This window comes from Marmota monax, unplaced genomic scaffold (genome assembly GCF_021218885.2).
Source record: "Marmota monax isolate L192 unplaced genomic scaffold, Marmota_monax_Labrador192_F-V1.1 WCK01_AAM20220418_F8-fsc00035, whole genome shotgun sequence".
NCBI classification, from domain to species: domain Eukaryota; kingdom Metazoa; phylum Chordata; class Mammalia; order Rodentia; family Sciuridae; genus Marmota; species Marmota monax.
This window is the reverse complement of record NW_026691961.1, coordinates 6,242,379-6,761,845: the sequence shown is the minus strand read 5'-3', so window position 1 is coordinate 6,761,845 and position 519,467 is coordinate 6,242,379. Positions and strand designations below refer to the sequence as shown.

At 44.8% G+C, this 519,467-nt stretch overlaps 1 protein-coding gene across 3 annotated transcripts; it reads left to right on the top strand.

The window, feature by feature from the left end:
• The first annotated feature begins 38,551 nt into the window (after window positions 1-38,551).
• Shisa9 (shisa family member 9) lies at window positions 38,552-281,464 on the top strand. 3 transcript variants are annotated; one of them, XM_046440592.2, is made up of 5 exons: window positions 38,553-39,543; window positions 51,529-51,656; window positions 259,390-259,545; window positions 265,671-265,724; window positions 277,631-281,464. In XM_046440592.2, exons 1-5 carry the CDS (start codon window positions 38,858-38,860, stop codon window positions 278,008-278,010), a joined length of 1,404 nt encoding a protein of 467 aa, XP_046296548.1. In that variant the 5' UTR covers window positions 38,553-38,857; the 3' UTR covers window positions 278,011-281,464. The 3 variants fall into 3 exon arrangements, with proteins under 3 accessions (XP_058434323.1, XP_046296548.1, XP_046296543.1); XM_046440587.2 differs by lacking the exon at window positions 265,671-265,724 and having other exon boundaries at window positions 38,554-39,543; XM_058578340.1 differs by lacking the exons at window positions 51,529-51,656; window positions 259,390-259,545; window positions 265,671-265,724; window positions 277,631-281,464 and adding an exon at window positions 44,766-45,543 and having other exon boundaries at window positions 38,552-39,543.
• Window positions 281,465-519,467: the final 238,003 nt, after the last annotated feature.

Sequence of the window (519,467 nt, the reverse complement as noted above, 5' to 3'; positions counted from 1 at the left end):
GGGAGGGGCAGTTCACTGGGGAGGAAGAGGCTCAGTTTGGGGCACTTGCAATTTGAGGGACCTGCTAGGTGTCAGGTGGAACTGCAGTAGGCAGCTGGACAGAACACCTCAGACTCAGGACGGAGGTCTGGGTTTGATATCCTCAAAAGGCCAGGCTTTTTCTTCTATTTTTAGGAGTCAAATTTTCTGTTATTCAGAGGAATATTAAACAACTTCAAAAAAATGGTCAGTACTTCCCCACCTCTACAGTCAATAATGATTGATATTCAGAATGACGAGCCCAAGATCCATAAGATCCTTAGTATATTCCGATTTATCAGTGAAGGTCAGCCTTTTGTTTCAGTTTATATTTGACAGTTGATGCTCTCCTATGGTAGCTGTAACCTGAAGGACATTTATTTAACTATATTTTTACTTTTCACTGACACATACTAATTGCACATATTTACAGGATACAGTTTGACAATTCAGTACATGTATACAATGTGGATTGATTAGATCAGGGTAATTGCCACATCTGTCACCTCAGACAGTTACCATTTCTGGGTGTTGGGAATGTTCAAAATCCACAACACCCCTACACCAGTTCCGTCTGGGTGGAAAAGGGAACATGTTTGGAACCAAACAAGCCTGAGTTAGATTCTTGGTGCTGGCAAATTCGCTACTGTGAAAAGTAATCTAAAATCTCCTATCCCCAAATCTTCACTGTAAGGTAGGAATACCAACACCTATCTTAGAAGGACACCAGAAGTGCTGGACCTGATTCTTTGTAATCTTCATTATTCCTATGTTATGTCTTTCCCACTGGGTAGATGCCTTCTAAATCTGTTTATTTGACCTGTTCCTCCTCCCCCACTAATGGAATGCCCAGCACAGAGTAGGTGCTTAATAAATGCTTAGTATCTTATCCCTTAGACTGCCATCTGAACAAAAAGAAGGATTTTCATTTCTCTCCTTGGTTCTTCTGCTGTATATTTGTTATTTTGTTTTTGGAGGATGTATCACTGTGTGATATGACATGGGTGGTTTATCTGTTTATGTTCTACCTCTTCCATGAAATGTAAGCTGCAGGCGTAAGAACTTGTGTTTGTTGAAACCCCTTGCCTGTAGGCTCAGTGCTGTTTCTGGTTATTGTAGGGTCTCAGCAACTAGTTATTGAACAAACAAGGAAATCGATGAATGAGGTGAGCATACAACCAACTCTATCATTTCACATACAAAGCGAATCTCCAAAGGCCATAAGCCAAATCGCCTTGAAAAATCTGCTGCCCCAAAGAGGACAGACCTGACATTATTTCCAGCAGCAAGGTTTTACAAATTAATCGATTCTTCTGATGCAGTGTGGGCTTAAACCATTTATCCAGAGGCACCATAATATGTTGTTTGAATGACTCTAGGAGACATGAGAGCTGGGATGATGAGTTCAGCACCTGACGGGCCTTTGCAGTTTATTTGCCTTTCAGTATGCACATCTGGTTCTGGAGGGACCAATTCAATGAGCTCTCTCCCCGTTGCCTCCCAGCTCCCAGAGAAGATGCCCTCTGGTGACATCACCTCCTTTCAGATAGGCCGCCGCCTATGCAATAAAGCATCGGCCTGGTTGTAGCCTGGGGCGCCACCCACCCCTACAGCAGCAATAATTAATAACACGAGGAATACAGGAATACCGAGACGGGCAGGATGAGTCACTGTCGTGAGTAACCAGCCAAACTGAAATGTCCTTTAACACGAAGGGCTTGAAATGATACAGGAACAAAAACGCACTCCTTTTGTTCCCATCTTTCATGGGCATGCTCTGCATTTTCAGGGACTTCGCCTGGCTTCCCCTCTTCTGTTGTATGTCCTAAAACACCTCTGAGTCAAGGTTCAGAGTTATGTTTTAACACCCAGCTCTGCAGACTTCAAGTCTCTGCCGGCACCTTTCTCTCATCTCTTTGCGCTCTCTGCCTGTGTACCACCTGTGTGATTTTTCACTTTCCGGTTTTCTTAATTGTAACTCACCTTTGTTACTCAAATAAAAGAAAAAAAAAAAGATTGCCTCAGTGTTTATGATTCTGGCAAACTAGTATCTCCTGCCATAGACCTGGGTAAAATTAGAGGAGAAAACAGAATAATGTCAATATGTGTTTGTAGCTCCTGCTGTCTGCTAAGAACTCTGAGGCGAGGACTTGAGATCTTTCTGACAAGAGAGGAGGGTGAAGAGGGTTAAGGGTGAAGAAATAGTGAAGGCCAATGCTGGCTTTCTCTCTGAAGTAGTGAATTAAATTGAAAAGCAAATACCTATGAAGAGCTCCTTTGTGATGATCTATTCTGCATCAAGATTGAGTTATTCATGGGATGAAATTACATGGAATCTCTCTGTCACACACACACATGCATGTGCACACATGTAAAAACAAACTCAGAATAGGATCCGTAATCCAGTTAAAAGTGTTGTACCAATGTCAATTTCCTGATTTTGATATGACACCCCAGTTACATAAGATGTGATCATTTAGCTGGGTGAAGAGTACATAGGACTTTCTGTGTTATTTTTGCAGCAACTTCCTGTGGGTCCATGTGATTTCAAAATAAAAAGTGTTAAAACAGGAGGGGAATGTTGGCCCCCTCATGTGGCCTGCATCTGTGTACCATCTAAAATCAACATGTATACTAAGCATTTCACATATAAATTGGTTTATCATTTTCCAGGGACAAAACTTTAAAAGACTTATTAATCAGGCTGTGGACCCCTCGAGAGCAATGTGTAGCATATGCATATGGTTAATTCTTTAATATATTAGATTTAAGTTTATTGTAAGGGACAAGATAGCATCGTGGTTAGCCTAGGCTCTGAGTCCCACCAAACTGAAGGAATCACAAATTCATTTTACCAGGAAATAGACCTCAGACCAGTCTTAACCTCCCAGAGCCCAAGATTTTTTTTTTTTAAATTGAGAAGTCATCTTCTTTCCTTCCTTCTTCCTCTTCTTGTCATCATCATTCTACTGGATTGAATTGTACCCCCCTACCCATATGGTATGCTCAAGTCCTGGCACCTGTTAATGTGACCTTATTCAGAAACAGGGTCTTTGATCTTATCGATTAAGATGAGATCAACTTGGGTTGGAGTATGACCTACTGGAGTCTTTACAAGAGGAAGGACAGGGTGATTTGGAGACAGGGGCACAGAGGAGATGGGGGTGACTTTATTGGATTAGTGCCTTCATAAAAGACAGCTAGCTAGCCCCTTTCAGCACATGAGGACACAGTAAGAAGCAGCCACCTGTGAACCAGAAAGCCAACCCTCATGAGACTACAAATCTTGCCAGTGTCTTGACCTTGGACTTTCCAGCCTCCAGAAAAGTGTGAGAAAAAAAAAAATTTTGTTGCTCATAAACCCTGTTTGTGATCGTTTGTTACAGCAATTCAAATGGACTAAGACACACAGAGAGTAATTGACTTGCTCTAAGACACAGAATGAAGTTAATGTCATATCTGAAAATTTTATTCTGTTTCCTTCTCTGCTCCTCCATCTTAAAAGCACCAATTATTGAGCCAAGGAATCTTAACTGAGATGGGACCTTAGAGCCCTTCCTATCTAGTCCACTTTCTGAAGAAAATTGAGACCGAAAGAGAAGTGATTTTCCCAAGTCACAGAGCAAACTTCTGTATTTTCCCTACACACAATTTTACACCCCAATTACCCAGCAATCAGTGTAAAATAATAGACTATGCTGCCCCTAGTGGTAGAGCTGTGAAGTACAAGCCGCCACAGCCCAGAAACACTTTTTTTTTCCCCCATAGATGGGAGACCATTTATTTTAAAGCACAGATATTTCATAAGGTAGATTTCTTAACGAAAATAATAAGCCACAGACTACACATCTTATCTGAGGGAAATATGGTTAATTCCTTAATATATTAGATTTAAGTTTATGATTACTCTAAGTTAGCTTTGGAACATTAATCACTGATTGCAAAATATTTCTTTTAGTTAATTTCATATGTTTTTGCTGAGTTGGTGCAATATTATTGCACATTTAGAGCTAATAATTTTATATTGGATTTTAATACACAGCAAAATATTCTTAAATAAAACAAAAGTAATATTTTCCCCAACAAAAACTATTTTAAAATCACTTTCAATACATGTACAATGAAACATATTTAGTTTCCCTCAAAGATGTAATTATAGATTTGAGATGCATCTTATATATCCACATAGCTTATGTGCCAGCAAAAGATGATACTAACCCAGAAAAACTGTTTTTAATATGTCTCAATGGGGAATCTTCTGTTTTTTTTTTTCTTTAAATCATCTTTCCTTTACCTTCATATTCAGAGCTTATATAAATTTCAGCAAAACGGTGATTGGAAAACAAGGTACTTAAACTCCCATCCTCAGAGATACAGTTAATCCAGACACACCCACAAGTGATCTGTTCTGAGGAAACTGCAGGAATAGAACAGATTTAAGGAACTGCTTCTCTGGAAAATCAGAAAGTATTTATTGTCTCTAGTTCTTCAAATGGAAGACAAAGTCATCAAGACTACATGATCGTGTATTTGACAAATGGCTTCAGAGGCGAGCCCAGATCTGTTTCACAGATCTCTCTCTTGCCCCAGTCTAGAAATAGCAGGAAGATGCTCTTGGGCCCAAGGGAAGGAAAAAAACCAGCTCATGTTGATGCTGTCACGTTTATCTTTCTCCGAGAAGAGGAGGGCTGAGGAAACCAAGATTTCTGTGCCAGGCAAGCACTTTAAATACTTCATCTTTTTAAATTCTAACATTACATTTGAGAAAGATGCAAACCTTGTTTTGAAGCTCAAAGAGGCTTCCTTGTCCTTGGTTTGTTTCATCTGGTTAACTAGCATTTATTGAGTACCCACTCTGTGCCAGGACCTGCACAATTTGTTCATGGGTATTATTTAATTTCGTCTTCAAAACCTGTGCAACATCATCTCTATTTCACAGATGAGGAAAGTGAGGCTAGAAAAATGTTGGAACTTCTACAGTCTTTGAGGACCAATAGATGAACCCTCCTGAAACAAATAGAGAATCAAGAGACAGCTGGCATAGACATGGAAGGTCAGATCACCATGTGGGAAACCGGCGGCTGAGTGAATGCAGGCTCCCTTGGAACAGGTCCCATGTTCATGGTCACACAACTGGTAAGCAGAGGAGGTGGAATTTGAACTGTGATCCACTTGACTCCAAAGCCCAAATGCTTACCTATCACACTGTCCTCTCCCCCTTTCTCTTTTTCAGAGAAATAATGAAAAAAAAAAAAGCAGGACATCTTGTAGAAACAAGTGTCCTCCATCTCCATCTTGGCTTGACTACTGTCACTGTCTCGTTAGCCAAGGGTTAAGGACACACATTTCTTTTTACGTTCATCCTTGAAAATGAAAAGTCTATTGAAAAGTTGTCCTCCATCTGACTCACCAAATGTGATTAGGATTCTTAATGGCGGGACAGGAGTCCAATCCCAACCAGATTTAATAAAATCTGTGTTTTAAAGGGATTCTTGAGAGTCCTGCATAGGAGGAGGTGGGAACAGAGTAGGGGGCTGCTGAGCTTCTGCCGGGGGTGGCAAGAGGCGCGCTGCCAGAAAGACTGCCCTGGCTACACTGCAGCACAGAGGGTGTTCACGGGCGGTTTTCCTATGGCTGCTTTGACAATGAACCACAGGCTTAGAGCCACACAGATCTGCTATTTCAGGTTCTGGAGGTCCAAAGTCTGACACAAGTCTCAGTGAGCTAAAACCCAGGTGGCAGGGCCTCGGTCCACCTGCAGGACCCAGGCTAGGACCCCTTTCCTTGCCTACTCCCATCTCTGGAGGCTCCTGCACTCCTTGGCTCCTGAACCTGTTCTCCCATCCTCCCTTCCAGGCCATCAGCACTGCGTCTCTGCTTTTCCATTTCTCACCTCTCCCTCCGAGTCTCTCTTTCTGTCTCTTCTTCCATTCTGAATTACACTGTGATGGCATTTGCAGCCTTCGCTTCCTGCGCCTTGCATCCCACGTGCCATTCAGGAGTTAGACATGGACATCTCCGGGGGCATCACTGTCCTGCCCTGCACAGAGGCACATGCTTGTATTGACCACAAAGGGCGAGGAGTAAATTTCCAAAGGACAATTGAAGTGTTGGGGGGGGGAGGGGGAGGGCCAGTAATTCCAGAAGATGTGGCAGCTGCTGGGCAGACACAATAGCCCCACTGTGTCTGCTGTTTGTGGCAGATCAAAATTGAAGTCAGATCTTTTTTGGATGTTTCCTGTTCCTCCAGCGTGCCAAGCCCAGTCTTGTGATGACTACCAAGTGGACATGGCACTAAACCGGCAGAAATACGAGTGACAGTAGATTTGCCCTGGCTTGTAAAGTACCCTGAAGTATCCCTGCCTAAGACATTCTCTTATGGTTCTACTTTCCTTATAAAAGTGGAGTGTAGGTTTCACAAAAGTGGTTATATGAGGGCACTAGTACATTGAAATTCCATTCTGCTGTGTTAAAGAAAATAAAATATTCTTAAAATAAATGATAGTAAGATTTTTCCCTCAATTTAAGGCATTAAACTGGTTCTCATATTTATTAAGGTGGCATCTAAACTTGGCTCATCTTCCTTGCCAGATAAAATACTTCATTTAAATTCTAGGTTGCTGTGGAATCTCCCCCTATCCACACACACACATCTTATTTATATCCCAAATGTACCTGATTTATAGTTTGATGTGCATGTTCCTCTAGTTCTTTTTTATACATTCATATGTGGGAATATACTATAAAATTTTTATTTCATTTTTTAACATAACAGTACTCTTTAGAAAACATGACTTGACCTCATCTTTTTTTAAAAGTATCATTGCAAAGATCTCTCAGGTATTTTGAGAGTAGCCACAGGTTCAGATTTCTATGGAAAAAGTTCTGATCAATGTTGGCAACTGATGCAAAAACTTGGAGAACAGTGTGTAGCCTTCCCCGGATAGGCCTGTGGGTTTGACTCCTCCTGCAGACCACTAGTGTGAGAACTCTGAAAGGTATACTTTTTAGTTTACACCCACGTGCATCCTGTTGGTGGGAATCTATGCAGGTCTGGAAGTCAGGAGATGAAGGGGGAGACCCAGCCAGCTGTGTGGAGATCACCACTGCCCACAGTGATCTCTGTTTCCTTCTAAGTACCCAGGATGACTGTGCTTCCCAGCTTCCTTCACCTTGGGCAGGACCACAGGACTCAGCTCGGTCAATAGTCTGTGGGCAGCAGGGACCCAAACCACTGCCAGGTGCTGGTGGGAAACCGTCTATCCTGTTATTCCCCCTGCAATTGTGGGAGCCAATCCTAAACCAGGGCCTCTAGCATCCTGGTCCCTGAGCGTCAGTTTTGAATGCTGTATGAGTGAGAAGGGTACCTTTATCCATTCATCTATTGAAGGGCATCTGGGTTGGTTCCACAGTCTAGCAATTGTGAATTGTGCTGCTATGAACATCGATGTAGCAGTATCCCTGTAGTACGCTCTTTTAAGGTCTTCAGGGAAAAGTCCGAGAAGGGCAATAGCTGGGTCAAATGGTGGTTCCATTCCCAGCTTTCCCAGGAGTCTCCATACTGTTTTCCAGATTGGCCGCACCAGTTTGCAGTCCCACCAGCAATGTACAAGAGTACCCTTTTCCCCACATCCTCTCCAGCACTTGTTGTTGTTTGACTTCATAATGGCTGCCAATCTTACTGGAGTGAGATGGTATCTTAGGGTGGTTTTGATTTGCATTTCTCTGACTGCTAGAGATGGTGAGCATTTTTTCATGTACTTGTTGATTGATTGTATGTCCTCCTCTGAGAAGTGTCTGTTCAGTTCTTTGGCCCATTTGTTGATTGGGTTATTTGTTTTCTTATTGTTTAATTTTTTGAGTTCTTTGTATACTCTGGATATTAGGGCTCTATCTGAAGTGTGAGGAGTAAAAATTTGTTCCCATGATGTAGGCTCCCTATTTACCTCTTTTATTGTTTCTCTTGCTGAGAGAAAACTTTTCAGTTTAAGTAAGTCCCATTTGTTGATTTTTGTTATCAACTTTTGTGCTATGGGTGTCCTATTAAGGAATTTGGAGCCCGACCCTACAATATGTAGATCAGAGCCAACTTTTTCTTCTATCAGACGCAGAGTCTCTGATTTGATATCTAGCTCCTTGATCCACTTTGAGTTAACTTTTGTGCATGGCGAGAGGAGGGGATTCAGTTTCATTTTGTTGCATATGTGGCATTTATACACCATGGAGTATTATGCAGCACTAAAAAATGACAAAATCATAGAATTTGCAGGGAAATGGATGGCACTAGAGCAGATTATGCTTAGTGAAGCTAGCCAATCCCTAAAAAACAAATACCAAATGTCTTCTTTGATATAATGAGAGCAACTAAGAACAGAGCAGGGGGGAAGAGCAGGAAGAAAAGATTAACATTAAACAGATACATGAGGTGGGATGGAAAGGGAGAGAAAAGGGAAATTGCATGGTAATGGAGGAAGACCCTCATTGTTATACAAAATTACATATAAGAGGTTGTGAGGGGAATGGGAAAATAAACAAGGAGAGATATGAATTACAGTGGATGGGGTAGAGAGAGAAGATGGGAGGGGAGGGAGGGGGGATGGTAGAGGATAGGAAAGGTAGCAGAATACAACAGTTACTAATAGGGCATTATGTAAAAATGTGGATGTGTAACCGATGTGATTCTGCAATCTGTATTTGGGGTAAAATTGGGAGTTCATAACCAACTTGAATCTAATGTATGAAATATGATATGTCAAGAGCTTTATAATGTTTTGAACAACCAATAAAAAAAAATTAAAAAAAAAAAGAGAAGGGTACCTTTGTTGTTTTTTGATTCAGAGATTCTGTGACTATCAAAATCTTTATAAGGCAGTACAACTTGGCCTATCTGGGCTGATAGAGGGCGTATTAATTTTATATTACTGTGTGCTATATTACCATGAACTCTTTCCGTTGCTTACAGTTCTGTGAATCTGAAGTCTGGCACAGACAGCTGGGGTCTCTGCAAGAGATACCGAAAGGCTGAAATCAAGGTGTCTGTAGGGCTGCACCCCAATCTAGAGGTTCAACTAGGTAAAGAGCCACTTCAAATCCCCTTGGATATTGGAAGAATTTAGTTCCTTGTGGTTCTGTGACTTAGGTTACTGCCATCCTGCGAGTTTGTTGGCCCTGGACCACTCTCAATTTCTGCAGTCACTTTACAGGTTCTCGTGTGCCCCTCCATCCCAGCAGGGCAGACCTCCCTCGGGCTAAAGTCCTCTGTTGCTGGGAGTCACTCGACTTTCCTTTCTGTAGCTAGCCAGAGGAGACACCCTGCATTTCAAGGCTCAGTCCCCTTACTCCCTCTCTCAAGGATAGCTCTGCCTCCCAATATAATCATGGGGGTCAATATTTTCATCTTCACAGAACTGGAGATCATGCAAGCCACGAGCATCAGTGAGACGGGAATTCTTAAGGTTCTAGTCTGAATGGGAAAAACTTCTGATGTATTCTATTTCAATCCATCATATCCTCACCATTTTCAGAGATGGAAAAGTTTATCAGCCAAATAATAAAAATACATTTATAAATAAAGATTATAAATAAAAAATGGAAAGTAAATAAACACAGTTTGTATATAAGTTGTAACATGAAAATGGTGTACTGTTCTTGCCAAAAGAGGGAGGGAAGACTTCATCATGGGTGCTGGTTGCTAGAGTAGGTACCCAAGGGCAGCATTCTTTGAAAGAGGCATTTTCAGGCTCTGCACCATTTTCTGCAGTAATTGTCAAACCATTTGGGGACCTGTGGCTTGGTGATCTTGCACTCACTGTGCACCAAAAAAAAAAAAAAAAAAGATAGAGCTCAGAAAACTCATCGAGGATGTGTGTGTGAACATGAGTGTGGGTAGGGTCAGTGTGCAAGCAGCACACAGGAGAAGTTTCAGCAAATAGCACCTCTCCATCCCTTTGTCTTGGTGTATGCACACAAAGAGAATCTTTTGGCCTTGTTCAGATGTGGCTCACGGTTCGGGTTGAAGCCACTTATATTTTCTGATTTGAAACAGTCATGTTGTTCCAACCAGAGAGTGTGTCTTTGCCTGAAACCAACATGTCCAAATATTATTTCTTATCACTTTTTAAGTCTGTGGAACTGAGAATTGAACCCAGGGGTGCTCTGTCACTGAGCCACATCCCCAGCCATTTTAATTTTATTTTTTTAAATTTTGAGACAGGGTCTTGCTAAGTTGCTGAGGCCACCTCAAACTTGCAATCCTCCTGCCACAGCTTCCCAAGTCACTGGAATTATGGGAGTGTGCCACCACACCCAACTCTTGTCACTTCTCATAACATATTTATTTATTTGGTGTGTTTTAGGGCAAAAAATAAAGTTATTAATAAAAGAATGTTGGTCCATAATTAGAATAATTCTTCAAGGATCTTGATGACAAAAATTGATCAAACAGCGATCATGTGATCTAATATTTGGATCTGTTCCTGGGGAACAAGTAGAGAGGGACCGACTTGCATAGGCCCATAGTTGGTTTGGGTTTATTGTTTGCTATTGAAAAATCCCTCTTCCAAGGAATCTCCATACTGCCCTCCAAATTGGCTGCACCAGTTTGCAGTCCCACCAGCAATGTACAAGTGTACCTTTTTCCCCACATCCTCGCCAGCACTTGTTATTGTTTGACTTCATAATGGCTGCCTTTCTTACTGGAGTGAGATGGTATCTTAGAGTGGTTTTAATTTGCATTTCTCTGATAGCTAGAGATGGTGAGCATTTTTTGGTGTACTTGTAGATTGATTGTATATCCTCCTCTGTGAAGTGTCTGTTTAGATCTTTGGCCCATTTGTTGATTGGGTTATTTGTTTTTCTGTTGTTTAATTTTTTGAGTTCTTTGTATACTCTGGATATTAGGGCTCTATCTGAAGTGTGAGGGGTAAAAATTTGTTCCCAGGATGTAGGCTCCCTATTTACCTCACTTATTATTTCTCTTGCTGAGAAAAAACTTTTTAGTTTGAATATGTCCCATTTGTTGATTCTTGATTTTAACTCTTGTGCTATAGGTGTCCTATTAAGGAATTTGGGGCCTGACCCCACGAGATGGAGATTAGGGCCAACTTTTTCTTCTATTAGATGCAGAGTCTCTGGTTTGATTTCTAGCTCCTTGATCCATTTTGAGTTAGCTTTTGTGCATGGTGAGAGAAAGGGATTCAATTTCATTTTGTTGCATATGGATTTCCAGTTCTCCCAGCACCATTTGTTGAAGATGCTATCCTTTCTCCATTGCATGCTTTTAGCACCTTTGACTAATATAAGGTAGTTGTAATTTTGTGGATTGGTCTCTGTGTCCTCTACTCTATACCATTGGTCTACCCACCTGTTTTGGTACCAGTACCATGCTGTTTTTGTTACCATTGCTCTATAGTATAGTTTGAAATCTGGTATGGCTATACCACCTGTTTCACTCTTCCTGCTTAGAATCGCTTTAGCTATTCTGGGTCTTTTATTTCTCCAGATGAATTTCATGATTGCTTTTTCTATTTAAGGGAGGTGACTCAAAACAGAGTAGGAAGGAAGAGCATGAGAAGAAGATGACCACAAAACAAAGAAAAGAGGAGAGAGGGAAAGGGAGGGAGAAGGGGAATTGCACGGAAGACGGAAGGAGACCCTCATGGGTTCACAAAATACACATACGCTGGTGTGAGGGGGAAGGGAAGAAAAAAAAAGAGAGAGAGAGATAAATGTTACAGTAGAATGGGTAGAGAATAGTGATGGGAGGGGAGGGGAGGGGAGGGGGGATATGGAGGGCAGCAGAATACAACTGACACTAGGATTGCTGTATGTATACACATGGATGTATAACCAATGTGATACTGCAATCTGTACATTTGGAAAAATGAGAATTCATACCCTATTTGAATCAAATGTATGATATGTCAAGATCATTGTATTGTCTTGAGCAACTAATAAAAAAAAAAGAAAAAAAAGAAAAATCCCTCTTCTTTTCCAGAGCAAAACTAAAAAAGAACAAGAAAAATAGCTTAAGGAAAAAAAATGAGATTAAATTAAGTCAAAATGACCCATTTGGAGGTCATTGCTAATTAGAAATTTCCAGGAGAACCAGGCTTAAGAAATTAATGTCAAGCCTAAAGGAGATAGTAAGTGGTTTTGTAAGTCTCATTTAATTTTTAAAATAAGAAAACTTCAAAGTCAAATGCTGTTTTCACATTTCAAGATGATGTTTCCTGTACCACAAAAACACTATAAGGAAAAAGTAATTTTTAAAAAGTCAGCACGAAGCAATGATAATGAAGTTCTGAACTTTATTAAAGCATCTTAATAAGAACTGACTGTTGATGTCATAGTCTCTCGCTACTCTATAAATGCCACACCAGGCACATTTTTAGGATTTTGAAGGCAGTGGAAAGACCATAAGCCTCTGCTTTTCTCTTGTTGTTTTTCCTGAGTTATTCTTTCTTTAAAAGATTCCTTGGTATAAGTTTATCTTTGCCCAAAATGGACAAAAGTATTTTTAGTAACGTCTCTTGACAGTTCAAGAGGCGAAAACACAGCATTGAGTAAATATTATATAAAATATGATACATTTAATATTATGTTTATAAAAGATTTTTCAGGTGTCCTAGATACATTTATAATAAAAACCCACTTGCTTTGCTGTAACTCTGACCCTTTGGTTGTTGGTTTTGCAGCACTGGGAATGGGACGCCACACCAGGCGAGCCCTCTGACACTGAGCCTGGACTCCGGTGCTTCTTAACAGAGTGATTAAGATGGGTCCATACACTGAACTTACAGGAAGACAATAGAGCCTTCCCCTCAGACCCTCTTCTCCACTTCCCATCTTAGTTTATTGCCATGAGCGTGAACGTTGAGCCAAGTGACGGAGAAGTCAATGTCTGATTTTGATCAGTACCAGATCTCAGTGTCTATCAGAAATGAGGGTCAGCGCCAGTTGTTTCAGGAAGAACTCCATTATGTATTTCCTTTGAGCAAGCTATGTATTTATGAGCATTGCCTTAAGTAATCTGATTCCTCCAAGATTTTTTAAGATGAAGTTGATATTGATAGTAGTTTTTGGATTTTTCTTCAAAAGCAGTGACAGACTGCTTTGTAGATAATGACTGAGTTGAGCTGCAAGAAAACCCTAGTAACATTGGCTTGCACAATAAAGTATTCTTCTTCTTCACATAAATGAAGTCTAGAGGCAGGCAGGCAGTCTGGGGTGAATATGGTAATTCCACAGTCTTGGGGGGCTTAGACTCCTTTCCTACTCATGTGACTTTTACCTCAGTGTTCATGATGGCTAATGTTGCTCCAGCCATCAGAAAGAAGAGAGGAAGGAAAGAGTAATAATATAATAATGTACATGGCTTCTATCTTTGAGGAAGCTTTTCTAGAAGTCATTAGAAATTACTTTAATATAACACCTGGAGTTTAATTACATGGTCATACCTAACTCCCAAGGTCTGAGATGTGTAACCTTTATTCTGAGTGTGACTATGTAAAAACTGGGGATGCTATTACCATGATGGAAAAGGAGAGCAGGCCTTGGTCTCTGTCCCTAGTGGAAAGAGCATGGTCTTTCCAGTTACGCACACACCCAGCACCTCTCAATTGTGTGATTTTGTGCAAGTCACTTTTGCCTTCATTTTAAAATCTGGAAACAAGCATGTAACTTATACAGTCACTCTGGCCTTCCTTCCTAGCCTACACAAAGCATATCTCTCTATAGAACAATACGACTTGGAATCCTGACACATGCATCTTCAAAGAGGTCTCCTAGTCACACTGTGACACTTTCCATGAACTTAAGTAACTTTGGAAACAACTCTATAAAATTCCTTCAAAGTCACGTGAATCTCATTAAGTTAGAAGCCAATGCTTAGCACAGGGTATTTATAGAGTAAATGTGGAATGAAAGAATAAAATACATTTAAAGAACATGCCTCTGAACTCTATTAAACAACTATGTAATAAATACTGACTGGATAAAAAATAAAGAAAAACAACTAAGCAGATTCTTTTATTGTTTTTAAAAATTAATTTTGAGCAAGTACAGGCCCTGGGGTAACTAGCCGCTAAGAGAGAGAGAGAGAGAGAGAGAGAGAGAGAGAGAGAGAGAGAGAGAGAGAGAGAGAGAGAGGATGGAATGAGAAAGCAAGATCCCCTTTCACGGAGGTGGTTTGTAGTCTGGGGAAGGAGATCTGACTTGCCCCAACTCGAGGACATAGTATATTCACTACACAGAACTCTGAAAGAATCATGTCTGATTGAAAAATAAAATCCACCCTTAAGTGATCCTCCCCCCCAACTGTGGATGTTGGCTGTTTGCCTGGCTGTTAGAATTCTCTGTCAGAATCACATGATCATAGCATTCCTAGCTCAGTTATGCCAGGGATCTTAGTTGCTGCCAGATCTATCCACCTGTCCATCCAAAAAATGCCAGGTGTCTTTTACAATGACAAATGAGTGTGGCTCCTGCTCATAAGAAGCTCACAGTGTGCTGGAGGAGGTGGGCCAGCAACCAGTCAGTATGACACAGAGTGGGGTGCGTCCTGGTTGTGTGACCCCTGATGACAGCCCTCTCGGCAGAGGTTCTCCCCAGAGCCGACTCCTGCCTTGCTACCAGAGCCCGCCCTTTGAGGTGTTGGCTGGGCATGTGCTCTAGAGGAGGCTAGGCTCCTCCCAGCCACAGGAAGTGAATTTTGACTAGTCCAGGTGGGTGGTTGTGATCTCTTCCCCTTGCTGGTTCAGTTCTGGTTAATAGCATTCAAGAGCAAAGTCTAGAGGGGAGCATTTGGGAAAGTTTTCCTCCCTTTTGAAAAGAGACTGGAGGAAGGAATATGCTCTCTACTGTATTTTGGGCATCCAGTGAGCGCTTGATAGTTGCAAGCTGTGAAAACCATATTGCTTCCAAGATGAGATAAATGTGAGGACAAAATCCACCCCATTAAGAAAAACAGAGGAGGAAGAGAGAGGACCTGGGTCCTTGAGGAGACTGCTGCCTTGGGAATTCCTAATCTCTGGAATTTTTGTGCCATAATATACTCTGGGAGTTCCATAAGCCCTTTGAGTTGTGCCTCCCATTGCTTGCCTCTGTTGCTAGTGTGCTTGAAGCCCATGCTGACATAGGGGTTAGCCTACCCCTGGGGCCAGAACCCGACCTGTGCAGGCCTGAAGCCAGGGGAGGTTGCCTGCAGGAGAAAAACACCTAACCCAGGTCAGAAAGTCTAAAACATGGCTTCACCAGCAGCAAGGGGCCAGGAAGGTGCTTCAGGGTCGGGGAGCCTCATAGGCGAAGGAACAAAGGTCCAGCAGAGCCAGGCATGTTTGCAAGAGATGGAGAAAGGGAGACTGAGGATGATGCTGGACAAGTAATCAAACCCCAGATGACACATCTTCCTTGTTGAGAAGTCTTAAAGGAAACTGGGGTGGGGGCCACGTTGGATCTGGAGGCCAAGATGACGTATTTTGCCAATTGGCAAAGTTGCAGGGTTTATACCACACCCCCACCACTACTTCAGGCCATTATCGACAGAGCTGGATTCACATCTCCCACTTCTGTGTTTGTTTTTTTTTTTAATCTGTCTCATCATTTTTGTTTCTCTGTTCTTCCTCCGTTGCTTTCTTTTGCACTAAAGTGAATATTTTATGATGTGGTATTTTAATTTCTTTAATGATTTTTTTCACCATTTTTGAAATTATTTCCCTAGTCATTGCTCTAAGGCTTAAAATACGCTTCTTATCAGAGTTAGCTTCAGATTTATACTGAATTAATTCTAGTGAGAGAAATGTAACTCCCACATAGCTTTAGTCCCTCTTCCCTCTTTTTGTGGTAGTAAGAGGGAGGTAAGAGGATGAATGTATTAGGACTCTGTAGAGGAAGGGAACCAACAGAAGTGTGTGTATAACAAGAGGGGATTTGTCAGATTTACCTACTCGAGCAGAGGCTGGGCGGCCCTACAATGGCCGCCTGCAGGCTGGAAACTGGGAAAGCAGCAGCAGCTCAGTCCAATCATCTGGAGCCTCAGAACAAGAGGGACCAAGGAAGCAGCCCCTGACCAAGGAAGCAGCCCCTGTCCAAGACTCGGGGCCTGGAAGCCCTGGAGAGTCAGTAGCTAAGGAGTCTGGAGCCTAATGTCCGCAGGCAATGGCAGCCCAAAGACGCACAGCTCAGGAAGCATCAGGCTCGCCTGCCCCATGGCCCAGTGGGCATCTCCCTTGCCCATCTTTGTTCCATCTGGGCCGGTTGGATAGAGCGACCCACGTTCGGGGTGGGTTGATCTCTAATCCACGGTTGGCAGTTACCAAATGAAGATACAGGGTGCCCAGTGACGCGGGAACTTCAGACAAACAACAAATGGAGTTTCAGCTGAAGCATTCCACCAGAGAAACCGGCACCTCTGTTCCTCCTCGGTAACTCTGCGAGCTTTGTGGGTGATGAAAGAATTCACACAGGGAGACTCAAGGACTTACCCAAGGTCGTAGAGGTAGGCAGAGGAGGAGCTGGACTTCAAACACAGAGACTCAGCCCCACGCTTTCTGCTCTTACTCCGCAAGCACTGACCCTGCTCAGATATGGGGCAGGGGACCGTCCTCCACATCAGCCATCACTCTGTTCCCACTGAGATGAGTGGGCTTTCAGGGAGAGAGAAAAAGAGACCCTTACTAGGTGGAGACCTGGATGATGACCAGCCACGCTTGTGTCTTTAGTTAGATGAACAAAGCCTCCAGCATGGGCTTGTAATGGGTCAATTAGCACAAAAACAATCAGTTTGAATGTCACCAGATTTGAAGACCCCCACAAGGTGCCCACACTGATTTACATCTAGACTACGTAACCAGGAAGAAACATTCTGAACCCCAAATATCAAATGGTTGACATGAGGCTGAATTTTTACAAAAGCTTGCCTGGTAACCTGCAGTTTTCTCCCCAGGAAAATAATAAATATAGTTAGAGAGTTCAACCCAGGCGGGCCACTCATCTTCTCTGAGAGGTGAAGGTGACCACGCCTGGCCTTTGAGGTGTGTGTGCCTTTCTTTTTTTCCTCTGAAGAGTCTTTGCTTGTGCCTTGATTTTGATGCATCCTGAAATTCTTTTCAGCAGCCTAAGACCAGAACCTGCCTGGGCCATGTTGACATCCCACTGCCCCCTTGGAGGGACTGCCTTGGACTCTTGTCAGTGACATAACCACACTCTCACAACTCTCAGAAAAAATGACCAGTTCACATAAAAAGGAGATTTATTGCAAATAATAAAGGAGAATCCTTCAGAATCCAAAAATAAAGATTTTTAATCTGGGCTTTCAGACACCAAACACTGCCATGAAACATCTTCACAGACACTCAGAAATAATAAGCAGATATTTGGGCTTTCTATGTTCCCATAGAATTGACACAAAATTAACTACCAGAAAGAATAAACAAACAAACAAAGCACAAATCAAATTGGAATAGAGTGTTTAAAATAAAGATGTTAAAACCCATTGTGTCTTCATCCTTTAACTTCCCCAAAGGATACTTTCTATTTTGTAGAATGGCATTTTTCTCCCAGAATTAGGTATCTTACTAAACATGCTGTCCTGAAACTTCCTCTTTTTTTTTTTCCTTTTGCACTCTATCTCAAACATTGATCCACATGTGTTTATTAGCGCTCATCTCATTCTTCTTCTTTGCTATATACTACTTCATGGCACAGATGGACTGTTAATTTCTTAAGTAGTGTCTTAATGTGAATGTTAGGTCATATCCACTTTTTCCTTTATGACAGTGTTTCCAGGAATGTACAAATGCTTTTGCTTACATCTGTGATTTGAAGTCCTAGAAATGGAGTTTGGCCTAAGGAGATGCACATTTGATATTTAAACATATAAAGACAGATTGCACCAGCAGGGATTTACACATCTTTTGTTGACCATTGTCTGATTGGTATCTGGATCAAAAAGACATCTCCCATTGGGCTGAGAAATAGATTCCTTCACATTGCCAGTGCCCACATCTTATCATCTTGTTTTCCAAGTAGCCCAGGGCTTGTCAGACCATGCAATGCCAATATTTTGTAAGCAAGAAAAGAAACAATGTCGTCAACTGTTTCCCCAAGCTAACAATAGCACTGCATGGAAGGCAGCAATGATGCTCAGCGTGACTTGAGGTCAGGGGTCAGCCAACTGTGACCTGTGGGCATCTAACTGTCATCTCTTTTCGTATAGCCCATAAGCTAATGATAGTTCTTGTATTTGTAACCTGGTTAGAAAAAATAGAAAGACAAATATCTGCTACGTGAAAATTATACAAAATTCAAGCTTCATGTTCGTAAGTGGAGCTGTTTTGGAACACAGCCCAGCCTCACTTGCTCTTCCACATATTGTCTGTGGCAGCATTGAGTAGTGGCAGCAGAGACCCTGTAGCCCACAAAGCTGAAATCTCTTACTCTCTGGCTTTTAGAGAAAATATTTTCCAACCTTTCCTTTAGGTCTGGCATGTTATTTTTTTTCTCTTCTGTGACACTCACAGTTTTTCTTCTCCAAAACGTTCTCTGTTCTTTCTTTTTTCCTCTTAACACATCTCTAAAGGTAACATTGCAAATTAGTGAGGCTCACTTGAACAGCGAATTTCGTTTTCCTACTTGCCAAGTTTCTGAAGGTAAAATATATTTTAAGGAAAATAAAGAATAATGGTTTTTCTCTTGGTCTGAAATGAAGTTTGGTCATAATATTAACACAAAACGAATGAAATTTAGAGCTAAGGGAATTTTTAAAAAATGAATAAATAAACATGACTCTGAGTATCTTCCTAGGATTCCATTTCCCTAGAAAGACTAATTTAATTTTAGGGTGGAAGCCAGAGGAGCTGCTATTCCTTCTCATTTGAGATCCATTAAAACAAACAAAGAAAATCATTAGCCCTTTTTGAAACCAGAACTGGCCAGAGACCTCTACCTGTCAGCTCCGAGACACAAAGCAGGATTTGGTGTGTAGAGTCATTGGCTGGCTGGGTGGTAATTCTTTGTAAGATGAGAAGGCAGCATTTGGCTACAAAGGGAAATGTGAGAGAGAATTCTGGCCCCTTTCCAGGTGGGTCACCATCTTGAGGGGCTGGTGTAGAGCAGTGGGTTGGGACAGTGGCTCACAGGCAGCTGACAGGGACAGAGCTTGGAACTGGGATGGCTCCCTGAGCATGAGGTCACTAAACCAAGGCTCAGCTGGATTTAGAACCTGGCTTTCTTCCTCTGTGGTCACTTGTTTGAGACTCTTAGGCCGTGGCCTCTCCACACACTCATCCTAGTGTCCAGCACAAATCAGGACTTCAACACTGAGTGTTCAGCCATCCATGCAGAGACCATGCCTTGACCCTGTTTGGAGGCAGTCGAAGGGTTCCCTAGGGACTGCAAGGAAATGGTCCAATCCCAAGCTGAGCACTACCAGGAGCCTTCTTGAAGCTTTCTGTGAAGTGTAATGAGGGAGAGACTGGCTTTCACCCTGCCTTCCAGGGTGACTCCTATGAACAGTTTATATAAGTAAATGGCTTGAACAGGAAGTATAAGCCCCACTTCTCAGATGGAGAAATTGAGTGTGGTAGATTCAGTCAGTTGTCTCTTTCAGCATCGATTTTACATTTTTCTAGGATGCCTCTCTGAACTGTAGGGACTGAAAACTAAAAATCTATATCTTCAAGACTCCCCTTGTAGCTAGAGTCCTAGATCTGATCCAGAACCAACCATCACACGGGCTTAGTGAGAACTGCATTTGGAATGGAATTAAGAGGAGAGGAAAGGTATCCTGTGTGCAGATAAACTCATGGCTGACGAGGTCAGTTCTGAAAATAGTGGGAGGAGCCACCAATTTCTGTATCTGGAGGGTGGCCAAGGTGGTAGGATTCTGAGGCCAGACCCGAGAAGGTATCTTTCTGATTGCCCATCTTCCTCTTTCACTCATGGGCCAGCTTCAAGGTTCTGCTTTGGAAGTCATCCCTGAAGGACACCAACAGCCTGCTCCTGTTGCTCCTCCATTCCCCACAGCAGTTTCATTTGAACTGAATCTTTATATTAAGTTCTTTTTTGCTAAAATAGTGAGAGATTTTGCAGCTGAAGCCCAGATTATGCCATGGGACATCAAGAAGTTGCATCACTTGTCCTGATAAAAGTTAAGCATTTGATATTCTTGCCACATTTCCCCCCAAACACCACAAATATTAGTTCTAGCTCTCCCTGGCTTCTCTACTTTGTTATTTGTCTTCTCTGAACCTCTGTTTCCTCATCTATCATATGGGGTCATGATGTTCACCTTGCAGGGGATGTTGAGAAGATTGAGTGATATCACAGAATATGACATGCCAAGGTGAGAAGGGACTCCACAAATGATAATTATTAATAGTAAAAACCTGCTTTAGAAGAAGGCCTATCCATCAGTATGTGCTAGTTTCCACTGAGAGAACAACCTTCAAGTCAATGCAGTCCCTTTCACCAGGAAAGATTTTTTTTTCTTTCATGGTTGTGTGTATATCTTTGGTTGGAAATGGGTGTCTTGCTCTCCTCAGTGATTTAGGGATCCAGTATAATGGAATAGCCATAATTTTATGTGCTCCTCAATGAATGGAGACCTCTGGGGTTCTTCAGGTGACAATACACCTGATGAAAGAGGACACTTGTACTCACAATTCATATTCCAAAGCTAGTCGCAGGACCCCCTCTGATCACAAGAGATCCAGGAAATATAAGAGGACCATGGGATGAGCTGGTGTCTTTGGTGGCCCTCCAGAGTGTGGAAGAGGGTGCCAGGTATAGGTCAAGGTGTTCTGTGGCACTTTCACATTTCTCAGCTGCAGAACGGGTCCCATCTTCCACTAGGAACTGCAAGACGGTGATTGGGTAGTTGGAAGGAAATCAAAGAATACTTCCAGACAGGTGGAAGGAAGTGCGGAAATAGGAATCCTTCCAACACCTTAGGCTCTTACCGTCCTGCACCCATTCTTCTCACTGAATCTGGAGTGCTCCATGTGAACATGAATCAGATCCTGTCATTTCCTCACTTATCCGCTATGGGTACCAAAAATAAAACCCAACCTTCTAACCATGAGTTCTTGACAGTATTGATTATCTATTGGTGCATAACAAACATTCCCCAATATGCAGGGGCTTAAAAGAACAGTATACCTTTATTACCTTGTGTTGTTTCTATTGGGAGGGACTTACCTGGGTCACCAGATTCCTGATATTCCCTCAGGTACAGTCGAGATGTCAGCTGGGGCTGCTGTTGTCTGAGGCTTTATTGGGCTGAAGGATCCATTTCCAAGATGGCTCACTTGCATGGCAGACAGACGGTGCTGGCCATGGGCAGGAGGCCATAGAAATGTGGGGACATGGCCTCCCGTGTGGGCCTTCCCAGGGACTCTCGGACTGTCCTGGTAGCTGGCCTTGTTCAGAGTGGGGGACCTGAGCAGGAGCAGCACAAGTGTCCATACTGCCATCCCAGTCCTCTCCTGGTCCCAAGGGCAGCCTTACTCTGTGTCCACAAGGATGGGGGTACAGGAGGCAGGGGTCACCGGGGCGGGGCCATCTGAAGCTGGCCGCCACCATGCCCCAATCTCTGATAAGCCCTTCTCTCCTCATGGTGACTGTCTTTCTGCTCTGACACGTTAAGCCCATTTTCCAACCTCGGGGCCTTTGCTTGCTCTTCTTTCTGTCAGGATACTCTTTCTTCTGATCTTAGTGTCTTGGTCACATTCGGGCTTTGGTTCAAGTGTCCTTTCCTGCCTGTCTTGTCTGCCACGTCTGCTATTGCTTTTGCCTGTCACTTCATCATTAGCAGACCATTCTGTTTATTTTCTTCCCTCTCTGGCAGTGTCGTCATTCCTTTCTGGTTGAATGAACCTTCTCCCTGTAGAACTTCAGCAACCCAGAGTGGACCCCGCCCCTGAGCATGCGCAGTGTCTCCAGCACCTGCAGTCCACAGCCGTGAGCCACCCTGGGTACCTAAAGAAAGAACAGCCCGGGCATCCCTGGGGGGAAAAGGCAGATTCCTCAGATCCCCTCACACCTTTGTGTTATTTGAACTTGAGCTGAAATCTGATCCTGGCTTGGTGCTAAGGTCCTGGTCTCCAGTGTGCAAAGCAGGCCCTGGGGAGAGGAAGGGAGGCAATCAGGTGGCAGGCTGAGGGCTGCCTTGCTCCAGGCTCACCTGCAGCGGCAGCCTGGACTCACCTCCAGCCCAAAGTCTTTGGGGTCTGATGGTCTGATGGGGTCTGATTATTTGAATGAGGCACTTTTAACTGCACTGTCTGACAAGAGCTTCTCTGCAGGGGACCCATTAACACTGGCCTAAATGGGAGTCACCTGGAGAGAGGGAAGCCCCAGGGACCACTCTGAAAGCTTTACCAGAGCATGTGGCCTTCTTCATTGCTGTGGCTTCCCTGGACAATTAAATGGGCAGCAGCAAGACTGCTCACTTGGCATCTCCGGTCTTCAGTCTCAGGCTGCTGGTGACTGTGGATGGGAGCAGATCAACCATCTGCTTGCTGCCTCCCTTCTGCCTTTTTGCCATCGCCCCTTTCTTTTTTTCTTCCTTCCTCCCTTCCGTCCTTCTTACTCTCCCTTCTTTTATCCCTCCCTCCCTTCCCCATCTAGGGAGGTGCAGATGGTTGGTGGATTCCCCAGCCCTCCCCGCTCAGGCCTGGCGATGGACTCCACCCACTGCATCCTTTCTCCCATCTCTCTCCTGCCTCTAAAATCAGAAAAACCTAAGTGACCTATTTTCACTTTATAAGTGGAGGCATTGGAGCTGTGGGCTAGCTGTACAAAAGAAATGGGCAGAGGTGCCCAGCTGGTGACAGCTGAGGAGACTCACGGGTTATCTGCCAGGGCTGCTGGAGTCTTCTTGCACATACAGATTTTCCAAGCGTGCGCCTTAGACAGCATCCACAAACCTGGAGTTCTTGAGGTAGGGAGCATTACCATAGCTTTATTGGGTACCAAGCTGAACAGAAGGTGGGATTTCTTACCCTGAGTTCCCTGGCACTATCCTAGGCAATGTGATCCCATTAGTGATAACTTCGAGTTCTTCATAAGGCAAGCGCTTTGCATACACCATCCCATGTGATCTTCCCAAAGGCCTCGGGTATGATTTGTACCTGTCTTTCAGATGAGGAAACTCTGGTGTAGAGAGGTTAAATTGCTCAGAAAATTCTGATACCGCTGGTTGTATTGCTTCTCAAATTTAATTCCTACCACAGCTCTGAGATGAGAATTACAATCCTCATTTTACACTCAAAGGCCCTGAGGCTCAGGGGTGAAGCTCAGACAGCCAATAGGTGGGAAATCAACCACAGTAACCCCCACCTGCATGCTTGCCATGCCAGCCTGAAATGCAAAAGTAACTGGACACCATTTTTAATGTTTGAAAACTCAATTACTAGGAGAATCATTTATCCTCCTGCAAGATTTCCTGTATCATCATTAGGAATTAGGATCAAGGACAATGTGGCGGATTGCAAATGTGACCATAGATTCCTCCCTCCTCTGTAACCACACCCTTTCATGATGTGAGTTTGCAGCATCTCCTATCAGGAAATGGGGGCCCATGTCCCCACTCTGAAGTTTGAGTTGGTCGTGTGACAAGCTTTGAACATCAAAATGCAGCAAAGGTGACAGAAGAGCCAGTGTAGACCTTAGGAAGTCTTGTGGCTTAGGCTCCCTCCAGGAACCCTATGAGCTGATCAGCCCAGCAATGAGAGTCATATGGCCTGGTCACGTGTGTCAATTTAGCCTGCACCAGCCAATCTCTAGAAACAGCTGTGTGAATGATGGACACTTGACCATGGATGCATGCTAACATTCAAAAGCAGCTGCGCAAAGCCCAGATGGCTAGCAAACATGTTCATGAGCTAACTTGCTAGCTCTCAAAGTGTATTCCCTAGGCCAGGAGCAGCAGCAGCACTCGGGAACCTGTTAGAAAAAAAAAAAGTATATGTATAAAGACATAAATTAGTGTGAACATACTTTGCATTCAAAGATATGAAAAAACTGTGCTCTATACATGTAATAAGAATTGTAATGCATTCCACTGTCATGTATTTAAAAAATAAAATCAATTAAATAAAAAAAAATAAATAAAAGAAATGCAAATTTTCAAGCTTATCTTAGAACCACTGAATCATAAACTCTTGGAGTAGCCCCAGTGGTGCTTTTCAACAAGGGCTCCAGTGGTTCTTATGTGTGCTAAAGTTCAAGAACCACTGAACTCAGTAATGGTGTGGTTTTAAGCCACTCAATTTTGGGATTGTTACCTAACAGAAGTCAATGGACATAGTTAATTGGAAAAATTACTATTGGAAGAGGTGGGTCATTGGGGGCATCTCCTTGAAGGTGTGTGTCTTGTCCCTGTCCGCCACCTCTCTGCCTCCTGGCCTCCAAGAGGTGAGCAGCTCTGCTAGACCACTGTTTTCCGCCATGATGTCCTGCCTCACCAAAGACCCAGAGCACTGGGGCCCAGTAACCATGGACTAAAACCATGAGCCAAAATAAGTCTACCCTCCTTGTAGTTTTTCCCAGATGTTTTGTCACAAACATGAAAAGCTACCTAAAACAACTTCCCACGGTTGTTTGACTAAAAATGGGTTGAAGATGTTAGACTTCATCGAACATTCCTATTTTGTGGCTGTTTAATCTCTCGCCTACATATTTTATTTAGATTTGTTTTTCTTGGAACTTATCGAGAGGGTCAGAGCCTACTCTTTTTGCTGTCCTCTTTCTAGATCACCAATCGCGAGAGGGAATACTTAAGTGAACATCTCTGTTATTTATATGCTCAGCATCTGCCGCATTTGCCACAAGTTCAATCTCTGCTCTGGCTGCTAAGGAATTGAGCAATCTAACTGGACATGAATTCTAAAGACCACAATGATCAGAGAAGAGAAAAATCAGCACGGGCTGGAGAAACCAGGATGACCTGCATGGGAAGCCAGTACTGACATGACGTGCTCAACTACAGCCTTCGCCTTAGCTGTCTGGTCTAAAAAAACACTGGCTTGCTGTACCTGCATTTGAGATTAAACTTTTTTAATTGGCAAACATCACAATCTCCTGTGTACGCACAGGCAGTTAAGTGTGTTATTAAAACTAGATGGTGTTTTTGTCTTCACATATGATGTGCTGATGCAAGCAAACTGGGCACAAAAGACACAACCAGGACCTTCTCTCAGCAAGTTTCCCTGCACCTTCTCCCAATGTCTTGATGCACTTTTAAAATTAGACTCCAAGTCCTTTTGGATCTTGCCTCAATGTTCTTTTATCCCCTCAGCAGTAGGAGCATCACGGTTCTGGGTTGGCCCGCTGTGCAGATGATGTCAGGTATACTCCATGGACATTTCTTTCCCATCCTCCCCAGCATTGATAGAAAGTATCATTAGATGGGTTGGATTTTTAAAAAATATTATTCAAGTAAAAAAGCTTCTCCTCTGTTGACAAATATCAAGGGAAGAACCTAGCTGTACTAACAGAAGTACAATACATTTTCATTAAGAAATCATGTATGTTGGGTTTTCCCTTTTCAACAAGTCAGCCATTTGGCCCCTGTTCCTGTCAGCACATCTGCTTGGTAGATGTTACACTAACCTGCTGTCCCCTGGAGGGTAAGCAAATATGTTTTCCCGAAGCTCTTTCTAATGCCAAGCTCTTTGCTGTTAAGTAGGGACAATCCAGGCTTGCATTCTCTGGCTGACATGGTTTGCAGAAGATTAACTCCTTTTACTTCTCCCTAAATGGGAAAGGCAGGACTTGAACTCTCCAATGGGGACATATTAGTGTTTTTGAGACTTTGCAGTCAGTTTAAGGTAAATGTATCCCTGGAGCTTACCACAACCATTGTTCATTACTGGAAAAAATAAAAAGGTGGCTAGCACCCAGGTGCGCATTCCTAAGCTTAGCCATCGTAGTACTGAGAACAAGACAGACACATACATTCCCTCACTATTGATAAAAGACAGTTTCCTTCTGACCCAGGAGACCAGCCACATGCTTGTCCCTACATGCAGGTGATCAGCATAATTGTTCAGAGGGCTTTTAAAGAACATAGATTTGGTTCTAGTGAAATGATGTTCTCTTGGCTTTTTGACATCTGTTTGTGAAGCAGTCCTCTCCTTTTCTGCTAACAGCAGTGGACTTTATTTCTTGGGGAAACTCAGTTGGCCTGATATATGTGGCATTGGTGTTTATATTCTTGACCACAGCATTAGTACATCACTCGTACCTTTCCTACCAGAGAATTATACCCTTCCAGCTACTGGTAGGTTCAAAGATGGGCAAGTGACCTAAACTGGACCAATAAGATATCTCAGAGACTTTTGCTGAAACTATTAGGAAAGAGAGATGCTCCTATGTTGAAGACAGCTCATATGAAGGCAAGGTAGGAATGGAGCTGTGGGTGGCTAGCATTTCATCAACCGGGGAGCCCAGGAATGGAGAGCCAACTGGGAAGATCAGAGAACTACGAGACGGAAGATAGAGACAGAAACTTGAAGACAGCATTTGAATCCCTGGATTCAACTACCTCTCACGTTGACCTGGTCCTTTTTGGGTTTGTGAACTAATAAATCATTTCACTTTTTTTCCTTTGCAGCTGAAGTTTGTTTCACTTAATGTTTTGTCATCTGAGAACAAGATAGTACTTAACTGACTATGCCTATATTCTCACAGTCACCCTGGCTGGAAAACATTGGATCAGACACAGTGCTTTTTAAACTTGAGAATGCAAGAAATTCAAACAAAGAACTTGAAAAGAATGCTCATTTTCTAAGCCTTACCCAGGAATTCTGAATTAGGAAGATGGAGCCCAGGAATCTGCATTCAGGAGAAGCTCCAGATGATTCTGATTTAGGACTGCACCTTGGGTATCACAGAATTAGATGAGCCATATAGGCCACAGCTTCAGAATGAAGAAATGTGACTGATTGACCCACCATGAGCCATGCCTCTGGGCTAGGCTATGTCGTCATCTCATTTAATCCCACAGAAAGACCTTACGAGATTCTAAAATAGAATAAGATATTTCCCTTTAGATTTTCAAAAATGATTTTGGATTGAAGTACTATAGCAATTCTATTCTTTTAACAAGGTCAGATGGAGGCAGGAAAGAAAAGAATCTACAAACATTTTATTTCCTTTCCAGATGTTAATAATTCCAGGGAGAAATTTAATTAGGAGAACTTAATTAATTTCTTAAACAAAATCTATTGGTCTTGTACATGTGGGCAAGAGAAGACAATGCCTTTTTCAATAGACAGAACCATTAGTAGGTTAAAGAGCTCGAGTAGTAAATACTATAATTGAAGTTGCAAGAAATTGTCATTACATCAGCCTGACTTGAATCATCCTGTTTTGTGAATTCTGGGAACTGGACCTCTTTCTGCAGTTGGTCTTGGATCAATGGTATTTGTGCATTTTGTCTCTGATCTTGAGTTTAAATTTTTAATAATGATTATTGGAGGTTGAGTTCTTTAGAAGGCCTTGAGATGGGAATTCACATGCATTTGATTTATTTAGGAAGTGTTTGCAGGAAAAAAACTTATAAAGGGAAAATAAGAAGCCAAGCAGAGGAGGGATTTCTGGCAACGTTCCACAGCTCCTCCATCCTCATCTGCAGGAAACCCTGAGGTATAAGCCATATCTCAGAGTTTGTCCTTGAGGCAAGAGAGCTAGAATGTCATACTCCTGCACCCGTAAGTCATTGATCAAAGGACCTCCCACTCTCCTAACCAGAGATAAAATCTCCTGCACTCTGACTCACTGGGCAACCAAAAAGATTTCCTCCAGTAGCCTGAGACAGTTCTCTTCCTCCAAAGCCCTCTTGTGCATGGCAGTAGAAGCAATGTCTTGGTGAGGGAGCCAAGACATTGTCAAAGGAATCCAGGGAGATGTGGGTAGAGTGTCAATAGCATTTATTCCAAGCATACTGATTTTGTTTCTATAGAGATAAATATTTAATAATTTTATGAATTCATCAATGGATAGCCAGTAGATGGCAGATATCCTTCTGTTGCATGACTCTTATCTAATTTCAGAAAGAAAGATGGGGAAGTATAAAACATACCCAGTTCTTAATATTTTTTGTGCCCCAAATGTGCATAAAATAGCCTTTGTGGTTGTCTTATTAGCATTGCTCCATTCTGTGATGTGAATAATTTATTATGAAGAATACACATGTTTTCCATGAGACTCAAAAATATTACATTGAATTAAAGAAGATGTGTGGATTTATTTAAATGACAAAAGTTAGACATGCCACAAGAACTCAAATAAGAAATCAAGTCTCTCTTAAGTAGTGCTTCCCAAAGGGGAGGGATCACATTCTAGTGATTCATTCTGCTTATTTATTCTTTTATTAATTTAACCAGCCTCTAATTGATGGACATTTGGGTTGTTTCCAGTTTTTCACTATGACAACGTTATGATGACATTTTTTAATCCACAGTCTTGTATGCAAGGAGGCAGGCATGTTGTGCACAAGGACAGACCCCTTTGAAGGAGGATTGTTGGTTCCAAGGTTCATGTATTACACATTTTAAAAGATGGCATCAAATGCTGTCCCTTGCCCTATCAATGGTGGTACGAATGTAAACTCTTACCAAATGGAATTAAATGCCCCTTCCCTAGCTATTATTTGAATGTTCAATGGCATAAAAAAAGGTTTTCCATATATTATGTTACTATGCTTGTTGAATTGGTCCCTGTGGCCTAGGGACTCTTTTGGATGAAAGAAATTCAAATCTATTCAAAATAACATAAGTGCAAGTGGATTTTTTTTAAGGAAAGAAAAATCCCACAAAATAGAAAAAACAAAAAGCTGTGAATCTAGTTACCTAAAAGAAGAGGAGCTGAGTGGCACAGAGGAATGCCTAAATGAGTTCCAGTTTTTTTTTAAACTTTCATTCTTTTTAACCATTGTATAATTTTCATTATCTCATGATATGGAAATACTGTAATTTATTTGGCCGGGCTGTTATTGGTGAACATTCAGGTTATTGTCACTTTTTAAAATTATAAACAATGCCTTAAAGGATACTCATCTGCAAGTGTTTCTGTGTACATACCTGAGTATATCTCTCTTTTCTCTGCTCCATCCAGTCAATTCATAAAATTGGCAAGAAGAGAAAGAAAATTAATACTCAGTGCTAATGTGATGGCCTGAATACAGAAACTGGAGACACTGTATCTCAGTAGAGCTTCTTTCAGTTGTAACAAAAATCAACATGAACTAATTTAGGTGAAAACAGAAGGAGAAAGAAAGAGGACTTTATTAGAATATCCAGGAGAAGCACCCAGAACCCTCTCAGCAAGAGGAAACTCAATGTCATTAACCCTCTCTTTGCCTCACGTAAGCTTCTCTTGGAAGCAGACTTATCTTCCTGTGCTGCTTCCCAATTCTTCATGCTCCTCTCTGCCATGGAGGAAGATGGGGTTCCCTCACAAGACTGCAACGTGTTAGTCTTCAGCTCAGTTTGGTTGGATTTTTCTCAGTTCCAGATGGAAGAGGAGTACTTTCTTAGCTAGCAAAGTGACCTACATAAGATGCAAATCTGAATGTGTCCCTCTTAGCATTTTGGATGAGGTACCACTGACTGCAGGAAATACTCTGAGCTCCTTAGCAAGGCATTTGAACCCTTCAGTCTGACCTTCTGCTTGACTTTCATCTCCAGCACTTCCTGTTCGAATGCCCCAAGTTCTACATATGATGGACATCCAACTGACTTCTGCATGCACCAAGTAGGCACAACTTGGGCATGAGAATTCAAGATTTTAGCCTCAGCCTCCCTGCTTAGTTGAGTGACCTTGTGGAATACACATCCTCAGAGCTGTAGAAGCAGAAGTAGAACAGCAGAGCCAGAAGCCACGTGGAGAGAGGTATCCCTTGGTTTAAGGGTGGAGTAAGGCTGAGAGTTAATGCCACCTTTGCCTTTATCTGGGGATGAGGTCTGAATTACTTTTACTCAAGTTACATAGTGGTCCTATGAAATCTGGAGGAGGACACCCAGTGGCAGCATCTTGGTCTTACGGGTACCTCCCTTGTACTTTCAGATCTCCCTATGACGGAGCTGACCTTGACCGCTGCAGGTCCCACTGACCATCAGAGTCAGTGCAGCTGATGTTGCTGATGGAGTGGGATGACCCTTGGTCAACAACTGGGGCCCAGGCAATCTGCCACCAAGTCTTGTTAAGTCTACCAATGTGCTAAATTAGTCCTCTGCCATGATCCTGAGCCACTGCTTTCCTGTTTGTCTCAAAAAAAAAAAAAAAAAAAAATCTGGGTGTGGTGGTGCACGCCTATAATCCCAGTGACTTTGGAGACTAAGGCAGGAGCTTTGGGAGTTTAAAGCCAGCCTCAGCAATTTAGCAAGCCCCTGAGCAACTTAGGGAGACCCTGTCTCAAAATAAAACATAAAAAGGGCTAAGGATGGGGATTTGGCTCAGTGGTTGAGCACCTCTGGGTTCAACTCCCCCCCCAAAAAACCCCAAATATATATAAATGTGTATATATATTTATATACACATTTATAAATGTGTATATAAATATGCATATACATGTGTATGAATATATATACACATATATGAACATACATACACTGACAACATTCTACCTTCAGCACTGATTTGCTCATCTGTTCTCCAAAGAACAGCTCAAATCTCCTCTGAATATGCAAATATCGGTCAGGTCTTATCTACTTCAGTGCCTCTTCAGTGCCTGAAGGTTAAAATTCAACTCTTCTTTGAAACCCAGACCTGCACCCTGGCTGCTTCTCAGCCTTGACTCTCAGTCTGCTCCCACCCTCTGGTCTTTTTATTTAGCTCTTTGGCACTGATCCTTATCTGTAAGGATAAGGTTTAGGCACTGCTGCTGTACTAGTTTCATACCCTGCTGTAACAAATCATCATGAACTTAGTGTCTTAAAATGAGCAGAATTTATTCTCTTACAGTTCTGGAGGCCACAAGCCCAATTTGATGTGCGAGAGACTAAAATCAAGATGACAGTTAGGATGATTCCTTCTGGAGTCTCCAGGGGAGAATATGTTCCTTTTCATCTCCCTCGGCTTGTGGACCCTTCCTCCATTTTCATAAAGCAACATTCCAATCTCTGCTTCTCTCGTCACATCTTTTCCTCTTCTGCAGACACTCAGAAGAGGTGAGTCAGCTTCCTCTGACTTCTTTTATAAGAATCCTTGTGATGACATTCAGAGCCTACTTGGACCATCCGCCATGTTTTCCCCATCTCTGTATCGTCAGCGTATACACGTATGCAAAGGTATTATCTTTTATCTTTTGCAAGTGATGGGTTTCAGATTCCAGGGATTAGGACCTGGCTATCTCTGGGGGCCACCATTCAGCCTGCCATGCTACCTTCCTGCCTCCCAAGTTGTGTCAAAGGTGTTAAAGCCTCCTGTTTCTGACAGGGTGCCACCCTTTTCCAACCACAGCATCTATTACTTACATGACAGTTGGATTTTGAGGCAAGGACTGGTTATGTATTGAGTCCCTTTTCTTTCTCGGCACACACAGACACACTGCATCCCCAGCCTCCTTGGTTTTTAGATTTGGGCCCTGTGCGTGCTTTCATAATGAAATATGATGGTGTGATGCACACCACTCCCAGACTTGGCCCCAGAGCTCCTCACTTGGTCTAGCACACTCTCATCCTCATCCACGCAGCTAGAAGTGAATGATTTCAGGATGGCACCGGATTTCAAAGATACCATTTCTCGTGTTAAGCCACTGAGAGTTGGGAGTTGTTTATGGCAGCAGCTCACCTCTGCTGACCAAGGCTTTTGTTCTCTTATTATTTGCTGACCCCCTGCCCCTAGCACAGTGCTTGGCACTGAGTGCATATTCAGGGAAGGCTTGGTAACTGAACCAAAGGCAGGTGGATCTGGGATGGGGCCATGGAGGCAGAGTGAGAGTGGAGGGACCTGTTAATTGTCCCCGTGAGAAATGATGGGAGCGTGAACTTCAGTAGTGACAATGGACTGGGAAGGAAAGGAAGGCCGTGATATGGCTGAATTTGGTGACTAATGGAAATGGAAGTTAAAGCACAGTGTGTCATCAAAGCCCTCTGCTTACTGCTTTGGACACACAGCTGGATATTGGTGCATCTGTTCTGACTATGCAGGTGAAAACACAGCTTCTACAGTTCTCTGTGACTGTCACTTCTATGTTTGCAGCAGAATTCACATACACCAGCTTCTCTTGACTACTGTTGGCTGGGCCATCTTGGTATTATGCAGATTTTCATTCTGTTGTGATTGGTAGTAGTGGGATTTGGACTGTATAGTAGGCTGATACCAAAAATGGTTACAGTCATTCACACATCCTTGTATGCCTGTCCCTTTTCAGTGTGACTGTAACTCTTCCCATCAGGAGAAGTCGATTTCCCTACCCTTTGAATCGGGACTGGCTTTATGGCTTGCTTTGGCAAATAGAACATGGCAGAAGTGATTCAGCGCCTTTTTAAAACTTGAGTCTCAATAGGAATTGTGTGCTTTTAAAACTCTGCCCAAGCCATCATGTCAAAAGGGAATGAGAGCCTCGTGGAACATAGAAGGGCTGTCCCAGCTGCAGGCTGCCCCACACCGACCTGGCCCAGGAGTTGGACAGCAAATGTCTGAGTGCACTCAGCCAAGAACAGATAAGAAACCCGGCGGAGACCAAACTAAGTGGCCAATCCTCATACCTGTAATTAAATAAATGTTGTTGTTTTAAACCGCTAAGTTTTGGGTGGTTTGTTACATGGCCAAAGCTAACTGGTAAATTCTGTGTTTAGGAGTTTGAGCAGAGAGACAAGGGTCTGGGGAGTAAATGGGTTTGGGGTTTTCATCTCTTCTCAGCAGGTTCTTGGGGATGCACCTAGTTATTTTCATCAATGTAGCCAACTGGAAAATGCATGCCCCTAAAACCTATTTTGGCTTCATGGAACAGTTGGAGGGATTTAAATTATTCAGATAATTGCTTCAACTTAATATTTTACTTGTGAACAAAAGCTACAGTCAGGCTCTTAAATTAGTGGTCTCAGACCCAGCTTTTACCTATAATAAAATGGCCAAAAATTTGGGGTCATTTAACCTCTATTAACAGGTTTACTAATATTTTCCTAAGATAAAATTAATATAACACACTCACAACTCTTGTCAACACAAAGCTACTGTCTACTAATTCCCATATTATTTGAAAAAGGAAGTGAGTTGTAACATGAATACTGTGTACAACTAAAGAAGGTGTTGAAAATATTTTAGTGGCTTAATTTTTTCCCCCAATTGTCTGTGGACCAATGAAAACTTCAACATGTATTGGTGTTGTTCTGCAGACTAGCATTTGAGAATTGCTTTTGAAGTGTGTGTACTTAGATTCTTCCTGATGTGCTTCTGCTTACATACATTTGACTTGAGACTGTTCAAATGCCACCACCCCTGAGAAGCCCTCCTTTCCTGGATAGGCAGAGCCTAATGTCTTCTTCTAAGTTCCCGTAAGCTTGACCCCTTACTTCTGCTTGAGTCACATCACTGATCTACAGGGCTAGTGCCGCAGTCTGGCTGGGCACAAAATAACCGAGCCGCCACGAGGCACTTGTAGGTTCAAACGGGAACTCCTTTATTGCCTGAACTCCACCAGCACTCCACTCGCACCTCCCGGGAACTCTCTCATCCTCCACCAGGCTCCCAGCGAACTCAATGGGAACTCCAAAATCACGGGCGCCCAAGGCAGCAGGAGCCGCCCTATTGCCGGACAGCAGGGGTCTATATACAACTCAATACACAGTCTGTTTCAATCCCGCATCATCTAGTCACAGCAATTATAACTTAATTATCATCATCTTAATGGCTCCCTGGCATCACCTCTCAACCACTCCTTCTGGCAATGCCAGGCGCCATCCTGACTCGGCTACTATATAACTGGTGGAGCCCAGTGCAAATGGAAATGCAGGATCTCTTGCTCAAAGTCCCCTCGGAATTTCAAGAACTCAGCCATAGGACATGTCATTCAACATGGTGCCCTTCTAAGAACACAGTCCTGTGGGATCACGTAGGTCCCATGCTCATTCTGTAGCCTGTCTTGTCTTTAATTCTGTCTTCCTCTGGAGGGCAAAGACCTTGCCTCAGTCTTTCTATAGCTCCGTAATATAGAGTAGGGTTCCATTCACTTATCCAAGCACTTATGCCAAGTGTTGATTGTCTGTAACACTCCTGAGGAGAGGTATCATCTTTATTCCCATTGGACAGATGAGGAAACCAAACCCTGCAGAGATCAAGCTATTTATTCCAAGTCCTAGACCTTCTGTGAGAAAGAGGCAGGATTTAAACAAATGCATGACTCTCCTTTGACAGTGCCTTCCAGGAGACATTTGACAATACCTGTCAACCTTTTGGGTTGTTCAACTGGGGGTTGCTACTGGCATCTAGTGGGTAGAGGTCAGGGATACTGTGAAATATCCTGCAGTACACAGGACAGCCCCCCGCTCCACGGGTGCATCTACCCCAAAAGGTCAACAGTGCTGAGGTAGAGGAAACAACTTCTGAAACAAACCCCATTCCTCCTAAACTTCAACTTTCATTACCAGACATTTATGCTCTTTTCTTTATTGGTAAATACTAAAATGTATTTATTTTTTAAGTTGACTTTACATTAATGTACTTAAAAATTAACTATGACTTAAACACGGCTGTTTGTGAATTCATGTGTTTGATGTGTTCTTTTTTCTTAATACATATGGAAATAAATATGAAAGTGTTAATATAGAAAGATCTTTGTTGGAGGCACCACTAAAAATCATCTCTTGTACCCCCACCAGTCTGGGGGAACCAAACCTGACTACTGGAAGGTTTTCCTTGTCTCTTCAGACAGAGAAAGTGAAATACATCCAGTCAGTGAGTCTGGAAGCTGGCAAGGTGTGAGCTACATTTTGCTTCTGTTTCCTCGCTTTTTTTCTCAAGGCTAACAGTTGCTTAGAAACCTCTTTTAAACCCTAAAAGCCACCTGATCAGGACAGCCAACAAACAACTCATTGAGGTGAGGACAGCCGCTGCACACATGATTTAATTTGTCCAGCTGCTCATGAACATTGGTTGCAATGTAGCCCTGGTCAGCCACCGTTCTTGCTACATTGTTCCCTTGCTTAATTGTTGGGGAGTAAAACTGCATTCTCTCCTTGCAGTGAGTGCTGCAGCCTGACATAATTAAGGCTGGAGCAAACGAGATTATTCTTTAGATATTAAAAGTGCCTGTGTTGTAAATAACAATGCCATCTCTTTCATAGAAAGCACTTTCATTATGAGATGCATTTTAATTTCAACACATTTGCATGAATTCATTTAGGTAGTGGTAGTGGAGGGGGACATTTGTGGATGATATTTCATCTTTTACATACTTGCGGGGTGTTTCAATTAGGTATTTTGTGACCAACACCCCACCCCCCATACAAAGCCCCTAAAAGAATTACCCTTTTAAATCATCTGTTCCAAACAAGGACATACTCCAAATAATCACACACGAATTAGGAGGTACTGACTACATCTACTGACTAGATGTGCCCAGAGGAAATCAACTTTTTTGAAGAGTAAATGCACAAAGATGATTTTTTTACTCTTCTAAATATTTTTTTTCAAGGCTTGGGGGGGGCAGGGTTTCAGGGGACAGCAGCAGCAGCCACCTGGGTGGGTGAACCAGGAGGCTCACGATTTAGAATCATTAGCAAATAAGCCACACAAGGTGGATTGGCTGCTTCTTTCTGAAGCACAATCCTTGTACTCTTCTTGTCACAAACAGGGGGCAGTCTCTGTTAATTAAAGCCTGGAGCAGCAGCCAGAGTGAGTCTCCTTGGAGGACCAGAGTTAATGTCCTGGTGACAGCCAATCTTATAGAGACTGGAGGCAGATTCTGAAATGGACTTTTCTATCCATATTTTGTCTCTTTTCTCTACGGTGTTTTTTGTTTTTTTTTTTTTACAAAATCAAATTTAGAAGTATCTTAAAATCCCCAATCCTTGCAGGAAGGTGCCTGGGACTGCTCTTCTACTGGGTCCCTGTAAATCATGTTTGCTGGGAGGTACCACAGGAAGGTGAGCGTGGATGGGGGCGGCAGGAGATTCGCAGATTAGCAACCAGAAGCTTGCATCCAGCCCTGGCTTTACCATTTTCTAGACAAAACTCTGAACCTCTCTGAGCCTCAGATTCCTGGACCCTAGGAGGCCTGCTGGAAGACCTCTTTGCAAACCTGACTTAGTACTGTGTAGATGTCTCCCAACCCTTTTGCATATGTCATGACTTCAGCAACTCCATCATTGGGATCCTAAATGGATGTGCTATGTACTCAAAAATATTTATGCTGAGGGACAGTTAGGCAGGAAAGACCCTTTCCATCACCAAGTTTATATCACAGTGTTTGGAGTCAGGCAAAAACCATAATATCAGGTAGATAAAGAATTTGGAGGCCTAGTCTAGGAAGGAACTACATGAAGTTGTTAGAACACAGACTTCCCATTTCTCGGGTCCAGTGCCAGCTCCAACACTCTTGCTGGGAAACCAGAACTATGCTGGGCAACCTGTTTAATTGCTTTGAGACTCAGTTTTTCCCCTTGTGCTGTTGGCCTGATAATGTTACCTAACAGGTAGAGATCTAAATGAGATCCTTCATTCATGCTTCAGCAAGTATTTCATGGTTGTCTGCTATATGCACTAGGCGCTGCTCTAAGCTTCCATGAGGTGATTTTAGAAAAAGCAAGCTTGGGAGGGCATGTTGCAAGGGCTGAATAAATGTCAGCTATCATTAGCGCTCACACACCAATGCTTATGTTTGTAGGACTCACAGGGTGGCGGTTGGCATGGGTTGCCAATCATGGCAGACATGCCACAATGTCCTATTTTGGGGATCCTATTATAATGAATCTGATGATTTTGGATTAAACAATCTCACACCTTCCCCAGGTGAGGATGAGCTATAATAAATTCCATAACACACAGAGAGAGTCTTCCAAGTGGCTGCTCTATTCCTGTATAGGCTCTATTGAGGTTGCCCTGGTGTGTGTTGGCCAATCTTTTTTTAAACATCAGAAGGTGGTGTTTCTTCAAAGGAAAGAGGCTATCAGCCAAACTCCCTTTCATTCCGAGAAAACTTACAATGGAGCACCAATAAATCTTACCACGCTTTCAGTTAAGGGGACCTTAACATACCATTTCACATGTGGCCCAACTTCTTGTTCCTTTGAAAATGCCCTGAGAAACCCTTGGCTGCAGCCAAATGGGGAGGGTGATGGAAACATTTCCCTACAAATAGTCTAGCAGACTGCAAAGTGTATACTTAGTTAATGCAATTAAAAAACAAAACGCCGGGGCGTGTGGAGATCTAAATTTGGTGTAGCAGCTTTGGTACACATCCTGTTTTGGGGGCTACTGAAGTCAAATTCAAGCAGAGAGGAAGAAGTGGGAGAAATGGGAGAGGGCCGACGGATGGCTGGAATCCGCTTGGAGAGAGAGGGCAGATTTGGGAACGCGGAGAAGAGAGACTGGAAGCCAAGCCAGGCCGAACTCCGCAGCCCCCGGGTGAGGAAGCCCAGCGGGCTTGGTGGGGACAGGGGACAAACGATTCGGGAAGCTGCAGGAACGGCAGGGTGGCTGAGGCTTGAGTCCCCAGGCCTTGCGCTGCGCCAGATCTGGGAGCGCAGAGGCGGCGCCGCTGTGTGCCCTCCTGTGGAGCTCAGAGAACGCGGCGGGGGCGAAGAGGGACCGAAAGCGCGAGGTCTGAGGGGTTGGGAGAGTTCCAAAGAAAGGCCTTCCAGTTCACGCCGTTGCCTCGGCCTTGTCCGCTGCGTCTCTCTATCCGCTGTGCTTCTTTGACGAGTTCATCCCAAGCCCCTCTCCCGAGGAGTGCTTACCCCAACCCCGGAGGGGGGGCCCATGTAGGAGCTTGCCACCCCACCTTCCCAGCCCAGCCTTGGTCCTCGCCTCTGCCCAGGGACTTCAGCCATCCTAGTCGCGCGCCGGGTGGAGGGCATAACCCCAGGAAGGGCAAGGCAATTCCATACGCCTGGGAAGGGCGATCCTGAGCAGACTGCGCCTAGTCTGTTTTGGAGTGAAAGCCATCTAGTCTGTCCTCATTCTCCCCGAGTCACCCCTTTTCTGGTGGGCATATTCCAGCCGCAGATCCTGCGCATGAACCCCTGAAAAAGCCACCGGCAGGATCGCCTCTGTACCCTGGACAGGTCTGAGCCTCGCCTCCAAGAAGGCGCGGGAGGTCCCGCCACGGTCCTCCACCTGCCGGGAAATCCGAGCTGTTCTTCCAGTCTCGGCGGCTGCAGAGCTCGCTCCTCCCAGCTCGCCCGCCTGGTTCAGCTCTGCACGCCCCCCAACTCGCTCCCGCCCGCCCCAGTCACCTCTCCCTGCGCCCCCGCCCCTCTCGAGCTCGCGCCCGCCCCCCCACCCCCAACCCGCGCCTCCTCTGCCCGCCCTCCTCCCCCTCCCCCTTCCCTCCTGCCCTCCCTTCATTCCACAAGTGTCGCTTCGCTCTCTCCAGCGCACTTGGCGAGCTGGAGAGGTGAGAGGATCCAGCCAACAGACGCGGGGCGGCGAGTCCCGAGCCGCAAGCGGAGGGGAGGTGCGGACAGACCCACTCTCCCCTGCTCTCCGCCCCCGCCTCCCCCTGTGGCCGGTCGGACCTGCACCCCGCGCTTGCCCCCGCTCATCCTCCCCCCGCCCGGCCCGGCGCGCTCCTCCCCGGCCGGCCCCACGGCGCACAGCGCGCTGGAGGCGAACGCAGGCTGAGCCGAGCGCAGTGGCTGCCGACCACCGGGTGCCCCGCGCCGCTCCCTGCATGTGCGGCCCTCGGCGGCTCGCAGTCCCCGGCAGCAGCCTCGGCAGCTTCGGCCGCTCCTCGAGAGGCAGCTGCAGCGGCTCCAGCAGCGGCCGAGCGGTCGAGCCCGGGCTGGGAGACACGATGCGCCGAGTCCTCCGGCTGCTCCTCGGCTGTTTCCTCACCGAGCTGTGCGCCCGCGTGTGCCGGGCGCAGGAGCGAGCCGGGCACGGGCAGCTGGCGCAACTGGGAGGCATGCTGGTGCTCACGGGGGGCAACCGCTCCGGGGCTGCCTCCGGAGAGGCCGGCGAGGGCGCTGGGGTCTCGGACGCACCCCCGACTCGGGCGCCCACGCCGGACTTCTGTCGGGGTTACTTCGATGTCATGGGCCAGTGGGACCCGCCGTTCAACTGCAGCTCGGGCGACTTCATCTTCTGCTGCGGGACTTGTGGCTTCCGGTTCTGCTGCACGTTTAAGAAGCGGCGACTGAACCAAAGCACCTGCACCAACTACGACACGCCGCTGTGGCTCAACACTGGCAAGCCCCCGGCGCGCAAGGACGACCCCCTGCACGACCCCACCAAGGACAAGACCAACCTGATCGTCTACATCATCTGCGGGGTGGTGGCTGTCATGGTGCTCGTGGGCATCTTCACCAAGCTGGGGCTGGAGAAAGCGCACCGGCCCCAAAGGGAGCACATGTCCAGGTGGGCTGCCTCCCTTTCGCCCTCCCCTCCAGGCTTCACTTTCCATTCTGTCCCTTCCCCAGCTCCTCCAGGCAATGGCACCCCCCCACACACCCAGCCTCTCTGCTAGGGGATGTCACCGGAAGCCAACTTTGGCTTAGAGCACGGAGAAGGGGCGCTGGGCTCAGCACAGGTGGGGGTGAGCGCGTGCATGGAGGGGGTCTCTCTATCACTCGCCCTTTCGCTGCCACCTCCTGCCAATTGATGCAGGTGAACTTGAGGCGTTCGGCGTGGGAGCCCTTATCCCCGAAGTCTTGGGTTTTTGTGAAAGGGATCTGTGGCATCCCTCCGATTCCAGATGCTAACCTCTAGGTAAACAGAGGCAGATGAGCCCGAAAGGGAAGGGGGGCGTGTGTGAGCCCGCGTGCGTGTGTGTGTGAGAAGGAGGGAGGGAAGGAGTGAGTGCAGCCTGCAACTCGTACGACTAGCGAAAATGAGGCGAAGGAGGGGGAGAGTGAGCGGAGGGTGAGAACAAAAGCCTTGCTGAAGCGGCCGGCTTGCTTTCCCAGATCTTCTAGGTCTCTGAAATTGGGACCACATCTCCCCCTACCTCTTTATCCCTTTAGTCCCTTTCTCCCGCCGCCACCCCACCCGCCCCCCCCACCCCCAGGCAGCGGCCATCACTGCGCGTCTGTGCCCCTTGCTCTGGCTGGCGCGGACACCAGGGGCCCGAGCCCCCTCCACGCGCGCCTTCACCAGCCAAGTACCCTGATTCGTCAACTTTCCCGTTTGCCTTATTCATTATGCAAGTCCCAGCACTGGCAAGTCGCAGCAGATGGGAGAAGGCATTTGGGGATTAATGGAGCTATTTGCCTTTTGCTTTTTTTTTTTTTTTTTTTTTAAGTGTTTAAATTGATTCTCACAACTCAGTAACTTCGGAGGCGGAGGATGCAGCCCTGAGCACGCAGCCCCAGGCCAAGGATGAGGCAAGGGGTTAGTGTGAGGTCCGGGCTGGTAAACAGGAGCTAGGAGGGATAGGCGAACAGCTGGATGACTGGGGCATAAGCCTTAAAACTGTCCTTTTCCAAGTCGGGGCAATGAAGTCTCTGTGCCCACCCCTCAGCCCCCACCTCCTCCGGGGGCCCGTGTGTGCGCGTGTGTGCACGCGCTCCATGTGCATGCCTAAAAAATCTGAACAAAGAGACCCACCAAAAATAGGCGAAGGAACATCGCCACCTCACTAGTAATTATTTTCTATTTATACGCAGAGTATCCGATGAATATTTTTCCCCCAGAGGGGAGGGATTTTTTGGGGGGAAGAGATGAGAAGTTCTGGTGGGTTCGGGTCTGCGGGAGGTGTGGGTGGTCTCTGAAGCAAGCTCCAGGGATTGGAGAACCCTGACCCACTAAGGGAGTAATGCGCTGGCCCCGCCCACCTCCTGCAACTCCAAGGTGCCCTGGGTCATTTTAATTCCCCACAGTCAAGCCAGTCCCTATCGATTCTCGTGGTCTGTGTTAAGGTGAGGAGGGCAGGCAGACGCAGGACTGCGGCAGCGGGTGTCCGCCTTGTAGGGAAGGATTACACAGACACAGGTAGGCTGCTTTGTGGATTCAGGCTAACTCCTTAAATCTCCACCAAGCCCTTTCCTGGCAACCGATTTCCTTCAAGAAGCCATCCTTGGGAGCTAGAGGGGCTGGAGGTGGGAAGGTGGGGAGAGAAGCTAACCTTTGTGGACCTGTGGGAGAAACTGGTGCTCACTTCAAGCCCCCTTTAGTGTCCTGATGGAAGAGCTCTCCACCAATACCTGGGGTCCAGCAGGGATCCAAATTTCTGTCATTGTCTCCTGGCAGCTCTGTGAGGGGACATGACTCCAGTTAAGCTGGTTGCAGGCACATTCTTCCGCAGGTACCCAGAAAGTTCCAGTTGGAGGCAGTGTCTATGGGTACTCAGTCCCGGGGTAGCAGCATCTCTACAAAGGCTCTCCCTCTATAAATCCTGGGACCTCTAGAGTGGAGTGGAAATGCATACTCCTGAAAAGAGAGAATTGTTGATTTTTACTGGCAGCTTCTAAGGTATGATTTTCAACCCTGCTGCTGTTTGAGATCACCTTGTAATGCTTACCAAAAAAAAAAAAAAAATCCTGTTGCCAGGAGCTCCACTTTTGACTCTTTAAATCAGAATTTAGGGTGTCAGTACTTTTGAAAAGCTCTCCAGGTGATTCTAAGGCTCACACAATCACTGCTAAGGAAAAGGAATTAACATCTGCTGAGCCCGGTGCTGGGTGCCAGGCATTGTACCAGGGTGTGTGTGTGTGTGTGTATGTGTGTGTAAAAGCTCTCTCAATTAGTTCTCACAGCTACCCTAGGAGACAGGTGCTCTTATAATTACCATTTACATATGAGCAAATCATGGCGCAGGTAAGGTAGGCTGCCCAAAGTCATAATTAGAAAATTGTGCAATCTCTAGTCTCTTGATTTCAACTTGTGTCTAGGGCAGATGTTTTCAGATCCAACCACAGAATGTGGAGTGGCTTCCCATGTAGCAGACTCACAAGTTCCATCCCCAGAAAGCCTGAATCAATAGGTTTGGAGCAGGCCCCAGAAATCTGCTTTTAACTACCTCCCCTGAATGGCTCTGAGATCAGTGGTCCACATTGGGGGAAACACTACTTTTGGGATTGGAAATATTTTACAGAGTTGGGAGATGGATAAATTAATCCAGGACAGGAGAGGGGCCAATGTGATTCTCTTATTTGTATTCCATTGTTTGTTTTCTCCATGTATATAATCTTTCTGTGCTACTTGGGCTGCCCCAGGTACCCTCCAAGAGCCTGATGTGCTGCTTATTCAGTTAATCATTTGGAGTATGGCAGTTGGCTCATTAACTTTTGCCTGATGGTGCTAAGGAATCCTCCTGTGGGGGCCAGCACACCAAGTCTGGCAGCAGAGAGGCTGCTATGAAATGAGGCAGCTTCCAGGTAAAATTAACCTGCCAGCCACAGCCTTTTAATTTTTGTCTGGAGCTGCCAGGAACACTGAGATGAGGTATGTTATCATCTTGCCTGAACGCACCTTCTCTTCAAGGACATGGAGCATGTGGCTGTGCCCTCATTGCAAACTTTGCCCCTGGGTGACCAGCAAACTTGTATTCTCCTGCTAAGTCTTCCAGCAGGTCAGGGTGCAGGCTTAGAGTCCCTGGCATATGGCTTGCTTCCTCCTGGATTGATTAGGGCTGAGACAAGGAGAAAGACAGCCATTCAGGAAGGGGGCAGGGAGTGAATGTGATCTTATAAGTAACGGTGCAAATGATCATTTAGCAGCAGTGGCTGAACTATTTACACGCAAAAATTATTTACTGGAAGAAGTGACTGCAAATGGTAGTCAACTGTGGAGATTCATTTTGTTTAGTCTGTAAGGTATTTCTACTTATTTTTATTTTAAAGTTTTCCATATTTTTTATTATGAAAAAAATTTAAATGAACATCTTGAAAGAATAATAAAATGAACTCCAGGATATCCTTCCTTTAGATTAGGGTTCTCAACCTCAGCACTATTGACATTGAGGGATTTGTTGTAGGGGAGTGTCCTAAGCATCCTTGACCTGTACCCCACTGGATGCCAGTAGCACATTCCCCATACCCTAGTTACAATTAAAAAAAAAAATCTCCAGATATCACCATGTGTCATGTAGGAGCAAAATTGCCCCCAGTGGAGAGCCACTGATCTCAATTGAACAATTATTAGTTTTTTTTTTATGTTTGCTTTATTGCTGTCCATATATCACCTGCCTCTCCTTCCTTTCTCTGTCTCTCTCTCCTCATTTCCTCCCATCTTTCCCTCCCTCTCTCTTTCCTTGTATTTCTTTATTTTTTTTTGTCTGAAACATTTGAAAATACATTGCAGACATGACACCTAGTCCCTCAGTACTTTTGGATCTCTTAATGAGAATATTCTCCCATATGTCACAATCCCATTATCATACCCAAGAAGAGAACCAGAATTCAGCACTATCATCAAATACCCAATCACTCAATCCAGTGATACCAAAAATGTCTTAAGGAGCTTGGTTTTTCAAGTCAGGGTGCATTGTATTTGCCTGTGAAATCTCTTTAGTCTTCAATATGCATGGTGTTTGAAAGCCAACTTCCGATCAGTGGCCAGTGTTTCAAAACTGGGAGATTTCACACAGAAACCCAAATTCCCAATTTGAGAATTCAGTAGGTCAGGCATTTTTACACAGCAACTATTGGTTGCAGCTGGGTGATGACTGCCCCCTTTAAGAGTCTCTTGTGTTCATCTGAGTCTCCCCCCCCCCACCAGTTATGTCACCTGCAGACCTGGGACAGTCATTCAGACTGGTCTGAGCAGCCTGGGCTCCAGCCCAACTGCCCGAGGTTCAATCCCAGTTCATCACTCAATAGTCAGGTGACCTTGGGAAGGTTGCTTCACTTCTGAGACTCAAGTTCCCCTCTGTGGGTTGAGAACTCACTGAAGACTACGTTTGGAAAGTGACCCCCACAGACTACCACACATGGCCCCTGCTCAGAAATCATTCACTACCCTTTCTCGTCATTTTATTATTGGGATTTTGTCCCTCTTGTCTACTGAACAGAGTGACATCGGAATCTGGATCTTGGTGTCCAGCCCTTGCTCTGTGACACTGGCCAAGTCTAACCTTTCTGGACTTGCATGCTTTGGAATTTGTTTTTTATCCGTTCATTATAGATATGCATAATATTGGGGTTTGTTTTGACACAATTATGATGGAACTGGAGAACATCATGCTACGTGAAATAAACCACACTCAGAAACTCAAGGATTGAATGTTTTCTCTCCTATGTGGAAGCTAGGGAAAAATAAATAAAAATTTTAAAAAGGAGACAAAAGAAAAAGAAAAAGGAGGGTGGATCCCATGAAAATGGATCAGTGGAGTAGATAAAGGGGACTGAAGGGAAGAGAGAGGGTCGAGGACAGGGAAGAATGTGGAGTGAATCTGAGCAAACTTTGCTTTGTACCCATATGAATATCCCACAGCGAATCTCACCTTTTTGGACCTGCATTTTGATCTGAGCAGGAGGGGCCGGCAGGTTCAGAACAGGAAGGAAGGTTTATGTGTGACTAGATTAAATACATTGCAAAGTGTTGTCTATGTGATGTCGAAGAACCCTCGCCAGATCTGCAATTTTGCCATAAGCTTATGTGTAAATTCCCATTTAATTTCACACCCCTCCCCCATGAGGTAGGCTTGGTGACAGTGTGCCATTTACAGAAGCAGAGATTGCTTTCCAAGAGGATGAGCAAGCTCCTGGTGAGTGGAGGAGTCGGACTTCAAATCCAGGCAGCCGGAGGCAGGGCACAGGTCTGTGACGACTAGTCTGTGCTACCTTTAAATGCAAACCTGCAGGCCCTCCAGGCTTTGCAGATCAGAGTGCTTGCATGGCATGCAGACAGCAGTGTATGCAGGCAGGGTTGGTGCCAGGAGCCCCTGTAAGATCAGGTCTAGGAATGTTTTCTGCATCTGCCCCTGGCAGGGTCAGACCTCTCGGTGGAGGCCTTAGTGAGAAACGACCTTGAGGGCAGAAACCTGTGTTTGAAGCTCTCCCCACTTGAAGCCAGTAGGGAACACATGTCATCATTTTGCCCACCTTCAAACAGAATCCAAAATCCAAATGGCAAATTTCAAAGCACCGTGTCTTGTGTGTTTTTCAAACATACTTCAGAAGAGCCAGAATCCCTTGCAAAGAAATGGCATCCAATGACAAATTGCCTCTCTTTCCCTTGCCTTTTCTCTTCTCTCCCACCTCTCCCACCTCCCCATTTTTCAAATATCCCATGGCTTTGGCTTTGATCAGCTCCCCAAGCTACAGAAGCCCATGTGTGCAGGCATACACTGTTGGCCATGGAAAAACCCTCAATTATTTTTCCTACATGATATGTAGGCTTCTCCTTGGGGACTGAGTCCCTACATTTTAAATATCAACTTTATTAAGGTATAATTTACACAGTAAAATGCACACATCTTGAGTACACAGTTTGAAGGAGCTTTGACCAATATCTGCACCTGGATACCCACTAAGCTGGGAAGCAAGCTCTTGTTTTCTCACAAAATAAGTGATGCTTCTTGCCCAAAAGGCAGTGCTGACTTACACACATGGATAGGATGTGTGTAAGAATCCTATCCATGTGTGTAAGTCAGAATACCGTTGGAGCATTGGGACCCCTGGAAGGCTTTAAGGCAATATGCTGGGACTTGGCGCTCTGTTTGGAAATATCAGGGTCTTATATTTGCACACTGTCGTTGGAAGTAAAAGTGACCTGACATTTTTCTTTTGGTGCCTCAGACAGGCCAAGCTCATTCCCACTCTGGAGGCCTTGCATTGATTTCAGTTCTCTTCTATCAGACTTAAATGACTGCCTGTCCTTCTCCAGGAAGCTGCCCCTGACCACCCAGGCTTAGTATCTTTCCCTCCCCCTCCCCCACAATCTGGTCCTTCATTCAGTCCTGCTCACTTTATTTTGCATTAGGGTCTAAAATTAAATTACTAATTTATTGGTTGACCAGTTTATTATATTTCCTTCCATTGTCCCCCTCAAGATTAGGAATGCAGGGACCATCATTGTCTCCTCCACTCCTCAATTGTAAGCGGAGGGCCTTACAATTGAGAGAGTTCTGGATTCCAAAATCCTGGTTTGCATGGCATAAAACAGTACCTCCTCATTCATTCATTCACACATGCGATCCGTGTTTGCTGAACACCTACCTTATGCCCAGCACTGTGCTGGATGCTATGAGAAAAGTGGGTGCTGCAGGTGCCATCCCCATCCTTGTAGAGCCAATGATTCAATATCGAGAGACAGATCCCATACAAGGAAATGTACAAGTAAGTCAATACCGAGTTGGACCTTATAAAATTGCCAATATTCAATCATTTTCAACTTTAAAAATGGTAACATGTCAGCATAATTGTTCTCAACTGGGTCAAGGGATATCAAAGGATCAAAGTGTGGCTTCTCCAATCCCGTCTAAGGCAGGATTCTCCAGTGAAACAGAACCAATATATCAAGAGATTTATTACAAGGAGTCAGCAAGTCCAAAATCTGCAGTGTAATGTCTCAGTTCAAGTGTGAAGGCCGCAGGCAGGCTGCTGTAGAACCAGAAAGAGCAGTGTCCCCCTGTCAGGCAGGAGAGCCTCTCCTGTTTAGGGAAGAGCCAGCCTTATGCTCCATGCAGCCCCTCAAGTGATTTACTAAGGGCTACCCACATTAGGGTGGGCAGTCTTCTTCACTCAGTTAACCAATTGAATGTTAATCTCCTCCAAGAACACTCTCCCAGAAACACCCAGAATACTATTTGATTAAATATCTGGGCACAGCATGGTCAGTGGAACTGACACATCACATGAACTATTATGGAAGTCTTAGGCTCTTGTGCCAGCAACTTCTTCACACCTGGTAGCTAGAGTGGAATGTCAGGCCCACCTCAGATTATTGAACCAGAATCTGCATTTTAATAAGATCCCCAGATAATCGAAATGTTCATTAAAGTCTAAGAAGCACCTAAACTCTGTGCCACAAGCAAACGCCAAATCCTTAGGCATTGGTTTGATTTCTGACCCACCATTGGTTCTTTCCACTGCCTAATTTGTGAAAACATTTTAACACATTTTTATTCACAAAAATGTTTTTAGTATGCACTCCGACCATACACACATGTGCTTTACTAATAAATATACTCATACACCTGTGGGCAATTATGAAGTATGTAATAAAGCATACCTAAGAAGAAATTTTTAAACTGAGCTAAACGTGAAATAAACATGACTTCAAAATCTGTTGCTAGTGGCAATGACTTCCCACTATCCTTAGCTAAAATCTCAAAGTGAAATGCATGTGGAGGGCGACATTCCTCAGTAGTAAACAAATCCACCCTTTGGATATTCCCCATTTTGGTTCTTTTTGGCTGACTTTGTTAGGGTCTGCACAGATCACGGCTGTTTTAACCTTGTGGGAAACTGCTGAAGAGGAGGGTCAACTGAATGTGTGTCAGCATTGCCTACAGTGTCTTCAGCCTGTGTTTTTGTTAAGGGGGCTATTTTTAAAGGTATGTGTCTGCTTTGAATGGTTGGCAGAGTCAAAAGTAGAGAATTTAATCTGTGTGTCCCTTTGGGGTTCCTAGACCTGTGAGGGTGCCGCTGGCCCTCACCCTCCATTCCCGCCATCTGATGTGAGAGTTCGCAATGCAGGCATGGCATTGGTACATGCAGCTGGATTGATCTCTCATCTGTAATGACTCAAGGCCATACATAACTGTTCTGACCTTTCCTTTGCCCTCGCCGCTTCATTTTATGCAGAGCGGGAATGAGTGAACCCTGCTCTAGACACTCCTTGACCAGGAAGTGGAGGTCTCTAGGGATTCTTGTCTCCACTGCCTGTTCTGGGAATGGCGGCCCTGGGGAGAAGTGTCCTTGGGCTTTGAAGCTACAATTTGACAGTTTTCAACACTTAAAAGAGGTTCAGGGGATCTGCAGATGGCAGTTCTGACCAAGTTCCTGGTAGCCATCCTGATTTCTCGCTTCCCTATCCTCTTGAAAGTTGACTGCTTTGGATGTTTGGGGAGACCCATTGGGGAATCTGATGAAAGGTATGGCTCTTGCTCAAGAACAATGCACAAACGAATTTTCCATTCGATTACAGAGGACTTCAGCGATCCCTTGAAGCTCAGGATGAAGAACCCGTTTAGAAGTAAGAAAGGCAAGTTAGGATGGGGAGGCCTCTGTCCTGTGTCTCAAAACCTCCCTCCCCTGCAACCCCTTTGAGTTTCAGACCTTGCTTATTGCACAGAGGTAGGAAGGAGCCTGGACTTTGATTTCAAAGACATTCAGGATTGCATTTCCACTCATCCCCTCCATTGATTGTCATCTGGGTTAAGTTGGGCAGTTTTCCCCTCTGTAAAATGGATTATGATAATCCACACCTTGTAATACTCCCCTCTTATATTGCCCTATTTCAGTTTTATTGGCCTTCTTGAGTACGCTTCAAAATCTACCTCTTTCCTGCCTCAGGGGCCTTGCACTTTCTGTTTGCTCTGTCTGAAATGCTCTTTCCACCATCTCCACTTTGTTAGTCAGCTTTCTGTTCCTGTAACAAACACCCAAGATAATCAACTTATAAAGAGAAAAGGTTTATTTTAGCTCATGGTTTTGGAAGTTCCTCTCCATGATTGATTGATCATTTTTTGCATTTGAGACTGTGGTGAGGCAGCACATCTGGGCAGAAGCATGCGGTACAGCAAAGCTGCTTACTTCATGGCCAGAGAAGCAAAAAGAGAGAAAGAGGAAGGTACCAAGTCTCATGGTCCCCTTTGAAGGCCACATCCCCAGTGACCTGAAGACCTCCCACTGGGCCTCACCTCTTAAAGTTTCTACCTCCTCCCAAGAGCTTCAAGCTGGGGACCAAGCCTTGAACACAGGGACACTCCAGATCCAAACTGAAGCACCACATGACCAGTTCCTTCTCTCTCCAAGGCCACGTCTTCACCAAGTTTTTTTCCTGATCACACCACCTCTCTCTCTTTCTATTTAGAATTTTTAAAAAGGCATGAAGTTCAGTGATCGGTGTCATATTCATGACATTGTACAACCACCATCACTATTGGCTTCCAATCCACTAATTCTAGTAATGTTTCATCCCTCCCCTCCCTCCTCAAAAAAATATCCCCATTGTCACTCCGCAGCCACTCCCCATTCCCTCTCACCACCTTTAGCCACTGGCAACTACAACTCCGCCTTCTCTCTTTGTGGAATTGCCTCTTCTGGACATTGCTATCAATGGAATCATATGACCTGTGGAATTTTGTGTCTGGCTTCTTTCACTGGGCGTAATGTGTTCCAGTGTCATTCATGTCGTGGCTGGTGTCAGGGCTTCCTTCATTTTGATGGCTAAATACTATTTCATTTCATATTGCGGTCACCAGCTGATGGACATTTGGATCGTTTCCACATTTTGGCTATTGTGAGCAATGCTGCTATGTACCAGTCTCTCCCCACCCTGTGCTCTTCATTTCTTTTCCACCCTTGTTTATTTATTTAACATGTTTATTTTTATTCTCTTCCATAGAATGTAAGCTCCAGCAAGGCAGAGACTGCGGTCACCTGTGTGCTGCTGTATCCCCAGGGCTTGTATTGTGCATGGCTCAGAGCAGACAATAAACATTTGTTGAATGAACAAATGAATGAGAGCTGTGGTTATTCTCCCATCTCTCGATGGACTCAGCCCTTTCCTCTAGCTGCCATAGGACTCTTGTGGTGCTGACCTAGGTCTCTCTCATGCTTGAGACTTCTCCCTAGCTAGTGTGGTTTTCGCCCCCGTGGTATCCCTGCACCACAATCAAACGTTCCCTCAAGCCTGAGGCCTCTCTGCAGTCTCAAGCTGGAGAACTGGAGTGTGCATGAGCAACCTGGGGGTTCCGTGCAGACACCCTGCATCAGCCCGACCCTAGATTCTGACCCTGTAAGGTTGGATGGATCCCAAAAGTTCTATCAAGTTCCAAGGTGATATTGATGCTCCTGGTTGGCAAACCACTATTTGAGAATCACCGCTGTAGTGGGGTCGGTTTCGGGAGATAAGTGGGTCTTCCAAGTGCATTGGTGGTCTGTGGGGGCCTCTCCTGAACAGTTCATCTTCCCCCTCCATCTCCCTTTCTGTGGACTGAGAGGGTGCTGGTTAGTTAGCAACATCTGGGTATACCCTAAACTATGGCACTTGTGGGTATGTGCCCTGGAAAAACCATTGCCGCTTCAAGAGGAGACTTGTGTGAAGGTGTCTGTCAAGGAGTTGTTCACTGGGACTGGAGTGTTGGTGACCACCTAGATGGCCGTAGTCATGGAAATGCTAGACAGAACCGGCAGCCTACTGGTTTGTAATGGAACAACTGGATATTTATAGCTGGCATCCATTCTGATTGGTGGGTTCCTCCGCCACAGTAGTTACGGCATATGGAGACAATTGTCCCTGCAGGTAAGTGAGCCTGGGGGGTTGCAGATGATGGAGCACCGTGCAGAGCCTGCAAGGGATGAAAGAAACTCACACGAGCAATGCGGCTAACTCTCATCTTGCGCGGACAGAGGGAGAACCAGAATGAGGTTTGTGGGAAAGATAAGCACACAAATAATAATGCCTACTTTATTCCATGTCTGTTGAGGATATTTGCATGTCACAATAAACACGTAATGGAAGGTAGATAAAGAGGAAAAATGTATTGGTCAGTCTGACTTCAGGGTGTGATATCTGTTTGATGGTCGTCTCTGCTCTGTCCTATGTGCAATCCCAGAGCTTCTCTCCTGAGCGTACATCTGACCGTGAAGGTCCTTGATGTGGGTTGAATTGTGTTCTCATCCTCTCTAAAGAAAAGAAAAGAAAAGAAAGAAAGGAAGGAAGGAAGGAAGGAAGGAAGGAAGGAAGGAAGGGAGAAAAGAGTGGTTCTCATTCCTACACCACAGCTTACTGGCTGTGTGACCTTGAGCAGGTTGTTTCACCTCTCTGAGCCTTTGCGGTTCCTTTACAAAGGAATAATGATCCTCACGAGGACTGTTTTGGGCTGTTTTGTTTAGTTAGGCCTGCAATGTGCTTAGCATAGTGACTGCCTTGTAGCAAGTGCTCCATAGATGCTAGCTGTGGTCACTAATATTGGGCCACTGCTACACTGAAGTGCTGGCATCTGTGTTAGGTATAGACAGATCTGAGTCATGGGGTGGAGACACACAACATGTGTCCATCAGTCAGTCCTCTCCACAGCTCCGTGGGTAGACGACACTGTTATTCCATGGCTGTTGGAGTGAGTCTGGGGGTGTCTCTAAATGATCTCTGACTGCAGAGATTTAGCTGTGGCTGTTTTCCTCTGCCCCACCCCTAAGTGGAGCCATGTCTGTTTTGTTCACGAGGACAGCGCTGGGCAGGAGGTGGTCATTGTATTTTGAATGAACAGATTTCCATTCTCTCTTCTTCCAGGGCCCTTGCGGATGTCATGAGGCCACAGGGCCACTGCAACCCTGACCACATGGAGAGAGACCTTAACATTGTGGTGCATGTCCAACACTACGAGAACACAGACACCAGGGCCCCCATCAATAATCTCCGTAAGTATGGCTGCACGGGCCATTTCCAACCCCGGCTGCGATCAGGTTGCCAGAGTCTGTGGTGTGCATTTGGGTTTGTCAGGAGCTTCCCCTTGTAGCAAATCAGAAGCTTTCTTTTCTCTCTTCTGGATGAGCCTGAGTGATCTAGGTTGCTTTCTCTGTCAAATATGGTCCACTTGGTTGGTTTCATACGGTCGATCTTGCGTCGACTAGTGGACAACTTGGTTGGTTCATCTTGGTGGATCTCTTAATAGATGTCCTCTGGGTTAGTTAGTCATGGCTGGGCCTTGGTTAACTGGAGGGTTATTGGTGGGCTCATCTTGGGTCGTTAACCTGTTTGCCAATGGTTATTTTGCTGCTCTGTCTTGCCTGGGTCATCTGCTGGCTGGGAGTTCATTCAACACTTGTCCACCTCCTGAGGTAAACCAGTTGTTACTTTTAGATTTCATGCTGTTTTTAATTAACAAATACTAGTTCAGAAGAATTGTATCTTTTCTAAAAATGAAGCTAGAGCTTTATAAAAATAATCCACAAAACACTCCTTGGGGGGTGGGTCCTGGGCAGGTGTTGGGTTGTGGTCATGTTGGTGTGGGACACACATGTGATTCAGCAGTAGCAAATTTCCACTGTTCTGCCAGGAAAGAAAAAAAAAAGTTCCATTTGCTATTGTGTTTCCAGAGGTATTCTTCAGCAAATAAATCATACATGGGGATCTTGGAATGCTCCTGAAGATTTTCTGTCCTTTCAAAGGTCTGTATGTCCAGCATACACTGTGGAACCGAAACACAGAAAACGGGAATGGAGAAAACTAAGATGGGTTAGTTCTTGACAATAGCACACTGCCGTGGTTATTCCCAGCAATTGTGTTTTCAAGTAACCCTCACGTGAATGAAATGTGGAGGGCTTGGTCTGAAATAACAAAAGCCAGGCAGTTCCAAGGATGTCCTCAGCTGTGGCTTGAGGCTCCTGGGGCAGAACGGTTTTGGAGCTACATGCTTTTGCAGCCTGGCTGGAAGGCCGCTAGGAGGTACATGGGTGTTTTAGGTGCTGAATCATGGTGCTGGGCTGTTTGGTTGCACATTTTTATGCTCAATGGGTAGAGGAAGAAGTCTGTGGGATTTGACATTGGTGATGCATGTTCTGCATGGTGACTTTTTTTTTTGTGGTTTTGGAAATGGTTACAGTGTTTTAGCAAAGTCAGTATTTACATGGGTTGAAAAATGGACTACCAAATGGAATGTTTTAGGTTTCATTATATTAAAGAACTTTACATTATTTATTTATGAACTGGATTATGAAATACTATTAGGAGTAGCCAACTTTTTAGAGAAAAATACATCAGCCATTGGAAATATTATGACCAAATCCCACAGCCCCAAAAGATAGGCTAAATGGCCCCCACTCTGACATGGCAACTGCTGCGTCTGATTGAACACATTGTCTTCCAGATGACAGTGAGAAGTTCCTTGAACCTAGGTGTGTGTGGGTCCCCAAAACGAGTGCACGTGATCATGGAGCAGAGAAACTGACATGCAGCTGAGTCCCTTCCTATAGAAAGTGACTGTAGACAGGTTTTCATTTGAAGTTTCCGTCTCTGAGATGGTTTGGAATTTTGTACAGAAATGGAATGACAAACTCATTGAAGTCACCTGAGCCTCATCATTCTATCAGGCAAAAGGGAAGAAAACAGCAAGAATGTTACTTAAATAAGGGACTTTTGTTTTAAGTTGTACTGAAAATACATTACTGCTCAGAGATGGATGTCTAGGTACTGAGTAATTCAGACATCTCTTATGACCAGCTACTTTGGTTTATTTATGATTCTTGCTTTTGATCTGTATTTGTGCCTCAAGAATATGGCGATCTTATCCAGAGGAGAAAGTCCCTTGTAATAGTCCACTGGGTAGAACTACACTAGAGCATTCCTGATAAACTCCAGGGAAGAATTCCAGGAGTAATGTCACACATGTTGTGTTTTTATAAGAAATGCCACAGAGGTTAATTTCATTGAATCTTGACAGATTGAACCAATCTTTTTTTCCTAACATTCTTGGGAATATCTGTATAAGAAAAATAAAAAGCATGTAGCCTTTCCCAGATTTCATTAGTAAGTTTAATTTATATGACACATCAATTGTGTAGTTAACAGTACTAACAGATTACTTTGTAATGGCTTATCTTTTTATTGACTTACAGGAGCTATGTATGTATCATAGGCACCGAAAAAAAAAAAAAACGGTATGTTTAGAAGAAGGAATGATGGGTGGGGGAGAAGTTCCTTGAGAAGATAGGACTAGATAATTTATATTAATTAGTTGTTAGGGGTTTAAAAAGTTAGCTAATCACCAGAGACCATTTTGATGGATAGAGAAGAAACAGGGAAGGAATCCAATCTGATAGTTTGAAAATCCGACCAGTCACTCATACCTGAGTTAGGATGAACTACTAAATAGAAAATCCCTTTCTGGTCATTATAGGAACTTCAAGATTTACCAAAACATGGAAAGAAAGAAGCATCTGCTCACCGTATACTGAGCAGAGTACATGATACCATTTTTAGGTTGTTCTTGACTAAACATCCAAGCTGATGAATCTGACTGAGCTTAAATGTCATTTTCATCTCTATTGAATGGCCCGCTCAGCACTGCTTTAAGAGAATAATCATCTCATTCTCTTTCTCTCTCCTCGTCTTCTTAATATGAATGCTTAGTCCATTTCCGATTTCTCCTTTAGTTTTGCACCAAATGCTAAGAGATCTAACATCCGGTGTACACCTGGGTGTGGGGAGGGGTGACAGGTGGAGAAGGATGTGGTGAAGCAGGCCAGGAGGAGAGAGCTTCGACAGGGGGACATTTTTGCCAACTTTTCTTAATAAATTTCCTGGGGTTGATTTTTCTTGTGATGTGCAGGATTTGGTTTCTTATCTCAAGATGGATGTTTCTCCAGCTGATGCTGTTCATGTTCTTTCCAGGCATTCAGTGATATTGCCTAAAAATATTTAGTCTGATAATCAAAGGGCCTTGACCTCTTTGATTAACAGGATGTAGGTTCCGTCGAGAGACTGATTTCCTGCAAAGACTCCTCAGCGTCTGTGTAATTATAGTTTGCTTTTGAAGGCACACTTTGTCCTCAAGTTCTAGAAACATGCTCTGCTTCCCCGACCCCCACCTCCCTGCCTGCCAGTGACACCTCCTCACCCCTCTGGGACTGGAGGGTGAATGTCACACGCCATTCAGCCTTCTCAATGACAGGTGTGAGGCAGGGGCCTTGGGTGAAACCTGAATTGACACTTCCCCAGCTCTGTCGTTTTGAAACAAAGCTTTTGTTTTGGAATACTCTGATTATTTACAGAAAGGCTGCTCAGATTCTGCCTCCTGTGCTGCACACCCCTCGGCCCACTTTCCCCTGACATCAGCATCGTATGTCACGGCACATTTATCAAAGCTAAGGAGCAACACCCGGGCATTCCTTTTAGCTAAAATGTGGGTGTCATTTGGATTTTTACCAGTTTCTGTTTAGAAGTCCTTTTTCTGTTCCAGGATCCAATGTGCAGTTCCACGTTGTCTTTAGCCCAGCTCCCTTTCATCGTAGAACGTTGGTTGCACAATATTGTATAATACTGTGATAAAGATGGAAAGCAACAGGAAGAGGGCTATTGCCACAGCACCGAGGTGTCTCCAGTGTCCACAGGAACCTTCACATAAAGGTATTCACCCGGTCAGTCGGCATGGGGCCAGTTGCTGCCTGGATGGTGCTCTGGCTTATTCATGGGACAAGATACTCTCGTATCCCCCCCCCCACACAGGCAAACCTGCTTGGGTATTTGGTCGCAGCTGCACAACTTGTTTTACAGCATAATCTGAGCAAGTGCGATCTCACCTCAAACTGAGGACAAACAGTGATTTGATGTTTTAGGACAGGGAACCCATTAGAAAGATCAGCTCCTGTATTCCAGACCCACCACCTCGTACTCCCTAGGATGAGTCCCAAGTAGGTTGACAAGGAACCAAAAGCAGACTCTTGGCTTTGTTTCTAAGAGGTGGTGTAGCTCAGATCTAGGTCCCTTCCTTTGTCCACACTCACAGGGTGCCTGGGACGTTTCACACTCGACTTTTGGACATCCCAGCAGGGATAGTCCTAAATATTTTTAAAAATTTGGGCAGGTAAAAAGGTAAATATAGACATTGGGGTGTATAAAAGTTAGAAAAGATGTAAGAAAGTAACATTAAAGTAATTTCTCTAGATAGCAAATCCTGATGCATCAAATCCTCAACACCTATCATTTCCACCATCATAAAGACAAAAAAACTGAGGCCCAGAGAGGTTTAGTGGCCTGTGTGATGTTTACAGCTGCAAATTGGAGGGGCTCAAGCCCAAGGTCTATGATGCTAACCACTGCACTATGCTCTCTCTCCTATGTGCGGGTGTTTGTAGAGTGTCCCAGTCTTTCCTAGGGAGTGGGCATTGTTAAAGGAGATGCTAAGTGAACTGAAGGAGCCCCCGACTCTCTAGTAAGAGAACTGTTTCCACAATGTGCATCCAACTTACCATCTTGTGATGAGCCCCTCTGTTAGGAGGATGGACATTTATTGAGCACCTGCTGTGTGCCAGGCATGCATTAAGGATTTGCTCCTTTATTACTCAAAGCTGAGCTCATCTCCACCTCTGGATCTTTGCACATGCTGTGCTCTGTGCTCACAGCACACTGCCACAGGCCTGTGTGTCTGGCCTCTTCCCTTGCACATCTCATCCCAATGGCTAGTTCCTGACAGGTCTTTCTTGCTCATCTCTGAGCCCCAAGTCACTCGCCGTTCCCCGTTTCCCCATGATTTTCTTCATAACACTTTGTTCTCTCTGAAATTGCCTTACTTGCTATTTTATCCCTGCCTCTTGCACCACAAGGCAAACTCCACAGGGGAAAAGTCTTTGCATTGTCACCACTGTGACCCTCCACACCAGGAACAGAGCTGGCACATGGCAGCAGCTCCATAAATGTTTGTCCAACGAATGGAACAGCCCATGGATGAGGTATTATTATTCTCATTTTATGAATGAGAAAGCTGAGCTGCATGGAAATTAAAGAAATTCTCTAACATGATGGCAGAGGCTTGCTTTAAAAATTCTCTGGAAAAATAAAGATTTGTGAGAGATGATAGATGAAACAAAATTGGAAAAATTCTGAGAGTTATTGCAGCTGGGTGACCAAATGCATGAAAGTTCATTTGTCTTTACTCCTGACATGTGAGCATATTTGAACACACACACACACATTCTTATAAAATACAAAGTTAAAAATTAGAGAAGTTGCCATGATATCATAGTTAATAAATGGAGGAACCAGAATTCAAGGCCAGGACTGTCTGACTCCAGAGCTTGGACTTCACTGGTTATACATGGGTTGTCTCATGATGACTCTTCAGGTGTCAGAAAGGGCATCCAGACCACCCCAGGGACCTCACTAGGAAGAGTGGATACAATATCTCTGTCTCTTGTGCCCTTGATCCCTGTGTCTTTTGAGAGGTGGTGGTGGGGGGTGGGAATGAATGGAAGGGTATGAACATGCTTGGTTTCTGTCCAGCCAATGGCCTGGCTTCCCCCGGCTCAACCAATTGCATGGGGTAGAAGGCATTTTGGGGTTCTTTCTTAGGACTCTATTGGGACATGTTCTCCAAGAAAGGTATGCCTGGGGAGGAGAGGGCGGGGTGGAAGAGTGCTGTTTTCATCTTCTATGGATGGGATGGAGACACATTAGTTTAATTTGCTCTGTGTCTGTGGTGCCTAGAAAAGCCCAGTGCTCATAGATATTTGCTGAATGAAGAGTGCACGTGTGTATGAGTGAATCTCTATCACACGCTTGTAAGAATCCCAGTGGAACCCATCAGCAGGACCCTTTGGATTTTGAGTTTCTAGGGAACTTGGTTAATTCCAATTCATGAGAGGGTTTAACTATCAACTTGTTCCTGGGCAGCTGGGCAAACTATTTTTTCTGTCTGAAGACCTATAATTATAATGGTTTTAGCACATGGTTTAGTAAACTATGTTGTTAATAAACTTGAGGGCTGGTCTATGTCAGATCAGCTAAAAAACATTTGTAGGTTCTGTGCAGTAGCCTGAAATGAGTTTAAGTGGCTTAAATCAAGAAATCTATTTTTCTCTTGAGGTCATCAATGTTGTGGATGAACCCTGGCAGGTGGAAGGTGCTCCTCAAATATGTCTCACCTGAGTTTGAGGCATTGTCACACGACAGTAGGGGAGATGGGCTTGGGAAGCAGACAACTGCGGTTGGGTTCTCTCTCCATCACTTAATAACTGTGCAGTCTTGGAAGTTAATTTAATTCTCTGAACCCCAGGTTCCCATTCTATAAAAGGAGTCATACCTGCCTTACAAGCTTGTTGTGAGGATTAAGTGGACTGGCACATGCGAGGAACTTGGCATAGCACCTGCAGTACTGATGCCGGTGGCTTCTACTGTCATCAGTGGAATATGGGAACTTTGGCGCTCCAGCTGCTGTTCACAAGAGGGCAACGATGCAGATCGGGCGGAACTCACTGCGGCCGTTCTCATGATGCAAATGTTTTCACTCTGTGCCAGTTAATATCACGATGTGTGTGCGCACGAGTGTGCTTGTTACTACTGTTTTTTGATGCAAATGAGAACTGAGGAAACTGTCAATTCCTTCCTAAGGAAATAGCTGGGATGGAGCAGCTGTCCTGCTCTCAGACATGTGTTGCTGTCTTATGTGTTTCTTCTCTCCCCTTTTAAAACACATGGGCTTTTGTTCTGTTAGGAATATTGATCTTCATATTTTATTTATACTGGCAGACTGGGCCAGTAGGAATCTGTATGAATCCAAATATGTCATATTTCACTTGGAAAATGTGACTGTGTGTGTGTGTGTCTGTGTGTGCAAGCAACAGAGAAACAGAGCCCCTCAAGGAAAAAAAAAATTACTATCTGTAAGTCATCTCTTGGGCTTTTTTTCAAAAATTGCTGCTAATTCCGGCCACATGGCACCGCCTAATTAGATTTGCATTGCTTTCCCAACCAGCTGTAGGACTATTTGTAAAGAAAGCTTAAGTGCTCAACACAGTGTCTGGTTTAGTTTAAAAGATGCCAAGTTCTGTTCTTCCCATACCAGGGAAAGCCTACCCTGGGACATATTTCCTTTGGGAAAACATTTCTTTCCTTTTATCTGAAATGAGTGATGTGACACCCGGTGATTGATAGTGTGAATAAAGAGAAGCCAAAGTAAAACAATAGCATTTGTTCTGCAGCTATCACATGCACGAATTTTACTCCCCACAACAACTGAAATGATTGAAATGTGCATTGCACCCACCTGGTATAGAGTATAGAACAGGCTCAGAGAGTCTAAGTAACCTACTGAGGTCACAGAGGTGTTGATAAGGTATTTAGACTCTCCTCCACCTGGTGTGACATCCTGAACTCTGTGCCTGTGTCTTGTGCCTTTCCCAGGGACCCACACTGGATGACAGATGAAAGTTATGGTTCTCTCTCTCTCTCTCTCTCTCTCTCCCCCTCTCTCTTTCTCTTTTCCTTGTTGTTGATTCCCACTAAGAATGGTTGTATTTTATTACAATCATCTTTTTACATGAACCAACTGAAATAAAGTCACCTCCCTGTTCTGGAGGACTCAGATTGTAGCCATGTATTTGCTTTCCTGTAATTAATATTTTTTAAATTCAATCAGCATTCAACTGACATTGACTAAGATCCTGCTTTGTGTCGGTTGACATGCTAGGAATTGAAGGTACTAGGATGGACGAGTCATATAGGATGCATCCTCCTCTTGGAGCTTACCATGCAGTGGGAGAGATGGCAAAATAACCAGTGACTGTCAAGGAGCATAATACGAATCAGTCCAGGGTGGCCTGGGAGCAAGCAGAGGCCTCCAAAGAGTCTCAGAGGTGCAGGGGAGGGAAGCAAGATCAGGGGAGCTTTTCCTGAGAAACTGATGTTATTTTGTTCAGAAAGAAAGAAAAACACTCCCAACATCTTTCCAAGAAACAGAGGGAGGGAAAGCAGGGCATTTTCATTTTGCCCATCTTTGATAGAACTATTGTTCTTAGAATAGAGTTTTTTTTTTTTTCCTTGCAGAGCTGATGTTTGAAGGGACAAGAGAATTTTGTTTGGTTACGGTCATGCTGATTTTGTAAGAAAATCAGAATATCAAGTTTGGCTTGGAAAGACTTAAGTTTTGAGAGCAGCTAATGGCGATGAATACAGCGGTTGTTCAGAGGCTCTCCATTCCCCCAACTGGCCATTTCTCTCTGGAATAGATTAGTGGTGAAATTTTTCTTCTTTTAAAATTAACACCAAACATAAAATTAAGTAATATAGTGAATATCATAATACTTATGTTAAAATAATTTATAGTTAGGTTTTAGGAAACAGCCTTAAAAAAATCCCAATAAGCATTCTCAATAAAGTTAATTACAAGTTGAAAAGGAAATCTCATTACATTAATCTGAGAATGCAGTTAATGAAACTAAGTGTAATCATAATCTGAATATTTTATTAAATGGAGACTTAAACTCATTAATTTAGGTATTAGGCCTGGTACTGTGTGCTCACACTAAGATTGCCAATCTCAAAGAAGAGCCTGTGTTTTATCCATTGAAATCTAGCCCTTTGTTACCCAAGGGAACACTGGCTGAGCCCGCATAGATCTGTCCATGGTGCTGACCACTCTGTCTTAACTCAATTCAAATCACTCAGCCAGAAATGTACATACCATAGGATTTGGGAGCTGGAGGAAACTTTGTATATCAACCTGACTTTGTTAAAACTGCATTTCTGATTTCTGAAATGTTTGAAACTAAAAAAAAAATAGAAGAACTGGGAATCAACATAGTGTACTAACTTTTCAATTTTGCCAAAAAGAAAATCAACTTTTCTTTGATTAAAAGTTAAAAGCAACTACTAAATATTATAGCCATCGTGTCATAAAAAATAGGCATTTTAACACTGAACACTTAAGAAAGGAATAGTTTCCAGAATCAAAGACAATAACCCAGATCAATTAACACCATAAAAACTCATCTCACTGTTTTCATCTCTCTCTCTCTCTCTCTCTCTCTCTCTCTCTCTCTCTCTCCCCCTCAATCAACTGAAAATAAGAAGATAAATTTTCACATATGGATGTGTGATCATTGAATGAGTGTTTATAGAGTACCCGATTACTTCTAGGCACTAGGAATTAGTGTTAGGAATGCAGAGATTGGCAATTGTGTGTACATGCCCACATGTGTGTGCATGTGCATGATTTCACAGAGCTTATAGTGAGTCCATTCCCAGCATTTTACAAGTAACAAAACTGAGGCCAAGGAAAATACATGGATTTCTTCAAGTTATGCAGTCATGGAACTTGTCCAATTAAGAGTGCTCTTATTATCATCAACTATGTAGGATTCAACTACTGGTCACAAATTCATGTTAATTTGGCAATTCCCCAAAATAGACTTCAGGACCTGAAAGGCAGGAGTAGATTTTGTAGCTCTTGGTACAACATGCCTTTAGTTTGATGCCTCACCTATCATCTAAAGGAAGCCCTTTGAAATATTCAGCTATTCTTGACATTTTAACAAAATGTTGAATTACCAAGAGTCCACGGATTGGGACTTGTGCGGGGCGGTGTTTGGTATTTGCCTTTTTTAATTGAGTGGTAACCAGGAATGCAGGAAGCACCTTATTCTTCAGAGATATTATTTTTAAAAAATTAATGTGTATATTCAAAGTCAAAGAAGGTCATCAATCAAACAATTCTTTGATAATAGCTGACAAAGAAGTTGCATAAGCATGTTTTAAAAAATTGTTCCTTAAGCACATTTTTGTTCTGCTAATCATCTCAGGGGTGGCTAGGTTCAGATCTTGTACTGTTATTTTAAAACATGTTTGAAATGTGCCAGAATCGCTTCCCCCTCTGGGGCTCTCCACTCACTCTCCCCTTTGCCAGCGACATCCTTCCTCCAGATCTTTGCAGGGTAGGCTCCTCCTCATTATCTGGGCCTCCACTGAACTGTTACCTGTTTGGGAAGCCTTCTCTGTACAAAGTAGCCCACCAACATTAAGAGTCCCAGTACTATCCCTCCATGTTAGTTTGCTATTTCATTTCATTAAAGCTCACACCCTGACCTAAAATCATCTTGTTCCCTTATTTCTTTTCTATCAACATGGCAGAGACAAGGACCTCGTCTGACTCATTCCCTGCTGTATCCCCACTGCCATATACTGTGATCAGCACATAGTAGGTGCTTTATAAAAATGTGTCAGATGAATGAATACTGTTGAAATACAGTACTGGGCAAAATTTTATCAAGTAGTTGCTGTTATTATTTTTCTTCATCAATTCACTGGAGCTTTATTTTTGTGGTCTAACCCTTCAGTGTGGTATCAGAGTCTAGCCAGTGCTAGGTAATGTACCAAGAGAAGGTGTGTACCTTTAAGAGCTCATGAATACACATTCCAGCATTACCTGGCAATGATGAAATGCCACACAAAGGCAGTGTTTTCAAAGTTCAGTCCACCAATCAATCATAATTGATTTTTTCAATAGTATTTCTCTGCATTTCATTTATTCCAGCTTCTCAGGATCATAGCTTGCCTCATCACGCCCCTCTCTGTGCTGACTCTCAATTGCATTAGCATGAAAACAAACTAAAGAGGGAATTGGGTGTGTTTAATATTTATGAAATGACTATGTTGTGTTGATATGGATAATAAAAAAAACTTAGCTCTGGAGAGGCAAAGTAACCTTAATAATGCCCTGCTTAGGAGCACACTCTGGATTTTAGCGTATCGCCAAGCAGACTATTAAATCTCCAATGCCGTGGTTCACGTTTAATTATTATATTTAAAAGGAAGTCTTAAAACCCAAAGGGTGGGGATGGAGGATACAAGAAAAAAAAACCCAGACATATCCACAGAACAATTTCTTATCCTATGATTGGGCAATCATCCAATGGCAGTGCTCGGCCCCACTTATCTGTGGTTAAAATCGAGTCTTCACCTACCCTTTGACTATGTATCCTAAAATGCCCCCAATATGCCACCTGATCTATAATCCTCACCCTGAAGCAAAATTAGGTCAAGTTAAGAAAAGCACTTAAGAACAAAAGATGTGATCTTCTGGGGGGCCATGGGGAATCTCTGACATCCCCTGCCTCTAGGATACTTTTTAGTAAATGTATGGGGGCAGGTGGGTGCATGGTTGTGGATAGAGGGGTGGAGAGAGGAAATCGTTCTAGCTTCCCTTTCCAGGTTTTTGATCTTTGATCTTTTGGTCCCATTGTAGTTGCTCATTTTATTAAGCAGTAGGTGAAACATGGCACGGAGCATCCTTGGTATAAAGGGAAAGATACCAACAGCATGGACCAGATAGCTGCTGTCTCCTTGTAACTCTGCAAAGTGGGTAGGCTTGCCTGCGTCTTTTTGACATTTTTATCAGTGCATTATAGTTATGCATGATATTGGGGCTAATTGGGACAGGATCATACAGGTATAGGGCATCTGTGTCTTGAAGAATTAGCAGACAGGCTCTCTGTCTAATCTGTGGTGGATCAGGATTCGATACCAGTTGGTCTGATTTCAGAGCCTGCACTCTTTCTTCCATCTGAAGTAGACACATAGGTTTCATTGTGGGTGCTGTCACTAATTAGTGGTCATGGCTGCCTGCAGTGGAGTGCTGGAAAGGATTATGAGGCCATATTAAGCTCAGAGAATATGAGTGCTGTGATTGATTAGCCCTGTCTGCTGCAAGAGCATGGGAGAAGAGTGCTGTGGCCGGACATTTATTCTGTTTCTACCACAAATACAATAGAAGTCCCTCAAAGGACTTACTGTTTTATTAATGAAAGGGGATACAAATGATATAAAATAAGGGAATAGAAATCAAAGTGATAGATTGAGAAGACCTCAGATGTGTGGTGCCTAACACAGTGTCCAGATATATAGCAGGTGATTAGCATATCTTTTGTTTAATGAATAAACAAAAATATGAATAGTTTAAAGCAGATGATAACTTCTTATCCTTCTAGATTCTCTAAGCCATTTCCCTGCATCAAGTCAGACTGCCCTAAACTACATCTCAGAACTGCATTCCTTTAATTGCCTGTAGGAATGCTGATCCAGGACTGAATTTTAACAGTACATCCTTGACTTATTTATTTTTAAATCATGGTTGGTTTACCAAAGGGGAACATGAAGAATGCATTTGTGTTCTTGCATGATATTGAAATGGTGATTTCATGTTGTTCCATATCCCTTATATAGAGAATGACTTCTGTACAACACACTTATTCAATAAATCTTATTTATTGTATTATCTGTTTAGGTACTGGGTTAATGAATAAAAGAGCAAGCTAGGTCTTTGACTTCTAAAGTGTACATTTCAGTGGGGGAAGACCATTTAAGCATCCAACAGAGAAAACATTAAAGAGACAATATTTGAGATAAATCCAGGAGGAAATAAGTGATGTGATAGGACAAAGAATGAGAAGGCTTATTTCAATTAATTGATAATTAAGGTGAGACCCAAGGATGAATGAGAAGGAGCTTATCTAAGGAAGAGAAGGGAGAAATGTAATTATAGGCAGAAAAACAGGATGTGCAAAGGTCCTGAGGCAGGAAAGTACTTCATCATGCTGGGGAAACAAAGAAATCCCAGTGGAGCCAGAGCCTGGCAAGGAAGGGGAAGAGGTTATATAAATAAATGTGAAGGGATGCTGTTAAAAGCAAAAACAAAGTAACATGATAATTATAAACTGTAGCTATAATTTTTGAATTGCTAGGCACTGTGTTAGGTGCTTAAATATATTTTCTTGGGTCTCAGTGCTTGATCTGACCATCCAGTATTGCTTTCCAGCAGGCATCACACTGAACACCAGTCCTTTGAAATGTTCTGCAAAATTAGAGTTCCCTGGACAAATGAATTAAAGACTCTTAGAATGAATGTAATAAAACCATTTAAAAGTGTGTTTATTTCAGTGTTTTACAAATTGATATATCTATTAGACATCTTGTGTAACAATTATTGACGTAGAGGGGAAATAATATTCTGGAAAGCAGACTTTGAAGAATGCTTCCGGATTAATGCTTACCTGGCCCTGCTTAATCACATTTTCTAGTGGTAAACTTATTATGTCCCAAGGCAATCCATTCTGTTTTCAGGCAGACTTCATTGACAGGGAGTTTGCTGATGTCCATTCTAATGTTATCAGTCGAACTGCTTAAAACAGTCTGCCAAAGGAAGCAAAAGTCAAAGCCTTTAATAATTTTATTTCCTTTCCTCTCTCTACCTTACTCTGTCTCATCCTTCAAGGCTCAGGGTTAATAGTCTGTATCAGGATGTTTTGGTTACAAGCAACAGAAATCAAGTCTGTCAAATTTAAGCAGAAAGGGAACTCTGGAAGGATATGGTTTGGTTCCTAAAACTTAAGGGACATCTGAATGTCCCAGAGTGGGATGATGGGACCCAGACAGCCCTAACCAGGGTTTTGTCGGCACTCCCTGATGACATGAATCCTTCCAACGTTTTTCGGTTGTGTTCACTCAAATTTAACATCCTAGGGAGAGTCTGACTGATTCACCTTGGGTCACATGTTCAACCGTTGGCTAGGGAGGGCACACGGGCACTTTGATCGGCAGCCCCACCAAATCGGCCACACATAATGAGAGAAAGGAAATCTCCACAATGAGACTGAGATGCTGGGGGGAAGCAGTCAGGAGAGGGTTCTGGGAATTTAGAAAGGGAAACAATCAAATCTCCAAAGAGCCAAACAGAACCCTTCTCCTTCCTGGCCTCTTCTCCTCCGGGACTGCAAACGCCTTGATGTCTGCCGGAGTCATTTCCATACTGCTTAATTCTACAACATGGGGATGCTCTCTGCATTGTTTTCTTGCCCTGTGGCTTGGCTCCCGCGGTGCTCTTTAACTGCGAGGGTGTGTTTGCCTTGTGTCTCTAGTTAGGCATAATAATGAAATCTATAGACGATTTCCAGCGGAAATTGGCATTCATGATCATGGGGAGGGAAAATCAGGTAATTAGCAGGGAAGTATGAGATGGATAAAGTATGGAGGGAGGGAGGTGGGAGTAGACACAGGGCCATGGAGAAGCATGCTTGCAGCAGGTTGCTGTGGCACGTGGAAAGAGGCAGCCTTGCTTGACCAGAGGGGCTATGGTCAGGAGCCAGGAGTGAGGAGGCCACAGCCTGGGAGACCAGCGGAGGAATTCAGAACCGCGCCTCTGGGAGCCTGGAGCTGCGCCTTCTGCTACCACTTACAACAGGTGTTCGCTTGGGTTCTTGGGCTGATGTGTGAGAAGACCTTTAAGACAATTGTGGGGGTGGGGCGCACTCCAGCAACTTCAAACAAGGTTGCCACTACCTACCCATGAGGTCTTTGTTCCAGCCCTTCGCCAAAGCCTTTCGAGGGTTGCTAGGAAACGGGGGATGCTTGAGCAATTGGGATCGGATGATGATCATTGCCATGGTTGGAGAACGAACCGGGTTGGTTCGGTGCCATGTTCTCTTACCTTACTATGGAATGCAGCGAGGCACCAGCGCCTGGGAGTTATGCGAATTCAACTCTGTGATCTCGGAACAGGGCTTGGGGGCGGGGAGCAAGAGTGCGAGGGTAACATAAATAATGTGAGTATTTCTGTCCCCCCTTCCACACAATGAGCATATGCTGAAAGTGAGATGGAGAATGAGTCTGCTTTTGCTTCAGACAGATTCACTTCCCACGAGCTTCTCCCGAGTGTGATTCTAGCATTTAAAGATATGCATTTTTCATATAACTTGGCCCCTAAACACAAGCCAGTTACATCATCTGGTGCTCAACCAGAGAAACAGCCACCGTGGGTAATCTTGGCTGAACATGACTGTAGCTGCTCCCGCTGGCCTCAGATCTCTGCGCAGACAGGACTCCAGCGTCATGTTCCATGCGATCCCTCCTTGGTGCAGATGATGTTGCCCCATGACTCCTGCCTGCTTACAGCCCTACCAGTTCCTTGGCACAGCGGGAGCTAGGTGGAAGGCACTGGGGCAAGCCTACTGTCCCCTACTCCTGTGCTGTCTCTCGAGGTTACTACTGTAACCTTGGGCAGAAGATACCTCCAGGTGCCTTCAGATAACCATTCCCCATGATCTACAGCTCGACTCCCTGCTCCATTCAACCAACTCTGCCTTAAGCTCATGTATTCTGGAGTTTTACAAATTGAGTTTTAGGTGGTTTGTGGAGCTTGGAACTTCTTAGGACAGCTTAGCCAGTCTTTTGACTCACGGTCTGTCCATTACATAAAATACTTCTTTAAAAATTAATGTATTTATCTATCTGAATAGGTCACTAGGTACATGGAGGAAGAAAAGGCACAGTAAAGGGTGAAAGCAAATGCCACCTCCTCTGGCTCCCCAGTTCTCCTCCTTGGAGTGAACCAAGGGATGAAGTTTTTTGTCTTTTCTTCCAAAGATATTCTATGCATTTATTAACATCTATGAACCTTTATTGCTGTGGTGCTGGGGATGGAACCCAGGTCCTTGCACGTGCTAGGCAGGCACTTGACCAATGAGCTACGCAGACTGGGCGACTTAACAGAAATTTATTTTCTCATGATTCAGGAGGCTGGAAAGCCAAGATCAAGGTGTTGGCAAGGTTGGTGTCTAGTGGGGCCTCTGTCCTTGGCTTCTTGCTGTGTCTTCAAACAGTGGGAGAGAGATCTCTTCTCTTCTTACCAGCCCTATTGGCTTAGTGCCCCACCTTTGTGTCCCCATTTAACCCTTATCACCTCCTCCTAGGTCCCTTTTCCAACATAGCTGCATCAGGGGCTTGGGGCCCAACATACAGACTTGGATGGGGACATTTTCAGTTTATAACAGCATATGATGGGGATTGTTCCCTGTCGGAAGACAGAGATGCACCTTTTGCCCATCCTGTGGGCTGTGGTGTGATCCTGGATGTGACTTTAGAAGGTGATGGATGTAGGATCCAGAGAGGTGGCTCCTAACCCTTGATGGCCTGGAGGAGCACGTGGAGACGTGGCACCACTGTCTCCTAGGTAAGCCGACACCATGCTGAGAGTGGGGAGAGCGATCCTCAGGAACTAGTGGCTTCTTTTCCAGAGTGAGAGAGGGACTCCCAGTCAGGAGGAGGAGCCCCCCAGCCCACCAGTGGAAGGGGAAGAGGGAAGCCATCCAGTTCCCATCTGCACAACTTTGGTCTGTCAGTTCTAAGTGTTCTAAAGCTCAGCACCCTAGGGACACTGAGGCCATGGTGGGCAGTCGGTGCCCTCTCCTTTCCTACTACACAAATCTCTGCCTCCTGAGACTCGAGGCGCAGTTCAGCGCAGCATCCTGTCATCAGCCTGTCCTCCTCCTGGCTCTCAGGGCTCTTACTCAGTGCTGGGCTCATTTCTGCTCCAAGTCAGCCTGCTGTTATTCACTCCCAATGGCCGATTCTCATTCTGCCTTTTGATTTTGTCCATCTCATCATCTTTGACATTGATTTTTGTGGTATAATTCAACTTTCAGGGGAGTGTCTACTTTTCCCTGTAACTACATTGCAAGCTCCTTGAGGGCAGTAGTCACATCTACCTGTCCCCCACCGTTTCTAGATGTACTCTGATCCCGGTAAGCATGGGGACGGATAGTCAGTGAGGTCACACATGCAGATGCTGTTTGGGGAAAGATTAAAAAAAAAAGATCCAAGGAAATGGTTTCTTTTGGATATCCCTGGTTACACCTCTAGTTTTCCTCTGCAGGGTTTCTTGTTGGTGACCACAAGCCTGGTATGCACTGGCCACATTATACAGTTGCCCCTCAGTATCCTTGGAGATGGAATCCAGGACCCCTTGCAGATGCCACAACCCATGGATGCTCAAGTCCTTCTGTGCGATGTCATTGTGTTTCCATAGAACATATGCATATCCTCCTGTTTACTTTAAATCATCTCTAGAGTACTTAGAATACCTAATGTGATGCAAATGCTATGTAAGTAGTTCCTACACTACATTGCTTAGGGAATAATGGCAAGAAAAACCAATCTGTATGTTTTCAGTACAGGTACAACTTCCCCCTCCCAAATATTTTGAGCCTGCGTTTGATTGAGCGTGTGTATGAAGACCTTGTGGACATGGAGGGCCAACTGTACTTGGAATGAGATCCTACAGTTGAATAAGAAGTGCCATTTATTGAACATAAACTATAGCTCCCACTGACCATTCAAGCCAACCCCAGGGAAAACATGCTTCGGGGAGTTTTTACTGATCCAAGTGGTAAATCTGCTTCGCTGGAGTTTTCTCAAGTCTATCAGGTTTTCTGTGCCTTCCTCCTCCATCTCTTGCATCCCCCTGTCCTAACAGCGTTATTCAGTGAACATCTCACATGGGTCCTAATCTGTGGGTTTGGCCCCTTTGTGTGACCTTGGGAAAGGCATACGATTTTTCCTTTTTCCCTTAGGAAATGATGTTACCATCCAGGGTCTTAGATCACTGTGCAAATGAGATGAAATAATGCATGTAAAACCGTTGGCAGAGCTCCTGGGGTCACAAAAACAAACAAACAGATCGAAGTGAACAAACACAACGAGGCCTCTCCGTTCTAGTGCTTCAATGATAACATTTTGCTTTAAACCTGCCCTTGTCGGGGGCACCCGAGTGAGGCATGTGGTTGGAATGGGTCTGATGGAAGCATCACTGCTCCAAGACAAGTTTAGGGGCAGAGTGGCAATATTTTTTCTTTGTCAGGACAGGTTGCTGGGAACAATCTGTTATTTGGGCTAGAGCCATTTGAGAGCTTCAGTGCCGTTGACAGCCTGATGGTAGCATGAGCTCCTAACAGCTTAAATTAATCATGGAGACAGGAGGTGAAGAAGGCGGGCACTCTCGAGGACAGCCCCGACATCTGCGGGGACTATGTCAGGATCTTTTAGGTTCCAGTGACAGAAACCTAATGAAGACAAAAGGAGGAATTCAGTGGGTCACATCGGACTTATAGGCACAAGTGCATCTCAACAGTTGTTCTCAAGGCCCTCGTCTTTGTCTCTCCATCTCTGGATTTTGGGGTTTCTCTTGGTTTAATTTCAGACTCTTCTCTGCTGCTCATCATTCTAAAGGAAGAATGTCTCAAGTCTCTTGAATTTCCCTCCTTGCTAGGGGGGGAGTGGATCATGCAGAAGTTGGGATGAATGAAATTGAATGAAGTTAGTACGAAGGAGAAGGAAAGAGCAGAGAAGGGCTGGGAATTAGTAGCAGTTTCTGGAATGTTCCAGTGTGGGGAGAACCCTCAGAAACAAGCACATTTAGACCACTTTGCCTCTCCCGAAATCCACCAGAATCAAGTTGGTCCATCCCCTCAGGGCAGGTGCCTCCGCATGCATCCGTAGCAGAGTCTGTAAACAGCAGTCCTACAAATCCTATTACCGGATTCACCCAAGAATGTCAATCAATGAGGATACCATCTTCTGACTTGCTCAGTAATTCCTTCTACAAAGCCCATTGTGCTTTGAGAAGCACGTCCTGGGGAAAAGCTTCTCCTAAGGAGCTTGAACGTTCTCAGTTCATGCATAATGACAATAATGTGACTGACCAACTTTCTGTCCACTTTGTCTACCCCCAAGAGCGTGGACCCTCATCTCCTGCTCCCTGCTTTCCACTTGTCTCTCCTCTTGGCACATGCTCTGTACTGTGTCAGGATCTTTTAGGTTCCAATGACAGAAACCTAATGGAGACAAAAGGAGGAACTTAGAGGGTCCTGCCAGACTTGAAGGCACAACTTGATCTCAACACTTGTTCTTAAGGATCTGTATGTGTCTCTTCATCTCTAGATTTTGGGGCCTCTCTGGCCTTAATTTTCAGACTCTTTCTGTGCTAGCATGATGGCAACCCATGATCCCAGCCCAGGATTGTTCTTAGCGCTCAACCCCAAAGAAGGAGTGAACATATTACCCTATAGATTTGGCAAAAACCTTACAGAGATCTGTGATTGGTCTATGATAAGTCACATGCCTATGCCTGGACCAATCACTCTGACCAGGGAAGGGGTGCTCTGATTGGTCAGGTGTCCCATGTTGTATGTGGGTGGAGCAAACTCCTTCCAAATCTCACAGGTGGGACTGGATTATTATGCAACAGGGAGGCATGTCCACCAGAAGACACAAGCACGTGCGTAAAATTTAAAGAGGAGATCTCCAGGGAAGAGATTCTAAACAGACAGCAACCAGGAGGAAAAAAACCCCATACACCTTTGTACCAATTTATACTTTCCCTGTTTGGGGTATATGATTGTGTATCTTTTTCTTGCTGCCTCAAATTCTTAGTGAAATTAGATGGAATAAATCAATGTTAAGATATGTAAACTGTCCGAATCAACAAATCAATATTTCTCTCCTTACAAGAGGAGGGTGGGGTCGATTAGAGATAATAGGCAGCCAACGGAGCATCACATTGAGCTTTGGGATGTGCAGGAGATAGGCGGTGGGTATCCTGTGGACAAGGTTACAGCCAATCGCCCCCACTCCCTTATGGGCACGCCCACTGAAAAACACTCGTCCCTTGTAGGTATCGACGGGGCTCTTGAGAGGCAGATACCATTTTTCAGATTCATAATGAAAGCCAAGAGGCAGATGCTAGTTCAGGGGTCACATCTTGAAATTCTTGATTTACTTGTTTGCCGTCATTCTATTAGTAGGGTTTTCAACTTCAGCAGTATTGCTGTCTTGGGCTGGCTAATTTTTTTGCTGAGGGTGGCTGTCCTGTGTACTGCAGGGGGACATCAGCACCCCTGGTCCTACCCGCTAAATGCCAGTAGCGCCCTCCTCTGGTTGCAACAACTCCAGATGCCTCCAGTCATTGTCAAATATCCTTAAAGGGTGTGAGGTTGTCCTGGTTCAATCACCGTTCTGTTCCAGTGTGGCTTCTGAGAGGTGTTACTTCCTGCGACAGGGCCCCTGTTCAGTCCAACTGCCTAGCACGCAGTCTGGCACTTTGTAGAGGTTCAATAAATTTTTATTCACTAAATGAACTGATCCCCTTTGAACTCCTATTTCTAGGCTGTCTTGACCACTAGGCAGGTGTGTGTGTGTGTGTGTGTGTGTGTGTGTGTGTATTTATATATATATTTTTAGTAGAATTGAAAATTTAAAAATATTGCTTAAAGTCTTACTCTCTCAGGTGTAGACGAGCAATTTAGTGCTCGCTTTTGGCATTATTATTAATATGATCACTTCCTCCCTGGACTATTGCTGAGCCCAAAGCCATGAGTTATTTTTAAAAAATGTTTCTGTGGTGCCAGGTATGTAACCAAAATGTTACACATAGAGGTGAGCATTCTTCCCCGAGCTACACCCCAACTCGCCGTGAGTTATCTTGTATTCCGTGTTAAGCTTCCAAGTTTGAACTAAAAATCTCTGCTGTCTCTTGAGCTGCAGGGAAGGGCCTGGACTAAAATAGTGGGAGAATGGGATGTCGGCAACAGGCACAGAGGTTTGAGAGAATTTTGGAGGGTAGTACTCTGTGAAATGACCCTGACATGGCCTTTTCTTAGGGCGCAAAGTCTCTGGCTACAAGGTGGTCTGGAATTGCAGTGTTTTCTCACACACGCTTCATTCGTCAGTATGGCTGTTTGGAAACTAATAAGAAGTGTTTCAGTGTCCACGTGCCTACAGGGCTGCGTTGGTTTGACCCCCACCTCCCCAAGCAGAACCTACAACAAGGATTTGAGGACAAATGCTTTATTTGGGAGGCTAGCCCAAGGAAGTGCTATTTGGTAGCTTGAGGCAAGATAGGACCACAAAGGGTGTGTTATCAGGTGAGTTACACCTCGGGCCACCTGAGCTCAGTCCTGGAGTACTCTGGAAACAAGCAGAACATGCCACTGAGTTGTGACAATGGGGCACCAAGGAGGCTGGGGGCTTTACCCATCAAATCCTGGCTTGACGTTGGCCAGAGGCTGCTTCTAAGGGCATGAACTCTCTGGCACCTCTGTTTGCCTTGTGTGGAGTCCACGTGTTATTTTAGCCGGAGAAGAAGGTTTCCAGGCCCAGAGTCCCCTGTTTCTGCAGCTGGTGGCCTTGGGGATAGAAATGGTGCAGAAGGGATATTGGCAGGGCACAGGCAGAGTGTGCTTTGGGACCTTGAGTGAATGGGACCACGGGTACTCCTCGCCTACAGTGCACAGGCAGGCACCTTGCAGATAAGACTATCCCATCCCGAGTGCCAGCAGGCGTCCTTCTAGAATCATGATGGGTGGGAATGGATATTTCCTGTCTCCTTTGGAAGAGGGAACTCTTCCTTAGTTTTATTTTATTTATAAGAACAATAATTATTTTTTTCCTGATTATAGATGTAATAGGTGTCCCTTGTAGAAAATATGAAAGGTACAAGAAGAAAAAAATCATGAAGTACACACATGGTGTAGCATTTCCTTTTAATTTTGTCCCTAGGCAGTAGAAGTAGTGGTTCCAAAAGCAAGGGTTAAAGTCAGTCTTGGGATCACATTAAGACTCTGCCACTTACTAGCTATATAGTTTGAATAAGTTAGATAACCTTTTTGGGTCTTAATTTCCTAAAATGGGAATAATAATATCTTATAGAGTTTTTTTTTTGAGAATTAATCAAAATGCTACACAGAGATTGCCTGATTTATAGAAAGAACTCATTAAATATGGTATATACAAATTCATCTCTTTTGAAAAATGAGAATAATACTAACCTGACTTCATAAATTAAAATTATAATATCCTCTTAATGTAAACTGATTTCTTTTGTGGATGTTATTTAGAATTAGGTCATTTGCCTGCACTGTTGTGTTAAACCTTTTCATCCACATTCTTTTAAACTGGTGCCTAATCTTCTATTGAATGCTGTTGTATTTAATGCCACATATCAAAGAAAGCCCACTGTCTTAGCCTCTTTTCTGCTGCTACAACAAAAAATCACTAACTGGGTAATTTATAAAGTCTTTCCTTTTTTTTTTTTTTTTCTGAGTTGAGTTGGGAAGCTCAGTATCAAGGTTTGGGTCCAGGTGCTGGCTCTGTTGAGGGCCCCCTTAAGGCATCATCACAAGATGTGACCTGGTACATCCATCACATGGTGAGAGCAAGAGAGCATGCAGGCTTGGGTCTTTCTGACTTCCTCTGATAAAGCCACTACTCTCATCTGACTTCCTCTGAGTCTCACCTCCAAATATCACAAACACATGACTAGTAAGAAGATCTAACATATGAATTTGGGGGACACCTTCAAACCATAGTACCCACTTAATGGCTTAAAACAACAATAGTTTATTCACTTGCATGGTCTCTATGGCTCAAGAGTTGGGGTGTGGCTTAGCTGGGTAGCTCTGGCTCAGAATTTCTGTGAGGTTGCAGCCACGCTGTCGGTTGGGGTGACCATCTTCTAACAGTTTGGAGCTGGAGGCTCTACTTCCATTACTCATGGTGATGGTGGGAACTCCAGGACGTGAGACTCATGGGGGCATCTTGGAAGCTGGTTTCCATACACCCCTGGGAAGTCAACAGGTGCCCATTAAATATCTGTTGGATGAATAAATGAGCAGCTGTGAGGCAGCACTGCTGTGTGCCTGTTGCTGGACATTCAGGTTATTTCTGGGCCGCAAGAATCTTTGGTCCATGGGAGGGGGTCTGAATGGGGAGATTAGACTGCTCAAAGCTCATGATAAGGCATGGTTCTTTCATCTTTGAGTCCCTTGTGTCATGAAAAGCAGAAGGCTGAAGGAATGTGGGTGAAAATGTGTACAGCAAAGTGCTGGAAAAACAATCAAGTCCCCTAAATACAATGTCTTTGGAGCAGATATCGGCCAACTAGTATGAAGACCTGACAACAACATATTTTTGGAGCATCTGGTTGTTGCAAGGACCTTTGACCTTTGCATTAGTCATGACAACAACCTCCAAAGGTGAGCCATGGCTGCTCACATTTGTAAAACAGGTGACTGGGACACTCTCTGATCCTAGGTGTCCTAACTTACAAATGGGGTCATAACAAAGAACTCCCTAATAGTAGCCCTGTGCTGTAGGCTGAGTGTGCTCCTTCCAAATTTGAATGTTGAAAACCAACCTCCCGTGTGATGGTATTAACAGATCAGGCCTTTGAGAGGTACTTGAGGTTAGGTGAGGTCATAAGGGTGGCGCCCGCATAAATGGGATTAGGACTCTTAGGAAAGAGACCCCCACAGAGCTCCCCAGTTCTTTCCACCAAGTGAAGTTACAGCAAAGTTGGATGTCTGAGTCAGGGAGAGGGCCCTCCTCAAATGCTCAATCTGCTAGCAACTTTGGTCTTAGACTCCCAGCCTCTAAAACTATCAGGAATAAATTTTGTTGCTTATAAGCTACCCAGACCATGGTATTTTTATTATAGCAGCCTGAATGGACTAAGATGTGCTGTGAGGATGCTGGGGTAACTTCAGCTTGAGAACAGGGGAACTTTGGAGGATAAATTGTACCATCAAGTTGGCCCTGACTTGAGGTAAGTGACTAGCCTTGTGTCTTTGTGTCAGTCGGTCACATGGCAGGGAATAGGGGCAAAATAACCTTCTAGGCATGCTCCCAAGAGCCTAGGTGGAGGGGACAGCTGTGAGCTGTTAGCAGCCAACATTCTCAGTAGCTGGGGAAGGGATCTGAACAGGGCAGTCACAATGGGAAAAATAGGACTCTGGGGCAGAGGTCAGCAATCTAGAGCCCATGGGCCAGTTCCTGCTTGCCCTGTTTTTGTAAATAAAGTTTTATTAGACCACAAGCATACCTACTGGTCCTCACTCGCCTATGGCTGTTTGGGCCACAACAGCAGAATGAATCATTGTGACAGAGACCATGTGGCCTTCAAAAGCTAAAATATTTACTGTCTGGTCTCTGATGAAACAGTGTCCCAGCATCTGCTCTAAGGAGGGGTTCGGTGTCATCTGGGGTGGTTTCATCCCTTGGGGGCTTGGAGGAATGTCGAAGACTGGGTTAGAGGCCACAAGCTGGAAGACTCGCAGGGGCTGGTGAGTGAGTGCAGGCAGAGAGGCAGCAAGCATACCTGGGAGGGAGGTGAGGTTCAGGGCGCCAGGAACTTCTCTCCAAGGAGAGCGTGGTTATCTGGGACAGTGCGTTCAAGTGAAGAGGTCCTCTCCAGGCTCATTTCCAGGGAAGAATTCCATTTACAAACCCTTGATCAGAGGAGCGCGTGGTCCGGGGCGTGCTAAACGCAAGTGCATTCGAACGTAATTATATGGAGCAGCTCTAAACAAGTCTGGTCACTTAAGATAAAGATGTAAAGCACCCATTCTGTCCTCGTAGCAGCAACGGAAGGAGAAAAGGCTATCTCGGTGCTCAGTGTTGGGGAGCCAGAGCTCGAGTTCATTCAGCACAGGCAGATATCACATGCTGGCTTCTGGGGACATCCGGGCAGCAGCTCTTGAAATCCATGGACTATTTTTGTCAAAGGAGAATTCAGTTTTAAATATTCGATGCCTTTAGGATAACTCATCTATCACTGGGCCAATTTAAGTCTCATTAATCACATGAAGGAAAGAAGTCCCTGCTCCCTCAGAGCTATTAGCGTACAGCTGTGCAATGGGGGCCTGGTTCCCCCGAGAAATGGAGCTCCAGTGGTATAATTATGCAGAGATGGGAGCAAGAGTGATCCCCCAGAGAAGGGACGGTTCTTTGACTGAACACTGCCAATCGTGGGTTCTGCTGCTGAGCCTGGGGCAACCTGAATGGCGAGGGTTTGGGACATGATGATGGGAATCTGTGGACTGCACATGAGGAGGGAAGGGTAGGTAAAGACCGAGGTCTTTGGGGTCGGCAGCCTGTACTGATTGATCTACCTATAGAGTCTTCTGTTGAAAACCTCCTATTGTGTATCAGGCACTGTACTAAGCACTTGAAACACAAGTCCTCACTTAATCCTAAAACTCTATGAGATGTCATTGTTCCTTTTATAAATGCAGAAACGGATGTTTAAAGATGTTAACGCATTTGCCCAGGGTCATAACACTTAAAGGTGGTGGAGCTAGGTTTTTGAAGCCTGGTTTGACTGTTTCCAAAACAAAGCAAGCTCTTTAAGTATCATATGACAAAGTATTCAAGAGAAGCCAAATTTCACCAGTAAAAAAGTCATATCTTATAAAAAAATGAAAATATAGAATGATAGGAAGTAGAAAAAATTAAGCAACCATCAATTTCTATTGTCCAAAGTAAGTTGTTGATAATTTGTGGTAGGTTGTATTTCTGCCTCAGTCTGTTTGGGTTGTTGTAACCTAACATAACTGGGTGGCTTATAAATAACCGAATTTATTTCTCAAAATTCTGGAGGCTCAAAAGTCCAATATCAGCAGAGTGTCAGCAGATCCGGTGTCTGGGAAAGGCTGGCTTTCTCATAGATGATGTCTTCTCACTGTGCCTTCATGTGGTAGAAGGGGCAAACACACTCCTTCAGGCCTGTTTTATAGGGGACACTAATCCTGTTCACAAGAGCTCTGCTTTCTTCCTCTCTCTTCACCTTCCCAAGGCCTCACCCCTTAATACCATCACTTTGGAGCTAGGATTTCAACATAAAGTTTGGGAGGACGATACCATTCTGACCTTAGCAATAGCCATTCAGGACTTTTTACAACACTCATATTTGAAAAACACATATTCACAGTACATTTTTGTCTTATTTTCCCCAGTGAACACAAACCATAAGCACTGAGTTGTTAGTACATGCTTGTGTAACTGCAATTCTAAGTGACTCTATACTGTGTTCTCCTATCACTATATATACTCATCTTTTTTTAATCTTTAAAATGTAGATAATATTTCTCACTTTTACACTTTATGATAAGATAGTAATTGCTAAGTGTATAATGGGTGATAAATATATATTTGTCCCTTGAATCCCTGTGTTAAGATAAGTTCCCTAGAAGCAGAGCTCAGATGGGGATTCTTGTGCAAAGCATTTCTCATAGGAGTGCTCTCAGGAGAGAACAGGAAGGGAGCAATGGTAGCAGGAGGAGGGAAGGAGCAAGGGGAAGACTGTGGTCTCCACTGGAGCCAGCCACATCCTGATCCCTGGGAACTCTGCAGCATGAATCACACCACGGAGGTTGTTCTTGCAGGAGGCCACGGGGTTGGCCTTTTCTATTTCCATGTCAGCAGTCATTGGCTGTGGGTTTCTCCTGTGGAGAGGGCTGTAAAATCTCTGGATGATGCACCTTATATTCAGTCAAAGAAGACTGTCGAGAATGGTCCTTCTCAATATGGTAGCCCACACCCACACATAGCTGTTAAGCAGTTGACATGTGGACATTCTGAATGGTGATGATTGAAAATTCAAAATACACATCCAATTTTGAAGACTTGGGATGAAAAACTCAGTGTCAGCATCATCCCTGATATTTAAAAATTGATTACACGTTGTAATAATAATACCTTGAACCTGCTGGGTTAAGTAAAACTTAATATTAAAATTAACCTCACTTGTTTTTTCAATTCTTTTTGATATGGCTGCTTGAAAATTTGAAATATGTGGTGGTCACTGTATCTCTGTTGGACAACAGTGCTGTAGAAGAAGTGACGAGAGCTTCTTCTATAAAAGGCCAGAGAGTAAATGTAGACTCTGCAGACCCCAAGGTCTTCGTTGTACTTACTCAGCTCAGAAGCTGTGGAGGGGAGGCAGCCATAGGTAAGATGTATATGAAGAGGCACCGTGTGTTCCAGGAAAACTTTATCTACAAAAACAGGTGGGGGCTAGACTTAGCCCGTGAGCCATAGTTTGCAACCCCTGTTCTAGAAAATAATTCAGAGAACTGTGAGCTTCCAGTGCTCCATTGGCTAGGGTGGTAGTAGTGAAGGGGTAAACTGGTCTGGCAAAGGAATCGGGGAGAGGCACTCATAATTTATCCTCTGTATTCCAATTTCTGTCCTGGTTTAGGGCAGAATTCTTTATTTTTCCTGATGATTTTCCTCACTTTACCCCTGACCACTAGATACTTTGGGAAGTTCTGGGGTGGAGGGTATCTTCACTTTGGGGGAACTTGGACGTTGAAACTCTCCTTCACCAGAGGTAAAGATGGAGAAATATGCAGAAGAAGGGAAAACAAAGCCAAACATTTACTTCCTTCTCAGAATGGGAGGGGAGGAACATGTGTGTGTCAATGTGGTGTCTGGGATGCTACTTGGTATTCTGAAGGTCTGTGCAACGGGTCCACCCTGCAAGGTGGAGGAGAGGCTTGGGGACTTGGGGGATTGTTTTTAAATGACATACCCCCCACCCCCCAGCTTTTGCTAACACAAACATAAACATGGAGTTTTTCAGTTGAGAGCAATTAACATAGAATGCCTTAGGCCAGGAAATAATTAATTCAAAATCCAGGGGAAACTGCAGCTCTGCAGTTCATGTTTTCTCAAGATGGAATTGATCCATCAAAATGATTCTTTGGTCTCCAGAGAACTGTCTGTGACCTGTTTAGGCCGGACTCACATCTCTCCGCTGGGCCTGAGCATCTCCACGGCAGCCAAGTGGCTCTCTTTCTCTTTGTATATGCTGAGAAACTCCCAGAGGGCCCTGGAAATGATGTGGTTGGTTTCTCCAGATTCTACCCATTGGTACGTTGGGATGGTTTCCTCTGTCTTCAGGGCCCGCTTATCAAAATCCTCCTGTTCTTTCAGGTCAGAATGCACATCTTCTTCCTTCCTGTCCTCTCTTCCTTTCACAGATGCTTACCAAACACCCACTATGTGCTGAGCCTGTTTTAGGCTCTGTGTATAAGCCAGTGCACCTGTCGGGATTGCCAGGTGGTCGCCGATGCTCAGGCACAGGCGTTTTTCTCCTTCTCAGTTTGGTTCACTCTGTGGTCATTACTTCCCAGTTTCCTTGCCTAGTGATTCCACTGACCACAGTCTTCTTACCATTACTGGTGCACATCACACCTCAGAGACCTCCTCATCCAGGTTTTGGGCAAATGTGCACCTCTGAATGTCTGTTTCCCCTGGAGTGCTGGGCTAGGGGAAAGGACTGTATTCCTAGAAACTAACTCAGGACCAAAGACCCCGAGTCTGCTTCTCCTCAGGGTTTTATGTCTTATTTATTACAGGACTACAGGACAAACAATTGTATTTGTGTTTTGTACTCTATTACTAAAGTTGTATGGACATGTAAAACTTTACATACATATACACAAACCATATATGTGTGTGTGTATACACACACACACACATACTATTTAGATAAACCAAAAAGATGGAATCAAAAGTGCTGGCAGGGGAAGTTTGCTGGCAGCTGGAAGTTTGCTGGGGCCCCTTCGGCTGTGGCTCTCAACACAAAAGTAACCTTTAATCTTCTCATTTAGAGAATACCGACAAAATGCTGTTATTCTAAAGTGGTAACCCCCCCATTATAAACAAAATCATACTGTAAATGCTTTTTTTTGTTATGATCATTTACAGCTTATGCCTCTCCAGCTATGGCTTCAAACTTCTTTCTACAACCTTCAAACTTCGTTCTACAACCAGTTATTGGAAACAAAATTTATGGCAGATTGTCTCGGTCTGCTCAGACCATGCTTTAGTCTGCTTGAGCCATTGTAACAAAATACTGTAGGCTGGATGCTTTATAGAAACAAACGTGACTTCTCCTAGTTCTGGAGGTTGGAAGACTGAGATCTGGGTGCCAGTGTGGGTGGGTTCTGATCCAGGTCCTCTTCAAGTTGCAGATGGCTGACTTCTCAGTGTTCCCACGTGGGAAGCGAGGTCTCCCGTGCCTTGGATAAGAACATTAATCCCCTTTACAATCGCTCCACCTTTATGACCTCATCTAATCTCAGTTACCTCCCCAAGGCCCCACCTCCAAATTTGTCACATGGTGGGGTAGGGTTTCAACATACAAATTTAGGGACACAAACATTCAGTCCGTAACAGGCTGGTATAATAAAATACTGCAGACTGAGTGGCAGAAACAACAGACATCTGTTTCTCACAGTTCTGGAGGCTGGAAGTCCAAGGTCAAGGTGAAGCTGATTCATTTCCCTGGTGAGGGCTTTCTTCCTGGTTGCAGACAATTTCTTACTGAGTCTTCCTGTAGTTGGAGAGAGAGCTCTGGTCTTTCTCCCTTTTCTCACAAGGACAGTAAGCCCATCATGGGGACTGTACTCTTGTGATCTCACTTAAACCTAGTTACCCCCAAAGTCCACATCCAAACTGCCGCAGTCTGGCTGGGCACAATCAGGAGCCACTTGTCAAAAGAAACTAACTTTATTTTTAGAACCACACACGCCAAACAAAACAGCCTCTCAGGAAAAACCCTCAGAGCCTCAACTGCCACCACCGGCTTTCCACAAGCCTCTCTCTCCCACACAAGCTTCTCTCCACCTCCCACAATCCTCCTGCTCTTGAGGCCGATTGGCTGGGTCATGTGGGCGGAGCCAAAAAAGTCCCCCAATGAGCAGCTCCGTGGTCTGAAAGGGCAGGGAAACAGCCCAATGAGCATCACCGCAGAGGAGCCAATCAGCTAGATGTTGCTGGGGCCGAGGAGCCAATCAGCTAGATGTTGCTGGGGCTGCTGTGAGCCAATCATCAGCCAGCAGCTGGAAGTTTGCTGGCAGCTGGAAGTTTGCTGGGGCCCCTTTGGCTGTGGCTCTCAACACAAACCTCATCACATTGGGGGTTAAGGCTTTAACATATGAATTTTGTGAGGTGGGGTGCTACCTTTAGCCTATGACATGCATGAAAGCAGAGTCTCTTTGGTTGAAACAGAATTTATTGAACTGAAATTCTGCCTAGTTGCTTTGTCTTCTTGTCCAAATTGGCTCCTAAATCAACTCTGTGGATTGTGCAGGTTTCCAAGGAGCACCATGTACAAAATGTTTCTCACCTAACATTATTTTAAATGGCAGTATGACATTTCATTGCATGGCTGTATGCCATGGATTTATCCAGTCCCCTATTGTTGGACATCTAGACTTCTTTCCATTTCTTTTTTTCACTATTCTAAACAAAATTAGAACAGACTTTCTGGTACTCCCAGGCTTGTGTACACTCATGATGGGCTTCTTCAGGTGAAATCTTAGAAGTAAAAATGCTGTTTGATTCCTGACTTGTGAATTTCCCTCAAGCCTAAACTTTTCTTTGGAAGCCAGAGGAAGTTTACATGGCCTTGGTTTAGGGCTGTGTGCATCAGGAGTAATATGTGTTTCTAGAAGACACTGGTTGTTGCATGCTCTGTTATCAGAACAGCAACTGACTTTCCCCAAGTCTGGGTTGGCAAAACAATGATGCCATCTTGTGCCTGAAATAACCTTTTCCTATTTTCAAAACTCTTTTTGTCTGTTGTCTCACAGTCTGTATGAGATCAGTTGAATGAGTATGTCTTGTATCAGTCAGCTATTATGACAATAATGCTGCATAACAAACAGCTCCCCCCATCTCAGCACTTTACACCAACAGACATAACAGTTGTTCCTTGGTATCCATGGGGGATTGGTTAGAGGACACTCCAAAGATATCAAAATGCATGAACTGTCAAGTCCCTTATATAAAATGATGTAATATTTGAATATAACCCGCACATATCCTTCTGAATACTTTAAATAGTCTCCAGATTGCTTATGATTCCGAATATAATATAAATGGTATGTAAATTGTTGCTATGTTCTATTATTTAGGGTAAATGGATGAGAAAAAAGTCTAGTACAATTTTTTCCAATATTTTTGATTGGAGTTGTCTGAATCGAGGGTTTATAAATGGTCGATACAGAGGGATGACTGTGTTTTTCTTTCTCCTCTGGAAGTTGGCCCTGATTTGGCTTCTCTCAGCTGGGCCAATGTGGCCAGGAACAGTGTGTCAGGGGTATAGTGACAGCTGATAATGTCAGAAAGAATCCATGGTCAAGACCTTGAAGGCCACGGTGAAAGGTTTGAATCATATATTTATTGCAATGGGAAAGAATTGAAGGATTTTATGTCGGGAAGAGCCCACGGTCTGATTTGTGACTTAAGAGCTTCTTTGGACTTGTTTGTTTAGTGGTGGATTTCCTGTGACTGGTTCATAATAGATATCCCATAAACATTTTATTGGGTTAATAACAAACCTCATTCCAAAGCAAGCAATAGAGTGCATGACCTGGATGTCGTTCCTGTGCAAGCTGCACGTGAGCTGGGCTGTTTATTCATTTTTTCTCATTGAGACAGCACCTACCAGGTGCTCCCTCAAGTGTGTCTGGGGAAGGCTGAGGCTTTGCAGACTCTCTGGAGACCTCAGATGGACCCTCCATTGTCCTGTTCTGAGGAGGAGGAAAAAACCTCCAGGAAGCTGGGGTGTAAGTGGGGCTTGGACTCCTGGGAGGTTAGGTCCCCTCTACTGGGGTTAAACAACCAGGGTGGCGGGAGACAACCACTGTTAGAGCTGGAACATCCTCACTTCATCTTTCCCTTGAGCTCCATTGAGTAGAAGAGAAACCCGAGGCACTATGGGTGCTCAAGGTGACCCCAACCATCAGTGTCAGAGCCAGAAAGACCCCAGACCACTTAATACCCCATTCCTGTGGCCTTTTGTACCCCATGCCTTGCCCTGTTCACCCTCAAGCAAAAAATTTCAACACTCAAAATACAAATTTGGGGGGGGGGAGAAAATAATGGCATTCATTTTGAATCAAAAATGCTTCTCCTAAGATTAAAAACCAACCACATAGAGATAGTTTACATTTAAAATTAACTGCTTCCTCCATAGGAATTATCCTTCTAATTATATAGTACTTGGGACCACATATTTATGGAACCTTTGAAGAAGTGCATTAAAAATAGGTCCAAATGGGCCTCACTTTCCCTGGGTTCATTTGCCGGGTGTGCCCTTTTGGCATCTGGCCCTGATCTTGTGTAGCCTTGAACTCTCGTTACATTTTCTTATGTAAATGTGTTATCTCTAGCTGGACTGCAAGCAGCGATTGTTCTCTCTTTATCAATCTTGTTCCCTCTATCCCATCGTCTAGCATAGTTTCAGGTGCAGGGAGTTCATTGTCGGTCCTTCCTTCTCCTCCCTGACCTGTCCCCACTCTCCCCCTCCTCTACTCTCTGTTTTCTTTCTCATTCTATCTTCCCTTCTTCTCTTCCATCCCTTCCTCCTCCCCTCCTTCCTTCCCTCTTACTCCTTTCCTCCCTTCTACAAAGTGCTGAATACTTTGTAGGCATTGGGGATTCAGCAATGAACTGAGGGGAACCTGCTTCCTGCTTCCTGACTGTGTTTGGGGAACCCAGACCTGAAACAGCAGGCAGTGCACCTATTGTATAATTACCTCTATAACAAGGGAAGAATGGATGCCAGGGGACACAGGACAGGGGCGTTTGGCCAGTCAGGGGATGCTTTCCTGAGAAATTGATGCTCAGGGATGCCCTGGGAGGTGGGATTAGGCAAGGCAGGGAGGGGCAGAGTAGCGGTCTAGCAGAGGAGACTGGATGGTGTGGGGTGACCTTGAGGTGGGGACTGGCCTGGGGCCTTGAAAGCAAGGACAGGCAGCCAGTGGAGAGGGTAGGGTGAGGTCAGCACACGCTTGCACGTCCCAGAGGCCATGCAGAAGAAGTGGTGTTTTGCTTGCAAGCAGTAGGAACCCACAGAAGGAGCCCGAGCAGGACAGTCATAGTCACACTTTCATTTCGGGAAGGTCACTTGAGGCCTGCAGTGTGGGCGGCTCCATCCGTCGGCAATGGGGTGCGTATTAAATGAACTCTGGTGCCTCCTCACAATGGCCCGCTTCACTGATGCGGTAGGGAGAAAGGACTTTCTGTCCTGAAAGGTCCCCAGAAGACCATGTCAAATGACCAAAACTGAGGAGCAGAATAGTGTCATAGAGAGGGGACAACACTGTTGTCTTAGACTGTTTTCTGTGGCTGCAACAGAATGCCTGAGACTGGGTAATTCCTAAAGGAAAGGAATTCATTTTGGCTCATGGTTCTGGAGGCTGGAAAATCCAAGACCAGGCAGCCACATCTGATGAAGGCCTCAAGGTTCTTCCTAACATGGTGAGTGAAGTCAGGAGCCGAGAGAGGGCGGGACTCCTGGGATAGCTCATCCATTCCTGAAAGAAAGCCATTGATCCGAGCCGGGGGGGATCCAGCCCCCCAGGACCCACACACCTCCCACTGGCCCCACCCCATCATTGCCATGTCGAGGAATGACCTTTGTGACACATGGACTATGGGGGAACACGGTCAAATCAAAGCCACCAGGTGTTTGAATTTGTCTATTTGCATAAAGAACCAATGGAAGGATAAAGAAGAAAGTCTCAAAATGGCTGCTTACTGTATGGTCAAGATGGAGCCACTCAGGAATGGGCCAGACTTCCTGCGTCTCAGGGTTGGTGGAACCCCACGGATGGGTTATGACACGAACTCGGAAGAAAAACGAGCAAGGCGAGAGGAGGGGGAGAGTGAGCTCACCTCACTGTACCGAGCAGGTGCGCGAGCCAGGCGCCAAGGAGGCCACCTGCACTGGGCGGCTGGCTCATCACCACCACGTCGTGGGCCAGGACACCGAGGCACAGGCAGGAGAGGTGAGGTCACCCTGCGGAGGGCACGATGGGCCATTTGTTAGCTCGATGGCCATTTGCTTGAGTGCTTATTTTGTGCGGGCATCATCCTCATTGCTGGGACGCTGGAGTGAATGAGAAGCAGTGTTTCCTCCCACTCGGAGCCTCTAAAGGGCCAGACGCTTCCACACACACCTGCTGGGCAGCGACAGCGCTTAAACAGGAAGGTGCGAGACCCAAGTGCTTCCAGCGAGGAGAGGAGAGGCGGGAGCAGGGCCCTGCGATGTGTGTCTGGTTTGACAGGCAGGTGTGGGGGAAGAGCGTGTTGAGGGAAGGGCATTCCTGAGGGAGGGCTCAGCAGGCGCAGAGGCAGGGAGGCTGGAGGGGCAGGTCACAGGTGTGGGAATGTCGCATTCTGAAGGCGATGTCTGTGTGGGGGGGATTAGAGGTGGGGGCAGCCCACTTTCAGGGCCTGGGCTGCTGGGTTTGGGCTTCATGCTAGTCTGCTCCTGATGTCCACCTTCCCCTGCTGCCGGGTGTCCCTCTGCCTTGATGACATGCCTGTCCTCCGCTCCCAAGATTCATTCCTTATTTCACTGAGCAGTTACTCTATGCCAGAGCTCAATGGTAAAAAGGATGCCGCGGGGTTTTGGTGAATCAGGCAGAGAAACAGACACTGTGATTTACTACGTGCTCTACTACGAGGAAGAGCAGAGAAGTGGCACCTGACGAGAGACGGGAGGTGGCCAGGAGAGCTTCTTGGAAGAGGTGGCCCTGGACCTAAGTGCTGGTGGGTGATGAGAGTCAGTTGAGGAAAGAGTGGCAGGGGTCATAGTCACGGGGACAGCAGGGCAAAGGCCTTAGGCATGATGCAGTAAGATGCCAGTGTGGGGCCAGCACATGGTGCCGAAGAAATAGGGGGCCCTGGAGACCAAGCTTGAAGCCTTCTTGGGGTGGGGGGAGGTTCAGGTGAAGGCAGAGAAGGAAGGAGGAGAAGGAAGGGAAGAATGGCCACCTCATCTATTCCAAAAGGCTGGAGGACACAGCTCACACTCCCCCAGGAGCAACCTGAACATCAGCCCCAGAAAGCACCAGGATGCTTCGCACTAGAATTTTCCCTCCCGCCAGCCCCCTCCTGTGAGCAGCATGTTCCCCACAAGCCAGGTTTCAGCACAGCCCTGCATGGGGTGACTGTCAGGTGTGATCACACACACCTGCCGGAGCTGGCCTTTCTCTGCCAGGGAGATCCTTCTTCCAGCTTGGCTGAGACTGACAACCCCGTGGCAGAACCTCGGGCCTGGTAAGAGTAATTAAAATGGGATCAGCTGTCTGTCCTGTGGCTCTGTGGGCAGCAGAGCTCCCAGCATGGAGGCCTCTGGCCAGGCTGGCCTTGCTTCCTGAGGACTGGTGCTCAGCCGTCCTGCCTGCACAGACCCTGCTCACTCCAGCCAGACGAGAAGCAGTGCCCTTGGACACCTGGCCGTCACATGCTGGTGCGGTGCCCACACAAAGTCTCCAGTTCTCGAGATAACAGCCCCAGGAAGAAACTGAGGCTGGGGGACTTGGCCATGGGCGGCAGGGACCAGTGTCAGTGTCTGTGGGCTGTGAGCCCCGAGCTTTCCAGCTTCCTCACCATTCATTCTCAGTCACCGAGTGGTGTGGATGATGTCTACTATGGTCACTGTGTTATGGACTAAAATCTGCATCCCCCAGATTCATGTGTTGAAGCCCTAACCTCCCATGCATTGATGTCTGAGGGGCCTTTGGAAGGGAAGTTGGGTGGGATGAGGTCATGAGGGTGGAGCTTCCCCGAGCAGATTAGTGTCTTGATAGTAAGAGGAAACGAGGCCAGGATTTCTCTCTCTGCCCTCTGAGAACCTAGGAGAAGGTGGCGGTGTGCAAGATAGGAGAGCCTGCGCCAGGAACTGAACACATTGGGGCCTTGCTCTTGGTCTTCTGACCTGCTTAACTGAGGCCCATACATTTCTGTTGCTTAAGCCCCCTACCCCACATTCTATGGGATTTTGTATGGCAGCCTTGGAAGAATCCCATGTCTCTCACTAAGTGCACATTGTTGGGACTGACAGGCAGCCTTTTGACCATGCTGAACCAATCTGAATTCTTCTCCCACAGCCTGGTCTCTTCAGTAATTCTTACAGGGAGGCATGTTCCTTCTACAAGGATGTTCAGGGAGACGGGCTTGTTCCTATTCCCTGATCCCAGTCCTAAGGCCAAGCCCAGTCCTCAGCCTTCTGTTCTATTCTGTAAGCTCTCTGGGGTCTGTTTGATCATGTCCCTTTCTGCTTGGGTCCATGATTTAGTCAGATTTTCCACTGCTGTGATCAAAATACCTGACAAGAACAATTTTAGAGGAGGAAAGGTTTAATTGGGGCTCATGATTTCAGAGATCTCAGTCCATAGGTGGCTGAACCCTTGCTGTGTGTCCAAGGTGAGGCAAGACATCACGGGGAGGAGGAAAGCAGCTCAGAACAGGCAATCAGGAGGCAGAGAGAGAGTGCTCCGCTCACCAGGGACAACATGAATACCCCAAAGGCACACCCCAGGGACGCACCTCCTCCAGCCACACCCCGTCTGCCTATAGCTACTACCCAGGTAATCCAGTTAGTTAGGGGAAGAGGGAGAAAATCAAAGCAACATTCTGAGCCCCCTCTTTCAACAGGAGCTGGGTGCCCAAAGTCAGAGGGGCATGCAACATGACCTTGGCCTTCAGGGACTCCCAGTGCAGCAGGAGAGAGATGATTCAGGCATTAATAACCCACACATCAGGGTGAAGGTAATAAGGATATTAGAGATGCAAAGTTGGAGGCCAGGAACTCAGGGAGACGAGGTTGATCAGTGACTATTCATGATAATAGTGACAATTGACAATTAATTGTTAACTAATGATGATATTTAGCATTAACAGAGCACTTGCATGCCAAATGCCTTAGTAGATGTTTTATATCATTAAATCTTCCTAATAACCCTAGGAGATAGGTCCTTTTACTTCTCCCATATTGCAGACAAGGAGACTGAGGCACAGTGAGGTTGCATGGCCAGCTCACGGTTTCAGGGCTAGGAAATTGTCCAGCTGGGGTTAAAATCTCCCCTTCCTGGCTCCTAGGCCCATAGGATCACAAGGTATCACGGGACAGGGAGGCTTCTGAGCTGAGTTGTCAAAGGCAGGCTGGGAAATAAGGCTCAGAGTTAGATTGTACTTACCTCAGGCAGAAGACATCAAAACAAGCCTTTGTACTTGTTCTGGTTGTGGGAGCCAAGAGAAAAATCATTCATGTAATCCCTTCCCTGCAAGCCCTCACTGAAGGGGCTTGGGAAGCCCTTCAAGTCATAGCCTTATAATTAACTAAATGAAAACCTCCCTGCAAACAGGGAATCTTCAAAGGACTTCTGCTTGCCGATTAGTAACACTGACAAATCATGGTTTTCATTAGAACAAATTGCTGCCAAAGCTGGGCTGGCCCCAGGTCCATGCTGGATATGTTCAGAATCAGTTCTTTGCCAGATAAGGCCAGAAATTCTGCATTTGAAAAGAACTCAGATCCAAGATACAGACAGAGTTGATCTTGAAGGATGCAAGAATATGTCCACTGTCCTTAGACCCAAAACCTTGGCACATAGCAGGCGCTCCATAAATATCTGTTGCCCAATCAAGTAAAAGGGGTTCCAGATTAATTTCACAGAGCATCATAAATATAATGTGAACAGAAGGGGTGAGGGTGTATCAATCAAGTCTTTGGAGTTTTCTGCTTTTTGGCAACACAAATATAAACTGACTTAAGTCATAAAGAGAATTTATTAGTTATATAACAAAAATGTTCAAAGGTGTGGTGGTCTGCAAGAAAAATTTGATCTAGTCATGTCCATGTCACCACACCATTGTTTTTGTCTTGAAGGCTCAGCCTCTAGGAAACTTAAGACGAGATGTGTTTAATACTGTAGCCCTGCTTGAAGTCAGATGTTGTTGCCTGGTCAAGGGTAATGTTTTACAGACACACAATCTGGCTGGAGGTGGAAAGAATTCGCCAGATTGTGAAGGTTTTGTGTGGTACAGAGGACCAGATCAACAGAAGTCAAGAATAATGTATTCCTCTCTGTGTTCATTTCAGAGAAGATGCTGAAGCTCTCTGAGCCTTGTTTTCTCCACAGTGACAATGAGGAGTAATTTCTGTTCTGTTTATTTCTTGAAGTTGTCAAAGGCTCAGATGAGATAATATATCTATTAGAATTTTACATAAATGAGCAATTAAATGAGTCATCATGGGAGTTAATTAACTGATTATTGGTAACAGTAATTTCTTCTAGTAGGTGCTTAGGCCAATTCATCCATTTATTCATTGGTATGTATATGAGAAAACATATGAATGGCTACCCACAGTCGTGTGTCTGTCTCCTTCCTGTGAGGTTTGATCTATCAATGTCACCATGTCATCATTTTGCTCAGGCCCCTGGGGAATTTAAAGAGATGATGTGTTTGTATTTTTACTCTACTTGAAGTCTGTTTGACATATGTATGTGTGTATGACATAATTAACGTATAAAATCCAGCTTTTAAAGGTGTAAAATTCCATGGTCCTTAGTATGTTAACAAAATTGCATATCTATCACCACTATCTAATTCCAGAACATTTTCATCACCCGGAAAAGAAACTCTGTACCAAGGGGTAGTCACTTTCCTACTCCCCAGCCCCTGGCACCCACTTGTCTCCTTTCTGCATTAGTTGAGTGCCTACTGTGTGTGAAGTACTTGACCATGTGCTGGAGATATGCTCACGAGACATTTCTACCAGCTGATTTGGAATTGGATAAACAAACCCCGAATAATCAACCCCCCCAAAAAAATGGATGGACTGGGCTGGCCTCCAGGGTCACCTGGAAGGTGACTGCTTGTTTGGGGTGGGGGTGGAGTGGAATGGGGCTTGTAAGTGTTGTAATTCACTGTAGCCTGTGGCCTTGGTATACGTGAGGCTCAGTTCTCTCTGTAAAATGACACATCCCTCACATAGTAAGTGCTCAATACATGGTAACATATTGTGCTTGAAATGAGAGATAAAAGGTAGTTTATATTGAAAAACAGAGCAAAGGGAGGTAATGCTTACCTTGAGCAATTGGGGGGGGAGTTTTCCTACTGATCACACACTCTGCCACATTGAAACTGGGGTCTCTCAACCTTGTCATTGTCACCATCATGGTCAGGATAACTGTTTGTAGGGGACCTCCTGTCTAGTGGAGGATTTTTAGCAGCACCCCTAGGTTCTACCCATGGGATGCCATTAGCATTTCCCAAGTTACGACAACCGAAATTGTCTCTGGCCATTGGCGAGTGTCCCCTGGACAATGCAAAAGAGCCCCTGACTGAGCATCTCTGAGCGAATCTGAACACGCAGGTGTTTCCACACCTAGGACCTTGCTCTCTAGGGAACTCCCACTTCCCCAGCCCCCCAATGTCTAAGCCCTACCCTTGGCCTCTAAGACCAACCTCCAAAGCCATCTCCTTTCTGGGTCTTTTCTGCTGAAAGAGCTTCCTTGCACCTAAGTCCTTGAAGCACCTTATCTCTTCCTCTTGTATGTCAGCAACAATGAGTACCATCTGTGTACTAGGTGTGGGCCTTGTGGTCCTTATAACAAGCCCATGAGGAAGCACCCATTATCCTTGTTTGCAGATTAGGAAGCCAAGCACACCAGTTCCCTTCCCGCTTTGCACTGGAGTGACCTTCTGTACAAGCCTTTGTCTCTTTGAAGAATGAGAAAGCCCTGTCTCACTCCTTTCTAGCACAGTGCCTGGCACATAATAAATGCTAAAAAGCATTTGTTGAGTGAATGAATGAGAGGAGGAAGAAAACTCAGAGGAGGCTGCCAGATGTGGTTACTAAGCCTCAAACCTGGGATAGTCTCAGATTTGACCTGGATGATTACATATGGTCTCATTTCCTGGAACAAAGGAGGCTGTCTGGTTTCTCTCTTGAGTTCTTACCTGATTCTAGTTGGTCAGTGGAAGTTTTCTGAGTGCCATCTGTTGGCTGGGACTTGTGATGAGCCCTGGGGTCCAGAAACAAGGAAGACAAGGTCCTGTTGGTATGAACCTTCTGGAGACTGATTTGGCAACTTGTTGGAAAGTTGAAGATGCTCATGTGCTCTGAATCTGCCATCCTTTCATAGGTGTAGGTCCTAAAGAGACTGTCGATCACGAGGAGATGTGCAGAAACTAAAACCAAAAAAAACGGTTATTGTGCTGTTGTTGGTAGTAGTGGAAACTGGAAAGGACCCAAAGCAGTGGCTCCCAAATTTGTCTGCATGTTAGATTCACCTGAAGATCTTTAAAAAATTCCAAAGCTCAGGTTACATATGTCCCATATCAAGTAAATCAAAGCCTCTGGGGTGGGAAGTTCCCAGGTAATACCTTGGGAATCACTGACTGTGAGTTAATAAATAAATTATGGTATACTTATAGAACAGATACTTTACAATAACTACAACAAATACACTACACCAAAAGACATTTACATTAGTGTTTATAGCAGCACTATTCATAAGAGTCTCAAGTTGGAAACAACCCAAGCATCCATCAGAGGTCAAATGGATAAACAAATCAGGTTGTAATCATAAAATGGAATTTCCCTTGTGGACGAGAATGAATAACTACCATTACATGTGTGAGTCTCCCAACACACTGTGGAGTAAAAGGAGCCAGACACAAAGGGGTATATGCTATGTGATTCCATTGATGTGAAGGTCTGGAAGAGGAAACATCCAATTTTTCTGTAAAGAGGCTGATGGTAAACATTTCAAACCTGGTTTCTGTTGCTACCCAACTCTGCCATGGTAGTGCAAAGACAACCATAGAGATATATAAAAGGGTTAGTGTGGCTGTGTTCCAATAAAACTTTATTTATAAAAACAGGTGGTGCACTGGGTTTGCTGATCTTTATTCTGCTGCAAGGATCTTTAATCTCTGGCAACACTACCATGGACTCCTCAGCCTATGTGGAGGGTTGTGAGTGGAAAGGAGCACAGGACAACTGCGGGGACTCAGGAAATGACTTTTTCTTTTATCTGGATGCTGATTATGCTGGACATTCACAATTCTGTGCAATTCATGAAGTCTGCGTTTTTCTGCGTGATGTTCTTCAATGTTAGTTTTACGTTAGAAGTGGCCAATGTTGTTCTTCAGTGGTAATTAACCACATATGTTAATCATAATGTGCCAAAAGATAACTTTTAGAAGCTGTGTGCAAATAGAGAACATGCCAAGAACAATGAAATGGACTATGCAAGGACCATGCAATTAAAATAAAAAACAGGCAGGGGACAATGACCACCACATTTAGGAGAGTGGATGTCTTGGGGTGGGCGGGAAAGGAGAAGGGGTTTGATGCATGTTCATCATTTGGTAAAGTATTTAACTCTTAGGGGAACAAATAGGCTTCCTTTTGTGTGTTGAAGTGTTCAATAATAAGAGTAGAAAAAATAATTGGCGATATCTTTTATTTTTCAGGGGTGTATGTTTTAAAATGGGCTCAGAAGAATGTGAGCCCATGTGGGCAAAGATTTCTAATCTGTTTAAGGCATTTATTTATGGGCCTGATACACCCCAGGCACATACTATAGTTTTGAATGAATGAATGGAACATTCATCACTTGGGAAGTTAGGACTAACTGAGGAATGCAGTGTGAAAGTGTCATCAGAATTTGTAGAGAAAGGGGAAGCAGGGACAGTGGGAAGACCCCCTCTTGGGGTCTGTGCATGGCCAAGAGTTCCTTTTAGCCCCATCTTCAAAAGGGCTAATTTTCCATAAGACCAAAACCTGGGGGGTGAGTGTGTAATAGGTGATGCCTGCTGTCCTCGTTTGCCCTCCAAGTCCCAACTGTGCAGGGAGAGCTGTGGGGACCCCCAGCTCGCCTGCTCTGCAGGGCTGTCTAGTAAATCTCAAAGCCTTTGCCAGTAGCTGGGAAGCTGAGATCACTTGTGATCACAGATGGGGAAGGAGGTCATGGGGGAGATGGAGGCTGTGTTGGAGAGGCGGGCAGAAACCCGCTTGTCTCTTGGCTGGCTGCCCGGTCTTGAATGGGAGAAAGGTCTTCCCATGAAGCATGAGTCAGCCTCTGAAGCCTGGGGTGGGGCTGGGGGGAGACTGTGGCCTAATTTGGTGCATAATTGGGGAGGCAGGCATCCTTCCAGTGCTCTGGGGATGCTGTTGTTTAAAAAATTCATGCAGCTCCTTACTCACCCTGTGCCGTTGCGTGGATCATCTCTCCTTAGGAGCCTGAGCACTAGGAGCCACGCACCATGTCCCATTATTTTTATGATCGCCACTATTATTAATGCCATCATTGTTGTTAGGGTGGATCTTCAATGCAATTAATCAGAGCAGCCAAAGTGAAGAAAACCCTGCAAAAAATGGAGAAAGCCGATATCTGGCAGATTTTCTCCCTCTCTTCTCCAGCTCAGTGCTCAGCTCAATTTTAGTGGTACCCATGGGGTTATTTCTATTAGTTTTCTCTTCAGAGGATTGTCCCATGGATTCCGGCCTTTTTATTATATTTAGTCTGTATATTCCATAAAAATTTCTCTTGAGCCCTCTTCTCTATAACTATTTTAGACATGGGATATGGTTGTAAACAAATTAGGCAAAATCCTTGCTGTTTGAGGTTGTATATTCTTGTGTGTGTGTGTGTGTGTGTGTGTGTATGTGGAAGTAAACATGAAAGAAGTAAATAATCATGAACATTTCTAACAATTGTAAGCACTAATATTCACTAATATTCAAGTGGTATAGAGATACATTACCTAGGGCGATCAGAGAAGGCTCTTTAGAAAGGCAATATTTGAATTAGGACCTGAAAGGTAAGAAGAGCAGATGTAGAAAAGTGTTCTAGCCAAGGAGAACCACAGATGCAAAGGTCCTGAGTCAGGGGAAAAAAAAAACTATGGTAATTTATAAAACCAACTAAGAGGTCAGAGTGGTTGGAACCAAGTGAATAAGGACAAGAGTGACACATAATGAGGTGAGAGATGTGGGAAGGAAGGAATCATACAGACTCTTATTGGCTCCAGTAAGGAGTTTGAGCTGTATTCTAAGTCAGCACTTTCCAGTAGAACTTTGCATGGTGAGGTAAATATTCTCTATCTGGCCTATTCAATATGGCAGCCGCTGGCCACGTGGGACTGCTGGGCAGTTGACAGGTGGTGAATGCAACTGAGAAACTGAATTCTTAGTGTTATTTAATTTTAATTCACTTGACATTAAATTTCAATAGTTTTATGCAGTTTATAGCTACCATATTGAATAGTGCAATTAAGTGATCCAGGAAAAAATGAGGAGAGGTGGATGGTATGATTGGGTAATGTGTTTCTAGAGAATAGATTATGCTGAGAAGAATAGAAGGAGCAGGCCATGTGAGAGACTTTCCATCCAATTCACCCTCCCTGAAGAGCCTGACAGTTGAGTCCAGAATTCAAAGTAAGCTTCCCTTTTGTCCTTCATCTTTCCCTTCTCAAATGCCAAGAGCTTTCCTGGGATAATATAGAATCAGAAGGACCCACAGGAATGAGATGATTCTTCAGGAAAATAGAAGTAGGAGGTATGTGCCCATTGTTTCATTGGGCAGCTCAATCCTAGTGGTGCTTGGAGGGGTTCTTCACTCCCAAGAAGATATGGATGACAGCCAAAGCTAGTTCATTCCATGTAAGCAATCATTGGATGAGATCAACATCATGGTTTCAAGGCATAGATTTGTCAAGCAAATGAGCAGGACAGCACTGATTCACCCTGTCCCACTCCTTTCCTCCTGCAGCCAGAATAAAATCTGCCCACGTTAAGGATAGTTGTGTGTAAAGCAACCTAATGTATATGTAACACATCAACTTTTTACAACCACTCTACCTATTAATGACTGATTCGTAAGAACTCTACACGTAGGGATGTTATCATGAATTGGGTGCAATGGAAAGAGAATCAGACTGGGACTTCAGAGGCCTGCGTTCTAGCCTCAGTTTTACCACCAATTGGCCACGTGGCATTGGGCAAGGCTCTTCTTTTATTCAGGTATCTTTTGGAGGAGATTATATCCTTCAAGTGCCCTTATGGAGTCTGATGCCTGTGGCATCAAAGTGTGCTTGTGTTTCTTTTCTTGTGTAGGTGGCATCAGGGTCTTATTGGAAGTGGAACCCAGGGAGGGATGAAGACAGGTGGAGGGTGTTCAGTATTTGCACAGTCAGGATTCTTTGGTGGCAAGCAACAGAAACCCAGTTCTTCCCATTTTAAGCAGCTGAATAATGAGGCCTCAGAAGGACAGGAACCAGAGAGTTCCAGGGTGCCTAGACAGTAGCAATGAAAAGCCACATAGTTTCAGACTTTGCACTCACATGCTTGTGATTCAAATTGCAGGGAGAAGGGACAGATTGGCAAAAGTGACCAAGGTCTCCTCAAAACACACCATGCTTTCTGGAAATGAAGAATGTAGCTCTTATGTACCCATACAACATGCTTTGTAAGTTATTTCTAATTCTAGTTGATATCTTTATTAATCAGAATCTTCAATTCACTGGGATTTTAGGTCACTTGATGTGAAAAATCATTCTGAACCTCGAGCTATCTCTATCTTTATCATCTACATCTAATCTGTCTGTATTTATCTACATCTATATCTGTATCTCTTCTATGTGTATGTGTATATATATATGTGTGTATATATATATATATATGTATATGTATATATATTTACATAAACTTTTGAGGTTGCTATGGAGTCAGCTGAGATTTGAACATTTGTATCTTGTTAACCTATATGCACATGCATGCATTCATTCACTCATCTAACAAATATTGAGTACCTGTTGTGACCAGGTACTGTGCTTACAGCATTGAATACAAAATTATATAAAATATATGCCTTCCTCTCAAGGGGTTTTGGTTAAGGGTGTGGTTTTATCATTATTGGAAATTCCATTAAAATAGGATCCAATGGGAGAGAGGTAGTTCACACAGAGATACTAACTCACATGAAAAAAATGTTTTGGGAGTGCTTAAAGAATAGAGAGCAATTAGCTTTGCCAGAATAATTGAATTTATGAGAGTGGAGTGTATAAGTATTGATAGAAATATTTAGGTGGTAACGTCCAGGGAAAGGCACAAACTAAGAGGCAAAGGACTACCATTGTGGATAGGGCTGGCCTATTGGGTAATTGGTGAGTTTAAGATACAAATTGAGGGTGGGACAATCAGCAAGAGACGGATGATGATCCAGATACTTGGCAAGATTCTTGGTCACCCTCGAGAGATGTAAAGTCCTACTCAGTGGACTGAGTTATAAAGAAGGATAATAGCTTCATTTATTTGAATAGCATATTTGGCAATGAACATTAAACCCATAGAAATTTCTAGTTAAATTTTAATTCATCAGCACATCTGATGACCTGGAGCATCCTGACTAATCAAAGTTTTACTGTGATTCTCAATTAGTTTCACGTGGCAACATGTTGGGACCAATCATGAGTTGCCTTCCACACTGATTGCTCTAGAAAAAGAAACTCATTAATTTTCGAAGAGGGTGGCCCTTCAGATTTTCTTCTGTTTCTTTGTGGCCATTGCCCTGTGTGTGTCATCTTTAACTTGAAAGGTTGGGGACTGAGCTGAATAATTCTTGCTCCACTAACTTCTTAGCTGAATCACAGAGATTTGGAAAGGTGCTTAGTTTCTCTGAAATTCAATTGTCCTAGATATTTGTGCCAAAGATATTTTCCCTATTCTCAGAATCTCCCTGAATCATTCCAGGTGTGAAAAGTGTGGCTACAATTTCCCATTCCATGTGTGTCCTTCAGGGGGTAACAGATGGGCTCAGGCAGGTAAATGTTATCATTTGAAAGTTGAAAGTCAAGGTTGAAAGTCAAGGTTGAGAGTCAGACTGCCCTGATCTCAGGCATGACCTTGTCTAGATCATAAGCAGAGAAACTGAAAGCATGGTGGAAATGGGAAGATATGTTGGGGACTTCAGAAGATGCCCCATGGTAGATTAGGGGAGGCTTTTAGGAAGAGGTAGCACTTAAGATGAATCCAAAGGACATTGAGAGTGGTGTAGTTTCTCTGGAGGATAAGATTGTGAGCTTGAGAAGTAAGGAAAGAGATGGAGCAATGTGAGCAGGTAGAATAGTGGATGTTTTTCTTCCAACCCCTTGAAGTTAGGCATGGCCCCATGACTTGCTTTTGCTAGGGGCACGTGAGTAGAAGTCTTTAAGAGCCACTGCATGACTCACGGCATGTTCTTCCCTCTGTCTTGGAGACTGGCAACATTCCAGATAGTGGAAGTTCTGATGGCCTGGGCTCCTGGGTGGGGGTCCTGTAGATGGCACTGGGGACAAGTCGATGAAAGAAATGGCCCCTGATCTCAGGGAATACAAGACAGAAGGACATGTTGGTGCTGTAGAGGATACAGTCCAACTTGGGGGAATCAGGTCAAGTTTCCTGGGGACTGACACTCAAGTGAAGAATGAGAGGGAGTTAGAATGGTGGATAAGGTAGGGGAGGAGGTGGGATGTTTGCAGAGGCACCAGCTGGTACAAAGACAGATGAGAGAGAGAGAGAGAGAGAGAGAGAGAGAGAGAGAGAGAGAGAGAGAGAGAGAGAGAGAGAGAGAGAGAGAGAACCCAACAGTGCATGTGCTTAGAGATGGGCAGATGAGACAGTGACAAGATGCTGTTTTCCAGAAATCAGAATGGAAACCTGAATCTGGCCCACATTATTAACCCAAATGGCACCACTGACTTGGAATAGGATCATTGGACTTCTTACTGTTTATTCTGGAACAAACAAGCGTGACTTCTATTTCCCCTTGGGAAAGAATTTTCATAAGCGCAGCCTTATTTCATCAAATTATGACTGCGAATTATATAGAGAAGGAAAAGTACTATGTAATTTAAGGAGTGGATTTTGATTGTCACTGACGTCTGTGTATTATTCGAAGCACTCAGAATTTAATTATGCTCCGTGTGGATGATAAATAATTTGAAACACTAGGCAATGAGTGTATTTCCAAACCCCAGACCAAATGCCAATGATGTGAATTACCACCTCCATAAAACTCCTATAAACAACCATTAAGAACAACAGTATTGTTTCTAGAATAATCCTCTTCATATCTAATGTGAACGATGTTATAAATAACTGTGAAGGAGTTTCTGTCCTTCAGCTACCTTGGGTGGGGAAAGAGTTTGAGATCACTGCAGACCATTGGGTTTCTCTGTTTAAGGAAATGAGACATTTCTTTCACATTGATTGATTGAGTGATTGATTGAGGTGCTTGGTATTGAACCCAGGGCCTTGCGCATGCTAGACAAGGGCTCTACCACTGAGCTAATCCCGTTGCAATATATCAGAAAGTCTTCCTTAAAAAATGGGATGATGAGTGAGTGAAGGAATGATTAGGTGAATGTGAGCCGGAATATACCCAGGCATTAATTTTGGAGTGTAGGTGGTGAGTGTGTGTGTTCACTTTATAATTCTTTCAAATTTTCTGTATATTGGAAAGTTTTCATAATAAAATGTTGGAGGAATGAAGCAGCAAGAGACACGGTGTCTCTGAATCACAGGACAGTTCATGATCTGCTTTTGGGGTACGAGAACCTGGTTACCATCTTGGACTCCTCTCCACATTGAATCAGCCGCCAAATCTGGTGGGTTCTGACTGCACTAGTTCGGCAGCCTCCACAGCTCCCTCCTCCACCGAGTCTCGTCATGGTCTGCATGACGGCCTGACCCTCTTTGTTGGCCTTTCTTCTCTCTCTGATCTATCCTTCACATCGTTGTTCAAAGCAGTTCCCTGTTAACTCCAAAAACATCTCTTGAGTGTCTCATCTATGCAAAATACTGTGCCGGGGCTGGATTTTTATTTATTTTTGAACCTTTGGTACATGAAAATGAATTGATCATAATCCCTGATTATAAGACACATAGGATCGTTCCAGGCGGGGCATGCTCTTGACTAGTTAATTATGTATAATAGTTATAGTTAATTATTTTTAACAATCTAATAAGCACCTTTGAGCCCATGCCCCCAAACAAAAGCTAAAATATCGACAATACTGTGTATCTAACCTCTGGTTCTCTACCATCTGTCTTGCTTTATCATTTATTTGCTTTCCTTTCAAAATACTCTTTGCTTCTATTACGTGCATGAATGTGTATGTCTTTATTTTGGTTCCTTTATTTTTGTGAAATGTGTATCATGTGATCTTTTGGAATTCCCTCCCTCTCCTCTGCTTGTTATGTTATATGATGCTATAGTTCAATTATTTTGACTGCTGTTTATCCATCTTAATTCATTTGAGTTTGTCACTTTTTAGTCTTTAATCCTCACCTTCTTTTGACAAATGGATGTCTCCATCTCCTTTCCAGTATGATAAGAACTTGGCATGCCCTTCCATCTCTTTGTCTCTTCCCTTCCCACTACATCATGTATTATGCTGACATTAGACTAGCACTCCTTTAACTTTAATATGTGTTCATATTAACCTGGGGAATCTTAATAAACTGCAGACTCTGTTTCAGTAGGTTGTAGGGACATTTCTTCCATCTCAAGTGATGTTGATGCTGCTGGTTCAGGGATCAGTCTTTGAATAGGGTCTGGAGACTTCAAATTCTGTGTTTTATTGGTATAATTTTTCTTTTTGTTTGGGCTTAGCTATTCTTTAAAGATAGCATGAAACTTTACTAAGGCATTTAATCACCTATATCTACACATCTGGTACCATCTCCTGGATATGTCTTTTCTCTTATTTGGGTAATTCAGCAAGGATTTTTTAAAATTAATGGATGGATACACTTTTATTTATTTTTCAATTATTTTTTTTTACTGAATTCTAGTTTTATATAGTAGTTGGGTTCATTTTGACATAATCATTTGTGTGGAATTTAATTTGCTTCATTTCAGCCCCTGGGCCTCTGTTTCCCTCTTCTTCTGCCTCTCCCTATTCATCTTTCTCTACATAGTGGTGTTTTCTAAGAAAATAAACTTTTATTTATATTTTTGTCATATTATTTTTTTCCAAGAGTGTTTTCAGTGTGAGGCTTTCTATGGCAAATCTTTGAGGTCTTCTATGTCTGAAATTTTTTTATCATTCTTTCCTATTTGGATGTCAGCTCCATTATTTATAACATTTTAAGATCTTTTTTTGTCCAATTTCTTTAAAGTATTTATTGCTGATGAAAAAATTCTGATGTCAATCTGATTTTTCCTTTTAAAAATTTTGATCTGTACTTTCTCCTAGGAAGGTTTTGGAATTTCCTCTTTGGTTTTGATACTGTCTTAACCTTTACTACAATGGGTCTAGATATGGGCTGTTCCTCATTTCTACTCTTTGGGAGTTTTCCTAACTTTGAGAAATTTGTATCTATCATTTCTTCCTTTTTTTTTCCCTTTTTGGTACCAGGGATTGAACTCAGGGGCACTCGACCACTGAGTCACATCCCCAGCCCTATTTTGTATTTTATTTAGAGACAGGATCTCACTGAGTTGCTTAGCACCTTGCTTTTGCTGAAGCTGGCTTTGAACTTGTGATCCTCCTGCCTCAGCCTCCCAAGCAGCTGGGGTTACAGATGTATGCCAATGCACCTGGCTGTATCTATTATTTCTGAAAGTATTTCCTCCTTTTACTGTATTTCTCTCTCTGGGAAGCTTAATATTTTAATTCTCTTCTGTCTTCTGTATCACTTAGATTTAAAAAAAATTTTTTTAGTTATAGTTGGACACAATACCTTTATTTTATTCATTTATTTTTATGTGGTGCTGAGGATCCAACCCAGTGCCTCACATGTGCTAAGCGAGTACTCTACCGCTGAGCCACAACCCCAGCCCCTGTGTCACTTAGATTTTAAGATGATTTTCTATTTACTTTTTTTTGTCATTTTTTCTTCCTTCTGGAGCATTTTATCAGTATTGTCTTCCAGTTCATTAATTTATTCTTCAGCTGCATCCATTCTGTGCCCATTTACCCATCCACCGTGATCTTTAATTCAGTGATTTCATTTTTTTTTATGCCTGATATTTCAGCTTGGTTCTTTTAAGTGTTTTCTTGTTCTTGTTTTATATTGTTAATGGTTTTCTCTCTTTAGTATGTTTAATGAAGGGCCATCTGTTGTAACATTTTTGCTTTTGTTGGACGCTGTAATCAAGTATGTTGTTTTTCTTTTGAAATAGTTAGGCTTCTCAAATGCATTTTGGGGTTGTGAGCTCACTTAGAGCTGGGGGTATAGGCTACTCTGGTAGGCAATGAGGACAGGCTAAGGTCAGACTCCCATCCCTGGCCCCCAAGGCTGTGTCAGTGAATTCAGGAGACAGGGGCTGAAGAAGCCCCAGAGGGAGCGCTCTAGACACCATAAATCCAGAGTGTTACCCTGCCCTAATTTTATCCTTGGACCAGATTTTAGCATCTGGGCCAGAGGTCTGAGTTTGCCTGGGGGAGTGGGGGGGGCATCACTGTTTCCCCTAGGGCAATGGTAGGAGAGCAGCAAGGGCCAAATTCCTGCAGTCCCCCTTCCAATGTGTCCTCTCCAGCCATGCTGGGCAGCTTCTGTCTCAGATCTGAGTCATCCCCCAGGCACCCCAGTCCACATCAGCCCCCAGCTACTTCAGCACTTCTCCTGGGTCTTCTGCTTTCCAATGGCTTCTTCCAAGGTCAGTTGCCGTGGAGGAAGCCAGCAGTTGAGCCAGCTCAGTATCTTGCTCAGAAATAGAACTGGCAACCTTGGTCTTCAACCTGCTAAGTTTTGTGGCTGGCTGACTGTGTTTCTCCTCCAAAACATCCATAGGTTGGACTCCTAACCCCTTTACCTCGAAAAAATGACTCTATTTGGAGACAGGGTCTTTAAGAGATGGTTAAAATAAAATGAGGTCCTGTGGGAGGGGGTTATACAATATGACTTTGTCCTTATATCAAAAGAGATCAGAACACTGAGGGAGGACCACATGAAGATGTGAAGAAAAGGTGGCTATCCACAAGTCAAAAAGAGAGGGTCTTCAAAGAAACTAACCCTGTCATCTTGGTCTTGGACTTCTAGAATCTAGAATCATGAGAAAATAAGTTCTTCTTCTTTTGGGGGTGGGGCGTACTGGAGATTGAACTCAGGGGCACTTGACCACTGAGCCACATCCCCAGCCCTATTTGTATTATTTAGAGACAGGGTCTCATTGAGTTGTTTAGCACTTGCTTTTGTTGAGGCTGGCTTTGAACTTGTGATCCTCTTGCCTAGCCTCCCAAGCCACTGGGATAAGTTCTTCTTGTCTAAGCCACCTAGTCTGCGGTGCTTTGTGACAGAAGCCTGAGTGAACTAATGCAGTCTCTCTCAAAGGGAGACCTGTGAAGACCACTCCCACTCTGAGTGACCCTCAAGGCTCCCTGTCAACTGCTGAGCTCTGCTGAAGCTTGTGTGGAGGGACTAGGATGTGCCAGGCACTGTTTCACAACTGGGAAGACAAAGGTACAGAGAAGTTAAGGAACTCCTTAGTCCCAGAGCCATTTGTAGTTGGAGCCAGCATCAAGTCCGCCTCTAGGGCTCCCAACTTAGCTGCTAGTTTGGCCATCCTATATGGCAGCCCCTCACCACATGTGGCCATTTAGATTAAATTTATTAAAATTAGATAAAATTAAAAATTCAGTTCCTCAGTCACATTGGCCATATGCCAGGTGTGCAGTTAGTGGCTGCCCCATTGGACTGTGCAGATTTAGAACATTTCCATCACCACGGAAAATTCGATTGGACGATACTACACTAGGTTATATTGCTTCTCCAGAAAATGAGTACGTTTCTTTTCTGCGTACAGAAAGTCGCTCAAGGTCTGGCCCTCACCTAAGCATTCCTCGGTTTGTACTCAGTTCTTAGGCTTCTGTCTTTAACATTTTCTCCCATAATATTCAAGGACAGACCAGGTGTCCTTTTTTTCTGCATGGTGGCAGGTGTCCTGTAGCACTCACCCTGCTGAATGGTGGACATTGACTTCTGTCTCCATTCCAGACAGTGTGAGTTCTTCAGGGCAGGAGAGTACACTTCTTTATCTGTGAAGCCCTGCCATCTGGGAAGAGTTCTTCTCAAGAAAAGTTCTCAAGAATTACATCAACAAATGAGGCCATTATAGGTCCATACCGTTGCTTCCGAAAGAGCTCCACAAAGCATTAAAATGCCTGCTGTGACCTTCTCACACCCTTGATGGGACTGGTGAAGAATGCTGCCTTCTCAGTGGGTGGGGCTCACTCAGGAGAACTCGGAGTCACTCGCTATCTCAAGGCCATCCCTCCCTCCCTTGGGGGATCTGGCCAGTCCTGGGACATGAAGTATCCTTGAGGGGATCACTAGGTCACCCAGGTTGTTAGAATGGAGTTCTCTTTGTTCTAACTTGTATTTAAGGAGCCCCACTGGGAATAAGGCTTTGTTGTGTCACCCGTGAAGAGGGACTGCCTGGGACTATCCAGTCAGGACCCTGGAAAGCTGCCCCGGGACCCTGCAGCTGCATGACTTCAATTGTTGGCATTTCTCCGGATCTGCTGATATATTTTCTTTTTTCTCTCTCGCCTATCACTTTTGATTTTGCTCTTGCTTCCGAGTTATTACTAAAATAAATACTACCTTGTGTAAAGAGAGTGTCTTTATTGTCCACCGATCTGACCTGCCAGGTTCAGCAGCTGCACACACACCTAACACTTTAACACCACACTTCCGCATCGGAAGCTGCCATTGTCCCATGTACCCAGTGCCCTGGTGTTGTAAGGTGGCCTTTCATCATCTCCATTGTCACATATGAGGGAAGAAAAGCCAATTAGACTCTCTAAGAATTCAAATCAAATGACACAGACAATTGTCAGATGGCACTGGTGCTATAAATGTGATTATGGATAAGGGTGACTTCAAGTCTCCCATCATGGTACTTTTCCTGGGTGATCTTTAGAACCAGATTGGGGGGGTGCATTTTGCTTATCTGCAAGTTTGCTGAGGCAAAGAAAAAACCTGCCCACCCAGAGAAGCCTTCAGAAAGTAACAGACGCAGAGAGAGAAACCAAGGCAGAGCTCACGTGGCCAGTGGAAGGCAGCAGTGGTTTGGAGGACAGGTTTTAAATCTGAACTCTGTGACCTTCCAGCTGCATGAGCTTGGGGAATTTCTAGAATCTTCTGGAGCCTCAGCTTTTCTGTCTGGAAAGATGGGGATATTTGTATTTCAGAATTTCTTTGTGTAAGATAATGCAGGTAATCATTCATCCTGGTGCATGACACACAGTAGGGCTCTCAAGGATGTCTTTAAATGTGGAGTAGAGAAGAGAATGTTTTGAGTTTTTAGCTCTCTAGCTATTCACTCTTTAAACTCTGTCTTCTACCCCTGATCCTTCTAATTAAAGTCTCCTTTTTCTAGTTTTTTAATAACCAACTGGCACATGATTTCTGTTTTTCATAACCGACTGGTACATGGCTGAGAAGAGCTAGTGCCCGTGGTTCTTGGAATCGGCAATTCATGACTCCCATATTGGTACCCATTCTACTTGGCTGTTGGTGGCTTTAAAAACGATTCAAATGCTTGCTAATGAACACTGATTTCAGACTTCTGGTCCATCTGAGCTCCTCGCAGGGGACCCAGCCATCATGTCACCTAGAGTTCCTGGCCTTCCTACCCACATTTCCTTGTTGCTCCGTTGCCAACACACTGATTCCCATCTCTTCAAGCTTCCTCAATATTGGTGCCTCTAGCATCAAGGAAATGAGCAGAGGTACTGAGTGGCGGAGAGAAATGAAAGGCCTATTCAGTATCTGCCACAGCAAAGATGAAGCCCCTGTAATGTATTCAATCATCTTCCTGATGGGAGATTTCACATTAAATCTCAGCTGCCTTTTATTTGGCCCCAAAATATGAGCTCAATTTGCTGAAGTTCTGCGAACAGTCCAATTCGCTCTTATTTACTGATGCCTGCAAGAATAAAGCTCCGTTTTCATGGACAAGTTTTTGCAATTGCATCTCTCTCTCTCTCTGGCAGTGGGAAATGGGGGTACTTTCCTTAGATTACAGTCGTGTTTAGATAATCAGCTCCTGTAAATGGTCCTAGAGATGATATTTAGAATATCAAGGAAGGTTACCTTTTTCCTTCACACAGGAGGAAAATTTCTCCTTGAGCTTTCAAGCCTAGAGTTTGGGAAAGTGGGGCTGGGCTGTGATGGCAGGGGGTACCCTGGTAGGACCCTGTTCCTCTGCTGTCTGGATTGTCACCAATTCCTTTGGCATTCTCTGATTCCTTTGGCAGGATTCTGTGGGCTTTGCCTCTCACTGTCTGCTCCTGTAACTTGGTTGGGCTTTGGGAGACACCCTACCTGGGAGTCAACACGTGTTGGGGTGCCTAACCTGTGCTGGCTGGCCACTGAGAGCTCAGTTCTCTCATTTCCAGTTGGAAAAATGTGTCCTGCTAAGCTCCATACTGAAGCAGGCTGAGGCTGAGCCTCGCCCTGAAATCGTCCCTTCCTCAGCTTTGTCCCCAGTGCTGTCCTGCCTCCCCAACTCCCTGACCAGTTTCTCCTGGGTGATGTCCTCACTGATGTGCTGCCCATTACACAAATTGCACAGGAATCCTCGCCTCAGGATCTGCTTTTAATCCATTTTTGCATCAGAAGGAGGTAGTGTTTGTGCATATAAATCAAAACATCATGCCACTATAACTATATTCAATATTTGTTGATTAAAATAATCAGTTAATCAATGAAAAGAGGTGGTGGTATTGGATGGAGGAGAGTATTGGAAAGAGCACAGGCTCTGGAATTTGTCAGATCTGAGATTTATTGGGATTTCTCTGTTCCCATTTATGTGTTGTGAGCTCTTCCCCAAGTTTCTTAAACCTGCTGAGCCTCACTCCATGGGTGCATCTGTAAAGTGAGAGGATTTTGACCACCTCTTCAAAGGTGTTGTGAGGTCAGACCTGTCATAAGCATGGTCCCTGGAACATTGTGGACACTCTGTACATTTGAACTCTTAGTCTTTACCATTGAAAGGATTGAGGGTGGAGGCGAGGGGTCATCCAGAAGTGATAACCTTGCTGAACCTGGAGCAGGTGCCCCACACTCGTGACCACAGGTGCCATTTACAGTTTTCTCTGTGGAAGTTTGGATGGACACTCAACTGGTGTTGTGGACAATGCTGGCCCTCCACTCAGGTTTGCTGGGGTCCTTTACACCATTTTTGTGGTCTCCAATCTTTGAGTTTTCTGTACTTTGGCTTCCAACACTCAGAACCAGTGGCATTTTTTCCCCCAGAGGACTCTTTGGGCTACTGGAGTGACTTTGCCCCACAACAACCATGGACGAAAGGCTACTGGGTTCAGGGGTAGGCCTGCTCGGCGCTCAGATCTCTAAGATCAAAAGAGGGGCTGACATGCTCCTGAGAGCCCTGTGGGCCAGATGCAGATAATCATGGGGGGACTTCCTGTCCTGGCTGGGCTTCCTTCCTTTCTGTGTGCTGTCACCTTCTTCCTTACTGGCTTTCTCCCCTGAGGGAGAAACAATAAGGCACTGACTTCTTAATAAGGTACTCACGTTCAAGTCCTCATTTCAGGGTCCACTCTAGAGAACCCAGCCTAAGACAGCCAGGATGCGTAAGTATGCCCAGGGTGGGCATTAAAATATTGATATTTCCAACTGCAAAATAGCCGGGGGCCCCAAGTGCCCACCTGCTATTCTGGCCTTTCCTGTGGCTCCCCTAAACCTTCCAATGATTTTTCAACTGAAAGAGTAATAACAGAGGTTTTCCAGAACCTTCTCCAAAGCTATGGTCATGACCATTCCAATTGGTTGGTAGTGGTATTATTTAGATTGTTAAATATTTTGTCTATCACTGCTTCAAGTAGCCACACATGGAGTTACAAGAGAAGTGTGTGTGCATGTGTGTGTGTGTGTGTGTGTGTGTGTGGTGTAATCGAGAGTGGCAGGCCTGTGGCCCAAATTTATCATTTAATGGTGGCATTTCTGCTGGATATCACAATACTTCCCTCGTTCAACATGTGTCTGCCGAAATACCTAGACTCATGCCAGGGAAAAGAAAGAACTGGCTTTTGTTGGAAACTGCCATGAGACCACAAGTCAGTCAGCTTGCGGGGAAGGGGTACCTGGAATGGCCCAAGGGAGCCTCTGGGAAAGCAGGTGTGCAGGCAGAACAGCCACAGAGAAGACGTCTGTCACCTGTGTACTCTGCCAGGTGAGGCAGGGACAGGGTGTGGCCTGGTGTTCCAGACCTTGTTGATGCTCAGAGACCCTGCCCTGCCCGGGGCTGCTCCTTGGTCTCCTGTCCTGCTGCTGTTGGAGGGCTTCCTTCCTTCCCCCCTCCTCCCCTTCACTCCTCCCTCCCTCTTTTTCTCTTTCCTGCCCTCGTTCACATCCAAATATAAGACACATCATCTCAGCCTCATCTCAGGGTCTGCCTGCCCAGGGTAGGTGTTCAAATACTGAATACCTCCAACTGGAAAATAGCCAGGTGCTTGAAGTGTCCACCTGCTTCCCTGGCCCCTCCCTTGGGTGGTGTGTGTGTGTGTGTGTGTGTGTGTGTGTGTGTGTGTGAGAGAGAGAGAGAGAGAGAGAGAGAGAGAGCGAGAGAGAGAGAGAGAATGTGTGTGTTATTTTTTCCTCTCTGGGTAGATAAGGAGAGTGAAGTATTGCTTTTGAAGGTGATTCGGAGTTTTTGTTCCCTTTAGAAAATGAATAAATTACTCTTTGCAGCCACAAGTCTTCTGCAATTTGCGAGGGAGGTACTTAAAACAATGGAAATGTTCATCTTTCTCCCAAGAGGGTTTGCTCTGGATCTGCATGGTGCTGCTGAGCGGGATTCAGGTGGGGTGAGGTCGTGAGCTCCCAGGTCTGCCCAGATGGGATGATGGAGGCTGAATCCCTGTGGGAGGATTCTGCCCCTCTGCCAGTTCAGGGAATTAGACTGCCTTTCCAGGATCTGTACCTCCAATTGCCTCCACCTCAATAGTGACAGGAGCTGATGCTTATTAAACACTGTAAGCAAAGCATGGTGCTAAGGATCTCTCTTTTTTGTGAATCCTGACAATAACCCTATGAGGAAGAAGTACTACTCTCGTCACCTCCAGTTTGCAGACGGAGTTCTGAGGCTTAGAGAGACAAGGAACCTGCCCAGGTTCACTGGCTTGCAAGATCTGGAGTTGAACCAGGAACTTACCCGGAGAGTGCTTCTCCTCTCGTTAGTTTGCATCTCTCCAGAATGAAATGTCTGTCTCTTCCATATTTGTCTTCTCCACTGGGTTCTGAGCCACCTGAGGTGAGGGACTGTTTCTTGTCATCTCGGTCCCCCAGCACCCACTCAGGACTTGGCCCAGGTCAACAAGTGCTGGAGTCTAGAGAGCATCATGGTCAAAAGCATAATGTCCAGCCCTGGGCCATCTGGGGATTCTTAGTGGGACCAGAGGGTTGCTGTCCTTCATCTTTAGTGCATCTGTCCATGAACCCATGTCATGTTCAAAGTTCCAAAAGGTCTCATTCTACTCTGAGGAAGGTTCTAATTCTGTATTTGGTGTAACTTTTTAAGAAAGCAATCAGTATGAAGGTCTTGTATGAAGGGCTTGCTGGGGGCGTCCAGGTGCCATGGGAAACATCTTACATAGCATAGGTACCATCCTCCTCCTCTGGTAGATGCAGAAATGGAGGCTTTGATCCATGAGGTTAGTCACTTGTTCTGGGTTACAATGGCTAGTAGTGGTGGAGCCGGGATTTGCTTCTAGGGGCTGATCTCCCATGTCCTATTGTTACACACACAGCAATTCTACTTCTCTAAACACATGTCAGAGACCCGGCAAGGAAGGCAAACCTGCAGGACAGGACAGCAAGGCCCTCTGCAAGGCCCCCTTCGTGTCTCTGTTCTGCCTCTAACCGAGTTCTGCTCTGTGCCAGCCATCATTGATGGTGCCTCAGTCTTCATTCATTCCCAGACAGTGTCTCTCCCCAGAGAAGACAGACAAGCCCCTTCTCACTTCATGGTTTGTGTTTGATTTCTTTTGAAGGAAAAAAAAAAGATTAATTGAAAAAGTGGACCTGCTAATGCGAACCAACCTTTAACCCAACACGTGCTTTCCGCCCCTTGCCAGACATTAGACACCCATTAGCCCACCTGCTCGGAGTCCCTCTTCATGCTGGGCACACAGGGATCCCTGGTTTGCAGAGGAAGTCGCAGTAATGAGGAGGTTCAGAGGAACAGCTAGAGAGTGGCGCTGCTGGAACGTAAGGCCAGAGTTTTCAGACTAGAAATCCATTCTCTGCGCTTCTAGAACCCTTGGATATTTTGAAAAAGGAAATGAAAACTCTTTTTTCATCTTACTACCTAGAGGTAATTACAGTGGGTATTTATTTATTTATTTATTTGCTTTCTGTTTTGGTCTGCTTTCCCAAGAATACATGGCTATTTAAATCATTCTGTGCTTTGCTTTTTTTTTTCCCTAAGAAAAATCACCATTTTATTCTGATTAGGTTTCCATGTCATTAAATGCTCCTTAAAAGCAACAAGTTCAATGAATACCTAATATCCCATCATATTAATGGATCATGAATTATTGAACCATTTTGTTATAGGTGGGCATTTTTGAGGTCTGAAAGTTTTGAATCCTGGACCAGTGATCTTCATTGCAGGTTTTTCCCCCTGAGAGGATGTGGCAATGTCTGAAGACAATTTTGATTGCCATGAGTCGGGGTGGGTGAGCCCACTACTGGTATCCAGAAGGTAGAGGCCAGAGATGCTGCTAATCATCTTAGGATGCACAGGACAGCTCCCCTGAACACAGGATCAATGGTCTGACCCCACTTGTCAATAGTGCTACAGTGGATACACCTCCTCCCAGATGCACCATCATGAGGAGCATCCTTCTGCATGAAACCATACACGGTTGACAGGTTGATCAATGCTCTTCTTAGGACTGATTCCTAGAAGAGGAGTTAGCAACTACAACCTCTGAGAAACCGAAGCCCAGTATCAAACTGCTTTCCAGAAACAGAGAGATCATTCTTTCTGCTCTATTCCATCCAGCTGGCATGAAAAATCACAAAGTTGTAACCCTTTGTTAATTTGAAACAAAAAAACCTGCATCACTCTCTTGTTGTTTTAATTTGCATTTTCTTTGATTGTTAAGGAGCTGAGTATCTTTTTATATGCTTATTAGCTGTTTGTATTTCTTCTCCTGTGAATTATCAGTTCATGTCCTTAACCTATTTTTCTACTGAAGTTTTAAGGGTTCTTAATTGATTGGTGGGAAAGTTTTCCTTTTCAAACCCTTTCTTTTTTCTTTTTTTGGTATTTCAAAGGCAACTCAGAACATACTCTTTTTTTTGACTCATTATGCATAACTTACTAAACCCTGTTTGGTAGGAACTGTCTAGTAGGATGATCATGCTTTTTTTGAGCCATTCCCCTGTCAGATGTAGAGAGAGGTCACTGAAAGTTGATAGTACTCTTTGAAGATGAAAACACCTTCACCAGGGTGTAAACAAACGTCCCATTTTACTGACGAGAAGGCGATGAAAGTGCCTGAAGTTTGGAGTGTGAATTGAAAACAGAGAACCAGGAAGTTCAAGCATCTTCTCAGGCTGACAGAGCCCTTGTCTCAGGCTCAGGAAAAAAAGTCCTTGTAATAGCTGAATAATTACTCAATTAATGTCACTCCTGCATTGCTCTGTCAGAGTGGGTTGGGAGAGAGGAAGATGAGCCGTGTCAATCTTCTCTCCAGGGCAACAGTGCAGTTTCGAGAGTTGCTGGGATGTTAGGTGCTACTCAGGTTGCTGTGTCCATCGGTAGCCTCTGAGATCACAGGTGGACGTTGAGGGCCCCTCTCCTTTTATCCATCCTGAGCGCATGGACATCTTGCTCAGGATAGGAGCAAGGCATCCGTAGTGACACCTCGGTGTCTGCAAGAGGGTTTGAGCTGGTGCTCCACAAAGGCTAGAGTCAAAACGTCAACTGAGTTCTAGCCTGGGAGGCCTGTCGACGCTGCAGAGGTCCAGCTGCGGAGTGGTGGGAGGAGGAGTTTGAGAAATGGCTTAGAACACCTGTGTCTTCAGGTTGAGAACTGAGTCTCACAGAGGGAAGAAATTGTCCTAGGTCACATGGCGAGAGCTGGGATCTGGTCTGGACCCCGGTTTTCTGTCTTGGGGACAGCGTCCTTTCAGCCATGACAGAAGGTGGCTTTTGCCAACATGTTACAGAATTTCCTTCTTCACTGTGTAACTGTAGAGTCTAAAAGCGTTTTGCATTTTTCAAGGGGCAGGGTTTCCAGCCACAGTGAACATGTGCTGGACCTCACAGGTCCCAGGCAGTAGCCCAGCACTGTTCATGCTTTATGTCTGATTCCTTCCCACACCCTCTGAACTTGGTCCTGGTGCGATCATCCCACCAAATAATGGGGAGTGTGAGGCCCAAACAATTGGCTCAAGCTTCCAGGAGCGCCAGTGTTATAGAGTTGAGTAGTCGGAATTGTATAGCAGAGGTAGTGCTATGTGGTATGGCGTAACTGGTATGGCATAGCTAGTTAGTGCTATGTAGTACAGTGCAACTAGCATTGTAGAGTATAGTTAATATTATATGGCATAGAGTAGTTAGTATGGTACAGTATAGTATCATGTAATATGATTAGTACAGTAAGACTACATATACTATAGTAAGTGTAATTAGTATATAGAGTACAGTATCATTAGTATATAGTGTGGTAAGTTAGTTTAGTAAAATTAGTATTGCACAGTGTATAGTATGATATTGTATAGTATTATATATAGTATGGTATAGTTATATAGTATAATACAGTTGGTATAGTACAGTATAGTTAGTATAGTACAGTATAGTCAGTGGAATAATTATTATAGTAGAGTTCATATAGTATAGTTAGTCTCATTATAGTGAAGTTGTTTAACATAGAGGATACTGTATAGTATAATATAGTTGATATTGTGTAGAATAGTACAGTATAGTGAAGTTTTTTAGTGTATAGAGTACACTATCATGGATACTGTATAGTATAGTTAGTATGGTTAGTATTGTGTAGTGAAGTTGTTTACTATAATGTAGTTGATATTGTGTATAGTTAGATTTGTATAGTGAAGTTATTTAGTTTAATATAGTATAGTGGATATTGAATAGTTAGTATTGTATAGTGAAGCTGTTTAGTATAGTGGATATGTATAGTTTAGTTAGTATTGTATAGTTGATATTGTATAGTTGATATAGTTGATAGTATATGTATAGTTGATATTGCATAGTATAGTAAGTATTGTATAAGGAAGTTGTTTAGTATAGTATAGTGAATATTGTATAGTATAATCAGTATAGTGTAGTTGTAGTATAGTTGTATAGTGAAGTTGTTTAGTATAGTACAGTATAGTGGATATTGTATAGTATAGTACAGTGGACATTGTATAGTATAGTAGAGTGGATATTGCATAGTATAGTTAGTATTGTACAGTGTAGTTGTTTAGTGTAGTATAGTAGAGTGGATATTGTATAGTATGACATAGTGGATACAGTGTCATATAGTGTAGTGGCTACTGTATAGTATGGCAGGGTGGATACAGTGTAGCATAGTATAGTGGATACTGTATAGTATAGTATAGTGGATACTTATAGTATGGCATAGTGGATACAGTGTAGCATAGTGTTGTGGATACTGTATAGTATGACATAGTGGATACTATATAATATAGTATAGTAGATACTGTATAGTATAGTGCAGTGGATACAGTGTAGCTAGTATAGTGGATACTGTATAGTATATATAGTAGATACTGTTTAGTATAGCAGGGTGGATACAGTGTAGCATAGTATAGTGGATACTGTATAGCATAGTATAGTGGATATTGTATAGTATGGCAGGATGGATACAGTGTAACATAGTATAGTGGATATTGTATAGCATAGTACAGTGGATACTGTATAGGTATAATATAGTGGATACTGTATAGTATGACAGGGTGGATACTGTATAGGTATAGTGTAGTGGATACTGTATAGTATGACCTAGTGGATATTGTATAGTATAGTGTAGTGTATACTGTATAGTATGGCAGGGTGGATACAGTGTGGCATAGTACAGTGGATACTGTATAGGTATAGTGCAGTGGATACTGTATAGAATGGCATGGTGGATACAGTGTGGCATAGTACAGTGGATATGTATAGTATAGTGCAGTGGATACTGTATAGAATAGTGTAGTGGATACTGTATAGTATGGCAGGGTGGATACAGTGTGGCATAGTACAGTGGATACTGAATAGTATAGTGTAGTGGATACTATATAGTATGGCATGGTGGATACAGTGTGGCATAGTATAGTGGATACTGTGTAGGTATAGTACAGTGGATACTGTAGTATGGCAGGGTGGATATAGTGTGGCATAGTGCAGTGGATACTGTATTGATTGGCAGGGTGGATACTGTATAGGTATAGTGTAGTGGATACTGTATAGTATGGCAGGGTGGATATAGTGTGGCATAGTATAGTGGACACTGTATAGGTATAGTGCAGTGGACACTGTAGTATGGCAGGGTGGATACAGCATAGCATGGTATACTATAGTATGGTGTAATCTGCAGAGTCCATTTGGCTGTGTGCACACACGGCCTGTGACCTGCTCCTTGTTTCCATCTTGGAACCATTAGGGATGCATTTAGTGTGTGTATTTATAGCTTTGTCCCAGAAAGAGATGGCACATTTTATGGTGGGGTTGTGGGGAGGGAATGAGCATCCTCAGTTCCTACTGTAGCCCCCTGACTTACTAGGTACCTGGTAGGACTGAGAATTAATTTTGGGTGGGGTCTGGGGATTGAACCCAGGGGTGCTGTACCACTAAGCTACGTCCCCATACTTTTTTGAGGCGGGTCTTGCTAAGTTGCCTAGGCTGGCCTTGAACCTGCGAGCCTACTGCCTCAGCCTCCTTAGTCTGTGGATTATAGGTGTGCACCACTGTGTCCACCAAAGAACTTAACTTTAAAGAAGCATCATGATTCTGTGGCAGGGTTTTCAGACCACACTTTGAGGACATTGGCCTAAGGAGGGATGTCTGTCTCAACCCCAAAGAAGAGTGTCTTGTGAATGTCCATCTGGCTTTTGCCCACCAGAAACAATGTGTTTAGATTCTGTGTCTCTCTCTGGTTTCTAGAGCTTGGGTTCCATTTTCCCAGTTAGTGCTGCTAAGCCTCAGAGGTTTTCTCCAAGCAGTTGTGCCGAAGAAGGGCTTAGACATAGGTTCAGAGCATGCTCGCCTTCATTTCTATCTATTTATGTGCATAAGAAAAAGTCTGCTGTCAATGATCGAATAAGCATTTTGATTGGCTTCTTCTATTTGTCCGTGTCAATAGAGCTGGGGCTGAGGGCTCGAGGTGGAGCTTGGCGTCACCATCTCCCTCTCTGTCTCCCTGTCAGTCTCCCTGCATGACTGGCCGGGTGTGCAGACATGCGGGGAGCAGTGCCCTGCTTCTCACCATGCTTCTGAGCCGTGGTTTGTGCCCACCCCTGGTGATGCTGGCTGCAGAGTCCCTGCAACCCAAAGGAAGGAGCAAGGCTCCCGACTCTCGCGGCTCAGATTCCCGGATGTGTAGGGTGTGCACGTGCCTGACTTTCTTTGTTGACCAGAGGCTTTCTGATTGAAGTCTAAATCCAAAAGCTGCAAATCCATAGCCTAGAAGGGTGGATCTGTCTGGCAGATAGGTTTGATTTGGGCGCCACAATGTATTTTTAATTGAATTAATCTCCAGAATTTAAAAAAGTGGGAGGATTCATATGACATACAGATTTTTGGCTTCTTTAAAAAAAAAAAAAACTGAAGATCTGGCAGTGCTGAGCCTGTTTTCTCAAATAGCAACTATCAGCTGGAGTTGAGTAGCAGTTGTCTCATTTAAACAGGGCTGTGTTCTTCAGTTTGCTATGGGCCCCACCACACCCTCCTGAGCTTGAAACTATGGCTGAGTGCAGTTGCCATTTGTCATCTTTTTCAAGATTGCTTGACTTGCTTGTTTTACCAGCATGGCCCCAGGGCTGCTGAACCGCACACTTTTAGGGGATGCTACTCATATCTTAGTCTATAATTGTGCAGTGCTCAACTGTGCAACCAAACTCAGTAGCCCTGCTGGCTCCCCTTGCATCAGTGGTTTCCAACCTGGGATCTCTGAGCCCTAAGGGCATTCAGATGTTTCTTAAGAGCCTTGTAGAATCCAAGGGGAGCCCTGAGATCTGGACCTTGAAGGAACTTTTGATCACTTTTTTCTGCTTCAAACAGAACAGCTTCCTTTTGGCCTGTTATTTTGTAATGCTGGATAATATTTTAATTTTGAATTAAAAAAAGGGTTTTCTTTTAAAAATTAAAAAAAAAATGGCCACCAAAATTAGCTTTATATAAAGCACCCAGTGCTGAGTCCTCTGGGGATAAAACCACTCGTCTTGCATATAATTGGCTTCTGCAGCCTCTAACTGCCAAATCTTAGCCTAGAATTTGCTTTAATCAGTATAATTTATATCAGCGAGATGCACATATCGTCAGCGTACAAGCCAATGAGTTTTGACAGATGCACATACCCATGCAACCACTCCTCTGTCAAGATGAAAAGTATTTCTACCCACCCCACATCAAAATTCCTGTGTCCTCTGTCTCAGCCAGCCCCACCCACCCCAGTGGTGACGGCTCTTCTGATTCCTTTCATGCTCCTGAGCATCCCATAAATGGAGTCACAGCATCAATGGCGCTTTGTGTCTGGTTCCTCTTGCCAGAGGGACATCTTTGAGGTTCATCCATGCTATTGAATACATTAATTCATTCCTTTTTAATTGCTGATTAGTATTCCATTAGATATTATACATTTGAAAATCTGTTCTTCTGTTGATGGCTTTTAGGGGATTTTTTCTAGTTAGGCTTAGGTTTGAATCCTTACATCATCTGGGCTCTCATTTCCCACCTGGCCTCAGCACCTGGCTTTTGCTAATACTCTTCATGGTGACTCCTCACTGAGGGTCTTATCTGAGGCCTGTCACACAAATGGTGTCTTCTTGCCTGGATGCTGAGGTGCACACACAGAGACAGACAGCTATAGATATCTATGCATACATGCTCACATACATTTACACACCTGCAGACACATACACACATGCATATATGTGTATATATGTATAAATACGTATACACACGGAAGCTGAGAACCCACTGTGTTCCATTGTGTCTCTCCCATGCCACCAGAAGAGAAAAACCACAAGGTGGGTATTTTAGTTAGTAATTTCACTGCTTTGATTAAAGGATGTGACCAGAACAAGTGTAAGGAGGAAAAGTTTATTCGGGGGCTCACGGTTTCAGAGGTCTTAGTCCATAGCAGGTTGGTTTCATTCCTTGGGACTCGAGGTGAGGCTGAACCTTATGGCAGGAAAGGGTGACAGAGGGAAGCAGCTCACCTCATGGTGACCAGGAAGCAGAGAGAGAGAGAGACTCCACTCACCAGGTACAAATGTATACTCAAAGCCACACCCCGGGCCCAGCTCCTCCAGCCACAGTCTGTCACTTCAGTTAGCACTCGGTTCCTCCCTCTCAGAGCATTCATTCACTGATTGGATCAAGACTCCTACAACTCAATCATATTTTCTCCTCTGAACCTTCTTGCATCGTCTCACACTTGATCTTTTGGGGGACACCTCACATCCAAACCATAACACTGGGCCCGTGTTTTATTCATTATTTTATGTACATGGGACAAAGTAATGCCCATGTACTCTCCTACCCCACATGTCATGTGGTCTTAGTGCGGAGCAAGCCTCGTTGGTGGATTGTGCCCTGTGCTCGCTCTGACAGTGACACAGGGAGGTAGGCTCATTTTTCAAAGCCAGGAGGAGCCATGCATGAGTCCAGGGAGCTGATGCTGTAGAAGAGATAGATGTGTAGTGTCCCAAAGACAGTGGACACTCATTTCTGCTTCATTCCACGCAAGTGTTCCTGCTGGTGAACAGCTGTTCCTCAAGTGACCATTCATGACCCAGGCTGCTTTTGACCTATGGGCTCTGTCATTCCTTAGAGGAAAGAGGGTCACACACTTTAAGTTCAGGGTGCCCTTTGCGTCATGAGTAATTTTTTTTACAGCACCCTATGCTGAAGAAATAACTTACTCTTAAGTAGGTAGGTTCACGTACTTTAATGAGTGCTCACGTCTCATTGCCACACGGGCCTCCATGAGCTTCGTTTGATTCTCGTCCTTCACAAGAGATAAGCTCTCCAGGGTCACTTCGAACACTGAATTAGTGAATCCTGAATCATTGTCTCTAGGGGAAACGCCAGGTGAGCTTCCTTTTCATTAACCAATTAACGTGTAACCTGGTTTAAAGACACCTTGTTTAGTACATTTGGTTGATTCAAGAAACTTGAACTCATGGCCAGTGCTCTGTAACTCATGCCTGAACAAAGCTTAGCTGTATATTCACATCTCTTTTTCCTGGAAGGCACTTTCCAGCCTTTTTGTGCTTCGTGACTCTAGGTAGCACTTCAGCACCGTGCAAGAAAATCACCAAGAAAGAGGACGAAATGCAGAAAAGAAGTGGCACCAGATAGACCAGGGAAGGGACCCTGTTTATGCAGGAGAGAGGAGGAGACAAGAAGGCAGAGTGTCACCTTGCTTGGCCTCAGCTGGGACAGGCATGTTGGGTGACTCAGATTTTGCTGCTGTACATGGGCTCGTGGATGACGCAACTTCAGGGGTTACAGATAACTCACTGAGTAGGTGAGTTCACAAATTTAGGCTATGTAAATAATGGGGATCTACTCTACTGGCTTTTAATCACAGCAACTGCCAAATACCCAGCTTTGCAAAGATATGACATCATCAAGAAGGATTCAGTGACTAATGTGAAACCTTGAATTACCTCGACCTCATAGTTTGCATAAGGTTTGTGTCCTTCAGAAACAGAAGATAGGGCTGGGCGTGGAGCACTTGCTCAGCAAGGAGGAGGCCTGGGGTTCCACCCCCAGCACCACACACTCTAGAAAGGAAAATATCTTGTTACCTCTGGGAGCTTTCTGTGGGCCTTGGACAGGGTGCCTGGGCATCTGACTGGAAACTTTGATATTAGGGCTTTGAGACTGTCTTTGCATAATCTGAAGAAGGATAGAGAGTATTGAGGATGCATTCCTGCTCCTTAAAATCCTCTTCCCACAAATGTCCCACATCACTTCCTCTCAAATTCCATTGGCCATAATGGATCACATGGCCACACTTAGTGCAGGGGAGGCTGGGAAATGTAGTCCAGATATGTGCCCATAAAGAAGAGAAATGGGTTTTGGTGAACAGCCAAAACAGCCTGCATTGACCTTGAACTTCTCATCTATGAGGGATAATAATTTAACTTCTTTATATTTCTCTGGCACCTTAAGTCTCTTATGCATAAAAATTACATAATCCTCATGATCATCCTGTGAGGTATGGATTCTTAACCCAGACTTATACTCAGTTGTTCAAATAAAAGGTATAGAGTCAGATGTATCTGAGATCAAATTCTGGTTCCTTCAGTTCCAGCTTGATGCCAGTAGCAGGCTGCTTTAGTTCTCTAGGCCTGATTTCCACGTTTCTGAAAGATACTACCTTGGGTTAGATTCTCTAGAGGCAAAGCCTCAGGTGGAGATTCTTATGCAAGTAGTTTATAGGTATTTCCTTTGGGAGAAGCCTGAGTGGGGAAGGGGCGACTATACAAGGATGATTTCTGTAGAGACTGGCCTCAGCCTAATCCCATGCATGGCCCAGGTAGGCAAATGGCACCCCGGAGTTTGTTGCACTTTGAGGTAAGGGACAAAGCTCATGTGTCTTTAAGTCAGTCAGTCACTGGTGCTGGGCTGCTGCAGATTTGGAGAAGTAACTCCCTGGAACCCTGGGCAAGATGGCTCCAATGGCCCAAGGATAGCCCCGGGTGTTAGCATCTTCAGCAGGAGGCAGAAGGGATCCCTGGGGGCCTGTTGGGGCATTGACAGTGTCTGTTAGGAGGATTACAGGGAACAATGCCTGGAAACAGCTTCCCAGAGTTCCTGACACCAAGCAGGCCTTTAAAAAATAATGGTAGCCATTGTTTCTGCTGACTCCTGCTTACCTCCTTGGTGTCTAAATTCAGATCTTGGACACATGCTGTATAAGACGAAAAGGCTGAGCTTCAAATGGAAAGCTTTTTCCTTGACAGCTGGGATGTGAAAATAGCCACAAGGGGTCAGGCCACTGCCCTCATCTTGCCTTTCTTCCTTTGAGATGGGGCTCCCTTATTGGTTGGTGGCCACATTGACTGGGGCTGGGTGGGGTCCAGGGACCTGCTTCTCCTCGGGCTGACCAATCCCAAGGCCCACTGATAAGGATCAGAGAGCTCTTTCTGCCACTCCCTGGGCTGCTTCCCCTCTCCAGAGGCCCGTTAGGCCAATGTATTTACCTAGGTCTTGGTTTCTAAATCTCAACTTCACACAGACTCTCCTCTAGAGCATTTCAAATACTGCAAACTAATCTGATAGAAAATAAAAATCAAAACAGTGGTTGATTCTGTGGCGTGGGGGTTTGATTGACTGAGGGAGCATCTCAGGGTAAGCTCATGTTCTATATCTTGATGGAGTTTGGGGTTTTATGGGCATAGGCAATGCTAAACTCATAAAATAGTACACTTCAAATTTGTGCATTCCATTTTAGATAAATTTTATCTCAGAAGGAAAAAATGTAAACAGATATTGCACTCTAGTTAATGAAACAGGAAACATTCCCAAGTATTTAGGGGGAAACATAGTGATGCCTGTCATTTACTTTGAAATACATAAAAACTAATGTGGATTGATGGATGGGTAGAGGGATGGAGAGGGGGCTAAATAGGTAAAGGCAGAGTGAAAAACATTAGGTGTAGAAATTAGGTTGTAGGTAATGAGTGTTCTTATATAATATGTTTGAAAAGTATCAATGCCCAGGACCCTTCCTCAAAAGAAAAGGGGAGTGTGTGTGTGTGTGTGTGTGTGTGTGTGTGTGTGTGTGAGAGAGAGAGAGAGAGAGAGAGAGAGAGAGAGAGGCGATTATTTGATTGGCTGACTGAAAGCCACCGGCCTGACTTAGAGTCATTGCACCTCTGCTCTATAAAGTACCTGTTACATGCTAGGACCTTTACATGAAAGATGTTTTTAGTCCTCACAAATATCTGAATCAGAGAGATGTCACATGCTTAATGTCCCATGGCTGCTAAGTGGCAGACCCAGGCTTGGAAACACCGTGCCCCATATCCCTAATCAATGACCTTGTATTGGTCCTTTAACATGTGCCAGGCATGGTAATAAGCCTGCAGAATTTCCCTGCTTCTTCCTGCAACCATAGGGTCTGCAAGGAACATACACTCCAGGAGTTGGTCACAATTATCCTCCAGGTCCATATGAAGAGGCTCAAGGAGGTTAAATTGCTTAGCCAGTCATTCATTCCGTGGGGGAGACAATGTGTCAGGCACTGTGCTGGGAGTAAGTGATGCTGTGTCAGAGGGTTGGTTCCTGGCTTCATGGAGTTTATACTCTAAGAGGAAGGTGGACCCACATATGTGGTTTCAACTAAGGGTTCAATTACCATCATGGAGTATTCTGCAGAAACAGAATTAGAGAGTGATATGAATGTATCTAGGGAAGGTACCAGATGGAGCCTTGGGGATGGAGAGGCCATCAAAGAACGCTTCTGTAAGAAGATGCTGAGCTGAGTTCTCAAGGAATGGCTGGCATTGGCAAGGGGATCACATTCCCTGGGAGGAAGGGCTAGTGCAAACCTTCTATGTGGGAAAGATTTAGGGGGAAGATGGTGTGTGGTTGGGGCAGAGGAGGGGTGGGCAGGATGCTATTGGCAGGCAGGAGACAGATCATGCAGGGTCTTGTTCACCTCGGGAGGGACTTGGGACTTCAACTCCAATTCACAGGGAACTGTGGAGGGGTTTCAAGCAGGGGAAGGACATGGTTCGTTTTGCTGCAGGTTATATAAGTTAGAAAGTGGCCGAATCCAGATTTAGATTGGGATCCGTCTGCCCTCAAAGACTTTGTTCTCTCCTGCCCTGTTTTCATAAGCTTGATGAGATTCAAAACTTCCAACATTGGTGTATTTCCAAGAATTATATGTTTGGGCTGTATATAAAAATCCAACCTGCTCAACCGACAGAAACAATTCTGCTCACTGTTGGGCAGAGGACATAAAATAAACCTGAAGCCATCACTAGCAACAATAATGATCAGAAGGTATAACATCTGGAATATTCTGTGCACAAGACCAATTAATGGGCATCAGATAAGCAGTGCACTGGCCATGCATTATTTATGATTTCCATTACTGAGGTGTCCTGGGGAAGCAATGTATAGGGTCTGCAAGGAACAGACAAGGAGGGGAGGTTGGGGTGGGATGTCGGGCATGTTAGTCACACTCTGCTTTTTATGTGTATAGAGGGTGTTTGAGAAGAGGGCGTTAGAGGGCGGAATGGTTCTCTTTCTTAAGCTCACCTACAAAGAACCTATAGAAAGATTCCAGCTTTTGACAGGGTCCCTAGTGACCAACTTATTTTGGAGAGATCCAGAGGAGGGATATGGGGCAGTCAAGGCTGCACTGTGAGGCCCTGGAAGTTCAGGAACTAGAAGCCAGGTTGCTTGGGAGTGAGGTCAGTTCACTCACCATCTCCCAAGTCAGAGTCCAAGGCATGGTCAACAGTGAGGCCACAGGGGTGGGCAGGGGCCGTTCACACTCTCCTTTTGATTAAGGCAGTGAGTTTTTATTTTGTCTAAGAGCCTTGGGTAGCCATTGGAAGGCTTTAAGCAAGGGAAGTGGCTTTATCTGATTTGCTCTAGGACTTGGTCTAGAGGGGATTGGTGCAGTGGTTTGGATGGGAGATGGTGGTGATAGAGATGCTGAAAAAAGACAGGTTCAAGAAATACAGAGGTGCAGGCAACAGAACCAGGGGATGGTCTACTTTTGAGGGTGGAGGGCCGGGTGTCAGAGATGCCGCTTGGATATCTAGGTTGGACGGTTCAGACCCAAGGGGCGAGGGCACTTAAGACGCACCATTCTGAGATGCAGGCACTGGCCGTGGAGTTGGTGGAGGGAGGGGAGGATTCGTAATTCCTTCGGAGGCACTGTTAAATCGGGATGCTTGGGAGACATCCAGAGATGTCAAGTCGGCTGTTGGATGTATGAGTCTGGAGTTCAGAAGAGAGATCATTGCTGGAGATTTAAATTTGGGAATTGTAGAAGGTGAGGAGATGGATGAGATCAGTTGCTAAGAAATAGAGAAGAGGCTGGGGTGTGGGTGAATGATAACACGCATTTATAAAGCGCCCACTATGTGCCAGAACATCTTGCAAGCACCATATAGAGGGATACCCATTTCATGGATGAATGATGAGGATCAGAGAATGAAATCACTTGCCTGAGGGTCACACAACTAGTCACTGTGACAAAGGTGGGATTTTGATCCAGGTTGTTTCCTCTTCTGCTTCAGGAAGCAAGCTCTTGCAGCTTGGTAGTTCCCACGAGCATCCTGGGATTGACTTATCCAGTCCTGCTTCTATCACTCAGGTGTGGGGGGCCTTCCGATTGGCCAGGTCTGAGACATGTGCCAACCTGCCAACCCCTGCAGTTTGGAGCTGGCGTCAGCCCCACCCAACCCGATGGCTGGTGAGCGGAGGGCTTTCAGCAGCAGAAGCAGAAGTGGACCTGTTGCCCCTTGGGCACCAGCACTGCAGATGGCATGGCCACCACCTGGTGGCTCCTGGGTGACCTCAGCCAGGAGCAGAGGAAGGTCTGAAGCAGTGGGAGGCTCTTATTTCAGAGTTGAGCACAGAATGTCAGAGTCCTTTTCAATTGCAAAGTCACCCACAGAGGCATATGTCTTCTTGCAGCCGAGGCTCCAGATGGGCAGTGAAGTACACACGCACACACACGCACACACACACGCACCGTACATTCTGAGAGACTGATTTCAGACAAGCTTTTATTAGCCAACACATCGTCTGTGCAAACAAGAGACTCACATTGGAGCATTTGCATGATTTGAAGGAAAGAAAAATATCCCTGTGTGTCTCTTCCCGGCCTCTCCAAAGGAAGAGGCTAGAACTTCAGTCACCTGGGGGAGGAGCGGTGCATTTAAGCACGAGTCACGTGGCTGGTTTCCTCCCCCAAGTGAAGGGGCCAAAACGAAAGCGATCGGCAGTGGCATGGAACCTGGGGGGGTGGAGAAGGGTCTCTCCGCTGCTACCTATCCACACACCAGCCAGCCCGCGACACTCGGTCAATATTTATCGAGCACTTTCTCTGTCTGACTTGCAGCTGAAAGCAAAGAGAATACCAGTGGAGCAGTTCTCCCTTCAAAGGACTTTGCAAGTTACGTGGAGAGTTGATTCACTCACTCACTCACTCATTCATTCATTCATCATACTTCAAAAATCTGTCCGGGTTTCTTACTGACAGTTCCTTGCACAATGTCTGGCTCATGATAGGTACTTATTAAATGTTTGTTGCATGGACAAGCGGGGAAGAAATGAGAAAATGAATGGAATTAGACACTGATGAAGAGACCTGTAAGAACCTGCCTGTAAATGCTGCTAGCTCGTTAGTGGAGACAGAGGCACCCACTGCTGAACCTGACCTCTTCTCCTCCACCTTCATGGGCTACTCCTTGGGTTGGACAGTGTTCCTACTGCAAGCACCAGAGACATTAATGTACTCTTGCCCTCTGCTGGTTTCCCACTCCTGTACTGGGGCTTCCTGGGATCATATTCCAAATGATCCATTGCATCCAAATGTTTATTTCAAAGTCTGTTTCTGGGGGAACCTAACCTAAGGAACTAAGACAGTTCCTTAAGCAATGTTTGATGATTGACTAAATGAAGGCAATTCAATGACTATAGAATCTCCATAAAATAGTAGCTGAGCAATACAAGACAGCTTATAGCAAGAGGTAAGAATCACAAAGCCTTTGTAAATCAGAAGAAGGTGTAGGTAGCAACGGAGAGACCCTTCTCCCCCCCAGGTGGGGAGAGAAGAGAAGCAATGCAGTGGACAATCACTATGTTCCAGGCTACATTCAGAGGGAAAGGAGAAAATATGAGAATGAATGTGTATTTTTTCTCATTTAAACAGCTCAACAACCAATAGTCGGTGCTAGTAGCATCCTGCTTTATGTATAAGGGATCGAGACTGAGAAAGGTTAGCCCCCGACTTCCCAGCTGTGGTGCAGGAGCTGGGTTCTGAACCACTGTGGCTGTAGAGGTCTTGAGTGACCAGCAGGGATGGAGAGGACATTCAGGGGAGGGGTTAGTGGGAGCAGAGGCAGGGCTGACAGTGTGGGTGCCTTGCTCAGGACCTCAGGCCTCGGAGGGATCTGGATTCACAGGAGACTCTGCCTTCTACAACCACCTCATCTCCTCCTCCATTATCCTTGCCCCTCACCTCCAGCTTAGGTTGATCAGCTTGAGGATGTGGCCAGGTCGAGGGTTCCATAGCTGCTTCACACAGCCTCCATGCCTGCAGCTGCAGGCTCTCTTCCACAGTTGTACTTACTTGTGCTCAGAGTTCACAAGAGTCTCAAACACACATAGAAATTTAGATTCAAGATCACAGGATTCCCAAAGCCTCATATGGAAGGTTAGAAACTCAAGTGGCAAGTTATTAATAATAATAATAATAATAATAATAATAATAATAATAATAATAATAATAATAAAAGACTTTGCTATCTGGCATTGAGGGGATCCAATAAAATGCACCAGTAGGTCAAATTCGGCTGCCAAGACCCCTATCCCAGACAATAGAATGTTGTTCTTCAAACCAACAGAATCATAGACTCAGAGAATCTTAGTTCCAAAATCATTAGTGATTCTTAGAAATAAAACTGTTTCTTAGGATATTTGGCACATTGAGTCATTAAAATAATAGAGTTTTAGCTGAGATCTCAGGTATATGGAATCATATAAACAGACAATCAGAATCAGTATTATGGGCTTTTTGAGTCTGAATCTTTTACTCACAACCCCTAAAATCTTATATCAGACACTATTGGAATCAGACTCCCCCTACATCAAGTATCTGGCTTTCAAGAAATAATACTTCAGTAATATACCTGTCAAGTCTGCTTGGTGAAATCCCCACTCCCCGGTATTCTTGTAAGTTTCTTTGTAGAGCTTTTTTCTTGAGCACCTAATATGGGCAGCATTGAGCCAGAGAGATGAAAAACCTCTTGTGACGTAGCTTACGTTCTTGTGCAGATGGGCAGACAGTAAGCCCACATACGATTATTTCAGCCAGTGATTATTTCTAGGGAGAAATGAAACATTCATATAACAGAAAGTGACAGTGGTGTGGAAGGATAGAGCTCCTTTGGTCAGGTGTTCAGCATGGCTGTCCCTGAGGAGTGACCTTGAGAGGAGATCAGAATGAGGAGGATGAGTCAGCCATGGGAAAATCATGGGGTGGGGGCAGTTCTGGGCAGAGGAAGCAGCAAGTGCAAAGGCCCTGAAGTAGGGACAGACTCACACCATCAAGGTGTAGGAAGAAGGCCCAGTGGCTGTGGCTCAGTGAGTGGGAGAAAGAGCCAGGGCAGACAGCTGGGCAGGAGCACACCCTTTTTTTCCCACCACATAATGAGAAGCTTCAGGCCTACCCATGCTTAACCCCCATCCTGCTCCACTGAGGGCACCAGTGTCTGCTGAGTGTTTTGGATGAGATGATCAGGTCACAGAGAATGAGGTGGGGTTAGTGCCACCCTTGGCCACCACATCCCAGGGGCTCTGGGGTTCAATTTCCTTAGTGCTTTTTTTTTTTTTTGTACCAAGAGTGAACCCAGAGGTACTTACCACTGAGCCACATCCCCAGTCATTTTTATGTCTTATTTAGAGACAGAGTCTCGCTAAGTTGCTTAGGGCCTTGCTAAGTTGCTGAGCTGGCCTTGAACTTGCAATCCTCCTGCCTCAGCTTCCCGGGTTGCTGGGTTGACAGGTGTGCACCACTGCACCTGCTTCTCAATGCTTTTGTAAGCATCCTGCTCACACTTAGGCCACTCACCATCAGTGCTGCTTGAGACAGCCCCTCCTGCCTGGTCCTACAGAGCCGGGTCCTGTGTCACCATCAGCCAGGGCCAGACGGGGAGGAGAGACAACTTTCAGAAGGGTGTGTGAGTGCAGTGACAGCCTCTGTGCCTGCTATCTCCATGGCACCCGGGCAGGGGGACAATCTAATTAGGCTATTTTCAGCCTCCCATAGGGAGGGGGTGGAGGCAGACGGGGAGACGGGCCCTGCCTTTCTTACTCACTCCCTCTCTGAGGCTGTTATTGATTAAGCAGCTGGAGGCCAAAGAGACAGGGCCTCGCCACCCCCGTGCTGGGATCACAGGCAGCTTCCGGCCACGCAGTGGGCCTGTGAGCAGCACCAGGGGCCTCAGGGCTGGCAGGCTTCCATGCCTGGTGCTAATGAGCTCTGAAGCCCATGGTCTTGACCAGAAGTGCATCTCCTGCAGGCCATGTGGCTTCTGCAGGGGCGAGCTGCCACCTGCTTCCTCCAGGACAGTGGCTCCAGAGACAGGGATGCTCACAGCCCTTTGTTTCTTAGCCTGGGGCCTGTGTTGGGCTGCAAGGCCTCAGTGTGATGTGCCCAGCGTGGGAGGACACTAAGCTTCCATCTGCCTGGACCGTGTGGCCTTGACTTATGGGCTGCAGACTCGGTGGAAGACCAGGTGACTCCAGGTCACACCCTGTGTGTATCCAGCCCTCGCTGGGTGCCAAGCATTTACTCATCAAATGCTCCACCCTGAGAATATTCTGGCTGTGGCGGGCCTTCCTCAACCCCCGGGGCTCTGCCTTTGTACTCTCTCATTGGCTCCTGCTTTGCCCAAGTCTGCTGGCTCTAGATATCAATGTGACCAAACAAGGTGGGGAAGCCATCAGTGCACTCGCAGTCCCAATCTCGCGTGGGGACCATGCTGGCTGGTTCAGGAGCATCATCCCGCTCGACCCTCATAACGACCCCTTGGCCCAGCGAGGTAGGGGTTTCCACACTCCCCCGCTTCTCAGATGAGATGACTGAGGCTCCCAGGGCTAAAGGGGGCTTCCAGGGTGACACAGCTGGCGTCAGAGTTGGAATGAAAATCCGGGTCTGCTGGACTCCACTGTCGTCCTCCCAGGTAACAAATTGAAATGGGATTCCTGGCCTCAGGCCTCCGCCGAGCCTCTAATAGATTCATGTGAGCTGTGAATCTCCGGGGAGGGGCATCCCCAGGACCATTTGACCTCTCCTCTGCCCCCCTTTTTGTCTGGGCGCACTTGTTAACATCTTCTGACAGCAGTTTGGGAATGCTGCTAGGAGGTAATTAAATAGAGCAAGTGATAATGCCCTTAATTAATCCAATTCACTCGCTTTCATTTGGGCTTATTTCCGTGTGATGGCGATGGCTCCAACAGGAGGTCTCTACAAACCAAACCCTGTTGTCCCTCTGACTCCAGGAAGGGGGTGAGCACCAACTCGGGGCATTTCCCAAGAGGAGCTCGTCTTGGGTCTTGGCACCCGCCTGCCCAAGTCTGACTTGGCCCTCGTGACTCCAGGTGCCATGACATCAAGAACTGGGGTGGATGCTGAACCTGGTGGGGGGTGACAGCTGCTCCTGCCTGGTCCTGGTGGGGAGTGTGTGCAGGGTTGAGGCTGCCCCCCCGCCCCACCCCCACACACACGCTGATGATTTGGGCCTCACGGGGTGGGGGGGGACTTCATCCTTTTGTTTAAAATATCATGAACTCACAGGACTTCAAAGACGTCCTTTGGATATTTTTCCATGGCTGGATCTCCTTTTGCCTTACTTACCTCCTCCGTGATGGTGCCTGCAAGGCAGGAGCCCCGCCTACCTGCTGCCACTTCTCCCCTGGGCTCCAGATGAGGATTGACAGGAAAAGTGCGCTCAGCAAATCCTGGGCAGTGGGTCTCCTTTCCTCGGCCTCACCAACAGCACCCCTCAGAACTGCCATCCGCCGACAGGCTTCCTCCATAGGGAGCTTTGGGCTTTCTCGCTTTGTCCTCAGCATTTGGTGCACCACAGCCTGCAGGCTCAGTCTTGCCTGTTGCCTTTTTAAAAAAAATTTAAATAAAGTTTTATTGGAACACAGCCACCCTCATTCATTGAAGTATTGTGTGTGGCTGCTTTTGTGGGGCAGCATCAGGGGTGAGGGCAGACAGCATTTGGATCCCTGAAAAGGGATTCCTTTAAGCTGGTCTCTAGGTACTCAGGATGGAGATTATGTGGCCCCCAAATCTTGAAATAGTTACTGTTTCTTTCAGAAACAGTTTGCCAGACCCTGCTGTATGCATGCCCCTACTCCAGCTCTTACTTCTTCTGAAGGTGATCTCATTTTACAGAGGAGATCATGGTTCAGAGATACCAAGCCATTTGCCCAGTGATGAGTGCTAGACCCACTGTTTGAATTCAAGTTTAGTCTCCAAGGCCAACACTCTTTGCCCTGCTCTGTCCCCGCCCATTCCCCTCTAAGATGCACAGCTTTGAGAAGAGATGTAGGTTCTTTTTGTTGTTGTTGTTTTAACCTGGGTTAAACCAGAGGCACTCAGCCACTGAGCCACATCCCCAGCCCATTTTTAATATTTTATTTAGAGACAGGGTCTCACTAAGTCACTAAGTTGCTTAGGGTCTTGCTAAATTGCTGTGGCTGGCTTTGAACTCGTGATCCAACTGACTCAGCCTCCAGAGCCTCTGGGATCGCAGGCGTGTGCCACTGTGCCAGGCGAGACATATATTTTGTTTGTTTTTAGTTTTGAATCAATTCTTTTGAGCATCTGGAGTTGATCCTATTGGAGGGGTGCTGCCTGAAATCACCCCAGGAGGCAGGACTGTGTGGGGTAGCTGGGAGCCAGGAGGGATGGTACCTTCGGGTTCTCTCCGGCTCCTGGAGATCAAGGGTTTCGGGAGCAGCTGATTCATCAACACCTTTGAAGTCTGGCACCAATTTTAAAGACAAATTAATTCCTTCAGCTTCTTGGTCTCAGATGGCCTCAACACTCCTGTAGCTTCCAGCTGGAAAGTGCTTGTCACTCCAAGCTTTGTTGGTGCTGTGGGTACCTAGAACTGTCTATTTTTTTTTTTTTTAAAGAAAGGGTCTTGCTAAGTTGCTGAGGCTGGCCTCAAAACTCCAGATCCTCCTGCCTCAGCCTCTCAAGCAGCTGGGATTAAAGATGTGCATTACTGCATCTGGCCCTGGAAATGTCTAAACCTTCATTTCTTATCTGAGCAGGGGAGAAGACAAGGGATAGAAATCAGAGTGGTTGGTCTTGTCACCTTGTGGGGGTGAGGGCAGACAGCATTTCCATCCCTGAACAGTGATTCCTTTAAGCTGGTCTCTCAGCTGTTGGTAGAGTGTTTCCTGCTTAATTTTATATTAGACAAACCTTCAAGGCTAATTAACTGAGCATACTTCATTTACTGATTTTTTTCCTGACCTATGACTATATGGAAAACTTTACAAAAGTACTTAATCCATGTTAAAAGAGAGAATTCTGTGGGGAAAAATGAATTTGCATGAGTTAAGACCACTGTGGGAACCAGGGACATGCTTTCACGGTACTTAGGCTCATCTCAGAGGGTATTTGGAAACATTGCCCCCAAGAAGAATGATTTTTGAACTTCTGAACATTCCATGGTATTAGGAATTTCAAGGTGCATTTTAGGGGAATATTCATGTGTGTCGGGAGCTCCTGGACCAGAGGACCTTGTTCCTTCTGGAAGTCTGGACTCTGGGCTGTGGACAGACACTTTCCCTCATGTCATCTCATCCTCCCGTGCTGGGATCATGACCTCCATTCTTGCAAACAAGGAAACCAAATCTCAAAATTGATAAGGAATTTGTTGAAAGTCTCACCTGTTACTGGATAAACTGGGATTCCCATTTAGATCTGTCTTAATGAAAGCCCTAATTCTTTGACAAGAAGGATGTCATTGTCACCCACAACAGTAGTAATAGTTGGTTAACTCTGAGTGCCAGCTCGGCACAGGCACTGCACTGAGCACTTTCCATGGGTTCCCTCCTTGAATCTTCCTGATGACCTTATGAGTAGGTTACACGCTGTCCCCATTACAGGTAAGAGAAACAGATGCAGAGCAGGTGAGTGACAGCTGCCAGGCCCCCCAACTTGTAAACCCCAGGACAGAGCTTGAATGGACTCTTCTGTGATACCCGTGCTCCAAGGCCACAGACCCAGTGAACTTCTCTATTCCAGTCATCCTAGTTAATTGGTTCAACCTGAAAATCTCGGCCTTAGGGGCCACCTCACCCAGTCCCCTCATTCAACCAAGGATCCATGGAACCTAAGGAAACCCCCCCCCCCCCTTCACGGTCATCTTCTCTTTCCAAAGGAGACTTTGGCTGCTTGAAATAGAAAGCTCTGGATTTGGCCATCTTGCTCATTAGGAAGACCACTCCCTCTCCTCTAATCCTTTTGTTGTCCTCTGCTGGGCACCAGCTCGGTGCCTGACCCTTGGCTGGGCAGAAACAGCCACCTGTGGTCCCTTGACCAGGTCAGCCTTTGCTTTCCTCCTTTTCCCCTTTTGGAAACGTTTTCAGTCAGCACAACTCTGCTGTGGGGAGGGTTTATTGGGCCACTGCTGGCTGGTTTCCCCTTATCATTCATCCTCTACCTCAGAGCTCTGCTCCTAAATCTGGAGAGAGGGATCTGAATTCAGTGTCACTCAAGTTAGCCCCACGTCCACAGGAAGACGGGAATCGTTGATTAAAACCAGTTCCTTGGCCCTGGGCTCAATTCCCCAATTCCACAAAAAGGGAAAGAGAATGAATAGACTGATCTGCTGCTCCAAAGCCCTTCTCTCCTGGAATGAAGGAGAATTTGCAGAGCTTCTTACCAGCAGCTGCAGGGAGAGGCCAAGCCCAGAACATCTCTTTTGCAACAGAGAAGCTGCCGTTGCTCTTCCTGGGCTCCCCCTCAGCCTGGCACAAACCTGCTTGCCTTTGGCAGCTGGAACCCAGGTGCTGGACAGCCCAGCTGGCCCAGAGCCTCCCGAGATGGGGGGGGGGGTAGGGGCAGATTTTGGCTGGTTCAGATGCAACACCCTTTTGGCACCCTTGGCCACTTGGCATTGAAGAGGAACCAGATAAATAATAAAGGACTTGGATTCCCTGTTCCCACAGTGCTGGGATTAGGGCAAGGCAGGCAGGATTTTCTGAGAGGCAGTTAGTGTGATAGAAAGAGAAGGTGGAGATGAGACAGACCTGGGTTCAACTCTCGTCTTTGCCACATATGGGCTGTGTGTCCACGAGTGAGTTATTTTACCTCTCTGGGATTCATCAGCTTCAACGATAAACTAGGCAGTGATAACATCCATTTTGGGGGGGATAATATCCATTTTTATAAAGCACTCTAAACAGTGGCTGCTATGCAGTGGGCTCCCATGGTCCTGCGTTGGCTCAGTCCGAAGGTTCTTGGGATGCTTGCCTGCATCTGGTTGGTATCTATCTCTGATTACCTAGAAACAGCAGCTATGGAGCTGGGGTCTCATGGCCAAGTACCTTCTATCAAATGCTAAGGAAAGGGACAGATCCTGGGTGAAGGACAGGGGGCCCTGTGTGACTTGATTGGAAAGAGCTCTTATTGATTATCTACTATGAGCCAGAGTTTCTGCAAGTGCTTTATTACCATATCTCATTTATGCTTAAAGTTACCTTGGCATTGACACACATATTTTAAGAGGACTCTTTAAAACTCATCATATCATCATCTCCTCTTGGAATTTTATCTGAATCTCTAGGCATATTTGATGTCTCCCTCCTCTAAGTTTCTAGAATACTCTGTACTTCATTTATCATCATACTTGTGACACTACATTGTGATTCTCTATTAGACAGGGACAAGTTTGAGCGCAAGGAGTGATTATTCTTTTCTTCACCATCTTCTTGTATCAGTAGTTGTCAAATTTTGGTCCCCAGAGCTACAACATCAGCATCACCTGGAAACGTGTTAGAAATGCAGACTCTCAGTCCCGTGCAGAAGCTCATGCCTGTGACTTGGGAGGCCGAGGCAGGAGAATCATAAATTCAAAGCCAGCCTCAGCAATGGCAAGGTACTAAGCAACTTAGTGAGACCCTGTCCCTAAATAATACAAAGTAGGTCTGAGGATGCAGCTCAGTGGTTGAGTTCCCCTGAGTCCAATACCCAAAAAAGAAATGCAGATTTCAGGACATACCCCAGACCTCCTGAATCTAGTGCTTTAGACATGGGTCTGGTGGTTTGTTTGCTTTAACAAGGCCTCTATGTCATTCCAATGGCAGCTGAAGTTGAAAGCCCCTGCCCTAGGCCACTGGTCCTCATTCTGGCTGTCCTGGGACCTTGTGCACCAGGCTGTGTACTAAGGAGCTTCAGAAAATAACTCCCATCTCTGGAGAATCTGACTTAATCATGCAGGGATGTGGCTAGGCATTACAATTCTTTAAAGTCTCTATAGAGGTTCTAGTGTTCAGCCAGGGTGAGGACCACCAGCAGAGAGCCTCACTCCTAGTAGGTGATCAATAGACATTTGCTCACTCCTAATAGGTGATCAGTAGAACATACCAACAGTTGCGTGCTTGGCCGCTGGGTGGACATAGATCATTCCCTGACCTCCTTTCTAACTGTGAGTTAGTTCTTTAGTTTTTCATTGTGGTAAGAACTCAGAGATCTACACTCTGAACAATTTTTTTTTTTAGTACTAGTGATTAAACCCAGTGTGCTTTACCACTGAGCCCAGCCCCAGCCCTTAACAAATTTTACAAGTGCACAACTCAGTATTGATTAACTGTGGGGACAAGGTTTCACAGCAGATCCCAGAACATGTGCGTCTTGTAGAACTGAGACCTTGTTCCCTGGAAGAGCCACTCCCCACTGTCTCTCCTGGTGACTGCCCTTCTACTTTTTGTTTCTGTGAGTCTGTTTATTTTAAATACCTCTGTACAGAACTCATCCGGCAGCTTTCCTCCTGTGGTGGCCTATTTCACTTGGCATAATGACCTCAAGTCTTCTTCATGTTGTGGGGCCTGAAGGAATTTTCTTCTTCTTTTTTCAGGGTGAATAATGGTCCATTGCATGGGTATACCACACTTCCCTCATCCAATTATCTGTGCCTATTTCCATGTCATGACTGTTGTGACTAATACTGCAGCAAGCCCTGGGGCGCAGCTGTCCTTTTAAAATTCCGATTTCTATTCTTCTGACTGTATACCCAGAAGAGGGGTCACCGTGTCACGTGGTGGCTCAAGTTTTAATTTTTTTGAGAAACTTGCATGCTGTTGGTCACAGTCTTTGCACCCTTTCCCATTCATTGTCAGTTCTTAACCTTGAGTCTTAGCTTCACTTTCTGTAAAGGTAACCGTGGGAATCTTCTCATGAGCTATTTTGCAGAGTATCTATATAATGCAGATAAATCACTGGACATAGCAGAAAACTTCCAATTAGTCTGGCCATTAGTATCATTTTCATTTTATTGGAGAAGGATGTGAATTTCAGGGGCTTTGGTTCAGGGAAGGGGAAGTCAGTGCCTCTCCTGGGCCAGGCTAGCATTTCAAGGTTTGAGGTTGAAAGTCAAGAAATTTGCCTTCCAGGCACCACAGCTGTTTGGGGTTTCATGGTGAAGGAGACCTGGAGGGTTGTTCCCCATCAGCATACCTGCGTCTTTGCGGCATACCCTAGCTATCAAACAGCCAAATATTTAGGGAGCCTGGAGATTTCTGTTCTCAATGTTGAAAACATTGGTTGTCAAGTGCCAGGTTAAGAGTGCTCCCCGTTAGTGCTGAGATTCTGGCCCACACTTATGGACGTTACTACCTGGAGAACAGGTACCATCGGCATTCTTCCGGTTGCAGGACATAGTAAAACTCACCTCCCGTGTGCTTTGGAATTAATGGCATTTATGACATCATTGAGAAAAAGTCCAGGGAGCCTGCTGGGTACAGGTGCTCAAAAGAGTTTGTTGCGAGGCTGCTTTTTAATTCAACTCCACGTGTACTTAGCATGCAACCCAGCGATTCCATCCCTATGTATTTCTCTAAGAGAAATGACAATTATGTCCACACGAATAAGCTACACTGTCATTCAAGGACATTTTTTTCCTCCATAATATCCCAAAGCCGGGAATAGCTCAAATGCCCATCAACAGAATGGACAAATAAACTCTGGTATATCTACATGATTCACCAATTCACAGCAATAGAAAGAATGAATATTGATATTCACAAAGTGTGACTGGATCTCAAGAGGATGGTATTCAGTGGAAGAAGCTCGGCATGCAGAGGGCAGCATACTGTGCAATTTGATTCTCCTGAGATTCTGGAAAGGCAAAACGAGGTGGCAGAAGGTGGACCAGTGGTTGCTTGGGACTGGGGTGGACGTAACTGACCTCAGCAGGTATGAAAGTCCTTTCCCAGGTGATGACATGTTCCTTTTCTTGCTTGTCCTGGTGGTCATGACTGACTGTGCTGTTCAAATGTAGCAACTGGACACTAACATGGGTGCATTTTAGGGAATGTAAGTCATGCCTCGAGGATGTTCATTTGAAATGAATCTGCCTTTGGCTTTTCCTTTTAACCCGTAGAAAGGGAGCTTCTTTCTCAAGCACAGACTCTCATTAGAACAGCCCCAGGCATTGAGCCACGAGTCAATCACCATGTCTGGGGATATTGGTTGAATCCCAGGATTGGCCAGGTAGCTGTGGAGCCCGGTGGGGGTGTCAGGCCATGAATGCAGAGGAAGTGGAGGCACTGTCACTAGAAGACAGAGGAAAGGAGCAAACACAGTGGGCGTCTTCTGCACAGACCTTCCCTGGGTAGACCCTTCCTGGTGAGGTGCCCATGTCTCCTTTAGCCCTTGCACCCTCCAAAATTAGATAGGTCTGTCTCCTCACTCTCGTGATCCCCACCACCATGAGGTCATGAGGTAGTGGGAAGTCAAAGGCGTTGGGTGGGAGGCAGGAAGGCTCAGATCTTGGCTCTGCTTCTCCCTGGTGCTCTGACCCTGGGTAGCTTATTCAAGCCCTGTACCAATCCATCTCCTCATCTCTGAATAGAGGATAACTGTGGGATCCACTGGGCTGTTGTGGAGACGAGGCGACAACATAATTCATAGCAAGTGGCCAGCCTCGTGCCTGGCATATAGTAGCACTTCTGGTCATCAATTATTACTGGTTTTAATATTCTTGAATAACTTAAAAACTGAGGGGTTTGGAGATGTAGTCTGGGAGTAGCACACTTGCCTGGCATGCACGAGGTCTGGGTTCAATCCCAAGTGCAAAAAAAGGAAAAAAAAAGGTAAGGAAAGAAACTGAGCCTTTACCTCTACGGCTATATCAGTGCCTGCCCTCTTCCCTCAGTAATTTCATTCCCAGATACACCAATGGCACTTGCAGCAAACCTCCCACTCATCCTGAGTGAAGGCTCTTGGGACTGCAGAGGTGGCTTGAAAGATTGGAGAGTTGCTACTACACCTGGGAGATGCCCCTTGCTAGGGATGGCAACACTGAGTGAAACGAAACCACTCTAGAATCTTCCACAGCAGCTCCCTCCACCCCACCTGGTGCCCGCTGCAGTAGCATGCCCACTACCGCTGGCCTGGCTTGCTTCCCTTCCCCGACTCCCCCCCCCGCCCCCCGCTTCTGAGATGACCTCCCAAGTAAACTCTTTGCATTCAGCTGTGTTTCAGAACCTGTTCCGAGGGAGCCCAACCTCAGATTCAGACCACGTGTGAGTGGAAACATCACATTTCTCTGCTCTTGGCTAGAATCACAGCGACATCGTGCATGTCACAGTGCAGCACAGTTATCTCTCGTGGACCAGAGGCACGGACTGGCAGCTCTTAAAGGCTTTGATGAATAAAATATGGTAGAAAAGAATTAATTATTCCTTAATAAATGCAGGTTTCTGAGTAGGCAAACTCTGTAAAAACATTTATAGGAGAGGAATGCAGTGAAGGGAATGAATCCCCAAAGAACCTTTCATAGCAAAAAGGGAGGGAGTCACTGACAGGGGAGTTCTCAGTAAATATTGGTTGAGTGATTGATTAGCTCGGCTCCTAGCACAGGGCTGTCACTCAGTGTCGGAATAACAAGCCAGTGTACAGTGTACAGCCGGTGACTGTGCAGAATCGTGTGGCCTGGAAAGCCGAGCACACACCTCCTGGCCATACCCGTAGCTCTGCCGTTGATGGTGAGGGGCCACCTTGAGGGCACAATGGCTAACCCAGTCCCCATGGGCACCATGGTCATCAGGGTTCTTGCTTCAGACACATTGGGAAATAACTCTACTGGGGATTTGCAGTCCCAGATTGGAATCCCTCTTCTGCCAGTGCTTCCTGTGTGACCTAGGTGAGTCCCCTGCCCTCTCTGGCCCTCAGTCATCATGCTTTGTCAACTGCACGGGCTCCAATGCCTTCTCCTCAGCGTGCTCAGCTGTTGTACCTTCACCATGCAGCAGGTATATAGCCAAGGGACACGGCTCCATTTTACAGATGGAATTGCTGAGGCCAAGTGGGAAGCCACTACTTGCTGTGCCAAGTTCTTTGTTCTAGTACAGACTCTGGTGTCAATCCTGAGGCACACTAAGACAGCTCAGGGAGAGGTGATGCGTACCTGCATCAAGAACACGCTGCGGTGAGGTAGAGCGTGCTGGTGTGGACGGCATGCAAACATCAGTGTGACAGAGGTGGCTTGCACTCTTAGCTCTTCCCCTCTTGGGCACTCGGAGCCTCAGGTCCTTACTTCCGAAACAGGAAAAATGATACCCATGCCCTAAGGTTAGAGTCAGGCTCGTGTGAGACAGTTCTGCTACACTGGTTCCGAAAACAGGGATTTGTTCCCGTGAGACTGATCTGCTAGGAAGCAATGGGAGCTGAATGCAGATTTCACATTTGCTGTGTTTTCATCAGTGAGCACCCACAGGTGAATGCAGAAAGCTTATTCAGCTGAACTGAGCTGTGTAGGAATAAACAAAATACATGCATGGATGCACCACTGTCGCCTACCAAGTCCCCAAGTCAGGAGCCACACCCACCCGCACCCAGGGCTGCCACTTTCTGTCCAACTTTCATCGTTTTATAGAAAAAAAAAAAAGTACAAGCCACAACCCTTCTGAAGTGTTGGCCTGCACAGCCCACCTCGGGCTTTTCAAGGTGAAGTGCCACATTTATGTATTATACAACTCGCAATGTGTATAAAGTTGTGCTGCCGTTTTTATTAGGTTCCTGTCTTGTTTTTTTTTTTTTTTTAAATGTGCCACTGGTGGTGACTTTCAAGTAATGTAACATCATTGTCCCATAAACCCTGCAGTTTTTATTGCCTGATTTTGCATGGCAGAGTGGCTTTTAGAATTGTGTGGGTTCTGTGGCAGGTTGACTATGTAGTTAAGTACCGAGGACAGTGCCTAGTACCAAGTGACATCCGAGTGCCCTGGGGCTTTACTTTTCATCCTCCTGTGATAGAAAGTAGATGGGACCTAACTTAGGAATCCTGATTGTTAGTAGGCGGAACTACTCAAGCTTTCTATGTAGAAAAGAAGGACTTATTAAAAATCTCCAGGGCTCGCTCATGGGCAACAGTTACTTAGCTTCCTGGAGGTCTTGGCAATGACCCTTAATTGTAAGAAATAGAAAACTCAGATTGACACTTGCTAAGACCGGAAGAGAAACTATCCACTTGCACCACATAGCTCCCTGAAGATCTTGCTTCAGGAAGGGAGGGATCCAGGGGCTCAAGTCACGCAGAGTTCCCAGGACTCTGCTCCCATCTCTCAGCCCTACCATCTGCTTCGCCGGCTCCATTCGCAGGCAGCCTTTCTCCTCGCGGTGGCCAGATGGTGGCGAACAGCTCCTGGCTCACATCCAGACAGATTCAGATCTAATGGAAAAGAGTTTTTCTTTCTTCTAGCCTCATCTGCCCAAATCTTGGGGTTAAGTAGCTGTAATTTGTTCATATTCCCATCCCTGAAATTACAATTGTGGCCAGAGCAATGTGATGCTCCGATTCAGCCAGGTCTTCCTTAGAAGTTGGCACGTCAGTTCTTTTTGCAGATGGCCTCAGGGGCCAGGGAGGTGGTTCTCCAAGGAAAATTCAAAGTATGAGCTCCTGAATAAGAATGAGTAAGAAGTTATCCAGACCAGGATTTGGAAGCCATTCAGATTCATTTTCTTTTTCTGAAGATTTTTTCTCTACTTCACTAATCCACATGATTTTCATAGTGGGCTGCCAACTCCACACTTCTCACATGACCACAGAAGGGAGTGTATATCTCAGTTCCAAATTCAAAGGAATGCTTCTGATCCACCTTGGATCAGGGGCCCACTTGCATTCAAATCGAAAAACTCAGGTGTGGTAGTGGTGGTGCCCTGTTGTGTAGAGAGTCTGCCGGGAGCCCACTGTTGGTGTGTGGCTGGAGAAATCAACAGGACCTGCTCTGTGAGCCGGTCAGACTACCCAGGAGCTGCCCACCACAAGGCAGGACCTCTTGACTTGCTCCAGGCTCTTTGTATTGTCCTTGAGGATCCAAGTCCAAGATGGCTTAGCCCATAGTTGGTACAGTGAGAGAAGCTTGGTAAGGGACCTCCTCCGAGGCTGGAGTGTTCCCCTCTCCCAAGCAGAGAAGTGGAATCCAGCTCCTTGTAATCCAGCCCATTTAGCAGGACATAGGGGAACACAAAGGCATGCAGCTGGTGGGTGGGCGGTAAGCTCCCTCAGCACCTCTGTACCAATGACCCAGCCTCTCAGTTGCTGTCTTGCCTCCTGGACCCCCTGGACTGGCTAACGAGCAGTGATCTCACACATCTTACAGAAGTCAGGTTATTGGGATGTGGTTGTTGCTTTCTGGGATCAGGAGGAATCAAATCTTGGGTATTCAGATTCTGGTCCAGAATTCATGAGATGCGAGAATCCGAAATGACTCAAGCGTAACTTCGGGGCTACCTGGAGAGTTTTTGTATTGTGTGGCAGGTTGAAGTGATAGTCCAAATCCTTGAGGCCTCTCTGTATGCACACTTTCCCCTGTGACTTGGAGATTCAGTTCCCAAAGACCTGAAATCTGTTTCCCCAACTCTTGAATTTGGTCTGGCCTGGGGATTTGCTTTGGCTGCTAGAACATGGCAGAAGAGACTCTCTGCCGGTTCTGAGCCTAGAGCTGAGGAGCTCATGAGCATTTCTGCTTCCTGTCTTGCCTCTCTGTGGTTTCCAGGAGAAAGTTCCCAGACTGGTGTGTTGAAGGCTGAGAGACATGTGAGAGAGAGCCAGGTCACTCAGTGGCCCCATCCAAGGTCATCCTAGATTAGGCAGCAGCCAGTGAGTCCCAGGCATGTGGAGGGGCTGAGACATCTTCTGGTCTCAGCTGGCTCAAATCATGTATCACAGATTTGGTAGATAAATAAATGCTTATTTTTTAAAAAAAAGCTTCACTGTTTGGGGAAGTGGTTTTGAAAGTAGCATTATTGTGACAACAGATGACATGCATTCGGGATAGAAGGAATAGGTGATATTTTGTATCTACTAGGCAGTAGACACCATATATCCATCCAGCTTCAGTTCTCCTGACAACATATTAAAGTAGGTTGCATTAACCATCTCTTTGTAGACAACTAAAATGACGTTTGCAAAGGTTCCATGACTCACAAGAGGTCAACCAGCTACTGAGGGGTTGGTTTGAGATAACAAGACAGATCTTTCCCACCATACCCATCTTCCCACCTGTCTGTGCTGTATCCACACCCAGAATCCCACATTGGCAATAGTTGTTAGCCAAGGAGCTCAGTCACTCAGAGTAAAGGGGACTTTGCTTTGGACAGTGTTATCCTGAGGTTGATTGCATTCTCAGCTTTAATATTTTCCACTATAAAGATCTTGTATTTGTGATAGGATTCAAATCTGACTGAAGTGATTTGAATGGACAACTCACCAAAGGAGACACACACGTGGTTAAGAAGCCCATGAAGAGATACTCAGTATCACTGATCATCAGGGCTGTGCAATTGGAACTATAATCAGATTCCCTCATTACAGTGACTAAGATGAGAAAGATCAATAACATCCAGTGATGGTAAAGATGTGGGGCAACTAGAATTCTCCAACGTTGCTGGTTTAAAATGGCATGATAGAAAAGAGTCTCACCATTTTTAAAAATGAAGTTTAACCCACACTCATCATGTAACTGGTGAATCCCAGTCCTAGATATTTCCTCATGATAAAGGATAATACACGGCCACACTCTGACGTGCACATGGATGCTCATGGTAGCTTTATTCCCAACACGCCCAACTAGAAACAATCCCCCAAATCCACCTATAAATGAATGAACAAACTATGTGTGGGGCACAACTTAACAAAATGAATGAACTGTTGATACGTGCAACAGTATGGACGCATTCCAAGACCCTTGTGCTGGGGAAAGAATGCGGATGTAAAGAGTGCATACGGTGCGACTCCTTTTGTATGAAATCTAGAGAGGACAGATGTCTAGTGTCAGGAAACCGTGTTTGCCTGAGGCCAGGCAGGAGAGAGTAATTAAGACGAGATCCATGGAGCTCCTTGGGAGTGATGGAGGCCTTCTGTCTTGATGGTGGTGATGGTTACCCTGCTCTAAACATTTGTCAAGAGTCATCAGAATGCATAGAATGGGCACATTTGTTGATTAGAAATCACACACAAATAAAGCTGATTTTCCAAAGAGACTTAAGGTTATGTCTTTTGAAAGTCAGATGGCTAAAAATTACTGGGGAATGATGGATGGGTGACATCACCAGCTTTCTGGAGCTGAAGGAAAAAAGAGCTCTCAGCCGCAGGAGATGATTCAGGACCATGGTCAGCACCCAGCCCCCGAGGTTAGGCCTTGCCAGGGAGGCCCCACAGGGACTGGCAACAGAGTAAGCACTGGTTCAAAAGCAGCTCAGAGTGTCTCATGAACACCTACTATGTGCCAAGTATCAAGTAAGGCCCTATTTATACCCATTACTTCATTTTATCCTCACCAGCTCCTCGTAAATTAAGGATTATTATTATCCTTATTTTGTAGTTGAGAAAACAGGTGTTATTCCTCAATGTCATTTTATAAGTTAAAGGAAGCACGCATGCACACACACACACACACACACACAGAAGCATGTTGCACTATGCAGTGTGGGTGTCAGGTTCTGAGAGGGGAGAGGACATTCTTACCCTCTTGTGTCATTATGCTCCCAGACGACACACAAAAAGTAGTGAGCCGACAAGGGTGTGTAGGTGCCAGGGTGGGGAAGAGCCCCAGGTACATCCCCCCAGCCTCGGGCAGAGTGTGTTGGACATGCACGATGACTTGTCAGGCAGCCTGTCCCCCCCAGCTCTCATGGGGAGGAACAGCACTGTTACATAAGGCACAGCGGCACCTGACCAAGGTGGGAGACGGGAGAGCCGCAGGAGAGCTCCAGGTCTGGCTGAGAGCCGGAAACAGAGGCTCCCGGAGCCCGGGCCCCCAGCTGCCGGGATCTCTCGCCACCACACCCAACAGCAGGCTCCCGCTTCCAGTCTGTCCCGGAGTCCAGGATTAGCTGCCCACGGGCCTTCCCACGTCCAGCCCTTCCCTGGGCAGTGTCTCACCCTAGAGCTTGTGCCCATGCGTGTCCCACTCATTGTCTGTCTTCTCTTGGATTCAAGGGCATCCCCTCAAGCTGAGCCTCCTCCCGGAGCATCCTTCATGAGCACCAAAGGCCAGTCCAACATCAGAGCCCCAGCCACTGCACCGTCACGTCCCTGCTCTCACCCACCCTCAGCCTCCCCCTGCTGCGCCCCCTACCTGTCCAGGAAGGGATCATGCTGGGCTCAACTTGGCCTCTGGTCTCTTTCATCATTTCATAGTTCGCTACCTTCTCTCCATCTCTCTCTCCTTCCTCTGCTTCCTTCAGAACAACTGGGAGAGGCTGTGACCCCCCCTCCAGCTCCATCTTGTGACAGTCCCCCGACTCCTTCACTCTGTGTTAACTCTTTGGTTTTCTTTTGGGTCCTCCAATGGGCCCTTTGCTCCTTCCTTCCTCAGGACCTTCGCTCTCATCCGCCCCCATGGCTGCCCGTCTCCCAGGGAATCCTTTACACAGCCTTCATATTTCAGCCTGACTATTTTTCCAGAGAAGCCTTCTCTGACCTTTATGTCACTCTGCATTTTTCTTTTCTTTTTTTTTGGGGGGGGGGCAGGGGTGTACCAGGGATTGAACTCAGGGGCACTCAACCACTGAGTCACATCCCCATCCCTATTTTGTACTTTATTTAGAGACAGGGTCTCACTGAGCTGCTTAGTGCCTCTCTATAAATTGCTGAGGCTGGCTTTGAACTTGTAATCCTCCTGCCTCAGCCTCCTGAGCTGCTGGGATTACAGACGTACACCACTGTGACTGGCTGAATTTTTCTTTAAACACACATACTAACAGTGAGAAAATTTATGCATTGCTAATAGGATAATTTGTTAATTCTTCATCCCCCTAGACTATAAGTTTCACAAAGATGACGTCTCGTGTCTGTTTTATCCACAACGGAATTACTAGTGTCTGGCACATAGTAGAGGCTCAATAAATATTTGTTGAATGAGTCAGCAGCTCTCTCTGCCTCATTTCCTCATTTAATACTAAAGAACTCACTATATTAATCTTGTCACAGATGCAGTTCACAGAGTAATTTTATAAGCAATGTCTTGTATGATTCTACTTAAACTTTCCAAAGTGGGCAGAACAGGGGTATCACCTCATTTTTTGCCTGAGAAGGTTAATAATGATCAGAGAGGCTGAGTGAGTTGCACAGGATCCTATGGCTGATCAAGAACATCCACTGTGGGCATTTTCCATGTGCCTACCCCAGCTTTGCTATTTGCAGACAGACATGTCTACCCGATGTGTCAGTGCCAGGGATTTGTTTATTTCCATAACTCAGAGAGGAGATTGTGAGACCAGGGAGGGTGACATATGCAGAGCCTAGAGAAAGATACAGTCTAATGCAGGCCCTTATCACATTACCCTTCGGAAGATGAATTGGAGCTGCCAACCATTTGCCTAAATCAATAAACAGTGTGGCATTAACTAGTGCGAGGTTCATTTTTCCTCCCCAAACGAGGAGCAGTTGGCACCCAGGGAATGCGCCAACCCCACACACCTGTGCTTCAGCAGTGACCGCCAAGAGCAGAAACTCTATAAAAAGCCCAGCCTAGGCCTGGCTTCAGCTTCTGGCTCTGACGGTGTCCATCTGCATGCCCTGGACCTCAGTATCCTCATCTGAAAAATGGGAACGCAGAGCCATTCCTCCCTACCCCGTAGGTGGCTGGTGGGCTTGACTCCCCTCCCTCCTGAGTCCTGTCAACTTCATCTGAATAACAGTCCTGAATCTTTGGCTTCTGGTCCCATGTTGTCCCAAGCCACTGTCATCTCCCTGCCTGGGGCCAGAGCCTCCTACCAGGTTTCTCCAACCCCCTTCTATTCCTTCTACAGAATACTCTCCACACAGCAGCCAGAACTTCAAACCTGGGTCAGCTCATGTTACCCTCTGCCGGAGTCAACACACCTGCGGGCTCCTTGCCAAGCCCACTAGGTGGGCTTTACCTGGCCACTGCCTCTCATGTCTGCTCCTCTACCCTACCCTCTGCCTCTACTACTTAGTTCCAATCACACTGGCCTCTTTCTATTCCTCAAACACATGACGCTCATCCCCACCCCAGGACCTTTGCACTCACTCTTAACCACTGTGCGTTGTTCTGTTCTCTTGGATGTTAGCATGACCGTCTCCTCCTTGTCATTTGGATTTCATCTTGAACGCCATTTCCACAAATGTTCTCCTTTTCTAAAAAGCTTCCTGCCCTGCCAGTCTCTCTCTTTTGCATCTCTCTGTTTAATTTTTTTATAGCATTGATCACATTCCAAATGATCTCATCCGTTTGCACATTTTCATGATTGTGGCTTGACTCCTTCATTAGAACATAAACTTCAAGAGAGCAGGAACCGTGCCTATTTTTTCCCGTGCTATGACTGGATGCATAGAAAGTCCCGATAGAATTCTTGAATTAAAAACCACTGAAACGCCACTCAGTAAAGAAAAGCTTCTTTTTTCCTTCTTCCTACCTACCAAGGTCTGAGGATTTGTGGAGGTAGATTATGGTGCAAGTGAGTGAGACGTGGATTTTAGAGCCATATGCAAATACTCCTTGTCCTGTATGGCCCCGAGGAGCTTTGTACACCCTCTTCTATGGCCACCTCAACCTTGCTAGCATCGAAATGAGGAGCCAGGGTGGAATCTTGACCCTTACTCAGATGACCTTGAACCTAGGACATGCATCTTGGCTTCCCAGGGGCCCTGCAGCAGGAGCAAGCCCCCTCACCCAACCCATTCCCCATCCAGTCACTCAGTAGAGCCTGTGCCATGGCAGGGAGGCTCTGTGCAGACCCTGGGCGGGTGGCAGGGTTGCAGTATAGTCTAAAACACTCTGAGCTGGCTGTAATTTTTTTTTTTTTTGGTGATACTGTGTTAGAACATGGTAGTGACCCAGGGGAGCAATGCAGGTGTCCCCTACCCCTGGGATTTCCTCCCCACACTATTCCATCCTTGGCCAAGTGGAACCTGTTTATTCAGCCAACCTCATTAGTATCCACCCTCTGGAATCTTGGGCCTCTGACTTGGCAAAGAGCCAGCCACTCCCTGCCATGGTTTTGTCTTCTCTCTCTCTCTCTCTCTCTCTCTCTCTGTCTCTCTCGCTCTTTCTTATGATCACTCTCTGACTCCTGCATTGGATTTTAAAATGCTCTTCTTTCTGCGAGGCCATGAGTTTGACACCTCTCTTCCTGCTGCAGGAAGTCCCAACTCCTTAGCCCCCTGCAGTCTGAACTGTTCGGCATCTTCCTTGGACACCACGTTCCCCTTGAACTTGGTGCTTGGTCTCCCCCAGCCACTTGACCCTTCTTGCTGTGGTGCCTGCCAAGGATGCCTCATTAGTTTAAACTCACTGAAGTATCACTGGTCAGCACTTCAAAGTCCGGCATCAAATTGCTCTCCCCAGTATGCCCCTAGAATGCCCCTAGAATGCCCCTCTCCCCAAGAACGAGTCCCCTCCCCCGGGGCCGGCGGCGGGCTTCGCTGCTGAACTTCACTGGGCCTCCTGCTTCCTTACCGGGCTCTCCTCATCCTAGACTGGAGAATATGTCGTTTTTATTTGAATTTTGCTCCAGAACGTAGGCTGGCCAAAGAAATGTGTGTGCATGGTCCCTGAATCAGAGAGGGCGCCAGGTAGCACCTGCTTGGAATCCAGCCCATAGGATTTCACAGACCAGGATCCGGCTCACAAGGTGGAAAATTCGATTGTGGGAAGGGGTCATAGAAGCAGTCTCATTGAATTCTCCAGTTTCAGATGAGTGAATGTGGAATCCACGTGGCCCTTGAAGGTACCTGTGTGGCAGAAGGAACTTGGGTCCACAGAGACACTTGTTTGAGTCCCCAACTGCCTGCTCATTGGGTCTGACTTTGGGCCCAAGGTACTAAGCCTCTCTGAACCTTGGGTTTTTCACTCATGAAATGATGGCTTTAATGGAATGAATGGTCACTGAGTGCCTGCTACCTGCGGGCTCCGCAGGGACGGGTGAGGTGGGCGTGGACCCTGGAGTTGGTGGGCACTGCCCAGTGGGTTGGAAAGGCAGGTCTGTAAGGGGAGGCGTCCCCAGCTCAGGGGACTCAGGCTGGAAGGCTAAGCCAGAAACAGCAGCTGGGAGCTGTGGTCGGGATCCCAGGTAGAGGCTGTCATCTGTCCCTGTGAAGTCCCTGCTGTGAGCAGCCCCCTGGGGTGTAGCTGGAGGATTAGGTGAGCTGAAGGTCCCTGGCGGGCGATGAGTGTCACCGGGCTTGCTCGCAGGATAAGCCTCGCTGACTGAACGGTCACTGAAAACCTTCCTATGTGGTGTTTCCTCCACTTATCCCCTGTTTAAATTTTCCTATCCTAAAAAGCCAAATAAAAGCTAAAATTGATGTTGATGCTTTTATTCTCTATTTGAAAAGTGGTAGGAATATTCCCGGGGCCTCTGGAAGCCGCAGTGAGAGGCTCAGGTTCTGGAGCCGTGTTGGAATCCCTGCCCCACCACTTCCCCACCCGGGACCCCACGCCAGTGACGTGCCTCAGTCCCCTGGTCTGTAAGTTGGGGACGATAGCAGTGCCCACCTCACAGGGTTGGTATAGAGCCTCAATGTGTTCATCATTATTATCATTTTTCAATGTGTTCATTATTATTGGCGGAAATAAGTTTTAAAAATGTATTTAAATAAAAATAGTATAAAAGTGTTAAGTTAATGGGCAACTTGGTCTGAGTACTTACAAGGTGTTGTTCTAAGTATCTCACACGTGTGTCATTGAATGCTCTTTAGGAAGTAGGTATTATTAAGCCATTTGGACAGACAAGTGGTTTATCTAGGCGTACACAGCAAATGGCCAAGCAAGGATTTCAGTGCAAGCCTTCTCCACGCACTGGGCCGCCGCACTGTCCTGCTTTAGACAGTGTGGACGGAGGCATGACGGATGGAGCCCGTCTGCTCCAGGAATATTTACTGAGCATGTACTATGTGCCCGGCTCTGTTGAAGACTCTGGGGTAACAACGGCAAGCAGCAAATCGCCCACAGAGCTTCGGCCTACAGGTGATGAATCAGTAAACAAAGACACACACCAGGTGGCTTCAGACCCAGCTAAATCCTGCGAAGAAAATAAAGCCTGATAATGGCTGACAGCGGGACTGGGGATCTGTTCTGTGGCTTCCCTGTGGGAGAGGCCGCGGTGGCCTGAAGGAAGGGCTCCTCCTCTCCCTGGCAGCAGCTTCTCTCCTGGTGCGCCAGGCCACCTCACAACGGGAATTCGATCCAAATTTCCAGACAGGTCAGGCCTATGGAGTCAGACCTTGAGCCGAGGATGCAGAACATGCCTGTATGGTGTGTCCCCGTTGTTTGAATGGGTCACCCTCTCGCAGTGCAGTCGCGGAGGCGGGCTCCAGAGAGCCATCCAGGCCCATTAATTTCCTCCAAATGGAATGGCCTATTCCTAGAGCGTCCCTGAGGGGCCCTGGGCTGGGCCGGTGCAGATGCAAGATTTAGATCTCAGCTGCCCCCTCTGCCACTCCCCAGGGGGGAAGCGGCCTCCTCTGTGCTGCGTTTGTTGCACTGTGCGTTGGGGCCAGGATGGGCGATGGATCTGGAATCCTAATGATGTGTGAGCCAGAGAGATCTAAGCAAGGGAGGCGGTATTTTCTGAGCCCAAATTCAGCTCCTATCTAGGCAAAGTCATCTCTGCTGCTTCTGAGTACAAGAGGCTTTCTGCACATGGGACAGAGGCTCCCCAGAGCAGGGATGCTGGAAGGTTTGGGGGCTGTGAGACACAGAGGGCTTCTCGCCTGCCCTGGGAGGAGCCAGCATGGATTCTTGCTGTGGCTCCTTATCATCTGTTCCCTTTCTCATCGTCCAAACAACGGGCTCAGAGAAGGTGTGAATAACCTACAGCCGCATGGCGGGTTATTGAGAGGACCAATATTTCATGCAAAGCAATCAGAACAAGCTTCATAAGAGAGAACTTAATTGCACTGCCTCCTGTCTGAATCCCTGCATGGCTCCCCATTGATCTACCAAAGAAAGATAAATCTCTTACCATAGCCCACACGCCCTGGATGGCAGGGTACTGGAGTATTCTGACTTCTCCTCCACTGTCTCCTGCCTCATGCTTTTCCAATCCACCCATCACGAACTTTCAGTTTCTTAGACATTTTCACCCTGAAGTCTTTGATGGTGTTTCTTCCTGTGCCTAAAACACTCTGCCTCTGCGCTTTGCCTGGCTAATTTCCACTCATGCTTCAGCTGCACCATCGTCCCCTCCCGGAGGGGCACTGTGGCTTCCTGGAGCCTCTGGGTTGGACTTTCCTCTCCTGCTGTCTGTGCCCACCCCACCCTGTGCTCCTTGGCATACGGCTCCGCCCAGTGCCGGATACAGACAGGATGCCTGATGGTGTTGAAGATGAGGGCTGGGGCACAGCTCTCTCTCCAGTGGGCCTGGGTTGGTGTTTTCTAGAAAGATAAACGAAGGGAGACTAGAACCAGGAGGATCTCCCCAGCTCTGGACTCTTTTAACTTGCCGTGATTTAACACCTCTGGGATCAGCACTCCCATCTCACTGGGCAGCTTCCTCGCAGCTTGAATAAATCCTTCTCTGCCTCTTCCGCCCACGTGGGAAGAGCAAGCCAGCTCACTCCCTGCCACAGGCCAGCAGGCTGCTTGTCCCTCTATCAATCAGACCCTCGGTCCACGGTGCCTCAGCCACTCTGAGGGAACTCAGGGAGATTACTGAGAGCCTTTGGGGACAGGGACAGGGGCTCCAGCTGTGGCTTCAATGCTGAAACCTATCCAACCCCAGATTGTGGCAGATTTTCAGTTTTTATGTTCAGTAGACATTTCTTAGGCAACAGAAAGGAGTTTGCGGTCTGTCTGGTCACTTGGTGTTGGGCCAGAGGCCTCTGAGGTCTGACCTGGCCTGGGGATTAGCTGTCGATGGTGGCTTTCTGTGGGGTGCCTGGATGTTTACTGCATAATGGTTTTGCCCTGTAGAAAAATAATCAATACAGAAAATTCCCAATAAAGTCATCTGGAAAAAGTGACAAACATTTTTTTTTTTTTTTACTGAGAACTGAGAAGCATGCACAGTGGGATTCAAACCTGTCTAGTAGACTCCAAGGCTCATTGTTTCAATGTGTTCATCAGCTTTCCTTTACTGTGGCAAAACACCTGAGACAGTCAACTTATTGAAGGAAAGGTTTACGTTGGCTCATGGTTTCAGAGGTGTCAGTCCATGGACGCTGGGCCTTAGCTTTGGGCCTGAGGTGGCGCAGTACATCATGGTAGAGAACGTGGAGGAAGAGGCCAGTTCACCTCATGGGGGCCAGCAAGCAAGGAGAGAGGAAAAGGGGCTGAGGTCCCCATATCCCCTTCAAGGGCACATCCTCAGTGACCCACCAACTTCTCCCCACCTCCTAAAGCCCAGCATTTAGCACATGGACATTTGGGGTCACTGAGTCCAAGCTGTACATCATGTCAACCTTTCTGCTATGGTTAACTGAGCCCAGCGCAGAGGCTCCTGAGGGTGTCATCACCAGGACCTCCTTGGGGTGCATTTAGAGCATGTGGCTTAGAGGCAGCTCTTCTGATTTAGTAACTGATTTCTCTTTTGTTTTCCCGCTCATTCTGCCATGTGGATAAATGGAATATCCCCCAAAAAGGGCAGCAATGAAGTTGGGTTGGTTTTCCCCTTTTGGATAACTCACAACCAGACAGGATCACCAGAACTTCTGATCAGCCTGGTAAGGAGGCCGAGCATCCGGAAGCCCAAAGAAAATCCGGGCATCTCTTGAGTGTGCATTTGCTAGGGAGCCTTTTGAGCCATTGAAATTGGCTGATGGACTTATAGTATTCAGGAAGCTCTGTTCTAAGACAAACTTTGGACTTTATAGGAACCTTGTAGCGAGAAGAGGTCATGAGATCCAACTGGTCAAAAATGTATGGGTCCCCTTGAGTCGCCTAGTCACACATGAACTAATTATTTAACTAAATCTGTTCACTCATCCCTTTAAGACTTAGTTTTTTCTATTATTTGTTGATTGAGTCTGTCTCTGGACTCACTGAACCCTTTAGTCATTCAACAAACATTTTGAGCAGGCTGGATTCTCTAAAGGGAAAAGTGACTTCAATAGATATGTATTTCTTGTTCTAGGATCAGCAGGTCCTGGCCAGTAATTACAGGCAAGTCCAAAGACTTTAGCAGCCATTCTGATTTTTGGTTAGGAGTGTGTTGGGTTTGCAGGTTTACTCTTTAGTATTTTCCCGAGTAGGTGTTGATGACAGGTCTCTGACTGCTCTGGGCTAGGAGTTAGCACACCTGGGCCTGGGATGGTCATGTTCCTGAGCAGCCGAGTTATTTGCCGTGAGTCTCTGAGTCTCACCCTCTGCATGGGTACCAGATGGGGTCGACCAGATGACCCAGACTCATTCTTGACTATTCCCCAAGCACCCAGCAGCCCCCATGTGCTTGGTGGCTGATCACTTCTTTCCCTCTTTCTCTCTGAGTTTGAAATAAGGATTCAGCAAGAAATGACCTAGTTTGGCTTTGCTCTTCGCACTCTGGGGAGGAAAATGTGTCCTCTCTGTTGTTTTCCCCACTGAATTGTTGATAGTGATGAGGGAGTAAGAAATCGTGGGCCTGGCTGCGTGTGTTGTAACTAAAACAGGAACAGCTCTTGACAGAGTGGATTTCTTCTCCATCCATGGCTTAAATCTTCCCTGTCAAAAGGAGAAAATTAGACAAAGAGAAAATTCTGAAAGGATAATGAGCCCTCATTTCTTCCTGCTGCATTTCCTCCCAGGGCCGTGCAGTCAAAATGTCCTGGCTTCACCCTCCTGGCCCCACCTGGGCTCCTCCTGCCAGAGGATCTCACCTGGTGCTAAGGCTCCAGCTGGGGAGGGGATCACAGGCCAATCCTGCTGCTCCCTTGCTGTCTCCTTTGGCCCTCTGCTTGTCTCTGAAATCCTTCGAGCTGGAGGTTACACATCTTCTCAGAAGGAGGATCAACCTGAAGAATCTATGCTCAGGAAATCGTCTTTGAGATATCTAATTAAATGCCCCCCAAAGGGGATGTTCCATGAAGAAAATGCTGTGGTGCTGTATCATGATGGTGTGGAATGACTGCTGACATGGGAAGATGTCTAGGGGATGTTGGGGAGTCATTAGAAAGCATGGTTTTAGAGTAATGTGAATAACATGATCCCACCTGCGGTGCTGATACAGACATGGAGGTACAGATAGGTTGATAAATAGCAGACGTCAAAATTAATCTCTGGGTAGAGAGATTATGAATAAATTAACTTTTCCTTCTATTACATGTCCATAGTTTTATAAAATATATATCTCATTTGTAATAAAAAATGCCATAACTGTTATCTTAGAACCTAAATGGGAAAACCAGGTCAGGAAGAAGCCACCTGTCTTTCTTTAGGCCTCAAACAAGCTGGTGACAGATTATATCTCCATGCTCAAGCTGTTTTCGTGAGGCACACTGTCTTCCAAAGATGCATTAAGGAGGATTGGCCAGGAAAATCCCAGTTTGGGGTGTTCTGTTGTGTTGCTCCCATGGGTAAGCCCCTGTGTGTAGAAGCAGTGACAGTGTTCCCTGGAGCTCTGTTTTACCACTTCACAGGTGAGTAACGTGTGTCCCCAGTTTTACCATCTGAAGAATGAGGTTGGTTAAGAATGAGGTTAACTTCCTATCTTGGCCTGCAGTTCCGCGACGCAATGGCCCTGCAAATGCTTCCCAGATGTGAACTGAGTTCACGTGAGCTCCTGTTGGGGGACCTGCATGCATCAGCCTGGGGTTTGGAAAATGCATCACCACCTTCTCATCCACCTTCTAGAACTCATGATGAATTCAGCAAAGTAGCTGTGTACAAAATCAACACCCATCGATCAATCGTGGTCCTATATTCCAGTGATGAATCTACAGAAAAAGAAATTAGGAAAACCATCCCATTCACAATAGCTTCGTGAAAAAAAAAATATCTTGGGAATCAATTGACAAAAGAGATAAAAGACCTCTACAATAAAATCTATAGAACACTAAAGAAATAAATTGAAGATCTTAGAAAATGGAAAAACCTCCCCTGTTCTTGCGTAGGCAGAATTGTCAAAATGGTCATACTACCAAAAGTGCTATATAGATTCGATGCAATTTCCATCAAAATTCCAATGATGTTCTTCATAGAAATAGAAAAAGCAGTCATCGAATTCATTTGGAGAAATAAGAGGCCCAGAATAGCCAAAGCAATCTTCAGCAAGAAAGGCAAAGCAGGAGGCATCTCAATACCAGACCTTAAATTATACTCCAGAGCCATAGGAACAGAAAAGGCATGGCATTGGCACCCAAACACACATGAAGACCAATGGCACAGAACAGAGGGCACAGAGACAAGCCTCCACAAACACAGTTGTCTCATCCTAGACAAAGGCGCCATAAACATACATTGGAGGAAACATAGCCTTTCCAACAAATGATGCTGGGAAAGCCAGAAATCCGTATGTAGCAGAATGAAATTAGACCCCTCTCTCTAACTCTGCACAGAACCCAACTCCAAGTGGATCAAGGACCTAGGCATGAGACCAGAGACCCTGCGCCTACTAGAAAAAAAAATGTAGGCCCAAATATCCATCCTGTTGGCTTAGGAGCCGAATTCCTCAACAAGACTCCTCAGGCACAAGAAGGAAAATCAGGAATCAATAAATGGGTTGGAATCCAACTAAACTGCTTTCATTTTTTTTTCCCTTTTTTATTTTTCAGTTTCAAGGCATGAACAGCAGTCATGCTAGGGCGAGATGCATTAAGCGAGCGCGGGGCAGACAGAAGCCAATGGGGGAAGCCAGCCTGCGTTTCCAGAGGGCAGAGTCCACCTTGAACTGCAGCCTCACTAGCCCTCATCGTGCCCCCGTGCAGTTCTTGTGCTTTAAAAGCATTTAAAAGATTTCTAGAACTTCTCCTTGAAAGCCTTGAATCCTTGAGGGGAAGCAAGTCAACGTAGCTTACGTATAAATGATAGAAACCCTCAGTCATTAAAAAAAAAACATGAAAAGAAGAAACAAGCAATATGTGTCAAGCTACAAGTTAGAATCTAATCTCTGAAGAGCTTTATGCCTCCCTTAGTGATTTAGGGATTTTTTTTTTACCCCCTCTGAATATACCTCTGGGCTGTGGAAATGAAATAGTTTTTTCTGTAATAACTCTTGGTAAACATGTCATCTGAACTGTTTGGCTGTAAAGATGATTAAAGACTATGTGTGGGAGAGGAAAGGAATAAGCCTGAGGAGCCCTTTTGTCAGGCCTTGCCTCCCGAGAGCGCTACAAACCGTCATTAGCAGGAGAACCCTCTCTGTGTCCCATCCCAGTCGAGCATCGATGAATCAACCAGGCCTCGGAGAGGCTCGCGGCTGCCAAATGCACTGATGTCATCGAGTCTTGAGTCTCAACTAGGGCAGAAATACAACTGACGGCCAGACATGGTGCAAAGAACCTGTTCAGCTGAGTTCACAGAACCCAGACACACACAGCGCTCCCAGTTGTTGGGGGGAGTCCCTTCTTTGTTCCTGGGTTAGGTGACCTTTCTTTAACCATATGCTGTCCTTTGCCAGTGGCCGTCAAACCTGGAACAAACTAAGAGAAGAAATGGATTTTACTAACTGCTCCCGGGGCTGGGCTCTGTGCTAGATAGTTATTTGGTCTTTCCAGCAAATACAGGTCCTCTTGTTGCTGAGAAGGAAACTGAGGCTCAGAGAATTTAAGTAAATTACTGGATCTGGCAGGGTGGTTGGAGTGGAGACATCCGATCTCCTCTTGCCACCTCCATTACCTCCTGTCTGAGGCAAGTGTCCGCCACTGGTCACCAGGGCCACAGGGGGAGCTTCTGACAGTTCCCTATTACCACTCTCACCCCTGACAGTTCCTCCTCCATCCCACAGTCCAACTGTTCCTTTAAATATGTAAATCAGAGGACGCCCTGCAGAGTTTCCCACCTGCCTGCATTAGCCCCTGGACTCGCCCTTCACCCCTGTCCACTCTGCCTGGCTCCAGACCCGTCCCCTTGGTGCCAAGACCTCCCTGACCTTTCTTCATGTCTCACGTTTCCACTGTCTCATTCCTGGGCTCGGGCTCTCTGCAGCCAGATGTGGGATAGGGCTTCCCGGTCCATCTCTCAGGTGCCATGTCACCTCCTCCGAGGTGCCACCATGAGGGTGGCAGTGGTGGAAGGCTCAGGGCTCCACCCCAGGTCCTCTTGTTCATTTCACCCGCTGTTTTCTTTCAAGCCCGTGTCAATTCCTGAAATCATTGTTTGCCTGTCAGTGAGCATATATTTTTTTTAAAATTTTATTTTTTAGGTTAAGAAGGTGCTATTTATTTTGAATAAGAGAAGAAATCACAACAAATTATACAATTTTTAGATAAACCCTTTTATTACGGTTATTCAATCATATTAATTGTGAAAAATCAACGGTTTTGCTGCAACATTTCTACACGTGCACGTGTTGTGCTTCGGTCACACCCACCCCCTACTACACCATCTCCCTCTCCCCACGACCCTGTCCCCTTGTGCCCTTCTGTGATAGTTCCTTTTCTGTTTTCAGGTCATTGTTCCTCTTCTGAGTCTCCACACTCAGGAGACGTGCAACACATCTTTCTGAGTCGGGCTGACTTTGTTAACACGATGACCTCCAGGTCCATCCGTTTTCCTGCAAACGACCTAATCCCATTCTTCTTGGTGAATTGGAACCGCATCGCGTACATCAACCTTAAACATCTTTTGATCCATCATTAGTGCTGGACGTCACCCAGGCTGACTGCATGTCTTGGCTACTGTGAAGAGGGCGGCGTTGGGCACGGCTAGGCAGGCCTCCCTTTCGTCCCCTGCCCTCTGGCCACTCTGGACAGAGCTGGGTCTTAAAACCCTTCATACTCACCTGTCTTTATGGATGTTAAGTTTGTGGGCGATGACAGAGGTGCCCAAGCTTACCGACGAACAAGGAGCCCCATGACCCCGTATTTATTTTATTTTACTATTTGATATAGTAGCATCTAGGACTGTTCATTTCCAAGCTTTCCTTGTGGGGATTTTCCTGGGTGCTTTGGCAGAGGAGGTGGGTGGAGCAACCATCCTGGTTTGCCTCAGATGGGGGTGGGGGGTTCCTGGGATGTGGGACAGTCAGGTTACAGTCTCAGGTGAACCACAGGTTGGCCACCTTGTTGTGAGGGGACCTGACACCCAGCGCCTAGCATCACTGTTTCCGTCTTCCTCCCCTTGGCCTTTGATCCAAGGCTCATCTATGAAGTGGGGCTAGTGATCCTGGCCTTGCAGGGGGCGGCGAGGGGTCAGGGTGCCCAGGTGTGAGCGAGCAGAGCCCGCCGCTGGCTGTGCACCGCTGGCCTCTGTGAACGTCTCTCCCCCCCGCCCTCCCTTGTGCCTTTTTGTGTGGCACTGAAGTTTCCTAAGCAGCCAATGATGACTTTTCTATTTTAAACTCCCTGATCTTTCTGGGAAGCAAGGAGCCTTGTAAGTCATTCGGCTACACAGGCAGCCATGGAAATTCTTATTGGTGAATCAAGGAGAATGCCTTTAACTTTCCACCATAACCTCCTTTTAAAAATAGCTGACAAACGTGACTTATTTTCAGGGCCACAGTAGGATTTTGCTAAGGGGGTTTGTGAAATTCCTCTGGAGATGGTTAATAAAAAGGCAAATAATGAATTGCCTGGTGTGGGGGAGGTTTAGGCTTACCTCGAGGCAGATGCTTAGAATAGAGAGATCATTACCATGGGCAGCCTTTCTCTGGTCTCTGTCCACATCTCTACCTCCCTCCTGAGCCACATTCTCCTTGCTCTCTGCCTTCCAGCCACTCTGTTCTCCTTTCAGTGCTTGGAAATATCCACACTTCCTCCTGCCACAGGGCCTTTGCACATGTTTTTCCCTATGGTTTACTCTTCTTTCTAACCTGACCCTTGATAGCTTTCACTTGTCCTTCAAATTTCTACTCAGAAATTTGATTACCCAGGGAAAACCTCACTGATGTCTCCAAATCAAATCCCTCTATCCTACACTTTCAGAGGTTCCCAAGTTTACATTTCTATGCCTCATTGTTACTCTCCTCCATTGGACAGCATCATATAATTGATAACTCCCACTTTGAAAACTTCTTTTGTACTAAGTACTTCAGTCACACTGGTTTGTATAATTCCTGCAGAAACCTCCTGAGATAGGTGCTGTGATCATGCCCTCTTACCCAGGGGGAAACTGATTCACAGAGAAGGTAGATGATCTACCCAAGACCACACTTCAAGTATGTAGAACGGGATGAGACCTCGGGCGTCCTCCTTCTGGAACTGCCTTCATCACCACGCGCTGCTCTGTGTCTTTTAAGCCGCATCGGGAGCTTTCTGCTCCGCGCACTCTCCAGTTTCCGCCAGGAACAAGCACACAGTGGGCTCCTGTGAGTCCACGGGGGTGAGCGGATGCCCCCTCCCCCTACCTCTGTTCCCAAGGCCCATTTCCTTACAGTCTTGGTGATGGTCATGAGAAAAGTGCTCGGCTCTTGTGGTCTGGACCCAGCTTCAGGAGAACACAACTTTGTTGGACCTGTTGAAGAATGAGCCGGATTCCAGGCATTTGAGCTGAGTTCTGACTCTCCCTCTGCGCCCAGCCCCCCGCGTGCTGTGGGGTGCTCTGGAGGTTGGGTGCCGTCCGGGGAGACATGGATGCACACTCGAGCAACAGAGAAGTCACGGGGAACACCATGGATGTTCCTTGTTGCTCCGAGTCTTTTTCTGCTTCTTTAAAGCCTTGTCTTGTGCTCAACTGCGCAAACCACCGACTGTCCTTGGGAGCAGCTAACGTGCCCTTGCTGAGAGGTGCCCACGGGGAAGCAGACTCTCGCTGGTGCCAGAACACATGGTCTTCATGAAGCTGGGGACACAAACGTGCTTTCTGGGTGGCAGATCTGTCCTCCTCAGCAGACCGTGAGCTCTAGGTGGCAAGCGCTTGGCATGGACTCCCCAGGGCACAGTCCAGGGCGGAGCCCATAACAGGTGCCCAGGAAGTACTGGCTGAGTGAACATCTGGGAGGGTTCTTCACTTAGATGGTGGACTCTGAATTCCTCACACTAGGGCCATGGAAGGGCAAAGCAAGCCTTCTCTCCATGCTGGCCCCAAGCCATCGGCCAGTGCATGTGTGCTGGGGAGGAAGGTGTCCCTGGGGTGACGGAGCCTGGCAGGACCCATGCCCAAAGCGCCTTTACTCTCTAACCAGGCAGCCTGCCCTGGGCAAATCTTACCCTAGACCATATGACCAGGGCATTCGGTGGGTGTGTGTGCAGGTGGACATTTGGAAAAGTGTTTCCAGGTATATGTTTTTGCATTAATTGGTACAACATTTGCCGAGGCCATAGTTTAGGTTGACCTGTGTACTCCTGTCCCCGTCTCCCGTGCCGAAGCCGTGGCTCCCAGAACCTCAGGATGTGACATTGTCCAGAGACGGGGTCTTCACAGGGGTACCCCAGGTTAAACTGAGATCATCAGGGTGGACCCCAATCCAACACGATGGGCCTCTTACAAAAGGGGAGATTTGAACCAAGAGAAACTATGGAGAGACATAGGGGGAAGAGGTCATCTCAAGCCAGTGAGGCCTCAGATGGACCCCACCTCACCGCCACCCTCCAGATCTGTGAGACAAGAAATGTCTGTTGCTAAAGCCACCCAGTCTGTGAGACATTGTCATAGTAGCCCTAGCAAACCAATATAGACAGCAATTACTCTTATTATCCCCATTTTGCAGTGAGGTTACTGGGATTCAGGAAGGTCGTCACCTTTACCCAGAGTCCCATGGGTAAAGTTGAGGCCAATTCATTCTGCCCCATTGAGCCCTGGGTGGGCCTGGCACCCGGTTCTGGTTTCCTCTGCCCCCTTGCTGTGTCCCACCATGCCACATCCTCAGGCTGGATGCAAAGGTTATGTCCCCTTGCCTGCTTCCTCTGACAGGGGCTGCTGGGGAGGAGGAGGTGACGTGGACCACACTGTCCCTATGTGCATGCCCACTGAGATGCGGTCCGACCCTCTGCGGCTTAGCTGGAGGACCTGAGGCCAGTTCCTTCACAGCTCTCCGGGCCTCAGTTTCCTTCTCTGAGAAGTGGGAAACTGGGACTGGCCCAGGAGGAAGGGGAAGTTGGCTGGAGCAATGCCTGAACACAACCGGGCACGCTGGGCACGCTGGGCACCAGGCGATGGCAGCTGCAGCCGTTGTCAGTAGACATCAGACACTGTCCCCAGGTTTTGGCACACAGTGGGGGGGGGATAGAATACTTTTGGTCCCAACGCTCCTGTCTTCATCGGGACTGAAGGAGCTGGCAGTGAGACAGGCAGGGCTTGGTTATCACCCTGCCACTTGGCAGTGAATCCCATTAAACGTAGTAAACACGGAGGCTCCTCCAGGCCCTCCGCACGGGGCCTGATGTGGCTACAAGCAAGACCTACTAGAATAGGCTTCTGAAGGCTTTGCATATGCTCTGTGCTACAGCCAGAGATATAAATATGCCTCACACTCAGCGTTAAAAGAATCATTCCACAGCCTACACAGATGTCAAAATAATAACAGGATGATGTTAGGCAAGGAAATATTTTTGATGACTATTCCCCCTTCTAGAGTTATATAATACTCTTTCCCCCCCCTGGTTGTTATTGTTGTTAAGGGAAGTAATCTGAGGGTTGGTGAGTCTGAAGGTCTGGAACTATTAGACATCGGCAAATTCTTTGAACTTGGCAGGTATCTTCGCTGTCTGGGTTGAGGGGAACTTGGATATACGGTGATCTGGGAGAATGCTTTAGGAACAGGCGAGGTGCTGCTGGTGCGGGGGACCTGGTGATCGCACCCACTCAACATGCGGATTGGGGGCTTTGCACACGTGGGGCGTTGTGTCGGGTGCTGGGAATGCAGACCTGGCCCGACAGGCACAGCTGCTGCCCTCTGGAGCTCACGACGCTTTGCAGAGAGCAACCCAAACCAAGGACCCAGACATGCAAAAATACCATTGGCTGTTGTGATTTCTGCTGGAGGAAAAAAAAAGAAAGAAAGTCTGAGAGAATGAAAGCAACGGGAAAGGAGGTGGTGGGCTGGGCTTCTCTGGGGAGGTGGCCTGTCAATCAAGACTCAAAGGATGGAAACCACTGAGCCCCTGGAGTCGGGGAGGAGCCTTCCAAGGGAACAGAAGAACTCCTGCAAAGTCCTTGGGTTGGGAAGAGCTTGCTGTACTAGGTAGAGGAGGAAGGAGGGGGCAAGTTTCAGAGGAAATGCCCAGGAAGGGCTCCCTGACATTATCTTTGTCACCCCAGGTCTGTTGCAGCTATGATTGCCAAATATAACACTGGATGCTCAGATAAATTTGAATTTCAGATAAACAAAGGGTAAGATTTTGGTCTAAGTCTGTCCCAAACATTGTATGGGACTTGTACTTTATATATATATATATATATATATATAATTGTTTATCTGAAATTCAAATTTGATTGGGAGTCCTGTATTTTTATTTGCTCAATCTGGTAACCTAGCTATAGTGATAACTAACTCGGTACAGAGTGGGAAGATAGCAGAGGTGTTCAGGTAAAGCTTAAGAGCAAAGATGATGGGGTTCATTTTCTATCTGCAAGTTCTACGGGTAGAACAGGATTCATCTAGATGCAGAGACCCTGCTGTGTGACCTAGAACAGATTGCTTAACCTCTCTCTGTGCTAGCTCTGCCACAGCTAAGAAACAGGGATCCTAATTTAGGTCTTGAGTACCTCAACAGATGTAACTGAGAGTTCAGTTGCAGAATACTTGTTAAAGTGCTCAGGAATACTGGGGTTTTTCTGATTTGAGGGTGTGAGTTATCACAGCCCACGTGAGCCCCTGAGCCCTGGTTACTCAGAGGAATTTCCTGGAGTCGGGTGGGGAGAATAATACTGATTTTCCCTTTTGCCTCGGGCTCTAATTCGGCTTGGCATAGCATAGTTACTGATTCTGCCTTCATTTAAAGTTTTAATGCTTTGTTCAACATGGATTTGGGGAGGGAATTACTTTTGATTTTTAAAACTATTGCGCTAACACATTAGTGGTCTTGGTGACTGAGGCCTTTGGTGCCTCTTACATTTTGTACCTAAGGAAAGCAGCTCATCAGCCTCACCCTTGGCTCCAGGGTAGACCACAGCAGGGAGTCGGACGCACTTCCCGGGGGACACCTTCAGACCCCTTGCTTTCTCACTGAGTGGCTCTGGCCTGGATGTCTTTGTCTGTAAAATAGGCTTGATAAAATCATTTCTCCTGAAGGTGATTGTGCCTCTGGATGGAAGTGAAACCCAGGTCAAGTGGCGGCCACTGCCTCTCATTTACAGAGTGCTTAGAGCACTTTAGCCGTTACCATGTTCTCTTTGAGCCTCAGTTTCCTTATCTGAAAAGTGGGGATGACACTAACTTCTACCCCAGTGACTCACTATAGGGCAGAATGTCTAAGTGCCAGGATTCAGCACCCCTGCTTTCTTCACACCAGGAAAACAGGGTATTTTTATTTATTGTGCATTTGTACCTACCTTCCTCTTTACAGCAAGAATGGGTGATGGCATCCTAGTATGGGGGTGCGTGTCCTCGAAGCTCCAAGAGACACAGACATTGGGTCCAGGAAGAGAGGCAAGTGGCAATGTGTCCTCTGGGAGACTGGATGTGGAGACTCTGACCCTATATGGCCCTGGGTTATCTGGTTTTTTTTTTTTTTTTTTTGGTACCAGGAATTGAACTCAGGGATGCTTTACCACTGAGCCACATCCCCAGCCCTTTTCAATATTTTATTTAGAAACGGGGACTCACTAAGTTGCTCAGGGCCTCACTAAGTTGCTCAGGGCCTCACTATGTTGCTGAGGCTGGCTTTGAACCCTTGATCCTCCTGCCCCAGCCTCCTGAGTGCTGGGATTACAGGTGTGCACCACACCCAGCACCCTGGGTTATCCTGCCCTGGGAAACAGTCTGGGCTTCCCAGGGCGTACTCTGGGTGGCTAGGCCCCTGTCTGACCCTCTGCTCTGCCCTTCCCAGGATGGAAGGCTGACATTTCCTGGCTGGAATGGGCTCCTGAGGCCCATGGACCACGTGTTTAGACTCCTGTCATTGCCTCCACCTCTGCTTTCCTGGATTTTGACTTTTGATTCAAAAAAAGTTACCTTTCTGCTGTTGAGACCCAAAGAGGTGTGACTGTGGGTCCCTGTCATTCATCGACTCAGCCAACACACACACCCTGGGCACTTACTATGTGTCCTGCACTTCTGTGGAGGCTGGGGGTGTGGCCACAGATTGATTGACAGGTCTGCATCCTTAGGGAGCTCATCTCCTCATCTTGGAGGTGAGAAAGACACAACAGGACCACGACTCCCTAGAGTGGAAAGCCCTGGGAGGTAAACCAGAGCCCAGGGAACAGGGTGAGGGACCCTGGATGAGGGGGCAACCTCATGATGCGTGACATTTGGGCTCTGTGACCTGAAGGCACACACCATGTCCCTCCTTTGAGCTCTGGGTCTTCATCTGTGACATGGGGAGAAGGGTTCCCACCTCTCAGGAACATGGTGGGGAGTAGCCATGGTCCGGCTGTGTTCAGTTGCCTTAGCTAAGACATGGTCCTTCATCTCCCCTCCGTTTCTCAGGCCGGAGTCCTTGTCTAACCAAGGCACTGGTTATTGCTCTCTTAACTCCTCCCCTGTGACCTTCTTGCCCCCTTGAGCTGTGATCTTGACAATGACATCACGTTACCACTGATCTTCTCCATCTTTCTCTACCTCCTCTGTCTCTTTCTCTCTCAAACTCCTTCCCCTTATCACCTGTGCTCTCCTTCCCACCTGGACACACTTAATGTTAAGGTCATCACTAACTGTACCTCTCAGTCACGGACCAGGGAGCCTTTAGAGAGAATGAGGTGGAACTCAAGGTCAAGGCCATGGGGTATAATCAGTTGAAACTACTTCCGTTTGCATGAAAATGACACATTAGATAAGCCACTTGATATAAAAATTGTGACTTGGGGCCTCCAGGTGGGCTTTCATCCACCTGTTGCTAGCTCTTCGGTGAGATTTTCCCTCTGCTTTAAATGTCTGTTGCCTTATTTATAAATTCTGTTGCTATGGAAAGGTTAGAAGGCTTGCCACCCCGTCCACGCCATGAGGAATAGAGTAGAGAAAGGAAAATGCATTACCGAACCAAGTTGTGATCCTTTGGGTTTTTAAAGAAAAGCCCAAGTGGAGACAGTCCTCGGTGCTTCTAGAATCTCTGCTTTTGGCCTGACTTTGCAGGCCTTTCCTGGTTCTGAAGCAGACCTTGACAATGGGCGGATTTTGCAGCTCCATTTGCAAATCTTAGTCTTGCCTACAGGTGGTGCCTGACCTGCCTTTCACATCAGGCTTATTGATAATTCGCCCTGTAGCCTGAATAAGTTGTGGGTTTGGGAAGGATCAGGGGGATTCTAATCCAAGTCCTTCACTTCACCATCAAAAGGGTGAAGTGACCCTCTACTTTCTGACCTCTCTACTCAAAGTGGCCCCCTCAGTTCCTCTCCATCCCTTCTGAGGGAGAGGCAAAGGCTTCCGTGTTTTTCCATTTCCCAAGGACAGGGCAGGATCTCTCTTCCCACTCACTTGAAAGTACGGTGTGGGGCCTATGGCTTGATTTGAGCAATTCAATGTGAGCAGAAGAAACGCATGTCATTCTTGGTGGAGGCTTTAAGAACCAAGAAGTAAGTGATCTCTCACATCTGCTTCCCCTTGCTGCTGACGGAACTCCAAGCTGGAACATGCCCTGTGATGACTCCTCCATCAGCCTGGGTCCCTGAGTAACTCCAGCGAACACATCCCTCTGCTTGTCCCTACCTCACACGCAGTGTGATGGGCCAGCTGCTGAGAACTGGGGCCTGTTCCTCACTGCAGCATAACCTGACAGATCCTCACGATATCTTTCTTTTTCCTTCATGACCCTGTCACCAACATCATGTTCATTTAAATTTTATCTATTTCTTAATTTTGTCTCTTCTCTCAAGAATATAAATTGCATGAGAAATACGTATTTTCTTTCCAGTCAATGTTCAATGGAGTGACTCCAGCAACTGACAAAGGCCTAGTGTGTGGTAGGCATTCAATTAATATATGTGTTGAATGAACTGATTAATAACTTGATTAATGTGGGCAGGTCATTTAACTTCTGTGAACCTCACATTCTTCATCTGTAAAATGAAATATTAACCATACCTGCCTCCTAGGAATGTTCGGAGAATTAAAGGGGTAGTAAATATAAAGTACCTGGCGCTGTGGCTGGCGCACAGTAGGTGCACTTGACCCGCAGGTGCTGTTTTTGTAATGGTTGTCTACACAGTGAGTCACAAAGAGGCCTCCGTTGTTGGTTACATTTTGTGGTCCAACAGATTTGTCAAGAGTCCCTTAGCTCACAGGTGCTTCCATGCCCTGGAGTCTGGAGTCCTCACCTAGGGAGACTTTGTTCTACACGTCTGCTCTTACATCACAGCCCAGGGGGGCAGTTTGGGGAAAGCATCTCTCCTTCCTTAGGCCGGGGTGCCATCAAGGTTCCCTGGAGCTTTACGTGCTTTGTGTCTCAAGGCGGGCATTCACATGGGGGGCAGCTATGAGAGCCGGTGCCTGTGAGGCTCCCGGGGACACAGGCAGTGTCACTGAGGGAGAATTAAATTTTGAAGTGGACAACAGCCTATGCGTTTCCTGTCTCAGTGCTGGGTGGATGGGGACAGAGAGGTGCTGAAGAGTAGGCTCTGGTGTCAGATGAATCACCTCTGAATCTGGCTCTGCGGCTCTCTCGATGGTTGATAGCAGGCACATGGCCTCTCCTCCTGGTGCCTTGGTTTCCTCATCTGCATGCCTGTGAGGGTCAGAGGAGATTCGGGTCTCCAGCTGGCTTGTCTCCGTCCCTCTATTCTCTTGGCCGAGGCCCATTTGCTCCTTCAAAGAGGCACCTCTGATCGTGTGGTTCCTCCCCTTGGCGCTGCCTGCTGGGTGGAGCCCGAGCCCTGAGTCCAGCTGAGGCGCGTCTCACCTGGCCTTCTTCACGTCCAAGTCCACCTGCACCTGCTGCTCCTGCGGCAGCTTTGTGCTAGGCCTTCTCGCCCCTTCTCTCCTGCTCCACGTGCCCCCACACTCCTGTCTCAGCTGTCTCCTGTCCTCCCACGGGTTCCTCCTCAGCTTCAGATCTCACTCTGCATATCACTCCCCCAAGCCCCCGGCCACTGGCATGCACTCTAACCATGCACACTGACGTCTTTTTAATCGTCTGCCTTCTCTCCCACAATGTCACTTCCAGGCTGGCCTGGATGGGCCAAAGAGCTGACATCAGGGGCTGGAATTGTGGTTTCGTGACTAAGAGATGTGGGCCCTTGGGAGGCCCTGCTCAACCTTCCTGTGCCTCGGTTTACCCACTTGTGGTGGAGGCCATTGGTCAGCACTCTGCACCTTCCTGTGCCTCAGTTTCTCCATCCACAAATTTCTCCATCCAAGCCCACAGCAGTCCCTGTTGTGCGGATGGAACGAGGGAGTGCTTGTGAAACCGAGGGGTCACAGGAAATGCTTTATGATGGTGGTTGTCTTCACCACTTTGTAGGTGTTTGGTGGACCTGACAGAAACCGGTTCACAAGAGTGTGCGTGTACATGTGGATGCTGTGCATTCATCCCTGCTGTCCCTGTCACCAAGGGACATTCATCAAGGAATATTCCCCTGGAGCACAGGCAGGGCAGGTAGGCCAGCGGAGGAGAGGCCTGGCTTTGGCTGCTTGTCTTTCCAGGTTCTCTTTCTCCCTCATACTAGCCCCACAGATAAATTTGGTTTTTGAGGCATGGCTTGAATAGATGTCCTAAATCCCAATGAATCCTGAGGCTGGGCCACCAAGAAACCCAGCTTCCCCAGTGACTTGCAATAGAAAAAGGGTTCTAGGGGTGTTCTTGCGATTTTGTGTGTGTGCACGTGTTTGTGTGTGCAGATGCAACTCTGTGTGTGCCCACACCATTGAGGGTGCAGTGGCCTGACCTGCCGGCCTCCCATTCCTATTTTGCCTGCTGACTCCAACAGGAAGGCATTCGGAGGTGGGGCCTCCGGGAGCCAATCAGGCTGTTCTGGCTCCACTCCCATGAATAGGATTTATGTCCTCATAGGAAGAGGCGCCAAGAAAGTTGCTCCCGCCTTTCTGCCACTCGATTATGGGCAGGGGAAGTGCTGTTGGTGGGGTGGGGGGAGGCTGTTGATGAGGTGGGCTCCGGACAGATCCTGGCGCCTTGACCTCACACTCCCCAACCTCTAGACTGCGAGAAATAGTTGATGCTGTTTATAAACCAGCCAGTCTATGATATTTTGGCACAGCACCGAATGAACTAAGAGGGAGGGTGTCACAGAGAAATCCCACCATCTGGGGCGTTCTACTTTTATATTGTGATTTTAGCCATTTTTCCTTAAGAAAAGAAAGGAAAAAAGAAAGGATACACTTACAATGTGTGTGTGTATACAGGTGACAACAGCAAAGGAAGGGGGGGCCCTTACTTTTGTCCCTCCTTCTATCCCTCTCTGTTTCCCCCATGCCTGCCTGCATCGCCTGTGCCCACAGGTCTGTCTCTGGTGCTCTGTCCCCGTCTCTGTAGCTCTTTCTTCCCTCGGCTTCCCCTTGCCCAGCACCCAGTCTCTCTGGGTTGGCATGGGAGTACTGGTTACCAAGGAAACCACCACGGGGCGAGCACAGGCGATTGGCCAGGCTGGGCCTGACTTCAGGTTGGCGGGCAGATTTTCGGGGTGATTCTTGTCTGCAGTCCCTTCTGGGGGAGGGACATTCTCCAGGATATGAAAGGAAACCTAAATATGCTGTGGTGAGCAGGGCTCCTCAGCAGGGCATGGATTTCCTGTCCTATAGAAAACTGGAATTGCAAAATGAGGTCACACCAAGCAATTTCCAAAAAGGCAGGAGGCTGGGGGTGGGGGTGGGGCGCTGTGTCGGGCCACAGTTAACACCTAGAGATCAGTCTCTACTTGCTCAGCTCTTTATGTACATTAGCTCATTAGCAAACCGATGCCATAGGTGTTGTTTTTCTCCCTATTTTAGAGATTTAGGAGAGGGAGCCTGAGAGAATAAATAAGGTGGCTTAAGTCCCAGAGCTGGCAAAGGCAGAGCCAGGATTGCAGCCCAGGTGTGTCTCCCTCTAAGGAGGTTCTTCACATCCACCTTCCCAGGGGGTTCTAGAGGGCAGTGGAGAATGAGGATCAGTAAGAGGATGGACAGACAGGTGCTCCCCAAGGTCCTTCCTGGGCACCCCAACTCTTATCCTTGCTCTTGCTCTTTCTCTTGAGTAACCAGCCATCCAACTGGGGAGCCCTGGAGTTCCTGGGAGCCAGTGCTCTAGCCCTGCTTACTCAGCATTCAGCAGAGACCAGAGATGGATAGTGGCAATGGCTGCACAACAGTGTGAATGTCCTGTACACTTAGAAACAGTCACCATGGTGCAGTTTATGTTTGATCTATTTTATGACAATTTTTCAAATATCCACGAGGGTCATATGTACAGACCATTGAGTCTTGGGGTCCTGTGCTTCTGCGCCTTGCTTATCTGGTGTAAAGGACAAGAATTGGCTTGCAGGGACTCCGGAGCTCTTTCCGAATGCCGGCAGCTGCTCTGAGAAGCACACGAGCGTGGGTTACCTCACGGGGTCTTTCCGATAACCGAGGAGGCCGCCCCTCTCATCCTCCACGAGTTAGCCGAGGCTCGGAAAGTCAAGGATCTCAGGACACAGCTGGCCACTGCTGCAGCCCTGATTTGAACCTAGGCTTTTCTGACACCCCAGAGCCTCTGCCCCACTTGCCAAGGTCTCAGCATTGCTTTGACAGAGCAGGGACACTAACGGGAGCAGCCTGCAGAGTAGAGGAGCCCTCATCCCTGGTTCCCCCCCAGTCCCTTCTGAAAGCTTCAGTGTCCATCAGTTTCCTAGTGGGCAGTGAACTCAGGCCATCTCCCCAGAGTCTTCAAAGTGTCAAAGCCGCTTCAGTGATGTTGAGAAGCACCAGCTGGAAATAAACTGGGGACCCAATGCAGGTAAGCCTGCCAGGTCAGAGCTAATGAGGCTTCTCGGCAGGAGCCACAGAGGCACTGGGAACATCTGGTGGGATTACTGCCTTCGCTGGTGCTGGGGTGGGGCTGGGCAGGAGCTTGGTGGTGCAGTAGTTGTGGGACTTTGAAGGCTTCTCAGACTGCAAGAGGAAGTGAAAGATCAGGACATACAGACTTTCAATCATCATAAGGCCATATTAGAGTCCTTCCTGCTGTCACACGCACAACAGGCATCCACATCTAGGTCACTTAGCAGGGCTGCTGGCGTCCGTGATCTTCGGCTCCGGCAGGTGCTACACTTAGATGTATCACCTCAATCCTTCCTTCCCTTTAAGAACTAAGAATTGGGTCAGTCAAAATTCTCAGGCCCATTTTATAGAGAAGGAAACTGAGGCTCAGAGAGATGAATGGTTCATCCAAACTCCAGTGAGCGGCAAAGTGCAGAGCCAGGTCTGGCTCAGCTTCACCTCTCCCTCCTGTTTTTCTTTTCGTTTCTTCTCTTTTCTATACAACAGGCCTTAACTGCTTCTTGAGGATTAATTGGGGTCACTAGGGAGGAGGGCAGGAATTTTATTATGTGGCCGAGAATGAAAGATGAGGGCAAAAAATTTCATCATCTTTCATAGTTCTGTTCAGTGTAGACATCAGACACTTGCTTCAGACCAGAACAGGACATCACTAGGCTGGGGAATCATCCTCTAGGGCAGTGGTCCTCCACGTCTGGTCCCTGGATCAGCAGCAGCATCCCCTGGGAATTCCTCAGAAACGCAGATGCTCAGGACCCACTCCAGACTTACAGACTCAAAAACTCTGGGTGTGAGGCTCAACCATCCATGTTGGGTGGCTAAATGGTCATGAAAAGAGCTACCCACCCAGCACCTGTGAATGAATGTGTCCTTCTTTTGGAAAAAGTGCCTTTGAAGATGTTATTAAGGCAAGGATCATGGTGTGAGATTATTATGGATTAGAGTGAGCCCTAAAACCAATGACAAGTGTCCTGGTAAGAGAAGAAAAGGGAGGAAAGACACACAGTGAAGAGGTCTAGTGGAGGCAGAAGCGTAGGTTGGACAGAAGCAGGAAAGACGTGGGACAGACTCACTCTCAGGACCCCCAGAAGGAACCAAACGTGCAGACACCTTGGTTTTACATTTCTGGCCTCTAGAACTCTGAGAGCATAAATTTCTGATGCTTTCACCACCTGGTTTGTTATTTGGTACCGCAGCCTCAGGAAACTATTCCAAAACCCTTAGGTGATTCCGATGCATGATCAAGTTGGAGAACATGGTTCCGAGCATGTGCAGTAGGCCAGCCCTGCCCACCCCATCAGAGTCAGCCCAAGGGTGGACAATTTGTAACAAGTTTTTAATGATGATATTCATGCACACTAAAAATTGAGAGCATTTAGCCTTCAGGAGTGTTCTATTGTGAGTTAATGTCTTTTGTCTCTCTGTCCCAGTCTGGCCACGGCCAGCCAAATGTCCTGTGCTTGCAGGAATACTGTTATTCTTGGTGCTGATTTTCTCTGCTTCTGTGCAGTTGGCAGGGGAAGAAAGTGAACCTGGTGTGTGGAAAAGGCACACGTACTCAGGACTTTGTACCTGCCCCTCCCACCTGAGCACCCAGGCACCCTGCAGGAAGTGTACAGGCCCAGCCCAGATGTGGGGTCAGCAAAGCTGATAAGCAGGAGGCTCATCTCCCTGACCCACATGTGGGAGGCTGGACCACCATGGAAGCAAAACAGGGCCATGGAAATTTCCTAATCATCTGCTTGGATGGCATAATGAAGTCGACAAGCCACATAATTACACACTTGGGAAGTTTCCACTGTTTGCCATGTTCCAATCGCTAGCACCTGGTGTTGGACCCTGTGGAGATGGGAGCCTGGATGGAAAGAGAATCTCACGTGGCCCACTGGTCCCTTAAAGCTAGGGGATCCTGAACCTGTCCTCATGCCTCAAACCTGTGGGGAGGTCTTTAGAATCCACATTGCTCTGCTGTGCCTGCTGCCTGCAAGAGCTGGGAAGAGGGAGAGAGAGACACCCAAGGCTGGGGCAATGCCAGCTAAAGTAGTGTATGTCCCCCTCCCCCAACCACCAACTGAGGGATCCTCTGATCCTGGAAACTCAGCCTGGACATTTCTGGGGATGCAGAGCAGAAGCAGCCCCTTCAGTCAATGCCTATCGAGAGCATTGCTGTCTCCTCTAAGCAAAACTTCACATGTATTATCTTATTAACCTTCATATAATCTCTCTATGGAAGGTATTCAAGTGATTTTCATTTTGCAGAAGATGACATAAGGCCTAAGGAAAACATAGCCTGCCCCGAGTCACACAGTTCGTATGGAAGAAGAGGGACTGATCTCACTTAGGGTTTGTCAACCTTGCTGCTATTGACATTTTGGACTAGATGGTTCTTTGTGGTGGGAGATCGTCCTGGGAATTGCAGTCTCTATAGTAACATCCATGGTTTCTACACATTAGATGCCAGTAGTGCCCCTGCCCCACTGTGACAGCCCCAAATGCCTTCACACATTGTCTATCATCCACTAGGATGGGGAGGAAAATCATGTCCTGTTGAGAATCAATGGTTGAACTTCAGATCCTTGCTCTTCCTTAGATCTGACTCTGCCTCAGCAGACATCCCAGAGGCGAGCACCTTTGTTTGAGGTACCAGGTTCTACAGTTATATATGGCAGCACTTCACTTTTAACGGAAACTTTTCCTCCTTCTTCTCCCTCTCCCTTTCCACCTCCACCTCCATTTCTCTCTCTCTCCCTTTCACCTACACCCTTCTGGAACCTTAAAAGGTTTTAGAGGTCTGGAACCTTGAAAGGTCCAATGACTGGCTCAAAGCTAAAGCCAGGTTCCACAGATTCTCATCCAGTCTTTTCCCTCTTTCCCCATTTTCTCCCCTCCATATGCATGTAGCTCCAAGACCTGCAGGAAGCAGGGTGACCTTCTTGAAGCTTCATTGTATCAGCAAGAGCATCTTTCAGTCATTGTTTTCCTTAATTTCTCTCCCTTCTTTTCTAACAACCAACTTGATTGTCATCTCCATCCATGAGTAGGTGCCTCTGGTATGTCTGACAGTGTCTCCCTAACACTGTCATGGTGCCTGTATTTAGTAGGCCCTCATTAGGCATTTGTTGAATTCATGAAAAAAAAATCACCTTGAAGGTCATCTTCATTAATTAAATCACAAGAATGTTAGCTCTTACTTTCAACCATTTGCCTTGATTCCAACTGGTTTTGAGGTAAGGAAATGTGCTAAAGCTAGATAAAGCAAAGGGCTTATTTATTGGAAAGATCCAGGGAACCTCGCAGATGCCAAGGGCTCAAGTAAAGCCCAGGGCGTGAGGTGCCAAGGCCAGGACTAAGGCCAGGACTAAGGCTGCTCTTCTGCCGTTTTACTCTGGACTGAACACTTCTGGTCTCAGGTTTGCCCAGCAGTTGGCTTCAGTCTATAGTTTTCCTACCTCTTCTCCCTCCCCGATACCTTTTAAAAATTTTTCAGTCCCTATCTACGTCCAGACCAGCTTTATGTTCCTCAGTCACATGGAAGAAGGTGACACCTTAACATCGTAACTTCGTTTCTCACATGTACTTTACTCATGATTCAAGCACAAACCCAGACCCTGCAGGGTCTCTAACCTCCAATTTCCAATTTCTAGGAGAAACCGTCTGATTGGCCCTTCCTTGGATCAGATGATTTTCTCAGGTCCAATCAGGAATGACCAGGAAGTGGGGCTTATTTAATACAAAAAAATGGCCCCATTTCCATGTATGAGTAGCAATTTTTAGAAAAGTAAAGGATAGAGAGACACCCCAAAGGCTTCTTCTGCACTTTCCCTGCCCCTTTGAAGAGTGGTAATTCCCCTTAGGCTGACAAAAGGAATTGGTGTGTCAGCCTTAGATGGGCATTCAGACAGGAGGGCTTAGAAGGAGGATCTGATGCCCTGTTGTGCCCCTTCTAGCTACAGCTAGTGTGGCAATCTGGATTAACTGGGGACAGAAGTCTGATTTACATGAAAGAAAAGATACACACATATCTATACACAAACATATATGTATTTCAATGTTCTAGATACTTTTAAGTACATACAACAAGTTAACCTAAGATGATAAAAATGTGGTAAACATAACCCACACTTATTTTAGCACTATTCACAATATCCAAGATACGGAATTAACCTAAATGTCTATCAACAGACAAGTGGTTAATGAACATGTGGTATATATGCACAATAGTGTACTCTTCATCCATATGAAAGGGTGAGATCTGCCATTTGTAACAACCTGGATAAGTCTGGTGGACATTATGTTAAATGAAATAAGCCAGTTTTTTAGTCAGCTTTTTTGTCACTGTGACCAGGAGATCCAAGAAGAACAACTTAAAGAAGTAAAAAGTTTGTTTTGGCTCATAGTTTCAGAGGTTCACTCCATGGTTGGCCAACTCCAAAGTTCTGGGCCTGAGTGGGGCAGAATATGATGGTGGAAGGGTAGAGGAAGAGCTCAGGACACGGCAACCAGGAAGGAGGGGGAGCTCCCCTCACCAGGGACAAAACAGAATCCCTAGAGGCACACCCCCAATGACCCAAGACCCCAGCCACACCCTGTCTGCAAACAGTCATCGCCCAGTTAATCCGCATCAGTGGATTAATCCGCTGATCGCGTTATAATTCTCGTAATCGAATCATTCCACCTCTGAACCTCCTTGCATTGTCTCACACATGAGCTTTCAGGGAACCCCACATCTAAACCCTAACCACGAGGCACAGAAAGGCAAATACCCCCTGATCTCACTCTGAAGTTGAGAATAGGTGAGTGGTTACCTGGGGGCTGGGAGAGGTTGGCCAATAGGTACAGGCGGCAGGCAGAGGAATGCCTTCCCATGCCACGGAGCACGGCAGGGTAACAGTGATGCCTGTGTATTTCAGAGCAGCCAGAACGGAGGGTTTAGGATGTTTCCAGCATAAAGAGATAATGACTGATCAAGGTGATAGGTACCCCCAAGTATCCTGATTTGATCATTACACGAGGCGCACAAGAACAGAGCTATCTCACTGTATCCCATAGATATGTACAATTATTATGTCTCAGTCAAAAATTTTTAAAAGGAAGATGAAGAGATGAGAAATAGGACCCCAAAAAGTCAAGGAGGGTAAAGAGAAGCTGAAACAATAGAAATCTCAGGACACCTGCTTTACTGAGTAAAACCACAATGGTTGAAAGGAACACGTGAATGGTTGGAATTAAAACAGGTGCTTGTAAGGTGTATGAAAACAAGATCTGAGTCTCTTAGGTAATAATAATAATGAGAAAGAAAACCAGCAAATACGTATATAGCATTTACTGTGTTCCAGGCCCTATTCTGAGTGTCCAGTGGATTATGTATCCACTCATTTAATCCTGCAGCCACTCAGTGACGAAGGCCCTGCAGGGGGTAAATCCTGGTGCTAGGCACTGGAGGTGGGGGTGCTTAAACTCCTCAAAAAGGCCTTTAAAATAATTTGCACGGGTGGAGAGGAAGGCACATCTAGCTTTCTCTAGAGGAGGCATCACAGAAGCTAAGAGCAACAGATGTGAGATCATGTGGGGTGTATCTTTCTGTGCCTGACTTTTCACTTAACATATTCTTCAGGGGCAGGATTTCATCCTTTTACATGGCTGAATAGTTTACCATTGTGTGTATATATACCACATTTTCTTTAACCTTTTACCAGTTGATGGATATTTAGATTAATTCCATCATTCAGACAGACAGCCTGGGTTTGAATGTACCTGAGTGAACTTGTGCAAGTTACTTAACTTTTCTGAGTCTCAGTTTCCTGTTCTGCACAAATGGGGCTCAGAAAACGTAGCTCAGATGATTTTGGTGAGGATGAGACATGACATCACACCTATGCAAAACATCTGGCACAGCCTCTGGCACCAGGAGACACTTAATAGAGCATGCCAGGGTAGGCCAGGTTAGAGGGTCTGGACTTCAGCCGTGACCCTAGCTAGCTTTGCACACTTGGAAAGAGCTCGCTACGCTTCCGTTTTCTGGTTGGGAAGGCATGAATGAAAACAGAAACCACCTCACGGGATCTTGTGAGGAAGAATTCCGATAAGGTCTCTACAGTACTTGGCACAGTGTCTCAGGTATTATAAACTTTTACTACCTTTTATTGTTTTTGTTGTTATAAGCATTCCAAGATGATGAGCTAAGGAGGTGCAGAGAAAAAGGTAGGTCATTAAGAATGACAACAGGAAACCCATTCCACCGTTAAGTGATCTGCACAGCGCAATTAGCAAATTACACACTCTCTCCCCCCCACCCCCCCCAAAGTGCTTAAACAAGAGGAGGCCGTTGTGCCAATCACGGCACCCCATAAACAATGCCTCTCTCCTGGAAGGCACATCTTCTGACAGTGCTCGCTCAGTTTGATGGCATTTGCATTCTCTTTGATTTGCCTAATTTTAATGAGACATTAGATCAGCATCACAAAGGCACACATTACTCTGGTTCCTTGACAAAAGTTCTGTTGTCAGGACATTATTCAGTATATACATGGAGAATCTTTGCTGTCAATTTCCGGGACCAAACTCTTATGTAAGGCCAGCACACATGTGAAATGGTTATTTAAAAAAATACATATATATAATTAAGGTTTTAAAAAACCCAGACCACAGCCTCTTGGAGTGTTAACACTACCCATCATTGTTTGTGGATGCAGCAGGAGCCAAGGGTGCCTAATCTGAAAGGAATGGGAATGTACTAGAAGTCTAAGGGAAGGGAACAGAACTATCACTAGCCACCGGGAGCCTGGGGATTCCAGCAGGGGAGTTGGATGGCCTTGTCCAGAGGGCACCACTCGGTCAGTCAGCTCCAACCTTCACCTCAATCTTATTTCATTTAAGGTTTGAAGCCCCAGAAAGGATTTCACTGGTCTATCTTGGTTTCTACATCTGCCCTTTGATGGGTCGATACTATGGTTGGAAGTGTCCCCCAAAGGTCCATGAGTGTGGTCCCCAGGCTGGTGCTGTTGGGAGGTAATGGAACCCTTAAGAAGTGGGGACTGATGGAAGGAGCCTGGGTCACTGGGGACATGCCCTTGACGAGGTATTGGGACACTTCCCCCGCTCCTCCTTGCTTCTTGGCTATTATGACATGAGCATCTTTGATCTGCCACTTGCTCCCACTATGATGTGCTGCTCCACCCTAGGACCAAAGTGTTGGGGCCAACCGTGAACTGAAACCTCTGAAACTGTAGCCAAAACACACCTTTCTGCCTTTTAAGTTGTTTATTTCAGGTCTTTTTCTCACAGCAATGAAGAGCTGACTGACAGTGGAGGAGAGTGAGACTTAGCAATTTACAGTTTTACAAAGACCACAGATTTTGCGAGGGGGAGGGAATTTCCTAAATTTCTAAAAGAAGAGCAGATCCGAGAGGAATGAAGGCTTGGTGTATTTGTGTGTGGCAACTCCTTTTCTTCAGCTGTCATTTACCAGAATGCCCAGTTAATGCTTTGTAGTGGCTAACATCCGACTTTAATGGGCTACTATTATGGGCTGTCACTGGAGACGTAAAATAGACATTGCTGTGGAGAAGGTGTCTAAGTGATGTTGAGCTGCTGTAACAAAAATACCATTGACTGGTGGTTCAAACAACATCTATTTTTCCCTGTTCTAGATGCTGGAAGGTCCAAGATGAAGGTGCAAAGGACTCGGTGTCTGGGGAGGGCTCACTTCTTGCTTTGTGGATAGCGACTTTTGCTGTAGCCTTACACATGACCAGAAGAGTGACTGCTGCTCTCATGGCTCTTCCCATAAAGATGCTCATCCCATTGACATGACCTTGTCACTTACCAAAGGCCACACCTCCCAGTACCATTACACTGGGAATTGGCCTTCAACATATGCATCTGGGGCAGGACATAAACATTCAGACCATAGCACTAAATTTTATTTCGTTTGGGGAGTTCTTGCTGTATCCACAAACGGATTTTTAAAAAATGTGATTCCCCAAAGGTAGAGCTTCCTTTCCGTCTGGGCTCTGCAGTTGTTCTATATGGAGAGGGAGTGTCTGATCTAGACGGAGACCCAAAGCCGTGGGAAGGGACCATTTAGCATGGGGAAGAAGATGAGATCGAAAGGACAACTTTATAGCACTCTTTATCATGAATGTAAGAGGGTCAGCGGGGCTGACAGGCCGGTCCTCACAGCCACTGTGACTAGGCTAAGCAAAGCTGGCCTGAAATTGCAATATGAATTATTTAGACAGAACATGAGGAAGGAATTTCTGGCTGCAAGGAAAGTTAGACATTGTAGCAACCTCTGAGATATGACTGTGATCCGAAGTGGCCAAAATATCCGCCCCCCTCCTCTCCTCCCCTGGTCCTGTATCTGGATGTCCAGTTTCCCCTGTCCACAGGGGGACCTCCCATGGATGCCTGGAACCTCAGATAGTACTGAATCCTACTCTAACTATGATTTTTCCTATTCACACACACACACCTATGATAAAACTTATTTGGAAATTAGGCACAGTAGAGACTAACGATGATAACTAATAATAAAATAGATAAATTACAATATACTGTAATAAGAGTTACATAGTCTCTGTGTTTCGCTCTCACCCTCCCGTTCTCTCTTACTGCACTGTACTTATCCTTCTTGTTGACTGCAGATAACTGAAACACAGAAAGCAAAACTGTGCATAGGGGACAACTGTATGCTATGATTATACACCAGGTAATCATGGTGCCTTTCAATGCCTGGGCAGGACTGGATCTCGGAATATTTTGACAGCTTTCTATTGATCAACTTGGTTTAGCAAGAGTTTTAGAGGTGATGGTGGGAGGTACCATTTACTGCCTGTAATCCAGATTCCAGATTGAGATTGCAAGAGGGGATAGACTACAATAAATACCTTTTCTCCATTGCACCATACCTAGGAATCACCAGTAACTCATTAGGTCATTTCCAAGGCAGCAGGGGCCAATTCTTTGAAGCAGATGTGAGGTGTTAAGTGTCTCAACCCCCTTGAGAACACACAGGCTGGATAGGAAGCATTTCACATTGTTCTCATTGTTTACAAAAAGAAAACACAATTCACTCTGGTTTAAATAAAATTTGCAATTTGTTGACCAAACTAACAGGAAAATCAAGTGATGATGCTCAACTAAGCTGAGCTTGATCTGGCAGTTTAAAGCCTCCATACCCGCCCTGCCACACACACTTGCATCATCAGGCAGCTGAAACATCTGTCTTCAAATACCTTGTGCTTAAATCCTGGGATTCTTTCTCTCTTTCATTGGCCCAAATGGGGTCACGTGCCCTTTTCTGAGCCAATCACTGTCTCGATATTTAGAACAGAGGGGCGGGGCAGTCCTGCCCATACCATTTGGCCAAAATTGGAGTAGAGGTGGATTCTCCATATGCTAGCAGGGTGTGACTAGAAGGAGAAAAGACCATGGACACCAGCGAGGCAGTAAAAGTGTTTTCTGCAATATTAGTTTTTACATGCGCAGGTGGGGACTGAAGTCTGTTGCCTAAGAGTCATTCCTAAAATTAAATAGGGATAAGGAGAAGATGGAGAGTTCGTGGGGTCCTGGGATTACCAAGGTGAAAGTTCTAGAGAGAAATCCATCACTGCCTCTTGTGCAGGTCAAATTGGGGCCAACTTCTCCCCTGGATCGGTCCACCAGCCTCACCTGAAAATTTTCCTCCCTAGCAATCACTGGCACGTGTGTGTGTCCACCCATCTCAGACCCGATGTGCCAGGTGAGCCAGAGCTTCTCTTGCCTTGCAAGGTTTGGGGGAAGGCAGCCAAAAGGTAGGGCACTTATTGGTTGGCAAGGGAGGAGCCTGAAGAAAGCAAGTGATTTTTTGAGGCATGCTTTGGAAAGAAGGGTAGAGAGGAAAGTGAGATTGTGTAGGAAATGGAGCCCAGCAAGGAGGAGGGGTCCCCCAATCCAGTGCCGAGCTCTGAGCACCAACGGCATCTCTGAGGTCCCACTCTTTCTCCTTTCTGTCTGTCCTCACCTCTGAGGGTTTGTGGTGCTCAGTAGAGTGTGCTGGGTACTCCCAAAGGACGGAGGTATTTTATGACTCAGACTTGGACTCACTTCTTTTAGTCTCCTGTCTCAGTGGTCTCATGATGGATCATTCCTGACTGTGATGAGCCTGTTGTGGGGTGGGGCATGCAGAGCAGGAGCACCTCACTCTGCATCTTAGTCTGGCTTCTGCAGAAGCAGAGTCTAAGGTAGAGATTGTTGTGCAAGTGATTGTTTTGAGGGATGCTTTCCAGTGAAGGTTGGTAAGGAGAGCGAGATTGTGCCGGGGGAAGAGCCCATCAAGCAGTGGTCAGCTGGTCTTTGACCTGATCCTAGGAGGAGCTCTGAGCTGGTCCCACCAGGAGGCAGAGGACCAGTCCTGTCTTAATGAGTCATTGGCTATGGGCTGCTCTAGGGAGTTTGGGGGAGTAAGCTCACTGGAGAAGGAGCTCCCATTCAGCTGGAGCCAATTTTCCATAGAAGAAGGTGGCTGTGAGCCATTAGCAACGGATATTCACAGCAGCTGGGGGGTGGGGACACCTGTTGGTAAAGAGAGTCTGGGCAGGACACCAATGGCATCCACTACACCATGATGGGTCAGATCTAGTGACAAAAGGGGAGGGGACAGGGTTTGGGATTAACTCTGGATTGTAGATGAGGAAATTGAAGAAGGAAGCCCAAGCACCCTTCCCAGAGCCACCGACCAGTGGGCAGCCATCGGGAGAGGAACTGTGCGGACTTCTTGCAATAAGTTTCTTCATATTGTCATACTTTTCTCAAAAAAAAGCAGAGAAGTATGCTTCTAGATCATCTGGACCAACCCCTTTACTTTAAAAACAAGTAAATGGAGGCTCAGGAAACACCAAGTAGCCCAAGTCGTCAGAGAGCAGGGTGAGCCCAAGACCTAACTGGAATGGACATCCCCCTCTTCACCCCCAGCGCATCTGGGTCTGCGCCTACTTTTTGGAAGGTCAATGAAAGAAGCTGCTGTTGGAAGTATGTTCCCATGAACTCCACGAGCCCCTGCTGTGTGGAAGCAAATCTCATCATGTGGCGAATAAGCCTCCAGACAATGATGTTCCTGAACTAGAAGAGCCTGGCGGGACGACATAGCGAGCTCAGGTGCACGTGAGTGCGAGCCACAGAAAGGGCTGGAGCCATGGCTCACAATTCCTCTGACAAATACTTATTGTGCTAGACAGTGGGGGTGCAGCAGGCCTGATCCAGATGGGCTTCTCCTTCTGGAGTGTCAGCTTTCCATCGCTGTAGCAGATACCCGAAATAAATCAATGTATAAGGAAGAAAGGTTAATTTTGGCCCATGGTTTCAGTTCATGGTCTCTTGGTTCTGTTGCTTTGGGCCTGTGGTCAGGTAGCACATCGTGGCCAGGAAACTGCTCATCTCGTGGTGGCCAGAAAGCAAAGTGACAGACAGATATGGGGCGATGCATGAAGATCAGGAGCACCTCACTTGGCATTCCTGGCCCCCAGTGACCTCGCTTCCCTACAGACGCCACTTCCTGAAGTTTCACTGCTCCCCTTAGTACCATGGACAAAGGATGGAGCCTTTGATACCAAGGCCTTTGGGGAGCTTTCAAGACCAAACTAAAGCACGTAAGTTAGAGTCCAGCAGCAAAGACAGAAATGAAACTACTCCTTAGGCAATGTAAGTGACCACTGTGACCAGTGTTGTGAAGAGGGTCTGTGGTTGTGTGGAAATATTACCAAGTGTCCTCACCTTTTCTGGGGTAGGAAAGCTCTTCTTTCTCTGGGTGCGATGTTGCAGCTGAGATTTAAGGGATGAGGGGGAATCAATGAGGAACAGTGGTCAGAAGAACATCCCAGTGGACAGGTCAGCTGGTGTGTCATCTCTAAGGTGGGACGGTCTCGTGTGAGACCTGATTGTTTGAGAAAGATCCGTGTGGCTGGAAATCAGAGAGAGACTGGGTTTGACGGCAGATGGGGGATTTGGTTCTTTAGTTAAAGCAAAGATGTTAAATGAAGATAATCAGAAGTGGGTATGAGAAGTGTGTGTGTGTGTGTGTGTGTGTGTGTAGGATAAGAAGATAAGACTCATAGTTTTACAAGCTTATTTCTGATTGTTGTGGTGGGGAGAGAATATGGTTACCAATATGGTAGACTCCACTGGCAACATGGCTCAGATCTTTCCCTTCTTCAAAACAGATTTCTTTTAGACTAATCTCCAATTGTAAGAAAGAGAATCGTCTAACATTAAAGTATTAAGAGAACAAAGAACTCCAAGATGGATACAGGCTGCAGAAGATAAAGGCTTATGTTGATGAAGCCTGGAGCCTCATGGAGAGACAGAAAGTGTGGCCGAGAGCTGAGCGGGTGCAGGGCCAGAAAGGGCCGGGAGAAGGGCCCACAGGTCTGAGGAAGCTCCACAGAAGGTTCCCACCCACTCAAGGTTCAAGTCAAGAAAAGAAAACCTCCAATGAGAAAAGCAAGTCTGCGTGATGTGTGGGTTCTGTGTGGGCGCCCCCACCGGCGGCAGAAATTCTAATGTGAAAAATCAACGTAAAAACTAATTCGAGGAAACACCCAGGAAACACAGGACTCCTTTGTGGGTTTATTTCTACATACCTTGGTTCATAGAATTTTTATAGAATAAAAGAACCTCTGTTGAAGATAAGCTCCTAATGAAACATTAAGGGCCTGGTGAAGAGTTTTGACGCACAGAAGCACAATAAGCAGCAGTCTGTCTCAAGAGCCGGAGACAATAGAACCATCTGGAAGAGACTCTAAGTTTGTGTAGAGTGACCAAGGTGACAAAAGAAGGACAAGAGACCATATGAAAGCACAGGATATTGTAGAAAATAAGACTTTTCATTTCTTTTTTTCCCCCCAGGTGCTCAGGTCTGCTTTGAGAATTTCCTAGGGAACTCAATATTTTTCTTTCTTGGCCCCCCACCTTGGCCTGCATAGGCCTTTGCATGTTTATGCAGCAAGTCCTCTCTGGGGACACGCAGGTACCGCGGGGGATATAAATAGTGCCAGGCAGACTAGCTCAGGTGGAACTGGCTGACTCAGAAGCCTGCTCCTCGGCAGAGGGTGGCACCACAGAGCGGAAAGAGGTGTGGCTCGCCCTCCCCTGGGTTCCTCTGGCTGCCCAGCTCCAGGCCACACCCCACAGGAGACACCCCACAGGAGCAGCCTCAGGGAGGTTGCTGGGGTCCTGACCTCTTGGTACTTTTCCGTTCTCTCTTTGTCCTTTGCCACAGTGTCAGCAGAAGGAATTCTGGGAAAGAAAAGATTGTCATTGTCCCAAGAAAGGGGAGAAGGTGAAATATGACAGATTCCTCAAGAATGCTGCTCTGATTTGAGGTGGAGGGGAGATGATACACCCCACCGCCTCCCAAACTGCTCCAAATAGTTGCCCAAACATGGCACCTTGAACTTCCCGTCCTCGGAAAATGACTTCAAAATAGGCCATTAGACCAAAGTAAGCTAAGAGCCAATTGAGTGCTAAATATACCCATTCTTATAAAATCTGCTATTTTGGAGTTAAATGTTGCGGAAATTACCGAATTTGCATTTAATTATTTTAATAGATCTTGTTTACAGATGACTAGGCAAAAATGAAAAAAAAAAAATCTCCCCCAAACTAATTCACTTTGACTGCCCTGGTTGTAACTGTGCCTAAAATAGAAAAAACACACTGAATGTTTTCTCGAAGTTGAAGGGAAGGCCAACTTTAATTCCTTTTCATCTCATCATCAATTTCATACAGGCTGTTTCCCTTATTAAATGAGATTTATACTCTCGAAGTCCTGGATGAAATAATATATTTTCCCTGGTGAAGGACTTTTCTGAACCAGTTTCCTAATTGGCTCATAGATTTTGCTTTGGGATGAATATATTGAGGGAAAAAATATTCCATATTCAATGAGGGCATGGCCTTTGAGGCCAAGCAGACCTGGGGTTGAATTAAATTTTGTTTCTTATTAGCTGGGTATCTTTGGACAAGTTGCTTAACCTCTCTGAGTCCTGGTTTATTCTTCTAAGATAGAAGTGTAATCTGCATAAGAGCGTTATAAAAATCAACCCTGGCATTTATGTAAGGCAGTTAGTTTAGTGACTGGTATTCATTATGTCCTTGGTAAACATGTATTTCTTCATTTTCTTTTCTCCTTCTGACTTATGATACGATCAGTTATTTTATTCCTTCATGACAGAGAACTTGCTGGGTTCCGTGGTTTGTCACATACTTCAGGAGAGAGAAAAGCAGAATTTTCCAAGCCATCATCATCTGTCACCACACTGGCTGGTTATGTGGCATTTGTGTCTCAGAAGGAGATTGGCAGGCATCTCCTTGAGATGTGTTCATTCCTGTCTCTGTTTTGAGACAGCCAGACCCACAAGCCTACAGTACACAATTTGCTTTGTGCTCTCAAGCTAAGAGGAGAGCCCTGGGAAGGGAGTCACCTTTGCTTTTGCATTTCTACGTGGGCCCCCTAAGGAGGGTTGACCCTCTACATCCTGCAGAGACTGAGTGTCTCAGTTAGATGGGGGAGGGCCTTGGGTTTCCAAGTGCCATAGATACAATAGTCATTCAGCAAACACAGTGCAATGAGTTCCATGAAGGCAGGATCTGGTAGCCATCTTTTCTCACCAGGTCCTGTCAGTGAGCACTCTGTAAACAGTGAATGAGCACACAGCCACACAGCGAGGCGATAAATGCTCAAGTAATGGTTCTCAAACTTGACCATGCATCCCAGTCCTCTGGAGGGCTTGTTAGAATAGACTGTTGGCTGGCATGCCCTGGGGCAGGGGCTGAGAATTTACACTGCTCCCAAGTTCCCAAGTGATCCTGGCTCTGCTGGCTTGGGGACCATGCTTTGAGAAACACTGTTCTGGTGGTCAAGAGTGGAAGCTTTGGAGTCTGGAGTACCTGGATTTGAATCCTCGCTTGGCTGAGTATGGGCTGGGCAACTTGGAGCAAGACCCTTGATGCCTTGAAGTCTCCATCTGTATCTATGGAGTGGGGCCAGTCCCCCCAGGTTATAGAGTGATTAATAGGGTGATTAACAGGGTTCAGTAAGAGAGTCTTGGCAGGTGCTTAGAGCAGGACCCTCTCCCAGCAGACTATAAATAGAAGCTTATGGGATTATACACCAAGTTCCTGCTCTTGTCGCACCCTGAGCTACGTGATATGAGATGTGGGACAAACAGGATGTGGTCCTAGCCTCGAGGAGCATGTAGCTTGGTGGGGAAGTTGAGTGGTTAAACCAAGGTTTACCTACCATGTCCACATGTGAGAGGTGTTGCCTCCTGTGGGTAGACGCCCAACCTGCAGGAACTGGGGCTCAGAGGAGGACCCCAGGCCAAGGCTGGCACCCACGCTGAATATAAAGACCGTGGAGAAGATGGGGAAGGTGGCTCTAGGCAGAGACATTGTGTGGGAAGAGCTGGAATCCCCGGCTTGGTGGCCTGGTAGCTTCCTGAGGGCCTTTCAGCGCTCCTTGCCCCCAGGGTGGTCTGTATTGAGTGTTGAATTCACGGAGTCCTCCCTCTGGGGGGGTGGGGCTCCCTCACTTGCTCAGTTCCATCCTTGTTGCATGAGGACACCAGGCTGGTTCCCAGCAGAGGCTTCGGCACGTGCTCCCCCTTCCATCCGGGACACTCTTACCTCTGTTGGCCCCCAAAGATCCAGACATTATGGCCTGGGGCACCAGAGGTGGGGAGTCCTGCATTATAGTGGGACTGTCTGATCAGAGGGTCTTTAGGGCCTTTGACATTGATTGGAGGGAGCATCCTTCCTACATAGAATGAAGCCTGACAGCGCCGGGTGAGTGGACGTGAGTGGGAAAGAGGATCAGAAGCAGGTTCCGAGGAATGTCTTGGAAGACGCATGCTCCTACCTGGGCTGTCTGGCCAGTGGTGGGCAGCTTGTGATTCGGAGTCAGAGCACAGGACCTGGTGGTGGTGGTAGCACTAGCTCGAGCCCTAGACCTAGCGGGAATCACAGTTGGCATTAATTGAGTGCCTACTGTGTACGAGCCACTATGCTTGGTGCTTTTCTTCATCAGTCTGTGAATTTTGTGCCATTGCTATCACCCCATTTCACAGAAGAAAATGAGGCTCATAGACATGAAAAAAAAAAAAGAATGAAAGAAGTCACCTGTCCAAGGTTTTGAACCAGGGTCGGGTGTCTCCAGAGCACATGCTGTCAATGTTGATGTGAAGTGTCATGTGAACTTGTACTTAACTGCTGGCTGTGACTCTTAGGAGCTGGGTGGCCTCAGCTGGGTAACAACCTATTTGAACCTTGTTGTCCCCATCTGAAGGGATGGAGTGAAAATGTACCTCCCAGTTGGAGTGTCATCAGACTGAGACATGATGTATACAAACTGCCAAGGGGGTCCCTGGTATGTGACTGGCTGCCCTAAAATCCAGCTCCTACAGTTAAGGGCTACTGTTCTCTTTAATTCGAATTTGGGATTAGCCACTCTGCATTTCCAGATGTCCACGGAAGTCTACAACCCCAGGAATCGCCATTTCCCTCTGACCCGTGGGCCCTGTGCTGTCTCTTTCACCTTCTGCATTTTTGAGTCATATTCTTTGTAAGTAAAGAGGAGGGAGTGGCTTTTTCTTTTTGGGAAACATGAAAGCCACTTTCACGCTGAAGCTGGAAAGGGAGGAGGCCTGAAGGCAGTGACATGTGGAATTACCCAAAGGACTCGAGAAATTCCTGGAGGATCCCGGGGGCAGGACACCCACAGATCCCTCTAAGGACCAGCTGCAGGTTTCTGTCCCCCTCTATGTGGCTGTTGCTGCCTTTGGGACTGGAGCTTGGCACAGAGTCAGATGGTACTGCAAGGAGGGCTGGGTGGCTCTGGAGTCAGGCCCACTGCCAACTCTCAGAGTCTAGCTCAGCCCCTCCCTCGCTCTGAGATCTAGAACAGCAGCCTGGGCCTCTCTGAGCCTCGGTTTCTTCATCTGCAAAAAGGGGTGTGTGCTGGCCAGCTTTCCATTCATGTGACAAAATACCCGAGGAAATCTACCTGAAGGAGGAAAGCTTTATTTTGACTCATGGATTCAAAGGCTTTAGTCCTTGGCCACTTGGTCCCATGGTGGCAGAACTTCACAGCAGGGAGCATGTAGTACAGCAGAGCTGCTCACTCATGGTATTCAGGAAGTAAAGAGAGGGAGACGTGTCCTTTCGTGGCACACCTCTGGTGACCTCCTTCTACAAGTTGTGCCACATCTTGAGAGTGCTTTGGGGAACCTTTCATTTCCAAACTCTAACAGGTGCAGAATAACTGAAGAAAAAAGTAGTTAAAAAGAGGGTCGTAGACATGTCAGGGGCTGACATTAAAAAGTGCTGAACACGTTCAACAAATGCTTATTGAGGAGTCACTGTCTGTGACCCCCTTACCTCAGACCTTTTTGTAGTATAGATTGAGCTCAGGGGGGCTTCACCACTGAGCCGCACCCCAACCCTTTCTGTTATTTTGAGAAAGGTTCTTGCTGAGTTGCTTAGGCCCTTGGTGAATTGCTGAGACTGACTTCAAACTTGTGATGTGACTGGGATTATAGTGCCCAGCTCTGTGACACTTTTGAAGACTGTTTTTCCCACTCTGTGAGCTGGAAGCCACTGGACAGTGTTGACCCAAGAAGTGACATGGTTGGACTTAGCACTTTACAAGTCCCACCACAGGTGCAGTGTTGTGAATGCCCCCTCCCAGGGACCTGAGGTGAAATCCCCCAGGTTAGAGATCCTGGGGGGCTCATGAGGACCTCTGAGCCTTTCATCCCTATTTCCCACCACACAGTAAGAGTTTGTCCAGAATCCAGAAGTTGACAGGGACCAGTCTGGTGGGACACAGCAGCAGGCTGTCCTCATTGGTAAGGGTGGCCAGGGAAGCCACTGCTGCTCCTCTGAAACACTGAGGGGCAAGGCAGAGGGTAGATTTTTCCCTCTGTCCCATCTGATGCCAAACGTAGCCTTCCTGGGCAACTCTATCATGTGGCAGAGGCAGGGTGGCAGCTGGGACTCTGGAAGCATCTCGTCCATGCTGTCGTGATTGATTTTCTTCCTTTGGTCCTCCCTCCCCACCCCCTTCCTCTCTCTCCCTGTTTCTCTGCCACTGAGATGCTTCACTGATTTCCCCTTGATGCTTGGGAAGAATTCACTGTCTATGACTTGTTTTGTCCCTGTTAATCCCCAATCAATATGTGGCATCCAATGCAAACTCTGTTCAGGGAAAAAATAATTATTATTCTGCCTGGACCCAAAGTCATCTTAATTTAAAAGATAAGTTGCTCATTCAGCTTCCAGGTTTTCATTCTTAAGGGAGAAAAGTTCATGGATTGGCAGAGGGTGGTGACAATTCCCGGGTCTATTCATAGAGAAGGACCATTTTATCCTTTGGAATAAAAAATCATATTTCTACTATTGTTGAAGACTTAGAAGGTACCTGCCTGTTTGAATATATTTTCCTTAGTCCTCCAATGATGGTTTGCTCATTTATAACATGGGGGAAATTGAGGTAAAGAGACAATAATGCTTATCTGAGGTTATATAACCCGTGGGTGCAAGGGCTGGGTTCCAGTGCAGGTGTGTTGGGCTCGGGAGCCCACACTGTGCACTGAGGAAGGTGCGCTTCTGGAACTTTGTGCTCCTGCCTTTCATGGTTGTCTGTCTCCTAGGACAGGCTGGAAGGCCCTTTCAGAGATTTTCTTCTGGCATGAGTCTGATGATTTATCTTCCCCCACATCATTCTGATTTATGGTTTTGGTTATGTACGAGGGAAATTGTTATGTTTCTGGGGTGAATTATTATACATTCAAGGTCACAGAGTCTTGCAGTGCCTCATGAGCAGGTGAGTGGCAGGAGCAGGGACTAACGGAAAGGAAGCTAGGGCCACCAAAAATGCAGAGCTGGATGAGGATCCCCTCAGCTCTAGAACCTGGTGCCTAACCTTCCCAGGCTGTGAGTGAGATGGAGTCACAGGAGCAGAATGGCCGTTTTCTAGCTCAGGTCCTTATGTATACAGGACTTCTTCAAAGCCTTTCTCCTGCCCATGTGGTTTCCCTCTGTGATGTCTGGGGACAATTGTGGTAGGTTCACTGTGCCCTTGCTTTGGGCCGATGGCATTGTCTGCCATGTTTCTTTTTCTACTTTGGCTTCATCGTCAATGTTTGCAACTGGGGAAGTTCTTGAGGTTGCCACGCATCATCATGCCACAGGGTATGTCTCCAGATGTTTTCCAGAGGAGTGGGAAGAAGTCATTCCTCCTATATTCTGGTGCAGATCAATTATCCCCGCCACAGAGCCATCCTTCTTGGGTTTTCCCTGGAGTGTCTCAGGAAAACACAGTCTGCAGGTTCTCCTCTCATCAGACATGTTTGAATCCCACCATGGCCTCAAGGTAGGGTGTAGTAATATTTAATAGAGTGGGTTTCGGTAGGAATGAAAAATGGTGCAGCAGCTTTGGAAAACAGTTTGGCAGTTTCTGAAAATGTTAAATTAAAGCTTACTATACCACCCAGCACTTTCCCTCCTAGGAATCTACCCAAGAGAAATGAAAACATATGTTCACACAAAGACATAGCCATGAATATTCATACAAACATTATTCAAAATCGCTCCAAAGTAGAAACAATCCAAATGTCAATCAACTGGTGAGTGGATAAATGAAATGTGGTATATCCATATAGCAGAATATAATTCAGCAATAAAAAAGGACCTGAAATACTAATATCTGCTACACAATAGGTGGCCCTCAAAAATAGAATGCTAAATGAAAGGAGCCAGGTGTATAGACACATGCTGCATGATTCTATTCTGGATTTCTGGAGAAAGCAACTGTATACAGACAGAAAGTAAGTTAATGGTTGCCTGTGGCAGGAGTTGGGAATGAGGATCAATGGCAAATGGGCATTTTGGGTATTGGAAGTATTCTAAAATTGAAAAGTGGCAGTGGTTAGGATTCTATGAATTTACTAAAATCACAGAATCATATTCTTACAATGAGTGAATATTGTGGCATGTAAATCATATCTCAAAAAAGCTTTTTAAAAGGATATATGGGTTTTGGGTTCAGACAGACTTTAATTTGCCTGCTACTCCATTGCTTGACATACATGTCATCATGGATCACCTGAATGAATTCAGTCTCACTTTCTTTGCCCATAAAAATGGACTCTTTGGGCTGGGGTTGTGGCTCAGAGGTAGAGTGCTCACCTGGCATGCACAAGGCACTGGGTTCGATCCTCAGAACCACATAAAAATAAAATATTGTGTCCACCTGTAACTAACTAAAAATTAAATATTAAAAAAAAACCCTTCATAGGGTTGTTGTAAATATTCAAACTGATGAAAGCTTGAGAACTGTTTAACATCAAAGAAATACAAGAAAAATTAAAATGTCTCAAAAATGAGCATTTACATTCCACGTGGTGGTAAACGTTCATTTCTCTCATTATTGTCTTTCCTGACTGCTAAGACGTTCTTGCATTATTGATGATTTTGAAATACACCATGGGAGTGTACAGCTAGTGAAGTAATCGGGCTTCTTTTCTCCTGGGATGTGTTTGTGAGTGTGTAGCACGTCTGTGGCAGGAAGGTGTCCAAGACTGGGGGAGATGCTGTGTTGCTCTGATGACCTGCCACATCCGGTCCCAAGTGGGTCAGGCCATCCCTTCCCTCCCCCTGGCTTTCCACAACAGGTCTCCCATTCTCCGTGGGCTCCTGGGCTCCTGCTTTCTATTTTTTGCAAGCTTCTTCTCCTAGGGAGGCTCAGAAGGAGAGGGGAGGGGCTGGATGTCCCCATGGGGCTTCCCGCAGCCTCCCAATTAGACTAGTTGTGGGGAGACTCCGGAGGAGGGAGGGCTGGGCTCATGCCAGCAGGATGGCTGCAAGTCTGGGGACAGAGAAAATAGAGCGAAGAAAGGGAGTTGAACTTTCTAAGCAGCCAGTTTCATTCTGGGCATGGCGATTGCTTGTGCTGTCAGGAGGAATCAAGCTCATCTGCTGAGGAGAGCTGCCAGGGGCTGAGACACTCCGTCGTTACAGGTTCCCTGGCTGCTCTTGGGCTGGCTGGAGAACTGGGCTCAGCCTGGCTGAGGGTACAGAGCTTTGGGGCTGGAGACACTGAACTGAGGTTGAGCATGCCGCACCGTCTCAGGTGATTTATTGACATTTGAGTCATCATCATCTGGCTTCTGTCACAGGCACACTTTATACCTGCACCTTACCCAGGCTTGACTCTTCCACAAGCCCTGATTTCCACAAGTACTATGCTACCCCCTGCCTCTCTACCTTGATCCCTGCAGCCCCACCCCCTTCTTATTTATTTATTTATTTATTTATTTATTTATTTATCTTTGCAGATTAGGAAATTAAGCCCAAGAAAGATCAAATGACCTGCTCAAGGTCACACAGCTAATAAGCTGAGGATCTGGAATTAGAACTCGGTTTTCCATGACTCGAGAGCCCAAGCTCTTGGCTGTTAGGCTGGAGCACCTCCCAGTTTTGCATGCAGTGTCACATGGTATCCTAAGTGCATCTGCCTCCCTTGGGCAAAGACAGTGCACTTTTCATCTCTGTGTCTTCTGGGCCCAGTGAGTTTGGGGTGTGTACGTTTCACAGTCAGATGCTGCTTGGTGGCTTTGGGAAACTCCTGTAAAGTTCTCTGAGCTTCAGTTTCCTTATCAGAGGATGATACCAATCCAGGGTGTCTGTGAAGATCTGGTAAGGTGATGGGGGCTGGGTGTTTGATGCATGCTAGGTATGCTGGACATTTTTATTTTCCTCTGGGTACCTAATCCTGTTTATTCTCAGCTGTTGCTGTCCAGATAAGGTTGACATTAATCTTTAGGTCTAGGGAGATCACTCCAACTCTGGCTGCCCTGGCCAATTAGGTGCTGAATTATCCTGCTTACAGGGATTGGTTCAGTGGTGGACATGTGACCTGGATGGGCCAATCTGGGCCTTCCCTGGGACTTTGGCTAGGAAGATCAGGAAGAGACACATTCCATTCTTTGAGATGATGGATGCTAAGGGCCATCTAAAGAGTGAGCTGTTGTTGCCACTAAGTTTAATGATTTATCTTCCTCCAGAGATTCTGATTTTATATCTTTAGTTATATATAAAGGGAATGATTATGTTTCTTAGGTGAATTATTGCTTATTTGAGGCTACAGAGTGTCCCTAATGCCCCATAAGCAGGTGAGTGGCAGGAGCAGGGGCTGATGGGAAGGACTGCATGCAGCAAAGGTAGAGCTGGAAGAGACTCAGGTGGGAATTGGCTCTGCTGTTCTGAGCAACATCATGTCCAGTGGGATGAGACTGCTCTCTACGCCTGTGACAGGTACATGATGATTTGGGGTGGTCATTTTGACCAGGCTGTCTTGATCCAGAGTCATCTGATATTTACAAGCATTTTGAGATTCTGAAAAATCAAATCATCATCATCATCATTATTTTCTCTTTTTGGAGTTACTAAGTGTGGTGGGATTCCGACACACTCATTCCATTTCCAGTCTCCAGGGACACCCTGACTCTGGCCACGGTCCTCATTTCACTTAGCCCTTGTCACTGGCCCCTTGCTCAGCCTCTCCTGCTTAGAAAAGGGTGGCAACCTTGCCAAGTGTCTAATATAGGCATCATTAGGTTGTTCAAAAAAGCTATACTTTAATTATTTTAAAAAACAATAACTGTATGAAAGTATTCTTTCCATAGCATAAGAGTTTGAAGTCTGCAAGTTAATAAAGTCACTAACTTGCACAACTATCACTACCATCTGGTTTTAGAACATTTTCTTATCCCAGTAAAATCCTTGTTCCCATCCCTGGCCTCAGGCAAACACTGATCTTTTTTTCTGGCCTCCATCAACTGGCCTTTCCCAGGTACTTTAGGTAGATGAGAGAGGTCTTTTGTGTCTGGCTTTGTTGGGGGTCATCTGTGTTGCACCAGGTATCCATGCTTCCTTCCAATCACTGAGAAACATTCCAGTGCCTGGAAAGTCGGCTCCACTCTCTGATCAGTGGACATTTGGGCTCTTTCCATTTGGGGGATGTTGTGACTAATGCTGCTATGAATATCCACACGTAAGTCTTTTTGTGGACATATGTTTTCATGTCTCTTGGACAGATATCTAGGGGTGGAATTGCTGGGTAATATGGTAAGATTATTATATTCAACTTTTGAAGAAGCCAATGGCTTGGTTTTTAAGCTGTGTCAAAATGTCCTTCCAGCCCCATCAGAACCATGGTGCCCGGACAGCCCTCCAGGTCTGGGCGCTGTCTGCACAGGGCTGCGGCTGCAGCACAAGGGGATGCTCACATCTTCCCTGCTCAGCCGCTTGCTGGAGCAGTTCCACCTACCAGCCCCTCCTCTGAGCGTCACCTTCCTGCCCCAGCCAACCCTGGGGAAAGGGGAACACAAAGATGTCTGTGGCTGTCTGAACTTGGCTTTTTCTCCAGACGGGACTGGTGCAGTGGCTGTAAAAGCAGCTGCAATTTTCCCAGCTGAAAAGGGCTTTTCATGGGGGAGACAAAAAGGCGAATGTTGTGCTGCAAAGGTGGACTTCCGTAGTGGGTATGAAAAGAGCGTGATGTTTGCCGCTCGTTTCCCGGGGAGGAGTGGGTCGTGTTGAGGAAGTCCCCCCCTTCTGCCCAGCTCCTTCTTGGAGCTCTTTCAACCTGCAGCGGCAGGGAGGGGAGACCTGAAGCTTTAGCAAGAACTCAAGGTGGCTGGGGACATGGACACAGCCTTCTGATGGTGTGACAGGTCAGGGAGGCCAATCGGCTGTCATGATCCTAGAGTGACCTGTGGCCTCGTTCTTCTCCTGGGAAGCTGAGGAATTCAGTGTCTGATGCCACTGAACTGAATCTTTTTATGTCCACGAGACCACAGATCTATTTAAATTGAACACATGGCAGCAGGACAGGGCTCCTTAGTGGCAACTGATCGTCCCCTAATGGGTCTGAAGCTATTAAAAATATTTAGAGTTGGGCTCCCAAGATTTGAGTTTAGTCTGTAAGAAACTTGGATTAACAGGCATGCAAAAGTTGTTCCTCCTTTGTGTAAGAAGGTGAACTTGCCAGGCGCAGGGGCGCATGCCTGTAATCCTAGAGGCTTGGAGGCTGAGGCAGGAGGATCACGAGTTCAAAGCCAGCCTCAGCCACTTAGCGAAGAGCTAAGCAATTCAGTGAGACTAAATAAAATACAAAATAAAATACAAAATAGGGCTGGGGATGTGGCTCAGTGGTCAAGTGCCCCTGAGCTCAATTCCCCGTACCTCCCCCTGCCAAAAAAAAAGGTGTTCTCTAGCATCCTGGTTGTAGAAGATCACTGGATAATTACTTAAGTTCTCTGTGCCTTTCTTTCTTTGTCTGTAAAGTGGGACTGAAAATACCTTCTTGTTTTGAAGATTAACTAGGATAATCTATGTAACACATTTAGCATAATGATGGATACATAGTCAACACTGAGTATCGTAACTACTATTATTTGAAAATTTATTTCTATCACTAAAGTAATTTTTATGTTAGACCTCTCTTCTACCAGGTGAATGAAATATGAATTTTGATCTATGCCAGATAACACCAGGCGATTCAATATTGCCTCTCCCTAAAGATTTTGGTCCTGTAAATGTGTGGCAGGGTTTATCAGAAGGAGGGTGGAAGATTGATGTCTTCGCTGGTCAGGTGAGGGGCCATCTGGTCTTCAGATATCATCTGTTCAGGCTGCCTTCCTGTGAAGGTCCACTTCATCTTGTATTTGCATATGAAAGAACCGAGGCCCAGAGAGGTTAGGAAACTTGCCTAAAGACACACCAGTAGGGATGGATCCAGGATCCAGAACCAGGTTGGTCTGGCTTCAGAGCCTTTGTTCTTTCCCATTTATCTTCCCAAAATGACCACAAATCCCTTTCTGTTTAAGTCCAGATGGTCACACCATTGAAAAAACATAGGGTGACTTTTCTTTTAAGGGAATGGACTATGTTTACTCCATGATTAGTCAGAGAGTCAGATACCAGATGAAAATTTTTAGTTCTTGCTAAGTTTGGAAAGCAATCTGGTGCTTCGGTTAATGAGAGATAGTCGATGCATATTTGGTGAATTGAAGGAAGAAGGGAGAGAGAAGGAAAAAAGTGAGAGAGGAAGAAAGTAAGAAAAAATGAAGGAAGGTGGGAAGGAACAAGAAAGGAGAGAGGGAAGGAGGCAGGGAAGGACCTGTAATAGCGTACCTGCTCTGTGTGGTAGGGGGCTCTCCCAGCCATCAGGGTTGGGGTTAGAGAGAGTCTGTGTTCCAGGCAGTGCCCATCCTGACTGAGCCTGGCCTGGTCTTCTTCCCCACCCCCCAGGGCAGGAGGCCTTCGGGGGCACTGTACCTCTGAATTAATTGGCAGCCTTTGCCAGGACTTGGCACTCATTGGTCAGCAATAGACATGGAAGCCCTGGGAAAATTGTCTTACTTGAGAGCCTTATTATTGTGTCCAGTACAAAGGAATTTGGACAGGGAGGTCAGAGTTAATGTGCTTAATATTCAGTTGCTGCAGCGACCCAGCCAAGGAACTGAGAATGTCCTGAAAATTACTGGGCTCATTTGTTTGCCTTCTCTGGCTGTGTTCTTGGAACCCACGGCGGAGGAAGGGCTGAGCACAAAAGGAACTGGAAAAAGGCCCAGGCCCATATTTTAGGGAGGAAAACAGCTTTGTGGTCATTATCAAGATCAGTTAATCTGGTTCCCAGTCAATATAGGCCTCTTCCTAACAGGGATCAGTGACTTATTCTATCATTTGATCATTTGTCTGTGTGCCTGTCGGTCCATCCAGCAAACACGTGCTGAGGACGTGCTCTAAACCTGGACCTGTGCCTGCACTTTCTGGAGGTTATTTACCTGTGTTGGTTAAAATGTTCCTGGAAATAAATGACTGTTGGTCCACAGGGGCTTGTAATTAGCAAAGTCATGATATTCAAGCCTCCCCCACTCCCCACTTTCTTCTTAAACTTTAATTTTATTTTGAGAAAATAAAAATAATACAGAAAACACAAAGAACCAGATTAAAAAAAAATCACTCAGTTTCCCACTATCCAAAAATTGACAACTGTTCACACTTGGTTATCTGTCTTCAAGTATTGTTGTTTGAACATAAGAACACATATGTTATAGACCATGTTTGTTTCCCCTTTCCTGGTACCATCAGTCCCCCCCACCCCCAACAGGGCAACAATTATGGTCATGAATTTCATGTTTCCTTCTTGTGCTTAATTTCTCATCTCTTTTAATGTTTACGTATAGATTTATGTTTCGATAAGCAATGTATTTTTATGTATTTTAATTTATATGAATTTCATTATATTTTACATTGCATTCTGCATCTTACTTTTTTTTTCACATTCAACATTATACTTTGGGGCCTTCTTTAAGTTGATATCAGCTAAGTATCACATTTGGCTCCACCCATCCATTTACCCCTCCCTCTCTTAATCTATGTAATATGTTCTCTCTCTCTCCCTCCCTCCCTCTCTCTCTCCCTCCCTCCCTCTCTCTCTCTCTCTCTCTCTCTATATATATATATATATATATATATATATATATATATATGCATATCTGTTAGAGTCTGTAAACAAGTCAGGATGGCGCCTGGCAAATGTTAAAGTCTGTAAACAAGTCTGGATGGCGCCTGGCATTTTGCCAGAGGGAGTGGTTTGTGAAGTAACTCCAGCGAGCCATTAAGTGTGGAGATTCCTTATTGGTTGACTGATGTATCTAGTTATGCTAATTAAGATAAGCTGTGTAAAATGTATAAATACCTCTGTTGTCCTACAATAAACGGCTCCCTCTCCTGCTGTATCAGTCTACACAAGTCGTTCGTCACCCCCCCGGTTATTTTGCTGCAGCCGGACTGCGGCACATATCCCTGCATTCATCTATCCTTCTGTCCTTTTCTTATATCAATCCATCCATCATCTTTGTATCTAGTCTTCTTCATTATTTTCTTCCTCCTCCTCACCATCACCATCATCATATATACACATGTCTATTTTTCACCTTCTGGCTACCTGTCTATTTTATTTCTGTCCTGTTTCACCTGCTCACTCACTTGTTCACAGTCCTTGCCTGGCTCCTGTATGGGGAAGATGCTCAACATATTTAACAACGTACGTGGCCCAGGCACCAAATAATAAAAATGTGTGATGGTCCAGTCAGACTAAGTGGTCATGAGTAACTGGAAAACCCGCCATCCTAGGTCACACCAGTTGTGGTAGCCTGATCTATAAGTTGGCAAACCCTACACTAGTTGTCCTGGCAATTCCTTCCAGTGCTGATGTTATTAAGATCAAAACTCTCTGACTGCCCCGCTTTGACTATAGATCGTTTTCCCTCATCTCTACTTGTAGAAATCTAAACAGACTTTCAAGCCAAGTTCAAATACCACTTCCTTCCTAGGCAGCTCTGGGAACTCCAAGACATATTTTTGTTTTAATTCTCTACTTTCCTTGTGGTTGGGATTGCAGCTGCAGTGCTGTCCAGGGGTTGAATCTTTCACTGCGCCTTACTTACTAGCCACTTGACCTTAGTTTACATCCACCCCACCCTCAAACATGCAGCTGGGGTGACTGGCAATCCCTGTTAGGTGGGCAAAGGTTAATGGTGGCATCTACTCAGTGTGGAGGTGTTAGGGGCATGGGGTACACATGGAGATGTCAGGCCCTAGGGCTCTTGTTCACAGGGACTTCCCAAGGTGTTCCTTTCTTTAATGGTCCTTGGCTCTGTGAGAGCTTGTCCAGAGCACCTTGGTTTATGCTGCAGATGACATTGCTGAAGGACTCTGGGAGGAGCTGAAGGTTTGGATGGGAAAGTGCTCTGAGAAGGTGGAGCAGAGAGAGCCAGGCAGGGTGGGGCAGTGGGCAGAACACTGCCTTCAGAGCTGGATGCTCTCTTCTGTGAGGCTGTCACTAGAAACTAGCCTAGAGAAGCGTGCGCCTTGAATCCCACCATTCCTGGCACATGATAGGCCCTCAGTGAATATTTGCTGAGTGTGTGAATAGAATCAGATGGCCTTGTGTTCAAATCCTAGCTCTCATACTTGGGGCCATTCTGAGGCCTTGACATGTTCCCAAACTGAGACTCCAGTTTTCTGTCTGAAAAATGGTTAAGGTCAAGTCTGCCCTTTAGGACTGCTGGACAAAGGAGATTTCATGGATGTACAGCACTAATACAACTGCTGGCACATAGCAGGCTCACAATAAATGCACTTATTAATATAGGTTAGGGCCCTTGTGTATGTTAGGGACAAATACCCAAATGCAAATATATATATATATATATATATATATATATATATATATATATATATATATATATATATATATCCATCCCAATCCAACGCTATTTTAGTTGTGTGATATTGGGAATATTTTAAAATTTGTTTGCAACCTTCTGAGCTTTAGTTTCTCCACCTGTAAAGTGAGCCTCATCAAAGCAGCATATTTTTTTTGCTGCCTACTGTGACATATTATAGTGGGCTGAATGGGGACCTTAATCCTAAAACCTGTGGACATGACTATTTGGAAAAAGAGATCTTGCAAATGTAACCAAGTTAAGAATTTGAGATGAGGAGTTCCATTCTTGATTATCTTCAAGCCCTAAACCCAGTTGCAAGTGTCATTACAGAGATACAGAGAAGAGAGATACACCAAGAAGAGGAAGGAACAATGTGACCATGGGGCAGAGATCCTGGAGCCATCAGGAGCTGGAAATAGCAAGCAAGTGATTCTCCCCTGGGACACTTGGAGGTGTGTGACCCTGCTTACATCTCACTTTCAGCCTTCTGGAGAACAGAGAGAATAGAGTTCTGCTGTTTTTAGCACCTAGTTAGTGGTTATTTGTTACAGCAGCCACAGGAAACTAATACAATCAAGACATGCAGGAGCATTTGCTGCAGGTGCTCACTGCAGTGTCTTCAGAAGCTCAGGGTCTCGGGCTGGGAGACTACAGGTTAACCAACAGTCATACAGTCGAGTAGGCTAAGGTTGTGATCAAGGGGCCCAGGAAGGGCAGTTGACCACAGGGAGGTAGATGTGCAAGTGTTACTAGAAATACTTCCTGGAGCTTATCTGAGCTGAGCTCAAAATATCAAGGAGGAGACAGGCAGACAAGGAGGAGTGATGAGCACATTGGTTAGATATAGCCGCGTGTGCAGAGGCAGGAGGCAGCCAGAGCAGGCCATGATTCTTGTCTTCTGAACCCCTGGGAAGGTCAGCCAGCCAGCCACCTAGAGCATTGCTTCTCCTCAAGGTGCATGAGGATCAGCTGGGGGATCTTGTTTCCATGAAGAAAATCAGGTGTCTGTTCAGTTTGTCTGCAATGGGTCCAGAGATGCTGCATTTCTTAGGTGCTCCCAACGGCTGCTGAGGCTGCTGGTGTGCTCAGCACACTGGAGGAACAGGGCCTTAGTACACCAATGTCTGCAGCACTTTTGCCCATTTCTCATGTCATTTGAGTCTCCCCTGGAGAGAGCGGTGCCCTTGATTTGCAGCTGTGAAACTGGATGCTGGAAGAGAGGAGGTGCCTTGCTCAAGGTCACATGGGCTCAAACGCTATCATTGATTTTAGAACCCAAGTGTTCTGACTTTGAATGCACTGCTCTTTTAAACAGCTCCTGCAATTTCACTATGACTTACAGGAAGGGCTAGATTTTGATTTTTGATTGTCACAGAATTTTTTTTTTAACACATTGTTTATGTTACATTTCTACCTGATGTAATGTTCATGCTTATTAATTGGTAATAATATTTATAACTTATATCATGTAAAATTATTACTTATCAAATAATATTAGCAATCATTAATTATTAATTACAAATTATTAAGAGGTTAATTTAAACTGTCCTCATCGCCTCCTGGAAGGTACGGACAGCAGTCTGTTTTCTGTTTCTGTTGGAAGATGAGATCTCACTTCCAGGCAGGATCCATAACAACTTTCCACCTGATCTGAGCCCTAGAGATGTTCCCGAGTTCTAGGACAACTAGTTATGCCAGGCAAACACTGAATATTGAAGTAGTACCAGATTTTGTCATTGTTGAAGACTGCATGAGGTTTAAGCCACCATGTAAGTACACTTTCAACAGCAGCAATAGCTAAGAGGTTATCTTTTTTGGAAGAGGGATGGTGGATGAACTCAGAAACAGGGGATGGGACCCGAGAAAGGACAGGACAAGGCAGAGAGACAGATAGGGATGAGGACAGTGTGGCCTTTGAGGCCAGGTGAGAAGATGGTGACTAGAGCTGGCATAGCCTTAAAGATGGCGAGACTACAGCCACAAAAGAGGACAGGTAGTTGTGGGCATATGTGCAAAAAGCACCAGGAATGCATTAAAGGAAGGAAGGAAGGGGCAGATGTGCGTTTAGAAATGTAAATACTTCTCATCTTTGGTCAAGCCGGTTTGAAAGCAGAGTGACTCCCGCCCGTCCAGGGACGCTCATGGCACTGTCTACATGATGCAGTGAAAGCTGATCAATCCCATTCTAGAGCCATGGAGCCCCCTGACCTATCTTCAGGGACCTGTTACCAGGGGACTTGTAAACAAGGGATTGCACGTCAACATCTGTTGCTTCCCCATGGTTTGGATGACGTTAGTGGCCCCTGTGCAAGGAGGCACCATGTTTGCAGTGACCCCAGGGCTCCCATGGTAGTATATTGGGTGGAGAACACCGGGGACCAGGAGAACATATTTTTACATATAAATATTTATGTCAAATCAGCTCTGCTAAGAAGGTGGCAAAACAAAGCGTGAAAATACAATGAGACAGAGCAGCCTGACTTCTCACAAATATTTATGAGGCAGTAAAATGGAGAGAGAGAGAGGGAGAGAGGAAGAGAGCGGGGTGGGTGGGGGAATAGCCCTGGAAGTTTGGGACGTTTGGAGATGGAAAGAGAAACACACAGGATGCCCCAAGCTGGGGGTAGTCTGCCTTCTTAGAGGAAGGCAGTGCAGAGGTTGGGCTGAGCCCATGATAATGCTGATGATGGGGAGGAAGAGATCCCACTAACCCATTTGTGTTTTCAGTGTCTGAAAGCACATGGAATTCTTTGGTAGGCATTACTAGCCCATTTTACAGATGGTCAAAGAGATTAAGGGAGTTCTTCAAGCTCCTCAGCTAAGGGAGAGAGCCAGGATTCCTCATATCAGCTTGTCTTCAGCCCGAGAAGTTTCCCTGAGTCTACACTGCAGTTACCTGGCCCAGGCCAGGCTGGGCAGCAGTGTGATGGGCAGTTGATATGAACTGTCTGTATTCTGTGCATTTCCTATAATAATCCTGTACTCCTTTTTCAACCCCAAATAAAAACATTAAAAATATCAATACAAAACTTCTAATAGATGGTCTAATAGATGACAAATTGTGTCTACTATACCCTTTGGGGCATATGGAGTGCATTGATGTTAATCCTGTAGGGTGGGAGCAGGGAAGGGCAATGGGCAACCTTAATGGGTTTTTTGTACAATGAATATTTCTGCTTTGGTGGTGGGTCACTGTGTTCGACACACACACATACTCACAGGGCAGGTCTACATAATAGGCATATTCATCATTGTCTCAGTTTCCTCAGGGGTAACATGATGGTAATAACAATCCTGTTTAATGGGATTTATCTGAGGATGAGTGGGAGATGTAAAATACTTACCACAGTGCCCGGTGCCCTGGAGACGCTACAGCCATGTCAGATGCTCCTACGGGGGCTCTTAGCAGACAGCTCATTACCAGAGCTCCTTGGGTGGAGGTCAGGGCATCTAGTGCATGCTTTGCCCATAGCAGAGCTCATTGCTTTTGTTGTTGTTGCTGAAGAAATGAAGGCTCTGGGACTGACATTGGCTTTGGGAGCAGGAAATTTGCCTGTTTGCCATCCAGCTGTGAGTGGCTCCCAGCCATTGCAGAACTGTGTTGTTTTTCAGCCAAAGGTCCCTTAAAGGTCCTCTTCTACTGTCCCTTTAGGGCATGGCCATTTCCTGCCAAGCCGCTGCCAATTGTCTCTACCTTTGGTAATCATTTATCTTCAGAGTGACATAAGAGTCTTGTCCTTTCCAAATGCTGGAGAGAATGGATCAGAAAAATATCTGTCATACAGTAAACCAGCAAGGGTTTGATGGTGGAGGAGAAAGAGACTCTCCTAGGATGTCTGGATATTTTCTTAAAAAAAAAAAAGTTGCAAAAGAAATATGAAGAGTGTCACCTGGTTTGTCCCATGGTGTTTTCTATCCCCTGTTGGGAGCACATAGGTAAGCATAATTATTGACTGTTGGGGTGGAAAGAGGAGAAGGATGCTAGTGTTAAAAGACCGACCAGTAGAGTTGTGTGTTTTCTTTAATTTTCCAACCTTAGTGCAGGGAGGATGCTATTATCACATCTGTTTTACACATGAACCATCCAACTTGCCTCAGGCCGTATAGCTCCAATAAACATAATAAAACCAGAATTTGAGAATGAGGATCTGTGTCTGGATCCAAACGACTGGGAGAGTGTGTGAGGGATAGAAAAGTAAGAAACATGAGGGTAAATGGGTGCATTAGAATATGGGCAATTGGATTTTCTGCTCTCTTGGGATGTGGGACAGGAAAGAAGAGACTCTTGTGATTCAAAAAGGACAAACTCATCCATTTATTTGGGAGATGTGATTAGCTTGGGCCATGGACTGCAGACAGATTAGATCTTGAGTGCCTAATCTGATCCATTAGTAGGAGCTGCTCGGTGGGAAATTGATTAGTGGTGCCTGTTAGGGGTATGGGGTGGAGGTTAGCGCTCCGGCTGCTGTGTCTGATTCTAACTCACGAAGCAAAGGAGGGTTGTTCTAAGTAATACGGGAAGAGTACTCGGTGGGAAGATCTGTGCCTCTTATCCTGGGGTACAGGTAAGGGGTAGGGGTGGAATTACATCTTTGTAGAACAGAGGCCTGAGCACCGCTGTTGAACAGATACTGAGGATCCCCTGAGGCTGAGCAAAGGCCTGATGGTATATGAACAGGGGATAATGAACTCAGAATTCTTCAGCTGCCTCCTCCAAGGGGCGGGGAAAGACCGCAGGAAGAACGTAGGAATTATATTATAGTAAGGTGGTTCCCAGCAAGGGGACACTGGGAGTAGACAAGGCCACATATCAGATCCTGGCTTCATTGTGTATGAGCTGTGGGAATTTGCGTGTTTGCCTCTCACCTCGCAAATGTGAATACCGCTCCTAATTCTTGGTGGTTTTCTGAGCACGAAATGAGAAAACATTATTAAAATGCTTTGCATGTAGCAGTTACTCAACATGTGATTATTCCCCTTTCCACCCACCCTGTCCTACCCTGCACCTGGGAACTCTCCCCATTAGTGAGGGAGGGCCTAATCAAGGGACACAGAGGCCTGACTCAGACCTAGCCAACCCTGGGTGTCCAGGGGTGTCTAATGCTCCTTTCCCAGGACTGAACTTCAGGGCCTGTTACTATTAATGGAAACTGTGTTTCTAATTCCCCTCCCGCTGTGCAGTCAATTTCCCTCTTATTGCCTAGCAGAGGCAGCATGCGGAAAGATTGACAACACTGTTCACACTGTTTAAAGGTTCCACTGTGGGTTGAAAATTGTCTAAATGGGGGGATAATGAACAATCACCAAATTGGAGCTTTCCCAAGCTGAGAGGAAAGCTTTGGAGAGAGGTTACCACCTGGCCAAAGGTATCAGCCAGGACGGTGAGAGGGAGAGAGGTAGTGTCAAATCTGTTAGAGTGTGAAGACTCTGGAGGCTCTCACTATCAGCGATTTACCCGGTTGCTTTTCAGGGAATACCAGGACAAGACCCCATAAGACCATCAGCCCAAGGCAGGTTCATAAATCTGAGCCCATTGGTGTCCACCATATCTGGACTAACTTGCTGGGTGGATTCACCAGAGATTTCCTGATAGCAACTTCACCAATGGGATGGAGTATCCTGGGTGGAAGGACCATGTCTCAAATCCTGGCTCTCTTTCTTATTTGTGATATGTCTCTGCTTCTTTCCTAGTTCATGAGAGATAAGGATGCTTATCTCACAGGACCACTATGTTTAGAAACTTTAAGTTTCCTTTGGCATTTTCTCATTTTATGGTGGAGTAGATGCTGTCCTGGTCTCTATTATGATCAACAATACTGCAATCTGGGTATTATTATCTACACTTGAAAAAATGAAACACTGAGCCTCATAGATCTCATGCAAGATCCCATGATAAGGAACCCAAATCTGTTTGACTACAAATCTGATACTCTATTCCCTCTACACGAGACTGCCTTGACACGAGACTCTTGTTAATGGCAAAACCCAGCCTGGTGCAAGAACATAACAGATGCTCAAGAAATACAACTGGCTATTTGTTTATTGTTTACTCTGGCTCACACAATGCTGAGCATGAATTAGCTCTGAGGCTACTGTTATATATCAGCTGGTGTCTAACATTACAGGCCAAGTTTACCATTGCTGTAACAGAGCATGCATGATCAGAGAGCCAACTGCCTGCTTTTTCTATTCATGATGATCATGGCTGGCTCAGAAATGGCTGTCAATATTTGCAACTGGCAGGAGGGGAAAAGGGGTCTGACCCTGTGATGTGCCCTAGCTGGTGACAAGCCTTGAGGGGTGTAATGGCACCAAGTGGGATCCATGGAGGCTGACGGAGCCTTGGCAGCCCCGTGTGTATGGATGGCGACAGCTTCGGCTGGGACAGATGCAGAGGTACCTAGAGAAGGAAGCCTTCCTCCTCAGTCCCTCCCTCCTGGCCCAGCCATAGGCTTGCCTCGCTGCTGACGATGTCTGGTTTGCTCTCTGCCCTCCTCCCCCACCCGAGTGTTTGTTCCTTGAGATCAGGTAGGATTTCGATTGATCTGCACATTTCAGGACAGGAGCAGGGAGTCAACCAATGAGGAGAGAGAGAGGAATTGAGAGACAGATAGAACCCTGAAGGAGGGAGAGAGAAATAAGGAAAGGAGGAGGAAAAAGAGAGGACAAAAGGAGGGGAGATAGAAAATTCAGGAAGAAAGTAAAGAGAAAGGGCAGTTGGGGGGAGGGCGAGTCAGCTGCGGAGGCAGCTCCTGAAGGGCTTCCCCATGGCTCTTCTCCAAAGATGAGCTCCCTGGCTGCGAACCTGACCTGTTTCCTAGGAAACCAGGCTGCAGGCGAGCTTAGGGATGTGGTTTCAGGAGCCCTGTCTCCCTCTAAGCCTCAGTCTCTGTCTGTGAAATGGGCTTAACTACACCCGTCTCACGCTGATGTTGTAGGCATTAAAACATCATCATACTAACAGGGTCACGTCCCCGAAGCATGGGAGGCTGAAGCTGGGATGCAGCACTTTGGAGAGAAGATGCCACAGGAAGGTAGGCCTGGTGGGGAGGGGCCGGCCTCTGAGGCTGACCTGTCGGCTTTTCCCAGTTGAAGGACTGAGATTGTTGAATTCTTTTATCAGGTGCTTTTCTTTGGCTTAAGAGGCCTGTGTCTGTGAACAGGACCTTTCCCGGGGTACACACAGGCTGTGCTATTTTGAGTTCTTGCATCATTAAGATAATTAGGTGCCCAGACAAAGTTTAAATACTATTAAGGGTTCAGTGCAAACCGGCTGGCCCTGGTGGCGGAGTCACTTGGGGACATAGCCTCTGCTTGCTGCCGATGTTCTAAGCCCAGAACCTTGATCAGGACAAGATGAGCTTCCCATGCAAAGGAAAGGGAAGGGAGGTGACGTTTTTCTCAAGCCCCTTCTAAGTGCCAGGTATTCTGCAGGGAATTCTCCTGGCATTGTCTGACTTGATTCATCTTTATGACCTCCCCAGTGAGTGCTCTTGCTCCCACTTTACAGATGGAGAAACCCATGGTGGGATGGTAAAGAAAGGCACGCTGTGAAGTCCACTGGGTAGGTGGCCTTGAGCTCTCTCTAGGCCTGCCTGTTCTGACTTGTGAAATGTCACCTACATGTAGGGTTGTTAAGAAAATAATCTTGAACAAGGTCGGGGGCAGATAACATTCATATCACCACACTTGACAGTTGGAAGGAACTTGATGCATTGGCATTCTTATTTATTCCCAGATGACTTCAGTCCAAAGCTTGGCCTTGGTTCAGTGACTGTGAGCCCAGGTTATGTCCCACCACAGGACAGGCGTGAGTCCCCTGTGGACATGGCATCTGAGTCTCTAAGTTGGTTTGGGATGCAAGCACTTTGAGTTCTGATCATGCCATGAGCCTTAGGTGGTGCCAAGGCTGTGTCCCCTGCATGTGCACTCCTGGTGCTGTGAGAACTCGGTGCACGTTTTGTGACCATGAGTGTGCAAATTCACCCTGGGGATATTGGTAAAATTAACAGACAGAACTCAGCTATTGGCAGAAATGCAGTTTTGTGTACGTGTGTTTATCTTATCTTTCCAATGGCTTTAGGTTATTGATGGCCATTTATATTATTCTCAACTTGCTAATATTTTTTTCCTACAAATATTTTCTGTCATTATTCAAGACACTCAGATAGAGGAGTGAAGAAGGAGACAGAGTTCTTGTTTGCGTGATACTCTCATTCCGGTGGCAGCAAAGGCAAAAAGGAAAGATCAGATAATTTTATGTATGAATTTGGGACTATGAAGAAGGAAAACACCCCAAACTCCCAACTCATTTATACTACCAGTGTTAATTTCTGGTTCACACCACGGTGAACTCTGCCCATCCAGTTATTCAGACACCAGCCTCCTTCCATCATCTTGCACCACCATTTTCTTAGGGCCTTGGAGTCTTCCTCTGGGTCCTCTGCATCTGACCAGCAGATAAGGGGAGAGAGAAAGGCTATGAAGTAGGTGAGATGCTTTTAAAAGGCCAGGCTTGGTGGGGAAAACACAGCCTCTGACTCGGTCCCACTGAGCAGGACTGTCATATGGCTCTACCTAAGAACAAGGGAAGCAGGTAAATGTGGTCCATCTGGTTTCCTAGGAAGAAGAGGGGGTGAGACTAGTAAAAAGGCATTGCCATCTCTGCGGTGCACACAGGTATGACTGTACTCATTGTGGGTTTTCACTGATGTAGCTTTCTCTAGAGGGACTCAAAGGAGCTGTTCTCTCTGCAAGAAGAGGAGGTGCCCAGGTGCCTGTGTAACGTCCTCTCTGGTGCCATGATGTCCAGTGGGGTGATTCCAGGACATCCTTGCTCACACAGTCCTTCCTCCTCTTTTGCCATCTCTTACCCTGTGTCTCTCGGGAGCCTCTGATCTGTGCAGTGCTCTGATTGTGTGCTGTCTTTCCATCTCCCTTCCAGGAGGCTCTTCCACTCTTGTGAATCCCTATCACCTTCAAAGGCTTCTCACAACTGGAAACCCAGAGACTTTCTTATGTCTTTGAAACATCCTCAGCCATTAGTAGCAGTCATAACAATACTATCACTTAATTTGAATGGTTCTCACAATTTTCAAAGAACTTTCTCATATTGAAATTTCTTTCTCAGGATCTGTCTACTTCCCTAGTGTTCCTAAGTGCCAGGGCAGGAGGGACCATGGTCGTACAGCTCTCTGTCAGTGATTGTCAGAGCTTCTGGCACAAAGTGGGACATCAATGTGATATCACCAGCAAACACATGAGCCAGTCATTGGATATGTATTATTTAATTCTCCCAGCAACCTTAGGAATTAAAGGTAATTCTTCCTCTCTGGCTAAGAAAACTGAGGCCCAAGGAATTGAATAACAATTACCAAATTGCAATAGTAATAATTGGTTGGAATTAGATTCAAATTCATGTGTGCTTGCTTCTAAGGCCCATGTTCTCTTTTTCTCTCTCTCACTCTTATTAGGTCACCCTTGTCATTTCATGTCACTACTTTAGTGCATATATTCCTCAGTACTTTGCCCAACTACTTCCACATATGTAATTTCATCAGAGTATCAAATATTTCAGGTATGAGTTTTTATTTTCCTACATCACAGATTGAAAAAAAACCTACAATGAGACACCTCTAGAGTAGAGTTTGACAAACTTTGTCTGTACAGGGCTAGAGGGTAAATATGTTAGGCTTGTGGACCATACAATTTCTGTTGGAACTACTCAATTCTGCCATGGTGGCACGAAAGTGGCCACAGACAATATGTAAAAAGTGGATGTGGCCATGTACCAATAAAACTTTATTTACAAGAGCAGGTGACAGCCCTATTTGACCTGTGGGCCAGTTTGTCTACTCCTGCTCTAGAAAACCCCCACAAGAATTAAAATAAAAAACAGCAACAAAGAAATATTGTGCTTAAGGTTTTCAGTAACTTGCCCAAAGTCCTACAGCATATTTGAGATGTCTCTTGAATCTGTATTTCTCTCTTCTTAACAGAATGTATGTTCTGCTACACCAACCTCCCTCATTAACTATGGCAGAAAGACAAACCAAGCTCAGACTCATGGATTTGCCATTCGCTCCCCCAACCGCCAACCTTAGTGAGTGTTCGGTCTCTAGTCTTGGCAGTTTTCTTGGACAAAAACCTATGGAAGTGGGAGCTCCTTGCTTTGTTGTGTTCTAATCTCAGCAGGGAGCATACAGCACTTTCTCAGGAGAAACCCTAAACAGAAACCAGATGTCAGAGCAGATCTAGAACCCTACAGTTAAGGTGTTCTGAACAGTGGCTCTGATACTCCATGGCTGGGCGACTCTGTCTACCTTGGTTTCCTGGTTGTAAAATGGGGGTGGCAATAGTGCCTTTGAAGCATGGTCAGATGAAGATTAAAATTGGTAAAGTCTACGGCACTTGGTGTGCGTGGCACCTAGTAGATATGTACAGCTGTTATCATCATTATTATTTTTCTCATCACAGGATTTGCGACCTCATATATTTACTACCTCTATCTCCTGGACCTCTGAGGCAGGTTCCTTGGCACTACTGACATTTTGGGGTGGATTGTTCTTTGTTGTTGGGACTGGACAATGCATTTTCAGATGCTCATCAGCATCCCTGGCCTCTACCCACTAGATTCAGTAGCACCTCCCTTTCCCCAGTTGTGATTGAGGAACACTGTCCTGACATTGCATAGGTCCTGGGGAGGATCTCAGACAAGTCCTTTGTTTTTCAGGACTTTGATTTTTACTGACTATGAGGGTATTTTTTCATTGATATGGAGGGAAGTATGGACATGTTGGGATTTCTACTCTTTATCATGGTAAAATGCCCTTAAACTTATCATCAAAGGCTCAAGAAAGAGAACTTCTTCATGAGGAAAGTATGATTTTCATTTTTTTTTTATGAAGAAGAGCTTGGAGGGCAGTGGGGTCTTGAAACTTGGCTCATGGCCCAGTGGCATTTGTGAAAATGTGGGTTACCATTTTCTTTTTGAATCCTCCTTGCATCCCTTGAAGCTCTGGTCACCAGCACAGGTGGTGGCACCAAGATGAGATATTTCTCTGTCCCCTCCCCACAGGTTGCTGAGGGACACAAGGCCTTTTGGATAGGAAAGTGGATTATTTCTTCCTTCCCGAATGCCAAGCCCATCCAGCTGGGTTGGCAGGATTCCCCCTCCATTTCGCCCACATTACTCAAGGGAGGCAATGTGTCAAATCAGGCTATGGCTTTGCTTTAATTGAAAGTCATGGAAGCAATTGGCTTGTTCTCTGTCAATTGCCACATCTTCATCTTTCTCATTATCACCAGTTCTATCAACTAGTTCATTCATTCACTTAGCAACCATTCAGAGTTGTATCAAAGAGGGTGTGAGGTGGAAATGGTCCACCTTGGCAGGGAAGGATATTTTATTACTGATATTATTTAGAATTGCTGGTGCATGGTAATAATATAAAGCAGAACCAATCTTGGTGATTTTGTTATTGTTTTTAGATTTCCTACTGACAATGTGCTCTAGCTCTGCCTGCACTGGCGACAAACCCCTCTAGTTACCCTGACCTTGATATGCAACTGCTACTCTTTATTGAGTGCCCACTACCTGTAAGACCTTTGTTAGAATCTGGGTGTACACAGATTGCTACAGAACAGCACAGGGGTTAAGTGGGTTGTCACCCTAAATTGCCTGGGACTGTCACAACCAACTGTAGACTTAACTTGCCTAACCTCTCCAGGTTTCAGTTTTCCCATTTGCGAAATGAAGAACATTAGTAACACCTACCTTAATTTAATTTAAAATCAAATTAAATAATGTACAGAAAGCACTTAGTACAGTGCTTGGCACACACCACACCTCAATATGTGCTAGTTACTATTTATTTCAACAAGTATTTATTACGCTTCTGCTGAGTGCTTGATTATATGCTAGGCACTGGGCGGGCTAATGAGGAAGATGGGAGGGTTATTTCTGTCCATGGAGAAGGGTGAGGGAAGATTTCAGAGAGAGTGTTTGAGCTAAATCTTGCATGTTTAGCAGCATCTCTGACCTCCACTCACTAGCTTCAGTAGTGTGTCCCTCCTGTGTGACAACCAAAAATGTGTCCTTGCATTACTAAATGTTCCCCGGGTGCTAGGGCAAAATTGTCCCCACTGAGAACCAGTGGATTAGGGTTTATTCAAGAAGAGAAATGAGTTTGATGTGAATGGAGTGAAGCATGGAGGTGAGGCATGGTGAGAGATGGGACTGGAAAGATGAGTAGGGGTCAAGTTGGGTAGAGCTGCCTGAGGCATTTGAGCTGTATGCCTTGTAGGTGATGGGGGTATTTCAGTCAGTCTAGGCTAAGTTATGCAGAAGTAACAAATATCCTCAAAGGCGTTAGTGACATGGACACCAACCCACAACACACATGCATAGGCCACTAGTGGAGCTCACACAGCCCTGCTCCATGCACCTTCACTTGGGAACCGGTGCAGAAGGAACAGCCCTTCTGTGGGACACTCTGGACTCTTAGAGGGGGGAAAAAGAGAAGGTGTCCACACATGCAATGGCTCTTAAAGATTCTGCCCAAAGTGGAACAGATCATGTTCATTCATATCTCACTGTCCAAAGTAAGTCACATATCCAAGTCCACTGTCAATGTCACCGTGAACTTCCATGGGGAAGAGCAGCAAATGTTTTGCACAGCAGTGGAATCTACTGCAAATCACCGTGACCAGGCTGCACCTTCGCTGAGTTAGGAAGGTATCATCCATTGTCAATCCCTGTTCAAATATCAGTAGCTGTCATCAGTCTTGGTAAATAGAGATGTGCTACCTGGATCCTTCTGCAAAGATGCACTTGCTGCCCAGCTATGAGGTGTGTGATCAGCAGGTAACCTGTGGCTACGAGCTCCTTCAGGATTTGACTCTCAGCTGGAGGGATCTGCATCTTCACATTCTTCCCAGAACATCCAGCATCCAGTGACTGAGTGGGACAGGTGTATCAAGGTTGGACCATTTCTGCCTGAAGAGGGACAGCCCTGTTAGACAATGGTCATCCAGAGCTCCTTACTGGGTTATCCCAGGCTTTTTAGGCTTGGTCAAAATTGAACTTCTCTCTCCATCTAATTTTGTTTCCTCCCTCTTCCCATCACAGATGTTGATTTCCTAATAAATATCTTGTACCCTAAACTGCATCTCAGCATCTGCTTATGGAGGCTCCAACCTGAGACTCTGTTATAATAGTTATAATGATAATAATATAATTATTAATATAATATACCATAATGTTGACAGCAAGATTGATGCATTTATTATATCATATCCCTCATCGTGGGCCAACACGGGGAAATAAACCAGACTGCAGAATTAATACTTAAGGCAACAGATCATTCCTTGGGGCTTTGTCTGGTAAAGCTGCCATTTTGTTCTGTGACAGTTTTGTACTTCTGGGGTAAATATTCCAGGGTTGATCCAGAGCCCTTTAGGGATCAACCAGAAGCTTAAATCTGAATCCCAGGCCATCTGGAATTGAGAGTTCTGGGTCTTGAAGAACCTTCTAGACAACCCACTGGCTTTTAGCTGCCAGAGCTCTCTAGGAGTATCTGCCATGAAGCACTTGCTAGTCTGTAGGTTGGCTCTTTTTTTTAATGCATTTTCTCTGATGCCTCTGTTTATTAAAATATGGTGGGAAAAGGATGGTGTACCAATTTAGAGACCTGGATCTGAGTTTCAGCTCTCCCTCTACTAACTCTTTGGTACCAGACAAGTCATTTAGCTTCTCTGAAATTCCTCCATAGAATGTGGATGACAATTTTTACCCTATAAATTTTTCCTGATGACTAGATTCATTCTTCCATGTGTCAAGTTCTTGGCGAAGTGCATGGCCTGCAGAAGGGCTCAGCACACATACTTTGCCTCCCCTCTCTTCTCCTCTTGAGTGAAATACTCAAAATTTCCTTGTTGAATGTATGGTTTGGCCACTCCACTTGATCACTGGAATAAGGATCCTTCTTAGTGACAAAACCACACCATGCCAAAAAATGACCGTGGCACCTCTCTCCTGCCCAGCAAAATGTCTTATAAAATTAATTAAGGATTGAAGGGTTTTCTCTTAGCAAGCTCCTCTTAGTGAGTGGTGGACATCCAAGGACCCAATTTGAGATAATTTCTGTCATAGCATGAGGGGATAGCGTGTCATAGCATGTCATAGCTAAGCAGGAAAGGGAACAGGGATTGATTAATGATGTCTCCTATAGGAACAGAATGAGGGAAAGAGACCCACATGCTGCCCACTCGCAGTCCGTGTGGCATGCTGTCATGACAATAGAACACACCTTTCTTTCCCTCCTGAGGGTTCAAGACTAGCTCAGCTTATGGAAAGTCAGGTCCAGTTTTGCCTTGGCAATGATCCTCACTTGCTGTATCTGGCCAAGTGGAGTTCAATGGAACACATTTGCTGAAGCCATAATGGGACACAGAGGAATCTATGATATGTGCTGTGGTCCCGGGTGGCCAGTGTAATCTGAGGTCATGAAAAATTTGCCTCAAGCAATTTGGAGGATGAACAGTGACCCCAAGGTGGGATAAGGAAAAGACTTCCTTCCACTTGTAAAATCAGTTGGTGTGAATGGCGTGGAACTGGTCATACAGAGGAAGTTCTTTAGGAGGCCTTCAATGAGGACCATGGCTTTCAGTCTTTGAACTCACTCCCTGCTCCATTTCTCTGATCAGAAGCTCTGCACTCCAGCTGAATCAAACAGCTGTCCCCAGGTCACTCATAAGCCTGATTCCTCTCCCTATGCCTTCATCCAAGCTGTTCCTTGTGCTTGGGAATGTCCTCTTCTTCCTTTGTTGTCATGGCTAACTCTTAATTCTTTCTTCAGGATGAAGCTTGAGTAGATTCCCAGGGATGTTGCTTCTTAAATGTTCTGTGGGTAAGAATCACTGGAGAATTTGGAAAAACACAGAGATTTCCCTCCCCTTCAAACCCTCTTTTGTACAGTCTTGAAGAGCAATTTTTCCCCGTGATCTGGGATTAGGATGGTTACTCACAAAGGGAGTCTTTGAGTCATTTAGGAAGATAAGGGTTTTTCCAGGCCACACCAGCTCTTATTTATGTGCAAACAATTGCTGCTCTAATTATGAATCATTCTCTCCTATTCATGTGAGCAGGTCGTGAGAATCCCTATTTGGCAACATCCTTTTGCAGGATTCATGGCTCAGGAGATGACCAGAGAGTCCCATCTCCTATTTGAAGTTTTAATTCCATAGTACCCACCTTTGTCTTGGCTTTTTGATTAGTTGGGGCACCTTGCTTGGGGCATCTATTAGCACACCTGTAGCCAGGTGGTGTGCAGGGGAGGAAGATGCAGCCATTGCAACTCTGTCCTCAGGCCTGGTGCACGGAGTAGGGAGGGAGAGGAACAGAGTGGTCAGCTCTGTGGTGCCACTGTCTTTCTCTGTGACCTCAGAATGACCACCCATCCTGGCTATTTTCTCGTGGCAGGTGTGGGCTCTCTTTGTAGTTTGTTCTTTGTTAACTTTCTTCCCTCCTCTTCCCCCTCTCTCCAACCTTCCTCTCTCCTTCCCTCCATCCTGCCTTCCTTCCCTCCTCCTCTAACTCCCTCTCTCCCCCTTCCTCCCTCCTCCTCTCACTTTCCCCTTCACTCTCTTTTCTCCTTCTTCCCTCCCCTCCTCTTCCTTCTTTTCTTCCCTCCTTCCCCCTCCTCACCCTCTCCCTCTCTCTCTCCCTCTCTCTCTCTCTCTCTCTCTCTCTCCCTCTCTCTCTCTCTCTCTCTCTCTCTCTCTCTCTCTCTCTCCCTCCCTCCCCCCCTTCCTTCCCTTTTAGCATTTCTTTAAGGGCTTTCTGTGGAATTCCAGTAGGTAAGGCAGATGCTGAAGGCTGCTCAGGGCAAGGCCTGCCTGGTGTGGCCTGCAGCAACAGTCTGCCCCACATGCCCCACCTTTGAAATAATTCTCCCGATTCCATAGTTCTCTGAGACACAATTTATAAACTGCTGGGATCAATCATCTCTAATAGGCAGTTTGTTCCTAACAATTTAAGATGCACGCGAGTAAACTAGACAAGTCGGTGGTGATCTGTTATTTGGTATCTCACAGCAAGACAACTTCCACACCCTGCACCCTGTCACGGTCCCCACCACCTTACTACCCCCGGACTCCCCAGCTGGGCTCTGCTTCTCTGCTTTGGCCTTCAATTCTTGGCCGGTTCTGATGGCACTGTCTTCTAGGGGCAGCCGATTAAGATTTCCACCTGTTGGGCACTGTGCTAGGCAGTGGGGCTGTCATGGTGTCAGGCTCTGCCCTTGCCCTCAGGGTTGGTAGTGTAGCCACATGCTCGCAGATCAGCACCCATCAACTTGATGAGTGCAGTGACGGGAATATGTACATGGAAGCAGGGGAGGGTGTCACTTCTGTGGGGAGGGGTGATGGGGTCAGGAAGGGAAGGTTTCCAGTTGGGGTTTGAGTGAAACATCCAACAACCAGACTAGGGAAATGGGAAAGCATTTGAAGCCATGGGATTGAAGGTACGAAGACCCAGAGTTGTAAAACCACAGAGTGTGTCTGGGACAACTGTGGGCATTTAGAATTATCTAGAAATAATGGCATCCAATGGGGGAGGGATAGTAGTAGAAGATGAAAGTGGAGAAACAGGGCCAGATATGAAGTATTATGTCAAGGACCTTCACCTTATAGATGGTGGAGAATGGTGAAGCCTTTTTTCAAAATTCCTTTTGCATCAAATGCAATGGTGGAAAATTTAGAAGACGCCCCCCCCCCAAAAAAAAAAAAATTAAAGGAGTAGGAGAAAAATGCACCCTTCTGCCTTTCATATGGAATCCCACCATCTAAAGGCAACAGTGATTCTCATTCTTGGTTATTTCCTTCTGGTCTTTCTTCTGCGGAGCTGTTTTATATAGTAGGGAACATGACTATGGGGAGTTTTCAACAGAGGGTCAAGTTCAGACTTGCCTGCAAGAGCAAGAGCTCACTTCATGAGCTTGAACCCTACACAAAATCTCAATAACCTGGAAATCACTTGCATTCTTTTGTTTTTAAATGCTGTATCTTAGAATAGTTTCGATTTACAGGAGAGTTGCAAAGGAAGTACAGAGAATTCCTGTACGCCCCTTGCCGGGGTTTCCTAATGAAAGTCTTCTAATTAATTGAGGCTTATTGTCTTTACTTTTTGTTAGTTAAATAACAAAAATAGGTGAGTCACAAAAATTTGTCTAAAAACATTATGGCCGGTTGCTACCTCTCTGTGCCTCCTACATACTCTACAGCTGTTAATGCCAGACGCTGAGGACGAGGGTTCACACTGATAACCCGGGAGGGCCAGCACTGCAGATCTCCCATGCTGACGCAGGAAATTAACTCAGATTGTGGAAAGATTCTCCACCACACAAGCTGAATTGTGCACAGCTTTCCAGCCTACCTGAAATAAGGTTACAGTGTTCCATTCAAGGAGGCTCATCCTTGTCCCCCCACCCCCAGGGCCAGTATTTCTGCTGGGTCTCACTCCAGGTCTTTCTTTTCTGGGTGTGGACTGGGTAAAGTGACAGTCCAGCAACTGACTTGGCTAACAATGGCGTATGATGATGCTAAGTGGGATAGACACAATTCCTGCTATAGGTCTTCCCTAACTCAGATTGGGTATAGCCTATGTGTTCCTGCTCGAAGCTGTTCAGTTTGAATCCCCCAAATGCTGGCCCCTGAGCCCGCAGTTGAATTCTTTGCAGCCACTGAGTTCCTCCCGGCCCTACTCACTTTTCACATGCTGGCTAATGGCCAGGGCCTACTTGATTGTATACTTTTGTGACCAGCCAAAATTCGAATCTAACAAGTAGGAGCCGGTGATTTACGATACTCAAACTCTGACCCTTGATATTAGAGTTGTCTATAGTTACCTTTATCTTCCCTCAAAGTCTGCACACAGTGATTTTCTCTCCCTGGGCTGAATAGTTTTTCCAATTTTCCATTATGTGGCTCAAACTACTCCTGCCTCCTGTTTACCCCAAGTTCATTATTTTATTACCATCTCATTATTACCCTTATTTTATTACCATCTCATTATTCCACAGAGGGGGGGGAGATGTTTCCATGGTGATGCAGAAATATTACCATTCTGAAGCCAGCTAAAACACATTAGCACACAGGTTAGGGATTGTTTTAAAGAGGGGATATGATTCAGGATGCCAGAGACTGTAACAGGACTGTAATGCGTTTCCTAATTCCCGCTTGTATGTTTTATGGGAGAAGATGTGTTTAGGTTGATGGGGATGCTCTCAGCTGTGCGGGTGGGAGGCCCAGAGGTCTTGGTTGCCTGTGTTCTAATTAGGCTGCTCAGGTCACATGTTTGTGCAAGTCCTCAGCCTAATACCTTAGTGTGCCAAGAATGAGTGTGTCCCCATACCTGTCCCTGGACTTCAGAGTCTGTAGGAGAGAGGGACAAGGGGGGAAGAAAATGGACAAGACAGAGCATGGAATGGATTTCAGTGAGAAAGGGGAGAGGCCAGTGGGCCAGCTGCCCAGGTCCCCAGTGGGAAGCTGTTCTGTGGTCTGGTCACCGTGTTCCATGGTGCTCCCCAGGGTTGTTGGCTGTCCCACCTCAGAGAAGCGTAGACTATCATGAAAATGTTTCCTTCGCTTTGGAGAAAAGAGCCATTCATCCAGCAGACAATGTTGTGGCAGATGAATGAGTTGTCCCCTGGGCCAAACCACCTGGGATACTAAATTACAATCAATAAATTCCTAAGCCCATGCCATCAGGGACACTGGGTCCAGCTTGTTTTGATTCACAAGAACCAACTGGACACCTCTCTTCCCAAATACATATTCTGGGCCTTTACATTGAGTGCTTGAAGTTGGACATGGTAAGAGTATTTATACTATGATAATTGGCAAATGTTACAAATTAGGACTTTTCTTAATCCCCTAAAAATCTGGTTTAGACATTTACCACCATACCACATGGCCTACCATCTGTGCCATAATATGCTCAGATTAGCTGGATAGGGTACCATATGCCCTGGGAGAGAATGGCCAATGCGTCCTTCCTTTACTCTCCTTATTGTGTGTATGACTGAGCAAGAATCTTTCTGATGGAATGTTATGGTTTAGATATTAGGTGGATTAACAGGGATTAACTGAGTGGTAATTGAAGGCAGGTAGAGTGTAGCTGAAGGAGATGGGCATTTGTACCTGGTGAGTGGAATCTCTCTCTGCTTCCTGATCATCATGTGAGCCACTTCCCTCTGCCACACTCTTCCACCATGATGTTCTGCCTCACTTTGAGTCCCGAGGAATGGAGCTGGCTCGCTATGGACTAAGACCTCTGAAATCATGAACCCCCAAATAAACTTTTCCTCCACCAATTGTTCTTGTCAGGTCTTTGATGATAGCAGTGAAAAAGCTGACTAAAACACGGTAGATTAAAAACATGCTTTAGCTAGTGCTGTACGTTGACATTACCTACCTCTGCTTTGGTGTCCATCTTGTATTTAGTAGGTAACCTAGTTTCTGGATTCCAAGTTCTTTGGAGCCACCTCACTGTCGGGGTGGGGAGGGGTAGAGAGACAAAACAAGAAACGAGAGTGAGAAGAGGGCTGCTGTCGTTTTTAGTGACTTTTAGGGCACTTATCATTAAATGTCTTTTCTTAAACAATAGCAATAGATTTGTTGGAAGCTTAGATTTTATGCTAAAACTGGCCTTCTGCTGATCTTGGGTCTTGCTTTAGACAAATGCAGGGCAGCAGAAGCCACCACTAAGTGGATTTTTGCTCTTCTTAATGAGGGATATAGTGCCAAAAAAATTAAGTTTCTTTCGTTAGTGAAAATGAGGCTCCTTCATCAACTTTCACATTATACAAAGAAAGAAGAAGGGGGGAAAATATAAGCCAGAGAGAGGGGAGGGAGCCTAGACAAAGTAAACAATTATTTTTGATTTATTGATCCCTGCAAGAAGATAGAGCTCTTGGCAGAACAAGGAGCATCTTTCTTAATTAGTGTCATGAGTTTCCAGCCGTCATTGACAGTGCGGTTCCTTCAAGCCCAGTTGTTTCCATAATGCCAGCTCTTTCCTGTGCTCCTTGCCATGTGGGTATAGGACGCCAACAGACGGTGGGGACAAAAGAGGACTCGCTTCCTAGGAGACAACAGGAGGACCTGGACTGCATGCCCCTTGGGCAAACTGCTAACCTCACGGAATTGTGATTGGTTAGCTTGCTCATTTACAAAATGGAATCCATCAGACCTGCCTTCATGATCTTGCTGAGAGCATTGGAGATAAGGCATGAAGCACATCGTATAGGAACTGTGAAAAGTGACTGTTGTTAATAATAGTGATGATGAGGCAGATAAATTTCTGCCATCTGCAGACAAGTGCAGGATTCATTACCTTATGAGATACTTTCTGAGCACCTACTGGGTGCTGGGTACTGTTCTAGACAGTCAAGTTTTATCAGTGACCAAAACAGACCAAAATAAATAAATAAATAAATAAATAAATAAATAAATAAATAAATAAATAAAAAGAGAGACCCTGCCCTGCCCTCATAGAGCTTGCATTCCAGCCCATCATTACAAATTTATAGTGAAAACTATTAGTTGAGTGGAAAAGGCCACAACTTAATGATCTGGATTTTAACTGAAATCAAAATTTCTGTATTCAGGAAATGAAAGGGGCTTAATTCAAGCCCACAGAAGTCAGGTGCACAGCTTCTGACACCAGCATTTTCTGGGCTCTTACAAGGAGTCAAAGTCTCATTCAGCCCTTTGAGGTAGGATTATTACCCAAAGCAACTGAGGCCCAGAGAGCCTAATAAACCTGCCCAAGACCACACAATTTACTGTGGGCAGAGGGAGATTGCAAACCCAAATGTGTCTGATCTTGCGAGCTCTTGCTCCCATTGGCTGTGACCAGTGGACAGCAGATTGATGAATGGGATCTTTTCATCAAACCCTATTTCACTCCAGCCTCAGGCACAGGTGAGGGGTCAAGGCATCTGGAGGAAAGTCCCATTTCCATTCTTTTTAATCTTCAGTTTTATAAGGACGTGTGTCTTTTTGGCTGGCATGTTCTAGAACCTAACTGAGTTCCCCAAATTTATTAACTGCCCCCAAATCTTTTGAATGAAAGGGTAGATATAACAGGACGTGTCATCTTGGTCCGTATTTGTCTTTCTGCAGAAGGGAGGAAAGATGGACATTTATACCAACTGACTTACTGAGACACTCACAAAGGACAATGATTGCTTTTTTACGTTTTAAATTTAATTTAATTTAATTTTTGTGAGACAATGGTGCCTCTGAGGAACAGTCAGTAGACAGATGAGCCAAGAAGCCAAGAAGATGTAGTGGCAGGGGACGATGACAGAACAACAGCTCCCAGGCTGTTATATAACACAAGGCAGGAGAGGGTCAGAGCCAGGCAGGATCCTAGAACCAGGAGGAGGACAGCAGTGTCCAAGAGCAGGCCACAACATAGTGGCAAAACAGGACCTGGGAACCCCAGGCCAGGAAATTCCTTCCAAGCCACAATATGTTTTCTTAATTCTACTGGGAAAGTATGGACTGAGCTTGAATTCTAGGCTGTTTCTGCTCAGGATGTGTGTGTGTATGTGTGTGTGTGTGTGTGTTTGACTGTCTCTGCCAGCTGAGAAGATCTCTGCCTTTGGACTGGAGCTCAATGAGAGAAGCTCAAATGTACCAAGAAATGCTACCCGACCCACGTACTTTGTGTCTGGTCTAATGGGTGGCTAGGGGCTGGGGTCCCCGAGAGGCAGAGAATAGTGAGTGGGTCAACTTTGGAGAATGCCTTCAAGTAGGTTTCAGGAGATACATTTAAAAAGGGTCTAGGGTGTTCTAAGCACTGGGGAGGGGCGCCCAGGTGGTCTCTCCTGGTATCATGGGGCATTGTGTGCGCACGCATACACACACAAACACACACACACACGCGTGCGCTCCTCTTCCAGCACACACCTGCGTCACCTGTGTGTTCTGTGCATACCTCTAGCACATCACGCTGACACTGGCACTGCCTACGCACATTTCCCACACAGTCCCACCCACTTAAATATATGCAAATACCTATTCACATTCTGCGACAGGGACTCACCAGCAGGAGCAGACACAGTGCCGTGGGTTCGCGTGCTCCTTACACAGCCCTGCTACACATCAGCACCACACACCGGGCAGTTTCCCAGCTCACCCACGCGGCTCATGCTCCTAGCCGGCGCCATGTGCCACACACCTGCATCACGCCCTTCCCACCCACACGTATGCACAGTTCACACGCACCTAGCACTGACACTCATGTCAACACCACCTCATATAGACCACATTTATTTTCTAGGCATTTTATTCAACAGTGAAAAAAGTGCCCAAGGCCACATTCAATCCTAGCCTAGGATCACTAAAAAAAAAAAAAAAGAAAAAGAAAAAAAAAAAAAAGCTTAAAAAGTTTAGGAGGAAATAAAATTCTATTTGCCTATTTTTAGCTCCCCAGGGGTTAAATATGGCCTTATTCCATGTTCAAGCAGCTTCTGGGTGATTATGTAACTCCGACGGCTCTGACTTGTGACGTCAGTGCCTTCTCTACCCTTGGTGACGGAAGTGCAGCACCCTTTCCTCCAGTGGAGCAGCAGGTGTCCTGGGGGAAGGGAAGTCTCCCACTGTGGCTGAGGGAGGGGTGGGGGGAGGGTGCCCCCAGCCAGTCAGCTGAGCTTCCTTGGCACAGTGAGCCCTGCTTGGTAAATACGGAAGCACACACCATCACACGAGAAATGATCTGTTCCTGCCACGTGCCTGTTCCCAGGTTCTCCTGAAGGGAGGCCACTGTCAGAGGAGAAGAGGGGCTCTGCTGACCAGGCCGAGGCTCTGAGCCTGGTGTTGGAGAGCAGCTGGGAGAGAACTGAGGGAGCTGGGGACTTTATTGCTCATGCTCGCTGGGCACAGGGCTACAGGGGATGCAGGACCCCCGTACCAGCAAGGATGGAGTGTTGTATGGTCAGGTGGGTGGTAGGACAGGGTGATGGTTAAGCACTTGGTACCTGGAGTCAGATTGCCTTGCTTCACTTTCTGGCTCTTTCACCCGTTAGCTCCTTGACCCCAGGCACACTGCTTTACTCCTCTGAGTCTTTATTTTCCCAACTCTTCAATGGGGACTGTTGTGCTCTTCAAAAGATAATCATGAAATGAGCTTAGTATAGTTCCTGACATACCAGAAACTCCCACAGTCATCATCCTTATTGCTTAATATTTTTAAAAACTTGCCACTTCTGGCCAAGACTGACTTCTAAAGAAGCCGCACTCTCATAGTTTCTAAGAGAAGGCAGTCTGTTCCTCTTCACTCCAAGGATTCTGCATTAGCTTTCACCCCTTGGGGTCTATTCTCATGCTGTCCCATCTGCATGGACTTCCACCTTCTCCTTGTTCCCTTGTAGAAGCTTAGTGAGCTTCTACTTTTGAGAGTGGGCTCAAGGGCTGGGGTGCAGCTCAATGGCCAAGCATTTGCATAGCAGGTGCCAGGCCCTGGGTTCCATCCCCAGAACCCCAGGAATAAAAGGACAGGGGTCAAATGTCATTTTCCATCATACCCAAGGCTGACTCAGATTTCCTTGCCTGCTCTCTCTCTGCTGTTGATATATGGTGATCCCTGCCCCCCAGCCCCCATCAGTCACCATTATGGCAGACTTGGCTTTCTTTGGCAGAAGCATGAATAGCCAAGGAAGAGGGCTCACACCAGCCTCAAGATGCTGAGATCAGTCTCCTCCTGGATTTGCTACTCAAAATACATTCTGGGGACCAGTAGCATCATCATCACCTGGGAACTTGTTGGAGATGCAGATTTGAGCTCTACTCCAGGGCTGCTGAACCAGAATATAAATTTTAATAATGAGGTGACTCATTTGCATAGCAGTGTTTAAGAAGCCTTATCTAGGGCTCCATCCTCCATGCGGTGATAGTGATGAGTAGGGTGACAATCCAGGTGTACACACAAACACTTGACCATGGAAGAAACCCCAGCCAGGTATCACATCCCAGATGCAACTAAGAAAGCAATTTTGGTCTATGCTTTTTGTCAACCCCCCAGATAATCTCTTTCCATATTATCTTTGTTCTTATTTGAAACCTCTCCTGAATTCTGGCCCAATTTTTCCAAGGTGGAACCTGCACACCATGGGTTACTCTGTCTCTAATTAATATTTATGTCACTTGCATAAGGATTTCCCTTTTACATTATTACCAGTGTTGGGAAGGAGCGTCCAAGAGCAGTACTAGATCTCTTTGATTTTCAGTGGGTCACATCCTCCCTCTATTTGGCCAAATAGCATCAATTTTGTCTTCCTTGTGGTCACAAGACCATAAAGAGTCTGTAGCTGTATACTCCTTATTTCACTTGTGTCTTTATATATCTTATCCACCCAGACATGTTACCTCAATTCCCCTCAATTAGTATCTATTGCTACTGTTGTTATATAAAGAGTATTTCCAAATTTACACCATCGCATAATTAAACCTTTACAAACTCTTGAACCAAATGCATTTTATATGCTTATGTAGCCAAATGCACTTCTCTCATTCAGAAAAATAGATTTTCCTGCTGATCATTCTACATACCAAGTACCTGCCCACGGAAGGCCTTTGTCATTAGATTCTAATTGCCATGAGAATAGGACCACGGATTAGCTGGTACATAGTAGGTATTCTCAGGAAATTTTTCTTAGGTAAATAAATAAATAAATAAATAGAATCTTTGGGTCCATAGTAGTTATTTTAATTTGTATTGAATGAATGACTAGAAAGAAGCAATAGTCAGTTCTGTAAGACTTTGTCTCTAGGGATCAGCATGACAACCTACATTAAATTGTGTGATAAAAAGATCTGAAAAGAAAACAAAGCAGAAACTTTATTTCATGCATATTATCATACTGCTTTTTTTTTTCATTCAGTGTAAATAAATAAAAGGGGCTAGTTCCAACAATGGAACTGTGAAAATATCCAGAGATGCATATAACAAGTCTACCACTCCCTGGAAATAAATTCTTCTGGTTGAGTGTGTGTGTGTGTGTGTGTGTGTGTGTGTGTGTGTGTGTATAGTGTCCTCCATTCCAGTCAGGAGAAGTTATCTATGTTCATGTTTATCTTTAGGCTTGGTGGGATTTTTCTCTCTATCTTCCTATATCTTTAATGGAGCCTGGATTTATCAGGGTTGAAAGGCTGCAAGCAACAGAAACCAACTCTGAATTGTTAAAACAAATTCACTATCTTTTGGGAGAAATGTGGAATAGATCACAGAACCAGAAGAAATCCTAGAGAGCCATACTTTAGGAAGGAAAGGAAACCAAGGATGTTCCAGAGATCTGCAAAGTAGAGGTGTCTTTTCAGGACAACCTGTCATTGAGATGATTGGACTTCAACCAGTTTTCATTACTGGGTCACTGAACTCAAGATTTAAAACCCAGGGCCAGGGTAAAATCCCAGGCTTATCTTGTATCACTGCCCCATCCTTGGCCAAGCAAGGATGGAATATCAAATTTGATGGATTGATCAAAATAGAGGCAGAAGAAAAAAGAATAGATATTGTGGGAGGCATAATCATGGTTTTCCCCAAGATGTCCACATCCTAATCAATGGAAGCTATGAATACTTTATGTTCCAGGGAAAGAGAGAATTGAGGTTGCAAACATAATTAAGGTTACTAATCAGTTGCCTTTCAGTAAGGAGATTTTCCTGGATTTTCAGGGTAGGCAAACATCACCACAGGGTCTATTAAGTGTAGAAGGTCATCAGAGTGATACACTCTCAGAGACTGAACCAGCCATTGCTGACTTTAAAGATGGAAGGGAGCCCTGAGCTGAAGAAGACACGGCAGACTCTAGAGGCTGGAAAGGTAAGGGAATGATTCTACCCTAAAGCCTCCAGCAAGGAAAGCTTTTAGCCTGGTAAGACCCAATTTGGACATTTGACCTCCAGAAACATAAGATAAAACATTTGTGTTGTTTTGATCCAAGAATCTGGAGCTAGTTTGTCATAGCAGCAACAGGAAATGAATACAGTGATCAGGAAAAACAGCACATGTCTAAAACACCCTGTGCCTTTGAATGTTTGTTCTGTGCTGGGCTTTTAATGGACAGCTTGGTAGTTGCAGTTCTCTCAGGGGAGAGAACCATCATTTGTTCCAAGGCCCAGTGCAGAGGAGACACTTGCTAAGCGATCGGCTCTGTGAACCAATTGACAGTGGCCCTCTAGCTCTTGGCTCCCTGGTTCTGGTAAACAGTGGCTTGTCAAGGCATTCTGGCCTGTTGTTCCAGAACCTTGTGGTGGAGCTGCAGTGTATGACTTCCCACAAGGGGCGGGGGTCTTGAGGCCTTACTTCTTAAGGACCTTTAGATACGGCAAAAGCATCCCAGTTCCACCCCATCACCAGCTCTAGCAAGCAGAGAAATGTGGCCCCCTGGAGGAAACCAAATCTGAAGTCCAGGATGTTTGCCAGCCTTCTCTGGAGCACAAGGAAATATTGTACTTGATGATCATTCATTTTGATTTCACTTCTGCTCTGGAGATTATGGTACTTTTTTCCTGCAGTGTTTGGGCACGAAGCATATCTGGGTATTGGTCTCTGCCCATCAGCAATCAATGTTGTGATATAGTTACATTTGGGAAGCAGATGGATCATCAGCAAGCACGTGGCCGCAGCTCCTGTTGCAGAGAGGCAGCAGATCTGAGGGCTGGGGCGGGAGCAGGGTGGGGGCTGAAAGCTCCTCTCTGTTCCCAGATAAGAACCATCTTGCTTGTGTATCTCATGCTTTTTCGAGGAGGTTGACAGGGAGAAAAATGCAGAGACTCAGGGAATGGAAGTAATATTCGTTAAGTGCCTACTGTGTGCTGGGTACTTTCTATAGCTATCTCGTTTAATATCTAGGACAAAGTTAAGGAGTGGGTTCAGTTTTTCACTATTTTACAGGCAAGAAAAATGGGGCTCTGAGAAATTTAAGGGAGGTGCCTTTAGCTCTCTGGTATGTAGCTATTAGTGCTTTGCACCAAATTATTTCCAGCTTCCCTCTCAAGCGCATGAGAATTTCCTTGATCTTCATCCCTCCCAAAGTGTGGTTTCTCTTCTCTGACCTTGGAATGGGAGTAGAAGCCTGTGACTTGCTTAGGACAGTCAAGTGTGAACAGAAATGGAGTGGATTTCTTCTGGGCAAAACCGAAGAGCCAACACACAGTTTTCCAATACTTTCTCCCTCCACCATGGTGTCCCCAGAGTTGCGGTGTCCATTGGATCTTGGAAGTGAGGATGATTCGAGGCGGAGCACCCCAGGCAATAGGAGAGGCATGAGTCATGCGTGAAAAGTAAGATTTCATTGCTTCAAAGCACTGGAATTTTTGATGCTGTTAGATGAAGCAACATAACCCTGTCTAAGACAATTGCTAAGAAGATATGCAACTCGACCACTTATTCATCCAGCTTCAACATTTAAGCTCTTTCCTCTACTCTGGATGGCATCAAAGAAGCCCTGTTTCTTATTCATGATCTGTATAGAGATCCTGGTTCTGCCTGGCAAGGACCTGAAGGCTGACAGGTTACATGGTTCTCAGGTGGTTTTATAGGTATTGTTTCTATGACTACAAGAAGACTGCAAAGATGGAGACTCCTTCTCTCTCCATCCCTCAGGGCACACACAGTGACCCACATCATAGATGTTGATGAGATGCTTCCTGTAGGAGTTATTGGAACAGCTTAAAATTGATTAAGATGAGATCAAAATAGGATGAAATAGACCAATGGAATGGAGTGGGTTGGAACAGAATGGCTTGAAATGGAGGGAGAGGAGTAGAAGTGGATGAGGACAGAATGGGTTGGCCTGGGATGGGATGGGAGGAATGGGCTTTGGAGCAGAATGGCTTAGAATGGAGTAAGTTGGAGTGAAGTGTATGGGAATAATATGGAGTATTCCGATAGAATAGAACGGAATGAATTTGATGGAATAGGAACATTTATTATTTTGAAAGCCCAGGTTGGAATGGAATGGAGTGGGATGAGAAAAGTTGACAGTTTGTTTTTTTTCTTCTAGTCTCCTACCCCTCACCAATTCCCAATTGGGATTAGTTTGTCTACCTTAAGTCATCAACATAGCCCTGAGACAATGCCAGTGTTAATGACATGTCCCCTCTCTGAGGGAAATAATTTTGATCTCCTCATTGGCTACACTACACTGCTGCAGGAGTGGCCTCTGGCCTTTAATTGTGTGAGCAGGTATGCCTGTGTGTGTCCATGCACCCACAGCACAGTGGAGGAGAGAAGAGCTAGTTGGCGTACCCAGACCACAGCCTTTGAACTAACTACCAATCACTGAACCTGGAGGACATTGCTGGGTCAAGGGGCATTTGGTCCATGCCATCTGGTGATGTACCTTTACTATATCACTAATTTTCCAGCGCCACCCCCCCATCTTCCTTTCCCCTAGCCCTATTCTGTGTTCCCTGTATAGTAACAAGAGGCTTTTTCTGCTTTTCCCTTTCCTCTCCCAGATTGAGGGAATGTGCTTGGAAACAGTTGCCGAGGGAGCAATCTTGTTTTTGAAAAAAGAAACTGTAAAAAATGTGTTTGCGGGGATGCCAAAGTGGAGTGAGGCTTATTTAAGCAAGTGGGGTGGTGGGAATGTGTTTACACAGCAAGACGACGCAGGCTGGGTGTCTGCTGCTGCTTAAGTGGATGGTATTTTGAAAGGACTTTATGATCTGTCTTTTAATTCATTGTTACTGCTTCCAGTCCAGGAAAGTGTGCCTTCCTGGTGCTATTCATGTAGCCTGGGTTAAGCAGCAGAAGATTGACAGCTAGTCTGAGCCCGTGCTTACCTAATAGAAACCTGCAACACACAGTGCACACAGAACCATCTCAGGTGCGGAACGGGCTGCGTCTGTACGCTGCTATGAGGTTAGAGCAGGTGGCACTTGCCACTCCCTTGGGAGATAACCCACAACACAGTGAGCTCTAGGTAGGTGTCAACCCACTGTTAGTGTAGGCACATGTGCAGAGGCACACAGTCCTGCAAACACTCATGGAGAGGTCCTTATACAACTGTGCACATAAACAGCTATGCACACCTATGGCATTATGTTGATACACAGAATTCCATGCACACCCTTTGCTATAGATAGACGCAATCATGTATGCCCTTGTCTGTGTACATAGCTCCAAATCATGTGCATATTAAGAGGTGAAGGCGTAAGAAACAGAACTGGATTTATATTGATTGTTTTTTTTTTTTAATAGAAGACATAAAGATGTAATTTGAAATTTCCTTTGGAAACCTAAGGACATTTCAAGAATGTGTCAAAAGATGCCCATTTGGAGACTTGATCCTATGTTTCATTCTTTCTTGGTTCCAGATAGCTCTTTCCTCTCCATCTTCCTCGCTATCCTCTGAATCCTCATCTTGTATGTCCATCTATCCATCCTTCTATTATCCCAATAAACTTGCTCACATAAACATGGTCCTGGATGCTGAGCTATAAGACAGATCCAAGGTGACCTTCTTAAAGTGTCTAATCTATCCTGGCATTGAGTAAACTATTTGCTAATATATTGGAAGCCATTTGCAGTCACAGGCTGTATTGTAAATGTTTGTAATTCTTTTTTTAAAAAAATTACTTATTTATTTTAATTTGTTATGTATGAGAGTAGATTCATAGTACACATATAGAGTACAGTTTTTCATGTCTCTGGTTGTACACAAAATAGTCACACCATTCATGTCTTCATACATGTACTTGGGGTAATGATGTCCATCTCATTTCACCGCCTTTCCTATCCCCCTTTCCCCTTCTTTCCCCTCCCTCCCCTTTGCCCTCTCTAAGGTTCATCTATTCCTCCCATGCTCATATTAGAGAAAACATTCAGCATTTGTTTTTTTTTGGGGGGGGGGATTGGCTTACTTCACTTAACATAATATTCTGTAACTCCATCCATTTACCTTCAAATGCCATGATTTTATTCTCTTTTAATGCTGAGTAATATTCCATTGTGCACATATACCACAGTTTTCTTTATCCAGTCATCTACTGAAGGGCATCTAGATTGGTTCTGCAATTTAGCTATTGTGAATTGTGCTGCTATAAGCGTTAGCATAGAATGGAAGATCTCGGAGTTTGGAGTTAGAATGCCTGGGTTCAAATCCCTACTTAGACAATTATTTGCTGGCCTTCTGTGCCCCAGTTTCTCATCAGTAGAACAGCAATCACAAAAGTACATATTTTATGAGGTTTGGTAAAGACTGAAAGAGGGCTTATCTGGAGAACACTTAAAATAGAGCATGGTGCATATTAAGTGCTGGTTGTTGTGGTTAAAATTGCTACTGAAGATTCTCAGACAGGCATGTGCTGCTGCTGGTGTGACGCCCGACTCTGCACACAGGGAAAGAGGACCAGAACCGTTCAACATGGTAAGATGACTGTTGCTGCCTCTCAGCTCTGCTCCCTGCTTGCACCCAGGGAGGGAGACCGCCTCTCTTGGTCTTCCAGGAACTGGTGCTAAACTCAGATTCGAATCTTGTTCTGAGCAAAGGGTTTCAGAAACAACTGCTCAAGGTCTAATGTGCCCCCACTTCTCTTTGTCTGCAGTCAATATCCTCCGGAGTTGACTTCATGTGTGGGGTTCTCATTTCCTCTCATGTAGCTCCTCAAGTTAGTTTGGAAAAAGATTTTTTTTTTTTGGCTAGGGAGCGGTGGTGATGGAGAATAGTAGGGAGGATGAATTGTGCTACATCAGAAAACTTGAGGTACAACCAAGGGTTTGGGGGCTGGGTTCTAGTCACTTCCAGATAGGGCAGTTCCTGCTCCCTCTGGGTGTCTGTCAAGTTGGATGACAGTTTTCTCCAGTGCTGCCTCCTCCTCAGAGCAGTGCATCAATAATGAGAAAGCACAGGCTTCATCTTCAAACTGACCAGCATTCCCGTCCCAGGTCTGCCTCTCACCGTGGGTATTTGATTGTTTTTCCTGGGGCCGAATCAGCCCCAGTTCTTTGTTGCAAGCAAAAAATACTAAATTCTAAAGGATGTCAGCAGAAAATTAATGTATTGAAAGGCTACTAGGGAACCCATGGAATTTTCAGGGTATCTTGGAAATTGGTTTGGAAAATGGAAAGAGACAAAGAGATGCTAATAGACACAACTACCCCCAAAACCATGCCCTAGAAGCTGAATGTTGCCGTGGTGCCAGCGTTCCCACAAGGCTTCTTCACCGTCCCTGTTTCTTGTGCCACCCACTCCCAATTCGAGGTCTGTGACTGACAAGTCTGAATAGCCCAGCCTAGATCATATGCTCTGACCTGAGCAGCAAGGGAGTTGGGATGCAAATATCAGGACTTATCAACTTCTTGGACATAGACTCTAGTTCTCTCTGAGACCCATAAGACAGAGGACTCCCCAAACATAGGACAAGGTCATAAAGATAATTAAACAACAACCAAACCAAACCAAGCATACTAAACTGTAACTGTCAACTCCAATATGGACTCTTCCTCTGTAAACTTTGGAGAACAAGACCTATTTCTAGGAATTCTTTTGAAAGTTACATGAATTAACAGGATTCCGGTATAGTACCTAGCATATTATATGCATTTAGAAAATTCTGTTTTCCTGCCCCAGTTTCTAGAAAGTGCTCCAGGGCCTGGGTTTCTGAGGTGGCCACCAGACTGCGGAGGAGGCTGAGGATTTCTTAGTCCTTGATGTCGATTACTCCAGACCCCAGTGGTTTGGGGATATTTCTGAGAATAGATACAAGAGAGGAGGGCCCTGTTCTGTCTAGTTCTCAGAAGGCTCTCAGGATCAGGAATGGTCTTGTCCCCTCGCCTAAACCGGGAGTAAAACTTGAGCTGAAAGAGTGTCAGAAATAGATATGTCGGCTCTTAGCTCATTAACAGAGCATCCTGCGAACATATGCTTTTCTCTTGCCAACTATTTGCAACATTTCTATGCCACCAAAGCCTTCCTACGGTATCAGGTCCCAGAGGCATCAGATCTCTACAGATAACCTCCCTTAGAGGAGGATATGGGCTCAGGAGGATGTCCAAACTATTTCCCCAATCTCCAAAATCCACATTCAAGCTGGTTCCCTGGGTGAAGCTCTGTAACAGCTCCTTCCCCAGGAACCTCTGCCTTCTTCAAATGGCTCTGAGGCCCAGATTGCCTCCCCTTCCACCTCACTCTTGTTCTTCCTTCCACAAGTATTTGTTGAGGACCTACTATGTGCCCAGACAGTGGAAATAAAGTGGATAATGAAGCAAGCAAGCTATCTGCTCTCAAAGAATTTTTATTCTAGTAGGAGAAAGGGAAAGTGAACAGGTGAAGAAAGAAAATAACTTTATTATATGTGTTGGGGAATGAATATTAAAAAGAGTCAAACTATGAAATCAGGGAAGATTAGGAAACTCTGTGTGAATGTCAGCAAGGTCCCTTCTAAGAGTCAGGTAGAGGAGGCCATAGGTGTACAGCCCCTATGGTAGGTGTGAGCAGGCATATTCTGGGGACAGGTAACATGGTAGCCTGGCTAGAGAGCAGTAAGAAGGCATGTGAGTAGTGAAGAAGGTTTGTGGTACTTGATATTTTGGCTCATGCAATCACATTTTCTACAAGTCACACGTGACCTTCCACATCTCGTCAGATGACTGTTATTATGTCCACTACATACTGTTCGCCCAAGAGATACCTTGCTTGCTGGTTGACGTTTGTCCCTCCTCCAGTTGTGGATTAAACTGCGTTGGTTGCCTTGGTCTCTTCAAGTTGTTATTTCCTACAAAAAAATGAAACCAAAACCAGAAGATTTTGTAGTCCTAGAGTGTGCTAGGTGGGCGGGTGACATCTAAATGGGCTTGGTTTGCCAGGGCAGTCCACTCAGGTTGCCCAAACTCAAGCATAAAGTATGAGAACCAAAATCTGATGAGAAAATTCTCATATGTGCTCTTTGGGGACAGTTTTTACCCCTTCTGTAAATTTATTACCCCTTCTTAGCTTCAAGAGACATGCCTCTGAACCTAATATTTAACAACCTCTTGTCAAATATGTACATAGATCTATGAGACTAGTCTGCTAGGAGGAAAGTGATGTTACCCCATGCTGCCTGCGGCTGAGCCAGGGTGTGTAGAAAACAGCCTCTTCTTCCCAGCCTGTGTGGTTGCAAAGGACCGACTTGTCTGCCTCAGGGTGGATGTCGGTGGTGAGCTGGCCCTGCTTCCTCTCCCTAGCCCCTTCCTCCGTGATAGGAGCAATTGAAAGGCTGAACCAAAGTTTTACAAAGAATTAGCTGGAAAAGACAAACCATGCGTAGAACTAAATACATATATATTCCAAAGAAGCATAGAAATTCTCCGCCTCTTTTGTCCTGGCTGGCTCCAGGAAGTTGTGTGCAGAGAGAATCAGTCTTTGCACTGCTCTGGGCATTTTGAAGCTGTCTGTGGGAAACAACCTCCCAGGTGAGAGTGTGGGTGAGGGGTGGGACCTTCGCCATGTTGATGGGTCACTCTGGGACATCACCAGGGTGTCTTGCGTAGCTCCCCAGGTCTCTGTGTCACCAGCCTCAGCAGCCCACATGGTTTACCCCACACCTTCTCTGTCCTGTCTGGTTTCTGAGCAACTATGCTTTATTTTTTTTAATTTTTTTTTAGAGAGAGAGAGAGAGAGAGAGAGAGAGAGAGAGAATTTTTTTAATATTTATTTTTTAGTTTTCGGCGGACACAACATCTTTGTTTGTTTGAGGTGCTGAGGATCGAACCCGGGCCTCAACCATGCCAGGCGAGCGTGCTACCGCTTGAGCCACATCCCTAGCCCAATGCTTTATTTTTTTTAATGTAATTTTTAATTTGTTTTTTTTTTAGGTATACATGACAGTAGAGTGTATTTTGACATATTATACATACATGGAGTCTAACTTATCCCAGTTAGGATCCCATTCTTGTGGTTGTACATGATGTGGAGTTTCACTAGTTGTTTATTCACATATGAACATAGCAAAGTTATGTCTGATTCATTCTACTGTCTTTCCTAATCCCATTTCCCATCCCTTTCCTTCATTCCTCTTTGTCTAATCCAATGAACTTCTATTCTTCACCCCCCACACATACACACTTATTGTGTGTTATCATCCAATCATCAGACAGAACATTTAGACTTTTTTTTTGGGACTGGCTTATTTCACTTAGCATGATAGTCTCCAGTTCCCTCCATTTACTGGCAAATTCCATAATTTTCTTCTTCTTTATGGCTGAGTAAAATTCCATTGTGTCTATAGATCACATTTTCTTTATCCATTCATCTGTTGAAGAGCACCTAGGTTGGTTCCATAGCTTTGATATTGTGAATTGAGCTGCTATAAACATTAATGTGGCTGTGTCACTGTCATATGCTGATTTTAAGTCCTTGGGGTATAAACCAAGGAGTGGGATAGCTGGGTCAAATGGTGGTTCCATTCCAAGTTTTCTAAGGAATCTCCTTGTTGTTTTCCATTGTGGTTGCCCCAATTTTCAGTCCCACCAGCAATGTATGAATGTGCCTCTTCCACACATCCTCGCCGACATTTATTGTTGTTTGTATTCTTGATAATTGCCATTGTGACTAAAGTGAGATGGAATCTCAGTGTAGTTTTAATTTGCATCTGAACAACTTTTCTTAATGATCTTGCAACACTCTTCTGAGCAGCTTGTCTCCCGTAAATCATACTCTTCAGTCTGAGTCTTAACTTTTGACACTTTGTCATCTCATCTCATCCTTGAACTGTCCCCTTGCAGCTAAGATGCCACATGCCCATGGACTTAATGACATTATTTCCCCCCCCCCCCCCCGGGGCCAGTCATTCTCCTACATTGGTCCAGATTCATGGCTAGCACCCAGGCAGTGAGGATCCAGTCTCTGTCTCTGCGCATTCTTGGTCTTTCATCCTTTGACTTTTAGGATGGAAGAGTCTCTTTTATAGACAGTGGGTTCTTGGAGTACCCAACACAGGCAAGACAAAGTTATGGCTGGAAGGAGGGTGGGGAGGGTAGACTCTGCTATATAAACAAAACTTATTTCTGACTCTTCTCCCACTTCCAGTACCAGACATATAGGGTTTCTAAAGGTTTGTTTTCTTTATAGTAGAGGAGGGTGGAAAGGTGATGGCTGAGGTGAAACCTAAGGTGTAGCTGTCATGGAAGATGAATTCACTCTCCTGGCCAAAGTGCTCTCAGATAGGTAATTTCAAGTTTAGTAGAAGCAGTCAGAAAGGAGGGTGTTTGGCACAGGGTGAGAGAGAGCTTTTTTACTGGGGATAGAGCACGTTCATGTAATTCCGAGGTTCTTTGGAGAACAAGTTAGAATACGAGGAAACAAGAATGAATTTTTAGGATTTATAAGTGGGAGAAGAATGCTGTAATTCTTTCTCAGGAGGCAAGGAAGGAGGTATTTGTCTGGACATAAGAGTCATTAAGATACAAATTAAACAAGGTATTCAGTGATTCTTAGAGGACTGTCCAGGAAACACACATTGACAGGCGGGGATGGTCCTTGCATTGGCATCAATCACTGTACTGAACACAGAGGACCCCTCTAACACATGGGACTGGATGCTAGAATGACAAATCAAATTCTTTTAAAACAAATCTGAGGCTTTTCCCGATTCTTTCCTGTGATAGGATTGGGTTATAGCCTGGGAATGAGTAGGTCATTACTGGGCCTTGACAGTGCGTCACACACAGGGTTCTGTTGTGATGCCAGTTTTCATAGCAGGTGGCTGTTCCCAGGCTATTATCAGGCAGGCCTCTGACCATTGTCATAGGAGAAAAGGGGAGAGAATCCCTGCAGTCCATGTCAGAACAACGGAGAGCTTCCATTGGAAATGTTCCAGAAGGAAAACAAATTAAGCCAGTTGTTTATAAGAAAATATACTGATGTGAGCAAGAGAAGTGGCCTTCTGAGTCCCTCCTGTTTGTCACTCTTGTAGCAGTGAGCCTATTGCCCAAGGGGATACTTCTCAGTCTCAGTTCTCCAGGTGGATGGATGCATTTTTTTTTTTAAATAATGCATTCTATTTCCAGGAAAGAAAGAAAGAAAGAAGAAACAAGGAAGGAAGGAATTAATAGTGATATTCTAAGCCAACTCTCATTATTTTATTGTTTTTAAAGACTATGTGCTTGTTTCAAGAACACAGACAGAAAGTGCCTGAGTGACTCAGGCACATCCCTTAGCTAGCTTGAGTCTCACTTTCCTTATCTCTGAAAGGAAGCCCATAGCACTAAACATCTAGGCTCATAACAAGGACAAAATGATAATATAAATTTGGAAGTAGCACCCAGAATAGGTCCCTGGGAGGGGCGCAAGATGAGTACCCAATGAATCCGAATGCCCTTCAAGGAGAACCTTCATTTGACCTTGGGAAGTTACTTTGCACCTCTAAACAAACTGATTATACTTTCCAAAGTTGCTTTGGCTATCACAAATCTTTTGAATTTCCCTATGAACTTTAGAATTGGATTGTCATTTCTGTAAAAAATCTGATTTGATGTTGGTTGAGATTGCATTAAATCTATAGATTAATTTGGGGAGTGTTGACATCTTAATAGTACCGAGTCTTCTAAACATGAATATGGCATGGCCCTGCATTTAATTTAGATCTTTAAGTTTCTCTCAATAAGGAATTTTATTTTTCATTCTACAGACCTTGCACATCTTCTGTCTGATTTCTCTCTCAATATTTAATATTGGTGATGTTATTGTGAGTGGCATTTTTCTTAGCTTTCAATTTCTAGTAGCTTATTACTATTCCATAGAAACATAATTGAGTTTTGTACATTGATCTAATGTCCTACAGCCTCACTAAAGTAATTTATCAGTTGTGATTGTTAGATTTATTAAGTAGATGCCAAAGAATTTATTAGTTTTAAAAAATAGATTCCAAAGAATTTTCTGCATAGATAATGATCTTAACTACAAATACAATTTTATTTTTTTCTTTCAAATATCAGTTTCTCTTTCCTACCTCGAAGGTATGTGTTAAATAGAAATAATGAAAACAGATACTCTTGCCATTGGGAGAAAGTATCTCGCCTCTGAATAGTTTTTTCACAGATACCCATTATCACTTTTTGAAGAATTTCTTCTACATTTCTAGTTTATGAAAGTTTTTATTTTAAACAGTGGTAGATTTTGGATTTTATAAAATAATTTTTCTATATCTACTGCAATGACCATGTGGATTTTCCTTTTAGACTGTTAATATTATAAATTGCATTGATTTTTTTAAACCAAGCTTGGATTCATGGGGATTATAATCACTTGATCATGGTGTATTATTTTTATATACTGTTGAATTTAGTTCGCCAAAATCTACTGAGAAATTTGCCTCTATGTTTATGATGAATATTGGGGTCTGTAGTTTTCTTTTATTGTCCCCACTCCCACCCCCCACCAGTGGTGGGGATCAAACCCAGGGTCTTGCACATGCCAGGCAAACACGTTACTACTCAGCCACGTCCCTAACCCTTTTTTTTCTTGTTACCTGGTTTTGTTAGAGTTTTGCTGGCCTCATAGAATGAATTGCAAAATATTGTCTCCTGTTCGGGTTTTTTGAAAAAGATTGATTTCTTCCTTAAATATTTTCCAAACTAGAAGCTGAGGTAATTTACTTAAGGCCTTCTAGTGTGGCATTGTGCTATCAATAACCCTCTAAGTACTGCTATAACTGCATTCCACACATTTCGTTATGTTTTGCTTTCATTTTTATTCCATTGTAAAATACATTCTCATTTCCATCCTTGACTCTCTTACTTGATCTACCAACTATGTAGTAGTGAATTTTAGTTTGTAAATATTTAAGTTTTTCTATATTGATTTCTAATTTAGTTTCTGTGGCCACAGTATAAATTTTGTATGATACGAACAGAAAATTTTACATTATTAGTTTCCAATTTAATTCTATGTGGCTACAGAATATATTTGTATACTAAATCAATGAGGTTTGTGTTTGACAGAGAAGATGGCCCTTGTTGGCTGATTTCTTAGGTTGCATGAGTTCAGATAAATTTGCTCTTTCCTCTGTATGTAATATGTCCTTTTTTCCTCTGGCTGTTTTTAAGATTTTCAATATGTCATTGGTTTTCAGTTATGATGTTCCTTGATGTAGTTTCCTTTATGTTTCTTGTGCTTGTGATTTGTTAACTTTCTTGGAGTTGTGGGTGTAGAGTTTACATAATCTTTTGAGAATATTTGGTCATTAATTATTCAAATGTGTTTTTTCTGTCTCCTTTCTTCTCTTCCTCAGGGACTCTGATTAAACATATATTAAGCCACTTGATATTTTCCACAGCTAATGGAAGTGGTGCTATTTTCATATTTTGCTGTCTTTTCATCAAATTTCAATGTTTCATTTAAATTGATTATATTACTGCATTTTATAGTTCATGTCTTCTTCTCTATTGTGTAATCGACTTTTAATCCAATTCAGTATATTTCTTTCATCTTATACACTGTAGTTTTTATCCTGAGAAGTTTGAACAGGTCATATATACTTTGTATGCTTAGTACTTCCTCTAACTTTTTGAGCATATAGAATTCAGTTATAATCATTGGTTTAATGTCTCTGTCTACTAATTCTACCACCTTTATCATCTTATAGTGTTTTAATTAACTGATTTTTCTATCTCATTATGGGTTGTTTTTCCTGCTTCTTTGCATGCCTGTTAATTTTTATTGAATTCTAGACATTTAAAATTGACCTTGAGTGTGTGGGACATTGTTATTTGTTTCCATGAATATTCTTGAGTTTTTTTTTTCCCTAGGATGCAATTAAGATACTCGTAACAATTTTATTCTTTTGAGCATTGCTTTCATGCTTTGTAAATTTTATCTCAACATTGAAGCAAAACCTGTCTGAGCAGTCTATCCAGTACCCCCGCCCCCCACTGAGTATTTTTTCCACTCTGATATGGTAATAGGAACCCTTCCCATGCCCGAGTGAGCTCTGAAGATTGTTCTCTCTAGTACTTCCGGTGGCTCTTTACTCAGATTTGTGCAGTTTTCCAACACACATGCCTACTGTATGCCAGCCACTGTGCTCTGCTTTCTTGATAAAATATTAGGAGAAACATGAATGACAAAAATTATTTATGGAGCATACACTGTATGCCTGCCACTGTCCTAAATGTTTTTAGGTTTTATTTCATCTGTTTAATCTTTAAAATAAAGCTACAAAGTAGATCTTTCATTATATTAAATCTTATTATCCACTTATTCAGTCTTCTTATCTCTTTAAGATGAGTAAACTGAGGCTCAGTGTGGTTGTAGGACTCGGTCCAAATCCCACAGACATGAAAACAATGCAGACAGGAATGGAGCTAGTCAGCCCTCACCACCCAGATTCAGAATTTGCACACCTCACTGCTCCTAGTGTAACTCAGTGCGGTACCCACGCTCCTTGGTGCAGATGAGAAGACTTCAAGGAATATGTAGATGAATGCATTATTATTTCAATGACAAATTTATTAGAAAAAATTCTAACCACCACTACTACTACTAGCATATTAAATCTGCAGTTTTGTTGGTGTTATTGCTTAGAATGAATCAAAGGTCCTGATTTTACACCTGACATCATTTTAAGAAGAGTTATTCAATAAGTAGTAATGCAGGTGGTGGTTAAGCTTGGCAACGACCATGAACTGGGTAGGCTCAGGAAACATTCTATTGCATTTTATTCCATAGATGGGGAAACTGAGGCCAAGGTCGAGTCCCCAGAAGGTGAATGGAGAAGCACTCTCCAGGGTCTTTCTCTGTGTCTTCAGTCAGCTCCCAGTCCCTCCACGACAGGCTTCAGGGAAGTCAGGCTATCACATGCCGATCCCGAGCAAACTTCTTTCTGCTGTGTGAACTTATTAAGATTAATGTACTAAGGTGGTTGGGGGTTTATTGAACACTTAAAATGTTAATGAATATGGTTTCCAATAAATCATGTCAATAGATCTTTACAGAAAGAGTGGGGAGCTTTTAAATCAGGTCCCAAAGGTAGCACTGGCCCAACATGATGACTTCAGTACAACCTTTAAGAAAATGGCAGGTATCATTAGGCAAGTCTGGAACCGGGATGCCCCAGACCCTGAATTCTCAGCAGGAGCCGTCCTCATGATAATGGCTGTTGTTTGTTAAGGCCTACAGTTTGCAGGAGATTATACTTGGGATTTCTTCTGTGTTCTCTTCGATCCCACAATGTCAGTTTTATCCTCTCCCATTTTCTACATGAGGTAGTCAAGAAACCCAAAAATGAAGGGACTTACCAAAATGTGTGGCTTTTCCCTCTCTGCTCTCACTGTTAGATTCCAGCGAGTTCCCAGAAGCTTGTGTTACCCTTTTCCTGCTCCTGGGGTTCTGCTCCCCTTGGTCCTTAGTCCTGAAGCTCCTGCTTGGTCCCTTTCCACAGGGCAGGTCTAGCTTGTCCTCTACACCTCTGGACATAGCAGGTTCATTCCCGTCACTCCCCTGCCTACCTGTATGAAAGCATCCTCTTCACTTTAGGGTCAAGTGCACACTTAGTGTGTCCAACGAGGCAAGATTGGAGATACTTCCTCATGAATCTCCTCCCCATTCCCTGCACTCCCTCTCTTTCCTGCTGACCTCTCCTCCATAGCTGTGGGATTGCCAGGCATCACACCCCCTGGAATGTCACCACTGCGAGGCCTGCTATTTTTGTCTGCCTTGTCTGTTGTGTCCCCGGAACCTCCCCCTACTTTTAACAGAAGAGCTGTTGAAAATGAAGGCAAGGTCATTGGATGTGATTGTGGGAAGCAACTGGTGACCTTCACAAGGGGATTCTGGGCAAAGAAATCAGACCTTGACGGAGGAAGTAGGCAGAAAGGGAGTCAGTGGGTAGTCTACTCCACCAAGAGTGACGTTTTTCTTGGAGAATACTTTGTTATTCTCACATTACTCCTACTTCTTAACAGCCTTTGGCCCAGTGGCCCAGTCCCTCTTTCTTCCTGGAACACTCCCCTTCCTTGACCTGCTCTTTTCCCTACAATTCTGCTGACCTCTTTGTCTCATTACATAAATTTCCTGGGTCATTCTTTTTTGTTTTGAATGCATCTTGCTGCTCTTTCCATAGCTGGTGGCTTCTCATATCTAGATCTCAACTCACAGGTTGGTAACAACCACAATTTGTTTTGACTTGTTGGAGACTTGCTGACTCTGGAGAGACTGTTCATCCTGAGGCCAGTGACTTGCTGGGGATAGCAAAGGACTTTTCTTAAGGAAACGCTTCATATGCAAACCAACCCGTATGCCGCTCTGATTCCAACTGCCTCCTTTATTGGGTTCCTACACTCATCTACCGGCTATAATCACCCCAGGACCAGGTACCAGACAGACTAGAGATAGCCCCTTTGCTTTAGAGCTCACCAAAGTTATTCAAATTGGCCTGTTCTAAACCTGATGACCCTGCTTTGCTTATTTCTTCCCTCGGAGCCCAAAATAAAAGTTCTTGCCTACATTCCCCCCTGTGCTCCCTCTTCCGCCTGAAAACCCTAGTGCTTCTAAGATGACTCTCCTGTGCTGTGGTGGGACCCCTTGTCTGGGGTGTCCGTGAGTATAACCAGTTATGGCCATCATCTCCTGGGTCTGTTAGCTTTGCCATACCTGGATAATATAATTTTAAGAATTGTCACACACTGAAGGGACTTTCCCTGACCATTGGTGACTCTCAATCTCAGCACACTCATTGGTTTCCTTTATGGAAAGTACCATAGCTGTATATTTAACTTGTATAGTCATTTGACCACTTGTTCTCTATCTCTGTACTCCCACCAGACTCTTTGAGGTCCAGGACCATGTCTGTCTTGCTTGCCCTCATATCTCTGCTGCCTGACATACAAGAGGTGCTTAATAATGTTTATCGATTGATTATAGAACAGAAAAGTATGGGGATCTTTGAGGGGGTAGCCCAGTTAGACTAGACTTGGCTAGTCCAAACCTGTCAATTCAGGAGCACAATACAAAACAAATTTATTTCTTATTTACACGAACCTCTACACATTGGCCTCCATCTTGGAGCAATGCTATCCAAACATAAGACCTCTAAGATTGCCACCCCAGTGGCCTGGAAGTGGCTCCCCAGTCACTTCTGCCCATACTTTGTTGGCCGATGTATAATCACACGGTCCCAGTCTACAAGCAAGGGAGTCTGGGGAATTTGGTCTCCTCTGGGCCCCAGGCTTGGTAAGCTACAAAGCTCCTACTTGACTCTCTCTCTCTTACTTGTGAGAAGAAGCAGGGAGCCTTGGGGAGGCTGTGAGCTGCTGTCATGGAGGAAGCTAGCAGTGAGAGCTTGAATTGTCACTGGTCTCACCGGCACCCGGATTCTCATTTTTCTAGCATCCCTGGTTGGGCCAGGAGCCTAAGCGAAGGGCACGTGACCTTGGAAGAGTCACATCTCACCTTCCTGAGCCCCAGTTTCTTTATAGAATAGTGGGCATCAATGTGGCCTCCTAGATTTGACAGAAGTACCCGGGTGGTAGAGCAGTGAATCTGGCGGGGACACTCAGCTCCACCAGGGCGTCTCGTGACTATGGCTTGTTTTTATCATCGTCATAATTACAGCGAAACCTGCTGAGGTGTGGGCTCCAGCAAGGGGGCTCAGCGCCCACCCTTTAGACTTCCATCTCTGCCTATGGCGACCTGCGCAAGACCTCACACCTGTTTCAGAGGAGAGGGAAGCTCCCCGCCTCCGGTTGGCCATTTCTCTGTGTCATGGTTGCTCCTCACCCCTCCCGCTCGAGTTGGAAGGTCAATTACAGTGCAGCCCTTTTCCAGGGTAATAAGTTTTTAATGTAGACGCAATTAGTGAATAAGCAGTTGATTAGTTCATTATGAAAATACTGACAACAACACCATTTGCGGTGGCAGAGGCTCAGAGAAGAAAGATTGTTCCCTTTCCATGTTATCAGTCGGGTCAGAGTGCCAGGAAAGTTAACATATTTTACCATAATATTAAGCCCTTTTAACATTGAAAGGCCATTATGTTAGGGGAAAAAAATTCCCCCTCTGGGGTATTAATTAGAGAGAGAGCTTTAAAAAAATTCATAATCCCATTAAATTCCTCTCTTATAGCTATTTTCATAAAGAATCCTTAATGTGAAATGTGGATGGAAATAACACAACTCCAGCTGAAGAATTTATGAAAACACCCAGCCACTGATCTATCATTTTTACGAGGGGGAGGGGAAACCGGAAACATTTTGTCAAATTCCTAAAATGGTTGCAAGCAGCCTGGACCCAGAGTCAGAGAGGACTGCAGCCTTTGTAGTGCAATCCTAAGCCTCCCCCATGGCTAGATGACAGATGATGGCTCTGGGTGGAAACGTGCGCTTCCTGTCCCTGTTCTGGATCACTCTCTTCTCTTGGGGATTTCCTGGGTTGCCCTGCATCTCTGGCTGGTGCAAAAACCTCCTTCTGAGTTCACATGCGCGTATTTGAAACTCCAGGCATTTAGACTGAATGTTCATGGGTTGGTTTGTTCATCCCTAGGACAGGCACCAGCTGAATGCCGCTCTAGGTGCAGGAGATGCAACCGTGAACCAGCAGAGAGGTCTTTGGACTCTGCTCCTCGTGCGATGGGAGGGCTGTCAGTAAATCAGAAGCTGCAAATGGGGTAGAGGCAAGGGATGAGGGAGGAGTGCAGGGCTCGGGGAGGCTATTGATGTCCTCAGGAAGGGTCCGGAAGGGTTTGCCCTGGTGCTGCCCTTAAGGGAAGGAGGGGTGTGCTAGGTGGGCAGAGTGGATGAATGGGGGTCTTTCAGGCAGAGGAAACAGTGTTTGCCAAGGTCCTTCGTAGAAGAGAAAGAACAAAGGACATCTGGGAAGCAGAAAGGATGGGGGTTAGAGAGGGGAGCGGCAGGACACCGGGCTGGAGAGTGGCAGGGCGCTGGGGTCCACATCAGGCACTGCCATCCTTATCCTGAGACCGTGCAAAAAGCTAAGAGGCCCCAAGATCATGCTTCCCTCCATGTGGGCACAGAGGTACATACATAAGATAAAGGCTGCAAAATTATGGGATGCTAAATGAATTGTTCTCTCCGATCCTTTCCTCATTTATGAGGAAATGATAGGACTTCTAGTTTTACAGTAGCTGTTTTACGAAATAACCCAGGTGCAAATAGTTTCCTTCCTTGCCTTCCCCCTCCCCTCCCCTTACCTTCCCTTTCTTTCCCTCCTCCTCCTTCCCTCTGTCCCTCTTTCTTTTCCATTCCTTTGCTCCCTCCCTGTCTTCCTTCCTTCCTTCTTCCTCCTCCTCCTCCTCCTCTTTTTCCTCTCTCTCCTCCTTTCTCTCCCCTCCTCTGCCTCTATAAAATGAAGTAACTGGATTCCTCGTGTTTTCTTCTGACTTTTAGGACCCGTGGCTATTTTCCTTTTAAACTGGGACTTCTGCTTTGCTTGTTGGTCTCGTGTAGTCATGTGGTCATCTGATTCGATGGGTGCTAACTAGAGGCCTGGTTTTGCAGAGCTGCCCAGGGGACTGGGAAGCTCCCTAGTTATAACGGCTTGCTCAAACAAACCGGTGGCTCCATGAACTGAGTTGAAGCAGAAACCCAGGTAACTTGCTGACCGCCTTTCCTCGGCAGAATTTAGTAAATGCAGTCATTAGTCGAAGTATAAATTCCAAGTGTGGAGCCTCTTGGAGGACGCAGGATCATCTGGATTGTCACTGACTCTCTTGGCTGTTCTTCCTATGGCACCATCTATGGCTCCTCAGCTCCTTTTTTTTTTTTTTGAGGAATAATGAAAACGTCATCTGATCCTCACTCTTGTGTTGGGGAGAACAGCCATCATTCAGCCTTCCAGTGACGGCAGGAGTCTAATTCCCAGGTCTGTTGAGCTCACAGAGAAGCACTAAGAACAATCGGGTGACTTAATCACAATTTACTTATCCTGATGATTTTATTTTATATTTACTTTTGGTAAATAATCTTGATGTAAATTCCTAGTGGGCCACAAGAGAGGAGGCGGGATTTTAATGAACTGGTGATGAAGTGGAAATATTTTGAAATATTGAATAATGTGTTTTGCTTGTCACCTAATTACTTATCTGCTGCCTAATAGCACATTTCATAATATCTTACTTCCCGATCTGTTCAACTGGCAATAAAAATCCTTCCTTGTGATTGCCATGTGCTCCCCAGTAAAGACCAGTGCATCAGAGGCTCAGTGTGTAACGAGGCTTTAACGACCTGATAATGTCTCGCTGATGAAATAGAGAAAAGGATTTCTTTTTTCACTGCAAATACATTTTCTTCCCCAACTGAGTATTGTTTGAAAAGGAGCTGTTTATCAGTCAGAGATGATTTCTCACACACACATTCTTATTCACTAATCCTTAGAAACAAAGGATTGTTCCATTCTGATCAGCACTGACATTTTTTTTGTAACTTTGTTTTAATGATGCAACACACAGACACACAGAAGTGCTGATTGCCGCCCCCCCAAGAACAAAAACGCTTATGTCCTTTGACAACATATTTTGGAAACCACAATGGGGGAACGGCATGCGTGTGCAGGCCTGCATGGGCACACTCATGTGTACACACACTCGTGTTTTCATCATTATCGATTCCATTTAGTGCATGTTGACCAGGTCCCAGGACCCCTGCGGCATAACAGGAAGAATGTAAAGAGCAAGAAGGCACCGTTTCTGCTCCCTGAGAGCTGGCAGTTTGCACCAGCAGGTCCTATTTGGGGATATGTACCAATGTCTGGCGATACCTTTGGCTGTCAGAGCTTGTGGGGGGCAGGGCGGGGGTGCTGGTGTCATCTAGTGGATAGAGGACTAAATGCTGTGGAACACCCGGGGCAGCTTCCCACCCCCCAGCAAGGAATAATCTGTCCAAAGAGGTTCTGATTTGTTAAGATGAGGAAACTGGACTGAGACGGGAAAAGGAAGTCTCTGATGTGGGGAAGGAGTCACGTTACACTCCAATTCCTTCCTGATCACCATTATAGACCCGTGCCAGGAGACCAGAGAAATCATGCTGTTCCTGGTCATCAGCATGGGTACCAAAAGGGACTGTCACCTGGCATGGCACGATCAGAACTTGAGTCCCAGTCCCAGAACTGCCTGTGGGCTACCTTTCTTCCCTTTCTAAAGGCAGGTGATGGGGAGGATCTGGGGGAGGAAAAGACAGGGAGCGGAGGAGGAGGAGGAGGAGGCATGGGCCAGGTTGGTCAGCAGGTACAGGTAGTAGTCACAGGAAAGGAGGGAGCTGTGCGTCCTAGCGCACGGGTGACTGCAGCTGACAGTAACTCTCTGTGTGCTTCAAACAGCTAGACACAGTTTGTTCCCACAACAAAGAAATGATAAACATCTGCAGTAAAGGATGCACTAAGGCCCTCATTTGGACATTACACCACGTATGCACCATTGAAAATCACCTTGTACCCATAAATAGGTACCAAGTGCCAATAAAAATAAATAAATAAAAGGGAGATGATTCTTCCTATGATCCAGAGATGCTATAAGGCATAAGTGAGAGATGGGTGACAGAAGCACTTTGGAGGCTGGACTGTTCTGTAAGTTGGGTGGGACCTGCCCAGTCACTATGTTTTGATGGGGCCATCAGCTCAGCTTCACACCCACCACTGGCCAGGCAGGAGGTGAAGGGTACATGTGGCCGGTAAGGGGTAGAGCTGGTGCACAGTGATTCTCAGCTGATCTTAAAAAGCCTTGGGATTAGCTGCTGTGTTCCCAGCAGGGGTGCTGTTGGCACACAAGATAGGTACATCCGCTGTAGGGACACCACCCATTGCAGGGCAGGAAGCATTGAGGAGACACATGCCCGTGGTAGACATTGGAACATGGCCTCTCCCTCACTTCCACCAATTTCTGAGGCCAGGTGGGGTGGCCTCAATTTCTTAGAACCATATAAAGAAACTAAGCAGAAGAGAGCAAAAGGGTGCTCCAAGCCATGGAGTTATTAAGTGGCAGAACTGGGATTTTTGCAGTGATATAATCTCATTCTCTTTTATCTTTTTTTTTTTAAATAACACCTTAATTTCTCTTTTTTGCTTTCACTCTCCTTGATGTTAAGAATTTAGTCAATTAAGATTTCCTTACTCAATTTTATTATACTCTCATCCTAACGTTGCATCTGCATTTGGAGGGGGCTCTCAGCATCCAGGTGCATTTGGGGCACAGGTGAGGCCTTTGGTCATTGTCAATCAGTGGTGCTTCTGCTACCCCCAACTTGGTACTTGGCCAACCCAAGCCATCCATCCTTACTCCTTCAGGGTCCTCATTTCCCTCTGATCTCTCTTTCTCCATTCCACATCATCCTCTGGCTGTGCCTGTTCAGGTCTCCAAGTCTTCCCTTCTGGTCCTAACCACTGGCGGAAGCCACCTCCCAGTGTTCTTATGTGAGTCAGGGGTATATTATAGACACAGGGAGGCCCAGCCTAGGGCAATCAGACCCATCCTAGTCCATGGACCCACTATGGGGGCTCTGGCTTCAGCTCCAAACATGGCCCCTCCCACTTACATAGCCAGTGGTACCCAGCACATCTATGAGATGACTTTTTGACTCACCACCATATTTTTCTGCAAGTAAAATATAATTGCAGGCTTATTGTTACATTGGAACCTCACATGGAGGAGTGGGTGGTAGGGTGGGCTGAAGCTCAAGACAGATAATGGCCTTAAAGATCTGCAACCCTCAGATCACCCACATCTCTTCTTTTCTTCCAGTTCTTAATCTGCTGTTGAGACAATAAGTAAGCCCCAGTGCTGATGCTATGTTATTCACCCTCGTGGTTCCTCCGAGGCTGGGGAGGACACAGGACTCCAATTATAGACTAGCTCCCAGCTTTCAATCTATGAGGGCTCGGGCTGGGGATTCTCATTTGCTGAGTGGGAAATAGCCCAATTCTTTCTGAATTTCCTTTCCCTGGCTAAGCCCACCCTCTGGGAATGTCTCTGCTCCACAGTCAAACTCAGTGTGTCGGGGACTTGAGAGGTATGAGGATCCATATTTTCCTTCTGCTATGGGTGGACACCAAGCCCCATCTCAAAGAACACATGGACAGCTCATTTAACTGTTAATTTCTTCCTCTCCCCTAGCCCAGAATTTCTCATAACTTCTGGACTAAACAAAAACTAGTTCAGCAAATGTTTGTCCACATTAATGTTATGAAGCCTTCTGCAGCCTGGTTCCAGAGTGAAAACTCCCCATAGAGATCCTGGCTGTCCCATGTCCCATCTCATCTGCCTAACAAGGAAGTCCCAACTGTATACGAACATGTGTCAGGAGAAAACATCACAGTCAGTTCTGCATAGCCTCCTACCACAGGTGGATTAGGCATGGCTAGTGTCAAATACTTTATTCTTAAAAAAAAAAGACAAGTTGTAAGTGTGCATCCTTTCATGTAATTTTCCTTTTGTCTAATTTCTATATTGACCACTAGATTATAAATCCTAAGAGGTAGTACCTAGGGTCATTCTTTCATTGATACATTCCCAGTGCCTGAGATGATGCTATACACATAGAGGCACTCCCCCAACAACAAAAAAAATTAATGAATGAATGAGTGAGTGCATGAACCAATATCAGGTTTACTCTGAGTTTCTATACAGAAAAGAGAGGAAGGGATGCTTGAACTTATAGAGCAAGCACCAGCACAGAGAAGACCGAGGGACGTGGTGGTCAGAACATCTCCTCCCCTTGGATTAGGGGCAGGATGGGCCAGTTGTGTTCACAGAGTCAGGGGGTCTGGGTTCTGGAGAGCTAGCTCTCCTATTGGCACATCTGTGCAGTGATCATGAGCAAGCTCATAGTCTCTGGGTCTTGTTTTTGTTTGGTTTAGTTTGTGTGTTTTTTTTTTTTAATCATCTATAAAACTTTTGAAGGGACTGGGAGAGCCTTCATGGATCACATTTCCATTATCTCCCAAAGAAGTTTCTACCTCTTCCTTGGGCCTCACATTCTACCAGTCTCTTTCTCAGATCACACTCCCAGCTCCTGACATAGCAGATGAAGCTGGTGTCCGCCTACAATTGACAGATGAGCCTCATTTTGTCCCTCAACATTAAGCACTTGGCTATTCGGTAGAGCCATCTAGCTCTGAGAGGCTGGGAGAGCCCTCCCCGTCCTCAGAAACACAGACCATGTCCCACCCCACGCCTCTGCCTGTGCTGGGGAGCAGGAACGTGGAACAGAGAAGCAGCCCCCAGCCTCACAGGGCAACATTGCTCAGAGAGCAGGGGATGATGGAGGGGTGTCCCGACAGATGTTAACAGGCTTGGTCTATTTTCAGGTTCAGTTTCTCAGAAGCCAGTTTGTTTCTTTTTCCTGCCCTATTCTGTAATAATATCTATAATTCTAGAAAGGCCTGATATTCAACATAAGGTGGTCTGAGAATCAAAGCAAGCTTTCTATTTCAGTTGTGACATCTGAGGCTTTGAGAGGCCAGACGGTTCCGGAACAATAACAACACCTCCCTGATATTTGTTGAGTGCTGTGTGCTAGGCATAAACATCTTTACACGCTCCACTGCACCCTTACACCACCATTAGAGATAGGTACCAGGGTTATCACTATTGCACAGCTGAGGAACAGAATTAGAAATGTTAAGAAATTTTCATGAAGTTGTACAGCTATTGAAGGCAGAGGTTCTCTCCCACCCAAGCACACCCACACCCCTCAGCCTTCTCTTCTCTAGTATTCCAGGGGAAAATCCTTCTACTAAATAAGTATGCCTCCTGGCCTTGGCCCCAGTGATGATCCTCTGGGAATGAGGGTGGGGCTGGAAAAAGAGAATATTCTGTTTTAGTCAGCATTTTTGCTTCTGTGACCAAAAGACCCAAAAAGAACAATTAGAAGAGAAAAAGTTTATTTTGTAGGCTCACAGCTTCAGAGGTCTCAGTCCATAGGTGACTGACTCCATTCTTTGGGGTCCGAGATAAAGCAGATTATCATGGTGGAAGAGTGTAGCAGGGGAGAGCAGCTTAGGACATGGCCAAAGAAAGCAGAGAGAGGGAGAACTCTGCCCACCAAGAGCAATATAAACATTCCTGTGGGAGACCAACCTCGCAAGTGACTGAGTTAACTCCCCTGCTAGGTGACGTGGCGTCAAGCACCCATGCTGCTAGACTGCCCCACTCTTCTAGGGTTCGAGTGACTATCTTCATGCCCAGGCGTGACTTCCTACAGCCCCATGGGTGGAGCTATGCTCACCTGATCCTTTGTGATATAACCCCTTGCCCTCTTTAGGATAGAATATTCCATGGAAGTGCCTTGTGTGTGTCCCCTTCTCTTACTGTGCCCTTGGGTGTGGCCTACCCAGATGTCATATGCTGACGGTGGACATCATGAGGATAGACTCAGCCCCCTGAAACCTGACCTCTTGCCTCATTTGAATAGCTTCTCCTCAATAAAAGGAGTCAGCATGTTCTCTCTCTCTCTCTCTCTCTCTCTCTCTCTCTCTCTCTCTCTCTCTCTCTCTCTCTCTTCCTATGGACCCTTAAGGTCAGAGGAGCCATCACAGTGACCCCAAAGAAAAATATATCTGTGTCTCTTGTGTGGTTATTTTGCACAGCCCAGTTAGCCCAGTTTACCCTGAGCCTTTTAGTTGCGAACAGAAGCCTGGCACATTCCAAAGACATGCCTCCCCCCTTCCAGCCACACTCTACCTGCCCATAGTTAAACCACCTCATTAAGCCCTAGAAGAAGATTAATGAACTGATTAGGTTAAGGATCCCATAAATCAAACATTTAACCTCTAAACTTCCTTGCATAGTTTCACACATGATATTTTGGGGGTACACCTCATATCTAAATCATATTAATTCTCTCCTATCTGTCTTATGTATTAATAATTTTGATGTTCAATGTGGAAATCCAAAAACCATGTCCCAACTGGAAAATTAAATGATGAGATGAGGCCATCGGATGGTAGCAAATCAGAGTTCTCTTGATGCCCCAAACTCCTTGTACTGCTTCTCCTGGGCAGAAGGACACCAATCTTCAAGTACTGTGTTGGGAGTAGGATTGTATTAGTGGGAAAAGACTTGGATATTTTGTTTTTTAGATCTGTTTCTTTGAGTTGATCTTGGCCAAGCCATCGAGGGCTCTGTAACATGAGCGAGACACCAGGTAGCAAGGAAGCTCTCCTGAAACTTGGTTTCTCAACTTAGTTGCCTAGCAACTTCTGAGTGACAGCTCCACAGGACTGATGGCCTAGACATGTACCATGAACTGACACGTTGGTCCAATAAACATAGACTCTTTTTAAAAACACTTTCATACTTTTAATGCTTGGCTGCTGTGAAAAGGTCTATTCAGGGGAATCTGCCCTCTTTCCAACTTCTAAGATAAACTGACCACTCCCATGGATCCTATGCAAGTGGTTAATGGACTGGATGTGGGTGGGAGGAACAGAGGCATCTCATTAGGTCCAGGTAGGACACAGTGGTGGTTTGGTCTAGAGAAGGGTTGATGGAGATACAGAGGGGGAAGAGAATCTGGGAAATATTAAGAAGAATCAAAAGGACACACCTTTGAAATCCTCATGAGCTGTGTATGTGTTGGAGTAGGGGCAGAGTGGGAGAAGAGACCCACATGCACTTAGCATTCCTGAAAGGGGATCAGTAAAGAATCAGGAAAGACTTTAACTGGAAATTTACCAAAAGCTTGGACCCACATAACCCTGAGTAATTCCGGTGCCTAACGGCCACCAGAAGTTAGGGGCTGATGTGGGCAAGGCAAGAAACACCACCAGAGCAAGGTGACAGGAAGCTTTGTAGTGTTGGAATATCTATGAGGCTTAGAGAAAGCATATACAGGAAATGATTCTATCTGGGATATCCTCAAGTTTGCCCTAGTATTTTCACTCTTTGACTTTCTGGGTTCATTTTTTTTTTTTTACATATTTTGAGAATAGGCCCTCTCTATGAAATGAGTGTTGCTCTTCTTATCTTATAGATGAGGGAAAAGACAATCAAAGAGGCTAAGGCACCTATCTGAGGTCCCACCTCCAAACTCCACATCTGTTGTATAAAACCATCTTTCCCCCAGTGGATCACAAATACTTAGGGAGAGGATCTCTCTCTTCCTCTTTAGTTCTGCACCTGTCTTTAGTCTTCCTAGAGACTTGCTGTGGATCCCATTTCCTCCTCCTTACATGGGGTAAGCATGCTGTTTCCTGATCACTGTGGTATCCTTGTATTTGGGTAAGCTAAGCCCAGTTTTCTCATTTGTTTTACTGCCTTGCTTTTGTGTTCTTGTCATTTGCTGTCCCAAGCATCAAATGATCCATAAACAAAACATTTATCCACTGCACACATATTCCAAAAAGGAAAAAAATAACAAATTTCAGAGCAACCAAAATGGACATATTGCTAAGCCAACACATTACTAAGCAATCCCGTGCATTTTTTTTTCCTTTGAGCAATAAAGCACTTCACATGCTGCCTGTCACCTAGCAGGTGACTGAAAAATGTTCTCTTTTTCTCTTCCTGTGAGAGAATTCAGTTCCACGCAAGGTGCTAGGCTGGGTGCTTCCAGCAGAATGGGGAGGAAAAGAACACAATTCCAGATCTCAAAGAGGTGGAGGTAAAATATTCACGCAGGCAAGAAAGAGAAGCTCTGGATTGAACTGTGTCCCCCTCAAATTTATGACGTATCCCCCAGGACCTCCAAATGTGACCTTTTTTTGGGGAACAGGGTCATTGCAGGTGTAATGAGTTGAGATGAGCTGGCCCCTCATCCAGGAAGACTGGTGTCTTAATTAAAAGGGGGACTTGGTTGGGACATACACAGGAAAAATGGCATGGGAAGATGAAAGCAGAGGTCTCTCAGCCAAGGAACACCACAGAAGCCAGCTCACTGTCAGAAACTAGGGAAGGGTCACCAACAGGTCTCTCCCACCATCCTCAGAAGGAACTAGCTGCTCTCACACACCCTGAGCTTGGGCTTCCAGCCTCTGGGACTGGGAGACGGTACATTTCTGTTATTAAAACGACCTAGTTAGTGGCACTTGGCTTCTAAGCCCTGGTAATAGACCAAAAGGAATCACAGGACCGCAGTCGTGCATGGCTAACAAGGGGCGTGTGCTGAGAAACATATCTTTGGTTGATTTTATCATTATGCAAATGTCCCAGGATGCAATTACACAAGCTAGGACGACTGTGGCATTCCCAGACAATGTGACCATCATCCATGTGGCCACCGATGCTGGAGATGCCCTGCATCTCCAACCATGTCTAGTGAGAGGCTGGCATCTGGGGGGTCTCCTGAGGACATGGTGTTCAAGCTGAGACCTGAATGATGACTCAGCATTAGTTAAAAAGAAATAAATAAACCGAGAAGAGCATTTTGCAGAAGAAAATCTCTACATATGGTTAATTGTTATGTCACCAGTTATTCAAACAAGCTTGTGTATCTACTCTCCAATCCCGAGACACACTGGGACTTGAAACAAAGAAAGACAGGCAGACCGACTGCCGCTCACTAGGACTCATAATGGTGGAGGTGAGACTCCAGGATGAGGAGTTAAGAGGGGTGGGTGCAGGTGAGAGGAGGAGAAGGAGTAGCAGAAGCTACACCACAGTACTCAGGGGCTCTGGAACCAAGGGCAGGTGACCACTGATAGCCCCAGTCCATGGCTGAAATGGCTGCTGTGGGCATTGAGCAACCTTTGGTATTTATGGCGGCCACTCTGAACCACCAGTGGCAAGTTAAAATACCCATCTTCATTCATTTTCTTTTGCTGTGTTAAAGTACCTGAGGTTGGGAAATTTATAGAGGAAAGAAGCTGGTTTATGTCATGGTTTGGAGGCTGAAATCTGAGACTGAGCAGCCACATCTGGCAAGGCCATCTGCCGTGCCCCAACATGGCAGGAAAGTGGAGGGCAAGTGGGTACTCGCAGAAGATGTGAAGCAGAAGGGGCTGGCCTGCCTTATGACACTGTTCCTGTCCTTTTAGTTAATCCTATTGATGACCTCATCACCTCCTACGTGTCCCACTGCCTCTCAGCACCTTTACATTTGGGTCCGAACTTCAACGTGAGTTTCAGGGGACACACTGTTTTCCAGTGATACTGGAATATGGCATTCCTATACCATGGAGATACTCAGAAGCAACAGCATGTATGTACACGATGTTGCTTCAAACCAAACTCGACTTCCTCCTCTTCCTTCTGCTGTGATACACTCTCTCTTTTTCAGAATGTGAATGGAGAAGGCCTCCTGTCTTCTAAAACTGGGGTGGGTGGTTCTCTCTGCTCCCACAGGCAGCATTTCTTGTCTATGTCACAGCACTGTGTGTGCTGATTGTCACTTGTCCCCTCTCTGTCCTGTCGTGGTGCTGATCTTCCTCCTGCTCTGGACCATCTTCTACTTGAATCACAACCCAAGTCTTTGAAATGAATCTCTATTCCCCAGAGCCTACATAAAAAGTGGCCTAGAGTCAGCATTAAATAAACATTTAACAACTCTAGTTTTAAAATATTCCTATCCTAAATGGTCAAAATAAAAATAAATGTTTGTGTGCATCAAAGATAGAAGCCCTTGGGTAAGACAAATGGCTGGTTTGTCAAAGGTTTTACGATTGTGTGTGTGTGTGTGTGTGTGTGTGTATTTTTTCTTCCACTGAAAATTTCTACTAGTCTCTCTACCATGAAGATTCAATAGGTGGATTTATTTGTCTTTTGCATTACATTTTCTGGTGCGAGCCTAGCCTGTTATGTTCTCTTTGGAGAAATTCAGGGTTATTTCGAGTTGGTTTGGATTTTTTTTCCCTTCCTTTCCTTGTGGCCAGAGACAAATCTACATGGCATTTTTAAGTATAATTTTCAGGTTTTCCCCTCAAAAGGATGCTGGGCATAAAGACTCAGAAAGGTTAAAAGGGAAAAATAGAGCTAAAAGCTGCAGTTCTATTCTGATTTCTGAATATCCTGTCCTCGTCTTTATTGTTTGCAATTGGCCCTGCAGGGACATCTCCTGCCCATACCTTCTCATTGGTCCAGTTTTGATACAACTGACTAATCTGGAATATGTCCAAGAATTCTGAGCTGGGCCAGAGGTGTTGGAAACCCAACACCCTCTTCTTGTCACAGCAGCCTCATGGTGGTGATTTCCTGGACAATTGGAAGTGATTAAGCTTAAGCTACCACATACTGGGTGCTTACAATGTTTTGAGTGTGATACTAAATGTGGTCTCCGGAATATCTTAAGAACCCACAGTAACCTCATAAGGAAGATGTCATGGCCTCAGTTTAGAACCCAGAAAACCAAGGCTCATAAAGGCTTTGAAACACATCCAAAGATGCTGTTGGTAAATGGGAGAGCCAGGGTTCGAATCCCGAATGGACTGACTCACACCACTTTCATTTCTTTGTGTTGTCGCAGATGGTGATGCACTTGGGGAGAGAAGGCTGAGGCTGCATCATGTGGGGGTAAGGGAGGACCATGGGCAGGACCATCATGGCCTCGGAGCCCAGGCAAAAACAAGGTCCCTCTCAGGTGTGGAAAGCTTTGGAAAAAATGTTATTAGCTTCTGGAGTTGGGAAATGCTGTAAAGGCTAGAATTTGTCCCTTCACCATGATCCCTGGAACGCCATAGACACTAACACATGTGAAGAGGGATAGATGGATGAACCTAGTTCAAGAAGCTAGTTCAAGGGCGTGGGTGGATTCCACAGGAAGCAGGATATTCCCAGAACTGGGGGAGGCCTGCTTATCCTCTGGATGCAACAGTAGGTTCTCTTCTGTGGATAAAAGAAGAAACAAAAAGGCACTGATATGGCCAGGGATTTTGGACCTGGCTGGAGAACTGTAGGGAGAAGGAAGATGCCCAGGACAGAAGTGTCCCTCTCCATTGAGGCGGCTCAGTGCTGAGCTTCCAGTCTCTTCCTGATCCATGTGAGAGGCAGCCTGGCTTGGTAGAGGAAACACCAGTTTTGCTTTCATCCAAACCTGAGATCAAATCCTGATGCAACAATAACAAGCTGTGTGACTTTGGGCAAGTTATTCAACCTCTTTGAGCTTTGGTTTCCTTATCTATAAGAAAAGTATTGCAATATTTTTAAAAATGAGAAAAATGTTTTGACATGGTTAATGTGATTTTTTTATTTGATCCTTCTGAGTATATCAGTTCTGTCTGAGTTGGCCTGTGGTGTCCATCTGCTCAGGAGAAAAAGGAGAGCAGAATGAAGTGAAAGGAATTAATTCCATGCTACTGTGTGGGTCCCACTAAGACCCCAGCTCTTAGGCTAGCTGGGACCTAAGGGTGGCTGGGAGACCCAGCGGGGCAGTCCTGTGGCCAGATCATGCCGCTGCTTCTTAACTGGCCCAGAGCTCGAGTCCCAGCCTGGAGCAGGTCAAGGATCCCTGCCCTTGGCATGTTCCTCAACTCCTCCAACATTCCTCATCCCCCGGGTCTGAAGCCCAAAGAGAGGGAGTTGGGTGATGTGATTTTGGTCTTCTTTATCTCTCCTTCTGTCCCTCCTCAGAACCTCCAGAATTGCAGTGGGCAGACTTGCCCATCATTCCTTCTCTGGACCTGCCTGCATAGACTCTAATCCTTACCTGCCGGGTCTTGCCCTTAACCCACTAAAGCAGCCGTCAGGAAAAAACACCCAAGACAACAGCAGGACTTAGAATTTTATTATTGTCTGGCTGCAAAATCATTTTGTGGCTTTCATAAATTTGAGTATTAACTCCTCCAGAGGTGGTGAGGAAATGCCCAAGACCACGGGTTCTAGAGTCACCCAGCCAGGTCCAAAGAATGGCCCTGTGACTTTCAGTTGATTTGACTTTGGGCAAAACCTCTCTGGGTCTTTCCCCTCTACAAAGTGGGGTTGACATTACTATTTCATTGGTATTTTTGGAATAATTGGATGTGTTAGTAGCTGGCAGAATGTTTGGTGCCTCCTAAGCCCTCTGTAAGTGTTCATTAATAAACAAGGGTTTTTATGTTTTTAATAATTAGCACCATCGCCATTTATCTTCATAATTCTTATTCATATCCAGGCACATGGAAGCCGTGGGCCATCCAGGGCAAAGTTATTTCACCTGGGAAGAGCAAAAGAAGCACATAATAATGATAATGATGATGATGATGATGATGGTGATGATGATAACAATACATCATTGCTGAGCTCTGTACTCTAGTTGATAAAGTAGTTTTCCATAGAGACATAGGTTAACAATTCCGATGTTGCTGTATATACCTGAATCTAACAGTTAACTAAAGGGAGGGAATGGAGAGAATTAGGTTCATCATTGTTGGGGTGGGGGGATTACAGACAGGTGGAGGGGATAGAACCATCCATTTGATAATGAATCAGAGTTGGAGACATCAGGATAAATTTATGGTTAGGATGCTAGAGGCACAGATGCTCACATATGTAGATATTTATAGACAGGTGTTCGAAGAATACTCAGATTTCCTTATTGCATCAGCTGAGAGTGGTTAGAAGCCACCAAGCACCCCTCATACCCAGAGCTTGGATTCTAATACTCTTTTCAATGAAGGAACCAGGCTCCTTGAAGAAATGGATGATCCTTGCACCAGAACAGGAAATACACAAGACCAGCCTGGAGAATATTGTATAACCAGAAAGTAAGGATGTGCTCAATAAGTAAATAAATAAAAGATGGAGGCATGTCAAAGGGACTTAGTAGCCCATCAGAATGGTTTCCACTCACCAAACCTAGAGCAATTTGAGCCACAAGACAAGGTAAAATAGTACTAGGTTATAACACAAAGCATGAGAAGAAGAGACAAATCTCCCATGAAGAATTCCAAAGAGTTCACGTAGACACTCCCACTCAAGGAGGCAGAGTGTGACCCCTGTTCCTTAGGTGTGAATGACACACAGTGACTTCCTTCCAAAGAGCAAAGGATGGAAAGAAGGGAGGATAGGATAATTTTACAGTGGGGAACTTTGACCAATGCCATGTTGGGTAGGTGATAAAGGCCAACGCAGAGGTGACAAGCCTTCACCCCAGGCATCCTCGACATGCTCCTGATGGGGAGCCCACTTCACCTCCAGGTCTTTCCTCTCCCAGGCCACAATCCCAACATAATCATGAGAAAAACCCAAGGCAAATTCCATTTGAGGGATGCCCTACATGATACCTGACCAGTGCTCCTCAAAACTACCAAAGCCACCCAAAACAGCTAAGTCTGAGAAACTGTCATAGTGAGAACCTAAGGAAGCAGGACTAAGTTTAACTGATACCTGGACGAGATCTGGAACAGGAAAAGGACATTTGGTAAAGGTGGAGACAACCAGAATGAGGCATGGGCTTTACTTGATACTAATATATCAACATTAGGTCAACTGTGCCATGAGAGATGTTAATAGAGAAACCAGATCTAGGGCATCTGGGAACACCCTTTATTATATCTTTGCACTATTTCTGTAAATCCAAAACTCTTCTACAATAAATTGCTCATATAAAGCATGTATCCGCATCACTCTCTCAGAAGTGATATGAGGACTAAGGAGATTGTGCCCAAGAAGTTATGGTCCAAGTGCCTGGCACATGATATTTCCTCAAACCACTCTTTGACTCGCCAATATCTTTCTTTGTGACTCTTCTCTGTGATGTGCTTTGAAGAAGTTGTGTTGTATTTCCTCCAAGCCAAACAGGTCCGGTTTCTGATAATTATTTGTCTTTTCTGCACTGATGAACACAGAGCATCCTCTTAATGTTTTTAACTGAACTTATTTTTTTAACCCTAACCGGCCCTATCTGAATTGCATCTGCATATTTCTGTGGAGTGACTGAGCTGTACCGCATGATAACTGTACTCCCATGGCAGGTACCTTGGCGCTCCAGGTACCAGACGCTTCCAATTAGAGTAACTGTCTCTTAAATTTTGTTAAAAGTGATTGTCAAATGCACAAATCCCCTTTTCTGTCTTAGGAGAGAGAGCACTGGGGTGCTGTCAACTTCCTGTTTGCTGATGGAGGGTCTTGATGGAATGTTGTGTCACAGGACACAACATGTAGTTCTTCATTACAATGAAGTAGGGAAAGTTTTGCATTGGGTAAGGAGTGGCTTCTATAGAGGTGGGTGAGAGACCTCTGGAGCTGTGGGATCTCTAGCAGGGGAAACATTCTGCCAGAAATGAGACCTTATTGGTCCTACTGGATTCCTCTGTGATCGTGACTGCTAAAGGAGCTGAATGTGGATATATACACACATATAAATGCACACGGTCTGCATCATATACAGAGACACACATGGCACACATCTTCATATTTCTTTTCTCAACTTGCAAGGGAAGTATTTGCAAACCATAACCTGAATTCTCTCTCTGCTACTCATTCACCCTCTTGCTCTGCTTTCCTTGGATGCCAACCTGGCCTCACCTTTCATCAGCACTTTGCCTTCTCTTTCTTTGCTGGGTAGATTTGGAGAGAACTCAATTGAGCAACTGGGTCGCCAGGTCTGGCCTATCTTCCTGTCCAGTAAAATGAAAATACATTTTAAAACCCAGCCACAAATGTCTGTTTAATAATTCTTGATGGCTTCCCTGAGACTGGATTTTAATATTTCTGCATATGCAGTGCCTGGAAGCTAGCACAGAATAGCTATCTAAAACTGCCAGAAATTTGCTTCCTGCAGTTCTGAATGTGAACGTGGAAATATAACTTTGGGGCAACTCGTTTCTTCTTTGGAGAGGGATCACTTTGGTGGGCCCTCTCGGTCATACTTACTTACATTAAATAACGACTCACTGCCCTTGAGGTAGTGCAGGGCTTGGCAGAAATAATCTCAAAGCAAATACCCTATAATGGAATATTAAGTATTCTGTTTAATAATATAAAAGCTGTCCCAAGATGTCCTGGGAGGAACATCTCTGCAGACTTTTTGCTTCTAATGAAGTGGTTAGCGGCTCCCTAGGCAGACCTGGAAACAGGAATTGTGCACATGGTGGAGGTCTGGGACTGAGGGACAAAGCGATGGGTGACTGGCTTACCCTGGAGGAGAGACCTGGAGGGAGTCCATTCTAAGTGGATGGGCTAGTAATTGAGATCTGTTTCTAGGGGGGACGGAAAAAAGACCTTCCTTTGAGCCATGAGTTAATCAGTTTATCGATATTTTTAGACATTCACTGAACCACTCAAATCTTTAAAGTTGTATTTTATTTTTAATGGACACATAATAATTGTGTGTATCAGTGTGATACAGTGGGGGTGGTGATACATGTATACACGTATAATGGTCAAATCAGGATAATCATCCTGTTCATGGCCTCAAACGTGGGTCATTTCTTTGTGGTGAGAACATGCAAAATACTCTCTTCTGGCTATTCTGAAATAGAACATCATGGTTGACTCCTGTGGTCCACTGTGCAGTAGAACATCCCAACTTGCATCGTTCCCCATCCTGCCCTGTCCACCCTCCTCAGCTGGAAAGTGTCTACTGCAGCTCTGTGGAAACAGGGGCAACAGCTTTGCCATCTTGATGCCTCCCTTAGCTTTGCCCTCTTCACCAGAGCTCCCGGGGCAGCCGATTCCAGCCTGTTCCAGCTTCCCAGCAGGAATCCCAACACCATTGTGTTATTCAGAACTCTCTGTTGCAAGTGACAGGAAGCCAAAGCACACTAGCTTTTTAGAAGGGGACTTCTCTATCCCTTTAGCTTCTCTTAAGTGGATGCAGTCCTTATTCTTTCATAATCAAGAAAGAGTTTCTCCACATGGTAAGTTCAAGGTCACTTGACTTCATGGCCTCCTAGCTCCTTGACTCCAATAGCTCCAACCAGATAAAATCATGGAAGACATCGCATTGGCTCAGTCTAGATCATGGGCTCCCTGCCAGACCAGTCACTGTGTGAGGAGAAGGAATTACTAATTGGGTTACCTGCTCACTTCTATGAACAGAGGTGTAATTATGTATTTGGACTCTTACCTTTTTGGAGTAGACTTACTTGCTTTGCAATGGCTGGCTCTTACATCTCTAAGCAGGGGTGTCTTTGGCCACTGGAGCTCACTTGGCTCATGGACACAGCAAATTGGAAGAGCTGAGGAATTAATGTCACTCAGAAGCTGTCCCTCAATTGATGGGACTTAGTGTAGGTTCTAAATACTCAAAATTAGCTGCTATCAGTAGCTGAAAAATACATTAGAAAAAAACTCAGAGTAGCAAATAATGACAATTTAGACAAACTATTTATCACTGGACCAACATTTGGGGGAAAAAATGTGTTTGGCCTGACATTCCCAGGGGAAGCAGGCAGAACCCCAGCAGGCTGGCTTTGGAGAGGAGAATATCAGGGCATCTCAGGGTTCAGGCTACAGTGAAAGCCACATCTTGCTGTTTTAGTCAGCTTTGTTTTGTCGTCACTAATATACCCAACAAGAACAACTTAGAGGACAAAAAGCTATTTTGGCTCACATTTACAGAGGTTCAGTCCATGGTCGGCCAACTCCATACCTCTGAGCCCAAGATGAGGCAGGCCACCATGGCTGAAGGGTGTAGTGGTGGAAAAGTGCTCAGTTCATGACACCGAGAGTGCACTGCTTATTGGGGGCAAAATATTCCCCCAAGGCCTGCCTCCAGTGGACTACTTCCTCTGGACCCACTCTACCAGCCTACAATTACCACCTGGTTAATCCATTCAGGTGGATCAACTCATCTGTCAGGTTACAGCTAAAAAAATCATTTTGCCTCTTTTTGCATTTCTCTCACACATGAGCTTTTGGGGGACACCTCACATCCAAACCATACCACTTATCGACACTTTTTCTACCATTGCTTCATTTATGCCAGCACTCTGCCACCCCAGTGGAATCTCAGCCAAAACGCCCTGAGGCTGGGTTAGTTGGCTTATTTGGTGACATTCCCTTTCGTTGTTTGGATTTGTGTGGTGGCCCAGGCGTGTACAGTGATTAAAATGCAGTCCTTATATTTGTGCATCAGCTATAGCATCCCCAGCTCTTTCCATCTGGGTTTATTGACTTCTAAAACTAAACATGCTCCATACATGTCACGGGGTGAGTTATCTAGAAGCAGAGGCAAGGAGAGGGGTTCAGGTGCATGTGACTCTGAGGCAGGTGCTGTGCTGGTAATAGATATACCTCTAACATTGTCTCAAGGGAAACCCAATAGGAAAGACAAAGGAACCACACAAAGATGGTGGTCGCAGGTAAAGTCTAGGCCAGGGGTGATCAAACTATGGCCCTTGGACCAATCTGATGTCACCTGTTTACAAATAAAGGCTTATTAAAACACAGCTATGCCTACCTATTCATATAACATGTAGGGCTGCTTTCATACTACAGTGGCAGAGTACAACAGTTGTAACATAGGCCGCGTGGCTTGCAAAGCCTATCACATTTACTCTCTGACTCTTTGACAACCCAGCTCTAACTTGCCTCAACCCACAGTTCACTCTGAGCAGCCATTGCTCCAGTTATCCCCACCTGGAGGCAAGTGGCTGGTCTTTGCACCTAAGTGTCAGACAGGTGTTGATTGGCAACCACCCCAGGTGCTGAGGGTAAGGTGAATGGAGTGCATTAAGCCCAGGGTTGTGGCTTGGTCGGCTGAGAGCAAGTCTGTGGATAACCACAGGTGGCTGTGAGCTGTTAGCAACCAACGCCCTCAGTAGCTCAGAAATGAACAGACACCAGGTACAGGGATCTTTCAAGTTTCTTCCAGTATTGAGTGCTAAGAGTACCTGGATCAACACCATTGTGTCATAAAGCTGGAGAGAACCTGGATCTTGTCCTGAATTAGCCATCATTATCTCACCTGGACTTCCTGTCTCCCATTTCACTCTTGCCCTCTGCCTTTCCAACCCATTGCTCTCAAGAAGAAGAGGTCCCCTAACAAGCCCTGCTGGGTCCTGCCTGCCTCTGCAGCCCTACCCTGCTCCACTGTCATCTCCCTGTATTCTCCAGCCATGCTCGGCTGGCTGTGGGGGCCGCTCTCTCCACCCCTGGGCATCAGGTTCCCCAGCTGCAAGTCCCACACTCTTTCCTCTGCCGGGAACACCCTCCCTAGTGCCTTCTCTCTCCACCACGCTTCACTGACACTCTCATCTTCTTCCAGATCACATCTCAAAGGACTCTTCCTCAGATGAAACTTCTGGAACCCCTCTCCCATGAATTCCATTCCCCCTGAGTAGCCAATATTCAATATGTATGTCTTTATACATTTTGTTCTGTTTTGTGCTAACCATAGCACACAAAAATAGACATAGATTTTCTTTTAAGAAAAATGCTCTATTATTTGCATTACTTTGAAGCTTGTTTCCTCCACTTAGTAACATAAATCATAATAAATGCTCCAGCTTGACATACTTAAAAATGAGTTAACCAACTTTCATTCATTTTTTCTTAATAGCTACATGATATTACATCATATGTTTGTACATATTATGTATAATATATAAATACAATAGGTTTTTTTTAAGAATTCCCATGTGATAGGAATTCAGATTGTTCTTGTGGGTTTTCTTCCCCATATAACAAATGCAGTGGTGCAAAAACCATCTCTGAACAAATATCCTTACATTCTGGTGCTTATATTTCTATACCCTCAGTCCCCAGAAGTGGTACTGTCTGGCCAGCATATACATGTACTCTAAGTTTCAATACACTGTGCTAGGCTCCTTTCTGCAAACATAGCAAGTCCCACATCTACCAGCAGCTTATGAGGCCTCTCTGTCCCTGACACCTTTGCCAGCTCTGGTGTCCTGTGATCTTTTTTAATGTCTCAAACTTTTGGCAAAGGAACAGCTTCTCATTGTTCTTTCGATGTGTATTTCCTTGACTATTAACTGAGGTTGAGCATCTTTTTATACCAGTATTGTTTTGACAACAAATTCAATCTCCGCCACGATGGGACCTTCGCATGTTAACTTAGGGGAGGTGGAGACGTTCCGAGCATCACGTGCTTTGCCTTTTGAGGCCATGTCCCTGACCTGTTCTCAGATCATGAGTTGGCTGTTTCTGACGGGTCTCACACCTCTGGTGTTCTGCCATGCATGTCCCCAAAGGGTAGGGAGAGTTACTGGGGCTGGGTAGAACACTCTGCCCTGTCGGTGACTCCTCTCCATTTCTTCACTTTCAGATGCCACCCAGATGAACAACGCAGTGCCCACCTCTCCTCTGCTCCAGCAGATGGGCCATCCGCACTCCTACCCCAACCTGGGCCAGATCTCCAACCCCTACGAGCAGCAGCCACCGGGCAAAGAGCTCAACAAGTACGCCTCCCTAAAGGCAGTCGGTAAGGCCTCCCGGGACCTCTGCTCTCCTTCTCCCCTGTGTCTCTCCTTTATTTGCTCTCTCCTTCTAAATCTCTTTCGCTTTTTCTACTCTTTTTTCAAATTTCTCTTTTTTCTCTTCCTCTATCTCTTTTTCTCTTTGTTTCTCCTTTGCCTCTTTCTTTTCCTCTATCTATCTATCATCCATCTTCTTACTCTCCCTATCTGGGGCCCAGAGTCCTTCAGATTCTTTCACTGATGCTCTTGAAATCTGACCTTGCTGTGTGGGGCAGGGTGGTCGTGAAGGGACCCCGGTGGGGTACGGGCTGCTCCCTGGGGAGGAGGACCTGGATGCTCATTGTTCCCACTGACACAGCCCCTTCACACCCCACCTGCCCTAATGAGTCTGCAGGGGGCCCAGACATAGAAGGCGTGTCTGTCAGTCCCATCAATGCCTCCCGCTCTAGCGGTTGACACCCTTCCCCTGCACGGTCCATCCCACCTCTGGGAAGATGGCCGACAATGCACTCCTTCCCTGGGTGGCCTCTGTTCTTTGAGATGTAGGATTTTCTGGGCAGGGCAGCAGTTCTTAGCATGGGCACACAGGCTGCATTGGATGCTGTCTCCTTCATCCAGAGGAAGGCACAGCTATCATCCCAGTTGTCAGATTAGGAAGCTGAGGCTCAGAAGAAGCTGATTTAACTGCCCCAAATCCAACAGCAGGGGGTGACAGAGCTTGAGAGTGGGTCCTGTGTGGTCATAGGGTGCTAGGGCCAACACTTGCCCCACTGCCCCAGCTCTCTCACCATCACCCCCCCCATACACACCCCTACTCAGGGTGACAGTAACTCTGACAGTGATCCAGGCTTTGGGCAGTTCACTCCCAGAAGAGTTTCACTGGACTGGAGCAACAGCCGCAGCAGAGCTGGCAATCCCTGATTCCTGATTGGCTGTGGCTACCTGTGGTCTCCCTAGGCCAGCAGCACGCGCTTGTGGATGCCCGACACCACGATCACAGCAGAGCAGGGGCAACTCGCCCAGGGCCCATATCTGAGCTTTGCAGTTCAATGATAAATGGGGTCCACCATTATATTTGATTCTTCTTTAGGCATAGAAAATATCAACCCAGATGTCATTTTCTTTTAGAACCAGTCACCCTATCCCATACAGCTCATTTCTGCAACCTGGGTTCAGAGTCACCTCCCCCCAGCACTCAGTAGCTCTTTGGATAAACAATAGATGGATATTCCAAAAGAGCTCTTTGATTCTCTCCAGGATTGTGTGACTCTTTAGATAACAGATATTTGCAGAATGTTTCGGAGTAAATTTGCAATATCAAAATAAATTTGACATCCTTTGTATAACCCTTTCTTCCACAAATCAGGGGCTCCTGAAATGTTTGTTGCATGAATGAATTAACTTATTTTTGACAAGAATAGCTTGGTTGTAAGGAAGCATCCTTATATTTTCTGGAAAACTGAAGGATCTTATTTGAGGGACCTTTCTAAATCCTGGACATTGCTATGAGCTCTTCTTCTTTATCTTTTATTTGGGCCTTAACTGAGTCGCAGGTTGTCTTATGAGTCTCCAGTAAGAGGAAGGCCAATTTGAAGCAGACCAAGGAATCGCCTGATCCAATGGTTATCTAAGAGTCCAGCATCTGCTTGCATCAGTGAACTGCAAATCCCATAATAAATGTTCTTTCAAGGGTTCTTTATTAAGGCATAATGTGATCATGGTGTGAATGATGAAATGCATTTCATTAGTGGAATCATTACCACCCAGGAGAGAAGTTGTTTAAAAATGGCTTGCTGTTGAAAGCCCAGCAACCTCTCAGAACTAGACTCATTTTGTAAAAATTCAATCCAGTGAAAAAGGGGAGGGTTAGCCAGCCTCTAGGGTGAACTGCTAAGTTCGGAAAATAAATGCCTCTTGGAGAATTTAATATGCAGAACATCAGGTGTATAATCAGAGGCTCCATCTTGGCCCAGGCTCTGACCTTACTTAATTGTGACATCGAGCCCATCATTGAAATGCTTGGACTTCAACTTCTTTACATGAAAAATGAGGAAGTCAAATGATATGGTTCCCAAGCTCCATTCTAATTTTACAATTATAAAATTAAGCAATTCCATTTGTTCTAATTATCAGAATACCTGTAGGCCATTTTACAGGTCCCATCATTCATTGCCAATTCTGGGGAAAAAAAGAGAAAGGGTGGTAACCTTGGTCATTCCTGAGATAAATTCTCCCCAGACCTACCTTCCTGAATTTCCCATTTATTTTATTTTTGTTGGCTTGTTGGAATCACCCTCATTCATGTTTAGAGATAGCTCTTTTATCTTTACGATTCAGGGATCTGGGCACACACCATCTGGTAATGTTTAGTGTGTGACTACAGAATGGTCTCTGTCCCCAAAGGGTTCACTGCTCAGCTATTGGTAAAAGATTAGCACACACTAAGGAAATGTCTTGGGGCAACTCCATATAGGACTCTTCAAGAAGGGATGCTGGGGAAGAATTATTCATTCAATTTGATTCCTTCATTTCATTCTCCAAACATTTAATGAGTCCCTTGATTGTAAGCCCCACTGAGACATGGATAAGGTCTATCCCAAGTGTCAGTGTATCCCCTGCATGAAGCCCCATAGGAGGCACTAAGTAAGCACCCCCTGATAACTATTTGTAAAACCAGCTCTCGTGATAGGCACCATATTAACTCAGGAGGCTGAGATGGTCAGCAGGAAGGCAGAATGTACCAAGTAATGGTAGAAATTACTGAGCCTCCTCAGGTCTCAGTCTCAGTTTCCCCATCTGTAAACAGAGACAATCATACTACACAGCTAATGACTTGGAGAAGTCAATGATACAGTGCTGGTGAAGTTGTGAGCCCAGCACACAATGAATACTGCAGCACGTTAAACTCTCCAGACCAGAGGTGTTTGCTCGTCATATTCTTTTATTCTCCAATATATTCTGGTGCCTTGGTTAACATGCGATTGCCCAAATTTCATTTTATACGAGAGAGAGAGAGAGAAGGTTGGGTCCGTATTCCTCACTTATTTGGGAAAGACATACATAAAATTTAGCTCACGTTGGGATGTGATAAAAACAAATAAACAAGGAAACAAACAACAAATGGCTCTTTGGAAGCATCCCAGCAACTAGCAGAGTCAGACCCAATTGCTTCACTTTCCCCAGCTATTATTGTCTGGACAAGAAAAGTGGATGTCCAGATGTCTGAGTGCTACCTTCCATCAAAGAAAGCTTCTCTGTCACTTAATAAACCCTCCTTTCTAAGGCTGCAATGTGGGTTTAAACAGTCTGGAAACATTTTCTACCAAAGTTGAGGTCAAGAAGTGTGTCTTATGCATTGAGCCAAAATGTATCTGGAAGACCAAATTAAACACCCGCGGTCTCTGGCCTGAGCCTCCTGTGTGATGGATAGTTATAGTGTGAGAACCATCTGTGGTTCTTCATAGGTCCATGTTAGCAAGACAGAAGTGTTTGTGAACGCACCCCCAAAGGCATCTGGTGGTAGAGAGGAGGGCCCCTGCTTCAAGAGCGGGAAATGCCACTCTTTGATGTACTTCCTCATGGACGTTGCACACGGGAAGGTGCCTACACATGGACATCTGTCTTCCATCAGCCCCTGGTCCAGTTTTCCTTTGGCTTTCAGGGAGCTGAACTCCTAGGCTACCAGAGCTTCCTGACCATGTGCCCTTTAGATGGCTCCATGCTACCTTGGCTCTAGGAAAGAGGCAGAATGTACCAATATCACTGATCAAATGCTGTGTGTCTTCATTTTAAGTTCAATATTTTAATTTTGAGAAAATATTTTCTCTTTTGCTATTTGACAGATGATTGACTCTGTTGCCAGAATCATGTTACATTTTCCAACAGCATTTTTTAAAAAAAACCTCAGCAACAGTCCATTTCGATGTGGTGGGACCTCCCTCTTCAGCCTTGCTGTAGGGAGTATGTGTGAAAACCCCAAAGAGACACATGAAGCTCTCTGCCATCGACCGATCTCTACCTGTTTTATATTTTTTAAAGTTAGGGAAGAAAGGAGGTTAACACCACTGAGCTCCCAAACAGCACACCCCCAAGAGGGACAGACCTACTGTTTTGCCGATGGGGAGACTGAGGTTTGTACAGTTAAGTAATTGGCTTCACATTCAAGATTGCCTGATTCAGAAATCTTGTTCTTTCCATGAAATGATTCTGTCTTCTTCAGAGCAATTCCTGGCATCCAGAGTATACAGCCAGGCAAAAGAAAGGTCCGGGAATCCATCCTCTACCCCAACCCCTTTCCTGGATGAAGTGTACTAAAGTATCAATCCTCTTTCTTTGAAGTAAAAGTTTTCCCATGATGCTGAGTATAACTAAGATATAATAGATTTGAGGCATACAGTAGTTGAGGGATAATTTACATACAATGAAATACACCCCTCCCAACTTTACAATAGCAGGGTTGTTGAAAAATGCTTCACTTGAGTAATGTCCCAATAAAGACAGGAATATTTTTATCACACCGGATGTTCCTTCTTAGCCCTTTTCTTTGTATAACTCAGATCTATCCCTTTTAATGGGTGTTTTTCACCCCAAAAAATATTCATCTGATGTGCACTAGTGCCACTGAGTACAGAGTAAGGACTTAAATACATGTTGGTGGCCTGTGTGCCATCTGATTAACTATTGTCAACGGGTTTATGAAAGAAAATTAATTACTGCCTGGCCAGAGATCAGCCCTGTCTTAGGTGTAGCGTCAGAGGTGACAAAGGAGTGGTTCCTGCCTTCAAGGCTGACAACAGGTTTCCTTAGGGGGTAGGATGACTTCTTTGGAGGTAGTGATTGGGGATGGGTCAGCTTTGTGTCTACCAGCTCAGGAAGATCTGAGAACCCATCGCTATTTCCAGATGACCCTGACTCCAAGGGAGAAGGAGCACCCGGTCATCCCAGGCGGGTCTCACTTAATTTTAACTGCATGGCTCTCCTCCTGTCACGCCAATTTCCCCTCTGCTGAGTGATGAGGGTGTAGACTTCAGATCGCAGGGGGAACATGGCAATCTGAGTGTCCTTTGGCATGCCTGGGAAGCCAACCAGAAACGTTTAAGTGGGGCCGGATCTGTGCTCTGTAATCATTCAGATCACACACTGTTCCGTGGGTCTCCTCTCAGCTGACAGCCTGCTGTGTCTCTGGAAACTGCAGAAGTGTGGAGGCCTCAGTCTTTCCAGGTAGATTCCCCAGAAGGGACAGGAGAGCCAGCAGAACTCACTGATTGGCCAGGCCTCCAGCCAATGGGGAGAGGTTTTTACAGATTGGTAGCCCGGTTTTAAGCAAACCCAGTTTTACCAAGGACTGCCAAGGAAAGGGGCGGATATTGCTGAGGCCCTTCTCGTCTTCTTTTATTTTATAAAAGGAGTCACCGTGGGATCCTGTTAATAATATGAGATTCCCTCAAGGGCTCATTCAGTACATCTGAAAGAGGGTTCAATTTGAAGAAACTGATTTATAACAGAATTTCCAGGTATACATCTGTTCCATGAAGCATTGCATTGCTCATTATGGAATTCTCAGATAACAAGCTGGATCTCTTTAGCGTTTAGGGAAATTTCCATACCTTAGAAAGAATGACCCTTTGGAGAATATTGGATCTGATCATTCATTCAACAGTATTTTTCAAGCACGGTGGGCTTGGTGCTCTGGGAAGGCAGGCCCTATCCCACCTAGTCTTTAAAGTTACAGCCGGGAGAATCTGTCCCAGTCAGGAGTTTGGAACTTGAATTTGGAATCAGGTGTCCCCTTTCCGGAAAGCAATGACAACAAAATAGGATCAAAACTTATCTCTTGTCATCAGAGTGTAGTTGTTAATCAAAGTGACCTCACAAAGCTCAAACTTTGCTTTCTTCTATAACAAGTTGAAATGTAAAGCTGGGCTTACTGCCTGAGAACTCTAGAACCCTCTCTCCACCATGTAGACCTGACAATACCCGGGCACTTTGGGGGGTCTCTTCCCTGGGTACCTTGAGGTCTGCCCCTCCTCGTGGTCACAGCTGGGGCAGCCCACAGCAGTTGGGTGAGGGCAACAGCAGACGAGGGGTACAAGGCCAACAAATCAGCATCTCTCGATTGTTATTTTTTTAGGAAATTCTGATGGTGACTGGGCAGTGGCGACGCTTACCCTTAAGTCACCAAAAGGTATCGTACAGCTTTTTCTAGCTCTTTGTCCAGGTGTTGTCAAATTTAACATTAAATCATAAAGGAACAGAGAGTCCAGGTGTCTATATGTGACCCAGTGCACAATTGTGTTCATCTCGAGTGGTTTCCTGCAAGTCCTTCTAAGTCCCCATGTGTAAGTGTTTGTGTGTGTGCACGTGGGCCGGGGTGTGGGGTGTCTATGCTCAGGGCAACTGTTGGACAGTGGCTTCCTGACATCCCTTGCCTGAAGGAGAAGTCCTCTATCAGAAACCACCCCAGGTAAGACATCTTGGAGATGTGGATTTTTTTTTTTTTAATTTCCTCAGAATTCTACAGAAGCAAAAATGGCAGAATACAGACTATTTTAATGTAGGGGAAATAACATAACTTCTGAGGGGGAGATAAACACAACCAAGTTGTTGCCTAAGAGCTGTTATGGGAGACCTGAGATTTGCACCCGTGTCTTCCTAACTCTAAAGTTAGAAAGGGAACAGCTCTTTTCAGGATGGACCCGAAACGTTCTTCTTCATTCCTTACGCTTTGCTAGATTTGATAGTGGGAAGGAACTACCTGACCCAAGGAGGTAGTGACCTTGAACTGACAGAAGTTGAAGACAATGCAGGATTCTAGGCAGGATACAGCTTTGCTGTTTTGTCTACTCAAAAGATCATCTGACTTCCAAGTGGAGACTGGATTAAGGAAAGGTGAACTGGACTTGAGGGCACCAACTGGGGTCTCTGGTAGGTGGGTGGTGACCTGCTCTGGGGTGGTAGCAGATGGAGAGAAGAACGTGGAGTGTTCTGAATGAGTGGATATGATAGGAAGAAGGGACCAAGGGACCCAGGGGTCTCACTTTGCAGCCACAGAAGCACATGCCAGCACACCTATCATTTTGCTGCAGTAGAGAAGTCTTGCTGGAGCCGAAGACCCGTGGATGGGGTCTCTAGGTATCCTTCTGAGGGTTAAGGTTCTAGGAGGGGAATTTGACCAGGGTCCCAAAGACTCATAATAAATAAATACATAAGTAAATAAAAACTGAGTTGTAGAAGGCCAAAAGGTCACTGTAGTCTCACACTGAGGAAGAGAGCTTTAGAGCCACCTGTTTAATGAGAATCCCCTGATCACCCTGTTGTCCCCTTGAAAGAAACAGATTTTTGGGTCTTACATTAGCTAATGACTATTCACATGTCAAAGTCCATTTTTAGAAATGCAAACAATTTGGAACATGACAGACCTGCTAATTTGAGAGGCATAAACTTTTTTTCCTCTCCCCTGTGAAAAACAAAGCCATTAGGATCCCGTGACAGCACTTGGAGGCAGACTGCTTCCCTGTCCTTAGAGCAGATTACTGTCAGATGCTTTTAGAAAATATTTCAGGACAGATCAAAAGCAAGGGTCTGAAAGCCGTTCTCTACCCAAACAGGCTAACCTCACCTGCCCTGCACTTTTACTGCTAAAGGCACTTTTACTTAACTTGCAGTGTCTGGAGAGGAGCAAAGGAGTCCCAGAGAGGGCCAGGCCCAAGGGCCTTTGGGGTCACTCTCTTTCTCTCGTGTTGTCTACTCCATCTCTAGACCATGAATGCAGATGAAGTACAACAAGGTTGGGGGGTTTGTGTGGGCCTGCCTCCCACCTTTGGCCACCTCCTTTAAAAGGCGACATAGCCGAGTGTGAGGGCTTAGACTCCCACACATCTGAGTTCCAATCCCAGCCCCAGCATTTGCTGGTCCTGTTATCTTCAGCAAGTTATTTGACCTCTCTGAACCCCTGTTTCATGACCTGAAAAATAAGGACAATCACACCACCTGCCTCCTAGATGGTTGCGAAGGTAACATTTACAACAGGTGGCCCACTCCCTGGGATAGGGTGAGTGGTAAGCGTGTGCACCTTTCTCCTGGTGTTTTGCTATTACTACCATCAAGTGAGCAAGATCCTGTAGCTCCAGAAAAGCCTGCAGTAATCAAAAACGTTAAACAGTTTAACCCAAACACCTTTCATTTCCCAAACACCTTTGACATCAGATCTCTTCCCTCTGAAGGCAAACCAGTTAACCTCTTTATAACCAGTGGCATGGATGTTGCTGGGGATGCCCTTTGAGAACACAGGGCATGGGCTAAGGAGTTGGTAGGAAGGGGGTGTCACCTGGGGAGTTTGGATAAGGAAGGGTGGCAGTGAGGACAAGGTCCCTGAAGATGTAAGACTCATTGACTACTATTTGCTTTGGAAGACAGCCGCTTCTGCCAGGACAGGAAATGGCCAACATCAGGCTGGTGGGACACTGTCGATTTTTCATGACCTGGGGCTTCCCCTGAAAGTTGCCCCCTCATGGTTGCTATTGCTGACCCACCCCTGTCCACCTTGGGAACTCCTGGCACGTTTGTTTAAAACCAACCAAAGAAAGACACCACTTCAAGCCCAGTGGACAATCGTAATCAAGTTGCAGCATGCTGTTGGAAATCTATTTTGAGATGTGCATCTGTACTGTCCAGAGCTATGTTGGAGCCCTGAACTTGGGGGAAACTGCCATCATCACACTGTGATTTTAATTGCTCTGGTTTTGACTGGAACCAGGCCATAAGCTCAAGTCACTCACATGCTCTGAACTTCCATTTCTACTTTTGCTGAAATAGGAGACAATCCGTCTCCACTCTCCATTGGGTTTGAGGGAGCAATGATATAAAGTAATGTAACTAAGGTTTTAGCACGGGACTTGGTATAGAGTAGGTGCTAAATACTGGAAAGAAATCCAGTACTCACTATGTCTCCATTCACCTCTGCTGCAGAGATAATTCTTTACCATTGTGAAGGCGTCTTTTAGAAAGAAATACACTTCACTCAGCTTTCTGCTTCTGCAGGTTAGCACACTGGGACCCGCTGAGATGACTGCGGTTGTCTAAAACCACACAAGAAAATTGCGTCTCACAGGACCAGGACTCAGACCTCAAAGAGGGGCTCAAGGACTTGACCCAGTCCCACTAGAGAAACCAGCTACAAATGTAAATCCAGGGTCCAACAATCCTAAGCACCTGGAACTTGGGAATGTGGGGTCCCTGATTTTTTTTAAACACACTTTCTGAGTGATTCTTATGTACAGTGCAGTGTACACCTACCCTATCCTAAGTGCACAGTTTGCACTACAGCACCAATTTTCCTGCCAGCATTCTGCCCAACATGAGTGTTTTTCATGTTTGCTGAAATAAAATGATCATCCTCGTGATGTTTTGAATTGGGCTGTAGCTAGAAGATGCCAGCATCGGAGGTGGACTCTAGGATTTGATTTTCCTGCTCTGCTACTTATTAGCAACCGCGGGGTGACTTGACAGCGTAATTATTCAACATCTCTGGGCCTCACGTTCCTTCATCTGCCACATGGAAAGAATGAAATTGCCCTACCATCGTTCTTTAAGAGGGTGTAAATGTGATCGTGTAGAGGAAATGGGTACAACAGTGTCTAGCCCACAGTAGGTATTCAACGAATTCTAGTTCTTTCTTCCCTCTAAGAAAATTGATGTAGCCCAGTAAGAAGTGTTAGTCCCAGAAACATTGAAGGCACAAAGCAATAGAAAACGTGTAATTGGGTTATAGTTCCATTGGAGTGCACACAGCCTGCAGATGTCCTGAGAGACTTCCACCTGAAGGCCACCTTAAAACATTACTTGAAATTCTGGCTCTCGCAATTTTCTGATTTGGGTTATTGGTTTGGTAGCAAGCAGTATGATACAGAGCAGGAGGAGCACAGGAGGTGATGAGAGGTGATTTTTTTTAATAAAAATCAAATCCCACCTGCTCTCGAGTTCAGCCCTTTTGAAAAGCACACAGCAAGCACTGGAGTTTGGATGAGCTTCCTTGGGATCACAGGACATGAAAGGAACCAGTGGAGAGGGTTCTCTGATTTTCAGAAAAAGCCATTGCATCAGAGTTGCAATAAACATTTTATTAGTTTGAAAGTAGGTTTCTCTGTGCATAAGCCAACTGGATGCTTCCTTCCAAAGCCACCTTGCATGATACCAACAGCACACAGTAGGCATGCAACATGCATTGGGTCAATAAATTATGAAATTAAGCTGGGCCTAGAATCTGAAGGAAGTGTTGTCTTTTCTAAAGGACTTGGAAACAGAAAATCAGCCAGATGGAAGTCTGGAGACCTATATTCTAGACCCAGTGGTGTTTCTAGCCAGTAAGATATCTTTGAACTTGTTGTATAGTAGGCTGTTAAGTGTATGAATTAGAAAGCTTGAGATTATTGATCTTGTTGGCTTCCCCTGTCTCTATACATATCCCAGGCTTTGCTCTGATTGGCTTGCTTCATCCTGCACTTACCCCCCAAAAAGTCATTGTGGTGAGAGCAATAAGATGGACTATGTTGGGGAATAGCAGGGTGTGGGGGAGTGGAGAGGTATGTCACCCCATGGGTTAAGAACAGGGGAGAGCTGGCTCCCACCTGAAAACTGAGGGCTCTTCCTTCCTAGAAGTAGGGTGAGTGAACAATTGGTACTTGTATCAATTGTCCATGGCCACATCACACTGTGTAACAACGGACAGCAAATCTCGTGGCTTATTGGTTTTTGAGCTCAGCATTTATTTAGATCAGGAGTCAGTGATTTGCACTGATGTGGGAGGTTCTTTTAGTCTCAGCTGAGTTCACCCATCTGTCTGGGAGTTGGCTGGATAAGGGACGATCTGGGCTGGTTTTAGCTTGAATGACTTATGTGGCTCTGCCCCTGCTCAGGGAGGGTGGCCCGGACACATTCTCATGATGGTGGCCAAGGTGCAAGAGGGCAGCCAAAGCCCAGCAAGCGCTTCTTCAGACCTCTGTCTGCATCGTGTCTGCTCACATCGGCAGTCATGTGGATCGACTCAGAGTCCAGCAGTGAGCCTCTTCTCTTTCCCTGGAGGAGTTTCAAAGTCATGTGGAAAAGAGTGTGGATACAGCAAAGGACCAATAAATTGATTCATGCATTAATCCAACATCCCAAATCCCATAATTACCTACTTTGAGATGATTGCAGGGAAATATAGTAAAGTGAAAGTTGGCAAATGGGACTAAGGATCCTTACCTTCAATTTTCTTCATTTTTAAAACCACCAGTTGTACGAAATTTCACCAGCATGGAGGCTCATCAGAAGACAAACCACACAATGGGTTTCTGAAAAGAAGTGGCTCCATCTCTGGAGCAGCAATGCAGGACACATGGAAAGGCAGAGAGTGAACACATGGTTTCCCTCCAGGAACCCTGTAGTCAGCCATGGCTGGAGCATAAGCCTGTCCACCTTTGTTGGACAGCCATTCTGAAAATGGCGGCCGCAGACCTGGTCTGCCTAAGTGAAGACGCAGAGGGCCCAAGGTTTCAGAGGGTTGTCAGCAGCAGGAGACTCACAAAGGGCTCCCAGCAGCCACAACACAAGCGGCTTTGGTGCAAAGCCCAATTCAGGCAATTTCAGAATCTTCCCACCAAAGGCAGTGAGACGTCCCATCAGGAGCACTCAGGGTTAACATAAAGAAGGGGCCAGGCTTCTGGACACCCCTTTCTGGTTTTCTCTTTGAGTGATGAGCCTCAGGAAAGATTTGGTGTCCTGTTGGGAGAGGTGAGGCCTTGGGCTTCATTAGGACTGATCCAAATGCAATTCTCTCTACCTGCGCTCTGCAGCAAGGACCCGGACCAGGGGAAATGGGGCTAATTTGCCAAAAAGACACATCTTCCCACCTCCTCCCTGGTCCTCTCCTGCTTAGGGAGTTCAACTCTTTCCTGCCTTTCTTGTTTCTGCCTGCTGAGATAGCCTCAGGATCCGGCACAGCTTTACAGCATGTATTTCAAAAGAAAAGACAAATGCCTGGATATTTTATTAATATCAGGAGCTGTCCCCCTTTCACTTTTTAATTTAGCTTGTGAGGGAAGTTAAAAAAAAAGGCAGAGACCCCAGAAACTATTTCTATATAAGATAAAGCAAATATCGCCTGGCATTAGCAAAAAGCCCCCCACAAATGTTGTAGCTTAAGATAAAGACATGTGTTTCTCAGGCGATCGTCCCCACTGGAGTGGTCCAGGTTGGTGGGGCATCTCGACTCCAAGTGGTCACTCAAGGATCCAGGCTCCTCCAGCCTTGTTGGTCTCTTCTCCCCTTCCCCACTGTCCTCACCAGCATTGTTATAGGTATTTGTTGTCATAATATCATTCTAGCCTGGGAAGGGGCAGAGAGGACACCCAGGACTGCAGTTTTCTTTAAAGCAAAGTAATCTGATGTAGAGATTGGGTACATCATTTTTGCTACCATTCCATTGGTGAGAGATCAGGCACACCGGTCAGATTTGGCATCTAAGAAGGCTGGAAAATCTCGTTTGAAGCTGGATGAACACGTACTCAAGGGGGAAAAAAAAAGGTTGAAAAGATCTGATCCAGCAGATAAGCATGGCAGATAAGAAGCCATCGACAGTATCTCTAAGATGGGGTTATATACTTGAGGAGTCCTAATTTGTACCATGTATAATATGCTGAGATTTTACATGCCTTGTCTCATTTACTTCTCTGCTGCACTCTGCAAAGTAGATTTTGTTATCCTCATTTTAAATTCCTTTTATTTTCTAACAATGACAGCAGTAGCAGCCGCAATGTATTGAATACCTACTTTGAGGCAATGACCTTGGTGCAGAGCACTCAACATGGTTCACTCCAATACCGGAAACTCCCCTATTGCATAAGTCATGTTATTTTATTTTTGATTTTATAGGTGAAGCTTGGAGAGCTTAGGTAATTTGCTCAAGGTCTCAAGCCTATAAGTGGAAGAGGTGGGATTTAAACCCATTTCCATCTTCAATTAAGTTCAGCATTCTTTCCTTCATATTGTAAAGGAAGATTTTACAGTCACCAAAATCAGATGTGCGTATGTGCAATGTACATTGGTGCACTGAATCCTTCTAACTCTCAGCCTCATTAATTCCTCTTTCCAGCATTTTCAGATCTCACTGCCAAAGTCTTGCTTTTCAAGACCTGGGGCTCAATTATGGCTTCCAGGAGCCTAGCAGGGGATGTGAAACCAACACTTTGGCTCTTGGTTACCATCAGATGTGATTGCTGCTCTCTGCATGGTGGGGTGGGAATAGTGGAAGCACCAGGAGAACAAGTATTGGTGAACATCTGAGGGTCATGGAGAGAAATAGTGCACAGAGCCCTGGCAACTACACCCACCCCATTGACACAGGAGGTTAAGTGGGAAGACCTGTGGAAGGATCCTAAAGAGTGTCCAGCCCCGGGGGAGGACCCCAGTCTCCTCCTGGTTCTAGGAGAAGCATGTGGCTCCTTATGTAACCCAGCTCTGGGATGGGAGGCCACCTCCTTTGGTGACTGGCCTTCAGTTCAGCCAATGCCAGTGCACCTCAAAGGTTCCAGGACCCATGCCTCCCGTAATGGAGGAGCCCACTCAATGTTGAGAGTCTCATGTCACCTCCAGCTCTGGGCTCCTGAACCACCTTCATGAAGACAAGGAAAAACATATGTGTGTAGTGGGGGATTGGGATGTCATGAAACCTCTGGCCTTGACTCTTGGTGTTTTCTCTTGAGCACGCGGTAGTTACCTGTGTACTTTGCTTTCTGATGTTTTGAGAGAAAGAATCAAGAAGAGTGTTTTCCCTGTGTAATCCTCACTTCTATAGTTTTGAAGGGGTATTCTCCTTCAGCCCCTTGTCACAGAACAGTGTTCATCTTCTACCATGCAGGTGGCCATAAAGTTAAGAAGTAGAGCTTCGTATCCTGGGTCAGAGCCCAGATCCACTTGGACAAGTCACCAAAACTTCTCTGACTCTCAGTTCCCCCAATTATAAAATGAGACCAATAATAGCATCCTCCCCCATTAGGGTGCTGAGAATATTTGGAGGGGGAAACATGTAAACTCCCTAGCGGGGTACCTGGCCTAGAGCTCATGAGGAATAGTGAAGGCTTGGGGTGGGACTTCACTTAGCAGGTGAGTTCCATTACCTGAGACCCAAGAATACCACCCGGTTAGCATGAGCTGCAGGAACCTCCTTGAGATATCTTTGGCCCAAGGAAAGATGGTAGGTGGGAGGCCACCTGCGGAGCCCTCACATGTGCAGCTCGTCTGGGAGACTGGTTATTACCTCCACGCTCCCTCTCTGCATGGAAGCGAGGCTCTGTCCCGCCCTGCACCTGTACTGGTGTCTGCTGCTAATTAAGAGGGAGACAGATGGAGGAAGGGAACGGTTTAATTTTACAGCCCCAGTTCCTTCAAGGCAATTAGACTCATTGGAAGAAAAGCACCTTTTTCTTTCTTTCTCCCTCTTTTTTAAATGAAGAAAAATCAAACAGGAGACGGCCAGTGTTCTTGAGAGGCCAACGCATCTGTTTCCTGGTCTGCCTGTCAGCCATCTGCCCACGAGGTACCAGGACCGATTAGGTTAGTGCATTTATTAATGGGGCTTACAAGAGTGTTCAATGAATCTGTTATTTCTTTCACAAGGAGTTCTTTTCATATACTAAGACAGAGGCCACGCTGCACAAAGCAGAGGGTGGCCAGGTAAGCATTTCTTCCCTTTTGTCTTGCTCCAAATCAGAGGAAACCAGAAACACTATGAGAAGGAGATTTCATGAAAACTGCATTTCCACCACCTCATCTCCAGCCACCTCCTTGTTGCTGAAATAATTTTGAAAGTCTGTCTTTGGTGAGCTGTTTCAGTGCCCCAGGCACCCAATCTGTGCCTCACCTCTCTGAAAACACTCGAGTCCTGTAGAGGGAGATGGTCAGACAAATAAATAGGTGTGAGTAATATAATCTTGTCCTGTGGACATTTGATGATTGAAAGCTAGCCTTGCTTTTTTCCCCCTCTAAACAGATATCCTTTCAATTTCTCAGAACTACCATGCTCCTTCCCATCCCAGGGGTTTTGCTATTGGCATGTATCAGTCATCTACTGCTGCATAACAAATGATTCCAATCCGTAATGGCTTAGTTTTCTGACTGTTTATTGGGATCATGATTAAGGATCAGCTGGGTAGTTCTGGTTTGTTCTAGACTTATTGTGGCTCTCTATATTTGGGGTTAGCAAGCAGATTGGCTGATGGCTATATGGTCCAGGATGGCCAGGACACCTGGCATTTAGCAGGCTGTTGCCTGTGGTGAACACGAGTAACTGGTCTGTGGGTTTCTCAGCCCCCAGGGTGCTGGCCTGGGCTTCCTTCTCCATATAGGGGTGTGGGTTCAGTCCCAGTACCAAAAAAACATAATAGGAAGTCCCTTGAGGACTTAGCAGTTGTACTCCAGAGACGAGGAGGGACAACTGCTCCCAAGTTTCTGGCTTGAGTGTCTAGGTGGTGGGTAGTCCCATGTGAAAGAAAAGGAGGAAACCAAAGAAGAAGAAATATGCATCATGTTGATGTGGTGGTCTCCTTGAGACAGAGATGCCAGTCAATTTTTCCCCCACATTTTTTTCTGGGTGCATTATAGTTGTGCATAATGGTGGGATTTATTGTTATGTATTCAGACATGCATACAATATAACAATACAAGGTGAGATGCCAGTCAGTCTTCCCAGGAGGTGACTGCATAGATGAATGTGGAAATCTAAGAGAACTCTTTGGGCATTGTTCTGTTGAAGGCATGTGGCATTCAGGAAAGCAGGAAGATGGGCTTCTAGCCCAGCTCCTGTGTTAACTTGTGCCATCCTGAGGGTTTCTAACATTCAGGAATTTGTGCTTCTCACATTTTTAGTTGCAGACTCTAAGATTCCTTTTGATTTGTGCATATTTTACCTTCAAATAGCTCTAGAATTGGGGGAAAGGGGACTTTTCTCTTCAAAGACTATTAGGGCTATTTGCATAACAAATAAACCCACCTACAACTGTAGTAAGCCTGAAGTTGACAGGCACTTCCTGGGGTGTTGTGCTGAGGAGTGTAAGCAGACTTAGTCTTACCAGGAAAGAGCTCTCTGTGATCAATGAGTGATGTCTGCCCCATCACAGAGGTAGCAAGTGAGGGACTTGGGGGATTTAAGCTTCCCCTCTATGTTCTTTCAAAAGCATCAAATGATGTTTATCGGACTTGGTTTCTACCCTGACACGTACTAGCCACAGGTAACCTTAGTGAAGTCCCTCACGTGCCTGAGCTTGACACTTCCCTCACTTATCAAGCAGGGGGAATAATCCCCATCTTTTCTAATATTCTCATTGAATGGACCAAATGAAAAAAATATGGAACTGGTATGGTCTCCATTAATTGATATGAAGTCACACCTGCGATACCATGGGACATTGAACATGTCAATGAAGGAGCCCAAACGGTTCTGGCTTCCAGAGAGAGATAATTCGAAAAGTTTACTGTTCATAAATTAATTTTAAAAAGTAGAGAATCTTATGATGTAAAAAAATTACAAGAAGGGCTGGGGTTGTGGCTCAGTGGTAGAGTGCTTTCCTCACATGTGTGAGGCCCTGGGTTCGATCCTCAGCAACACATAAAAAAAATAAGTAGATAAAATAAAGATATAAAAAAATTACAAGAGAAAATAAAACAAAAGGGGGGTGGTCTCATAACATCATCAAATAAATAAGGAAAGAAAGAAAAAGAAATAAAGAAGGAGGGGTCAATCTGTGCAGGAGTGTGGTGAAATCGGGTGGAAATAAGCACAGCTCTTGTAGAGTAGTTGGCAACGTGGTCAAGAGTCTTGAGTTTGCACTCTCTGACCAACTTGCTTCCACTTGGGTAATCCAGATTAGGGGTCAGCCAACTCTTTCTTAAAGTGCTGGATAGTAAGTATTTCAAGGTCTCCAGGCTATGTCTGCCACAAGTCCTCAGTGCTACCCCATCGATAGCAGAATAGAAGCAGCCGTCCACAGCACAGATGTGAACAGGTGTGGCCTTGTTCCCAGTGAGACCTCATTTATGTGAACAAGTGGTCATTGGATTTGTTGGCATCCAGTGGGGTCACGGTTTGCCCATCCTTGATGTAAATTAAGAAAATATTTTTAGAATTATTCTAAATTTAAAAATACTCAATATAAAGAGAGGTTTAGGCCCAAAGGGTCTCATCTCAGCCTTACTTGTAATAGAGAATTACTGGTGAAGCTTCAATGTCCATCAGCAGGGGCATTGGCTGATTTTCATAGTTCCATTTGAAATCATGCAGCCTTCAAATGCTGCTCATTGCTGTGACGGGAGGGAGAAGCACCTGCTAGGATAGTGCAGGGGGACCTGAAGCGGTCGTGGTGATGACAAGATGATAATGGCGGTGGCTCATATCTAAGTGCCTACACATGTCAAAGCACTGAACCCTCCAAATAAATACTTCCTCAGTCTTACCACTTTCCTCGCACAGAAGCTGAAGGTAATAGAAGTTGACTTAGCCAAAGTGACACTGCCTTATTGGTGGCAGAGCTGGGATTTGGCTACAAGTCAGCTTAATGCTAATAGCAACCAAACCAACCACATACAATCCCAAATTATATTATAATATATAACTATAAACTCCATTGATTAAAACCACTGGAAGAGGACACAGCCCATGGTGGATTGAGGCTATCCTGAGCAGTAGATGATGGACAGGAATATTTCTCAGCATGTTCCATATTTTTCTTAACGAGAATGTATCGTTTTAACAATGAAGAAATGATGCTGGGATGTCATAGGGAAGCCAAAAATGGCGGAAGGCCAGGTGGGACTGTGGGAGGAGGAGCGTTGGTTTGGGAGGCTCTAGAGAGCCCCCTGGGCACGTCTTTGACCCTTGGTCCTACTCTTGTTTGTGACGTGGACAGTCACTCTGTCTTGTTCCAGGTGCAGCTTCTGTGGTGTCTCTCTGTGCTGGTCCGTTCTCAGGCCTTTCCCGGGTTGACCTGCTAATGATCCCTAACTGTCTCTCTCCTCTCTCTCCCTCTCCCTGCCCTCTCGTCCACCCATCCCACTGTACAGCTGACAAGGTCAATGACGACTTCTACTCCAAGCGACGGCACCTGGCCGAGCTGGCCGCCAAGGGGAACTTACCTCTGCACCCCGTCCGAGTGGAGGATGAGCCCCGGGCCTTCAGCCCTGAGCACGGTCCCGCCAAGCAGAACGGACAGAAGTCCCGAGCCAACAAGATGCCCCCCCACCCCCTGGCCTACAACTCCACCACCAACTTTAAGGGCTGGGAGCCCGGCGAGCAGTCTCTCCGGCGGCAGGCTTACAGCAACAAAGGGAAGCTGGGCACGGCCGAGACAGGGTCCAGCGACCCCCTGGGAACTCGCACGCAGCACTACCCACCCACACAGCCATACTTCATCACCAACAGCAAAACGGAGGTGACTGTCTGAGCTGTCACTGCAGGGAGTACCCTGGAGACCACACTCAACTGAGAGAGGCAAAAAATCACCCTGGCCCATGCCCTCCCCTTCCTCCCCACAAGCACCCACACACTCACCTTCTGCAGGAACCAGGGACGGACCTCCTGGGGACACAGATCACGCTTTTCCTGGGTCATGCCTACACACGTGCCGGCGGGCAGCTGAGGAAGACAGAAGCATGGACACCCAGCAGCACAGCAAGGAGAAACTGAGGCCCACTCTCAGCTTCGCACCAAGGTGGCCAACTCACGTGCCCACACTGAGGGGCTGATTTTTCTTTCCCTCCTAACTTGAAACTGAAATCCATGATGAAGAAATCATATAAGTAGCACAATTTAGAGAAATTGTCCATTTGAGCACACACATATACCATTAGCCACCTGCCGTCTATTTCCAGGTAAAGGGGGTGGGTAAAGGAAAAATGAGGATGAGCATCGGAGAAGAGTGCACTTCAGAAGAGGAGTTATTCCGGGAGGAACTTGCCCACATTAGGAGCATTTTCTGATCCCAAGAGGTGAGGGGTCACAAAGTGGTGATGGATGTGAGACCCTATCTGGACCCCCATCATTATGTTGATAGGACTTTTCATATCATTGATGTCAAAAGCAAAAAAATAACAACAACACACTCAAACTCACAAAAAACAAAAACAAACAAACAAACAAAAAAATAGACCTTGAACCCCCCCTGCAGTGATGGGAGGGAAAGAACCTTTTGGAGAGCTCCCATAAAGACCGTGACCATGGAAATGGGAGGGCAGGCAGAGGGTCCAGAGGGTCCAGAGGGTACTGCATAACAACTTTTTTTAAAAAGACAGATCAAATGCAAGCCCACTACAAAACAGAACACGATATCCATTTTTGTCCCCCATCTTCAAGATTTAAGAAGTCGGTAATGACATCAGCAGCAACATCAAAACATCCACAGTGGGGAATGTCTATTGGAGGTGAGATGAGCACCCAGAAGCCTCCGATTTCCGGTGTTTCTCCCTCACTTCCAAGACCTGAAACAGCCACAGAAACAAATCCTCTATTAACTGCCTGTCCCGAACCTTCTTCCCCTTCAGAGCGTTGCCGCCACCGCTGCGAAACTTCAACTGCTTTGGACTGAAACGTCATAAGCGTGGGGTGCCTTCAATGTGTTGCTGTTGTTCAATGACAGTCTTGTTTCCCAAGTGCAACCTGTGTTCTTTCAGCCCCCCTCCCTCCTGTTTTTCTGCAGTAGTAGAAGATGTTTCCATCCTTCCTTTGTAGGTGAGCCCAACCCATAACACCCATCAAGGGGGCTGCTGCAATGTCAGGGGTACCTAAGGACACTCCCAAACTCCTACGGTCCCTCCAAATTGCCTGCCCATGTACTTCAGCACCTTGAGTCCCTCACCCAGAATTCCCTGGTTCAGATCGGTTCTCGGTTCTCGTAGCCAAGAGAGCCCTTGGGTGTCCCAACAGTTTTCCTAACAGTTTTATTTATCTTGTGGAAGTCCAAAGAGGTGCATGGAGGAAGAAGAGAGTTTCATATTAAATGAAAGGTTTTCCACCAGCCCCTAAAGATCTTAGCGGATTAATTAACAAGAGCCTCCAAAAACCCCACGAGATCTTCTCAGAGGAGAATCAGCATTTCCTGCCATGATCTGCCTCCCCTGTCTCTCCGCCCTGGCATCATGGAATCAGCACAACCTACATTGATTCTCCTCGCTCCCAGCAGATATTAGGACACTGATAATGTTTTTGATCTCTCTCGTTCTTAGTCCTGCATGGAAACATGGGGAATTGAGGCTAGGTCAAGCTTTGTAAGCTTTTTGAAATGGAAAAACCTGTGCCTATTTTTAAAAATGAAATCTTGCAAAGAGCCCACTGTCTGAGACTCCCGTGTACAAAGAGGCGCAGTGCAGGAGGTGACAGAGTCAGAGCCCCTCCATGCCGACATTCCAGCACTCTCCAGGGTGCAGTGAACCCGCTGGGCATGGTCACTATTTTTTTTTTTTATACTTTGGTCAGCTATGTACCTGCAACAACCCGTTGGCAACTCTGCACACCACAAACACAATATCTGTCTCTAAATTGATTCAATTTTAATTACATGTCCTTTTTAAAAGGACAGTTTCCTGGCTTTATCACAAATAGAAAACTGGCACCAATTGCCCCAAATAGGAAGTAAGCATTAAAATAAATGCACAGGAATGAATGCAGTGCTGATTAAATCCTAGCTAAATGCTGGTTCAAACCCCAGAGCCTGGTGCAGCCTCTCTCTCTCTCTCTTTGATAAAGAGATGCGGAGACATTCGGGTTGTTTTATATACCGGCTCCTGCTGGAGGCTTTCTGTGGATTAATCAGATGGGCTGAAAGGTGAAGGAAAAGGAAATTCTTCCCTATGTGAGTCCATGGCAGATAGTGCTGTGTCCATCCGTGGGCTGCCCACAGTCACTTTGCCTATTCTGGTGGGACACTGCCCACACTTCAGGAAATGCTGGGCTGGCTTTTCCGTGAGGTTCCCACCATCTCAGAAGTTCTGTGATTCTTGTCTCCCTTCCGGCTGACCTTTGCTCTTTGCCCTCGACCTTATCCCAGTGGTGATCATGTTCCTTTCTGGACTCCTGAACCAAGAGCATCTTATTTTTCCTTTATGCTCTGAAAATGGAGTAAACTTCATCCAGTGAACTTGGCTCTTTGGGGTCCACAGTTGTAATTTAGGCAGCAAAGAGCAGCCTGGCCAATCAGATGTGGCTGTGTGGAAAGCTCAAGAAGGACAGGTGCTTCCCAAGCAGTACTGTCCAAGAAGGACGCCCAGGAGGCACTTGTGTCCCATCGCTTTGCAGGTGGCCTTGGGGGATGAATGGAGGAAAGTTTGCCCAGGGAAGGTCTGTTCATTCTTTGGCTTCCTCTTGGATGTGGGGAGACAGACCCCATGATACCGAGAGAGAGAGGGTGACCCATGGAACTCTCTCTGACAGCCATGTACCAAGTCAAGGATCCTATAGCTAAGGCGGGGAGAGGCCTAAAAGAGGAAAACCAGATCAAAAGAGAGGATCTCCTCATCCCATGCCCTGCCACTAACCTCTCCTTCCTTTCAGCTGTCCCCAATTCCCAACCCAACGGGACCAGAGTCTGGCTTCCCTTTGCCTTCCCAGAGCGTCTCAGTGTCCATTCGCCTTGGGCTCCGCCTGGCATCCCCATCTAACCCCACCCCCGGTTTTTTGTGTAAATGGAGCATATTTTATGTGCAAATATTTTAGTAACCGTATGTTCTGCAAGTAAACCTGTGTTAATACTTGTCACAACTGCAGAGTTTATGATACCAATAATACTTCCTACAATGAAGAAAAAAGAACATTTGTTTGTTTTCTAAGAATGTTTATTTGTAAACATATGTATTCACTATATTAATATGAATTTCTTACCTGGCAATAAAACTGATTATATGTGATGCTGTTGGGGTTGCCACGTATCTTTCTAGGTCCCTACATCCTAATCTGAGTTTCTACCAGGAAATATCAGTACTCGCATACACGGCTAGGTCTTACTACTCAGAATGTATGGGGACCGTTGCTCGTAAAGGGAATCTCTAGTTAACAGTACTCATACAAATTTCCCAGGAGGCTGATGTTTTTTTGGTAAGTGTGTCTTAGTTCACTTTCTTGCCTTAAAAATATATATTTCATTGCTAGGTTTCCTTGTCATTCCTAAGTGAATCTTCATGGCCAAGAATCTTGCTGAGTTTGGGACTTTTGTTTTTACAGGAATGTAGAAGATACAAATATTAAAAGGAAAGGAAATTGGGTTCTCCTATTTATTAAATTTTATTTCTCTCCTGTCCTCTGTTAGCATTGAACTTGGAAATTTCAGGTAGAAATAGCTGTCAGAATATAGTTCCCCAGAGAGAGGCTCTGAAAGCAGGATCGGAGTGCAAGTCTTTTATTTAACAAGGGAAAGGAATACTGGGAGGGGTTGGGGAGAGGCAATAAAGAAGGAGAGCAGTCAACAGAGGGCACCTTTTTAGGTCAGCTATCACTGTGGGTGGCTGGGGTTTAATGCTGAAGGAAACTTTGCAAGAGGACATTCATCACATGCTCTGAATTATCCTGCCCAAGTGTGATGGAGTTTCCAGGGACCGTTAATATGCATGTATTCCTAGACCCTCAAGGGCAAGGTCAGAGATATTGTCTCAGTGCTAGGATGCCCAGGATGCTCTCTTCCAGCCCTCCAGAGCTGTTCAGGGTGGAGTCACTAACCAGGACACGTGGCCCTACAGAGGCAGATGTAAGATAGAGAATTACACCTTTGTGTGTGTGGTGGGGGCCACATGGCTCCTTTAATGAAGTCACCCAGTTGCTTACGCTCCTAAGCAACAATGACAATCGTGGGAAGCATATCTGCAGGACCAAACATTGCTAGAGAGAGTCGACATTGAATCCTCACCACATGAGAAGGTAGGTACTGAGATGCTTTGGAGATGCTGTTTAGAGATCTATTTAAAATTTGAGTAATTCATTCAAATGGACTCAACCTGTAAGTGGTGGAACTGGGATTCGAACTCCTGAGCTTACTCTGTAACTGCTCTGCCTGTGGTTCTCACTTAAATGAGCATATGGGCCAGCATGGAAGCTTGATGAACATGCTGACCCCTGAGCTCCCCTACAGAGATTCAGATGGCGCATGTCTAAACTGGGCCCCCAAATTCAGAGTTGGCAACACTCTCCCTGCCATTGCATGCAGTGGCTCTGTGCCCTGCCCTGAGACACATTGTTCGAGCTGCATGGCTTCAACCCCTGTAGGCTCATCCCGAGGATCTTGGGTGCAAAAGGAGTGCCACAGTGAGGTGCCACAGCGGGGGACCCTCACCCTTTGGCTTCATGTTCAATGTCGAAAAGTTATGTCCTATAGTGACCAGAAGAACTGACCCTGGAAGACCTGGAGGGTGGACTTGATTCCTACACCCAGGTGCCATGTCCCTGGGGGTCTAAAACTAGCCTTGTTTGCGATTCTGTTTCATCATCCCAGAAGGAGGAGGTTGGGGCTGATAACCTCCTATCCTGCTCTCTCCCCTAAGCAAGCCACCCCTTCCTCACGGCCATGGCAGTAGCATAGCTGGTCAGGATATGGTCCTCTAGGTTTTCCCTCGGGTGTGCTCCTAGGTAACCTGGCTTTTATGCACTTAATTATGATCATCGTAGAGATGGTCTCCGTGTTTTGAACACTTGCTGGATTCCTGGCTTTATACTGAGGGCTTTTGGTTGTTCCAGCAGCCAGCCACAGACTCGTAGGGAAGTCCTTTATTTGTGCCCATTACACCTTTAGGGACCTGGTAAAACCCATGGGTCTCAGAATAATGATCCCCAATGCATAAACTACAATACACAGAATTACAAAAGAAACTCATTATCTTGAAATAGAGTCATGAAAACCTTTTAAAAACCCACAATTGTGGCATCATAATATATGCGCTCTTTTAGCAAATGCATGAAGTAACAAGCTGTAATGTCCAGTTTCAAAGTAAGGACATCACAAACAGTTCTTCCAGCCATCTGCTGCAACTGCAATTTGATATAACTATACCCGTGATTCCACCGGTGACAAAGTCCCAAGTCAGCGCTAATATCATTGTGGTCTGTTGTCTACAAGTTTAATTGAGAAACATGCTAAATTTCGATGAGTCTTGGGAAAATGAAGATTTCCCTTCTCTAAGTTCCAAACCCACTGAATTCTACCCATCGATCAAGCTTAAGCACCCTTGGGCCAGGGGACTTGAACTACTTATGTTATTCTCTCATGATTCCATGTTCTTGTCTTTAAAACATAAATGATGGTAATATAACAGAATTATCTCTATTATTGGATATTGTGAGAGGTTAAATACTAGACAAAGAATTCTTAGTTCAGCTGGGTACCATGACACATGCCTGTAATCCCAGTGATTCAGGAGGTTGAGGCAGGAAGATCCCAAGTTCAAGGCCAAGCCTCAGCAACTTAGTGAGGCTCTAAGCAAATTAGTCAGATCCTGCCTCAAATATTAAAAATATTAAAAGGGCTAAGGATGTGGCTCAGTGGTAAAACATCTTTGGGTTGAATCTCCTGTATAAAAGAGAGAGAAAGAGGGGGAGAGAGAGAAAAGAGAGAGAGAGAGAAATATCAGTTCAATGCTTAATACTAGTAAATACTTAGGTGTTCACTTTTCTTATCATAATTATTATTTTATGGGATCCTGTGAAATTGTATTTTTACTATCCCCCACTCACAGAAGAAGAAACTAAGGATCAGAGAGGTTAAACTTACACAAAGTAACACAGCAGGTCAGTGGCAGAACCGTTGGAAGCCCAGTTCTTTCTGATTCATAGCTTGCTGTGTCATTTTTTGCAAAGCTATGAATGATATTAAATGTCCTCATTACTCCGTGGAAGGAGGCCAGCCAGACATTGGAACAGAGAGCAATGGATTTTCCCATGTCTTCACCCATCCTCAAGGGGAAAGACAGGTTCAGAAAGAAGTCACGGTTTCAGAAAGCTCTTTGCTGGGGCCCATTTATTTAAAGGCATGTTGGAGACAGTTGATGATAATGTCCTCGCATTCTACACAAGCCTTCCCCAGCTTAGTGCTTAGGAGACCCCAGTTACAAAGACCTCATTGTTCCAGAAATTGTTAGATTCTGTTTCTTTGAGTCCCACCTTATTAGCAACACTCCTCATGTAAAACTGAAATGTCTTCTTCATGGACTCAGCCTTGAAAGATAATCCTCAGTGTTAATGAAAGCACCAGCTACTACTAGTGATTATTGAGCTTGTGTTATGTGCCAAGCTCCAGGTTAGGCCCTGAACACACATTGCTTCTTTTCCCCTTTTCAAGATGGGGAAACTGAGGCTCAGAGACCTGGAATGAGTCTTCAGTGAGTGGCTGGTTTGGAATTCAAGCCCAGATGTGTCTGATTCCAGAGCCAGCTCTGCCATCTTGACCCATTTCAATTTTTTCATGATCCACCTCTGTGCTTGCCTCCTTTGAGGTGGAGCCACAATGTGGAACAAAATAGTTCCAGAGAGTTGCATTTCATAAAAACATAGGCTCCTCTGAAATGGGCAGTGTCCACTGGTTGGCTTCCACTCTTACAGCTGCCTCCATCCTGGAAGGGTTGAACTGCTGCTTCCTAGGCTAGTGTTTCTGTCCTTCAAGTCCTTCAAGTCTGTCTTTCAGACTTCACATGTCTCCAGCCAAGGGACTTTAGATTGGTCTTTAGATTGTCTGAGTTTTCTGAGGTGGGAAGGACAGGACCAGAAAAGGACTCTGGGACAGGAGACAGGTACCTCCGGGTACCTGGCCTTGACCTTAGGAAAGTCATGCCCCCTTTCTAGGAGGCAACATAAGCTTTTGGATGAAAGTAGGACCTTTAGAACCAGGAGGTCCACATCTGAGTCCCAATGGGCCTAATAGGAGTCTCTATCAAGGATTCTGAGAATGAAAGAAGGGATCTTACACAAAGCCCTGAGCCAGAGAATATGATCTTCAGTCTTTAAAACTTTGCAGAGATTTCATTGCATACCCCAGGCCTTTGGGTTAATAGAAACACTGAGCTTCTGGGGACAAACATTGGCTCTGGGTACAAACATCTATAGTTAGTGTGGTATCTTTTCTTCCAATTCTTTGGCTGCTGGTGATGTCATGTGCAAGTCAGAGATATTATTTTACTGTGAACCTTATCCCATATAATTTTATTGAATTTTTAAAAATGGGAAATAAAACCAATCCTTGCTTAATGAATGTGGGTTAACTGGTAGTTTTCAGTTCTAGAAGTATATGGGGGATAAAATAATAATGAGGCCCATCATACTAGAAAAAGTCTGAGAACCCCTGGATTTAGATGATGCGTTAGTTTCCTATTCTTGCAAAAATACATAATTACCCCAAAACTTAGTAGCTTAGGGGAAAACACAACTTTTTAAATTCTCACAGTTTCTGGGATCTGAAATCTGAGCATGACATACTATGTTCTGGGTCTAGGGTCTCTCAGGAAGCCACAGTCAAGGTATCAGCCAGGGCTGGAGTTTCACTGGAGGTACAACTGGGGAAAGCTCTTTCCAAGCTCTCTCACTTTGTTGGCTGAATTCAGATTTTCGAGGACTGTTGGACTTCAGGTCTCAGTTCTCTGGCTCTTGGACAAAGGCTGGTCTCCATTTCTTGCCATGTGGACCTCCCCAACATGGCGACTTGGCCTGTTCAAAAGTGGCTAAAGATAGAGACTCTGTTGGCAAATCAGATGCCACCATCTTTAGAAGCTTAATGAAAGAAGTGACATCCCTCAACATTGCCATGTTCCATTGGCTAGAATCATGTTGCCTGAAGGCAAAGCTTTATATAAGATGGTAAAGACAAGGGCAAGAGTCCTTTGGGGTCATCTTAGCAGCTGCCTGCCATCGCTGGTATCTAGGGCCTTCCATTGTCAAAGACCTTGAATGTTTTGATGGGCAGAGGGGCGGTCCACCAACTCACCTGGGATCTAAGCTCAGCCCCCACCACTGACTATGAGGAACTAGAATTTTATTAACAAATGCAAAAGCTCTCGAAGCACTTAGAACAGTATTTAGCACCAAAAAAAAAACAAAAACAAAAACAAAACCCTGATCACTCAATAAATGTCATTGTCACCATCATCGTCATTATCATCATTTTAACTAAACTTCTATGCTTCTTTCCAGCAACCCTGAAAAAAAAATCACCAGCTTCATTTTATAGATAAGGAAACTAAGAGGTTAAAGACTTACTCAAGGTCACAGAGCAAGTGCTGGAGACAGCATTTATACTTGTCTGATTCCGCCATTTCTAGCATCCCACTTAACTCTCCACGTCTCTGGTTCCATTTGGATCCAGTTATCGTGGTAAAGCCTTTGTAGGAGAAGAATGTCTTCATCGTCCGCCTGCCATCTCACGTATTTTCTGGTCAGATTCCAAATCCTAACTCATGCTGTGTTGTACAGTTCAAAGAAAGCATTTCATATCAAGAAATGTCATGGTTGCTAGAAATAATTTTGTCACATCCTCTTGAAATTTTCCTCTTTGTAAGTTCAGAGGTTTCACTTAGATTCAAATCTTATAATGCCTCCTTCAGAAACATCATAAAAGGGCACCTCATTTTTACCAGGAAAAAAAAAAAATCTCAACATCCAAGATATCACTTGATTGTCTTCATCTTAAAAAGGTAAAAAATGGGAAGACTCCAAAGAGGCAATTTATGACACACAGGTGCCGTATTTTCTGGTAATTTAAAACTGTTTCTGATGCTGTAATTTTGTTTTTGTGTTTTGATGTCCCCTTATCAAAGGCAGTTGAGCTGAACGTGCAGGAATCCTACGTGTGAGGCGTCTGTTGAATTCTCAGATTCAGTGAAGCAAACGTCAACACCTTGTAGGTGTTTGGGTAGGTATCCTGGGTCTCATTGTTTGCCAAAGGACTCTTCCCCAGGAGTGTCAGAGAACGCCTTCTCACACTGAGTCAGCAAAACTTTGGACAAAACACAGAGAATGCCTCTCTGAGCAACGCTTCTGCTCCAAGTACCTCCTTTAGTTATTCATTCAACAAGTGCAGAGTATCAGCTTACTAGGGGCTAGGAATAAGCTGGACTTTGAAGATGGAAGGAGTCCATACTGCACCACCTCTTCCCTTTCCTTCTTTAAAAGAAAAAAAAAAGGAATGTGGGCAAGAGATAAACAAGCCCCACAAAGGGAGACATGATGTCAGATAGCCTTGGATTTGAATCCCCTCCTTAACATTTCTGGGTATGTGACCTCGGGGAAGTTACTGAGCTTTTCAGAGCCGAGATTTTTCTCATCTCTAAAAAACAGACATCCTACCAACCTTGCAGCATTTGAGCATTTGAGATGAGAACACCATGGTGGGTGTTCAATAAACTGGCGCTGATATTAACATGAGCATTTGCTTATTTATCCTTGATTCCCACCATTGAGAACCAGTCTAATGGAGTAGCTTGGTTTTCTCCTTTTGTCCACGTTGAGATCATCAGAAATGGTTCTGGAGGCAAGGACACCCGTTGAAAGAAGAAAGGGACCCTAGGAGAAAATAGTCAAGGATAGCAGACTTTGGATACAAGGGGAAGAACTCAAGCAAGGGTGCATTTCAGGGACCATCTCCCAGAGGGTAGCTCTGAGGTATATTCCTCTTCAGAATTTGCCGCTGGGGACCTGGGTGGGCTTGCACTCTTACACATCTGCCAGCCATTGGTGGAAGGGATGAAATTCCCAGGATGTGTAGCTTGCTGCATGTTAGGGGGCAAGTTTTCTGAAGAGTTTCAAAAACTGGTAGTTAGCATTAAAAGCACACAACACCTAGAGGTGCACAGAATTAGGACAAAGGCTACGTGTAGGTGCAACACCAACCACGTAGGTTGTACCTCCATTTGCAGACATCTGGAGGACACCATCCCACCCAACTAGTCCCAGGAAGTAAGATGAGTTTTCCTTGGTTCATCAATGCAGGAAATGGGGACAGTTTATGCACCAAAAAAATACAGCTAAGGAGAGGCATTTGGGGCATGGCTTTGGGATCTGCTTGGTTTAAGATAAAATCTTAGCCACTTTCTGTGGCTCAAGTGATTTTGTCCATTTCCTGCTGCTACAACGGAGGACCACAGACTGGGTAAATCATAAACAGCAGAAGTTTACTTGGCTTGTGATTCTGGGGTTGGGGAGTCCAAGGGCATGGCACCTGCATTTGGTGAGGGCGGAACACCCGAAGCCTGTGTGAGTAAGACAGAGAAGAGGACCGGCAGGAGCCCCCTCCTGCAGAGCCCTCCTGGCCTAACCACTTCCAAGGGTTCCTTCTCTTAATGCCATTCCAGTGGCAATCAAACTTCAATGTGATTCTTGGAGGGACATTCAAAACGGTACCATGTCACTTTGGGCAGTTGATTTAGACTCTTTGACTTAAATTTTTCTCATGTAGAAAATAAGATAACAATATTCTTTTTTGTGAGCTCGTTGTAGGCTGAATTGTCTTTATATTCTCTTATTTATTGGACAAATATATATTGTCAGATGCTCCATGTCAGACTCAGGGCTAAGCACTGGTGCACTGAAATGAGCCAGACAGGTCCTGACTTCCAAGACCTTGACATCTGGAGGGGTGCAGACACATAAATTACAGACTGTGTCCTTCCTACATGCACTCTCTTTCATTCTCTGGCTCCCTCTCTGTCTCTGTTTTTGACTTGGTGACTCCTCCTTTCCTCCCTCCCCCCACAATTCCTTCCTCCTCCTTCATCTCTGCTGTTCTATCTGGTCTCCTCTGACCACATCACATGCATGTTTTGTTTTTATACCCACTGGAGGACTTGCTGGCAAGCTTCCCTGTGAGGTTCCTGCCTTCTGCCACTGTTTCCCAAGCTCCCTTCTGAAGGGTGCCCAGTGTATGAAGTTCTGGGAGATTCAGCTCACCCCTCAGCTTTGAGAAAAGATGATTTGGAGATAACAGAAAACTGTCCAGGGCCTCACTTAAAGCTTGTGGGTTTGGGTGGAGGGGGAATTCACCAGCAGTCCCTAGTGGGCAGCCCTGGGAAATGACAAGCAGAATCTGGCTAATTGCATCAGCAACGGGGAGGGGCATCTGGGCAATGGGGGTGCAGAAGTGATTTTCTTGTTATTTTGCCAACGAGGGGACTCCCAAGAGCGGGAGGATAGGAGGCAGACATTCTTGGATTTAATTCTAGCTCTGGGCCTATCTGCATGATCTTGGACATTGTTTTCCCTATCCCTGTGTTATAGAGGTTACAGCCAGTGGTCTTTTAGGACAGTTCCTCTTGTCCAGGAACTCTGCCTTAATCAACTCCTTGTCCCTTCCCCCTCCATCTCCTCTTATCTGGGGCTGGCACCAAGTAGGTGCTCAGATAATGACAACCAACTTCCTTTTCTTCATTGCAGGATGCTGGGGAATGATTAGCTTTGGGTTCTAGAAGGATCTAGATCCTGGACCCTGGAAGCAGATTTGGCTGGCCAGAGACACTCAACTCTTTTATTGGGAGGTCAGGGGCAGCTGCTGCAGATGGAGAGGCAAACGCAGGTGGCTTCCATAGAACGGGATGTCTCGGACTCCAGGACTGTGATTCATCCGCTCTGGAGCTCAGGAATCCGCCTCATAATAACACCCCAGGGATCCTGATGCAAGTGGTTGTTGGACCACTGTCAAGAATCACTTCTGGAGACCCGAGCTGGCACTCAGACTCTGACTGCCTGTCATCTAGTTGTTTAGGGTCTTTGAGCATCTTTTCTCCTAAGGACAATCAGCTTTTCACCCTGCCCTTTTTTCCTGCAGGGTTTCCACGAGAAACATGAAAGGCAGGTGGGGAAACTCCAAGAGTCCCCACGAGAGGCAGAGAAGATGGCCTTTGACAATAAAGATGTTCTGCCCCCGCGTTTCCACCTTTCCATGCTCAAAGCAAAGTGACAGCAGACTGAGAATGTCACAGTGCCCACTTAAGCCCTTGCCCATCTCCTGCATCAGATACTTCTTGAACCTCCCTTCATCTCTTTTTGGTCAACTTTAATAAAAAAAAAAAAGCTGAGCCGTTGCTGTGACAACCATGCAGGTGTATCCAGGCGACACCTGGCCTAGGTGTGCTGTGGAACGCCTGGTTTCTGACTCATTCCCTCATTACGTGCAGCATGCCTGCTGGAGGCCTGTGCAAACCTGAAAGTGAATGGCATTAACCCCTCATCGGCCAAATCTTGACCAGTGGAAGGCGGGTTCTGGTTGTATGTATTCCCTACTTCTGTTCATTGGTGGGAAATTCTGAGGGATTTTTATCAGCTCCTCATCCCTAATCCCTACTGGGCTGGCGCCCACTTTCCCACACTAGTTCTAAGCTCCATAACATACCCTGGAGTTGGCTTCCTCCTAGGACATTCCCAAAATAGCTACGTGCACACAGCACCACGTGACACTCCCTTATTTGCTGGTTGGATCTCCAGTAAAAATTCCAGGTCTGGGACCTTCATCTAGCACTCCAAATATTTACTTAGTGACAGAGTAGGGACAAGACACAGGAGGCAAGACAGGCCACTTCAAGTCGCAGCTTTGTGACCTGGGACCTATTCATGTAGATGAAGAATCCCACAGCTGTGTCTGGCACGTGTGTGTCCCTTAGGCCGATCATGCCTCTCTTCCTCCAGGTTCTTCGATTTTGCTCCAATAGAATCAGAGTCCTTAGTAACAGCTGAGAATTCCTCCCATGGTCGGTCTGGCCTCCAGTTCCCTCTCTGCCTCCGGGTTGCACAACTCACCCCTTTGGTCACTCTGCCCCTCTCCTCCTCGCTCTTCCTCACATGCTCCAAGCCTGCGCTCACCTTGACCTCTTTGTCAGGGGTTCTCCAGTGGGACAGTTTTTGCCTCCCCACCCCAGTGGACATCTTGAAAATGTCTGAACACATTTATGGGTGTCACAATATGTAGGGAGCTTGCTACCGTCAAAGGCATAGGACATCCTCAACAACAGAAGACTCACCTGGGCCTCAGCGTCGGTGGTGCTGAGGAGGGGAACCCTGCAGGCGCCCGCTCCATGTGCGGCCTTCCTCCCAGCCTCCCTCCCTCTCCTCTTTCAGCCTCTACTCATACTTTGTGTTCTCCATGAGGTCCGACGCCCTGCCCTGCCACTGCCTGCATTGACCTCAGTAGGTGCCTGTGGCATAGTAGGCAATCTGTGAGTGGCTGTTAAATGAATGAATGAATGGAAATATATTCAAGTCGGGAATGTGAAGCTGTCACGTGTCCTACCATAATGACAATTGATTTCTTTCTTTCTTCCTTTCTTTTCTTTCTTCTTCTCCTCCTCTGCCTCCTTTTCATCTCTTTCCTTCTTCTGAGTTGGGGATGGGACGCAGGGCCTTGCCTGTGCTAGGCGAGCACTCTACCGATGAGCTACATCCACCGCTTCTTTATCTGGGACTGGTTCTGTGTTCAGGTCCTTGTCACTCTTTAGTCAAAGCCATTAGAGTTTCTAGCAATCAGGGCCCTTAAGCCCTCAGGTCGCCACAGAAGTTCCTGGGTCCTGGCAGCAAACTGCTCCCTCTGGATTGTCCCTTTACCTTTAGCTTCGTGCTTGTATCACATCGCCACCTTCACGAAAAGAGGTGCTCTAGAGAGGGTCAATCGCTGCCATTCACAGCCTTCACCCTCACCCTCTTTTCCAAACCCTCTTCCCCACTTCATGTTCCATTCTGAAGCCGGGCTGTGCTCAGTTCTTCTGATCATCTACCAGTTCCTGAGCTGGGAGGAAAATCAATCCACTCAGGCACTAATGATCCTTGAGCAAGAACATTGCGCAACACCCCCAGTAGGTCAAAAGGTGAGCACTAGCAAGGCGCTCCATCCAATTTCTCTTAACACTCACCGGGTTCAGGACAAAAATGAGACACCATTGAAAGTTACTTTTCTTCACTTTATAAAAATCCTCCCACTTCCTGTTTTCTCTTGGGGGACTGAAAAGTGTCTTCTCACACATTTCTCATTATCAGAACTTAATGAGAATTCTAATTACGGCTACTGTACACTTGGGTGGTAGTTTTCAAAATGTAGCTCTGGCTTCTATTTGTCAGGGTGCCAGTCTTGTATCCTCACCAAAGATGCCCGCTATAATAATAATACTAATAGCTATCATTTATTGAGATTCTACTATGTGCCAGGCAATTTGCATACATTTAGAACGAGTCTTCACACAAATCATATGAGGTGGGAACTATTAATGCTCATTTCAGATGAGGAAAGTTAGCCTTTAAGAGGAAGCTGAGCAGCTAGGCATTGGCAGAACCAAGGTTCGAACTCAAGTCTGTTCTCTGGTTGAGACCTTTCCATGTCCAGCCTTCACAGATCTTGGATAGGGGGAAGATAAGACAACAGGACCACTTGTCCCTACTCCCAGAATGACCATAGATCCTCATCAGAATGTTTGTTACATGTTATGACATCTACAGCCTTGGTTGCTGGTTCTCTCTGGGAACAGTGCTATGGTTTAGGGAACCCCAGGAGACTCCAAGACACCCAATTAGAAGGTCGCTAATAGCAGATCCAAGAATAGACTGATTGCTTATTCATTATTCTTGTTATTTCTGGACTCTTCCATCCATCACACAGAGGGCTGTCAGCAATTATCATGATTTTCTTTCCAGAAAGGGGCCTCTTGGCCTAGCTAATCACCTCATCCAGAACCAGTCTTAAGGGCAAATGCTCCTGATGTCACATCACAATTTGGCTGTCCCTGGGGCTTCCTCGCGAATCTTCAGTGGATACCTTGGGGGCAAAGTGAAAGAACTGGACTTTTGCAAATGAAGGAACAGTTTCTTCTAGGCTTGTTAAGTGCCAGTGGGTCATCTTGACGAATAGGTGTGCCCAGCAGCAGGCAACGTGGTCTTGTGATGGATCAGCAGGCTCGTACCAGGTTATAGGGGTCAGATCCAACCAGCGCTGTCAAGAGAGCACTGCTCCCCTCTCCTTCCAGTGGGGGGCGCTGTGTTGTCTTGTTCTCCTCTATCTCTATCTCCTCCTTTCTCCTCTGTGACCCTTCTGAGCCTCTTCATCTACTTACTAACACTACACACTGTGCCGGAGCTTTGCTAGGTGTCCCATGTCATTGACACCTGATATGTCTCCTCCCCTCCCAGTGCCTTCCTGTGTGTCTCCTCTCCCTCTGTACCTGGTTCTGTTTCCTGTCTGTGTCTTTCTCTTCTATATTCTTTTTTCCCTCCGTGATCCCTTCTCTCTCCCCCTCCCCCTCCCCCTCCCCCTCCCCCCTCCCTCTCCCTCTCATCCTTTGCCTTCCTTTTCCTTTCATGAACTTCTCAGAGTCTAAAATCTAGCTCCCTCCAAAACAAATTCTCTCTCTCTGACTTTTTTCCATTCTGGGGACTCGGTCTCTTTCTCCTCTATTCCTTCCCTTCCTCCCTCTCTTTCACATACAAACAAAGAATTAATTCTGTTTTTCAGTCTGTCCCCATTAATCCATCACTGCCATCCTCCATTCCGACTTCTGTTGTCCCGGAAACCCACCATTCTGGCTCAGAAGGCAGAAGGTACACCCTGCCTGGTTGACGTCGAATCTTACGATGATAGAAGTTCCCTCAATTTCCCCTTCTTCACCTTCCACCCCTACCCTAGTCCCAAATCCTGCCAATTTAAGACTCTGAATATATCTTAAGCATTAATTCCATTTCCCTTCTACTAATTTATTCATTCAACATATTATACCATTACCGTCTGCTGTCTATAGCAGGCCTGTGGACACGTGGCAGAAAAGACAGAATAGACACGAGGACAGCCTGTCACTAGAGATGGCCCCTACCTTTGTTCAAGCTTGTATCGTTTCATGTCTGGGTTATTGCAACAGATTTTTCTCAGCTCATTCTCCATACTGCAGCCAGAATATCTAATATTTTTTTGTTGTTGTTTGAACCTTTTAATAGGGTCCCTTCCTGGTAGAATAAAGAGGTGTCATATAACAACCTGTTTAACCTGTCACACAGCCTGGTCAGGCTCGCTCTTACCATCCTTAGATTTTTATGTTCAAGGAAAATGAGGGTGTTGGAACTCCTTTATGTGTCCCCAGCCTGTTTCCTAGGCTGGTGCTTAGCTCTGCCCAGAATAGCCTTCCTTCCATGTCTGGTTAACTGAGTCTTCTTTGAGACTCAGATCAGAATCATCCTGAACCTTCCAGTCTAGTCTAAATGTTCTCTGATAATTATATGATTATGGTATATTGCTTTATAATCATCTGCTTAGATACCTTTCTTCATACTAGACTAGGAATCAATTTCTCTCTGCGTTCCCATTTCCTGGAAAAGGTATAGACTAAGGCAATTGAGAAATGAGTGAAGAAATGAATGAGAGAGTAAATGCTACTTTTATGACACCAGGTTGCCTTTCTGAGGGCTTATGTTTAGAAGGGCTTATGGAGCACAAGGGACAGTTTGTGTTTGAAAGCCCTAGGGGTTGAAGGCTTCCTTCTTGAGGGTGATGTTTTAGTATCTGATGAAAACTGGTCCTTCCCCCAGAAAAATGCACATGCACACAGTACATCTGACATAGTAGCTGGGAATTCGTAGACTCCCTGGTGTTCTTCTAGGTTGACCTTTGGTGTCCTTGTTCCCAAAACTGTTTAGGAATTCCAACTCTAAAAATAATTCTAGTATATAAAAGAACTACCAGGGAATCATGGCCCATTTAGAAAGTTTTGTAGGAACAGAGATAGGATTAGAATTCTTGCCTTCTCGTTTCTCCTCGGGGCAATGCGTTCCCTCCTGACTGAAGAGTTGGGATGTCAATATGGAAGTCTTTCTGGGAGAATGTTTTCTTTCTAGCGTTGTTGTTACTGATATGAGATGCTTTGGGATAACCCTGGAGACTGGCTAGGAGATGGTGCATAGGGGGGTGAGTGGAACTCAGCTCGTCTAAGTAGCATCTGACACCATTCTTTTTAACTACATGGCAAGTTACTTAAGCACTGGGTCTCTCCTGATCACTAGGATTGGGCTAACCACAACAATGCCACAAGAGATTAAATAGACAACATTCAAGGGTGGTGTCCAGGACAGTGCCTGGTACATGGCATATGTTCAACAGTCACCCTATCATTGCCATCTGTCACCACCATCATGGTTACTGTGGTGCTCCCTTGGTCTGACCGATGCTCCAGGTTTATAACAACATCATCTTCTGCTGACCACTGCTTTTCATGAAGTGGAGGGATGTTGGCAGGTACTTCCTCCAGGCATTAATTCTGTCAATGTAAATATTGTGGTTCTGAGGAACAGTCCAGATGTCTTTACAGATGTTACCACCTCTGTATGAGTACGCACCTGGGATCAAACATTTGTGTAAAAGCCCTTAACTTGACCTTTGAAGTTGGAAGACTCCCTCTCGCCTTCACGCTTTAGACACCCTTCTGTGCTACTTAGAAACCAATGAAACTTGAAATCTGCTACTTATGTGCCTTTGGGAGGAAAATCCCACTTAAATATTTCATTTTATTAGTGACTGAAACCTGTGTTTGCCATTTTCTTTGCAGAGCACTCGGAGGTTTTGAAAGCTACCTTCTGCAAATAAACACATCATGACCAGACTTCTCAGCATGCGCTGTGTGAATGGATAGTTTAGCAGATGGAAAACCATGTGCATTTTCTTAATTTTAAGTGGCTGGAATTTGACTGGAAAATCCTAGCAGCCCTAGGTCCATGTAATTTAGTGTTCTGACACCCATTGGGCCATCTCAGTTCCCCTCCCCTACAATGCCATTTAGAGGCAGCGAAAGTTTGATTACCTGGAATAGTCAGAGTAAAGAAGAGTCTGTATAGATAAATTTTCTGGCTCATTAGGGAGCCATCCTAGAATGCAAAGATCATTGGACAGACCAACGTTTGAGGACTGTCACTGCTGTGTCCTTTGTGGACTCATTTCATTTTGTGGGACCTCTATTAGTCTAGCCCAAAAAATGGAAATGGAAATTTTTCAAGGTTTCTTTGAAGATCAGGAATAAGTTTGCAAAACATTTGACATATAATAGTTGCTTCCTAAGAGATGGCTCTCTTCTGCTTAGTCATTCCTTCATTTATCAACAGTTACTAGTTACCCAGCACATTCTGAGGACATGAGGATAAGATAGTGAACAAGACTATGTTGTCTATGCTCTTGAGGAATCTGGTCATGAAGTGTGACACAGTCTGATTGGGGAGTTTAGGGCATTTGGGGATGTCCATAGAAGAGGAATAGAACTTGGCATGGATTAATACGCTTATAGATGATGCAGACTATGATAGTGGTATTGATGGTGATGACAGTTATGATTTTGATAATGGTGGTGGTTGTGATAGTTATAATTTTGTTGATTTTGGTGGTAGTGATAGTTATGATTTTGATGATGGTGGTGATGGTGATTACAGTTATGGTTCTGATGATGGTGGTGGTGTTGATAGTTATGATTTTGATGATGGTGGTGGTAATGGTGGGGGAGATGGTCGCAGTGGTGATAGTTATCGTGATTTTATTGGAGATGATGATACAATGATGATGATGATGGTGGAGATCATAACCTTGAGGATGCTGATTACACCACTCATTTTGTGCCAGACACTGATGTCAAGTGATTTGACCAAGACCAGACAGTGGTAAGTGTCAGAATCCAGTTCAAATGGGAGTTCTTCCTAACTCCCCATCCACAGACTCTCACTAGCTTTCTCCAAGCTCAGGCAGCTTGAGGATTTATTCTGAAGCTGACCAGGAATGAAAATTCAGGCATTCAGATCCTTGCACTGTGATTCTACTCATTATCCTCTTTCTTACAGTCCAAACTCATGTTTTCTACCTTCACACAGTAAGAAGCTAGTGATAAATGGTGCTGCATGTCCACTAGATGCCATGTGCTGGGGGCACATGATCATAAACACTTTCTGTGGCCTGAAATGGATTTTTGGGCTGGGGATCATGGCTATCATGAGCCCAAGAAAATTGTGGCAAAACTGTGAGATAACAGTTAATGAGACTCAAACTTACCTGCAGCCAACTTTCTCAGGACCAGAAATGAAGGAGTCCTCAGGAATCAAAACATCTCTTGCCTTGCCGCTCAGTTCTGTGGCTGAGGATGTCAGTGGATGGGAGCTTGCTGGCAGAGGTAGCCTGCAGGCGTGTCACTGTGCAGCTTTAATATCAACAACATGACAACAGCTTCAAAAGTAGCAGATAGATAACGTAGACGTTAATTAAGTCAGCCAGCCCAGGTGGGCCTTGTCTATAGAGACTTGGAAGGTAGAGATAACAGCCAGGAGTTCTCTTTGAGGTTCAAACTGAGAGGAAAACAACATTTCCAACACCCCCGAATGCCCCCAAACAATCTGGCAAAACAACAGGCTGTCAATCATGCAATGAGGAAAACCAGTCCTGATATGCTCAGTGCCTGGAAAGAATGGGGTTAATAGCGGCTGTGAGTTGACATGAGGCAACTCGTGAGCACCTACACGGGGCAGCCATGATGTATCATTTTCATGCAATAACTTTGTAAGTCTAAATTCCAGATCCTGGCTTCCATAGCCCTCGGATAAATTTCTAGCACCAGTTCTCAGCTGCCTCCTTCCCAAACATACAAATGGCTTTTATCTATCACAGAAGTCTGTCTACATTGGAGTCATTCTCAGAATGTACCATCCTTGTTGACCTGCTGCCTTGCCCACTAAGTCAGAAGATCCCTGAAGGGGCCACGGGACCTCCATATTATGGTGCAATGAGTGAGCTTTAAAAAAAAAATTACTGAATGAACAATGGAAGGTGGGAGCGAGAAAGAAGAAAGGAAGAAAAGAAGAGATGGTCTCCATTCTCCACGGAACGGGCCACCCCAGGATAAAGCACAGCTGTTGGGGTGTGTTGGTGAAGCACAGATAGGCAAGGTCCAGAGAATGCAGGGATTGAAATGTTAATTCCTCAGAGCCCTTCCTCCACCCTTACCAAGATAACCTGCCCCTGCTCCAACCTGTTGATAAGGTGACCTGTCCCAGGGATTGTCCCCTCATATAGGGAGCTATAAAAGTTGTAAATTATGCCCCCTTCCTGCCCAGATCACTCCACCCTGGCCCCTCCAGCTCCTCTGCTTCTCACCTTTGGGCCATCCCACTGAGCATCTCCTAGGTCTAGTGTGCAGAGGAGATAAGGGGAAGAGGGCAGGAGGACAAAGGAAGCCAGGGCATATAAAAAGGCAGAACATCCTCACTTCTTGGGATACCAGGACACAGCTATGTTCCCCTTTTCCCTCCTGGGAGAAGTCTATGTTACCCATTTTTAAATAAATCCTGCTTTATATGCTTGCCTCAGTGTGCTTCTATAGTGTTATACTTCAACATGAGAGGAAGCAGAACTCGTCACCCGTAACCTGCCGTATCACTGGGGTGGACTGCTTTGACCATAATCACACATCTCTGTGTGTGGGAGTTCTCTCTCTCTCTCCCCCCCCCTACTTCCTTCTAAATCACCTCCCTGGGTGCAAGCCTAGACTTGAGTTTGATAGTGAGCCCTGGTTTAGGAGTACTAATAAAAGTGAAAAGAGAACTTACTTTTGGTATTGGCCACAGGACCTTCGTCTTAGTCCAACACTGGAGAAAGAATCCACTCCCATATAAGAACACTGAATCCTCATCTTCCTGAAGAGGAAGATCATAAATGTCTCCCCTTCCTCTCATTCATTCATTCTACAGATATTTATCAACTATATACAAACTTTAAACCATGTGATACATGCAAAAGATAATGAAATCAACAAGTCACTATCCCTTCTCTGTAAGGGGAGAGTTTAGTGTGGGAGAATGAATTGACCCCTCTCTAGAGAAAGATGAAAAAAATAATGCAAAAAAAAGGAACGTTTTTGAAGGACTTTGTTTTTCAAAGAATAACGTGCCAACATCCAGAGAAAATTGGGGGTAACAATTCACATCAAAAACAAACTTCTAAATTCTAATTCTTCTCCATTGCTGGCTTCGACAGTGAGAATTTCTGTTCTTAAGATACAGGATGAGAAAAGAAAGATTCACTTCTGCTCACCAGATATCAGATAAGAAAGTAGCTGTGTAATTAGTTTGGTTTTGCATTGTCAGGTTCAGTGACTGATTCTTAAGATGCTATTATTATTATTATTATTATTATTATTTTTAATCTCAAAGCAATCGTGTGCACAAAGTTAAAAGTTTTAATCAGCTTCATAAGGAAAAGCAGAAATCCTCATCTCTGTGTCTCCTCTTTCCCTCTTGGATATATCCCAAAAGCAAGGACTTTTCACGGTTAGCCCTTTTGCCCAGAAACTTCCTTCTATATTTCTAAATAGGCAAATGTTACTATTTTGTGACAACCTTTTCCAGATATTACCTATCAATTTCCTTCTTGGAAAGAAGATAAGAACTTAGTACTAATGCACCAGGGTGAATTCTTTCCAGTCGTGGACGAGAGCCCTCCAGTTGAGGTCTCTCTGATTCCAGGAGCCTGCAGTGCTTCTCTGGAACCTCCACGTCCAGGCTGTCTGCACCTTGAGGCTTGCCCAGGCTGGAGAGAGAGAGAGAGAGAGAGAGAGAGAGAACGTTTGGATGGGGGCAGTCCCAGCAGGTGCAAACACACAGGCCTTCCCCCAGGCAAGGGCTGTTGCTGCATTTCTCAGAGTTGCTCAGGGAGGCCCACGACTCCCACCATGTAGGCTGGCATTACACATACAGAATAAATAAATGAAAATTTTAAAAAACTTGCAAGATGGAAAACTCTTTGGTCGGAAGTTCTAAGGATCGCTCTGGGGACCCTGCCGGAGGAGGAGGAACTCGGTAGGTGGTGGTGGGTGGAACAGAGAAAAAAAAAAATCTGCAAAGGCCCTTGCCAACCCCAGAAGGAAAGGATGGGAAAGCATGGCTCTCAGGAATGAGCCCTTCATATATGATAAGGAGCCAGGGGAAGGCGAGGGATTGTTCAGTAGAATCTGCCGGGACAAATGTTGGTTAGCAATTTGGCAAAAACTCAGGTTGAACCTCGCATTAGATTTGCCACTGAAAACAGAAATAAATAAATAAATAAGCCTTCCAGAGTGAAGTATTCAGTTGTTTTTAATAATAATAAAAAAGCAACAGAATAAAACAAAATTGAATACTCATCAAGATGCTGAATCCAAGAAGGCTTTGGGTAGATAACAGGACAAAATAAAAGATTGGCATGCTTAATTGTATTTTTTAAAAAAATCTTAAAAAGAAACAAAATGGGACAATATTCTAAGCAAAGATGACAAACCGAGGCTTGATATTTTTAACATAAAGAGCATATAAAATCGTTACAAAAAATCAGTAAGATCCTGGGAGCTGAAATAGGCAAGAAAATAAAAGTCACAAAGAGGAAACAAAATGGTTTTAAAAACATATGGGAAAATGTTCAATCTTACTAGTAATCAAAGAAATGCAAATTAAAATGGCAATACTATTTTCAGCTGGTAAATGTGTAACATTTCCAAAAAAATGAGAATACTCAAACCGAGGTGGGGGGTGTGGAAAAATTGATATTCCCACGGCTGGAGGCAGTGTGCAGTTGTACAGCCCTTTTGGAAAGCAATTTGGCAATGTATATCAAGAGCCTTAAAGATATCCACGCCTCTTAATTCAACAACTCTGCCTCCAAGGCAGCAATCCTAAACTCAGCCAAAGCTTTCTTTCTTTCTTTTGTATTAAAAACAAAAAGTTTCTTGTGGTCTTATTTACAGTGGTAGAAAGAAGACCCTCATCTGAATGGACAGTGAGAGGGGCATGGTAAGGAAAGGGTACCATCCATTTTCTAGATTATTCTAAGCCACTAGTACCAAGTCAATTCAACCTGGGTCTCTTCTCTGTTCTGTCTTCACTGTGTCCCAGGGAAAACTGTTTAGATTTCTGTAAAACTGAAATAATGGGACCCTGCAGGTGGTGGTGAGAGTTTGGTTTGGCATTTGGTACCTTGCTCCAGGGTTTTTTTTTTCACTTGTTTCTCATTTCTTGGTTTAGCACCTGGCACTGTGGTATTGGTATAGACATTCCTGTGGCCAAAGGATTCCACCAGGAAAGTACTAGCAAAGAGAAAAGATGCTGAGGGCCTTGGAGCCTGGGGCGGGGGTGGTGGGGGAGAGGTGGATGGATGCAGTTGCTACTCTTAGGGTCCCAGATAGCTGGGCTCCCCACCCATCGGCTCCTCTCCTGCAACACTCCTAATTCATGGGGATTGAATGGCTGTTTTTGTGCTCCTCGCTGGCAGTGGGGAGTGGGCCAGGGAGATACTTGGGATGCTGAAATGAATAAGCCATGCCTTATGTTCAAGGAAAAAAATTCTCTCTTTGAGAAACTCATGCTGTGCAGAATTCTCAGCAGCACATTATGTTCTCCATGTATAGGAGAAAATAAAGGCACCTCCCTCCACAGAGCTAATGGTCGCCTTTCCATCCTTAATGTCAGCAGATTTTTCCCTTTTGGCATGGTGGGCACAATTCCTTGTGATAGTTCTTTACTAATGAGCAAAAATGCCTTTATATCCATCTTGGAGATCCTTGAATTTAAAAAAAAAATCAATTCTGCAGTCAGAATAAGTACAGTTCTTGGAGAAAACCACTATCACTCATTTTGTTATACATTAGGTATTTGCTCAGTCCCTATTATACACCCAGTTGGACACGTCATACCAGTTACACCCACCTCCCTATTACTTGCTGTACGTATTACCATTATGTGCCTGTAGTGGATGGATGTAGAGGTTAATATGTGGCCTCAGTCCTCAACAAGCAAGGATCAAGTGATCGAGACACATAGGTTAAAAAGAAAAAGAAAAAAACAAAAACGATAAGATGGAGTTGCAAGAACTCCATGATGATCCTTGCAGAGAGCCAAAGTGCAGAAGACAAGAGGGGAGCTTCTGGGAGGGAGGGGTATGAAGGAGGGCTTTCAGAAAATAGGGAATCTGAGCTGATCCGCCAGACAGGAAGAGGCTTGTGGGTATTTTGAAAGCAAAGCATTATAGGGCTTTGGCAGCATGTCTGCATACTTTTCAGCTGTATCCCACGACCTTGGAGCCAGAGAGCCCTGGGTTCAATCCTAGCTCCATCAACTACCAGCTATGCATGGTGGAGACTCTACTCAAGTCTCTCTGGGTCTCGCGCTCTCCATTTGTGAAATGGACAGGGCCACACTCCCACTGTGAAGACATAAACAGGAATGAGTCTTCCTCCATGTGTCCTGGGATGGTAGGATTCGTGGTCATAAACAGAGAGAATCTCTCCTAGGAGAGGCACGTCTTGGCTCCCTCCCTCTGGTCCCTGCCCTGCCCACGGTTTGCCCTCTTAACAGCGAGCCTCTGCTGGGCAGAGTCTTCCGCTATTGACTCACAATGTGATTCTGGAAAAGCCCCTTCCTCTCTCTGTACCTCAGTTTCTTCAACTAAAAAATGAGGGAGGTAGACAAAAAATGGATTCTTTCAGCGGCATGTTCTGTGAGAGTTCCAGGTGGAGGACACAGGGAATACTAAGGTCCCAGAGAGCCAAGTGGGTTCGCAGAAAAAATGAATGATTTGACCATAGAAGAGGAACTGTAGAGGTGAGTGGTGATCCGTGGCTCCTCAGGAGATACGACTTGCCCCAAGTCATGCATTTTGTAAATAGGGGGTCTGGGATTTGATCCAAGGTCCAGAGAAAAGCCCCTGCCCCTGCCATCACCACGGACTGGGGGAAACTTGACCTCTAGAAAGTCCCCCCAGGAGCAAGGCTGACATTTGCCAAAAGCAATTCTTTGTGCAAGGGCATTGGAACGAAGCCCTGAGAGGCAGACTCCATTATTATCACTCTGCCTTCCTCAGTGAATGTAAAGCCAGCCACATTGGGAGGAAGTGTTTGCTGGGCTCTGATAAGGGCTTAGATGGAGCAATGCCCTGCCCTGCTCACCACACTCCGGCAGAATCCAACTGTTTATTTGATGAAAATTTCAGTTGGCCTTCAACTTACATGTCCCCCGATGGCAAGGGTCTGCAGGCTGCAGACTGGCTGAGATGAGGAGTAGGACTCTATAGTATCAGGGTTAATGTGTTGCTCAAAGCTACAGGATTCTCTACAGATCCAACAGGGAGAGCATAAGGACATTATTGCCACTCTCCAGGGCACCTCCACTGGATTTTTGGAAGGAGACCTTTTGTATGAGGCAAAGTAGACTTAGAAACAGAATGTACCTTCCTAATGACTCTCTCTTAGGAGAGTGAGGAGGGGAAAGGAGAAAATGAGGGAGATAGAATGAGCCTTTGCAATAAAGTATTTACAATTAAATTGCATTTTAAAGGGAATGTGAAAATCCTTTCTCTGCAAAGAACCAAGGTGGAGAAAAGCCAGCAAACTGTAGTAGAAAGTGCCTGCACCCGCTTTGGGAGTCAAGAAGATTTTGAGTCGAGAGGCTGGATTTACAATCATTAGCTGTATGACCTTGGCCAATCAACCTAGGTGTGGATGGATGTCTAAAATAAGGGCCATGGTACACTTACATCCAGGGGTGGCCGTGCCTATTATGCCACAGCAGTTTCTGTATATGCTTTTTCTGTCTTGTTAATCAAGAAAAATGTACAATAAACAGAAAACAGGGAGAGACACAGCCTAAAACTAAGCCTCAGTGTGGAAATCGATGTTGAGCCATGGAAGGAAGCATCTCCTCGAGAGCTGGGTCGGGAGCCTCACTTGGGAAGTAGATCAAGTGGTGCCATTGTCTCCCGTGTTGAGGGGTAGACAAAGGAGTGAACTGACCTCAGACCCCGAGAAGGGGAAATGAGTGTGTTGGGGCTCAGTAAACAGCTGAAGCGTGTCCCCATTCTCATGCCCAAGCGAAAAGCTGCAATATGGAGCCCACCTCTGGGCGACCGTGGCCAAGTCTGACTCAGAAGCTATGGGATCCGAGAAGCACAGAACTGTGATACCAGTGTGGAGCAGAGTGGGAAATGTTATCTGTTGGACTCTCTTGGAGAGCAGTGATCCTCTTGGGCCTATAGAATCATCTGGAAAGCGTTGAAAATTGTCAAGTGTCTCAAGCTCTACTCCAGGTCCATTAAGTAAAAAAAAAAAAAAATCATCATGCGCAGCCAGCCTTGAGAACCAGAGACCTGAACGTGTTTTGAGAGAACATTTAGGTGTTTTCGGTTTGCAGCAATGATAAAAAATGCTGCTGTGGAGAGTCACTTACCAGTCTCTGTGGACACTGGTAAATGGTGCACTTATGTACTAGGATACTTCTCAACAACGAAAAGGAACCCACCCCTGGCACACTGCCTCGTGGGTGAGCCTCAAGTGCAATACGTGAAGACAGGAAGGAAGGAAAACAGACGCAGAGACAACATGTTATCTGATTGCATTTACATAATATCTCTAGAAAAGGTAGAAGGAAAAGGGAGGAAGAGGAAGGGGATTAGTGGTTCCCTGGAGCTGGAAGTAGGAATTGTGATTAATTCAAAATAGAGATGAGGGATCGTGTGTGTGTGTGTGTGTGTGTGTGTAAATGTTCTAAGACTGACTTATCATGGTTGTTGTACCACTTGGTCAGGTTACCTGAAAAAAATCATGGAAATGAACCATTGAAATGGGTTAGGGTGAACTGAATTTCGTGAAATATAAATTGTATCTCTTTAAAGTTGCTTATGAAAGCAATGCAGTATGGTGGAAAGAAACGAAGAAGCATTGGCAGTAGCAGGCTGCTTAGAAGTCATTTTTCCTACTGGAGTGTGGAAGTGGGGCAACAACTCCACTCCTTCCACCCGGGGCCCGCGTGTAGGCTGCATCAGACCCTAGTTCTTCCTGGTGTAAGTGAAATGGATGGCGAAACTCAAGAGAGGGCTACCAGATTTTTGGCCAATCTAGTAGATGAGGGATCAAAGATTACTTGCAAAAAGAAAAGAAATATTACCATTTGCACACCAGCTTTACAGAGGAGCTTAAAGCAGTTACATGAGGACTGAGTGAAATACATTTGCACCAATAGAGTTGGAAATACACATGCACCAGGAGGTTGGAAGGTGTACACACAGGTGCTGCCTTCTCTGCCTCAGGAAAGGCTCCCGTCTTCCTCTCTGTTCCGTGTGCCCTGCTCCCATCCCAGAGAGTCCCACCAGAAGTACATTGGGTTGAAGCATTTCATCTTCTCCACAGCCTGTAGAATCTCCATGTTCTTTTCTCATCCTGCACATTTTCTTGATTGACACACTGATGTCCTCCATCATCTCCCTGGGATTTTAAACTCTCGGGAGAACTGGACTTACTGCCCTTTCTCTCCTTCTCTGAGGTTGTAAAGCTGTGGAATCAGAGTGGCGAAGATGACATGCCCAACCCTATAGCTGATAAGTCTGAATTGGTGCTGTGCACGCCACGGACTTAGCCCAGCCTCAGCTGCTGACCTCCACATGGGAGCCAAGTTCACGGCAGTACTATGAAGGACCCAGTGTTCGACTCAATGCCTCCCTCATGGCTGTACAAACAAAGAGACATTTCCATGATGGCACCTAATGGAGTTCTGAATTCTCAGGTCTGCAGTTGGGCATCTGATGGTGGGCTTGACCTCTAGGCTCTTCCTCCGTCTGCTATAGGAGAGGGCCGATTGCATTCAATGAGAGTGTTCACATAAAGAGGCTACAGGGCCAGGCTCAGAGCAGAGGCTTCATGAATTCTGTCTCCTCTATCCTCATCAAATTAAGACCCCCAGGATTGTTATGAATTGTCAAATGCCCGGCTTCAGAAAGCACTTTTAAAAATGATACTCTTCCATGCAAAAGCATCAATTTTTGAGTTGGTTCGAATTAAACATGCCAACATTGAAAGCGAATCTACCAAAGTGGTTGTTTCTCAAAATGAATCATTCCCCCCTCGTGGTCTGGAGAAGGTCTCTTTAGTTTGTTCACCCAGTCAAAAGTAGGATATTTGATGGGACAAATATCTATAACACATGTCATTAGCTTGCTTATTTTCTCATAAAATCAAAGCATTAAAAAAATGTACTTCTACCCATCAGTTATCAGACTATTCCAAAGTTATTGTGGCACCTGATAAAAGAAGAACCAAGCACTGGTCATTATCACAAATTGCCACTTTTATTCGTCAGTGTTTGTAATTTGGTGTCCTGGCTCTTACTTTCCCCACATGGAGCCTTCTTGATGTTCTGGGTGAGTTTCCAATTGCTATACACAACGAGATTGTTCTGCTATAGTGTCAGCATTTACGGGTTGATTACTGATATCTATGCTTAGAAACTATACTTTATACTGCTAATGTACTCTTGATTAAAAAAAAAGTTCTCTTTTCCTTGCTAATCACTCGAAATGCCTCGAAGAGGTTACTCATCCTATAGTTTCGGATGCAAAGGCTTGTCAATGGTTTTATTTTAAATTTTAATTAATTATTCCAGCCCCCAGCAGCTGTGCGGTGAAGTGGTTGTTAATTCCCCATGGTAGAGATAATGCAGGCAGGCAGGGGGAGCCAAATTACTGCTGGCTGACCCTGAAAGAAGGAGGGAGGAGAAAGCTCCTGATTATGTCACGTGGCCCAGATTCCACGACACGTCGATGTCGTGTGGAATCAGAGTGCTCAAGAACATCACTCACGTTGCCTTGAAGCTGGAAAGGCCACTCAGCAATGACAGCCTTTCTTCAGAGGAAACCTGGAGAACTCAAACAGGTCTCAGGGGGGCCTCACTCATTCCCCAGAGCAGAAAGACATCAGCCACTGACCACCTGTCAAGCACAGATCTCCAAGGTCCATTGCCAGTATGGCCCAGTGTGCTGGTGACAGTGTTAGCTCTGAGTTGGGGCCACGGCTGGTTGATGCAGCAGGGTTCCTGGTCACTCACAATCACGTGCACACCCCCCGTGGAGGACAAGAGACATGCTCTTATTCAGGACAACTTCTAACTGTTGAAACTGAGCAATGAAGAAAAGATTATTACCCCTATCTCAGAGGACTCCCAGGAGGATCAGTGTGACATTTCCAAAACCCTTACTACTGTGACTGTATCTGTTTCCATTTGTACACACTACTTCTTGGGATTTCCTTAATCAAGTGTGATTTCCCTCAACTATAAGATATATAGTGGTTTTAGCTTTTTAAATACATTTTCACAGTTTATTATGTTTAGTCTATTTGTATTTTATGTAATGAGTGGTTTGAACTAGGTCTATTTATTTTTTTACCAACTATTTTTTGTTCCTCTGTTTTGCTTTTCTGACTTATGCTGTATAAATCGCACTGTTGTTTACCCAATTCAATTTTTTAAAGTAAGTGTTCTTATTCTAGGGCAGTTTTAGATTTATAATAAAGCCAATACAGAAATTTCAGCATAAGCTCAAACCCAGTTTCCTCTACTAGTACCATCTTACATTGGAATAATTTCTCACGAGGTACAATGTTCATCAATGGATTCATATCGTTACACGATGATTAACCAGAGTCATGCTTTACTCAAATTTCCTTAATTTTTGTCTAATGTCCCCTAAAAAGCATCTATGTTTTCTATACGTTGTGAAGCTTTATTTGATAATTATTTTGTTGAGGACTTCTGTGTCTATGCTCACGAGAAATAGCAGACTGCACTTCTCTTTCTAGAAGGTTAGTGACTTTTTTATGGTGCGGAGGATGGAACTCAGGGACTTGCACATGCTAGGCAAGCACTCTATCACTGGGCTCTACCCAAGCCTTTAGGTTAGTAACTATTCATTCAATTTCTTTAGGTATAGGTTTATTCAAATGATCTATTTTCCTTATCTTTGGTAGATTGTGTCTTTCAACAGATTCATCCGTTTCATCTAAATTATCTAATCTGTGGCCTTGGGGTTGTTTGTGCCACACCTTTGTTAGGCTTTGAAGGTCTGTGGGATCAGTAGTGATGAACACTCTTTCATTTCTGATGTTGGTGATTTGTATCTTCTCTTTTTTCCTGGTTAGTTGACCTAGAACTTTATCAACTTTGTTCATCTTGTCAAAAGACAAACTTTAGGTTTTGTTGATGCTCTGCATTGTCCCTCTGTTTTCCATTTCATTGTCTCCTACACTTTTCTTCTTTTCCTCTTTCTCTCGTTTCCTAATGTGGAAATTTATTCGATTCATTTAAGATGTTTCTTATTTTCCGATTCATGCATTTTATGTTATAAATTTCACTCTACCCACTTCTGACACTGAATTGAAGAAATTTTAGGCTATAAATTTTCCTTTCCACTTAGTTCAAAATATTTTAAAATTTCTCTTGAGACATCTTGAATCCATGTATTATTTAGAAGAAAGTAGTTTATCTTCCACATATCAGAGAAGCTTTTAAATATATTATTTTTATTTATTTTTTTACTTACATCAGATACATTGGTTGTACATATCTTGTGAGACTTTGTCTTCTAAAATTAATGAAATTAGATATCTACATGCAACGAAGTTGGAGCTTAACTCATATCATATTCAATTATTATCTCAAAATAAATTGAAATCTTAAACATTCGAGTTGCAAAAATAGATCTATAGAGAAAAAGCTTCATAATATTTTATTCAGCAATGATTTCTTGCATATGACACAAAAATCATAGGCAAAAAAATCAAGCATAAATAAACTACCTATAAATAATAATTTAGAAAAACTCTGTGCACCAAAGGACACAATGAAAGTGAGAAGGAAATGTGAGAAATGGAAGAAAATGTTTATGTTCTGTCAAGGTTGTAATATGTAAAGAATTTCTATAACTAAAAACCAAGCAAAGAAACAAAAATCTCAACCTGGTTAAAAAAAAATGGCAAAGGACTCGATTAGACATTTTTCCTAAGAAGATATACAAACAGCCATGAAGCACATGAAAAGATGCTCAGCATCACTAATCACTTGGGAGGTGCTGATTAAAACTGCAAGGAGATCCCGTCTCACACCCATTGAGATGGCTACTATCAAAACACCTACAAAAGCAAACACAGAAAGCAACAAATATTGGTGAGGATGTGGAGAGCTTGGAACATGTGTGCACTGTTGGTGGGAATGTAAAATGGTGCAGCCTCTATGGAAAACAGGACCAATGTTCCTCAAAACAAAAACAACAGAGTTATCATCTGATCTAGCAATTCCACTTTGGAGTATATACTGAAAACATTGAAAGCAGTTATTTATATAACCATGATCAAAAAGATGGGAGCAAATCAAGTGTCCATCAAGAAATGAATGGGTAAGAAAAATGTGGCAAATAGATACAATAAAAGGTTATTTAATCTTAAAATGGAAGGAATTCCTGACACTTGCTTCAACATTGCTAAACCTTGAAGATTTATGTTTTAAGTGAACTAGGCTAATCATACATACATGGACAAATACAGAATGATTGCCCTTATATGGAATACTTAGAATGGTCAAGTTCAGAGAGACACACTTTAGATTGGTGGTCACCAGGGCTGCAATTAGCCCAGAATGGAGAGTTACGGTTTAATAACTGCTGTTTGTTATTTTTAAAAAAATTTTAAATTTGTTTTAATTAGTTATACATGACAGTAGGATGCATTTATGTACTTTGATATATCATACATAGATGGGATATAATTTCTCATTTTTCTGAGTGTACATGTTGCAGAATCGTATTGGTCATGCAGTCACATATACACATACAGTAATAATGTCTGTTTCATTCTACTATCTTTCCTGTCCCCACATTCCCCCACCTTCCCTCCCCTCCTATCACTTCACTCTACCTAATCTAAGGTAACGCCATTCTTCCCTAGTGTCCTCCACCGCCTTATTGTGAATTAGCATCTGCATATTAGAGAAAACATTCGGCCTTTGGTTTTGTGGGATTGGCTTATTTGACTTAGCATGATATTCTCCAACTTCAACCATCTACTGGCAAATTCCATAATTTTACTCTTCTTTAAAGCTGAGTAATATTCCATTGAGTATATATACCACATTTTCTTTATCCATTCATCTATTGAGGGACACTTAGGTTGGTTCCATAGTCTAGCTATTGTGAATTGAGCTGCTACAAGCATGGATGTGTATGCATCACTGTAGTATGCTGATTTTAAGTCCTTTGTGTATAAACCAAGAAGTGGGATTGCTGGATCAAATGGTGGTTTCATTCCCAATTTTCTGAGGAATCTCCATACTGCTTTCCATAGTGATTGCACCAATTTGCAGTTCCACCAGCAAGGTATGAGTGTACCTTTTTCACCACATCCTCACCAATATTTATTATTGCCTATGTTCTTGATGATTGCCATTCTGACAGGAGTGAGATGAAATCTTAGAGTAGTTTTGATTTGCATTTTTCTAATTGATAGAGATGTTGAACACTTTTTCATATATTTGTTGATCAATTGTATTTCTTCTGTGAAGTGTCTGCTCAGTTCCTTGGTCCATTTATTGATAGGGTTGTTTGTTTTTTTGGTGTGAAGTTTTTTGAGTTCTTTATATATCCTAGAGATTAATGTTTTATCAGAGGTGGATGGGGTAAAGATTTTCTCCCAATCTGTAGGCTCCTCCTCAATTGATTAATTATTTTCTTTGCTGAGAAAAAGCTTTTTAATTTGAATCCACCCCATTTATTAATTCTTTATTTTACTTCTTGAAATTTAGAAGTTGTGTTAAGGAAGTTAGATCCTAGGCCGACGTGGAGTTTATTGTTTTTAATGAAATCAGAGTTTCAGTTTTTATAGGATAAGTGTTGCAATATCACATTGAATGCCATTAATATGTAAAATCAGAAAATGTTCATTAAAAAATAAAATACAAAATATCAAAGGAAGAGGGTTTTGAGGCAGATGGTAGTGATCATTGCACAGCAATGTGAATGCATTTAATACCACTGGAACGTGCACTCAAAAATGACTAAAATGGTAAATTTTATGCTATGTGTTAAAAAAATAATGGAGTGAAAAGATAAGTACACTAAGTACATTGAATAATATAATTTCTTTAAAATATAATAAATAAATAAATTTATACTTTAAAAATTTATTGATACTTTAATGCACGATATATATCCTACCTTGGTGAATGTTCCATAAATCTTTAGAAAACAATGCGTATTCTGCAGTTTGGGTCATGTCATTATGTAACTGTCAAGTAGGTCACATTGGCTCATGATGTTGTTTTTGAACCTTATATCCTTATTAAATTGTTTTCTACTTGTTTTCTCCGTTGATGAAAAGGGTCATTAACATCTCCAACTAGGATTTGGGATTTGTTTATTTCTGTCAGTGTTTTTGCATCATGAATTTTAATGTTCTGTTACATTCATAGTGAGCTGTTGTTTTTATTATTATGAATGTTTCTTTTTATGTCTTTAAAATCTTGTCATCAAAACCTAATATCAATATGATTTCTTACGGTTCTTAATAATATGATTTCCTGCTTTCTTATGTTCACTGATTGCATAGGATATATCTTTTCCATTTTTCTAATTTCAATCTTGTGTATTTATATTTTAAAATGGGTCTCTTTAAGACAGACGTAACAGTGTTTTGCTTTTTAGTTCAGCATGAAAATTTCTGCCTTTTAATTTTAGTCTAGAATAATTAATTGGATTATATTTAAGTCAAATATCTTTCTATTAATTTTCCTTAATATGAGTTTCTGGGTTTTCCCTGTGAATTTTTTGTTTGTTTGTTTTCTTCCTTCTTTGGGCTTATTCAAATATCTTCCAGTGATGGATTACATTTTCCTTTAACTCCTTAACCACACACCACTTATATTTTTAGTGGTTTCTCCAGGTGTGTTAATGTACCTTCTTAACTTATTAGAGCATCTGCACAGTGATGTGCTCCTTGGTACTTCACACGAGCTATTTCTGGTTCCTTTTCCCTTTCTCACCTCACACCTAGATCTCTCCCCATCTTCTCCTTCCTGGTTCTGGCTACACCCATCATGTTTCACATTTAACAAACATGACAATGTTACAGCGGTGTCATTTCCTTATCCAGAATCCCTATGCTTTATGTGCTTGTCTTTATAAATTAACTTCTATGCATGTTTCTAACCTGCTTTGCAATGTTATTATTTTTATTTAGTCAGTGTTCTTTTTTTAAAAAAAATGAGAAACATAAAAACATCATTTAAAAAATGTATTTATTTGAAAATCTTGATACTCTTCTTTTTAACTGGTTATGAGGGAATTTCTCAACATACCTCAAGCTTTGTTGTAGACCATCCATAGAGTCCACTTTTTGTAGGGGTTATCCGGGACTGAACTCAGGGCACTCGACCACTGAGCCACATCCCCAGCCCTATTTTGTATTTTATTTAGAGACAGGGTCTCACTGAGTTGCTTAGTGCCTCACTTCTGCTGAGGCTGACTTTGAACTCGTGACCCTCCTGCCTCAGCCTCCCTAGTCACTGGGATTACAAGTGTGCGCCACCAAGATTACTTTTAGTTTTGAGTTTGGCAATCAGGCTTTACATTTTTGTTTTCAATAGTTCTGGTTGTTTCTTTTTGTTAACAGCCTCATCAATAAGCCTCATCAATATAGCTCAAGAAGTTTCCTTGGTTTAATGCGTTAACTATTCCTTTATACATTAATATACCTATCATTTTGGGGGAAGTTATTAGGAATTGAACCCAGGGGTGCTTAACCACTGAGTCACATCCCCAGCCTTTTTTAATATTTTATTTAGAGACAGGGTCTCACTGAGTTGCTTAGAGCCTCGCTAGGTTGCTGAGGCAAGCTTTGAATTCATGATCCTCCTGCCTCAGCCTCCCAACTCACTGGGGTTACAGGTGTGCATCCCCACACCCTGCTTATGCCTATCATATTTTGCAATTATCTTTTCACACTTTTGAGTGTCCTCCAATGTGTGGTATTTATTGGTTGCTGCTCATAATTACTGATGAAATTTAAATTGAATGATGTTGGCAGTTGGGGAATAATTCTTTTGCCCAATAATTCTTCAGAAATTTTAGGGACATTTCATGTTCTAATGGCAGTGAATGCAGATGTAGATCATAAGGGCCTTGATTCTGCATTTTCGAAAGAAGAGAAGGAAATACAGGAGAGATGGGAGACCAAGTGGGATTTCCTCCAAGGTGTGTAAGTGGAAGACTTTTCATTTTGAAAACAAGATCTCCCTGTCCTTCCTGGATGCTGACGTTCTCTGGGGCACAGCCTCTTCTTTGGCCATATATCCTGCTTTGGGAATCTTTTGTCATAATGTATGGATCAAAGATCTATATGGAAGATATTATTATCCTGAGGAACAATGTCAGGTAAGGTCATTCTGATATCCAGGGACTGCTGACATCCCCATTTGCTCTTGAACCCTCTGTTTCCATTACCAATCTTTCCCAACGACTTTTCTGTCCCATCCTGGAGTGTTGGTGGCACTCATCCTACTTTTCCAGTTCTGCTTTGTGTTGTTTTTCTCTATGTATATTTTTCTTCTGCCACTTCTAGTGATGCAGTTTAAACCAGGACTCTCTGCTTATAATTTTATACTCTATTTTTCAGGAACCACTATATCCAAACATTTTGTTATTAAATTTGCTCATGCCAGTGTATAATCACCATCAAGAGCCCAGATAAAACCAGCATAGAGAATGGAGTGAGCCACTTGTCTGGGTAAAATAGAGCAGTCAGTGTTTGTTTATTCCACAGCGATTAGGAAAAAAAAATAAATCTTTATTAGGAAAAAAAGTAACAGGAATGAAGTTGTCATCTGCAAAAATCCATCTGAGCACTTTGATGTGTGTTTGTTTATCACTGGAGGACAATCAATGAGAAAGCAGATCTTCATTTGTAGATCAAAGTGTCCCAGAACAACAGAAATGGATGGATTGAGGAGATTTTCAAAAATAAGTTAATGAAGTTTGCATAAGCCAAATAAACTCCTTGGCCTTGTATATCAAAGCAAGCAGATGACGCTTTAGAGAGGCCTTCCATTAAAAAAGCTAAAGTGGGTGGACTTTTTGTTTTTGTTTTTACATTCATTATTATTTTTAGTAAGAGCCAAGACCAATGAATTATGGTCACTATGCACCTTGAGTGTTGGGTATGGGTTTATATATTTTTGGTCTATATTTTTTTCTCATTACCTAATTAATATGCTCATTAAACAAGTATTAATTAAGTGTCTACAACAGATATCAAACTCTCTCCCTTCATTAAGGAACACAGCCTAGCAGAAGAGGGAGAAGATAAGCACCCCATCGACAATATTGCCAAGTGGTCCTACAATGAGGTCAATAACATGATCAATGAGATCCCCTAGAAAGCTAATTCAATTTGAGTGGAAGGAAAAGTGACCCAGAGGAAGAACAAGTAAGGTGAAATAGAAGGACTAGTCAGAGTTAACTGGGAATGAACAGGATTATTTCAGGCAGAGAAAAGAGATGTTCAGACAGTCAGAGGAATTACTGTGCATGAGATGATCTGAAAGAATTATAAGTAGATCCACAGGGTGGAAATCAAGAGTGTGCAGGGAAAAGGGCAAGGAATATTGTTGGAAAGCTGTATCAGTCAGTTCTTGATACTACAATGAAATATCCAGGGCAGGCTACCTTATAAAGAAAAGAGGCTCAGTTTACAGTTTTGGAGGCTGGAAATCCAAACAGTATCCTGTGGGCTCTGGCAAAATTCTTTCTGGGATGCCTCACACCATGGTGGGAGTGTCTATGTCTCTTTGTATGCTTGGTCTCTATGATAATTTTTGTAAAGCCACCAGTATTCAATCATGGGGGGAATCCACCCCAACAATCTTAAAGTTAGTCACTTTTCAAAAGACCCACCTCTAAACACCATAGTTGGATTAAGTTTCTAACCACTTTATGCCATGGACACATAACTTTGTGGATGAAAGTCCTGCATGAATATGTGGGGACACACCATCTTCACACCATAGTGAAAGGTTATTAGGATCAGCCCAGGCAGGGTCTTTGGTTTGGGCTAAGTTTCATGCAGTGGAAAGTCATCATCAAGGTGTAGCTGTAGCCTGACAGAGAACAGAACTGGGATCCTCAAGATCCTGTAGGAGAGTGTGGCAGAAATCCAGCTGAGCACCCACCGAGGGTCACTTTCACGAAGGTGTTGTCAGTAAAACTGAAGATAAGTGGAAGAGTTCTAGAGCTGTGTGGTGCATGCATGATAAATCCAATCTGATGAGCATTTGCCCCCAAGGGTGGGGGAGGAAGGGTGTGACGGCTGCCATCCCTTAGCTGATGGGGGAATGCAGGTCCCTTTGCAGAGATGTAGCATGTGGAGACACAGTGATGGAAGACAGCTTTGTTCAGTTTTGACTTTGGCATGCAAGGCACCCGTGCAACAATCTTGTGGAAGCAGAAGTGCATTTCATGGGGGAATTCTGAACTAAAGATTGCACCTGGGAGGCCAAAGTCACGATGATAATGGAAGACACTGGAGGAGGTAAGAAGAGCATAAAGGACAAAATACTATAGAGATAATAGGTTAAGGAGACACGGTTGCCATATTAGTGAGTTACCATTAAGAAAAAACACGTCATAGACTAAGTGGCTTAAACAACAGAAATTTATTTCATCACAATTCTGGAGACAGGAAGTGTCAGCATTGCTGGATTCGTGGGGAAACTCTCCATCACCAGGGAGAAGGACGGAACAGGAGAGGAAGAGAGGTTTGTTTGATTTTGATTTCTGGGAACTCTGATGCTTAGAACAAATCTACAAGCCCAAATTCCCAAATCTTCTCCTTGAGATCACTTTGAGCTACTCCAATTTTCTTTCTAGATGCACAGTCCAAAAATTCCCTCTTTTGCCTAAGCTAGTTTGAATTGTGTTCTTATAATATTTGAAGAATCCTGACTAATACCAAGATTACCCGCGTGGAGATTTATGCAAGAATACTGTGATTCAAGGAATTAAGAGAGGATGATAAAATAGAGGAAAATTAGTGTGGCTGTTTAAGAAGAGAGAGATTTATTCATGCACTCAACAAACATCTCCTGTTCTGGGCCCAGGAGATTCAGCATGGAACCCAGGTGGTACGGTACAGCCATGGCCATGTGTGAACGAATCTCTTTGATAGAAAATTCATTGAAAAGAAAAATTCAGTGCCTAATTTTTGGTGGGACCTGATCTCCATTTCTACAGTATGGCACATGTAGCAATGATCCTGAAATTTTGTCTAATACTATGAAAGGGCAAACATTTTCACCTACAGAAGATAGCCAAGGCAGAACTTCCTCCTTCAATACAAGATTGGTTTGGGGACTAAAGATGTAAATGTGATTCCTGATTGGAGTCTTCTCCCTGATATCTTCCCCAGGTGGGCACTCCCCTGTGCCTTTAGCCACACTAAGCACACAGAGAACAAAGTGGTCCACCATCTCTACCACCTAGGAGGATGGAAGCTGATTTAGAAATAGACCTTCTGCATCAGGGGACCTGGCACCTTGTGTCACTGCGAATTAATTACTGATGAGTTTGTCATGTTGCCTGTTGCCTGGGATGATTAATCTGAGCCTGAATCCAACTAAACCATTAAGGAAAGTTCACAGCAAGATAAGCTGTGAGTGACAATGTTACCCTTTAGAAGAAGGGGAGTTGACAGATGAAACGCAACCCCCTTGCCTCCCCCTCCCGGCTTCCAGCCTGTCACAGTAAAATCCCCGGGATCCTGCTGTGATGAAGAGCTAGGAAGGCGGTGCATTAGAGTCACACCATCAAGGACTCTTAGCGCTTAAAGAGGACTTGAGGATTTGCTTCGCCAACCTGCTCATTATGCAGGTTAGGGGGTTGAGGCCCAGAGAGGTCATTTTACTTGCTTATAAATACACAGCATGTGGTTGACCGAGCTGGGATTAGAGGTCTTTTCTTTTGATAGTTATTGTGGTCTCTTGTTCTGATCTCACAGCAACTGCCTTCTCTCACAGAGGGAGTTCTGAACACAGGAAAGAATGTGAGATTAGAGGCTTGGAGGACTAAGTTCTAGTCTAGCCTCAGGCATCAACTAGCTCTGAATGGCAGCAGATGGGCAGCTGTCTGGGGCACCCTGGTTATGTACCCTGGTTATTTATTTCTGTGCGCCTTCTCATTCTTCAATAGACTAGATTGACATCCTTGCCGGAGAGGGCTCAGAAAAGTATTCTGGATGGACGGTGGGCACTGTAAGACCTCCTGAAACCCGGATTCCCAAATTTGCCCCTAAACCATCACTTCTACTTTTTTTTTTTTTTTATCAAAACGAATTCCCAGGGCCAACTCAAACCCTGATCCTGATGAGAGGAGTGGCAAAGGTACTTGCCAAAGCCCGTTTGAGGTAGGAATTGCTCTTGCTGCAGCCACATTTGCAAGGGGGCAGCTTCCATCTCTGGCGATCTAGAAATGTAAAGTTCCCACAGGAGCGGAAATGGTAGGGCTCTTCGTGTCTGGTCACAGAGCTTCCTGTCAAGATCCCATTCCCTTCCTTGGGCCTCATGGACCTCTTATACCTGAGTCTACATGTTTTCCTGCCCCCTCCCATCCTGAATGGACATCCCCCCACTCCACCCACTTTATCATGGAATCTTAAGCAAAAACAAAGCTGGACCCACCCTGGCCTCTGTGCCCTGTCCATGGTGCTGAACTAATTTGCCAAGGATGAACCGACACCCAGATTTCTAAGAGTCTCTGGGCTCTCACTGACAAAGAGTGAATTAGAACTCAATGTGTGCGTTTGCCCTGATTTCTCCTTAAAAAAAGGAAATTGTGCAATTGGAGACCTGCAATAGTGAGTGGGGTATCCTGGCTCACTTTATTGGGGTTCCCTCTTTGTTACTAACTCTGTATCTGACCTTGTAGAATGAACTTGCAAGTATATTTCCCTGATTCTTTTATTTAGCCTGGGGATCCAGTCTTTGCTCCTGCTAAACCAAGAGGCAGATTTTCTAAGCAGTTATTATCTTTCTAATTATTCCTCAAACTCCCAGTTTAGACTGATTTCTCTCTTTTCCTGGTAGCCTGAGTTCCAGACATCTACCCCTCATTTCAGAATCATCAACTGGTTCTCACCAGATAGCATCGACTTCTTAGATACAAAAAGAAAACTCAATTTCAAGACAAATTAAGAGCAAGGAGTGGGTGAAGGAATGTCTTGAATACTGTGATCTGATAAATTGTTTAGAAAACAACCACTTTCAAACCACATTTTAAGAAATTTATCAAGGAGCAAAGGTTCTTGAATATCCAGTTAAATCATAATCCTTTTGGAAAGATGACTGCTACCGGGAACAGAGACTATTGTTTTTGGTACTGGGGATTGAACTCAGGGGCACTTATCCACTGAGCCACATCCCCAGCTCTTTTTTTTTTTTTTTTTTTTTTTGTATTTTATTTAGAAACAGGGTCTCATTCTGAGTTTCTTAGGCCCTGGTTAAGTTAATGAGGCTGACTTTGAACTTGTGATCCTCTTGCCTCAGCCTTCCAAGATGCTTGGATTACAGGCATGTACCACCACACTGAAAATATAAAATATAAAGTCCGAGAGGACTTTGGGATGCGCTCTGCTGTGTGTGTGTGTATGGAAAATTTAAAATTGATTTCTTATCTAAAAAGAAGGAAATCTGTCACTCATCAGATGAGGATCATTTTTGCAAGAACAAGACAGAGCCAAGAATACCCAGGTGCTTTCCTCTTGCCAAACTGCTATTTCTGTTGTTAAGTTATGGCTACTGTATTTACTGGAAAAAGCAAACAGATTCTAAAAAGTCTCCACATATTCCACAAGATTGAAAAGAGCAGCCAGCTGTGGAAGGTGAATTCAGAACAAGTTATTTCAGACAGTGGTTCTGTGATTGTTTGAAATCATTTATTATTTATCTGACACCCACCCACCCACCCACCCACCCGCTCACACAGAGGGCTGGTGTCTCTCACCCAGTGTCCCCGCCAAGTGTTTGGAGTCCTTGCTTAGACAGCTGCCGTGGCGGGCATCTCTGCACCTCCAAAGCAGCTCGGTCCACTTCTACAAAGTTCTGACCCCTGAAAATGATTCCTGACTTTAAAACCCAGGATCTCAGAAACTTCTTTTTGTAACAATTCTGATTTTCTCCCGAAAGCAAGTCAGAATCAACTTCCATATGAAAGTCTTTGAAATATTTGGTGACAGTAGTCACTCTCCTGTGACTCATCTCTTCTTTTAATCAAAGTCTGACTCTGAGGGAAAAATAAATGACACTGGGTTTATTTTTCTTGTTTGCCATTGTAAGCTGGCGCGTGCGCTCACACACACACACACACACACACGAAAGTGCACACACATCTCTCCTACAACAAATGAGAAGACTGTCTTGTTTTTTCACTATTTTGAACTCTCTGTTCCTTACCTCCTGTGGCTAATCAACCACTCAGTCTGTTTGTGGTGCCACCTGCAAAGTTCTTAACTAATGCAGTGACAGAATCGTGCAGGGTTGAGAGCCAGGACTCAGAATCTAGACTTCCTGGGTTTGAATCTCCTCTTTGCAGCGGGGCTGCCTTAGGCAAGTTGCTTAGCCATCTGTAAAATGGAGGAAATTCTAGTCTTGAATTCATAAGATCATTGAGCACGAGAATGAGGTGCTTTGGAGGTGCAGAGATGCCCACCACCAGTGCCCAAGCCAGGACTCCAAGTCATCTGGCAGAGATGGTGACAGGAGAAGCCAACCCTCTCTATATGAGAGAGGTGACAGAGGTAGTGCACTAGCACAGTGCCTGACATAGAACAGGCACCTGGTAGTTCCTGCGATTAGCACAGTTTTTACTCCTGAATTTCCTCACCTATTTCCTTTTTTGTCCTAACAGTCCTCTGTTAGAACAGTGTTCCAGCACTCTCCCAGCCCTGGACACCTCCAATGACTTACCAACAATGTCCCTTTCTCTGCCTCCACCTCATGTCCATTCAGTTCATTCCCCCGTCACTCAGTCAGAATGAACACGTAAAACAAGACAAACACGGGTGGTACCGTGTGCATGCAAGAGGATGTGGAGGGCACAAGAACCAGGAGAAAGTGAGCCACGGGAACCGAGAAATCCAAGAGGACTTTGGGGTGCGCTCTGCTGTGTATTGGTGTTTTTCCAAGGCTCTGCGAAGAGCTGGGGTGTCAGGCTGAGAGCTGCTTGATCCTACCCTCCAGCCTTTGAATTTCGGACTCCATCAGGTGAGTGGGAAAACAGTCTGGTTCTCCAAGAGCTTCTGCTCATGGCTAAGACAGCTGGCCTCGTCCTTGTATCCTGGAAAAACTTGCCATATCCCATTTGGTCACTGGACGGTGCCAACAGGTTTAATTGGACAGTTTATTAGCTAGAGTGTGCTGGGTCACAATCTGCCTCAAAACTCAGTGGCTTAAGGCAACCTCCACACGTTGTCTTGTTGGATTTGACGGTGGGTTGACTGGGGATTACGTGACCTAGGTTGATTTCAGAAGATCTCTCCAGGTTTGTCCATATCTCTGCAGATCGACTGGGAACCTGTCTATGATGGACAGGTCATCTTAGCTTGGGAAGGTCCCCTTAGCTGGGACAGTCCTGCTTCGCAAATCACATTTCTCCTTTTTCGTTTTAATTAGAGCATTATAATCATACATCGTGTCTGGGCTCCTTCTGACAAAGTTATAGATACTACAAGGAATTTGATTCCAACCCCCTCCCCCTCCCCGTCCTTCCCCACTCCCTCCCTTTTGTCAACCTCCTCTATTCTACCGATTTTCCCTTCCTCCCTCCCTCCCTTCCTTCCTTCCTTCCTTCCTTCCTTCCTTCCTTCCTTCCTTCCTTCCTTCCTTTCTTTCTTTCTTTCTTTCTTATTGGTACTTTCTACCCTCCCAAGGGTGGGGAAAGAAAGGACAAGAGGCTGCATGGATACACGTAAAAGCCATCAAGACCCAGAACTGACACATTGTCACTCCTGCTTCATTCAGTCGCCCAAACCAGGTCACAGGGTCCCATCAGGGAAGCACAGAATGCTCTGCCTACTGCACTCGGACTTGCTGGGCCGGGAGACTGTAGCTGCGGGGTCTCTGAGCTGTTACCCGAGGCGCCATCACCCTCACGCTCCCACACTGGCCAACAGCATATCTGCATCAAAAGCAGGGGCCCTGGACTCACCCAGAGAGGCCACGCAGCTGGTATGATGAGTGCGTTGAGTTACGTGGGAAGCGCCATTAAACGGAGTGGTTCTGCTCTGTCTCTAGCAAGGTGGTTGCTGCTGTGACTCAGGCCCTGTGTTCATGGCCCACAAAGGGCAGTCACTTGTGCCACTCACATGTCCCGGTGGGTGCCATTCTAAAAGCACTGCTGACATCAATTCATTTAATCCTTACAGCAAGCATTTGAGTAGGTGGTATTATATTATTATTATTATTATTATTATTATTATTATTATTATTATTATATCATTATTCTCACTTTACAGATGAGAACACAGAAGCACACAGAGGTCCTTTGCCTCTAATCACAAAGCTGAGATTCTAAACCAGGGAATAATCTACACCAGAGTAAATGCTTTGACTAAAACTCTAGGACATTAAATTTTTTGTTGTATTTGCTGTTTGTTTTGGGGGGTGGGAATCAGAAATACAGACTTTCACATGAACTTATTTGAGTTTTACATGTTGACAAGTAGTTTGAATAAATAACAGTTATTGCACTGGCCAAGGAAAATATGTTTATGGGTTTAATTAGGCTGCAGACCTCTAGTTGAAAGTACTGACGTCACCTAGAGGGTTGATCTGATCAGCCTGAATTACAGGAAGCTGTCCAGCCACTCCAGGCCTCCCATCCTTCCAGAAAAATACTGCGTGCCATCAAAAGTTCTAAAATCAACCTGCAGGATCCTGACCGTGTCTTCACAAAACCTCTGCTGGTTCTCCTGCCTGGCATTGACCAGTGCCTCAGAGGGCATCGGAAATTAGAATGCACCCAGGGTGGAGCCTGGCTGTGGCTTGCAGATGAGATTCTGGGCCAGCTGTGGGTCCTTTTCACCTTGGCTGGTTCCTCTTCCTGTGGGGGGCTGGGCAGGTGAGAGATGTCTCAGGTGCTGTATTACAGTGCACTGGAGAAATTTGTGGTGGGTGAAGGGAGGAAGGATCCTGAAAAGGTCAGAGGAATGTGAACATGAATGTTGAAAACTTTAGCACACAATGCACAGAGCAGACCAACACACACAATGTGCCAGAGAGAGAGAGAGAGAGAGAGAGAGAGAGATTGTCTAAGAGTTGAAGAAAGGACTGTTGATTGACAGAACTTCCCTGGAACTGGCCAAAGTCACAAGACAGTCCTCATGGACAAGCCAGTGTCTCTGAAGCCTGTACCAAACTCAGGGTGTGGCCATCAGTGAGGGGGGAAGCTTTCCCAACGTCTTCCTTGAACATCCGAAAGCATCCCATAATCCCCGGTCCTTCTGCAGGTCTCCAAATGACACTCATGCCACCAAATCCAGCCTGCTGTCGTGCCTTCAGCAATAAAAGCAGAAAAATCTCTCATTTTATAAAAAGCCTCCTTTCCCTTCATCACCAACCCTTCCTCTTCCTCTGTCCATTTGAAAAAAAAAAATCTTATTAAATTTGTTTTTCTCTGCAAAATTCTCCATCCTCCATCTCTCTCTCTCTTTTTTTTTTCCTTCCAGAAACAGACGCTGGGATTTCTGAAGGTGGGAAAATAAGTGGTTACATCCTCAAGTTATTTTTTTAAACATTTTATGTAACAAATCCTGGCAATATTTACCCATTTTTATTATCTAAAGGGTTGTTACTGGCTGGGCCTGCTTTTCCTGAACAACAGGCACAAAGAGCAGATCCCTGCCTCACTGAGTCCAAGATGGCTAGGAATGGAGTGGGTGACACCGGATGTGGGCACAGTTGGGCCACATTCTCTCTGTAGATCTGATGTCTGCATTTGTAGGGGTTGTAATAAATCCCTCCTGTGCATGACAATATTATTTCCTTAGCATAAGTATCCTGCAAGCTCACTGTAAAAATATCTTAGAAAATACACAAGAAATAAAGAGGATCCATCTGTATGTCTTTCTGCCCGCGATAACTGCAACAGTTTGGTGTCTGATCTCCCAAGCACCCATTCAGAATTGCACTGTAAATAAACACTAATAGCCAGATTTGTGTTTCCCTCCAATGGCATCCCTGCAGTATTAAAGATCTGAAGTGTCCGCGTGAACCTGCAGCACCCTGATGTTCCATAGCACTCGAATCCATTCCCTTGTGGTTAGAAGTGTAGGCGACTTCCCGGCTTTCCTGTCTGTAAGGGCCAAGGTGAGGCGTAGTCTTGCTCACCATTCTTCTTATTTCATAGTATTACCTTCCTCGTCCCATGAGTCAAATTGTCAAGCCAAAGGCAATGGATATTTTTTAAGGCTCTTAATAATTCTATCACATCATTTATTTATTTATATTTTGGAAATCGGAACTTACTTTGTGGAGCCTTTTGAAAACAAGTTGATATGACTTGTAGTTGGGGCTTCCTTTTGTCCTTGGGAAAAATACAAGACAGGTGAAGGAAGGGCAAAGGCCTGAGACGCAGCTGATACTTGAAATAGGGAAGTCAGGGATGGTGTCCCTAAGGTGACAGGCACCTGAGATGAGAGAGAGCCATGCATGTATTTAGGGAATGCAAACAGATACAAAGTCCCCGAGGTTAAAAAAAAATTGGTTTAGGGAAGAATAGAAAGGATGAAATGACCATTGACTTTGAATTTCCTGGTTGTCGTAGTAGAAGGAGAACTTGGGCTTCAAGGGGTGGTTTCCACAGGGATGTAGCTCTTTGTACTTCAAGGAAATCCATGTGGGAGACCAATCTATATCCAGTGACGATTCTCTGTGACTCTTCCTTCAAATACAGAGATGCCTCCTTCCATATAGAAAGTCAGCAGGCTTCTTGGGGCATGACCTGTCCTCCAGGTGGCTCAGAAGTTCAAGGGCTATGCACCGTGATGGGCCCCACTCTATGGGAAGGAGATGATGATCTAAGCCCACTGGGAAAAGTCCCCTGGTAGTCTACTGATAATGAGTCATGACCTTACTAATAATTAGTATCAATATTATGGTCAATAATAAAAATAACAAAAACCTCACAAATGCTAAGAGGTTAAGTTCCAGGCTTCCTGCTAAAAGTTTTTATATGAGTTATCTCATTTAAACCACAGTAATGAAGTAGGCAACATTATTATCCTCATCTTTCAGAGGAGAGGATCTGTTTCAGTTAGCATTTTCACTGTTGTGACTCAAAAATCTAACCAGAACAATCTTAGAGAAGAAAAGTTTATTAGAGGGCTCATGGTTTCTGAGGGCTTAGTCCATAGAAAGCCAGCTCCATTCCTCGGGGCTCAAGATGAGGCAGAAGAGTGTGGCAGAGGGAGGCAGCTCCCGTGATGATCAAGAAGTGGACAAAGACTCCACTCACCAGATACAAATATATACCCCCGAGCCACGCCCCAGTGCCCACCTCCTCCAGCCACACCCACCCCTTCATTTACCACTCAGGGGATCCCTATCAGGGAATTAATTCACTGATGGGGTGAAGACTCTCACAACCCCGTCATTCCTCCTCTGAACCTTCTTGCCTGGTCTCACACGTGAGCTTTGGGGACACACCTCATATCCACACCATAACAGGATCAGGGCTTGGAGTGTGTAAGTAACTTGCCCAGGATCCCAGATCCAGCAACGGGCAGAGCTAGGATCTGAACCCACTTCACTGATCCTGGACCCTGAGCTCTTCGTCACCGTGCTGGGCCTCTCGGGTCACAATCAGTTCTGTCAGAGCCACACTTCATCTGGCGAAACGCTGACGTGCAGCCCTTCCCAAAGAGTTTTTTCAGTTAACTAGGCCCTGGGGAAAGGGGGCCTGAAACTTGGCTCTGACACTTCCTGCCCCCAAGCTGAGATCTGGCCTAATTATCACTTTCAGAGCAATCGGAAGTTTGTCAGAAGGGCACGTGTGGCTTCCTTCCACACACCAGTGGGTTCCGGCCTCAGACAGAGTGGGAAGCTCCCTGAGCAGGGTGCCTGGAGGGCTGTCCCCAAACCCACTTGGCTTAATTGATCAGCCTCACTGGATCCCCTCAGAGCTGTGAGAACAATGCAGAGTCCCCCTTGGAGAAGACCAGCAGGAGGATGCTCACAGGGACAGCCCAGTGACTTCCCGCTCATGCAATGAAGCCCAGTGGAGACATCCTCTCCCGGATCTAAACAGACTCCCCCAACGGGCCACCATCCCTGAATGTTGCACAATAGCTCAGGATCTAAAATTTCATTTGCCAAAAATGCATTAGCATTTGCCTTGTATAGGCAGCCTCTGCTTTAAGTGAGCATTTAGACCATGGAGATTTAGCTACTCTGCCTGATTCCAGGAAGTGGGCATGATTTTTGTCTCTCTTTTACAGGTGGAGATGCTGAGACACAGAGGCATTAAGTATCTTGCTCCAAGTCACACAGCTGGTAGGCAGGAGGGCTTGGGTTCAAACATAGGTGGGCTGGCTCCCAGAGAAATAAAGGTGCATGACTTATGTTGACATCCTGGCCATGCCACTTTCCTGCTACATTTACGGGGGCTCAACTTTTAATTACTCTGTGCCTCAGTGTCCTCATAAGTGAACTGCAGGTGCTAGCTATGCCTACTCTGTAGCATTATTGTGAGGATTAAATGAGATAGTGCATGGAAAGCTCCCTGGTCTTCCAAAGGGATGTCACTCTCCTAAATTTTATGTTCCACCTCCACTTCCATCCATGTAGTCCGGCTGTATTCCTCCTCCTGGATGTGAAATTGCCCCTCGATCTAAACAAAGGAAAGGCTGTAAAGCGGTGAAGGTAGAGCCTCAAAGAAGCTTCTTCTTGCTCACTTTTCCCCCAATACTCCTGCATCTTAAGATGTGCTGGCTTCCTAGACCCAGTCCACCCCCAGATTCCGTTTGAGTGGGATACTCTGATGTAACATGCTGCAAAGAGAAGCTAGCTCCTCTAAAACAGGATTCATTTTTGGAGCTTCCCTGCAAATGCAATCCTGTTCCTCCTTTTCCCTACCCCAAATCTAGCTCTCCAGGCAGGTCCTCCAGGAGAAGGACCGAGAGAGATGCGTATTCCCCTGCATTTCTGCCCTGCCTGCTCTGACATCTGGTCCACCCCGTCGGTAAAATGTGGGGTCAGATTGCTCAAAGTCTCATTTATTAATTAGGAAATTCAGACCCCTTTAGGACAGAACTGGGTGATTGTTGGGAAGCAATGGCAGAATTTAATTTGAAGAAGGAGTTAGTGCAGTTGAATCCTGAAAATCATTCTGTTGTGTTCCCAGGGGAGTCTATTTGGAATCAGTAAATGTGCCTGTTCCACTGTCTCCTCTGTCTGCTTCTCCCCTGCTGTCCCCCAGCCAGGGGGAAAGCATTCAAAGGGAATAGGTTTGAATAGGCTTCATTTGGGAGAAATGTGGGTTCTTCTAAATGCACAAAATAGGAGCCATTCTCAGTCCTGTGATGCCAGTCATTCCAATCTCTCTCTCCACCCCCTTTTCTTTATTTCACCCTCCTGAATCTCCTTTTTTGTCAGCATCCACTCTATGATGCCTCCTCTACTTTTTCTTTTCTTTTTAATCACTGATTCTTCCTTCTCCTTCTTCAAAAATGCCTATTCCCCCTTCCCTGGGAAATCTATAGTTTGCATTGCAAGAGTCTACCCTGGAAACCAGAGTTCATATGGAAATGCCACTGAGGATTTGTGGTCTCAACTAACTCTGAAGAACCTAGATGACTCTGAAATTGGAACTTCCCAAGCCAGATAGGTGCAAAGGTCTCCAGAGGAGAGAAGTTCAGAAAGGGGGACTGGAGCCATATTGTGACATCATGTCCCATAGGCTAGCACTTCTCAAACTTTAATGGGCACACAAATTACCCAGGGAAGCTTGTTAAACTTACAGTGTCTGATTCGCTGTGTCTTATATGGGGCATAATATTCTGCATTTCTAATAGGCTTCCCAGGTGATGTTGAATGCTGTTGGCCTGAACACCCCACTTTGACTATAGAGAGGCTGTATGAATTGTTACCCAAAGTATAAGTCCTATATCACTGATAGTACACAATTTGCATTTGGTGGTGTGTAGGCACAGCATTTAAGCTTTTATCTGGGGATGGAAGCCCAGGCTTCTCATGCTAGGCAGGTACTTCACCCATGAGCTGCACCCAAGCCCCTCACCTTCTAAGAGTCCTGAGTTTAATTCTTATAAGCAGCAGAAAATTTTAACTAAGCACTTGTGATTTTATAAATAAAATTGCTTGAGATAAGTCTGCAAAGGGTACTGAATTTTCTAAAGGAGTTGACTTGCATCAAGTTATCAAGGAATTGGTGGCAGGAGACGTGTAGGTGTAATACTTTTATGAGTGTGGTGAGTGAATCAAGTCCAGGGCACAGAGTGCAACAGAAGGACTGGGGGACGGAGGCCAGTGTTCCATTCTGTCAAATTCACTCTCTTTGAACCTCACTTTCCCTTCAGTGAAATGAGGGTAATGTCCTCTACCTTGCAGAGTTGTTTTCAAGGCAAAAAAGATCCTTTCTTTGCATTAAGTAATGTGCCCGATGTGAGAGGGAGGCTGTGACCAGGGCAGCGGTTTTACTACTGCAGAGGTGGGCAGTGGTGGTCCAGAGTGAAGAGTGCACACTGATTTTAAGGGATGTGGGGTAGCATGATCCAGGCTGGTCATTTCTCTCCTTGCCACATCACAGACCCTAGTCTCATCACTTGATCTAACCAAGTCGTGGTGTTAATGGGGATGCAGCAATCTATGCACACAATCTCTCATGGGTGCCCCTTTTTTTTCAGAAAGAAAAAAAAAATCCCCTAGGACTAGGTTGTGTGTGCAGATGGGTCGAGGGGCCGATATTAGAAAACTGGATGGAGCCCCAAAGGCCAAGCTGAAATACCAAGTTCTTCTCTGGAAACAGAGAGCTTCCCTGACTCTGGAAGGAAAATAACAGCAGCACCAAAGGCCCAGGAGAAATGGCTCAAAGCCCCTGTCCCTCTTCATCCCTGCAAGCCCTTGGCTGCCACCAGACTGAGCTGGCTGCCTCTGCCCCAGGTTCATGACACAAGATTCCCCCTCCACAAAGCTCAATCTGGAGTCCCCCAGGAGGGGACCCAGCCGTGCCATTCCTTCCAAGATCCTCCTTTCCCTTGTCACCTTGCATTGAGCGACAAGATTTCCCTAATGTCACCTCCTCCTGGCAAGGCCTCTCCGTGGGACTCTGACCCAGTAAAACTGGCAAGGACTTCTCTATCCAAGAAGCCCAGATTTAAAGCAATCACTTTATTTTCTCCATCTGTGAAAAAGAAAGACAGGACAGATCCTCAGGAAGTTAAACATAGAAACAGAGGGACAATTCTGCTTCTAAGTATACACTTGATGGAATCGAAAGCGATACTCGAACGAACCCGTGCGCGTGCGCATTCGCAGCCGCCTCGCGGTACCGCGCGCGTCAGTGGCGGAGCGGACAGATGGCTCAGTTCCATCGTCACCGTGATGGGATATTGCCACAGCATTACCCAGCCAGGAGGGGAACGCAATAACCACGCAGGCCATGATGTGGATGAAACTCAAAAAAAAAAAAAAAAATTATGAAACGTGCAGTGAAAGAAGCCAGCTACAAAATCCCCAGAGTGCATGATTCCATTTATATGGGGGGAGAAAAATCTAGAAGAGGTAAACCCTTGGAGATTGGCGCAGACTGGTGTGGCCCAGGGTCTGGAGGGAAGAGGGAAATGGCTGATTGTGCTTAATGGATATGGGATTTCCTTTTAAGAGGATGAAAATATTTCAGAATCATGCAGAGATATATGTGTACTGAGAGCCACTGCTCACTTGAAATGGGTCGATTTGATGTGAATTCTACCCCAATTTCAAAAAGAATAACTGCCCACTGAATATGCAGGCAGAACCCCAGAGGCAATGGTCACTCTGACCCCTAGCAATGGTCACTCAATAAAGGCTGTTTTCCTTTCTCTTCTCAGACTGCATCTTTTCTGCAAGGATCAGATCCCTAAAGTCACGTGGCATGGTTGAGTTGAACTTAATTTTTAACTCTATTAATTGTTTAGGGAACTTATTTAGTAGAGCAGGAAATGTTCAAAAGGTCCCACGTCCCCATCTGGTTTCTGTCTATACTGCAGCTTTTTGTGTTGACTTCTGGGATCTCTTCTCTGTCCATTTGTAGCCTCTGTTTTGGGGAATCGCACTCCGGACCCAATGGGCTGCTCTCATCCCTGGGGTTTTCAGCTTCCAGTTCTGGGCCTAATCTGCAGCAGTGGCATCATCACCCATAATGCACAGAGGCTGCCTTTTAGATCTCTTGATCTCCAGGGGCAAAAGAACAATAACAACAAAGAGTCGCTATTGTTTGCTGAGAAATTGCATTGATTTCCAGGGGGCAGAGAAGTCAACTTATGCTTTCCTCCTGGGGCACTTAGCAGGAGGAGGTGAAGTGGCTCTGAGACAAGGCAGGTGAAGGACATCTGAGGCTGGATCTGTTCTGAGACAAAGCTGTGGGAACCACGCTAGGCAGCTCCTAAAACACCTCCCTAGATCCCTGCCTCCAGGTGATCAGGCTCTGATGCAAACACCTCTTTTCTAGCCTTGTAACTTGCTTCTAATAAATATAATGCAGCGTCGGTAAAATGTGCCTTCTGAGATTAGGTAACATGGACTCTTAGGTCTACTTTGCTCCTCCTCTCCTCCTCTCTCTTCCTCTGCTTGCTTGCATGGAATCCAACTTCTACATTGTAATCTGCCCAGTGGAGAGTCCAAATGGCAAAGGACTGATGATTCCACCTGTGAAGACCTGTGTCCTGCAAATGGCCACAGGAATGAGCCTGGAAATGGACTCTCCCCCACTAGAACCTGGAGAAAACTATAGCCTTGGGATTGACCTTGAGTCAAATGGTCCAACTAAATCATTGCAATGTGTTGAGAGCCACAGCCCAAAGGGGCCCCAGCAAACTTCCAGCTGCCAGCTGATGATTGGCTCACAGCACCCCAGCAAACTTCTAGCTGCCAACTGATTGGCCCCTCTGCGGTGATGCTCATTGGGCTGTTTCCCTGCCCTTTCAGACCACGGAGCTGCTCATTGGGGGACTTTTTTTGGCTCCACCCAGGAGACCCAGCCATTGGGCCTCAAGAGCAGGAGGAGTGGGGGAGGTGGAGAGGCTTGTGGGAAGCCGGTGGTGGCAATAGGGCTCTGAAGGTGGTATGGCCTGTGTGTTCTAAAAATAAAGTTCATTTCTTTTGATAAGTGGTTCCTGAATTGTGCCCAGCCAGACTGCGGCAGCAATGCCATACCCAAGGAGAATGTGGGCTATCAAAGTTTTGTTGTTTTAAGTCACAAGACTTTGAGACCATTTGTAACACAGACATAGATCGTCAGTACAGTCATAGTTCTAAATCACTGCCCTTGCCAGACCCTTGCTAGAGATAGGAGAGACTAAAAGGAGTTGGACATAGCCCCTGCCCTCTGGAGCTCAAGGGAGAGTAGAATGGGAAGACAATCACTTAAAGCAAAAGCTGAACGTGTGTGCAAGGTACAGAGGTGTTGAAGGGGGTGCACATTGAGGAAGAGTTCTGGGGCCCTAACATATGAGTAGGAGTTCACTAAGAAGATGCCGAAAATAATATATTTTGAGATGAAATAGACCCTTTTGTTTGGGTACAGGATGTGGTATTGTCACTTATGACCAATCTGTAGAAAGGGGGAATGGAGACAGAGAGGTGGCAAGAGTGACCTGGGTTTGTGTTTGTTAGTTTAGTTCGTTGGTGGAATATAAGGTTGGCTGTGTCATCAAGTAAGATGTAGATGACGGAAGGAGGACTGCAGATGGCCGGGGGCCTTTGCAACTGATCTTGGTTATGCCTCATGCTGCTGTTCTTTAGATATATTTTTTATCACAAACACACACAGTGTTAGTTGTTGCTGTGCAACAAATTACTCTAAAAATAGTGATTTCAAACAACAAAGAAAATTTAAGTTTCTGAAAACCAGGATTCTGGGAGTGGCTTTGCTGCTCAGGACCTCTCATGAAGGTGGGTGTGGCTGCATCACCTGAGGGCTTGAGCCAGGCTGGAGGATGTGAGGCCAAGGTGGCCTATGCATGTGGCTGCCGGCAGGAGGTCTCAGCTCCTCTCCACGTGGGCTGCTCTAGAGGGATGCTCTGCATGGAAGTTAACTTTCTCCCGAGCAAAGCAAGCCAAGAGTCAGAGAGTGATCAAGATGCTGCACAGGGTTTTATGACCTCGACATCTAGGTTATACACTGTCACTTTTGCTTATTCTAAGGAGGAACATCAAAGAATTTGTGGACATATCTTAAAACCAATGCACACATATATGTCTACATATGCATGTGTATAAAGATGTGTATAAGCCAGTGCCCAGTTCATAGTAAGTACTCTGTAAATATTTATGAATTAAATAATTATACTGCATGTAGAATCTTTCTCTTATTTCATTTAAGAGATTGCAAACATGGTTCTGTGGTGTTAGGAAATAAATATATCGTAGATTTTGGAATCGGGCTAGCTTGGGTTTGAATCTCAGATCCGTCTGTGCAAACTTCAACATGTCGTTTATCTAATCCAAAGCTCAGTTCCATCATCTCTAAAATGAGAATAATAGTACCAATATCCCAGAGCTTTTACAAGGGTTAGGTACCCTAATATGTGCTCAGAGCTTCGTTCACTGCTTGACAGATGGTAGTTTTAAAAAATGATTATTGTCACTGTCATGCCTTCTGAGTGGAGGGGTTCGCACTTTTTCTCTATATTTTATGCTGTTGTTTCTCCTTGGCTTGTGGTAGAGGTTTTGAGGATTCAAATATCCAGGGGTGAGCTATCACAGGAGGCTCCCAGTGAAAGGCACAGTTCTAGTAAAAGCCTGGGGCAGCTGCCTGCTTGGTATTTGCTGTATAGGAGTCCAGCAGGCCCAGAGCCGGATGCTAGCCCTTCCGCTGTCAGAAGACATGATTAATAGTTGCCTGTTCCAAGAACTAACACTTATTCCCATAGACACCTGACTACGATGACTAATTAGGCAAAAGTTCTTCCCAAAGCACATTTGAATTAAATTCCTGATGTCATAGACCTCTGTCCCTATTGAATGTGCACGATTGTTTTTTTAATCTTTTCCCTTCACAGGAATCAATAAGTTGATAATAGAGAGGTCATGAACAAAAGGGAAGTGAAAAATAATATTTTAAGAAATATTATTGAAAATAATATTTTAAGACCTTTACCTTTAAAGAAAGACAATTCCTCGCATCTACCCCAGGAGCTGAGATTTCCAGGAAATTTTAGAAGGGCTCACTTCCATGATGAGGTGAGGATGATTGATGGTCTTGCCAGCAATTATAGTTGGTTTCACTGTAAATAAAGTGAGCTTGCATTTGGAAAGCTCGCTGTCACTGAGTATATTCTGAGTGTCGTATATCACAGAACAGGGGCGTTTCTTCTTCTGATCTTGCCTTGTGCCACATCTAATGCTCATATTTCCTTTGCTCTTTCATGATACTCAGAGTGTGTCTGGAATGCTAAGATCCTCTCAGAAAATAATTATTTTAAGGCACCACATGCATAGCAGGGCAATGAGAAGAAGGAAAACAATGTTCTAGGACTGCTTGAAACACCCCCCCAGACATCAGATGGCATGAACTTTCATATTTATCAAAGAAATCTTTGTGCCAGACCCATCCTTTGGGAGAAGAAGCTTGTTCTGATGTTTAGGAGTGATAATATGGACGAAAAGCACCTTGAAAACTTCGGATAGCATTGTTAGCTTAGGTTGAATGACAGGAAAAAAAAAGACTGGCACCCACTGTTATGTCCTGGGTCTTTTTCTATCCTTCATAACCATAGCACTGCAGGTCCTGAGGTCTTGTGCTTCCAGAATGACCATCTAGACAGGAAAATTGGTGGAGAGAATGTCAGTCATATAGAATCCCCTGAGCATGGTTCTCAAGGAAATGTCCTAGACCAAAGATACCCTTGGTATTCCAATGACAATTAGTCACTATTCTCCTACTCCATATATATGTATTTGTGTGCAAAGATTGGAGGCAGGTTTTTAAAAAGTTCTTGCTAGTTCCTACTTTGAATTATTTAGGACATAAAAAATGTATAAAGAACAATTTAGTGGACATCCAGGTATTTAGCACATAGCTTAAGAGCTGAATCACTGTAAATGTGGTTGAAGACCTTGGCGTATCCTTCCTCTCTTGATCCAAGGAATTGCTATCTTGATTTTTTATATCATCATTCCTGGAGCTATGTTTATTTGATCGGGGCACTCGACCTCAATAAGTTGGTGATGGAAAGAAAACCATTTTGTAGGTTCACATTTTCCTATAAAACAGCCTACGACGAAGAAATCTAGCAAAGATCAAGAGATTGAAATGTTTGATCTAAATTCTCCACTGCATTACAAATAATGCCATTGATTATATACTTTAATATTCACATTTTCTACATGAGAGCTATCTTTGAGATGTTTTGGGATTATAAGTGGTGGGAGCCCATGTGGAATCCAAGGATGAGAATCTAGAAATTGACTGAGCTGGGGTATAGCAGGTATTTCCTCTCTCTTATTTCTGCTTCTTTCTGTGTATTTGCTTGATTCTTCTTCTTCTTCTTTCTTTCTTTCTTTCTTTCTTTTGCCTGCTGTGACATTTCCTCAAAACAAAAGCATTGGTAGAAATTCCAGATTTACAAAAATATATATATTATATGATATATACACATATACATTTATATATTTTGTATACCATGCATTGTGTTGTGTGTGTACGGCACTCAGTTACATTTGAATCTCAGCTTAAACCATAGCATTTCTTTTTTAGTGGGGGGTCCTATGCAATATTGCTTATCAGAAACTTAAATTTGACAGGGGATCCTGTATTGTATCTGGCAACCCTAAATACTCACGGTAAGTACATGTTTCCAGCCCAGGCCCATGAAGAGACTGACTCTCTTCTTCTCAGTTCCTGGGGGAGAGGGGAAAGGGTTGTGGGCCAGCTTCTGTCAGGTACTTTGGTGGGTTGATCCATGTTGGTTAAACAGAGCTGTTAAATGACCACCTCTGTGTTTAAGGCATCAAACAAAGAAGGGGATTATGAGCTGGGAAGACCCAAGATATTTACTCTTAGGAAAAATGTCTTAACTTGTCTTTTCACTGAGTGCAGCTCACTGTCTTTGGTTGCTTCTTGGAGGGGGGTGGATGTGTCAGGTAAGAACATGGACCCTGAGGCCCCACTTCCAGGTGTGATTTTTCTCCTGCTAACCAGAGCTATGATACACGCAAGCTGCTTAATGCCAGTTCTCTCATCAGTAGCCCTGAGGTTGATGCTATCAGTAACTTCTTTGGGAGATTTCTGTGAAAGTTAAATGAGTGCTTAGAATCCTGCTTGTTATACATCGAAATCATACACCATTTATTCTTCTTCTCCTGAGATAGGCAGCTGCCTGGGGCTTTCAGAGGGATGTTCAGGAAGGGAGGTAAGGAGCTACAGCCAGTGTAGACACCACCTTAGGCTTGTTCTTCAGGATCTTCTACCTGAGAAGGCTACCTATATTTCTACAAAAGGCCAGATAGTAAATATTTTGGGCTTCACGGGTTCTAAGGTCTTTGTCAAAATAACCAAGCTGTGCTGTTGTAGCACCAGAGACATCATGGGCAATTTAAGGGTGAGGCTGTGTTCCAAATAAAGCTTTATATTATGGGTTGGATCTGAAGGGTCTCCCAAAAGCTCATGTGTGGCTTGGTCTCCAACACAGCCGTGTTCAGAGGTGGGGATTTGACCTCATCAGTGGATTAATCCATTGATGAATTCGTACTTTAGTGGACCATTAGGAGGTGGTAGAAATTCCGGAAGCAGGCCACAGTGGGAGGAAGTGTGTCCTTGGGCTTCCACCTTGGAATACAATATCCCCCCGGGAGCCATGAGGTTCTGCCTCACCACAGCTCAGAAGCAACAGAGCCAACTGGCCCTGGGCTGAGGCCTCCAACACTGCGAGCCAAAATAAACCTTTCCTACTTTAAGATGGTTTTTCTCAGGTACTTTGTCACAGTGACAAAAAGCTGACACAGTTTATTTACAAAATTAGGCAGTGGGTCATATTTGGCTTTGGGACAGTATATTTTAACTCCTTCCCTATCTTCTTCAGTGTCGCTGAAAGTGATACAAAAGATTTCTTCTCTCCCCAACATGCAATCATGACTTTCATGAATACACAGTGGTGAGTACGTAGAAGGCTTGCTGGAAGGTAATTTTGCCATGTGTCAAGGCCTTAAAACTGCTCAAAACTGCCACATTTCATCTATTAACTTGACAAATATTGATCAAATATACCCAATACAATAGGTGCCTTTTTGGCTACTATTGGGCCTCTCTCCAAAAAAAAAAAAAAAATCATCATAGAAGCAAATGCAGACCCAGAAAATCAAATATTTTTAACACAATATAATTCAAAATAGCATATAATTAAACAAAAAACTCATGAAAATCCAACCTAAACATTTATAATGGTTATGTAAATTGTCATTCATTCACAATGAGGAATATTATGCAGTCATCCATAGATTCCCATTCTTTATAATAATGTAAATTCTTGATTAATTTTCAAATTCTTGGATCGACGATGAAGAAAGCATTAACTTATTAAGGATAAACTCAGGAGAGAAGAGAAACATTCTCAAAACTGACCAAAAGAACAACTAGCCTTGGTATTGAGAACTGTCGGGAGGAAAACAAGATGAGGTCTTGCAAAATATTATAAAAAAACAATGCAATTAATAGAAAAAGAAAAGTGAGGCTTAGGTATGTCATTTTTTTTTTAAATTAAAATGGCAACCAAGAAAGGCATTGTAAAAATAAAGGGAGACTTATGGGAGAAGAGAAAGAGCAAGGGTGTGTCTGCAGGGGGTGGTGGAAATGAACACATTTCCCATCCATCTTGGTGGGAAACCAGCAGATAATTCCTGAAGTGGAGCAATCTAGAAGCTGCGTGTTATTTAGCCAAGTGGAGGGAACAGTCAGAAAAACTTTAAATGTAAATGGTTAAAAGTGGTTCCCCGGGGGATATGAATAGGTTGCTGGAGGGAGGGTGGGAGGAGGGCAGGGGACTGTTGCATTTCATGATGGAGAAGGAAACCTTGTTTATGAACAGTCTGTAATAACATGGGAAAATATTTCTAATTTAAGTGGGAAGGCTGGTAGCAAATTGTGTACACAGAGCATTCACAAGTATGTAAAAACGAGAAAGAAAAACAAACAAAGAGCTATGCATAGGGAAAGGCCTGGGAGGAAATATGCCAAATTATCTACAGCTCTCTGGGTGGTGGGAAACAGATCATTTTATTTTTGTCACAACTTTCTTCATTTCTGTATTTTCCCAATTTTCTATAGCAAACACGCACAGCTTTTACAATGCCAAAATAAACTGTACGTTCAAAGGCTCTGCTGGAAGACATACACTCTCTCGGTGTTGGGTGACTGGCGAGAACCGACGTGTGGCCAGGAGGCAGAGGTGGGTTGTGGGTTTCTGCCTTGGTTCTGCTGATGAGGAGCTGCAAACCTTTGTGCGGGTCTCCAGATGCTCTTGCTGCAAAGAGAAAACTGGAGCCCTCCTTTTTCTCTGGAATTTTAGGATCAATACTAGGGCAATTCACTGTAGGCTGAGAGCAACTCCTGTTAAATTTGTGACAGATTTATTGATATAGAAAACAGTGCACAGATTGAATCTAAAGAATTTGATGGTTTCGGACTTTTGCAAACACTGTGAGACCATCATTGCAATCAAGGGAGCAGACATATCTATCATCTCCACAAGTTTCTCTCTCTCTCTCTCTCTCTCTCTCTCTCTCAGAATACTTATGTGTAGAGTCTAAAATAGTCACTCATTAAAGCAGAGAAAAGGGTTAGTAGGGACTGGGAGCAGGGGAAATGGGAACTTATTCAATTGGCATGGAATTTCAGTGAAGTAAGATGAGTACATTCTACAAATTGGCTGTTCAACAAGGCACCCGTGTACTGTATTGTGCACTTAAAAATCTGTTAAGAAACCGGGTGGGGTGGCACACACCTGTCAACCCAGCTACTTGGGAGGCTGAGGAAGGAGCATCACAAGTTTGAGGTCAGCCTGGGCAATGCACTGAGGCCCTGGTCTCAAAAAAAATAAAAAGGGGCCAGGGATGTAGCTTACTGGGAGAATGCCCTGGGTTCCATCCCCAGTACCTAAAAAGAGAAAGACAGAGGAAAGGAAGAGAGGAGAAAAATATGTTAAGAAGGTAGGTCTCATGTTAAGCACTCTTAGCCACCTCTATTCTTGGTCACCATGGTCCTCAACAGTGTCCCAGCCCTGCTTGGTCCCCTTGAATGATCTGTGGATGCACTCTGTCCAGTAGGACTTGTTGGGGTCACAGGGGAGAGAATGGGTCTTGGAGCTGGGAGACCTGGCCACTCAGGAGCTGTGTGCTCTGCAGCAAACCCCTTGAGTAGACCCACATTGGGCCTGGAGATTTGTAAGAAGAAATCTCTCTATGCTTCGCTTGTCTCTAAAGGGAGGGGTAAGAGCAAGCCCATTTCCTAGGTATTGTGTGGATTCGAGAGACTGTAGGTTGAGGGACACAGTGTGACATGTGGCATGGAGCTGTCACAGTAGCCACCTTTTCTGTGTTTGTAAAGCCTGGCACAGAGCCAGATGCTTCCTGACAGTTACCTTGTTTGATTTTACCATTTCCCTTCCAATCCCTGAAGCGTTCCTATCAGGTTAGGGCGGCAACCTAGAGTTCAGGAGAGATCCCACGGGTTCTGGAGACAGCCCGTGCTGTCTAGCTGTGTGAGTGAGTCAGCTTTTCCACGGCTTTGACCGATCAGCCTGACAAGGACAATGAGAGGAGGAAACATTCACTTGGGGCTCACAGTTCCAGAGGTCTTCATCCATAGACAGCTGGCTGTACTCCTTGGGGCTCAAGGCAAGGCAGAACATTATGACAGAGAATGTGGTGGAGGAAAGAGGGTCAGGATGCGATCAGAAAGCAGAGAGAGCTTCACAAAACAAGGACAACTAGATACCCCAAAAGCACCATATAAGGGACCCGCCTCGTCCAGCCACACCTGCCTGCCTATGGTTATCCCCAGTTACTCCCTAGTGGGGATTAATGCTCTCATTAGGTTAAGGCTCTCATAACCCAATCATTTCACCTCTAAACTTTCTTGTACTGTCTCATGCATGAGCTTTCGGGGGACACATATCTAAGCCATAACACTGTGTAATCAAGAATTCTTTCTCATCTGCAAAATGGGGATGTTCATAGGTCAACCAGCACATAGGAAGTCATGAAAATTAAGTAAAACTTCCTATGTACCCTGCATTGAGCAATGCCTGTAAACAACATGCTCAGCTATTATTACACTTGTTTTGCACAGGGGGCTGCAGGAACAGAAAATAGTTAGCTAACTCTCCTATGGAGGTCCTACGTTAGGAGTGAAGATGTGAAACTGGACAGTTAGATGTCACCGCTTGCTGTCTCAATCATCTTGTTATTAATCGTCTCCCTAGTCAGCTATTTAGCATGAGTAAATATTGATTAAAATGCCCAGCTGAATTTCATGCTCACTAAATATCCCATCTGTAGGTGGGAGTAAATAAAATCCAATAAAATAATGTCTTAAGGACAAGGAAAATAACCAAGAAAGTATTAAATGACTGATTTTGTGGGCCAGTTGAAGAGGGATGGCATTTGGGAATAGCTTATCCGTGGGCCAGCAGAGCCTGGTCATGGGGCATTACTATACCTGCCACCAAGTCCCCTGTTGTCACCAGAGTCTGGATGGCTTGCTGGTGGGCTAGGAAGCAAAGGCCGAAGGGTCCGGGCTTTGCATTGCCAAGTGTGGAGCAGAGAAGAAACCAGTTGCACGGGCCCTCTGAAGCCATGGAAGGACCTGTCCAGAGTGATTTATTGCAACCAGAGTTTCACCATTTCTTCCCGTCTTAGGGGATTCTCTTTGTAGGTTTCTGCTGACCTCCTTCCCCAGAAATGGGGCGCTGAGTGTGATCTCTCCTTGTTCTTTACTGGGCCCAAGCACTCGTGTACACCTTTAGGTCAAACTCCCACCCACGAGGGATTGACTTTGAGTTCACACTTACTGAATCCAATGATGTTCTGAGAAGTGGAGAAAAAAAAATGGAAACAATAATTCTCCATATTTTAAGCTCATACAATGTTCCAGGCGTACTATATCACTGACTCTCAGATGAAATCAATAACTTACATTTTTGTTTTATGCACCAGTAGGAGAAAAAGAAAAGCTTATCCAGCCATCTACGATACACCATCAATTGCGAGCCATGTCCTAATTTCAGGGAAGGTAAAATATGGAGTGTGTGAATCCTAGGAATGATGAAATGCATTATTGGCTCATTTTGGTCCTTTCATGAACTCCACGAAGCAGGCATTAATATACACTCCTTCAGAAAAGGGAAACTGGTCCAGAATATTAAATGACTCGTTCAGAATGGTACAGTGAGTCAGAGAGTTGGGTCCTACTGCAACCTGCAAGTCACCTGCTGTCCAGGCAGGCAAGGCAGGAGGACAGGCAGTGACCTCTTTATCCTTCTCTCTTGTTCCTGGAACGAGCTTCTGTTCTCTCTTCACACATTCTATTTTTTCTTGCTTCCCAGACTGATTCCCTACCTGCTTCCAGAGGTTAGCAAAACCCCAGAGGATCAGAACCTCCTTCCTGGAGCGTTTCTGCCCCAGAATTCTCTAGCTGCAAACAACAGAAGCTAACAATGGCCTCCTGCCTACGAAGAAGGGGTGCTTATTGCTTATAAGAGACAGTGGCAGAGAGGACGGGAGAGTGGGACCTAGGGCATGGTCAGGAGTCTAGAGACCAAGGAGCCTTCAAACATCGGCCTGAAGGGATCCGTACCAAGCATTTCTGGGGACAGTTCATCAATGTGTGTAGCAGAGTTCAAGATAACATCTTGGGACAGGCAGCCCAGTTGGGGATGGCCACTGGTAGTCGCCCAACACCACACACAGTGGGGTGCTTCTCAGGGGGAAATGTAAGTTATGGAAACCGCCTTCTCTTCCAGCCTGGTTTGCTACTATCTGGATGGTCTTGGGCACGTTACATCACCTGTCTATATTTGAGTTCCTTCATCTGTGAAATGACACTTGTCCTGTCTCACAGGCTCATTGGGAGCATATATATAAGATGTAATAGCTAATACCTGACAGCAGGATATACATGGCTTATTTCCAAATCCATCCCTCAAATACCTTATTTTATTTGACCTACTGTTTACATGCTTGGTACCCAGCACTGTGGCACTTGTCTCCACGCAAGGAGACAAGACCTATCTCACCGATGGGTTTATGACTTAAGAGGCCAGGGCTTCCCAAGCTCACACTCTTTGACATTTTGTCAGTTCTTTGTTGTGTGGGGGGCTGTCCTGCACATTTACTTAAGATATTATTTAAGGATATTTAAGAACATTTCCTGGTCTCTACTCCTAAACATCCAAAGTAAATAAGACCCCCTCCGTTATGAAAACCAAAAATATCTTCTGACATTTCCCAATGTCCCCATTTGAGAATCACTATGCTAGATGATCAGAAGCTCCATGGAGCCTGACTCTGTCTGTTGGGTCATCCGTTAGTAAATCAGGTCCTGGCTCATAGCAAGTGTTTAATATTTGCAAAATGATTAAATAATCCTGGATCATGATGATCTTCTGCTAAAAACAAGAAAACAACAACAATAACAAAAAAATCCCACTTCTAGAAGCCTTATTGCTTCTTAAATCAAGTCCAGATTCCTTAGTTGATGTTCCGAGGCCCCTGCGGTGTGTTCTAAGTGTCCCTCCTCAGTCTTGTGCTCCCATTTGGTTTAGGGGGTCCCCACGGACTCATTTCACATATTTAGTCTTGCAAAACAAACTCAACTGCTGGTGAGAAAACTCTCCAACCAGACACAATCCTCCTGCCCTCGCAGACCCTCAAACAAATATTTTAGTTGTCAAAATGACACTACAAGGTAAACCCTGCATGAATAAGAGATGATAATGCTTTATCGCACAAGAATAAAGCTGGCTCTCCGCCCTGCCTGACACAGATTGGAAATGGCTGTGGTTGGAAAGAGCCACCTTCACCCGAGCCTTGGTTTCCACCTCCTTCCATCCTGGAGAGGCAGAGCTGGGCTACTTCAGGATGCTGTTTAATTCTCTGTACCTGCGCATGATGTGTAGTCCTGAGTTTGCACCAGCCTCAGCCAGGGCTCCTTTTGGGCGCATTCTGGGACCCACGGGAGGGCTTCCAGGGGCTCCGTGCGGAGGTAGGCACAGAGCTGCTAAAAAAAAAAAAAATGGGGCCAAGGCAGAGAACGTGTGGCTTTTCCAACGGGGATGGTTCTTGTTTAAACTTTGGTTTTACATTTGTTTTGATATTTGAATTTGAAGCAAGGCCAAGAGAGAAGAAAATCTGCAATTATAATGGTTTCTTATCCGGTTAAGATGGAGCTTGAAATGAAATGTTAGATTAGAAAGCAAGCAGGATCGACACAAGCTTCAGGACCAAAGACACAGAGGTCCAATTCAGGTCTCCATCTTGGTGGGTGGGTGACCTTGGGCAAGTCACCTCACCTTTCCGAGCCTTGGTTTCTTTATCTGTAATAATAGCAGATTATTTGGGCTGCTGCAAGATGATGCAGATGATGCTTGGCATTGTCACAAAAGCCACCCATAAAGGGAAACTGCCGTCCTCATCTTTGTTGGTGGAGTTAGTGGCACGCAGAACCTCCTGTGCAGACGGTGAGGTCTCCCCTGGAGAACGGCCACCCTGAAGATGAGGTCTGACCCCTGGAACTTCAAAGCCATGTTGAATCTGGAGTCAAAGATTCTTAGTCCTTGATTCGTGGCTTGGTAGCTGTCAGCAAACCTGGACTGTAGCTGATGGAGGTGCTGAGCCCTTGAAATCCAGCTGGGGCCCAAAGAATGGATCTTTTTCTTTTCATTTTAATGAATTTAAATTCAAATTTAAATAGACCACGTGGCTACTGGATCCTGGAAAACCACAACAAAGATTCTAAATGGAACCACAAACTCCAGATTGTGACCATCCCCCTACACGTGGCCTTGGGAGGGTGTGTCAGGAGCCACTGTAATACCAGCAGACAGGACACCCGTGAGGCCAAGCACCCAGTCCTCCCACCACAGCTTTCTTCTGCACAGTAGGTGGCAGACGGCTGGTGGCCAATAACTGCCACAGAGTGAATAAAAGAAAGGAAGATTTTTCTCCTTACAGTCCTCTCCCTTGTCGTCTTACCATAGCCCTGAACTCCCCTAAGAGCCAATAATTCTGGCAGCTTTTGCATTGGGGTGTCCCGGATTCATCAGTTAAAATCCAGCTACCCTGAGGAGGGGAAGCCATTACTGGAATTCTTGACCTGCATTCGCCTCCCAATCAGGGGAGCCCTTGAAAGGAGTAGCATGAAAAAAAAAGGATGTTCTGATTATGGAGGCGGGACTGTAATTCAGTGAGTCTGGGCATTGTGTGAGGTGTGCATAATGGATGTTCCTTATGTATTCAGATGTGTCTGTCTGAGAATCTCCAGGTATGTTTGTGCACAGATGTTTGTGTGATGTGCAGATGGGATTTAAGCATTGTTAGAGAGCTGGGCTCTCTAGGACAAAAGTAATAGTAATAGTCACGATCATGTCATCTCTGCCAATTAAGAGCAAACACTTAAATTTCTGGAATTCTCTAGCTGTGAAATGGGGATAATAATAAGAATTACATCTTAGGGGTTAGTGAGAATTAAATAAGCTCTTTAAGGTACCTAACACAATACCTGACATACAATAGATGTTTAATAAGTGCTCGCTGAGCATAATAGACTTGTGATCACAGACCGTATATGTCTACATATTGTGTATGTGCTGGTAATTAAGTGTATGACATATACTCTCTTCTTTAATCCACATAGCAATATTGGCAGCTACATAGTCTACTGCCGTCATTGTACAGATATGGAAATGACCCCAGAGAAGCTGAATGCCTTAACGGAGTTCAGTCAACCGGATCAGCAAATCGGCCAGTGTTGAAGAATAGTAGTGATGATCATATGGTGAGCTAATAGGAAAAGATAATTGAAAATGAGCCCAGACACAACTCCAAATCTATGGCCTTTCCCTAGTGCTGCTAAGGCCCCTGGGGCCATAAAGGCCCAGAGAAACCAGACATCTGCATAATCATCTCCCATCTTTCCCTCTCTTAGCAGCTAATTAGGCTAGCTGATTATGGCTGTGGGTTCAGGGCCCTCTGGAAGCAAGATTGTGGGTGGGTAGCTGTGAAATGTCTGTTTTCTGTTCTCTCTCTCTCATTTTTTGAAATTTTTTTCTTTTCTTTCTTTTTCTTTTTCTTTTTTTTTTTTTTTGCATACAAAACTCAGGCTGCACTGATCTGTGAAGTTCAGCAGAGGCACCACGGTACCAAGGAGGCTGGTCAAGAACTATTAGAACTCACAAAGGCAGGGATAGAGCACAGTAGGAGAACAAGGAAATGCCAGCAGCTGCCCTGCAGAGGAGCTGCCCCCTACCCATTTCCTCCCCCATCCCATCCTAGAGTAGTTGTTTTTCTGGGAAGCCACAAAGGGGTGGTGTAAGGAGAACCGGGGACAGGATTTACTGTTAGAATGTTCCTGTCTGGCGAAGTTTTCAATTCCTATGTCATGATCACAAGAGTTCACGCGCTCAGTGAAATCAGAGAGATTTCCAGACAGACTGTGTCTTCTTCATGTCGTCCCAAGACTTGAACCACAATCGTGAGAGGTGGGTGGACAGACAGGGGATTCCATGTGTCCCAGCATCTTCTGCCATGTTTGGGCCATACTGTGTAGGTTCAAATTCCAGAGACGTCAGTAAGGTGGTTTAGTTTTCTGTTTTGTTTTTTTCTTTCCTAAAATGGACAAAATGCTGTTATGGATGGGCCCTTATAGGAGATGATCTATGGAAAACATTTGGGATGACATCTAGCATAAATAAGGTCCAATGAGGGATGATATTCCTTATTACCGGCCCATTTGTACCAAAAGCCTTTTTGCAAATGAAATGTGGTTGGTTTCATGGCCATGGATCAGACTAGCAATGAACTGCCACAAAGTTTGCATTTAGAGTCAAGCTGACAGATGCATTCTGTCTCTCATATCCCGTAAGTGGCAGAACCCCCAGGGATTTAGCAGGAATCCATAAGTTTGGCACTTAGCTCTGAATCAGAACTGACCACACTTTGGTCTATCAATCTTTGACCACTTAGCCTCTTCTTAGCAAGCAGACTTTCAAAGTTTCTGTGGCACAGGAGAGCTTTTTTCACACCCAGGGTCCCAGTCCAGTTTCCAGCATCTATTTGGCCTCTCTCTGATTGGCAACCCTCCCCCCCACCAAACAAAAGAATTTGTTCAAATTCCAGCTTTACCGTTCACTAGCTGGGAAACAAGTTCACCTCTATGAAATTCAGGGTTTTATTTTTTTAACCTTTAAAGGAGAATAGGATTGAATTGCATTATTAGTAACGGTTCTTTGGTCATAATAATAGAATTTGTCTCTGATTCATTGAAATAAAAATGAATCCATTAGAGAGATAAGGATTAGTTTCCAGGATGGTAGCACCTGGGTACCTCTAAGAGACCTTAGGGACACGAACCTCTTGATGGTTATATTAGTGCTCTCCAGAGAAACAGAACTGGAGGACATATATCTACAGTGCTCTCTGTATCTGTTTATTATATTGATTCATGCATTTATGGCCACAGAGAAGTCTCAGGCTCTACATTCTGGAGAACCAGGATAGCAGGTGTTGTGATTCCAATCCAAGCACAAAGGCTTGTGAACCAGAAGAGACAATAACATAAGTTCTAGTCCAAGTTCCAGAAAGAGACAGATGACCCAGCTCCAAAGCAGTCTGGTAGAGAAAGAAAATTCTCCCTTGTCCGTCCTGTCTTTTCTAGTCTTTAGACCTCCAATGGATGGGATCAGGCCCTCCCCAACTAGGGAGGGGAATCTGATTTACTTATTCCACCCATTGAAATACTAATCTCATCCAGAAACATCCTCATGGACACAGCAAGAATAATGTTTGACCAAAACACCTGGGTACCCTGTGGCCCAGTCACGTTGCAGAATCTTACACTTGCTTAGGGGTCAACGTTGGAATAAACAGACTTCCAGGGTCCTTTCATTGTTTCACTCAAGAGCTAAAGTCCCAGGAAAGAGTCTGACGGGCGGATGTCAGGTCGTGTGCCTCTCCCTACATCCTGGGGGCACTGAGGAAGGTGGCCTGGTAGAGATACCCAGCACATAATGAGAGTTCCATACATGGGTGTCTATTGTTATTATTTTTGCCTCTCTCCTTTCTGTGCCTGATCATCAGTAACTCTGTGAATCATCCCAGAATGTCTTTGCAACCCAGTTATCCTGAAAACAACCTCCTCAACACCCACCAGACAAATTCACTTCTTCCCCAGCAACAATACATGCAATTTAGGTGTTAAGCAGCGTGATAACAGTTATTTCAGTTCTTGCCACAGTGTTTACCAATTTTTAGAAATCTTGCCTCCAGGAAACACCAGGCCTGAAAGGAACAGTCCTGGTTATTCTTCCTAACACACACAAAGCCAGGGCCCCACTGGCCCTTCTACCTGCCCACTTCACTTTGGAGGTTTAGTTGGTCCTAACCAGAGAGGAAGAGAGCCCAGGGAAGGACCTGGCCGTGGTCCTTCAGAACCTTCTGTTTAGCAGATCAGCAAGCGTCAGGGAGATCAGCAGCTCCTACAAGAATACTGCTTTGCCTTCTCGGGGCCTCAGGGATGCACTTTGATGCCATATCGTCTTAAAACATCTTGATACACTCATAACAACAACATGTTCATATATCAGCTGGGAACAAATGATGGAATAGTTTCTAATTTCTGAAATTAATGTAAGAAGAGAGCTATTGTCCTTTCTCCTCCCTGACCCTCACCCCAATGTGGGATTGGAGCAGATGCCCCTCAACATGGCCCCTTCTCATCCTTGCACACCTCTGCAGAATCTTAGGCAGATTATGCAGGGAAGAAGTCAGGTTGGTTCCCAAATGCCAGCTCTCTAGGGAAGGTGGGCTTCCCTGTGACAGCCAGTGTGATTAAGTGCTTGTGCCCCGGGTCCCTCTCCCCTCCAGGGTATCTGAACGTCCTCACACCCGCAACTGTTTTTCTAAGAGGCATCCTGCTGCCCACTATGGGTTAAAATCCACACCATGTTTTGCTTTGTTGACTCAGTAAGCCAGGAGCTCAGTGGTGGACTGTGTCTCCAGGAGCAGCTCCCTGGCCACATCCCTCTGAAAGCCTTAAACATGCCGTCCTCTGAAGCTAGCACCCGCCCAAGTGGGACGACCAGGAGCTACCACAGACAGGAACCCAGAAGGAGTCCATGATGAAGAGGCTGAACCAGGAGGTGCTTCTGAGTAAGTGGGGAGCTAAACAAAAGCCTGCAAAAGGTCCAGGGGAAATAGGAGGACGGTGCACATGTGTTGTCCCACAAATGAAGAGAAGGGAACACAGAGAGGATGCAGAAGATGGTGACATCTTGGCTCGAGGGCAGGTGGGGAGCCCAGAGGGTCAGCTTGAGGGTTCTTGAAGGTTAATGGAGGACAGAAAATGTTAACGGCTGGAAACAGAAGACTGAACATCTGATTAAAAAAAAAAATAGAAACCCCCTAATATGATTTTTTTCAAAACATTTTAACTTTTCTCAGAAAACCTGTTTCCCGAAAACTCCTCTGCTTCTTCCTATGTTCTCACGTCTTTAAATACACCAAACACGATAATTTTATGAGCAAATCACATACATAACACATTTTTTACGTTTCAAAGCTTACAAAGTGACTTAAGTTCCATAGTGTTATTTTTTTTTTTTAAAAAGAGGGATGCATATATTTTCGTTTTCCTACATTGCTACTTCATCTGTTCTCCTAAATCACAGTAAATTTTTCTCTCCTCTCTGGGCTTCAACATTTTGAGAAATTTTATATGTATGATCCCAAATTTCTCTTCCTGGATGATGGCTCCAGACAAGACCTGGATTCTGGTTTGCAGTGTGGCTTTTAGAAAGAAGGTCACTTCATCACTGGTCTTTGGTTTCCCATCTGGGAAGTGGAAGCCATAATAATACTCAGTCCATGGTGGGAAGACTGCATGATAAGATCTGGCACAGTGCTCAGTCCTTTGGGTGGACTGATTAGCTTTCAGAAAATCCTCCCCTCCCAATCTTGGATCAGTAGTCTCTCTGGTTTATGAGGCTAAGGTAGAAATTGGATAGTGGTATTTAAGGGAAATGAGTATAAACCAGAGGTCAAGAGAAATGACTGGAGGTAGATCTTCAGGAAGGAGATAGCACTAGAAAAAAGATTAGAGGCACCCTGTGCAGGTATACAGGAGACAGGCCCGTGGAAGAGGCAGGGCCACATCCTTTAGGAGGGCCATCTGTCCCATTTGTCTGTGATTGAGAAAGTTCCCACGATGTGAAAAGTTCAGTGCTAGGACCTGGAAAGTTGGTTACTTGATCTCTTAACATTTTGGACGTCATGATGGACCCTCCCCATGCCCGTGAAAGATTGGGGAACTGGTCATCCTCATGCAGAAAAATCTCCATTTCTTCCTGGAGGAACATTGAAAGGGCAGATGATAGAACACCGGACCTGAGAGATGACAGCCAGCTCCAACTGGCCAAGTGAGCTCTCTTCCTCCATCAAAGACCCACATGTGCTCCCGAAGAGCTTCCAACTTGATTAAAAAGGATCCCCCTCCAAGAAGGACAAAGATCTCTCCATCAGAGCATTAATTCAAGTAAGCTGGACCATCCAGATGGGACCTCTGATGTCTCCCAAAGACCCCAAAGTGGCTGAGTTTTCCCTCAGAAGGAAATGGGGAACCAGGAAATGAAAAAAAATCCAACAGGGTAATGAGTCCGGGAGGGTTCTCAGAAGCCTCACGTGGGAGGATGATTAGAGGCACACTGTGATCACTGGGCATTTGCCTCTGAGTGGTCCATGCGTTCTGTTCTGGAATCACCCCTGCATCTCCTGTCCACTAGGGGCAGAGGTGATGAGTGGTCCTCTGTTTGAGCCACCAGTAACTTCCAGGGATGCCCAACCTGTGCTGAGCTGCCTCAGGAGTTTGTCTGCCCTCCCCTCTTTCAACTGACTCCTCCTTCAAAATCTGTTTTTGCCTGTTAAGTATGCGTAGCCCTTTAGCCTGCTTCTCTCTGCAAGAGGTCCTCTGCAGTGTGGAGTCAGGAGCCAGGAGTCAGAGGACTGACCTTTCACTGGAGATGGGGAGAGGAAGTGCTGCTGTCCTCTGGTTCAACTCTTGTGCCTTGAACAGGACTAAGGTCATCATTGCATGTGCTTGATTGGAAAATCCATCTAAATGCCAGACATCCATTCATCTTCTCTCTTTCAAGGAGAAGGAAATAAAGCCACATCTAGAGACACAGAAGGACTATTTGGATTCCCGAGTCCTTCCAGCTGCACCTTCTCATTCTTTGGGTAATCAGGAAAGATGAAGCTGGCTTGGGCGATGTATGACCTTTCACTGGTCATGTGCCATGCATATTTCATGGTACCTATGCCTCAATGGAACCTCTGGATATTGTCTAATAATTTCAGACTTTCCAGAGCCAAGAGGCACATCATGCTTTTGAAAGGACAAGTCATCTAACTTTAAGGAGATGATAATCCATGCACCCAGAAAAAGGTTTGCATAAGGGAGATCCTCAGGGATATTCTAAAACAATTAGAAGCAGAAGAAAATGATAAATAAGCATCTGGTACGTGGACCACCTTGCCTTAAGGTGATCACCCAATACTTAGTAGTAAAAAAGCCACGGTACTGAGGTGAATTTCCCAATACCTCTGCTTGCTGACGTGATTTCTGCTTTATACTTTCTTGTTCAGACTCTACACCTTGTTGCAAAGGATTATAAAGACCCTGCCCCTCAGGAAGGCTCATCTCCTCTAGCTCCATGCTCTCTCTGCTATACCTACAGTCACAGAAGCATGAATGATTAACGTTTTTATCGTGTTTTCCTGTCTTCACCCATGATTTATTCCATTTGATTTTTCCAGCCACGTTCATGCACCCAGGCTGCACAGGGAAACTGTGATTTAGTGATCTTGGAATTTCTGCAACCAATGCTACCCCAAGTTTCACATGAAGAATAGAAATAGAAGCCCTATTCTCCTCTTTGGGGTCAAACAACCTGTACTGGTCAACAATTTGCTTTGGGTTTCCTGTTGTTGTTGTTGTTGTTTTCCTCAGGGTTTTTCATGTTTCTACCACCCCTAAAGGGAACCACATCCCTCTTAGTGGCCCCATTGCCTGAAGTCTGAGCCAGTGATGGTCACCAGCCAACCCTCATGGACAATGTGGCTGATGGTGGAAAGAAGTTATTTCCTGCACCTGCTTTGAAATTTGGGTCCTGCTTGCAAAGGGGCCTTCCTTTCTCTGGGCTTTACTCCTCTCCTCAGTAAAGTGAAGCTCCCAAGAGGAGTTTCTACCTCTAGGGTTTGTTGTGAAGGACCAATGAACCAATGTGAACCCGGGTACTTATTTGCCCATTGCAGATTGAAGTAAGCAAGGCAATGGTTGGAAATCCTGGTACTTTCAAATGTTTCCTACCCACTCCTCCTGGGGCAGGAGTCTCCACTTGGTTTATGTGTCAGGGATCTAAGCATTCCAGGGCCCTGTGAATGGCCCACTGAGGGCTACTTCATCATGGCACCTCTAGGACCTGAGTCCACCAGGAGTTGGGATGGTCTCATCCAGGGCCATCTGACATGGACCGAGGCTCAATCAGACTTCTCCATGACCACTGTTGTATGACCCTGCTGATAAATGCCTCACCAACTAACCCGTGGAGCCCAAATCCTCTCAATCTAACCTGTTGCAAAAATCCAAGATGCTTACAAAAAAGAGGCAGGTGTGCGTGCAAACGTGCACATGAGCATGCACACACACATTGGGTCTCCATCTCAAGTGCCAACTAAACAGCAAATAAAGAAAGGACATGTTGAAATGGGAAGAGCTGACCAGCAGATAAGGACTTCCAGAGCCTTGCCCAGAAATGACATATTTTTTGGGAAAAAAAAAGCTCAGGTTTTGGAGATATTCAGCTTCGAGGGTCAAACCCAGCCCTGCCCCTCACCTGCAGTGTCACTGGGACAAGTTCCTCACCTGTAACAATGAACTGACTGCATAGTATTCTCATTTAACCTGAAGTTAAATGAGAAGCTGTATTCAGTGTGTGTGTCACAGTGCCAGGTAGGGAGTACAGGGTGTCCCCTAAAGAGTAATTATCAGTAATGCTATTACTATCCTATAGAACAGTACCTTACCTTATTTCCCTGGAGTTTGTATACCTAATCACATGGGTCACTAAAAATGTTTGGAAAAGAGGGAGAAAGGTTCTAATGACCTAATTCCTTCAACTCCCTGGGAAAGACAACTTGGTAGATCTGTTTCCTGATGCAATAATAAGGGAATCACATCACGTGCATTTTTGCACATGAAGATGGACTGTCTGATGAACATGGAGGGGAAGTATTGGAATGGTTTGCTGAGCAGCAATAGAGGAGTAGGTATTAGTGCTTCTCCATGACTTCACCTGCACGAGTATGATGTGGCAACAATTTTAGAGAGGTTGGCAGCCGTGGTGGGTAATCATAGAGCAGAGATGGCATATGGGTGGACACTATCCACCTTGTGCCCAGGCAGACATCACTAATCAATCACAGGATTCCTGAGTTCATGGACTGCTGAAGTCCCAGCCAGGGAGACAGCTCAACATTGATGTCTAGGAGGAATCATTCAGGCTGGGACATCAACATTCACTGAGTGAGCACTGAGTGCCAGGGACTCCTCTAGGTGCCTCCAAAGACATTTCCTTATTCAGTCCTCACAACCACTCAGTAAGATAGGAAGTATTGTCCTTGCTTTCTAGATGAAGATGTTGAGATCCAGCAAAGTCAAGCACCCTGACCCAAGTCACAGACAGGAACTACCCACGTTTTGAATCTTTTCCTTTTCCTTTTATATCCCAGCTGAAATTTCTATCTTGGACCTTTGAGGTTCCCCAAACCTCTCAGAGAGTTTGCTACTAACAAAACACAAAATAATAACAATAATAAAGATTTCATAAAGGCTACCAGGTAATGCTGGCTCATAGTTTAACTTGGTATCAAAGACTTTCAAGGTAGGTTCCAATAGGTATCCAGACTGGAAAAAGACCAGAATAGGAGGTGAGATGTACCAAAGTGAAGTCTTGCAGGGAAAGTCTGGATTTATGCATAGCAGCAATGTCTTTTAAAGTTCAGAGTCAATCCAGAGCCACAAGCTGGTGGTGGCCACACCTTGGAAGATGCTCCTCTGGGCTTACAGACGGCAGCACATTTATGCACATGGCCCCTGAGGTCAAGTTGCCAGGCCCTGAACCCAACTCCACCTCTGCCCAGGGATGCAATATTTTAACTACATTACCCTGGTTGAGATATGGTGAGGTGAGACACCCACCCAAACTGAGAAACAGAGAATTTTCATGGGTTTTTGTGCTCGCTGTTCCCTGGGGAGGAAGAGCACCTCACAGGGCCACTTTGGGGAGCACCAGGCTGCCTCAAGGCAGAGGGAGAGAAGGAAGCCTGTGGGTGGGAGAAGGCTTTCCTTCTCACAGCTTAAGCAAGCCTAGGGTTGGTGCATTTGGACAATTTCAGCATGCTCGGGGGCATAGGGACCTAGCCCTGGAACAAGTAGGGTGAATGGATTGGCCCAAAATGTGAGATCCCACTTAGGGAGGTGGTTAGGATGTGGAATTAGCTGCTCGGGAAGGAAAACTGACCAGCTTCTATGCAGAGCCCCCAAAACTGGGTTAAGATAACATTTTGAAAAGATATATATGCCAGGTGCAGCGGCACATACCTACAATCCCAGGGGATAGAGAGGCTGAGGCAGGAGGATTGCAAGTTTAAAGCCAGCCTCCACAACTTAGCAAGGCTCTGAACAACTTAATGAGACCCTGTCTCAAAATAAAAAATAAAAATGGACTGGAGATGTTGCTCAGTGGTTAGGTGCCCCTGAGTTCAATCGCTGCTACCTAAGTACACACACACACACACACACACACATACTCACACATACATACATATTAGAGTTATCTTAAGCAAATGATGAACTGTCGGGGCCTCTATTTCCTTATCTGTAAAACAATAACTTTTACTTTGGGATTATGTAAGGATGAAATAAGAAAATAAAACAGAAAACACCTGAGTAGGCTCAGAAAGTGGTTGATAATAAGTGACATTATTTTAATAAAGAATGTTATTAATAAGGTCATTGAAGTCCTAAGAAGGACCCTGCGGTTTGCAACCCAAAGTGTTTCCCACACTCAACACCTTCCTCCTGACCTGGCCTCTCCCACCCCCTACTCAACCAGGCTGCTCTTTCCGGGGGGGGGGGCACATCTGATTGGACTGGGGAGTCTGTCTGTGCCTCATCCATTCTCTGGGGAATGACCTCTGAGTCACAAAGAAAGGGTGGCCAGTTAATTTGAGGGTTTTTAGTGGAGCCAATCAGACTGGCTCTCTTTGGAATGTATCCCATAAAATATGAAGAGGACTGATTAGGGACAGAGGTTGATGGAGTTGAGAGATGAAAGAGGCAGAGCTATCTTCAGGGAGAAAGCTTGGAGGGGGTGGAGAGAGGTTTTGGAGAGCTATTTTGAATCCTGACACTTTGCTGGCTCTACTTCCACTGTAGATATGACTTCTAGACCTAGTTTCTGCCTCCCTTTACAGATGTAGTCTCCTGAAGTAGGGTCAGCATATAATTGCTCACCTTTTGAGAGTGGAAGGGATATGCTGCCTTAGCAGGTGCAAAATGGAATGTCGCCCTTTCATAAAATCAAGCAGGAGTCCCGTGACAGTCACTCCAGCTCCATCCTTAACTAGTTTTGGACAAGCCACACAGCTTCCCTAAGCCTCTGTCTCCTCATCTGTCACGTTGCCTGGACAGCTTGTAAGGCTCGGCATTGCCTGGAGTTCTGGTCCTCTGTGCCTTTGGGGGTTGCAGGGCCCATGGAGGATGGAGCCACGGACTCCAGGAGGAACCACAGAGTAGAGGCATCCTTTCCCCTTAGGCTCTGAAAGACTGCCATGCTGCTGGTACCCGATACCCCCTGGAGAAGAAATAGAGATGCGCTCTCAGCTGAAGAAATGAAGATAAATATAGCCTCGGTTGGATTAATATCCCCAGGATTACTCACGTCTCTTTCAAAGTGAAGCAAAGATCATGTGCCGCCTGTCAACCACCCATCTGGCCTGAGAAGAGTCGCCATATGGGTGGTTCTCGCTAATTATAGTTAAATACTGAAAGGAGGGGTGCTGTCGCAGAGCCTCCACAGATCAGAAGTCCCTGGTTTCCCCCACTCTCCTGGAGCGAGCAGGAAGGCTCTGTGGTCACTCTGTTCAGACGGGTCCAGGTGCATTCAGGCATGTCAACTCACCTTTACAGAACCCACTTCCGCCACCTCAGAAGTGGAGAGATAATAATACTGATCCTTCTTTCTTTTTTTTAAAAAAGTTAACAATAGCAACAGCTTCTATGCCAGATAAAGAACCAGTCATCATCCAGCACCAGGGAGGAATCCAAGGAAGCAATCAATAATTCAATAAAATCATATTGGGTTCCTATTATGAATGTGGGTCCTCACTCACTGCACTAGGACTTACACAAAAGATTTAAGATACGGTGAGGATGATGATTATCATCATCATCATTATCATTATTATTATGATCATCATCATTATTATTATTATCATCTGTTGGTCCCAGACAAAAAGCACTCAGTGAATCATTCTGATCTGAAAAAGAATTTTCTCTGTTGAAAGCACAGATTGACCTACAGCATATTTTGCTAAAATGGGCAGGGGTGTTGTTTTTCTCTCCATCCCAAGAGGAAAACAGGATAACCAGCTGGGAACTGGGGAAGTGGGAAGAGCACCTTCCAGTCCTGCCCTGGGACAACCACTGGGAGCCATCAGTTGAGCTATGGACTGCATGCTGGGGTGGGGGGGGATTCAGTTTGGTGATAGGAGATGGAATATTTCATCCTGTGTGGAGACAAGACTCCACATAGCTGGCTTCCTGACCCCCTGTGCCAGCCAAATAGGATGCTCTTCCTTTGGAGGCGGGGCCCTCCATGTGCTCAGAAGCCAGGTAGGCAGTGTACTTGCTTAAAGTGGGACAGTTGTGAACGCACTCACCCGGCTCTCTCAGTGTTCATTAATTGACCCAATTTTCTTAAAGATATAGCCACAAAGAAATTCTCTTCAAAAACAAAAACAACAATGAAAACATGATGAGGATTGACAATTGAAGTCTGGCCCTAGACTCTGGGAGACAATAGGGTGTGGGAGATGGTTCATTATCTGTAAAGCATATGTCCTGTGTCAAGGGGACCTCTTCTGAACAGCCCCAAAGACTGTCCAGTTTTGCCAGAGCAGTAGAATTTTCTAGAGACCTTCTCCACTTGGATATTCATATGCAGTGTTCTCATTTCTCAGGCTGCATATTTTTTTAATAAATACTTGAAACTTTTCTAGTAGTTTTGAAACAAGCCCGCATTTTTCTTCTGGCTTGAGTGAAACGATAGGATGCAAGCCAAGCATTCCCAGGGGCCTTCTTGTCAACCTAGGGAGATGGCTTAGCTACAGTGAGAACACCTAGAAAAGCCAGCAGAGAGACGGGGATTATTTGAGACCTGGCGATGTCATTTGAATTCCTCGGATCCAGCCACACCTGAACCTTCTGATACCCCCCAGCTTCCCAGTTGCAAAACCCAAAATGACATTCTGCTTAAGTCGATTTGACTTAGGTTTTTTTTTTTTTTTTTAACTCACAACTGCCTCATCAATATAGGGACCTCAGGGTCATTCGTGAATAATTGATAACAGGACTGTTGGATGCGATCCCACCGAGGGACGGCTGAAGTTTTAAATGGCTGGAATAGAAGGTTGTGGATGCCAAGCAAATTGCAAAAATAGAAGCAGCTTCATAGCCCACCCAGAATGCTTTCCTAAAACGCTTATTTCTTCACCCATATGCAATAGCAAGCCAGCAAAGGGCTTGGGAGGTGGCTCCAACTTTTTCTGCCTTAAAATTTTTATTTGAGAGTTTGGCTTCTCTTGGGCAGGTCTTACCTTTTTCTACCAGTTGCTTCCAGGGTCAAGGAGGAGACAGGAGTGATGGGACAGGATGATGAGGCCCCTGTTTTTTGGATTTCTAATATCTCTGAGCCCGTTAGAGGCTCAGCTGGCTGGTTTGTAATCTCGAGGTGAAGGCACAGCAAGCAGACGTTCTCCCAGCACTTTGAATACATGATACAATAAAGAAAAAAGTCATGATAATAGAAGAACAAATGGCGCAATATTTTCCTAAGCATGTTTGGATTAGATTTATGTTAGACTTGGTAACCTGGCAATTTAATAGGTGGGAGAACTTTCATCAAACTTCAGAAAGTACATGTATAATTCATGGCCACTCGGTACAGGGAATTGCAGAGAGAGGGGATCGCAATGAGAGAGACAGTATGGAAGAAAGCAAAGAGGTGTCACCTGTCACCCTGCTGAGCCTCTGCTTGCAATTTATGGGGACTGTCAGCCACTAACAATCTAAATAACTCATTTCCATGCCAGAGATTATAACCGAAGCAGAAAATGCTGGAGATCAATCCCTTGTTGTGACATTTTTTTTTGGAAATAGGACACAGTCTAATCTATATGGGTGTCACGGAGTAGGAGCTGGCATGACTTAAGGGCTAATAGGCACTTTTAACCATACTGGTCTTTCAATTTTTTTTCCCAAGGATCTGACAGTTCATTCAAGAAGGGCTGAAATGGAAGCAGTGGACAGAGGATAATGGGAAGTTGTTTTTAACATCCTCATAACAAGGGCTTTGGGATCAAACAGAGCTCAGTTTGAATCTGATGCCTCTTGTTACCATCTGTGTTTTCTCAAATAAATATTTTCTCTCTTTGAGCCTCAGTTTCCTTCTCAGTAAAACGGGGACAACGATAGCACCAGCGTCACTGGGTTGTCATAGGAAGTCCATGTTCTCTTGTGCTTCATTTTAAACCTGTTTTCAGGTAAGGATTAATGATAGCCAGAGGGTTTTCTTTTCTCTTTTGTTTAGGTGTGTTTGTTTGGAGGCAGAAAGAGAGACAGAGGAGAGAGAGAGGAGAATATGAATAGCATTGATGTTTGACAGTCTGGACTCCAAGGCTGACCAGCTGGAATTCAAGTTCCAGCTCTGCTTGTTAGTAACCTGCTTAAATTCCTTAACCTCTCCGTGCCTGTTGCTTATCTGTAAAGATAATGCTACTACTTAGCTCCTAAGTTGCTACTGTTTTACATACATAATAAATATATGTAAAATGTTGAGAATGGTGCCCAGCAAATAGAGTACTATGCATTTTATGCAAATAGAGTACCATGCAAATCTTATATGCAAATTGAGTACTATGAAAATAAAGTACTATGCAAATATTATGCAAATAGAGTACTATGTTACCCACAGTAATTGTATGATTATTAATTAAACACTTATTCTCTCTCTGTCAGGAATGATAATGATGACAATTACTCGATTACTCCTTCAACATGGTAGGTTGTGAGATTTAGGAATGAAGAGTACATTCACGTTAGAGTCAGTCGTGTGCCTGATTTAAAATCCACCTTCATTTTTACTCCTATGCAATGAAGACAACAATTGTTCCCACTTGAGTTTGAGATGACATTAAGATGATTTGGGGATGTACCAGCCTGGGGCAGTGGGAGATTTGGGGATTCCATATCATAGAAAGTATTAGTTCCAGGAGAATAGATGCCTTATTGGAGTCCTCTGTCGAGTTCATCTTTTCTGAAAACTTCCGTGGGGTGACTCCCCAGTGGCCACGGTCCTCCTACGTGGCCTCATGGCCCAAGGTAGACACCTGCTCAAAACTACACCACTCTGATTCACTCTGGGGAGCTCAGCATTGAAGACGAGTCCTTCTCAATCATACACCACGATTCAGCCAGAGTCGACCTTTCAAAAGGCAAATCTACAAATCCATCACCCTCTCTGTGCTTCAAACCCATCCGAGGCTCCCTAATGCTGTTGGAATAAGTATCTGTCAAGTCTGGTCTTGGCCATCGTGGCCCTGCCAGGTCTTATTGAATGCCATTTCTTTGCCCTTTGAACTCACCAGGGCCAGCTTGCCAAAGAGCCTGTGCATGTTCTGTCGCCTCTTCCTGGAACACAGACCCTCTTGTTCCTCTTCACCTCTCCATTATCATTTCGGTGGTTATTTTTAGCATGGAAGCCTTCTCTAATCTCTCTGACTGGGTCAAATTTGCTGTGTATGTGTTTTCATTGAACAATGTCCTTTTCCTTAGTTACGTTGACCACAGTATGTACTTATGCATTTGTATGGGTGCCCATTTGGTTAATGACTGTCCCTCCCAGCAGATTCCAGGCTCCCCTGGGAAGAAGTCATCTTTACTCGTGTTCCCTTTGGTATCCCAGAATCTGCCACAGTGCCTGGCCCCTCACAGAGCTCCATAGATGCTAGCTGAGCAAGAGAACCAGGGATGGGTAGAACTGCAAGGTGCAAATCTGTAGACCTCTGCTGCTGAGGTTCCGAGAGCTGGCTTGGTCCCCACCCCACCCTTCCTGAAGTCCCCTTTTCTTTCATTTGCTGCAGATTCAGTTAAAGGCCCTCAACACCCTTCCATTGAATCCCCACATTCTCTCTAATCCCACCTTGAGTGGAGTTCTATTATCTGCAACTCGATAAAACCTTTCACGCTGATGTAAGAAGATGGAGATGGAAAAAAATCCTGAGAGTTTCCTTCTCCTGAGATAATTCAAAATGAGGACAAGCAGCCCTGGCCATGACAATGACCATAGCTCTGAGATATATTAAAGATGTTTATAGTTTAGACCCGCTGTTATTTATATCCTGGCTCAGCTGACTCCCAAGCCCAGCCAGGAAGTACCACTTCAGTTATTTCTAGTCCCGGCGGGACTTATCTTCAGTTCTTGTACAGTAATGCCTTCCCTAATCTCCTGTCTTCATTTCTCCATTTCCAACACTCTTTCCTCCCACAAACCCTATTGGAGCTAATTAGTCACCTAGTCAAATGCAAATCTCTCCTTTACAGGAGATGAACGTTGAAAGGATCATGTAAGAATCCTGTCTATACATAGTGGAGACATGTGGAGTTGTCTTCAGCCTTATCAGAGTGTCTCTGGATTCACTGTCCTCCTCCTCCTCCAGGTTCTTTCTCTGATTGAACCAGACGCGCATCCACATGGTGGCCTAAGGCCAGAAATCTGGACATGTTTTTGCTTTTTCTCTCCTGAACTCCCCCAGTCAGACCCACTGGGTTCACGCACCGTTCCACCTGCTGACTCTCTTCCCAGTCCACCCACCTCTTCCTCGGCCTCCTCTCTGCCACCCTTTGAGCCACGCGGCTCTCTGTCTCTTTCTCTTTCTCTTGCAACAATTATAATTTCTTCTTTGACCGCCATTGTCAACATCACTACTGTAGTTATCCAACTTGGAAGCAGACGCACCATAGGCAAACAGATTTCAAGGATCCAATCTTCAGAAAATAATTTTGAAATCTGCCACGAATCTAGAGAGCCCTCAGAAGTAGAGAACTGGACATAGGGGAGGAAGAAGAACCAAAGAAGGAAGAGTGGGGACAGAGAGTGGACAAAAGTCCCCTTCCGGGTCCCCCCACCATGCTGTTCCAAACACAAATCCCATCACGTCTATTGTTACACCTCTGCATTTCAACCACCACCTCAGAGTCACACCTCAGAGCTCATTTGTCCCCGAACACTGCCCCATCTACAAACATCACAGATGCCAGCGTGCTCCTCCGTGGCCACGCACTCCCACGCTTTCATTTCAAAAGCCACACACTCTGATTGGATCACTCTTCAACTCCCCCCAGGACTTCGATCCCTCACACCACGACTTTCCCTGGGTTCCTTAGTCCTCTTGGATTTTCACTCCCATTATTCTCCTGCTTAGAATCCATGGTCCGTCCCGTCACTTGCCATGTCCTCAAGATGCCTGTCTTCTTTTTTCTCTCCACCATATTTGCTTGGCAAAACTCAGGCCTAGATGCAGGAAACCGCACGCTTTCTCTGTGCTACATCTGAGCAGCTAAAAGCCACCAGAGAGAAAATAACCAGGTTTCAATGTGCCATGGTGTTTTCCCACCGAATTTGCCTTTTCACTTCTAAGGTGGAATCCAACCCCAGAAAGCTGTAGTGAAATTGAAGCGTTAATGTATAAAAAAAATGACTGACATACTGCCTGGCACCTGGAAGCTCCCCGGGAAGGTTGATTATGACGGTCCTTGCTCTCATTATCAGTAACCTCCCCTCCTCTCAGCGGATGATCGCAAATCAGACTCAATTGAGAAATCAGAAAACGTCATATGAGAACTCCCTAACCTCACTCTTGCCCAATCTCCCAATTTCCCAACATCCCCAGTAATCTCTTTCATCCCTATTTATAAAGTCTTTCTTAACTCCCCGGGGTTAATCTTCAACGTATGATCTAGATCTTCACAATGCTTTTGATTTCTTAAGACTTTGACATTCTGCCATTTCTCCCCTTTCTGTCTTATACTGTAAACAAAATGTTAGTCATCTTCCAAACTGGCATGTGAATGGACATGTCCCATGTCCTAGGCTCAGGACAATCCTTTAAGTCAACATGTGTTATCGAATACATGTTACGTTGCAAACATGTAACACATGTCGGACAAAATGGCACAGACGTTTAACCTCTAGGTTGAGAAAGATTTTGTCTTGGATAAGCATCAACTGCTGCCTGAAAAAAAGACCCAGGTGGGGGAGGATCGCATAATTAAAGTCCTAGTGGGTTCCCATGTTTGTGCTCTGAATGCCATTTTCTTCAGAATTGCAATCCATTATCCCAAAGCAATTTTCTTCTGGTGTTACATGTCCAAAAGTGTAAGAACCACCCTGACAGAAAGGCCTGCTGAACTAATTATATTAGGCATCGTGGTCTTTAATTAGATCAATAGGAGAAGAGCGTCAGTAAACATCTTGGGAAGCTTTTGCTGCATCGGCTGGGCCTTCCAAGGAGCCCCAGCATCAATACTGATCCGTGGAAAGTGTTCAGGAAAACACGATGGATTAGCAACGACAGAAAGGGTGATCTGGATGGAATTAATCATTGTTGTCCCAGCACAAGAGCACAAATCAGCTTATAAGATGAATTCAGAGCGCTGAAGACCATGCGTGCCCTTGTCTGCCCCAGCCGCGGGATCACTCTCAGTCTCACAGTTCATGACAGTCTAATGGCAGGGACGAATGACAATTTCATCATCAATGTATGCTATCATTCAAGAAAAACCCCGGAATTATTTGACTTATAATGATATCATCCAAGAAACTCACTGAGTATGAATCACAGAACAGAATGAGAGCTGTCTTGGTTCATGGACTGTGGAGGACCAACCAGGGGGAAATGATGGGTTTGGAGACCTAGCCGAAGGTCCGAATTTGGTCATCCTTTAATTCTTGGTCTTATAATAATTCATCTGCAAAGTGTTTGCAGGTTTGTATAAAGAGGAGGTTGGAGGTGGGTGGCAATTACTATGCATCAGGAATCGTTCTGCAAATTTATCCTTCCCCATCACTCCTTGTTCGGTTTTTCTTCCTTCTCTATGTCCTGTTCTTTTTTTTTTTTTTTTTTTTTTTAATTTTTTATTGTGGGTTGTTCAAAACATTACAAATTTCTTGACATATCATATTCCACACTTTGATTCTAGTGGGTTATGAACTCCCACCTTCACCCCATACACAGATTGCAGATTCACATCAGTTACACATCCATTGATTTACAAATTGCCATACTAGTGTCTGTTGTGCTCCGCTGCCTTTCCCATCATCCACCCTCCCCCCTCCCCACCTCTCCCCTCCCCTCCCCTCCTCTCTCTCTACCCCCTCCACTGTATAACCCTGAGGGTCTCCTTCCATTACCGTGCAATTTACCTTCTCTCTCCCTTTCCCTCCCACCTCTCATCCCTGTTAAATGTTAATCTTCTTCTCCTGTTCTTCGTCCCTACTCTGTTCTTAGTTACTTTCCTTATATCAAAGAAGACATTTGGCATTTGTTTTTTAGGGATTGGCTAGCTTCACTTAGCATAATCTGCTCTAATGCTATCCATTTCCCTGTAAATTCTATGATTTTGTCATTTTTTAGTGCAGAGTAATACTCCATTGTGTATAAATGCCACATTTTTTTTATCCATTCGTCTATTGAAGGGCATCTAGGTTGGTTCCACAGTCTTGCTATTGTGAACTGTGCTGCTATGAACATCGATGTAGCAGTGTCCCTGTAGCATGCTCTTTTTAGGTCTTTAGGGAATAGACCAAGAAGGGGAATAGCTGGGTCAAATGGTGGCTCCATTCCCAGCTTTCCAAGAAATCTCCATACTGCTTTCCAAATTGGCTGCACCAATCTGCAGTCCCACCAGCAATGTACAAGTGTACCCTTTTCCCCACATCCTCGCCAGCACTTGTTGTTGTTTGACTTCCTAATGGCTGCCAATCTTACTGGAGTGAGATGGTATCTTAGGGTGGTTTTGATTTGCATTTCTCTGACAGCTAGAGATGTTGAGCATTTTTTCATGTACTTGTTGATTGACTGTATGTCCTAATTCTATGGAATTTCTAGATTTGGTACATATTTCAAAGTCATTTTTGCCCCAAACTGCACAACCAATAAATGACAGAGCCTGAGATCAAGTCCTTGAGACCCGACTCCAAATCCTGCTGTTTTAGCTGTTACACTAGGTAAGGACCTCAGAGAAGGTATTTCTCCCCTTGGCTTCCCTGAACAGGAAAGAACGAGGATAAGACATTCTGTCAGAGAGAGAGAGAGAGAGAGAGAGAGAATCTCAGAATTACAATGTCCCCAATGCATATCACTTTCTACCAGAAGGAAGTGACAGGGGACAAGCCTAGAAAAATCTTATAGCTTTGAGTGAGTCTCTCTTCTGTGGCTTGTTTAATGGGTCACCCACCAAGCTGCTGGCTTGGGTCATGGAAGGTCCCTGTAGCTTGGTGGTCAAGCATTCAGGTACAACTGGGTTTACTGAAGAGTGGGTCAGACTTGACTGTACGGGTTATCCTAAGTTCCCAGAGGTCTGGGGGTCTACTGCCTCCACACAGACTGCGTACACCTCTCCTATGACATGTAGCATTTTAAGACATTTCCTTTGGCATAGGAGCAGGTGGTTACTACGGATCCTTGTTGTTCACTCAAGAACAAAGAATTGAAAGAATCCTTCTCTCCCACTGATGGTGCATTATCATTCTTAGTCAGTAGTAGAAACCTATTTTATTTCATTTTTTCCCTTTCCCTCTACCAAGTACATACACTAGTGCACCGACTATATATCATTCAAGCCACCTTCCATATCTTATACACATTTAAAATGTACCTGTACCCTTAAAAACATAGGGTGTTTGGATGTGATATTTTTAATTTGCATAAATGATATTGTGCTATAAATCCCAACCTGCTTCTTCCCTTTCTCCCCTCACATTGGGTTTTTAATTTTTTAAAATTTGTTCTAATTAGTTATACATGACAGTAGAATGCGTTTATGCACTTTGATAGACCACACATAGATGGGATATAATTTCTCATTTTTCTGAGTGCACATGTTGCAGAATCATATTGGTCCTGCAGCCACATATACACATACAGTAATAATGTCTGTTTTCATTCTACTATCTTTCTATCCCCACATTCCCTCCCCTCCCATCACTTCCCTCTACCTAGTCTAAGGTAACACTATTCTTCCCTAGTGCCCCCACCTTGTTGTGAATTAGCATCCACATATTAGAGAGAACATTCAGCCTTTGGTTTTGTGGGATTGGCTTATTTCTCTTAGAATGACATTCTCCAACTCCAACCATTTACTGGCAAATTCATGATTTCACTCTTCTTTAAAGTTGAGTAATATTCCATTGGGTATATAGACCACATTTTCTTTATATATTCATCTATTGAGGGACTCCTAAGTTGGTTCCATAGGCTAGCTGTTCCTCAGATGGGGTTTTGAGATTTACTCTCATTCTATGTGACATGTAGTTCTCTGTAATATGGTGCATGAATCACTCATCTTCTGGTCAGCTCCTATTCCCTGCTTCTATTCATGGACTCAAAAGCAATCAAAGAAAAATGGTGGATTGTACTTACTTTCCTGCTAGTACTTTTCCTGTTAGGGTAAGAAAAGACGATGCTTGAGGCTGCTTTTTGACTTCTGATTTCCCAGCATAGAGGTTCCATGTCTTGCTTGGGATTCTGGAGAGGAGAGAAGACTTTCCTCCAGTGTGTGAATGACCTAATTCCAGTGAAATCCCACAACGTAAGGTCAGTTCCCACATGCACTCATGTGTATGTTCTGTACCTAAATGTCTTCTGTTATGATTTAGACATGAAATGTCTCTCAAAAGGTTTAGAGTGGAAATGAACAGGTTATGAGAGCCTTCACTTAACCAGCATGCTGACCCCTGATAGGATTAACTGAGTGGTGGCGTGGGCAGATAGGGTGCAGCTGAATTTGAGGTGGGTCATTTGGGGCAAGCCTTTGGGGGTATACGTTTTGTGAGCTGAGCTTAGTCTTTCTGCTTCCCGGTGCCACGTGGCCAGCTGCTTAACTCAGCCACACACTTCTGCCTCACCTTGAGCCCCAAGCAATGGTGCCGGTCTTTGGAGTGAGACCTCCCTGTGAGCCTCCACCCAAACTCTCCTTCCTCTAGTTGATCTTGTCAGGTCTTCTGATTGCCACAATGAAACAGCTGACCCAAACATCTTCTCTCTCAGGTAATAAATAGTGCAGAGAGAATGGCTGTGCACAGGGGGTGAACAAGGAAACTTGAAGACTCCCTTCAGAAGAACACTGACCGTCCGGAGACAGAAAAGATTCCAAAGTGGACTTGGCTCAGCTGAAATCCTGGTGTTTTCAATTATCAATGAACTGTGCCATGGATGCTTTAGGTGCCACTGATTGACAGAAAAGCCTGAGGTCCTTTCTAGAATGAGCATTTGGTTCTTACACAAACAAGCAAATCGATGCAAGCTATCCCAACCACAGTGTAGGACTCAAGGGCTTCTTAGAACACAGAAGTAGCACGGTGAGGTTGGCCAATACAGTTTGCAAGGAGCCGTCAATTTAAACTTTTCTCTTGCCTGAGTCTCTGAGTCTTAATCACTCACGATATTGAAACATGGTGAACTAAAGGGGCAGGAACCTCATAGAGGCAGCTCTGAACTTTTTCAGAACATATTAAAATTGGCCTAAGCAGGGAGCGTTCCACAGGGAATGGACTCTACAGACAAGAATGTGACTTTGCCAGTTAAGCACAGCACCCTGGAGACCAGGTGCCGGTTCCCAAGGACCATAGAACAGACATAGAAGAGGGGTCCTGAGAGCCCTGATGCCACACGGCCACAGCTTTGATCGACTGTTCAAGCTTTTAGGTTGTAACAAGTGCCATTTCCAATTAATTCTAATTTGCGTGTCTTTCCACATCTTGGCATTTCTGAAAGAATGACTGAAAATCGCTGTGTACGTTTATTTTTGTGTTTTTCTATTAAAACAGCGACATAGGTCTTGCAAGCATGGCATCTTAGAATCATGAAGGTGTGATACTAAATCTCATGTAGGGATGATTCCTCTCCTTGAGAGGATCAACGAAGAGGCCCGGTCTCTACCTCTATCTCTATATGGCAGGGAGGGACGAAATCAAGTGTAAAGACGGATTCTAGGTTCTTAGAAGATGTGAATAAGTTAGGAGCTTCTCTGGAAAGGCCTGGGATGGTTACTTTTAGGAGTCAACTTGACTGGGTTGAGGGATACCTGAATAGCTGGTGTATGCATTGCTCCTGGGTGTGTCTCTGAGGGTGTGTCTCTGAGGGTGTGTCTCTGAGGGTGTTTCTGGAACAGACGGGCAGGGCATTTGAATCACAGGACAGAGTGGGGAAGATCTGACCTCGATTGTGGGTGGGCACTCTCCAATCAGCCGAGGGCCTGGATAGGTAAAAATGCAGAGGAAAGGCCAATTTGTCCTGTCTGTCCTCTGGAGATGGGACCCCCTTCTCTTCCTGCCCTTGGACCTCAGAATTCCATGTTCTCCAGCCTTCAGACTCCAAGGGGCTCCTTACACCAGGGGGCTTCCTGGATCAGGCTCAGACTTAGTTACACCATTGGCTTCCCTGACTCTGAGGCCTTTGGACTTGGGCTGAGCCACTCTGGTACCCTGGCTCTCTGGCCTCCACCCACAGCTGAGCCAATTCCCCCAAATCATCTTCCATCTCTGTCTCCTCTCTCTCTCAATTGGTTCTCTCTAGAGAACGTTGAGTAATACGGCTTCTATCCTCATAAATGCACACTTGTGTCCCCTGAGCTGAGCCCGGGGCTCAGTGCTCTGAGCGCCACACTCGGGATTTTATGTCTATGTCTCTGCATCCTAAATGCAGGCCTGCATGTGCAGAAGTGGGTCCTTTGCAGATGTGCCTCAAGGACCCAGAGGCACGAGTCCCTTCAGACACTTGTAACCTATGCTCAATTTTGCAAAGAGAAAGGATGAGGGAAAGAGTGACCCACTGCAGTGTAAACTCTGACTGGCTCAAAGAATGATTGGCTCAAAGACGTTGCTCCTGATCACACAGAAACCTCTTTATCCTTCAGAAGAGACTATAGGAAAGTCAGAGTGAGCAAGACTCAGTCTTCCCCTGACCGCAGCTGCTCCAGGGAACACAAGGGCCACGATATCTGGTACCAGGATACTTGCTGCACCTGCAGAAGGCTGGCGGTCTTCCCCAACAGAATGAGAGTACCATCTACTGAGTACCAACGTACAAGCATTGCTCTGAGTTCTTTATATGAATAAATTTTATATATGAATGGCCTCAATTTCCACAGCAGTCCCCATTATACAGATGGGAAAATGGGGAGTGAGAGTGTTTCCCCAAGTTCACACAGCAAAACTTGCCAGAGCCAGGACTCAAGTTCAGCCTAGTCTCTTAGTCACTTACCCAGGCTGCCTGCCAATAGTCACTTATCCTCTCTGTCCCAAAGGAGGCTACCTAGAAGATAGACACACAGGCCCAGAGGTAGCTGCTTCCGGCAAACACATTTTTCTGTATAGCTTGGTCTCCTCCTGGAGTGCACGCCCTGGTGAGGAGAAGGCAGAAGAGGCAAAAGCCAAGGACAGACCCTGGGCTGAGCAGAAGTACCATTCAAGGACTGTCCATGTGCAAAGGCAGGAATCTGTTTCCAAGTCAGCCCAGGTCCCGATCCCTCACCCTCCAGGCTTTGATGATCTAAGGAGGGCAGGTTAACCCTTGTTCAAATTGCTGTGTATTTCCATAAGTCCCTAGTCACCAGGGAACACTGCCTCTCTCCCTCGTTCCCTTGGAAGAAAGCATTGTGTCGGGATAATTATGAATCATCCTTTGATCTGTCTCTCTATCTGCAAAGCATAAATAGCGTCAGCTGGTGAGGTCTGATTGCTCCGATATTTCAGGTTTATATTTTGAACAACACCAGGCTTGGTTGCTAACACCGGTAAATAATCTAATCTAGCCTGAAATATGAGCTCCAGGCAAGATGCTTGAGTCCATGCACGGGGAATGGCGATAGGACAGCTAACCCACCACGCTCCCATGAAGAGTTTTTCCAAATTTGCTGCTACAAGACAGGGTGGGCACATGGGGATGACCACACATAGCCAAGGTCCTTCTGGCTACTGCCCAAATAGAATAGCTTTGGTGATATCCAAGGGGGCTGGAGAGATGAGCATCAAGGGTGAGCTGAGCATGGAGGGGGAATGTGATGGATGAAGTACCTTCAGCTCTGACCCCCTGATAGCCTCTCCCAGCCCAAACCCTGGGTTGTGCCGAAGCTGAGTAACTATGACTCCCTTCTCTACCTCCTTTTAGCAGCCATTCTCGGCTACAAGAGTGCAGCACAGTGGGAAAACGGAGTGTGAGGTCTGATTTCTTGTATCCCATCTATCTGGAGCAAAATAAAAATTAACAAATGAAATTTCTTATGGGAATTTGTTGAACGCCTTTTTTTTTTTGATGACACAATACGATAAAGGTAGGATCTGAAATGAAGCGGCAGTTTGATCAGAAGTTCAAGTCAAGAGCAAAATTTCTGAAGTAAGAAAAAGACGGAAAATAAAGACATTCACATGCTACCAGTGGTAGCTGTTGGGAGATGGTGGGTGGGTACATGCAGCACCCCCTGGTTCCTATACAACCAGAATCCCAGTAGAGAAGAAAGGATTGCTGTGTGGTCCCAAAGATTGTTCTGGAGAGAAATGACATGCCTCTGTGTTCAGTATGGCCTCCTTGAAGAGGGAAAAATCTTCCTTCTGCCAGCAAATCTCTCCTAAGTGGTAATGGTACCAACTGGCCCTGGATACAGACTATCCGATTGGTCGTGACCATCTAGGACACGGGGGAGAGAAGGATTCTGAAATCAATAATAAAAGGCATGATTGATTGGTGATGTCTACTCGAGGGGCATGGGCTTCTGAAATTTAAAAGTTACTTTCATTTTTTTTATCAGCTTCCTAATCTGTTATCAATCTGTGGGAATTAAATAAAAGAATCCTTGAGCATGTAGCTGGCAAAAATAAATGCTCAATACATTTCTCTCTTCTTTCTCCTCCCCTGTCTACCCTTTAAGACCTGAAGACCATAAGACAATGCCATTCTCTTCTCAGAGCTCTCGCGCTCATTCAGTATTATTCTAAGGGCTTCAGCAGCCAGCGCAGGATGGCTGGATAATGGGAACTCTCTTCCCCATCAGATGACTGAGGGTCTTGAGCTGCGGGTTTTAACGGCAAATGCAGTATCTACTCTCTTACTTTTTTTTTTTTTTTTGCACAACCCTAACAAGATGCACAGGCCTAGAGGACAGGGTATTTTCAGGATCAAATAGTGTTAGAAGGACCTGTCAGAATGGAGAAAAGAGAAAAATACCTCCATACACTGCACACAATACTGAGCTAAGCAGATTACAGATGGAATTTTTGGAATTCCTCCTCAGAGGCCAGAAGCCCGGAACTTTAATAGCTCTGTATTCCTGGAGGTAAAAAACTTCTTGATTGGACTGAGCAATGCAATTCCCATCCATTGGACTTTCAACTGGAGAAGAATATCCAATTTCAGATTCTCTGTGGTTCTCGTTTTTCCCTCTTTATTTTATGAACTGATCCACTCTCTTAAGAAATGTGTATTTTTAGTTCTCGGGCCTGCAGAATGATAAGTCAGCAAAATTCCAATAATTAGTACTGGGGAGAATTGGTCCATTAATACCACTTCCATTTTTATTGTAATAGAATTCTTTGCTGAAGGCTGGAATCACAGTGGGGGCGGGCGGTAACATAGCAAGGTTTGAATTCTGTCCTGGGTGAGTTTAAACCCTGACTTACCACCTTACTTTCACCTCTCTGAGGTTCAGGTCTTCATATCTTAAACGATACTAGTGATATTTGCATGTTTCAGGATCATTGTAAAATCTCAAGGTCATAGGTCATTTAGCTATTTCTAGTAGATGCTATCTGTGCCCAATGTCACTGTCCCTCTGGGAATCAGGTTTGCTGTGCATTGGTCACCAATTTGCCTGAGTCTGGTGAGATGCAACACCCACACCCTGATGAAGTGGATTGATGGGGACAGGCAGCAAGGGACCACAAGGGACCACAGAAGCCCAGGATTCAGGATGAGCCCTGGTGCTCAGGAAAGCTACCTGGAGTCAAGGGAGTCCCCTTTGCATATGCCCCCACTTGCAGGGCAGTGGAGGGACCCTGGAAAGCAGCCCACCCTGGTTTTAAACCTCAAGGCCACCTGAGTCACTGGGCTCAAGTTTCGGTTAGTTCCTTCCGGTCTCAGGGCATGGCATTCCCGCACACACTGGAGTGATTCTTGAGAATTGAAAGTAAGAACGAGGGACAATTAGATCTATCTGAAGCCACCCAGAGAACTGTCCTGCCCTCGAGGTGCTCATCAGCAGTGTCCCATCTGAAGTCCCTGCTGCGGTTCTCTGCTTTTCTGGTGGCAGCTCACTCCTGCCACACAGAGGTGGAGTTTGGCAGTGCAGGAAGTCCTCACTGCACAGCCTTCCTCCAAGGGGAGATGAGTCAGAGGGGGAAGGCCCCGGCGCCCCAGGCTTCCTGGAGACATGAGGTGCATGCTACAGAAGATCCCTGGTGGCTCAGAGCAGTAGCCAGCCCCACGTGTCCACTCTATCATCCCTCCAGCCTCCCCCTTGCTCACCGGCCCTCCTCCCTCATTCCTACCTTTGAAAATCACCTCCCAAATAAGCTACCTGCACCCAAGTCATCGTCCTGGGTTACCCTCTTTCTAGAGTCAACTCTAGAAAGTTATTTTGCTTGGAATAAACCTGATTCTCTACCAGCGTCGTCCATTTCAGTTGAGGATGCCCCGTCCCCCTAGCTACTACTCACACCAAAAAGCTGGGGACAGCCTCTACTTACCCCTTAATCCATCACCAAATCCTAAATGTTTTAAAATTTTATCTGCTTCCTCTCAACTTTAGCCTTTGTTGGGTATTTGTTCTGGGCTAAGCATCTTATAAGCTTTACAAGCTTTATCTCATTTGTATCCCATTAGGAATGGTACTATTTTCTATCCCCATTTACAGATGACAAAGTCAAGGAGCAGGGGAGTCGGAGAACGTGCCCAGTGCGGTTTGAGTGAGTCCACGTGACCTGCAATATGAATCTTGCTCAGACGGCATGTTCTTGACCACTTGGCCACTGCCCCTGGTCTTTGCTTGGGCATCGGATCCCCACACTATTCTCCCTGGCACATCTCCTGTGCCTTCTCACCCCCATGGCTGTTCGACCCCACTCCATCATCTCAGAGGTTTTCTCTTCCGCCTTCATCCATTAATAGACTCACAAAAATGACTTACCAGATGAACGAGGCTTTGTGGAACCGATTGTTCCCTATTTGTATTATCATTTGCATTAACCTGTCATCTGTTCACTATTGTTTGTTTTTTTACTAAACAGAGGTAATTTAAGGGCTTTGGAGTCAGAAAGGCTGAAGGTCAAGCCCCACTCTCATCAATTTCTAGCTGTCCCTTACTGACCATGAGTGACTTACTTAATATTTTGAAGTCTTAGCTTTCTCCTCTGCAAAGTTTGAATTAAAAGTCGCTCCTGTCCCATGGGTTGGTGGAGAGAAGAGGAGGTAACTCCTATGCGCAAATCTTCCGTGTTTCTGCCACATAATAAATATTTATTACCCTGTACTAGCAGCAATGCAGCAGTTAAGAGCAGCGATAGAATATCCTTACTATTAGTCGTCGGAGTAAGAGTTGCAGAAATTACCTAGTAAATCTATATGTCAAGTGGGTCTCCCAACCCTGTGCAATCTACAATAGATTGCCCAAAGACTCGTTTTCATGGGCGGGGGAAGTTCAAAGTCTTCCTCAAGAGCTCCACGAATTTTCAGGGTCATTTGGTCTCCTTCCTTTCACCCCTGCCACTTCAAGTCTATTCTTCACACAGAAGCCAGAGAAAGCATTTAAAAATTAAATAAAATCATGTCACCTCTTGGCTCCAAACCCATCAGTCGTTCCTCATTCCACATTTCACCCGTGCAGGGTAAAATCCAGGTTCCTCACACACCACCACACAGGGCCTGGCTTTTGCCATTTCTGACCTAACCTCCTGCCACCCTTCTGCGCTTGCTCCTACCTTACAGGGGCCCTCTTGGACCACCACGTGTCATGATCACACCATGGTCTTGCCCAACTTCCTCCTCTTTCTTAGCACTCAGCTCCCTGGGTGTTACACACAGGGGCGTCACTTGCATGCCAACCCCATGCCATCAAGGACTTTCCCACTCTGTTTACCGCAGTGTCCCCAGGCTAGCCTAGCGTCCCGCTGGACACGCTAATTATGCTCAGTATTGCTCTGCCACGTGGCCTCCTTACTCAGTGGAATCACTTCGGCCCTCGGGTAGCTGGCTCCAGCCCTCCCCGCCCCCCATCCCAGACACAAAACTCAGCCTCTTCCCTGACTTTCACACCCGCCCTCGGCCAAGGCATCTGTGAGTTGATGAGATTTATTGAAGATTAGGCGGCCTGTAGGACAAATATCAATGTCCCCATCAAAGCATCAGGAAGAGTTGGGAAAGAAATTCCCAGAATGGAAATGTTCTGGGCATCTTGGGGTCGAGACTTTCCACGGGTTGCTTCGTCACTCTCTGTGCCTGAGCCTGGCCCCCATCTCGATGTTGGCAGGTTCCTTTTTTTCTCAATCTTTCCAGTCTTGTCTTTCCTCATTTTTATTTCCATTTCCTGTTTCTTCTCTCCCCAGAAGAACAAAACCTTCTTTCATCTTCTCACACGGAGCCACGTGGCTTTCTCTTTCATGGCCTTGATTTTTTTCCCCCAAAGTTCAGGCACTTCTCTTCACTCCCCACATGATTTCTCCAGGGATTGCTCTCAACCAAAGCAGTCCCCACACATAAAAGGAATTTTGATGCCAACTAGTAATATAATTAAGGTTCCCACATCTGCTGCACTTGTGTGAGCATTAGATTGTGATTCCTTGGGGAAGAGGAGTTATATTTTATTGAACTCAGAAGACATTGGAAAATACTCACCATGCGATTAATACCCAGTAGGCTTTGGGGACCCAGAGATGAAAAGATGTGGACTCAGCCTCCCCTGGACCCCAGTCTATGAGGATATTTCGATGTTAGACAAGTCCAATGTTGAAGCTTATGTAGGGCTGGGCAATCAACAGAGATAGTGGCATTGTTTAGAGTGGTGTATTCCATGACTCCCTCCCTAAACCTTAATTTCCTTGAGGAAGGACCAATTCTCCTTTTGCATCATTTTTTTTTTTTCAGGAGCTCAGCAAGGTGCCAGACACCTAAGATGAGCCAATTAAATACTGAGTGAATGAATGGAGTGGATTTTTAAAGTGCAAGTGGTCGCATCAAGGATGGAAAGCAGGAGTGACCCCCCTGGGGGTCAGGGTGTCCAAACTGGGCTTTGCAGAATGAAGCAGAGAAACAGGAAAATCATCCTAGACACACAAAGACCACGTGTGAAGACGAGAACATGCAGGACAGCTTTGAGTTTGGAGCCCTGTGAGGGGTTTGGAAGAGTCAGAATGCAAAGCAGGGCTACGGGGTCACGGGAGGTTCTGAGGCAACAGAACCCAATCTTTCCGGAGTACTTTGTACTAAGTCTAGCTCCGCGCTAGCTTTGGAATAAGCCTACATCGCACTGGGTTTTACACTTTAGGGTACATGGTTCCTTAACACGCTTGATAGACATGCACCTTCTCAAGTCTCCGAAGATTTCAATTCAGGATCTCTAGGGAGGAAGGATTCAAGCTGCCTGTCCTAGGAATTTGGGAGGACACTGTCTCAGGTCCAGATTTTATGGATCAGGAACTTTGGAGGTGGAGCCCAGCAATGCATATGTTAACAGACTTGCTAAACCCCAGAACCTTGAACTAGGAAACCACATGGAAAAATAACCCCTATTGCAAATTTGGTGATGTACTTAGTCTAAGGACCCTCTCTAAATGTATCCTTATCTCTATCGCCACTGCCTTAGTACCACACTGACAGATTGGCTCTCCCTTTGGGACTAGCCTGGGTTTCCTCTGAAATATCTATGACCACCACCAAGTCCTTAATGAAATATGAAATCGACCAAAGCCTGGGGAGGGAGGAAAGGGCGTCTCTGATGTTCACACGCTCCAAGGAGGAAGAGAAAGCCATTGTCTCTTTGCTGTAGATGTTGAATCATAAAAAGACAAGAGATGCTCCGAGAAAATAAAGAGAGCAAATTTAGAACAAGCAACAAGAGATATTTCCCCATTCAGCATTCACTCAACTTGCAGGATTTGGGTGGTTTATGTCTTTCAATGAATATGCAAGATGGTTCTTTTCACCCAAATATAATTAATGCCATTCAGTATTTTTATTCAACAGACAATATACCATATAGACAATATTAAACAGATAATACCCAATTATAATGAGCCCCAGGGAATATTTTTATTAAATAGACAATTTAATAATAAGAGGCTTCTGAAAGATTGTTTCCTATTTCATTTATTCTTGGATCAACCCCCTGAAGAGGCTTGGTTCTCTTTATGTAAAGTCATGTGCCCTTCAAATGGGTGGCTTACCTGGACATTAGTCATTTTCTGAATAATGCAAATGACAGTTATAATGAAAGCATCTGTGTTTGGTTAAACCTTTGGTTAGGGCACGTTTATTTGAGCATGCTTCTGGAGACATCAAGATTAGGGGTTCTATCCTTAGGTGGGCAGTAAGAATGAGAAAATCATCTGGTACACCATAACTCTGTCCCCAAGAGGATAAAGATGGTGCTGCTGCTGATGATGATAGTTATTATGCATGTGCCATATAGTGACATTGTGCTGAATATCTTAAACATATGCATTTGCTAAACCTTCCAAACAAACTGAAGAAGCTGCTAGCATCTTTTCCAGTAAACTGAAGCTTGCAGAGGCTAAGAAATATCCCCTGTGGTCACATTCCTAGTAAATGACTGACTTCTCAGTTTCTACCTGTGGGGCCTCATGGATGGCCTATGGATTTGAACTGCTGGAAAAAAAATCAAAGAAAAGGGTAGAATGATTCCATAGATCCAGAAGCTTCCCCCAATGAATGCTTCATCTCTAAGGAGAGTAAAGCTCTACTGAAACCTTCTAGATTGTCTTGCATTAAAAATGCATAGAGAAGCAGGAAAATCATCGTAGACACACGAAGACCACGTGTGAAGATGAGAACATCTTATTTTGCTGTCATTATCACGTGGAATAATACTGGTCCTCTTATCTCATCATGGGTCCAGAAAATTATAGACCATTCCAGATCCATGTGCAAATTGTGTGTACAAAACTTACACCATTTACCCATCTGATATTTAGGTGGCTCATATCAACAAAAAGGATCCAGCAGATTACATGATTGGTGCTTTCGTTGTAACTGAGTCCACTCATGTCCTTGGAGTGCCGGTGGTATAGACAGAATCAGCATGTGAAAGTGGAGGATACATCTAAGGAGACTGGAAGTGTGTTTTTATACCTATTCTAAATATTTAGCATATACATTTCAAACATTATTGTGCTTGCAGTCACCTGAGGATCTTGTTAAAGCACAGATTCTGTAATTTAACAAGATCCTGATTCAGTAGATCCAGGCGGGCAGGGATTATGCATGAATAACAAGCTCCTGGGTGAGAGTACCAATGCTTCTGGTCTCTAGACCACATTTAAAGTAGCAAGGATCTAGACTGTAAAAATCTGAGTTCATGTGTGCATACCATTCCCCCCCCCTCCTTTTTTTAAATTTTTGGTCAAAGATCTTAATTCTCTAAAAATTTGTTTGTCAAACCAGTACCATGAGGAGTTCCAATCAACAAAATTGAAACTCAAAGGATTAAACCACAGTGAACATGTAAATAAAATGCCCAACGATGTTTGCCAACAACCACTCTGTGATCATACTTTTTGCAGTTACCATGTGTTAAGTGTTTATTGAATTCTGGGCACCATGCAGGGCTTCCTCAGTGGCATCCAGTCATGCTGGGGTCTAAACCCAGGCAAACTGGATATATAACATAGAGGAAAGGACGCAGCCACCCGTGGGTACCACATATTAAGCTCTTACTCAGTGCCAGGCACTTTATACATATTCTCTCATTTCATCCTCACAGTGAAAAGAGAAATGTTACTCACCATTGTTCCCATTTTTCAGAAGAGAAAGTCAAGATCTAGAGAAGTCAAGCTGTTTGCTCAAATTCATGTTGTTCTTAACTGGGGAACGGATTTTGAACCAAGGGTCTGTGCATTCATTTACCTATAGTATGTTGATTTTTGCATTGTTTGGAATGAAAACTCTACTCCAGATTCTAAAATAAGGTGAATAGCAAGCAGAATGGGCAAGAACACAACGATTCCTACACACACACACACACACACACACACACACACACACCCTGGGTTGATGTTACCCTAGAATTTGGACTGAGAACATGGACCTACCCTGACCCCACAGTCAGCCAGGTCATTATTCCCTAGTTCCAACCCAAATCCATAGTGTTAGTACCTATCATCACCTCTAATTGAAGTAAACCTCCTCCAAAAATACTCTGACTGGCAATTCCCTGTGGTACTTCTAGTGGTTTAGTTCATTAACCCTTCAAACTGGGCTGCGATTGCCTGCAAAGGTGTGTGTCTCTAAATGGTCCTGAGTAGCAGCCCTGGTAGGTGGAATCCTGGGAATGACTTTGCAACCAGACTTTTCCAACCCTTGCAAAGCTAGAGGTGTCTTCTGAGGCAGTCAGGTGGGAAAAGGATGTTTTAAGGAACTTCAATAGCCCAGATGGTCTTTATCCAAGAAATGCAATAGATGAGCTCCACGGGGTTCTGAAGTCAAACATACACAGCGTCAACACCATATCAAGAAATGTGCTGAGAAGGACAGGACCCAACCATCAGGAGAAAAGCCAATGGAAACTTGATCAGAACTTGATCCCATGACATGTTTTAAAGCTTGATGATGGCAGGAGATTGTTGTAAAAATGAGGAGAGGAAAAATGAGGGAATATAGTGTTAGTGTCTTCTTATATCAATATAAGACCTTTAAATGGGAGGAGATTGTTGACACAATCTCCTTTAAATGACACACACAGCTGGTGGAACAATGATGGGAATGAGTTCTCTAGTCATTTGTTGTCTTGAATGGTAAAGAAACATTCAATAAATTTAAAAATACATTACCTGCTTTGGATTAGAACAACAGCCTCCAAAGCAAGATGTGTGTGTGTGCAAAAATAAAGACAAAATATTGGAATATGGGAAGAAGACAATATTAGAACTACTAATAATTTTTTTTTTACTTAGAAATTAAGAAAATTAAACTTTACTAATGCTGAAACATGAGTGACAGGTAGTGAGTGTACAACACTCAATGAATACGCATATATTTAGGTGTATTTTCAAATACATTTCCTGGTAGGGATGAGGCATTTTAGGTTGGGAAGATCATTTATATGTGAATGTGCATATTTGGAAATATTCTGTCATGCTGGTAGAAAGAAAATGCACTAGAATGGATCAAAAGTATTAGATATTTATCCAATGGAACATTAGACAGCTGTTAAAATGAACAAATTAGATTTAGATAAATCTCAATAAATGCCAAATGAAAAAGTAAGATGCACAATTCATGTGTTCCATGTGATTCCATCTGTGAGCAGTTGAAAAACATACAAAACAGTATTCTATGTTGTTTATTGTCATCTGTACAAAGCATCGTGGATGAGAGGAGTGCCGGACAATTTGATAATTTCAGAGTGGTGGTCAGCACCTGGGGGAACCCTGGGTATCCCCAGATGAGGGGAGACTACAATGGAAGGTCTGAGAGAAACACTAGCTTTTGTCCTATCTGGGAGGTGAGGGTGGCTGATTGCCATTTATTAAATAAATATACACCCTTCTAGATATGAACAATATTTCATTATAATCAAAGAAATGAAACGTGCTACTTCAACAGATTGGAGATGAACATAGTTAATTCAGAATGGGGCCCTGCTGGAAGTTGACTTCCTTAGCATCCCAGATGCAAGGTGAGCTGAAACACGTCGTTCAAACAAGAGAAGCAGAGGGTGCCCTCAAGACTAGACTGCAGCTGACACTTCCCACGACCAGAGAGAGCCCCATGCAAATGCAAATGAAAATCAGGAAACAAAGGTCCTAAAGTGAGAAATGCCTTGGTCCCCAGACACACAGATGATCAGTCGTAGTAGTTCTTGGTTTCAAACACTCATTTTCAAACACCGTCTTGAAAACAAAATTAAAGAAAGTTCTATCAATGTTTATTTTTCCTCAGCGGATACTGTTAGTCTGAACTGGCTTGAAAAGAAGCTGTCGAGTGGACCTTCTTCGGAACACAAAACGATTTATAATTATCCCAACTGTACAGAAATAAAAGCTTCTCCGACATGAAGGGTCATAAAAGCTTCTTGACAGTAACTATTTTGAATGTTCTCACTATAAGCCTTTTTTTTTAAAAAACATTTAAAATCTATTTTACTTTTGAGGAAGTGTTTGATTAGCATGAAAAGGTCTAATCTACCCTCTGCTGAATTTGCATGCATAAAAAATATTGGAAGCCAAATTAATAAGGCTCTGAAGGACTCTTTAGAGGCGAGAGTGTGGAAATGGGGAGGACTCGATAGCAAAATAAAAAAAAATAATAATAATAATAGCAAACACTTACTAGCACTTGCTGGCCACTCAGTGCTCTAAGTGACAGGGTTTCCAGACTTAGCAAGTAAACCAACAGGACAACGTCTGAATCTGAATTTCAGATAAATGATTTTTGAGAGCATGTATATGCCTGTATTTCTCTTTTGCTGATTCTGTCAACTCTGCTAAATGAATTAACACCATTCATCTTTCCAACCTTACAAGACAGGTTCTATGATCATCCCCATGACACAACCGGAAACAAAAAATGGAGATAGTGGGTGACAAAGCTATAACGCCGCAGGGCTGGGCTTTGAACCAAGGAAGTCTGGCTCCACATCTGTGCATTTAACCAGGAGGACACACGGCCTCTTCGGTGAGAGCCATTCAACTGTAGAGTCGCCATTGCAGTCAGGGTGCCTACCATGCTCAGGCACTGTGTTTAGTGGGGACAGATGAGGGAGAGGGACAGATTTGGACAAGTCATTTTCGTCTTTGGACCTCTGCCTCCTCGTGTACAGGATGAAGAGACAGAGCCAGGTAATTGGATCTCGACTTGGTTGGGCCGCTGCGGGACCTGATAACATCAAGGCATCTCCTGCCTCCACAGATTCTGGGACAGCAGCTTTAGGGGTGAAGCCCTGGCATCCTTTGAAGCTGATGAACCTGCACCTTGAGATCACCCCCCCCCCCAATGTCCTCTCCATGCCCCATGACTGTCAGCCCTGGCTGCACCTTAGGATCCCCTGGGGAGGCCGTGATTCATTCGGTGTGATGAGGAGCTCACCGAGCGATTCCACCAAGGCAGCCAAGACTATGAACCAGAGCTGTGGAGTCTCCTGGCTTCAGTTTGATTTGATGACAAAGGAACGAACATACAGTGCTCCCCGTGAGATTAGGGATGAAAGGGGTGAGATGGGTGATAAAGCACCCGCCCCTGACCTGATACCTGGATATTCACTTTTACATCAGTTCATCCCACATATGTACACTGAAAACCTACTGTGAGCTCAGTGGGGAGATACACAGAATCAAAAGCTGACAAGATGCATGTCTGGGAAGCAAGATGGCATCTGTGTGGATCTTCTGTCAGATGCCCCCAACTTTGGTACTCAGCTCAATCACCTTTCAGAGACTCAGGACCAGAATTCCAGTTTCACTTCTCAAACCCTCCAGTGGGTGCAGATCAGCCCAAAGCAGTTCACTTCTCTTTCTTACTTTCCTTCTTTCTTGTAAAGCTTACCTGTTCTCCATTCCACTCCCTCCAAAGCTCTTAGAGGCATCCAGAACTCAAACGTTGTTCCTGTTGGAGATACTACGCAAATACCTGACCGAGGTTTGGGGTCTGGCCTCTGCTGCTGAGAGCTGAGTGTATCATGTCCCCACCTTCCTTTTTGTGGACCCCTGAGATGCTGCATCCTCTGATGGGCCCCCAAAAGTCCGCAGGTGGTGGAGTTCTTTAATCTAGAGATGAGCTTGAAGACTCAGAGTTGTGAATGCCCAACATCTTTCATTCATTGAACAAATATCAGTGGAGTGCAGGGTGCTGAGCTAGATCATGGGAAAACAAGTCTGGTTGGGAAGATAAGGTCCATGTCTCCATGGGGCTTGTATTCCAAGTCCAGATAACACAGCTTCCTCCAGGTAAATATGATGCAGGCACAGAATCTAGGTCTAGCTGCAGTTAGATGATGGTCTCTCCATCCTCATTCATAAACGTCCCCTTTTAAGCCTTGAGATTCAATCTCAGGTCCCTTTAAGTAACTTTCCCCTTTGGATAATTTTCTTCCTCTCAGAAGAGAGGCCAGAAGTTTCCTTGTTCTATAAATCAAGGTTCTATTCCTTGTTCATCGTGAAGCCTAGTAGCCTCAGAGTCCCCGGTCCCTTCTGCGATTTGGAGAAAGTCAACGAGCACCTAAATAGTTGAGCTCTCTGAGGAAGGGCCCAATAGTAGAGGAACACGGTCCCCACCCAAGGTCAGGGCTGTGCACCCACAGGGTGTGGGGTGTTTCTGTGCCCTTGGCCAGGAAGGGAGGGCATGTGACACTTGATTTCCCCTCTCAATGTGTCCCCTCATGTGGGGACAGGGATGGCAGTGCTTCCTTCTGATCACTGACTCCACAGGGCCAGCTGGCAAAACTTGTACCCAAGAGGGGGGTTTTACAAAGAACCCTTAAAAACAGAGCGACTATTAAACCAAGAGAAACAAAGAGCTTCCTAGAAACCACGACAGTGTATGTTCTCGTTACAGGAAGGCCAATTTCTATTTTCATAGGAAGGGATGCAGAGGCTTTGATAAGCCTTATCAGAACCTCACTTATAAATTCTGTCTGCCCCCTGCAAGAGGGAAACATCATTTCATAGCAGTGCTTTCTCATGAGATCAAGGAATATATCATAAAATAGTTGAGTGATATAGGAGGATAGGGGTGTGTGTGTGTGTGTGTGTGTAGGCAGATTTTGAACACCCACACTTACATGGCTTGATCTTGTTTTTCTATATAAAATGGTGTTGGACCATGTGTCTCCCTGTCCTTTATTTTTGTTTCCTTTCCGGTATGTTTTGGTGATCATATCGGTACATTTGGGTTTCATCTGGATCTTTCTGGACACTTGCACAAATTTTCAGAGGATGTTGTATCATAGTTCAGTGAACCAGGAATTGTGGGAGAGGCGGGGACTCCAGGTGAGTCCACAAGAGCAATGGCCTGGAGTCTCACCACGTCACATGGTGCCCCCCCCAGCCCCCCTCTGCCCCCCTCTCCCCCCTCCCCCTTCCCCCCCCCCCACTGCTGCTAATCCCTCATCCCACTTTCTTCACACCAAAGCTCTTTCCCCAGCTCAGGAGTGGAGAAAGGGTGCATATGCAACGACGTAGCTTCACTGACCGCAGAAGGCGTGGGTTAAAAAAGCAAAATCCTCACCATCAAGTACAACCACAAGACACTTATTTAAAAAACAACAATAACAACAAAAAAACTATAATAGCAGGAAAACCAGTAGAGAGGGGAGGGAACAGGGGGAGGGAAGAGGAGAAGGGAAGGGGATGTGCTGGGGACTGAATTAGAACGAATTGTATTCCGTGCTTTTATAATGATGTCAAAGTGAATCCTGTGTCAGGTCTAACTAAAAGAACCAATAAAAAATCCCCCCCCCCAAAAAAAATATCAAAACTCAATCCCATAACTGGACTGGAGCCATTAGACTCTTTGGGATCTAACACTAGAAAGACATTGATCCTTTTGTGGCAGCGAACCAGGGGGAGGACTATTTTGCTCCATCAAAGCTATATCTTTTGTCTATTTATAGTCTATTGGCTAAAAACAGGAAAAAAGAGGCAACTGCCTACTGAACCCGGTATCACATTAGCCTGTTTGCTCAGAGTGTTTGATGATGCGTGTTGGGTTTGGGTTCAGAACATAGAATCACTTCTTCTGGATGACCAGGAAAGGGTCATGGTGTTTGGTGACCTTTATAGCGTCATGGCTGAGAACCTGGGCTTTGAACCTGGGCTATGCGGCGTGAGCTCCTTAATCCCCTGGACCTGCGTTTTCCCACATAGTGATTAATGGTGTCGTGTGCAAAATTGTTTGACAGAGCCTGACACACTCTGGGGGAGGCACAGAGAGAGGTTCACTGTGATCTCAATAGAGGCTCACTGTGATCACAGTGGTCATCACTGCTCTGGGCCAGGTAGTGTGCGTATATGATATCATTGACACCTCACAACCACCTTATGTGATATACATTATTATCCACTTCATCGAGGCTCAGCTCTCACCCAAGGTCACACAACTTAGAAATAGCAAGATGGGGGTGAGGCCCAGGTGTTTTTCTATGACGCCAGGCTGCTCAGGAACATCCATACTGCCTTTCTCAATTCACAGGGTCAACAGTGTTCCTGTCTGACTCTAAGCCAAGTTCGTCACCCGGCAACCTGAGACCGTCCGTATCCTAATTGATATGAACTGTTCCCAAGACGGAAAGAGTAATACAACACGGGGCGAGCTCTGCCTAAAACACAGATCCTTGTTGCACACGCTTGATTATATTCTGGGATGGCTCCTGCCCTCTTGACCAACAAATAAAGGATAAACGAGGGTCCTTGGCAGAAGCCCGTCTCCTACCTGGTTTGCCGTAGTCAGTTTTTTTTACTGTTCTGAGCAAACGACCAGCAAGAACAATGAAAGGAAGAAAAATTCACTTTGTGGCTCACAGTTTCAGAAGTCTCAGTGCAGAGGCTGCCAGCTCCACGGCTCTTGGCCGGAGGGGAGGCCATCATGGTGGAAGGGCCTGGAGGAGGAAGGCAGCTGGCATCATGGCGCCAGGAAGCAGAGGGCAAGAGCCCGCCTCACCCAGGATAAAATGTATATCCCACAGGTGTGTCCCAGGGGCCACCTCCTCCAGCCCTACCCTACCTGCCTATCCTCATCTCCCAGCTAACCCCTACCAAGGCTCTCATTGCCCAATCATTTACCTCTAAACTTTCTTGAATTGTTTCACACGTGAGCTTTGGGGGACACTTCATATCTACACCAGGACATGGCTTGAAAGAAGAACCTCCAAGTACCAGCTCTGTGACTTGGAGCTCGTCACTCTTACCTCTCATCCATGAAATGGGTTGGGGAAGCCAGCCCTTGAAGCTGTTGCATGAATGCGATGAGGTGCAGGTAGATGTGCTGTAAGACCTCCTAGTAAGTTCCAGTGTTCTCAGGTGGGTTCCCTGGAAGGAAAGACCCAGTGGAGTTTAGGAGGCTAGATGTCGTGAGGCATTAGCAGCTGAACAGGGAGGCAAAATTCTTAGTAGCAACCTCCCGTGGAAGAAAGGAGATGAACAGACATGGAATGTGAGGCGGGTCCTATCAGGCTTTGGCCGACTTGGCCATAACCTTTGGAGCAACTGGTGTCCATCAGGTTGACCACATCAGACCCAAAAGGTCAGGCTTGTCTCATCCACTCCTCTCATCACAGGATGCCCTGGGGTGGGAGTTTCCTCTGCCAGGTGGCTCTGTGCACCTGACTGGTAGAGCTTTGGGCTGCTGACCACATTTTCACAGCTGCACAGTGAGTCCTGCTTTGCAGAAGGCTCTGGGTACGGCATCTCCACGTCTGCCCCAATTACAATCCACATCACTGTCATCGTCTCCATTATTGTGACAGAAATGTCATGATCGTACTGACAAGTTGTCCTCAAAGGAAGTGGAGAAGTGTCCCCCTTTCCCTGCCACCACCTAGCAAGCATCCTCCACCGAGCCCCCGATCCCTCTCCACCTGTGAAGGCACTTTCTGGAGTGGGACACGTGACCATGGAGCAAACTCAGGCCGCAGGGTACAGGGGACCAGCAGGCCCTCTGCAAAGGAAGGACAGAACAGGCAGAAATAAGATGAGCAGAGGAGGAAGGGGCGGCCTGAGTGGAGCAGGGTTTCCCTGAACTGAGGGCAAGCGGCCCCGTATTTCATGACCCTCCTGATTTCGGGGCAGCCCACGGCCGTGACTTTCATGACATATCTTCTTGGTGTCAGAACGTTGTACGTGGCCTGGGACCCAGTCTCATTCCATTCAGCATGTCTATTTTAGTTAGTTGGGTCTTTTAGTCACAGCAGGGAAAAGCTAACACAACTGTGGAGGAGGAAAGGTTTATTTGGGGGCTCACGGTTTCAGAAGTCTCAGTCCATAGACGGCCGGCTCCATTCCTCTGGGCTCCCGATGTGTGGCAGAACAACACGGCGGAAGAGTTTGGCAGAGAAAAGCTGCTCATAGAATGACCAGGAGGGAGGGAGGGAGGGAGGGAGGGAGAGGGAGAGAGAGAGAGGGAGAGGGAGAGAGAGGGGGAGAGGGAGAGGGAGAGAGGGAGAGGGAGAGGGGGAGGGGGAGAGGGAGAGGGAGGGAGAGAGAGAGAGCTCTCCACTTGCCAAAGATAAATATATACCCCAAAGCCACGCCCCCAATGCCCCGCCTCCTCCAGGTGCACCCCATCTGCCTTCAATTACCACCCAATTAATCCCATCAGGCGATTAACTTACTGGTTGGGTTAAGGTTCTCATAACCCAATCTTTTCTCCTCTCAGCCTTCTTGTGTTGTCTCACACATGAGCCTTTGGGGAACACCTGACATCCAAACCACAACAATCTTGAAAATCTTGGCTAACTCTCTCCCTCCCCGCAACCCCACGGACACCCACTCCCAAACACACACAGTCACAAACACACTCTCACGTCGCTACAGCCACTCACACACACTTGGCCACACACAGGTACACACCAACCCACATGTACACAAATGCTCAGAGACTAATTCGACAATTATTCATGAAGCACCTACTGTGTGCTGAGGATTGGGGACATGGCAGTTAATAAAACTGATAATTTACTGGTTCTGTGGACCCTGCATTTTGGCTGGAGTGGTAGGAGGGCCAAAATAGTCACCGCAAAGGAAAAATATGACAAAGAAAGGGACAAGAGGTGATGGGGGTTGTACTTTTAGGTAGCATTTATTGGGCTCCTCCTATGTGCCAGGCAGCGTGCTCTTGGCATTTACATTTGTGTCCGGTCCTCACATCTCGGTGGTGCAGGTATTAGAACTACCTCTATTTTGCAGATGAGTGGACCGTGCCTTCTTCCAGGCCACCCAGATGTCAGTGATAGAGTTAAGATGTCGACAAAGACAGTCTGATCTTACTCATTACGCATTACACCTCATCACCAGAGCGCTGTCCTTGTGGCAAAGGAAGAGTCACAGCTTTATGCAGACGTGCAGGTAGGCAGTTATGCAAATATGCAGCAGCTTGCACCAGTCACAAATGAATGGAGCAACATATATAATGCCTTGGCAAGGCACATACACCTGTAAACACACACACACACACTTACACACACACAAACACACACACACACATACACACACCTCCAGAAAGGTGAAAAGAAAGGCCCCGGCCTCATCTGTATTCCTCCTGCTGTCTGGCTGAGTCCACGTGGATATGGCCTGCTGCAGGCCACAGGCCCCAGACTCACTACCACCCTGGAGGGAGTCATGACAATGACCTTCCACCCTGAAACAGACAGCACAGTCAGCCCAGGCTCATCCCCATGAGTGACAGGGTAAAATTAACCCAGCAGAGTGGTGGCAGCCACCTTGACAGAGGGGCAGGGAAAGGGAGCCAGAAAAGAGACCGTCAAGCCTCAAACTAGGCAGATGTCATTTTATAAATGGGATAAGAATGGAGGGCCAGGGATCGGCGCTTCTCTTGGAAGCATTATCAGCAGGGAGGATCCACTGGGAAATAATGTCTCCCTGGAACATTTCATCTTTTCCAGTGAATGTGCCAAATGGTCTCCAATTTCTCATTATCTCAAATCTTCCCAAACAGCATACTTTATTCAAAGCTCATCATGGACTCTTTTTTTTTTTTTTTTTGGTGGGGGCAAGTACCAGGGACTGAACTCAGGGGCACTCGACCGCTGAGCACATCCCCAGTGCTGTTTTGTATTTTATTTAGAGACAGGATCTCACTGGGCTGTTTAGTGCCATGCTTTTGCTGAGGCTGATTTGAACTCGTGATCTTCCCGCCTCAGCCTCCCCGGCCACTTGCGCCACTGTGTCTGGCTCATCATGGACTTTTGACATCATAGTTTAAAGGGGATATCCATTTGTTTCAGCCTTCCACACTCATTTCATAGGCACCCAAACTAAGGCATAGGGAGGAGAAAGATACTGATCTGAGAGCTAATGGGAGGGAACAACATTAGAACTCAAATTTCAAGACTCCTAATCCTTGCTTTTAAAATGGAGTTATTTCTTATGGGAACAAAGTCCGAATGCTCCTTTAAGGAACAAATTATTATGACACAAAGTGACTGGTAGAAGGGAAAGGATGAGCCCACATTTGTCATCACCACTTTTCCATTTCCTGATGTTAATGGCTTGGACATGTTGTTAATATGAACGTGTTATCATCAGGTGAAATGTATTTAGTATTGTTTATTCTCTGAAAACATATGATACTGCTGGGTGCAATGATGCATGCCTGTAATCCCAGTGACTTGGGAGGCTGAGGCAGCAGGATTGCAAATTAGAGACCATCCTCAGAAACTTAGTGAGGCTCTAACCCAAAATTTAAAAAGAGTTGGGGCTATATCTCAGGGATAGATCACACCTGTGATACCCCAAACCACACACACAATAAAAAGGTCGATTATTTATTCCATCCTCAATTTCTGAATTGACTGTGCATCTTGTGATCTATTTATTTATTTTTTTTTTGCAATGAAGAAAATAAGACCTCACCTGAGTATGAAAAATGATTAGTTATCATTTTTCATTGGGTTTAACTCTTGGTTGGTGGTAGAGCGGTTTCATTGATTCTTTCATTCATTCCTGGATTCATCTTATACAGGCTGAGTGCTTGCTAAACAGTAGGCACCGTACCAGGCAGAAGATAATGATGGGAAATAAGACAAATTGAACTAATGCCTTTGCGAAGACTTCAGTTTAGTGGAAGCAATATTTTTTAAAATGATGATTAACGTAAAGCATTTCGACTAGGATTTAATGTCCATCAGAGGGACATCAGTGGGAATGGTATAATAAAGACTTCCAAACCCCCTGATGTTTCACAAAGGCATTGAAAACTCTCATAAAAATTGTCCAAATTGACTTTTTCAGAATTCCTGAAATTTAATAATATGCTTACAAAAATCTAAGGAGATTTTGTTCAACAACAACAGTTAAATATTGTTAAGAATAGAAAGACCTGTGGAATTTATACCTGCCCTGTCCCTGTGTACCTCCCCGGTTCCATGGTTGCCTTGGAAACCCAAACCCTGAAAACAAAGTGAAAATCTCATTGGAAAGGGTAGGACATGTTTGGAGCTCTCCAGAAGCCTGGTTCTCAGAAAATTGTCATTATTGACCTCTCTGATAGTTCTCTGGGAACGGTGGCTCACAAATATTGTTATTTATTTGATCTGACTTAAGAGTTTTCTCTTTGTGGACAACCTCTGTCCGGGAAGCGCGTTTGCCAAAAAAACAATAAGGGGTGGTTGTTAAATATAGCAGCTGCTGGGGTAGCCATGAAAATTTGTGCAAATAAAATGTAGATGAAAAAAACATGAAAGAAAAAGGTGAAGAATAGAATATACATCAGTGGTTTTGGAACTCTGCAACCTGCTCCTGAAGATCTAGAAGGCACAAAACACCAAAACCAAAAATGAAAGTGAGGTCATTACTGTTGATCTTACAGAAATGAAAAGAATTATCAGAGACAGTTATGAACAATTATAGACCCCAAAATCAGAAAACTTTCATGACAAGTCCCGGAAAGGCTTGAGTTGCTGATATTGAATCAAAATTAATTAACTAATAATTTTTCAAATGCACACAAAACAAGTCCCAGACCCTTGGTTTCACTGGTGAATTCTACTAAACATTTACAGAAGTAAAAACAATGATCCTTCACAAAGAATTCCAACAAAAACTATCCAAATATTAATATTTTTTGGGGGGGGCAGCAATTGACAGCTGATTCTAAAATTCATATAGGAATGCAAGGGACCATAGAAAGTCAAAACATTTAAAAAAGAAGAAGAAGAACAAAATTAGAAGAACAAAATTCTATTTGGCCGATATTATTCTGATATTAAAATCAGACAAAGATATGACAGAAAAGAAAATTCTAAAACAATGTCTCCTTTGAATATAGAGGCAAAAACTTAAAACAAAATAATAGAAGAACATAATCAGCAAAACATAAAAAGGATTTTATTCTGTGACTAAGTGAGATTTATCTCAAGGATGGTTAAAATATATGAATATAAGAAAATCAGTCAATTGCAACATGCCAAGTTAATAAAATTAAGAGCAAAAAATCACAGGGATATTCCAACAAATGTGGAATAAACTAAGAAAAGAAGGGAATATCTTCAAGGTGGTAAAAGGCAGCTATGAAAAAAACCACAGCTAACAATGGTAAAAAGACTGAATGCTTCCCCCTAAAGTCAACATCAAGACAGAAGGCCCACTCTATTCAACATGGCCCTAGAGCTGTTAACTAGTGCAGTTAGGCAGGAAAAACAAATAAGTGGCATCTAGATTAGAAAGAAAGAAGTAAAACTGGCATCTGTTTGAAAATGACATGATCTTGTATACTTGAAATCCCAAGTAAATAATAATATTTTAAAACAATTAGAATAAATTATTTTATGCAGGTAACAAGACACAAGATAAATATGTAAAAACCATTCTGTTTCTATAAGGAAGCATTGAATAAAAAAAGAGAAAAACTAAGAAAACAATTTCATTAGCAATAGCATCAAAATAATTTTAAAATACTTATAAAATTAAATGAAAGAAATATAAGACTTCTACACTGAAAATTTAAAAGCATCATTGAAAGCAACTACAGGAAATCTCAATAAATGGCAGGATGGCCTATCTTCATGGATACAAAGACTCAACATTGCTAAAATGGCAATTCTCCCTAAATTGATTTCAAGATTTAACTTGATGGCTATCCAAATATGAGCTCATTTTTTGGGGAAAGGGGCAGCAATTGACAGCTGATTCTAAAATTCACATTGGAATGCAAGGGACCGTAGAGAGTCAAAACATTAAAAAAAAAAAAAAAGAACAAAATTAGAGGACTTTCATTTTCTGAGTCTAAATGTCACAGCAATCAAAACAAACACCCAGGGTGACGAAAGTCTCTCTGGGAAATGAATGATCGTATTCTCAGAGAACACCCGAGAGGTGGAGTACCACGCAAGGACTCCTCAAACTTCGGGTCATAATGGCCCACGTCACTTTGGTTCACATTCCATGGGCCTAGCCTGTCTTTTGCCCAACCCTGATATTAATGGGCACTGCTTTGGGGATAGACAGTGAATATTTTGCATAAAAATATAATGTATTCCAACTTTTTTTTTCACCTTGAGGATTTAACCCAGAGCAATTTTCCACTGAGCTACATCCCTAGCCCTTTTTTATTTTTTTATTTTGAGAGAGGGTCTCACTAAGTTGCTGAGGCTGGTCTCAAACTGCCTATCATCCTGCCTCAGCCTCCCTAATGGCTGGGATCCCAGGTGGGTCCCACCAAGCCTGTCCCCAGGCGATATTTCAGATGAAGGAGCCCATAAATTATTTGAGGCCTCCTCATAACAAAAGGCTACACTGGGTCCATTCTCTTTGCCCTTCTCTCTCTGTAAGCTAATAAGGTGTCACAACAAATACGACGTTTGAAGTATAAATGAATGACAGGCATTCGGTCATGCAATTAAAACAGAATTAATCGATGGGTTACCAGCTCCCGATGGGAAGCTCACTCCTGAATGCTCAGTTGCTCTCAGTACTCAGCTGCCCCATGAAAGGATCAGCCCATAGCTTTCTTCCTGGGGAGCTGAGCTGTCCATATGGAAGCAGGGATCCTTATTTCCTGACCATCCAAGGTGACATCCAGCTCTTGGGGGTGAAACCTGCCCACATGGGTATGCATGCCCCCATGGGGTGGTGATGTGCTATAACTTCTCCCTCCACCCTGTCTCCTGGAAAGATGGAGGTGATCTGAAAGCTCTGTTCTGACTTACTTTCCCTTTGGGTATCTGCTCTCTGCATATAAGAACCCCATGATTTACAGAATAATGGGTACTCCTTCCTCTCCACCCCTAGAAACAGAAACTTGGTTTATAAACATCCCTAAGACAAATCAGTCTGCTTGTTCACAGGCACCAGCTCTGCTTCAAATTTCCTCCAACTGTAATTTCTCCTGAGCTCTTTGCAGACAGCAGCCTCTGCTTATAGAGGTAAGGCCTGAAATGACCCCAGCCACATTAGGGAGGTGGGGGAGCTGACTTGGGGTTCCCAACCTGGCTCTAGATACGCCGGCTTCTGAGAAGCGGGTATCGCGTCGTGTGTTGACATCATCTTCACACTTTCTCAGGGCTCTGCTGGAGAATCGGGAGGCTCCAGGAGGGGGAGAAAGAGGTGCTAAAACGAAGCCTGTTCTGAAAGGGCACATCTCCTGAGCCTGCACCAAGAGGGACCGTTTCTAGGAACTTGGGATAACTCAGGCACACCCAAGATGCTCAGTCACGCTTGTGATGAACGAAATGCTATTTTAAATAGCAGCAGGTTCAAATTATTTATCTATCAGATTGACAAAAATGCAAATGTTTGCTAAAACCTCTGGTGGGAAAGGAGGGCTCTCATTCACTGCGGAAGGAAAGTCAGCCCACGCCGCTTCCTCCAAGAACAATTCAGAAAGACGTGTCAAAGTGAAGGAAAAGCGACCCTGGGGCCCCCCCATTTGACCCTCCATGGGTGAACCTTACCGACACATTAATCTCTGTGCAAAAAATATATTTAGATGCACTTTCCCTTGGTTGCATTGTTTGTAACTGCCCTGCTCTGTCAATGACACACTTGCTTATCAACAGGGACTAAATAGGGCATATCTGAGAATACAGATAATCTGCAGTTGCTTAAAACACTGAAAAATAGCCCTTATGGAAAAATGTTTTACATGTTCTACTCAGTGTTTAGATGCAGGAAAACGATTCCCTTAAATGAGGGTTTCTGGATTTTGGCAATAATAGCATCCGGGGCTGTAGGAGTCTTTGCTGGGGGGCGGGGAGGAAGCTGTCCCTTTCCTTGCAGGATGTCTAGTAGAATCCTTGACACACCTGCTGACAACAGTGACCACAATCACCTCTAAGAATGAAGATTGTCACCAGACATTGCCAAGTGTGAGCTGGGGAGAAGTAGGGGGATCACAAACCCAGCCCTGGTTGCAACCCTGCTCTTGAGGGCTGGCACTTGCCCGCTGAGTGCTCACATCTGCACACAGAGCTTTCCTGGAAACACAGATCATTTCAGGAGCTGTCTCTGAGGCAGACTGGGATCTTAGGCAGGAGAGAGACCCGGGTTTTACTGTAAATGCTCTGTGCTTGAGTCTTCTGCGGGAGTGCCCTTTTCCAAATCAGAGCGAAGGTAAACTGTGTAATGGTCTCTCCGTGGAGTGTTTAAGTTGCAGGTATCGAGAACATTTTGTAAAATGCTGCTTTGACCCAATGAACCCAGCACCTTTCTTTCCTTGGGGTTCGATAATGAAATGTGCCCAGGGTGAAGAGGGAAGTTCTGGGTCAATGGCAGATTGAGCCACGGCCGTGCATGCAGGCTGCTGATATTCTTGGAGACATAAATATGTAGCCACAAGTAAGCAAGGTTGGGAAACTAGTTTGCTGAAAAGAGCTGGTATGGGTCTTTGGAGTCAAATGGTTTTAGGTTTTAATCCAAGATTTGCCTCTCATTTGTCACCCGATCTGGCCCAAGTTACCTTTGAGATCGATTTCCTCTTTGAAGGCAAACATCAAATTACCCAGTTCATAGAAATGTTGCGAGTGCCGCATAACACCCGTAAGGCACGTGTCACTGACTCAGCTAGCACTGAAGAAAGTGTCCCCTGATGGTACTTTGCCTCCATGTCTTGGGGTCCTGTTTCAGACCAACCAAGTAAGTACGACAACCATTCTGGTTACTTCCCGTGTTGGCTTTTTACTTAGAATTCTTCACATTGTCCAGCACTTTGACTCTTTGAAATATTTTCCCATGCATCATTTCATTAGACATTCTTCCTGCAAGGACATCAGTGTTCCCATTTTACAGATGGCGATGTGAGCAGGGACATCCAATCAGCGGAGAGGTGACCAGCGATAGAGAACCTAGCAGGAGGCAATAAAGCATTCAAGCCTGAGTCTCAATTTTCCCCTTCCTCCCAGGGCAGGAATGAGGAAGCGAGGACCCAGGAGTGAGTGGGAAGGATAATCACTCTCAATTGTTGTGATGGCGTGGCCTCTAGCCTTAGAACCAGATGCACCTGAGCAGAAGCTGCTCAAGGGCAGGACTTGTTCCTTGATTGGCACCTGGAAGCAAATAGGTGCTCAGCACAGATATTTGAGAGTGAAGACTTCTGTTAGGTTTCCTGCATATATTCATCAACACATGCGCGTTTACTGAGCACCTACTCTGTACTATACTCCATTGATAGGGGCAGGGGATTTTACTGAGGTCTGGTCAGACTCGGTGCCCCCTCTCAAGGACCACAGTCTACTAGGGGGTGTGGGCAAGTGACCAGGAAGCTGTAGGCCAAAGGAGATCAGGAAAGGAGAAACTGTATTCAGGCTTAGGAGACCAGGGAGACACTGAGAGATGTCCAGGGTCTTTGATGATGGGTGGGCATTAAGCTACAAGAAAGGCCGGTTGAAACAGGAAGGGGCAGACGAGGAAGGGATGCAGAGAGGCCAGCGGTGTGTTCCAGGGAGGACCGTCATGGGAGCAACAGTGACCATCAATCATTGAGCAGGTCTTTATTTCACTTAGTCAACACCCTACCTGGTGATCAGCATGTGCTGAACGTGACTCTAAGTGCCCTAGACATATGGAGTCACTTGTTAACAAACATGGTACAGGTTATTTTATGAGACCCCCCCCCCTTATGAGGTAGGCTTCATTTTATAGATGAACAAGTTGAAGGTTAATAAGAAGAATTTCTCCAGGTCATGTGTGTGGAGCACAGGCAGGATTCACACCTGAGCCCATTTTTACATCCCGGATTCTGACCGCCTTTCCTCAGTATTCATCCCCGCCTCTCCCTGATCTTTACACTCCCATCTTGAGGGTCCTTCAACACATCCACTTACAGGTCTAAAAGGCTAAGAGCTCAGGATTTTTTTTCCATACTCTTCACAAAGCACACACTCACCTACTGCACACACACTCTCACACATACACACAGAGTTTCTGTATAAAATTTCTGGTGACTTCCAGTTAAGAATAATTTTTTGGAGTGGAAGATAGATGGAGTCTGTAGCATGGAGGTCAGAAGAGTTTTCTTTGGAATTGGACAAACCTAAATCCAAATCTCAACTCCAGCTTCTAGGCAGCAGATCGTGGGACTTCTCAGCCTCCAAGTCTTCGAAATTGCATGAGTCAAACCCTAATAATAAAATAAATAATAATAAATTATATAATATTATATATATATATATATATATTATACAATATATATTATATATATATATATATGATTGGTTCTGTTTCCCTGGAGAACTCTGACAGTTATATTTACACACATACATATATATGAACATTTCTTAATTGGATTTCAGCAGGATTCTTTGATGCAGATACTTCCTACACAAGTCAAGAGGTAAATGCCAGATGCAAACCGTTACCTGCACTGGACTGCCGGGCCACTCTGAGCAGAGGGGAAAACGAGGACACCTGGATACCCACAGGTTTTGATCCTTCTCACTTTTTGACACATTAATGAGATAATAGCACATGTGTGGTGCTCTAAGTATTAATGTATCGTTGAGTCTGTTGGTTTGACTGAGTAAGAATTAAAAAAATTCCTTCTCAACGTGTAACTCAGTGATAGTCCCTCTTGGTAGTCTCTCTTCTGTACCAAAAAGTAATTCCCATGGTGGGAATGGGGGACACCTGACCCGTGGCCCGTCCCAGGCTCCGCAAAGCCTGCAGAGCTGGAGTAGTTGGGGTCTCGAGTCTCCCGCTCCTGAGGGACAGAACTGAAATGTGTCACATCAAGGCAGGAGCTCACTGAAGGGTTCGGGGCTATTCTGGCATTAATTGTCCCATTTCAGGATGACTGTTTCCAGACACTCCAGTCATGTCACGGTGGCTTGGTTCCTGCTGTGGTCAGGATGAGGTTTGCCCCCCGCCCTCAGGTCAGAAGACTGGTCCTCAGGGTGACAATGTTGCAGAGTGGTGGCACCTTTCAGGGGTGGACCTGGTTAAGTCATTGTGGCGTGTCCTTCTAAGGGATTAAGGTGATTCTTGTGGGACCCTAAGCTGGTTTCCTTCCATGAGAGGGTTTATGGTAAAGGAATGAGCCTGGCCATTCCCTTTATAATCCCTCCCCACTCTCTGGCTTCCTGTCGCACCATGTGATCTCTCCCTCTTGCATGTGCTCCTACTGTGATGCCATCTGCCAGGAGGTGACATAGTCAAGGGACCCTCACCAGAGCTTGTGGCATGCTGTTTGGATTTTCAACCTCCAAATCTAGGAGGTAAATCAACCTCTTTTCTTTATAAGTCAATCAACCTCCGATATTTTGTTTTAGTAATAGAAAATGGACTAACACAGTCTTGTTCCATCTTTTGGCTCCCTTGTACTTTGTGTTGTTTTTTTTCTGAGTGAGGTTCTCTCCCTGTGTGGGCAGGATGACTGCACATACCCAGTGCCCCTAGCCTAAATAGAGCACATCTGCTAAATAATCCCAGTCACGTCTCTGGATTGTGTTATAATCCCTGCCTGAGTAGCATTCTCATCTCTGAAACAACCACATGTCCTAAAAGACGCTGTGCTCAATTTGCCCAGCCCTGTTCACATGCCATTCCTGAGACAAGAGTGAAATCAACTCATCTGAACTAGAAGAAGAAATGTCAAGATAGGCCCTGTCATCCATAGCACGTATGATGTACGATGCTCTTTATGCATTTATTTTATTCTCCTAACTTTCTCCTCCTTCAGACTCTGAGCAGCATAAGCGTTTGGACTCTCTAATGTCTCTACGAGGCCAGCATCTGGCACAGTGCCTGAAACACATGGGTACTCAATAACATGAAGGGTGTTCAGTCACAATGTCATGAATTGCAGGGATCATAGGCATTCGAATCACCTCATCTAGAATCTGTCCCACAGCTCAAAAGTATTTGTCAAATGAACCAGCATCTAGTTCCTCTGGGTAGAGATATTATATCTGATCACTGTGTTAGCTGCAAAGTACACACTAGGTGACTAATGAATGCTTGTTAGATAAACAAATGGTTGAGTCTCCAGGGGTAGGTCCAGCAAGCTCCAACCTCCAGGGACTCAAGGCACCTCCAGCCACAGCCTGCCACCTCCACTAGGGAGCTGCTTCTCACCTATTCCCAGCACACGGGGGGGCCATGTTAGAAGATAGTGGGTTTGAGTATAAAGAAGAGGCAGGGAGGCAGATGAGGAGTTCATGCCAAGTTCACATCTGTCTTATTTTGGAACGAGGTGGGAAAGGAGAACAAAGTCGCCATGAATAATGCTGCCTATTAAAACGCTCGCTCTCTCCGATGGTGATTAAGATGGATGCAGCATCACCCTGACTGTCAGAGCCGGTGGGAGTGCAGCTGACAATTTTCCCATCAGGGTTTTTCGTGAAGAGGGAGCAACACCCAGGTCCCCTGCTCCCCTCCTCCCGCTCCAGCCTGACTTTCCCGCAGAGCTCCCGGTGGCTCCAAGACCCTGGGGGAGGAATGCATCAGGACTGACAAGTGGTCAATGACACCAGCTTCCAACGATAGCAAAGGACTGGAATGCAGCAGGGATGATGACGTATTCCCCTGTCCCTGTTCCCAGCCCCTGTGCTCACAATAGTGTCCGGGACCCCTAGGCTTCCGATACCAGCAGCTGCACTGTGATGGGCATCTGCCATTCATAGCTACCCATATCCATTCTCTCTTCCACTATCAGGGAACTTTTTTGCCTCTGGAGAACCATTACCTTGCCTCAATCCACGTGGTTCAGTGGATTAAAGGAGTGAATTTCATAAAGTTCTTAAAATACTCTCTTGCTCAATTAATAATAGCTAACCGATAGCTAATATTACATTATGTTGTCATAATTCATGAAACAGGACAGAACGAATAAAGGAATTTTCAGAGGGCATGAAGACATTCTTTTAAGTTAAAACATCATAAAAGATCTTTCAAAGGAAATAAATAAGCATAAGATTTGGAAGATAAAATCAAGGAAGAAGAACCAAAAAAAAAACACACAAATATATTGATAGATTCATATAGACACTTATGGATATTTAATTCAATCCAAGACATCCAACAATTTCACTAAAGGGTCCTCCCCAAAATAGGAAAAAAATAACAGAGGAAATAAAATTATCAAAGGAAAAAGTATGAGAAAAACATTATTCAGAGTAAAAGATGTTCTTACTACTCCAGTTCCAACAATAAAAAAAAATGTCAAGCCAAGACATATCATCATTATGTTTTAAAACATGTGGTAAAGAGAAAAATGTTTGAAAAGATAAAAGTGGAAGATAATGCACAAAGTGTTGGAGAAATCAGTATAATATTGACTCTTCAACAGTGACATTGAAAACTAGAAAACATTAGAGCAGTGTTGGATATTCTGACTAATAATGTTTTCAGATTAGAATTCTATTCTAATTAAATCAATAGATCTAGTATGAGGGGGATCATATATATAATATTATATAATATTTATAATAATATTAAAATATTTTTTCAAATATGTATGTTCTCAAAAAGCTGCTAGACAATGTGTTTCATCAAAATGAAAGAGGAAGCCAAAAGACAGAAAAATAAGGTTCCCGAGGAAGTGAGAATAGAGCAGAAATCAGAGGCAAAGGTAATTTCAGGAACAGTTTTGAAGGAAAGTTCTTATATGACAGTGGGCACAGGCTGAGGGGGTAACTAAAACAAGTGAGCAGGAAAATGGAGAAATTTGAGATATATGAATGGATTACCCCCAGGACAACAGAAGGACCAATCGAATAACTGATCCACTTGGCTGTGAAGAAAACACATTACAAGGATGCCTAGTGTTCTATAGAGTGTGTAATACTTTCTTAACTAAACACATGAAAAAATGTGGCAATGATCAACTCCCGGAAAAGTATAAAGTTATGTAACTAAGAAAAGATATCTGGAATTATACTCCTTGACTCAACAGTGGTTTTGGGAAAGTAACTTTTCTGGGCCTTAGTTTCCTCTTCAAAAAGACAGAACACAATAATACTGCACATCATAAATGTTCAATATTACTTTTATTATATATGTATCCTCAGAAAATATGTAATAGTTATGGGTTTAATTTTGCCCCTCCATCCACTACTAAAATATATGTTAAAGCCCTATCCCTTAGTACCTCAAAATGAGAATTTATTTGCAAATTGGATTGTTGTGTGTAATTAAGTTTCAGATGGAGTAAAAATGGAGTAGGATGACTTGATACCCAACATGATACCCAAAGAGAAATCTGGACTCAGACAAGAAGAACATCATATGATCATGAAGGCAGAGATTGGAATGATGCTGCTGCCAGCCACAGGACACCTGGGGCCACCAAAAGCTGGAACAGGCCTTGAAATGAGTATGGCCATGTCAACTCCTTGAATTTGAACTTTTGGCCTTCAGGATTGTGAGAGAATGAATTTCTATAATTTTAAGCCAAGTGTCTTCTGGTACTTTGTTACAGTAGCCATAGGAAATTAATATATATTTTCATAATATATATGAGCTCCATAAAATTCTCTTACCCCTTTGTAATTAGTACTTTGTACTGACCCCAGGATAGCCCTGATCTCTCTATTGGAGTAGAGGGGGAGCCCTCAAATCTTTCAGCTACTGTTTGTATTAGTGTTATTCTTAGTGGTCCATTTTTACAGATGAAAATGACTCAATAAGAAACTCTAACTATTGAGACTAATCTTGGTCTCAATAGTTTTCAACCATTTGGGTTAAACCTGACTTTGCAAATGTGGTGAAAATCCTAAGAAGAAGAAGTAACCTATCTCCCCACCCAAGTTTGGCAATATCAGACCCCGTGAGCTCTCAGACCCCCTGAGCTCACCTGTGGAGGCTGTCCTAACAAGCTGTGGTCTGTTTGTCCACTGTCTGCCTGGATACCTATGGAGGTGGGAGATCAGCACTGAACGAGGCAGCCCATACCACCCTGCAGAGCTCCCTGTCCTGCAAAGCCACTCCTGCTACCTGAAATCAGGTCCTGGTGGCTTCCACCTACTGCTCCTGAGGTCATCTTTGTGGACTGAAATGCAGAACAGAAGGGCAAGGAAGGTTTGATCCTGTCTGTGAAATAAGAATCTATAGAAACCTGCATGGGAATGAATGACCACCAGGCCTGTAGCCAACTTTCAGGGAGGGAAGCAGTGTTGTGGGAGAGCCCAGAGTTTGGATTTCCCTGAGTTTGAACATTATCATAGGTAACACTCTGGCCTTCAGGATTACTGGTGGCATTTCTGTGTTTAAACCCCTTTTGTGTCTATATTGTAGAAAACCTTAGCACATAGTAGGTGTCCCAACCAGAATGGTTTAGATCAAAGGGAAAACCCAACAGGAACAAAACACAGGACCAAGTTCCAGAGAAAATGGAAAAGAGGAGAAGACAGAATTTCCATCTCAAATAGCACCCTTCCCAGTGAGATGGTCACCTTTAATACGTAGATCTCGTTTTTAAAATTATAAACATTAATTTTTAAAGCAGTTTAAGATTCTCAAAAAAAATTTAATAGCAGGTTCATAAAGGTGCTGTATGCCCCCTTCCCCCAAGCCATGCCCGCTGCCCACACCCACGGCCTCCTCCACTATGGACGTCCCCACGGGAGTGGGGCCGAGTTACAGGCATGACCCTACATTGACACACCTTCATCACCTGAAGTCTGTAGTTTGCTCAGGATTCACTCTCGGTGTTGTGCACAATATGGGTTTTGAAAAATGTGCAGGCATATTTCCACCATTATGGAATCACACAGAGTGGTGCTCCTTCTAGTCATTCCTCCCTCCTCGCAATCCCTGGCCACCACTGGTCTTTGCACTGTTTCTGTGGTTTTACCTTCTCAACAACGTACAGGTGCCATCATATGAAATGCAGCCTTTTCCGTTTGGCTCCCTTCACTCCGCCCTGTGCTGAGTGATATTAGTAATAATATTCCATGTTCTATAAACAGTAGAAATCATTTCCTTACATGTATGCCTATCAAAATATCTTGTGCACTTTTACCATATACCATTAAAAAAAATATTTCATTACCTGGAGGTGCCACATGTATCCATGAACCTGTTAAAGGATCTAATCCCTTTGTTGAGTTAAATGAAGTCTCTCTCTCAATACAGCATAGAGGGACAGGTGGCCACATTCCAGATCCCTTGGAAGTCAACAGGTCCTCTGATTGGCCTAGGCTTTCAGCGATGTCCTACAAAGGAGCAGGACTATGTCTTTAGAGTCCCAACACCTATGACATTTAGAGCTTAAAGAAGCAAGTGGATTTGCTGGGATGCTGGGATAGGCCTGGAAAATCCCAAGGTAACATCCCTACAGCTACCGTCACTGACAAGTCCCATCCACCCCAAAGGAGGGACCCATGGGTGCTCTTGGAACATCTGATCTTATAAATGCAGACCACTCTACTTCCTTATCACCACTGAGTTCTAAGGACAATACTGGGTTAGGAAGTGGGTGTAAAGGGGGTCTCTGAAGACCCCAAAAGGCAAGGGCAAATAATAAGTCTTAAAAATCAGAATGCTCTGCTTTGGTTGGCAGAAACTCAATGTAAACATAACTTAAACACTTAAATTATTATTATTTTTTTTTTGAGAGAGAGAGAGAGAATTTTAACATTTATTTTTTTAGTTTTCGGTGGACACAACATCTTTGTTTGTATGTGGTGCTGAGGATCGAACCCGGGCCGCACGCATGCCAGGCGAGCGCGCTACCACTTGAACCACATCCCCAGCCCTTAAATTATTTTTATTGGTTCTTTTTTTTTTTTCCCAGACTGAGCCCGTGAATATGGGAGATTTTTTTTTTTCTTTCTTTTCATAAGACACAGGGTAAGCCTGAAACAAGCATGTATTTCCTACCACCACCAAACCAGGACATCATAATACCCTCCAAATCCCATCTGATCTGAACCCACATTTTATCTCGTTGGAGTCTCTGGTTTAAATCCGGCCCCAGATGTGGAATTGTTGTGTCCAGTTAGAGAGCACCTGCACCGTGGGTTGGCTGGGTCTCTCTATTGTGACTCAGTTGTTGCTGCTGCCGTGGTCTGATTCTCTCTCGCAGGTTCTCTGCGTCGAGGTGGCTGGCTGTCTTTGTCCCTCGGTGTCTCTGTCTCTGTTCCTTCTCTGGGCTCTCCCGCCCTCTCCCACTGCCTCCATCTGAAGAGCCTGCCGTACAAAGTCAGCTTCAGAGCACAGACGTCAGCCAGCCGCTGAGCTTGAAATTCCCTCCCGTCTTGGTTTTTGGTCTCCTGACCTGTCAGAAGGCGCAGGAGGGAGCCTGGCACATGGGAAGCAAATGATATTCGTCTAATTTTGCTGTTTTTCCTGTTTGAGTCGCCACCCAGCTTCCCCAAGTTTCTGGGTCCATCAAATAGGGTGAGACAGCAGCCTGTGGGAAGGAGATAAACCACAAGGCCACACTCCTACCCAGATAGTTTCTCCTCCCGTGTTTTGCAAGAGGCAGGATCTCAGAGGATTGCAGGATATACACACGGCATAGCCCTGTGTCTGCCAAATCCATCCCCCAAGCTCCACCCCAAACACGACAATCTGTGAAAGTAAGACTTTTGAGGAGAGAAAGGGGAAGAAAGAGACACCCTGAGAGAGAATGTAAGAGAGAAGGAGGAAGAGAATGAGTTAAAGAAAGGATAGAGAGTTAATATGCATGATCACAAAAGGAAGAAAAGGAGAGAGAGAAAGACAATTTTTGAGACCCCTGAAACCACACACCAGTACGTTCTGCTGAATAAAGTGAGGGCAACCTGTGTTTGTGGATAAAAAATGTGATGGCCCATATCATGGCTCCTTATCACAAATTGCACAGAATGAAAGTCTGTTATCTATTCAGCTTCGTCTTGGTAGAATTCACGGTGCTGCTCTGAGCCTCAGTTTCCAGCTGTCTTTGTGAAGCAAGGGTGCAGCTCCATACAGCAAAGATTCGGCTCCTTAGCAACTGAAAGAAGTCAGGCTAAAGAAAGCACCACAGAGCCCATGGTGTGGCAGAGTGAAAGCCAGGAGATGCTGAAGCATTTAATTTGGAAGCAACAAACAAAAAATCAGCCCCCAACAAATCCATGCCATGCCATCTGTAATCAATATGCATCAGGACGGTCACGCAGATGGCTGGGTCCTGGGACGGCTCCAAGCCAGTGGTTTCCAACCTTAGCTGCACACTGTAACGACCTGAGTGCTTTAAAGAGAATCTCAGGGCCTAGGGTGCCCTGGAGATCTATGGCATGGTGGGACCCAGGCATCCTCATCTTTAAATCTCCCCCAGGAGACTCCAGTGTGGAGCCGACGTTGCCAAACCGTGATCCCGGATGGCATCGTGCATGGAGTTACAGGGTGAGGTAGCTCGAGGAAGGGCTGCACCTGTTGGGTAAGGAAGGTCACGATGCAGGGCTGAGAGAGGACTGAGAAGTCCACCGTTTAGGATGATGCAGTTTAATCAAATGATACCCTTCAAAGGCGACCACCTCATTCTCTGACACGTGGTCTGCCCCGAGTGCTTGACGGTCTTGGGGTTGGCTGCTGTGTGTTCATAGCCATCTGCTGCCAGTGACTGAGGGGGAGAGGAATGACATGTGACCAGGGGACACCTGTGGTCTCCTGGGAGTGAAGGTGTCCATGCTAGGTCAGGATCCTGGATCTCCAGCACTCAAAATACACCTGTTATGGGTTGAGTTGTGTCCCCTCCATTCACGTGGTAAGGTCCTAACCCCCGGTAACTCACAATATGACCTTATCTGGAAGCAGGGTCACTACAGATGTAGTGAGTTAAGACAAGGTCATATGGAGTGTGGGGGGGCTAGATCCAATATGGCAGAGGCCCTATCCAAAGGAGAAATTTGGCCTTGGAGACAAAACAAATGAGGGCAGCACTCTGTGAAGATGAAGGCAGAGATCAGGGTTCTCGAGGGGTCTGCCCAAGATGGCTATGGTCGAGACTTCCAGCCAGCTGTGTGTTAGGGTGCGTCAAGGTGGTGACCACCAGATTCAGCTCTGGTACTCAAGGTGGTGAATGCCGGCTGTGTTTATGTGCTCAGGTTTGCAGCTGTGGGCCTGTGGGAAGACTCGGAGGACTCCTGTCACCTCCGAATGGAGCATGTCTATTCTCCCCACCTGTTTCCCAGGCTCTGAGCCCCAGCAGGACAGTGCTGCTTCTAGAAACCACGGAGCCCCCAACATTGCCAGCAAACCCCCGAAACCCAGAGAGGGGTGAGGAGCGGATTCTCCCTCGGAGACCCCAGCAGGAGCCAACCCTCCCAATGGGCACCTTGATGTTGGACTTCCGGTCTCCAAGATCATGAGACAAAAAGTGTATGTTTTTGAGCCACCAAGCAAGTGACCTCGTGTTCTAGCAGCTGTAAGAAAACCAAGACAACACCCCGGCCTGGGAGCATCCGTGCCCTGGGCTCCCCACATCACATCACCAAACCTCCCACCAACTTGTCCTCCTTCAGTCAAATCCCATCTACTTCCTCCTGAGAACTCTCCTCATGGTTTGTGGTCTGTTGATGTCACCTGCTTCTTGCTGCCAATGACTTTATTGATTTTTCCCTTTTAATAATAGTGCTTCTGTTATTTTCAGGGATTTGGGCACAGGATACTGTCAATCATCTCAACAGAATATTCCAGTTTAAATAGGGCTTTCTTGCTTGTTCGACTGTTAGTCCTATCAGGACCACCACCCAAGGAGGAAGCAGCAGTCTATAATAGACTGTGAGTCCTGGCACATGCAGTCCAGTTTGGGGGCTCCAGCGACCCTCTGTGGCTACAATGCTACACCTGAAGGGACTCCTGAAGGTGTCTGGCTGTGTCAAGGTCACACTGGCCTAATGTGATCATTCCACCCACAGCGCCCCATGAAACCCTGACCGAGGTTTCTGTTCTCCTTAGGATGCTGTGACGAGTGGGATCATTATTCTCACTTCTCGATTCCCTCCTGCAATTAGAAATTAGACACCCTCCCCCATGGGCATCTACAGTGTGTCCCACTGTGGGCAGAGTGACCTTACAGCCCCATAGACGTCGGGTTAGCCACGGCCAATGGGACTGCTAGTGTGCCAGTTCCCGGCTGAGCCCTTAAGAAGCAGTGCATATTTCTGCTGCCCCTCCTGCCTGTCTGGCCAGTGCCTGGCCCGGCTCCTCACCTAGGGATCCCAGGTGATCTGGAGAGGCGCAGCCTTCCACAAACCCAGGAGCAACCCTCGAATGCTTGTTTGCAGAGGCCAGTGAGCGCCGGAAGTCTTTGTGATGCTCACAGGGGCAGAGGCAGTGTCCCTCCCTGAAGGGGACCCCGCAGCAGTTCCAGGCCTGGCTCCTCGTTGGCTCAGCTCTTTCCCACTCCTCCCCTTCTTCCACCCCCACGACCCCGTCACCTGGCTGCCTCCTCGTTCTGCAGCTGGGCCTCAGCACCGCTTCCACCAGCAGATCTTTAAAACTCGGCAGGCCAAAGAGTGGCCCCCGCCGGCACGCGCTCTCCTTGCACCCCGAGCTTCCAGATCTCAGCGCCTATGACAGTCCTGTGTGGTCGGGAAGATGGCGGGGAAATAGATGGAGACGTATTCCGTTTTCCCTGCTGTAGGATGGGACAAATGGGAGACTGCGGGGTTTTGACTTCTTACCTACCCCCCCACCCGAGGAAGGGGCCTTCCTTCCCTTGCTCTCTGTCAATCAGAGTCTGTGTGAGATCCTCAGCCATTCTGGCGTCATCCGAGAAGGGAAGTGGGGGGAAGAGGAGTGGGGTTTTGAGTTCCAACAGCAAAAAATTCTCCCAGAGTGAAGATGGACATGGGTGGGCAAGTGTCCCATGAACAACACGGGCCTTTGGTCAGTACGAACCTTTGGAGGTCGGTGCACACAGGAGGGGCTGGACCCAACCTCTGGGCTCTCAGTCATCAGGAAGGCCTGTTTCCCGGGTGTCATGGAAACAACAGCAAATCCAGCAAATTTTAGGAATCAGACAACAGCGTACTCGACAGGAACCAGGGTAGACCAAACAGGCTGGAGGGAGTTGCATATTTATTTTCTATAGCTATGTGACCGATTATCATACGACCAATGGCTTAGAACAACCCATTTATTCTCCTGTGGTTTCTCTGGGTCGGGAGTCTGGGTCCAGCATAACTTAGTTCTCTGCTGAAAGTCGTGCAAGGCTGACATTAAGGTCCTTTGCAAGTTCCACGTTAAGAGAGTGAATTCTCTTCGTGTTGCCAACCAGATGTGTGGGGAGCTGAGAACAGGATTTCATTTTCAGACAATAGATATCTTTGTTATGTTTTGTATGTTTACGTTTAGGTTTTAAAGTCACATCTATTGTACTTTAATTCTGTCTCTCCCAGTGGACCATTAGCTCCTGGAAGTTGGAACATTTCTTTCTCTGTTCTATCTCCAGAGTCTCACACAGTGCCTGGAGCATAGTAGAGATGGATTTAATAAATATTTGTCCATCAAGTGATTGGCTTTTAGGTGCTCAATAACTGCTTGTTGAACTGATTCTCGTAAATGCCATGTGATCTATGTAGGGTGGGCATTGCTGGGGCTGTTTTAGAGAGGAAGAACCAGGTTTGGGAGTCTAGTGAATGTGCTCAGGGGCACATCAATAGTAACAGCAGAATGGGAAGGTTTGCATTACATTCAGAAGAAAAAAAATTCCTTTCTATTCAATCCCGAAATGTAACACAATGAAATGGTTTAAATCATTTGACTCACACTTTTCATCTTCTAGGATCAAGGACTGGGGAAAGAGAAACAAGTTGGAAGCTATATAAGATGGGATTTGTGTTGAGATGCAATAGGCTAACATCTCATAGAATCTCAAACTCTGCAGTTCTGGAATTTTCTAAATGCATGATTCCCCTCTTAGAAGTATGAACTAAATCAATCCCAGGTGCTCATAGCATAACCTGATTTCTCTCAGAAATATTTGACTCAAATGCTCTTTTGGGTCTTCTATTGCCTAAGTAGGGGGTTGTTCAGTGAACAGAAATCCAGGATGTGGGCTTTATTTCTATAATCAAAAATCTATTTCTATAAATCCTTGGTTTTTGCATCAGGGCTTTTGTGCATGCCCTGATGCTTCTTTGGAATACTCTTCCACTTTGCCATGGCTCCATCCTTCTTGTTCCCCAGGTCATGATTTAAACATCAGTCCTCAAGGGTCTTTCCCCATACACGGTCTGATACACGGTCTTCACTTCATATCCTCTATAACATTTACCAGTCTGCTTTCTGACACTATAACAAAATACCTGAGACAATTAACTTAAAAAGAATAGGAGTTCTGGCTCACAGTTTGGGAGGTTCCAGATCATGACCCAGAGTCCCATTGCTTTTTGCCTCTGGCTACACAGCACATCATGGCAAGGCATCATGGTGGACCAAACTGCTCACCTTATAAACCAGGAAACAAAGAGAGACAGGAAGGGACCAGGGTTCCACAGTCCCTCTCAGGGAAATGCTCCTGATGACCTAGAGACCCCCCATTAGTTCCCACATCTCAAAGGTCCACAGTATCTCCCACCAGTGACTTCTTGGGGACCAAGGCTTTAAAACATGGGCCTTTGAGGGACACCCAACATTCCAACTACAGCAAGCATTCTTCATAATCTGCAGTTTAATTTGCTTAATTATTTGCTTGTCTGTTACCCACGAGATCTCATGCTTCACAAGGGCAACTATCCATGTGATTTATTTGCCAATGTTAACTCAGCTCTAATACAGTGTCTGGACTAGCACAGACATTAGTTATTGCTAATGAACAATGGAGGGATGGATGGATGGATGGATGGATGGATGGATGGAGCTCTTTGTATCTATCATTCATTTGAGTTCCACTTACATGCACTAGATGTTAGAAATACAACATTATACAAGACCTTCCAGGTGTTCCATTCTAGTACAGACTTGGCATAGATATTTCCTGTGTGGCAGAGTTTTCACCTGGCTTAGCCACAAATAGAGCCAAATTTACCCATACACCTAAGTTGCAATGGCTCTTTGTCCCACCATGGAGCTGTATGAGCTCCCTCTACCCCAGGACCTCCCTCAGTATTTCTGTAAGACCTCAGGGATGTTTTATGTGCATCCAGCTCTAGTCCACTCATGTCCTCAGCCCCAGCCCCTGGGTCAAGTTGCCATTTCAGTCTTCAAAGTATCTTCCAGTGAGGGTGGAGTGGACATCTGTAAAGGGCACGGAATGTTCTCATGCACACTGGCTGTGAGGATGGACACACCTAGAGGGCACCTAGCAAAAGAGATGCCAATTTTGCAATGGTTTGAAGTCAGCAGATGCTGTCAGGACCCTGCCCACCCATCTCAGAACTCACCCCAACATGCCCAAAGCTTCCAACAGGGAATATGTTAATTGGCCTGTGGAAGCAGGATGGGCCCTTATGTAAGGCAGACAGGAAATGCTACAGAGTACCTGCCCCCTGGAACGCCCTTCAACCATATAGGGAAACTGGGAGAGGACCAGGCCCCCTCTGTCTGGCCCCTGCTGTGGAACCCCCTGGGGCCCATGTTCTGTTCAGGTTGCGGGAGGTCCAGAGGAAGGAGGTCCAACCACTCACTTTAGTAACTTGCTTGATAGTACCCACTAATTGGATTTCTTTTCTTCCTGGTCTCACTTTCCACACACACACACACACACACACACACACACGCTGGAATTTCCTGAAACTGCCTCCCAAATAAACTCTTAGCACTTGAATCTTTGCCTCTAGGCCTGTTTCATCTCCTTTTGGAGCCAAATCCTCTTAACATAAAAATCACTGTTGGAGTCCACATCTGGAGACCACAGGCACGTCTCTCAGTCTCAGTCAACGCCAGCTCCCCTGTCCTCCCAGGGGAATAATTTCAAATAAGGAAAGTTGCTTCCAGGGTGCCCACAATTCTGTCTCCATCAGATGACTCTGAGCAGCCCTTCCAACAAGCCTCGCTCCATGTGTGAGCAAATCACTGTTCCCTTCCATGTGGGAATCCAGCGTTGGAACACCTGGCCCCCAAATGAGCCGTGTGCTGAAGGACAGTCTAGGACATTCTGTATGTAGCTCAATAGAGCAGCAAGGGAGCTTCTCTGATTGACACTGACTTTTTTAAGCCCCAATGGACCAAAGGAACTTTGAGAATCAAAGAAACCTAGTGGTCCCTCTGATTTTTTTCTTTGACCCCCCAAAACCAGAGTTAGATGTTTCTTCTCTGAAAACATAAAATGTTTCAAGAGCAAATAACTCATCCAAGAGACACATCTTTTAAATGGAAGAGTGGTGATTAAACACCAGCCTTTCTTTACACTAAACCAATGCGTTTCCCTCTGTGGTTTTATTTATGTCATGTCCTACCACACCACGTTCCCTTCTTTACGAAACATTATCAACCATATCTAGGGTGTCTGTGTTGGGCACTGTGATGATCATGGGGTTCAAATAGAGACACTTTCTAAGCTCTCAGAGATCACAGTCCACTTGAGGATACCATAATCTAACAAGCATGGAAATAAATGAAATGGAGTCAGAATTATGGAAGTCTTCCGTACTTTGAAATCATAGAATAGGCAAGTTCGTGAGCGAGTATACTGGGAATTGAATCCAGGGGCACTTTACTGCTGAGCCATATCCCCAGCTCTTTTTATTTTTATTTTGAGACAGTGTCTCCCTAAGTTGCTCAGGGCTCTCACTAAGTTGTGAGGCTGGCTTTGAACTTGTTATCTTCCTGCCTCAGCCCCCTGAACTTTGGGGATTACAAGTGTGGGTTGTCATGCCCATCTGAAAGAGATTCTGTCATCATCTTTAGGGTTGACTCTCAAACTTTTTTTTTTTTTTTTTTTTGGTACCAGGAATTGAACTCAGGGGCACTTGACAACTAAGCCACATCCCCACCCACCCCCCTTTTTTTTGTATTTTATTTAGAGACAGGGTCTCACTGAGTTGTTTAGTACCTCGCTTTTGCTGAGGCTGCCTTTGAACCTCCGATCCTCCTGACTCAGCCTCCTGAACCCCTGAGATTATAGGTGTCCACCACCATGCCCGACTCCAACATTCATTTTATATCAAGGGGCCAGTGTAAACCAACAAGGATAGATCCTTTTTCTGTTTTGTGACTGGTTGGGATTGGGCATGGGTAATCAGACGTGGTGGTAGATACCTCTAAGTCTCAGCTACTCAGCAGGCTGAAGCAGGAGGATCTCTTAAACTCAGGAGATTGGGACCAGCGTGGAAACATAAGAAGACCCCATCTCTTAAAAGCAAGAGAAAAAGAAGGAAAGAAGGGAAGAAAGAAAGGAGGGAGGGAGGGAAGAAGAGAGAAAGGAGGCATGTGACCTAACTTGGATATTAAGGTGCGGAGAGTCTGCTTCTTGTAGGCTTTTAGGTGTGTTTTCATCCAAGAGGAACATCTGGGAAGAGATGCTCTTTGTTCCTTTGGACAGGGTCATGGGTGTGAGGCCTGGGACTGCTGTCCCTAGTGGTACATGACCTCTTGATCATCCTGAGGCAGGAGGAAGACACCTGCCCTCAGCTCGCTTGGTGGATGGTGGTTACCTCTCACCAAGAAGATGTCCAACGAGAAAACGGTCATTTCCTGCAAAGAGAATACAGAGAAGCCACCACGGCAAATGGACCTTCACCACCCTAGGACTGATTGATTCGTCAGTAATTGCAATTAAATGTGAATTTAATCTAGTCCGCTCCAACGGCACACAACACATTTTAAAATAATAATTTTTATTAACAACTGAATAATGAAATAAATATTTTATCCGATGTCCCCAGGCTACACATATAGGGTATATGTCATCCTCTGTCTTCCGATGACAATGGATTTTGTAATATTTTCCACAGAGAGAATAAATAATCCTGACTCTTTTCTAGCCTGGCTGATAAAAACTTAATATTGTTATTGATGACTTAAGACATTCTCTTTCAGCTTCACAAAACTCATTATCGGTAAGGACATGTAAACTTTTATGATGGTCATCAAGTGCAGGAAAAGCCCTAATGAGTTTGTTTCATGCGTGAGTTATGTGCCTTGGAAGGCAAAAAAAAAAAGTTTATTTATTAAAGCTTTGGAGCTTAAGTCCACATCTTGTCTGGGCCTTCTTGCTGCGGGGAACTCTGGGCGCCATCTGGTGAGACAGACTCAGCGTGCCAGAGAGACCTCACTCTCATGACAAAGCCACCCCCTCGTGATCCGATCACCTCTTGGAGGTTCCACCTGGTCCCTGTCTTAATATTTTATTCTGGGGAACAGATTTCAACAAGAACTTCGATAGGGACACACATTCAAAATGGAGTCTGTTTCTCCTCTGTTACCTACATTATTTCTCCTCTCTTTTTTGCTACTTCTTCCTCCTCCACTTCTTCCTCTCCTTCTTCTATTTTAGGTATATATCCAAAGGAAATGTAGGTGATGGATATGCTCCACTCTTCCTTTCCCGATGCAAAGCCACCTCCAAGCCTGCTGTCTGGCGTGAGTCAGCCCGGTTGTGGCAGAAGTATTCCTGGAAGCCGTCCCTACACCCAGGAAGCTTGAAGGAACCTCACTGTACAGGAAAATGATTGAGCACCCCAAACACAACCCACGAAACACCTCCTAGTGCAAGGTCTCAGCTGCATCTCCAAACGACCCTGGGACCCCCAACATGCATGGTCAGGAGGGGAGGTGTAATAAAGGAGAAGTTCGAGCAATCAGCAGCTCTCCACCACGATAGTTAAAAAATGTTTTATTTTCAAAATTTTTCAAAAAACATGTGGCCCTCCTAGGGGTTTTCCGTGCACCTGAAGGGGCCCTAAAACTCAAGCCTGATTTCTCGCTTCCTTTACAGCAAATACCCCCCTTGCTGGCCAAAGGCATATTGCGAGAATTGAATGAGAACAGTGATAACAAATAAAGTGTTTAGCGCCATTCCTGGGACATCAAGCTTTTATGTATGGTAGCCACGATCATATTTTTAGTAGTATTAGTATTTAAAATGATATCTTCCATTTGCAGTTTGGATAGCTGGTGTCCTCCAAAATCCATGTGTGAGATAGTTCAAGAATGTCCAGATGTGAAATGATTCCATGTTAGGAGGTGTGATCTAATCGATGGCTTAACCCACTGACAGGGATTAACTGGATGGTAGCTGTTGGGAGTCACCCGGGCTCCAAAGACTAACTTCCCCATCCCCCAAGAAGAGCCATCCAATGGTGAGCCCTGCTGGCTCACATGATCCTTACCCACCAATCAGACTAGCCCTGCTGGCTCACATGATCCTTACCCACCAATCAGACTAGCCCTGCTGGCTCACATGATCCTTACCCACCAATCAGAAAGCACCCCATGCCAACTGTCAAACCATTCAACCATTAAATTGTCATAACTGTCAGACCAGCCCCGGCTCTATAAATAGGCAGAGCTGCCTCAATAAAGGGGCATTTTCTCTGAAGGCAAGCCTTGATGGTTCTTTGAGTAGCTGCAGGCAGGTGGGGTGTGGCTGAGGAGGCAGGTCACTGGGGGCGTGCCTTTGGGGGTTATATTTTGTCCCTGGTGAGTGGAGTTCTGACTCTGTGTCTTTGATGCCCTGTCCTGAGCTGCTTTCCTCCTCACACCCTTCTACCATGATGTTCTGCCTCCCCTCGGGCCTAGAGCAATGCAGATGACCGTCTATGGACGGGACTCTGAAACCATGAGCTCCAAATAAACTTTTCTTCCTCTAAAGCTGCTCTTGTCGGGTCTTTTGGTCACAGCATCAAAAAAAAAAAAAAAAAAAAAACTGAAACAAATTCACAGTCCTTCCTCCCTCCACCCCATACAGACAAGTTTTCATTGCTGTAAGCACGGAGCTGAAATAAGCCTTGGGACCCAAAGTTTATTCTAAACTTCTGGATGGACACCCCTTTAATGTTGATTTTTCAATATAAAATGTATTGCCGTGGGTGTTTTTGGTTTTGAGAGGTTGAACATTTCCATGCCTGAGATGGTGAATAACTCAACAATCCCAGTGACCAGGAAATCCAAGTGACATCTTTAAAACCCGTAATTCTATTATCATGTTTTAAATTTACAGGCATCTTTTCCCTAAAATTGGTGTGTTATATTTAGCGCCATCACCAGAGACATCTGCCCAGGGAAGCAACAGCCCTTTTCATAAGTGACGCTTCGTCTATTTATTTCGGCAGCCAAGCACGTTCTGGTACCACAAACGGACACCTTTGGAAACAAAGTTGGAATTTTAGGCACCTTAACCAATATGGGTTGTCTAAAATTAAAAGACGGCGCTAATTAATTGGAACACAGAATTAGAACCTGCGGTTTGGAAAATATGCAAGAAATAGAGTGTTTGTCGGGAACTTTAGTACTGGGGAGCTCAGCTGGCTGCTTCAAGGATGCTAAATTGATAATAAGAATTATATAATGTTGTTAAATCTCAATAAACAAAGGCTGTCAGGTTGTGCCTGTATTAGATCATTCGTGTGTTCGAAGGGTTGGTATTTCAATTCCCTTTCACTGATAAAAATTATGAATAAGCCTATTTAAAAAGACACAATAGGTGGGAGGGGAGAATGGAATTGACCATGGTTTTATTTATTTTTATCTAGCAAACAATTTTTTTTCTTTCTGTCAAACACAGCTTTATTCAAAGAAAGCACTTGTACTTAGTGTCCTTGAATGTAAAGCCTGAATGAGTTGCTTAGAATGTTAAGCAACTATTAAGAGAAGCTGGGAGACTATGAGGCAGGTGCACTAGCTTTCTTCTAGGAGAGCTGTATCGATGGACAGATGAGAAGACCGAGGCCGCAGTGTCTGGAGAAATGGATTTCCACCCCAGATCCATCACTAACCCACCTCAGCTGATAAGGGCAACAATAATTCATGCCTCCTTAATAGAGATAATAATTGTAGAACACTTTGAAAGGCAGAAGGCACTACATAGAAGAAAAAGTAGAAATGGCCAAAGAGCATGGTAATTAGGAGCCAAAATTTCATGTGAATCGGGGCTAGACTCTCCTGCTAACCAGGTGTGAGGTCATGGGTACAGTACTTAACCTCTCTTCTTCAGGAACAGCTGTCATGGGGATCAGATGAGATAATGAGTGTGAATCAGTTCACCTGTGGGTATCAGCAGCCCAGAACAATGAGGCAAGCATCCGGGCTCAAAGGGCCTCTCTGCTCCACCAGGGCATTCAAACTTGTCACTGTTTCCTAGAATGTTCTGGATTTTTGCATCCAAAGTCCCATGCTTCAGGATGTCCCACAGTCCTGGAAATCTGAGATATTTGGTGAACTAAGATGTGTCCATCATGGACCTCAGGGAGAGCTTTGGGAATCATGCTGGGTAGAAGTCATGGGAGAATCGGAGGTAGAAGAGGCCTTCTGAGGGTAGGGAGATGTTGAGGTAAGTTCCTTTGATCCCTAACTTCTCCAGCTCTTTTAAATTTTTTATTTTGAGATAGTGTCTCACTAAGTTGCTGAAGCTGGCTTTTAATTGATGCTTCAATTTCATTACATACTATTGGTCTGTTAAGGTTTTCTATATCTTCTTGATTCTATTTGGGCAGGTCAGAATGTAAGGCAAACCTGCATTTTATGGTTTAAGTTGCTATGTATCACAAATAAAGATAGATTTACCCAAGGTTATGGCGTTTCTAAGTGCAGAGATAGAGGGATTTGCAGAGGGCTATGAAGGCCATTCTCCAAAGATCTACACCAGCCATCCTGGTGGGCCTTTTCCTCCTGCCTAACAGAAAACTCCCTTTATTCACTTGGTTAGTGTGCTACACCAGCTGGACTCAGTCTTTCCTTCCTTCTCTCTCTTATAACTCTACATTCATTAGATCTCTGTTGGATACATAGGCAAGAAACTTAACTTTCATGGTTTCAGCAGGAGAAAGGAAATACATTGACTCAAATAACTAGATTAATAAATAAGTCAGCCTCAGGCAAAGCCAGATGCAAAAGCTCAAGACCTCAAATCTGGAATCTGTCCACGGCCATATCTGTTTCTCTCTGAATTAGCCTCATTCACCGGCAGAGCTGCAGCTCATGGTGGCAAAACTTGCTAGCAGATCCAGACCGTGCACCTGCATCCAGTGGAAGCAGAGTTTCTCTGTTTGGTGGTTCTAATAATTTTCCCAGAGTTGAGTTACCCTAGTCTGATTTAGTCTCATATACCCATCATGACGGTCAGAACCGAGAACAAGATGATCGGACAACCTGACTCGGGTGATCCTCTGTGCCCAGAGTAGTAGCAACTGCGAGGTCAGTTCCACATGCGTTTCAAGGGCTGGGGTAGTGTTGGTTGTTTTCCTATATAAAAATAGTGATGCTGGAGACAACAGAAGGTAATGTTACTGCTCACTGTGCAAAAACAACAGATGTCCATAACGTCTCCTCCATTCTCTCTTCTTTCTTTCCTCTCTTCTCCTTCTTACACCCTTTCTTTCCCCTCCTCTCTCCCTTTGCCTCTTTGTCTCCCCAGGATGCCAAGATCAAAGTCTTGGTCCTTGACTTCAAGCAGATTCAGGAGAGAGATAATTAAATAATAAACTCAGGATGAGATATGCTTTGGGAATGAATGCATACAGAGAGAGGGAGAGGGAGAGGGAGAGGGAGAGAGAGAGAGAGAATGGCATAATAGAGAAATACACAAAATACTACTCTGAGAGGGCAGAATAGGGAGGAATTAATTTCACCTGTATCAGGTGACAACATGGAAAATTTTCACAAAGGAGACATTTAATCTGACTGTGAAGAAGGAGGACGAGTTTGTAACATTTCCCAGAAGAAAGAGTCCTCTGTGGAATCACAGTTAGGCTCTACGCTGTCCACTGCATGTCAAATTTCAAATTTCCTTGAGTAATTTGAAGAAAATTCCTTGATCAACTATGGGGACATCTGGGTAGACAGAGCTAAAATTAACCTTCTGTCCTCTCTTGGCGTTAGTGATTCTCATTTGTAAAACAAACAGATGGGCTTATTTCTGAGGTCCTGGAAACAAGAAATTTCAGTGGGCTGCATAATTGTTGGAAGGGTCTTTGGTGCTGAGATTCTCATTGGACATGCTCTGCTGCTTTGGGGACTAGGGCATAGACAGGGGATGAGAAGCAGGTTTACCAGATGTCTGAACCAGCCTGGGCTCACTATGGACACCAAGGAAAAGAGGCAGCAAGACTTCTCTGAACTGACCCTGGGCCATTTTATCCCATGATCTGAAGTCATCCTAGAACTGCGGTGATAACTGAACTGAAGCCAACTTCCATAACTAGATCAATTTGTTTTCCATGGTCTGCCACTGAAGGATCTTTGTGTTGAATTGTTTTTGTGGTCTGCTCCTCCTGTGTTAAATTCCGCCTTCTCATGGCTGACTTACCACACTTGTCCAACAAATGAGACAGTTAGGTGCACTAAAATATGTGCACAGTTTTCAATGATCACTGGGTTCTATTTTCACTTACTAATTTAGTAAACAGGAGGAAAACAAACCCTATACCACCTCTCCGTGTTGTGATCTTGTGCTCCAAAGCCCCGATGTGAAAGCAGCATGACCCATTAAGCCCTGACTCTCCAACCACAGAAATTACTGCCTCAACCTGACGATTACAATTTGTTGTTGGTGTGCAAACCCAGCAGATGAGTAAGTTCTAGCATGCAGGCAGAAAACGGACTTGAAAACAGGATGGAGTAGGAGTTCACAAATGCCCACACAGCATTCCTGGAAACAAGGGCTTTGAATCCCCCGGGGACATTATTTGCCTCATTTTTAAACGCAAGGAAACAGGCTCAGAGAAGTAAAATCTCTGGCTTTGTCACATGTCTCGGAAGTGGATATGCAAATTTAAGAGTTAGAGGCTCAGAGTGGTTTTTTTTTTTTAATTTATTTACTGCAGTATTCTGTCCGCTGTTTTGTGTCAGATTGATTTTCAAAAGCAAAACCAACGCACCTACCCCAGTGGCTAGAAGGGAACAGACTTGGTGGCATGAGGAAGACGCAACGGGTGCTCTCAAGCAGAGCTGGTGGCTGCGTAGAGCGGCACAGTGGCTTTGCAAACTGCGTTTGGCATTGTTCACCAAAACCACAAGTGTGCAAACTCTGCACTCCCCATTCCATTGCCGATAGCAGTGTCTCCACATGGCCATCCAAAGAGATACTCAAGAATGTTCGTAAATCCCTCAACTGGAAAGCACCCGTTTTCATCAGTAGTAGAAAAGATAAAAAAAACGGGTAGATTCGCACAGTGGGTATGACACATAGTGGGATATTATAGGTTGAACAATATGAGTGAATCGTACAAATATGATATTGAAGGAAAGATACCAGATGAAAGGGTACATAGCAAATGGTCATATTTATATCAGATTCAAAGATAAGCAACACTACTCTCTGGTGCTGGAAGTCAGAAGAGGGAGCAGGCTACATAGCTCAATGGTGGCACTCTTGCCTAGAATGTTCGAGGCCTTGGGTCTGATCCCCAATTCTCCAAGGGAAAAAAAAAATCCAATGTTAACTGAGATAGAGAAAATGTATTTGTTAAAAATAAAAATTAAGTCCGTCACAGAGAAAATCATGCAGTCTATAACTTTCTGCTTGCGAAAGGCTCCTTTCAAATGTCACCTATTTTCCACCATATAGTACCTGCAGAAGGTGTGGACGATGAGGTCATTTTCAGGAGGCTGACGGACTGCTGACGTCAGCCCAGGTTGGGTGGTGAATGAAAAACGATCGGCCCCCAAAGCAAACAGGGGGAGCATGCTTCATATTTTTATGATTTGCTTTGTCCCTCGGGACAATTTAGAGGTAGAGGCACTTATTAAGAAAAAAAAACAATGCAAGCCAACTTTCTTTTCTTGTTGCTTGTGTGAGTTGAGATTTTTAAGTTAAAGAAGAAAAAAGAAAAAGTACGGAGACTGAATCTGTCCACTCAACGGGAAGCGAGATGTGTACTAAGAGCTGGGAAGGATTTAGGATGTCGTCGGAGTCAGAGGCAAAGCCAGGGGCCAGCTACTGGCTCTGTTTTGGGCTTTGTCTCTCATTAGCTGATGAGTTTCTGCCATAGTAAATTCAATTCTTTCTGCATGTCTTTATCATTGGCATCTTATAACCTGCTGCCCACCCCCCCACCCCCGTGTCCCTGGTCCCTAAACCAGTGGTTCCTTGGCTGAATGGCTCTGTGCACATTGGGCAGCCCCCACCATCACAGGCTACCTCAGTAGATGCCACCTGCGGAGACAGCCTGGGCAGGAATTTCCCTGCTCAAGGAACAGCCTGTGGGCTCCCTGGAGTGGACACTGGGCAGGTGAATGGTAATGAGCAGAGCAAGGTGAGAGGGTGGGTTTCCCTATGGATGCTCCGTATGATTTGTCTCCAGAATGGTAGAAGCCAATAGAGGGTGCTTGAAGCTTGGGTGTGGAGGAGAAGCTGCTAGAACTTTGAAAATCCCTTTGGAACCTTTTTACCAAATGACACTCTACCTAATCCCCATCTTGCTCCTCCCTCGTGGAAACCATCCTTTCGTCCTTCATTCCACAGAGCCTGTCTTGGTTTGGCGTAGGGGCCCTAGCCTAGAATAAACCAGGTTATGGGCATCTCGGACAAGACGGCTTGCCTAGGCACGTCTGATTTGCTGGTAGAGTAGTTGACCTACAGGGGTCTATTAGCACGAGCTTTCAAGAAGGAAGTGGAAAGAGTCACTCCAGTTATTTATTGCTACATATCAAACAGCCCCAAACTTAGTGACATAAAAGAATGACCATTTTTTTTATCATTTTTAAATTTTTTTAATTTATCCGTTTTAGTTATTCATGACAGTAGACTGTATTTTGACATGTCATACATTCGTGGAGCATAACTTTCCATTCTTGTAGTTGTACATGAGATGGAGTTACACTGGTCGTGTATTCATGTGAACATAGGAAAGTTATGTCCAGTTCATTCTCCTGTCTTTCCTATTTCCATCCACTTCCCTTCCCCAAACTCCCCCCTTGTTCAATCTGGTGCACTTTCACTCTTTCCTTCCCATCTGCCTATTGTGAGTCAGTGTCTTCAGATCAGAGAGAATATTAGGCCTTTGTTTTTGGGGATTGGCTTATCTAACTTAGCATGATATTCTCCAGTTCTATCCATTTACAGACAAATGCCATAATTTCATTCTTCTTTATGGCTGAGTAATATTCCATTGTGTATATGTAACATATCTTCTTTACCCATTATTCTGTTGAAGGGCATCTAGGTTGATTCCATAGCTTAGCTATTGTGAATTGAGCTGCTACAAACATTAATATGGCCATGTCCCTGTAGTATGCCAATTTTAAGTCCTTTGTGTATATGCTGAGGAATGGTATAACTGTGTCAAATTGTGATTCCATTACAAGTTTTTTGAGGAATCTCCATACTGTCTTCCATAGTGGTTGCACTAATTTGAAGTCCTATCACCAATGTTTGAGTGTGCCTTTTTACCCATATCCTTGTCAACATTTACTGTTACTTGTATTGTGATAATTGTCATTCTGATTGGAGTGAGATAAAATCACAGTGTAGTTTGAATTTGCATTTCTCTAATGCTAGAGATGTTGAACATTTTTTCATATATTTGTTGACCATTTATATTTCTTCTGTGAAGTGTCTGTTCAGTTCCTTTGCCCATTTATTGATTGGGTTATTATTTCATTTTAGTTTTATGTTTTTTGAGTTCTTTATATATCCTGGAGATTAATGCTTTATCTCAGGTGCAGTTGGCAAAGTTTTTCTCCCAAAGTAGGACCATTTTAATGTGTTTGTAATTCTGTGGATCAGGAATTTGAACACAAGGAAGGATCTCTTGTATTTCCATCCATGGCCAGGTTTCACAATGTCTGGGATAACAAATAGCTGGAGAAAGCTGGATTGGTGGAGTGGAGGCTCATCCGGGATTATAGTTGTAGAGCCCCAACTCTTCACCATGTGGAATCTGCTGAAACTGGAATGCCCAAGAGGTCTACCTCACTTGTGCCTGGTGCCTGGGATGAGGTGGCTGGAACATGTGGGGGATGTGTGGCATTGCCTTCCCTCCACGTGCGCACTTGGACTTCCTTGCAATATGGAGGTCTTATGGTTTTCAATTCAGAGACTCTTCTGGGAACATAAGTTCTGGTGGTGAGGGCTAAGCTGGGGAGCTGTGGGGCCCAGATGGCCAAGCAGCACATTGGTGGAATGATTTCACAGCTACACAATGTGCTCTGGCACCATAAGGGCTGCATGGGACAATCTAACCTTGAGAATGTGGGAGATAGCATGCTTGGCAGGATCACACTGAGATGCCTCAGTCAACTCAAGAAGCAGAATAAACAGCGCAGGCCTCCAGAGTAGGACAGAAAGGACCTACCACACACTGCACAGTGACCACGGCTAACAGCCTGCTTAATGAGCGCAAATGAGACAACCCCTGGGGGATTCCCAGATGTCAACTGGGACCCTCTAATGGGGCCTGCAGGTAGATTCTCAGCAGATGAAGCAAAACCAGTAAAATGTGGATTTTCAGTCTTATATAAGTTCATTTGTAGAAACACATTTTGAGAAGATGAGAATTACATTTTATAACATTTTAATTCAAGCTTTATACTTAATGACCTCATCCCTCAGGGGTTTAGCATCTAATTGGAAAAATGAAATTAATATACATTAAATAATGGCATAAGACAACATAAGACCTGCCACCAGGGAGCCCCAGATAAATGGTTTACACTTTCAGTTTTATAGGAATCCACTTCCAAGAAGGGAGACATTCTGACAGCATGAATAGACTGGTGCCTCTTGGAAGAGGGAAATCAATCTCTGCTTTGGAAGTTGGTACAATTTAATTGGGCAGAAAATGGAAGAAATCTCAAAACTAGAAATATTTTTAATGACTTTTGGCCTAAGACACGATTATTTTCTCCTAAACATTTTTTAAAAAATTTAAGCCTCAGTCATTTTTAGTGTGGAATGCATGGAACTCCAGGGTTTGAAGATTCATGGGAAGACACACTGTGGATAGAAAAGGAGATTGAAAACTCAAAAGTTACAAGAGGTATTTTAGAGGGACTATTTTTTTAACCTATTTTCTTGGAAGGGAATCCAGGACAGGGGTTGGTTAGATGGTAAGTCTTTTCTGGCACTGTGGGTCACACCATTACTCAACTTCTGTGTTCCAAGATCAGTGATAAGAGCAATAAACAAAGGAACATGCCCGTACTATGTGCCCATAAAACTTTATTTACAAGACCAGGTGTCAGGATAGATTGGCCCTGTGATCTATGGCGTCCCCACTCCTGCTCTGGGTGTTCAAAGTGATTCTGTGAATGTTAGTTGAAATCTACTCTAAGTTCACCATTGGGGATGAGACCAGGGTATAAATTTGTTCACTCAGCAGCCATTAAATGTAGGCTCATTGAGAGCTTGGGGCTGGGTGGGTGGCAGATAATGCTGAACATGTAGATTTGACCTTCCCTTGACCTTCACACAGAGCTTCCATCCTTGGAAAGAAAACATGGAAGTGGGAATGGAATCCATCACAGGATTTAACCCAATCTTGGGAGATGAAGGAATCAGCCATGGCTTCCCAGGGAAAGTAAAGTTCTATATGAGACGGCAAGATCCTCCTTCCTAGCACAGATGGTATGTGGAGGTAGGGAGATGCTTCTCCAGGAGGATTCCATGGAGATGAAACACCTGCTTCTAGCACAGAGGTAAGACAGAGTTTGTTTATCAAACAGAAAAGCTCAGATGGCTGCCCCAGAGACAGTGAGGCAGGACTGGGAGGAAGACGGAATTGGAGGTCTCACCAGGAGCCCACCAGCATCCCAAGAAACGCACAGATGGTGAAAGGAACGTGGCCCTCAGCAGAGGTTCACGTCTTCTTCAGGGTATTCATCAGGGCATTTCACAATCAGCTTTGTTTGAAAACATCTGAGATTCTGCAGATGACAAACCCTGTGAAATCCTCTCATGCATACATTGATTCGACTCGAGAGATAATGATATTATGACTGCTCCAAATGAATCTGCTAAATTTTGCATCAGGGGAAAGCAGCGGTCCAACTTCGTCTCTTCCCATACACCATGCAAAAAGAAGGTCCGTTTCCACACCATTTTCAACACTGATTAAACTGGCACCAATTAATGCCAACCAGAGAGCACTTGGATTTGAGCCTTGGTCCTCTCCCTTCAACGAGCAGGTGTGACTGGCTGGAACTCCCTTTGCCTGTGCCCAATAAGAGGGGACACACCGCATCTCCTGGAGGCAGTGCTGCTGCTTCTGGGTCACCCCAAACAACAAGGACTCTCTGTGTTCCCTGTAATTCCAACCTACTGTCCTGGGGCTCCAGGAAACCGAGAGACCAACTTCATCCAATAGAACACAGTGAAGACTCAGTGCATTTTAGTTTGTGTTAATTTGTTATATGGAAAAGGACCCACTACCATACTTGACACACGGTGGGTATCACCATATCAGCTCTCTTCCCTTTCTCGGGCCATTCTCCTGTTCCACTCTTTGCTGAAATCTCATCACACCTCTCCTGGGCCCTGCTTTGCTCTGAGGGCATCTACATGATCAAGCCTCCTATTGGAGTCAGTCCTTCCCAGTCACATTAAAAGAAAAGTCTGATTGAAGGAATACAGGGGACAGCTAAATGCCTGGTGACGTGCACAGGGATGCCCATGTGGTGAACTGAACTCTGGATTTTGCTCCCTGCATCCTCTGATATCAAGACTGGCCACGTAGGGGCAGCTCTGAGTGCACATCCGCACTGCACCCTAGAGCTGGTCGCCTTGTCTTACCTCTGGCCATAGAAGAGAGCCCATCCATGGCCACGGATCGCTCTCAAGGACTCGCCCGCCCACTGATGTCAGACTCCCATGCACTGTGCGGTGCTCCTCTCAGGGCCAGCACAGAGGTGCCATGAGAGGCCAGAGGTGTGGGTTGCATACCCTAAGCCTCCTGGCTGGAAAACAAAGGTCGGTACAAGACCACTGGGTGAAACAGGGCGTCCAAACTCTGACCCTGTCATGTCCACTAGCTGGTGAGAGATCTTAGGTCAATTCACATCGTTGGGTCTCCATTCCCTCACCGACCTAACGAGGTTCTTAACTCCAGGGGAGAGCAAAAGTTCCTTCCAGCTCTAAAACCAAAGTTTCCCTTGGCAGTTTTGGAGTGGGAAAGAAAGAGAGCAGGACTAGAAGGTAGAGGACTCGTGTGATGGTTTAGATATGAGGGTCCCCCAAAAGCTCAGGTGTGAGACGATGAAAGAATGTTCAGAGGTGACCTGATGGGGTTATGAGAGCCTTAACCCAATCAGTGTGTTGATCCACTTGAATGGATTAACAGGGTGGTGACTGTAGCAGGTTATGGCTGAAGGAGGTCAATGGAGGTGTGATAGGTGGGTACTTATATTTTGTCCCTGGTGAGTGACACTTAGTCTTGTGCTGATTGTCATCTTCTGAGCTGATTTCCTCCTCCAACTCTTCCACCATGAACTTCTGCCTCCCTCGGCATAGAGCCGTGGAGTTGGCTATGTATGGACTAAGACCTCTGAAATCTTGAGCCAAATACTTTTCCTCCTCTAAAATTGTTCTTGTCAGGTCTTTTGGTCACAGTGGCAAACAATCTGACTAAAACACTAGGATCGCTATCCTGTCTTTATCACTCATCAATTGCATGGACTTGAAAAAATGATTTAGTATCTCTGGGAATCAGTTCCTTTACCTATAAAATGAGAGGGGTGGGTTGGATCGGCTCTAAGTTTTACGCATCAATGACGTAAAGATGGGATTGACCTGGACATCTCTGAAAAGCACCAATGAGCTCATGAGGGTCAGATACCCAAAGGCCTAAGAAGATTGAAGGCTGTGATTGTCCAGGTTGTGTGAAAACAGTTGTCTATTGGTTTTATTAAAAGACCACCACCAGCCTCTGGCCATCTGATACCTGCCTGTGTTTACCTGGTAGTTGTTTTCCTCATTTTTTGTCTTATTATAAAAGTGAGACAAGTTCAAGGAAGAAAAAAGCAACACCTAGAGTCTACCCTATCTCCCAAAGATACCCACAGTTATATTTCATTTTATAACTACCAGACCTGTTTTTCAATATCTCCAAGTAGAATGTGTCACTTACCCATATCTTCCCTAAGTTCTCAAGAAACATAAGAAATATGTGTTAAATAAATCAGTGTCCTAAATTTAATGACTTTATTGAAACCAACCTCCTAGGACTTGCTATTCCAATATTGTTCCTTTATTGGTCACCTCTGGTCATATTATTTTTCCGTGAGTCTCTGTTCCTTCTGCTTCAATCCCATAGACCAGAGTCCTCCAAGCTATCGCTAGTAGAAGGCCAATACTTGGAATCAGTAAGCTACAGAGAGTAAAGAGCCAATGGAGACAAATGCAAAAATAGGAAATAATGAAATTATGTAAAACTGGGTACCAGACATCACCAAGTCATCTTCCATCAAAAGTCCCTTAATGAGAGTCTCTCCCCTTAGACCAGAGCTCAGAAAACTGTAAAGTCCAGATAATAAGCATGTTAGATTTTGCAAGCCTTAATGCATCTGTTGCAGCTATTCAACTTTGATGGTACAATGCCAAAGTAGTCAAGGGTAATGTGTAAATAAATGCATTTGGTTATGTTCCAGTTAAAATCTATTTACAACATCAGGCGTGGACCCGAATTAGCGTTGGGGCCAATGCTTGATTACCTCTGGGTTAGAACCCCACTACTGAGAAGCTGTGATCCACTCTGTTGGAACTAAATCTCTGATCCTTCAGTCATCCAAGATGGCGGAAGCTCCTGCCCCATGCTGGAAAGAAAAGTAAGAATATTATGACAACTAAATCAACTTTCTGTCAAAAAAGAATCACCCATTCATATCAACATGAAATATTAGCTTTCCATTGCTCTGAAGTTTGTCAATCTGGATTTCACATTTCCTTGGAAAAGCTAATTAGCCTGTTGTTTTTGTTTGCTTGCTTATTTTTTTTCTTTCTAAAGACCTCTTAAAGCAACCTCCAAACCCCAAGCAAACCTTGGCATGATGGTTGTCATTGTTGCTCTACTGGTCTGAGGTTTGGATGGAGGTCATAGGGCACGTCCAAGGTCAAGTGATTTGTGTTTCCCTCCCACCAACCATTCAGTGGGAAAAACTAACGGGCAGGGAGCAGATAACACAGAAGAACTCTCTCTCTCTCCTTTTCCATGCCAGCATTGACGGCCCTTGTTTTCTTTCTTTTTCCCCCTTCCTTTTCATAATAGGAACTTCACAGTCCGATGGATTCCGTGGAGTATTTTGGCAGAAAATCTAGTTTGGTCTGCAACTTGGCGTGATCATAATAGCTGCCAGGCACGTGGCCAAGTGTCTTATATGTGTTATCTCATTTAATTCTCATGACCATCAGAGGAGATAAGCATCACCCCTTTTCCATTGTGTGTCTGGGAAACTGTGGTGTCAAGAAGTTAATCTGCTCCCCCAGGTTCCCAGAGCCAGGGAGTGGTGGAGTCAATTTTGAACGCAGATCTCTCTGACTCAAAAATGAATCCTCCTACACCACACAGCAGGAGCCTCTGCAGCTGGGCATCCTCCTGGGACACACCAGCTTTCCACATTGCCTCTGCCCCCGGTGTGACTGAAGGACACGGCGTCCTCCATAAAGGCCGCCATAGAGGTCTTGACATTCTCTCAAGACTGAGGCCACTTAATAAAGTCCTTGTATCGATCGCTCCTAGTAAATAAGTTCATGACAGGCTAGAGGGCTTAATTTCAGACAGAACAACGTTCAGAGGAAGCAAGTGCCACAGAGGTAACTTAATAAAGCCTCTTCACTTGTGGGATTCTTTCTAACCACGTCAAAATGTAACACTAAAATTGAAAAGCCTGCGTAGATGAGTGAGAACGGGCATCATCCCTGGGTGATGTATGAATGAGGCTAACAAAGACTGAACACTTCCCATCCGCCAGGTTCCACCAAGCACCTTACTTACATTATCGTTATCACATCTGCCGTAGGCAGAACAACCCAGGCTCTGTTGCAGTCGCCAAATCTTGGAGGCTTAACATAATGATGGTTTATTTCTTGCACATGTCTATTATGAGTATCTGGGGACTCTACTACTCTGAGACCAGGAGAACAGAACATTCTGGAACTTTTTGGAATATTCTGCCTGCAGCAGGTCTGGTTGGCATTGCAGAAGGAAGAGAGTCCTGGTTTATTTTACTTCACCAATTAAATGTTCAAGCCAAGAAATGTCACAAATGACTTTCATACAAACTTAGCCAGAGTCACATGCTCACCGAAAAGAAATGAAATCGTTTCTCGAAGGCAAACGTTGTCATTATTTTTTCTTTCACAAAAGAGTAAAAACAAACTAAAGAGATTATCAGTGTTACACAGTTAGATAAAGGGTTGAGCCAAGATTTGACTTTCTAATAGAAGTGTGAACAGGCTGCTACAATACAAAACAGATTAAGGTGCAATAGCATTTTAACAACCACAACAAAAAGCTCAAAAGAATTATAGGAAGTGAATAAAATTAGGAGGTAGAATTTTTTTTTAATACTGGAGATTGAACCCAGGAGTACTTTACCATGGAATTACATCCCAATCCCTTTACTTTTTTGTTTGTTTGTTTGTTTGTTTGTTTGAGATAGGGTCTTTCTAAGTTGCTGAGGCTGGCCTCAAACTTGTGATCCTCCTGCCTGAGCCTCTTGAATCACTGGGATTACTGATGTGCATCACCAAGCCCTGCTGAGACAAAATAGCTTTAAAAGAGAAAAAACAAAGCCCTGAGATGCAGGTGTGATATGACTTGAATCTTGAGAGACAGGAAAAGCATTCCAAGGGTAGAGGGGAAGTAAAGGCACTGAGAAGGAAGAGCATGGGATCCATTGGCCGTGTAAGGCAGTGTGGCTAGAGGGAGGGCACCTTGCCTGAAGGAGGTAGGTAGGTCGGTCAGGAAGTGGCAGGAGACGAGGAAGCAGCAGACAGACTGTAAATTGCACGTTCTATTCTCCCAGCCACAAGGGGATGCAAAAAGGGCATCTCTAGAATAACTCATACCCACAACTGGAAAAGTCATCGAAGGCATAAACCCACTCAGTAATGATTCAAAAGTCTCATCTTCTATAAAACCATAGCATTTCTGGAGTTTCATAGAGAGCTTGGCACATTGTAGGTGTTTAATAAATATTTATTGCACATTGAATGACTTCCAGGAGAAGTGTGCATGAGGGTTACGGTTTACCCTGAGGACAACACAGGAAGAGCTGCTGGAAATCTTAGAGAAAGAAAACCCCGCAAAGAATCTTCTAGACTGAATTTGTCACTGAGGACACAGAACAGCAACGCGTTGGCAAACAGCCAAGGGAAGAAGAACGATGAAACACTAGCACAAACTGTGTGGTCAAGGTTCAGCTGATCTTGCCGTGAACGGGGCTGCCATATGGAATTGTTTTTATTTGATGTGAGTGATTTTGGTGGAAGAGTGTTCCTCCTAACCTAGCATGACGAAGCTGATTATTTGTGCATAGAATCATCAGCAAGAGGAGGGGCGGGGGATTCAGTTATGAAACACTTGAGCTAAGCTGCACCTGTGGCTTGATTCCATCCGTGGGGGCCCTCCTGGAGGTGCCACCAGGAAGTTGGCAAGGGCTGGATTGTTAAGTTCATTGACCAAGAGCTCAAAATAATCAGGGATCCTTAATCCCAAAATATTCAAACCGTAGGTGGAGAGAGGATTCTGCTCCAAACCCCAGTGACCTCTAACCCTAACATAGACATAAAATCTCCTGGTGGCTCTCTTCTTTGGGTTGGGACATTTTATCTAGTTCTTGTCCCTAAGAATTCTGACCCCTATGAAGGAATTTAGCAGATCTAAAAATTAAATGGAGGAGGCTCAAGAAAGACAAGCACTTTTATTAGTGGAGAAGGTCTTTTACCTGAGTCTGTAGACAAAAGCCTGTCTGGGAATTAAGATTTGTAAGGAAATATGCACTTCACCCAAATAACAAAATAAAAATAGCTTATCTTGCTCTTGAATCCAATTGTGCAAAGTCTCAGGTTCTGAATTTCTGTTCTGTGGTCTCTGAATGATGAAAAGTTGAACAACCCAAGGAAAGAGGTGGTCAGTCTTTTCTGCATACTTCCAAGCTAGAAAGAGGTAGGACATTTTTATTCTCACTGAACTTCTTAGCATAGATGCCAGTTCCCCTGGGTCAGTGGGCAGGTGACTGTCTATAAGGTTGCAAATAAAATGAAGTTGCAAATCTATAATAATGAAAACTATTTTCTAAGAACGGATTATGGTGAGGGGTACAGAGAGGGAGAAGAAATCTGGAGGCAGATGAGCTGTGAAATATTTTAACTAGAGGGTGACATTCCAAAGCACACAAGGGTTGGCATCTTGCACAAGGTTTTAGGGTCATGCAAAAGACATCTGTCCTGCAAAATTGGCAGAATTAAAAATCTAACAAAGCCTTAGTTTTTTGTTTATTTTTTCTGCTTTGGTTTGCTTTTAGAAAGAAAGGCATTTTGTTTCAACGAGCAAATATTGTGGACTTAATATTTGCAAATTTCAGAAACCCAAAGGAGAATATGACAAGGTTTTGTTTCCTAGATGTTATTAACATAGTAGTGGAGAAAGACAATCAAAATGGGGTTTATTTTAAGGATAGTAACAGTACCCACCTATTAACCCCCATTATGTTTTCTAGGAAAAAAATGATGTCGATGTAGCAGAACAGTAAGATCATGAGCACAGGAAGCAATCAACCTTGATTCAAAATCCAGATCTAGCATGTAGCTCACCCTGTGATATTGAAAGAGCTCCTCAATCTCTGCATTTCAATTGTTTATTTGTGAATCTGAAGCAACCATCCTATTCACAGGACCATGGTGAGAATTAAATGGGTGAATATAGATAAAGTACATAGAAAACGCAGTTATCAGTGTGTGGCTTGTGATTGCTCTCCTCTCTATGTGTGTGAAATGCACTACGTACTTGTACCTCAGGGTGATCTTGTATTGTCCCTCAGTCCCAGGTGAAGAAACTGAGGTCCAGAGAAGACACTTAATGTGTTCAAAGCAGGTCAGCTTTGTCAAAGGTCCAAAATTTTTTGACAGTTTGGTTTGAAGAAATTAATTGGGTTTATCTGCAATTCTAGAACTGGGCAACAACACTTCCTTCCGTAAGACAGAGCGCTCCAATGAGCCGAGCAGAAGTCTGCTTTCCTAGAGGAATGGAGAAGTCGCAGGACGAAGAGCCGATTGGTCCTGATAGAGAACAGACAGACATGAGCCGTGGGAATAAAGGGGTTAGGGAATAAGGCTATAAGCTGGGCACACTGTGCTGAACCCCCACATGCTTTTTTGTTTTTTTAAATCAATTTACCTGTAGCCCTGCCTGGCTTAAGTCAACAGGATATGCTGCATTTCTTAGCAAACAACCAATTATCCCCAGGAGAAATGCAAGCCCTAAAAGTGGGGTGGCGTGGGACTTTTGTGAGCCTCACACAGGATCCCAGAATGCAGGGATGATTCCCACTAACCATAAAATCGGTGAGAACAGGTTCCAACTAGAATGCTGTGTGCCTGTGGGCATAGAATTGTCATATTTAGTGGGGACTTGAAAGTCTGATGTCATTTTGCTGTCAGTCAAGAAGTAAACCTGGACAGGACTCTCTAGAAACTTCTCTGGGACTACCCCCCCCCCCCAATAAAACTGGAGGGCAGAAGGGACACACTGTCCCTTTCCAAATTACGTTCCTTGTAAGGCAGGGACAGGGAGAGAGAATGATAGAAAAATAACTGATAGGTTAACGTGAGGGTATTTAAGGTTACTTCTTTTGTATGAGGATGAAGGCAGATGGAACTTCATCATCCTGTCCATTGAAACTGGTCTGTGGGGGACACTAGGCTGTCATCTCTCTGTCCTGACTTCTCTGAAGGTCTCATAATGACTTTGTTTCAGTTTGGTGACCTGGGACTTTTACAAAGGGTGACTCCATGTTGATTTAGTCTGGCCCGTGGGGGTTCTGTGCAGGAGCCTCGTCTAAATCAATGGCATCCTGTAATGTTTATTTGGCAAAATTAAAGCTAGGCTGCAAATCCCCCTCTACGGGCTTAGCAAGCATTTCATTGCATCTGAGATAATGATAATATAACGCAAAAAGGAAATGGGTGAGAAAGGGAATGCACTGGGTTAAAACTTTGGAGATGGAGGGAGAGACACTGGATGGATTCATGGAGGAATTACATCTGAGCCGATCTTGGACGAAAATTTCCCACCTGCCTTATCTTTGAATCTCCAGCATAGATTTTTGTTGCCTTGGTGACATTTCTGGGTTAAACAAGATATGCTTGGCACATAGTAAGTGCTCAATAATTTCAGTGGAATGAGGAATAAATTAATGAGTTAACAAATAAAGGGTTGGCATTCTAGGTTTTTAGCAAAACATTACCTAAGTAGCATTCAATCAGCCCAGCAGACAGTCTTCTGATGACAAAGCAGTTGGATTCTCCTTTATTTGGAAAGAGATTGGTGTTTTTCAGAATGTGCTGTCAGCACAAAGTTCCTTTGGGGTTTAATTAATAATCCCTCTTAAAATAAAAAATACACTAAAATTGCAAATGTGTAGTCTGATAAGATTTCCACCCTTTAGGAATTCTGTCATTTTTTTTTCCAAACATAATTTCTTCCTTATTTATTGGATGCACTATGCTAATTAATGAAAACACCAGCTTCCAGGAATATATCAAGGTTTTGTTTTTGTTTTCGTAGTGAAACTTCCATTATTCTAACAATATTTATTGCCTGAGAAGATAGCTGTACCCATTCTTTGAATCAATCATTGAGATAACTGTATGTCATGGGCACACAGAAATGCACACGCTTTGAAGAGATTAATGCAAGAACTCTCCCTCAAGGAATCTGAAATGTGGTTAAGAAGATAAGATAGGCTCACACAACAAAAATAACAAAACACCAGCCAACGATAGCAAACCGGGTTGCAAGGAGCCACAGAAATCTGTTTGAGACAGAGCCCGAAGTAAGTGATGAGGACCCCAAGGAGACATTTTATTTAGAAAATTTTATGTTATTGGGCATCTAACTGGGAAAGATATTTTCACGGGCCAATTAATATGAAAATACTTTGAAATCCTCCTGATCCTTTGAAAAGTGTTTCTGTTGGGCTCCATTCTTGATCAAAAATCTGAGAGGGGAAAATAATACATCCCAGAGCCTCTGACAGTTCAAAGGGTGTATTCTTTAAACATTTGGATATTGTCACTCTTATAAGGAAAAAATGGAGGTCAAAACCAAGTGTATGGATCTTAGGGGAAGATGGCGGCAAAGGGAGTGCATCACCCCCGTGTACGGCGTCACTGTGCGGGAGAATGACGAGTTAGAACGGCTAAAAGCTATCTTGTTAGGAATTTCCAGCAAAATTGGGGTGCTCCAAAACCTAGAGGAAGGATTTCCATCGCACGAGGATCAGCTACGGGGGCTCAAATGCAAGCGATTTGTCCGCACGGAGGGTCACGCTGCTTATTCAGCAAATCGCCCCGCGGCTAGAGTCTGAGGCGCGCGCTGGGAAACGACGAGATAGCAACGCAAAGATACAGCGCTGTGGATTCTGCGGGCTCCTGCCAGCTGTGCAATCACTGTGCTCAGTGCTGAATTCTGGGTTTGAGATGGGGGAAGGAAGCGGTCCAATTCGGTTCTCCACACCGGTCAGACCACAGAGGAAGCCAGCGGCCACCATCTTGGAGAGCTGACGTCACCATCCCTGTTTTCGACTGATCGCAGCTCATTCAGCTATAGAACAGGTAATTTCAGGCTGCCATTTGCCTGTGTCTCGCAGACAAATTACTCAGGCTCAGTGCTAAAGAACCCGCGGAAACTGCTTCTTGGAGCCTGCTCCTATCAGAACATACACTGAGCCTGGAGCGGCTGAATTCCGGCTCCCGGAACTGCTCTGGCCCAGGGCTAAAGAACCCGCGGAAACTGCTTCTCTGTCCGGGTCCTGCTGAATACTGTGGAGGTAAATACCAACCGAGCCTTCATAGGCAGTGGCAACAGGATTGAGACGGGGCTTGTGAGGGCCGGTCAGGACCCACCCGTTGCTTTGGTCACCCGGCAAAGGGAACAAAATGCTGCCATTTGTATGGGATACCAACATGGCAGAGATCTGATGTCATCAGAAAGTGGCGGAGGAGAGAACTTCATCGATACCAGCGGCGACAGAAACAGTTGGTCTCCTGGTAAAGGAAGTGAGTCACAAACACCCGAGTCTCTCTCACTTTGTCATCAAGCCAGAGGGGCAGAGCAGAGCCGCCGCCCGCGCCCGGAACAGGCCCAGCAACCCGCCGGCGTGGTAGTCACGTCACCCCAATTGGAGTAGGGGCAGAGCAGAGCCGCCGCCCGTCTGGAACAGGCCCAATGACCCGCTGGCATGGTAGTCACGTCACCCCAATTGGAGTAGGGGCAGAGCAGAGCCGCCGCCCGAGCCCGCAAGGTAGGCAGACCTGTGACCGACCAGCGGAACAGGCCCAGCGGCCCGCCGGCGTGGTAGACACGTCACCCCAATTGGAGTAGGGGCAGAGCAGAGCCTTCGCCTGCGCCCGGAACAGGCCCAGCGGCCCGCTGGCGTGGTAGACACGTCACCCCAATTGGAGTAGGGGCAGAGCAGAGCCTTCGCCTGCGCCCGGAACAGGCCCAGCGACCCGCTGGCGTGGTAGTCACGTCACCCCAATTGGAGTAGGGGCAGAGCAGAGCCGCCACCCGCCCCCGCAAGGTAGGCAGGCCTGTGACCGACCGGCAGGACAGGCTCAGGGGTCCGCGGGCGTGATAGACACGTCACACCAATTGGAGGAGGGGCAGAGCAGAGCCGCCGCCAGCGCCTGCAAGGTAGGCAGACCTGTGACCGACCAGCAGAACAGGCCCAGCGGCCCGTCAGCGTGGTAGACAGATCACCCCAATTGGAGGAGGAGCACAGCCGCCGCCCGCCCCTGCAAGGGAGACTTTTCAACTATACAAGAGCAATATAAATATATAGGGGGAAAATTTCAAAAACACAACAGTTTCACCAAACAGAAAGAAATGCGAGCAGTATGAAAAGACAAGGAAAGAAAGGACCACAAACAATGCAGGTCAACTAAACTTTAGAAGAGGTAATAGCTGCAGCAGATGGAATGTCAGATAAAGAATGCTTCAGATGATCTGGAGTCTCAAGGAAGACATTAGACAGCAAAATCAGACAATGAAAGATCACTTCGACAATGAACTACATAAACAAATCCAAGAAGCAAAAGATCAACTATACAGGGAGATAGAGGTTATAAAAAACAAACAGAAATCCTAGAAATGCAGGAAGCAATAAACCAACTTAAAAACTCAATTGAGAATGCTACCAGCAGAGTAGAACACTTAGAAGATAGAACATCAGACAATGAAGACAAAGTATTTCAACTTGAAAAGAACATAGACAGCTCAGCAAGACTGTTAAGAAACCATGAGCAGAACATCCAAGAAATATGGGATAACATAAAGAGACCAAACTTAAGAGTCATTGGGATACAGGAAGGTATAGAGGTCCAAACCAAAGGAATGAGCAATCTATTCAATGAAATAATACAAGAAAACTTCCCAGACTTGAAGAATGAGACAGAATCCCAAATCCTAGAAGCCTACAGGACGCCGAATGTGCAAAATCATAAGAGATCCACACCTAGACACATTATAATGAAGATGCCCAACATACAGAATAAGGAGAGAATTTTAAAAGCTACAAGAGAAAGGAAGGAGATTACATTTAGGGGTAAACCAATCAGGATAACAGCTGATCTTTCAACACAGACTCTGAAAGCTAGAAGATCCTGGAATAACATATTTCAAACACTGAAAGAAAATGGGTTCCAACCAAGAATCGTGTATCCAGCGAAAATAAGCTTCAGGATGGAAGATGAAATTAAAACCTTCCACGACAAACAAAAGTTAAAAGAATTTGCAGCTAGAAAACCATCTCTTCAAAACATCCTCGGCAAAACATTACAGGAAGAGGAAATGGAAAATAACAATGAAAACCAACAGTGGGAGGTAGGACAGTAAAGGGGGGGGGAATAATCAAAGAGGAAAACAAACCATGTTTAGTAACAAATAAACAAATACGGCTGGAAGAACAACCCATATCTCAATAATAACCCTAAATGTTAATGGCTTAAACTCACCAATTAAAAGACACAGGCTAGTAGAATGGATCACAAAACATATGCTGCCTACAGGAGACGCATTTGATAGGAAAAGACATACATAGGCTGAAGGTGAAAGGTTGGGAAAAATCATATCACTCATATGGACTTCGGAAACAAGCAGGAGTGTCCATACTCATATCAAATAAAATAGATTTCAAACCAAAGTTAATCAAAAGTGATAAAGAGGGACACTACATACTGCTCAAGGGAACCATACACCAACAAGACATAACAATCATAAATATATATGCCCCAAACAATGGTGCAGCTATGTTCATCAAACAAACTCTTCTCAAGTTCAAGAGTCTAATAGACCACCCACACAATAATTATGGGAGACTTCAACACACCTCTCTCACCACTGGACAGATCTTCCAAACAAAAGTTGAATAAGGAAACTATAGAACTCAATAACACAATTAATAACCTAGACTTAATTGACATATATAGAATATACTACCCAACATTAAGCAGTTACACTTTTTTCTCAGCAGCACATGGATCCTTCTCAAAAATAGATCATATATTATGTCACAGGGCAACTCTTAGACAATATAAAGGAGTAAAGATAATACCATGCATCTTATCAGATCATAATGGAATGAAACTAAAAATCAACGATAAAAGAAGGAAGGAAAAATCATGCATCACTTGGAGAGTAAACAATAGGTTACTGAATGATCAATGGGTTATAGAAGACATCAAGGAGGAAATTAAAAAATTCTTAGAGATGAATGAAAACACAGACACAACATATTGGAATCTATGGGACACATTGAAAGCAGTTCTAAGAGGAAAATTCATTGCTTGGAGTTCATTCCTTAAAAAAAGAAAAAAACCAACAAATAAATGATCTCATACTTCATCTCAAAATCCTAGAAAAAGAAGAGCAAAACAACAGCAAAAGAAGTAGAAGGCAAGAAATAATTAAAATCAGAGCTAAAATTAATGAAATCAAAACAAAAGAAACAATTGAAAAAATTGACAAAACTAAAAGTTGGTTCTTTGAAAAAATAAATAAAATTGACAGACCCTTAGCCATACTAATGAAGAGAAGAAGAGAGAGAACTCAAATTACTAGCATACGGGATGAAAAAGGCAATATCACAACAGACACTTCAGAAATACAGAAGATAATCAGAAATTATTTTGAATCCTTATACTCCAATAAAATAGAAGATAGTGAAGGCATCGATAAATTTCTTAAGTCATATGATCTGCCCAGATTGAGTCAGGAGGATATAGACAACCTAAACAGACCAATATCAATTGAGGAAATAGAAGAAACCATCAAAAGACTACCAACTAAGAAAAGCCCAGGACTGGATGGGTATACAACAGAGTTTTACAAAACCTTTAAAGAGGAACTAATACCAATACTTTTCAAGCTATTTCAGGAAATAGAAAAAGAGGGAGAACTTCCAAATTCATTCTACGAGGCCAACATCACCCTGATTCCTAAACCAGACAAAGACACTTCAAAGAAAGAAAACTACAGACCAATATCTCTAATGAACCTAGATGCAAAAATCCTCAATAAAATCTGGCGAATCGGATACAAAAACATATCAAAAAAATTGTGCACCATGATCAAGTAGGATTCATCCCTGGGATGCAAGGCTGGTTCAATATATGGAAATCAATAAATGTTATTCACCACATCAACAGACTTAAAAATAAGAACCATATGATCATCTCGATAGATGCGGAAAAAGCATTCGACAAAGTACAGCATCCCTTTATGTTCAAAACTCTAGAAAAACTTGGGATAACAGGGACATACCTCAATATTGTAAAAGCAATCTATGCTAAGCCTCAGGCTAGCATCATTCTGAATGGAGAAAAATTGAAGGCATTCCCTCTAAAATCTGGAACAAGACAGGGATGCCCTCTCTCACCACTTCTGTTCAACATAGTTCTTGAAACACTGGCCAGAGCAATTAGACAGACGAAAGAAATTAAAGGCATAAAAATAGGAAAAGAAGAACTTAAATTATCACTATTTTCAGATGACATGATTCTATACCTAGCAGACCCAAAAGGGTCTACAAAGAAACTATTAGAGCTAATAAATGAATTCAGCAAAGTGGCAGTATATAAAATCAACACGCATAAATCAAAGGCATTCCTGTATATCAGCGACAAATCCTCTGAAATGGAAATGAGGACAACCACTCCATTCACAATATCTTCAAAAAAAAAAAATACTTGGGAATCAACCTAACAAAAGAGGTGAAAGACTTATACAATGAAAACTACAGAACCCTAAAGAGAGAAATAGAAGAAGATCTTAGAAGATGGAAAAATATACCCTGTTCATGGATAGGCAGAACTAACATCATCAAAATGGCGATATTACCAAAAGTTCTCTATAGGTTTAATGCAATGCCAATCAAAATCCCAACGGCATTTCTTGTAGAAATAGAGAAAGCAATCATGAAATTCATATGGAAAAATAAAAGACCCAGAATAGCAAAAACAATGCTAAGCAGGAAGTGTGAATCAGGCAGTATAGCGATACCAGACTTCAAACTATACTACAGAGCAATAGTAACAAAAACAGCATGGTACTGGTACCAAAACAGGCGGGTGGATCAATGGTACAGAATAGAGGACACAGAAACCAATCCACAAAACTACAACTATCTTATATTTGATAAAGGGGCTAAAAGCATGCAATGGAGGAAGGATAGCATCTTCAACAAATGGTGCTGGGAAAACTGGAAATCCATATGCAACAAAATGAAACTGAATCCCTTTCTCTCGCCATGCACAAAAGTTAACTCAAAATGGATCAAGGAGCTTGATATCAAATCAGAGACACGCCGTCTGATATAAGAAAAAGTTGCCTACGATCTACATACTGTGGGGTCGGGCTCCAAATTCCTCAATAGGACACCCATAGCACAAGAGTTAATAACTAGAATCAACAAATGGGACTTACTCAAACTAAAAAGTTTTTTTCTCAGCAAAAGAAACAATAAGAGAGGTAAATAGGGAGCCTACATCCTGGGAACAAATTTTTACTCCTCACACTTCAGATAGAGCCCTAATATCCAGAGTATACAAAGAACTCAAAAAATTAGACGATAAGATAACAAATAACCCAATCAACAAATGGGCCAAGGACCTGAACAGACACTTCTCAGAGGAGGACATACAATCAACAAGTACATGAAAAAATGCTCACCATCTCTAGCAGTCAGAGAAATGCAAATCAAAACCCCCCTAAGATACCATCTCACTCCAGTAAGATTGGCAGCCATTATGAAGTCAAACAACAACAAGTGCTGGCGAGGATGTGGGGAAAAGGGTACACTTGTACATTGCTGGTGGGTCTGCAAATTGGTGCAGCCAATTTGGAAAGCAGTATGGAGATTTCTTGGAAAGCTGGGAATGGAACCACCATTTGACCCAGCTATTCCCCTTCTCGGTCTATTCCCTAAAGACCTAAAAAGAGCATGCTACAGGGACACTGCTACATCGATGTTCATAGCAGCACAATTCACAATAGCAAGACTGTGGAACCAACCTAGATGCCCTTCAATAGACGAATGGATAAAAAAAATGTGGCATTTATACACAATGGAGTATTACTCTGCATTAAAAAATGACAAAATCATAGAATTTGCAGGGAAATGGATGGCATTAGAGCAGATTATGCTAAGTGAAGCTAGCCAATCCCTAAAAAACAAATGCCAAATGTCTTCTTTGATATAAGGAGAGTAACTAATAACAGAGTAGGGACGAAGAGCATGAGAAGAAGATTAACATTAAACAGGGATGAGAGGTGGGAGGGAAAGGGAGAGAGAAGGGAAATTGCATGGAAATGGAAGGAGACCCTCAGGGTTATACAAAATTACATACAAGAGGAAGTGAGGGGAAAGGGAAAATAATACAAGGGGGAGAAATGAATTACAGTAGAGGGGGTAGAGAGAGAAGAGGGGAGGGGAGGGGAGGGGAGGGGGGATAGTAGAGGATAGGAAAGGCAGCAGAATACAACAGACACTAGTATGGCAATATGTAAATCAATGGGTGTGTAACTGATGTGATTCTGCAATCCGTATACGGGGTAAAAATGGGAGTTCATAACCCACTTGAATCAAAGTGTGAAATATGATATATCAAGAACTATGTAATGTTTTGAACAATCAACAATAAAAATAAAAAAAAAACCAAGTGTCTGTATAATGTGTCAAAATATACTCTACTGTCATGTATATCTAAAAAGAACAAATAATAAAATAAGAACCACGTGGATAAGGCTCTGACACGCTCTGTCTCCTGAGCTGGGGGCTCTTCACACCTGTGGACTTATTCATAAAAAATGCATTGATGTGTTTTGCCATATTATGTTATACTTCAATATAAATTTTACCTTAAAAAGCCAGAAAGAAATGAGCTACTCAGGTAAGCAAGGTCACTTTAGAATTTTCTCCCATTTCCATTCCTGCCTAAGTTTCCACAGTCCCTTTAAAAAATAATGACCTTGTATTTCACGTAGATTCACGTTTTTTGTCTCACCCATTTGTGCAGTTAATTGCTTCAGGACATCCTGGCTAATCCCCTGTATCTTTCCTTGAAGCCTTTTTATGGCTCTGATAGAAACCTAGATTCCCTTTGGTCTGGAAAAAAAATTAGATATCTTTGGTTCTCAAAAGAGATTTTCAAGTTTTTTGTTCAAGAAGGAAAAAAAAAAATAATGTCATGGAAACATCTGGAGCGGCTATTTGCCATGGTTACCATAAGAATGATATGGCCACAGAGAAGACAGACTTGAAAAGGCTCCCTCCTGCTACACCCTGGGGAGAAGAGAGTCCTGTGATAATGAGGGTTCCTAGTGACTCCTGTTTGTCTGGTCCAGGCTCCAACAACACAGGGAGGCAGACTCTCCCAAGATTTCCATTTTACAGATAAGAAACAGGAAGCAGAGAGAGGCAAACCATCTTGCCCAAGGCTGCCCAGCCTGGGATGAAACCAGCCTGGCCCTGGGGCACATAAAGATCAAGGTCACAGCCATGTCACCGACAGAATGCTGATAGCATTTAATGCTGTCTCGCTGTCTCCTGTGACTTCTGCACTGGCTTCCGGGAAGCACAGGGTTTCTGAAGTTACTGGACTATCCGTTCTGTCTTTTCCAGGTGGCCCTTGACTTACCAGGGAAGGGATCCAAGGTCATCCCCATGAGCAAAAATAAACCCCTGAAAATTCCAAGCACTTTGGCCCTCAGTATCCACAGGTTCCACAGACGGTTCTCCCCTGCAATACAGAAGAAGGACAGTTGCCATACATTTGCATGGATGAGGTATCATCAGTAACCCAGAGATGATTCAAAGCATACGAGACAATGTGCAAAGATTATATGCAAATATTACACTATTTTATGTAAGGTACGTGAGCTTCTGCAGATTTCACTGTCTGTGGGCCAGTCTCAGATGGACATGAGGGAGGGACCAATCTATCTGGCTTTTAGAGCAGAATAAGTCTGGGGTAATTTTTTTTTTCCAGTGGTGAGGATTGAACCCAGGGCCTTGCACAAGCTAGGCAAGCACTCTACCACTGAGCTGGTTTCACTAAGTTGCTGAGGCTGGCCTCAAACTTGTGACCCTCCTGCCTCAGCCTCCAGAGTAGCTGGGATTATAGGTGTGCCCCCCAAAGCTTAATAGCATTGTTTTCTACATTTAATTAACTGTAAGAATTTCTTCAAGTTCTTTGGGCTTTAACCTTGCTTATCTGGAAGGTGACAATGATAGAATCCATTTTTCAAGAACTCTGGGATGACTCAAAGAGATTTTTTATAGGTCTTGGGCACAAAGTAGGTACTTGAAGAGTGTCGGTCAATTCCCCATTCTAATAATTATGGTGTTTATATCACAAGGCACTAACAGACCCACCGATTTCCTATCAAAGTACACAGCACACTTACATGCCTGGTAGAGCTACTATAGTCATTTGGATACATCTTAAATAATCATTTTATTTTGTAGATAACACATTAAGTTGCCAAAGAAGAAAACCGTTACTGATGCTTTTTCGGTGAGAAGCTCATTGCAGAAATGAAGCTGGAAATTAGGCATATCATTGTTACTAGATGTTTCTCCAAAAATGTATGGAAGTCTGCTATTACAATAGGGGGAAAAATAATAATTATTTCATTATTACTATTGAGAAGCCTGGCAAACTGTGAAGAATATATAACCTCTAAAAAAGGATGGGAGGCAAGCAGTGAAAATTCATTAAAAGGTCAGGGGAAAAAAAGGGTCCCTGTGAAAAGGTTAAAAATAATTGGGATTAGTTAGCCCAGCAAAGAGGAGACTAAACGGCAACTTAATTACTGTCTTCATTCCTTTGCAAAATGAGCTGTCCGCCGCCGTCCCTCCATCGGCCCTCTCACTGCTAATGAGAAAAGTAGAGGAGAGCGACCATAAAAGAAAAAAAAAAGAGCAAAGGAAATATAGGTCGTACTTGGGACATTTTTATATAAGACCCAACTCTTAAAATTCTGCTATTTGTGACATGGTTGCACCTGGAAGACATTCTGCCGAGTGAAATGAGCCCAGCGCCAAAAGTCAAATACGATCGGCATGATCTCACTTATGTGCTGAATCTAGGAAAGTCTATCCACAGAACTGGACAGCAGAACAGACTATATATATATATATCTTTTTTTTTTTCAGGACCACATCTCCCTACATTGCTCAGACTGTTCTTGACCTCCTGGGCTCAAGCCATCCTCCCAGCTCCTAGTCCAGAGCCGATGGATCTCAGGGTCCCTGCCATGCACCTGCACACCAAGGTGGCTAGGTGATTCTGAGGCTTTCTATCTGGGAAAGCCTATCCTTCAGGTGAGCACATCTTAACTAAAAACTGGCAGAAACTCAAAGAAGGAGACACAGCTCTGGTGGCCTCTCAAGTGCTCCAATCTTGAATTCCTTGAATTGGATTCAGGGTTTCCACCTTGCCCGGGACTCTGCTGTGGCCATTGTGTGAAACCCAATTACAAGGACCTTCCTGAAAAATAAGAACGTGCTTTTGCCACAGAGCCACATAGGAAATAAAAGGTCAGCTCTCAAAAGCCCAGCTGGGAGCCCACTCTGCTGCTTTTGACCTTCCAAAGTCCCCATTAGAAGGGCAATGATCTCGGCGATTTACCAGCATGGGCAGCCAGGGCTTCCATGAGATGACACGCTGCCAAGGGGCTCAGTGACTGCGTGGGCAGGCTCATGGCAGGAGGGTGAGTGCTCTGGGGGGCTCAGTCCTGCCTTAGTCAGGCTCCTTGATGTGGGCAGTGGGGAGGCTGGCAGTGATCAGTCTCACAGCCTCCCACTCACCTGCCCCCACAGAATCTAGCAACTTGCAGATGCCTTCTTAATAGCAAAGGGGGGTCATTGAAGTCAGTGGGGGCTCCCTCTCTCCTCTTTGCATGCTGCCGAATTCCCACCCCTAATCCTGGGGACCCTGATCCAGTTAATGCTTTGCTTTCCCCAGCAGGCCCCTCTCTTCTTCTCCTTGGCTTTAGGAGAGAGTTGTCAGTCAGTCGATTCCATCTCTCCTGTTTCCTGCTGCGTTGTGGATCAGGGATGGAGTTTAAGCTGCTTTATTGAAGGAGGAGGAAAAAAAGGAAGCCTTTGCCATTATCTGGCTTTAAAACACAGTGCATAGAAGACATCCAGATGTTACAATGTGAAGATCAACTGTCCCCTGGTTCATCTGTTCACAGTCTCTCCTTTTCCACCATGAGTGTCTTTTCCAGTGTCTTGTTGGGTAGCCTAACACCCGTCTGTGTTTTGTTGACGGAAGGGGTATGGGCATGTTCCCAGTCCTGGGAGGGATCTTGAGGGGATGGAGAAACCCAGTTCACTATAGCAATAATTAGATCAAGAGATGGGGAACGGGGAGGGAGTGGAGAGGACCATGGATGGCAGAGAAGGGATAAATGTATCCCACAGGGACCTAAGGAAAGATAAAAGCAGTTGAAGAATGGTGGATGTGACTTGTGCTTGAATCTCCATTCCCATCTACAGTAGCAAGGAGCAAGCCAAATCATAGCGGAGAAAACATAAGCAATAATAAAGTACTCTTTTAAAACGAAAATGCTCAAAACTTCTAGGATCAAAGAGACATGATACTTTCCCAGACTCTCAGGAGCTTTCCAGAGTCACCAAATCCCAACAGGAGGAATCTGCATGCTCCAGCAGAATCTCGTATTTTTTCAGATGTGGTCTGACCTGAGTGGGGCTGAAGGTGTATGCTTACATGCCGAAAGGGAGGTGCTGGAGAGGTACCCCCAAATCATTCAAAACTTTCCCTTCTGAAAAGCACAATTCCTGATCATCTGTCAATGCAAGCTCAGCTGCCCCCAGAGGCCAGACAGGTCATGAAAGAGAAAGAAAGGTCTAGAAGGCACCTTCTTGTTGATAAGGCGCAGCCCTATTAGCCCCCAAAGGTCCCATGCTCATCCCCAGAGCTTCTGAGTTTCCAAGAAAGGCCAAAAATCCAGCCTTTAAGTTAGACCTTCTGGGTTTGTTGATGTTGCTTTCTTGTTTTGTTTTAGTGTGAGGAACTGACTCAGGGGGAAGAAAGGAAGTCGGCTATGGGGTCACACTGCAGAGTGTGAGGTGCTACCATTAGGCAAAGCTGCAGGAAGGCACTTTGGACTTCTCTGTATGATTTTTGCCACTTCCAGTGAATCTAGATATGTTTCCAAAAATTTTTTTTTTATAAGACAGGAAATTGCTCAAAACAAAACACTCTGCAAATCAAAATAAAACTAGGTTGGCAGTTGAATGTACCCCACCTTCCTCCAGCTCCACAGGTGCCCTTGCTCCCCCAGGCCCCTAACTGGAGGCGAGAACAGACAGCAGCAGCCAGGATGCCCGGGAGAGGGTTTCTCATTATACTTCTTTTATTTGGAGGCAATAACCCTTTCCTTCTGGGGAAGTTCAGTGGAGAAAAGTGGCAAATAATGTTTCTGGAATTCCAGTTGTTCCAAATAAAATGAGCTTCATCTGTGTGGAAGACATCTTAAAGCAGGTGGTTTACTGTGACATTGGGACAGGAGGGGTGAGGACTTCTGACCCATCGTCTTGGGGAAACATGGGCTATAAAGACCCAATGAGCTCTTCTTACAGTCAGTGCCCCCGATTTTGGATTCCATTTTGCCTCTTTATAGGTGGAAAGACCTGGGGCAAGACCCATGCATCTCATCCAAGGAATAATGGAACATGAATGCTCTCGATGATCTTTAAAGTAGCAACAAACATAAATAATGGCTTTGTTTTTGTGACTACATGGTGGAACAAAACCCCGATGATCAATTTTATGCCCTCGTAATCAACTCCCCATGTTTCCAAGCCCCTACATTTCTATGTAGTTCACAGGGGCTCGTTGTTTTAAATAAGAAAATAAAGCTTCCATTTATTGCCTGGTTCGGTGACTTATGACACACCTGGGAAATCTCAGCATTAACAAAATGTCACACATCATAAACCACCCACGAATGCCCCTTCATTATTCTTCTCAGCCTTGTCTTGATTCATTTCTCCTCCCCCTTGACATTATTTCTTGTTGCTTATGGAAGAATCTGGACATCGATCGTGTTTATGCTGAGGTTCCTCCTGGCACAAAGTAGCAGTTCAGTCTGGAAGTCCGGTGGCTTCTTTCCAAAGCGCTCCTTGGCCTAGTGGGGCAATAACTGCCATGCGGTGGCTATCTCCCAAATTCACGCTTCTACAGCCATCTTGGGAGGAAGCTCACCTCCCCTCCCCATCACCAGGGCTAGTTTGCATTTCAGTTAAGTGTTAGTAGAAAACAGAAAACCTTGTGAATTATTCTTCGTTTCTCCAGCAGGTTCGGTTGTCCATGTTCTTTGCCTTCTCTGATTCCATCTCCTTCTGTGGATTGGCTTGTCCTGCGTTCCATTCCAGCAGCATCAGACTGACTGCTTGCAGATGACGGGCAGGGCCTTCCTCACCTCCGGGCCTTGGCTACAGCTTCCCAGTGTCCTTCATATGGGTACCATTTGCAGATGGCTCAAGGCTCAGGGTTTGCCACATCTCCCCCAGAGGTCTTCCATCACTGGGAAAAGTCTTATTTTTGGTTCTCACCCATGTGAAACCCATATGCATAGATTAACATTTATTTATTCTTATTTTGCAGTGCTGGGAATCAAACCCAGGACCCCACCCATGCTAGGCAAGCTTCTACCACTGAGCTCCACTCCCAGTTCCTTTTATATCTGAATTGTTGCTATGATTTTGTCTCCTCAACCATTTATGAGTTTTTCAAGGGTCTTGGACTCTCAATTCATTTCTGCATCTCTACCACCTAGCACAATCTCAGCACAGAAGGCTTCTTAGACGATGCTTGTTGGAAGAGAATTAAACTGAAGTGAATTTAGATGCTGAACTCTGTGGTGATAAATGCTGTGTCCCCTTCTGGACATTGCTGAAAGCCAATTTATTTATTTATTTATTCTAATTTGTTATCTATGAGAGCAGAAATGAGAATGCTGTTCTGGATAAACATTGTGGCATCTCATAATGTGTCCTGAAAGAAAATCCTACATATGCTCACAGGAAAAATCATTGTGTAAAAATCATTCTCATCTATGAAGTATTGGTGAAAAGAGATACAGAAGTCATCAGGTGAAGGTGACCATCGTGTGACCCCACAGTCACTTAGAGAAGTGCCAGCAATGGAGAAGACCCCAGAGCAGCCAGACTTAGGCAAGGAGGAGGTCCTTTCGAGGTGGGTTTAGAACTCGGTGCCCGGTTCACCCAAACCTCTGCTGCTGGACACAACCACCCTGACCTGGCTCCTTTGAGATGTTTGAAAGCCCAGGAGAAGTAGGTTTTTCCTGCACATTTGGAAGAAAAGTTCCAATGGAGTGCTTTTCCTGGAAGCCAAGTTGGGAAGTGTTCCACACAGAACAGGCACACATGCCCTGGCCTTCTATTCCAGTGTAAAAGGCCAGATTTCCTGGAGATGGGAGGGTAATTTTAAATAGCAGAACACGCCTTCAAAGGCCACTATTGAGTCTGACCTAAATGCTAGGTTGGCCCTGATCATTATCCCTCTCTGCTGTGTCCTACACTGTAATTATCAGCACTCAGGCTGCTCCGGCCCTCACAAAGGCACTCTCTGAAGCCGCCCAAGTCCCAGACTGACCTGTCAACGTCTTCTTCCTCCTCGGTGCCTGCAAGGAGATGAGAGGATCCCGGAACGTTCTCCTCTGAAGGGTTACATAAGGGAGCCATCTGTGACCCTGCTCCGAGGCAGCCACCCAGGCCTGTCCACTGTTCTCTGCCCTTATTGCTCATGATGGTTCCAGATGTTGAACCAAAGTGATTTCTGAGGTCACCTGTTCAGCATATCTAAGCCCGACCCACTAGGAGAGGAACAAAAAAATAAAGCCACATTGTTCCTCGAGCAGAGACCAGGCAGAGCCTCAGCTCAAGAGCTTTACTCAGCGTCCCCAGAGAGTCTCCAGGTTTTAAAACAAAACAAAACAAACAGCAGCTCAGTGCTGGGGAGTGTGGACCCAGGCCATGAGGACCCACCCACATCCACACTTTGTAGAAAACCATTTAGCAACAGCCACAAGTTTGGAGACTATGTACTGGTTTAATGGACACCTTCTTCTTCCATTCTAATGAAATCTGAAATTCAGATAGAGCTTCCTGGGAATAGATGTTCGTGACTCTGAAACCCTGGAAACCAACCAACAGAACTAATATTCAGGGAATTGGTAAGCGTTCCCTCAATGGAATAGTCAAGGCCATGTAAAATGAAGTTTATAAAGAATTTACACTGGGAAAACGTTTACATCCTAATGATGCAATTAAAAAAAAAAAGAATGTAAAACTGAACGTGTACTATGGTCTCAAGTTAAAATGTAAAAAATGTGCAATTAAAGACAGCAAGGAATAGACCGAAGTGTTTTAGGACGTTTCTTCTGGGCCGTCGGCTCACAAGTGATCTAACATTCTCTTCGGTCTTTTTGTTAATATCTCAACTTCGTATCACATGCTCATATCCCTTTGATACATGAGAAATGTGTTACTTTAAAAAATTCATCTTTGAGGGGCTGGGGATGTGGCTCAAGCATGTGGCTCAAGCGGTAGCGCGCTCGCCTGGCATGCGTGCGGCCCGGGTTCGATCCTCAGCACCACATACAAACAAAGATGTTGTGTCCGCCAAAAACTAAAAAATAAATATTAAAAAAATTCTCTCTCTCTCTCTCTCTCTCTCTCTCTCTATCTATCTATCTATCTTTAAAAAAATTCATCTTTGAGGGTAGAAGTCAGAAGAATGGTTTCCTGAGAGGAGGTGGAAGCTTTTCCCTGGAAGGAGGAGCAAGGGAACTTTCTCAAGTGATGGACATATTCTATGTCTTGATTCATGTGATGGTTATATGGCCGTACATGGGAGTAAAAATCCACTAGGGTGCCATCAATATGTGTGCACTCCTGAAGGGCATAGTGCTGCACACCTGCAATCCTAGTGTTGGAAGTCGCCCCTGCTCCAAAGACTAACCTCCCCATCCCCCAGAAGAGCCGTTCAATGGTGAGCCCTGCTGGCTCACATAATCCTTACCCACCAACCAGACTAGCCCTGCTGGCTCACATGATCCTTACCCACCAACCAGACTAGCCCTGCTGGCTCACATGATCCTTACCCACCAATCAGAAAGCACCCCATGCCAACTGTCAAACCATTCAACCATTAAACTGTCATAACTGTCAAACCACTGCTGGCTCTATAAATATGCAGAGCTGTTCCTCAATAAATGGGCATTTTCTCTGACAAGGAGCCTTGTTCATTCTTTCACCTAGCAGTTCAGGAGGCTGAGGCAGGAGGACTGCAAGTTTAAAGCCAACCTTGGCGAAAGCAAGGCGCTAAGCAACTCAGTGAGACCCTGAATCTAAATAAAATGCAAAATAGGGCTGGGGATGTAGCCGAGTGGTTGAGAGCCCCTGAGTTCAATTCTTGGTACCAAAAAAAAAAAATTGTGTGTGCATTCCATTGTAGATAAATTTTGTCTCAATTTTTAAAAATGCTCCTTCCATTCGTTTTACGGTGTTAGCCCCTCGTGGCTTCCCTCTGTTAGATTCATGGTCGGCCCCCATTTCTGTGTGGCTCTCATCACTCCGGTTAAACTGCTCCCCGCCTCAGGGTCTTACCCCCATCGTTACATTGCAGACTTCTGGGGAGAACCACACGGTCTTTCCCTTTCAGCTCTTCAAAGATAATTCCTACTTTGAGTCCAAATTCTGCTGCTTAGCTTGCTCAGTGACCTCAGGGAATTAACTTTCATTTTTCTCATCTTCAAAGTTGAGGTTGCAGAGTTAATAACGGCTACCTCGTAGAGTCATATTGTGAACATTAGCATTAAATATAGAAAGTACCTCCCAATGGGGTCTGAGATTCAGGAAGCACCTGATAAGTAAAGTTGAATATCATTCTTAGCCAGACTAGTGTCCCACCGCCTCAGGGTCCACAGTAACCCCTCTGTTTTTCAAAACATCTCCACCTGTTCTAGGAGCCATTCATGACCACCCCAACTTCCAGGGGTCTTCTAGTGTTGTGTTTTACTTTTTTGTTTTTTCAGTAGTATAGAATGCAAGGCCTTCAGCATGCAGGACAAGCGCTCCACCCTTCGGTTACATCCCCAGCTCTTTTAATATTTTAATTTGAGAAAAGTTCTCACTAAATTGCCCAAGCTGGCCTCAAATTTGAAATCCTCCTGTCTCAGCCTCCCTACTCAGTCTACTTTTCACTGTTTAATTTACCCTTCATCTACAGTGACACACGCCTATAATCCCAGGTGCTCAGGAGGTTGAGGCAGGAGGATCACAACTTTGAGCACAGCCAAGGAAACTTAAGGAGATCCTGTTTTAAACTCAAAAAAATAAACAAGGCTGGGGATATAGTTCGGTGGTAGAGCACCCCTGGGTTCAATCCCCAGTACTGAAAAAAAATCATTTAATTTTTAATCGATGCATAAAAATCGTACCTATTTGTGGGGTACCCTGTGATATTAGGCATGTGCATATTTTGTGTATACTCCCCTGTTCATTTGTTCCGAGGATCACATCAGAAGTGTCTGAAAGGCACCCAGGAAGTTCCGCCCCCTGTCATGCCAGATGTGCCCTAACCTCAGCTCCTATTCTCAGGTGCTCCTCTGAGCAGCCAAGGGCCACCCACAGGCAGGACCGAGATCCGTGAGTGTGTTTTCACATCTCACATCACTTCCTTTCCCCCGCCTCCCCCATCGCCCCCTTCCTTTCCTTCCTCTCCTCCCCCTCCCTCTCAGCTTGTGCTGTTCTTTTATTCATCTTTTCTATTAGTTCCAGTTGTCCCTTCTAGACTGTGAGATCTGCAGGGACAGCACACTTCTCTATCTTGTTCTCTTCTCTCTCCTTCTATTGGTCCAGCGCCTCCAATATGATAAATTTTCAATAAAGTTTTGTTGATTAACCCAAAAAACTTTAGCCCTCAATCACACATTTGCTGTATAGAATTTGCTGCTCTGTCATGGAAAAAGAGAAGTGACATTTACTGGTCACTCGCCTATATGATCACACGTATCAACATGGTGTATAATATCTCTAATCATTTTACAATAATCTTAGGAGGTAGGAATCAGTATCTCCATTTTGCAGAGGAGGGGAGGAACTCATCTGTTAAAGTCACAGAAAGGTCATGAAATTTGTCCAGGCCATACAGTTGGATTTGAACCCAGCTCTTCCTGAGATCCAATCCATGCCTTTTCTTCTTTCCTATGAGCTAGTTGTCTGTCCTATTAGGCATGAAAATATCTTGAGGGTCAGATATTAGCAGCTTCAGGCAACATGATCATTCCTTTATGCACCGGATCCCTACAGAGCACCCTAACAGATGCTATTCAGTGTCCCCTCCTTTTCCTTAAGGTATTAGTCAATGGTGCACAAAACCCAACTTCCAACGCTACCACCCAAACTCTTCCACTGAAACTCTTCTCTGGCTACTGGAGCCTACTCCTACGCGAAAAGCTAAAAAGTGCTGCAGGGTTCCCACGCCTGGTCCAGCCCTGGGTGACTGATGGGAGGAGTCTGTAACGACCCCGCCCTCCCGCTGCTGATTCTGGGCTGTGGGTGGCACTCTGGCTCCTACAGCGCCCCCTGCAGGGTTACCCTGCAGTTGCCGCGATGGTAACTTGATAACCCGCCCTCCGTGGGCTGAGCTCCCTATTTATCCCCATCCCTTCCTCCACTTCCTTCACCTCCCAAGCAAGCCCCTGGGATCCTCCACTGAAGCCTCCGCCTGGGGAGAAAAAACAAGCCAAGCGGAGCATCGCCTCTTAAGCACCTGCCTTTAAGCAACTCGCACCCTAGTGGGGGAGATCAGCCGTAAATAAGCAAACAGTAAATAAAAGATAATTATAGATTACAAAAATCTCCAGGAAGGAGCTAAGCTGATGTGATACAGAATAACCCGGGTACAGGAGTTATTTTTACATATAAGGGGCAGGCAGGGTCTCTGTGAAAAGTGACCTTCAATCGGAGACCCAGGGAGCCAGCCACACAAAGGGCAAGGGGGAGAGAGTTCCAGGAAAGGGGATCCTAAAGGACAAAGGCCACCTAGTTGGAAAAATGCATATTTCTAAACTGGAAGGAAGACAGTGTGAGAGCAGCATCGTGAGTGAGAGGTTTGCAGATGATGCATCTCCCAGGACCTGTGGCTGTCAAGAAGTCCCGAGCCGGGCTGGGGGTGTGGCTCAGGGGTAGAGTGCTCACCTCGCATATGGAAAGCCCTGGATTCGATCCTCAGCACCACATAAAAGTAAAATAAAGGTATTGTGTCCACCTACAACTAAAAAAAAAATAGTCTGGAGCTGTGGGAAGCCACAGACTTGGTCTACGGGAAGCTTTGCTTTGGACATGAATTTGAGCCACACATGCATGGAGGTTGCTGCCGGCTTTCAGTTTTCTAAGGTCTTTGGGATTCAGTCCCAGTCCCCTGGCTTCAGGGAGGAGGGGAAAGGGGCACAGAGAGGCTGCTTCGGCAGAGAGTGTGTCAGGAGATGCTGAAGGGACCCTTTGTTTCATCCAGTTAGTTTCCCTTTGATTCCACCAATACCTCTAATTCTGCATGTCACCAGGAAATAGGTATGCTGCGGCTTGGTGACAGCCTTCTCCAGTGTCTATGGCAACCCGGTGCTGGGGCCACTTTTCCTTCATTGAAAGAATGGGCTGGCTTCCTGGAGATAAGTGAAGCCCCATTGTTGCTCTCAACGTTATAGAGGAGTGTGCGCGGGGCTAATAAAGATACGACCGAGCACTGCTAATGATATTGCATGGAATAACATGAATTAAGTAAATCATTTCTCTCCAGCCTAATTATAGAAGCTTCAGGATGAAAAAGCAAGGGAGAGACTCACGGGTCCTTGCTTCTTATTTCAGCCATTATTTCTGGTGCAGCATGTGTGTGGCCAAAGCCCCGGTACGTTATTGTCTAACAAGTCTGAAAAGAGCTGGCTTCCGGTTAGTGAGTGAATTCGAACCACTTAGCTGTGTTCCTGAGAGGAACAATAGAGTCACACAAGGCCGGGTGGGTGGAGGAAGGAGCATTATTTGCCAACAAAAGTCTCCTGACCTATAGATCAGGCGGGTGTGAGAGTCTCCCTCCTCTTTCTACTCTTTGGACAGGGGTTATCTCTGCAAAGAAAGGCTGATCACATCATTCAATAGCATGAAAACCTTCAGTGGCTTCCGGTGGACTTCAAGACAAAACCTGAGCTCAGTAGCCTAACCTCTTTAGCCTCAGCTCTCATGAAGCGCTATTGTAGTAAGTCCACTAAGCTATTTCCAGTCCCTCTGATACACCAAGCTGTGTGGGGACTCTGAGCTTTTCCTAGAGCTGTGCTCTCCTCCTGGGTTGTCCTGGTTGCCCTCTTAAAGAATAGCAAGCTCGTCTTCCCAAGTTGGACTCAAGAATCCCTTCGGTATAAAAGCGTTCCCAGCCTCCCTGGGTAAACAGTTTGTTCTCACAAACTTATAATTTATATGCCGTACGTCAACCTCCCTTATGGCAAACTTTGGGACTAGGGTAGGCTGACGGCATTCAGAGGCCTAATAAGTGACCTGCCCTTAACCATACTCTCTGCCTGTAATTCTGCAGTTCTTTGGCTTGTGTACGTGACTTAAATGCAGGTGTGGGTTTCTTGCCCTCTTACACACCTGGGTTCATTTACTCTAGGATCCCTGCTACCAACACGAGAGCAAGCCTGGGCCAGCTTGCTAGAGGGTGACAGATACACAAAGCAGGGCCTAGGTGTCCCAGGGAAGGTTCATCCTGGACCAGCCAGCCTCCAACCCCTGAAGATGCACAAATAAACTTTCCCAACTTGATAAAACTACCATGAAGGCCCATAAACTTGTAAAACATAGTCAATGGTGGTTGTTGTCTTAAACGACTAAAGTTTAAAGCCCTTCGCTTTATGCCCATTGCTGATGATCCAGGGACCCTCAGAGTGGAAGGTTCAGACCCGGTTTCTTATTATCTAACCAAACGCATGAGAGACCATGGCTCGCCTCACCCCCAGTGAGGAGCAGAGAGTGGGGAAAGGAGACGTCCACAGCCTTTAGCATATCAATTCTTTCCAGCAGAGAAGACCAGGCCATTTTGTTGCAATCCCCTCACCTCATACCTCCTTCTTCAAGGGGTTTCAGCGAGAGGTGAGAAGAAAGCCAGCATATCCTCTCATCCTTTGAGAGGACAGAAATCTCTTTTTCATGGGCCGGTTGTAAGGAGATGAGAGGGAAAGGGGCTGGCTCCCCCTGCAGGCCATATTTGACCAACCACACCTTTGCAAAGGGCCCGGGTTTCTGGAACCCCTTGGCACCCTGTTTCCGTGTGTGTGTGTGTGTGTGTGTGTGTGTGTGTGTGTTGGGAAATGGAGGAGAAAGCATTTAAACATAATTCACAAAGAGAGGGGAAGGAGGGAAAAGAGCCAAGAGAGGCTGGAGGAGAAGGAGAGGCACTTTACAGAAGGAGTTTCCCTTACAGAGGGGCCTCCAGACTCACACGCAGGGCTCCTGTCTTCAGTATTGGAGACCATCACAGAAAATATCTGATGAGGCTGCTCCATGCCAGTTACCCCTCACGAGAACCCTGCAGGTAGAGGCTGCTGTCATCTTCATTTTAGAGATAAGGAACAAAAAGAGAATCAGACAGGAACTTGCTCGAAATCACAAAGCCTGTCAATGATGGGAGGAGCGTTCAAGTCCAGGCAGATGTGCTCTGACGCCTTGCTTCACCTGGCTGGAGGAGAGAAGCCGTCCTGAGCTTTGTCGTCTATGATGTGGCATTAGGCCCTGGAAGTGGACCCGCAGGAACGGACGGAGGGGAAGAGATTGCCTCTTCTGTACCCCACCCAGGCCTTCCAAATTGGAGGTGCCAGACCTGTGTTGATCTTCCCTGTATTAGCGTGTGCTTCTACGCAGGTAGGATTTGTCATTACATTAGCCTGAGGGAAAGGGAGTCCTGGGGCCAGGCAATGTGGAGATTTCGCCTGTGCATTCACCTTCATAGGCCACGCCACCCTGTTGGATGAATACCTGTTTTCTTGGCTATCTTGCTCTTGCCACCCCAGAAGCATCATTAGTGACCATTTTTAACATCCTGCCCCCATTGTGTTCTTATTCTACTATTTTAATCCATTCCGTTTCTGCGGCAGAATATTTCCAAATATATAACACCACATAATTATACCTTTGTCATTCATTTATCCAAATTCATTTCACATACATAACTCAGTATACACACCTTCTGAAGAACAAAGGTATCCCCTTTTTCTTCAATATTTTACATTGTCCCCCTAATCTGAATTTATATCCCAGTAGATGAAAGAATCCCACCTCCACCCTGCCCCACATTATTCTCTGCCAATCCATACTCCCCCCCCCCCAAAAAAAAGGCATTGCATATCCTATTTCCTCCACTGGAAGCAAATTCCAATTCTATACTGTCCTTCACCTGCAATGACTGACTTCAGACGTGGCTTTGGTGTTTTGCCTTCCCCAGGATTTATGTGAAATATCAATAAATAAAATGGATTCCAAAAAGTGACACAAATCCACCCAGAGTGAGATGAGAGTGGTGGAGGGAGATGCTCATGGCCATTGTCAACAGCCTGTGTCTAGGAAGCATTGGCCTGACCCCAGCTGAATCGTAATGTGCACGTGGAAATTGATAATTAAGTTCATTCAACCCTTTACAAAGTGCCTTCGTGTGTTAAGATGCAAAAACAGGAAGCTAAGTGCCTGATTATTAAGTCGGCGTGGAGTCTTACAGTTCAAGGCAGCAGGTTTGCACCTGCAATTATACCTCAGCGTTCTAGTGGCTGGAAAAGGGCCAACGAGCCTCTGTCAGCGCCCCCAGCCCCTCTGACCACGCATGGTTCTCCTTCTGGAAGGAAGGGTGGAGTGGATAAGCAGCTGGACCCTGTTGGAAGCGGTGAGTCTCTCTTTGGGTTAGCCAGAGAAGCCTAAGCCCCGTGAGTAGAAAGCTCAGAGATCCTTCCTGTGGCGTGGGTTTGGAATTTGATTCATTTAATGCTGGAATAATGAGTGTTGGGCTGCGGATTCTCCTGACTGTTGATAGGGTGGCAAATGCCCGCCCCTGTTCTCCTGGGGGAGACAAATGCTAAACAAACAAGTGAACAAGAGCATCTCCGATGTAAAAAGTGCTAAGAAAAAATAAATAAAATAGGGGGTGGGGTGGATCTGACTAGTGACTCCTCTTTGCCTTTTCCCTGAGGATCTGAATAACTTGTCACCACACCCTGGTCACACAGTGAGACTTATCTCATCTGTTTGGTAAGAACAGGGGACCCTGTGCCACCTTGGCCTGTGCACTTAGCTCTCCCTGTCCCCTCTGGCTAGCCACGTCGCTCTTCCCTCTCCTGCCTTCTCTGTATCCCATTATCACTCCCAACTAAGTCAGCTCAATCATCCTGTCTTTTCACCTCTTCTTCCCCTGCAGTGCCAAATGCAGTGTTTTGTTCAGAGAAATGAAAGAGTAAAGATTCACTGAGGCAATTCTGGGATGCCAATGTCCATTCTTTAAGGATGCTGTGTCCAGGTGCTCCTTGGCTCATGAGGGAGGTTACTCCAGGTAAATCCATTGCAAGTTGGAAATATTGTAAGCCAAACCTGCACTTGATACACCTAACCTGCCCGACATCATAGCTTAGCAACACAATACACTGTAGAGTGTTTATGTAGCTGACCAGGAATTGTGGCTCACTGCTGCTGCCCAGAATCACAAAACAATATTGTCCTGCATATCGCTAGCCTCAGAAAAGATCAAAATTCAAAAATTGAACTATGGTTTCTACTGAATACATAAAACAGTGCCATTACCTTGGCATGAAATGATATGCTATCATTGGCTGGGGTCCTTAGTTCTTCTCCACATGGGTCTCTCCTCGGGCTGCTTGAGCGTCCTCACAATATGGTGGCTGCCTCCCCTAGAGTGGGTGATCCAAGGCGCAAAAGAAGCAGAAATGGCCTAATGCCCTAACCTCAAAAGCCACACTCCATCAATCCTGCCACATTGCATCTGTTATAAGCAAGTTTTTGAATTTGTTCCACAATCAAGGAGTAGTGAATGAGGCTCCACATTTTGAAGGGAAGAGTGTCAAAGAATTGGTGGACATAGTTTTGAATCCCAACGAGAGGTGAGAATGGGCAGTACCTAAACACAGATGAACAAGGATCTCACTCAATTCAAGGAATTTTAGCACCTGATTTGAGTCTTTAAGAGAACAAGTATTTAATTCTACTAAGCTTGGATAAAGAAGGAAAATTCATTCATGCAAGAGAAACAGTGTGTAAGCAGCTAAAGAAATTTGGGGAGCTGGAAACCACTGAAGAAAGTGGGGTGAGAGGTGGGGCTGGGGAAGCCATAGGTAAGGCTTGCTTCCAGAGCTACCATTTGGTCACATTCATGAGCCTAGTTTTATCTTAATATTGGCACCAACCAAGGTAAGGCAGGGGCACTGCCAAGACTGAGTTGTAGAAAGTTCACTACAGCTGGCACTGGGAAGAAGGAGCGTGGGGCTGGGGGACAGTCAGGCTGCTGCAGAAGTGGCAGGAAGCTGCAGGTGGGCACTAACAACAGCGGTGTGCAGAGGGAGAGGACCCTGTGGGCAGGAGCAGGAGTGGGAGGTGGCATCGGTGGTGCTTGGGGACAGACTCCTTCCATGTCCTGGAGCAGGGAGAGGAGCCTGGGAAGACTTCTGGGCTTATTATGGCTGGAGGGCTTGGCCTCCTCTCCTGAGAGTACACTGGGAACTCTGTCCCAGAACTGGGAGAACTGAGTGTCCAGCATTTTGATGGTGAGATCCTGTTCTTGGTTTGGTGCTTTGAGTAGCCCAGGTTCCAAAGAAGGAAAAACATCTTTTGCGAACAGTGTGCAGGTCCAGGGCAGGGAGCTGTTTCCTTAAAGAAAAAGCTGCTTCTCTTGCAGCATCTTTATTTAACCGTCAGCTGCGTCTTCGTGGTTGTGGCTGGGACAGGACTGTTGGCTGCTCAGGAAATATCGAACAACTAATCAGCTGGCAGAGAATCGATTCCTCTGTCACATTTCTCGCCCTCAGGCCACAGGTCTACAAAATTGCTAAGTGGCAGAGGCTTCTGAATGTACGCTGTTGGCTCCCTGGAATTACACAAGCTTGTTAATATTGACTTTCATCTAATTACTTCACTATTTAGTTGGCAAAGTTGTTCTTTTTAATATTTTTTTCCCCGGTTACCTTATGCCCAAAGGGAATGCTAATTAATAGGAAGGTCCCGGCTCTCCCAAATTCAAAGCATGTACTCCTTTCTCTTTACTGCCCCCCTCCTGTGTGTATGGTGAGAATTACCCAGAAGGCTCATCACTTAAACTTTCCAGGACTCAGTTACCTTATCTTTAAAATGGGCATAATTCTATAAACTCTGTTACTTCCATTATAGACTAAGTGTGAGGATCACAGGGAGCTTCCCAGTGAAGTGATTTGTCTGGAACTTAGGGATTAACAAAGGACAGCTGTGGATAGTAACCAATCTGTCCTCAGGAAGGTGCTACCAAGATCTCCCTGAAGAGTGGAGGGTCCAAAGTCCTAGAATGGCACTTGCTAAGTTCTCCCATCCTGGTTGGCCTATCTCACCCCAGCTGTCTCCTGAGTGGCTGCTAAACTTCATTCACAGTTGGTCCAGAACCCACAAGGCCAGTGGTCTCCATCTTTGCCAAGGCTGTCAGATGCTTTGAACTTGTATTATCATTTAGTAACTTGAGCCTGAACCAGACCTCCCGGTCTAGAGCTAAAGCCTCCTTCTTGAGGCTTCATTTCCATTTCACTTTGGTAAAATTAACCACCCCATAATCCCCAAACCACTGATTCATTTTACCTGAATAGAGCAACTGGAAAATGTTCCATCAACTGATAATAATTATTTTAATTATATATAATAAAGTAATAATGATGGCTGAAATTGAGTGCTTACCAGGTACCGGGCCTGGGCACTCTGATAAGGGATTCTCATGTAGAATATCCTTTCTTTCTTTCTTTTTATTATTATTTTTAAAATTTCCTTTCCCTGTTCTGCACTCTCCTGCCCGTCTGTCTGTCTGTCTGTCTGTCTTTTTCTTTTTTTGTTTGTTTAATGCAGGGGATCAAACTGAGGGCTTTGTACATGTTAAACAGATATGTACCACTGAACTACACCCCCCAGCCCGTATGTATAATATACTTTAGTCCTCTTAAAATTCATAAGATGGACCCTATTTCTATCCTCATTTTATAGTTGAGAAAAATAAAGCCATGAGTAATTCATTAACTCTCGTCATTGTCACACCTAGATAAAGACTTCCAGAAACCCTTCAGCAGGTGGCTAGTCTCCATCATAGGTTGATAGTGATCTTGAGAGATCAAAGATTTTGTTGTAAAGGTTAATGAAGACCCCATTCTAGAACATATATTTTATCAAAGAGAAATCCACCATTTGCCATTAACTTTAGAGCCAGATCTGTGCTTCAGCTGGTCTGACGTTTGGAGACAGACAACTATCTATCTGTTATAAGGGGCTGTCCCGTGCGCTGTAGAGGGTTGCGCAGCAACCTTGGTCTCTACCCACTAGAAGCTGGCAGAAATTACTGCAGCAAGAGGATGGTGTCAGTGGTCTTCATGGCCCAGGTTACATAGCTGTCTCTGGATCAAGGAATGGAGAACCTTCACCCAGAACCAATTGGAAGAAAGTGGAGGAGAAGCAGATACCCTAGCTAGCAGCTCAGGAAGGAGAAGGGGGTGCTTAGCATCAGTGTAGCAGACCCCTTCCCTGGGATCTCAGGAAGGTGAGACATCTATCTCAAGGTCATACACCTGAGAAGACAAAGCCAGGTCAAGCCCACATAATCTGATTCAACTCTTTCTCCTCTGTTTCTTGTTGAACCACGACGCAAAAAAGACCACCAACTCCAATTTAAACCAAATGAAAGCAAGCTTATATTGTGTGCACAAAAGAGAGCTGGCCTGCGTCTGCCTCACCCGGAAAAACAGGGCCAGGGGACAGCAGCAGCAGCTCTCTGGGAAAAAAAAACAACAGGTTTTTATAGCCCAAAAAGTTACACCGCGGGGTGTCTTGGAACTTACAGCTAACAGGGTTCTGGCAAGCGTAATACAAGGGCAGAGAGATAGCAGGTTTTCTGATCTCCGTTGTTGAACATCTGAAGGTGGGGAGAAAACTCAGATTCCAACATCAAAGTTAATGAAGAGCAGCTGGGGTTGCAGGGCGGGTTGTTATCTGGTCAAGGGGAGCTGGGCCCAGGTGAGTTCAAGGCCTGGGCAAGAATCTCAAGCAAGTTTTTTAAGACATCCAACTATGGTCCGGCCAGATAGACATCTTAGTATTTTACAGTAAAACAGAAATGAACTTTTTCTGACTTTGTGACGAGATGGCTCCCAATCTCAAGATGGAATTGGGCTGGGTTCATCATTCTCTGGAAATTAGCCTAGGGGTGAGCCCGCCACAGCCTCAGCCCCAGACGTGGCCTCCTGCCTCATTTTAGAAGGAGTTTTATTGTCACAGCGGCTCGCCAGCGCATGTGCATGTGGGTTCAAATTGCCTCGTCCTCCAAGTGCAGAGCTCACTCCTAGCAACAGCGACGGCCAGCCCCGAGGTCCAGGAATATATCTCTACTGAAGAAAGTCAGCCCGGACATGATTTAGAACAGGGCAGCAAGGTGTCACCTTGTCTCACTGCACACCGCATGCAATTGGGGCACCAGTCCGCCTTCCTGTTAGGCCTCTTGCATTCCTCCTCTCCACCCAACACCAGGTTCATTTGTCAACCCAGGAAGACCCTTGTGTCTGAAGAGTGAAAACAATTCAGGAAGGAAGACGCGTGACATGAACTGCACGTGCGAACGCTCCTGAAATTCACCTGTTATTCCCATCGCCTTGTTTAACGCATTTCATCTCCCTTGAAAAGAGCTGAGAAACTTAACAGCAACCAACCTCACAACAAACTCCATCTCCGTCCCTCCATTAGACGGAGAGGGTTTTATCCTCGCGGTCCCTCTGTCAGATTTTAAATGGATGTGGTTTTATTCCACTTCCCATCTAATGTTGGAACCTATCAATCTACAGCCAGGTATTATTTTAAAAGGATGTTCTTATATTTCAAGAGGCTGTTAAGCGGGGGTGGGGATTGCTCCACTCCAGAGTAAGCTCATGGCCTGCAACCAAGTACATTTATCTCCAATGATTCAACAAATATTTACCTTTCCCTCCTCTCCTCTCCCCTCCTACTCTTCTTCCTCCACTAAGTCTCCCTTATATTTTTGTAAGATCCCCCTCTTTTTTTTTTCATTTATTTTTTCTCTCTAGTTTTCACATATGAAAGAAAACCTTTGACCCTTGGCCTTCTGAGTTGGGCTTATTTCACTTAAGAAAATGCTCTCAAGTTCCATCCATTTTCCTGCAAATGAAATAATATCATTCTCTTTATGACTGAATAAAACTCCACTGTGTATATGCACCACATTTTCTTTATCTATCCCTCCATTGACAGATGCCTGGGCTGGTTCCATAGTTTGGCTGTTGTGAATTGTGCTGCTATAAACGTGGGTCTGCATGGGTCACTGTAGTATGCTGACTTCAGTTCTTTAGGACAAATACTGAGGAGTGGTAGAGCTGGGTCATATGGTGGTTCCAGGCCTCGTCTTTTGAGGAACCTCCATACTGACTTCCATAAGTGGTTGTACAACATTATGATCCCACCAACAGTGTAAAGTGTTCTTTTCCCCCCACATCCTCCCTAACATACATAATTATATGTGTCTTATTTTTAAATGTTCTTATTAGTGAATTATAGTTACGTATAATATTGGGGTTTATTTTGACAGAATCACGCCTGCATGGAATATAATTTTTTCATTTCTATCCCAAATAGTAGTACTTCCCCTTCCCCCCCCCTTCCCTCCCTCTTCTTTCCTTCCCTTTGTTCTTTTTCCTTCTATTTATTTGTTTTTTTAATTGGTGATCTATACCATAGATATTCTATAATTACTGAATTATATACACTGCTTTCCAGAGTGGTCGTACTCATTTGCAGTCCCACCGACAATGTGTGAGTGTACTTCTCCCCCCACATCCTCACCAGCATTTTATGATTGTTTGTATTCTTGATGATTGTCATTCCAAGGGGAGTGAGATGACATCTTGATGGAGTTCTGATTTGCATTTCCCTGATTGCCAGGGAGGCTGAACATTTTCATATACCTGTTGGCCATTTGTATTTCCTCTTTTGAAAAATGTCTGCTTAATTCTTTGGTCCATTTATTAATTGGATTATTTATTTTATTTTCTTTCTTTCTTTTTTCTTTTTTTTTTTTTAAATTTTTCGTGCTAAGTTTTGGAGTTCTTTATATATTCTGGATATTAATCCCCTGTCAGAGGAGTAGCTGGCAAAGATCTCCCACCCTGTAGGCTTTCTCTTCATGCTCTTGATTGTTTCTTTTGGGGCACAAATATTTCAATCTGAAGCCATCCCACTTACTGATGTTTGATTTTGATTCCTTAGATTTAAGGGTCTGGTTAGGGAAGTCAGTGCCTGTGACAATATGTTGTAGTGTTGACCATATGTTTTCTTCTAGAAGTTGCAGAATTTCCGGTCTTATTCTGCTCTTTGATCCACTTGAGTTGGCTTTTGTGTGGGGTGAGAGAAATGGATTTAGTTTCATTTTTCTACATGTGAATATCCCATTTTCCTGGCACCACTTGTTAAAAAGACTGTCTTTTCCCCACCATGTTTTTAGCATTTTCATCCTTCTTTGTCAAGTATCAGATGACTGTATCCATGTGTGTTGAGGGCCACAGCCGAGTCCGGATGACGCATGGCATTTTTGCCAGAAGTAGTGGTTGAGAGGTGACGCCAGCACCATTAAGATAATGACTTTTAAGTTCTCCCAGAGTTCCCATTGAGTTCCGGTTGAGCTCTCGCGGGGATTCCTGAAGAGTTCGCATTGGTTGGGGAAGTGCCGGAGGAGGGATTTCCGGTTGCTGGTTCCTGGAGGAGCTGCGTGGTGTTCGGGGGGGTTGCCAGGGAGCGTGTGTGGAGTGTGCTGGTGGAGTTCAGAAATAAAGTTTGTTCCTGCTTCAGTGGCTCGTGATTTGTGCCCAGCCAGACTGCGGCACATGTGGTTGAAGTTGTATCTTCTATTCTATTCCATTGGTCTTCATGTCCGTATTGATGACAAAACTTTGCTGCTTTTGTTACTAGAGTGCTTTAGTATAACTTGTGCTCAGGTATTATGAGGCCTCTGGCATTGTTCTTCTTGCTCAGGATTGCTTTGGCTATTCTGGGTCTTTTATTCTTCAAAATGGATTTTAAGACTGCCTTTTCTAGTTCTGTGAAGAATGCCATTGGTATTTTCACGATGATTGCATTGACTATGTATAATGCTTTTGGTAGTATGGAGGTTTTGACAATATTAATTCTGCCTATCCAAGAACATGGGAGGTCTTCCCTTCTTCTAAGATCCTCTTCAATTTCCTTCTTCAGTGTTCTATAGTTTTCAATATAGAATTTTTTATCTTTTTGGTAAGATTAATTCTTGATGATTACTATTCTAAATTGAATAGTGAAATGAAATCTTAGTGTAGTTTTGATTCTGCAATGGACCGTGAATAAAAGAAAAGAACATTTATGTTGAAATGTTGTCTTTGTTTTTACCATATCAAAGTCTAGCATACCTTGAGTAACATGGAAGAAAACCTTAGCCACAAATAAGTAAAAATCACTATAATCTAGGATATCCTGTACACAGAATGTCTGATATGGGTCAGCTGATACTATTGCAAAAAACAAGGAGAGCACAAAGAAAGACTGAATTGTTTGTGCTTCTTAGTGTAACTTACAGGGAGTCACAAAGACAGGTGAGGAAGGGGTCAGGTGACAGACAGAAGCCCTGCATGAAAATACCCTGATTCTGGAAAACGAGATCAAGAGGAAGGTATTCAGTTGTATGGGAGCAGATGTGAATTCAGTTCTTCTGAAAAGTAAAATGGGTCCAAGGGTCACACCCAGGTCCTGCTGCAGACATGAGCTGAGAAGTCCCAGACACTGCAACTCACACATGGGACCCTGACGCACTGGAACTGTCCCATGTGCAGTGTATGTGGCCATATGTAGAAGCTCTAAGAGATGAACAAAGAGCAGGAAGACAGAAGGATTCTGAGCATGAGCCCTGGACAGTCTGTGTCCTTGTTCTCACTGGGTGAGAAGAAAACACCCTGATCTGTTCAAATCATTGTTCTGTTTTTTGCTACTTGTGGCTGAGCTCAGTTTGACTTACACCTCTGCCCCTTTCCTGCACAGGTAGCAGAGTATTAGTGGGCATCACTACCCAATACACAGGGAGAAGAAACAAGTTGAAACTGTTTGAGGCCCTGCCACACCCCAGTTCCCAGTGAGCTTGAAGGACGGTGGAATGTGATGGACATCATTACCCAAAGTACATGTATGAAGACACAAATTGGTGTCAACATACTGTATATACAACCAGAGATATGAAAAATTGGGCTGTATATGTGTAGTAAGAATTTAAATGCATTCTGCTATCATTTATTTTTTTAAAAATCAATAAAAAATTGATATAGAAATAGCAGCTCAGAGGTGGAAATTTTGTATGTAAAGCAAGAAAAGAAAGAACTATATCCATTACATGCTATTTTTTTTGTATCAGACACAGAGCTTTTACATATATTATTTCATTTATTCTTCAAAACAACACTAAAATTTAGGGATTTATATATTTATCGAACAAATATTTGTGATTATCAGAACTCTTTAAGCACTTGGACGTGGCCATGACTTACACAGAGCTCTTTCCATCCATGCAGCTACATTCTGAGGAGGGAGATAGACAATCTCAAATAAATACATAAAATTTTAAAGTTATGAACAAATCTCTGAAGATTATTAAAATATTATGCCACAAAGATAATGATTTACTTTAGGTATGAGATGTAAGGCAAAAATCTGAAAGACAAGAATGGGTCACCTTGTGGGAATCAATATATTTCAGGTGGAGGTTTAGCTAGTGCTAAGGTCTTGAGTCCAGACCAGCAGGGTGGACTGAAGGAACGGCAAACAGTCAAATAAGAAATAACAACAGAAAAGGCAAGGACAACAGGCTAGTGTGCCTGAGAATGAAGACACGGGAGAGAGGCTGCAGGAGCAAGTCAGGGAGGACCGGCTGAGCCAAGGGCGGGGCTCTGTTCCGTCCCAAGGACAATGGTAGGTCCTTGGAGGATTTTCAACAAGGGAGTGCTATGGGTTGTCCTCTGTCTTACAAAATCAATCCAGTTGATCTTTGTGAATAGATTATGGGGCAAGAAATGGAAGCAAGGAAATGAATTAGGGAGTTTGCCGTGGTCCAGAGGATGAAAGGTCTTGGTCCAGGGTGATAAGAAAGATGGAAATACGGGGATCTATTTGGACTGTTTTGGAGGGAAAGTTTTCACATTCGTTTATTGTGTTTATTTATTCCTTTAACAAGTATGTATCGGTACAGCAGAAACAAGAGTAATTGAGACAACCATGGTCCCTCATAGAATTTGCAGTGTATAGGAGAAAAATAAATAAATAATGACACACCCATGCTCAGACATACAGATAACATTTTGCTCTATTATGAAAAGAATCTGAAATTCAAACTTGGTTGATTCACCAAATCTCATGCTCTACCTCATGTCAGGACTGGTTGGGTTTCCCAGGGTTTTTAGAAGGAGTAAGGACTGTAGAGACCCTCCTTCCCTGCCGCAGTCCGGCTGGGCAAATAACCGGGAGGTAACAAGCAACTTGAAGGTTCAAAGGGGAACTACTTTATTGCCAGTGAACTCAGCAGGAACTGAACGAGAACTCAAAAGTAGTGGGCACCTGAGATAGCAGGAGCCACTTCTCTGCCGGACAGCAGAGGTATATATACTTAACTAATTACACACAGCTTAACTTAATTAACATCATCTAGATACCGCAGTCAATCAATAAGGAATCCTCATCATCTTAATGGCTCACTGGCATTGCTTCACAAACCACTCCTCCTGGCAAAGTGCCAGGGGCCATTTTGACTTGATTTCAGCCCTCAACACTTCCCACCCCACTTAGCCTACCTCATTCTTTGCTCGGGTTCTTGTCACTCAGCCACAAGCACCTCTGGATAATTTCCTTCCGTGTTTCTGCCCACATGGTCCACTGGCAGCCACTGCAGGAGTCTCAGAAAACACTGTTTACCTGCTGTAAGTCAGGTCAATGAAGAAGCAAAAATAATAGACCTTCCTTTGCTCAAGGAGCCTCATTGGAAAACAGAATGACAAATAATTATTTCAACATAGTGTAACTAGGGTCATTATGGGGAGAAGCACCAGGCACCGTTGGGTCACAAGGGAGAGTATCTGTAGATGGGGAAAAGCAATTTTAAAAGCTCTCTTAGAACAAGTGATAGAGAAGAAAAAGAAGAATTTTTGTCAGGCAAAAGAAGAGAAAGATTTCTAAGGTGGACAGAGCTGCCAAAGCAAAATCACATGCTTGAGATAACATGGCAGATTCTGGGGACTCTGATGTGCTGGGGCCATGAAGTGAAGGAAGGGGTAAGGAGCTGGGTCTGGAGCAAGAGCCAGCCTGGCCCCAAGTCCTTGGCCCTCCCTTTGCAGGTCATTGCAAAGCCTCTTCCCTCCCCACCGCCCCCCACAAACTCTTCTTCCCTCTCTCTTTCACATGTCTCCTTCAAAAAGAAAGAAAGAAAGAGGGGTTGGGGTTGTAGCTCAGTTGGTAGAGTGCTTGTCTAGCATGCACAAGGCCCTGGCTTAGATCCCCAGCACACCACACACACACACACACACACACACACACACACACACACACACACACGGAAAAGAAAGAAAGGACTTTCTAATGCAGACTGGAGTCTGAATTTGAAAGTTAGATGTGTTGGTTTTCTCCCCATTGTATTTTCTGAGCACCTGCTCTATTCTTATCATGGATCGTCTTCCACTGAAGAAGCTCTTAACATTTTCACCTGAAATTCTTTTTGTCCCTCTTCCATCCAGTTATTTCTTTGCCTAAAAAGGAAATCTGTCAAGGGGACACGTCAGGACCCTGGCAGCATCTACTGCCTGTTTATTTTAAACACATAAAAGAGATCCAGAACCAGTTTCTATAACAATATATAAAAATAAATTATAGGAAACTTTTTTAAGTGTCAGGGTAAAGAGAGAGATTATGAAAAGGTAGGGGAGATCAGGGGAGTAGAGGAAGGAGATTGGAGGGCTAACAGGACAGGAAAGGGGAGGAAATGTTAATGAAATTGAACAGATTATACTATGTACATGCATCAATATACCACAGTGAATTCCAGAGGGAGACAATAGGAAGATAAGACCCAAAGAAAAGATAATATGCAAATATACAGGTAGTTCATACAATTACACATTGTGTAAGATTGCATGAAAATCGAGTTTTAAATTTGGTTTTGAGCTGTTAACCTAAACAAAAACATACAGTTTCAAATCACTGTTGTCTTCCCCACCGTGATCCCCCCCACCCCAAATTATGCCCTGGAAAGAGCCAAGCATTTCCTCTTGCTTTGGTCCTGTAGCTCTGAATTCTGAGCCTGATTTGTTCTCCATTGTTTGCCACCTGGAAGCTTTGGGTAGGCTGCAGCTTGGGTTTCTGCATCTGTAAAGTGCAGGTGTTGGACTAGCGCATCCTACAAGGTCCATTTTGGTTCCAATACGTGAGGATTCTATAACTTATTTATGATTCAGTGCTTCTGCCAAACACATCCCCCCAACTTTCCCCCAGGTTTTGAACAAGTTAGAGCCTTTCATATCTCATTTCCCTCCTTGAGTATTTCTCAGTCTTCTTGAACGGGAACCACCTGGAGATGTGAGGCAGGAGGTGGTGGGAGATGGCCTCCTTGGCTAGACTCCAAATGAACACTGATGTCTAGGGCCTGGGGATTCAACTGTGTCAATCATCATCCCAAAAGACACCATCCAGGACACCATGACCCCAAATATTGACATCCTGAAATACTACAATCTCTAAATTCTAAAATCTCCCCAAACCCTAAATCCTAAAAAATTACAATCCAAAATGTTGAAATTTGAAAATGTGAAGTCTTCCCAAACCCCAATTCCCGTTGGAAACAAAAGGCTTAGAAGAGGGATAGGAAGGGAAGGGTGTTTTCTATTTTACACAGAAGAGCAGCTTCGTGTAAGATGAAACAAATACCCAGAAACCCAGCATTATTATTTTTATTATTATTCTACTTGTGTCTGTGAGGGTGTTTTCAGGGGAGATGAAGGAGTGAGTTGAATGGAGAGGTGCAGAAAATTCACCCTCACGTGGGTGGGTGCTGTCTCATCAGCTGGGTGGGAGAAGACAATGCCCGAGGGGAATTGCAATCCTAAACCAGTTTCCCTGGGATAAAATCAAGATGGCGGCAGGGCCCTCTCTGAAAGAATCCAGTTCCTTGCCTTCCTGGCTTCCAGCAGCTGCTCAGATTCCTGGGCTTGTGGCCCAGCATCACTCTGACTGCTTCCTCTGTCACATCCCTTCTCTAACTCAACTCTAACTCTCCTGCCTCTTCTTTTGACTAGCTCTAGCCATACCATTGGGCCCTCTCAGATAATCCAAGAATATCTCCCCATCTCAAGGTCTTTGGCTCCATTACACCTACAAAATCCTTTTTGCTATGTGAGGCCACATAAGGTGACATACTCACGAGATTAAGCCTTAGGATGTATGTTGGGAAAAGTATAAACGGCAGCCATACCCCAGAAAAAAAAAACCAACATGGCGCCTAAGCACCTCTTCTTCCTACCTTCTTCTTTTCTGCAGTGGCGCGAAAAGTTCCCGCCGGTATGAACTCTCCCGCCGGCGCCAATTTCAAATCTCGCTGGCGGGGAACCTTAGCCCCAATGAGAACTAATTCCTGGGCTCCGGAGCTGATATCTGAAAGAACTTGCCAATAAACGGGTTGCCTGCCATTTATCTAAGCCCTACCATCTCCCCCTTAGTTCTATATAAGCACACTGCTTTTTGCAATAAAATTGGAATTCTCCCGGCAAAGTGTCTTTGCGTGGGGAATTCTTTCAATGTAAACATCTTTGGGTGCCATGATTCAGCCTGTATTAAATGTCCCCTTGGTTACGCTGGAGCTGATCCTAGGGTCTCAGAATTTGTTCCTATAATTTTTCTCTCATCATATCCAATGAACTGATTCTGGGAGATGCTATTGAAACACTTGCTAAAAATACTCTATATCCCATCAGATAATCAGCAATCACCTATATCACAGGACACTTAAAAGTCTCCACTTCCTTAATGCAAATATTTTCTTCTCAGGGCTTAGAATATTGCCTATTAAGACAAGAAGGTTTAGGGGTCAGGCAGACCTGAATTTGCATCCCGCCTAGGTCACCTTCAGGGCACATCAGGCTTGGTACATTACTGGACCTCTCTGTGCCTCTGTTTCTGTACCTGCAAAAATGAGTTCTCCTGGTTATTAACCAGCAGTGCTGACTAGATCCCTATGCCTAGCTCTTCTGAGTGCTGGACCAGTGCTTTGCTTGTTGTGGTGGGAAAGGAGGAAACTGGTTTTTTTTTTTAATACATTTTATTATTATTTTATTATTATTTGAGCCTCAGTTCCACCAAGCACAGAAAACCAAATTGTGGGCTGTTCAGAGTCCTTCTCTTCTTTTTGCTCAAGAGCTTGTGGCTAAGTTCTAGGGCATATAGAGTGACATGTGGAGGGAGAGGGGCTTCTGGTTTTCTGTCAGTAGCTCTCTGTGCCACTCCCCACCCCCAAGAATTGCATTATCGCTGCTCAAACCAGTGCTACCCCTGGCCTCAGTCACTCTCGGCCTCCCTTGAGTGTTGGAAATATTCCGTCACTCTTTCTCAGGGCACAGAGAACAGGCGGGAAGGATGCCCAGGGCACCTGCCACCGTGTCTGCACACCTCTGCTCTCGGCCCCTCACTCCTCATTCAGAACCTCAGGATTCTCTGTACATCTGCCAGGACCATGACCAGGACAACGCCCACTTTTATTTATCCTCTGCCCTTCCCAGATGACATGAGAGGGTGTTCTAGGGCCTCGCCATTTAAAGTACATCATTTTTGATGGATAAATCACAATTGTGTACCTTCAGGAGTACCACGTGGCATGATTAAATTACGCTAATTCACATATCCATCACGGAGTTCACCTTTTATTTTTGCCATTTTTTGAGCTGGGATTTTGTTACCATACCCTACAGCAAATCCCATCTGACCCTATCCCAAAGGCTGCAATAGCTTTCTTTTGTAGAGAGAAAGAAATAGAGGCTAAGATTGGTGCGAGGGAACCATAAGAGTGGAGCTCCTGATACCACCGCGAGTCGTTCACTAGAAAAGGGGTGACAGGTGCGCCCTTCCCCTGCTCCCCATTCCTTGGCAGAAGAAACTCAAGAAGGCAGTGGAAGGTGGTAGACAGGATAAAACACTTAGTCCAATTGCCCAGGGAGGGTCAGAAACAACTCTCTGTTCAGGTTTGTCAAGTTAATTAGTTGGAAAAGAATGTGCTCAGCCCATAAACAAGAGGCTCTTTTCTATAAGCAATTAGGAACGACCCTAATCTTCTTCAGCTAAACACACACCCCACCACCAAGTTGGAAAGACACCAAAGTTGTAGCAGAACTACTGCCTTTGCTAATCCTGCAACCTTTGCAATTAAAGACACGTTTTCTTTTCTTCAAAGCTGCTTCTTTTTGCAAATCCCTGAACATTCATTTTCAAATGTTCTGCAGAGACTGAGTTAGGCTGGAGCCCCAACTGTGCTGAGGAAGAGCACACACCACATCCTCCTGTCCTTCCTCGACTCACACTCCACACCTCACATGCTACTCCTCAGTTGATGGTTGGTGTGTCACTCCCCTCGCAGACTAACAGCACTGTGAGACCAGTGGGGTACCCACCATGGGTCCTTGGTGCCTTTCATCAGGCCTGGCACCCAGAAGGTACTGAGTGAATCACTGTCCAATCAATCAATCAATCAATCAGTGCTTCTCCTGGGAAGGAAGGTAGAAAGTGCTAGAGGTCTTTGCTGGGATGATAAAGATCTGCCAATCTACAAAGTAAATACCACTAGGAATGGACACCATCCTCTCCCACTTTTTTAAAAATAAAATCTAACCTTGTTTTAGTTAACTTTTACTCATTGTGACCAGAATACCTGGCAATAAGTTTATTTTGGATCATGGTTTCAGAGCTTCAGTCTGTGGGCAGCTGACTCCATGGCTATGGGTCTGGGTTGAGGCAGATCATAATGGTGGAAAGGGAGGCATGAAGCAGCTCAGGACATGGCAACCGTGAAGCAGAAAGAGCTCTGCTCACCAGGGTCAAAAATGTATTCCCCAAAGTCAACCTCAGTGACCTACTGCCTCCAGCCACACCCTTCCACCATGACGTTTGGCTGTACTTCAGGCCCAGAGTAATGGAGTTGGCCATCTATGGCTGAGACCTCTGAAAACATGGCCCCCAGTTAAACTTTTCCTCCTCCAAGTTCTTCCCGACAGGTATTTTTTGATCACAGCATCAAAATGCTAACAAAGCAAACATCAAATTTGAAGTGGAAATGAATCACAAGATGGAAGCTCTCTGACTCCATCCATACTTACTGAACAATGCGGGCCAGTCTGCTGGTTCCCTCCCTGAAAAGCCACCGTGGGTGGGGCTGGCTGCACTGTCCCACTGAGGACATATCCCCTGCCTTGCCGCCTTCTCTGGTGCCAGGTATCAGCTGTCCTCTTCTGCAGGCTGAGAGGTGGTATCAGCTGCCTTCTGTTACCACCCTGGGGCATTTATAATGCCCTGCGCATTTCTGTAAGCCCTGTCCTCACTCTCCTCATGACAATAGTTCCATGGTGCAGATCACAAATAGCTCCAGTTTAAAGAAGAACATTAAGTCTGAAAGACATGAAGGGACGTTCATAGGTCACAGAGCCAGTAGGAGCAGATCTGCATACCTAGATCGAACCTAAGGCCAAAGGTCCCCTCTGGCTGGATATATACAGGGTCTGGTGCTCCAGGGTTGAGATGTAACTCACACACACACACACACACACACACACACACACCACAGGAAAAACTATCCAGTGGGCCCAAGAGCAGAATCCCATTTCAGAACTCCACTTCCACAGATGGGCACTTAGAGTTTGGCTCTGCAGTGTGGCGGTGGTTCACGGAGAGTTCAAACCCCATCACAGACACGTGTGGGTGAGTAAGTGGTACAGTCTTTGGTTCTTCTAAGTTCCTGGTACAAGCTTGCAGATGCATGGGGGTGGGAACAAGAGCCTCGAGTAGATCTCACTCTTGGAAAGAGCCTATAAATATGTATGTTGGGTGTCATGAATCATTTAGGGCTGGATTGGTTGCTTTTTTTTGGTTGGTGTTTTTTTTTTCCATTTTTTAAAGGGATGGTTCGACTGACTCAGAGATGTTGGCAAGCACCCCCGAGACCAGAGGGGAACCAAACTCTTCACAGAAATTGGAAGGAAACAAAATATTTACTGCCTAACTTTGTTCTCAAACTTTTTTTCTAAGTTTAAAAAGGCATCGGAGAGGAGAGAAAACTAGTCACAGATGATCTTTATTCAGAGTGATAAAGATTATGGAAATTGTGCAGATTTGAGAATTTGTTTTCACCACTTACTACAACTGTGATTTTGAGTAAGTCACCTCACCTCTTTGAACCTCCATCTCCAAGTCAGCAAAATGGGGTAAGCACTCAAGAAGGTGTATGTATAGAAAGAACCAGATCTAAACTGTCTGCTCATAATTGTTGGTCTCCCTCCTTCTTCTTCTCATATTGCTCCAGATCACAGCCAAATCTGAGTGCCTCCCACACTTCAAACCAGGTTAGCAATTTCCACTTGGTAAGTGTTGCTTCTGTGGTTGTATAGGAAGCTCCTGCTAGCATGTGTAGCAGTCAAGTTATGCTGTGGTAACAAAACTCAACCTTTTGTTATTATATCATATGGCTTCTTTTACCTGCCCCATACTGAGTATCTGCCTACATGTACTTTATCTCTCTTCTCCACTCTATCCAGATGCTTACCCTAGAAGCTGCCATGAGAGAAAAATGTTACCTCTCTCCTGATGGTTCATGGATGGGCATCTCATCCAATCAGAGTCCTTCTGTAAGATTTGGAGGTCTGGAACTTAGGAAGAGACTCCTTCTGTATTCAGGACTACCAAGATGTAAAGCTTGGTATCTGTGTCTTCTTTTGCATGGACCAGAGAAAAGGGGAAATCCAGTCTGGGTAGAGAGATTGGAAATGAACCAGCCATTCAGAGATAAGATGGAATGAGAGAAGAGACCATCAGAAGAACTTTCAAAAGACTCTGGTTGTGCCTGGGAATAGGCCCAGTCATGTTGCATCTTGGGTCCCATGTGTCACCCCAGGATGTCATTTTTCTAATTTGGTTTCTTTCACTTGCAACAAAAAGTCAACACCTGAGTAGCAAATTATCCCCTATGAACTTTTTGAAATTTGAAATAATTTTGGATTACTGCCAACACATATTGTGTGTGTGGCACTGGGTGTTTAACCCAGGGATGTTCTACCCCTGAGCTATATCCTGAGCCCATTTTTTTTGTTGTTGTTTTTATTTTGAGACAGGGTCTCATTAAATTTTCCAGGCTGTCCTTGAACTCGCCATCCTCCTGCCTCAGCCTCCCAAGTTGCTAAGATTACAGGTGTGCACCACTGTACCCAGCCCAACTCATTTTTATTCCACACCATATCTGCTTTGACTTTGTCCATTTATAAAATGAGAAGAAAGATTTTCTGAACCAATCCTTTTTTTTAAGAGGATATGTTAAAATAATATACTCTGGTGCCCTGCACACAGTAGGTACTCAACTGGAGATGTGCAATAATCATATCCAAGTTCCGCATCAGAAAAAAGGGCTGCTGGCCCATCTTCCTGGTCCCTCTGCTCAGGGAACAGTTTCCTCCTCCCTCCTCATTGCAGTATGTGCATTTGGGATGAGATAGTTTGGGTGGGGACACGGGAGTCATTTGGGGGAGTGTGGGGGAGTGGAAATGGTTTGGAATCAGGGAGCAGAATCTCCTTTAAAGCAAGTGATCTCACTCAATGGACCAAAGAGAATTTCTAACAAGATCAACCCTTGACCTTGACTCCCACCCAAAGCCAGACTATAGTGACCTCTCAAACCATCCCATCTGATGTTCTGGAAAGAAAATGGGCCACTAGGGAGGCTTGCTAGCCCATGAACTTGGCCCCAACAGCCATCCTTCCCTGTGTCCCCACCTAAGCCCTCAGGGCCTTTCTACCCTACCCTTTCTCCCTCTGCATCAAGCATGCAAGGCCTGAGGATTCACACTTCCCTAGACTGCGGAAGAGGGAATTGTTTCTAATCACACATCAAATAATTTGAACCATATACTTGAGCATAATATTTTAAAATCTAATTATGGACTGTATTGACCTGCTGTCTGATCCCAGGTCTTAGAATCAATAGAAATGCTCCATTTTCTCTACCGTCTGGGAAGCGTTCATATTAAGACTTCTTTATCCCCATGGCCAATACTGATTCCTTCTATAAACAATCCCTTACCCTTGAGCAGAAGGAGCACAAGTGATACAGTACCTTCACCTCCAGAATGATCTGGCAATGTGCATACTCTCAGGCACATACACAGAAGGCACTAAAAATACTCGTGGAATGAATAAAATGGATGCTATTTAGTAGCTACAGTGTTAGCTAGAAATGTTTGGAGATAGATAACTCAGTTTTCAAATTATCATTCTTGTTTTGCAGATGGGAGAAGAGAGAATCAGAGAGCTTGAATGGCTTGTCCACACTCACATGGCCAGTCCATGGCAGAACTGGAACTCAAACCTAGGTCTTGATGTACTCAAAAAATCTCAGTTGGTCACTTACCCTTGATGCTTTGGGCATTTGGGTAATAAAGTCAAGTAACATTCAGGACATGCTCTCAGTGAGTTTACAGTCTAAAACAGGAGCCAAAACAATGATGATAGCATGCTAATTAACACTTAGGACAGATTTTCAGGCATATTACTACTGAGTACATATTCTCATTTAATCTCCCCATGAATGGTATGAAACACATATGGTACCTTCATCTGCCAAATGGTGAAACCAAAGCACAGAGGGGCTAAGTCACTTTCCCAAGATCACAGTGCAGGACAGTGCAGAGCTGGGTTTTGGAAACAGATTTTAGAGCCTGTACATCTATACCATCACCTTATGTTTACAGGGCACATAGTCACACACAGGGTGTCAGAGGATTTGACAAAATCAAATGAAATAGACCCATTGAGCCCCGTTAGCCTGCGATTTCACTTGGTAGAAAGATGGTAGACACAGAGGTGGTCGCTCATGGAGGGCAATCCTGGAGGCTGTAGAACTTCAGTTGAGTTTGGAAAGATGAAAAGGCAAAGACAGATTTGGAAAGGGTGATGTGGCAGCAAACCACGGAAGAGCACAGTCACTTGGGCATGAAAGATCCTCACACAATATGCTGGCTGGGCTTTGGTTGTTTATCCAAGAATGGTGGGAAAAAACGCTAAGGTGACATGGAGAGGCCAGAACCTGAAGGGGCGTTTTTCTGAACTTGTCATCTGGGAGCTACAGGCTTTGCTCATTCCTTGCCCAATTCTCTTCTTGGTGCTACATATGCATGGACTTATTCAGGCTCTTTAGTATCTTCTGCATCTTCTTTCCTCTCTAGATCACCAGGGAAAACACATAACACATAGAAAGTGCTTAACAAACTTCTAAGTTTGTGGCAATGAACGTATTTGATTGTCAGAGAAATTTACAGAGAATTAAGTTTATTTCAAACGGGTTGTAAGATATTCTCTTCTTTTCCATTCTTTGGGGGAGAAAATTGTTTTGATTTTTTTTCATTAATTACTAAGATCCTTTTCAAGTTTTAGCAGCAGCAGCCTAAAATCAAAGGTTATATTGTCGTGAGAGCTTTTTCAAATTCAGGCTCAACGGATCTGTGTTCCGCATTTGTTATGTATGAGACATTTTTATTTAACTAGGCTTCCTGAATCTTCAAAATAACCTTGAAAAGGAGATTCTATTGTCCCCATCTTATGGACAATGAACAGGAGGCACATACATTAATACACTTGCTCATGAATGGTGGAGCCAGGATTTGAACTTCCTTCTCTGCTGCTCTTTCCTCTACAAAGAAGCCTCTGGAATCTATTGTGGTGGTGGTAATCAAGGTAGCACTGACACAATAGCAAGCATTGCTTACCTCACTGCAGGCCAAATACTGCCCTAAGCACTTCAAGGAATGACTTCATTTCCTTTTCAGCCTGTTTCTGAACCAAGGCTGTTGACTATCACCACTTTTCTGATGGGGAAGTGAGGCTAACAAGGGTCAAATGACCTGTTGGGATGACATAGCATAGTCACAGCAGGGTTTTAAACTAGAGCTAGTGGCCTCTGAAATAGAGGTTCCTGCCTGCCACACCCGTCTCACCCTTCCTCCACTAGGAAGAACAAAGAAACCTTCCTTCCCTTGGAGCACAAGAGGAGGATTTCAGCATCCTGCGTCACCATGACAACTAGCCCTAGCCGATCTCCTCGAAAGGAGGGGAAAAGCAAAAGTCAAATAGATGTTCCTCTGCAACATTCTTTGGGCAAACACGGGGGCCAGCACGTTCGAGTGTCGGTGTCCTCACTTAAATAGGACAAATCGCTCCTGGAATTGGGGCCAGGAGGCGGGACAGGTTCCTAAATAGGTAAGGTTAATGGTGCTCTTGGAGAGCCTTTGGGTCACTTTGAAAATTAATCCTTTTTCCTCCAGAACCTGGGCTTACAAATGAGCAGATTAGAAATCAAAAAGGAGGAACAAATGGGAGTTGCTGGCAGGGGTTTCAGTGCATCATCCCATCCTTTTAGGCTGACGTCACCCTGTCTGCCTCTACTGTCCGCCTTTTGGCAAGGTCAAGTACCAAAGGAATGTAGACTCCAAGAAGTCAGGAGCATGGTAAGTCATTCACCCCTGTGCCCAGTCCCCAGCCCAGTGCCCCGCTCCCAGGGGGGTGCTTACTAGTTACCGGTCAACTGACCCATGACGGCTAAAGCAAGCAATGATGTGGCTGGGGCCAAATGCTCTAGTTCCCAATATTGGATAATTCACAGCAGAGTCTTTTGATCTCTCTAGGAGGTAGCATTAAACTGAGATTCAGATGATACGAAGTGGCATGTCGCATGAATATGGAGAAAGATTATTCTAGACAAAGGTAATGTCAAGTTCTGGGGAGTGGAGGTGCTTGGCACCTTTGAGGAACACCAGAGGCCTCTGTGACTAGCGGGAAGTCAGGACAGAATGAGGGGAGATGGGCTCAGAGAGACAGGAAGTGCCAGCTCCTGTCAGGAAGGGATGGAACTGAATTTTCCTTCCAAGGGGTTTGTGAAGTCATTGGAGAATTTTAAGGAAAAAAGATGGGTGGGGGGATGTGTCTCTCTGTGTTCTCAGTGCTTGGCATATAACAGGTGCTTGAAAATTGGATGAATGAGATAAGATAATGCATATAAAGTGCTTTTTAAACAATGAAGTATTTCAGAAATGACAGTCATTGTCATTTGGAGGAGAACAAGACACTGCCCCCGATGCCATTCTTTTAGATCACAAAGCTATTACAGACTTCTGGGTAATGAGGGAGGAACTCTAGAGGCATCCGATTTTTTTTTTACAGTACCTCATTTCTGTTAAAATTATTTCAAATGACACCAAGATGCATGATGGCAATAGTACTGGCCAAATTTCAGAAGAAATTTCCTTGAAAAATTCTCTCTTCTGGTCAACCCGAGGCAGAACAGCAGGACCCAGAAGGGAAGTGAGCATTGGTTTTTATAGTCCCTGCTATCTGCATCCTCTGGGGCTCTGGAGAGGTCACAGCTTCACGTTTGACCCCCACCCCTGTCCCCTTGCTTGCCTATTACAGTCACTTAGAGACAGTGATGGCCAGAGGTGGGACATGGTGGAGCGTGCAAGGGGAAGGGTGGGCAGGGGGAACGCACTGCAACCTGGGATGGAGGTTGTGAGAGGGGATGTGGGAGGAAAGGGCTGGGGCACACCTTGGGGGAGAGCACAGGCTTTGCATGAATGATGTCCTGGGCTTATCCCCAACGCTGCAGTGAGAGCCACCAAAAAGAGCAGGGAAAAGAGGGAGCAGGATAAATAAAAATTAAACATATTATTTATTATGTTATAAATAATATAACAGTAGGCACAGCACACTCTGGGGAATGCTCCTGACGTGAGAAAGAGGCCCCAAGTTAAATAAATAACCCATGAAAAAATTCCCACTGTACCATCAGTGCGACAAAGATCTCTGCTCTTCCCACGCTCGGCAGATAGCCACCAACTTTAGAAATGTGCCAGCTGGAGATGCAACAGGATCCCGGGAGGAAATGACAGTCATGATCAGGGACACCAGGAGAATCCACCGACCCTTCCATCAGCCAATGTTGTCTTTCTAAACCAAGAGGAACCAAGACCAGACCACCTGGGTTATAGGAAACAACTTCGAATCATAAATGAAATGGAACATTATATTCAAAATGCAGAGAAAGTGCACACATTTTTTTAAAAGATTTGCTATGAGAAGGAGAAGAAAATTCTAAAGCACATCTGGTATGCTGCTGATAAGATTCAAGGAAACATGAACTTATAGGGATGTGGTTAAATAACTGAGTTACTTCCATATGGTTAGAATATTATACAGTCATTAAAACAGCTTTCAGAGAATAAATAATGACACGGAGAAATGCTTACAACAGGATGCTGTATTTTAAAAGTGGGATTTTAAAATGATGTATGCCAGAGAATCTCAATCTGTGCATGACTGTTCATAGCAGCTTTATTCTTAATCCAAAAAATAATGAAAACAATCCACATTTCCTTGAACAGATGAATGGTGATACATATTCTGGTCCACTTAGACTGATGCACACAGCAGCCCAGGGGATCTCAAGACAATATGTTTAGCAAAACAAGTCAATCTTATAAGGTTACATATTATACAATCCCATTCATATATGCTATTCTTTGTAAAGTTACATATTGACAAATAATAGTTCTATATATATTCATGGGGGTACAAAGAGGTGCTAGGACTTTTATATACAACGTTGGATGATTAAGTCAAGCTAATTAACAAATCCATCACCTCAAATATTTAACATGTTTTGTAAAGAGAACATTTGAAATTCACTCAGTGATTCTGAAGCCTGCTCTACTCAAATATTAGCTATTTCATCACACTGTGTAAGAGAGCTAAAAAATCAAACTTGTTTCTTCTCTCTGTGCCTCTCCACCTTCCACCAAATGGCAAAACTACTCAGAAGAAACAGATCAGTAGCTGCAGAGGCATCAGACGGGGCTGAGAGTGTCCATAAGAGCTGGGAGCCAGCAGCATATCACAAGAGGGAGCTCTTTTGAGACACGGGTCTGGCTTTTGGTTGTGGTACTTGTTTCCTGAAAAGTTGCATAACATATAAAATTGCTTAGAGCCGCAAGTACACATGCACACACACACATGCGCGCACAAATAAGCACGTGTTAAATAGCAGTGAAAACTCAATAAGATCTGTGACCCAGTAAACAGTTTTTTACTAATGTCGGTTTTTCTGGTTTTCTGTGTGATAGTTATATGATAGAGCATCAGTGACAACCCTACAAGGGACTTTCTACTAGTTTGCAACTCCCTGTGAGTCTAATAATTATTTCAAGATCAATGTTAAGGAAAACAGCATATACCCAAAATATCACAATTTCATTTAGGAAAAATAAAAGAAACTTAAATTTTGACTCAAAGAGAATTCTCCATTATATTAACAATGATGGTTATTTTCCCCCAGTTAATGGGTAATGGTCTTTTTTATATTCATCTATGTGTTTTTCTGTATTTCCTAATTTTTCTGCATTAAATATATATTACCTTTAGAATCTGAAAGGAATTTGTGATTTCTGATTGAAAAAAATAGTTGGTGAAAGAAAAATAGATATTTAATGGGGGGAGCATATAATACCATTATAAAGAGGGATTGAGTTAAAAAAAATTAAAAGACAGAGAAGAAAGTGTCCTGATAAGAAATACAAACATGGTAAGAAAATATAAGAGCCAAGTTAAATCATACTTAGGAAATATTGTAGAATACTGTAGAAACTAAAAAAAAAATGATATGCAAGACAAACACCCAAATTTTACCCAGAGTCAAAATAACAAAGATTTGAAATAAGAAGAAATGAAAATAAGGATGTGGAAAATCAAATTTTTAGCAAACCATGATCTACAAAGCAGTCCAAAAAAAAATAAGACCATGCAACAACAATCAGAGAATCAAATAGCAAAATACTGATTACTGATGCCCTGAATTAGTGGTTGGAATGGATACACTGAATGTCACCAGCTAGAAGTAATCTCACAGAGTTTTAGGATTTCAAAACTAACTCAAAAAATTTCTACAGGTATAAAATAGAACAAAACAAAACAACTAAATAAATGGTTTACCTAGAAAGGTTAGGCATCAAACTGGCCTCAATCTTTTCTTTGGTCACATAAGGTTTCAAGGAGGAAAGATCATGACCCAAGAGTTTCCACCAAGTTCCCAAATTTTTATTAGTGTGTGAGCTAAGGATAAAGTCACTTTAACAACCAACAAAACCAACAACGTTCACTACTAACTAAAACTTGATGTAACTAAAGTAAAATTGTCTAATATAATAAAGTCAACAGGTTATATAGAGATTTTCCACTGATAATAATAAGAAGATAAAGACGCCCACCATTTCTTAATAACTATGGATATTTGAGTCAATGCAACAGATCATGACAAATAAAAGAATAAGGAAAGCCATCATTACTTTTCAAAGGTATGATTGCTTAGAAAAGAAATGAGCTGGAAAAAATGGGAAATAATGAGTATGTTCTGAGTTACAAAATCAAAGTATCTACATTTTCCCCATGTATTGGAAATAAAACAATGGGAAATATTTTTAATTTCACTTTCAGTAGTAATAATGAAAAAATGCAAATAAAGCCTCCATAACTAATGGGAACTTACCCACAAACACAGAGGCCACCTTGGAGTGGGGATATACGTGGAGATTTGAAGAGAGACCTTTGTATGCCATTTTCATGAATAGGAAAACTGAGTATTATTAAAATTTCACTTCTCCCAAAATGAATCAGTGCAATTAAATCCAATGCCAATCAGAATTCTAAAAGGGATTATTTCAAGATGTAGTAAAATTAGATTAAAGCTCATCTGGAAATGCAAATAAGACTGACCAAGAGGGCTGGGGATGTGGCTCAAGCGGTAGCGTGCTTGCCTGGCATGTGTGCAGCCCGGGTTCGATCCTCAGCACCACATACAAACAAAGATGTTGTGTCCACCGAAAACTAAAAAATAAATATTAAAAAATTCTCTCTCTCTCTCTCTCTCTCTCTCTCTCTCACTCTCTCTTAAAAAAAAAAAAAGACTGACCAAGAGATTTGGTGAAAAACCGAAGTCAGATTTCTTGTTATGCTAGCTATTAAAATTTTAAAAACATAACATAAAATGGGATCCTAGAGGCAATTGGACACATAGACAAATAAAATATAAAATATGTACAAATTAGCAGTGAAAAGATGAATGAATGGGCTGGGACAATTGATTATTCATCTGCTATAGAGGAAAACGTAAAATATAAACATAAAAACCTTACACATACACCATAACAAGTTCCACCAGATTAACATAATAATGCAAATATTTAAATAAAATCATAAAAACATGTAGATAAGTATGTTGTGTCTAAAGAGAAAGAAATTGGTAAGCAACCAGAGAAATCACAAAGCAAACGCCCAACAAATTTGACAATACATAACCTACTAAAACCATAAACAAAACAAGAACAACAGCAAATTAAAAACATTTCCTGATGAAAGCTGAATGTAGTTAACATATAAATCCAAATGAAAATATTAAAATTCAGTAGAAAATAATGGACAAAGGACCCAAGAACTCAGAGGTAAAGAACCCCAAATGACAACTGGATATCAAAAATGGTCAGTTCCATTACTGCTGAGAAAATCAAAAATGGGCAGAGCTGTCTTTATTTTTTTCTTTTTGTATCAAAGAAAAAGAGCAAGAACTTTAATATGATACCACTGGAGGCTGGAGTAGAAGCACAGCATGCTCTGGCCAACTGCATACAGAGCTGGCTACGAGGCAAATTGGAATGAACTTCTTAGTGAACAAGTTGAAGATAAGTTTCAAAAGTCAAAAAATATTCGATCTCCTTGAGCCAATCAGTCTAGAAATTTACTTTCAGAGTGTAGCTCTGGATTTGTGTTCAAGAGGCCTGCCACTCAGGAAGGTCACTAGCCAGTTGCTCCTTGGTCACTCCAAGGGACAGGGGATGCCCATCTGGCTAGAACCTTGGGAAAAGACACAGGATCTGAGTGGGTCCTGCCTTCTCCTCCTTCCTTCAGGGAGGGTGCCTTCTGGCCTGTGCTCCAGACAAAGGTAGAGGCCTGACCCCAGCAGGAGGCTGAGGTTTGTGGGCACGGCCTGGACCTAGGTGCGTGCACCTGTCAAATTCAGGGGCGTGGCATCAAGGAACTCTGCTTCCCTCACCTACACATGTCCTCCAAACTAGAGACCAATCAGTCATTGAATTCACAGCTCACCCCACCTAACTCTGATCGGCCCTCAGTGGACTCCGGAGTTGGGCAGATACAAGCAGGAAGCCGCTGGTTGGCCCTTCTCAGGTCTCACCTCAGTGTTACTGAAAAATCATGAACCAAAATAGAAAAGCAGCAGTCATGGTAAATAAAAGGATTGATTAAATCAATAGTAGTTTATCTACAGGGCCTAATATTTGTGCAGAGTTGAAAAGCGTGCTCTTTAAGAACACATAAAGGAAAGCGAGCATTATTTAAGATCAAATGGGAGCAGGCAGGTAACAAAAATAGTATGTAAATAAATATCTCTACCACCTGGGCACATGGGGGAACAAGATGAGAAGAAAGTACTTCAAAGGGCTAGCATTTATCTCCGGGTGCTGGGGTTGGGAGTGATTCTTATTTCTCCTTTCGGCCTTTTCATATTATATAAATTCTCTCCAATATGTTTGTACTGCTTTTTATGATCGAAAAAAAAAATCATGTTATTTTTGAAGAAAGCAGAATCTCAGAGGTCACGTTGACTTTGTGCTATCTGTCCTCTGTGCATCTGGAGAAATGCTCTTTGATTTTGGCCCAGGGCACTTTGAACGTATGAGTACAAACCTACGACAGGTTTATTCTGGGACAATTCCGCACAATTGCTCTCAGCCTTTTGTCCTTGCACAAGGACATCCATCCTTCTACCTACCTGTACAAAAAACAGGGACTGACAAGGGCCAGGTGCCTAGCACTGTGCTCTGTATTGCACACACAGCCCTTGGAGGCTGGACTCTCACCCCCAAGGAGTGCCCCAGAGATATGCAAACAAATCCTGCTGTGTGGTGTAGTGTATGCTGCAAGGCAGCCCACAGGCAGCCCTGGGGTGGAGTGGAGGATCCAGCTCTGGAATAGTCATGGCGGGCGATGGCATTTGATCTTGCGCTGCAAGGATGAAAGGCCAGGTGGGTGGACCACGTGTGTAGGATATTGCAGGCACAGCATTGGAAGTGGGGGTGGTGGGGGGAGCAAGAGAGATGAATATGTTAATACTTAATACGGGTATCCTAAAACTTGGCAAGTGTGTAGGAGGATGTACCAGTTAGGATTCTTTGGTCATAAATCACAGAAATTGACTCTAACTAAGGGAGAAAGGGAGCTTACTGGAAGAATGTAGGACAGTTCTAAAAAGCACCAAGAAAGTGGAAGAGCAAGGCTCAGAAAGCACAAGGCTTAGGAACTTAGGGAAGCAATATTGATCCTTGCCTGGAGGAAGAGGAGCACTTTGATTGACAGTGGAGAGTGTCCCACAGGGACAAGAGGTTCCCAGAGCCAAGCCTGATTCCCTTCATTCAGAAGGGTGGCTTTCCACCAGGGGTTGCAATTGTCTCCCAGGAAACATTTGGAAATGTCTGCAGATTTTGTTTTCTCTTCACAATTTGAGGGTGAGGAGAGGTGCTAACGTCATCTAGTAGGTAGAGACCAGGATATCCTAAACATCCTTCATAGGCCCCAAACAAAGCAGTATCCAGCCCTGGGGCTCAGAATTCCTGACTTGGAAGTGAAAATGCACGTGGAGACAGAAGTAGCAGAAGCCCAGTAGGAAAGAAGTGGTGAGTGGGAGAGTGGAGTGGTTTTGAAGGTGAGGAAGGTCGTTAAGGCATTAAGGACAAGGAGGGTCATTGGAAGGGGTGTAAGCCCAGAAGAGATTCAATACACGTGCAAACCTGGGTGTACTGGCGTCTATTCAGAGCAAATTTCTCAATTTGCATTTATATAGTTTTACACTTTTTGTTTGTTTTATGCATTACCTGCCAGCCCAGTAAACTTCCTTAGGGACAGAACCACACCAGTTTTATTTACCATTGCATCCCAGTGCCCAGAATACTGTCTGGCACATAGTAGAGGTTCGATAAATAAAACAGAATAAACAAATAAGTGAATACATAGATAAGTGAATGGATGGGGAAGCATAATAGGTAGGTGGTCAGTGAACCAATGAATTGGTGGACGGAACAAAAAGACATATCTAAAATACATTGAATAGGTTATATTCTTATATTTTTAGGTTATATTCTTAGAGATCACCTATATAGCTGTCAGATTCTTGCCTACAAAGAAAGAAAGGCAGACAGGCAGGCAAGTATTTGGACAAAAAGAAAAGGGCCCAGATAATTTAGGCCCATGATTATTTGAGTTTAGGAGCCCTGGCTGAGCCCATGCTGAACAAATGTACAAAAAGAGAAAATAAGCAGGGGCCAGGTGAGGCTTTCGCCCAGGCAGTCAGAGCTGAAACACCAGAATAACATCAAAGCGGCACATTAGCAGGGGCCAGGAAGCACATTGTGTCATCCATTTATTCAGCAAATATACTCATTGCCTGCCTAGTATGTGTCCAAGCACAGTACTAGATACAGAATATCCACTATTTAAAGAGATAGACCCAGTCTTTACCCCTGTGGCATTTAAAATCTATTGGGAGAGACAGAAACCAAATGAGTCAACAAAGATATATGAAATTATAAATGGTAGCAATCAAAACATAAATAAGTAAAAAACAAACAGGGTGGGGGTTCCACAGGATTTCTTACAAAACACGATGTTTCAACCAGGTCTAAAGAATGAATAGAAGCCCTCCCCATGTGAAGAATAAAGGAAAGAATGTCCCAGGTAGAGGGATTGGTAAAGCAAAAGCCACCAATCAGGAAAGGGCTTACTGGGTTTGAGAATCTCCAGGGAGATCAGTTTGGTCGGTAAGTAATAAGAAAAACTAGAAAAAGGATATAGTCAATCAGGATATAGTGCTTAGATCACCTAAGGTCTTCTGAGCCATGGTAAGCATCTGGATTTTGTTTGGATGATCTGCTGCTGAATTAACAGAGTGCATCAAAACTTAATGGCCTAAGATAACAACTTATTTTCTCAGGATTCTGGAAGTTGCCTGGGGAGTTGTTTTGCCAGCATTTCCTGGGCCCACTCATGCTGGTGCATTGCCCTGGATGTTGAATTGAGCCGGACTGTTTCAGACCTGACTAGCTTGGGCTTCCTTGCAGCATGGCTGCTGGGCTCTAAGAGGGAGCATTCCAAGAGGCAAAACTGGGAGCTTCAGGTCTCTGAAGGCTCAGCTTTGGCCCTTACACAGAGCCACTGGTGACACATTGTATTGATGAAAATAAAAGTCACAGGGCCATGGAAAGTGGCCATACTTAATCTACTACAGATTTTTCTTTTTATCCCCAAAGTAATGGAGACTCATTGTAATTTTAAAACATAGATGTTAATATAATGAGATGTAATATTGTTTTCGAAGGGTTATGCCAAATCTGCTATGGAAAGAATGAATTGTAGAGGAGCAAGAATGGGATCTGTACATGTTGGAAAGAGGTTATTCGAAATCCTGTAAGTCAATTTGCAGAGGCTGCTGAGTTTATCAGAATGAACGCTGGTTTCAGAATCCAATATAGTCACATTTGAATCCGAGTTTCGCCACTTACTGGTTAGTTTCCCAACATGTAAGATGGATATCTTTGCATTTAGCCCTTGAAGTTTTCGTGGGTAGCCACATAATTCACATAAAGCAATATAATGCCTGAGCACTCAACAAATTTTATTTTGCTTCCTTCCTTCCAGTACCCAAATTTCAGTGAGAGCAACATGTAGGGTTCGTTGAAATGTACTAGAGGGAATTTACAAGCAGAAAACACACAGCATTTATATGCCATTTGGAGGAAATGAGCACAACCAAATGATTCTCTTCCCTGAGACTTCTAACACCCATGCAGTCTCTGGACAGAAAGTGACCCAGCATGGAAAACTTAGACCAGCATTGCTTCTTGGGCTCCTGGGAACACTGCTCCAAGCCAAAGCCAAAAATAATCCCATTAGTCACATTCGAAGTGCTAAGCAGAAACAAAAAGAAATCAAAATTAATTTCAATACTTACAGTGACAGCAGCAATTAAGGTGACAAGATTATGGAAATCATCACCATCACCTGAGATCTTTGCCTAAAGGGAAAAAAATAACCAGTAATACAGAGAGGCTATGAAACAGAAGGGTTTGAATTGTGGTATGATGAAGCCCACTATTTACAGCATATGGGCCACCAGCCCTCAGGGAATTACAAATGGGCATTTCTCTGTGCAATAATAATGTATTCTATACCTACAGACTAAGGTATTTAATAATCACTCCTGGTCATCCCATCAGCTCTGTGAGAGATATCATTCCCTTCTGTGCTTTAGAAAATTGAGTCACAGAAAGGTTCAATAAATTACCCAAGTTCTCACCGATGGAAGACATCAGAATCCAGATTTGAATCAAGGTCTTCCTCCACTGAGACCCCATGACCACCCACCCAACTACTCCATCTTTGGTCACGGACCCAGAAGATGATGTGATTCCCCCAATTTCCTCCTGACCTGTAACTCTGTGCCAAGAGTTGGAAAAAAGCTACTGAAAGGTTTGAAATGTTCTTTGATTTGACCATTTTTTTTTTTCTCCTTCTGCTTTCTGGTTTGGGCCACTGCAAGGGAGATCGAAAGAATTTCATTGTCATTCTCTGAAAAAGCAGGAGAGAGGAGTGTCCTGCTCTGAAATCTCAGAGACGATAAATGGCATCTTGCTGGCTGTGCATAATGACAGAAACACCCGTTGAAGTCAAGTGGGCCTGGCATGGGAAGCCCAAACAGCATTAAGAAGCTTTCCGTGGTTCTGTCCCCTGTCCCCCTCCTGGGAATGATGCCCTTCTGGGCACTTGATACATCTCTACTGATCTCCTCTGTGGATACCTAAAAGGTGAGTAATGGAGGAAGTGATCTGGCCTGGAACATCATCCTGCGTCTATCAGGATGACGAGTGGCTGTTCTGGGCAAATCTTATTACTCAGTCCAATTTGGGGCAAATTTGAAGTCATTTAGAACAAGAATAGTCACAGAGACTTTTCATGTGATGGTTGAGAGAAAATAAATAATAACAGCAATAATTATAATACCAATGACTCCCACTGCACGTGACATGCATGCTTTCCAGCCCACGAGACAGACCTACTAATTACATTTGGATTTCTGGGCCAGTCATCCGGTTTTATGAGGGTCTTTGGGGAAACTTGGAAAAGGCAGAGAGCCCAGAACTGGTTTTACTTATTTGGGTGATTTGATTAGACTCATGAGGCTAAGAGGCTCTTCTGGCTCATTTTACTAGAGTTCTCCCTCCACTGCCTGGGTCTGCATCCATCACAGAAAGCTTTGTCCCCTGTGTCTTTGAGAAAGAAGGCATTCAACCCATCTTTTCCAGAAACATACAATTTTTTTTTGTAATAACATCCATGGCAAACAGCATCTCCAAGTGCTTGCCCACTGGCTAGTTGTTGAATATAATATATATTTCGGTCCTTCTCCTAACAGCAAAGGCTTCTGGCAGGAAGGACACGGAAGAGTAACAGTGATTGCTAAAGAATTAGCTAAACCCCAGGAAGAATGAGAAACGAATACATAAATATCTGAACATTCAAGCCATTCCGCCTCAGGTAAGCCACCCATCCCTACAGCAGATGGGAGAATAGAAGAGATTTGTGGCCTTCTCTTCTCATTCATTCATTCACCTGTGCAATTCATTGCACAACCATCCACAAAGCACCTGTTATGTGCCAGGCATTGCTCAAGGTGCTCGGGGGCCTCAGTGAACAGCAACCACAAGAAAAGACAAAAGACATCTGGCTTGGTGCAGTTTACGCTCCAGCACAGATCGTCAGTGAAGGGCTGGGGCAAAAACCAAAAGGTAAATTATAGAATCTGTTTAAAGGTGAGTGGGCAATATAAAATAAAACAAGGAAGTGAAGCAAAGAAGGGGAGTCTGATGAGGGGGAGAGGCTGACGGCTTCCTAGGATGATCCCTTGGAAAATGGTAACTGAGCAAAAAGACTTTATGGAATCAGATGTGGATATCCCGGCAAAGGGAACGGCTCATTCCACATGCTAGAAGCATGCCTGGTGCGAGTAACAAACCCCAAGGGGCCAGTGTGCCCGAGTGAAACAAGGAAAGAAGGATCAGAAAAAGGGGTCAGAAAGTCTCTGGGGGAGGGGAGCAGATCACATAGGATCTAGCCACGTTCAGGGTCGGACTTGAGAAATCCCTGCACCCTTCCATCAGGCACGGACCACTCCCTCCGCCGCTTCCCTTAGGTAGGTGCAGCCACCGTGGTATTCATCATTCTTACTACGGTTGCTGTTATCCCCACTGCAGATATGAGATTCAGACAGAGGAACCAATTTTCCAAGGTCAAGGTCGCCAGAATGGGAAAGAAGAAAGCCAGGGCCCCAGTGGGAAGTTGCTGGCCTGGTGTGACTAGAGGGATTTTCTGACCCCAGGGACTGGCCCTCTTGAAGCTCTCACTAGGTTAAGCATGGGCCACTTTATTTTTGTTCTTTTACTGGTAGGTTCCCCTACAGCAGTGGCCGTCTAACACCAGGGCACTTGGAGATGTGGCTGCAGATGTGGAGTCCCCGGCCTTACCCTAATTTAGGAGGTCTGAAAGGTCCAGGAATCTATGCTTTTAATGAGACTCCCAGGTTATTCCTGTGTCAGGGATTCCTGCACCCTGCTTTTTGAGCAGTGCTGCTATTAAAGTGAAAACCCTGAGTGTGGTCAAGGGCCTAAGGGGCTTTGTTCTGGGACCAGCAGTCACCAGCAGTGAGAGGAGACACAGGGAGAAGGGCAGCCCTGGTGCAAGTCAGGCCTCTTCCCGGGTATGAAAACACTCGTTCCCAAAGCTGTTTTGTTTCTTAAACATATCCAGAAATTTTTAATGACATTTATTCTTTTCTAATTGCAAATGTGATGCATGCTTAATGGTGAAAATTACCACCATGCGTAAAGAAAAAAAAATAACCTTTTTCAATTCCCATTCTTCCATGGTTATCACCAATAAATTTTGTGTCTTTCCAGCTAACAAGTTTTCATCTCTCTCTTACACATTCACACAAACACATACGCGCACGCTCGCGTGCACGTGCACACACACACACACACACACACACCTCTCAAACTTTGTTTCCTTTTCTGCATTATGGAGCTAAAAATCACTCACCTTTCAGAGTTACATAATGAGTACTTAATAAATTACACGGTACCTACTATCATTGAACTTTGATTGTGTTTATTTTCCCACTTGACATTCTATAACGAACATTCTCCATGTGTCATTAACTACTCTTCAAAAACATAACTTTTAATGGCTGCATAATATGCCATAATTTAATGAACCATAATTTATTTAACTATTCTGCCCTTATTGAGCTTTGAAGTGTTTCCTAATATTTTGCTCCTAGAAATAACTTGGAGTACTTCAGTCTTTTCTACTTCTCTGCTCTTTACCTTAGGATAGACTTCCAACAAGAATGACAAGAACAAAGGGTTGAAACATCTTAAGAATTTTTTTTAACACATGATGCCAAATTATTTTCCAGAAGTTGGGGAAATGTATACTTCCAATACCATCACCAGCATTAAAGTTATTTAGAATTGAACACCTGTGTCAGGAGAGGTATTCGTGTTAACATATTCATGGATGGGAGTAGTAAAGAGGAAAAATAAATTCCATAATAAAATTCAAAAACCATGATGTCTTTTGGGTGTACACAGTGCATTAAATTCTTTAAAGGAAGAGACTCAGAAATGTTGATGCATTTTTCTAACAGCTGCTTACTTGCTGAGAAACTTTCATCAGGGGAAAGACATCATTTCTCACTGGCAAGTTTCTAATATTAGTCCATATCTTGAAAAACCTTCCACTCTCCTGGTCCCTATTGCTAAATTCCAATCATCCTGAAGGGGATTGATAATTGTGGCAATTGCACAAAATGATTGCTACCTGTAGAGGCAATCACTGCCATCTCCTGCAGAACTGATGAGCAATTCATTATCAAGGATGTAATTGCCGTAAACCTGGGAGGAAAAGGGGTTTCTGGTACGATTTCCAGGATTTTGTGTGTTCAACCCTCCTTGGCTCCAAATTAGCTTTCATGAACCAGAATTTGAAATCAGACTGGGGCAGGAGGCTAAGTACACAATGAAATGTGCAGTGGAAATATTTGCATAACCTGTCTCGAACTTGTGATGTTACCTTTGAATGGGATGCTGCATCCAGGAGTAGGGTAGAATCTTCTTGGGTGATTATGATGATCCTGGCAGCGATCCCTCAGCTGGCTTCAGTCAGAAATGCAAAAGATGGGCTGTGGGTGTAGCTCTGGGGTAGAGCTTGTGCTCAGAATGCAGAAGGCCCTGGGTTCCATCCCTAGCACGCACACACACACACACACACACTCACACACACACAAAAATGCAAAGAATGCTGGGAAAAAAATCTGTAGTAAGAGTCATGACAAGGAAGTGTTGTTTCTAGTGGCTGGGGTTTAGAACTCTGGATTCTGATTCCCGGGATTTGAAGCCTCACTTTCCCAGTCCCAACCCAGTGAACCTGATTCGGGAATCTGCCCTCCATGACTCTCAGTAGGAAAGATGTTGCTAACAGTGCCTGTCTCACATAATTGCACCAAAGATTACCTTAGACTACCCATGTAAAGCCTCAGGCATGGAGCCCACACCGAGCAAAGTTATACCATTCCTAAGATATCCTAAAAGTTTCTTTCATTTACTGAATTTGAATCTGCCGGTTGACCTCCATCAATTATTTTTACCACAAAAGAGCTATATTTTAAAATGATTAGACCCTCCTTTATGGAATCCTTGTTTAAAGAAATTAAAGTGAGAGAAGGGGGAAATACCATTTATGAAGACTCACCATGTACCGGGAACATATATCATTTTAATCCCTATCAGCGACTTTTTAGAAAGGAGGACACTTTGCCTATTTTTTCATGGTACTATTGTGAGTCAAGATTCAAAATCCTGGTTCTTCATTTATAATTCATGTGATTTAGGACAGGTGACCTTAGAGAGGAGATTGGAGTCTCCTTAGTCACACCTGGAAGATGAAGATAGTGCCTATCTCATCTCACCATGATTGCTGGCACATGGTAAGTGCTCAGATAAAGCTGGCTCATTATTATTTATTAATAAAACCTCTGAGGCTCATTCAAGTAAGTTATTTTCACAAGATCACAAAGGTAATTACTGGCTTAGCTGAGATCTGAATCCATATCTGTCTGATTCTGAAAATCATACCCATTCTAAAATATCACGATGACACTCTGCACTTACTGAGGGTATCATTCATTCATTCTCAATATTATCTGACAAATAAACTCATAACTGCTGAGTAGGCTTTCTTACCACTCCAGGACAAGCAGTGTTTCCACTGTGAGTTGAAAACCGTGCCTCAATTTTCCTCCTCAAAAAGAGTTGATCATATATTGTGTTGATCAGCCTTTCATCACTGTGACCAAATTACCAGATAAGAACAACGTTGAGAAGGAAAAGTTTTTTTGGTTCACAGTTTCAGAGGTCAGCTAGGTCCACTGCTCTGGACCCACAGTGAGGCAGAACTTCTTGGTGGAAGGTCGTGGAGGAGGAAAGCAACTGAGAACACAGCAGCCAGGAAGCAGAGAGAGTGCCACTCTCCAGGGACAAAACAGACCCCAAAGGCACACCCCCAGTGACCTTCTTCCTTCACCCACACCTTACCTGCCTGCCTGGCTGATCTATTCAAGTGGATTAGTCAATCCACAGATTGTTACAGTTCCCATAATCTAACCATTTCTCCCGGCTCTAAACATTCTTATATCATCTCATGCATGAGCTTTTGGGGGATAACTTATATCCAACCTGTAACAATATTAATTTCCTTACACCATTGTTTTTGGATTTAACTCATATTCTACCCATAACAATATTAATTTACTTACACCATTGTTTGGGGATTTAGAAATGATTATTTGAAATATTACATTTTCTTATTAAAAAGTAAATATTATTTTTATTTTGTAATTCCAGCCCAAAGAAATGACACATGTTACTCTGTGTATTTTTACATTTGAAAAATGTAAGTTTTCTATTGAGTTTGTTTGCTTTTTATACGAGAAAAATAAGTTAAGAGTTATCAACTCTGCAATCAAGGATGTTTGTCACCTATGTACTGTATCCTGGGTAATACTACAGGACAAACTGTTCATACTGTAGAACTGTACCTGCAATTTGTGCTTGAGCATCTAGATGGCATACGTCTGTACCTGCCAATTAGGTTTGTCCAAGCGTGGATACCCAGGGGAAGCAAAATGAGCACATGGTCCAATTGGGGGTGCATCACTTCGTTGGCCATGTATTTAACTAAAGACTGACCTTTGGCTGATGCTTATAAATTAACAATAACTACTAATAAATCAGTTCATGAAGCCCAGGTTATAGTTGTACTTAAAAAAAAAAAGCCATTTGGATGCTGAAATGAGACCTTGTACTTTTCTATAAACCAGTGGGGTAAATTAGTCACTGAGATGAGACCCCATTGCTAGACATGAGAAGTCACACTTAATTGCGATACTCAAAACATTGTTTTAAACAGAGAAGCAAGAAAGCACAATCCATCATGAGAACAACAAATCAATCAACACAGATACAAAAGGGAAAAATATGACTAAACTAATTAGATTAGGAGATGAAAATAGTATTGGAAGTCTATCCCATATGTTCAAGAATTAAGAAGAAAAATTGAGAACATTAGGTTGAGACATGGAAGAAGCGTAAAAGACCTAAGTTGAACTTCCTAGGGATAAAATCTCCACTGGAAGGAAACAACAGAAAACCAGACAGCCAGAAAGCCTTCCAAAGAGAGAGGGATAAAAAGGAACAAAAAATAATAATAATTAAAAAAAATAAACAGAGCCGTGGCCAAATTTAGTTAATCTAAGGCATGTATATATGTATAATTGAAGATATATAGTATATCAGCATATATGTTTATATATAATATATTATAAACTGTATATATAATTAAGAGGAGAAAAGTAAAAATATTTGAAAAAAATAATGATCAAAAAATCATATAAATGTCATGCAAACTATAAACCCATTGATCCAAGAAGCACAAGAAACATAAAGAAAACTGCACCGAGACCCAGAGTTGTCAAATTGCTTTCAAACCAGAGATAACTATCACAGGATCAGAAAACAGAGGGAAAAAGATACATCATGTGCAAGAGAACAAAGGTTGACAGTAATCTTGTGAGAAATAATGCCAACAAGAAGACTTTGTGGAGCTGCATTTTTAAGGCTCTGAAAGAAAGAACCTGTTTGCTGAGAGCCATAGCTAAGTAAGAATGACGCATGGCATGACCCAGGTCATTTGCAGTTACTTTGCATGAAAGGTGACCTTGCTCAAGGACCAGGGCGGATCCAGGTTTAGGGTAGATCAGGGTTTAGGGCGGATCAGGATTTAGGGCGTTCCGGGTTTAGGGCGGTTCCAGGTTTAAGGTGTACCCTGATGGGAATAGGGCTTATCCTGCTGCCTCAGGCGTGCCCGCTCCTTGAGTTCCCATTGAGTTCTCGCAGGATTCAGAGAGTAATTTGGGATTCAGAGCCCCCTGGAGTGGGTGGATTTTGCCCAGAATGTGGATTTTGCCCAGAACGTGTTTGTAGAGTGCCGGTGTGAGTTCGGGAATAAAGAGTTGCTGTTTGAATCTACAAGGTGTGTGGTGGCTCATGATTTTGTGCCCAGCCAGACTGCGGCATTTGGTGGCCCTGTTAACTTAGAATTCTATACCCAGTGAGAATATCTTCTGAAAGTGAAGGTGATGGGGGATGGGGACATGGGACACTTTTGTGCCTCTTTCTCAATGTTGCTGTGAACCTACAACTTCCCTAAAAAATAAAGTTCATTCTTTTTTTTTTAAAAAAGGTGACATAAATTTTCAGAAATAAAAAAAAAAAATACAAACAATTTAGGAGAAGTAGATTTTTTCACTAATGTAAATATCCTCAGCAGAAAAGCAAATGATCTCAGATGGAAATTTGAGCTGTGTGAAATAATAAAGAACAACAGAAATGGTAAGTACATGGGGGGCTATATTATATTTTATATGTAATATACACATACATATACATATGATATATATGATATGTATTGTTTTTCTTTTATATTTCTCTGAAATATAATTGACATTTTAAAGCAAAATACTACTACTTGCAAAGATCTGGTATGTGAATACTATTATCTCCATTTTGGAAATAGGAAAACTGAGTCTCATATAAGTGAAAACCTTGCCCAGGGTCGCAGGCATATCTGACACTAAAGCCTTTGACTCTCTCACAAACTTGTACTTGACCCTAACTATAAGATTGCTTAATATGTTTTTTCATTTACAACAATGTGTTCAGAAATTTAAGGAGGCTTAGAAAGAAATCCAGTCAACTAGAATTGATCTGAATTGAGAACCTTCTTTCAGGACAAAAGTCTGAGGTCAAGAGATAATTTTGAGTCCCTCAGCACGATTTCCTCTCCTCTTTTATTTCTATATCAGTAGTGCATTTCTCATGGCTCACTCTACGCCTCCTGACATGGTGATTTCTTCTCTTTCCTGGAGCTGAATTTCTCCAACTACAATCCAGGAGAGATTAATGTATCTATTAAGTGTGTTCTGTGGTGTAACTTAGTGGGAACAGTAAATTAAACAAGCTCATTTTCAGTAGGATACCATGGAATCTTAAATATGTTGGCATCCATGATAAATCTCTAAGAGGGGAAGGCAGATACATGGTATTTTCCATACCAATTCCACCCAAGGCAACTTTTTTTGTACAACTCCTATGGATAGAACACAACTTAGACACTGTTGGCAACCAAGATATCAGGTCATCAGAGCAGAGAAAATTCTCAAGATTCTTATAATCTTAGCATTTTTCCTTAATTTTGGATAATTCAGGCATGCATTTGAATAAGGCCATTGGTAGCTAGAGGTTAGAAATACCCAGATCTACTGTTGTTTCTTTCAGTATTAATAAGTAAATATTGTATGTTAAGAAGTGAGGAGTGCTCAAGAAGAAAATAATAGGACCACAAGAAGACTCTTGGAAATCAAACATTTATAAATTGTGGGTAAACACTGTGTCTGCCTGCTTGATCCTTGCATTCCTCTTGTTAACACCCTCATGGCTTCTTATGAGATACAAGTTGTTATGGTGAAGAGGTGAGGAACACATTCAACTGGATGGAAATTCAGAAAGATGCTGCAAGGAGAGAAGTCTAAACCAAAGATTTTCATATATCAGTGACATATAAGCCACTGGGATCTTGTTAAAATTCCAATTCAGATTTAGTAAGTCTGGGATGGTGTTATGGTTTAGATATGAGGTATCTCCCAGAAGCTTGTGTATGAGAAAATGCAGGAGTATTCAGAGGTACATCGATTAGATTATGAGAGGTATGAACTAATCAGTGGCTTAATCCACTGATATGGACTAACTAAAGTAGTTCACTTTAGGTAGAGCAGCCTACATGTATTTTGGGAAATCTATGCTCTTTTGGACTAGGCTAATGGTCTAACGTGAAAAGACCTCAGAAGATCACCAAAGTCCCATGAGATGTTCTAAGTAGGATTGTTCTTTATTCGTATAACTCAACCCCAAGAAGAAAGGAAGGTCATAACACAACTATGCTCCCAACTCGTGAGACACAAAAAAGTCCACACTCTACTTTAGATTTCCAAGTTCTCCATAAATTGCCTCTACTTGCCTTGATGTTCTTTTCTGCCAGGTGATTGCTTTCAGAATGTATACTTTAGACGCATGGAATAATTGCTTTCCTGGGGGTGGTATTTTTTCTAAAAAAAAAAAATCTTCATTCCCTTTGCCTGTGAAAGCTGTTCTTTCCTGGACATGAGCTATCCATTTCGGACTCACTCAATCAAGAAATTGCCCTTAAGTCCAAAGTGTACTTTCTCTAAGTCTTTCCAAGTATCTGAACCAGGAACACACAGCTCAAGGTACTGCTGAGTCTGTCTGATTCTAAGTGTCTGGCTTTAATTCTGGAGATGCCCTTCCCATAAGTAAAGGTGGGAGCATCTTGAGGAGGAATGAGTTGGAGAAGGCTGGTAGAGCTGTGGGAAGAGGGATCTCTTTTAGACCACATGGACATCTAGGCCTACAATACAACTAATAAAGGGAAAATGCGAGTTTTCTGGACCATGAAAGCAGTTTTGACACCTACTCACTATACTGAATTTAGTCCATATGTCCAAAGTACGTGATCATTGCTTGCCTAGATCATGTCTCTTGTTGCAAGCATACAGCAAAGTAAGACATACAAATATATCCTTATAATATATGTAAGACACATACCTTTAAAGGGGTGAATAACCCATGTTTTCCCATTTTCTACCAGTTGCCTATGACTTATTTTACCTCTAATTACATGGAAGGCTGATCCAGAACCTTCTACAGTTCTGCATGGAGACACTCCCTCCTGCAGAGGAGGTGTCTCATCCAAACTAATCCTCCAACCAGATAAACAACAGAGCAAGTGGAGGATCAAGAAAGGTGGAAAGGGCTGTGGCATCTCCCACCCAGAAATAAGCATCCTCTGTGTTTGCACCAAGGTGCTTCCTCTACTCAAGCTATGGCCGGCAGAATGAAGGTCCAGAAAGACTCAGAAGCAGAAGGAAATACATTTTTTTTAAAATTTGCTCATATGATTGAAGCCACATATGTGAAGAAACCTCCTACAGAGGAGGGTAGACAGTTGAGGAGGCAGATCCTGGATAATGGACAGTCTACTTCACCCAAGATGGAACAAAGAAGTGGATGGGTGGAAGCATAGTAGGTAAGAAGACAAAGTCGTAACTGATCACACGCATCTGTTCTTTCATTTTGTCACCAAATACACACTGGGACACATCTGTATGCAATGCCAGCTACAGTCCATAAAACTGACCTGCCCACGATTCTCATAGAGTTTCCAGGGTAATGAGGGGGACATGAATACATTATTGGCAAAGTGTATGGAGATCCACCTGCCATCTTAAAATGTTTAGAAACAAGGTCTTTGCAGATGTAATTAGCTAAAATGAGATCATAATGGATGAAGGTTGGCCCTAAAGCAAATAACTGATGTTATTTATGAAGATGAGAGGATGCAGAGAGACACACCCAGAGGAGAAAACTATCTGAAGGAAGGCTGGGATGGGAGTGACCCATCAAATGCCCAGGATGACAACTAACTGAATGGAATGGAATGGATTTTTCTCAAAGCTTCCAGAACCACCAAGCCTGCTGATCCCTTGAGTTCAGTTTCTGGCCTCCTGAACTATGAGACAATACATTTCTGTCACTCTAAGCCACTCAGTTTTTGGTGATTTGCTGTATCAGTTCTAAGAAACTAATATGTCTGGGTCACAAATTTGCGCATTATATCCAGATTTCAAAGAAAATGCACCATTTGTATTTTCCGAATTAGCCTGATAATCCTCATAAATCTTCACCCCCAGGGTAGTGGCAAGAGCTCAAATTGAGTTTAATCAAGTTAACTCAGTCTGGTGAATTCCTTTAACCCATCTCTTAAGGGAACTTGGCTTCGGAATCTCACTTTTTCCGAGGTCCTCCGCCTCTCCTTACACTTCTTCATTGCACTTGGACAGGGCTCTGGAGGTGGATGTAGGGGGCCCTGTGGCAGCCGGGAGGGGAGGGGCCTCCTCTGATCTGCCCAGTCAGGCCCTGTCACTGAATCCGGCTCCTCTGGTCTCCATGGAGACACCCCTTACTGCCTGGTTGTCAAGGAGGAGCCAGTTGCAGGTGAACTTGAGTCTGTGCGCACCCCAGCCTCGGCAGGACCTGTGACTGGCTCCTCTCTGCTCCTCCTCAAGCTGCGCATCCCCGGGCAGCTGAGCTCTCCCTCCCTCCTCTCCCAGGTCAAGTGGCCGCCCTGCAGTACATCCCCACAGGTCACTTTGCCTCCGGTGCAGCAACCCCTAAAGAAAGTGCCCTAGTCATTCTCAGATAACATCCAAATCTCCTTGGTGACTCAGAAAAATTCCAGCTCCTTCTGTTCCCCAGGACAGCCAGGGGAGGCTGAAGATGCTGTCTGACTAACTCACCTACCCACAGCCTGCCTCCTCTGCACTGGCTCTGATGCAGCCCCCATGCGGACGGATGTGGAGGACATCCCTCTCCTCCCAGGGAAGAAAAGCCCTCTTCTGCTTCCCTCTTCCCCCTCAGCCATCTAGCTGCTCCCCCTTCCCCGGCTTCAGGTTGATCACCATCCAAGACTCACTGCCGGCCCCACCAAGCTGCTGATTCCATCCCAACCCACCTGAAATGGCAGAAATGGGACTTCACCTACTTCCTGCTCTCTCACCATGATGCTCCCCACTCTACACCCTTGGTTTTTTTCCCCATTTTTTAAATTGGTGCTTCATAGTTGTACATAATGGTGAGATTCATCGCTACACGTTTGTACTGCACACAATATAACAATGTAATCTGGCCAATACCATTCCCCGGCCTTCCCCCTTTCCCAACCCTTTCCCCCTTGTGACTTTTCCTCTACTCTATTGATCTCCCTTTGATTTTCATGAGACCCTGCCTTCCTTCTTTTCTTTTTTCCTCTCTAACTTTCACATATGAGAGAAAACATATGACCCTTGACTTATTCTGAGTTTGGCTTATTTCCTTTTATATAATGTTCCATTCATTTTCCTGCAAATGACATACTTTTCTTTTCCTTTATGACTGACTGAAACCCCATTGTGTATCTATACTACAGTTTCTTTAGCCATTCATCCATGGATGGATACCCCTGGCTGGTTCCATAGTTTGGATATTCCTTCCTCTTCCACCAAAGAGATATTAAATAATAATGTCTTCATCTGTTTTGTGCTGCTATAACAGAAGAGCACAGACTGAGTCATTGAAATGAATATAAATTTATTTCTTGCAGTTCTGGAGACTGGGAGGTCCAAGGCTGAGGGTGCAGAACCTTCTTGTTGCATCATCCAGTGCCAGAAAGTGGAATGGAGGGCCAGAGAGGGTAACAGAGGGGGGCTGAAGTCATCCTTTTATGAGGACCCCATCCCCAGCATGATGAACCCACTCCTATGATAAAAGCATCGATTCCTTCCTGCGATGAAGTTCTCTTGGATACACAGTGTCCACTTGACCTAATCACCTTTGGCCCTACCTCTCAGCTCACTGGCCACTGACATTCCCACATGCTTTGGAAGAAATACATTTAAACCAAAGCAGATAAGACACACCACCAAACAATGACAAAAGAAATCTTTAAATGTTTCAAAATATCCTCATTGCATGAGTAATCAGAGATGAAAGTAAAACATTCAAAGAGTATTAAAAATAAATAGAGTCTAAGTGACAGAAAATCATCAGAGATTTCTTAAGCACATTCAGGACACTTAGCTTCTCAGCCCTTAATAATTTTGTTTTCGTATTATAGTGTGGCATCAGTGGTTGCATGGTTATGGGTAATTCCACTGTGACCTGTCAGGAGATGAATGAGCCTGTTCACTGTCCCACTGGCAACGGGGAGGTGGCTTGACTGGTGTGGACCTCAGATATCATTTGCAAACATGAATGCCACTGCCAAAATTCACACCACATCTTCAAAATCCATACCAAGTCTTCACAAATTCGGTTTCTGCAGCCACTGTTGTCTTTGTTCCTGTTAATGACAACACCCATTCCCTAAGATGCCGTGACTTAAAATAACACTAGCATCTCCTGTATTGGACACTGGTAAACCATCCAGACTGAGGTAGACCTTCAGGGCCACAAGAACCCAAGCAACAGCGCCCCCCCCCCCTTGGCAAGCATCAAGAACAGTTGGAATTGGGCTCAATGCTAGTGCCACCCTAACCATGGTGGCAGAAGTGACAACTTCAACAAGTGTCCCTCAGGTTACATGGGAAGGTTAGTATGAGACAATCCCACTTCACAAGGGAGCTGAGATTATGTCCCACTGCCAATGAGCAGACAAAGATAAATGCTACCAAAATCCAGACCGGAGCTGTCCCGCCATTGAGGGTGGTTGTGACTGGGCTACTAGAAAGTTCTGGGGAAGAGAAACCTCCTAAAGCAGCCTGTCATCATCAATTTCAAGTTCCTCAGCAGAAGAGCTTAGGAGACAATTAAGGATCTGTGTGTATATGTATGTGTGTGGGGGCGGGGGGGGGCATACACAGTGTCCTGGTGACTTGAGGCCACAAGGAATCTATTAAGTGCTAAGAAACATTTTTAAAAATATTCACCACACAAGAGGTTGGCTGTTCTCTTTTTCACTTCCTAACCCAGGAAGGCCATCTTTGTATAGCTGTTCTCTTCACCTCTCAGATCCGAAGCCTCAGCTCTACTGCAGGGAAAAGGGTATTTTTCTGGCCACTGATTTCTCATCAGCCAAGAGCAGCTACCAGGTTAACTTGGTCCCCCTGTGCATATTGTTCCATATTTGATAGCTCCTGGGTCGGGGAGTCCCCACACCTGGACCTTTCTTGAATTGGTCCATAGCACGCAGAGCTTCCTTCTCCTGCAAATCTTCTTCCCTGCTTGCCAAGTTGGTCAAATCCTCTTAATTATTCTCTTAGTTTTGAACATCATCTCTTCCATGGAATATCCCTTCATCCACCCAGGAAAAAGTAATCCTTCCATTCTCTCCTTGCACCATACACTTCACCATGGGTGTGTCTACACCCTGGCTCCTGTGTGTTGACTTACAAGACCGTTTCAGTTACGTCCCGTTCAGTTCTGTCATTCTGGACCAGTGGTTCTCCATCCTGACTTTTCCATAAAATCATCTGGGAAGGTTTTAAAACTACTAGATACTCAGGAGAGTCCTCAGGTGTTGAGAGCCACAACCAAGTCAAGATGGTGCCTGGCATTTTGCCAGAAGGAGTGGTTGAGAAGTAACGCCAGCGAGCCATTAAGATGATGATAATTAAGTTAAGCTGTGTATAATTATTAAGATAAAGACTGATTGCTGTAACTGGATGATGCTAAATTGAAACAAGCTGTGTATTCAGTTGTGTATATAAACCTCTGCTGTCTGGCAATAAGGTGGCTCCTTCTACCTCGGGTGCCCGCTTCTTTTGAGTTCTCGCAGAGTTCCCGTTGAGTTCCTGTTGGTTCTTGCGGAGTTTCCGTTGAGTTCCCGTTGAGTTCCCGTTGGGTTCTGGCAATAAAGTAGTTCCTGTTTGGACCTACATGTGGCTCGTGACCTCCCGGTTATTTGTGCCCAGCCAGACTGAGGCACTCAGGGTTCTGGTTTCATTAGTGAGGGGGGTGGGGGGTGTTGGCACTAGCTTGAATGTTTCAAATTGGATTTTTTTTTTGAATGCCAAAGCATAGACAAGGTTGAGAGTCACTGCTCTTGTCTCTGCTCTAGGGTTTGGTGTGTCAGACTATGGGCACTTAACTGTTTTGGGTTTCTTACACTAAGTGCTCTTGACCTTTAGCTGATTGTCCCCTATATCAGTTGTTAGAACCAATCGGCAAAATATCACTTGTCCCTGAAAAATGAAACAAGCCATTGAAGCCTCCATCCATCAGTGCGGCCCTTGTAGGATGGCTCATAAGAACACTCAAGAAATGCCTTCCTCTTACGGAGTCAGAGGCTGGCTGTTAACATTATCGTTTTTGCATGAAGCCCACACATACCCTGAAAGATGTTCTGTGGCCCAGAAACAGAACTCTGAAACAACAACCACCACAACAAATCTGGCAGGAGCGCCCCTGAACGTCTGAGTCCCCCACACTCTGTCCTCCCCAGCCTTGGGCTCTGAAGGCTGTTCTAGCTGCTTCCCTGTGATCCCACTTCAGAGGACAGCACTGTCATCCAGCGGGCTGCACAGGCACTGTTCTGGTTTCACATGCAGCAGATTCTCCACGGTGATGCCTGCATATGCAAATTTAGAAATAGACACTGGCATCAGGTAGATGATGAGCTGGGAGCCTTTGGGGAGACCTTGGGCATATTTCTGAGGGTATTTACAAGGAAAGGAACTTGGAGAGTTCTTGTTCTTGTGACATGTCTGGAGTGTCCCCACCAGGCCCTCCCTCAGTGGTGTGATCATCTGTAGACAAAGTGGGGGTGCTCTGCTATTCATCAGGTCCACCCCACTTGCTTCCTGGACCATTAGTAAGGATCCTCACCTCTGCTTCCTTTAGCCTACTTTGACCCCGGAGGCCAGCCTTCCTTCTACACGGTAAGTTCTAGGATCTAATATGCAGGCAAGGGCTGGACTTAATGAGAGCAGGCAGACTGGGGTTCTTTCCCTTTATGATTTTGAAAGCCATATTAACCCAGACTAGACTAACCTCATAAAAGCTTCAGGAAGAGTCCGGCTATGTGGAAGCCACTCCTTGCTTGAGATCATCTTCTCTGATACTCATTACCCATCAAATTAAAATTGATTCTTTAGCATGTGAGACAATTATTGTCATGCCAGACACCTGTCACGTTCCCACTGCCAACAGCACTGAACTTCCAGGGCCAGGGTGAAGTCCTAGAAGCAGGGGCACCATGATGCAATGTGTCACCTGGCATATCAGAGGTGAGGAGGAAGGACAGGTTTGCTCCAGACCCAGAGAGGTGAGTATCAGGTGTTCTTACTGAGCACAACGGAAACAGACTCCCCATTTAAGAGACAGAAGATCCAAAAAAGATAGTACGAGTATGGGGTGGTGGTAATTATTATATTTAGAAGATGTCACGCATTTCCTAGGGGGCTGACCCTTCTTTCAGAGCATTGCATGTCCCTTGGATCCACCCAACATTGCACTACTATCACTACAGATGGGGAAATGTGGCTTGGTGTTTTGGCCAGATTTTTCACTGCTATAACCAAATGACTAGAAAAGAACAGTTAAAGAAGGCTCTCATTTTCAAAGGTCTCAGTCCATAGAAGTCCAACTCCATTCCTCAGGGCTGGAGGCAGAACATCATGGCGGAAGTATGTAGTAGGGAATAGCAGCTCAGGACATGGCACCAGGAAGCAGAGAGAGAGAGAGCTCCACTCAACAAGGACAAAATATATACCTCAAAGGCGTGCCCCACCTCCTCCATCCACACCACACCCTACCTGCCTACAGTTACCATCCAGTTAATCCCTATCAGGAGATCAATTCACTGATTAGATTGAGGTTCTTATAACCCAAACATTTCACCTCTAAATTTTCTTGCGTTATCGCACACATGAGTTTGGGGGGGCAACCTCACATCTAAACACTCAAGAACTTAACAAGGAATGTTGCCTAGAATTACACAGCAGAGAAATTATGAAGCTGGGATTCCACTATAAAGAATCAGACCCTCCAAATAGGGGTGTTTCCTGTTATACTATACTGCTTCATTAGCAGGGACTGGGATATGCCTTCTTTTCTGGGTAGGTGGAATCTGAGCGACCAGGAGGCAGTTTGAAGTCCTGAGTGCTGAGAGAGATACCAAGTACAAAGCCCCACACACGCACCTCGGGCTTCCCTGATTTCTGGGGCTAAATCCACCATCAATTCTTACTACAATTTTATATCCTTTCCGGGTATTGTGCATGTGGCCACAGGCAGCCTGGAAAGATCCATGCCCACTGGCCAGTGGTGTAGTATTTCTCAGCCTCAGCACTTCTGATATTTTTGGCTGGAGTAATTCTTTGCGGTGGGGATCTGTCCTTTACATTGTAGGTTGTTTAGTAGCATCCCTGGCCTCTAATCACTAGCACCCTCCACCCAGTTGGAACAACAAAAACTCTCTACAGATATTGCTAAGGGTCTCATATGGAGTCAGTTCCCACCAATGGAGGACCATAGGATCGTTCTCAAACTCTAGTATTCATTAGAATCAGCCTATAGGCTTGATAAAGCAGCTTTGTGGACCTTGTCCCCAGAGTTCCTAATTCAGTACTTCTAGAACAGACCTAAGAATTTGCATTACTAATAAGCCCCAGGTGGTGCTGATTCTGCTGGCCTAGGAACTACTGTGTGATAACCACTGAGTCAGTCCATTCTGTTATGGATTCGGTGCTGCACATATTGTTAATCCCAAAAAGGAACAGGAGAGGGAGTGTGGCGACTCTGGGAATCCCTCCCTCACCTGCTGGGCAAACAGGCTCTGGCTGAAACACGCACTCTCTAAGGAAGAGTCAGGCAGGAGAAAGGAACCTGGAGTTGCATTCCTAAGACGTGAATTCATGCCCATAAAAGGGGGGGGGGGATGGATGATTTGTTTAAAATCAAATCTTTAACTTACTAACCTGTCAAATGGAGCCAAGAACAAGCCACAATTTACTTACTCTAGACTGTTTGTGACTCAGTGAAATAACACAGAGTTTGTCCATCCTGAGAGCCCATTACAATTTTCCAAGCACCACCTGAAATTAGTATTTCTTTTTAAATCAACTCACTAAAAGGAAGGGGGACTTTAATCATCTACTTTATCGTAAGAAATAAGATCTGTGAAATCATGATTTTCACTTGCTAATTATGTTTTTCCTAAAATGCATTAAGATAACTATTGAAAATCTCCATGTACCACCTAAAAACATCTTTTATACCCCCCTGTGGGTTATGTTATCACACTTTGGTGAACACTGAGATATCTGTAAGAGAGCTTATAAGTTACAAAGTGTTATACAAATTCCAGATACTGTCATCAACTCTGCCTGGGCAGGGCAGTGGTCCTGTCTCAAAAGTAAGTGAATGCTGAGACCCAAGTGACCTTCTATGGCACATCCTTCTGCAGCAAGGCAAAGATTCTTCCTCTGCTCTTGAAGGGTGGCTGTGAATCAGGAGTAGCCACTGGAACCTGTTCTCCCATCACTGTAGGACTTCGAGAGTTGTTCCTAATATGCTCTAACACCATGTCCAATAGCAAAGGATGAATTAAAAGGACAGAGAAAATTTGAGCCAGGAGGAGTATGCTTGACACTATAATATCTACCTGAGTTCCAGTGACTTCTCCTCTAATCACCCAAAACAGTCTTTACTCCAGAAGAGACCCACCAATGACTGGTGCTGTAGCACAGCACCTCCCAAGGGGACATTGCTTCAGAGTCTGCCTGTGGCAAGGTGTGCTTTCCCTGCCTGACAGTGCCCTGCGGCTGCTGGGTGGACACGTCTTCTTTGGACCTGGCACAGGGTCCGCAGGCAACTGCTTCTCACTCAAATTCACATGCATATTAGTCTCACCTGAAGCTGTTTGGAAAATCCATGCCTGGGCCCCACCCCTGAGCCAGTGAACTGGAATCCCTGGAGGTGGGGCCCGAGCAGCAGCAGTCTCCAAGCACCTTGGGGATCCAAATGTGCATCCATAGTTAAGCACACTGTTTTAAATAAAGCAGAAAAAAACAATTTCCAAACAATTCAGTCTTCTTGTAACCCTCCTCTTAACTCTTAGAGAGAAGCACGCACCTTCTTCAGCTCTAAGGATCCTTGGCCTTTTGTTCCTACTTCTCTGAGCTCATGCACTGACATTTTGTACTTGCTAGGTAACCTATTCTTTTTTCTACCTCAGGCCTCAAAGAAGGTGTTATGCTTTCAATATGAGGTGTCCCCAAAGATCTCGTATGTGAGACAATGCAAGAAAGTTCCAAAGTGAAATAATCGAGTTATGAGAACCTGAACCCAATCAGTGCATTAATCCACCAGTGGGGACTAACTGGGTGGTAACTGTAGGCAGGTGGGGTGTGGCTGGAGAAAGTGGGTCATGGCTTTGGGGTATATATTTTAGCCCTGGTGAGTGGAGTTTAGTCTCTCTGCTTCTTTGTGGCCATATTGTCTGCCAAACTCTTTGGGCATCATGTCCCATCTCACCTCAGTCCCAGAGCAATGGAGTTGGCCGTTGATGGACTGGAGCCTCTGAAACTGTGAGCAAGAAAATAACCTTTTCCTCCTCTAAAAGTGTTTTTGTTGAGTCTTTTGGTCACAGTGGCCCCCCTCCAAAAATGCTGACTAAAACAGAAGGGAGCAAATGAATAATGTTGAGTACCCAATACTACAGCCAGCTGCAGTTAACTGAGCATCTTTGTCCAAAAAAAAAAAAAAAAAAGCCAAACAAACAAACAAACAAAAACACCATCCTGCTTTACAAGGAGCTCAGTGCATTCTTATAAGTAGATATTATTATAATCTTTTTTTTTCTTTTTATAAAGGAGAACTATTAGGTTGTCTATCCAGCACAGCCACAACTTCTGGAATACCCCCCACATTTCAGGGGAGAACCCCACCCACCCTCCATCTCCAGGGATCCAGTGGAAGTCTGCCATTTTGGCAAAATTCTACTCTCAACCTTTGGGCTTGGGCTACAGAAGATTTGGTCAGGCTAATTAGTCTCTTCCCCGAGAGCCTAAATTTCAGAAGGGACAGGAAAGAGGTGAGAGAAAAGGAACAGGAGGCAAGCAGAGATATGGGGAGTTATGTGACTAGTCTTTTTAAATGTAAAGCAGAGGCACCAGCAGTCAGTAGTTTTCTTGTGCATGTGGGAAGGAAGCTGTTCTGCAGTGAGCAAGAAGAAGCAAGCAAACACACACCGAGAGGAGCTTATGTAACAGATGGAAAGTCCCCATGGAATTCAAGTTCCTGGTTATTACTGTTTGCTTCTGACACTTGGATATTCTCCTGGCCTCGGTGAGAAACCTCAGAGTCTTATAATAAATTCTCCCTCTTGCTTATGCTAATCTGAGTGGGTTTCTGTTACTAGCAACCCAAAGAACTTAAATTAATATAACTATGTGTAGGATCCGGAAGGAGTGCAAAGAAGAATCAGACTCTGGCAGGTTCCCTCTAGGAAATTTAAAATTCAGGAAACACAAAAGAAAAAAAAAAAAAGAAAAAGCCAGGACTTGGAGCCAGGCACAGGTCAGCTCCAAACTGTCACTCAACAGCTGTGTTATCTTATCTTACCTCTGTGACCACCTTTCTTTCATCTGTAAAACCTAAACACCTGTTTGTTACCTGGAACTTTGTTGGAGCATCCGCTGATCATAAATCCTTTCTTTTAGAACTAAAAGAGATCTTAGGAAGCACAGAGGAGAGACTTCTGAGGGCATGCCACTCAAGATCGGGGCATGGCCTGGGTCTCGTGTAATCACAGTCTCCTCATCCCCCCCTTGCTAGTGGCTAAGGGGGAAGAGGAGCATGCCAGCATATCCCCCAAAGAAACCACATCATGCTCTCAACTCCACACAGCCCAAGGGGGGCACCTGAGCCTCCAATTAAGATGTATCATCCTCAAAGTTCTCAGTGAAGGCAGGTGGGAGGAGGAGGTCATGGAGCTACAGGTGCAAAAAAAGAAGAGAGTTCACTGGGACATGTGCTTTGAAAGTGTCTTATTCTAAAATAAAAATGATTTTTTTAAAAACTGGGTCACTGAATTGAAATGAATCAGGATCCTCATTAAAAGTTTGACTTTTCTTCATATGAATGCCCAAATCATAACAATGTGAAAATGACATTTGATTTTGAGGGAGATCAGACAAAGGGCTTTGGAGCCAGACAGACCTAGGTCTAAATTTTGACTTTGCCACTCATTCAATTAACAGTCTCCAGCCAACCACGTCCCTTGTCTGAACCTCAGTTTATTCCCCTCATTCTTAAATGGACCCAAAATACCTAATTTATTAAGTTGTTTAAAGGAATTGAATAAGATGCTAGTAAGGTGTCTAAATAGTGCCTAGCACACAACAGATGCTCGGTAAAAAATGGTCTCATCTTCATAACCCAGAAAGCTTTAGCATGGCCCTAAAGAACATGTGTGTTATGATCAGACACCACTGAGTTTGAGGTCTACTTTTGGTTTGATGTCCCTGTGAAGTTACATAACCCTCTGGACCTCAGTTTCTTTCTCTGTTACAGAGGAATAACGGCCTCTATAGAAACTAGACCCCAATTTTTGCCCACATGGATCCACTTCCTTTTCTTCTTCTCAAAATCATGATTTTTCAGGCAGCACTCTTCCCAGGTGCTGCCTGATCCCACCCTCAGCTCCCAGAGCCACATGACTGGAGTGGCGGAAATCTCACTTAGTTGATTGGCTCATGAGCTGATGGGAAAGACCACAATCTTGCTGGGACCTTCTGGGGAACGTTTCCTCTTTCTGAGTCTCTTTTCCATTTCTGAAGGTTGTCTGATCTGCGTGGGATGCTTGAACTTCTCCACGCATTTTGTGACCAGACTGTGGGCAAAGCCAACATGGAGTCAAACACAAAGATGAAAAGAGCCTGCATCCTTGTATCACATCGATCCCCTTAATCAACCCGAATTGAAACCTGTCTTAGTGTGAGCTTCCTGTTGCAGGCGGTAATAAATGACCTATCATTTAAACCAGCTGGAGATGCAATTTCTGTTATTACATCCAAAAGTATCCTCACTGATGAGGGTTAATTATGACACTACATGTAAATCACTCGTCACCGTCAATCCTGGCACCCCAGTAAGGGCCCAACAAATGATTAGCTCTTACCATTGATGCCATTGTAATGATTATCATCATTACTAGCCAAATCGCTACGAACAATAATAAAAACAACAGTAGTAGCTATAAAAATAACAGCTAACACTTCCCATGTGCCAGACAGGGTTTTAAGTGCTTAACATATTTAAATTATTTAATCTTCCCAAGAGCCCCCATAAGACAGAAGTTATAATCTTACAGATGGGGAAAAGGAGGTTCAGAGAGATCAAGTTATCTCCCCATGTTACACAGCTGGTAGCTGATGTTTAAACCCAGCAGCCAAGCCCTGGAGTCCATGATACAGAGGAGGGGAAGACCCCAGGGAGATCTGACTTGACCTCTGGACGTGGTCTCTCTTTATCACTCCAGCTGCTGAGCCACGCCAAGGCAGATGAATAGGGTCCCAGAGGAGAGACTACCGTGATGTGGAGAGGAGATTATTTGGGAATCAGAGGTGTACCTGTGACCTCCAGGAAGATGCATATTCACGCAGACTCAGTTGCCTACCTGTGAGAACAGAGGAGGAAGTGGGAAGTGCCCAACATGTGGGATTGCGGTATGGACTGAGCAGATGCTTCCTGTTCAGTGTGTGACCCAGAGCGGATGAGGAGCTGCTGAAGATGAATTCTGACAGTACTGGAGCCTTGATTTGCCTTCTTCCTACTTACTAGTTGCCTGCTTTGTCTCATTTAGTGATGATACAAAGAAGAAGAAGAAAGGCTTAAGGAGATATCTAACATCAACCAAGTTGACAGTTATCACTTTACATCCCCCTCTCTGCCATCCCCACCAAGGAGAATGACACTAATTCCCTCCAGGACTTCTTTCATAAGTAGTGCCAATTTCACTCATTATCCCCCTGTCCGCACCAAGAGAAAGAAAAACAGCTGTCTTGATGGACTGGTCCCTGAATAGAAGATGGGGTGGAGGAGAAGTCAAGGGTGAGTTCCTGTTACGTTAGGTTGTTCATCTTGAAGACTGGATACAAGGATTCCAGCACAAGCCCACTCCTGCACAAGGCTGTAAGCCCTCAGTACCCTCCGGGTATGAGCTTTGAAGGAAGAAGCGCTATGGATGATGCAGAGGAGACCCAGCTGGAGGAGATAACCCTGCTGAGCATCATGAGTGGGGCTAGACCAGAGCACACCTTCTGGAGTCAGGCAGAACTGAGCTTGAATCCAAGGCTCTGCTCTGTGACCTGGAGCATGTTGCCTAATCTCACCGAGCCTCAGTTTTCTAGCCAATATAATGGGGTAATATTGTACATATATACGCGTGTGTGTGTGTGTGTGTGAATGTAAATGTATGTGTACACATACATATGTATAGCATTGTGGACCAGTTAATGACATGATAAGGTCTAAGAAACACATTGTTGGTAAATTTCATCATTCTGTGAACATCGTACAGCATGCTTCTGCCAAATATGACAGCTAGGATGTCACTGAGAGATACGCTCTTACAGGATCACGGTGACATATGTCATTCCTCATGAAACAAAGGGTTGTTAGGCAGATCATGACTCTGTGTGTGTGTGTGTGTTGTCCTATCTTCTAAAAGTCATATTTTTTCTCACATGACAAAATGTTGAAAGTGTCACCTCTTGCTTCTTCTGTCTACTTCCCAGTCACTTTTTCTTTTCTGCCTCCAAAATTTCAGCCCCCTTCGAAGTCATGCCTAACCTTGACCTTGAGGGGCCCTTCTTTTCAGTCTTGTGCTGACCTCCCAACCACTCACCTCATTCCCTGAAGATTCTTGTACCCGGGACACTGCCTTCACGGTCATCCCTATTGTCCTTCCTGGTGATTTTAATATCCACTAAATCATCCATCCCATCCCCTAGAACCTCAAGAGCACTCTATTTCCACCACTCTGTCCTTGTGCTCCATCTTGGCCCCTCCTTCCAGGGCTTCATGCCAGAACCCTGAGGGCACCACATTCAAGATGTCAACTTCAGCATTCCATCCTCTGGGTATGCCCTCTTGTCCTTAGAGCTCACCTCTGATGAGACCCCTAGTCCCATAAGTCTTCCTCAGCAAGAACCCTAATCTGTGGTCCCCCTCACTACCTGACCGCTACTCCTCCTGTGACCACCCTTACTTTCTTCTTCATGGTTAAGGTTCACAGTCAAGCACTGCAGTGTGCCTTTGGAATGCCCTTGACTCTCTTTCCCTATAACCCTGTTTTCTTCCCCCACCCATGCTAACTCAGGTTAAAATCCAGTTCTTTGCCAATTTTGAGGTGCAGCCTAGCAGCTCAACATGGCAGGGGAAAACATACCCCAAGCTGACCCACCCCTCTGTACCTTATGACCACAGTCCTGCTGGAAAACTTGGCTGTGGTTCCATGGAGCGTCCACCTTTCTATTTTTCCAAGGGGACTATTGAGCATCTTCTCTCTGAGCCTTCAATGACTTTTCTTGTATCTTTGTGAAACTGAACTTTCTCTCTTGTTTCTTGGAGAAGGCAGGGGCATTCCTAAGGACTTCCTAATCTTCCTACCCCCACCAGCAAATACACAAGCATCTGTCCTGACTAATTCTGAATTCCCTGTTACGCAGAATGGGCTGTCTCTCCAAAGCCAGCTCCTCTACTTACGCAAAGCTTCTTGCTCCCACAGAGGCATCACCACTTCGGAGGTCCCTTGTCTCCTCTGAGTGAATCCTCCCTTCTTTGTGGCTCATTCCCTCAAGTATACAGACGTGCTATGGTAACGCTCACTTCTAAGAACTCTTAGATACTGCATCTCCTTCCATCCACCATGCCATTTCTCTTTTCAGTTTGTAGTAAAACACCCTGTGTTCTAGACTTATTCTGGCCATTTCCATGTTTTTTATCCATGTCATTTCACAAAATCTTTTTTGTCGATATCACTAATCACTTCCACATTGCCGAAATTAATGGCTGATTCTCAATTCTCTTATAAGAGTTATCAGCAATTTTTGACACATTTAACCACTCTTCCTTCTGTTAAAACATCTTCCCCTAAATTATAAATCAGTACTTCTCTCTACTAAAAGCTCCTCTTTAACGTCTTTTGCTGGATCTTCCTCCCATACCAACTTCTAAATGTTGCAATGTTCCAAGGTACAGTCGTTGGTCTGAAGGCTCCTCCCCTTGAGCTAAACTTTTCCTAGATGGCCACATCCATTCTTATTATTTTAAGTGTCATCTGCATGTGACTGGTCCCAGAATTAACATTACTAGCCTGTTAAGGTCTGTAAACAAGTCTGGATGGTGCCTGGCATTTTGCCAGAGGGAGTGGTTTGTTGTTTTTTTGTTTTTTTTTTTTTAAAGAAGGAAAGACATGAAGAAACGTTTTATAGGATTTCTTTCTTTTTTTTTTTTAAAGAGAGAGTGAGAGGGAGAGAGAGAGAGAATTTTAATATTTATTTTTTAGTTTTTCGGCGGACACAACATCTTTGTTTGTATGTGGTGCTGAGGATCGAACCCGGGCCGCACGCATGCCAGGCGAGCGCACTACCGCTTGAGCCACATCCCCAGCCCCAAGAGGGAGTGGTTTGTGAAGAAACGCCAGCGAGCCATTAAGTGTGGAGATTCCTTATTGGTTGACTGCTGTATCTAGTTTATGTTAATTAGATAAGCTGTGTGGAATGTATATATACCCCTCCTGTCCTACAATAAACAGCTCCTACTCCTGCTGTATCAATCTACACAAGTTGCTCGTCACCCCCCGGTTATTTTGCTGCAGCCGGACTGTGGCACTAGCCAACCTTCCCACAATATTCATTTGTCCACCCAACTCTTTAATTGCTGACTCCAGATCTTCATGGAGACATCTAATGAGCACGTTAAATGTCTTTGTTCAAAAACAAAACTATTGATTTCTGAGAAAACACAATCCAGGTCTAGAAAAATGATAAATCCAGTTACTTATCACCAACTTCATCCTAACTCTTATGGCACGAGTCAGGGGTCCATGAACTATAGACCTTGGACCAAGTCCAGCATCCTGGTTCCATAAATGAAGTTGCCTTGGAAAATAGTCACCCTCATTAATTTGAATGTTATCTATAGTGGTTTTCATGCTACAACGGCAGAACTGAGTGACAATGACAGAAACTATTTGGCCCACAATATCCAAAAGTTTTGCTACTTGGCTCATTATAGAAAAGGTTTGCCAAACCCATGTCTTAGCCACCGTTGTCTCACACCTATGCGGCGGCTCTGTCCCTCTATGCAGTGGCTCTTTCCCTGTACACAGTAGACCTTCCTGCTTACTTTCTCTCCTCTGCATCCAGGAGTCAGAAGGATGCTCTTAAAACATAAAATTGTATGTTGCTCTCCTAATTCAAAAGCTCTAACTGTTGCAGTAATTCCACACTCGGCATCATTATAAGGCTGAAATGGTCTGAAAATGCATCCCTCTCCAACTCCCATTTCTACAATTTTTCTTGCTCACCAGATGCTAGCCACTTAGCCTTTCCCTTGGTCCTCAAATACACCAAGCACTTTCACTCTGGGGTGCTTTGACTTTGCGTCTCCATCGGCCTGTAGAAATGTTCGTCCTCATATCCCGTGGCTGAGTTTCTTCATCCCCCAGTCTCTACTCCAATATCATCTCCCCCCGGGTAACCCCTTCCCGTTGGGCAGGTATTTTGCCTTTCTCGTTGACTGCCATGTTCGTAGCACCCAGAGCCCTACAGAGTTTCACTAAGGAATAGTTGAATGCACCTGTGAATGAGTCATGCTGTAGGAATAAGCATGGATCACTGTGGAAACACAAACGAGGGCACCTTGCCCATCTCAACATTGAGCATGGTTAAGAATGCTGGCAGAGGAGGGGACAGTGGAGAGGTAAGAAGGCATTTCAATAAAAAGATCAAGCATGTGTAATTCAGGAGCCATGAGAGACAGCTGAACCATGTGCAAGTGGGAGGCATGCTGTAGCTACGGATGTACAGGTGTATACACAGATAGGGATCCGACTTTGGGGTTGGAAATAAGAATAGGGCAGATGATAAGAGATTGTGAATGTCAAGCTAATTTTTAAAACTTTTTTCCCCAAGGTTATGGAAGACTACACAGATGAGTGGTATGATCAGAAATGCCAGGATCCCATTCTAGTGTTGCCCTGCTCCAAATTCCACATGCTTTCCTCTCTACTCTATATACTATAAATGGGTCCTCTAGACTTTTGGCATCCAGCGTATTTCTTTGGTGTCTGGTTCTGAAGTCAAGCTTAAAATTTGTCACAATCCCTTATACATCAGTTCCTCTTCTAGAATCCCATAATTAATAAGGTGATTAATAAATCCCATAATTTCCCCAAAGAAAAATGCACAAAATGTTCATTAAATACTATTATTAATTAATAGGCAAAATTAGAATGAACTGAATGTTACAGGAATAAAATGGCTCATAAGATCATGGGATATCTACTTGCTGTAGAATTTTGCCATCATTAGCTGATGCTTTCCTAAAGGGACAGAAAAAATAATATCCATAAGTTGTAGCGACTAAAGTTAGAAAGTGGCACATCTGATCACAAGGATTTGTTAAATTTTTGGTGGCAACAAGATCATTCTCTGTCTTGATTACAGCAGTAGTACACATGTGTCAAAGTTCACAAGACTGTGCACCAGAAAGGGTGAATTTGACCATATGTAGATCTTACTTCGAAAAAAACAGAATAATTCAAACTATGTTTTTGGTTATTTTCAATTCTGTGGGGAAACTATAAGTGCAATTCATGATAATATTATGTAACAAAAACTTGAATTAAAAAAAAGCATCCTTGGGGCTGAGGTTGTGGCTCAGTGGTAGAGTGCTCGCCTAGCATGCACGAGGAACTGGGTCCGATCCTCAGCTCCACATAAATGTAAAACAAAGATATTGTGTCCACCTAAAACTTAAGAATAAATATTTTTTTTTTAAAAATCCTTAAACTATGTCAAAATACTAACAGTAGATTTTGTTGTGGTGAAAAAATAACATTGTTTTCTATCTTTTTCTTCTTTTCTTGATGATGAAAGAAGTAAGCTTTGTTTTAACATTTGTTAGATCATGGAAGTTTCTCTAATGCTTCTTGCAATCATCTTTTGCATTCTTCCAACCCTGCGTGCTGCTCAGCTTACCTGCGGCCCACAGGAGGGGGACCAGTGTTGAGAACCAGGGACAGCTCCCTGGTATTTGTTGACCTGTGCTTGGAATGACCCTTAAAAGCCACAGCCTCACAGGGTCCTAGGACAACTCCCCTGTCAGGAGTCGCAGCTTTTCTCTCAAATGGCTCTGAGATTAAATGTCCTCTGCTTACAAAACTTGCATTCCAGCCCCTGCCTCCCTTTATGCTTTTATAAATGGGAGACACACTTAGAATAATACTTGGTGACCACAAGAGAAAAACAGCATTATTATCCAGACACTTGAAGTAGACAATCTCTTCAGAACCATTTCATAAATCACATCTTAGAGGCAGTCAGAAAATACACATTGCAAGCAACAATAACAATGGTGTCCTCTGGAAAATGGATTTTACCCTTCTGCCTTAGTCCATAGGAACCTTTCTTCCCAAGTGTAATGTATGGTTTTCACCCTCGTCGAAATGGTTAGGACGGACTGGAGCCGAGGTGGGGGACAACACTGTAAGGAGGAGAAGCCGAGAAACCAACAAGCGAGATGGAAAAGCTATAATAAATTATAGATTTTGATAAATTACTCGCATGCTGTAGAGTTTCAATTACAGAAACACATAGTTTACACAAGTAATTACAGAAGAAATTACCACAAAGGCACATCCATTCATTGAATTATGAGGCATCAATCCCTCCCCTGATTGCATCTTTAGTTCCAAGGATGGCAATCACAGCTCCACACAGAACTTTAATAACACAATCTCTTTTGGATTAAAAAAAAAACCCACTGGATGTGAAACGTATAAAGGAATGACAAGAAAAGGGTGTCGAGTCGTGCTGAGAAAGAAAGGGACTCCCATGAGTTAACCACAAAGATGGCAGTCTGGAAGAACTTTGGAAGTGGATCAGTCTGGAGCCTGCTAACACGTGGGTGCTGATGTCCCCCCAGGGTCTTTGGCGTCATTTGGGATTAGAGGAGATTGCCTGTTAAGGATAGAGCCCTGCCACCAAAGCATCCTGTTGATGTCGGCAGGTCCTGTAACAGCAGGCCTGGATGGTGGCTTAAGGGCTTTTAGCCTGACTTTCAATTCAATGCTCAAATCCTTTTCTCAACTTGATATTCAGTATACATGTGCACCCACATACGGAATATTTACATGTCTATACATCTACACATAACATGCAAGTGCACACACCTGCAAAACCCTTACAGCAGACCCTCCTGCCACCCTCCCTCTTGCCCCTAAAGTGCACACCCGCCTGACTTAGAACTCCAATCTCAAGGCCTGTGGACTTTCTTTGGTGTCTAAAGCACTGTGCACCCATGTGGCAGGCCAGAGGTGTCAAGGAATCCTCTCAGCCGAGGATTGTTGGGAGTTGGTGTGTCAATACCCCAGCTCCCTCTCCCAGCACGGGGACACCCCAAGGCACAGGTCTACACTATTTCTCAGAAACATCCCAGTGGGATCAAACTTCAAGTTCTTCTGGTGGTTTTGAAGTTTAATATATACACTATTTTTTCTTTTCTGTGCATTATAATGGTGCACAGTAGTGGAATTCATTGTTTCACGTTTGTGCGTGCACATAACATAATTTGTTCAATTGAATTCCCTTACACCTCCCCTTTCTCTCCCCTCCTTCCCCCCCTGGTCTCCTTTCTTCACTCTATCATTCCTCCTTTTAAATATACACTTTATTTTCTGCCTCTTCTTTACTGTCTCCCTCCCTAATCCCCTAATAATTTTTCCCAGTTATTATCCAAATGCTTGATGGAATCCTTCTCTCAGGATTCCCTAATGGGAAAACCCAAAGTAAAGACATCCCTCATCTTTAAAGTGAGGATAATGATAGGATTCATTGAGAAAGCATGTGAAAAGCATCAGTTATAATGCCTGGTCCGGGTAAGTGATGGATTGACACACGTTATTATTGCTGTTGTCCATGTTTTAGTGAATGTGTGTCTCCTCACTGTTTCTACTGTCACCAGTTTCTCTCGGTCCCATTTCCTGTTTCTTCCCAGTGCTGTTTTTCAATCTCAACCTCTAAAATCTGAGCTGAATAAAAGTATTCATTGCCACCAGTCAGGTGTGACTTCCAAACAAAGCTTCCATCAAGGTGTCCTGAACCCTCAGGCATCTTTAAGAGGCAAAATCAATGAGGCGCTCAGCGGATGCAAACTGTGTGTTGTTTTTCTTTATTGTAATTGTGCATCTGTGTTGTACCTCCTGAATGGAGGAGAAAGAAGCAAGATCCACCTCATGCTGTTGGGTACAGCCTCTAGTGACGATGCCCAAAGAATAAAGGTTCCCAACCCAGGCATGAGAGTTTCCTCTCCAGAGGCCATGGACTGTGGGGGCTCCAGAATCCAAACAGATAAGATAAATGAGGAAAATGGAGAGCCCTAATACAAGGTAAGTTGGAAAATAGGAACCTGACCAAAAGGACTTTAAATTAAGATCTTTAAAAACTACCAGAGAACCAACCAATACTTGTGTAGCCCACCAAGTGTGAACATTGGCTTTTACTGAACCTAGCACTTAACAGTTTATATGAAGTTCTTTCACTCATGATATAACATTTGATCCTCTTGACAAGCCTGTGTGGTCAACAGGAATTTATCATCAGAATTTCCATCTTACAGTGCAGGAAATTCAAGATCCCAAAATTTAAATCACTCCTAGAACCAAAAAGCACACAGCTAAAAAGGATGAGATGTCTGATCTCAGAAGGAGTGTTGTCTCCACCAACATGCTGGGGGAGGTTCCTTGGGGACAGGTTCTCCTTCACAATGCTGGCACTGAAAGGGGAGACTGATCGAGAGAGTGACGATGATTTAGAGGAACTTAAAACTGTGAGTCCATCAGTCGCTCAAAAGGATGAAGAACTCAAAATAAAGGGGGGGACAAGGACGCCACCTAAGAGTAGGACTTCCAGATTATGGGGTGTACTGAGTCAAATGGTGACCCTGAATTCATGTCTACCCAGAACCTCAGAATGTGCCCTTACTTGGAAATAAGGTCTTTGCAGAGAAAGTTAAGGTTAAAATTGAGATGAGATCCTACTAGATTAGGATGGACTCTAAGTCCAATGAATGTCCTTGTAAAAGACACAGAACAGACACCCAAGAGGACCGCCCCGTGAAGACACAGGCAGAGGCTCGAGTTCTGCTGCCACAAACCAAGGAACAGCAGGAGCCACCAGGAGCTGGAAGAAACAAGACTCCAGAGGGTGCATGACCTGGCTGATACCTTCATTCTCTTCGGGCCTCCAGAACTCCCTTGAGAGAGTGTGTTTCCACTGTTTGAATCCACCAGGCTTAGGGCGGGTTGTCACAGAAGCCCCAGGAAACTGACATGAGGTGATCGCCCAGGAACAAGGTAAGGAGGGCTCACCGCACACCCGCCGCTGAGCTTTTGCTACTGTTGAATCATCACAAAGCAGCTGTAGGACATCACCTTCATCACAGGTGAGGGGATGAAGGCACAGAGAAGGTGAGCAACTCACCCCAAACCGTGGCACTCCTAGCGGCAACTCCGAGCTCTGAGCACTGAGCTGTCTTTCTGACACTCACCTCCAAGACTGAAGTGAATTGAAGGGCAACCGTGGGACCCCAAACAGGCTGTCCCTACTCTAGGCAGAAGTGTCTGCCCTTTCTTCTCCATTCCCTTCCCCATCAATGACGGTAAAATGCACATGGGTATCAATCAGGCCACTTGGCCTACAAGTTTACGAGTGAACTTGATTAAATCAAAAATTCCCAACTGACCTCAAAAGGGACTCACCCGCTGACAGAATTAAAACCCAAGAGTCCAGTCTTGAGCATGGGGGAGCTGGAATTGGCCTCACAGAGATCAGCTCTCCCTCTTCTTCCCCCACGTGGGCTGCATGGTCTGGCCGGGCAGCCTCTCTTAAGGGAGGCATAAATAGCCACCAATAACAGAGTATTTACACCTGCGGCTTAGCAACTCCAAGAGCAGTTCTAGACTAGGTCTGTGTGGGTCCAAAGTCTCTGCCTTTGCTATGTCACAGCAGCATGGTGACTTCCAACTTTTGCCCATTCATTCATTCTACAAATATATTTGTTTTAAGTGCCTATACTCTGCCAGCTGCTTTGTGACTTGCTGGGGACATGCAGTGAACAAGGCAGTAAGGTCTCTGCGCTCCTTGGGAACACTGCTATTCTAGGAATGGTGGACTGGGAGATTCAGACAGAAGATGATTATGTACAATACACTATGATGTAGTGTTGGATGGTCATAAGTGCTAAAATAAATGGAGCTACCTTATGATATAAATCGCAACAGGGGAGGGGAGAATTGATATTCAACCTGGTGGTTGGTCACAGAAGGACTCTGAGAAGACAGGACCCTGAGGTTGCATTTGAATACCCAGGGGCACATGGAAGGTATTCAGCAAATATTTAAATGTCTTCATTGATTTAATTCACTTTACAACGCTATGATGTAGGTTCATTATGATCCTCATTTTGCACTTGGATGAACTGAGGTTCAGGGAAGTTAACAACCTGACTGAAGTCCCCTGACTCTCAGGGGACTAGGCAATTTGACCTCAGCACCCTTGACCTGGAGCATCATGACCTTGCTCTCTCTTGTCACTGGCCACACACTCTGCTCTTCTCCTCGGTGATGATCCAGTGATTTGCAGGGAGGAGCCAGACTTGACCTTGGCTGATTAATTAATAGCCTGGCTGGGATTTCTTTTCTTTTTTTCCACAATTGTTATTGGTGAATTATAGTTATACTTCTGACAGGATTTGTGGTTACATATTTGTACACATACACAATATAACAGTATAATTTGGCCAATATCCCTCCCCACTGACTAGGATTCTCCTCACCAGTCACTAAGAAAAAGGAACAAATAAATCTTGGAGAAAGCACTTAAAAAAATCTTTTTAAAAATTTGTTCATTTTAGATACGCATGAAAGTATAATGTATTTTAACATGTTATACATACACGGATTATAACTTCCCGTTCTTGTAGTTGCACAGGATGTGGAGTCACGCTGGTTGTGTATTCATTTATAAACATAGGAAAGTTATGTCCCATTCATTCTACTGTCTTTCCTATTCCTGTCTCCCTCTCTTTTCCCTTCTTTCCCCCTGGTCTAATCCAATGAACTTCTATTCTTCCATCCCTCTCCCTTTATTGTGTGTTGTTAGCATCCACATATCACAGAGAACATTCTGCCTTTGGTTGTTTGGGATTGGTTTATTTCATTTTACATGATAGTCTCCAGTACCACCCATTTACAGGCAAATGCCATAATTTCATTCTTCTTTATGACTAAGTAATACTCCATTGTGTTTATATATCACATTTTCTTTGTCCATTCATCTGTTGAAGAGCACCTAGGGTTCTATAGCTTTGCTGTTGTGAATTGATTGGCTGCATCTCTGTAGTATGCTGATTTTAAGTCATCGGGATATATGCTGAGGAGTGGGATAACTGGGTTGAATGATGGTTCCATTCCAAGTTTTCTGAGGAATCTCCATACTGCTTTCCAGAGTGGTTGCACCAATTTGCAGTCCCACCAGCAATGTATGAGTGTGCCTTTTCCCTCACATCCTTGCCAACACTTATTGTTACTTGTATTCTTGATATTGCCATTCTGACTGGAGTGAGATGGAATCTCAGTGTAGTCTTAATTTGCATTTCTCTAATTGCTAGAGATGTTAAACATTTTTTTTTCATGTATTTGTTGACAATGCATATTTCTTCTTCTGTAAAGTGCCTGTTCAGTTACTTTGCCCATTTATTGATTGGGTTATGATTATTATTATTATTATTATTTACTTATTTTGTTGTTAAGTTTTTGAGCTCTTTATATATTTTGGAGATTAATGCTCTTTCTGAGGTGCAGATGGCAGAGATTTCCTCCTGTTCTGTAGGCTCTCTCTTCACTTTCTTGATTGTTTCCTTTGCTGTTAAGAAGCTAAGAAACCACCTTTTTAAGTGTGAGTTTGAGCCCAGAATAGAAGATGGACACTGTCCACAAATTATCACTGTCTGTTGAAGTCCTCACTACTATCATCTTAATTTTCTTCCTCATCCCAAAACACGGGGACCACCATTTGTTAAAGACTAGAAAACATCGGGTCCTGTACCTTGTGCTTTGTATGCATTTTCCAACTCGTCTTCACAGTAATTCCTTGATGCAAGAGATACCTACCCAATATTACCCACTGAGAGAGGAAACAGAGACACTGAATAATTTGCACCAAGCGCACACACCTGGGGGTTTGATTCACAATCAGCCTGAGTCCGCAGTACTTTCAGTTTCACCAAATGTTGAGGAAGAGGCTAAGGATCCCTTTAATGGAAAGAAGCCGAGAGAAATGCCAGCGTCCAATTGAATGCCATGTTTTTATGGGAGATCAAGGGAAGATGAGCAGAGGGACAAATAGCTCTTTGAACCCCATGAGCTAAAATGAATGGGTCTTTCCATGGGGTCCGTAGACTTAGCGGTTACCCCTGGCAACTGAGACCTGCAGCTGGACAAGTAAACCCCCTGCTCCTTCCCCGAGGATGGCAAAAGCTACTCTAGGAAGCAGCCATTGTTTCAAACACTGCAGCTGCTTACCTCCCCTCTCTCTCCTGCACATTCCCTCCCGTCTCGCTGGGAGGAGCCAGGAGCCTAGGGGAGAGGAAGCTTCTCCCATGCCATGGGCTGCCCTAGGGACATCTGGGGCTCTGAGCTGCCCAGGATCCTCTCCCTCTTCCTGTGTCTCAGACTCCCCATGAGGGTTCCTCCAGCTCAAGGATGGCAGTTCATCCAAGTCCGGCCAATCAGAGAAGCCCGTTCAGTGGGCTACAGTGACTGGTTCAGGGAAGATCATGTGACATAAGCTGGACTGGTCAGGCTTCTTCCTGGGACTTTTAATTTGGATGAGAGAGAGACACACAGAGACAGGGAAAGAGACAGAGATAAATTTTGTGCCAATCTGGTAGAATGGGAATTTGGGGCTGCCAAGGATGACCTTGCCTGCCATGTGGGTGGAGCCTGAATTAGAGAGGTAGGAGGGGCCCAGCGAGTACCACCACCACTCAGTCAGCCCTCTTGCCTGGACACAGGGACCTTCCAGCTGTATGTCCCCAAGTCTTTCTCATTTTGCTTAAGCCTGTTTGAGATAGACTTTGCCACTTCCAACTGAAAAAATCCTGACAAATGACCTGTCTTTCCAAGCAGAATGTAAGGTCCTTTGTGTAGGACCTTGACTTCCTATGGAAATTTATCTTATCCAAGGGTAGCTCCTGTGCCCCAGCACCTCTAGGAGGATCCACCGCTGTGAGTTCCAGAGTTGACACTTAACTCAATGTTCATTCAGAGGCACTGACCCATAGGAGACAATTCCTGAGGAGAACCCCAAACAGCCAGCAGAGAACCTTATGCATATGTAACAGCAGTGCACCCCACAAAGAGACTTACAGAGGAAGATATCAGACAGTGAGTCTAGATGCAAGCCCACTGACCTGCTACCTGAGCACTTCAGAGAAGTCAGCAGCCATACACCACCCCCATGGGCCATGGAGCACCACATCAAACACACTATAATACCTCCACCTTAGACCGCCACACCCTGCACACTCTGAAATATATACAGGGTGGCCCACGCTGGAGCTGACAGTGCTGGGTACCAGAGCTGTTCTTCAGGAGGGTACACAAGTCTGTAACCCCTAACAGGGAAAATACAGGCTGCTAGGTCACAGATTATTGGGGAACATCCCCTCCAACCCAACAGAAAGCTAGTAGGTACCCAGACACACCAAAGATTGCAGGGGTCCTCCAAGAATTACATTAGAGGTGAGCTGGTGTGATCATGACCTCCACACCCAGAAAACATTGAGGTAAAGCTGAAGGGTGGTGGGTACCTGCTAAAGGTCCCCAGGCCTGAAGAAATCCAAACCAGGAAAACTCAGTAAGAAAGTTCTCCACCTTGGCATGAATTATTTAAATAGCTACAAAGTCAAATTTGGCCTTACATATAATAATTTTCATTTTGAATTGATAGATGTTCCCCTATTAGTCACTATTGCTCTTAACTCATTTGATGGTATTTCTCCTAATGTTTTAAAGCAATCGTGGGAATCATTCTCTCTATTGCTGTTTTCCTAGCTCAAGTTCATACTTAACTCATTTATTTGAATCTCCCTTTTCCCTCTTGCATTTACCTGCTTACATCCCCTCTCTCTCCTGCACATTCCCACAAATCCCCCCTCATCTCTTTCTTCTTTTTACCTTGGTTTGTATTTTTCTTTTCTTTCTTTCTCTCCTTTTTTCTCGATGCCCAATTTTTTTCTCTCCTCCCCCTTTCAGTCCCTACATAATATAATAGCAATTTTACTATCTTCAATAACTAATTTCTCAACTTATTCCAGAATGTTACTACGATTTTACACCTAGATTAGGGGAACTGTGGGGAACACTTTCAATGAGTGTATTAGTGCTCAGCTTTGTTCTGAAGTGATCTTAGTTAATAAGCGTTAGCATCTCCGCTCCAGGTGGTGCTGATACTGGGGACAGCGAAGATGCGCACTGAGCGGAGGTATCAACACCTGGACATTTGCCTAACCCAGGGACTATAGGA

Coding starts and splice junctions, on each gene's coding strand:
- Shisa9 (XM_046440592.2), top strand. CDS start 38,858: ATGTGCGGCCCTCGGCGGCTCGCAGTCCCCGGCAGCAGCCTCGGCAGC. Junction 51,657..259,389: donor GGCCCCCATCAATAATCTCC/GTAAGTATGGCT, acceptor CTTCACTTTCAG/ATGCCACCCAGATGAACAAC. Junction 265,725..277,630: donor TACCCTTAAGTCACCAAAAG/GTATCGTACAGC, acceptor CCCACTGTACAG/CTGACAAGGTCAATGACGAC.